We start from the raw sequence: 549,661 nt of genomic DNA, 5'->3' as shown, positions 1-549,661 counted from the left end.
GAACCTTAATCTGGCGCCTTAGACCAACTCGGCCATCTCAACGACATGATAATAGTTCATCTTATATTATATTTATATAAATTAATATTCTTAACTTTACCGCACCACCAACTGTCTGTCCAAGGCACGGCCGCAAACGACAGCGCGGAGATCACGGCAAGCACAGTCACCACTTTCGATATTTCTGGTGTTGCAGCTCAGCGAAGAAATTTATATCACGATCCAAAGCTCTTATCTCATATCGTAAGCAATACATCGGTATCGTAGCACTACTTGTTTCATACAGATTGCCCTTTTCTACTCTGATCCGTATCTGATACGTTTCCAACCCTACGGAAACATGTAGGTGGGTGACTTGAGAATAGCTGATGAGAATACTGCTTCTCAGAAGCAAAGAGTAGTAGGTGATTAAATTGACGAAACTTCAGCTTAAGAAGAGAAAAGGCAACTTTGCCTGGATCTGAGGAAATGAGTGACACTTCCTCCTCTCGCACCCATTAGAGCTTTTTCTCGCAGTGATGCATTCATCAGGCATGGAACAGAAGACCAAGGATTGCGGTTAAAGTAGAAGATTTATGGCAATGCTTTTATTGAGTGATATTAAGTAGAAGAATCCCAGCCCATCGATTGTTTCCGATGACTGCTACGAGTGATATTAAGTTGCCAAACACAGAATCTTCGGGGACTTCCAACTGTATCCACAAGTAAAAGCAGTAGATATGAGGCATATTATCCAAGTTAAGAGACAATCTTATTGACCGGGCATGATGGTTTAGGTGGATTTACTTCAATGGCACTTCCTTTACTTCCCATCCTTCTGTTCTGGAAAAGTTCGTGGCCGGTGTTCATTCATGTTATATCTAGCAGATCGACCACAAAGAGGACACGATTAGATGATAACAATGGGAGCCAACTCCACGTTTATCTGTCTCTTTTGCCCATCTTCTGTTACTGGAGAACAACAAGATGTCAACAACAGTAAGCAATGGTGATCACTCACCAAACCACAAGCTTAGGTCCTTCAAACGTTTTTCCAACTTAAATTTCACTCGATATTCTTTTCTTCAGTCTCTTTTTTTCGTTTGTTTCATTTAATTAGATTGTCTTTTTTATTTAGAAACTATGCAGGATTTCTAACTTAAAGCAAAAGGTAAAAATGATCACCGAGTTGAGGGGAAAAAATCAAAAAGAAAAAAGAAGAACATTTATGTGATTAAAATTAAAATATAATCTGTTTCAGAAGGAAAAAAGTCATAAATCTTTTTAACCTAAGATTAAATTGGTGGAGGGTAGGATGCGCGGGTGGTGTAATTTCTTGGGTTCTCTATGTCGAAAGATAGGCGGGTGGTGTAATTTCTTGGGTTCTCTATGTGGAAAAGACGACACTTACTCGTTACTACAACAACGAAAGGAAACACTTCTAAATGAAACACATAGCATAACGTCTAGGTTTCCATCACATTGGGCTGCCGCATCTCCAGGTTTCCAGCTGATGCAACAAGGAAGATGCCGACGCACTCACCAAACCCCTCGTAGCTTCACGTATAGCCCGTCCCTCCCACCTATCCTCTACTATAAATCTTCAAGCTCCATTCCATCCATCTCTACCACATCCAAAGCAAGCTGAAGTGCTCGGCTTGTGGTAGTTGTTTGTGAGGATAGGAAGAGAGAGAAGCAGGAGTCATGGCCAAAGTGGAGGAGATCCGGCGATCGCAGAGGGCAGAGGGGCCAGCGACGGTACTTGCCATCGGCACCGCCAACCCGGCCAACGTCGTGTACCAGGCCGACTACCCTGACTACTACTTCCGCATCACCAGGAGCAACCACCTCCCTGAGCTCAAACAGAAGTTTAAGAGAATGTGTGAGTGACTTATACGTACTCTCTACCGTTTCTTTGGTAGTTGCTTTGTTGCATGGCGTTATTACTAGTGACAGACAGAGATCTACTAACTGTACTCGTCGCTTATAAGAAAGATAGAGTCTTGGTTGTGATGCTCGTACTCCGTGATGGTTCAGGTGACAAGACAATGATCCGTAAACGTTACATGTTCCTCAACGAGGAGATCCTGAAAGTGTACCCGAACATCGGCGCGTACATGGCACCGTCACTGGACGTCCGGCGGGACATCATGGCCGTGGAGGTACCGAAGCTGGCCATGCAGGCGGCAGTAAAGGCCATCGAAGAGTGGGGGCACCCCAAGTCCAGAATCACCCACCTGGTCTTCTGCACCACCGTCAGTTTCGACTTGCCCGGCCACGACTACCAGCTTGTCAAGCTCCTCGGACTCAACCTTTCCATCAACCGCTTCACGTTGTCCCAGCATGGCTGCTTCGCCGGCGGCACGGTGCTTCGCCTCGCCAAGGACATAGCAGAGAACAACCGCGGCGCCCGGGTGCTCGTGGTCTGCTCCGAGCTCACCACCGTCACCTTCCGCGGGGCGGCGGAAACTCACCTCGACAACCTCGTCGGACAGGCCCTGTTCGGCGACGGCGCCGCCGCCGTCATCATCGGAGCTGACCCCGACCCCGCCACGGAGCGACCCCTCTTTCAGCTCGTCTCGGCCAGCCAGACCCTCCTCCCCGACTCCGACGGCGCCATCGAGGGCCACCTCAAGGAGGTCGGCCTCACCTTCCATCTGCTCAGGGACGTGCCCAGGATCATTGCCAAGAACATCGAGCAGAATCTCGTGGAGGCCTTCGAGCCGCTGGGGATCAGCGACTGGAACTCCATCTTCTGGATCGCGCACCCCGGCGGACCCGCGATCCTCGACGCGATGGAGGCCAAGCTGGGGCTGGGGAAGGCAAAGCTGAAGGCGACGAGGCAGGTGATGACCGAGTACGGGAACATGTCCAGCGCCTGCGTGCTGTTCATCCTCGACGAGATGAGGAAGCGGTCGGCCGAGGACGGGAAGGCGACCACCGGCGAGGGGTTGGAGTGGGGGGTGCTCTACGGGTTCGGTCCCGGCCTCACAGTGGAGACCGTGGTCTTGCGCAGCGTCGCCATTTCTTCCCGTTGATAGCAGAATGGCCATCCTTTGATACAAGCCTCACTCTGCCACCGTCAACTGGATCGACTTGTTTAGTTGTGATTCTATTACTATAAATATACGTAGTATGTAGTAAGATATATGCGAGGCAAAACTTGTGATGTATTAAGGAAGACGTGCATGCACGTTTTAAGAAAGTGCCGAAGAATAAGACGGTGGCTCGTATGTTTGTGGTAATTAATATATTTTATCTTGTCGCTCTACTTTTGCCTTAAAACCTTTCTCTTATCATCTTGTCACCGTGCAATGCAGTCAAGGCTCAACTCTTGAATATAAGACTGCAAGGTTGTCTTTGGCTGGGCATAATACATCAAATGCTTATATGATGATCAAAGCCCAATAAGAGATAAAGTAATTCATCAAATGATAACTAAATCTCTTCCTTTCTGTAATGATAATTAGGATGCTTTTGGCGGTCTCCTCCTCCAATGGATCCACAAAACCTTTAAGACAAGGTTTGGCCCGTGCAACGCAGTCCAGTATAATAATAAATAAAACAAATTTGTTGCCTTAGACCAACTCGGCCATCTCAACAATTGTTACCAATTATTATTTATATTTATTAATATATTATAAATGTTTTAACTTTATTACCATTGCAGTCTTCTGCACCACCAACTCGTCTCTCGAAGCCATGGCCGACCGCAAACGACAGCGCGGAGTTGACAACAACCACAGTCACCTCCTTTTGATTCTTGTAGTGTTGCAGCTCGGTGACGAAATTTATATCACGATCCAAAGCTCTAATCTCATGACGTATACGTACCGACGTCACTTGATACGGCTGCAATACATCCGTTTCATATCACTGCTTGTTTCAGACAGATGGTGTTTTCCTACTCCGTGGGTCCGTATCTGCTACGTTTTCAACCCTATGGAAGTAGCGATGAGAAGACTGCCTCTCATAGGCAAAGAGCGGTCGGTGATATACTCGACGAAACTGCAACTCGAGAGGAGAAAAGGCAAGTTTGCCTGGATATGAGTAAATGAACGACACTTCGTCCTCTCGATGCCATTACAGCTTTTCTCACAGTAATACATTCTTCATGCATGGAACAGAAGACCAAGGATTGCAGTTAAGGTAGAATATTTCGGACAATGCTTTTATTGACTGATATTAAGCATAAGAATCCCAGCTCATCAATCTGCCAAACGCAGAGATTCTTCGAGGAAAAGTAAAATTAGTAGATATGAGGCATATTACGATATAATTGAAAGAGAATACTTTCAATCAACAAAACTATAGTTATATTAAACAAGAATTAAAACTAAAAATATTTATGAAATATTTCCAAATATATATCTTTATTTCATAAATCATAGTCCTATTTATAGGACCTAATGATAATTATCTCAACCTATCATGTCTTTATGAATTATGATCCTATTAATAGGGCTTAATGGTAACTATTTCATCCTATCATATCACCAATAATCTCATAATGATTAAGTTAGATATAGAAATTATTTCTATGATAATGACTTCTTAAATTATGAATTACCTAGGTATAATTATTTAAAATATAATTAAAATTATCTAAAATATGACAACTACTCGACATAATTATGCCCACGAAGGTGGACCCATGTTCATTCATGCGATATCTAATACATCTGTTACAAAGAGGATACGGTCAGATGATAACAAAAGTCTCTTTTCTCCTCCTTCTATTTCCAGAGAATAAGATGTCAAACACACTAAGCAATGTTTTGCTGTGAAATCCAATATGTCAAACAGTAGTAAGCAATGTGGTGGTCACTCGAGCGTTAGTTCGTCAACCATTTTCCTAACTCAACTCTAACTTAACCATTTTTGTAACTTAGTAAGCAACGGTGGTCACTCGAGCTAAGTTCGCCAACCATTTTTCCAACTTAACTATTTTTCTAACTTAACTTAGTAAGCAATAGTGGTCACTCGAGCTTAAGTCTGCCAACAATTTTGCCAACTTAACTTCTTCCATACTAAATTCTTATCTTCAACATGGCTTTTTCTTTCGTTTGTTTCGTTTTAGGTTGTCTTTTCTAAAATTTAGAAACTTAGCAGAATATCTAACATAAAGCAAATGACATGAGAAGAAAATAATAATGATGATGATGACGACGACGATAATGATAGTAGTAGAATATGTTTCTACAAAAAGAAAAGGTCATAAATATTTTTACAAAAAGAAAAGGTAATTTCTAAGCCGATGTTTATAAAAAGGCTCATATTTTGAACTTTTCTGGAGAGATACCTCCTTATTTATATTTTTTCTAATTTCAAATATATCTTAGCCACTTACTTATTTTTTCATGAGAAAAAATGATAATATACTAGAAAAATATTTTGCGCTTTCTTCCTTCTTCGAGAACACTATGACAAGCTTAAAGTCAATATTTTTACAACTTAAATTTAACAATTTTTTTTTTCTTGCCTGTCTTTTTTATTTGTTTCGTTTAGGATTATCTTTCTTATTTCGAAACTATACATGATATCTATCATAAAGCAAAAAGTAAAAAGGTCTTCCAGTTGATGATGATGATGATGAATATATCTTAACCACCTAAATAGATAAAAAGACATTAGAAAAATATTTGTTGCTTTCTTTCTTCTTCAAGAACACTATGAATTGGTAATGACGATCACTTATCAAACGGCAAGCGTCAACATTTTTGTAATTTAAATTTCACATAATTTTTTTTGCTTATCTTTTATATTTGTTTCGTTTAAGATTATATTTCTTATTTCGAAACTATGCAGGATGTCTACCATAAAGCAAAAGGTAAAGAGATCTCCTAGTGAGGAGGAGAATAATAATAATAATAATAATAATAATAATGTGATTAAAATTAAAATATAATCTATTTCCATAAGGGAAAATATCATAAATCTTTTTAATTTGATACTAAATTTTGAAGAGGATAGGATATTCTAAGTGGTATAATTTCTAAGCCAATGTTTATAAAAAAAGTTTCTATTTTAGGGTTTTCTAGAGAGATACCTCCCTTTTTATATATATTTTTTTCATAATTTCAAATATATCTTAGTCACCTACTTCTTTTTCCTAGAAGAAAAAAGGAAAAAAAGGTGCTAGAAAATTTTTTGACGCTTTCTTTCTTCTTCAAGAACAATAGGAGAATAATAGTAAGCAATGACTATCACTCATCAAATGATAAGCTTAAGGTCAATATTTTTGCACCTTAAGTTTCATATTTTCCTGCTTATCTTTTTCATTTGTTTTGTTTAAGATTGTCTTTCTTATTTTAAAATTACGCAAGATGTCTCATATAAAGGAAAAGGTAAAAATACCTTTGAGTTATAATGAGAATAATGATGATAATGATGATGATGATGATAATAATAATAACAACGTGATCAAAATTAAAATAAAATCTATTTCCATAAGGGAAAAGACTATAAATCTTTTTAATCTAATACTAATTTTGTGGACGATAGGAGATTTTGGGCAGTGTAATTTCTTAGTCGATGTTTGTAAAAAGGTTCATGTTTTAGACTTTTCTAGAGAGATATTTTTCCTTTTTTTAATATTTTTTTCCTAATTTCGGATGTACCTTAGCCACCTACTTTTTTTCGCACGAGAAAAATGGATAAAAAGGTACTAATAAAATTTGACACTTTCTTCATTTTTCAAGAACACTAAAACAATAATAGTAAGCACTTTCTTCCTTATATATTTGACACTTTCTTTCTTTTTCAAAATCACTATAACAATAACAGTAAACGGCAATCACTCACCAAATGACAAGCTTAAAGTTAACATCTTTTGCAACTTAAATTCCACATAATTTTTTTCTACTTATATTTTTTATTTATTTTATTTAGGATTATCATTCTTATTTCAAAACTACACAAAGATGTCTACCATAAAACAAAAGTTAAAAGATTTTTTTTTTTGAAAAAAAGCAAAATTATATGATCAAAATAACTAATAATTATGTGATCGAAAAATATTTTAACTAAAACTTGTTGATCCAATTAGATAGACCAATTTACCGTATAGAAAAAATAATTTTGTCATTTATTTTATGAAATGACAAAATAAGACTGTGTCTTATGTTTGTGATAATTAATAGATTTCATCTTGTCATTTATTTTATGAAAGATTTATCGTTGTTGAAAATAATTTTGACCAATTGTTTTAGCCTATCTTTAAACATGATTCATTTGATGGATATTAATGAATTTAATTTTTATATTTCTAAATTTAATTTTTATCTAAAGTTATTATGATATTATTTTTTTGAGTTATAACAGATTCAGTATATTCATAATTTAATAAAAAAAATTATATGATGATTTGTACGGAAATCATGTTCGATAGTAAACCTGGATTCGGTCAACCGGTTCAACCCATGCTGATTCGAGCCGAACTCGATTCGAATCAACCGGTTCGGTCGGGTTCGGTAAATCTTCCAGAAAGCTTTACGAATCATCGACCGGTTCGAGGGCACTGGGACCACCGACCTAGATATCCTGTCCCCTAATAAAACCCTCGGTGGATTCATCAGGCATCGAAGCCTCTTTCGCCCGCTGGTTGAGGTCGGGCGGCGCCGCAGACGTGAGCGAACGAAGTCCGCCATCATGCAAGACGAAGGGTACGCGTTTCGATCTTCTTCATTAACTATCTGTCCTAAAAAGGCTCGCTTTTTTGTGGCTCTGATAACCCTAAGTGCGATCTTTCCTCCGATTGTTCCAAAAGCTTTTCTTTCTGATTGAGGCGTGGCTTCAATTCCTCTTTTACCTTTGTGTGTCTGTGGTTCCTAGGTACAAGCCCGGGCCAGATTTCGAACAAGACTCGAAGACTCCTCTGGTTGATATCTCGTTGACGGACTCGACGGAGCTTTGGCTTATCCAGTGGCCCATTAATCAAGCGCGTGCCTTTGGCTTGATCGTTCTGGTTTTGTGCTAATTGGGTTACTGTTCTTTATTCGTTGAAGCTAACATTATATGGTCTTGTTGGTGTTGACGATGCAGTTACAACCTGCCGATTTCGACGGGAAAGAGCTAACGCTCAAGCTCAATCGAGATGGGAAGCTTGGCAGCTTCGAGAGTGCATCTGGTAAGAAGTACTCCTTTGTTATGGACATAGAGATTTTCTTGGGCTGACAAGTGCACCTATGCACCCTTTTTAACAGAATTTGTAGTTTGAGGTGGATGGGTGATAAGTTTTTTAAATGTTACTATCAGCTTTTACATCTAAATCTCTTTTTTGTTGGATAATGTGGGAAGAATTAGTGATTTGACACAGTAGGTCACTATGTGAGATCTTTTAGCTTTTGAATTTTCCAGGTAAGTCTTATGATTTTGTGAGCTTTGCTGCACATGAGCCGGATGCCACCGTGTTTGTGCCCTCTGGATCAGAGACGAAAGTAGGTGTGTATTAGACCTTTGCCATTTCTGCTCCTTGTCTGATGTTCTCAGTGTTTACTTAAGCCAAATGTTACCCTTTGGTTAATAAATAAACCGACAAGCTGTCTGAAAGGTTTATTTCTCATTAGTATTTATGTGTCTGCGAAATTTGTTGTTTCAAAGATTCATGATTATGCTATTAGTTTGTTCTAAATTTTGACTACATTTGTTTATTTCTAAGTAATAGAAATATTTGTGTATAACGGTTCCAGAGTCAGCTTAATCCACTAACCGGGTCTCCTTTTGGCAGTTGTTGTTGATATTTGTGAGCCTTTTTATTTATTTATTTATTTGTCAACATGGCATGATAAGTTTAGAAACCTCTGTCATTAGGTTAATTTGTGTGTCCTTCTACTTGATCAATTGAACTTGTTCAATTACGAGGCAGTCACAGTTAAACTTTTGTGACTGGCAATCGATTTCTTAGTGCATTACTCTTGGCTTTTCATGTCATTCTTTAAATTAACTTCCTATCGATGTTCAAAGTTTGACTAAATAATATCTTCTAGATCTCACTCACTATTTATGAAACATCATAGAGTGACTAAATTTCACTAATTAGACTAGTCTTTTAAGTATAATAGAAAAGGGTATCATAATTAGACAGACGATGTTTCTATGCTTCGACAGCCAACGTTAGTCAACTTTTGAAAAATGAGTCCGTTATGTCGGTTTTGATTTGATACAGTTTGAAAACATGTGCCCTAAAGTTCTATTTAGTTTGAAGTTTATTCTTGTTCTGTTTTCCTTTCCACAGTTCATAATTTACAATTTTTTATTCTTAATTGGTGGAACTTTGTATAGTAGACTGCAGCTGATTTAGCTTGACTTATTATTAATATTATCTATCGGTTGGCAGTGTTTTGCTCAGTATACCATAATCATGTACCTTTTTCTTAATTTAGGATCACGAAAGGCAATTACGGGAATTTCTATTGGTAGTGATTAAATTACAGATGCAAACTGCATTTTAGCTAAAAGGGCATCTATAAAAGTTCATTAACTTCCGACGAATGTTTGTAGTATTTGCAACTTTGTGGGGTGTTTCATAAAACTAGAGGCGAGTGGCTGGGCATGTACAAAGTTTTCTCAGTGTGTTTGTGTACATTTACATCTATGGTTTATGCATGTACCATGATCCTTAACAACTAATATCTGTAACGTAGTGTCATATGCATTTCTTGGAGACTTCCACAACTCCACAATCAGCTATCATCAACTCTGTTTCCAGGACAACTGATATTTAATCAACTCCATGAAAAAATCTGATGAACTGATGAACTCTGTTATTAAATATTACTCATCATGTACCATCAAGATTTAAATTGATTAATTATAAGCAAGTTACGCCATGCCACTTGCCTTACAAATATACAGAACACTGTGACCTTGTCTCCATCTTGTCCCATCCAACAATAACTTGTGATGTTTGCTGATTGGCATGCCACTCTTGCATGCTACTAAGGACCATAAACCTGATTGTGTGGCTTCATGTGTCACATATTTATCAGTTCTTGTTTTGGTTGTATTTAACTTGTAATATCATTTCACTTAAATCTGCATTCCTGGTCCAGAAATTAAAGAACCATCTTCTCACCCAAACCTGTCTTTCTTCAGTTGGGAAGATTTCTCGCAGAGTCTGTCTGGTTCATTATCCAGAGCCTGGTGAACTGGAGAAGACTCGATTCAGTCTAAGCAGTCAGAGAACTGAGGGTGGTACGGAACACTTCATGTTGATTTTTTGAGATTTTGCTCAAATTGCACATTTTTGATCCAGTCAATTTCCAATAGTTGTGTTTTTACTTTGTACATTATCTACACACTATTGAGTGTGACATATCTGTTGACATCACAACTGTTGACTTCTCAGGTTCAGTTCGAAGAAGCATCTCTCGTCCTTCTGTCACTCCACTGAGACATGGAAGCTTGCTAGGAACGGAAGGAACTTCTCATGATACCTTCACCTCTGTATATAACCCTGAAGAAAGAAGCATGGAAACTCCATTGAAGTCCAGGAAGAGACATGCAGCTAGCACAGGACCTTCAGAGATATCTGCAAGGTCTGCTGACCGTTCTTCCCATGCTTCAGGTCCAGAAAGTGAGATTACCAATAATTCATTAACATCCGAGAGATCTCATAGGGAGAAATCGAAGAAGAAGAAGATCAAATTGGAGGAGTAGTGATTTTTGTTTATTGCTATATAGCTGCCAAGCATTAAAATTTCTGCTACTGCTCTCTGAAGCCACTATCATCTTGTGTGTTTTGCATGATATGAGGGTTTCCGATCTAACACAAACATTGTATTTTCCAAATTACTTGCCGTATCGCTCAAAGTCGATTATAGTTACGACATTAATTGTACTTTTTAGCAGCAACCAAAATGTGTTTGCATAAGTTACAATTGAGTTCATTTTAGCACACATCACCACCAAAAGCACCTGGAAGACTTGGGTTTCTTGCATGGCTTGGAATCTGTAAAAGGCCAAGCACTGATGTAATTCTCTGGCATCAATGCAGCATCTTCTCTATTTTGACTGCTGTTGGGAGAAGAGTGCTTGTTAGATACTTTGCAATTCTAATTATGATATCCCCATTCTCTTGTCTTGCTGGTTAAAAAATTACATTAGATTTCTTAAGCAAACCATTCACATCTGATATGAACTCACAAGAAGCAAAAAATCTCCAGACAAGCTAAAAGGAAATGATGATATTTTATCATTTGGACAGTTTCTTCATACCATCTTTTTTATTTGACTGCTTAACACCATATTTCAGTCATACAACACATACCATGCATCAGGTATTTAACATTCTAAAGCTACAAAAAATGGATACTGCCATGGTTTGGCAACAAAACAAGGTGTAAACTTCAAGCAATTAAGAGCAACAAAGCTTAAGCATGCAGCTTGGAGCGGCAACTGCAGAGGGCTGTGAGCTGCCACTACCATGGCTTGAGATCACCTACAGGACCAGCGGTCCAGTTCAGAATTTTCTGACCTGGTTTCAAGAAAACACCTTCGTCGTGTGGCAACTTCCGAGCAAGTCCATTCAGTATCTGATGGAAAGCATCACCGGGTTGGGCTGGTTGCGGGAACAGCATCGCCTGCTTCATCGAAGGGTTAGCAAGCAATCTTTGTTTTCTTAGAATTACCTCTATCGGTATTGATGTGAGGATTGTGTCCAACTTTGGCACATCCTCCTCAGCCACAAACACACCAATTTCCTCCCATGGTATTGCATCTGCGAACGGAAGCACTATATCATCTGCTATGACAACAGGTATGCAGCCGAACACCACTGCTTCTACCAATCTAGGGCTCCATGGTGCCCAGCCCAATGGGCACAAGCAGAAAACAGCCCGCTGCATATCTTCGTAATAAGTAGTAGGGTGATCGGTAGAGATGTCGAAAAGTGGATTGTTCTTAAAGTTCTCCCATACTGAAGCCCTCGCGCCTCTGCATGACAGAGTCAGTAAGAAATATAATTGCACCAGATATAAGCTTCACATAGCAGATTTATGCACAAATATAAAAGGATCAAAGCTTACCTTGCATAATATCCACCCTCTGGATCATTGCCAACATCATAAAATAAACCCCGAAAATAGACAAAGATTGAGCGAGGAGTATCTGGAGGAATCAAGTGAGTTTGCATTTTCTGTGGAGGGGCATATGGAGGAATGGTGATGGAACCATCCTTCAAGCAAACATGATTTCTTTGCCCAAAGGTTTGGACCAGCGTGGCACGCTTGAGCAAGTGAAGGATTCCGCGTTCAATTGCTGTTTCTTCCTAAATCACAGGAAAATGGTCGACATATAACAAAATAAAAAGACATTACAAAGAGAAGCGCAATATTCTTGACCATTATAAAATTCACACCTGATAGTGAAAGCATGCTCCAAAATCATGTGGAACAACAAAAAAGTGGTCGGCCCCTTCGGTTCTGTTCCAGTAAGGCCAATTAGTGGAAATCAACTCTATTGCACTTCTCATCATCCGAGGTGATTTGAAGGGCAAGGGGAGTCCACTAGGAGTTAGGTCACAGGTGGTATACACCGGTGCATAGAACCAATCAGCTTCTTCAGGATTGAGAGTTCGAACAGGACTAGAGAGCAAGAATCGATGCATGTAGATCTCCGCAGCAAACATGTGATTCAGGCATCTGGGATCCTTATGGAGAATCTTTTTGTTGTATTTGCTGGGTAGCTCATACACAAACACCTTCAACCTACCGACAGGGTCATCTTCCAGAACATCACCGGCACTCCCTACGGTAAAATTATCCCATTAAACAGAGGCCAGAATTTCTTTCCAGAAACTGATAAGAAAGTCCAGATCAACCAACAAGTTTGACAGCTAGCAAATTTGGAAATGTCATCAAAATTGTATACAATTGCTAAGAAGAAATAATATCAGTGAAATACCTAATATTACATACAAACATATTTTCCAGCATAAATACATGCATGATCCATAAAGATAAACCAACTTTCTTGACCTTGATTTATGATAGGCACTCATTGAAAAATACTAGTAATGCTAAATTGGGGACTAGCCCTCCAATAGTCTGGCAGTAGTACTGCTGACCAAGTTAGAGCTATTACTGGCTCAAAGCCGTGTTGCAGGTAATATTTTTAGTGAATTACTTGGTAAGATAGTTAATCTTTAATTACAACATAGAGAATTGAACTTCAGCCAAAGTTTAAGAACATATGCTAACATGAGACAACTTTTTGGAACCTTCTTGTAGGCAAACTAAGGATGGATCCCAAAGTATCATCAAATTTGATATCATGACATATCTCAAGATTTCTCTATCTAAAATTCTAGTCAAGCGAGAGACTTTTATTCAATTTATTCTGTAGCTTGAAATAAAACCATGTTTGTTACTAAACTGATGAAAATCCAATTGAGGATCGATAGTCTAATGACAAATTATACTGAGATTAACCAGCCAGTACATATAAGTCTGATAGGATATTGATATGGGTTCTCATACTGTGCCAAGTCGTGCCAATATATCCTTGAAAATCTGATGGGTATGGACCATCAGCATGTATCACAGAATACTTTGGTGGCCGGTACATATTGGTTAGCTCGAGATTGGTACCATACATGAAATAGCAATCTTTGATGGAGATCCCTTCAAGATCTCAGATAACCTCGTCTTCCAGGAAGCAAGAGTGCAGCATAAGTTTCATCAAACACACGCATCATGCATGAGGTAACTAAGATCTTGGCCTTCAACTTCTTCAAACTTCACAAACATAGGTGAAACTAAGCATAAGTTTCATCAACCTAAAACATGAGAAAAACCACCCAAATATGATATTCAGGAGGAGTAATCACAAGGATGACTACTCATAATTTTGCCTCAAACGTCAGTCAGATAACGTAGTAATGCAGCAAACTAATGGAACATCACAGGCAAACACTATCATGAAAAACAGTGTAAACAATGGGGAAGATCCTTTTGCAGAGCTACAAACTACATAATCAAGAAAATCTTAAAAGAATTCTGGTCCAGTTCTTTGGAGCCCCAAGAGTTACATGATTGTCCCTGGTTCCCATGTTAGGACTATTTGTTTCAGTCAGCATATGAGTGTTGCAGAAAATAAGCTATTGTCCTCAAAAGTGGTAGATGAGAGTGCACTTGTAAAGATATTCATACGAGAACACCATGCAAAAGAAGACAAGGTGAATGTCAACCAACTGCTTGTTCAATGCGAATATGTTGGGCTAGGGGAAAACATGAACAAAACAAGATGGTTCTCTAAGCTCTAATAGATATATCCACAAATTTCCCATCCCAGTATTCACAGACTTCATCCCATTAACCTTTTGTCAGATAAAGCCACATTTCAACTGCGAGAAATAAGTAGCAAATTCTCAATGGCTATGGGAACCATGGTAATCTCAACTACACCAATAAACCAGTAAAATATGAAGACTCTCTCTCATTCTTGCAAAACCTGCATTCTGTTTCAGGGCAACATGAACAAGAAATGAAAACTCCACAACTCTAACAAATTGAAGTGCGCAATAAACTTGAAAACCCACTAAACTTATCAAGCAAAACATGCCATCGTAAAGCAGAACATCGTCACGAAGTCATCACGCAACAGGCAAAGCAAAAGCCGAGTCCAAAAGCAATCAAATTTCTTTATTATCAGCACAGCAAAGGTCATCCTAGATTCCAAAGGGGAAATATAGCCATAATCATCATCCCAATGGATCAACACCCAACACAGATCCAGACGACCCCCCCACTCCCTCGCAAACGAAAAAAGAGCAGAGTAAACTCGAAAAACAAAAATTAAAACCCTAACAAAATCCAAAATCAACAGAACAAAAAAACAAACTTTGAACACAAAACTCACCAGAAATCCTCTCTGTCCGGCGATTGACCTCCTGCTCCAGGCCATAGATCCCATCAAAGACAGACTGAAGAACTACAAGTGCAAGAATCCAAGTCCCACTCCCCATAGCCGTGGCTTCAGCCGCTCGGACGGAGGAATCACCAAAGAAATCAAAGAAAAAGCTTTCCGCGAGGACAGTGGAAGATTCCCTTTCAAGAGTGTGGGAATGTTAAAGACGGTGGTTGCGCTGAATGGAAACTAATAGAAGGTGAGAGGTAATATTTAATTCAAAAAGGGGAAAAAGTATTACATATATATACATATATAAAATTTAATTCAAAAGAGAGAGAGAGAGAGAGAGAGATTGGTTTAAATGTACTTTTTGCTTGAGGATGAAGCGAAAACAAGCAGTCCTTTTGCTTGTAGATTATGTGGAGATGTAATTTTCTTGAGAGTTCGAAGGCTTTGTGTTTGATGAGAAGTCAACCTCTCACCAAATGAAGAGCTTTAGGGGGCACCTTCCATTAACAATTCAACAACTCTCCCCTCACTTGCCCATCACCCACCGACCTCCTTCCTTTCTTCTTTCTCATGTTTGCATTTGGGGTTGATCTGTTATCTTCACATCAACCACATGCGAAGTCCCTCATTGCCTCTGCCGAAAGCATCAATGTTCAAGTGTTTCTCATACATTTCACATTTAGCTCAGTAGAAGAAGCTATGGATGACAGGGAAGTGGCAACTTCTGTTGCTTCTTCTGCTGGCATTCTCATTGCTATTCACATGTTATCACAATCCATGTTACATCATCTTCACCATGACTTGGGCTCTCTTTTGTATTCATTCCCATAGGTAATGCACCTGACTTCAATCTAAGTCAATTTTCTGCCATCATTGACAGCAGCAAGTCATTCAACAAAAGACAATATTAATTTCAAGACAAAAACAACTGATGGAAGGTATAGACCAGATCAAAGAAATTTATGTGGAAAATTCAAAGTTTGGCCATCAACAGTTGTAGGACTACCATCAGGTCCTCCTCAAATGTAATGTGATATGCATGTTTTCATAATTTCCCCCTTTATTTCATAGGTTAAAGAAATCTCATTTTCTATGTTTGATGGAGAGTGAGACAAAGAGTGTGTGTGTGTATATATATATATAGTTTGAAACTTCTTTTCGTATTAATATCATTCGTTGTTATATAATTTTATATTAATTCATAAATGTAAGCCGTCTTAGCTCAGCCGGTAGAGCGCATGGCTTTTAACCATGTGGTCGTGGGTTCGATTCCCACAGACGGCGATTTTTAACCGAGGCCAAAATTAAAAGTTATTTACAGCCTCCTTTCTCTTGAGGTTGCTGGCGGTAAATTTACCTGATGCTTATCAGACCATTTCCTTGCTGGGCCTTGTTTGGCAAGCACAACATGGGCCAACGAAGAAGCCTGGGCTGGTTTGCCTTCTTTGGCCCAAGAAAACATGCAAGGCACGATCATTTTATAGTGAGCTTACCGCATACGACTGTAGGAGAAAGGAGGCTCCAAGAAAATTTGTCCTTGCAAATTTATTCAAGTCTCACCTTACTTATTCTGACGTGCGGTGACCGGACCACGTTAATATGGCCTTTTCCTTTCCTGTATGTAGTTTGCTTAATCTCAAATTGTACGACCTCTTTTGTAAGCGTGGGCCGTACGGCAAACGGATCGGCCCACATGTAAGATCACAGCCCAAATATTTGCCCAGGAAGGAATTGAAGGTCCAATCATTTTACGGTAAGCCCACCGCCCAAAACCCAGAGGGTAAAGAGGCTCCAAGAAAATTAAATCCCTGAAGATTCCTCCGGCCTCCTCCGTATTATTCTAACCTGCGGTGACTGCACTCTTACAGGAGACGGATCAACTTTTCGCTGACCTAATGCTCGGATAAAAAAGTAGGGTCCATTGTGGGTTCCCAGCGACTAAAATTTCTCTGAGAAGCCACATATCAGGAATTGAAGGTCCAATCATTTTACGGTAAGCCCACCGCCCAAAACCCAGAGGGTAAAGAGGCTCCAAGAAAATTAAATCCCTGAAGATTCCTCCGGCCTCCTCCGTATTATTCTAACCTGCGGTGACTGCACTCTTACAGGAGACGGATCAACTTTTCGCTGACCTAATGCTCGGATAAAAAAGTAGGGTCCATTGTGGGTTCCCAGCGACTAAAATTTCTCTGAGAAGCCACATATCAGGTAAATCAGTGGGTAGTCTTTACCAGGTACGAAAGTATTTCTTATTGCAAACCTAACTGTGGCCGCGTGCAAGTAAATCCTGATTGTTTTTTTTTCCTAATCTTGAAGAAGGAGAAGATGGATCAAAGGGCAGACTCGAACGTGTCCCGTAGGAGTAGCTTTGATGGAGAAAGAGACGTGAGGACTAAAATCCATGACTGTGACGGATGGACGAGTATTCACTCGCCAATTGTCATCCCAAGAGTCACTGACTGAAGCAGCCCATAAAGCTGAGATTCCCATTATTATATGCCTCCCGGTCTTCTGCTCGACAAATGTTATCTTCCTTCATTCATTAATTCACGTGCCTCACAAAGACCAAACCGTAAAAAAGCTGCCGACTTCCACGACCAGCAACGCAAAGAATGATGCTGAGAGGTTGAACAAAGACCATGCCATCGATGGGTTTCCTTCTTTCTCTTTCCTCCATCTTAGACTGTAGTACTTTGGTGCTTCTTTATCATGTGTTGGACATCTGAGATCGACCTCCTCTGGTGACGTTTAAGCACACGGTTCGCAGATGAGAGATGACAATATATAACAGGGTGCCCCTCCTCCACCCACCGTTTCTTGCAGTGAAGACGAGCGGAAGAAGATTAATCGTGGAAGCTGGTTGAACTTTCCGGAAGACAAGACAGGAAGGCTGCAGAATCGTTGGGTAGCTACCGATTGATTGTCATGTCGGAAGTGACATCATACGACCGGGTTTCGGCCTCACGCTCGTACGTGCGCACCTGAAGAGATCATGGTGGAAACAGGCTCGCGTTGACTGTTCAAGAACACAGTGAAACAAGAACATGTTGCATGTATGCGTGTACCATCCGTTTGAGCAAGAACAGATTGACTTGGTTTCTGTGACCCGAAGCATATGAAGTGCAGGAGACGTGCATAGTAAGTAGCCCTCCTAGTAATAAATACGATACACGTGCATGCGGCAAGAGCCTCTGACCAGACTCCGTCTCTCTCTTCGACATGCTGCTCTCCATCGTTTGACCAAACTCTCTTATGGTATTCCATCATCTTTCTCCCATCTGCTACTCTCTCTAAATGATTAATCTTATTGTTTCCACATCCAAAAACATCGTGCTTCATATGTATAGCAATTGCACTTACGTGAGCTCATTAGTCACCAGTAGCAGATGACGAAGAGAACAAAGACTGTTGGTGCAAAAACTTGTTGAAAGATGAAGATGAAAGCAAAATAGAAGGAAGATGGATTCTCACAAACAAAAGTTTGTGGATACAAAACAAACAGGTACATTTACCAAATAAATACCATTTCACTTTATCTTACTTTCGTTCCTCAACACGATTGTTGATCTTCATGGAGGTCGACTGCCGTCTTTGTCCTTCTGTTCTCCATGAACCCATGAGCTAGAAGACGAAGAAGAAGAAGACGAAGAAAAGTTCGTATACTGAGACTGAGATGAGAAGTCCAAGAAGTGCTGTGAAGACCCTAAAGCAGAAGTTGTTGGCGTCTGACAGGACACCGGCGTGAAGGTGCCGCCGACGTAGAGCCCCGAAGCTACATTCTGCAAGTCTTCATCCCTACTCTGGAGGAGTTGAGCGTACTGCAGCAGGTCGGGGTACGAGGTCGCAGGCAGCTGTAGCGGTACTCGGGGTGGCTGCCTCTCGGGGACCCCTGGGCTGACGAGGAAGCCGAGGTCGGTCCGGCCTTGGACTCTCTCGGGAAAGTTGAGCTTGGCTTTGGTGCCTTTGAACCGCAACGCTGCCTCGTCGTAGGCGACGGCCGCGTCCTCGGCCGTGTCGAAGGTCCCGAGCCACACACGAGCCGCCTTCCTGGGGTCCCTTATCTCCGCTGCCCATTTGCCCCACGGCCTTTGCCTCACTCCCCTGTAGTGTCTTCTCCTCACATTCCCTTCATCATTTCAGTTCACATCAACGACATGCATGTAGCGAGCACTATATAGAGAGACGTGATAACTCACTGACATGTTTCGACCAGTTTGCCCTACCAATAATTCATCTGTGAAGACTTTTAATTACGAGCTTCGAACGACAAGAAATCAAGAGGCAATTACTTCAATTTTGATGCTTATTTTTGGTCAAATTCCGAAAAATTGATAGTTGGTACAGTACTAAGCCCACGAAGAAATAGAATAATCTACCTACTTCTAGCGTTTTCCAGATACTGCTGTTGTGGCTTCTTCGCTCTCTCTCTCTCTCTCTCTCGCTTGTGCTCGGAAGTCTCTCGAGACCATCACCTTATTGCAACTAAAAGCTTGGTGTTCCTCTTCGTTTAACAGCAAATAAATAGTACGATATCGCTGAAACAGTAAACCTACGAGATAGTAACAGTAGCTGGAGGTCTGCTATTGCATTCACCGGTTTATAGAACTGCGGAATCTGGTCACCTAAGTTTCAGGTTCGCTCAAGATCATGGTGGTGCACGATGGTTAAGGCGTACCTTGCTCTTCCGAGACCTGTGCGGCTTCCGTGTCGTCGCGACCTGCAGCCTCCTCCAGTTTTATGCCCTGTTGGGTCGACGCTGGCTCCCCTCCTCGGGTGTCGACAACCGATGAGCTCGAGCTGATGACGTGCGCGAGAGCGGACACCATGGCCGATGCGTCGTGGTCGGCGCGTGACGAGGCGAAGCGTGAGACCACCTGCTGCTGGTCTCCTTCCTTCTTCTCCAGCTCATCAGGAGGAAGGGGCCTCTTCCCAGGCCTTCGATCCACCTTATCGTTTCTTGACCTTTCCTCTTCCTTCCGTCCCCCCGACAAAGGATCCGGTGATATACGTTGGTGGTGACAGCGACGTCGAGGACAAAGAAACACTACAGATAGACGGAGATATATACAGCAGCGAGAGAGAGAGAGAGAGAGAGAGAGAGACGGAGATATTTACAGCAGAGAGAGGAGAGAGAGGCAGCCGATCGAGGAGCAGTCGCAGCAGAAGGAAAGATAAAGAGTGGATGATTCGGGATTGTGATAAGAACAGACGCTCTGATGATTGGGCTGGGCGACGGCTTTGATGAGCTCTACATTCTTGCTGTACCGTTTGACCGTTGACCAAGGATGGATAGAAGAAATGAGATGAGAAGGTCAAAGAGTAGTGTTGATCATGCCAAAAAAGTCAATAGAATTCAGTGAATCGAACCAAGACTCCTTCCTTCCCTGCAGCTTCAAGGTCAAACACTAGGGAAGAAGAACACAAGAAGAGCAGATGCCTGCTAAAACCTAAGCAAGTTTCTGTCATCCCTACTCGATACCATCAGCCAGATGATAAAACCTTTAATTACCTACTTATTCTCAGCATCAGCATCACGGTTGCTTTTGTGCAAAGTAAGCGTCTACAACAAGTATCCAAGCTTGTTCTGGGTGGCATCTACCGAGCCTCAAATGCCAAGCTAGACACGTGCCGTGCCTGTCTTTGCTCCCCTCGAGCTTTCCTTGGCTATTTGCTTGCTTCCGGAGATTGCTTACCGCTGCAAAACTATACCTTTGATTTGGCCTTTTCCCACCCCCTCGCCCTCTTCCTCTTTCCTTCTCGGAGCTTCCATTTCGCAGTTCCCGAGCTACAGGCCGCCATAAAGGACCTTCGTGGTCAATCGCAGGTGTCTCCCTCCCACTCTGCCTTTTGTTCGATTTGAACATCCTTTCAAGAAAACTTCTCTTAGGTGTAATCAAAGTCGATGGCATCGACTTAATTAGCTCCCTGTTCTGGCGAAGCTCAGAGTTTTCACCCCCTTGTATGATAAAACCCATCAGACTCGGTGCTGCTTCCTGTTCCTCTTCTCACTTTTTGAGAGGGCATTTACCACCACATGAAAGCACTATGGGGCCTTTCCATCACCCCATGATGCTCCTGATCGAGAAAAGCAAGAACAGTAACCTAATCCTTGCCGAGAGACGGGTATATATGAATCAACGTACCAATGTGGGTGAGCCTTTTCATGCCGGGATTCCAAAGGTTCTGCATCATCGGATACAAAGACAATAAGCCCCCATAAAATGGATGTGTATCTTAAGCGATGATTGGAATAAACGGAGCAAAACTTTGCTACATGCGACGAACCATTTACAATGATCGGGCGGACATCTGTGTCCATCACAGTTGTGTCCGGTCAATATCCGGAGTAAACCTACCTACCAATCATCATACCTTGTCAAGATAACTTGGATGACGACTGATGCTTGCACCCGTAATCTCATCGAAGAAACTGCTTGCAGAAGAAGGCTAAAACTACAACAACAAAAAATTGACACTGTTGTCAGATTAGATGTGACCCAAACTCAACCTGACAAGCAAATGAGTGGCGTATGAGAACAAGGAGGTTACCATCAGTACTAAGCTTATAAAACATTTACACTCGAGATCCAAAAGAAGAAGAAGAAGAAGAAGAATAATCTTTACATATGAGAGAGAAATTTCACCAAATGCATTGTAAAGTACACAATGACTGGCACCAAATGGCATTATTAACTGAGACACATTCCGATGAGGAGCATGTTTTTCTTGACAGGCAGACTTTGGGAAAGTGGTGGGTGATTCCCTGTTCTCTCAACTTGCTCTAATTATTATAACCCAAGAAAAAGTAGCAATGTGTAATAGTGTGGCCATGAAAGTAAACGAAAACATAGTTGATCATTGTAGTCAGTCCTACAAGTGGAGATATTAGACGTGAAGTTACAGTCGACGGGTCAAAGAGGAGAAATCATAAATTGGGCATGGAGCAAAAAGACAATTGATGGGTGCAAATTGTAAACAATGTCTGCAACATTAGATAGAACTTGAGTACAAATTATAAGCAATGGATGCAACCTAGAGAGATTGAATGAAGATTAAATAGTATGTGGGATAAGATGAAGTATCTCCAAACGCATGTGAATCAAATAATTTTGTGTTCTTTCAGGAAGGGACTCACCTCAGTATCCACTGTCCAAGAAGATTCATCTGTTCCAACGAATATGCAAGTCCACAATTGATCTCTTCAACATGTGAATACCCCGAAACATTCCTTTCAGAGTCTCATTAAAGCTGAGCTAAAGGTGTGGTAAGAAGACATCTATGAGATTAATGGCTCGATCGACAACAGTATATTTTAACTGAATAATATGCGAAAAATCATCATTACATTACTATTATACAAAAAATTTTAATATAGAAAACTAAATTAAATAAAGATACATCAAATTTACCATGTGTAAGTGAGATTGTTACAGAGGATCAAACAAAGAACTCAAGATGAGATTGTTATTGATGCTTCAGTGACTGAAAATTCAAACAAAAGAAAGTTCCTCAAAATTGGCTGCTAAAAGAAGGTTTATGATTATCTAAAAATAAATTTACCTCCATTTTCTTCAAGTGTCAGTCACACCAACTCCAACAATGAGAATTGACAAAGGTAGATCAGAGCCTTCCAGAGCATCTTTTGTTTCCTGCAAAATAGGCAATCACCCCATCCTGGACAAAGTTTCTGCACAAGTGAAATTGCAATGTAGTAGAAAATTTGGAGTTAGCCTACCATGGCTATCAACAAAACAAAAGTACCTTCTGTTTACTCTAAGTGCATAGTGTTTGTTCTCAATACCGAATGTATCTTATTACTAACCAATATAAATTTGTTGAGTGTTCATTCCTTTGTTCTGAAACAACAATTGTACATCCACAAAATCTTAATCCCAGTATTGAGCAAATGTATAATAATGCAGTTAACATGATAAACTAACAAATAATGCAGAGCATGGAGGGAGACAACTTACGGACCTCTTAATTTTCTCACCATTATGAAGGCAGATTTGAGATCAAACAAAGATGAGAGGTCCAGCTAACGAACAATCATCTGCTAATAAAAACTACTGTTGCATGTTATTGTACTAAGACAAACTTTCAACACCACCACCATGTGAATCGCAAGTTTTTTCTGCAGGAAATAGAAGAGCTAGCAAGGTTTTGACTGAATTTGGTATGAACGCTATTGTTTTAATTCCACTCAAAAGTGAGTTATGGATTCCAATTGGATGGTGGCGGAGGTTTATTGGAGTGGAGAGATGGCACGGCAGAGAAGATGGTGTTCCTGTCAACGCCCACGCCGCTGCTGCTTGTAAGAGAGACCAGAGCTGCAACGAGTCCAGCATTCCCGGCCAGCGTCGGCTCGGTGTAGTTCCCGTTCTTCCGCTCATCGAAGAAGCGATCGTATTTGTCAGGGCCACCGACCATGGCACCGGTGATGACATTAGGATTCGCTGCTTTGGAGTCTCGCCACGTCCGTCCACCAGTGCACGAGTACCGGCGGCCATTGTTGGGGGTAGAAGCACCTCGGTGCCGCACATGCTTCGGGTATCTATGCCCATAGCCTACCAAATAACTCATATTCCCGGGATTGGCTCCCAAGATGTAGTTGATCTGCATGAGGGAAACGTTACACAGGTCTCGGAAACAGAATTGAATCGCAAACAAGTAGAGGAGAGGCTGACACTGCACCTGAGAGGCTGCAAAGTTTCGAAGTGTGCTTGAGTTGAAGTAATTGGGTCCACAATACCATCCGGGGACTCGGCTAGCATTCATGTAGTCAGCATAGAGGGATGCAAGGAAGGCTGCATTCGCTGCATACTGCAGTGACTGAGGCCGCCCACGGTTCAGCTGAGCAAGTCCTCCTACACAGCACACAAGCAATAACAGATGTGTATTTACCTCGATCCGTGCGGGCACTGCAGGCTGAAGTTTGGAGCAGATGAAGTTACCTTTGGTCCAGTTGAAGACGTTGAACTGACGGAGATAAGAACACATGTTTATGTCTGTGTTAGCATGGAACTCACTGAGCATGTCTTCGTAAGGGTATCCTGGATTCAAGAAAACCCTAATCCTTGACAAGAGTAGCTGGGCTGCCGGAAGCTTGTTGTCCCAGCTGAACACCCTCGAATCCGGGCGCTTCAAGAAGGAAGCATTAGCATTATGATAGACGCGGGGATCGGTCGCACGCGACAGATAGGTGTAGTTTCCAGTGGCGTAGAACAACCAAGCAGAGGCCCATATGAACTCATCCCAATAACCAGTGGAGTTGTAGAACCTTTCTATCTGCTGGTTCCCCGATGAGTATGGTGCTTGCTGCCCTGACTCTGTAGCAAACCGGTAAGCTGTTTTCGCTGCCTTGACCAGTTTGGTAGAGTAAGCAGTGTCCTCCTCCGTGAATACAAGTGAAGCAGCAGCTAAGGCTGCAGCCACCTCGCATCCCAAATCAGGTGCGGAAGTAGAAGTCAGCACCGGCCGAGGATAGTTCATGTCCTCTGGCCTCTGCCAGCAGTATTCATCATCCGGATTGTTGGAATCTCTTTGTGCAACCCCCACCTAACGTCAGTAGATGCAGTAAGCTCGAAGGAGAAAATAATTCTACTTGGAAACAACATCTCGATACCTGGCAATACATTTTGTTGATGGTTGAGGCAGAGGAATTGAAGGTGCGAAGCAAGTAGTCGACGCCCCACTTGATGATGTCCCGGACATGGTCGTATTCTCCGATGGCTTCATACTTTGGACCATACTCCACGGCGGACCAGCTTAGCAGTGTCATGGAAAAGGCCATGGGATAATGGAACTTGATGTTGTTCCCGCCGTCGTAGTAACCTCCAACTAGCCCACCTTTCACGTCCGATAACTCCGATCCATCTTGTAGGCCAGAGTTCCCCCTCCATGGCACTCCATTGTTCTTCGGCAGCCTACCAGCTGATGAATTCAACAGAACAATACGAGAAGAATCAAAATTATGAGTCAATTGAAAGGTGGGAAAGAGCAGAAGAAGAGAATGAGAGGTTTACATTTTTGTGCATTGAAGAATTCGAGGGCTAGGCGGAGGGCCACCGTGTATTCGTCCGGCAGCAGCACCGGCTCTTTGTGCGTCGGAATCATCTTTGCGACGATGATGGGGACTCCGATGACAGCGAATGCAATCAAAAGTGAGTACACTACCCACTTCACCATCTCCTTCTTACAGACAACGATCCACAGGTCGATGTACTTGTCCTTCTTGACGTCCCTGGGACCGAGAAGCCACCCCTGCTGCGTCTCGTCTAGTTGCTCGCGGAGAAGCGCCGCCTTGTCGATCGCCATGTTGCTGCTTTGCACGTCATCCGCGTGAGAATCGTGTTGGATGTCGAACGACCCGCCCCATCGATTGGAATAATGCATCGTGGTGTTCTTAGGTAATTCCTTTCCACAATCGGAATTCGATTGGGTCAAAGTAAAGAGCGTTAGGAATTGGAATAGCCATGTAACGTAACACAAACAAGATCATATTGCAAGTGCGGATAATCTTCGTCACCAACGATGGGCAACAACAGCAGCAGCAGCAAAGCATCAATGACAAGAAATGGACCATGTTTGGATATGTAACAGAGTTCACGCCCAAAATTCTGAAGCAGAGATTAGGGTTGAGGTACGACCACTTACTGGTGCCGAACTAAGACTGACGCCGAGTCGGTCTCCCCATGATGCGGTCTCTAAGGATTGCACCCGCCCTTTCTCTTCTTCTTCCTCCTCCTAACAAGCCATGACCCTTCGTCAAATACAAGGATCTCGTTCTGTTGGTGGTGGTGCCCCACTTCAACGACGACGACAGCGACCGAGGTAGAAAGAGAGAGGCAGTGAAGGAAGCGCCGACGAAAGAGATGGGGCACGGCGGAGCAGCAGATCGATCCTGAGAGAGAGATGGAGGAAGGTAAAGAGGCAACGATGAGGGAGGGACGGAGGAGGCGGCGGCGGTGACGCTAATATTCCGGGGTGAAGAATCGCATCGGTGAGGAGGAGCAATGAAGTCTCCAAAACAGCACCTTTGTAATATATAATTACAAAAACATTCAACCAATCTGTACCGTTAATTAGCAACCCTACGGTCGAGATCGGGTGCTTTTTTTCTTCTTTACGAGAGAGAAATTATAATATAATTTATTTATTTCTGGCATTTTCTGACACAGCCAGACATCAAATGCTATCCGTTTCTTTCTTTAGCTTTTAGTATTTATGACGATATTTATTTGGTTTTTCCGAAATATCTTTACCATTTATGATTTGCTCCCACAGTTGGATCCCACATTGGCACCAGATATCATGCATTGCACCTCTCCTATCTCTCTCTTTCTCGGCTTACAAAAGTGAACTTATAAGTCAGCTAATTACGTGTGTCCTTCCAAAGAATACCTTTGCTGGATCATATGAATGCACCGATGTCGTTACCATCTCGATACGTCAGAGGCGTCAATCTATTCTTGTTACATGTCATTTTTTGTGCTTAATATTTTTATATATTGTTATAAAATATAATATAATCATTGTTGTAAATTTTAAATACCATCATAAATTATGGTAATTGCATTGTTTGATGTGATAAGTAATTGTTTTTCTTTCACAGTAGTTATGAGACAACATTTATTAGCAGTGAAATTATTGATACAAATGAATTGGGTCGATTTAAAAGGTTATGCATACAAGTCGAAAACATAAGAATATTCTTTGTATGAACATAGTTTGAATGGCAATTGCATTTACTCTCCTTTTCTTGTTATTTTATGCATCCCTCATAATCATAAACTATACTTAGATCAACATTTCAAGCCAGTCCAGCTTGGTTTGAAGGAATGCATCGACTATGTGACAAATGACAATTTGGGGATCAACTTTGCCAACTGTTTAACACACACTGACAAACAACTCAGAACAGTAGAACACTGGATGGCTTCAAGAGTACTGCAAACCACAAGACCAAAGCACGCGTCCTACAATTACATCTAGATTTAAGATCATGCATACTACAACAATGAAACAGCTAGGTTCGAAGAACAACGTCAGCAGATTCGAATGAAGATAGAGATGGAGACAACAAACAGTTGAATGTCCCCGGACAACATCCGTGGTTTGTACCGCACCATCACACCTGTTAATTGTCAATGGACAACTTACGCCGCTTGTATCGCACCATCACTTCTCCTTTGACCCCGACGACCATCGCATTCCAATCATTTTCAGGGAAGGGAGATATCAGCTCAAACTCAAAGTTCCTCAGCAAGTGGCTCCATATCGCCTTGATCTGCAAGTATGCGAAGGGCTCCCCCAGGCACCCATGCCTCCCACCCCCAAATGAAATGTATGAGAAGGCTCCAGCTGCCTTGTCTTCATCTCTCCCCGGTGCAAATCTGTCGGGATCATATGTATTTGGGTCCTTGTAGATGTAGGGAAGCCGGTTTGCAAAAGCTGGGGAGGTGGCTACTATGTGGCCCTTCGGGATATCATACTCCTTACCATCTTTTGTTGCAACTGTGAAGTCATCATGAGAGTAGCGGAGCAGCATTATCAATGGAGGGTGAAGCCTCAGAGCTTCTTTGATACAACGGTAGAGGACGTCCATCTCGGATAGGATGTCATGGTCCACCTTATCGCCGTGTCTCCTCATTATCCCCCTCTGCTCTTCGAGAGCAGCTGTGAGGTACTTCTTGTAGCTGAGCATATAAGCCCCAGTCCAGGTGGAAGTGATAGAACTGGTGTGCTGTCCTGCAAAGAGGGCGGCGATGAGCAGCCCAGTAATCTCTCCTTCAGTGGTTGGGCGACCATCCTTGTACCTTGAATCGATGAAGCACTGCAGCATGTCATCCTCTGATTTTCCAGAACTCTTGCGCGATTTAATGATGGTGGAGAAGATCTCAGCTATCCTAGCACGGGCACGATCACGTCGGCGATGGGCTGGGATTGGGAGGTAGGGGAATATGACACTGATGGGGCGCATGCCATTGTCGAGATCATGAAAGAGGGCAGAGACATCATCGAAGAGCTTGTCTCTAACTTCCCTCCCCAACAGGCATCGGCTTGCTGTCAATATGATCAGATGCTCCAGCTCATATTTCAAATCCACTGTGCCACTCTCTCCCCATTTCGAAAAGTAGTCCTGCAGAAATTAATAACAAATATTTTTCATAATCACTTGAACTATAAAACAGCAGTTGCACATGGTCCTTGGAGAAATACAGAAACTAATTTAACCCTTATTGTTTTAAACTAGAACTTTTACCAGTGTTAACATTAAACTATGTCATTGTTGATTGAAGCAGTGAAACCGGAAGAAGATGAATTTAAATATGAGGCCTTAAGAAAAGGACCATCTACATCATTAACCTTGGGCTTTTCTTCTATAAATATAAGAAAAATACATAATGAGGATTGGGTGTATTTGGATAGAGAGATTCACCCCAACCAAACAAATGATATTGAACCAATACATTAACAAAGGTTTTCTAATGAAGACAGAAAGGGGCAGCACTTTTAGACCCCTTGCAAAAGGATACTGCTATTAAGGTAGACCAAATCTCATTGTGTGATGTCATTATTTGCAGACCTGATGAATGAGTCCCACATGTGGATTCCATGCATCACATCTGAGGGTAATCACACCTCAGTCCATCTAAATAACATGATATCTTTGCGCAAAACAAAACTTGTCTGACATTTACAACTCCAGCCACATCATAGTGAGCAAATGCTGATCTAAGTGGCATTCGCATGCTTATAAATCTCAAGAGAATAGCTCAAGATCCAGGAAGCAAACATCTAACAGAATATGAAAAAAGAATAATCTGGATAAACAACAAAATCATATTCATTCGAGACAAATAATGTTCTGTGTTGCAGGGCTCATGTTTCTCTTTTTCAAAAACAAGTTATACCACACAAGTTTACAAAAATCTACTGTCATCAATAAACATTAGGGAACTGGAAATAGTAATAACAGAACTTGCAGAAAAGAAATGGACTTTGAGCAATCCACCATTGAACAAATATTTCTACGTAGAAAAAATGTGTTCTAAATTATGATCATGTAAGAATCAATCAAGTAAAACAAAACTGTAATTACAAGAACTTCATGAAGGGTTAGGAGTAACAACTACTCCAGTATCCATGAAGCATAGGAGTAGTTAACCATTCTTCATGAGAAGTTCATGAAGGGTTGGAGGTGCAATATTATATACAATTATGAAACTTTTATTCTGAATTATGAAAATCACAGAACTCACTGTTTAATTCACTGGTAAATAAGTTCCAAGTCTATGGCATCCAAAATGTTGATTTTTGTAAACGAAAAAAGTCCTCAATATTAAAAACCATTATTGGAGATAAATACTTCCATGATGTGACATCACAAACAGAATCATCTCATCAAAATGGTTCCTTTTAGAAGTATATGTCTCTGCTAAAAATGTAGATTTAAAGATCATGTCTCATCTAAGGGTTAGCCTTTTAGATAGAATGACAACTATAAAACTTCAATTAGAACTTTTAGTACAACTATGAAACTTCCAATAGAACTTTTAACATAAATAAAAAGACCATATCTCATCAGTTAAGAATACTTAATACGACCATGAAACTTTTAATACAAATTATGGAAATCTCAGAAGTTCATGGCGCACATTGATTCTTGTAAATAATAAATGCTCATGAAATCTAAAAACATAAAAAAAAGGTTACCTAATATGTGACATTAACATCTACCATCACATCAGAACGGTTCTCTCAAAAAGCATCTGTCTCAAAAGTTCTATGCCATGACAAAATTTATGTGAAAGGAGACAAAGTTAACATTCATGAGTTATAGCTAGAAAAAGAAGGCTATGTAGATCATGGATCTAAAGTTGAAGAAATAAATGTTAATAACAATCTAGACCACCAAAAGCTTGTGCATTATGATCGGTATAATTAGAAAGAAATGCTCAAGTGGCATAGAATAAAGGAATTGCAACCCAAAACCTTTAGTTAAGAGGCGCATAATTACCTCGGCCTCGACAATCATCTGGTCCACATAGCTTCGCAGTTTGGTCACCCTGAGCGCCTCCGTGAAGAAACGGAACTGCTCCTGCCGGACCGAGTAGTCCACGTCGAAGACGACGCCCGGCCCAAAGGTCGGCACATTGAACTGGTACACCTCCTGCTGGCTGAGCTGCGCCTCCGGCGCCTTGAAGAAATGCCCCGACACCTCCGGCCCGATGAAAAAGGTGATCTTCCGGTTGATGATGTTCACCGTGAACACACTACCGATCTTCGCGTACTCCTCCCGGATCATCGGAATCGGGCCTTTCATGAACCGCAGCAGCCCGCCGACGACCGGCAGTGCCGCCACCGTCGGCGGCAGCCGCTTCCTGGACTTGGGCGCCAGGACGGCGGCCACGATCTTCGCGAGGAGAAGGGTCACAAAGAAGAGGAGCCCAGCGACGACGAACTTGTGCTCCTTAAGATCCATCGCTGAAACCATGATCTGCACCGAGAAAAACTCAACAAAATTCGATCTTTCGAAAAATGGGAGGGGCAGAGATTTAGAACATCATCTGGGAGCCAAAAACTGAGGAAGAGGCAGGAAAAGGTCAACAAATCGAGTTTAAATGTCAGAAAACTAAACAATACCAAACAAAGAAAAAATTAAAGGCAAAGAAGGGGTGTGTACTCTCTACCTCAAATCCGAGAAGGAGGGGGGGAGCAGATTAGGCTCGGAGAACGCTAGGGTGTGGATACGGAGAGATCCAGGTGAGGGCATAAGTAGCGGTACGCGATATATCCCAAGAACGTGAAACGCATGCGATACAGAAAAATCACACTGCTCCATCTCACTTCGTTAATCGATACATCGATCGACACGCTCGGGTCGTATCCGACCAACAATTAATGCTGCTTGTAACCTCGAGTCCTCGTGACTCCGGAAATGTGGATCTCGTGAGAGCCCACAGGTGCCCCTCTCGAATGCTTCCAAGTAGATGCTGATTGTGTTTCCTGTTTTGCTCTTTTGGTTTAGATTCGTGCCACGCATCGTGTCAACCTGTAAATTTCTGCTAACATAATTGAAAGGCAGGAAAGACTGATATAAAATCAAGAGGAACGATGCTGTAGTTGTCGATGATCACATAGATGCTGCATAATTCTCGTGTAGACAACTGATGATTGTGCCATCCAGAGAGTAACTTGGATGAACAGAAACAGCAGAGTAAAATATCAACCACATTCAGTTTCAAGACAATTATCCCCCAAGGGGCATAAATTGCTCACCTGTGAAGCATCACTGCAGTGACTAACACTGTCGAGAACACAGATCCCATGGACTATATATCTTCTTCATGCACTGAGGTTATCTGGTGATACAGAAATCTCCTTGGAAAACCGTGAGTGTTGTCGATGAACTTTGCAGGAGAAGGGTGAGTGGGTCAAAATACGAACATAGAATAAAGATTTTATCTACCAAATATTTACATTATGAAGGCTATTGTTCACTGACTACAAAAGGATTATCCATCTTCTTCTCGAGTGACAATGTAGGGGGGAAGTTCAATGGTGAAAACATGTCGTCGTAACTTGACGGCGTTGCAGGTTTGAATTCGTAAGGACCTGCCTTTGGACCCCAGACCTGTGGTTTTGTGAAATCACACAATTAAGTAACCCTTGGAATCTACTATGAAACAATATGTAGGAAAGTTGTAGTGCAGCAAATTTTAGAGACCACCTGATTGCCTTCATCATCGTAACCTCTGTCCCATGTATGTATTTCACCGTTTCTATGAACTGTAAGCTCAGATGTAGAGTACAATGCGCCGTTCTGTCAATGAAGATGAATCTTGTTTATTCAAAGGTGAAGAATTAAGGACAATTCTCAGTCTAAGTCAAAATTGAGTGGAAGCAAATCCTGCACTATGATAAGAGGTTCAAAGAAGGATACCCATGTATTAGGAAAGCCGCGTGGTGGAGTTGAACCTTCATATAAGCAACGCTTTCCACGTTCACAACGGTTGAGGTGAACTGTTGTTAGATGTTCTGCAATATCCTGAAAAACAACCATAATAAATGTTTGAACATGTTATAGACAAACAAACATACAACAATGTTGAATTTCACTGCTGCTGCTACTACGCTGACAGCTCCACACATTTCACTGACAAAGGATAAAAACTTAAAAAAAGTAACGAGCATTGGCATTAGCTGTCCAGAAAATATTATGAAGCAAGCAGAGAAAGAGCTCAATCAGTAGCCTGCAATAATTTATGTATACCTTAACCTACTGCCGAACAATCTCGGGTAGCATAGGGGATGTCAAAATATTATCCCAAATAACGAAAGTATACTGTTACAACAATCAGGGTATCATTCAAACAACAGATGATTAAATATAGAAATTTTGCATCAAGTTTGTACAACTATCTAAAGATAACCCTATCAATATGGAAGAAGCTAACTGGTGGAATAAACTCAAATTGCGCAAAGCCAGACATAGGAATTCCATGTTTCTACTCTTAGGGTCCTGACATGATTCTTATTCTCCATTCTACCACTTCAGTTATGCAAATTCCACAAATTCCAAAGAGTACATGATCAGCCAAGAGTTCCAGCAATCTGAGACCTCCAGATGTAAACTTTCAGGGCGGTTTACACTTAGCAAAATAATAAAGCGATAAGAGAAAAATACAAGAAAAGGACAGGGAGAGACATGAAATCAAACATATTGCAGTTAAATGGGAGAGATATTGAAGACGAACTAGAACAGAAAAATGTTGTGTAGATTGCTGTGATTCAGTTTCTCACAACTTGTGTCCTAAGGATTAAAAATATGGGAAAATGATTTCAAAGTGAGAATTAACTGAAGGAGATTTTTTCTGAATTCACAGTGCATCTCATTTTTGCTTTCCTTACTTTCTCATTTACCATGTTTTGCTGATAGAACAGAAGGGACAGTGACAAAGATCCAATAGTGTAGTCTTAGTTGGCAATGGAATTTAGCTGCAAATAGCAAACACCTGATAACAGTCTTGAAAGAAAAATTAGAGCTAAAAATATCACAACATAAATCTAATACATAAATTCTTTAGTATGATCTAATAGGGGTTAGCTATATGATATTTTTAATGGTCAATTGAAGTTTCTTTTGAACAAGTTGTCATGATTTTCCTTGAGTCAACAAAATGTATAAATTTGAATCAACTCAGATTTCCCACAACTCACTTAAAGTATCTTTGGATAAGTTCAAATCTTCAATATTACCTTACCCAACTATCATGCTAATAATGCCAAAATTCAAATTTTAAGGACATAAAAAAAACTTCATTGTATAAGTAATTCATGTTCCTCCAGTTGCAATATAATATTTCATAATATTACAATTAGGTTTACCTATCAAACTTGAGCAGCAATCAGTGGAACTATGTGGGAGATTCTTTTTCCTTTATTTTGAAAAAGGAATTTACTTGTGACTAGCATCGTTGAAAAAAGAAAACAGTGGCACCAACAGCTTTGCTACAATTTTTTTCATTTTATTATGATTTGTTTTAGAATATCAGCCTGCAGTATTCTTAAGTCAACTGTACCTCCCAACTCCAAGAGCTACTCCTAGGAGCGATCTTATTCATGTTTCAACTATGATAATAATTTCGTCCATCTAACTTATTTAATCCTATCTTTCCAAATTCATGAATAAGCCCCCTGTGATCAGATATATCTATCTTCAGGAGTATTTGCCGATTATTTGGAAACATGTGTAAAATGAGCATACTGTTTGTGTGTTATAATGTGATTAAACATGAGAGGTTTAAATGCTGCAACATTAGCAGTACCACGTCATAAGATATTAATGACAACATTGCTAATTAAGCATTATGGTTTGCAGCAAATCAATAGATATTAAAATAAAGATTTCAAGATTAAAACCAGAAGAGAATATGATATCTTGTAAAACCCCTTTTTTTTCCATTTCATTTGTCAAAGAAATATTCTTTATATAGACCACACTGCAAATATATCCATATAAAAAATAGGACAGATACTAGAAATCAAGTCAAGTTCCTTACACTAAGACATACCCCAATAACCTCCTCAGGCTGTGGCCTCTGATCCATTGGACGATCACAAAAGTTTTTGTACTCTTCCACATCTCTTATTGCATATGAACTCAACTGTCAATTGAAAATATTTCAAAGAATTAGAGTCCACGATAGTAAACACATAAGATGATGCCAGGCAACTGATAGGAGTTTCAACAAGCACGCAGTTGGCTCCAAGGTTCAGGTAAAAATGTGTAGTAGCCAGAACATGTTGGTATCTTTTCCAATTCATAAGACCGTTTGGATGCAATGTCATTCAGAAACTTGTTAGACAACATAGGCAGACTAAATCTTGAATGTTTTGAGATGTAAATCATTCTAAATTTGATAAAAACAATAATATGAAGTCCAGGAACCAAAACAGCAACATTAGCAATCCAGAAGATTAAGATAGAATAAGATTTGCTGCTGACTTATTAAAGGAATTTAAAGCCATTCTCACCTCAACATCACATTTCATCTCTTTTGGACAAGGCTTCACCATATAAAATCTCTGCAATGATGTTAAGAGCCATAAGCAGCTTATCATGCTCCACACAAGTCAATATTGGTTGAAAAACTGCAGTCAAAAGTGAAGAGAGACACTGCAACAGCTAGAATTGGACATAACATTTGAGCCTCATAGTCTTTTAACCGATCTACATGTTTTTTAGACCTTAGGAATAATAAAGAAAATATCATAATTATACTTTTTCATTTTTTTGGGAAAAGGGGAGTGGATGAGTTCCAGCTTAAGAAAACAAGAAACATCACATAATCATAAATAAGAGAGTCGCAGGTGATTTGGAAGCGAGGAAATGGATAGGTAACATAAGTCAAGCCTGTTCTAGACAGGAGTGAGGACGACGGTGATCAATTCTTCTATCATTCTTTAGAAGGGGGGAGGCCTCATTCATTGAATCTGAAATAAAAGAGGAGGAAAACTAAACACTGATGGCATAAGTTCTTAATAAATAGTTATCATACTTGTCGAAAAGGTTTGTGAGGAGTTCTCCAAAATGCCTGCAAAAAGATAAAAGAAGAAAAAAAAAATATATTCATATTTTGAAAAAAAAAAGCAGAACAAAACGTCAAGGAGGAAAAGCCGAGAAGGGACCTGTTCAAAGTATAAAACCCTTGAGCCATCTACCATCTCAGCCGCTGGGCACATTAGCATTCTGTTTAGAAGTAATGCTGTTAAAGAAGAATGCTTGCAACATAAAGAATGACCACAATGATATTTTATTAATAAAAAAAATCAGCTGATCACATATCAAAAGGCAAAAACTACAGAATGTAGGCAACTCTCACTGGTACGAGCTGCAAAAAGATCATCTGAAAAGCAACCCTAACCTCACCAATAAGCCGACCTAGATGGAGACTTCAGCATAATGAGCACTGTGCCTTTTAACATTTGAATCATCTTAACGTTTTTCATATTTGCACCGGATGTAACTCAATTTGGTTGATTAAAAATAATCACTAGTTCAAAGATCTAACTCCTACTAGTGCGACCCGCTAAGCCACTGGAACGAAATTAATTTGAAGAAGAGAAACAAATGTAACCATGATGATTATTTATCAAAACATGTAAATGATGTACACACAACTCCAAATATAAGCTATTAGATTTTGATATGCACACACATCCGTGGCATTCGAGATCAGAGAACTTGACAATCTTTGACAAGAAAACGAAGCATTAATCACTGAGATACACGGGCGCACCTTATGTTGAAGTAGTTGTCGGGATCATTGCGAGCCTGTTCTCGAGAGAACTTTACACAAGCAATCGAAACAAACTAGTTAGAATCCATAACACTGCATACAGAAACCCAATTCGAAGCAAGAAAGGAGAAAGATGGATTATAAGATGGGGAGAACCTTCTCTCCGGAGAGGGAATCGGCGACGGCGCGGGCGTGATCCCACCGGGTGGTGGACTTCCTCATCCGCCTCAGCAACAGCGCGCCGCCCAGCAGCAGGAGCGCCTTCAGAGCAAGCCCTCGCGCGCGGCCCGCGGCCCCACCGCTGCTCGACTCCGATTCCGTTCCCGTCCCCATCGCCCTCCTCCTCCTCCTCCTCCTCCTCCGCCGCCGCCGCTGCGCTTCCTCTAAGAGAAATCAACGGCCGGGGTACGAGAAGCAGTCTACCGAGCGAACTCTCGCGTCGCGGTGCAGTGGCGTCTGGTTCTCTCCTTGCAATGCTTGGCGAAATAGGGACGGGGAGGGATAAAGACACGTCAAACGCAACTGTTGCGGCTTGTTTTTTTGTTTCCTTGTTTTTGTTTTTAGAATCAAACATGCTGGTTCTTTTAAACCCCGATAATGTGAGATATTACAAAAATACCTACCACCGACGCTCTCATGCTGTTAAGAGCAAACGTGTAGCCATGTCATGTCAACTTAATGAAGTGATTTGTAGCGACGATTGAAATGAAATTAGCATTAGATGCGTACCTAACGTTTTACATAATAGATCGTAAGTTAGATTGTGACGGACTGATATGTCTGCCACTCGGATCTTAGTTTGGTTTATTTTCTAATAAATATGCCTCTAATATTTAATTTTGTGAGGATTTTAAGAAAATTATAGAAAATATTTTTTTCGGATGAAATAAGTTCATATATACCTTTTATAATGTGTTAGGTGAGAATTGACTCGATAACTAATTACTTGAAATAATTCATCATTATTAAATTATGAAATTATTTATCGAATGATCGATACGCTCTGATACAATGTGTTAGATGATCACTGAATTAAGAAAAGATTCGATAAATAATTATTTAAAATAATCTATCATCATCATGTATTGAATTTTCGGTTCGATTATGACGCCATGATATGTCAACCATTCGAATCTAATTTTATTTTTTTATTAATAAATATACCTTTAATACTTAATTTTATGGAATTCTAAGAAAGGTATAGAAAATAATTTTTTTTCAATGAAATAAGTGCATACTAAGGGTCTTTTATAATGTGTTACGTAATCAATGAAATGAAATGAGAATTGACTCAGTAAATGATTATGAGATAACAGTTCACACTAATGCTATGACTTGTCAACTATAACACAAGATCTTGTATACCTTCGTATTGGTATTGAATTAGCATTGGTCTACGATATCATGTGTCATTTGATTATTTATGTGTGATTGAATCTTGTATTAATAAATAAAAATTATAATTAATTATTTTATAATTTGTGAGGTAAAAACTCATCTAAAACCAGAATTAAGGATGAATCAATCAAAGTAACTCCTATTTAGGAATGATCAATGTATATAATCCTACGTGTATAAGTAAAAATTTATAGTTGCAATTTGAGATTGTGGCTTATGATCCTACTTACACAAAACCCATCATTTTCGATCCTCCTAAGTTAGATATAGCTCTTTTGTCGACTATTTTAAGATTCCACGGTCAATCATTTGTCAAACCTCCAACGTAATGATGCTCAAATTATAACCATACGCACGGAAACCTTCTACAACCTAACTTGATAAGTTGATTTGGGCATTTCAAACCGTTGCCTCTTTATATTCTTCTACTAATCCGAATGATACAACACGGTTTACACTTAACTCCAGTTACTCCTTATTTCTTAGCTCTAATTCCATCATCTACTATAGCCCCTAGTTTAGTGGTAGAGTTGCACTCGATCGATCTATATTAAAGGAATAACTCTCATCAAAACTTTTCTCATGGGCCACTCGATAATCCACTCCAAGAGCTAGAGGGACCAAAGGAATCAATTGCTTAATCGAGATGGATTATAAGGATATAAAAAATAAAATCAAGCAAGAAAAGTAGTCTAAAGTCGATCTATATATAAGGTCACATTTCAAGTATTATGAAGGAGTCAATCCCATGGGGACTTCTAATGTCAATCTTAAAACCATACGTAGGAAGCTTTGACCTCACCAAATATATAGTTACGTTCACGTCAAAAATAATATTATTCGGGATAGTAAATTCCCTCGTATGTCATACATTTTTAATAACTTTTAGAGGGTGATAAGAAAATTATTTTCTAAGTCGCTTATGGAATCAATCTCCTCGTTTGGAAAACTTGTTATGGAGTTCGAGCTTAACTTTATTAGTTATAGATTACCAAACATATAACCTCTTGGACACCTTATACTCAACCAATTAGTTGATCTCATATTCGAGGCACCAAGTCTCCTGGACCCGAAGCTGCTTGGTGAGCCCCTCCACCTTCTACAATTGAGCCTTCTCGATGATATCTGCATATGACATTAGTAGTACATCACTAAAACGATATTAGTCAACACTCACTTTAATTATCAACTACTTCAAGACATCGACATCGATTCCTCATTGGCTCTATCGACTTGCGCCTCTCCACATCTTGAAGGTTGAACGTGCATTTTGATTACATATGATTGAAAAAATGATAAACAAACTTATCATTATAGACAACAACATAGCCAGAACGTTACTTGGCTTAATAATCCTATAATCTATTAAACCCAACGTGGGAGTCTAGTAATAAATAAATAGTTGCATGTTGGATATAATATCATCATATGGCCTATGGATTGATAGGCCAATAAATCAAACACTAAAGAACATGGGGATCACATGTGAGTGTTAAGTGGTGATCAAATCATGAGATAATATGCACCATAGGACGATACATATCCACTAATGAGCCAATGTGTTGATCATCGAAAAACACAAGAATCATACATAGCTAGCAGACAGTCTTATTATAAGACATGCTCACCACGGGATGATACATGGTCAAACGACTATTTGTCCAAACTTGTGATTGGAATTATCAACCTACGTAGGCACTAGGTTCCACGAACATCACGTAAAGTTTTTACTTGAAAATATCACACATCCCCCTCTTCTCATCGACGATTATAAATATAATCGTCCTTAGAGTCACTCATAAAAGAGATCCTATGTGAGTTTCCACTACTTCACTTCAATATAAGTCCGATCAAATCAATCTAACCCAATAACTAACTTAACCATTAGAGGGATAGAAATATTCTTAATTTAGTTTTACAGGTTTGATACTTTACGAATAATAACCTAAAGTTTTAAAACATACATCGATTTGATTTGAATCACCATCCCAACTCGAATAACTATAATCTACGTTAATACGTTGAATCAACACTTAATGTTATCTTTAATAAAATCAATATCTTATTCTAAGCTACCCAAATTCAATCATTTTAAGTAATGATACTAATACAACACAAAAATATTTTGATCCTCTCAAATTAGTGACTAAGTCCTAAAATGATATTCATGTATGTGTAGATACAAAGGAGAATATTCTTTGGAAAAAAGAAGAAGATAAATATACACATATGTAAACCACTAAATAGCAAAAAAAAAAAAAAATTAATATTGGCCTATAACCTAAATAACTTAGCTTGATCAATGAGAAAGATGCCGGAATATTTTGCATTTCGAGACATAAATAAATACGGTTGTCTATCCAATTTAAATTAATCCAATGTAATTTACTTTTCAAAGTGTCCATAAGAGAAATCATTTAGCATTTGTAACTTGAATGATGGAAACAAAAAAAAAAATTAAACACATAAAATGTATACATTCTATGTATGTCTACAGTGGGACATGCATGCTAATATCATTTTATATTGGATATACAACCGTATTTATTTATGTCTCAAACAACACACATACTAATATCATTTTATATAATTTTTTTTAATTATAATTATCGATTTACTGAGAGAATATACAACTTATATGCTATATTGATATGACACGTCGTCGAACAGGTTTTTTTGTCTGTTCTGAAATTAACATGACACGTATAATAAATATCGATCGGATGATTTACATTTTGACCAGTGAAAAATAATTATCACATGACGATATATGAAGATGATAATGTGAAAAATAATTATCACATTAATAGGAGTGGTTTTGTCTATTTATCGCATTCGAAGCAATTGGCACGCACCCAATCTCAAGTCATGCCAACTACATCTCCTCTAACACAGGCTCCCAAGTCTCTCATGGTTGATCACCAACTGTAAGAGAGTGAAGCTCCATAAGGGATTCTATCCGCTCCTCTCTCTCTCTCTCTCTCTCAGTTAGGACGAGAGTTATGAAGGGGATCAAAAGTTCATTCTATATAGATTTAATATCAAAAGTTCTAATCCCGGCCAACAGCACTCGAGTCGTTTGATGATATTCCTATTAGGAAAAACGAGGATCGAAGACTAAACGAGACGGTCAGCGCCTCGTCGGTACGCACCTCTGCGGAGCTCTCACGAGTCTCGGCAGCTCGCTGGGCGCCTGCAACGTCTGCTCTGCTCCACGCGGTGCGCCCCCCCGTTGGTGGATGGACGGGCCCCTGCCCGAGGCTCCAATCACAGGTCTTCTTCATCCTCTTGTCCTCTCTCCGTGTACCCGACGCCCACTTTTCACGACCTTTCTTTGCCATCATCGAGTGCCTTTGTCTCGTCGACGGTCGTGACAAATAAATATTTATTTTTTGTGGATCCATAAATATCATATCTTACTTAATTTAATGTCTTTTCAACCATCATAATCTGTTTTTATTATCAAATATATACTCACATAAGTATCATATGGACATGACGTTTCGATTAGCTTAAACTTTTACATGATATTTTTATTATTATTTAAAAAAATTCTAAACTTCTAATTAAATGAAGAATATTTAGATATTTTCTACGAAGAAGACAAAAGAAGAACATAGGGCAGAACTGTTGCAGTCACATCGACTGGTCTGACCAAAAATATGGTAATACTTTTCTATATATATATATATATTGTGTGATTGATCCGAACATTAAGCTAACATTAACGTGACTTCGTCTCGTTTAAAATAGCGTAGCAGGGAACACGAATCTCCACGCTAATGACCGCCGTTTAACTCACACGTGGGGCGGGTGGCGTAGAAACCCGAATTCGCACCCCGACCCGTCAAAAATTACTCGTGTCGAGCAGAGACGGTGTGAAGATCGGACGTCGCGAGATATGACTGGCACGATTAGAGCGGATCGGTTTTTCGAGACCTGAACGGGTCGCACTTCAGTTTGAGACCCGCAAAGCAATCGTCGAGAGATGCTCTTACAACCCTCGTGCAGTCACGCGGCGTGCCTACCTGCCTCGCGATTGCAGGACCGAAGGAGCCCACCTTTCGGTGAGACCGGTCGCGGTAAAGCGTACGAAAAGTGACTCTGCTGATAGCTTTAACCCGAGTTAACGTTTCTGACACGTTGGTTGGGTTTGGTTAGTAGAGGGGACCGGAGGCCCACCTTGCTTGGGTAAGGCGGGAGAGTTGTCGGGTCAGGAAGGGGCATGTGTGGGACCCGCCTCCTCAGCTCCTCGGGGCCCGCACCCTGGCGACAACTGCTTTTCCCTCCCTTTTATTCGCTAATTACCTACCTCACCCCTCAACCACCCACCCGCGTTTTCTACTGGCCAAAACGTTCCCCACGATCACCTGCCTACCCACAGCTCGATGGACGGCCAGGATCGTATCATCGAGCTTGTATGGGCCAAGCAGCTTCGCCACTTACCTACTCCGTCACCGGATTTGTGATCAGATGTCTATATAGAACAGAAAACAGTGTCTACATTTTCGTATATCGCGCAAGCTGTCCTCAATAGCCGGACGAAACACGCCACGTTTGGGCAGTTCATAGGCCGCCGTTTGTAGCGCCACATCCAAACACCTACTCGGAAGGAAGGAGGCCGTTACCTCGGACGAGTAACGCATCGAAGCGTGGTGCGGGTGGCGTTACGGCACCATCATGAGCGCGTTACGTTCACCTCCCGTAAACCGACACCCCTCCAGCATAGGACTTCATTGGGCCCAATAATGGCCACCAGATATCCGACGCGTGTCATGTCGAGGCCCGGGACCACCGGAGCACGACCAGCAATTAAAAAAGAAAAAGTAAGAGAAACTTATATTTATATACCTTCAAATCTTTTTTTTTTTCCGTGTTTACTCGTTTAGATTTCGGTTTAACATATATATTCCTTAAAAAAACAAATTCGTGTTAATTCTTTGACTTTAATTAATATATTTGGAAAAAGAATCTATTTTAAATTAACATCTGAGGATCATAGTAATCATGAATTTTCTGACAGAAAATATCTAAAAATATATTTTAATATTTAAGAAATTAAATATGTGGTACCAGACTTTACAGGAGTAAAGTGTGGTTATTTGCAGAATTTTAAAAGGGTAGATTTATAAAATGGAAAGTGGAAAAGGATTCGAATTAATAAAACTGGAGGAAAATGGTTTTTTATTTTCAGGGCGCTGTCCGTTAATAGCACGACACAGGCGCCCCCCGGGGGCGAGACGGGAAGGCGCGACGCCGTCATGGCTTTTTCCTTTTCGAGGGAGCCGCTCGCCTAACGGCACATTGACGGCGTCCTCGCGGCCGGTTCGGGTTGGGGAATTGACCGTGGTTGAAATGATTGCTTCGGGATTTTGACCCGAGTTAAGCCGGGTGTGATCTCGTGCTGGGCTGCTACGCAACAAGCCGATGTCATTTCGAATGATGGCTCTTCCTTGCTGCGGGTCCCACTCCGGATCCCCTCACAACAATTAGTAGGACGGTTGTTGGACTGCGTGTGCTGGACAGGATCCGAAGGGGCCCCGGTCGACGATAGTACGGCGGCTCTCTCTCTCCCCTCGTCCGAGCTCCTCTCTGCGCACAAAAGAAGAAAGAGGAGAGAGAGAGAGAAGGATGGAGAGCGGCTTAAGATTTAGAAGAAGCGAGCGGAGGTTGCGAAGGGCGACTGAGGGGGAGATTTTTGGGTGTTCGTAGAGATTTTGGGAGCTATTTCTCAGAATTGGGACTTTTTTTTTTTGGCTTCTGATCTCGAACGATTTGGGTTGGGAGGCGTTCGGGGCTTCGATTTAGGGTTTATGATGGTTTGTTTTGGTTGGATCGGTGGTGGATGAGGGAATTGCCGAAGCGCGGTGGATGCTGGTGAGTTCGGTTGGGTTGGATGGCGTCGTCGGAGGTGTCGGTGAAGGGGAGTAGTCAAGGACGAGGGGATACCGTGTCCTCGGGATGTAGCGAGCTGCACGACGGCGCGCCGGTGAGGGGAAGCGACACCGAGGGGAGCCTTGGGCTTTCCGGCGGCGCGGTCGGCGGGAAAGGTGAGTTCCGGCCTCGATCTCCGCTCGCTGGCCGGAGAAGTTGGGTTTCTGTTGACTATTAGGGTTTCGGTTAGGTTTTGATTTTGGAATGGTTCTTGTTCCAGATTCGGTGGATGCGTTGTATACGGAGCTATGGCACGCTTGCGCAGGCCCGCTGGTGACGATTCCCAGAGTGGGGGAGAGGGTCTTCTACTTCCCACAGGGTCATATGGAGCAGGTGAGACTTGAGAGCACCGTCTTTGCTCGAATTCCTCCCAAAATCTGTGACGCTTCGGAATCCCCCCGGTTGTTTTGGGTCATCTTTTTCTTGTTTGTGCATTTGTAAAGGTGCTGTTAATCTCCGTTTCTTGGTGGTCTTTTGTGGTGTTTTAGGTAGAAGCTTCTACAAATCAGGTAGCGGACCAGCAGATGCCTGTCTACAATCTCCCGTGGAAGATCCTCTGCCGGGTGATGAACGTCCATCTGAAGGTGCTTCCCGCGAACCCTCCTATCTCGTGTTGTAAAGTAAGTGTTGTTTCTCCCTTATATTCTGTTCTCAGCTTTAAAGAGCTATCGCTGTGTTGGTAGGCCGAACCAGACACCGATGAGGTATTTGCTCAGATCACTTTGCTCCCTGATTCAAAGGTATTTCTTCAGTGACCATGCATTTTGGTTACTTCTTGGTTGTTTTTGCTGTGGATTTTTGTTGAGCTAAGGCGATAAAGTAGAGTATTTCGCTGAGATAAATAACAACACGGCTCTCGTTTTTAAGCAGGATGAGAACACCGTGGAGAAGGACACGCTTCAGCCTCCACCTCCACGGCCTCATGTGTATTCCTTCTGCAAGACGCTGACCGCGTCAGACACCAGCACCCACGGTGGGTTCTCAGTGCTAAGACGGCATGCTGATGAGTGCCTACCTCCGCTGGTTAGATTTCAAGTATCCTTTTCTCCCCTCTGTGGATGGTTTATCTCCCCTTTTGCTGATTGTTTGGTTGGTGATCAGGATATGAGCCAGCAGCCGCCAAGTCAGGAGCTTGTGGCGAAGGACTTGCATGGAGTTGAATGGCGCTTCCGCCACATCTTTCGTGGTAAGACTATATTATAAGTTGTGCCCTTCATACTTCTTTGATTATGGAATCAATGGGGTTTGTGGGAATTCCTTTATTGTTTTTTTTTCTTTCTGGATTTGTTGGTTTTAAAGGTTGTAGTTCCCCGGTCTATTTTAAAGGTTTTATGGGTGTTTTTTTAGCCAGTCTTGTTCACCAAAAATGTTGGCTTTCTGGTGAAATCTTTTGATGTTGGCTTATCATAGATGGTTTCTTTTTTCTTCCGACTTTTTATTGTAGATGGCTAACCTATTAGCTCAAATGAGCAAGCTCGGTTGAAACTGACATCAACATGGCACACATCTGTTTCTAAACTCTATATGCCTTTAAAGAGATCTGTATGCTCTAGTCTCGTGCTGGTTACTATGGCCACCTGTGGTAGCTAGTTATCCATGGACCTGATAATCTGCTGTGTTGTTAAACTAGGTCAACCGCGAAGACACCTGCTTCAAAGTGGATGGAGCGTCTTTGTTAGTTCTAAAAGGCTTGTTGCCGGGGATGCTTTTATCTTTCTAAGGTCTACTAATGTCCAACCCCACCAAACATGTTCAACATTCAGGGTTATTACTAAGTGATTGCTCCATTGCTAGCAGAGGGGACAATGGCGAACTACGTGTAGGCGTGAGACGAGCTATGAGACAGCAGACAAACGTTCCATCTTCAGTTATATCCAGTCACAGTATGCACCTGGGTGTCCTTGCTACAGCATGGCATGCTGTCAACACTGGAACCATGTTTACTGTTTACTACAAACCACGGTATGTGGCCTATGAATTGTATTGCATGCAACATATCACACTTAATAAAGCAACTGCAATGTATTTTGGTATAGATTTGAAGCATGGAGACAGATTGTAGGAGAAGAAAATCTCATTACTTGTCAAGCCACTACAGTTGTTTGTAGTACAAACCAACTGAGATACTTCCTTTGTCTAATTAGTCCATGTGATTATTTTTGACAGGACTTGTCCAACTGAATTCATTGTTCCTTTTGATCAATATGTTGATTCAATAAAAAACAACCATTCTATAGGAATGAGGTTCAAAATGAGATTTGAAGGTGAAGAAGCCCCAGAACAGAGGTATAAAATGTATTTTATTTTCATTTCACGTCATACATAAGGTTACCTTAGGAGTGCTTGTGATAAATTGAAGTAATCGTTTCTGATCTGTACCTGAAGGTTCACCGGCACCATTGTTGGCATTGGAGATTCTGAACCAAGCAGGTGGCCTGGATCGAAATGGAGATGCCTGAAGGTGATTTATCCTAGAGTTACAGCTGTTGGCGTTACCTGACCTAAATTGAGTGGTAATATGTTTTAAATTTTAGGTACGTTGGGATGAGGCCTCTTCAATTCCTCGTCCAGATAGGGTGTCCCCATGGAAAATTGAACCTGCTCAGTTGCCTCTGCCTCCTAACCCTATTCCTATGCCTAGGCCAAAAAGGCCTCGAACAACTGCCTTTCCTTCTTCCCCGGATTCATCTGTTCTTACAAAAGAAGGTAAAGTCTGACTTGTGCCATCCTACTATTTCACCAGCTTTCTTTTCAAATGAAAGTTAACTATTGGAACATGTTTGTCAGCCTCTTCTAAAGTCTCTATGGACCCTTCCCAATCACATGGAGTCCCAAGGGTATTGCAAGGTCAAGACATGGCAACATTGAGAAGTACTTTTAGCAACGAGGCAGATACTTCTCAGAAGCCAATCATGTGGTTGACACATGACGAAGAGAAAAATGATGTTTCTGCTCAGAGAAGATTGGGATCTGAGAGCTGGATGCACATAAAGAGGCAGGAACCTATGTACACTGACATGTTATCAGGATTTCAGCCTTCTGGTGATTCAAGTGGGTTTCACTCACCATTTCTTGAGCAGGCCTCAGGTGATAAAATTTTTTTAAAGCCTCATTTCCGGGATCAAGAGGCCAAACATAACTGTTCTCCTGGCTTATGGTCTTTGATGCCTTCAAATTCAAATTTAAATTTGGGTGAATGCAACTTGAAAATGACTGCACATGTTGGTGAGCTATCCTTTCAGAAAGTTGGAAGTTGCATATATGGAATGCAGGGAGGCCAGTCGGAACTGAAGGGCTTAGGAGGTGATCAACAGTCATCAGATTGGTTAGGATGTTCGCTTCCCGATTCTCAAACTGTTAACGTGCCACAACACAGGGTCATCACACTTCAGCCCCTGGTACCATCCCAAAATGATGTGGCAAAGTACAAAGCAAATAATAGTGGTTGCAAGCTATTTGGGTTTCATCTAAACAGCAAACCTGTGGCATCTGAATCAGTTGTACGACAGAGCAACTCTGCAGAAATTCTGATGCCACATAGCCATCTAGCTGCAGCATTGCCCCAACCGCAAGGTCTAGAGGCTGCCAAGCATTCTGAGTCATGCATAGCTGCAAAGTTGGTCTCCGCCACACTGACAAATGGTGATACAGAGAAACTTATTCAGGTTTGTCCACAGGCTTCTAAGGATGTTCAGAACAAAATGCAAGGTGGTTCAACCAGGAGTTGCACCAAGGTAACCTATCTTTTAGCATAATGAATGTTGGACATGATTATATAAAATTCATTTTGTTGCTGTCTTAATCTATGGTATTGGTATGTTGCTGTGATGATTTTTGGCTGCTGTGTTACAATTTTCTTTCATGTTACAGCTATAAAATGCCATGGATTGGAAGCTGTAACTTTTGTTATGCATTATGTAAGTGTTATTGCTATGTGTCCTTGGTTTTAATCATGGAAGTCATATTTCATTTTCAGCTGGAGATCATATGTACTACAGTGTAGGTTTCCACCTCAGAATACTAGTAATCAGAACAAGTAAATATGCTGTTATTCGACAAGTTGCAAAAAGTTAGTGCCTTCTCAATAACTTCAAAAAAAAAAAAAAACTTTGAACCAGCAGCTTTCTTCATGAAACAAGTTCTTGGTGTAAAAGACCTTTAGATTGTTGTCGAATGTTTATAAAGATCCACGTAACTCTTGAGCGTTCTAGTAGCTGGAGTGAATTCGATGAATAAATGCTAACAGATACCAATACTTGGCTCAAGTTTTCCTATTCTGGAATTATTGAAATATATGATTCTCTCATTCTGCATTGTATCGAGTAATTTGCCGAGTTGTCATTACTAGTTGGTACGGTGTTGGACTATTGTGAGAATATGGTAGATTTCCGAAAAGGTTAAAATTTTATGTAAATGTAGCAAGGACTTTGACCTAATTATTTTCATTTCAGGTGCATAAGCAAGGTATTGCTCTTGGCAGATCTGTTGATCTTACCAAGTTCAATGGTTATGATGAACTGATTGCTGAGCTAGATCAAATGTTTGAATTTGAGGGTGCATTAATGGCTCCCAACAAAATTTGGCTTGTCGTATACACTGACAATGAAGGTGATATGATGCTTGTTGGAGATGATCCCTGGAAGTAAGTAATTGTATTTTAACATTTTTTCTGCTTAACTTCACTTTGGTACAGTTTAATTGCCAGGGAAGATGACTCATCTCTCGTTGCAGTGAATTCTGTAACATGGTTCGTAAGATTTACATCTACACACGAGAGGAGGTCCAAAGAATGAATCCAGGAACACTAAATTCTAGAGTTGAAGAGTCTCCAGCTGTTTCTGAAGAAAGGATATCTGGCAAAGAAACAAAGCGCCCTGTGCCTACTGCTAATTCTGAGAATTCTGAGGTTTGTCCTGGAGTTGATGCGGTATATTGTGGTTTTAAGCTTTTCCTACTTTGACAATTAAGCCTGATTTTAATGCATGGGGCTGTTCCTGATTTTCATTTGTTGATTCTGTGAAAAGATGAGGCTATTATATATCTTCATATTTACATCTGAAATGCAGTTTTCTGTATCTTTGAACTTTGTTTTAATGTCAAATTGACCATATCATTGACCATTCACCATATATCATGACGATGACAATATATACTTGCATACAGATTTTTCTGTTTAATTTGGAGCATCCTTTTTTATTTTCTATGATTTGAACTGGAAAGAAGTAATCTTTCTAGTGTGTGGTTGTCTTGTGCAGGCCTTTTGAAGATGCTAGCTAAGCAACGAACTTAACACTGAAGTAGCTTTTTGTGGTGGGTCCAACATATGTGAGATACTTGAAACTCTTGTTGGTAAAACCTGGCCTTGTCCACCTTGCTCGCTCATGCTTCTTCCCCTAGCCTGGGGCATGGAACATTTCTTATTCCTACAGTTTTGCTGGTATTGTAATTTTTTTTTTCTTACAAAATCGCTTGTGATATATATACCGAATAGGTAAAGTCGTCTTAATCTTTTGCACCTATGATGTAAATAGCTTCTCAGTTTTATTATAGTAAGTATAATGCACATCCCCCATCGTTCTGCCTCTTTCTGTGCTGTCATGATAATTTTCAAAGAATGTATGGATGAATCGAAATCATACCAATCTTAGGAAATGGCTGTGTTCTTCACTTTTCTGTGGTGTATTTGTTAACACCAAGTTGTGATTTAATACTCTAAATACATGTTCCGGGCACTGGTTCTGCCCTAAACATCGAGATAGTGTCTTGTGTCGATTTGCTAAAGTAATGCAGTGGCCAGAGTCCTTGTGTAATGTACCTGAAAATTCTACCGACGAGCTTGAAAGCTGCTAATTACGCACTGGTACGCGCCCCCAAGGGTTTGGTGTTTGCTGGCCTACCGGTCAAAGGACGAGAAGAACATGATGGATCTGTTACGGTGTATATCTTGTTATAGGAACAACGATTGAGCTCTGTATTTTATTTCCATTTTCACAGATCTTGGTACCGTGAATCGAAGATGGGTTTGTTGATCATCTCGTCTCGTAAATTTTGACTCTCTGATGAGATGGGCATCGGCTAGTGGGCAGGAGGCATCACCACAGACAGTTGGTGTGAATTGGAGATGCCAACTGTCGTGAAGTGCTTCCTACAGTTGGGACATGGGCCAGGGGAGCCACTCATAACACAGGATGCATGCTACGTAGTCATCGGTGTTCCACTCTGGAGATCAAGCATGATAAATCGGTGATTGATAGGTGTGTCGGCTGGAATCTCACTTTCCCAGCCTCCTAATCCACTCCACAGGATTTGATCGAGAGCGTCAATTTTCTCTTGGCCTTTTCGAGGGTGAATCTCATCGATCGAGCCTGCATCAACCACCGGTTGTGTTCCATCCTTTCTCGAGCAGGAATTCTTTCCCGCTCGACTTTGCGTTGTCCAAACGGAGGAAGGAAGCAGCAGCAGATGAGCACATCGGATCTCCAGTCAGAGCTACGCTATGTTGGGCGAAAGTTCAACAAGGACCGGGGAATCTCTCTCTCTCTCTCTCTCTCTCTCTCTTTCTGGCGGCAAACAAAGGCGGATTGCTGGGTGGAAAAACCAGAGACAGGAAGATCTTCGTCTTTCCCGGGCAGGATTGCAGACGCTTCTTTTCTGATGAGATAGATGCTGTGGGGTGTTAATGCCGGTGACGGTCAAGACGTATATCATCGCCCACTTATGGCTGGTTGGCTTGCCCGGCCCCAGCCGTGATCTCTCAGTAGTGCAGAAAGGAATAGACCTCGATCAATAATTTATCTTGTCAGCGAAGCCCCAACTTCGATCGATGTCCTACCCGTAAGTATTTGCAGGGGAATCAGTAATTGCAATCCTTTGGCTCTTCCCTTTTAATCTACCGTTACGTAGCACCGCAACCATCTCGTTCTCGCAAATCTGCCATGAAACATTGTAAACGAAAGATCACTCAGCTACGAGTGTTAGTATTCCATCTTCAATGTATATAAATAGTATGAAGGGCCAGAGACATATGTCATATAGTCAAGTCCATCATGGCTTTTTGGTTTTTTTCTCTCCTCAAAACTGTTTTTTGAGGAGCTTTGCTTTCGTTGCACCATTTTTCTGGCATAGCTCGTCTACGATTTTTCTGGCAAAACACCCGGACCCTCTTTTCATTGCACCATATATTCAAGGAAGATCGTAGACGAGCTATGCCAGATGAGAATGGGTTGACGGCAGCGAAGAAGCGCCAAAGAATGACGCAAACACCAGCAGCAAGCTCGGAGCAGCAACCAGTAGCGACGGCGAAGGATCTTGTCGGTACTGGTAATGGCAATGGCGAATGGGCTGGTGATCCACAGGAAAAGATGAGCCGGAGACGATGACAACAACGCACGATTCGAGTGACAGAATTTAATGAGGGCGAGCGAATGAAGATGAGGTCATGACAACCTGCCAAGCCATGCAGATTATCCTGCGGCATTTACTGAGAACACAGTTGAGAAGCCATGGCACTGTTCATACAACCAGCCCTCATACCTCGAGGCCTTACCGAAGGCCATGCACTCACTGCGCACCATAAATTATTTTTCTTGAACAGCTAAGATTCTTGAGGAAGCTTTCAGCTTTCGTCATATCCCATGCTGCTAATCGAATGAAAGAAAGGCCTTTTCTTATCTTCGATTTAGATAGAACAACACATTCACATAACGATTCTGACCAGAGGCAAGGAGCAAGACAATCTTTCACCAATCTGATTCAGAGCACAAGCAGTGTCTGCTACTTGGTAACATGATTATATGTGACCTTAAAATCCAAACAAATGTAGACAGAGATTTTAGACCGATAGATAAACTTTTATTCCACAATGAGACAGAGCGCGAAACTGTTATCTGGCTGCGAGCTAGATTCGGAATAGTGCCGCTCGGCAACTTCCTCAATGATACAGAAAACAGGTACTAAGAAACTACTACGATGCTAATATGACCATCAATTTCATCACCTTGTTTATGACCCACCGAGCACCACTGGCATCGATACAATTGTTGATTCCCTCTGATCTCTCACAATATCGTATTGTCAAAGCCTGCGGAATGCAAGAGCACTGCCTTGATTTCTTCTGGCAAAACACCCGGACCCTCTTTGCATTGCTGAAAAGAAAGTGACAAGAAGAAGCTTAGCGCCCTCGATGAAACTAAAGTGAGGCAAGCCGAAACAAGAGGCACTAATCTGATGCAACGTCACCGAGAGAATACAAGTTCAGTTTTTGCAGGTGGTGCAATGAAAGCAAAGCTCACCTCAGCTCGGAAAACATCCAGGGCAAACCCATTGAAACAGCTGATGACAGCCTGCTGGATGTCAAGCCCAAGGCCATCAAGTGCCCTCATAGTGGAAAGCAATAGACCAGGTCGACGGGCACAAAACATATGAATGTTAACTGCTCGGCCTTCTCGTACCCTGACCTCAACCTATAGATCATACAGAGTAGATCAGTTTGCATCACATAACAACATTAATTAGGTTGCAAATTGTCTAAACCAGATTCCAGTCCTTTAAAGTTAGCAACTATGCCTTCTATAATTCCAATATCTAATTACAAAGAAGGGATTCACAGCAGCCTTCCGATCTTAGCGAATGACAAGAACAGCTTTGCACATAACTTAAACTATAACAAGGAATGATAATTTGGGAAAAAAATGAACTTCAAAGGCTTCCTCTATAAGAGCATTGAGCTGCAGTCACCGACATAACTAAAATTCTACTTGGCGATTTGGCCTCAGGATTTGCAACAAATAGTTTGCCGAGATTGTTTGTTAGGATTGACATCAGGTAGACAACTAGTTATCAAATTTGTCGATATTTTTCATGAAGCCTTTGTCGATCAACAAAAGGAAGGATCCTTCAGGGTTGACAGATGACAAGAAAGGTAGAAAAGCATCATTCAGTTAAAATAATCATGACTCTCCGATAGTGACAAGGATGATACTAGCAGATAGAAAATATAAAACCAAGAGACTGAGAGATGGACACAAACCCTTGCTGGTTGACTATTTGGGCTTGGTAAAGAACTTGGACAGAGCTCTTCCTTCACACGGCATGGTAAAGTGGGTAGTGTTGGGGTCAAAGGGTGAAAGCTTGTTCCACCAGCAACTGGCATTGAAGAACTGGAAGGTGTCGACTCAAGTTCATTGTGCAGGTCATTGATCCTTTGCAGAAGCTCCTTCAAGTACTCAATTGCATCACCAAGAATGGAAGCTCTATCCATCTGGTAGGACAAGAAGAATAAGTTATGTTAAACTCTTGAGAAAGATGCAAATAACAAGATGACCTTTTTCCCTTTAGTAATTCAGATAGATGTCAAAGATTAGTAATCACTCTACCAACAAAAACATTAGATGGCTGTTAAAGGCGAAGAGGAAACATATGTAGATGATACCGTATGCATAGTGGCATCCACCTTTTATCTTTGCATGGTAGTCAAAGAGAATCCATACGTTCTGTTCGATCCGGCTTCGGAAAATTATGAATATTTTACTAACATACATAACTTGAGTACTGCTCAATTCCTAGCTACCAAAAAAGTCACAACAAAAGTCCTTTGATTCATAGCAATCCAGAGCTTTATAATATACTCGCTAAAAATCTAGCATCTAAAACCAAATGAAGGATGAACAACATTATCCACTTCATAAAGTATACAAAATAAGGTACTTAACTAACCAGGGGCAATAAGGTTCTAAAACAAGAAATAAAAAGCTTAGAAGTCCGGCAAAACCAACCATAGAATCATCTCATATCATCAACCCAAACAGGAAGAAAAAAAAAAAGATTTGTTACACAATTTTGCAGTCATTTGAAAAAAATAAAAAAAAATTACAATCAGATTAAACAAACATAATTACAAACAAGATGATTGGAGTTTGATAAAACTGAGCAAAGGGTAAACTAATTAGCACTACATGTGTTGCTATATTATGCAGAAGCTGAAGTGAGTTTCCTTGTTGCAATCAATGAGATAATTGAATGCCAAGCAAACACTGCAAGAACATGAGGAGCAACAAACAACTAAAAGTCGAGAACTTCAAATTTTGCTTCTTACAAATTGGTTTACAGGAGACATGCAGCTGAATAACCTAAAAGATTAAGGAAGCTTTAAGAAACTTTATGGCAGTAACCAAGAGCTGACGGGTGTGAGATTTTTCACCTTGCTGATCTTGGGGACAACAGATCTAAGCATGTAAAGCCGATCATTGAGCTTCTTCCTTCTCCTTCTCTCCGCCATCAGGTTCTTTGCAGGGAGGCCCTTCTTCTTCCCCTTGTGGTCTCCACCACCCGTCACTGTGCTGTTGGCCATCGAGTTGCTACCTCCACCACCGTCCTTCGCATTTTCCTCGCCCTTGGCACTCTCCCCTGCAGCATCATCCGTGTCATAATTCAATCCTGATGCGTCCATGCTTCCATCGTCTATCTCGTCGTCCTCATTCCCATTCCTCTTCTTCTCGTTCTCTTCTTCCAGAGCTGACTTCCCACGGTTACCGTGTCCCACTCCTTCCGAGCCCCATAGCCCCAAGAAGCCACCTTTTTCACCAGCAACCCCTGAATTCTGGCGGAGAGCGGCCGCCGCCCGCTTCTGGAACAGAGTCGGCTGCGCGCCCACAGGAGGGAAGATCTCCAGAGGCCGCAACACCTTAGAACGGTTGAGCAATGGAGAATTCTCGAAGCTGTCGAAGCCCATGGGGCAGAAGGTGCCACCGGAGATGGAACCGGAACAAGTATCGGACGGGGGCAGCAGGCGGCCACCGGAGAAATCAGCTCCAGGGCTCAGATCGGCACAACCGAGTTGGTCGTCCGCCCCCATTCCGCCGAAACCAAGGACTCCTTCCCCGCCGCTGCCGCTTCTGTTTATCAGGTTAGGGGAATGGGACATATGGGGAGCCGCAAGAAACGCCGGAGCGTCGCACCCGAGATCAAGCCCGGCATCGAAGGGATTGGAGCAAACGGCGCCGAAAAGAGAGGAAAGGGCGGATTTTGCCGGGAAAAAGGGCTGGTTTTGATCGAGTTCGTCGACGGGTGGGAGCAGCAAGGCCTCGTGCGGCTTCGCGCTCGAGGAAAAGGCTACGTCTTGATGGGTCTGGAAGGCTTCGAAGGGGTGTTGGGCGTCGGCTGAAGGCAAGGCGTTGGAGGCGGCGGCGACGCCGCCCAGGTACCAGTCGTCGTCGAGCATGGACTTGAAGCTAGGGAGGCCGAGCTCGTCCTTGCTCTGGCCCATCGCTCCACCGCTGGCCCCGGGCGCGCTTGCTCTCGTCCACGACGCCGCGTCCTCCTCGTCGCCTCCTTCTTCTGACCACACGACGCCATTGATCCTGGACAGCATGGCTTCTCCCTTCTCCTTCCCCTGTTCCTAGCTCGTGTTAGAGAAGAAGACAGACGGAGGAATCCCGGTTCGGTTTTCCGGCTTTAAACCTCTTGCAGCGGTCGCTCTCGGACTCGGAGGAGTGGGGTTTGAAACGTTTCGTCCTGTTCTTGAAGAGAGACGCGTGGTGTGCTCGTCGTCTGCCCTGTTCTGCCCCTAGCTATTCTTACAGCGTTTTACAGTCCCAAAACAGCCGTGGCTAAATGCACACACTCATTTTACGTTCCCACTGCTGTGTCTTATCTGTGTCTTGCAAGTTCGACGGACCGCTCACGCCTCTTTTTCTGAATCTAATGCAGCTGGTAATGCCGTCGGCTCCTAACTACAGTCACTGGGTAAATCAGGATTCATCCATCTCAAAGATCTGTGACTTGCGTCTACTTCTGGGAACAGCTTCTCTGCTTGGAATCATGTCCGGAGGTGGTGGCCTAAGATGAGACATAATATAATAAGGCTCTCGGTTTGCTTTTGCTTGGCCATCGAGTGGCCACCCACTCATGCAATGAACAGAAGTTTTCTGCATCAAAGACGAAGTTTGTGTCGATTTTGTCCATTGATGGGAGATCGAAAAGAGCTGAAAAAACATTTCAGCTTCTTGATCTATACAAGACAGTTCAAATAAGCTTATCGATTGCGAGGAAACTCTAAAGCGTAGAACTATTGATCTGACTGCTGCTTTTCAGAATAAAAGCTTTTGACCTGCAGTTTTCACCAATGTGTGGCGGTACCTTCTGTTGTAGCAATGGCAGCTACAAGAGCAGGTAGAAGAACATCACTGACGTCTGGATTGGATCGAGGAGTGGTCCATGTGCCATGGAGATCAGCAAATGAAGCCAGCCATGTTCATGTGAAGGCCATTAAGGTTTTCTTGTGCGTAAAATTATGGAGTGAGAAGGGAACAAAGACATGGGCAAGTCCTCTCTCTCACTTTAGACGCCAGCCAACGTTTCGAGAGCTGGCGAACGGAGTTCTTCTAGTGGTAATAATAACTTGGGCAAGCTGTGGAGCTCTACTGTCTTGCCTGGTAAACGGGCAATGACCACACAAGGAAGTAGAGGGGGTGAGGTGGGTGGGGGCCGTGCATGAGCGGCCGGAAGAGGTCCCAAGCAAGGCGTCATTAATGGCAGAGGAGACAAACAGGGAGACAGGAGAGAGAGAGGGAGGGGCTGCCAAGTGGTGCAGGGTGGGAATAAATGGGAGAGAGAAAAGGATTGGAGGAACCCAAGACTCTCGTGATCGTCCCCTCTGCTCAACTTGGGATCGGTTTCCTCCGCTTTCATGCATGTCGCACCGATGCTTACTGCTAAGCTCGCCCTGTCATCGTCCATTTGCTGCACGCAGTCACCTCTCTCTCTCTCTCTAAACTCGCACCATCAGAGCAACTGGCTTCAGCTTGCGTTCCCAACATAGTCTCCTACAGAACGAAAATGGAAGATTTACCACCCTGTTTCCTTCACATTTATGACCAAAGTTAGGAAGAGATGAGAATTACTTGAGCTGCATCTGCATCGAGGACAATAAAACACTCCTCAGGGAGTCAACATCATGATCACATGCAGCAAGAATGAAGAAGGGGTTGAGTCTGACAGGCGGAGATCAACTTTAACAGCATCAATTCCAGAAGAAGACATGGGTAATATGCAACAGTAGAACCTGTGAAGCTGAACGACTTGTAGCTTTGATTCGATTTGGTTTGGCTTTCTGCTGAGGTAAAACTGTTGTTGGATCATCTTTGATGTTTCTTGTTCATCAGATCATGCAATAAAATAGTTTGTATGTGATCTTTCAGTTCATGAAAGAACAAAGCAATGCATATGTTAGTAGAGGCGAAGGATGAAGCAGGAAAAGTCCAAACCCCACCTCCCATGCCTTCTCCTCCTTTATTGCTGACTGCCTACCCCCCTCCGCTGTGTCCGTTGACTGTGCAGCCTCCATGCCATCCAATCTTGGGCAGCATAAATGAAGTCATGCAACATCTTTTTATTATATTTACGTGATGTGTCTATTAAAATTGATTGAAATATCATAACACGTTCAAGAAATAAAATAATTATAATTCTAACTCTTCAAAATAAATATAAATTATTAACATATAAAAACTATATACGGGTAAGTTATTCTAATTGATTCACTATAAAAAATGTGAATCCCTTATGATAACTTTACTTGATTGACATGAATAACATACATTGCGAGAAAAATGAAAGAATATATAGGAAGAGATGATTCCTTATGAGTTGGGCAGTCCTCTCCGTTGGGTACTCTCCTAGGCATGCCTCCGAGCTATTTTGATGATTCTGCAAAATAAATTTGTGTTGAGGGTGTCCCAGCTCGATTATTTCGATGCTTAAGTCAAAAAAAAGAAAAAAAAAAGACAACAATATTAGTAATATAAATAATAGAATAAATAATCTTTTTTACTTACTTGTCCCAGTTTGACATTTATGCTTGGGTGTTGGGTAAAACAAATGGATCTCCGTTAATATCTCCTTTACTCTTTGCGGTGGAAACATTTAATGCGAGTAGTTTGTTGGCGTGTGCCCCCAAGAACAATATCTGTGGATTGTCGGGGTGAGGTTTTTCAGTCTATCTTCCTTGCTTCTTTGGGTCAGGCAAGGTGTGGTTCATTCATTGTTTATCCGGAAGAAAAAACTAGTGAAGCTAGGCTATGCCATCGATTATTAATGTGAGTTAGATTCTCTTTCTCAGCTATAGGCTCGATGAGGAGTGGATCTTATGAGCTCATTTTGGAAAGCAGTGGTAGGCGATATGACCTCTTACTAACGGTCGTAGGGAATAGATAGTTTTCGAGCTTTTGCTTAGGTATTATTTATGTGGCCAGAGGAGCTGAAGACTACCAGGATTATCCTTATCATAAATAAAAGATTTAAAAAGGGATCTCCTGAACAAATTTTGTGTTCCATATTCCTTGAAATATAAGGTGTAGATATTTCAATTAGAAAGAGAAGCATTCTACTCGGTTTCATCTTTAAATCAGGGATTGTATTTGGCATTTTGATTCCTCTCTTCCTATGTTCAAAATGATGGGCCCATGTAAGGCCCAAATAAACGGGCCAAACCCGAGTTACTTGACCCGTTTAAGTCCGTCGTATAAGAAATCCTAAATCCCACACTAATTTCTTGGTCTACTATTGAATCGGGTTAGAGAAGGGTTGAGTCAATTACTGGAGTTGTTGTAGCTAATTTATGAGCTATAGTAAATAATGTATTATATTTGGATTTAATTTAGATAGGGTTTTGCATCATTTCCTGGCCCAAATGTTTTGGGTCGGGTAAACCAGGTTCGGATTTGAACCCAACCGAAGGTGAGCTCTGACGTTTGCGGTCATCCACGTCGCCTGTCAAATGAGAATCAACGGACGAGATTCTCCACCCTCAGATTTCCTTACCTCGCGAATCTTGATGAATCGCATATCAAATCCATCGTTGATCTGAAACACGCAACACGGCCGGCCTCGACGAGGTTGTGGAAGCGATACTGTGCGCTCGAGCTGGGAATAAGAAGACCTGAACAATATTTTTCCGCCATTAGATTCTTACTTTGGACGAATATTGATGCAACAGCACCAGTTCGACTGCTCTCTAATAGGATGCGCTCGGGTTCACTGTATCGTTTGTCTTTTATCACTCTTAACACTGGGGCGTGTACCTTACCCGCATACACTGTAACTATTTAGGTGGGACCTACACACTATATCCAATAAAACTTTAGGTAACGCAATTATAGGATATCATATCCTTGCTCGAGTTATCTCCTCATCGACAAAGGAGAAGAGCTCTTCAACGCTTTCTCGCCAGGGTTACGTCGTCGACTCGTCATCCCCCAAATCGGCGGTAGTTTCTTGCACACCTTGTTCTCTTCCAGGGCATCATCTGCTCGTTTGGCTCAGTGGCTGCAATCATAGGTGTCGAATCCGCCTCGTTTGGACGGATCCTTCGGGTTAGATTACGGAAAATTCGGTTCATCAGGCGTTGTTTTCTTTCCGACTGTCATCACGTTAATGATCTAGTCTCCTTTGATTTGATCGTTTCTTGGAAATCTAGGCTTTCATTTGATTGTACAACGCTGTAGCTCGTGAGTCGTATAAGCGCATTAGATGTACCTGATGTAGAGCTGAAATTCTTGATTCGTACATGATTGCTGCCGAAATCCGTTTCTTGGTTTGTATAGTTTGTTCAGCGAGTTGAAGTCTCCGATCGGAGTAGAAGTTGGGACGTCTAATTTAGTGACGGTAGGGCCGCTCATGGTTTGTCACAATCTTCTCCACGAATGACTGTAGCTTCTTTTCACATTGCAGTATTTTCTAAATTACAACATGAATTTATATGAAACAAGTGTATAGTAGGTGTTTGATGTTCTTGATTTGACTTGTTTTAATATATAATATTCTGTCTATTATTGCTTTCTGGAAAAAAAAAAAAAAGGCCTCCATACATGCTCTGTGAGTGATTCCGTGAACCGTTAATGATAAAGAATATCATAATACTTTTTCAATGTCTCTAACTATCCTTCATATTGTGTATGACAATACTGGGGAATTGATGCAGTCCTGTTCTGTGCCTTCGCAATTTGATTGTTTCTATTTTTCTGACTTTAACTTGGTAGTACGCTTTCTAGATTCAGGGTTTCTTTTTGCTATTTGCATGCTACAGCTTTTCCTTTTACCCTAATACAGCACTTTATATGACACCTTTTCCTTTTGCTATGCTTGGCTTATCCCATCTTATTCACTATGCTGTTAGTTATCTAGGTTTATAATTTGTTGAGAGGGGGTATGTTAATATATATGTCCTTCAATTTCTTGCTGCCTGCAGGTGTTGTGAAGATCTGTGAAATTGTCTCCTATTAGAAGATTGAGATGGCTGGTTCTTTGGTTCAGTCAGCAATTCTTCCTACTGTTGCAGTGAACAGGATCCAAAGTCATCTCCGAGGCTCTGGAAAGGTTAAAAGAGGTTCCAAAATGATGTGCCAACCGCAAAAGCACTCGCTACGACTGCAAGGTTTTGCAGGCTTGCGAAGATCAGATAATGTGGAATTCTCATCAAGAAATCAACGGGATTTTCATTCAGTGATTTCAGGATATATCTCTTATTCACGAGGAAAAGCCAGTCGAGGAGTTGCTAAAGCTATGTTTGAACGCTTTACAGAGAAGGCAATTAAAGTTATCATGCTTGCACAAGAAGAAGCTAGGCGTCTAGGCCACAACTTTGTTGGAACAGAACAGATACTGCTGGGCCTAATCGGCGAAGGGACTGGTATTGCAGCAAAAGTTTTAAAATCAATGGGAATAAATCTTAAAGATGCTCGAGTGGAAGTGGAGAAGATTATTGGAAGGGGAAGTGGTTTTGTTGCTGTTGAGATACCTTTTACACCACGTGCAAAACGTGTTCTTGAACTCTCTTTAGAGGAAGCTCGTCAACTCGGTACTTCTCTAAGACCTTCCTTTGTGGATTTTTGCCCTAAAACAAACTTTTTGGTCTTGTTTTTGTTAATTTGAAATACTCAAGTCGAAAGCATTATTCTAATGACTGCCTATCTTGCTATCTGCTAATATCATATTTGTCTGTTTAGGATATCTAGTTCATTCCAAGTTTTCTTTTATCATGTGGATCATACTTCCTTTGCAGCAGGGAACCTTTGTATCCACATGATTTGGGATGCATTAGAGATTTAGTTTGTTGAAGTGGATGCATTTGTATTCTATATGAAGAGTAAAAAGTAAAGCATTAATGGTTCCACCATAACTAGCAAGTAGAATACCATCAAACTGATGGAACTCTGCTGAAGCAAAATTTAAAGCTTCTATGTGTATCTATCTGAACAATGGTTCCACTTTTCATTATTCGAAGCTAATGGCATGTTCGATTGTAGCTGTTGGTCTTACTTGCACTGGTTAGGATTAACTGACATATTACAGGTTATCTTTTTATTATTGGATCTCATACCTTCTGAATTTTCCCATCAACATTTGTCGACAAGTATGATCACATGAATGAACAACTTCTTGTTATTCATTTTTCTATTCATCTTCCTTGTATTTAAGTTGGACTTAATGTCTGATTTTGCTGAATATACAGGTCATAACTATATAGGATCTGAGCACCTGCTTCTTGGGCTTCTTCGTGAGGGTGAAGGTGTGGCTGCTCGTGTGCTCGAGAGTCTTGGAGCTGATCCAAGCAACATACGGACCCAGGCAATTTTTTGATTAGATCTTGTTCTGCACTGTCATAAATTTTAGTTGTGACGTGACTTTTTGAGCTTCATTATCGAACAGGTCATTCGAATGGTTGGTGAAACAACTGAAGCTGTTGGTGCTGGGGTAGGGGGAGGAAGCAGTGGTAATAAGATGCCAACACTTGAGGAGTACGGAACTAATTTGACAAAGTTGGCAGAGGAGGTAATTTTTTTCAATATTTCACTCTGGAAAATGCTTGTTTGATCTTATTGATATCTGAGAAATATAATTACTCCACAGGGAAAGCTAGATCCTGTCGTTGGCAGGCAGGACCAGATAGAGCGTGTTACGCAAATTCTTGGAAGGCGTACGAAGAACAATCCATGCCTAATTGGGGAACCTGGTGTGGGAAAGACAGCAATCGCAGAAGGACTTGCTCAACGTATAGCTAATGGCGACGTTCCAGAAACAATTGAAGGAAAAAAAGTATGCAAAAATTTTAATATTCATTGAGCACTTTCATATCAGTTACTCTTTGTGATATTTCTGTTGTAACATGAAGAAATTTATAAAGGCTTGTTAGTGGAAGAGATTTTTAATGCCTGCTGCAAATTCCCATGTCTCTGTCATTCTGCTTCTGTCAATTTAAAGATAATTAACTAGCTTTAAAATCCAGGTGATTACCCTTGATATGGGGCTTCTTGTTGCTGGTACTAAATACCGTGGAGAGTTTGAAGAAAGGTTAAAAAAGTTGATGGAGGAAATTAAACAAAGTGATGAAATAATACTCTTCATTGATGAAGTACACACATTAATTGGAGCTGGAGCAGCAGAAGGTGCAATAGATGCTGCTAATATCTTAAAACCAGCTCTCGCCAGAGGTGAATTGCAGGTCGAGACTTGATAATTATATCTGTTTCTTTTGTGCCTGTCATATGTTATCTCATCCTATTTGTTAAGAATCAGTTTTTTTCACTACAGATTTTCTTATCTCAAAAGTCTAAAGGAAGTATCTTTCAAGTTTCAACATTAATTTCTTATATAATTTATTTCAGTGTATTGGAGCCACAACACTTGATGAATACAGGAAACACATTGAGAAGGATCCTGCTTTGGAGAGACGTTTTCAACCTGTAAGAGTTCCAGAACCAACAGTTGATGAGACAATACTGATTCTTAGAGGGCTTCGTGAAAGATATGAGATTCACCATAAACTTCGTTACACTGATGAGGCTTTAATTGCTGCTGCTCAGTTGTCTTACCAGTATATTAGGTTAGTGAATTATGTATTAATACGTCTGTTGTATTTAACAAGCCTAACAGATATGTTTGACATGCATAAAATATAAGACCTTGCCTCTTATGATTCTTCTTTTTGACCTGATCACATTCCATTGCTGCTGCACATATCGATAACGGTCGGCATTTAAAACCTTGCCTCAATGTGTTGTTGCTGTTTGTTATTTTCATGTGGATTGACATGCACCAGTTGATGCAAACTAATTTTGTGTTGTTTGTAGATTTGATATTTAAATTCAGGGCACGTGTCTTCCACTGGGAATGATCCATTTTATTTTTCAGTTGATTGATTTCCTATTAAATGTTCATTATACTAGAATTGACTTATAATATACTTGCGGCAGTTTACGACAATGAAAACTAGAAATACTTAATTGAGGATTATTATAGTTGAAGAATATAAGTATCATAAAATGTAATAAGTCCTAGGAAGTAGCAGTAAAGAACATGCATGGTTGATGATTTATGTATAAATTAGAAGGGTAGGAAATGATATTTGATGGATGATAATAGTTTCTAATAATGCTACTTGTCCTTTGTTTTTAATGTTAGACAAGACAAATTTAATTCCGTGGTGGAAGAAGTGGAGAAACATCTTTGGCTTTTAGGAAGTTTCTATTTTAGTAATCAGACAGAGTTCTAGGTTGTGATCGATTTTCAAATTCATTGATATACATGCAATTTGCATGTAGGTCTTTGCAATACTTGCCTATTAAAAATATAAAGACCAAGCAGTTTGGCACACTTAGAATGTTCAAAACACTTGTTGGATGTTGAATTCTCAAGATTATAGTAAGGTTACTGTGGAGGTTCTAAAATTGAGTCGGGTACCAATTTTGGTCCTTAAGTAGATTGGTTTGATATCTTTATGGTGGGGTGTACACTATACGGCCTCATGCCAACTGTCTGGTGGATGTACCTTCCATGCCAACAAATATGAGTTCAGACGAAGGAGGTCATGGAGGATTGAGAGGAGGTCGAGGAGGAAAAGGTGGAGAAGAAAGAGAATGCAGAGGAGGCAGAGGGGAAAGGAGAGAGGGGGAGATGACAATGCATACCAGAAGGAGGTGGTGACAATGATGCAATGGGGAGAAGGTGGTGGTGATACAACGGGAAGAGGAGACAGCAGCAACATAGTGAGAAGGCAGTGGCAGAGACATGGGAAGGAGACAATGGTTGGGAAAGAGAGAAAGCGTAAGAAAGAGGGAGAGATACGGAAACAACTATGTCATAGCTGTCATTAGGAAGAAAAAAGGGAATGAGAGTGTCGGATGATAGAAGTATTGCCCAGGTAAGGTAAGCTTGGTATGGTGAGATCACCAGGTGGTGTGGTCAATACCAGATCGAACTTGGCACTTTCGGAAAGCATAAGAGTGAGATATGGAAACAATTGTATGACAACTGTCCTAAGAAAAAAGGTGATGTGGGTATCGGACAGTACGCTTACTTTCTAGTACCATTTGACATCGAGTGTTTATTGCTTGGTGAGCCGGTTTGGTGAGCTTGTCGGGTGGTACAATCTGTATGGGACCAAATCATGCAAAATTGCTCAGTTCATGTTCCAGTTGGTTGTCAAACCAATATAATCGGCCTGTACCAACTGGTATGGGCAGTATTTTATAACTTTTTCTTATATTTATATCAACAGAATGTTCGAGTATATAGAAGGTTATGGAAGGCTTTTGTTCTGCATGCTAGATGATTTATCTTTATCCTTGTGGGTGGTTTTGATCATCTGTCATTAACACCATAAACCCCTAACATTTTAATATTTCCATTGCCATAGACAACTTATGTTGTCATAACCATTGTAATTACCTACATTCAGATAATTTAGTGCTATTGGCATTTATTGCCATGACCTATATAACTTCTTCATTTTAGCGCCACATTGTGAGTGACAATATTGCCATGACATATGCTTCCACTCCTTTTTTAGCCTGTGTCAAGTTCACCGGACCTGCCTTCAGCACCCTAGCAGCCATCATCATATTTGCAATGCTATATATTGTCTTAGTACATTCATGGAACTTCCTTTCTTGATAATCTAAATATTTTGATGGATTTATTCTCTTTTTAAGTTGCTGGAAAAAACTTAATACTCCTTGTGGCATATGCTTAAATTCACAAATTCTTGTGATGCTTTATCATGCTATTCTATGATTGTTATATATTTTAAAACACTTCATTCGTCTTGGTTTAACAAGAGAAGGAAATGATCATTCAGAAGTGCAATTTTTTTTTATATTCATGAGACTTCATATTCTACAATTAATACAACAGTTCAAGTCATTCTTATTCTCATTCAAATTTTTTGTACATTCTTCTGTACCTTCAGTGACCGGTTTTTACCTGATAAAGCAATTGACTTGATTGATGAAGCTGGTTCTCGTGTTAGGCTTCGCCATGCACAAGTAAGGCCTTATATTTACTGGTTCTTTGTTCTGTCACTGTGCGCTTTAGATAATTTTTTTTTTTTTGACAGCTTCCTGAGGAAGCCAGAGAACTTGACAAAGAGCTTAGGCAGATTACGAAAGAGAAAAATGAAGCAGTCCGCAGCCAAGATTTTGAAAAGGTCAATGATCTATTCTAATTTAAGCTCAAGTGATTTGATTGCTTTCAATAGCACAGGTTGGGAATAAATATGTGGTTGTTCGATCGCTTTTAAATGATGTTGTGTTTTAAAGAACATGTTACGCCGAGATGGTGTCCAGGACGAGCGTTCAAATATGCATAATTGAAGTATTGTAGCCTAATTACATTACCTGAACTTATTTGTGTATCCTGTAGCTGCTCCTAGATATGTGAACCTAAAATACCCTGTACAAATCAACTTTTTTGACAGGCAGGGGAGTTGCGCGATCGAGAGATGGAGCTGAAGGCTCAAATCTCAGCCTTAATTGATAAGGGCAAAGAAATGAGCCAAGCAGAGAGTGAGGCTGGTGATTCAGGTCCCACTGTGACGGAAGCAGACATACAACACATAGTATCATCTTGGACTGGAATTCCTGTGGAAAAAGTATCGAGTGATGAGTCTGACCGTCTCCTCAAAATGGAAGAAACTCTCCATAAACGTGTTATCGGCCAGGATGAAGCTGTCAAAGCGATAAGTCGAGCCATTCGTCGAGCTCGTGTTGGTCTCAAGAATCCCAATCGTCCAATTGCCAGCTTCATATTTTCTGGTCCAACTGGCGTTGGAAAATCGGAATTGGCAAAGGCACTGGCTTCCTATTATTTTGGCTCTGAAGAAGCCATGATCCGGCTTGATATGAGTGAATTCATGGAGAGGCACACTGTTTCCAAGCTCATCGGTTCACCACCTGGTTATGTTGGTTACACCGAGGGTGGTCAGCTTACTGAAGCAGTTCGACGTCGCCCCTACACTGTTGTCCTCTTTGATGAGATAGAGAAAGCCCACCCTGATGTTTTCAACATGATGCTCCAGATATTAGAAGATGGGAGATTGACAGACAGCAAGGGGCGGACAGTAGATTTTAAGAATACTCTCCTGATCATGACGTCCAATGTAGGGAGCAGCGTCATCGAGAAGGGAGGACGGAGGATTGGTTTTGATCTCGACTATGATGAAAAGGATAGCAGCTACAATCGGATCAAGAGCCTTGTTACTGAGGAGTTGAAGCAGTACTTCCGACCAGAATTCCTGAATCGGCTAGATGAAATGATCGTCTTCCGACAGCTGACGAAACTGGAGGTCAAGGAGATTGCTGACATAATGCTTAAGGAGGTATTCGACAGGCTGAAAGTGAAGGATATAGAACTTCAGGTGACCGAGAGATTCAAGGACAGGGTGGTGGACGAAGGTTACAACCCAAGCTATGGAGCTAGGCCACTTAGAAGAGCCATAATGAGGCTCTTGGAGGATAGCTTGGCTGAGAAAATGCTGGCTGGCGAGATCAAGGAGGGAGATTCGGCTATCGTGGATGTCGACTCTGACGGGAATGTCACAGTTCTAAATGGTGGGAGTGGTGTGCCTGAGCCAATCCCCCCAGCTGTTTCCGTATAGATTCAATATCTTTTGTGTCTGCGGTTCGGTGCCATGTTGTAGGTTGCTAGTGTAGGGCCAAGGAAAAAAACTGCTGCTGTTCGTTCAAATTTATACCATGTGATCTCCATTTATATTTTAGGGTATTAACATGAAAATTTGTTGTAAGAGAAACGGAGCAGACAAAAAAGACGGGACTGAAGTGAGACTTTGTTTGTTTACTTGATTGTTTACTTGAAGCCAGAAGAAGTACACTGCTTGTGACACTTACGATCTATGTGCTCATGTATGTTGGATTTGGGTGACCTCATGGAAATCATCCAAGTTACTAGTAAACACAAATCTGTCTTGTCTGTTTCCAAGAATAGTTTCGATGTGCTACTTCCTAAGATAATGTTTTTGAGCGAAACGATGTGCTTCTGCTGTGTTTTGAGCGAAACGATGTGCTTCTGCTGTGACACTTATGATCTATGTTCTCATGTATGTTGGATTTGGGTGACCTCATGGAAATCATCCAAGTTACTAGTAAACACAAATCTGTCTTGTCTGTTTCCAAGAATAGTTTCGATGTGCTACTTCCTAAGATAATGTTTTTGAGCAAAACGATGTGCTTATGCTGTATTTTTCGTCGTCACTTAATCTTCTATGCAAACAATAATATCTCAGGATGTTTTCGATGATTACTCTAAAAAATCACAAAACAAAGGTAAAAGTGGTTCAATAATGGAAGAATTTGATTGCCCCTCCCTTTGTTTTTTTAGCTTACTTTCTCCTTGGAGTGGTGAACAGTAAGTACACCTCAATGATAATGGACCTTCCAAGCTACGTTACATTGAAAACGAGAGAGAGGATCTCTCTCTGCCTATGTGTCGGCGAGTGGAGGAACTATACGAATATAACTCACTAAAATTCGAAACATTTTAGATTCTAGAAACCTATGAAATGATCAATTTTATTCACGTTTTGTAATCCTTTTATTTACATGGATCCGACGCACCTCCTTGGGTGTGTCATTTCACCCCTCCTAATCGGAGGCGGCGAACGTGCCAACTGCTTGTTGGGAGCGAGACAGCTCAACGAAACACATCGCTTTTCCAGCGGCGAAGCTCAGTCCTTTAGCTTCGTAACAGTAGCTTTCTAAAATCACCGTCCGCGTGACGCGAGAAGAAGTCGTCGTGAATTCGCTGGATGATCTGAGTCAACACAAAAAAGAAAGGCAGGGCGTGAGATGCAGGAATCACGAAAGTTCAACGCTGGGGGAAATCCAGTCAAGTCAATACCGCCAAAGAAGACGCAAGAGTGCCGTCTTCCTCCCTCTCGTCACGATCCATTTCCAGAAGAGAAGGCCCGGGAACTCCAAATTTGCGTCTGCTGCTTGGGAAGAAATGATATCTGCAACACGACAGCAGGAAGGAACAACATCAGGCTACGGAGTTCGACGCCGACCGAACATGCATGCTACAGGACGGTTTTTACCTCTCTACAGCAATCAAGTTGGGTTGGCTACTCGGCCACACACTCGGAGTGTCGTCCATGATCACCGCGGCACATTCCAGTCCTAAAACCCCTTTCAGATCTTTGCGCTGGGAGACCATTCTATCACCATCGTCTCTCCCCGACATGACACGCCCGCCAAACAAAGACCCGGTCGGGTCAAGCAGCTTTGCCATCGCGGTAGCGTACGGCCTGCTTCCCAGAGTGTATATATGCAGCTCGTAAAGCTCGTTAGCCTTCTCCAGAAAATTCCAGATGCCGGGTCTCAGTTTAGTCCACAATCCCATGTGTCGGAGGCGGAAGAGATGTCGTTGTGGCTTCGCTCGGTCTTGCTCTTCTTTCCTCTTCAAAAGCTCTTCCTGGATTGGATCCACATATACAAACTAGAGGGGCAGATCACTGTTTCAGCAAGTCATCGTCAACGTGCGTAAACAGTAGGGCAGAAACCAAGGTGTGGACGTTTGTGTTCTACCTTTGTTGAATTGAGGAGGGTGTGGTCCAAATCGAGGACGAGAGAGAGCTTCCTAGAAGCGAACATTCTATTCTGTTCCACGAGCCTTCTCGCTCTCTCTCTCTGGATGGCCGCTTTCCGCTCGAGACTACGCCCGTCCAGCGGATGATTTGGATCACCTTTTGCACTTTCTGGGGAAGCCACAGCAGGTGCGGGCGTTGGAGTCGGCTTCACATCCTCCACCTTACTAGCTTTGCATGGAGCGAGTCGGATGTTACCGTGAGGAACTGCCGTAGTAGAAGCAACGGTCGGTGCTTCTTTTCCATGTCCTGTGGTGTCGTGAGGACCAGCGATGACACGATTTACTTTGTTGGGTTCAGATGCAGCGGCCACATTGCGAAACAGAGAATGACGGGGCTCACGAGGTTTCAGGTGGATCGTCCTTCTGTCATTTTGAGAGCTCTATAAATACAGAACGATAGGTCATTCAGATTGCAGCAAGTAAATGCAAAGTTAAGAGTCTGGTGAGCAATAAACAATATTACAATCAGAACATTGACATGGCCATTCAGATTGCAGCAAGTAAATGCAAAGGTTTCGAGTCTCGTGAGCAATGAACAATATTACAATCAGAACATTGGGACGACCATTCAGATTGCAGCAAGTAAATGCAAAGATTTCGAGTCTCGTGAGCAATAAATAAACATTGACATGGCCATTCAGATTGCAGCAAGTAGATGCAGAGTCTGGTGAGCAATAAACGATATTACAGTCAGAACATTGACATGGCCATTCAGATTGCAGCAAGTAACTGCAATGGTTTCGAGTCAGAACATTGACATGGCCATTCAGAGTCTCCTTACAAATGGCTTCCGGGAGGAACAAATAAGAAAAGAAAAAGAAGTAAATAAATCTGTCACAAAGCGACTGAATGCCAGGCCTCACCATGGAAGCTGATTGTGGAGTTTTCCCAGTTTCATTGGATTTGAATGGAGAGTTGTTCAGTGACAATTCTGATCCAGTTAGTTTTTTTGTGGTATGGTCCAAAGGTACATACTCCTCAACTCTTTTGCGTTTCCTACTGTTTGTGGTTCCTCCCACAGATACAATATCTAGTGTGGATGCAGAATGACTGCCTTCATTGTAATCTGCACAAAGATTCAGCAATGGATTACACTTCACTCTTTGTCTAGAAGGTGTGAGTAATCCCAACTCGGGCAAATCAACTGCTTCCGAAGCGAAATATGGTTGCTCCAAAGAAACCATACCGCCAGGAGAAATGGCGGGCTCTTGGGTCAAGTTTGTAAGGATATGATTGCGGGTGCCACCATACTGCTCTTTCTCTGTTTTATGACCCTCAGAAACAAATGAGTCAACTATAGCATCAATCTGCCAAAAGCAAAGAGAAATGAATGGTTCAGGGTTTACCAAATTCCGTAAATGATGGCTTAACTAAAATGCGTGGAATATTCTAAGAACCTGTTTCGTTTGTTCAGTTGTTATAAGAGTGGAATACTGGTCTTTTATGTGAGTCAGCAAACTGCACCGGATACAACAGAGTTGGATTTAGTTCATAACATAATATTGTAGTAAGGATTGATAGGGCATAAGAACTAAGCAAACCTCAAAAGCAATTGCTCCTGCTGCTGCAAATTATCAGGATGAAGCACCTGTCGCAAAATTCAGAAGCAGTTTAAGCATCAACCACAAAAATCAGCAACTATTGCTCAATACCAAGTGAGTTTTTGTTGTTCTTACGGAAGGAACTGCTTGAGTTCCCATGAATGCTTGTGTGGACATTGGGTTCATGTCTTCAAAATATTTGCACAATCGTAAAGATCTGTATGTACGAGGAAGCGAACAACATCAAAATGGTTCATTCATCACCCAAGAACCGCTAAGATTTCAGAATAATTCAGCAAAAAGGTATGAATTGCTCTTTCTTTTTATCGATAAATTGTTTTCTCCTGTATTCTTTTTGGTGTTGCTTATTGCAAATTCTGATTTCTGTGGTTTCACATTATAGTCCCTGCTTCTCTAAACTTGGTCGTTTGCTCAAATTTATGCCGTAAACTCTGCCCCAATCATGGACCCAAGCTCACATTCCTGTCAGATTCTCCCCGTATCGTGCGATTCTTCCACCATCCGATCCCCTTTTCTATGGTTCGTTCTCCAATTTATCTAAATCTCGCCTTCCTCTAAATCCCCTTTCTCCTCTTCCCTTCCGCCGTCGCCCTCCTGATTGCTATCCTCTATTTCGCCATCCTATCCAAGGCCTTCTTCCAATTTCCCTTGCTCCTCCTCCATTCCACAGTCACCCTCATGTCTGCTATCCTCTATAATCGCATTACAAGATTTCTCTGCCGTCCTATCACCGAAATCATTTTATGAGGCGAGATCGCCGCCACTCGCAGGCATCAAATCCAACCCGAGAGGCTTGGTTTGCACAGCCAGCGCCCTCGGAGAGACATAGAGGCCGCACCTCATTTCTTTTTTTGACTCTAGCGTCCTTCTTGAAATTAGGTCTTCACCACCGGCGACTCCGACGAGTTGCCGTCGAACACTTGCCCTACGCCCCTCCCTGGCATAAAAACCAACTTGTTCTGAACGCAATGCGCCCACGCAAAACCACAGAGGTTGGGGACCGGGGGCGCAGTTCTTGGACATGGGGAACCCATCCAAAACCTCGCCCTCCCGACGCTCGCGTCTACCCAGATGGGATGATGGGATGATCACGGAAGGAAGAATGAGAAAGATAGAAAAGACATGCCTGCGTCCGCCGAGCGACTTCGCTCCTCCTCGATGGCCTCCGACTCTCCGAGGAAGAGAAAGAAAGCGAGAAGTCAACAAATAAACCCTAAACCCCCCACGGCGGCCAATTTATAGGGGAACTCCGCAATCCCACAAGCGATAGGAAAGCCCATATCACTTATTGGATTTCAAATCGCCCACCCGATTCCGGTTTGACCCCTGGCTTACCCGCCGGTCCACCGTGGGGCCCGGCACGACCCATAGAGAGGATAGGACTACAATTGGGCTTGGTTTTTGGGCTATTCTTAAGAGTAGGCAGGCGTGCATGCGTTCCAAAAAGAAGGCTTCTCTTCTTCATCCCACCGTCGGCCAGAATAATTGGTCTGCGAGAAAGGAACCGGTGGCTGCACCAGCACAGAGATAGTGATGTGCCATCACAGAGAGATGTATGCTTGCTTGTGTTGCAAGTGGTTTTTGGGCTATGCATGCTTGTGTTGCAAGTGGTCTCGAATCATCGCCTGAAGAGATGTATGATCGTTTGCTCTGACCTCAAACATCTTATGATGTCTCCTTTCCCCTTTCCTAAGTTTTCTTTTCCTTAGTGGAGGATTTTGATATTGAGAAAGAAAAAGGACACCTTCTCTCTCTCTCTCTCTCTCTCTCTCTCTCTCTCTCTCTGTGTCTCTCGTGGCTTATGATTGGAATAGTTCGCGTTATTCTGAACATTAATTTATTTGACAGGATGGATGCGAACAACAATTCAGTACCTCAAATATGTTCGCTCATAGCACAGATATTGGTGGCGGTAGGTCGCGAAGCAATGGGAAAGCCTTCTGCCCTCTGTCGATGGAATGTACTGATTACTACGACAAGCGAAGAACAGTACTGTTCCTATCTACACATGATTTATTCATCTTACCTACTCTCTGATTGATTCAATGCATGCGACAGTGATCTCTACATGTCAGTATCTCCGGAAAATACTTTGTTATTCTATTTTTCTGGATTCAGTAAGAGATAAAAATTTATCTGAAAATAACAAAAAAAAAAAGGCACCATCTCATCATTTCTTCAGGCAACATCGACACAACCCACTTGGCGCACAAACTGATGCATGCAGTCGGTGGCAATCATCAATCGTGCAAATGGGGGAAACCGGATCTTCTCTCTCTCTGGCGGTGTTGCCTTTGTCTCATTTGTTGGATTCATCTAGGTCAAACGGAGTTTCTATTATCTTCTCGACCGTGTGTCCTTTGTCTCTTCCCGAGTGTTGGGTTGATGACGAAGCTGATGATGGTGCCGTGACGCACGGAAGAGTGCAGGTTTTACCGAGCAAATAGTACACATTGGAGACGTAAAAGCTACTGCTACAGCCTCTCTTGTGGTGTTCCGAACAACAAAGGTAAATCTCAGTTTCATCCGCAACAATATCTTTCACAGTCACACGCAGTATCAGTTGATTTGGCTGCGTCTGTGGATCGGAGAAACCAAAGAAACTCATGCTCCATTAGAGGACAAGGTCGCAGATGTGCCTCTTTACCTATATGTCTGCGATGACGACAAGAACAAGCCTCGGATTTAAGTCCCAATTCCTTCATGAACCGTGGAGTATATATGCATTCGCAGTTCGCCGACAGCACTCCTCTCTTTTCGCTATACATGCAGGAATGAGCCGGAAATCGTCTGCTCTGCTTCGCATGAAGTCATTACCTCCCATCCGTGCCAAAGTGTAGGGTAATTAAGGCTCCCTTGTCGCCCAAGAGATCGATGATGCCCGTAGAAAGCCCAACCGGTAAGCGGTCTTTATCGCTTTCAATCGCGAAAGCGAAGGTTGTAACTCTCCTGCCATCGTAGCGCGAGCTGTGATGACTGTGCATGCATGAGGTCGACGCATGCATGGATATCGTTCGTTCGATGGTCCGATCAATCCATTAATATTGCGCTGAGATTGTCACGTACGTGAGACCATTTTTATATGTTGAGGCTGTCCAAATAATAATAATAATAATCCCCTGCTATTGATCTGTACTTGGGTTGGCAACGCATCGATCCGATTGAATTCCTCATCAGAGAATTATTCTTGCACCAAAGGATGTGATGAGCTATGATCCCATTGAATCAGGGAAGAGATTATTGTTGGCGGTGGGCCCCGCCCGCAGTTAAGGCGTTGGGTCTATTGCTTTTGTTCTTTTTCTTTTTTGTATTTTTCGGGTAAATGTTACATCAAAATAAATAAAAAGTGAAAAAGAAATATTGTGTAATTATTGTTTTTTTATTGGTTAGAATTTATATAAATAAGGGACACACGTCGTGGTCATCTCTTTCGACAAGCTGAGAAAGGGAGGTTAAGACGGTAAGCTCACCACCCGCTCTTAGAATTCTCCTCCGCCATGAACATCTCATCCACCTCCTCCTCCTCCCCTAGTTCTCGTACCTACCGCGTCTCCTTGGACTTGGATCTGTAAATCGATTAGGTTGGCTGGAAGCGAAGGCGGGGAAGATGCCATAAGAAGATGGTCCAGGTTTGCAATCTCCTCCGTCGACAACACGAGGAGGCCTACGGAGCCCGTTTCGCGGTGGACGCCTGTTGCGATGATATCAAGAATTATTCTTCCTCGAAGTTGAGATCGATGGCCGAGGAGCCTTCTCGAACCATAACACCGGAAGAGGAAGAAGAAGAAGAAGAGAAGGAGGAAGAAGGCGACCCCGGTACCTCCTCCGGAGATTGGCTCCGATTAGGCCTGGCGTCGCCGCCGTCAGAGCGCGCTGAGGGACGACAGGTATTGACCGAGCTCCAGCTGTTGAGAGATAGACCTTCGTCTTCGTCATCATCCGTGGTGCCGGTGGTAGGGTTGGCCCCGCCGCAGATGCCCTGGGGAAGTTGGAACACCGGTGAGATGATCGGAGCTGATATGTCGTCTGTGCCGATGCTGGCCATTCCGGAGTTCACGACCGCCCAGTTTGCGCGCCCACTGGGGAGCCCCGGGGCGTCGGCGGAGGCTGGCATCGGTATAAGGGTGGTTAGTCCACCGAGAAGACAAACGGGCATTTGGCTCATACTTCAGGCTGCTCCAAATCAGTAAGTTAACATTGGACACTATCATCATCTTCTGCTGCTGCTTCCAAGTCGAGCACTTGTGCTACCACCGGGTGCACTTCACGTGTTTCCTTCTTCCCAATATTATGAGTTCTCATTCTTTCTCGCAGAGGAAGACAGCCTTTTTTGCCTCAGATACCTAGGAGCTACTTGAGGATAAAGTACTTGCAGCTTCTCCCTCCTCTGAAGGACTTCATGGCTGTGCTAGCAACGATTAAATCTCTTTTTGTTACTGCTTTTTACAGGGATGAAGGCCTGACGATTAGTTTGCTGATCAAGTACTTGGTGAAGAAGCTGGGCTTGGAGGATGAATCAGAGGTATCCGAAAAATCTATGAGCTCACTTATCTTGTGTTGCAACTTTGTCTGTTTGGATGGAAAATGCATGATCTTAGGATGTAGGATTACTCTAGCAATGATTTGATGAAGCATCAAGAATGCGATCGGAAGCCAGCCATGAACGGGAGCTGCTTCTAAACCTCTCCTTCTTCCTGTTGCTGTTGTCTTTTTGATATTCCTAAATATTAATCCTGTGGTTTCCTGTGCATGGTTGGTGCCGAGATGCTGAAAGAAACATGGGAACTAGAAGGGCCACCTTAGAATGTGGGTTTGCAACTTGCATACTAACTTGGGTTTTCTGGTGAGATGTTAATGTCTGAGTGGCACATCATTTCTCACCATGATTAAGGCTTCCTGAGCTTTGCTTGTGGTGCAGCTTCGGTAGGGTAGATGGGGTGTGTGTGTGTGTGTGTGTGTGTGTGTGTGAGAGAGAGAGAGAGAGAGAGAGAGAGAGAGAGAGTCTAAGTGGAGATCAGACACACAGATGTTTTCAGTGTTTGTTGTGGGTGTGGTCAAACTCTAGATAACATTTTCTATTGGAGGACTGGCATGCCATGGATGGAAGAGACACGCCTAAAGAAGGGACCCTTTATAGGTTCTCATGGAATAAGACAACCACATGAAACATTGCATGCAAACATTGGATTCAGACTGTTTCGACACATCCCTTAGGGTCATTCTTCACTGTCCTTTGCTGAAATCTATGCAGTGTCCTAGAATAGCACTGCATCTAGAATTCTGCATATCATCAGTATAATTTAGCAGACTTGTCATTAAAATGTTTCATATCAAAGATAAGCTAGTAAAGAAGTCCTCCTCTTTGTGCCCCCAAACACATGGATCCATCCATATAGGTTCCAAAGTGGGACATCTCCCTCTCCATTCTGTATGGTCCCATACTCATCTTCATGTTGATTTAACATGCTTTGACACCATGTGATTTTTGCACAATTTGCTACCTCTTCATCAAACTGAGTTGCTAACCTCTTCAATTAATTAGGGCTGATATTATGATAGAGGTGTTAGCTTGTTGTTTTCATGTACCAGAGAGAACATGATGTTGGTTTAATAGTTTGTGTATGCATATGAGAAGGTAGAGATAAAATATCTATCTGATGGGTAATTACTAAGACAAATCTCCTCATGCATGTGTGGTTATTCCTGGAATAGCCACATTATGAGGATTGTGGGTAGTCACAATATTAGTTAATTATTTCTGAATGAACTGAATGATGTAGCAACACAAGTTCTATCTCTTGATCTAATGATCTCTATATGACATTTGGATGTCAGATTTTAACAAAGTACATTACATGAGGATCAAAATCTACAAAACTTTGTATTGGGTCTAATGCTCCTCGGACACATGGTTAGCATTAATCCACCTCTTATTAATTTTGATCATTACCTAAGGCTACATATATATGTATGACATGTATAATAACACTTACAATTAGAAGAACAAAGATTTTGAACTATATATGTGCAAAGGTAAACCTCTCTATCACACTTGATGATGTTGAGATGTAGGTTAAATGCCTGAATTGATCAACAACTATGAGTACCTTGTGATGGACAATAAATGCCAACAATAGTGTCCTTTTCTTTTCTTTTTTCGAGTACTAGAACATTAATGTCCATATAAAACATCATATTTCATGTGTTTGAGATCAAGTTAATGTCAATACATTTCTTACTACTTATTTAATCATATAAAAATGAAATCATATGTTGGACCAGTGTGCTAAAAGTCAGGTTAATCATCTAACTTTGATCTTGAAGCCAGGCAAAAAGGTAAGGAACTAGATGTTGTTCAACATCATCTTAAACTCAGCTAATCATACTTCTTTCTATTACCATAGTTGTTGTAACAATTATTATGTCTTTCTTAATAATATTTCATAGCATATTGCACCATGACTGATTGAAAGCTGTGAATAAATGAATTGACTTCCTATTTCTCTTGACTACAGCATAATATATATAAACCTGGTAGCTAGCATGACTAGTGCAGCAGACTCAGATTACAGAGTCTAAATATTACTGCAGGGAGAGTAAGTTTTTGTACTAACAATAACATTTAGACAGTTCTTTTTTCCTTGCTGATTTGATGATTGATGTAATTGGCAGTTCATATGATAAGACATTTGTGTCCAAATCTAAGAACATTACATCTTGTTTTTTTCTGCATTGAGTGGTAGACAAAGTAGAACACAGGAAGTGCGTTTGAGGATTAGGGAATCCATGTGCAGTGAGGTTTGGATGGAAGAAAAAAGAATACATCATCATGGGGAGATTAATCAGGGTAAGCATGGAGGAGATGGAGTATTTGCATGTCATGCTCTTGCAGGCCTCACATCATTCTGACGTCCATCAACTGCATGATAGCATTACCCAACATCACATTAAAGGCTAGAAACATTGTTGGAAGACCCCATCAAGAACATAAGTGGTGGTGCACTTTATGGGAATAATCTCTGAGAGCCCCCACACACCATCTTCCAACACCATATATCGCAGGGATAATGCATGCATGGAGTGGGGACTACGTATCCGTAGCTACAAAGTGATGCATCATCTCTGGTAGGTGGCGAAGAAAGCATCAAGTCTTGGACAAATCACAGGACCACAGTTCAGTACCGGTCGAATCACAGGCTCCAACACTGGCTGAGAAGGAGTCTCTCTCTCTCTCTCTCTCTCTCTCTCTCTCTCTCAAGACAGAAATGAGTTGTTTTCCCAAAGGGAGGAGGAGGGCTTTCGTACCCGTGGTGAAGGGGCAATGTGAAGGAGACAGCGCATGCAACTTTATTGTGATGTACGATTTAGGTGGAGAGGTTGATACATGGAGAAAAGTAGTACCGGTAGGGTTCCGAAAGAGATGGGCTCATTGCTAGTTGTAGGACCAGTAACTTCCTAACACAAGTATGTTTTGATAGCTTATACATACATGATGGAGCATAAGTGACACTTTGTTATTGGAATTATAAGGAGATTGCAAATGATTGTTTACTTGTTTTTCTATCTATATTATTTTCATTAATACAATATTTTTTTTTTTTGTTGTGCTTAGTTCAAGAATAATAGTGAAAATGCAATTATTTGGACAGTGAGGGGAGATCCCACATTGTGCAAATCGTAGTTGGATCCCTATCATCTTTGTCAGCAACTTTATCTTCAATAATTGAGTGCTATAGATTAGTTGGAATGTCATTGGGATTATCCATATGCAGTACATGTTTATCATCCATCTTATGATTATGATGCAACTCATGTTTGCATGCCTGAGTTGATTGTTCAAGTCATGGCCAAAATATATAATGAGAATATTTTGAGCTTAAAATATAAAGCCTAATAAGATATTTAGATTGTCTCTTTACTAAAATTTGAGTCTTCATCATCCCAATGTAATGTTTTCTCTGGTTTCAATCAAATCAAATAGGTAGATGGTAATATGAGTCATTCTGGCCTCAACTAGATTTGGGGGAAAGAAGACCTTGTTTCAGATTGAGGCAATATGCATCTAATCTAGGAATGAAATAATATTGATATTTAATACAAACAAATGCTAATCCACCTTCATGCATATGCCTTTTGTAATTTTCTATGTTTTTGCTCATCGAAATTGATTGAGTCAAGCTTCACGAGCTACATTTCTAACATCAACTTTATCAGGTCACATGTAAGTGGCACATATTATGCTGCACTGACAAATGTATCTTCATGTGTTTGTAATGCTTCTGCTATTGTGTACATGGATCTCAGTGAACTAGCCATGATAATTGCTGGTACATTGGAGATGACAACAATTTGATACAAACAGATCCTAAAGATGAAACATCACATCACATCACTCACATTTGAGTCATCATGTCCAGCGACAAGGATTTGTTTGCCAATCATTTTCTGGTCATTATCTCATTGATGTTTATTTCACAGATCTGCACTTAGACTGCAATTTTACTTATACAACTGTACAAGACCAGCATACTGAGAAAGATAACTGTGCAGATTCAATATGTTCATCTAATCTTGCATCAACTTGAGCCAGGTGGAGATTACATGCAGAGACCAGCAGCTTCTTCCCTTCTTGACCTTGCAATATGTTCGAGATAACATATGGTGTTTGCGCGATATGATGTCCATGCTTGTTGATCCTCCCAGCATTGATCATGTGATGACATTGCAGTATAGGAGAGGCAGGGATCGATATCGATCGATGTCTGCGCCGCTCTTTTTGTAATCAACCATTCTGCTAATCTTTCCAATGCGACTCCTGTTATTTCTGTTCTTCCCAATATGATTCATTCAGCAGCAAGTGGAGAGAACATGACACCTTATGAAGTAAAAATTTCCAGGTAATCTTACCTTGGTACATTATTCCTCAGCTAATTCAGCAAACTCTGATGTCTGCTGCAATCTTCAATCCTGTTTCTGCTGACTTCCAACTTTCTCAATGTACAGCCAGATGGATACATATGATTTTGTTCCTGCTGATATGCTTGGATGTCAGGTGCTACAACCTCTTCTTTTTTGCTGCACTCGAACCTGAGAAAAGACCCATAAATTTCATCAGATGGTTTGTACTGAAGGATATGTAATGGTTCAATTACATGTACAAGCACAACTTACAAATCATAACAAGGTTTAAATTGTCAGTCCGAGACGGTGCGATGCCTTGTAGACCCATATATCAGATGGTGTATTCACTTGCACCGCTCCATATCATCAAACAATATGACACAAGATTGATCCTTGATCAAATTGATAAAAAGTGATTGATATGTATTGGTCTGATTCGTATTTAAAATCTTAAATAGTCGCATGTTGAAAAGAAATGAAACATTGAATTACTAAGATATTGCATCAAAAAATTGAGAAGATTGAACACGAGAAACAAAACCAACTCTCACAACTTATTTCACTCACTGTACAAGTTGTAACATGACGCAAATAAGAAGTGTCAATTGGGGAAATAGATTCAATTTTCAAAGAACAGCCAAAGAAGAAGACGCTCTTCAAACAGCATGGAATAAACATAAATGGCTGATATGACTCAGGATGTTTCCATGGCATGATTTCCTGTGAATCAGTCACTGCCTCCTTTTCTATTATAGGTTCTTCTTTTCCTGTTCTGCATGCTTAGGTGGTTCTGCAGGGAAGTATTTGATGCCCACAAGGTCACCAACTTTGCTGATAACCTGGAGTTGCATAACCAAAGGATGAATATAACACCAGTGGCCATAATTTATCTGAGGATTTAAATCATGTTAGGGAAAACTGGATGTAGGATATTAACTTACCTCCAGACCTTTCATCAGGTCTTCTTTGGAGTGTGAAGCAGAAATGCATATCCGAGCCCTCGCAAGAAGAAGAGGTGTTGCTGGGAATGCAACAGTCACTACTGCAACCTGCAATGTTGGCAGCATAGTTATCACCATCTGGGATTCACAGGTCAAAAGGAAAATAAAGGCATATTGATGAACGATAGCCAAAAGTTTGGAATAGGATGACCAATGAATGGTCAAAAAGAGAATCTGAAGGTAAATGTGCAGGCACATCAAAGTGCCACCTCATAGATAGTAGCAGGTGCTAGACACACAGGCACTTGAAAGGCTGTTTCTCAATAGATGATGCCTCAGCTAGGCATGCATATCCTACAGTAATGGTGCAGTTTTGCAGGGAAAACTGTCTACATGGTCATAGGGGCATCTTATTGTGCAAGTAACTGGTCATTCTGGCTCAGAAGAAGTTTGTGTAATATCATTATCTGAAAAACAATGCAATAATAGAAGCAAAACATAGAACCCACTCAATATATACTGAATCTCAGAAAGTTGTATATACTATTATCAGTTATGATAATATAATTGTCAATTAATTGTGTCACTTACATTTTGTCTGAGGCATTCCCTGGAGAAGGCTGGGATCTTTGCTGGATTGTAGAGCATTATTGGCATAACCGGAGAATCATTATCACCCAGAACCTCAAATCCCATTTTCTGAAGTTCTGACCTGAAGAAGTTGCTGTTTTCACGAATGCGTGCAAGTTTCTGGGCACCTAGCATAATCACACCAACCATAAATAAGAAACTTTTGTACTTTACAGGAGATCAATTAAGAAATCTAACTTTATAATAATGTAAGATGCACATGTGATTTGGTAAATACCTCTATTTGACCCATCTTCCCCAAGGATAACCTTAATTGCAGAGATTACTTGCTGCACAGCAGGTGGTGACATGGAAGTGGCATACAGATGTGCAGGGCAAGTGTACTTAAGATATTGAATGATTTCCTGCATAAGACAATAAGTGTTAGGAAGTGCATCATAAATTGTCTCTATTCTGTTTGAGAGTTTGCAAAATTTGTTTCAACAAGATGAAGACCTTTGATGCTGCAATGTAGCCTCCACAAGACCCAAATGATTTTGTAAAAGTGCCCATCATGATGTCCACATCAGCTGGATCCACTCCTAGGAGCTCACAAACCCCCCTGCCTGATTTTCCAATAGCACCAATGCTGTGGGCCTCATCCAAGTATGTATAAGCCTATTTCATACAATAATTAAGTCTATTAGTTTAGTAAGTTCTTTATTTTTAACAGCATCCTAACGTTTAACACTTAAGCATGAGAAAAGAAATATCTTTCTAACAGATTCTCTAAAACACATGTCAATTGATTATCATAAAGCAATGTTAGCATGTAACTAATCAAACCTTGTATTTTTTACAGACAGCTATAATTTCAGGAAGCTTGCAAAGTTCTCCTTCCATGCTGTAGATGCCCTCCACAATAACAATTATCTTTTTCCAGGGTCTATGTGTCCGAGGCTGTCCTTCAGCTATCTGCTCTCTTAGAACATCTTCTAAATGTGAGGGGCCTAGATAACCATGCAACCAACTTATGAGCAAGGGAAAAAAGGGGATAGTATTAGCATGTGATGGCTTAAACTTACTGTTGTGCTGGAAAACACGTACTGCTGCACCAGATCCTCGAGCACCATTGACAATAGAGTTATGGTTCAAAGAATCACTGATGATCAGTCCTCCCTAAATATAGCCACAATTAGCATCAATCAGCAAGAACTACATGAATTTCATACTTGCAGGTCCAAAGATTTTAACAGGTTAGTGAATTTCGGAAATTATAACAAACCTTCCCAATCAGAGCAGGGATAATTGCTGAGTTTGTCACATAGCCCATGCCAAAAAGTATAGCAGCTGGTTTTCCCACAAACCTTGCAACTAGCTCCTCAAGCTCAGTGTGTAGGTTTGTTGTCCCTGGCACCAAACAGAACTTAATCAGATCAATCCAAAAACGGTGATATTTGTTCTCTATTGACATCACATAATATTCATACCACCATCAACACGAACACTGCAGGTACTGGGTGAGTATCTCTTCATAGAGTCAATAACACGAGGTGTGCAGTATTCATCTGCTGCAGCAAACCCAAGGTAGTTGTATGATCCCAGATTTAAGCATTTCGTAGTATTTGATGTTCGGCTGCAAGAACAGAACCACATAAATCTTAACATGTTCCTATAGAGACTTATAAGTTCACAGAAGCATTCCACAAACTCACTAATAGCAGCAATTTCAAGATAAGCTCTTCTCTAATGTTTTCAGGATTTTACAGTTCCTGCACCTTTGGGGGTTGAAGTACCGCATATTTCAGATAAGATACCTTGTATGTATATATATACATATATGTATGTGTGTGTGTGTGCGTGCGTATATATATTAGAGAGAGAGAGAGAGAGAGAGAGAGAGAGAAGTTTAATTTATAGATATAAAAAAATTGCAGACTCTGATAGATCAACCCTATCAATATACTTACTGTAGTGTCTTGTTATTGTCATTAGAATAACGCTCAACAACATCAATCCAAGCATCTGGCGCGCTTGCAATTGGTCGGCTAAAACAGTCCTGCCAAATTAGAATTATTAATAACATTGTTCAAATACTAGCAGAATACCAACAGAAAACTTTGGTGGGAACTACTAATTTCTGAATGTGCATGAATATCTCACCGAACAGTTCAATCTTGTTTTGAGGTTTCTACTTAGAGAAAATTAAATATTCTAACTCATCTTATATCCTCTGGCTTAGAAGCTTATGACGATGACTAGATCAGGAATAGTACTCACAGAAAGAGAAACAGAGGAATGGATGCAATATAATCTCATACTTGGATCCTGAATAATGTGGATGTTGAATGAGGCCGGTCAAAGGACACATTCGACTGAAATATTGGTGTCACAAGTGAACACTGGATGTTGAAGAAGCTGAGATTGTAAATAATGTATTTCATATTTTTATAAATAAAGAAGGGATATCCGACAGAAATACATGTTAATTAGGTCACAACTCCGTTATCTCAAATCTAAATTTAAGCACCATGTTCTATTAGTTGTTTTCAAGATTTAGTTATTAAGAAAGACACGGAAATAAATATAAGTTGGAAAATAGAAATAGATCAAACTTCTAATCATGTCAACACGGCCTTAGACTCCTACATCCATATAGACACTTCCTTTCATGAGACATGTACCTAGTGACTCTGTCTCTGTCAATCTAGTTTGATAATCAATTATTTAATTTTCCCCACCTCTTTGTTATCTTTTTTTTTTGGTCCCCTCCAGATTATGATCTTATATTTTGAAACCAATGTTTTCAACGTTTGATGGTATGGATTTTTTATTTTTTTTTGTCAATTATAGAGTTCATTGTAAAAGGCAGTTTATCATGTACTCGCCAAAACAACCCTTTCTTTATCAGAACATTCAGAAACCGCAGAATTCATTTTACAGCACTATATATAGGGTTAAGTAATGAGGAAACCAAGTAAGGCAATTTTTTCTTTCTTTAGTTAATAAACATCTAGGAGCAAAACGCCCAAAATCAACATTCTGAACAGGAAACAATTAAATCACAACAAGATGATAATTTAACGGAGAAACGGGATAGAGGAACAAGGAAAGACCAAACCTGAATTCGGAGATAAAGCCGGCGTGTGTAGAAATCTTCAAGCCCTAAGCAGATTGGCGCATACCCCTGTTCCAAGGGCGAAAAGAAAAAACCACATTAGAACCTCAAAATCAGGTGTACAATCATCGAAAAAAGGGCAAGCCAGAGAAACGGGATGCGAAAGGAGAGGGTTAGGGAGTAAAGCACAGACCTTGAGGTCCTTGGACTTGGATCTGGACCAATCGATGAGCTTCCTGAAGAAATCCCTCAGCTGGCCGAAGGCGAAGAGGAGGCCGTAGCTGAAGAGGGTAGTGAGCGCGGTGAGGTACGGCAATCTAACCATCCTTCAATCGCCGGTGTTCGGCTCCGTCGGAGATCAAATGGCTCGAGGGAGGCAACGTGGGGACGAGGACAGAGGCGAAAGCGGACGAGGGTACATATGGAGGACACATAGAGGGAATGGTCATCACTGGCGTCGCGGGTTAACACAAACAACATACACAGAGATCGAACGTCGAATAGAAGGGAGGTAAGTTGACCGTCCACGCAGCCCAACCCTCTCTTCTCTCCTATTTTCGTCTTCTCTTAAAATTTATTATTGTGATTTATATTATTTTTGTATAATTACAATACATTATTATTATTATTATTATTTACCTACACGCAGTGTTATTATATATCCATGAAAACTCGACGCCACAAAAAGAATTTTAGTTATTATCATCTCCACAATATTCTCCATGAGAGCAGAATAAGTGCATTTAATTCTTTGATGGATGATCTGCTGCTACTTAAATAAACAAGAAAAGTAAGTAGGGAAGGGTTTGCCGCCCGTCACACTACGAGTGCGTGCTGAAGACCCACGCCGTCCCTCCCTCAACTACAAGTTGACAATGATGCTGGACTTAGGAAGTCAACGTCAGAGAAGGTATGTGTTTCCTGTTAGTCAACATCGTGTTGCGTACGACGAAACCTATTCGAGTCAACAGCGTGTTTTGTTTTCACTAAGAATTCAGTCAATAATAGATTATACGATTCCGATTGATGTATTGTCAATGCCACACTTGGGGGATGTTTTCCATTTCTAGTGAGATGATCGCCGTGTTGCGTACGACGGAACCAATTCAAGCCATTCTTAGTTTGATTGTCAAATAAAATAGGATGACATCGCTTTCCGATTTAATTATTTTTATTGATAAAAAATAATTTTAATATTATATATTTAAAATAAAAGAATTAGATTTTTAATATATATTATATATCAAGAATTATTATAATAACAGTATCGCAAGTTCCTAAATTTACGAGTATGAATAATCGCAATCTAATACATTTGATTGGAATTGGCCAACGAACTGGCACCAGAAAGATCGATGCCCACTGCTATCGACTCCTCCTTTCCTCTCTCAGAACTAAACGACAAGAACTGGGACCCACGAACCCCCCAAACTCCTCTTCTCCCATTCATCAGCCTCCGATCCCATCAGCAGCCGTCCATCACGGACGCCACGCATCAGATCACGCGCATCAATTAGTAGGGAATTATCGGGGAGGACAGGTGGTGTACATCTCGATCCCATTCCCCTGATGCCATCATCACCGTCCCCGTCACGCGATCAACCAGATCAACCGCCGTCCTTTCCGCCGCACAACCCCCGAAATATTCGTTCCCTTAGACTAGTAAATAATTATTTTATCCTGTCACAGCTAATCATTAGAAGCTAATGATTTCATTTAATCGCGATGGCAGAAGACGCAATTTCATGCCGAGGAGAAGGGCTTTACTGGAATTCGGTACTCTCTGTTTCGCTTGTTCCCCTGCTCGCCTTGTCGGATGGGAAACGGGAATCATGAGGCTTCTTCCGACCGTCAGATTGGAGAACCGGGGAGGTATACAAAGTGAACCGCAACGTCGACTCCGGTTAGATGGCCGTAGTAGAGATGGGTGGGAAAGGAGAGTGTGAGGCGGATCTCCTCTTCCCTACCTTGGATCTTGATCTAAAAGTTCATCTTTTATGTGGTAGTTGAGATTCGTTCCTGCGTGTGCTGGATTTGTTGTTCTCACATGAATCTGTAGGTTTATCTTATAGTTTTCTTGGGTTTTTCGTGTGATTTGTGTTGAGTTCTCCCCCCCAAAATTTCTCCTTTTTGTGGCCGATGTGGTACGATGAAAAAGGAGATGGGGGGGTTCTTGCTCGATTTGGCGCTGTGAAAACGTTATCTTCCGTGGACTATACAAGAAAAGAGGGCTTTTTAGTACTTCTGATGCAGATCTAAGCTTGCTGCCATGTGAAATTCTGGAAAGGGGGCGGTAGTTGGCGTTCGTACTTTGTTCTTGCTTACTTCGGTAGCTTCTCGTGGAGTTTATCTACAGATCTGATCGATTACTTGTTCTCGGTCAGGAAATATCGAATTTGCTGGAGTCTCTAGCCATGACTTACTTTCCGGAGGAGGTGGTGGAGCACATCGTTGACTTCCTTGGCTCACACCGGGACCGGAACGCCGTGTCGACGGTGTGCAAGGCGTGGTATCAGGTGGAGCGGCTCAGTCGCCGGAACGTGTTCGTAGGTAACTGCTACGCCATCCGGCCCGAGCGAGTGATGGCCAGGTTCCCTTGGATGAAGTCTCTAGGTGTCAAGGGAAAGCCCCATTTTGCTGATTTCAACTTGGTCCCCTATGATTGGGGCGGCTTTGCGCAGCCCTGGATCGAGGCCGCCGCTCGTGGCTGCCCAGGCCTAGAGGAGCTGCGGTTGAAGAGGATGGTGGTCACTGATGATGACCTCGAACTCCTAGCGCGCTCCTTCCCCAGTTTCAAATCTCTTGTTCTCGTGAGCTGCGAGGGCTTTAGTACTGACGGGCTCGCTGCGATTGCCACTTATTGCAGGTGAGCTGCCTTTGCTAACTTTATAGAATGTGTAGCTTACGATACGTATCTTGACGTTCTACTCTCTGCTGGAATGTTCTTTGGTATATGGGCCATTGAGTTGTGTCGAAGGTTGAATAGCGTACATCTGTGTTTATCATTAGGTTCATAAGTTTCTTGATATGTTATTGTTGTGTTGGATTTGAATCAATTTTTTCCTCAAGCAGGACTCTTTTACCGAGCTTTACCATGTTGTTTTGCTAAAAATACAATTTTGCTGTATGACAACATCAATCTGGATCAGTCTGTTGGATGATTAATCATTCAATTTAATTGGTAGTTGCTTGTTTCCTCATTTTTCTTATTTCTGAAGGGCTGATATGAATTTTGTATATGAAACTACTCACTTGCTGGTTTGGTAGTGATGATGAAATAACTTTTTTTTCCTGTTGATCGAAGCGCTTGATTATAACTTATAATATTTATCTTTTCTGATTCTGCTTTGTTGCTGCCTATCAGAGGTCTTAAGGAGTTGGATTTACAGGAAAATGAGGTGGAAGATCATGGACGCCAATGGCTCAGTTGCTTCCCTGATTCCTGTACTTCTCTCGTCTCCCTAAACTTTGCGTGTCTCAAAGGGGAGATCAATACAAATGCTTTGGAGAGGCTTGTTGCTAGGTGCCCTGACCTCAGGAGCTTAAAGCTTAATCGTGCAATATCCGTGGAGTCACTAAACAGGATACTTGCTCGGGCACCTCACTTGGTGGACCTTGGAACTGGTTCGATGACGGTTAACCACCATACCGAAGCTTATCACAGGCTGATCAATACCTTCCTCGGATGCAAATCATTGAGGAACTTGTCGGGGTTCTGGGATGCCTCTTCATGCTGCCTTCAAGCGGTCTATCCCGTCTGCGTGAACCTGACTGCTCTAAACTTGAGCTATGCTCCTGCAATCCAGGGCGATGACCTTATCAAGCTGATTTGCCTTTGTTTTAAGCTTCAAAAGCTTTGGGTGAGATTTTGTTAATTCTTTGCTAAAATTTTATTTGTTTCCTTATGTTTCATATGATGACCACAGGCCATTGTTCCGCAGGTGTTGGATTGCATTGGGGACAAAGGATTAGCAGCCGTGGCCTCCACTTGTAAGGATTTGCAGGAGCTGAGAGTATTTCCTTCTGACATCTATGGTGCTGGAACGACTGCTGTGACTGAGGAAGGTTTGGTTGCGATATCTTCAGGATGCTCAAAGCTTACCTCATTGCTGTACTTTTGCTACCAAATGACAAACACTGCACTTGTAACCGTTGCAAAGAATTGCCCACATTTCACGCGGTTCAGATTATGCATCCTCGATCCAGGGAAGCCAGACCCGGTCACTGATCAGCCACTTGATGAAGGTTTTGGTGCAATTGTGCGTTCCTGCAAGAATCTCAGGCGGCTATCACTATCGGGTCTTTTAACAGATAAGGTTTTTCTATATATTGGCATGCATGCTGAACATCTTGAGATGCTGTCGATTGCATTTGCTGGTGATAGTGATAAGGGGATGGTATACGTGCTCAATGGATGCAAAAATCTCAGGAAACTTGAAATAAGGGATTGTCCATTCGGAGATGATGCACTTCTAAAGGATGTGACAAAGTATGAAACAATGCGATCCCTTTGGATGTCATCATGTGATGTTACCCTCGGAGGTTGCAGGGCTCTTGCAGCAAAAATGCCAAGCCTCAATGTGGAGATTATAAATGAAAGTGATGAAGCCGATGAGTTTCAGGAAAACTTAAGTGATCTTCACAAGGTGGAGAAGTTGTATGTCTATCGAACTGTAGCCAGAGGAAGAACCGATGTACCAGATTTTGTTAGGATTTTATAGCTTAATATGATTAGCTGTTGGATGTTTTATTTATTTTAACTCGGTAAATGAGCTATTATGTTTTAGACTAGCTTTGTAGATCAAAGCTGGGGTAGCCAAACTGAATTCCAAGATATGTAGATTATGTTCTATGTAGTTCTTGTTGTACTTGTAGGTCAAAAAGGTTAGTAGGATTATCACTAAGCCTGCCTCTTTCTTCATGGATATGCTTGTTGAACACATTGTACCTAGGATCTATGTGAAATGAAAGAGTGAGTTTTCTTGTAGTCTTATACTCTTTTTGCTTCTTGCAACAGATTGATTTTGAATGAGTTACATTTCTTTAATATTCATCAGCATCACAAAGAAAATGGCAGGTACTTCTACTTCATCAGCTAATCAACTAGATGATCATAGTTTATTTAGAAGTCCATAAAAGCCACTACAAAACTCTATTCCCTCATGTCCTTGGTCCAAAGTCTTGATGATCGACTCCTCCATTCTCATTTGGCCCTATATTTAGTGAGTTTATTACTAGTATGTTTTAATACAAAAATTATTGGTCCAAGCAGAGTAGCTTTCTAAAGGAAAGCCAGTTTGCATTTTATTCATTTGCCACTAATGATGCAACTCCTACCATTGCACCACTTTGATATAGTCTCCTATCTTTTAGGAAGAACTTTTCCCTTGTCTTCTTATCCCACTTTATTTTAGCACTCATCACAACAGTGGGGGAGTGGGAGTAGGGGATAAGATTGTGAGTTGGATCATCCTTTTTGTAGAACAAAGCCCCATGTGTTTTGTCTCTCTTGGAGCACTGTATGAAACTCATCATTCCTTCCATTATCTTTCTTCATCTTTCCCAGCACTTGTGTAGACCAACTTGGCTGACCATGTCCATTTTCTTTTGGTCTTTTCCTCTGTAGAAGCTGCTGCTGAATTGTTGCATGTGCTGATCTTTAACATAGCATTTGTTATAGAGACTATTAGATATACAAGTCTATTACAGCACCAGCTTTCTGATTTATGCCATGGATGTGTTCCATGGAGACTGTAGACTATGAACACACAGAAAGAAGAGAAGTTTGCTGGAACTTGAACAACAACAGATCTGATGTCCAAGCATGCTGGCACAAACTTTAGCAGCAATCCTGTCTTTAGTAGCAGCATTTCTCCAGCAGACAGCAGCAGCAGATAGCAGCAATGCTGCATTGAACATTGAGACACAGTGTCAGGACAAATGGGTGCCAGTAAACAGCATGAAAAGAAGAAATCCAGTCACACACTAAGGGCATAAGCTTTTGCATTCATTAGCCTCACTACATCAAATAGTTTAAGCTTCAAGCATATCAACAAGAAACTGCAATCACCCAATCATGATCATACTGAATACGAGAAACACAACTAGAAAAATCCCTTAAACCGTTGGAAGTCCTATCAAGAGATATACCATCCTTGCAGGAAAGAGAGGCAAGATCCATCATCATCATCGTAGGCCCGGTAGTATGGCTGAGATGGTGGGGGTGGTTGAGGTGGAGGGTATTCGTCGGTGAAGTAGCCCTGATCTCCCTGGGGTGGTGGGGGTGGAGGGTACCCCCCTGACCTTGATAGGGGAGGTTGATAAGGGTAGCCACACTCTAGTAGTGGAGGAGGGTAAAGATTTGAGTGCCCTGCAACCAAACAAATTCCAAACCTTCTAAATTCATTGAAGGATCAGGAAACCTGCAAGCTCAATGCTTCGTCAAACAATCAAAACAAAAAGAATAAGCTTTTGAAACCAATAGCTATCATCCCAAGCCATGAGGGGATGAGGGTCTTTTGCCTGTGGGACGGTGTGGCTCTGTGACATGACTGTAGCTCATTGTTTCTTTGTTCTGCTGTTGCTGAGGAGACGATGAGCGAGGGGTATCTGCCGCTGCCGCCTTGCATGAGAAAAAGGTCAAAAGCGTCGGTGTTTATCCTCACATCACTCTCTGGAAGTTTGTGCAGAAGGATAGAGGCACTCTAAGAAGGTCCTTCTTGCAGGTGGTGACAAAACAGTTGTTACATGGACTACTTGCTTAGGTAAAGAAGTCTCATTTAACTTGCTACTACAAGTTTGTATGTGAATGATATCTATCTGCATGAAATATTTACATCTGCAAGTATTCTTTGGATCAAATTGAAGCTAATGAGCCCTAAAGATCTTTCAATGAAGTTAACAGATGGAAGCTAAGCCCTTCCAGAGCTGAAACTAAAAGTTGGACTCTGACTCCCCAATGCAGAATTGAATTGTCCATAGAACAATGAGCTATCAAGTAATCTTAATGCACTAATTGATCTCATTAGTAAGAACTAAATTCGGTTGACAAAGACCAGAGGCAATGCAGCAAGAAAACATAGAATGATCCATCTTGTTGAACTTTAAAAGCTGTGGAAAAGCTGAGTGATGTTATTTACCTGGGAAGCAAACGGAAAGTGCACATCAACATCATAAATATTTGAAGTGGGTAATGTAATCACTCTCAGTTTCAATGAGTGGTCTGTCATGCCTATGCAGAACAGCAGAGAACAGTGCATGAACTTAGACAAGTTTGAACTTTATAATCTACTGAATTACTGATATCATTATTCTAGAAGCTGATTCAAACTCAATAGCAGGAATTGTTGTGAAACCAACCAATTCACACCCCTTCTTTGTTTCTGTCAATAGATAGTGGAAATATAGAAGAGTAGCTGGCCTAGCATGAAGGATGAGAGCCAGTTAGAATAGCCAAGGAGACTGCCTACAAACCACACAAAGATTTTGATTGCAATGCTGGAGATCTTGAAAAGGCCATAGGCAAGTCATCCTTGGCTATCAAAGACAGGGTCTTATCTTCATGGAAGGCCACTCTTCTGCCCGTTGCTTCAGGAATTGACATAATTCTTGATAGAACAGACCTATTTATAATGCAAAGTGGAGAAGAGATTGGATTAGGCTCACCACGTGAAATTGTCAATGCCAAATTGCCTAATCCACAAGTCCTTTTTCTCTGAGTCCTATTGTTGGATGTTTCTCCATGCAGAATATATTCCCCTGATTTCTAGGGACCGGTTTCTACGCGGACATTCATTCTACTCATTTTTCTCATTGGCATCGGCCGGTAAACATATAAATTCCATACAACAAAAGAGATGCATTAAGCTTGTTGTTTCTCCCTAATCTTAGTGGTTCTAATGGCTGCATTAATGCTGCTAAGCATGAGGTAGGCTGCTACTTGCTTTGACCTCTTACACTGAATAGTGAGTGTCATGATCTTGCCTAAAGCAGAAGAAAATATTCCATCTTTTAGCAACCTAATCTTCTCTGAACTGATAAGCCCAAGTGGAAGGAATTCATAAACTTTAGTCTTTGTTCATGCTTTGAGCATATATATTGTTCCAATTACGAATAAAGTTAATGCTATCCACCACTCTTTTAAAGATTTTTGTTCTCTCCAAATCGGTTTTGACCCTTCAAATCCACTACCGTTAAGCCTTGCAAGTGATGGCAGTCCAAGCCAGCCATATGCGAAACTTCTTTGATAAAAGAAGGTTCACAGAATTATGATATATTGCATTTCCGCAGCATTGGCAACCTTACTTGTGGATAATGAAAGGAGAAGAGATAAAGAATGTACAGGAAATGGGGAATGACCTCCTTGTGATGGATTCCTCTGTTTGTCTGATTGCTAATAGATCAGATGCACTTCTGGCTCTAAAAGTCATAATCTTTCTTGGATATGGCATGTCAGTGTTCATTCCCTCTGCCCTTCCATGTTTTTGCCTACATCTTGTGGTAGTTTGAGTACATTGCTAGCAGATGCTGATCATGTACATTGAGTTGTTGTCAAAGATTTGTGCAGTTCAAGACACTTTGACAAACATATAAGAATTGGTTGTCGACGGATTAGACTGATAACTTCTCTGAAATAGTAGATGTTGATGGCTTAGACTATTAACATATCATTTTTTTAGTTATTTTTTTTGTCTATAAATGTCAATAGATGATCAGATTTGTTAGCCATTTAAAGAAATAAAAATGGTAATACATCATTAGGTTGATCGTGATGCAATGAGATATCTGAAGAACATATTGATATGCTACGATTCCTTCATGTCTTCTGGTTTTAGTTACTAATCATTATATAACCGATGAGATAATCAAAATGTTGTCTATGAGTCCAAGATGATATTTCTTTTCTTTTTTTTAGGATAGAGTCCAAGATGTTCCTACTCAGTGGAAGCATCCATTTCTAGATGAAGTTTTGTCAGAAAATAATCCAGGAAACATGACATCATTATCTAGTAAGTGTTTTCATGCATCCCCTTAATAAAATTCATCTTTGAATAATGAAGATGAACCTAAAGAAAAGAAATGGACCACTTGTAAGGAATTTCTTTTGGCACCACAAGATTAAGATGGAATCCAAGAATTAGAGTTCCATTTCAGATCGGAAGTGACAGACAAGATCATTCGACCTCTGAAAACTCTGTTTGTTAAATCAAGCTCAAATCTATGCATATATCATGTATGAACCATGTAAAAAGAAAAAGAAAGGGAAATTTCTGAACTAGGTAAAATTTTAATTGTCAATATATCTTCCATGTTTTGGGTAATTAATTTCTGCCATATGAGTACTTCTGATTAAATTATGCTCCTTGATCAAGAAAGGTTGACAATAAGTTCTTTGGGCAGGGAACTTTCTTTATGGTTGCCAAATCTTCTAAAGAAATTAAGGCACTTCATTTAATTTATGTAGTAGCTTAAAACTAGGATCAGCCTCATTACATTTGCTATTTTACTAAATTAATTAATCAAAGCCAAGTTGAAACTCCGGTATTGGTGTTTAATAAGCAACTGGATGTTCCCAGTTTTCTTAGAAAGGACTTGTTTGTATTTCTCTGGTTGCAACATTTTAATGTTGACCAGATCAGCTAAACAGTGATGACCACATGTGTTTGACTTAACTTCACATGATAGTGATTCATTGCCATGGATCTGGATTGGATTTAGAACAGAAGGGATTACTGTTCAATAGCATGCCATAAACGTCTTCCAGATGGTTGAAGGAAGAAGTCATAACTTCCATTCAGCATAAGAATATGGACCAACCTAATGGCTGAAGGAAGAAGTCTGAACTTAGATCTTTGACCAAAAGATCTATAGAAGTGAGCAGAAACTGCGTTCACGCACTGTGCCTCCTGGAGAAAGAAGATAGGAGGAGGAAATTGATACTGCAACTTGGAACCCCAACATCAATTAATCTGCTACCATGAAGATTCAGCATATAGCTTTTCTTTTGCTTGGACTTGCAAGTGCAACAGTGGTGAAATGCAACATAGAAGGTATGATCCGCAAATTATATATGAAATCTGTTCTACTTAATCATAGTTCAGCATGTGTAAAGGTCCAATCAAACTTCTGCTTTCACCAATTCAGTGGAGAGAAAACTTACCAAAGATTTCATGATAGTAATATGGTTTGTTATTATCACAGAATTTTGTGAAGCATACAAATCTTTTGTTATGAAAGCCTAAAGGATTGTCGATTAAGAAGTGAAAGCTAAATTTAGTTGGCAATCAATCATCATCTAAGTTTGTTTGCAGACCATTTTATTTCTCAGAGAATTCAATTGTTCTTTTTCTTGTTGGATTAGCATGTCTTGCATAATACATGTATTTGGACAGGTGATATCCTCTATTCTCAGAAGAAGGCATGGAAGGATCCTAACAATGTCCTCCAGAGCTGGGATCCAACCCTTGTCAATCCATGCACCTGGTTTCACATCACCTGCAACAATGAAAACTCTGTCATACGAGTGTAATTTTTCTTCCTATGCTCTAATTGTTCATCATTTCTATTTCCAAGAAATCCAGATTTCTTATCTCATTGCTTTATATCTGATAGCAAGTTTACTTCATCGACAGGGATTTGGGTAATGCAGGACTCTCTGGAGGTCTTATTCCAGAGCTGGGAAGATTGACACAGCTTCAATACCTGTAAGAAACTTATCTCTGCAACTCATTTGGAATACTGAGATTGGCAGAAAACCTCAAGATTGATCCAAATAACTTTTGTCTATAAAGAGAATGTTGTAGCCTACCTACCTTGAAGTAACTTTATTACTTATTTGAAGAATCAGTGGCTTTACCAAGAATGCTTGCTGATGAAAGAGGATGATCTTGCAGGGAGTTATATGCAAACAATATAACTGGGTCCATACCAGCTCAACTTGGGAAATTAACAAAGTTGGTGAGCTTGGATTTGTACCACAATCAATTGAGTGGGCCAATCCCTTCTTCTCTTGGCAATATCAAGTCTCTGAAGTATCTGTACGTTTGGAATACTATCTTTATCTCTCTTCCCTTTTCTTCCCAACACATGATATACTAGCAGAAAAAAAAGGCAACAAAGCATCCTCAATTAAGACGGTAATAATACCGGACAAGAGTTCATGTTTATGTGATGCATGTATGACACATCAACTCCTGAGTGGTTGGGGATTAGATCATTTTCCTTCATCCTGACAAATTGTAGAGCAAGCCATAAAAAGTGACAGAAAGTGATTTATACTAGTAGTACCACCAAAAGAAGATACATGATCAAGAGAAAATCTGAATCTAAAAACTCTTCATGATCAAGTAAATGTCTAAATTGCCGCACAAGGCCTTCTATTTTTCGGTATTGGTAATTTAGGCAGGCCAAGCATTAACTGGCATTTGGTCTTTAGTTTGGATCAAACAAAGACCCTGGATCAGGAAAAACATGGAGTGCTAGTTCTAAGCTTGCAGCTCTCAGCTTGGAGATGTTATTCTTCGAAGGCATTGCCTGACCAGGGAGCTCAGATGATCGATTGACGCTCATTATTTTTCTCATAATTCCCGTAGGACTTTGCAATCCTTTAATTGTTTCGGCAGACCTTTATCTGAATCTATGATTGACTCAAACAATGAATTGGTTTTCCAGGAGGCTTAATGGAAATGGACTCTCTGGAATAATACCCAAAAAAGTGCTTGATCTTGTCCTCACTGGCAACCTGACTGAAATGTAAGACATTCTGCAATCCCTCACTCATAAATTGTAAGATATGCCAGTTATCCTGAGCTTGGTATATCCAGCTGACTTTTTTTTATTATGTTCTGATAGGAATGTTTCAGATAATGAGCTGTTTGGGACAATCAGAACATCCAAGAAAAGGGGTAAATGATATCTTTTGACAGCTAAAATTGGCTAAATCTGAAAACATACATCCGCAAAACTTTGATGTTTTAATTGCATCTGATCTGCAGTTACAACAATTACTCAGGACGCGAAGATTTCCAGCTAAGTTTGAATTCAGTGCAGCTCAAGAAATATCAAATTTGCTCATGTTCTTCTTTAAGGCTGACTTCTTTTCATGCCAAAGGTTGAAATGTTTGTGGTGTAACTTTGCTTTATAATGACTATAGTATAATATAAGAGGAAAAACAATCCAATAAGTTGCAAGTGAATCTGCAGAATCTAGTGGTAATGGTCCTATTGGTGGAAAGCACCTTCATGAAGCTTTGTCCCTGGACTAACCACTAAAGCATCTCCCAAGAGAGATACTGTGATCAACAATGTTCTCCTTCTCTTAAATAATATAACAATGTTGCCAAGGACAGAGCTCAATCCTAGAAAACTGAAAACATCTATGTGCTTGCAATGAAATGGTGCTTTCAAGAGCAGTGGACTGTGTTCTCTAGGTTGGTCCTTGGAAGAGGTGAAAGAAAGCTATCAGAAAGAACAGAGCCAACACAGTGCCCATTACAGCAGAGCAGTTGTCACCACAAGGACAGCAGAATTTTGAATTATCCTTGACTCTAGATTCTCCTATTTGAGGGAAAGTGGGACCCACTAGCCAGAAAGGTAACCACATTGGCCATCCTCTCTTGCTTCAATGCATTAGGAGTCGCTGGATCTTGTTGTCATTGGTCAACACCAGAAAGCAAGTAGGAAGAAAGGAGAGGGGAAAAGATGGCAAAGAAGAGGGCATGTAAAGGTGCAACTTTCAAGAGCTTCTTTATATCCTTGATGATATAAAACACTTTCTTGGACAAAATTGATGTTTCGAAATCTCCTTTAGCATGCACAACTGATCAAATTGCCATTTCTTTCCATGTTAATGGCTTCACCATGATGTGGCATGATTTAACCCTGCATCTGCCAGCCCTCACATTGTTCATTGTTTGAAAGGCCATACAGCAAATATCCAGGGCTTGCAAGTGGTTCTAAGTGAATGTATCAACTAGCAAAGCTAAACACCTGGAATCAAAGAACAGCCATAATTGCATTCAAATACAAACTTGCTGTCAGATACCATTATTGACAGGAAAACCTTCAGAAATCAAGCATTTCTTTAGCATGCCAAACTTTGTTGTTGTCTGAAATAGAATAGAAATAGAGCCTTGGATACACATCGATAAGACAGCAATCTCAACCATCAGCACCCAAAGAGTACTGCTTAAACAAAGGAACATATCCATTCTTAGTTTATGCATGCCTTGTAAGCATGCTGATCAATATTTGAAGCTATCCAACAAACAGAGCCAACAGATTGCATGCTTTTCTTGGTTTCTACAGAAACAACAAATTGCATACTCATTAGGACAATCTTCTAAAAGTTGCTGAGATTAAGAGTAGGAGATTAAAAACAGATTTTCCATTAATATTAGATCTGACCAATGGCAACTTGTTACAAATGTTAGAAAGATGAGTAGGAAAAAATATAGGTAAACCACATGAAATTTAAAATCTTAAGGTCTAAATCACTGGCTTTCCACCACCTTGTTTTGACACTACTTGTGAAAGAAACAATGAGCTGAAGAACATCACAAAATGCCATGTCTGGGTTTAGTTTATGCAGAAGCGAAGCATTCTACTGAGCCTATTGACAGCTCAACTCTCATGAAAGGGATTCTTTGTGATATCTTAATAGAACTCTTCAAATATGAACATTTGATGACAAGGACTCTCAATACCACAGACATATCATATCATAGAATACATACATGTACAGATGACTCGAGAAATGATGCTTTCTATTAGCTCTTGACCGATTGCTTTGTTGCATGGCTTATGAACTGCAGAACTTTGATTATTGAGCTGACTTTTAGATGGTGAATCCCATGCCTTGTGTTCCAATCTAATGAGCTTTTCCGAATTGTTGCCTGGTGCATATGTCTGTGTCCTGCTCCACCAAGTGCTCTGAGCCACAGCCATTTGTAGACAGACAAATGAATCTAAATTTATGACTTGAGTTTATCAAAGGATAATGTACAAAATACAAGGATAACACCTTCTCCACAGGACTCTCTGCCTACAGAGGTATTCAAAAAGGAAGAAAAGAATGGAACCAGCACCAACCAATAGGACAAGCCTGCAGCTTGGGTTGTAAGCTTAGCTCAAACCAGTTGGGATTTCTTCTTATGTGTCAAAACCACTGCCATTTGGGATGTCATTTTCTCGTGATATTTCTTCTTGCATTCATTCACTCTCTACTCTGTGGTACGCATGAGTGCATTGGATGTCACCGATGATGAATACCAAGGCAGCATTCATGCTTGCAGTTGAAGTTGAGGCACATTGGTCCCACCGACTTGCATCTCCATGGATTCTTCTCTCTCGAAAAAACCCTTCCCATCCATACGATCATGGAATTCAAAGATAGAGCTATCTTCAACAAAAAGGCAGCTTCGGGCTCATGTCATGCAAGATTTAAAATTAAACCCAATATTTATAGCAAATATATATCGTTAAAATAAGAATGTTGAGATTTGCTGTTTGCTGGGGGGGGCCAAGACACGGGATGGGGAGAAGAGGAAGGGGGACAGTTGGGGAAGCGGGTGGGGGAATGAATGCGATGGACAGGGGGCATTTAAAGCGATCGACACGTGGCGGACTCTGATATGAAGTGTAAGCTAGCGTTCCTCCCGTCAGAGTTGTGCACGAACTCGGTGCCGTTGACTTCATTCCCGTCCGCGGCAACAGTGTTTTTGCAGTATGAAAAGGCGTCGACTAATTAGCCCTGCTCTACAATAGATCTACGAATCTACCCTTGCCTCGACTCCAGTGGTATTCATGCAGTAGCATGTACGTTGTGGTATTTGAAGGGAAATCAAAGGAATAAAGGAAATAATCTTTTGGTGTTTACTTGAATTTTGTTTCCACCCTTGAAATTGACTTTTGACTCTTCTTCTTCTTCTTCTTCTTTTATGTGGTGTGTTTTTTGGTCTAAAACTATGACTTGACTGATTCCACAACCTGCATTCTTCTCTTTCATGTAGCAGATATCCTAAAAAGCCTTATCGCTTTTATTTTGGCTTCGGCCAGTGTCAATCCCGCAATATTCTTCGTTTTGGTTCCCTGTAAGTCGGCTGCCGTCTCTCTCTCTCTCTCTCTCTCTTCGGCCACCGGTGGTGTAGTGCCCACGCCTCAGCTCTGTGATACCAGAGAACTACTTCCCGTCATCCTCCATGTAAGTGGTCACCCATGGGCTGCGTCGTCAGCAAGCGCCAGGCCCCCGCCGTCGCCGCCGAGAAAGAGCGCCCTCCGCCGCCCCACGACCGCCCCCGCATCCCCTCTGCCCCACCTTCCGACGCCTCCGGCTGGCCCGCCTGGCTCGTCGCAGTCGCTGGCGACGCCATCCGTGGATGGACGCCCCGCCGAGCTGACTGCTTCCAGAAGCTCGCCAAGGTACGGTTCCTCCTCCCCTCCCCGTTGTAAAGATCGAACCTTTGGCGCGTTGTGTTGAGGAAAGCTTCGACCTCGGTGTTGGCGCGGGGTTTCAGATCGGGTCGGGGACGTATAGCAACGTGTACAAGGCGCGGGACGTGGAGACCGGCCGGGTGGTGGCGCTGAAGAAGGTGCGGTTCGACGCGGTGGAGCCGGAGAGCGTGCGGTTCATGGCGAGGGAGATAACGGTGCTCCGCCGGCTCGACCACCCCAACGTCATCCGGCTAGAAGGCCTCGCCATTTCCCGCGTCTCCTCCGCCCTCTACCTCATCTTCGAGTACATGGAGCACGACCTCGCCGGCCTCGCCGCTGCCCCCGGCGTCCACTTTACGGAGCCCCAGGTCACCATCGGGAGTCTCCTTTACCCCTTTTCTTAGACCACAAAGTTGCTTCCTTTTCCATTCATTCGGAATTAAAGGGCTCTGTTTCTTTCCGCTAAGCTCTGTTCAACCATCTCACTGTTCTATTACCATACCCTTTTCCCTCCTGTAACGTACAGAGACACCATGTTACAGACATCTTGATCTCCTGTGATTTACCGCAGGTGAAATGCTACATGAAGCAATTACTCTCCGGTCTCGAGCATTGCCACAGCCGAGGAGTTCTGCACCGCGACATCAAGGGCTCAAATCTGCTTCTGGACAACGAAGGGACACTCAAGATAGCTGACTTTGGACTTGCTTCCACCTTCGATCCTGACAGAAGAGTGCCCATGACCAGTCGAGTGGTCACCTTGTGGTATCGTGCTCCGGAACTCCTGCTCGGTGCCACATACTATGGTGTTGGTGTCGATCTGTGGAGTGCAGGCTGCATTCTGGCAGAGTTGTTACTGGGGAAGCCCATCTTGCCTGGAAGAACAGAGGTAGCTCGATGGTATTACTCTTTAAGTTCCTCAGTTAAGATGCCACAACCATTGTCTTCTTCGTGTAGGTGGAGCAGCTGCACAAAATCTTTAAGCTGTGTGGATCACCTTCGGAAAAGTACTGGAAAAAGTCAAAATTGCCGCATGCTACCATTGTTAAGCCAAAACAAAACTACAAGCGTTGCATCGGAGAAACCTTCAAGGATTTTCCACCTTCTTCCCTCTCTCTCATCGACTCGCTCCTTTCGATTGAGCCAGCCGACAGGGGCACAGCTACTGCTGCTTTGAACAGCGAAGTGAGTACCCATTTTCCATTTTTCTTGGATTCCTAGCAAATCAAACCATCATTGATGGAGATTCATAAAAATGGCTTGCTGGTTTCTGAGTAACGAGTGTTAGCTAGGCATGTTTGTGGATGACCAATTAGCTTTTCTGTTGATGCAGTTCTTCGCCACTGAGCCTTATGCATGTGAGCCGTCAAGCTTGCCTCAGTATCCCCCAAGCAAAGAAATGGATGCAAAACTAAGGGATGAGAAGGCCAGAAGGTGAATTCTTCTCCTCTCACCAAAACCTCCATGAACTGTTCTCCATCTGATGGCCAAGTCCTGATTTCTGCTTTTTCTCCTCTGAAGGCCAAGTGCTGCGGGTAGGAAAGGCAATGCTGAAGCAACAAAGCCCCGTGCTCATAATCGCCGCAGAAGGGCAGTCCCAGCTCCAGAAGCCAATGCAGAGCTGCAAGTCAACTTGGAAGTATGTCTCTATACATTCTGCGTTCTTTTCCATATAACTTCTCAATCATCAAATAGAATCTGCATCATTTGATTCTTAATTATATTAAACATGGGTGGAAAAGATCAAGCAGAGGTTAGAATGTCAACTATCTTCTAGATCAAATTATCAAAACGTTGACGTTGACGTTACGACTATGTCCAATTCCACAAGAAAATGATAATTGTACAGATTGTATATTTAGCAGAGAAAATAGACTTTATGGATTGTTCCCTTTAATTTTGAACATCCTGAATGCAGACTTGGAGTCAGAATGAAGACTTCTTCTAAGAAGGGTTCCCCAAAGAATTAAATATAAGAAGGAAAAGTGCAGCTATGACTAATAATGGAACCAGGAAAAAAACATATGAAAGGATTGTTCTACATATATCTTTTTATTTGTGAATCAATTTGGGAGTTGGATCTTTGAATAATTTGTTCCCGATTTACGGTTAAATCTTGAATAGCATAGCATGCCGATGAACAAAGAGTTCTGTGGAATTAGAACTCTTGGAATAAGTTCCTGAAGAAAATTCTGGAGTTTAGACAACCTAAGTAGTAAGGTTTCAATTTCTACCACTTGCTGATAGGCCGAAAGAGACTAAGAATCATAATTTGGAGTTGAGAATCAGAAATGTATCTGAGCATCGTATTCTGGAATCTGTCATTAGTTCTTCTCTCTATTTACATATGCATTTATCGATCTATCTTTGAGCCATCGACTCTAGTCCCTATTCATTTTCTCTTGCTAATTAATAGAGAATGAGGCTGATGACTCGCATAAACGTCACAAGCAAAAGCGAGAAGTTCCCGCCACCTCACCAGGATGGAGCTGTAGGGATCCCATTGAATGACTCGTACAAGGGGCCATCATCTTTCACAGCATTTGATGCATCCTTTGCTTCATCAATCTTTGAATCAATGGAAGATTCTCGCAATACATTGAATGGATTACCAGATGCCATTGTGAATGCTGGTAAAAGCGCTGCCAGAAGAACAAGCAAAGAGGGGACGCAAAAATTGGCCACTTCACTTGCTTTGAGGAGACTGGTGGAGCTCAACAGGAGTAGCAAAGTACATAGGACTAGAGGAAAAGAACTGGAAGTTTTTGGATCTGTCAAATAAGTGGCTGTCTCAGTAAAACTCCCCTTCTTACCATTCCACTGTTCATGTCCAATTTACACTGAGGATGTTGGTAGAACCCCCCTGCTGAAACAAAGAGATATGATTAATATGTTACACAGTTCATCTAGATGCTCATGTTTTGGTTTTGTGTATATGTATCTTCTTATAATGTAGGCTTGCATCATTGTGATGGATATTATACCCTCCTCACCTGCTTGTCTACTAGAATGAATGGATGTGCATCACTGTTATGGCCCATCACAGATAGTATGACTGGGCCTGATCATATCGGCCCACATTGACCCAACCCAGCCCAGTTTTGATCGGTTTCGATGCGTACTAGAAACATATTTTCTTTGAAAAAGTAAAAGATTTATTTTGAACATGATCCCAAGCACTTGAACAATTTAGGTATTTAATTATACTGGAACTTGGACAACACATCCAAAGTCATAAGAACAAGGTGCTGAACTTCATTTGTTACAAGGCACAATATACAAGTGTTGCTTTGGTAGAGACTGTCCTACACAAGATGGACTTTCATACTCATCGATTCATCAACTGATTATATACAACACTGGATCCCTTTGACAAAGCCTTAAATCTGTTTCCTTTGTCCTTCTTGGATGATTTGTTCTCAGGTTCCTGTTGATGCAAGCAAATGTGCTCTTAGGGTCCAAAGAGTAACTCATCTAAATCAAACCATAGTCTAATAGAGGATATGACTGGAGCTCGGAACGAAGGTGAAAGATAAGGTGATAATTTCAGAACAATAAAGAAATGTAACAAAAATCACCAATAACAAGCATTTTAAATAAATCAAAAGCTTTCAAAGGTTCATATGAGATTCACACATTTCACAGAATTTCTACTGAGGCACTGTTCCATTCCATGAACGAAGTTTGAGGACTTGTCCATGATGACATTGCTATTAAAATTAGCAGTATACCTGGCTCATACTCGAGGATTTGATGGTATCATCCCTTGGCTGCAAACTATCTTCTTTCTTCTCATCAATCTTCCCTGCTTTTTTAAAATTGAGAAGCCAAAAGCCAAAAGAGAAAAAGAAATGTGCATCACTTTTGGGAGTCACTCACAAATATCACTAATAGAAGCTAGTTGTCAATCATTTCAAAGATGATCTCAAATCAAGAAATTCTTACAGGACACTGTTCTAGCCAGAGTTGCTAGTTAGGTATCGACATGGCTATATGTTAGATAAGGCATCTTTATAGCATAAAGAAAATGTAAGTAGCGAATGCAACTTACTGTAATGATATGGAGTCATAAATTCATGAAATTTATAATCCATCTAACCTGCTAAGGACCATAATGAATTCATTCATTCATTCATTCAAGAGAGACACACACACAAAAGGCAATTATATAAACCAATAAGAAATGAAGCTATTAGACTACTCGTCTGCCATATTATGTGGTTGACTTAGATATGGACAAGCAGTCGTTCCTAAATGTTCTTGGAGAAAAAGAAAATCCAAGCATAATGTGACATTAAAATAGCTTCAAGAAACACCAAAAATAAAAAAAGAAAAATCATAAAATAGCTTATGGAAACATGTGAAAACAGAGAAAAGCCAATGTGCAATCCACCTCGGTAGTTTTACAATGCCTTTTTTTGCAAATGATAAGACAGAATTAACCATGTAATCAAATTCTCACATTTTTCGAGTCCACTATCATGGAAATGCATTTCCCATGAAGCTCTTTATAGAAAGATCCATTATATTTCCAGATAATTATGCATTATATATAAATGTATCCAAGACATCAACAAAAAAAGACAATGCAGAAGTTTCTCACTATTCTTGATCTTAAAGAATCATCGTTATAATATTTATGACTTATAATCCATATTTGATCTCCTATTTATAACGCAAAGAAAAAGGAGAGAGAGATTGAGGAAGACAATACCTCGGTCTGTCCCCTCGCCTGCGGTCACGGCCGAGTCTTGGTCGATCAACGGTTCATCGAAATAAAACCTAAAGCTCGGTGATCCCGGCGCCTCTTCCCCTTCATCCACCTTCGCACCGTCTTTCCCTTTCCCTCCCTCTCCAAGCCGCGGCCCTAATCCTCCCTTCTTCTTGCCCTCCGCGGACGATGGCAGCGGGGCGCTGGAGGCAGGATGACCAGCGGTAGTTCCCCGCGCCGGCATGGCCAAGTCGTCCGCTGCCTCGGAGCTCTCCGGGAGGACCTCGGCGGAGGAGATCAAGCTACCCTTGCGGTCCCGCGGCCTCCGGCGTAGGCGGAGGTCCTGGATACGGCGGCGGCCGGGGGCCCGCGGCTGGAGATTGGAGCGGACCTCCTCGTCCGGTTCGAGCCGGGATTGGGTGCAGCCCATCGAGGAGGGTGGGCAGAGAGGGGGAGAGAAGCGAGGGCGATCAGATGTGAAAGAGAGAAAGAGAAAGAGAGAGAGAGGGAGGGGTGTAGAGGTGATGGTGGATTGGGGAGGGATTTGAATGGAGGAGGGGAGGGATTTGCGGAGAGGACAAAGGTGGGATTTTTCTTCCGCAGGTGTGTTTCGGTCGGGAAACGGTTTCAGAAACGGTAACACAGGCTGTAACTACACTGTGGTAATACGGGCGGCAGTTGGAGATTGAGACGTCATATGAACGGTTTAACCGTTGGCATGTTGGTGGACCGCTGCTGCAAATTGGGCCGACCCATTATTACATCATGTGGCCCTAACATTAGCATAAATTATAATTTTTTTATGTTTATAATTGGATCTCATATTTGATGCATATTCTGAATGACAAGTTTGTTTACTTTGCTTAGTCTATAGTGTATAGTGGACTCCATATGTTGCACAACCCTTCCCTTTTTTTCTTTTTCTTATATTGTTATTTTAATTTTATTTTGTATGATATGTTAAGAACTAATCTTATTTTTTAATATGAAAATAATAACCTTACCATCAAATGACCGACACCTTCGTGCCACATGATTAACAACACATGACTAAAAAAAAAAAATTATTATGTCTCGGATTCAATACACCATAATGATAATTAAGTCGGAAAGAAACGTATCACCTTTTTTATAACTTATGCCAATTAAAAAGGTAATAATATTTAGAGTCTATTATAAAATGTTCGTAACTATTAGAAAGCTAATCAAATCTTGAGAATCAACGACTAACTTAAGTATCATAAAAGTATTATCAAGAATATCCCAAAGTATCATAAAAGTATTATCCGAATCAACCCCTAATTTGGATAACAAAAATCTGGCCTAATGATTTATAACACCTCTTGCATTTTTTTACTTCATTGTGAAGAAACTAATGGTCTCAAACCCTAGTCCTAAGTATTCCATCACATATATATATATATATATATATATATATATATATATATATATGTTTCATTCTAGCTGAGTCACAAGTCTTTTCTTCTCTGGATCTGTGCTAATTGGCTTTGTAGAGATTTACATGGAAAAACAAAAGTCTCAAGACCCCAGAGTTAGTATTCAAGCGTAGATCAGAATGGGAGAATGGGATCAACAAAAGAAGAACACTCGAGCAGTTAGTATACTGAGTTAGGCAAAAGTACAGGTAAATTAAGCTATCTAAGGCTTGTCTGTATCACTCTGATATATGTATGTATCTATCTATTTGAGATTTGGAACGTTCAGCTTCTGGTTGATGTCAGAAGGACATGTACTGGATGTTCTTAATTGTCCTCCAATTCTTGTTGAGCTTGTACCACCTAATCGCATGCTTTTATAGTACCAAAACTGCACACACAATTGCAAGTTTTCCCGCCATGGATCGAAGCTGATTGAATGATTCATTGCAGTGGTTGGAAGCTGTCCTCCCTGTTTCGAGTCAGAGATAGAATGCTACCCTTCCGAATGTAGCAAGATAAAAAGCTGCAAATGTTCTTTGAGTCAGTTAGTTGTTCATCTTATCGAAGAACAAGGAAACCATAGAGGTTGAAGAAGCTATAATAGCAAAACCGGATTACTTGAACTGGTCGTCACGTCCCCAGCGGACGAGAAGGGAAACAGAGGAAGATGTCTGCACTAAGCGTGTTTGGTATTACTGGCTACTGAAACTTCTGCTGCAAATCCCACAAGGATCGATATATAAAGCGATATCGAATGGAATTGCATCTTCTGATGTGAAGACGATCGATCACAGAGAGTTGTTGAAGTAGAAGACAAGCAGTAATTGTTTATGGCCGAACAGAGTGTGTAATCATGGAAGCATCTGTTGATGGGCAGCCAATGATAAGCCAACAGAGTTCCTTCATGGCACAAGGATAACACTAACATGGCAAAAGGATTGGGATTGGAATTGGACACACAACAAGGGTAAGGTTTAATGGGCCATTAAACCTTGACAGATCGCATTGAGATGCTTATCACAGAAAAGTGTGCTGAATTTTCTTTCTAATATTTTCTTTTTACTCAAATGCATGGGTGAATTATCGAAAAAAAACACTCTTTGCATTTACTTTTCTTTTGTATATCGGCCGTGTTTTTTTGGTATTATAAAAAATATCGTATCGAAATATTATAATTAAATCAGTTCATCCTACAGATCGATTCGTAAGAAAAGAGATAGTTGAAGGTATTGGAGGTATTAGCTAAGAATGAGGACATTATTCGAGAATTATGAAAACGAAAACACTTTTCTAAAGAAAAAGAGAGAGAGAGAGAGAGATAATTTTAGAGAATTGACCATATAATTTTCACCAACAATGAAGGATCACAAAGCTTGGTATCAGCTTAACGCAATGTGCATGCCAAAAGATCTCCACCTCTGAAGCTATAGATAAGCTGCCTATGAAATAAACCAAGCTGGTCTTCTAAGTTCCATATTTTTCGCTAGCTTTCAGGTTCAGCAAACCAATGCAGCAGCAGAGAGAGAGAGAGAGAGAGAGAGAGAGAGAGAGAGAGCGCAAAAGGAAACAAGTGTTTGCTTATGTCTCCCGCTTGCCTTTTGTGACGTCTCAGAGTAACGCTTGGAAAGCAAGAAAGCCATTCGCGTATGCGAACGGCATAGCCGCAGGGAACTCCACCAGAAACAAAACGACGCATACGCATTCGCAAACGAAATCAACACTGTTTCCGAATCAACGAGGTGAAAAAAATCAACACTGTAGATGTATTGCGATGGAATGTTTACGTGTGCTCCTTGGGATGATACACATATGGATAGGCACCCACAGAGGCGAATATGAATTTTTGGGTGCGTATATGTCGAACAATGGGGTTCTAAAAATGCAACTAATTGATTGGAAAAAGAAAATTAGCATGTCCAAAAATCAGAATGAGAGGAAAATTGGGAGAAGCAAAGGTGGCGGAGTTCTGAATTCATGGAGAGAAGTCCGGTCCTTTTGGTGTGTGTGTGTGTGTGTGTGCATGCCAAGGGAAGGGATGGGTGCCGATGAACTGATAACTGCGAAGGGCGGTGTGCATGGAATCACATGAAAAGGACACTCATCGAGTGTAACGTAAGTGCAAGCTCCAACATGAAGCCGCCTGAGCCTCGATTTTGATTTGTGTGTTTGGTGCATCGATTTGGATCTCTCTCTCTCTCTCTCCGAGTGGATTGTGGAGTAAGCCATCGAACCCTCATGTTAACCAAATGAAGATGTGCTCACCGATCGCTCCTCCCTCCTCTCCTATAAAATGGGCTCCGAACTCACATCTACTCGTGCCATCACCACTGCCGCATGACCTCGGAGGAGGTCAGGGAGCCTCCTCGTGATCCGTCACGAGCGCTTGGAGGAGGAAGAGTGCTTGGGTGGAGGACAAAGCTTGCTTGCTTGATTTGTTCCTTCCGTTGAGTGATCGACTCGTATTATTCTTGAAAGAGGAGGAAGAAAGAGATGGCGGGGCTCTCCTTGGACCACCCTTGGGCATTCACCTTTGGCATCCTGGGTATCGACGCTGAGACCTCACTTTCACCCTCTTCCATGGCTTTCTCTTTCCTTTTCTGTCTTAGGTTTTGTACTTGCTGCTTTCTTCATGTTTGGTCGAGCTAATGATATCGGAGCACTTCATCTTGTAGCTTATTCCTCCCTGGATATTTCACGTTTGATGGGTTATGATGAGATTTCTAATCCAGCTTTTTCTCATCTTGTTTTGGATCAACAGGTAACATCATCTCATTCATGGTGTATCTTGCTCCACTGTAAGGATCCCCTCGGTGTTTTCCTTTCTCTGTCTCATCTTCTTGCCTTTCTCAACATTTCTGCTGATCTACCAACTCATAATGGCAGGCCAACGTTCTACAGAGTGTGCAGAAGGAAATCTACCGAAGGGTTTCAGTCAGTGCCTTATGTGGTGGCTCTCTTCAGTGCCATGTTATGGGTCTTGTATGCATTCCTCAAGACCGATGCTTTCCTTCTCATCACCATCAACTCATTTGGGTGTGTCATCGAGTCCGTATACGTAGTATTATACTTCACGTATGCGCCGAAGTTGGCAAAGGTACACGAAACGAGGCTCTATCATCTTCAACTCTCATTAACCATTTGCCCTAATGCTTGATCTTCCTTTGTTTGGATCGCAAGATACTTACTGCAAAACTGGTTCTGGTTTTGAACGTCGGCATGTTCGGATCCATTCTTCTGTTGACTCTCCTGCTGCCGGACGGCCTCAAAAGAGTTCGTGTTCTCGGATGGATCTGCATGTGCTTCTCCGTGAGCGTCTTTGTGGCTCCCCTAAGTATCATCGTAAGTATAGAATCTTCAGATGCATGGTTAAGCTTTTCAAGTGAGAGAGAGAGAGAGAGAGTCTAAGGATGCATTCATTTGTTGCTCAGAGGCTTGTGATACGAACGAAGAGCGTGGAGTTCATGCCCTTCATGTTGTCATTCTTCCTCACATTGAGCTCAATCGTCTGGTTCGCATATGGTTGTTTAACCAAGGACAAATTCGTTGCGGTAAATTACCTAAGCATCACGATCCTATCGAGCACAGTACAAACTCTCTGATCTCCTTCATATGCTTCTTGCTTGATTAGCTACCGAACGTTCTGGGATTCGCGTTTGGGCTCCTGCAAATGGGACTCTACCTAGCTTTCAAGTGCATGAAGCCCACCGCTGTCGAGCCCACGCTGCCGGAGCACATCATATCGATCTCGATGCTCGGCGTGGAGGTATATCCGATCGATTGGAAGACGCCGGAAGTGAACGATGAAGAGAAAGCAGAGAATGGAGACCGGAAGGAGGCGGATACTGGTGAGGAAAAGGTGGAAGGCATGGCAGCTCCTCATGAGGAGAATGAGGTGAACCATGTTGATGTCTGATAGCACATGCTGCTCTCATGAGGCGGAGGAGGAGGAGGAGGAGGAGGAGGAGGAGGAGGAGGCTCCCATGGTGGTGGTGGTGGTTTGAGTGTCATATATCATACTAAGCTCATTGGTTGATTATCCCTTTCATCCTACATCACAGTAAGGAAAGTGTGTTCTCTGCAGTAATGATGTTTTGCATGAGCAATATTAGGCAAAAGGCTCTGTCAATGAATTATTATTATTATTATTATTATTTGCAGTGAATGAGGTTTGGATGGTAGCTACACTTATTTAAGACGCAAAACAGAAACCTTTTCTTCTCTCCCATCTCTTTTGGTTATCAGACTTCAAAATTGTTTGTTGCAAATTTATGAGGCTGATGCAAATGAGCTGCAGATGCCGGCTCAGCTCATCTACCATTGTCCTTCTCTTTCATCCTTTTAGGGTTAGGGTTTTGGAGTGTTTACTGCACAAGGGTGAGGCTTATGGTGAGTGGACCCCAGCTTTCGGGTGGCTGTGCAAGGATTTGGTGGTGCCCTGTAGTGGCTTAACTTGGAGTACCATTCACTGGCTGGAAAGATTTAACATTTCACCCAGAAATCATGAAGATACTGAATCATTATAAATATTACAAAATTCAACCCGAGAAGGAAAAGCCTCAGAGCTCGAAACAAGTGCAGTCTCACTTGACCAGACTCCAGAACAACAAATGCATTTAACTCGACTACAAGTATGTTAAAGAAGATGACCCAATGGAAACAAGCAATTCTAGCAACTAACAGATAGATCAGTTGTTGTTTTAAATCCTTCGAAATACCCTCTCAGCAGCCTCGACTGTTTGGTCGATATCTTTAGATGTGTGTGCCAAGCTTGTGAATCCCGCCTCGAACTGTGAGGGAGCTAGATACACACCTTCCTCCAACATTCCCCTATAAAACCTTGCAAATTTTGCAGTGTCACTCATTTTTGCATCCTGGAAATTGTAAACCGGTCCCTCGGTAAAAAAGAATCCAAACATTCCACGGATAGACCCACCACACATCTCATGACCGGCTCTCTTTCCAGCATCCAAAATACCATTAACAAGATCAGAGGAGATTTTCTCTAGGTAATCATAAGACCCGGGCTCCATCAACCTTCTAAGAGTGTGAATGCCAGCAGTCATTGCCAATGGATTCCCGCTGAGGGTGCCTGCCTGGTACATTGGTCCTGCAGGTGCAACCATCTGCATGATGTCTTTCCTACCACCATAAGCACCAACAGGAAGGCCACCCCCAATGACTTTTCCAAGTGTGGTTAGATCAGGTGTAATGCCAAAATATTCTTGAGCCCCACCATAAGCCAGACGGAACCCAGTCATCACCTCATCAAATATGAGGAGAGCACCATCTTGCTTTGTGATTTCACGGAGGCCATTCAAGAAGTCAGGTTTTGGTGTGATGAAGCCAGCATTCCCAACAACTGGTTCGAGGATAACAGCAGCAATCTCACCTTTATGGGTGTCAAATAGACTCTTTATGGTTTCAATATCATTGTAAGGTGAGGTTAGAGTATCTATCGTGGCTCCCTTTGGAACGCCCGGGGAGTCAGGAAGGCCAAGAGTGGCAACCCCACTGCCAGCCTTGACAAGGTATGGATCAGCATGCCCATGATAACAGCCTTCAAACTTGATGATCTTTGGTCGGCCAGTAAATGCACGTGCAAGGCGGAGAACACCCATGCAAGCTTCTGTACCTGAATTTACAAAGCGAACCATTTCAATACTCGGCACTGCTGAGATGACCATCTCCGCCAATACATTCTCTAACACACAGGGAGCACCAAAGCTTGTGCCTTTTTTCAGGGCCTCAATCAAGGCAGCATTCACCTGAAAAGAAAGAATCATAAGAACATACGATGCTTTTAGGATCAACATAGTTTAAATGTGCATTATATGATAATATGCTGTTGATATTTGCTCATTTCCTCATCTGAAACATGCTGCCTTTGTAAGAATAGATCATGTTATGTAGGTTATTAAAAATTGGGTTGGGATGACTATAGCTTCTAGTAAGACATGAAAAGCATGTACAAGAGCCCTGTCATTCTGCAGATACTATTTTGGAAGGGCATGAAATTTGGAGGTCCGAAAGTTATTGAGAAGTATAGTGAACGAAAGAGGTACCTTCTCATCCGCATGCCCAATGATAGCAGGACCCCATGAACCAACATAGTCAATGTATTCGTTACCATCAACATCCCACATGTGAGAACCTTTAACAGAATCAAAAACTATTGGCTGACCACCAACTGATTTGAAGGCTCGAACAGGAGAATTTACACCTCCAGGCATCAATTCCTTGACAGAAAAAGAAAACCTTTCATCAGTTAACTGCAAAACCAACAGAAATTCTTGTCTGGAGCTTTAAGAAATAAAACATTTCCTATTGTAAGCAAATAATATTGTCAGTTTGTCAGCATATCAGTGATGAAAAGGAACATCAACAACTCCCTATGATTACGTATTAAACACTTTTAACTTATATTTGCCAAAGAAAAGCTTCATTGCAGATCCAATTCTGTCTAAGCAGAGGAGCACATACACACCACTATTTCTAGACTATAAAAAGATAATAAAAAAACCACAACAATTTTCCCACCATCCTTTAATAGATTGGTACATGCAGTAAAAGTATGTCATCAAAATTGAAAATCATACAGTAGTATGTCTGCAATTGCTGACTCAACTTCACAAAAGATTGATGTAGTTTCTTAAGAATAATATAAAATTTTCTCTCGAACAGTGATCCTTCTAACCATTTGGCTAACATTAAGCTATTAAAATGTGTTTTAAGCCTTGTTGCAAAAAAATAGAGGAAAGAAATTCAAATAAGGCATAATACCTTAAAAACAAGAACATGACACAAAGAGATCAAATAATATTATTACAAAATTAGTTCATATCCTACTCAAAGTTATACAAGGACTGAGTATGGGGACTATACTGATGAATAAGTGCTTCATGTAATTACAGACATAAAGAACAGGATCACAAACACATATTTTCTCTAAACCAGGACAACAGCTACACAAGATTGCTACAAGATCACTTATGGTAAATTAGTACACATCATAATAAATTCCAGATCATTACCATCCAATTGTAGTTGATATCAGAAGGCCTTTGTTTCTATAAGGTATGATGATATCAAAGTGGCATCTCTCTCTCTCTCTCTCTCTCTCTCTCTCTCGTATTCAAAGTAATCTTGTTTATATAAATGATCTAGATAAGGACCAGAACCTGTTTTGGTTTGAAAAAAAAAAAACCCTAAACATGTCGTATAGTTTTGTTGTTCAAGAAATGGCATGAGCTTACTTATAACTAAACAGTGGAGTAACATTATGCAATAATTTAGGAAGAATATCATATGTGACAGTACATAATGATCAGGTACTTCAAATTAAAACAAGCAAAATGTCTCTTATGGTATGTGATATTCTGGTATCAAAATTCAACCAATTTTGTTATAATTGAGAACTTCATACTAATTCAAGTAAGCTGAAACAACTAATATATAGATATCCCTACAGTCTAAGAGAACACTCCTTAGTTGTTAAGGCTGTCGGTGGAGTAAGGTTTCAACTATGTATATAACAAAACTCTAGTTATCATATATTTCATACTAAGGCCCTCAGGTAAATATCCAATTAAAATCATGAGCAATCGTGACAAAAATAAAGCTATGAACTCTTAACCTGCAAGTGCCTTGAATTTCATAAGCATTTACTCATGCTTCATGAAGTAATCTGGAGACCTAAGAGCCTAGCATGGGGACAGTGTGTCCAAGTGATCTTACATCAAGCCATCATAATGAATTATGGCTTTCAGAAATTGCCGTCAGAATATAAATTGCAAAAACCAATATCTCACTCAACTGAAGTATAAAATCCTCAAGGACGAAATCAGTTAAGTCACCACAACAATGACACCCAGAGTCCATTTAATCATATTCTTCAAATCCACTAATTCGTGGTCAACAAATGGCCAAAAGCTCATCTAATCATAAATCAATGTACGAATTGAACTTGGGGAGTGGCAATACAAAAAGTGGAATCAATATCTTAAGGTAAACGCGTTCTATTTCAGCAAAATCGTGGCTGAAGTCAAAGAGGAGAAAGGGAACATGGGGAGATCTAAAATCCCCGTTTTTAAACGGACAGGGGAGTAAAGAGAGGACCTTGGCGGCGTTAAAGATCTCCTCGGATTTCTGGAGCGTGTAGCTCTTCCCCTCAACGGAGATGGCGTTCCGCACGGCGATGGAAACGCGGTGACCCGCGCGCGACGGCTTCGTGGACGTCAGCGGGACGAGAGACGGGGTCGATGACCTCCACGAGAGCCCAACGCCTGCAAGGCCCGCCATATCTCTCCCTCGCTCTCGCTCTTAGGGATGAAGAGATAAGAGGAGTCGATGTTGATTTTGGTATTATTTGTCGGGGGAGAGCAGACGAACTGCTATATATAGATGGCGATGATACACCGACGGTGGGCTTCGATGCATCTTCGTCCGTTCGATGAAGATCAGACGGAGAAGGTTTGATCCCATTAATTAAAAGGCTTGGAAATTTCCATTAATTTTACGTATCTATCCCTCGTAAAACTTCGAAAGAACGAATTTGCCCCTTGACTTTTATTACCATATAAATATCCTTAACATCTATTATTAGATCCGCTTATCTACTGCTAATTGCCTAATTCAAATCTTTAATAGATATCGACAAAATATAAGTCATCCACGATGTTTAAAATGACAGATTAGGAGAGCCTGTCTGTGTTCATGTACTTGAAGAGAAGTCAACGACATGTTCTGCTTATAATTGAAAACTCTAATCAAAAGCTTGGAAGGACTCTCTCAGAATCCTTCAAGCATACTGGTCTCGGAAACATAATTGTCCCATCCGGCCATGCACTTCAATACAATCACAATTATCCAAATTAGATCGAGCTGCTCTTACCCTGCACACTTGTAAGCCGTTCTGGTTCTATCACCGGTGACTCAGTTGCATGAGACATACTCTTCAAGGCTCTGTGCCATGCACGCCGGAACTCGACAGTGATCTCGTAGAAACAGATTGGCTCAATCAACATGGAGTCGGAATGGTGCAGCGACACAGGTTGTCCACCTTCACCAAGGGATCATAGCCAGCCTTCTGCCCGGTACCGGTCTGCTGCACCTGAATGATCGAGAGACCAAGGATACTAGCTGCGACGACATGGAGAAGAAGCACAGCAAAGAGGAGGTCGAGGATAGGAGACACTGTAGCTCTCTTTGTTTCAAGATGGTGACAGCCGTCCCTTCGAGTGTATAAATCGAACTCATCAAATTCCAATGTTTCCTATTGCGTCGATCCCTCTGAATTTTCATCAGAGGTGAGAGACTGTTGTTGTTCTTGTTCTTGCTGCTGCAACTGATAACTCCCGGCGCTGTTCCCGCTGCCCTGCGCTATATGCTGATAGAATTGACTCAGTGGCTGAGGCTTAAAAATCCCAACCTGCCCATGTTGCGAAACTGAGATCTCTAGTCCCGGCATCGGCTGCCGCTGGCCGCCCAGCAGTGGCACGAAGGTCATCGGGTTGATGCCACTAGTGGGCAATTCCAGCCCGCTAAACCCAAATCTCGGCATATTCGACACCAGAGGCACTGCCGCCGTTGCTGATTGTAAGAAACTAGCATTGGACCCGTCGACCGGCGTCATCCAAAATTCCGGGTGGGATCGCCCAAGATGACTGCCGGGCGTCGCCCAATTAGCTCTGCTGTGCCCTAATTCTTGGAGGTTGTAGTGGTGCAGGCCGAGCGAGGCCGTGGCGGAAGCAGTCGGAGTAGAGCTGGCGCTGGCAGAGGACGACGTGAGGACCAAGGCCGGGATGGATCCGGAGCCCGTGGCGGCGATGATGGAGGGCTCCGCCTGTTGGAGAAGCCACTGGATGGTCTCGCCGTCGGTCTTGTGCCCGAGCTCGCGGGTGAGCTGGAAGATGCGCGCAGCGCATAGGGCGGGCATACGGACCCGGCGACCGCGGCCCTCAACCTTGGTGTGGCGGTCCTTGTTGGAGCTCCGCTTCGGTGCAAGGTGCCGCCTTTGCTCCCCCTTCTCTACTGTGGCTTGAAGTTGGGCATCCACGTTGGGTTGGGAGGCCATCACCACCTGCCGGTCTATGCTCTCTTGGACAGCCGAGTCCACCACCAGTGCCTGGGGCAGCTTCGGGGAAACCTGGGGATTCAATGATGGAAAGAAGGTTGGTAAGTACAAGAAAAGAAGAGAAAGTGATGAAAAGTTGGGAATTTGGGCTGTCAGAGACGGAGATGAAGGGGAAAAGTCTCTCCTTTCTGCTTAAAAATTGAATTTTGCGGCGAGAGAGATGGAGGTGAAGACGAGCAGAAACCTTATGGTGCAAAGATTGCAGAGATGCTAATCTTTTGTGGGCTTTAAACGGCCTTTGGCGAGGGAATGTCACTGGATTCGCCGCGGGCGGGGGGTGGGGGGGGGGGGGGGGGGGGAAGGGAAGGGAAGGAGAGAAAGGAGAAGGAGATGAAAACAGAAGAAGAACCAGATCGTCGTCCTTTTTGGCTCTCACTAGGTGGGTCATTCTTTGCCTGATCCATCCACTGTTTGACCTGATTGGGTAGCCTATCCTGACCTGTTCAGAAGAAGACAATGTCGTGGATTAAATTCCATTCAGATCATTTCTTTGGATTGGTTCCTCTCCGCCTATGCTGTCACTATTACAGGCTGGAATACATGAATGCACATCTCTTTCTTTGTTTATCATGCAGCCTGTGTGCATCTTCGATACTGGAAGGCCGCCATCAGAGTATATTTTAAGACATTTTAATAGTTAGTGATCCTTGAGAACAGGGGAGAGTGGGTGAGTGGGACTGTCTGACCTTATCAATGGGGATATTATGGAGTCTGGGAACACTGGAACTCCTTCCTTCCAGGTGGAGCTTTCAGCTGAATCTAGAATATGCAGTAGATCCCAATCTTATAGGCCCTCTGCAATCAAAATTCCACCAGATAAACACTATAAATAAATTACAAAAAATAATATTCTGAATGACATCAATACCCAGCTACAATCACCCATGAAAACTGTCAGGGATGATCTATGGTCAACCTTGCCTAACATCAATACATGTATACTCACTGTCATGGGAACCTGTTATGAAGGGTGATATCATCTCTCACAAATCTGATGTGTGGGGGCTCGATACACTTATACACCACCATATGGCCTCCTGAAGGACTACATCAACCCCTCATGGTTCTCAGAAGTAATACAATTCACCTGGATATCATTTGAAAGAAAAGTATTGGGAATGAAGGGGGAATGGTCAGCAGACATATTTAAAAGAAGGAATGAAGGGAGAATGGTCAGCAGACACACTTAAAGATAGGATTACATGAATCTACTTGGGAGGCTTCATGACCTCAGCTTGCAACTCTAATTTAAGTAGATGATAAGACTTTGAGGAGATCATAACCTTTTTTTTTTTCCGGCACACCTTTGACTTTTGATTGTCATTTTCTTTGATTTTGCAAAAGAGATGGACAAATAAGGTTGCCTGATCTTTGTCTTTCAAATGTTTGGTTGGTTGTTGGATTTCTGACATGATTGCCTGGTGAATCACCTAATTATAAATGGATTGGAACAAACAAATATGATACATGTTTGTCTTTCTTGAAATGCCTCCTTTCCCAAAAATTATTCCTCTTGCTTGCATTTGCTTTCAAGCCTTGGAAATACTTTTAGTTGCTATTATTTCATTAGCTGCCTAGTGAAAAGCCTGATTTCTAAGACATCCTGATGTGCCAGTGCAGCTGTAGAGGCCTTTCTAATAAACCATTGTGAACTTCTTTATCACAGTTCATATTTGCTCCAACATTTGTCATGAAACATAAATTGCTGTGAATGTAGAATCAAAAAGAAAAAGGAAAAGACAGCATAGAATAAATTTAAAAACTGATGATTCAGACTCGACTCACCTCACTCGACAAGAGAAATCATTGATTACGCTTCCCGGGCTTCTCCTTTGTCTTTGTGGGAGAAGATTTAGAGCTTGAATGAACATGGTTGTCTTCGTGGGTGTCATCCGAATTAAAGGGAAATGGTACTCGATACATGATTCTTTATCTTTGCTCCACCATTTGTCATGAAAACCTTGCAATACAAATGAGCTGTTGTAAGTGTAGAATCAAGACGAGGAAAGAACAGTAAAGAAAGGTTCACATCACTCATGATTCGAACCCACCTCAGCCAAGGGAAGGATATATGACACCATGGATGATAGGCTTCCGGGGCTCGAGTGTGTAGAATGTTGCAACCATTGCAACTTCTCCTAGTGTTGCTTGATGCCTGTTGCTTGGATTGAAGGAAGAACAGAAATTTAGCCTCAGATGCATCAAGCATTCTCTTATTCAGAGCCTTGGCAGGCGGAGCACCTGGCACACTGCTGCAGCACCACCACAGATTCCAACCCACCACTTCCTGCACAAAGAATGGCATCATACAAGTTGCATTGAACCACCACAGTGTCTCGGTGCTGTGCCGCGGCTTGTCCTCAACGCAGTCATCTTTGCGCAGTCCTCCACCCTCTCCACAGGGCATTGCCAAGTAGAATCTGTTGACCAGAGTATCATTGTCACAAGCAGTAACCAAATTCAGCAGTCACAATCGGTATAAACTTTGTCAGATCATATGCATATGGATCAACAACTATGATGATCTATGTTGCGCACTTCAAATAGTCGGGACTTGTTGAACACCTTGGAGCTGATAGAAGTCCACCATGAAATCTGTTGCAAGTACTGTGCTGTACAAAGAAGAAACCCAACTATATGTCGTGCTGATTACCAAACTTAAGATTCCTACAAGCCTATATGGCAGTGCATTTATGCAGCAAAATTAAAGAGGAACAACACAGTGCCCAAATGTTATTGCTTATCTGTGGTTCTCTTGAATTAATTTATTGGTGTGTCTCCTGCTAAAGTGGCAGCAAAAACATTACTCTGATGCACTGAGGTCACTACAACTGACATTGTATTTGGCTGCAAGATAATGAGCTCTTATTGGTGCATGGTTCCTGTAAAGGTAGAGCCCTGATGCTATATTCTCCACAAAATTCCTGAGCAGTGGCATGAACAGCTCTCAAGCAGCATCCAGTTCACCAGAACAAATGAACAGCCTTCATTCTACCTCCATGGCATCAAGAAGCAGCCACTCATGCACATCTGGTATCTCCTTGGAGTATCTAAACAGCCAGCATTTTATGACAAATCAAAATAGCATTAGCCTTCTCATGAGGATCATGATAATTAATGCCCTGCCTATAAATTGCTTTTAAAGAGCTCAATATATACTAATCTTAGAATGAAACTTCCTAGGCATTTTGACTCATATCCCAAGAAAAAAAATGCTCAACAGAATAATATAATACTGCTGTGGTTAGTGATCAGAATTTAGGCATTTTAGGAATCAGCACTCTCTTTCATCGGAAAAACAAGGATAGCTTGTACCTTGATGCATAAAGAAGATATAAATGAGACTTTGGTCTAATCTCATTCCCAATCAAGGAATCTTGTTATTGACCTTCATGTGAATGAGCTTGTCGTGAGGCTGCACCCTGATGACAGGCTCATTTGTTGCTCAATCAAGATCAGTTCCAATTTTATTATTATTTCTGTAACCATTCAACATTGTTTTCACATAAAAAATACAAAAGGCTTAATCGAGATATTTTGGATGATCCAAACAAATTAACATTTGCTGAATGTCATCATATGTACCTTCATCAGAGTCAAACTTCTAAAATTGAGGATATCCTCATCTTATAGATACAAGAACTAGCCCGTGTTCTTTCAGCTTCTTGTCAGGCTTCGCAATATATTGACCTGCATGATAGAAGCATCTTTTCAGAAACTGCTCCATCTTCTCACCAGAATTCTCCCTGGAAAAAGTAGCAGATCACTAGAGTCATGAGGGCAAAAGGGTCCTCAACAATCAATGAGCTGATAAAAATGAAAACATTACATTCTAAGACAAAATCAAGTATAAGAAGATTTAGGATAACAAAAAAGAAGACACCAATCACCTTTTGTCAATTCTGCACGAAAGTGTCTTGCTCATCATCTTCGTTCGTACATAACCAAGTTCAGTTGAATGCTGCGGAATAACATATACACACATCACATTTCCGAGAGACCAAAACATAAAGAATTCAAGTGCGATTCTAATTACATAAACCAGACGTCTGGAAGGCAGTCTTCATAATAAAGTGCGAAAAGGGCAGGAAGTTTTGTCTTCTTGGCAAAGTCGCCACAAGCTCCGAACACAGTGATGAACAGTAGATTCCCGTTCACTTGCGTCTAAAAAAACCACTTTATTATATTCTTCCGAAGACAAACCAAGCAAGCCACCATTTTTCAGAATCTTTAAAGGAGCTTCTTTGCAGTGGATATAGGTACAGTGACAGCTGCAATGCAATCACCAAAAGTTGGCAATCTCAAGATTAACAGCAGGAAGGAAGGAAGAGAACTTTCCATCGCAAACACAAGCAAAATGAATCGAGGAGAGAAAAATCCATCGCAGAAGGATGGGATTCCTGTTGAAGCACTCGAAGATCACGAAGCATCGAGATAAAAAAACACAAATAGTTCGGAAACGGGATTAAAAATTCCAAATTTACTTCGGTCACGAACAAAAAAAGTTTCAGAGAAAATCGTGAACAGGAGAAAACCCCCGAGATAAGCCAGAGTTGACAACCCGAGAGGCTAACCAGCCATCTCAAACGAACTCAAGTAAGACGGATCCAACAGGGCAACTCCAAATCAGAAGAAACAGACCTTCTTGCTTCAGACAAGGCTCAAGTTCCAATTTTTCGGAGAGAGGTCGATTCTTCGCGCAAGAACGCTTCTTGGAAATGATCGGAGGAGGGTCGACGACTCGGAGAATGGCCTAGGCGGCGGAGGAAGAGGAGGAGGTGAATTTGGTGGCATAGTTGGCTCTCTCTCTCCTCCACAACGCCAAGAGAGAGAGAGAGAGAGAGAGAGAGAGAGAGGTGGCGAGTGCGTCGAAAAGAGACGTTAGGCGTTCTCAGAGGCTTGATCCGCTCCATTTCTTTGTTACTATATCACTTCTTACAATTTTCATCAGACCGCCAGTACTTAAAGTTCGTGGATGGACCCCACAAGTGAGTTAAGTCGATGAACGGTCTTGATTTGGGGACTATCGCTGAATTTAAAAGCATAATTGGATGGTATCCCACACCTTGAACAGATTCTCCACTAAGCCCGTCCGAATCTAACTAATGACTCCATTAACACCTTAACATTACCCCTTCTTACATCATTAAAAGATAGTAGTTTGGCAACAAGAAGAACGCCCATCATTTTGAAGAGAATCTGCTTTCAAACCCTTGAAATAAATGAATTATTCTTGGAAGATACTGTGTGATGATGACATGCCAATCATTTGTCGTACATTTTATGGATAGTTTTATTATTAGTGATCCGATGATTAATTGAGATCAGCAGTAGGCAAGAACAATGAAAGAGCTAAGCAGCTCATCTTCTTTGCCAAGAAGATCTCCTTCTTTTTTATGTACAAGAATTCTGATGATGAGATGTAATCATTTGTCGTCTCCCCTTTCTCTCTTTCTGCAACCATTCATCATCGTTATCAGATGAGCATTCTGGCTTCCAGCTTCCTCTGCATGTTGACCTTGGCAATGAAGTCCTCCACTCTCCTGTTCAGCTCCTCTGCAGGCAATTCCTCGTACTCCTCTTCCAGCAACTCCTCACGCTCTGTCACTAATTCCTCTTCTCCTGCATCACCTTTCACCTCTTCCTTTTCTTCCGCGACGGCTTCCTCATCCTTCTCTTTGGTCTCTTCGAACGAAGGCTCCACCATCACAGCTTCCTTCTCCTTGACCTCGACACTAGCCATCCTCTGCAGGCTTTGGCTTCGGCTTACGTAGTCCTCGTAGATGCCGGGGTGCTGTGCAGGAGACTTCGAGAGTCTCGACTCGCCGACGAGGAAGATGATGATGATGTTGGAGACCACGAATACGAACTTTGGCCCGGAGACAGTGGCGGCAATGTTCGGAAGACAAACTAAGAAGAAGAACTTTACAAAGGAGCAGATGCTGGGGAGCCAATTGGGGCATGACAGAAACAGACCGACCAAAACAACACGTAGAATGTAATGAAGAAACACCAAAAAGAAGTGATTCCTCCTGTAACTCCTCATCGCCTGAAGCTTCTCCATTTTAAGTGGGTCCATAGTTCTAAGGTGTTTGATTAGGAAGAAGGAAGGAGAAGAACAAGAGGTCTGGGACTGCTTTGAGATGAAGGCTTGGGAGAGAAGACTCACAGGAAAAGAGAGAAGCATAGGAGGATGCCGATCCGACTGAACGTAGAGCAGTGCAAGAACATGTATATATAGGGAGAGGAAAGGAAGGTCTTTTATTGGTGGAATTCTCACAATCTTTAGCTTTCCCACTCATATTATTTGGTTGCCTTTAGTATGTGGAGGTTCTTTAAAAAAAGCCATGGGATTGGTGTCACTTTCCACTCTTGCTGTTTGATGGTTTTGATCTGTTCTGAGTTCTAGTAATTTGTCATGGTGATTACAGAGCTAGGAATCTGATCTGTGATAACCCATTAATGTGATCCAACACATTAAAATACCTTGATAGACTTTCCAAAATACAAAGAACATATTCTCTGTGTGTGAGCATTGCTTCTTAAATATGGCATCTCATGTTGCTTTTGAGTTCTTCATTTTAACTTGATAAGGTTGCTGATTTCATGGCTTGTGGTGCATGTGTTCTGTGAAGACATCATATTAACTGGTGACTAACTATTTCTGTTGGTGCTGTCATGAAGAAGGTGCATGTTGAGATGACATTCCAAGCTAAGAAATGAATCTTCACAAAGAATATATGTGATGAAAAGCATGATGGAGACAACCAAAGGGTGATTTATGAAGTGAAACTTCAAATTTTATACAGACCTAAAAGGTGGTGATTACAGCCACCTCTTACCAACACCCATCATACTCTGTGGTTTACCAGCCAACCTTCCAAAGAAGAAAAAGATCTCACCTTTTGAATGCACAAGCAACCTTCCTTCCATTGGAGCAAAAGATGAGGGAGTAGGGTTTTCTGATAAGGACTTTGGTTTGAGGTGTTTACTACCTTTACATCTCTGAAGCTAGAGCTGCCACCTGTGTGGATCAAGAGAAAGAACTCTTGTGGGAGATGAACACAAAAGGGAACAACAACAATAATCCTATGGCATTACAAATAATGTGTTGATTGATTTAATATTCTTTTCTTTCTGATGCTGCCTCATTCTCTCTCATAATTGTTTGATCTCAACATAGTTTATTTGAGAGTTTGTTCATTCTTATCTGGTTTGCTCCCTTTCATGTACCATAGTTTGCATTTGCACCATATAATATGACAATTAGCCTTTCGAATTGTTCTAATCTAGATTGAAATTAAATGGATTTTGAGACTTTAAATTTCTTTGTCAAGAGAATAACCCAAGTTACACTTTGCATTGATTCCCTGAGTAGCTAAAGGCTCTAAACCTTAGGGACTAAGGAAACATGGGGAAAAATGGGGTCCAAAGCAAACAACATGTTTGATTCCTCCTCACCTTCACAAGAGTCCAAGACAAGTGGAATCAGGCTTGAAGTTAGTAGCATGGTCAACATCAGCCAACCCTCAAAAGAGGGTCACAGACAAAATTTTCTTGCCTTTCTACCTGAGTCTAATGGCTGTAACTTTGTACACATGCAATGTTTTGCTGCACAACACTAATTTCTTATTCTTCTCATAAAGTTGCTGCTAGAACATGAGGGATCATGAAGTTAATTGCAGTGTTGAATGTTTTGTGTCCAAGCTTATTATTGGAATAATTTAGTTTGGAAAGCAGTTTAGGTAGGATGGTGTGATCAGATGGTACTTTTGCTGTTTGTGTTTGTCTGTGTTCAGTTATTTTTATTTAATTTGATCTTGTTGTTTTCCTCAAAAGATTGCTGTTCTTATTCCTTATATTTCATCTTGTGTCTTTGGAATTAAGCTTGGTATAAAACAGAGTTGAATCATCACTTGAATGCACTTTGTTTTCCAAAGGAATAGACTTTTGGGAAGAAAATGATTTCACCAATCCTCTCAACTCTCCTTAATTGATGATTTAAAAGCTTATGTGACGGATGAATTGCTGGGATAAAATGATGGCATTGGTCTTGAGCTCTGATATCTTTGGAGCTCCTTGAATTCATTATTTTTTAATAAAATTCTCTAAAAATAAATATGGCAAATTTGAAGCTTTGATAATTAAGAGTAAATTAAGACATGGAAGAAGCATGTTTCTTCAATTGAATTTTTTTGCTTAAAACAAATATCATACCAAGCTTATTATACCTCCTTGTTTATTCTATCATTAGTCTATCATTGAGCTTGATTTCTAGTAAAATCTGGTGATATGTGTGTGTGTGTTCTGACCTTTGATGTTACTAAAAAAAGAGATGTCAAATGAGTATTTTCCTAAAGGATATTAGAGCAGGAAGAATCATACTGGGCTTGAGAAAAATATGTCAGAAGATTGGACGTTGAGTCGAAGGATCGGTCGACGTATCGATAGAAGGCTTCGAGCCATAGATTCGGGCATTGGGCTTAGAAGAGCAGATATTACGCCAAGGATATCAGAGTTGCGAAGATCAACTGACCGATTAAGCAATAGACCGCAAGATCGGACGAAGTATCGATGGACCAATGACATGCCATACGACATGATTCATGCTTAGTAATAATTGTCTAAATCGAAATGTATTTTTTATGTGTACATGATTAACTACGATAATAAGGCATAAAACAAAATGAAGTCCCGGAGTTAAGAACATGATTTCGTTGGGAGTTTGAGAGTTTGTTGAAAGTTCGGACGTTCATTGGAAGTTCTACCGAAATTGACCGAGAAGTCCTAGAGCTTGCCAAAGAAGCTCATCGGAACTCACCAAGAAGATTGTCATGAAGTCCAGGAGCTTGCCAGAAGTCTACCAGAACATTACCGAGAGATCATCGGAAGTTCATCGGAAGATCACCAGAAGCTCGTCGGAAGTTCATCGGAAGATCACCAGAAGCTCGTCGGAAGAAACTGGACTTATCTTGCTTAGATTATGTCTTAGGAATCGTAGTTAACACATACTTGGAGTTGGGATTGAGAGGTAATCCCATCAACTCTGTTAGGAGCCAATTGGGCTCGAACTTGGGCTAGTTTGGGTAAAATTCAAGGCCCAACTAGGGTGCTGAAAGCCTGGCCGGCGATGGCACCGCTAGGGCCGACGATGGCACCGCCTGGGGAACAACACTTCAGAAATTCTGAGCGGTGGTACCATTGGAAGTAATGCTGCCAGCAGTGGTACCGCCCAGTGGTAGATCCTGCGACGGTAGTATCGCCCAAGAACGACGATGGTACCGCTAGTACCCAGGAAACTTGAGATGAGACCTTTTTAGGCCCCGAATTTGAATCAACTTGAAGCCTATAAATACCCCTCTCATCCCTGGTTAACTTACATAAGCATAATGAGTTTAAAAGTAAGAAAATGCTATAGAAATCTCTTGATAAATCCTCTCCTCTAGCTTAAACTTAAATTATGTTTAGAGAGAAGTGTATGCTTATAAAGGTTATCTCCTAAACCCGTAAAAAAAAGAAGAGGGGTGTAAAAAGGAGGTTGATCTTCGCTTATTAAAGAAAAATCAATAGTGGATGCCGGTGGCCTCAACGGAAGAGGAATCAGTAGAGTGGATGTAAGTCACAACGACCGAATCACTATAAAAATCTGGTTTTCTTTTCTTTTGTGCAACTTATCTTACTGCAAACCTCTTACTTGCTTATTGTTTTCAACATGTTTACGAATACGCTTTCAAGTTGAGCAAGTTTCCGAAATCGATTTTATCGTACGAAACGAAAATTGTTTTCAAAATCATGATTTTTACCGTTGCATTAATTCAAACCCCCCCCCCCCCCTCTCTTAGCGCTCGCTCGTTCCTAATACATATCGAGTTTATGAGTGCATTGCATCATAAGTTAAACCAAATCATGTTTTGTTGCCATAGAAGATTTAAGATGCAAACAGCCACTTCTTGTTCCTGAAGCCATGCTCCCCAGTATCCAATCATTCTGATTGATGGAAAGAAATCTGTTTCCATGCGAGCTACTCCCTACTTCAGATTGTGGTTGGCTGTAGAGTTTCATTCCTTGAGAATCTCTTTAACAGTACATCCTTGCTAAAACATCACTTAGTTTCAATTACATGAGGATTACACTTTGGTTTGCCAGTGTAAGGATGTATGCATGTCCCAATCACTCCTAGACCGTGTCTTTCTTCCTGGAACATTTTCATTTCATTTGGAGACCAACAATATCTGGAGAACATCATTCTTGAAAGAAAACTTTGGTACAACTCAATACATAAAACATTGTGTGACAAGGTTGACTATACACAATATTTCCTATGGAGAAGGCAATCTACCACTGAACAGCAACAAAAGAGGATATATTTGTTCTACAGCTGATAATTAGGTCCACAGACAAGCACCCAAAGGATCAATTAATGTTTGCCTTCTTCAGGGTAACAAATGGTGCAAATTTATTCTTGCTGTTATCCTTGTCCTTGGAGGCTCCACTTCTCTTGCTGCTCATGTTCTTGTCCTTGGGAGAGGAAGAACTGCAATCTGCAGCTTTGCCCTCCTCATACTTCCTTAATCGTTGCCTTACAAAGTTGTCATACACAAAGGCAGCACCCCTGAACTGTGGGAGCACCAACCAAGCCACCAATACCAACTTGATCTGATACCAGACAGGTACCCTAATCCAGACCAGAAACACAAGCAATGGTTCACTTGTCAGGATCCTCAGAGAAGAATCACTAAGGCTATAAAAGCAAACTTACCAGTACAAGATGGACTCAGCGGCCATCTCCAAGAGAGTGAGGAAGGAGTACAGAATCCAGTAGGCTAGCCATTGCTCATCGTCAAGCTTCGACGGGCTCTCGAGGGCCTGAATCGACGCGTACCTGATCGAATCAGCAGACTTCAATCAGCAGAAACATTGAGGATTAAAGACAAACAGGTGCTGGGCGGAGTGAAGTGACTCACAATGGGTAGACCAGCGTAATGGTTGGCCTGCATGCATGTGATACATCAACCAAGCAGACACGAACGCAGGTTAGAGGCAAAGTGGACACAGACAAAATTGAAGAAGAAGAAGAAGAAGAAGAAGAACAGAGATTTGGCAGCGTACCCAGCCAAGGAGTGGAGATGGGTGACAACAGTCCACAAATGACCCATGGGCTGATCTATGGAGAGGAGATGAAGCTTCTGTTATTGGGGAACGCAAGTGTTCGTTCTCAGAAGGTATGTATATATATCTACATGTAGAGGAGAAGCGAGACAAATGGCGAGGTGTAAGAGGGGTGACGTTGACTGGCACGTGGCAGCTTCCGACAGCACCGACCAGATGGGTGAGGTAATATAAAGCGCACCGTCCCAAGTCAAAGCTCCTTGGATCCGCGGTCACCACGGAAAAGAAATGAATGGAAGAAACCAAACCCCAACGAACGAACCCACCGGAGGGCAACAGGCTGGCTGACCGAACGGGGCCCACTCTTCTCATCACTCGTTTCGAGGTCTGATTGGTTGTCGATGCATGTGTAAGTCTTGTTTACGGCGTTGCCACGTTAAATGCGACAAGCCCATGAGTCGGAGGCACAGCTCAGCAGCTCGCGTCAGCAATTCACAATCGAAAGGGAAATAGAGGGACACATGGCGAACTGATGTTAAAACTTGAGTTGATTCAAATCCAAAATTATAAAAATATTAAGACAATTATCAAATCATTATGGTAAGAAAAAATTTCTTCTACTTGAATTCTTTATCCTCCAAATCCAAAAAATAAAATATATGATGAATTATTTTATGATATTGATTCTAATTTTTAAAATTAAAAATAAAAATAAAAATAAAAATCATCGATTCCGCAACCGAACAACAGTGTTATATCGAATGCAGACACACCAAAACCGATACATTAGAACACCACAGAATGTACCAACTCTTTTCCAAGACACTACAAGATGATGATACTTCACAAAGAAGATCCACCGATCCATCCATCCTCCGTTAATCTAATCTTGGGAACATGGAAACACCTCTGCTTCAATGGGCAAGCGGAAACAGAGTTGCCAAGACCGAAAGGACTCGACGGCGTCAATGGCGTCTGAGTTCAGATAATTACGTGCGATTACGTCCGTAAAGGTTGAGGTACACGATTCTAGTCCTGTAAACAATGATCATGCTGAGGATCACTGCAATGACGCAAAGTCCGGACATGATTAATGAACTGAAGAAGAAGCAGATTGCTCCTTTGCACTTCAATGGCTCCTCCGCATTCAGTGCAGTAAGTTGGAGCAATTTTCCAAGTTGAAGACCCCCCGAGCTTTGATGTTGGTGTGCTTGTTTTTCCGCTTCGTAGTCGTAGATTCCGCTGGCAACGAGACCTGAGAAGATTAATGATCCGGCAGGATTAGCCACGGTAAGAAAATTGTACAGGGCTCCGAAGTTCTTCAACCCGAACAGCTCGGATGCAGCAGCCGGAACGATAGCCCAGTGAGCTCCATATCCAAGTCCAATCAGCAAGGTTCCGATGTACATCGTTCCAGGCCAAGCCATGGCAAAAAACAGGTGCCCGATTGCCATTGCGACCTGAGAGAACGCCATGGCCACTGGCCTCGGATACGCATAGTCCCTGAGGAGAAACCACATTGTTGCTAGGAGGAGGAAGAAACCAAGAGATTGAGGTGGTGTGTCGGTCTCAGATAAGTTGGAGGAGTTCGTACCTGACAATGATCTCAGATACATAGCCTCCGCCTACCCGACCAAGGAAATTCCAAATGCTAATCATGGAGACGAAGATGTGAGTCTCATCGTAACCCAAAGACTCGCTCATCTGCCCAAGATTGTCGATGACAGTCAATCCGGAACCGGATCCCAAGAGAAGGGAGAAGAACATAAGCCAGAAGTCCGCCTTTATGAGTGCCTGCATCAAGGTGAAGTCCTCTCCCCTGTGCGGGCCTCTCCTCTTCTTGACCCGGACAGCTCCATCAGCGGCTGCTTGGAACAGCTTTGCTTGCAAACGAGCGATTCTCTTCTGCCTCTCCAACGCAGGAAGCAGGTCGACATCCTTGGGCTTTTCGTCCTCGAGCTCGCTGAAGACAACCTCGTTTTGTTGTCCTGATTTGCTTGTCTCCTCTTTCGAAGGTTCGGGCAAGAGAAGCTCTTGGACGGGAGAAGCGGCGTCCACACGGAATGCCAGCAGCAGAGGAATGGCGATAGGAACCAGCAAGAGAAGCATCAGCACCACCGTGAACAGGACGATCACGATGTGGTTGAGGTCAAGCAGATCTTCCAGAAGCATGACACCCATCAAGTAAGCAGCCAGGATCAAGCATACAATGTAGATGAACATAAAGCTAGACTGATCCGAAGGTCGCACTTGCCGGTGGCCTCCAACGGGCCTGACGATGAACGCCAGGGAGATGACCACCATGGATGGTCCGACGGCCACCATGAAAATGAGAGCAGCGTGATCAGGTGTGTGCATCATCGCAAAAATCTGCGTCAAGATCGCACCACTGAGCCCTGCAAACCCCTTCAGGATTCCCACTATCGGGCCTCTGCTCCTGGGGAAGTTCTGTACGCACGAAACCAGTGCAGCTGTGTTGAAGTAGGTCTCTCCGTTTGTCCCCACGAATATAAGAATGCACATCTGCGCAAAAGGATGAACACGACATAGAAGGTCACATATGGAATCTGTCTACTTCTCTGTTTCATGCAACGAGCAAACTGCGACTACATGATGAAAGAAATGATGGATGATGCTAGAACAAATCATAGAAATGAAAAGAAGTGTCAACTCACCGCCCACAGTGGCAAACGGGGCGCTCTCCCGGTGACGATGAGCCAAACCCAGCCATACCCGAAGAAGTTCTGCAGCACACCAATAAAAAGAGCCGCCCAGAGGGGCAGGATCTCGCAGAGGGTGCCGGCGAGGAAGCCGATGCTGTCACCGAGATCCTTGGCGACGCCGAGGCTGGCGATCTGCCGCTGATTGTAGCCGAGGGAGCTCTTGATCACCGGCGAAAGGCTGCCGAAGAGGTACCCGATCCCAGCGACGGCTTGCACCCACATCCCGGCCACGAACACGAGCCATCTGTTGTTCAACAAGGATCCCAACCTTCCTTGAGGCTTGGCCATTGACTCCCGAACTCGAATCACGCGTTCTCCAGCAAAGATCCGATTTTTTTTTCTCCGTAGAAATCAGAGTAGCGAATAGAATCGATACAAAAAATCGAACCTTTTCTTCCTCCACCAGCTTTGGAAATTCTCCCTTACCACATCATGCCCGAAAGAATCAACAACAGCGACAAAAGACGAACAGAGGATCGATCATTCCGAATGAAACTTTCCTCCCAAGAGCCCGCATTTTTTATCTTGGAAGGCGCTTCGCAGTAGGATTCAAAGCTGCAGCGGTGATTGAAGCATGACCATACGAATAAACTCGGAGGAAAACAACCAAAATTTCTGGGGAGGAAGAACGAGTCTTCCGGCGGATCGAGGGGCGGATGGAACCCAAGGGTCTTATTCGAAGCAGCTCGGGTAAAAGCGCCCACATTTGGTTGTAATTTCGCAATTGCCCCTGCCCTGTTCATAGTCACATCAGCCATGTACTTGGAACATGGATTGTCGGTGCACACGGGGGCGTTTCTGATTTGATCGCCAGCCGACGAATGGGCTTCCCTGTGCGGGTTGAGACGAGGAACACGTAGATTCGATGATCGGCCCCACTTCATCGGCCAATCCGACCTCGTCATCTACATCGCACCACCAAGTCAAATAATATACTGCTTACTTATATTCGACTCGATGGAATAATAATAATATCACAAGCAAAGCAAAGCAAAGTCTCAGGCGACGACTGCGCCGCTACCCACGTTAAGCGTGCGACTAGTGTCTGTCAATATCACCATAAACAACACTCTGTTTTACGATCATATTTGGCTGTCATGCCATCGCCGATTCTTTTTTGGTTTCTGTTGCTGCTAGTTGATGAAGATCATGAAAGAAATAAATCACAAATAATAACGATGATAGCAGGAGGCACAGATGTGATCGACAGAGATGGAAGCATAGTGATCAGAGGAACATGTTGTGGACAGCTCATGAAACTTGTTTATTTGGCCTTGGAAGGTCACCAGTTTTCCTTGTGCCTCGTTGGAACAACCCGAAACGGGATCTTGCTTTCGGCTACTTTGATCAGATCGAGTCACACTGAATCTATTTTAAAGGCACCACATGAAACATAATAATAAAGAAAGATTTGCTCGTTGACTCTAATTGAATACCGGTACCGGCAGAGAGAGTTTTTTTATTCTTACGGTAGTACAACAGCCAATTTTATTTTCCTTTTTCTAAGAATGGAGGAGAAGACTATACCGGAATTGAGTTGAGAAAAGGTGCAACACACGAGAAAAGAGAACGAAGAAATGGAGGGTGAGAAGGACATCCAAATAACCAATAGACTGTCTCTTGATTAATGTGGACCATTCAACATGCAGGTATCATCATATACACCAAGAAAGAAGGCCAAAGGTGCACAAATGAGGGGACATCTCCAAAGCAAAGCAAAGAGCCAACTGTGCTGTCTTTGTTGGATGCACAATAAGTTCACCAACCACTATATCAACCATGTTTAATGGATCAGAGGAAAATGAGATGATTATAACCATAGACAAGCAGAGGGAACACTAACTGAAAATAATGCCTTTTTCTTCTAAGAACAAGAATTAACACATTAATTCTTAGCTAGTCCTCTCAGTTCATGTCATTGAGACAATTTGAGCCTCCAAATGGTTTGAGACTGGAAGAAGGTTTCCATCAATAGAGTATTCAACGAACAAAGAGAATGTTGAGATACTGAGGACGTTGATATTTGTAACCAGGTGATAATGAGGATGTTGAGATACACGAAGATACTGTAGTGGTGGAGCAGAAGGCAGCATGGTGTGGATTTCTGCATCGGTCTTGCTGACAATGTGGACAAGCAGAAACCTGCACAAGGAGCACAAAGAGATGCAAGTTCACAGTCCTATCTGAAGTTAATACACTTGTTTTGTCAGTCGCTTCACATTGTCAATAGCACCAACAAAGGAATTGAAGAAAGAGGAAAAGAACTAGAGGAGCTCTCGCTGTAAATATGGAGCTTCATCTACCATCAGTACATGCATGAAATGCAACTTACTGCGCCTTCACACACTTCACAGACACTCGAAGAAAAGGTGTCATACAGGTGAGGACGCACAATTGCTTTACTGAACGGTTGGTGGCAAAGAGAAGGCAGATACTACTAACACACAAGCAAGGACAGCTTTCTGGTGGAAGATTCAGCAGGTATAATTTTCATGCATAGCTCTGAGCGTTTATCAGCTTTCTGAACTCAGCACCAGAAATTTTCTCTTGCTAACTTGATCCACACACAACTCCACAATGTCTCTCAGCTTCTCCATTAGTTCTTCCAGACTATCCACCCCATAGCTCCTGTAGTCGAGGTCTTTCTTGTATCGCTGTTTGTACAGAGCCTCAAATGTGCCAAGGGGAACCGGACAGGAATAACAAACAAGAAGCTCTTGTACTTCGTGTCTTACATTTTCAAATTGGTCCTCGAATTCATCTGCTGCACCTAGAGCAGGATCGTCATTTTTCCCATCATCAGAAAGCTCATCAGAGGAGCAACCTGAATGAGGAGAAATGCTGATATCCATGTTTTCCTCCAAAACTTGCTTTCCCTTCTTATCCTTCCTCACCAAGGCTGATGTTCCAGGATACTTTTTCGCATCAAAATAAGCAGCATTGCGAAGGCATAGCAGCTTTTTGTGCCCTTTGCCAACCACAACCAATGCATCAGCCATTTTCCTGATAAGGTTGACCAGCTTACAGACTCCATACTCGGCCACGTAAAGTGGTCGTCCAAAGAACTTTAGATACTCTGAAGGAACCCGTACAAGAGGCATACTTCCACCAGACATCTCAAGCAGCCTCACTATTTGGCCCTTCAAACCCTGAAGATCTCCTGGCCGAACCCACCATGCTTGTTCTTGTGTGACATTCTGATCCATCCCTGCACCTTCACTTAAGCCAGATGGGAGACTCTGAGATCTTGATGAAGTAAAATAAGGCCCATTTACTGAGTTACTGCCGCTGTACTCAGTCATGGAATATGAAATTCTGTCAAGTCCTCTGCGCATGTAGTTAGAATTGTAGCAATAGCCTTGATCATTGTTTTCTCCACCATATTCATTTTGAGAAACTCCTTTGTAAACAATGGCCTCCTCCTCGTTCTGAAAATCTAGGTTCGCTCCTATATTGCAATTTGAGAGACATCCAGCATGATCAGGTACGCGGGGCATATAAGCCTTTGCAGGAACAAAACCTTCACCACGGGCTACACTAGGCCAGTCCCAAACAAATCGGCCAGCATTGCTGAGAGCTGAAGACACACCAACTCCAGCAGGGATTACAAGGATCACAGTGTACCCACGTTGGCCAAGTATATGCAAAGCAGGAGCAAAATCTACATCCCCTGAAATCAGCATGATAGATGATGGTGGTTGATTGTCTAGTGCAAACAGAAACATATCAACCAAGATAGCCTTGTCAGCAGCATCTTTTCTACCATTTGGGACATCTACCAGTTTAACCCCAGTTCTTTGGCAGCCCTCTCTCAGCCTTCGGGGAAAGGCATTGAAATCTCCATAAGCGGAGAACATCGTCACAGCTCCTTTAATGACAGGGTGAACTCGTAATGCCATTCGGATGTTGCCAGCAACATCTTCTGGGCGAACATCACTTGGGACTGGGCAATTTTCTATGTCCCAAAGAATTGCCACAGGTCCATGCAAGGTCCCACTTTGCTGGTTTTGTGTTTGAACTGGTTCAGTCTCTGAACTTGTGCAGATGGAGTTTGAGATATTTGGAGTAATGATTTTTGGTGAAGGGCTTCGACTGGCCATTGCTTTATCTTCGTAAGCCATATTCCTGTTTATGGATGATGATAACAAGTGAGAAAAAGGTAATTTCCAACAGAACACAGTCATCCAGGAAGAATAAAGGAGCTGCACAACTAACATAGAGCATGAAGGAAAATTAACTAGAACATCCAGAACTAGTTATAGAAGTCCTCAAGATAGAGATGATGCAATCATACTCAGATGCTTGTCCAAAAATTATAAATGATGTCTTACTATCATATTTTCAATAATGCCACGTCTAAGCTTCTTGGTTGATTTGTCAATCAGAACAGAACACTTAAATTAAATATATTTCTGCCAAAAATGGTTATGTTATAGAATAATATATAGCTGGCTCCGTGTTATACCTATTATTAGGTAACAAAAACTCATCTTTTGATGCACATCCAATTTACATGTCAAGTTTTAACTTCACCATATCAAAGAGCAAATGTGCTGAGAGCTCCAAGCTGATCTGTATCACTTGTACTAGTCATGAACCATTCCCATAATGTACATTATGGCAGCATTTAATAACACTAGGGAATATTTGACTCTTCTAAGATACCATAGTAGCTTAATCACGTGTCATGATAACAAATTGATCCTTGCAATAACAAAATATGATATTCCCAAAATAACAAATTATGATACTTGCTGAATATTTACTTGATCTACAGTAAAATGATGATAAAGCTGGATTTGGTATTTTACGGTCTTTACATGCTTATAATAAATCTCATCTCTGGTTTGTAGTTTATACGGTACTTCCATTAGGGAGTGGAGAAACAAATTTTTGTGGTTGCAAGATAATAAAACCAGGGGCATGAAGTGACATGATCAAAAGCCGGTCTTGCTAGACTATCAAATTTTAGCATTTTAAGCATCAACTGTTGTTTAACTAAAGAATTTTATTTTATTAGGATTGTGTAACTAGAATATTTTATCACATGCCTTCCCCGCATAGCTTAGCAGGGGTTTTGAGCCTTTCTTTTTATCAGCATATATGATCTTAACTCAAACCAAAATTTCCAGATTGTCAAATAGACAATCTTCAATCATTCCCTATCAGTACTACACGGTATATGAATACTCTAGCACCACTAAGAAGAGTGACTGTTATCTCATCAGATATGTGAAATACTAATATCGCCGACCCGCTCATATAGACTAGCATCAACAGATAACGAGCACAAGTCCAGATCTCCATGCCTGAAACAGTGTTTTGTACAAAGATGGGAAGAAAAATCTTACCTTTAAACCCTCGTGGAAATTGATTCCTCCGAAAGGATAGAAACCCTAACGAACCACCGAGCCAAACAAAGCCTAAACAGCGAACGCTTTCGAAATCAAGAACCCTAAACAGCAACCTCCCTCCGACCGATCATAGATCGTTCATCATACAGGACAAGGCAATTCCCCCGAACTCGCAGCAAAGAAAAGATGACCCTTCTGGAACAAAAAGGTGAAACGGGGATCAAAAACATCAGATCATTCCGAAGGAATAATAGGATTTTCATCCAAATTACAGCGGTTTGAAGCTTACCGACGATCTGATTCAATCGAAGATCGGGTGACAAGGCGACGATTTCGACGGAGATCGCAGCAGAAAAGAGCTGCCTCCGAACCGACTTCGATACTTTGGACTTGGGAGAAGCAGGCAAGACAAAAGCGAGAAGACTCGCCTCTCTCATCCTTACATAGCGGATACCATGTGAGTCCACTACACGAACAAATCGCACGAATCGAGCGCCGCACCCAGACCATCATACCGAGCACAGATCTTAACGCAGATCGAAACCGTCCGATCGAAGGACCAAGAAAATGGTTATTGTATTAAAGAAAAGAAAGGCGGTGATATCAAAATAAGGAAATATAATTAAATTAAATTAAGATAGTTAATCAAATTCAGAAATAACAAATGATTCGTTGGCAAAGAACAATAAAATCTCATAATGTTTTTTTGTTTTTCTGAAATTAAATTTTCTTCAAATTAAGCTGACCATTACAGTAATTAAAAGATAAAAAAACATATAATACCTTTTGTAACTCATTAAAATGTTTATTTATTCCGAACCTTTTCCACCACCAAAATAAAATATAGCAAACCTTCATGAAATTATTCTTTCTTGTCTAATTCTTTCATTTATTGGCATTATTTTGCTTGCAGATCCGAAGGAGTCAACTATTCGAGATGATCATGAGGTCGGATTGACATGAAGATGGCAGCGTACAGCCGAAGGCGTTGCTCGTTGTCACTGAGCTCGGCTGGCTGATCCCTCGTCGCTCTTGTCTTGGTCTTGTAGCGCCGCCAAGCGAGCTGTATGTTCACGGCCGCCCATGTTCTCCAGTTGGTCGAGTAGTATCTCGCTGTTCTCTTGAGGCGATCGTTTGCGAACTTGTATCTGAAGTGCTCGGTGATGTATCGCAGGTCGTTGGCGTCTAATCCGAAGGCCTCGGTGTGGTCGACGCACGCAAAGGTGGCGGAGGAAGCAGGCAGGCGATCGGTGAAGGGGCGGCGAAGGCACCAGGAGAGGAGTTCATCGCCGAGGAAGTTTCCAGGGCCCAGCATGCACGTCGCCACCACCCCTTTGCTGAGACGTTGGCTGCTCTGCAGGCGCCCGCGGACGACGAAGATCATGCACTGCACGGGGTCTCCTTCTCGGATCACCTGGCTCCGACGTTGGGATCAAGGTAAGCGAAACTGCGATGAAGAACACCAGGTTGGGATCCCTTTGCAAGCGTACCTTTTCGTCCTTGGAGAACACCATGTGCTTAACTCTGTCACATATGTTGTCGAGGATGAGATCGTCCAAGTTTTGGAACAAAGGCACCTGAAAGATAGATTCGTCACACATGGAATGACGCTGCTCGGATCCTCCAACATGTAGACCAAATGCCAGAGTTACCTGTTTGATGAGATCAAGGCAGAGATGGCGCCTGATGTCTCGCCGCAGCCCTTCCGGCAAGTCTTTAACCAGGTCCACCTCGTCCTCCCCTCTCATTGCAGCCCATCTCTGGCGTTCGTACTGCCTCACTCTCTGCCGCAATCGCGAGGGGAGCTGCCTCCGCTTCATCCACCATTCCATGTCTCGGCACCTCAGCTGCATCTTCCTCTTCCTAGCCATGACTGCATGCAAGAACACCTAAAATTAACTCACAGCTGTTAGAACACTGATCGCCGAGTATTATCCTATGCATGTGTCGATCCAAAGAACCCATATCGAATGCATTTCGTGAACTATATGCAGTAGTTACCTGAATGTTTCCGATCAGCAAGGTGAAGAGCATGAGGCCACCTAACACAGTTGCAATACCAAACATCACCTCAAGCGATTGACTTGTGGGTTCGAGATTGTTGCCGAATGTGCTGTATCAAAAACAAGCATTGCATCAAAATTCTTTCAGCAGAATATGATTCATGATCTTTTGTTTTCTTTTCCCTTCCAAACGACTACCTGAGAGTCATGAGGCCCCAACATATAGGATAGAGAACCTTGACAGTGAGGGAGTTGCTGGAAATAACAGGGAGAGCCGCATCATAAATACCGTAAGCAAAGGGTCCATCGGCACTGAAGCATACACCATTCTGGTTTCTGATGGAGGTGACATTATTATAGCAGGACGCTCGATCCACCCCAGATGGCAATGGAAGCCGATCACAAGCTTCCTTGGAGCATGCCAGTGATGCAAAGCCACAGTTGTTCTTCTTCTGGCATTGCTGTTGGAGGCACGAGGAAACACGTTGGATTGCAAGAATGTACCAGCAACCCCCGGTAACCTGAGATTAGCAGCAAAGTGCACAACATCTACCCATTTTAGTAGCAGAATAATCTATGCCACATCTAGCAGTTCACTAGTATCGATCAAACATGACTGCACAAAAGGAAAAGGCAAAAGCGGTAGTATTTCTAGTTCATTGCTTACATGAGAGGCAATGAAATAAGCAATCAAATTGAGGGCGAAGCCCCACCAGATGGTTCCAAAGATGTAACCAGTGACCTGCTGCATGCTCCTCATCATGCATATGCTGTGGCAAACCTTGGGAATAAACTGGAATAAGAGTATCAGCAACAAAATGTTTGCTATCGACTCCATCTCTTCTTCTCTAATCAATCTCGGCAGAACCAACCAGAAGAACACCTGCACGGACATGGAAGATCACACAAAATACGAGGGCCAAACTTGTCCCCAGATTCCATGAGTAGAGTTTGTCCAGTCCTGATCTTTAGCATTGAACAGAAAAACTACATAGACATGAAAATATTCCATGTTTTGTATCATGTGTTATCGTCATTGTAGTCATCAAACCAACATATAGAACTTACGAAAAGATCATCCTAAGAGAATGCATTTCTACCACCTAAGTTGTGTCGACAGGTATCATTCGAGCCCGAGAAACGATGAGAGAGAGTCTTATAATTTACTTACTCTGGCGAGCGTGAGTTACATCCAAAGGAAAACGGAATCACGGCCGACGACAGCGAATCTACTCCGTACATGGCAGCGCTACATCGCTGACGGTGTCAGATCGAACGTGACTCCGCGTGCCGTACGTGCATACATCTGGGTGAGGGGATGATGTTCTTCCCCCAGCACTCAATCCGATACGTTTATTGGATATATAAATATATATATATATATATATATATATATATGTATATATATATATGTATGTATATATATATATATATATATATATATATATATATATATATATATATATATATATATATATGTGTATGTATATATATATGTATGTATATATATATGATTCTGCTTTTGATCGATGTTTCTCCAAGCATGCGTATTATTTATGGAGCATTATATGCAGATTGCAGTTGATAGCGATCACGATAATTACAGCAGAGGAAATGTTGGAAGAAGATTGAGGCATAGGAATTTAATGGATGCGATGATGTTCGAGTACCTGAGGGATGGGGAGGATGACGAAGAGGTCGAACCAGAAGGCGGTGGCGGAGCGGAGGTAGTGAGCGGCGATGGCCTTGGGGTCCCAGACTAGCTTGCCGCACCCCACCACCAGCGACTCCCGCGACACGTACGCCAGCCGCAGTTGCACCCACGCGTGAACTACCTGTGCCGCGTCCGCGCAGGTGCGCACAGCCGCCACCGCCGCCGCGTACCTGCCGTCCACCTCGACGCACCCCCGGTTCCCCCGCACCCCCACAGCGTACAGGAACAGCGGGTCCGCCGCCAGCGCCACCGCCCGCGCCAGCAGCAGCCCACGGTTCCACTGTTGCACGCCCCCGCTCCGCGGATCCAGAACCGGCCCGAACACCCAAGCGGGCCGCCGTCGCCGCCGCCGTCCTGCACCCTCGGTCGGTCTCCTGGCGGCCACGTGGTGCTGGATGGGTATCATCGACGACCCCGCGTTCGCCTCCCACTCGAGCGGGTGGGCACGGTCGCAGCTGGTGGAATGGAAGGCCGGGACGCCGGCCTGGGTGCAGGCGTAGCATTCCACCGCAGCCGAACCGGCGCCGCCCCCGCCACTGCCAGAGGCGTCATCGTCGTCGGTCCTCCAGCAGCGGACAATCTTACGCACCCACCTGGAAACAGAGATGAAGGCTGAGATAAAGATTGCTTGGATTTCTTTAAGAGTAGAGGTTAAGATTACCGGGAACGCAACGTGTCATCGGCGGCGGAAACGCCGGGTAGGTTCATCAGCCCGGCGTGATCACGAAGTGAGAGATCCGAGAAACTCATCGTCGCCTCTCTTTTCGGCCTTCTCCTTTTCCTCTGAGTCGTGGGTTCATAAAGTATAGATGCCACTGTTATGTGCGATAGGCGCTGAACTCAAGTGGCCATAGCAGGAGAACGAGAGCGGCGCTTCGGACCCCGACTTACGACGCGACTTAAGCTCCGACAGGAGGACGTGCTCGCCGACTCCTTCGATATGACGGAAGTCGTGAGTTATGTCGGAACGCAAGTGGGATCAAGCTCAGGTCCCATCGACCACGATCTTCACGTTCCACCGCCGCTTCCTTGTCATGTTGTTGATCTACGACCAGGGTTTGAATGTACGTAGACTGCCACGGCCGGAGTACGCGAAGTAAGCTATTGCACGCAATAAAGGTGGAGATCGCAAAGTAGTTATGATGATGTCCGAGTATATGTCCGTAACAAAGTAGGCGAAGGGTTCTTGTCAGAATCTAATTTCTCTTCCATCCTGAGTTCCTTCTGCCTCATTCTACTGTTGCGAAATCGGGAAATCTACGGCGTCATATGCAGCAATGGGTAAGATGCTTATTGAAGGCCGCAGTGGTCACAGTCTTAGCGACTATATATAATATATATATATAGAGAGAGAGAGAGAGACAGCATATATATACCGTATGCTATACGTAATCTTCTTTCGTAATGGGCATGTAAAATCCTTGTCGGGTAATCTACAATGGATTGGATTTTGTTCCCTTGTTCGAAACTTTACGTAACCACTTGTATGCATGGCTCGATCACTGTGGTGTCACAGAAGGGAGCAATAATCATTATATATAACTTGCACAGTCATGTAAATGTTTCATCAGATTACAGTGATATGGGCATGCAGAAGTAGAACACCATCACCAGATTTGAGCATGTAAAATATTGAGTAATTCACAGACTATATTATTCAATCATCACCATTCTGAGATTAGGACAAACACTGATTCAGCCTTTTGCAGCAAATGCATATGGAAATGCAGAATACAACATCTTCCTTGATGTATATTGCTGTTCTAGATGCCAAACACTGCTTACTTCAGAATCTAATCCTCGATGGTTTCAGGTTAAGCTCCAAAGATTTACAGGAACAGCGGATGAGAAGAGAGGAAATCAACCAAACAGAAGTCCACAATCTGAAACTATGCATCCTTTGATAAGGTCAAACAATTATGTTTTACTTGCAGCCATTGCAATGGGTAAATGATGACAAACATGTCCTCCAACATCATAAATCAAGAATCATAGGATGATCTGCAGCCACATCAAAACTCCTCTACGGTGATAGAATCGCGAGGCATGATCTCATACGCATCCTTGGGTCTTAGTTTCTTCACACCAGCCATGAAGCAGACCTTGTCGGACTTGTAGCTTTCTAGGCTCACCTGGGTAACTTTGACCCAGACCAGGACTTTCGTCTTCATGCCCTCTATTCCGGACAACTTTCCTCTTGACAAGGTCGCCTTGACCCGAGTCGCATACCTTAACACAGAAGAATCTTTGAAGCTGATCTCACAGGTGGAAGGAAGGTGAACAATCAACTTTGACTTTGATTCGTCAAACTCATAGCAGATGATGTTCCTGGGAAAGAGGCCTTGTGGTAACCCATATTCACGGAGGAGATCTGGTAGAGATTTCGATGGTTTGCCTGCATAAAAAGAAATAGAAAACTCTTTACCACCATTAAGTTGATGAAAGAGTTAAACTCATTAAACTCAGTTTGCTTGGATGGATATCAGGAACCTGTCTGTGAATGGAGTCTGATATGGAAGCAATTAGGAAACAGAGCTATGACATCAAAAGCATGATTTGCAACAGCAAATTGTGCATATGTAATATGGCAGAAGTAGCAAATCTATTTTTCCCATTGGAATGCAGAGTTCAGCATGGCACATTCATATTATATTACCCTCGAGTAAATGTTTTATTGAAGGATCATCTACAATCAAAGACAAATTAGACATCACAAAATTTACAGGAACTCGACAAACAAACTTACTCATGAACTATGAACAATATGATACCTTCTTAGGAGGTGGAAGAAAGTGCCAAGCAGCACAATTGAAATAATTTTGTGAATGCACGTTCATGATGTGAAGCAAAATCTACAGTGACTGTGTGATAACTAAATGAAGTTGGATGTGCATGATGACCAACTACATCGATTTGGTGGTTGATAAGATCAATTACATAGAACCATGACAAACATTGAGATGAAAATGAGTTCCGCCGTCCAAGTAGTCATATAGTCATTCCATGGCATTGCTCTAATGTATGCACTACTGGGATACTGGAACTGTGGTGGTGATAGTGGTCATGCACAGAAAGTAAAGTATCTGCTTGATACAACAATCCAAAAGAATCCATTGCTATTAGTAACACAACAACCTGATTGTTGAGTAAAGCATATATGAGAAAATAGCTAGTGTAATCATCGAAGAAAAAGAAACTGTGAGAACATCGGGTCACTCCATCTCTAAAGCAAAAGAGAGTTGCCAAGAAGGGCCGTATGCTGATCGATAACAATACAGAAGAAACAAGATTTGTTTATAACCACAAATGTTGCAGGACAACAATCTTTGGTGATCAATTCCAAGAAAAATCTAGATAAGCCACTTGTAGAAACTAAAATTCCTGGATTAGATGTTACCAACATGGAAATGAGTGTTTCATGTTGGAACACACAGAACTCCAACATAAATAACTCCCAAGCTCTAAATGCATAATACATGTGTGCACATAGGTATCAGATCTTAGCCAATGGATGATGTCATGCATTTAGTACATAGAAAGAAGTTTCTGTGGGATTGTTGTGAGTAGGTATAGCATAACTGAGAAGTTTATGAAGCTTTACCAATTTTAGAAGTTCATAAACACTTTTAAATTATTCAACTCGAAGCCAAACAAATTAGGAAAAGAAGTTAAATATGTAAGGTTCCATCAACCTTAAGAAAAGTTTAGATGAGGCCCAATCCTTCAGTTAATAAGCTCCATGCAGTGGATATTGCTTTAAAGATTCTGCGCGATAAAATTTTCTTACTCCAAAGCAACTTAAAGAATTTCTTTAGACAATCAGTCTGCTTAAAAGCTTAAGAAATAAATGAACATATTTCAGAAGCCCACATAAAAGCTGAATTATATTTATGAGGGATTTTGGTGGCAAGAAAAAAAGGCTTATGTGGTTGGTCACAGAAGTCAACAGTAAGAAACTCATTTACTTCACATGCATACTAAATTACATGGATAATTAAAACAGTTTAATTGCTATTGACAGATTTAAGCCATCAATAAGGCAGACATTAAAGGAGATAAAGAGAGAAAATTATGTCAGAGGTGAAGAACTAAGTTTCTTAGAAGTAACAAGCGCAATAAGGAAACTGGAATTTCCTCAACAAAATATACGGAAACAAGAAGACAAATCAAGTTATGAGCAAAGGGAATTAACAATTGATGACAAAATTAATGGAATAGCAATTCACACCTTTCAGCTTTTCAAAGATCCACTTGGCCTTCTCCTCCACAGTGCTCGAAAAGCGCTGTCAGCCACCATAAGAAACTTATCAACAGAAGATCATAAACATAGTAATGTAGGCGGGCATGCAATTTTTCCATTGCCTATACGAAGAAAAGAAAAGGCAAAATTTGATGGGAGTGCAAATCGAACAGCATTTTAGATCTAGATTGCTTCACACTCGTATGATAACATGCTCATACACGAGATGACCTAAAAGTTCCACCTTTCCATCAACCAGACACTACTAGATTTGATCCACCGCACAAAAATGGATCAGTGGGGCTTAATAATGACCTGGGTTTCATCACACTCCTCCCCTCCTTGCACATTACATCAATAAATCTGAATCAAAATGTCATCTTTATCATATCTTACAGTCCTAAACGAGTCTTGAAAGATCGCAGGAAACCGAAGAGTAAAGAATGAAACTCGAAGAGAAAATCCAAGGGGATCTGCTTACAGAGAGATCTTCGCCGATGGAGGAGATCTCCTCTTTGGCTTTCTTGGGTATGGAAAAGCTCGCAACTTTCTTCAGCGCTTTGTCCATTTCCTCCCCCCTCTCTTTCAGAGGAAATACAGAGACCTTTCCCTCTTCGCCGAGCCGCTGCGCAGAAGAACAGAGACGGAGTCACTCGCATGAGAGAGAGATAGGGACTATAAAGCGGCGCCTACCTCAAAAAAAGAAAAAGAAAAAGGGGGAAAAAGGAACAGGAATATTTCTTTCGAGGGGATTAGATGATGCATGCATTCGCTGCGCCGGAACAGCTGCCTCCAGCAAATGTATTGTCCTATACATGCAATGTCTTTTTCCTGGTCAGTGAAGGAAATGTTTCTGCCACAACTTTAAGCCAGTCGGGCATTGTTTCTTTCTTTTTTGTTTCTCGAAACAAAAATTGGAAATCTTAATGAGGAAAAATCTCGTAAAAAAATGCTTTAATTTTCTGTATCTCTATAACTATGGAGAAGCTAATGACTTGCTAAAGTTGTTACAAAAAATCACAATTATCATTATATAGAAATCAGCTTTCCACTTCTCATTTAAGATTTTATAGATTTGATGTATGATACTATAATCTTAGGATATAAGCTCACTGCTCTTAAAGAAACACACTTTGCTTTTTCACTTCGAAACAAGGACAACAAATCCAAAAAGTGAATTCATGTTCCATGTTTCTTTATTGTGTATGTTTTTTCTCTTAGCAAATCGAGCACTTGATTCTGTTTTCTAAAATTTTTCTACTGAATCAACAAACAGAAAATAATGTATAACAAAAAACCTAAGAAGATCCAATGTTAACACTTGCAATTCAAACTGCTGTTGTAGTTAATGCACTGACAGCACACCTGACATTATTTTCCATGCATCATGAGCTTTAACATACAAGAAGTAATGTTAGACAAAAGGAAATCATTAGCAAAAAAGGACTCTTATTATTATCCCAACCAAGATAAAGCATTTCCACAAACCAAGTGAACTCAGATAGGTGGGTATTCATCTATGTAGGCCTTCAGCTATATTCATGTAATTTCCTCTAATTTAGATGCAGTGAAGTGGCATAAATTTCCTCTAATTCAGATGCAAATAAATGCAGAAAAAAGAGTAAACAATAAACTAATAAATGATGATGACAATAATGAGTTTGTACAACCACAACAAGTCATAATCATAATCATTTCCAGTCAAATATACACCACAAACTGTTTTACAAAGCAATATACCTACTTATATATATATATATATATAAAGTTTTCAGATTTGTCACAGTATAAGTATAATGAGTTTGCAAGCATAATTCAGGAAGTGTCTAAAATGTCTAAAAATCTTGCAAATTCATGTTTTACATGGATGAAAATGCTGACATTAGGCATCAAAAAAGGTTTTTTCTTCTTCTATACATCATCATAGCATGCCTTTTCGTGTGTTAATTCTTGCTTGGGAGGAGGAAGAAGAAGAATGGAAACAAAAGAAATAGGTGTCGGTACTGCAATGAGGAGGCATTAATGCAACGCAGAAGAGGGGTTGGCAGCCCGTCTCTTTCTCCACAAGTGGAAGCACAGATGCTCCATGAATGAGATGTCTTACCTAACCATAATCATAAGAAAGCAGAAACCCTAGGCCTGATTCCCAACGGAGGAGGAAGGTGAGGAGGACTGGAATCTCTCACTAACCTTTCTCGCTTGCGAGCGCCTGTGCCAACCACTACCACATGTCCGACATGTGCAGCTGTCTGAATCCGGTGAGAGGCTGCCAAGTCGCACCAGAGCGACCACCGACATGCCCAGCTCCATGGTGGCGAGCTCGAGCTTCTCCTTCTCGCACAATGGTGTGCGTGTGTGTGTGTGTGTATATATATATATATATATATATATATATATATATATATATACACACACACAAAAGATAATATATTAGTATTAAATTTAAAATCATATTTGATCTAAATAAATGGGATGGAAATAAATTACATTTTGGACGACACAAATACAAACCAAGTATGAGATAGTGATAGATTATGATGAGGATGAATGCATGGTGAACTAAATTAAGTGATTGGTATATCACTAAAAGATACTATTAGGATGAATGTAATCAAATATAAAAGAAACATGTTGAGGGAATACTAAATTCAACTTTATGATGCTTTTATGATGAGAAATTCCAGTGGATTAGTGAGAATATGATCCTTACATATAATATACTTTGTGACATGTGAGGTTGAGAGATTAGGAGAATGATGAGTATAATTTTTATATTGTTCATGGATTCGGTCCATTTCCAAGATAAATCTTCATTTTTCATCAATTTTGATTGAAAATTGTGTGGCTAATGATGCCACTACTCTCTCTCTCTTGATTTCTTCTTTTTTATGATCAGTTTGAATCTTATCATGTATGAATTAATGAACATAATCTTCCATCCATGACCATGGATTTGGCTGAGAGAGAGAGAGAGAGAGAGAGAGGTGTTACCAACTCCTGTTCCACCTCCATATCAATCATGTCTACCCTTCACGAAAGGGAAGGCGAGCAACGACAATCCCCCAAACACCTCCCTCTCTCACATTCCTTCTTCCTGCGAGGTGAGGTGATGTTGTGCCAACCACTTGCCCCATTCCTTGCACCTTCTCGCCGGCATGGAGCTCCCACAGACAGTCCAAAGAACAGGCTGTGGATCATGTTCGTAGCCTTTTGGGATAGGAAGCCTGCACACATACTCTCTCTCTTCCCCTAAAGCATGTAGCATCGTCATCTGATGTCTCGTAAATTTCTATCAAGTTGAATGCCATCTTTAACGAGTGACACTTTGAGAGCATCGCGAGGGAAGTATCGTCATGGGTTAGATTTTACTGTGTGTTGTCTCAAGAATTACCACTACAAACATCTACTTTATATTGGCCACAACTCAATGAAACCAAATAAGCATACGATCGGATTCATTGCTTGAGGAAATGTCTCGTTCGAGACACGACTACAACGCCAACAATTCACGTAGATTTGGTGGTACATTTGCTCGAGGAAATGAGCAGATTTGTAGAGTGTATCGGTTTCGATCATCGAAAGAACACATCGATCGACCAAGAAAGTTGGATTACCCCAACTCGGTATCCATCTCTCCTTTTGGCGTTTTCCTTCCACACAACGCATCGATCGGTACGGGGAAAACACTTCCTCCTCTCGAAGTCACGTCCTTTTCAAGTGACCCCATTGCCGACGACGAGGGGAATGTCTCCGACAGTACATAGCACAGGAGATGAGAGCATCTCATCATCCTCACGTGACTGACTCGTAATTACCGTAAAGTGCGAGGGGTATTCGTGGCATTCAAAACCATTCGGCCGAGTCCGGTACTCGTTGGCGCAGATCGAGTCAGCGGCGGAAATCCTAACGGCGGCGGATTTACCCCTGGACTTGAACTTAATCACAGAAATGCCCCAGAGAGAATTATTAGCGACATATTAAGATTCATTTCCCCTTCTTCGAGGAGTCATCAGAAGCAGTGGAATCAAATATCTGTCGATCGTGTGATGATCGATTGAATCTGATATGGAAGGCAAGAAAAGATGCAGAAATGGAGATGATGAAGGGAGGACACAGAATGATTGAGATGTGTCCTGCAGAACTATTTGCATCCAGGGGAACTGAATCGTATGGTCCTGCAAGAGATGAACGAACACTGTTCGATGTGATCAAGCAAAGCACCAAAGGGAGTTAGTGCATCCCTTTCTTCAAGTATCCCATAAAGATGATGTTCCACCCAAGTCGGGGATCCAAAAAAGCAAGGTTTTGGGTCCCTACACACACCGCAACAAGCATGTCTTGGTATAGCAAGTGTGTTCATGGGAAGAAACCATGTGCATGTGAGGTTTGGGATTGCTTTGGGAGTAAGCCATCCACAGATGGGTTAATGGCAGTTCTGCTTCTTCTGGTCTGCAATGGAGGAAAGGTTCTTGCAAGCTAAACATGGAGGTCTGAAGGGAAATCGAGCAGCTTGAATCCTAAATCAATGGGAAGAAACGTATGATGACATTGGAAATCAGTGCATCATTGATGCCTGTGAGCAAGACAAAAATGAACTGTTCCGAAGAGAAATCTGTTGGAATTGCAGAGAGAACTCGATATCCGAGCTAATCTTGTTGGTCCTCCGAGATGGAAAACTCCATTTGTATCTGCGTCTGTACTTTTTCTTTGAGGAAGAGCTGTGGATTGATTGCATATGGCCCCAAGGATATTGCAATAGTGCTACAGAATTGCAGGTATTTGCAGATTTGTATGCAATGAATTGACATAAATGTTCTTTTCCTCAGTGTGATTGAATGGTGATGTTCTACATATTCGGTAAGCTTCAAATACAACAAGAAGATGCTTGATGTCACTGATGCTTATCCTCTTCTTTCTTCATGGTTTTTGGAAGCCTTGTCCTCTTGCGAACCTCAATCTTGAATCTCCACCTTCTCCAAGGAAAATAGTGGTAGAGTGGGTGAGAGCTGGAAGTCCTCTTCCACCTGCAACAGCTAAAGAATGCCTGTCCAAAGACTGGTTGCTTTCACCACAAGGGTGCCAGAGATAACACCTCAATGATCTGAGTCCTTCATGCACCAAAAGGAATGACAACTTGAGCTTTCCAAGCTGTCCCATGTAATCAAAGCTCTCTCTCTCTCTCTCTCTCTCTCTCTCTTGTGTGTGTGTGTGGGGGGGGGGGGGGGGGGGGGGGGAGTGGTGGTGGTGATGGTGGTGGCTAAATCTACAATATTTTCTACTTCCTCATAAAAGTTAATTCTGGCCAGTCCTTGAGCAGTAACACAGTAGTTTCAGAGCATCTTTAAATCCAACCATGATTCTCCTTGACCACACAATGGTTTGGAGAGAGAAAGGTTCATGCATTCTGCATGACTCTAACTGAGACATGAAGTGTGAAACATATTTTTAGCAGTTAAAGATCTATAATTAATCCATTCTTATCTGATCTACCATCTTTTGCCATACAGGATCAAAAGATTGTAGTCAATCCCACTCACAATGCTTGGCTTTTCAGAGGATTTCAAGAATCTGAGATGATATATAAAGCATAATACTTTAGTTTCAGCAACATCATCAATTTCCATGAAAGGCCCACCTAACAGCTTTGTTCCTTTTATCTCTTGGCCAAGCAGCTTCCCATTCCAAGCAGACCTAACCCCTCACCCATCTGAACTTGTCATTAGGAGCAAAATCTTATTCCCCCCACCCCTTGTTTTTGTCTGCTATTCCCTCAAATCTTTTCGGATGAATCAAAGGTCTCCTCTCACCATGAGAGAGAGAGAGAGAGAGAGAGAGAGGCACATGAGTCAATCCAATTCCCATTCTGGTAATAATCCTCGAGTGGAGTGGCATTGCCACCAACTTTTGTAAGTCCCATGACACCCCCCTCCCCTTCTCCCTCATTGGCCCCCCACCCCACAGCTCAAATCTGTCCAAATCTGCATACCCATGAGAGTCATAAGATAGTACAATAAAATAAGCAATAAGAAGAAGGCTGGTTGTTTAGATTTGAGTTCTGGTGCTGTCCCTTTTTTGCAGCCAAACACAAAGACAAACAGCTTTGGCTGCATTTTTCTTGCTTTCTTTTTTATTCTTCCTCACTGTTCTCAGAAGCAGGAAACACCGATGATGGGAGAGAGAACGGAATCCAAACTCGAAAACTATTTATTACAAAGATATTGTGAGTTTCCACAAGAAAAAAAGAATATTTTGTAGGTGAGAAAATACAATATATATATATATATATATATATATATATATATATATATATATATATATATATATATACACACATATAATATGAGAGAGAGAGAGTCAGTGAGACCAGAGGTTGACAAGTTTCCTGTCCCTGTGCCTGGAAGGTCGTTTATTCATGGTGGAGATTTCCTTATCTTGGATCTCTCTGTCCTCCCAAGTCTCAGACTTTTCTTCTCTCTCTCTCTCTCTGATGTGCCTTCCACCTTGATGAAGATCTGTAGCCTCTTTTTCTTCAAATGGTCTTCACTACTGCTTCTTGATCTATTCCTTCGCTCCTCCCCTCTCCTTCTCTCTCTTTCCTTTCCGGATTGACCGCCACTTTATCGGTTACACAGGTAAATTTGCGTCGCTTGGGCTGCATAACTTTTTGTTTGTGTGGATATTGGGTTTGGCTTTCTTGTCTGAGATTTTCCTATCGAATTGTTTCGTAAAGGCGAAAATTTTGGCTTTGGGGGGATGTTTCGTGTGTCGCTCGCTTCTTATATGTCTGTTTGGGGAGCGAAAAGTTCATTCTTTTGGCATTCTTAGCTATCGATGTTCCTTTCTTTCGTAGTTCCTCGGATGCTTCGATGGATTGCGGACTTGCATTTTGTGATACATGTTCTGGCTTGAGATGGAGAGCTTTGATCTCCTCATCTGGGGATCTCGTTTCAGGTTTTGTTCGACTATCTTCTCATTATGGTAAATAAAGTACTTAGATTTTGACCAGAATCGTGGTTTCCAGCAGATTTTGTTTAGATCTGATAGCTTAAATTATGCCGTGTAAAGATTAACCCGATTTGTAAGATTATACATTTATTCTAGATTTCTTTAATTCCCTGTTTCCATGACAATATTCACGAGCAGTATTTTGCTGCTAACCTGTTGCTTAGGATACATCACCGCCATGGATAAATGGAGATTTCGGTCCCATGACAAAATTGAAGGCCTAGCATTCCCCAGCATGGTGGAAGTCCAAATTTTTTATTGCCGTATTGGTAATGGAAGAAGGTGTACCATTGAGTTGACCGTGTTCTGGTCTTCGTTTAGTTTGATGAATGATGAGAACCTGGTCAACGTTCTTGACTTTGTTAAATTTTGCAAGACAAATTCTTCTCTCTGACAAACAGTAAATTGTCTCAGGGCATTGTTGAAAGTTTGAAATTAATGCCGAAAGATGGAATTTTTCTTGCTGCTGTTGTTAATATGCTCATACGAAATCACCCCACATCCAAAAGTTGTTCGTTCTTTTCGACTGGCTTTGGACATGCATATGTGAATGTGCTTGTATTTTCATTGTTGAAATTAATTTCTGTGGTTGTATAAAACACAGTCATAGGCACAAGGTGTTGCCAATTCGGCAAAGCTTTAGCTGTCGTATAAACACTTGTGCTTGTTTGATAGAGTCTATTGGATTTTTGAGTTAGATAATTGCTTCATTTCATTTTTCGTCATCGAGAGACATGTCACTTGTTTCTCATCAGTTGCCTTCTCCATGTAGATATTTTTAGCTATGATTATAATGAATCATAAATGAACTACCTTTAAACTGTTATTCCGTAGGATTTTATTAATTGTGTTTTCTTCTGATTCGACTCTTCAACAAATTATTACTCGCCAAACTGTTTAGATCGATGATCTCAATTTGATTTATGAACCTGGGTAACCACTCAATGCTTATGTTGCAAGTTGGTATAGAAGTTGATTGACAAGCACGCTCTCAACTTCTTTATAGCATTCCCGATTGTGTAAAATTAAACATCCATTTGTACATGATATACTTCTAACATGTGATTGCCTGGCAGCACTTTTGTAGGCAAAATAGCAAACAAACCAAGGTCATCTTCCCAGGCATGGAGCATATAAAAGTTCTAAGCTTTGCGGAAAATAGTTATAGGTGATGTGCAAGTTCTAGAAGTAGTGAAGCTACCGGTAGTTGCTTTGCTGGATACTTTCTACTGTGAGTGCCACTATTGCTGGTAATTTGAATTGTGTTCTAAGACAAAGTTCCCTTATCTGCTCTCTGACTTGATCTCACTTGTAATAGCATTGCTAATAGACTAATAGTGCGTGCTATTGAATCTTTCAAGAGGAATGCTTTATGTCCAAAGATCCATCTGGAGATGTCCAGAAGATATCATTTTAACCCATAAAATAGCATTTATCAGATGGAGTATGCCAATCACAGAGCAATCCTGGATAGTCATAGTCCAAGTCTGTTGGTGGAACTTAACAACATTGACAACACCTTTCGGAGCTTTTTCCTCACGTAATATAATAGTGCAAAAGCTATTAAAAAGTTCAGACATGCTCTTCTACCAGAAAAGCTGTCAAGTGAAATACTGAAATGTAACTTAAAAATTATGTGAGGTAGACTTCATCAACACACACTGATGTGAAGTTCATATTAATCAAATGAGTTGACTCAACACTAACTTCCTTTCACTAAAAGCTATGGTTCCTCATTTAATATTTCATTTGGGTGAGTTTAAAAGAAATTTGCATGAATCAGTACCCTTCAATTAGTAGAGTTTTGAATCTGGTGCATTTTTCGTGCAACAAGAAGGTTCGACAACTGAGTTTTATGGGATGCTTTTTGTGTAATCTACCAACTTCTGAAAATTAATATTATAGTCATGGATGGGGACGTGTCACCAATCACATTATTTCATTCTTAGTTGCTGTTTCAGTAATTCCATATTCTGCGTTCTGAAAGGAATATTTTGGATCATAAAGATGGTATCTTCTTGATCTATCGCTATAATTCTTAAGCATCCAGGCTTTTTTTGTTCAAGAATATGGCACTATGCTCCCTGTAACTGAAGATCTTCTAGAAAAATGAGATTCTCACAATCTCGGTTTAATGTCATATTTTTTTACATGAATACAACTATACAAGATGAAAATTTCACTCATGCATCTTATCACTATGATACAAGCAATTTTGTTCTTGAAATTTGTAGATCTCCAGTGTATAGTTGGTAGGATTGAAGAATTAGTCCCTTTAGACTTTCTTTTTATAATTCCTGTTTCAACTCTTACACTTGGGATTTTCATAGGGAATGGGAACAAAGGTGCAGTGTAAAAGCTATCTTCCAGGATATCCAATAAGTGATCTACATGAGGATGCAAACTACAGTTGGTCTCGTTTTTCTGAAGATAAAACATTCAGCAGGCAAATGCACAATAATTTCAAACTAAGGGGAGTTAGTAGCTGGTTAGACTATGACAAAGAAATGTTGAAGCGGACAATGCTGGAACATGAAGCTATATTCCAGAGACAGGTTTGTTTTTACATCAAAATAAATCGTAGTTGCAACTCAGTATTAAAACTGAGGCATTATCTTTTTGAATGTGCACGTGCTGGGAGTACAATGCATTTGATGGATACTACAATATGCAACCTTTTATCGTCCAGTAGAGACCCTTTAAATAAAGAGGCTATCATTATAATAGTTTGAAGAATAGGGAGTATTTTCCTTTTCTGTATAAGTTACTGTAACTATTCATCACAGGACAAAATGATTTTTTTTGTCCCATTCCCAGGACAAATTCTTTTTCGATTTAAATTACAGCATTGGCCCTTGTCAGGGCAGAAAATTCAACATTTACCATTGCTTTTCGTGAAAATTTGGATCCATTTTTTTAATACTCAAGTTGTATTCTATGATTCAGGTTTTTGAGCTACATCGTCTTTATAGAACACAAAAGGAGTTGATGCATGACTTTAAGAAAAAAAACCTGAATGAATTTTCTGGACCAATGGTGATATCTAGGTCAAGTATGTTTGCATCTCAGATGCATCCTGAATTTAGCGAAAGTGTCTGGCATTTACCTCCCCCACCTCTACTAAGCACTTGTCAGAGTACAGCAAATGTTACAGATGTTGATGACAGGAGAAACTTCTTAAATTTTCTCGAAGAAAGTGCAACACAATGCAATTCAATTTCAGCTAAAAATGGAGGGTTTGTTAAGGATGACAGACCAAAGGAGGCTAAGCTCAGTGGATTTCCTAGAAGAATTCTGGACCTTCACCTTCCTGCTGATGCTTATATTGAAAATGAAGACACAGAACATACAGAGGGTAAAATTGATGTTGAGCCATGTGCTATGGCTGCTGAGACTATTAACATGATTCATGGCATCGAGGCTGACAATGAGGTAAAGTTGTCTCTTGGCAGTGTTGAGGTTCCTGGCTTTGGAAAAGGTGCTCTAAAATTAAATCTGCATTCAAGAAATGGTCTACCCATTCACAGTTTTGCTGATCTGAATGAGCCTACTGAAGATTCATGTGAGAGAGGGACCGTAGGTTCAGGTAGTTGTAAATTCAATGGTTTGAATGTGGACTCCAAACAACTTCAAAAGCCTTGGACAACAATGAGATCAAAAACTAGTTCTCCGCACACAAATCCTTTCATGGACAAACATGGTGATCAAGTGGTTAGCTCGAGTTACCTCAATGTAGACAGAGCTGATAAAGGACAGGAACAACAAGTGTTACACAACAATTGTGGTAAGATCAATGGCTGATATTCTTGAACTCATGAACCTTTTCTTTGTCTATAGAGATGCAATTCATTAATGGCAGAAAATTCTTACATCTTAGACGACAGCAATATTCATGGATTGGCTCAATATGTTATCTGAATGTTTCTTTGTTGATGATATTTCTTGCACATACTAGATTTATTTTTTGAACTCTTTACTATAGTCCACTCTACCAAGCATTCAAGTCATATATATCTATTTTTTTAATCAGTCAAATTTCTGTTGCATATCTATTTTTAGCTCTTTGCGACCTTTGTTTATGTGCTAGTTCTCCTCAGGATCTGATATATAACTCACTGTCTGGTTTTTCACAGGACAAAGTAAAATTGCTGTGAGTTCCTACAATTCTGGCCTATTTAATGAGAAGTTTCCATTGTCATGCGGATCAATAAAGTTGACACTTGATACAACTCAAGAAAGCCACATTCCCATTGCAGTTCAAGCACTTCCAGGTTCTAGTGCATCTTCAATGTTGAATGGACAGAGCAAGAGTTATAATGCAGTTAAACAAAGCAACAATGTTGGTTGTGAGAAAGTACCATGCAATGTGGATCTGCAACCACAGTTGAGACTTGATAATAAATTCTCATCCAATGTGAACGGCCTTCATCATGGTAGCCAAATGAATTCTACTTCTTTAACTGGAACCCACCTTTTACCCTGTAACCTAAGGATGCAAAGCCTTGGTAACAACAGTGATACTTCAGAATATGCAAACTCTGAAATCCATGAACCCCGGAAGTGCTTAAAGAGTTTGCACTTCGTAGATGTTAAGTATGCTAAGGATGTGCAATCGAACCAGGCTATCCTTTGTTGCAGCCAAAGTGATCTCACTGATCGGCAAAAATTAATCAGGAAGCATCATGAATCATCCAAGGGCATAATTTGGCATAGAGAAAAGCCATCTCCCAGTGGTTCTACTGGCATAAAAGAATGTGACACTCGATTAGATCTGCAATTCAGTAGGGATTATTCTCAGCTAATTTTTACTGAGTTTACAGAAGGAGTCAAGGACGAAGGTCCTTCCATTTTTGCCGCAAAGCAACCTATGCCATCATTCGACATCAAGGAAAGCAGAATTCAAACGAGCCAAACATCTGACAGCTTGAATAGTAAAAGAATTTTTTGCCTACCTGAGAACTCCTGTAGGAATTTCAGCTACTCAAATTCTATTTCATACGATGGACACTCTCTAGCTGATGATGCAAAGGACTACGGAAAAGGAAAGGCAGGCAGAAATTTCTATCCAGGTTTAAGAAACGACATCAATCTGAACTCTGATCTAACGCCTATCATTGATCCTCAGTCGTTTAGAATGTCAGCTGAAGGTGAGACACAGATTCCACCATCATTTCCTTGGCCAAGAGTTGCTGGCAAACCAACATGCAAAATTGATTTGGAAGCACCAGCTGATGAACTGGAAGAAGAAAATACATTTTCCGGGGCCAAGCTTGTAGATATTAATTACTCAAAGACAACAGTTGAAATATCACAAGAGAAGATATCCTCTCAAGATCCTCATGTCATACTGGCAGCAGATGCTATTGTTTCCATGTCAATGAATGTACATAAAGATTCAGATAAGGTCGCACGTCACCCCTTTGCTCCGTCCTCATGTGATTCCTTGTACATGTTGGCAGAGTTGGTTACACACGATGCAGAGTCAAAAGGAAGTGGAGAAGGCAACTGTGATGCTTCAGAAGATGATGGATTGGATGTCTTCGAGTCAATGACATTGAAGCTTGAAGAACTCAAGGCAGATGAATATTGTTGCAAACCATGTCGACAAGAAAAGCCAGAGGATGAGAAGTCCATGGCCACATTGCTTCTCACCAAGCCTCGTAGGGGCCAGGCAAGAAGAAGAAGGCAGAGGAGAGATTTCCAGAAAGATGTCCTACCAGCACTTGCATCCCTGTCAAGGCATGAAGTGACTGAGGATCTTCAGGCTCTTGGAGGGGTGACAAGATCAGGCAAGTCATGGCAAATTAGCTCCGCTAGGAGCACGTGCCAAAACAGTGCCAGTTTCCAAACAAGGGGGAGGAGGCGGCCGAGAGACTTGGCCATCACCGCCATGGAGGTTACAGACAGTCCCCCTCGAACGCAGCCTATTCACTCCGAGTTAGAAAATGATGGGAGAAACATAATGGCATGGGGAAGGACAACAAGAAGGTGTCGCAGACAAAGAATGCCATCAGGCAACGCGCCTGCTCCTCAGGGATAGAGGAGTTAAATAAGTATGGTAGTTGGGATCAAAGGAATGACAGTTTTTTTGGTTAATTGGTAGATTTAGACATGAGATGCACTGTAAATGTTGGTCTTTATTCAGGCTTAGTACTATGCACTTTAAGATGAAATAATTGGCGAACTATATCTCCAAAAATAGGACAGTAGAAATAGTTGGTTAAAAGAGCTGTATAACCTCTCAGTTTATGTCAATGATGTTTAACCTTTGAAATGAAATATATAGAGTGGATACTGAGGACAGATTCAGACAGGTTTCTTGCACTGGTGTCATTCAGACATGTTAATATCATCATATCCATCAGTATTGTCGGTTTGTGGATGGGGATTTATCTGCAGTTTAACTGGTGAAATAATGTCATTCATAAAAGTGAGTGATGAATCCAAGTGTTCTGTTTCATTCATTTTATTTGGTCTTTGGAGGAAACAAAGCATACAAAATATTCATCTTTACTATTTCCAATAATGTTGATAATTTCTTCTATGTTTTCAACTTGCAGGTCGAGTGGCACAACTAAACTTCAAATAATGGACCAAAGGACGGCGTAGATTTGTTGGAAGTACGAAGTCGAATCTATGAGAGCACAATCCATGTCCGATGTTAACTAAATCGTATCAGTGTGATCTTATTATGATTCGGTTGGCTGTCGCTGGCCGTCCATCTCATCTCCGCACGACAAATAACGCACCATGTGTCAGACTTCGACAAGACCAGGATCTTGATGATGGTCCCCATTGGCGGCTGGCTCAGCTGTCTCGTCTCAGCCACCGCACAGGACTCCGATCCGACGTGGCATTTCCTCCTAGCCAGCGTTTCACGTAACGACCGTGGGTCCCGAAGAGGCCTACCAATTAGAAGAATGCCACGTCTATGACATAACATGTTTCCTGAAGACGCGAGGACAGCAGGATTCCACCCAAAAGCAGCGATCTCGGAAAAAAATGAAGAGTGCGATAGCTATTAATCACAATTTTTTTATTAATGATCATCAAATACTATCAAGACATAAAGCCAAGTGGTATTGCTCACTGACGAAAGAAAAAGCAAAAGAAATGGTACATTGGAATTGTTCCAAGAAAACTTCATCTTGAATGCAGAGGCTAAATAGTAAACATTCCAAGATACTACAGACGGATGCATAAATAGCTTTTCCTCTCAATTGACAGCTTTAAGGGCTGCACCTACATAATCTCCAAAAAAAAAAATTGTGACAAAAAAAAAGACGAAAATTATATAACCTGCAAATGCTAGCAGATGTAGCATTAAGCCTCTACAAGCCCTTGCCGGCGCGAAGCTTTTTTCTTGTCTTTGTTCTTGTTTTGGACCACCTCATTTCCATCGTCAATGTTTTCAATCCTTGCAAAAACTGGCTTAGGCTCTGCCATTATCTGACCTGCCTTCAGCCCTCCCCATTTGGTATCATCCTGCGGTGGCAAGAAAAACAGGTTAACTACACAAGACGAATTTAGAATTCATGAAACATAATAGAACTTATTAAAGTTGGATGAATGCTCTGGGAAACTTCAGCACACCAACAAGTTTTATTAAAGACACGAAGTAGCTCCTTTCAAGGATGTGATCAGCATGTTACTTTGGTTTGCTGTGGTAACAACTCAAATGATCGAGTCATATAACGATTCTGTTTAGAAGGATGGAGCCCATCATAACAAAACAATACAACTCCTTTCAAGGATGTGATCAGCATGTTACTTAGGTTTGCTGTGGTGACAACTCAAATGATCGAGTCATATAACAATTCTGTTTCGAAGGATGGAGCCCATTGTAACAAAACAATACAAGGTAGAAAAGAGCTGCTCATTGTGATTTCAGGACACACTTGTCTTTGCCCAAGCAGTCAGAAGTGTGTCATAATAAGGAAAAAGAGAAGATCCTTAAAGATTTAGATCATACCCATGTCGCTGCTTCAAATTGTTCCTTTGAAAACCCAAGTTGGCTATATATTCTGGAACACAGGCTTGGAGTGATCGGAGATAGAGCAGTTGCTATTATTCTCATTACTTCCAGTATTATGACGAGATCCTGAGGTCAAAATAAATGCAACATGATACCATAAATTGCATAAATACATAATCTAGTTCTTGAGAAAAATACTTAACAGGATTACAACACAGTCTTGTTATAGTGATCCCAATTAAAGAAAACACAAATTAGCAGGATTATGTATCTTTCGGGTTAATGATTTAGTGTTATCGAACAGATGAAAATATTTCAAGCAGGAAAGAACCTTTTTGTTTTTATCTTTACCAATGCTGTATCTCAAGAGTTTGAATTCTCGGTCATTGTTAGTGTAGCGGGTATGCTGTCTAGACATTAATAACATTTTCGCCAAACATAGGAGTAATTTCCATAAAGATATGCAGAAAATTCCCAAGTAAAAGTAGCATGTGATTATAACAAACTAATTGAATACAAAGATGAAAATAGCCAGTTTCAAAGCTTGCCTTTGCAGCCATTTCAGAACTTGCACCACCTTGCTTGAAAAGAGACCATGGAGCTCGTTCATCCATATAAAGGTTACCAGCATTCGCAATATCTAAGACAGATTCGCATGCTGATGATAATGAAAGGTTCTCATAATGGTATTTGGCCTTCTCTACCTACACAAGCAAGCTATTCATGAGAAAGTGCAAACTAAAATGGAATATTTCAAATATGCCAGAATCCAGATGTAAAAAATTCATATTGTCTGAAACTGGGATCTCTGTTTATTTGTTTGTCTTTGAGATTATCACTGTTCTAAAAAAGCTCGCCATGTTGCCTGCTTAATCATGTCTAACATGGCACGATATTCTCCAGTTATCTGAGTTGCCATGTTTGAATGATATTCTTGGACTCAAGAAAAGAAGAGTGGGTCAAACTAAATTCTGAGGTGTATTCAGACATCAGAGAACAGAACAGTATAGACTCATTAGAAGCCCTTGTGGAAGGATCCCACAACTCTCAAACAAATGGATGATGTCATAGAATGATGTCACACGTCATCCTCAAGAAAGTTAAACAGGAGGAGAGAAACATCTAAAGGACCTTAAGCAGCTACAGCTTAAGAATTTGATGCTAATTAATCGTTCTTTTTGTTTGTCAATAGAGTAAACAGCTATTTCAACATACAAGAACAATACTTACTGTCTGCTATACTAACACCAAAATAAAACAAGAACACCATGTCAAATAAGATACAGAATACATATTGTCATGGAAAATCATTGGACGCTTTGACTGAATCATAAGCAGGGATCAGATTAAAAATGTTGTAAAGTACAATTCAAGAGAATGGTAACATCAGGACATGAGTCGGACGATCAAGGACACGTTATTCAGACTTACTAATTGGTCTACAGAATCTTTAAATGAGTTTCCTTCAGCTGCAATAATGGAATCAAATGCCAACATTGACTGGCAGTTTTTCTTTAAAAGCCCAAGGGTACGGTTCAGAAGGTTTCCTGTATGTAAATGATATTATTACATTCCAAGATTACTTTGTAACAGAACTGATGTCCAGAGACAAGAAAAAGATCAACTAAACTCAACCAAGAAAAAAAGATACCGAAATGGATATTACCAATTGTGTTAGCAAGATGTGCATTCACAATGTTGATGAACCGATCCTCTGAATAATCCCCATCATTACCAAATTCCACTTCCCGCAAGAAAAAATACCTAACAGCATCAGCTCCAAATCTTTGCACTAGATCCTTCGGTTCAAGTGTATTTCCTAGTGATTTCCCCATCTTCATACCATCCTAAAATTTCAAAATAAAAAGCATTGCTGCATGAAATGGAAATAAATATATGAGATAAATAATCAAGATCCACAATTTTTGAACAATTTATGCTGACAAATGAAGTACTAGAAGCAAGTCCTAGCATCAACAATTATAGAAAATGAACTGACACTGACAAATTATTTCAACTATTTTGCTTATGATTACCAAAATAATCATTTCCTTTGGCATATTTGCCAATGATACTAACAATTTTGCTCAATATTCAAGGACAAAGCCTAGGAACCAACATTATGCAACACAAAACCGAATAATGGAAAGTTCAGGGAGATGATATGAAAGCATGAAGATAAAACTATAGCTGCACTGAGCATCAAATAAGTTGCTACACGCTATTGATGATTTATTAAGATAGATGTATCCTTGTTTCTTCATTCTTAATATATGAGGAGTTAGGTTTAGCCTGAGCACCCTTATAGGTTTTCTTCCATCACAGATCATAAGCAACAGTGCAGAAAACCAGAGTACACGCAAGAAGTCCATTTCACATACAAAAAAGTAAACTAAGAGGAAGAATCATAAAGAAAATATCTACCTACCAAAATGGAAATTGAGCTCCTAGAAAACAAGGACAACAAGAGTCGTTCAAAATTCTATATATGCATATGTATATATATGGAATTTTTTGGTGTTTTCACTAACTTAAGTCAAACTACAGTACATGTGTCAACCACAACCTGAATAAAAGCCAATGCTAAGAGCAACAGTAAGAGCAGCAATACCTTCGTCAAGAATCCATGCCCAAATACCATGTTTGGAACACTTAATCCTGCTGATAGTAGCATAGCAGGCCAGTAAACCGCATGAAACCGCAAGATATCCTTCAGATGTGCAGCACAAAGTATTAGCAATGCATATAAGTCAAAGAGCCTGGAGGAGGATTTATAAGTGAAAGTCATGTCCTCAGACATATTATGTTCTGTGTGAGGAGTTGAGACCATAAAGACAACAATGAGGTAACTATAACTCTGATGAGAAATGAAGATAACAATTCATACCTTGCCTATTAAGTGCAGTGAAGCAGGCCAACCAGAACAAACAGCTTGTTCTAAATTTGTTTGCTCACCCTCCTCTAACAATGCAGAAACATACCTACACAATGAACTCAGTGTTCAAGAAGGCTCAGCAGTTTCATCTAAATAGTATTTATATGCACATATTCTGTAAACTATGGGATTTTCAACTGTAACAAAATGGAAACCGAATGATAACTTACCCCAATAAAGCATCAAACCAGACATATATAGTTTGTTTATCATCATTAGGCACAGGTATGCCCCACTCTACAGATGAGCGGGATATAGAGAAATCTCTCAGTCCACTTTTTATCCAACCTTGCACCTAAATAAGTATCATGATGGGTAAATGGAGTAAGAATCCATATTTGTTTTAGGATACAGATGCCTGGGATCACATAAGCTAAAAGAATGCTAACACAAGATATTATAATATTTGGATGAGTTAAACTATACAGTGCTCAAAGAAGGAAAGCTTCAAAGGAATCTCCCAATGGCCTTCAAGGCTCATGACACATTTTTCTTAAAATTTTGCAAAGTATGACAATTGTTTTTAATTTTAATTTAAGCACTGTTGGTTACAAAATTCCATCTCAGTGAATATATAGCTAAAGAAAATGGCCATGATCATGTTGCAAAATCATAGGCATATCTTATAAAAACCGTACATTCTTAGTGGGTAGAAAGACGTAAAACTCACGCAATCAAGAAGTCAAACAAAAAAAGTATCTGAATTTGAGAGCCAATGAAAATGAAGCCAATTATACTGCACTCTAGTGCACATCTTGGATCTCACGACTGTGATCCAATTGTATCAACAATAGTAGTCTGCTCAATTTCCATGAGTAAATTCATAATGCACCAAAGGCGAGAACACATTTGAACTCTCACCTCATTCAGGCGGAATAAAGGCTTCACAAAATCTGGATTGGATGTTAAATAATCTTCCAGTGTTTTCTGATACTTTGATAATGCAAAAAAATAGTTATCTTCCTTCCGACGAACACAAGGCTTTAAATGCATTGGGCAACAGTTATTCTCAAGCAATTCTTTTTCATCCTGCATGTAGTACCAAAATGATAATACAAAGAATGGAACAACAGATCAACTTACTTGTAAAACATCAATATACTGGACATGGATGCATAAATAATGATGTGTTGCTCATCAAGTTATCATTACAAAGATATATCCTAGCATATTACACAAAATCTCAAGAAAAAATTGAGTATATGCCTAATCACCTATGATGACATAAGGATTTAATGATTCCAATTCAATCTATTCTGATCTGAAGCGAAAATTTGATATCATTATACCTATAAAACTTATTCTCTCCAACGTAGTTAGCTGACAACCAAATGTCAATCATATTATCATCTCACTTAGAATCATTATAAGTAATTCTTTCTCAAGAATAAAAGTACGAAAACAGAACTCAGGATCATTTTGACACAAATAACAACTTGTGACCCTGAAACTGCCCCATGGTTAGCCAATCTTTTGGTCTTACCACATAACCGTAGTCCTATGTCAGCTCCCATGACCTATTCCATCATGACAGTCCTGAAACCACATGAACTTAAACCCAAAAGGACTACACAAAAGTAGCTCTGTAGGATTAGATAGTAAGTTATAAAGTTTATTAGTTCATATTAGGTCAACCACGGGAGTACAGAGGCCATAACATATACAACACATGACCATCAAATCAGACTACTCAATGGACCAGATTCTTGACTAGAGATTGCATCTAATTAGTATAATTCAAAAGGATCACAGAATAAGTATGCATCTGCAAAAGGATCACAGAATAAGTATGCATCTGCAGAAAGTTCCATTACAATCTGCACAGTAAAACACGGTACTTCACACTAGTATAAGTTGGAAGAAAATTTAACAGTTTAACCATACTTCTTGACAAAACTTTTATTATTGTAATCAGCTTAAGATAATTGTTTATAGTTGAAGAAGAGAGACAAAAAAGGTACAAGTGGTTTTAAACACCTAAGCCTAGAAAAGAAATGAAATGATTCTAGTGGACAATGACATGCTGACTTGACTTGTGCTTCTGCATAACAATTTTCACAGTAAACATCACTTAGATCTTCAAGGGTAGAATAATCTCTTTTTTCCTCTTTTGCTGGAGGACCTGTAGTTTTGGTTGCATGTCATAATTTTAAATCATTTTGACACATTAATATAATACAGGCATTTGAAATAACCTAATGAAAATTTGCAGATACCAAACCTTGTACTCCTCACAGTTCACACAGTAGAGACCCTCATAATCAGCCCTGTATATATCGCCATTGTTAAGCACTCTAGAGTAAAATTCTTTGACTATTGCTTCATGCTTCGAATCAGTAGTGCGGATAAACTTGTCGTATGCTATATCTAGCTGCAACCAACCAATGGAGGGTAATATTCTCTTTACTGGATACCAAGAACAATTAAATTCATCATGGACTCACATAATTTGAGCCATAACTTAAAGAAGCATCGTAAAGAACTTGTTCTTTAATTAATACAACAATGGTAATGAAATTGACCTCTCTCCACAGAATCCTATAAGACTGGGAAATAGTATCACAATGTTCTCTGGGGCTCCTGCCACTAGCTTGTGCAGCAGCAGCAATTTTTTCTCCATGCTCATCGGTCCCTGTGATGAATACAACTTTCTTTCCTAGGAGCCTCTGCGTAACAGAAGTAACGAAGACATTAAAGTTCAACTACATGGTATGAGTATGAAAATAAACTGTAGTTTAAAATAAATAGATTTAAGTATTTGTGAACATGCATAACAATAAAAGAAAGCATCAGGGCTTCTTCTAACTAAATGTTTCATTCATTTTGTCATATGGATCCACTTCTGTTGTTTATTGAGTTAAGCTTAACAATACCCATTCTTGCATAACCCCATAAATTTCAAATATTGTCGGACAAGCCTATGACATAATTGATTCTGTCTTTGACATGAATGGAATAAACAATATCATTTTACTGAAAGCAAATTTTCAGGAATGAAAGAATGGCAATCGTCTTAAGTGTCTCAAAGTCAATCGTAGAAGATTCTTGAAATCCAGAAAATATACAGATTAGTAATAGCAGCCTTCTTTTTTCACAACGTTTACATAGTCTGCAAAGATAAAAAATACAAAAGCAACCACCTTTGTCTCATTCAAGCACAAGCTGATCACGTACAACAAATAAGGCATGAATAAAACAGCAAAACATATAGACATGGCTAATAAAGAGGGTTTACAAACACCTGGAATCGGGCAATGGCATCGGCGGCGATGGTGGTATAGGCGCTGCCCATATGGGGCGGCGCATTGACATAGTAAAGAGGGGTGGTGAGCACGAAAGCCTCCTCCTTTTCGGGTTTCATGACCCGTTCCCCGGCGCCCTCGCTATGCGGACGACTGCAGCAGCGCGCGGAAGACGAGGCGAAAGCGGAGGGGCAGCGGCGGCGGAGGAGGGGAAGGGAGGAAGCGAGTCCTCTGGCTCGGTAACCTATGGAGGACAGGGGCGCAACAGCGGCGAGCCCGTTCTGGGACGATAACAGAGCTCGACCGGCGGCCATGGCGAGGGACGCAGTGGGAGATACCGATCGACCTCACTGCGAGCGCTGTGCCCGCCTCTCTCCTCTCTCTCTCTCTCTCGCCCCTGCGGCCTAATCTTGAGGGAGATCGGATAACCCTCGGCGAACCGATCCACCATCCATTAGCGGGCAAAAGGGTTCGGATTTAGTCCGAACGTGGCTATTGGATTCGGGTTTGGATCAGCAAAGGGGAAGGAGAACTCTTAAACGTTCGACACCCACGACAAGAACTGTGAAGTCACTTCGCTGCTCTGCTCTCTTCCTCGTGTACCGATCGCTTCTCTCTTCCCCTGCTCCGTGAAATTGAATCAACAACCAAATCTACAAATCAATGAGAGAAAGATGTCAAATTCACTGTAACCAGTTGACCTTGTCGCACCATCTTGATCATTCTGTGTCCCGATCACTCCATCGCCATCGAGAAGATGTGCCTGCATGCATGGAAATGAATCGGCCTGTTGTTCTACGGTCTGAACCGAAGTTACTGCTTCAAGAACAGTACAAGAATCACGATAGAGGAAAGCTGAAGGCAGGTGATTGAATTATGTGGTGATTCCGTGCTGATCTCTGATGTCAATAGCCATTCCCGAGACTGGAGGCCACATCCGTGCCTGCTGAGAAAGCAAGCACGGATGAGCAGACTAAAAATACTGAAGGTCATCAAACTGCTTGTTGGAAGCTCCAAGCCATGGATGGACTCTGGAATCGGTAACCAACCAAAACATGTAGGATGGAGAAAGCAAGCACAGATGAACAGACTAAAGTTATTGAATGTTATCAAACTGCTCGTGGGAAGCTCCAAGCCATGGATGGACTCTGGAATCGGTAGCCAACCAAGACATGTAGAATGGAGAAGATGAAGAGACAGTGGACTGACTGGTAGTCTGTACTCCGTACAACTTGCCATGGTGAACAAGGCCCTCTTCTAACAATTTAGTCCTTGTTCTGGAGATGTATCAGTTGGCTGCTAGTCATCCATCAAAATGTCTTACATCAAAAGCTTTGTATCAAAGATTTATCCTCAGAACTCATGAGTCTGTAGGCACTGCTACCTTCTCCTCCTCGACTGTAGAAGATAGATTCAGGATATAAAAATGCGTCTTTGCTATATTCCACTTGCAGGAAAAGGGAAATAATCCAGTTGTTTGCTTTCAAAGAAGCTGAAGAGGTCATCTTCTACAAGAGCAACTTGGACAAAGAATTATATGTCATGCATGCATAATTGCAGCATCAATGTCTAATTCAGCCAGTACTATCCTCTAATTGCATAGTGTCATTTGTTCATCAGTGTTAGCCCCACTTAAATGAAAGTACTTATTCTATGCTGTCTTGTTTGGCTAGCTCACAGGTGTCCATGATATCTTCATGGATGCTGACTACTCACAAGTGGAAATCTCAATACTCTTTAAGAATATAATATGATTTGATTATTAGGATCTATGGAAAAGTTAATGACTCCTATTCAAGCAAGAAATTTTGATCTCCAAGTTATTATTTGAGATACAGTACTATCAGGTTTACATCAGATTTGGTCCTCAATCATACACTGTTGTGTTCTTCTTTCCTTCTTTTTATTTTTTGTAAAGTGGTCTTGTCTAATAGGACTGCAAGTCACAAAAAGAGGCATGAGAGTCTTGTTGTGGGGACAATTATGAAATGCCATTATTGTGGAGTAAGTAAGCTTTGTCATATTGGAGAAACAAGAAGATGAAGGACAGGGATAATGGAGACAAAGGTGTGTTTCTTTGGGAGTACTCAATCTTTTACACAGACAAGAAAGTCCAAAGATCACAGCTCACAAGGCCTAAACAACTCAGGACTGAGATAAGACTTGTACTGACCTGTTCTACCTCCAAGCCAAAAACCAAAACCCACAATGTACTGTTTTCAGCAACACATTCTCTAAGAAGGCATCTCTATTTGAACTCAGAACATAGATAAAAGATTCCAAGATTCAGCTTGCAGCATAGATACATGTAGAACATCACATGTAGAAGGAGTCAGAAGCCATTGGCATACTCCACTATTTTAAGAGGAAGCAGTCTTGTCTGTGAATAAGCATTTGCAGTGTTAGGGATGAAGCATTCCTCATGCATTTGTTCTAAAATGATTGAATAGTTAGCCAACTAGCATTCAACACAATATGCCATGGAAGAAACAAAAGAGGGACATGCTAGTGGCAATCATTTTCCACAATTACAGGCTTTTGGTGTTGTCAACATGGCAGAGGAGATGGCAACTACTGATTTATAGGGCATTTACTCTTCCCAGCATGGCTAAAGCTTGGACTCACATCAACTGCTTTTAGATGCTTTACCCTTCTCAAGAGAGTTACTACTGGTGGATACATTGCCATTTAAGATATTAGGACCCAACCACTAGGACTATATGTACTCTAGATCTTCTCTGAGGGCACTCCTTTCTACAAAATGAGGAATTTATATCATTTTTCTAGCAAAAGTCTTGGAGAGAGAGAGAGAGAGTAGATGGTAGTGATTGCCAAAGGGCTAAGGGCAATTGGGGAAGCACAGCATCCTCCATGTGCTTTGACCTGAAACCCTAGCTCATCCCTGAAGAGAAGGACAACATGGTGGGGAACATGTTGCTCCAGGGAGCCAAGGAGGTGCCTTGGTTATTGTGTGATCAGGTTTAACAGTAGCATAATCTCAACTCTCTATCTTGATGCTATCAGCCTCAAGCATAGATCTTTGGTGCATTGGGAAAAGGGTCACAAGACAATAGCAACGCAACAGCTCATTGCTTCTCCCAATAAGTCTGAACCTCACTACATTTATTGTTCCTGAAGCAAGAATTCCCTTTCCCTCTTCACTTCTCCAAATGCTCCTCCTCTTCAGGACTTGTGGTTTCTATCTGTGGCCGCATCCGTTTTTCTTCCCTGTTCCACTGAGAAAATAGATTTAAGGGGAAGAGAACACCTCTCTTTCTCTCTTGTGTGTATGTGGGCTCAAAGTTGGACTTGGGCTTCTTCAAATCTAAATCTTCAACCATCTCAGCTGGGCACTTCTCCTTCGAACCAGGATCTGAAGAATGAGGAAGCATGGGTGGCAGCTTCCCTATCATCCTCTTCAGGTAATGTTACCTTTTCTTGTGTGCCTCTCCCCTTTGGTTTTCTGGATTGGCTATGATTTTTCCGCTTTACTGACTGCAGGTGGTAGCAATAGCTGTTTTTCTTGCGCTGGGGTTTGCTTTCTATGTGTTCTTTGTCCCATTTGTTGGGAAGAAGCTGTTTCAGTATGTAGTAATGGGGCTTTACACTCCCCTGGTAAGCCATTTTACTAGCACCACTCTAAAGTGTTTCTTCCTTTGCTTTTCTCTTCTATTTTATAAAGATCTCAACTTGTGCATATCTCTGAGCGGTTCTTGCTGTTCTCTTCGTTCCATTAAAATCGTGGTTTTCCAATCAGTCTTGGCGCTATGTCAATCTTCATTTAGTCAAGGATTTCTTGAACTACACCTAGAATGCATCAGTACTATTGGACTCTGCAATGTCCATATGTTGTTCATAAGTTGAATCTGTCGGGTGAAAGTTTTTTTTTTTTTTTTTTGTTCAAAATAACTTGACTGAAAGAAAATGGCTAACCTGAAAGGAGAACTTAGGTTAGATTAAAAAGGATTTGGTTGAGGCAAGAGTTGGACTCTTTCTCCTTAAGACGTATTTGTCGGTTCAGCGGCAATCAGTCTCCCAAGATACAGCAATCACTTCTTGCAATAGTAGCACTCCAAATTGCGAACTTTAGATGCTTTTGTACTCTCTCTTTGATCTTTGTCAAATGAATGCAAGAATGGAATTCTATTTTTCATTGAATGAATGCATGGGTGATATCTATTTATATATGTTGGAAAGACTCATTAGGGTGAAAAAACATGTCTGCTCATATGAAAAGACATGTCTATTTGGGTGAAAAGTCATGCTTATTTGGGTGAAATGTTATGTCTGTTTGCTCAAAAGAACATGTCTATTCAAGTGAAAATTTTTCATTCATTTGAAAATAGCTTTATCCTACTATATACAACAGAATCTATACTTGATTAGGAAAGTAAATAGTGACTATCCTTGAAATTGTTTAATAAACTACATCTACAACACACCATTTCAACTCCAAAGGCTTTTAAAATTGCTCATATTTTCAACTGATTAGGTGGTCTGCTAGGAAGGAAAGGATTCATGGACCTGGCTCCAATAAGATGGGTTTTACTTTAATGTCTTTGGTTGAAATACCCAATGGAACAAGAGTTAGCCATGATTCATGGCATAAATTTTGGAAAGCTATCGATCACCAGTAAGCAAGTAGATGTAAATACCCTAGCTGATTAAATCTCACAAATATATACAATTTAACCTACATGGGAATCCTTTCTACATTCCAGAACCATCAGTTGGGCAGTATGTATTATGATTTTAATAGTAGAATCTTTAATGATCATAAAAGATGCTTTGTCTAGCATGATGCCTTCCGCAGCAAAATTCACTTTTTAGAGGATCTTAGTATTTCCTGTAAACTTGGTTGCCAGGTTCCTCAATTCTGTTATTCTTTCTTCCCCCTTCAACTTGTTTTCTTTGGCATTCAGTCATTGGGAGTTCAATCTAACATCTAAGTGTATACTATGAGAAATAGCCACTGAGGAGATCTTCTGACAAGGTACTTGGTCTGTAATCTGAATAATTCTAAAGGACAAACATAGAAATTGCCAAAGGTGCCAAGCAAACAGATAATAACCTCAATGAGAAGACTGGAGATAATGCCATATGCAATCTGTGCATTTATCAGGACTGCTCTTGAATCATTATCAACATAAAAACTATTCAAAGTTGATTTTGTTTCTTTAACCACATTGCATTTTTTTAATGATGTGAAACTTGTGCTACATTTCTCGCAATGCCAGAAGTTTCCTAACTACCACCTATGGTTGATACGATTTGAAAACTTCATGGTGTAGAATGTGTGAAAATGATAAATATGCATTTTTATATTATGAAAGTTCTGTTATATTCAAGATATATATGAGTCCATATGTACAATTTGAAAAAAAATATTGTGTCTTGTGATGATCTGATTGCAAATAGAGTTACAGGTGGCTACTTACAGAGACTGATTTTTTTGCACTTTCTTCTTATCAGATTGCATGTGTTTTCTTCTTATATGTGTGGTGTGCGGCAACGGATCCTGGTGACCCTGGTATATTCAAATCAAAGAAGTATCTTAAAGTAGAGGACTACAAAGAACAATTTGTTTCCAAAGAGTGTAAGCAAGAAGGCTTAACAAAGGAGCTAAATGTTGAAACAACTGCCGAAAAGCAACTTGATGGGAGCATTGATTCAGATGCTGCTAGGGATGAGTTACATTCTAGAGTTGAAAGTGAGAGATTGCCTGGCAGCACTATAACTTGGTTGGTAGTACTTTTTAGCTGGTGTGGTCTGTCTTTTATGTGCAATTGGTGTCAGTCACATGAGCAGTCTTCTGAAGAGCAAATGAGTGAGGAAGGAATGTTTTACTGCAGTCTATGCGAAGTTGAGGTATGCCCAATGACCAAAATATCTAAGTTTTATAGCATTCTCCTTTCTTTGGCAAATATATCTTTCTGTTATCCTTCAGGTTGCATCGAATTCCCTGGGCCCTCTCCTGAACTAAATTTACTAGTAATTCTGCTTCAGAAAGTAACTAATTTGATTTTTTTTCCTGGAATAATTGCTAATGGCTATTTCCTTGAATAAAAAAGTGGCTCTAATTCTAATTGCTAGTAGTTACAAACTAAGAACAATATGGTTTACTAGTTATGTTTTCACCTTGTTCTAAACAAAATGGTGTCTTTCGCAATATGCACCTTTAGCCACATTGAGGTATGCGATGAGGTAACTGTTAAATAAGAATATCTCTGTTATAGTTGTTAAAATAAATTTTATTTTGGATTGTTGTTCGTTCCTTTTCTGTTGAAATGCTTAATAAACTTGGAAAACATTGAATAAAGCACACTCCAATTCTGTGTTCACGACTATTTGAGCAATCAAGTCTTGTCTCCACCCGAGGTCTGCCTATACATCCCCTCTTAGTTGGATCTGTAGTTCTTAGTGTCAATCCTGATTACAAGGAGAACTGCATGTCGTGTTCAATGCAGTCAACTATTACTGACAGATGTCCTCATCCCTGGTTTTACAGGAAAGCATTGAGTAATCTCTGACGATTTAAATTCGTAATGTTTCGATTATGTGTAGTTGACATTAACGTCCAGTCTATTTATTGACTTTATTTCTATATCTTTTGCTATTTACTGAGGTTTATGCATGAATTGAGATATTATATTGAAATTCAAAACTATTTGGTCTAAAGATGCAAGTTGCATATTTCTTGCAGCTGTTCCTGGCAAAATTTGACTAAAACAAATTTAAAGTGTGGATTAAAGTTACACATCCCTCTCAAGAAAAATGATAATTTATCAACAATAATCTAATGGGCTCTCTGTTAACCTGGTTTTTCTCCCTTATCACATTTTGCAGGTATTGAAGTACAGTAAGCACTGTAGAGTTTGTGACAAATGTGTTGATGGCTTCGATCATCACTGCAGGGTGACTTTTCAAATTTAAAATCTTTCTTCTTTTCCTCTTGATGGCATGCAATGCTTAATATCCTCCCTTGATCTTCTAGTGGATCAACAACTGCATAGGAAGAAAAAACTATAAAAGGTTCTTCACCCTAATGGCGTCTGCTCTTCTCTTGGTAAGCGCAAGTCTTTTTCTCTATTAGGACAGTGGTCTGCATAGACATGTGATAGTCTGATACTATTTTTATTGTGCCTATTGACACCTCAGAAGACACTAACTTCGTAGTGCACCATGGACCTGATATGTAGCATGCATCTTGTTGGGTCCTTTTTGTTCTGATTGACTATTGACAGGTCTCCATGCTTTGTGCACCTTGGGCCAGCTTATTCTGCAGTGGTCAATTGGACTCCTTGTGTTGATACTCTGCTTCCTTGAGCGAAAGAGATTCTCTGCAGAAATCATCTCAAAGTTGGGAAGCAGCTTCTCTTTGGTGCCCTTTGTTATTGTGGTGGTGAGTACTTGAAGTAGGGGTTCACAGTTGAATAAATATAGCCTATGAAAACTAACAGTGATTATCATATGATGTCGCTCTACATCTGCAGGCTTCCTGTACTTTCTTAGCCATGGTTGCGACCCTACCAGTTGCACAACTTTTCTTCTTTCACATTCTTCTAATAAAAAAGGTAAATCTTGCTGAAATTATCTTTCTACTAGATTTCATACTGCTTTCATGAAGATATATTCTTATGTTTTGATATCATTTACGTGCATCCATGTGGACAAAGCATCCAACCATTCTTCTAACAACTTGTAATTTAAACAAGATAAATCTGATATAGAGGAATGGACTAGGCAGCTAACCGCATGATGTGGTGTTGTTGACTTATGAGAACTGGAAAGAAGTTGTTGATTTGGACTACCTCGTTATGATTGATATCTGCATGAATGTTGGTGCAGGGAATTAGTACATATGATTACATCATAGCTTTAAGGGAGCAGGAGCAGGAGCAAGAACAACATGCTGTTGGAGAACAACAAAGTCCACAAATGTCTCAAGTAAGCTCTTTTACTGGACTAAGCAGCACCAGTTCCTTCAACGTGATTCATAGAGGTGCATGGTGTACTCCACCAAGATTATTCCTCGAGGATCAGGTACTATGTATCTCTTTCTTCTGACAGGCCCCTTGTGCACAGAACATAACTAAGTGAATAAAATAAGACAAACTTAAAGATGTATTTGTAGATAACAGTTACTATCTTTTCAACATTTGATGGAAACCAAATTTTTTGTCATTTATTGCTTATAAGATGACTGAAAAAGTTGATTTTTTTTCATACGGATAAAGAAAAACCACTCTTTGTCAAGTTATTTTAATTTCCTTTGATGTTTTACTTCAAAAATAAAATCACAGCTGACTTTATTTGCTGGTTGATAAAAACTGTATTTCAAATCTTGTTTGTATGCCCCCTTTTCTCCATCTATGGAATTGTAAATCGCATGTAATTACATATTATAAGCCTCCTGTATGAAGAATTTTCTTAGGCTAATTAAGAGTAAGCATGGTTAACTCAGTTCCCAATCTCTAGAGTTGAGCTACTGTTGAATCCCGAGTCTGATTGTTCTCAATAGCGATTCCCTAAATTGCAAGTTTTAATCCGAAAAAAATGATGATATTATTTGATGGCTTTCTCAAAATTTTAATTATTAACATTGATGTTCATTGAAAAGAGGTTTCATTCTTTTCCTAGTTTGATGTTGTGCCCCCAGAGATTGGCACATCTGCAAATCACACAAGCAAGAAGTTGATGGCAGAGGAACCAGTCAAGAGGAAAAATGCCGGACCTGTCAAGATCAGTCCATGGACCCTTGCAAGACTTAATGCCGAAGAGGTTTCGAAAGCTGCTGCACAGGCAAGGAAGAAGTCCAAAATCCTTCAGCCAATTGTTAGACGAGATAATCTGCAGGGACAAGACACAGAGAGTAGTCTCGGCAGTGGCAGTGGCAGAATGGTTCTGAGATCCGATAACCGTAGGCGGATGAACAAAAGAGGAAGAGTTCCGTTGGACCTTCCTCTTGAATCTCTAGCGAAAATATCTGCTAGCGCAACTGAGAGTAATGCCAGCGATCTGGCTCCCGAGACATCCACCAGTTTGGCACCTCTGCAGCTTGAAGCCAGGAGTGCTTTTCGACCCAACAAGCCAATGCCATCAGCTAGAGTTGTTGCTTCTTCTCCTGATAGTAGTTTAGACTCACCTGATCTGCATCCATTTCGCGATTCTTCATCCGGAGCTGAGGAAGCACAAGGTCTCAATTCTATTTCTATCACAGGCATAATTCCACCAAACGGAATTCAGCGCTCGAGATCTGCCAGTGATGGGTATGAAGCATCTGGGGGTGAAGACAGTGACCGGATCCCATCTAGGATCGTGCACAGGTCATCCAATTGGGCTAGCATTGTCCTCAGCTCCGAACATAGTCAGATTGCAGATGATATGAAGGCCTCATCCTCTGCAAGCTTGCTCTAGACCTGCAGAAATGCGGCAACCAGGTCGAAATTTACTTTGGTTTTCCTCTGACTGGATGTAAGGATTGAAAATGGTCGATGAACAATTGCTGACCATTTGAGTTTCTTAATCTACAAATGGCTGGAAACTGCAAAGCTGGAATTTGTTTCTCCACAAGAAATGTTTTGCTTGGATTGTAATGGTGCCACTTTGGCACGTACTTGTGTTACAGCACATACTAAATTTTGTAGTCCACGGTAGCAAAAAGCTTGTGCTACGAGAATTTGAGAAGCACAACTTTTCTCTCTCTCTCTCTCTCTCTCTCTCTCTCTCTCTCTCTCTCTCAGTCTTGTGACCAGAGGAAGTGGCCCATGGCGTCCTTCCTCTTCTCAGCAACATCTCCCCGGCAAGGCAACCCGTACTCCTTGAGCAAGAAGTCCAGCTGCGCCTCTTCCATGGCCTCGTACTGAGCCTTGGTGTACCTGGGGTAGTGCAGCGGCATCTTGAACGACTCCTCGCCATCGTGCCACTGCCCCCGGAACGCCGCCCATGGCTTCGCAGCCACCTCCGAGCAAGACGGCTTCTTCGTGGGCGAACTCATCTCTCTCTCTCTCTCTCTTCTCCGCGAGGAGATGAGGAGAAAGCTGAATCTGAGACGAATAAAAATGATGTTAAACCCGATCGATGGAGTTGCTCTCTTCACACATTTTTGGCCGCGGATTCATGCGATTTCCGAGTGCATGCATGTAGCTTTCGTTTAGTACCGTACTACTTGGGATCCTAATCTGTGCGACTCCTCGTAACATATGATCTCTTCAATATATACTTCCTTCTTTTCTCTCTCTTTTCCAAATATTCTGTCTCTCCCACCATCTTAAACAAATCATTCTATCCTTATATATATATAAGATAATTAATGTTGAAAAGAAAAAAAAGATTCCATATGTCCTGGACATGCTACCACTAAAAAAAAATGAAGAACAAAACCCAATCAAAATTAAAATATTTATAGTTCATCATGATGTCAACATTGCATGTGTTCTAAAGTGCGGCAGCATCTTATCATCAGGATGTCAATCATTGTACCAACTAATCATGGTTGGGTCAACAAAACCGTGCAGATTCTTATCAATGAGGATAATTATTCTCAAAGTAATGTTCATTGGACCCAACAAAAATAAGGCCAAATTTCCAACATCCATGTGTTTCTTGTACTCAAAACCTTTGTTGTCTCCTCCCCATTGCCTTCTATTTTTCTTGTATTGACTAATCATCAGACGAGTGTAGACTTGGTCATGTTATTTGTTTGTTTTTTCCTTTGATGGCTATATGTCATCATCCAAATTGTAGGCCATTATTATCATATGTTGAGATGCAACTCATCATATCTCATTTCTGGCACATTCTCACCATAAAAAATAGAAGATAGAAGATCTCAGTGAGACGAGCCCTCCTCATCTCTAACTCATCATCATGCTCTTATCCCTGTGAGCATGAACATGATCTAATCCCTTTTTTCAGCCTTATCTAAAGTTTTAATATTGTTTAACGTGACCTCAAGACTTGTTCTTAAGCTTTAGATGTTAATTAAGTAAAAAAAAAGGAGATCATTTCTCGGAAAATGTGGAATCATTCAATTTCCAAGACATCAATCATGCAAAAAATATCTTTTATTGAACAGCAATTTTGATCACGAGGTGATGACTTGTTTGAAGTTTTCTCTCGTTGTCATTACGATGATGGATTACGATTAGAGCTCGGATGGAGGATCAATATTGCTCCGTAACTATCTTCAATATTTTAGGTCATGAAGTCTATTTATATTATGGTTGTCATCAACAACGCGATAATTATTTTGGATTAGAACAATTGCCGAGACTGATTGATTGAACAGATTAAGATGATGCTGTTGCCAATAATTTATAGCTTATCATGAATATAAAAACCACTCACTCTTACATTATTGTCTGCTAAGGAAATGCTTACTGTAGTTAACTACTTTAATATATCAGTCAATATCCTTTAAAAAGGTATATTGGCGTTCTTTTAGTTATGAAAGTGAAATATCTAGATTTATTTATTATAGTTTCGTCAATTTTACTAACGAAAATATGAAAATATAAGGTAAAAATATAATTTTAATATTTTAGTTGATGGTGACAGATGACGGTATCATTGGGGGTTACAGATGATTGTTGTCGATGAGAAAAATGATAACGAGAGATGACGACCGCTCTATATATAGTTATCGAGCGATAAAAGAACCACTGATTCAGATGTTGAGTGATGTTGATATAAATATAAAGCGGCTTTCACCTCTCATCACCATTCTCCTCATCCACAACAATTACTTGTGGCCCATGATATCATCGCCTACTACAACCAATTGAGATGTTAAAATTATCTTTATATTTATTTTTTTATATATTTTTTATTAATAAAATCGACGATGTTAAGATAGGTGAATCTAGATATATAAAGATGTTAATATAATTATTAAAAATATAAGGGCTAAAATACTAAATGTTAATATAATTTTTTAAAACATAACGGTTGGGATAGTAAAGATAACTAACCATTCATATATATATTAATCTGCATATAAAATAATTTTAAGATGTTATAAAATGTGTGTTTTGGAGGAAAGCAAAAATGACACGTCTGTCCTTCCCCTCTGCGGGACCCAATCCATCTGTTCCATCCCACAACCGAGAGCTTAAGAGTAACGCGCTCCCGCGCCACCGGCTTCCGGAGCTCGACTTCTTCGTCGTGTCTCAAAGCTCAGCCATGGCGTCCCTAGCGAAGGCTCCCCTCCTCGAGAACCGGCCGGGAACCGACGAGCAGCCCGAGGCGGCTTATGATTCCGACGAGAAGGTGGTCATCTCCGTCTCCGACGATGAAGGCCCGTCAGCGGCTGCGGAGACGGAGGAAGTTGACGGCTCCCTCCCGCCCTTCTCGTGGCGGAAGCTTTGGCGGTTCACCGGCCCGGGGTTCCTGATGTCCATCGCGTTCCTGGACCCCGGGAACCTCGAGGGCGACCTCCAGGCCGGCGCGGCCGCGGGGTACGCACTCCTCTGGTTGCTCCTCTGGTCCACCGCCATGGGGCTCCTCATCCAGATACTCTCCGCGAGGCTCGGCGTGGCGACGGGGCGCCACCTGGCGGAGCTCTGCCGCGACGAGTACCCGCGGTGGGCCACCGTCGCGCTCTGGCTCATGGCCGAGCTCGCTCTCATCGGGGCCGACATCCAGGAGGTGGTCGGGAGCGCCATCGCAATCAAAATCCTCAGCGGCGGGGTCATCCCCCTCTGGGCCGGGGTGGTCATCACGGCTTTGGACTGGTAAGCATCGATCTTCTGGGGTGGGTGTCCTCAATCCAAGAATCGGTTCTTTATGTTTGAATTCAGCTCTTGATTCTGTTTTTTCCATTTTTATTATTTTGTTTTCTTCAGGGAATCTTTTTCGTTTTGTTCTGGTTAAAAAGGAAAGAACTTTGTCGATTGTGAGCACTTGGATGTTTCTCTTATAGTACTATCATCAAGAACTTCTGTTTGATGTCCACTATCTTCCATCTGATTGGCAGCCTCGTCTTCTTGTTTCTTGAGGACTATGGTGTGAGGAAATTAGAAGCTTTCTTTGGGGTTCTAATTGCAACAATGGCGGTCTCATTTGCTGTAATGTTTGGTGAAACCAAGCCTAGCTTCAAGGGACTGCTGATTGGTAGTTATTCCGCGAGCATTTTTTCTTTTACTGGTTTTGTTCTTTGGTAAAGTTTTCTTTAGATTCTTGTACAAATAGCACTGATATACACTGATCTTCACAGGTACTGTTGTTCCAAAACTAAGTTCGAGTACAATAAGACAGGCAGTGGGGATCGTTGGCTGCATTATTATGCCCCACAACCTGTTCTTGCATTCTGCTCTTGTGCAGTCAAGAAAAATCGACAATTACAATAAAAGCCATGTTAGAGAAGCAATGAAGTACTATTCCATAGAATCCACTGTGGCTCTTGCGGTTTCCTTCTTTATCAATGTTTGCGTCACTACAATTTTTGCAAAGGGATTCTATGGTACAGAAGCAGCCAGTTCTATAGGGCTTGAGAACGCTGGGCACTTCTTACAAGAGAGATATGGAGGTGCATTTCCCATTCTGTATGTATGGGGTATTGGACTATTGGCCTCTGGACAGAGTAGCACAATTACTGGCACTTATGCTGGGCAATTCATCATGGGAGGCTTTTTGAATCTTCGATTGAAGAAGTGGGTACGATCTGTGATCACAAGAAGCTTTGCAATTTTGCCAGCTATGGTGGTTGCTCTTTTGTTTGATACCAAGGGCTCAGCCATGGATATTCTGAATGAGTCACTTAATGTGCTTCAATCCATTCAGATACCATTTGCTCTTATCCCACTGCTTACTTTGGTCTCAAAGGAACAGGTTATGGGAATTTTTAGGATTGGCACTATTACAAAGGTGAGTTCTTGACGAAGTCAAATGTCGGATTCATTTCGTGACATCATTTACTGCACCATTTAATTCTTGTATTATCATTTGAGGTTATTTGATTTATCTAACATATTTATTTCTTTTGTTCCATCTGTTTTATTTCCTCTCACCACACTACACACACTCTTAGAAGAATGTTCTGCATTTATGTAGTTAATAATAGATTTGATATAACGACGCCAATGACACCATTATTTGATTTTTACCTCCCTAACATTTATTTTGTTGCACCTACTTTGTTTCCTCTTACTATACCACACACACACACACACACTTTTGGAAGAACCTGTCCCAAGTAGTTTAAGATTTGATTCAGTGACCTCATTGTTTGATAATTGAAGTATAAGCTGTAATAGGCAAAAGGAGTGAGAACACAGAAGAATGATATTTGGTTGCATACATATACCTGGTAATCTGCTGAGCAGGGATTTTAGTTGTCTACTAAAACATGTGGAAAGGTTTCTGTTGTCCTTGTCTAGGTATCTCCGAATTATAGATTAGTAATTTGACCAAAGTAAATCTGTGTATAGGTTAAGGAAGTGCGAAGCTGTGTGAAAATTAGATTCCATAAAACATGGATAATTCAAATTGCTTGTCGTATATGTATCTTGCGTGTGGCAAATACGATACGATTAGGATTCTTCTTGTGCATGTGTCAGATGCTTCTTCAAAGGATTCAGATTTTTAACAATCCGATACTTGAGAACTATTTTCTATTAAACAGTAACCTTCTAATTATAGACAAGATGAATATATCTACTTGCTCTGTGAGTTCTTTTGCGATAATCAGTAATAAATATAGAAAAGCATTTTTTGAGAAAATAAATATGATAAATTTTGAATGACTAGGGGCAGGAATATTTGAATTCTGTTTTATGTTTAAACTGGAAGATAGTTTTAGCTTGATGATAGAGTACAAAACATGAGGAGGCTTTGGTAATTAGAGAAGTCAAAAGATCACAGAAACTTAGGCCTCATGACAGGAATCATCTTAAGATGTTTGGTCAAAGGTTATTGGTGATATTATGGATCCCGGTGGTCATCTTCATTTTCATTTCCCGCTAGGGATCATTAACTTCTGATCTTTAACGATGCACTTGTCTCTGTTGTTTGGTTCTTCCTGCATAGCTATTCTTGTAATGTTCTGTTTCTTCAGGATAGAAAGATTTGCTTAGTTTAAAACAAGTTCCGCATGCTGTCTTACACTACCAGGTTTTCTGATGCAGGTGGTAACCTGGATCGTGACAGGTTTTCTAATAGTCATCAATGGTTACCTTTTGCTTGATTTCTTCTCTGCTGAAGTACATGGCGTGCTCTTTAATTCTCTTCTTTCTCTCATCTTAGCACTATATGTTATGTTCATCGTTTATCTTGTCTTGTGGGGTAGCACTTTGTATGCTTGGGTTACTATAGCAATCAGGAAGAGTTTCCGCAGTGGCAACTGACAGCACGGTTATTACAATTTGCAAGGAAGTCACTGAATACATGCCTCAGGAAAACTGCAAGACTGTGTGGAGCTTTCAAATCAGTTTGGTGTCTTCTTGTTATCCAAACTGTTTCCATTCTGCAACTTAATAATGGTGCACCCTATTGCTTTCCATACCACAACTCTAGCAATTAAGAAGCTGATGCTGCTTACAGGGATGGATGCGTATTGCTCTTCCTCCCACAGCTGTCGTGTTGTAGGTTTTCTGCTATTTTCCAGAGGTGTCATCAGACAGTATTGACTCCACCACTATCATATAAACTCTTAGATCAAACAAGAAAAATTGTCTGATGTACATAATGGAAAACATATGAAAAACATTGTTTATAAATTTGTATGGTGAAATATACCATGATGATATACTTCCAATTTCAGTACAGTCCACATTATGCTGCGCATGTTACCTGGTGTATGATTTCTGTATAGTTTCTACCTGACTTGATGAATGTTATGTTCCATTTCAAATCTAAAAAGACACCACTATGGAAAAAGTAAAACATATTTTGGCATGCTTCTGAGCTTATTCTCTTGAACTTTTTGGACTGAATCTGATTTCTTACAGCACTTGAGCAGAGTAGTCACTTGTGTCATTCTAAACTTAAGGTCCAAAAAGTTTGCAGTGGCATGGAATGGACAAGAAGAATGTTTAAGCAGCTTGAGTGGTGAATTGAAGTTACTTTATGATGGTTCAAAATGACAATGGCCCAAAGTGTATCAAAGAATATAAGCTCCAAGAAGAAGAGGACCCTCTCGATCCTCTCCAGAAACGACTTGCTCAACTTGAACTGAGCAAGTTATGCTGCAAAGTTCCAATCTAACTGGCAATGCATCCCTACAGCCTTTTTGATCATAGGGACCATATTGTGGTGCCATCTATACTTGCTGCATATGGGCAAGAAGCAGATGCTGAGAGCGGCACATCACTATCAAGATGACAGAGCCCCTTCTGCAGCATATGGGAGATACGGTAAAGCCACATTCCATCACGGTCCTGCAGCTGTTCTAATTGTATGAACACTGGACTGCCATCTGCTTCATCAGCCTCTGAGAACTGTTCTGGCAACAAGTTCCAGTCTTTACACCAATCAGGTTCGTAAATGAGATCAGGAGAAGCTTGGATGCGCTTTGATGTTAGGCAATGAAGATTTGGCAGCAAGCGTGTGATTTAAAGTGTGTGATCTTGAATTCTTCCTTGAATCTTATGATTTCTCTGTTACTCAGCTCTTGATCTAACCTCAGGTTTGGTGATCAATCTTCTTGTTCTTAGTTTTCCTGAATTGCAAATGACTTTATTCCAGACAAAGGATGACATCTTCTCGTACCAGTACATTCCCCACGAAAAAAAGAGAAGAGTACAATGAGTTGAGTGCTTTCGCTAAGAGAGACCAGTCATGGGCACTTGGACTTCTTCTTGTCGTCCTTGGTGACCTTATCCCTGTAGCAAGGGCACTCATCCTTGTTCCCGTAAGTCCCAGAAGGCACACACTTGCACTCCTCGCAGCACATTCCGCAGTAGTACAGGCACCGGTCCATCACTCCGGCCTTGGCGCACCTCACCTTGCACTTGGATTTGCAATAGGCTGACAGAGAAAAACGACATCCAAGAAACAACACACGTCAATGCCATCTTGATGACACATTACGAGGATCTTGCCACGGCGACGGGTACAAGTGTTTACCTGAGTCTGCAGCCATGGAACCACGGAGGTAGGAGGAAGTCAAAACGAGCAGCAGGAGGAGGGTGGCGGCAGAGAAGAGCTTCATCTTCAAGCGAGATAGTAAGAAAGATCGGAGGGGAAAACAGAGAGAGAAGCCTGGATGTGGTGTCAGCGTGGAGAGGCGTAGTGTACGTTTATAGGGTGACAAACGAGGGTGGGAGTCGGTGGACGGACTTTATGGGCTGGCAGGCGTCCAAACAACAGGACAAAGCTAAGTGGTGTGAGCATCCCCAGCATGCATGCTTGGGGAATCAAAAACGCGCAGGATTGGTGGCAACTGGGGTTCTTTAATCGGAGCGAAGTTACCAGGAATCAGCACCGTGCAAGCTAATGGCATTTTGTACGGACTCGGGATGTATCCCGAGCTTGAGAGAAGATGCATCACGTGATCGTGCAGAGATCATGCCGCATGTTATTTCTGTAGTGCAGCAGCGAGTTTTAGGGCAGGAGAACAGACCAGAAGCGATTATTGTAGAGGGGGAAGAAGACAACAGATTAGCTTCAAGCAGCGGAAACGAAGTCGATACTGCCATGAACACAGAGAGATTAGCTTCAAGAAGCAGAGGATCATCGTTCTCTTATTCTGACAACGAGTGACCAAATTTTACTAGGCGATATCAGCCGTCCGATCAAGAAAGGACAGTCGAGATTGATGAGTTGAGCAACGGACGGTGGATAGGTTGCTCCCGCGTTGGGGCCCGTCGAGATTAAGGTTCTTAGTGGTGCTACAAAAGCTTAGCGCTGCTCCTCGCCGGCCGAGCGGCGAGGGATTATGGATTCGTGCGATCGAGCTTGAGAGGGGCGAGCACGGAGAGATGGGGCACTCGAACGTGTGGAACTCGCATCCCAAGAATTACGACCCTGGGTCTCGGTGTTGGTGAGCGATTTTGCCTATTTCTGCTTTTATTCTTCTCTTCGAGTTTGGTGCTCTTTTCTTGTTAGTTTTGTACTTCTTGTTTAGGGTTCTTGAGATCTTGCAAAAATATTCTGAGCTTTAAGCCCTTGCAACTTGAATTCGTATGATGTAGTTGCTTTAACCGATTTAATCAAAGATGAGAACTTTCGAAGGATATGCACTTCAAATTTGGTCTCCTGGACTTGTTAAGGGTTCTTTAGATTTTGTGGAAACATTTCGAGCTTTAAGCGCTTGGATTTTGAATCCATATATAGTTGCTTTAGCTGGTTTAGTCAAAGATGAGATCTTTGGAACAACCCTACATTGATCTTTTCCGCCATCGATGTTGAGGGCAATACAATCGCAGTATTTTCTTTTATTTCGACTCCTAACTGACACATTAACTTTGTTGAATCCAAGTAATATATCATCAAGCCCGTATAACCCAATTCCGTTCTTCTTCCGCTTCCATTGTGGAAGTTAACTAGGGGTGTTCCAATAAGCATTCTTATTTCATTTTTTCTTCTATGTACTATGGACTTGCATTTGACTAATTAGGATCCGTTTGACCTTGTAAATGACAGATGATGGTCCATATGCGGGGTTACAATTTTTAGATGCAAACCCCTTGTGCATCATAGCGTTTAAGTTTTTTCATTGTAAACCCCTTATAATTTTAAATTCTGAATAATTTCGAAAATAATTAGGATCAGGGAACATTCCATCCCAACTGAAATATTTTATCAGTTTTTGATTTGATTTAGATGATTAGATTACCCCAGAGGAGATTTAAACTTAATCCTAATTTTTTTAAATTAGGAAATAAATAAGATTTGATTGATTAAGAATAATTTCAAAATTATGGACAAAGTCCTCCCTGTTCATCACCGATCTGAGCATAGAGTTGTGAGGTGATTGTTGGAGAGGTAGGCTCTCCGACTCTCTCCATTTTATTATCATGTAATTTCGTATTTTCATAGTTAAAAACTTACATAATCTGATTTGGAAGTTTAGGGATTTTTTATAATTTTTAAAATGATTAATTATTGTGTTTAGATTAACTACCTGAAAATCCTGATTAATTGTTGTAAGAATTCTCGATTCTAATGATTATTTAATTTCATTCTGTCCTCCTTATTTTGTAAATATTTCATAGCTTTAAATTTGAAATTTTCATAAATTATAAAAAAATTTACACGAATTTATTGATTTATTACACTTCTTATAATTTTTTCAAAATTACAGAATTAACATAGTAGAGTTCTAATCATGTAAGACAATTTATCTAAAACAAAAACATGATAAAATAGGATTTTGAAGCTATTTTTATGAATTAAAAGTGTAATCAATCAATATATTTACATAAAAATTCTTATAATTCATAAAAAATCAGATTAAAAGCTTTGAAGTATTTACAAAATAGGAAAAACAGAATGAAATTAAATAATCTTTAGAATCAAAATTTCTAGTAATAGTTAATCATGATTTTCATGTGGTTAATCTAAATACAATAATTAATATGTAGATTATAGAAAAAATTTAAAATTTTAAATCAAATCTTGTAGGTTTTTAACTATGAAAATACTAATTTATATGATAATAAAATGGGAAGAGTCGGAGAACGTGCCTTTCCAACAATCTTTTCGTGCCTCTTTGTATGGATCGGGGCCTCACTCAGTTGTGATGAATAGAGAGGGCACTGCTATCTTTCTATAGAAGAGGGGGAGGGGTTTCAATAAATTTAAGACTCTAATAATGATAATTTCAAAATTAATCTTAATTAATCAAATCTTATCTATTTCCTAATTTAGAAGATTGAGTTTAGGTTTAAATATCCTTCAAGATAATCTAATCATCCAAATCAAATAAAAAAGGATAAAATATTCTAATTGGGATGACTATTTTTTATCCTAATTGTCTTTGGAATTGTTTCAAATTTAAAATTTTTTGGGGTTTACATTCTTCCCTTAAGAGAAATTTGGTCCCAAATTTATTCATACCTTAGTGAAACATAGTTGGGTGTTGGTCCTTGATGTCATCTTATCTCTCCTAAGCGGCTTCGTGGTCGAAGTGGTGCTATCATTTGACCTTCACGAGGGGGTATAACCTTATTTCTATAGATGTGCTCTTTCCTTTCTAATATCTGGATTGATTTCTCCGAAGTAACAGTATTTTTCAGACCCAAATGTTGATATGAAATGACATGAGATGGTCCTGACATACCTCTGGAGCATAGAAACATGGAACACATCATGTATATCACTAGATGTAGGCGAAAAAGGGTGGATTCCAATAAGCACTCTTATTTCACATTTTTGTATGTACTGTGGACTTGCATTAGATTGATTAGTCTCCATTTAACCTTGTAAATGATAGATGGGGTACAATTTTGAGATACAAACCCCTTATGCATGATAGTGGTTACGTTTTTGCATTGTTCTTCATTTGATGCTATCTAGTTGTGGTTTTCCTTCCATCTAGCGGAGTTTGTGGGAATCCTCATGGACCGATAAGGAAGCATGGACTTATGTGTTGCAGACAGTGCTTCTGCAGTAATGCCAAAGAAATTGGATTCATTAAGGTAAATTTATACTATCTCTCCTACATCTAGTGGTATCTCGACCATATAATTAGTTATCGTGCTTCTAAATTGTCTTTTGTCCTTTTTGAATTTTTTTGTTTCCTTGGTGAACAGAAGACCCTTTCCTCAATGTATGGTTTATTAGAGGAAGATATTTTTTTAGTTGGTGGAATTAGGTTTACTTACATAATATATATATATATATATATATATATATATATATATATATATATATATATATATATATATATTTTTGGAACAAAATATTGTTTGATCGTTTCAAATAAACATGTAATCATAGAGATATCTCAGTTTTGATCTACTTACGCAACCATCAGAAGATACCCTACAAGTTGATTTGAAGTTCATTTCTTTAGGGTATGCTAACTATAAAGATTTATTAATTGGCTTGTATATGTTGACAATGAAATGAGAGGTCTTTTTTAGATCTTTCATCACATCAAAAAGCTGTAAAATGGAATTAATATGTTTTGATAATACAGCATTATAAGATTATGATCTGTTTATTTGAGGCTGTGCTCCTTTTAGTCATCATGTCTGGTTCTTCATGTTCATGTGTTGCATAGGTTAATGACAAACATCTTCAGTTTTGTATAAATGGGCCGTATTCCAAAAAAGTGCTCCTTGTGGAGCTCTCGCCAATTGACGTATGCATATACTGATGATTTTTCTACAACATGAGAACCAAATATATGTCACTCGTTCCAGGTTTTAGAATTGTGCAGATGACAAGATTAGTGGAAAAGAAAGTCATATTCATTGCCAACCATGCTTTTACTTTGGCTTTCATTGTTTACCTGAAATTGAAGTTTGTGATGTCATGTTCAAAGTATTCTAGTCCTACAATTCCAATTTTGAAGTTTCACTAATTAAAGTTTGAATATGCATTTTTGGCCTTTTCAGTGGATCCTGATTTGCTTGTCTTTCATATCTACAATTGCTGATTTTTTTCACTTTCTTTTGGTTAATGGAGGATTTTTTGGGCAAAAACCTTCCTTTTAACTTCTTTTGTTTTTAGATTGTGCAGTACCACTGAAGGTGTTTGTTTTCATTGAGATTCAGCCTCTGGAATGGTGCTCTTCTATGCATCAGAAGTAGCACTTATCTTTACCAAACTCTAGATATGTGATCTGCTGGATTTTGTTCATCTATTGAACTTCAATTTAGTTAAACAATGTACTAAGCCGAATTTCATGCAGTTGTCAATGTGCTATTTTGCCACTTTTTTTTTTTGTTTCTTGTCATACGTGAAGTGCAGAAATTGGTTCATATGTTTCAATTGTTGTGATTGTAGCATTGACTAGTCCATCGCAGATCGTGCAAATTCATAATTGTGTACAAAAGACCTTGAGCATGCTTATTTTCTATTAAAATTGTTTTTCATCCACATTCATGCCATCAACAGTAGCAGCATGTCTCAGAGCAGGTTCCAAGGTGTACTGTATTTTCGTGTCAGCCATCGGTCACCAGTGGCTGTTCACGTGAAGAAAATGTTAGTTACTGGATTTTTTGGATGCAGTCATTTTGGTCTGATAACACATTCATCATTGACTTTGTTGCATGATGGTGATTCAAAATATCATGAAGGTATTTGAACTATGGTTTCATGTGCCATATCTCTTGATTGGAAGAGATCTAGACAATGATCGAGTAAGACTTGAAGGTTTTGAGAATCTTTAATTTGGAAAGATTTAGACTGTTACATGATAATTTTCTGTTCATCAATCCATAGTGTTCAAAACACTAAAATGTATGGCTTGATGTGGTTTAAGATGAATGAAGTCCAGAAAGTATGTTTGCACTCAGTCTGATGGTTTTGCCTTGTCCTTGGTCTTTATCTAGAACTGAATGAAGTAGAACATAATAAATGTAAATTCTCACTATATATATACACATAATGCTTGTTGGACTCAATGCTCATTTTTTGCTTTGGATTTGGTTTACAGCTTCATCCACCTGGAACAGTATGTGCATCAGACTCATCAAGTCATTATTGGCATTCTTGTCCAAGCCTCGGATGTGATGGTTTGCGTCACAACTTATTTTTTTACCAATTCAGCTTCATCCATCTGCCCAATTAATGATTGATTAGAGTATTGATTCTTGATAATTTGATATTTGATGATATTCTGTATATGTTTTAAATGAGTTTACAAAGTTGCACTGGACGATATGACATGTTACCAAGGGCACTAAAAGATTAATATATTGGTCGGTGATTTCCTTTGCAAATGATTATAAGTTATGGTAATTAGATTTTTTTTTTGTTCGTTTGTTTGTTGTTGAGAGGAATATATTTTTTTCATATTAATGAGTAATGTATGGATATTATATTTCCTTTGTGAATATAGGGATTACAAAATGTGATAATTAAATATTGTCAGAAACATGTTTTCATATTAATAAGAGATATTACACTACTCGAGTGTCTTCATTTGTTGAAAATGTATAGATATTATATTTCCTTTGCGGATAATATGATAATTAGATGATTTCTTAGTAGAAGAACATAACTTTATGTTAACGGTGTGAGGGATGCGACACTATGAGTGTCCTCATTTGTTAAAAGTGTGATATAGAAGAACATAGCGAGATAATAATAATAATAATAATAATAATAATAATAATAATAAAGTCTATTATTTCAATCTTGAAATTAATTTTTTTATTGATTAAATCAGCCTTAGATATCATATTTCTTAAATATAAATAATTCAATTGTGAGAGAGGAGAGGGGGAGCCAAAAGAGAGACTCAGAACTGATACTAATCTTGGCAAATTAATCACTGGTTATTGGGAACAAATGCTAATCTAAGCAATATTAAATCAGCACTCACAGATGCTTTCTTCTCATGCAAGTTCTCTCAGCAGGGCACCCAAGCTGCGGCAAACACCACATCGTGCCCCTTCCAAGTGAGCACCAACTCCTCCTCCTCCTTCTTCAACCCCCAGCCGGCTGCGTGCTCGTCGAGCATGCTCTTTACCTCCACGGCCACCTCCTCCGTGAACCCCGCCGACCGGAACCCCGCCGCCCTCATCCTTTGCGCCCACCTCCCCTTCGGCTCCACCCGTTCCACTCTCTGCAGCCCCTCCTGCGCGATCACGTTACCGATCTTCCAGCGCACCCCGGCCTCGTACCACCGCCGCTGCTCGCTCCCCCTGGGGAGGAACGTGTCCACCGTGTCGTATGGTATCCATAGATAATTGAACGCCGACCGCAGTCTTCCTACCAGGTCACTCTCTGTGAAGTCGGCGTCCTCGTCCACCACCGTCACTAGTGTAGGCTCGAGACCCCGTAGAGCCTCGAGGAACATCTTCCGGAGGGATAGTGTTGGTGAGTTGACGCTCATGGTGGTGGCGATTGCTCCGACCGTCTCCTCCGGAATGTAATGCAGCAGCATCTGGCAGTTCACTATCACGGCCTCGTCTTCGGAGACTAATCGTTCGACTCTCAACTGCTCGATCAACGAATCAAACGCATCGCTGGGATCGGAAGGGATCACCCTGAACTCCATAGCTACGTTCCTGGAACGCGCGAAATTGACCAGCCGCGATCCAAGTTCGTCGTACGACATGTCCAGCATCGGCGGTGGTGGCGCAGTTGTCGTCAGGCTCGGCACGGTGAGCCTTATGAGCGGCGGACCTTCGGGACGATTGGCCAGCAGGTCGATCAGGGTTGGCATCTGCATGCAGTGCGTGGTGGTGAGATCAACGATGTGGATCGCAGGTACCCCCTCGACAGCCTCCGCGATGGCAGCGTTCGCCGCGGTGTAGCCGAAGCGGTGCCAGGGAGTGAGATCGATAAAGCTCGCGAGGTCGATGGCAGAGAAACGGTGGACGTGGAGGGCGAGATCGGCGTCAGCACGGGCTGCGACAGCCGTGAGCATCTTGCAGGAGCCGGTCTTGGAGGCCCGGGCGATGAGGGCCCGGAGGAAGGCGGACGTCAGACGCTGGTTGGAGTCGCCGTCGGGGGGTGCGATGTTGTTGAGAACCCACAGGATCTGCTGGGCAAGGGTGGCGTCGTTGCTTTCGACGGCGTTGGCGCAGTTGACTAGCAGCTGCTCCATGCAGTTCACGGAGTTCAAGCTGCCGAGGGACTTGGAGGAGGAGACAAGGAGGCCGGGCCACGGCCGGGAACGGGACAAGGAGGGCTTCGATGCGTCCATGCCCAAGCACAGGCCTACCCCATTGGGGTGCAGAGGAGGAGGCGCCGGTGCACTTCTAGTGAATTGCGTCATATGTCAAGAGACAGAGACAAAGATCTAGAGAGGGTAAGCATGAGAACGAAGAAGCAGAGAGTGCAGAAGGCGCAGCAGAGGAGTTGAATTTGGTGCTTGCACAAGGAATATACAGAAGGTTGTGTACTTTGGGATCTCATGGCAAGAAGGTAGCAACTAGATCTGAAGATTCCAAGGAATGACCGACCCAGAAACACGAAACAGTAGGCGAAGAGAGAGAAGAAAGAGTCAGAAACCTGCAAGCTGACTCTTTTTCATGCTCGAGTGCAGCGCCTGAAAGAGATGAAGGTTAGAGACGGTGAGCTCATATAAGGCGGCTTTGGTGGCATGTGAAAAGGCCGGCTATGGATTGGCTGTACATGTTTTTATGTAATTTGTCCTCTTGTCCGGGTGACGAGAGAGAGAGAGAGAGAGAGAGAGAGAGAGAGTATTCTGTGCTATGTTATGTTGATGAGAGATGGTGCAAGTAGGGTGAGCTTAGGAACCAATCTCTCCTTGTTGGCGTCGACAAGAACTCTTTGTAGGATCCATGAATCTTGCCAAGTTTGTCCGCCACTTTATCCGCCTCTCCAAATAAAAGAATGACTCGATTCCACTCCTTTGTGTTTGTCCAAATGCATCTCCTTGATACCCTCCCTGATGTGCACAAACTTAGATGTGCTCATCAACCACATCATTTTGCCCACATCATTCATGCCAAGATTCAAAAGTGCTCACCGGTAGAAAGAGACCATATACCTCCACACATGAGGTGATAAATTTGATCTTTCTGTTGCAGCAGCAGAGGACACTCCAGTTCTTGGTGTACTCTTTCATGGTGGTCCATGGAGTCCACCATACTTGTCTTATATAAATGCTGTTCTTGTCCTGTTGTCATCCATGATCCATCATTCTTTTTCTCCGCATTATCTGACCATTTGAAGGCTTTGGTTTTGGCTGTCATTTATGATCATGTTTATTCTGATGAATATGAAAAGTACATAGAGATTTTACGATCTACCATGTGTTGTTTTGATTCCTAGTGGCAGAACTGATCCATTTCTTCTGCAACTTATTATCTTGTTTCATTTGGTGCCATGGAATGGGCCAAAATAGAGAGATTTCTCTATTAGATCTGATCTTGCATGGAAAGCTGACCACTTCATTATTTATATCTCTATGTTGCTTGGAAAGATCTGCCGGATATCCATGGCACAGACAACGAAAACAGAGCAGGAGAACAATGTAGGTTAAACGTGAGAGGTTTGATAATAAATCCCCTTATGACAGTACTGCATGCGTGGATTAGTCTTAAATCGAGGGAGAATTCTCTTGCTTTCCTGCACGCTTTGTTGACTTCCAAGAGGACATCAGATAAGCCAAGGGTTCAGACATGAAAGTAAGGAATGCGAACATGTACTCAAGGTGTCATTGTTAGCTCTCCGTGGGGTGCTTGCAGACGAGATTGGTTTGGCAGCACACAAGCTTGGGGTACACTGATGTGAGTGCAAACATGCCCATGACATGAGGAGGCCAAAGAGATGAAGACAGTCTTCTGGGATGTCGAGCTGTGCAAAAAGGGCAGGTCCTACTCTGAAAGATGCTACTCGAGTTATGCATGTTACTCTAGAATGGCTGCCCAATCATTGCAGAAGAACAGTTCATGCATGTGAGAAGGAGCGGAACAACAGTGAGGGATTCAACAGGAGAAAACAAAACGCATGAATCTTTTATCACCCTTGTGACATGGAAAACCAATGTGAATAGTTGTCAATGTATCTGATCGGTTTCATCTTGGTTTTTCTTGGGAGTTGTGGGAACATTGGCTAATGCTCAGTGGTAGGAGACAGAAGAGGATTCATCCGGTAGTTTGAGTCCTGTAAGAAAGAAGATTGAACTTGGAGAGGGAACTGATGGCACTGAAGCAGTAAAGATATCAGAGGCTCAAGTTTTCTGATGGGGAACAGCTTCACTCCATGTATCGATTGTCATTACCAGGAACAGTTGGTGGATATCTGGCAAATCTTCTTCCAGATGTTAACAAGTTTGAGGATTGAAGCTTCAAATGGTCATCTGCAAGTGTTGGATTAGTCAGCCCAGCTGAGCTTGTACTACTCTCCATTGGGCCATCCAAAAACCTCTGCCTGTATCAAAGAATTTGATGGAATGATTGAGAAAATAGACTAAAATTCCACTTGGAATTTCTTAATCTGAATAGAACAATCTGGCATGGCCATAGGATTATTTTCAGTTAAGGAGAAATTATCACTGATTAGGATATTGTAACAAATCATCATTGGAATCCATAACTTCCAACCAATAGAGACAGCTTACTAGTAGGAAATCTTTTAGCCTACTCCATTTCATGCCAATGGAAGAGCATCCTTCACTGTTCGTTCTTGTGATTCCTTAAGTAGTTAAGTGCCCATAAAGATACTTTGCGAGAAGGATGCTATCTGTCCCAAAAAGATCATCAATGGCCTTTGACATGATGGGTGGTGAGCCTTCACATCTAGAAACCTGCTGCTTCTTCTTCTTCTTCTTCTTTCTGAGAAGAAAGAAGAAGAACATGCATTGCTCAAGAACTGAAACATGATTATGTTTGATCAAAGATGTTGCTTTTCTAGCCCTCTCACTTCATAAACTTTTGAAAAGCAACTGTTCTTAATAATTTAATGGAGAGATACATATATCTGTGAGAGTTATCTGTCACCTACATATCTGATAAGTAGATTTTGTTGCAATATGTCAGGTATAAGAAGCAATGGAATTTTCTTCTTTTTTCCTGTAGATTTTTTGTACATGGTTCTTGAGTGTAAGTTACAGAAACATATTTACAGGTAAATCTATTGGCAAAAGACAGTTTGACTACTTCTTGTAGTAGTCTTCATTGTCTGGAGTAAAAATGAAGAAACAGCCACAGAGTAGTGCAATGGAAATGCAGGGGACTAGATGAGTCTGGTGTTTGACAGGGAGCACTCACATGATCCAGCAATGCAAATACTCAGAAACTGGGAGAACTGGGATCATGACAATAAAAGCTCGTATAAAGAAATAAGAATCTAAATCTCTATATTTCTTGAAAAAGATAGGACCTCAGTAAAATAGGGTCAGCACACTGCATGTCATCATGGCTTCAGCCAACTGGAGCTGCCATACAAAGTACAAAAGCTCCACTTGGTGGGCTTGGTGACACTGTTTGATGAACTGTGACCAACTGTAAAAAGACAGGTGGTGGGACTCGGAATGCAGCATACAGTAGTGCTGTGAACAAAACCTCACTGAAAGCAAAAGAGGAGAGGGGAGGAAGGAGAAAGATGCTTGACACCAACTCAGAAAGCTTAAGCTGCAAATTACAATGACTTTGGGCTAGAAAGCTAGTTGGTGGTGGTACAGGTTTTATTTCTCCAGCCACACTGTTTGAGGGCTTAGCATCTCTAAGGCCATAGCTGTGATGTATGCATGGTTTGAAGTGGCTTTCTCGGCTTGCATGCTCTTCATCAAGGTAAGCAACTGCACCTGTGGCCTTATATCTTGGTTCTGAATTCATTCTTCTTCTTAGATTTGTCACAATGGGTTCCTTGTTCTTCATGAATTTATGTAATTCTTGATCTTGTCTCTTAAATGCAACTTGATTAATGACATAAAACATGAGGAAAAAGCTAAATTCTCCAATATTAGTGAAGCTGTCACAACAGCTCTCAAGTATCAGAGTTTACTCTGCAAAATGTTCAGTAATATAATTCAAGTGCAGGAAAACTTGCAGATGTTTATCCCTTTGAATTAGTGGTTTTTGCATTTATTCTTCTAGATATAAGTTTTACATGTATAATTTCTAGAAACTCAAAATCTGTATGAAAATATCTTTTTGATTAATGCTTGTTACTTTGAACCTTAGAAACTTCAATTAATATCATCATTACTCATTAGTTATGTGAGAAAGAAGAGGGGACTTCCCTTATCAAAGTGAGAACAATCATGGCTTGCAGGCCATCAGAATTTGATGTCTTTCAAGCTTGTTTTGGCACATCTTGATGTGATCTTTTAACCTTCATCTTCTGCTATAAAAGAAAGTTAGGTTTCTGATTTGACTTTCCATGAGTTTTTTTTCCAATCATGGCACAGTATTGACACCTACATTTGCAGAATGTCAACAGGATTTGGTTGCTTCTTTTCTAAGTCAAACATCTATAACCTAATACCACTGCACATAGTTTGACCCAAATGCACTGCAATCAGAGTTCCATGGGGTTGCCACCAGTTAGACTCATCAACTGAAACCTTCTCATAAATCATATTCCTTTGTTGGAAGATATGTAGATGTGTTCTCAGTTCATTTCCTTTATGCATCACCAAATGTTCTTAGCTGTGGAAGATACTGATTCATTGCATCAAATCTTTTGGTTCAGTGAGTCCAAATGTACCCATAAAATAAACTATTAAAATGAGGTGCCCTCTTTGTTCTTCCAACACAAGTATGAAACAAGTCAAAGGGAATTACTAACTACAAACATTTAATGGGGCTCTCTCCTGACCTCTTTCCCATCACAAATTGTTTAGCTTGCAGATGCAGTCTCCAAGCACATGATGATTTTGACTCTCTAGCAAATAAAAATTCCTCTCTCTCTCTCTCTCTCTCTATACACACACACACACACACATGCATCAATCTGACACTGAAAGACTCCAATCTTAGCAAAACAGCAAAGCCTTGCATTACTTGGCAGCAACACTACACTGACTACAGCCATCAACAACAATACAACAGCAACAGAACCCAAGAAATCAAGAGAAAACAACAAGAGTGATGTAGAGAGGCAGTGCAAGAAAAAATACTAATAATAATAGAAGAAACAAAAACAACAGAGCCAAGAAATCAACACAAAAAACAATAAGAGTGATGTAGTGAGGGAGTGGAAGAAAGAAATTGGAAGAGGAAACAAAAACAAATCTAAGAAACTTCTTCTCATGTCTCTCAGTTGTGTGTGAGTGATGCAAACTATTCACTCTTTTGCTTTACCTCACTCCTCTCTTCTCTTCTGTTAGGGGAGAGTAAGAATTGGAGGAGCACGAGTCCGGTGCTCCGCCAGGTAATGTAAACCCCCCAAGTGTTCTGGCGGAATTGGAGGGAGGGAAGACACGAGGCCCGAGATCGAGACGGCGCCGACGAGATCCATGGTGGCCACCACCCCGGCCAACACCGCCGCCGCCGCCCGGAACCGCCCTCCAAGCCCCAAGAACCCTCCTCCTCAGTACCGCAACGATGCCGAGAACCCCCACCGCCTGCCGCTGGTCCGCTCCGAGAAGTACAATGCCGCCCCCAGGCGGCCTCCCTCCAAGGAGATCTCATCGCGCTACCACCCCTCGAACGCCTCCTCTCCCTCTCCCTCTCCCTCTTCGTCCACGGCCACTTCGTACTCCACGCCCACTACCTTCTCTTCTTCCAGCTCTTCCTCGAGTTCGCGGCGCCTCCCTTCCCCTCCCGTGCGGCCGCGGCCCTCGACGCCGCCGGCCTTGCCCCAGTCCGTCGCCCAGAGGCGATCTCATTCCGTCGATCGCGCACGGCCTTTGACGCCGCGACGTGATCCCCGGCCCGCTCCGGTTGAACCCTCCTCTGCCGCTCGAGCCCTAAGCACGACCACCCGAAGCCTTTCGGTCTCATTCCAGGGGGAATCCTTCTTCTACCAGACCAGCCGCGCCAAGACCGCCTCCCCTAGTCCAGCACGCAGGCCCAGCCCGGAACGCCGACGTGCCAGTGGCGTTTCCGCAACACCAGCGAGGACAGGAGATCACTCGGAGAACACTGTGCCCTTGGACAACCACCGCCTGTGGCCTGCCGCAAGTACTCGAGCGCCAAATCCGTTGACGAGGAGCTTGGATTGCTCGTTGGAGCACAAAGACCCAATCTTGCTCACCGTCCGGTTGCTGCAGCAGTCGATGGTGTTCAATGATGCCCCGGGGAAGGCTTCATACGATGGGGGCGATCTCTCTGCTTCCTCTGACACTGATAGCGTGTCATCAGGGGGCAATTCGGGGACGCCGGAGCTCGGCATGCCACCAAGGGCGAAGGTCACTCCTCAGGGAATCAGTGTGCCTGCGAGGTTTTGGCAGGAGACAAATAGCCGCCTTCACCAGCCGCCGGATTCGGGCTCGCTGCAGTCTTCAGGTACGAGGCACATGGTCCATCCGAAGCTTGGTTCGGTGAAGAAATTGTCAGTGGAAAGGTCGTTATCGTCGTCTCCAAGGTCGATTTCTTCGCCACTCCATGGACCCATGAGACCTTCTTCTCCTGGTAAGCTCATGACTTCCCCATCAAGGGGAATGACTAGTCCTTTGAGGGCAAGGATTGGCACAACTGTGACTGTCTCTCCAATCAGTCAGCCAGCTAATGCACCTTCAATCCTAAGCTTTGCTGCTGAAGTGAGGAGAGCAAAGAAAGGAGAGAACAGGATTGAAGAGGCACACATGTTGAGGCTATTTGATAATCGACACTTGCAATGGCGATTTGCTAATGCGAGGGCCACTGCAGCATTCCTGTTGCAGAAGGTGACTGCAGAGGTAATGTTGATTTCATAAAATGCTTCCAAGTTTGCTTTTTTTTGCACAATCTTGTAGTAGCTTGTATTGGATTTCCAATTTGTATTTTCTGATTGGATAATTTAGCTTACGGTTGATATATCCAGTAAGTTGTTATCTCCATCAAGTAACAGCTAAAATTTAAACACAAGCTTCGCCAATCATTTTGGTATATTATTTTCCTCAGTTCAATCTAACTTGTTTCTCTAGATCTTAAATTATGTCACCAAAGTTCCGTTTTGTTCACACAGCTGTCACCTTGCAAGATGTTTTAGGCTGATTGATATATAATTACAAGCACTTTTTGATACTTGTACTAATTTATAATTGAAGAATAACTGCTCGAGAGAACTCTGGAACTTGTACAAGTTAAATGTTCTTGAATTTTAGCACCATTCATATTCTAAATGCACATCTTGCTTTAACTATTCTATCCAGATATTGCATTCCTTTTTAAATTTAGATCCTTCACGGTAGTGTGGAAAGATCTTGATAGGATGATGTTGTTTTTTATGGATTTAAGTACTAGATATAGTTTTAAAGGCCAGTAGAATGAACTTGGTGTAGTTTCCATAATGAGCTCTTTTGTCCTTCCCAGCTGACTCTTTAATTTTAAGCCATATGCATATATGAAGGCTCAAAATAGAGAACTCATGTATTCTATTTTTTTCCTTTCAGTGCCCTATAGATTTAGGTCTGTACTAAAAGAAAGATGCCAGCTGCACTGATATCACCTGGACCTCCCTGTACAATTAATTTGATTCACCTCATTAATCAGATAGGATTCTGAACTAGCTACTTAATTCCATGTGCTAGAGTTGTCTGTAATCAGCTATAATGTGAGAAATATTGTTTGGATGATGTGGTTGGTATTCATTGATGCAGTAAGAGTCTCTAGTCAAGAAATCCCCTAAAACAGTGTTCCTTTCGAAATAATATTATTATTTTGAATAATATCATTTGTGAATAGCAATAGTGTTGCAAAGACTTCACAAAATCAAGTGATGATTTTGGCATGCTCAAATGTGTTTTTCAACTAAATTGAATTTAGTAAGAAGCCAAAATTAAATGAGAGTAGATGTGTAGATAGAATCTCTTCTTCATGTAGAGCAAGAAACTAGCCATCCTTATTCTTATTTGTCTCTCTTCTCTTCCTGCTCACTGTTTTGATCTCATTTATAATGGTCAAGCCTCAGGTACTTTTGCTAATGGTTTTCTTTTAATCTGTATCAGAAAACTATGTATGATGCATGGGTTACTACCTCAAAATTGCGTGATTCTGTTGCTTTTAAGAGGATCAAGCTACAACTTCTGACACAAAATTTAAAGCTAAATTCTGTTCTTGAGGGGCAAGTAAGTCGTCTCTCATCATTTCTTCTGTTCTCAATCAAATTTCGTTTAGTTATTTAATCAATTGGATTGATTTGGATCAGAATTATTTTTCATGTCACCGTTAAATATCAAGGACTGGAACCGTAAGGTTATATATTATTTGTTCTCGAATATACTGAAATGCTGAGAAATAAAGGGACACTGCAAGACGTGAACATAAAATATTGAAAATGTCATTTTGTATTCTGCATTTGTTTATAATTGATAAATTTTTAGAAGTTCTTTTTAAGAGAATGAATTCTTTTACTGACATAGTTGGACAACTTATGAGATGTATGATGTTGAACAATGTAAAACTTGATTAATGCAGATGACCTATCTGGAAGAATGGTCTCTCATGGATAGGGACCATTCAAATGCATTATCTGGAGCTATTGAAGCACTAAAGGCTACAACACTCCGTCTTCCTGTTGTTGGTGGAGCCAAGGTTCGTGCTTCAAGATTTGCAGTATTACCTTATGACTAATGATCTCTATACAAGTGCTTTTGGAATCACATAGCTGTGTTTTATATAAGTAGGCAGACATCCAGAAAGTGAAACATGCTGTTGGTTCGGCTGTGGAAGTGATGCAAACAATGGGATCCTCAGTATGCTCTCAGTTGTCGAAGGTGACATCCTTAATGACTTCCCATATTCAACCTCTCTCTTCTGTTGTTTTGTTTCTCAATTTAGCTTAGTTGATTTTGATATTCTATGATGTGCTTATACTTGTTTTAAAATCTCTCTTAGTGACATATAACTCACTTTATCAGTCTGTTTCATCATCTACCTTCTTGCAAGTAGCAGCATTCTTGAATAGTATAGGATAGAACATAATTTTTATTGCATTAGTAATTAACACACAAAAGGAACTGTATTTGCTTAGAAGATCCCTTCTTGATTAGCAAATATCTGTTTGCATGAGTTGACATATAAAGAATGACAATTAAAAATCAGTTCTCTTCACATTTCTCATTTTAACAATTCTATCATGAAAGCTTGATTTGTTTAAGAATTTGTTCTCTATATTCTTATTCAAGCTCTAAACCCATCATCATTTACAGGTACAAGAAATGAGTTCCATGATATCTGAAATTGCTAAAGTGGCTGCTGAAGAATGCCTATTACTTGATCAATCCAGAGACCTCTTGTCCACAGTCGCAGCTATGCATGTAAGTGTTGTGATGGACCTTTTTATTTTTTTCTCGTTTCCAGTTTCTTGAATTGTTTGTTGACACAAAAGTTCATGACAGGTCAAACAATGTAGCCTACAAAGTCATACAATACAAGTAAAACGAAAAGTCAGCCAAATGCAACTGTAGAGCAGATTTTCTTACAATCTTCTTTGATCACTAACATCAAAGTAACCTCCTCAGTTTCTAACTGGAGATTATGCGAAGGTAACAATAATGACATTTGGGTTTTGTTGGGTGCAAAGCAAATGCAGGCATTCATCTTTCTAGGGCAGTTGATTCATGTAGTCTTTTGTATGCATATCACCACAGTGTTGCTATTTTTCCTTGCAGGAATTACCTTGCTGTGTATACAGATTATGTCTTCATATGCTAATCAAAGTGAAGCTTATGTATATATGTGTTTTGGCGCCTTCTTTTTTCTTTTTCTTTTCACAAAGTAAAAGAATCACTTGTTTCTTCATTTAAGACATTAGAAGGATGTTTACCTGTCAGAGCTGTTTACTAACTGTGAAAAGGAGCAATAATTTTTTGGTATTAGAAGTTTACCTATGAAAACTGTTTTCAGCTTAAGCAAAATGATGCTGGAATTCTAGGCCCTCTGTAGTCAAGAATATTTCTTGATGCAATGACCTTGGCTAATTTGTTCTCATATTTCATCAAAGCAAAATTTCCTTTGCTTTTTCTTCAGTTTATTTCTTATTTATGTACAATCATTGGCAACAAATGTCATATATATGTTCTCTCGAGGATGAAGTTGGCGAACGACATTACTACTTCACGATCACGATCTGGCCACCACCGAGGTTAACAGGTACAGCTTGTATGTCCTGATATTTGTTCTGATGTTGAATGTAACATGGAATTCTTTTGAGGCCATATGTCTCTACCAGGCCTATCTTTAGGAATCTATGCACTTTCAACATCTTGCTGCTTTCCCAAGACTGAGATTCTTGGACGGATTGTGATTCAGTTGTTCCATTTCTCCTTTTTTCTGTTGACATGTTAGAATACTTTGGGAGGGTTCTTGCAAATACTAATTCAGTTGCCTATGTGTTCTTTTTTTGTATAATCAACTAACAGTGCAGGAATATTTTGTGCATCATCATAGATGATGAAATAGTTGTTAGTCTTTAAACAATCTGATCTTTATGTTACCTACTACCTGATGCTTCTTTGGTGGCAAAATGTACCAAGATTTCAAGTGTTATGATTGAGTTACAATAAGCAGCTGTGGGTACATTGCATCAGCAGATATCTAAGACCATCTCTCTTGTTATTGTTGTCCATAGAACTTTTACTTTGTTGCAGAAATCACATGCGACCAAATCTGAGCAATTCTTCATGACATGTTATATTGTGTCTCTCTTAATTAATGATGTGGCATGCATGACTTTCTAATGCTGGTAGTGAGTGCAATAGCATACATAATGTCATAAAATGTGTCTGGTCATTAACAACAAGGTATATTCAACAGGATAAACCATAGTCATCAGTGGTGCAGTCAAAATCATGTATGCTTTCAGGTACAGATCTTGTAACTGTGATATGATTTCGGATTTGCATTACAATTTGAGGTCTCTGAACAGGTAATCAACTTGTTAGTCCAACATCTTCATAGAACATTCAACTGATATTTTTTAATGTGAATGTTTAATGGTTGTATTTGTGTTGTTCTGAAAAAGACTGGAATGAATTATTGATATTTTTGAAGACCAAAGAAAAATAGCTAATAAAAGTGTAATTATTAGGTTTGGTATGCATTTCATAGACTGATAGATTTATAGGTTTTGGACTGAAATCTTTCTATTGTTTTCTTAGTTTTATTTGAAGTGGTAACTAAAACGACCTTTTTTTATTATCATTAATTTGGTAGCCGCCAAAAGAATGCCACAATATATTTATTTACTTACTTTATTAGACGAAAGTGGATTACACTGTACGAGATGCGGTCACCGCTGGTGCTCCCACCTCCCTCCCCATACGGAGGGATCGAGTCCATCCATTGTACAACAGAATATATATATATATATATATATATATGTATGGCGGGCGTGCGCGCGTGCGAGCGCACTCGTGAAGCGGAAGTCCTTCCACTCAACCGAAGAGGTTGAGCAGCGTCGGTGCGCCGCTGGCCGTCGCCACCGACCCCTCCGAGTTCATATATGGCGTCTCTTCGCTGGCGCCAGCGGCCGGCCTCGGAAACAACCACAGGTCCATGTCTCGGGGGAAGAAAGCGGAGGAGGAAGACGGGGACGCCGCGCTGCGCCGCTTGGCGTCGGACACTGGGGTCGGCGGGAAGCTGCCGGTGGTGGGATGGCTGGGAAGGGGGGCGAGGGCGTCGCCGTTGAGGACGGCGTTGACGGCGGCCTGGCAGAGATGCCAGTTGCCGGTACAGAGCAGCCCGACGGCGCCACCCACGGGGTTGATGGTCCGGCCACACGCCTCGAAGAGCAGCGACTGGAACAGGGCTGCGACCGATCAACCGGAAGGGGTTTTGAGCCAAGAAGAGGTGGGGGAGGAGGAAGGAGGAGAGGGTGCGGGAGCAGAGGACGTACGAACCGGGGCGTTGGGAGTCGGGGACAGCGGAGAGGAGGGACATGAAGGCGGCGCGGCCGAAGAACCTGGCGACGAAGGCGGTGGCGTGGCCCTGCTCCTCCGCCGTGTCGATCCATCGGAGGCACGGCCGCAGCACGCAAGCGCGGCTGCACCCCTTGCGCAGCACCCTGCACCCGTTGCAGCTCATCTCCTCCTCCTCCCTACCCGTCGCTCAACTCCGTGAGGGAGAATACGGCCGGCCATTTGTATCTAAGGCTGACATGCTCTGCTTTCCTCTGTCGGTATCATTGCATGGCTCCTTTGGAAGGGACAGCGATTTCCCATGAAAGTTGATCGCCACAGGGAACAAAGAACATTCACCTGTGAAAGAAGCCTCAGAGTTGACTTCCGCAAAGTTGATGATGACACGGTCAACCGTGCACCTCATTTTTGATCCTCTGTGTTACTTTATTCTCTTGAATCGGGAATTTTGTTGCTAAAAGTCTATGTTAGTATCCTTCCAGCTTCATCAGACTAATGAAAATAATGTGCAGTTTATTGCTTTCATGCAAGTTTAGCTCCTCTCAAAGAAATAATCTTTGTAATCATTGAATTCATTTACTTGGATTATGAACTTGCGATGAGATCACTATGCACATTCGAGATTGAAGGAGTGCACGAACATAAGGATTTATAGGAGTAAGAAATCAAACCAGGCACTGAGATCCCGGACACAGCTATCTTCGTGACCTCCAGAGCCCATGATGACTCGTTCTTTTATTTCTTCTTCTTCCTCCTCCTACCCCACCCATCTCTCTCTCTCTCTCTCTCTATAACAACGTAGAAATTAATTTGTCTTCTTCTTCTCCTTTCTTTACTCTGTGGATCCACATGTTAATTACTGCTGCAATGCCTGATTCACTGAACGATGGAAGAAGGCTTTCATGGCGTGCAGCCTCTCTGCAGGACAAGGATCGGAATCTTTGATGCTTTGTCTCTCCCCCACAGCCTCGGTGTGTGGTGTTCTTGGGAATGTCGGGTGTCCCTCTCCACGACATGCCGACCTCTATCCGTATCTTCCTCTCCTCTTTCTTTTTATTCTCTTCATCTCATCCTCTGGTCTACAATACTTCCCACACGTCCCCTCCATTTCCAGATGATGGACTTCTTAATGACTTTCGTTAAACCTCATCTAAACTAAGCATCAGCTGATGACCCTTCGATCAATCATTCTCATCTTAAATCACCTCTCCTGTTTTCTATTGCATCATTGCATCTACCTTAGCTGTATCGCCCGATCCCCGAGCTCTCGAGACTGTTAAATGCCTTGAATTATATATACCATGGAACCTTGCTAATGTGTCAGCAAGCTGTTCCAGCACTCCTCGTCTCCTCCGGATATGTTCATGGCGATGGAGGCCGAAGGAATGGCTTCGGAGCTGAACTGGAGCTCCTTCGATCCATCATTCTCCGTCGAGGAGACCGAGGAAGCCATGGCGCAACTCTTCGGTTCTCAGCACATGTTTTGGTCTGACTCCGATTACGATGGCTGCTACTCGAGCAACCCCGACATGGCTGTTACCTCGACACCGATGAATTCTAGCGTCGGGGGAGAGGGAAACGCCGCCCCATGGTTTCCTCTTGGTGCTTATGATCAACACGATCGACCGATCTCCGTGAACGAGGAAACCAGCAGAGATGAACTCGTCGATGCTGTCGTGAAACCTCTTCCTCCTCCTCCTCCTGCTGATGCCTCACAAGGCACCAAGAGAAGGTTGCGTGGTGGTGATATCCAAATAGAAGTTTCTCGAAAGAAGTGGAAGAAGGCACAGAATAGTGCCGCCACTGCCGATGAGGAAGACAGCAGTGCTGACATTAATCCTCGGAGCTCCTATTGCTACGGCTCCGAGGATGACTCGAATGGTTCCCGGGAAATGAAGGGAGCAGTCTCCATGAGCTCAAGCTCCAAAGGATCTGCAGCTCTGAATCCAAATCCTCAGAGCCTCTATGCAAAGGTAAACATCTGACTCGCATTTAATGTAAAGACTAAATTAATGTTCCTTTTTTTCCCTTCACTTAAGGCCGATCAATATGTTTCACAGAAGAGGAGAGAAAGGATCAATGAGAGGCTGAGAATTCTGCAAAACCTGGTGCCAAATGGAACAAAGGTAAGAAGAAACTAATCCTTTTTTGGCTTCGTTTCAATCAGTTTAATGCAGCTGACTAGAATCTCGTTACTCCCACAGGTAGACATCAGCACAATGCTTGAAGAGGCAGTTCAATATGTGAAGTTCTTGCAGCTCCAAATCAAGGTCAGCACTGATCTTCTACTCTTCTTTGGCTGTTTCATGAGATCTGAAACATTGATTCGTGCAGCTTTTGAGCTCTGATGAGATGTGGATGTATGCTCCCATTGCTTACAATGGCGTGAGTCTCGGGTTCGACCTAAAAGATCCCTCCATCGTCTCAGCAGAGGAGAATGACTCTGGGATATGATGGTGTTCCTACTCTTCCTTCTTGTCACAATTGTTTGATCTTTTCTTTCTTTGGCTCAGTTCTACATTGCAATGGCAATGTCTCGAGAGAAGGATTAATGGTTCGAATGACAAATCTCATTCCAGTGATGAGCAAAAAACAGTGCTGATGGACTGCACTAATAAATCTCAGCAGGAAATAATCTCATTAAAGCCAGCAGCTTCAGAATTGTACTATGTGAGAAGCAATACACAAATGAACAAAACAAGGAGGACAATTACAAAATCACAATAGGATTGTATCATCTTTTGGTCTCGTTTGATTTGAACATTCCACATAGTCCAACACTACAAAAAAAGCAATAAGATTTCATCCCAATGGAGATGAGTTTGTGGTGTGGGAGTAGGACTGTTGTTGCAGCAGGCAGCTTCATCTTACAGAGATGGAGATCCTCTAATTTTGTTATGGTCAACTATGCCCAATGGCAAAGGAACTAAATCAAGATATTATAATCTCGTTAAAAGTAATTAGGTAGACTAAGTTGGGATATTATAATCTCGCTCAAACTATTTTATGATAGTAGATCCATCTTAATTGTCATAAGCTCATTCAAATAATCTCTTAGAGACTAAATCAGGATATTAATTGTCATTATTTGACTTGCTCTAATACACTTTCTGCTGTTAAAAAGAAAAAAGTCAACTGAGCTTCACATCAAGTGTTTCACCAAGATTAGTGGATCTACCATCAATCATTGAGAGGGATGAAGACACAAGAAAAATTAGTTATCAGATTTCCATCCACAAGAATGTCATTTACATGTCAACTTTTACAAGATCATAATGACCAAAATAAAGATGGGAGGCCAGAGGGAGAAGAATTCTTCAAAGTGCTTTGCTCTTTATTCTTCTTGAAGGATGAAGTGGTCTCGTTTCCATTGCTGCAGACATCACATGATTAACAAATGATCGGCATCGAAATGCATGAACGAAACATGACTTCTCATGTAATTCAATGGCTAGTAAATTTATTAACAAATGATCGACATCGAAATGCATGAACGAAGCATGACTTCTCATGTAATTCAATGGCAAGGATGAAGTGGTCTTAGTTTCTATAAATATAAGATAAATTTATTGCTGGTCCCCCACATTGATAGTGAGCAAGATTAAAATGAACTTATAAGGGTATGAGAGGGTTATTGCTATCAACTTTAGCTTAAGTATTTTGGACAATGATTTAGACCAAATAAAATTGATAAGCTAATTATCCTACCAAGTCGGATCGTGACATTTGGTATCAAAATAGACTTAGCATTGAGCATGGTGAGGGAGCTCGAGTAGAAAAAAGTTACTCATGAATGGAGTCAAATGACTCATCACGACATGGAGCCATCAGTGGGTTATGTCTCACATGCACCATATTATGATTTGATCTAAGTTACGCAGAGCCTTAACAAAGACGTCAAGCTCTTAAGTGGAGGAGATCGTAACACCACAATTAATCCTATATCGAAAGTGAGAAAGACTATGATTGAATTATAAGGGTCTAATGGGTGTATTACTATTAACTTTAACTTAAGCATTTTGACAAGTGGTTTGGCCAAACAAAATTGATAGGCTAGTTATCTCATTTAGTCGACCTCTGCACCATGCTAGGATTTGATCTGGACTATACTGGACCTTGACGAGGACAACAACCCCTTAAGCGGAAGAGATTGTAACACCCCAATTGGTCCTGTATCGGGAGTAGGAAAAACTAAAATTGACTTATAGGACTTAAAATTTAAAAAATCTTCATAGACTCAAGAATGTATCTTAAAATAAAAATAGAGGTGGACATTTAATGGAAATCCTAATTTCTTAATTAGATTAGAAGTAAGAATCGAATAAAGTTAATTAAATTAGGACTCTCAACCAATCCTCCTTTGTAGAACCTCTCTTGATTGAGTTAATGTACTGCCGTAATAACATAATAGATCTGCAGCAAACCATAAGCAAGCCAGAAATGAACATGCCTTAGCCAACTCGGAGATAACAACATTTTTATTACTTCATATAACCAGGCTAAACTACATGCAGATAAGGTTAGCTTTATTATAATTATGCAAGAATAAACAGTGCTTGAATGTCAAGCACCAGAATTCCATTTATAAGCTTGGTTTCAGAAGTTTATATAGCTGAAGAATTTGCTTTGCCAAATCAATTGCATATGGGCTTAAAGAGGGCAGCTGAATCTCAAAACCATTGGAAAATCCTATGATGTTACAACTAAGGTAAACTAAAGAATCGATAAAATATCAGAAAATAAAGCATATTTTGGTGCTATCATACTAGCAATCCTGCTAAATTAAACTCACTTGTTTTCAACAAATTTTAGGAGATCAAGCCCTTCAAATGCATCGATGGCCCCGGACAAAGCTTTCTCTCTCGTAGATCCCCTACATCATGACATCAACAAGTTTAATTCAGCTGAACTCAGACTTTGAAAATCACAACAATACCAACTATAATCATAAAATGAAATGCTAGTACAAATAAACAGAAACATGGTAGCAAATGTCATCAGATTTTTGTCTAGTTTTGACAATCATTCTTGCAGCCACTTCCGTTGAAAAGAATATATATATATTAGACGCTAAATTTTGGACGCAGTGGGAATAGAAAAACCGTATTGTATAGAAGAAATTTATTTGAGCGCATTGACAGAGAAATTAAATTTGCGTCACAAGAGAACAAACAAAGGAAGCATAAAGAAGAGGAAAAGGATTCATTTCGTAGAGAAATCCAATATACTTCTCTAGATCGAAGTCTTGCAAGTCCACGCATTCTGTCTCGTCATCATCCAGCGTTAGCTCCGAATATCTCGTCGAGATGGAGCTCACGCTGCCAGTACAGCTGCTGTCAAACTGATGACTACCAGCCTTGCGCCGGTGACCTGCACGATCAATATCCCTATGAAACCCTTACTTTGTTCCGAGTATAACCTAATCCAAATTTAAGCAAATCAACATCCCAATTCGAATAAAAACCGCAGCTTTCACAAGCCCCCAGCACAAGAGAATTCGATCCTTTCACAAAGTGACATTCAACGAGGTGAAAACTGAGCATCTAACACGGAATTTGCTAGATTCGCTTACCGTTTGCCATGGCGAAAGCCCTGAAACGTCAAAACCAAGCTTTCCAATCGGAACAGAAGCCGGGACAAGGCCAACAAGACAGCGGGAATCGAATGCCAAAGATAGCCGGGAGGCGAGATTCGCAAGAAGCACCTAAAGACGAAGGGGTCAGCTATATCGTAAAAGCGCAGAGCCATGTGAGGATCGAAGTAGCCCTATAGAGCGCAGAGCCCTCTTGTTTCCTCCTCCCGTTCGACTTCCAATTCTACTACTTGAACCAAAGAAGCCCTAATTATACTAATAGAAGTCCAATTGAAGTCAGCGACAACTTTCCGAGTCAACCCACCGCAAGTCGTCGCCCAGTGATTTGGACTCGAAAACAAATAAAAGCGATAACATGGAGCTAAATGCATATTTACATCCAACACTACAATAACCGCTTCAGATTTGTTGGATGTATATCTAATTACGTATATTTTGAGGACTTATATAACAATTTACATTTGTACTTGGGCCCGAACCCAACACGGCCTAATATGAGCCCATACATGAGCCCGGACTAATTGAATAGATTGGACTAAGTTGGGCTCTACAAATGGGCCCATATTTAGTCGAACATTATATGATATTTCTTGAAGAACCAAAGCTTTTTTTTTGTTTTTTTGGGGGATAAATCACTCTTCATTGTTCGAAAGACAAAACATAACTTTAGTTTTTGATCATTCTATATTCTTGAAGAACTACTTAATTCAAGAAATGAAGGTCATTTCTAAAATGTTTCAGTATATAGATAGGTGGCCTCTTGGAACCCTAACAAGCTTTAGCTGGCAAACAATGGTGTGGGTAGAATAGATCCACCTAACAATGGCCTTCTTAAAGCCAGAAGATATGGAGTAGTCCTCCATTTCAATCTTTAGAGAGGCACGCAACAGCTCTTTTCCATGGCTTTATTGAGAGCTAAAGGAAACGATGCTACGTGCTACCTTTCTGTTTCACAGAGACATGCACACCTTGCTCTTTTCCAAGGAGCAGAAAGGATCCATGACATGACACCCTTTGAAATGTAAGCACTTGCACCTCCTTTGTGGAATGGGAGTAGGAACCAGGAAGGTGAAGAAGAGGTAGGGTCTTCAAATCATCCATCTGTTCTTTCTTTACTAGCAGCATTCAAGAGGGTGAAAGGTTCTTTTGGTAACCATGAAGAAAAGGAGAGTGGCATTAGATCTGACATCCTCCACATGCTTGTGCAAATGGTTCTCTCTCTCTCTCTCTCTCTCTCTCTCCTTGTGGAGGAACTGATTCCAAAGCAGACAATGACTGAAGGTCATTAATGCCAGCCTCATCATTAACGCACATACACATACACAGATGGTTTGATGGTGTCATGGCACTCTGCTTCTGCTAGATGGAGAGGCTACAACTGTAAACATCTTTTTCAGATAAGCCCTGGCACAGCTTCATGACAATGGATTAGTTGGCCTCAGAAAGACTGTCCTGCTCAATGTGCGCTTCCTGAATCATGCTACTGTTAGAAAGCAAAAAAATCCAACTTTGTTATCTTAAAAAGTTCCCTGGTGGCCATTTTGACTCCTTTCTGGGATTTTAGGTCAGATGGAGAAGGCCAAGTACATTTGTGGTGTTCTCATCATGAACCTTTTTCAGAAGAACCTGTCTTTACTGTGCTTTTGTACCTCAGATTTTTCTTTATACAACACATCATGCGTGCCTACCAAAATGTCCTCCATGGAAACTCTCTGCTGCTACCTTGGCATACACATGCTTTACAGGTGCAATGGAGTGACGAAATGAGGTATGTCTCTTGGGATTTCTTCGTAGAGTAAGAAACATGAGAGATGAACAGTTCCACTTCACTTCTCTGCTCAGGTCACTTGCAGCTTGCAACAGAAGCAGATGACAACAATGCTTCAACCAGGAGTTAACAAAGAACAAAGCAGTCAGGGCAAACCCCCTCAGGGCTCAGGCCATGAGACAAAAACTTGGATGGATGGTTGGCAACTTGGTCAGGCTTTGGATCTTGTGTAGCTTTCTGTCAATTTTCAGATTACCAGTTTGACTGTGTGCATTTTAATCAAAACTCCATTGAGATTCTTAATCTATTCTTCCTAGGTTAATGCCATCAAGTTGGAGACAATCCTATAAGCCTAGATCAGATGCCATATCAACCAGGGATACATGCTGAGAGCTACAACACTTACAGGATGATTGGGCTTCCTGCTCTCTTCCTCAAGAGATTAATTATATACTAATGAGGGAGGAGAGAATTTTTGGGCCATGCAGACAGAGTCAGAAGGATCAAGTAATATATTTGGCTATATTTCTCAACATTAAGATCCAAAGCATTATAGAACATAGCTAGTGATTGATTCTGAGGAGAAATGCTACTCTATTTTCCATATCAAGAAACATAGGTAGGGGAACAGATTTATGAGCATTAAAGAGTTGGTGATGGCAGTGGGTAGTCTGCAAAGTATAAGTAGCATCACTGGATGTAAGGAAAGATAAGATGTCACTCCTCCTTTAGATAATGTTCTGAGAATAGACTCAATGATGAACTCAAACTGTTCTTCCTGGATCATATGGAAGATAAACTCCAAGTTGAAACCCTGGTTTAGGACTTCAATCAACATTTTGATGCCAACTCCAACCATTACTTGGGTGATCTCTTCACCAATTACCATGTGTTTGACCTACCTGCAATGCCTACATATTCACCATCCCATTTTAGGAAGAAATATTATATGGTCAATGGTCCCATCAAGCAAGATGGTACTTTCCACACCTTGCATTTGCTTAATGATTCCTTTTCTCTAACCCTTTTTTTTAATCTTTTATTGGACTATTATTGCTTTTGCCTCACTCTAACAATCTAAATATCAATTATTATGATTATTATTCATGGACAGTGAAGCTTTTTGAGAGAGAGTGTGTGTGTGAGGACTACAAGCAGGGAGAACAGCTTGCGGCCACCATATTCCACACTCCTGCACACATATGGGGGGATCCTTCAGAGGAACCTTTGTCTCTTCTTGTGTACCCACGAGAGCTCTACAAAGGCACTGCTTTTACTAGGCCATCTTTTAGGCTCGAAACCTCCTCCTCTATATCCTCCATCCAGGAAACAACTCTGACCTCCGGCATGGCTGATTCGGGCTACATGGTTTCTCTGTCTACTCTCATCTGCAAGGAACATGAAACATGTTTCGATGTGCAGGAAACTGAGGAGGAGGAGGAGGAGAATGCAAAGGTGATGTTGTGTGAAGAGGACTCTGATGAATACGTAGAGATGCTGCTGAACAGAGAGAGCTGCTTCTGCAGCGCAACTCCTGATGCAGCAGCTGGAAACTCAGTTAACTCTGCTCGTTCTGATGCGGTTCGATGGATTCTCAGAGTTAGTCCGCGTTCCATCTGCGAAGCAAGTCATTTCGGTTTCTGTGTTCTTGATTCTCGTGTCTTTGCTGTGTGCTGATGCAGACGAAGGCCTTCTTTGGATTCAGCATGAAAACGGCGTACGTGGCGGTGATCTACTTGGATCATTTCTTCATGCATCGAACTACCGATTCGATCGTAAGTGCTGCTTCGGATCTTCTTCCTCCTCTTTGTTTGGGTTGCCGATCCTTCTCGTTGATTAAGCTTGTTTGGGTGCATGGATTAGAAAGGCAAGAGTTGGGCCATTCGGTTGCTGTCGGTGGCTTGCTTATCTCTGGCCGTGAAGATGGAAGAACGCAAGGTTCCGGCGTTGTCGGAGTTCCAAACAGAAGAATACCGATTCGATACCGAAGCCATACAGAGGATGGAGCTGCTGGTTTTGGGTACATTGGAGTGGAGGATGAGCATGGTCACGCCTTTCTCCTATTTGAGCCACTTCGCATCCAAGCTCCAACAGCATGCATCGGAGGGCGTACTGTGGAAGGCCATTAAGCTCGTATTTGCAAGCATCGAAGGTCAGAGGCTGGCTAGACAGATTATTCTTGTTCTTTCTGTAGATCTTTAATGCCAAAGGAGTTCGAACGTTCGATCTTTTAGCGTCTTGTCATTGCTGTCGATGAATGCAGTAATGAATTTGGTGGATTATCGAGCTTCAGTTATAGCTGCTGCTGCAGTTCTTGCTGCATCGGATGAAGGATTAACTCAGAAGTCAGTGAAGTCCAAGATGAGCACCGTCTCATCATGCAGATCTTTGGACACCGTAAGTGCTAAAACCTTCTAGATTCTTTCGTCTCCAACCTTCAATATGAGGTGCCCAAATAATATGATGGACAATCTTGTGGCACAGGATCATGTCTTTTCCTGCTATAGTCTGTTGATTCAAGAGACACAAAAGGAGAAGCTGAAAACATCAAAGGGTTTGGCTCCTCCTGATCACTCGGTGGCTGATGGTTTGAGTGTCGACAGTTCGGTTGATACTGACGGAACCATCTCTTTTGTGGTTGCAAGCAGCAAGAGAAGAAGGTTGCAATAGTATTGGAATAGCAACTTGAGAACTCAGACTCAGGCAATGGTTTTTATGGTTGTCCATGAGGATTGATTTGATTCTCTTAGTAAACATATATATCGTATAGTTGATTGATGGTTTAGTTTGAAAAGGTTTGGATGTGTGGTGTTGAGAGGGTGTTTCGCACACTCACTAGTTACTGGTGTAGAGAGAAGGGAAAGGAAGGAGAGAAGAGAGGTTAAAGCTACAGCTCAAAGTATAAAAAGACTGACTGAAGATAAAACAAAGAAAACTGAAAAAACAAGAAGGGATGAGTGTTACTGTGAATAGGGTGGCAAGCAGTGGAGTTGGTTCTCAGCTTCTTGTTCTTGATTTGAGGATCACTTCCCCTTTATTCATTGTAATATGGCTTTTCATTTTTGTTCTTCCGAATGCGAGGAGTGGAGATGCTGATTCTTTCAGTGGAGGGAGTCTGGTGCTTTGATTGTTTAAGAGATCCTGTAGCCATGCACTTTGGGTGGAGGTGCTTGGGATGCTTTCTTGATATCTTAAAGGCTGTGATCAGATGCACTTTTGCTGCATGCTGGCCGGATGATTGTGTAATGTGGGTGAAGGGTTTCTTTTTCTTTCCCCTACTTTTTTTCATCTTCTTTTGCAGTGAGCAAAGTATAATGTTGGATGAATTGTAATTGGGTTTGCTTGAATCATGGGAATGAATTTGGTACTGCATTCCATTGGTGCTCTGTGATGTTTCACAGGTCATATCTAAGTTTTGCTGTTGGAATCAGAATAATAAAACTGTTCAAAGATGGGCTAATATTGCTGCTATTCATGGAGATTTGTCTGTTGTACTGATCAAGATGCCCACTTCAAAAGCTTCTTATCCATATGATAAGTAAATTGATCCATGGAGCTCAACTTTGAGATCTAATGTTTCATATCATTCAGCAGCATATAAGATAAAAGAGTTGGGTGGGGGTCAGTGATGAAGAAAGCCAAACTATATCCTCAGCTTCTACCACCTGCAGCTGTGGGTTTCTTTTCTTATGTAAGCATGCTGACCAGAGCAGCATGTGATGGTGCCATTATCTTTCACCTTCCTTCACTGAGGAACATGTGTGAGTCTCCCATCCTTGTCTCTCACCACTCTCTGATCTCAGATCAGATGGCTGGTGTTGCTGTAGTGGGGTTTCCTTGCTCCCTGATTGATGTATATGCAGTCAAAAACAAAGCCTGGGACATGGTTTGGTAAAAATGAGTGGGCTGGCCCTGTCACAGCAGCAGCAGAAACGAAGGATTTAAAGAAATTGAAGTGAAGCTTGACCTGTGCAGCTGGAATTTAAACAGCAAACTGCTCCCCTAAAGGAGAGGCTGCTGCATATGGTGGCCTGCCAACCTTTGCAAGCCAAGGATCTCTCTCTCTCTCCTCAGGAGCAGCAAGTAAACAAATCGATGTTACCAAACTCGATGTGAAAACAATGGCACATCCATCTTGACTTGGTCAAGAGAACACTTCTCCAGGTCCTGATGAATGATGCAGAGACATTTTGAGAGTGCAGAGGCAAAGACAGCAGCTGATCAGTTTACCATGAGGTAGAAAGTACGTTAAGCCTTTGGTTTATCATTGTAAAAAAAAGGATTAGATAGAAGTAAAGAATTTACTGGTGGCAGTGATGATTGTGATGTATACAGTGGCGTAGGACTTCTAGTATATGCAGTGATGATGAGTCTTGTCCTTTCCAAACAATGAATTCAGTGATATCTACTAGAAGACTTGAGCAGAAATTTTACTGTCTTGTTTTACCAATGAACATCTTTGGCCAACATCTGCTGCAACTAAAGAAACTTTCATGTAGCAAGATTCATAGGTACAAGGAAACCTCCTCTTCTTCTCGTGAACCTTGAACAAGACTAAAGCATCTATCCTTCCAACATAGCTCTGCAGTGTTGTCACACACATCTTGTTCGTTTCTGTTTTCTGCCTTTGCAATTCCTCTGTCACATGGATCAGATTTGTCTTAGCGTGAAACTGAGATCACATGAAAGAAGTAACATCAAATTGACCATGTAACCACCCAAAGGAAACAGAACTGCACTAGCAAAATGTACTGACCTGTGTGTGGAGAAAAATGCAAGATCACCTCCTTGATCTTTGTTCTTTTTACTGCTTCCAACATGTGGGTAGCATAGAGGGAAGAACAAAATAAAGAGTTCTGATCAAGAATATAATCATTCATTAGTATATTAATGTATTAGTTTTATTGGTAATGAATACAGGATCAAGTTGAAGTTAAGAGGAAATCACATTTGGAACTAATGTAGACTTGTTTGACCCATTATGGATCAGTGAACAAGAAGAGATCGATCTACTGGTCATTTCTTGACCAAAGAATAGGAATCTGCAGTTTAAAGATGGTTAGACCTCTGCATCTAGTCCTAGTGTAAATGATCTGATTTCCATGGAAAACTCCCACAAACCATCACCAGTGATTTAAAATCCAATTTGCCATAGAATATTCTCATGGCTGGCTTCATATGTCCTTTTTCACAAACACCTGTATCAGGTCATGTAAAGAAGCCATTATAGCATAAAATCAATACCTTCTGCACCAGTTTGGCTTTTGGATTTTCAGATTGGAATATATCGGAATCCTTTTAACTGTGGCAGAAATGGGTATACAAAGGAATCCAATCAACATGCATACCACTCACTACGAGAATGACAATGGTGTTGTATTTGTGAAATCTCCAAGAAATTTGACATTTATAGATTGTAATATGATGGTGCAATTAGTGACACACAATTACACAGCTATTCGATTACTATGCCCTGGAATGCATCTATCTTCTCCATCTCTCTAGAGCTCATCGAATTGATGACCTGCACAAGAAGCTCTAGATATTACTGGAATTATATGCCTTTGCTAATGCACTGAGAAAAGACTTGCTGACTTCTAATCAGCAATTGATGTATTTGAGCAAAAATTAAAATAATTATTCATAAACTAGATAAGTTGTACCAATCAATGGTCAGTGCACAGTTGTGTAGACGGTACAACATCAGAGTGTGCAGTAAAATAAGTAATTGCAGCTAAATGAAACTGGCTTAACAACTATCCAGACAAACATCCATATTTGGCTTTCTGGGAAAAAGTCGAGGGTTTAAATAAGTTCATCCAGATTATGAAGTTATATGTGCCTTTCTAATCTGATCCTGAGAAAGTGACATCAGTTGCCCAGAAAGAGTTCAGATAGATCTTTTTTCGCATATCCATATTATCCGCTAATGAAAAATCTCTGGAACAGTGTACGATAATATTCAAAGCACCTTGTACTCGCAGAGGAGTTTACATTACTTGTAAATATAGTGCAATAAAGTCTTCAACTGAAAATAATCATAGAATTTTCCTATGTCTAAAATATCCACAATCGTTAAAATATTAAGTTCTCTTAAAAAAACAGATAAAAAAATAAGTGAAAATTGTTGAAAGTCAGATCGCATTCTATTAAACCTGAAAAGGCAGAGTGGGAAGGAGAACATGATTCTTTCCCCCGAAGCAATAGAATCCATCATTCTTGTGAAGACAGATGGAAAACAAATGATTTGAAACATTTCGTTGAGTGGTTATATATAAACATTCTCCCTATTTATAAGTTATTGGAATGATTCAGAACATTTCTTAAAGGATTGATTTGTAAGCCATCCTTACATGGATGTGCCTGTTCAATTATTTCAGTTTCACAATACTGCAGTAAAAATATAATCCTTCATTAATCATTCATCATATCATTTACACAGTTAAAAAATAATGTGGAGCAATAAAGTTATAGGAGATCCGCATAAGCCATGAATTTATCTTTGAAAAGACAAAAGAATTGGGATATCATATCACAATTAACTGATTGAAGGCTTGTCCAGAAGTACCTCTACATTGCATTGCTTATATGATTGCCTTCCCTTCCAACGGGAGCTTGCTTCATTTACTCATCATTAGGAGGCCTAGTGGTTAATGCAAGTGCTCCAAGTTTGTCCATAACCAAGTTTACCCAAAGCAGCTGAACCACTCCGGTAGGAGCATGTTCTAACATGAATGCAGCAAACCAGAGAGACTAATGAGGGATCGAGCTTTGAAAAACACAAGCATATGAATTATTCAGTATCATTAGAGGAGTAAACTTACCTGTTAACCATGCTGATAAAAAGTTTACAATTAGAGCAAAGTCAGCTGAAATTGTGCAAATTTCTGAATGCTAATATTGATACAGAAAAACCCCCTTTTTCCAAAGTCAAAATAGTTGAGATTTTTTCATCCATGATGATGACAACAATGGCAATCTTTTCTCCACCTGCATAATCACAGATTGATGAGAATAAGTATCTTTCTGTGTTTTTCTGAAACACTGCAGACACAATAAAGCAATAGTGGAGAATGTGGCATAAACAGGCCTAAGTTTCATTTAGGATACGCCTGGACTATTATCTAACATGAAGCTACCACATTAATAGCTAGTTACATAGATGATTGTAAACATAGAATTAGCAAACCTCAGAGTAGCATCATGGAACCAATAACAATATCACTTGCACAGCTTCATCATATTGATGTAAATGAGAGAATGCCAATCAAACTATGGAATAGAACGGCTAAATTTACAGAAAAAATCTATGTTTTGGGAACACACATCAGTTAAATCATTTCATGTCTTCTTTACGAGGCATTTAAGCCATCAGAAAGAGGCTACTATAGTTTATTTCCCCTTTCCATGCAGAAGTAAAATGCTTTGGTGTTACCATAAATCACCTCAGTTCCTGCAACACCTATTGCCAGTAATACAACGATAACTTCATCAAACATGGTGCGCGCAGATGTTTTGCCAAGGCATTCCCTGTTAATTTCATACAATGGAGAGTCAACCCATGGAATGTCAACCGAAGCAGTGCAGTAGATACCAAAAACCAACACCCGGCGACGACGCCTCACAGTTTCCGCCGTCGATGGACGGCCTTCTCCCACTAGTGGTTCTCCTCCTCCCTACCGAAGTTACCCTTCATATAGCTAGCCATTCCCCAACTCCTCTTACCAAAAGCCGAACTTTTCTACAGCCCCTACTTCAAAGAGCTACCTTTAAAGACGCACTACCACCGGGGAGGAAGGGAACGAGATGGAGAGGTCTCGTCATCGTTCGACAGAGAGAAGAAGAACGGGGGAGGAAGACAGATCCGGGATATATCGAGGAACATAGCAGATTGCCTCTCCGTGTGTTCGACAAATCGAACGAAAACAGAGGCCAAGTCAGCGCTGACCGGGTGCCTATTAAACGACACTGTACTGATTCGAGAACCTAATCGAACCGAACCGAAGAATCCGGTTCAGGTTCCGGTTCGATCTATAAATCCGGCTTGCAAAATTACCAAGGTAAAGGTATCTGATCAGTTTCGACCGTTCCTCGTCTTCTTGCAGAAGAGGCGAGGATCGAGCGTGGGCTTCCTCTGCCGCAGGGAGAGTGAGAGTCGCGGAGGACTCAGGACCAGTGACTGTTGACGACCTTAGGCTGCTGCGGCGGCGGAAGACACTAGCATGGCTGGCTTTACTTTTGGACTCACCGATGGAGAAGTAGATGTGGAAGGCAGCGAGTACAGGTGAAGCGAAGCTCAATAATATGTCTAGCTGAGACCAGTATCCGTGGGAGGCGAGTGAGGCTTTACTGATCAGTGAAAGATAGGACTCTTAAGCATTGTTCCATCGTTGGCTCAGCTCAGCTAGAATTGATTCTTTCTTTGGTTGCCTACATATATTATTCCTTCTCAGCTAGATTGATCCAAACATGATTCCTAGGTTTGGACCAAGTTTTCTCTGCTCAGGGCATCCAAAGCAAAGGCACGTGGACTTTGTATTGATCAGGTAAAATCTGTATTTGCTCAAACACAGAGCAGTCATGGAGATTGCATACCAGACAGCTCAAGGTGTTTGATTAGAGCTGTGGCCGTATGCTCACTAAGTTTGTAGCTTGGAGAAGATGGCTCAGAGTGTAATTAACATGAACACACAGCGACTCAGCTCAGCTTGAGGGAAGAAACTGCCTGTGGCTCTTTCACCACAAACAGGGTCACTAATGTTAGATGGCTAAAAATCCACAGGTCCAAATCACTTGGTTTCTTCTTCCTTTGAGGTTTCTGAAAGATTTGATGTTATCAGATCAACATGTGATCGATTTCGGATGATAGCTGTTTCATGTCCTGACCCGCACCTCGATTGACTTCTGCAAACAAAACTGGAGATGGGACTGAGTGCTTCGCTATGTTCTGCTGGCTGTGCCATTCAATACTATTCCATATTCTGCATTTGATAGCACGGTCTGTCTTCAGCACATCATTGCATCTTCCTCTCCATTTCCTAAGTTCATGCACCCAATTCAGCAATCATTAACTGCATGGACTTAGATTTAGCCAAGGTTTCATAGATAGAGATTGTCAGCCTCGTTCCATGCTGGGGCCAGGACAGCAAAGCTTGGAGATTTCCTTATCATCCCACGACTTACAGAACCACGTTGCTTGCTCGTACTACTGAAAGATTTCTCTCGGTCCACATGCATATGGAGATGGTTAAAGTTCTTCAGACTTCATGATCTTTATGACTGCGTCACGGTTTCAGTGTGTTCATGAGACATAGGCCCAGTATCCTTGTTAAGGTGACTAGGAAGCCATTATGAAAGAACAAGGAAAAGATATCTTACCATTTAGCCATTGGGGAAGAGACTTTTCCTCCAAGGATCCAACACTGGGACACTCGGAACCCATTGATGCTTACTTTTAGTTTTCGTAAAGGACGAAGCAAAGAGGAGCTTATGTGGAAGATAAGGTCAATGAGTCATCAAACATCCGGCAACCAATGGCTGGTAGATATCTCTTTCTCTAACAATGGGAGGGTGATGAATGGGACCCAGAGATCATGATCATGAGAATATCGGCATGGCTGTCCATTTCTTGAAGACTTGCAGAGATTGGATTGCATTATCTTCAGGAGCACCTCATTCAAATCAAATGAGACCGAACTTCGCTAATTTGACCTCGCTGTGGTCACTACAGTTCATCTGTCGTTCTTCTGGGAAAAAGAGCTGGAAAGATCTTATCTGACATGCCATACCGATAAAAACATGTTTGATCTAAAGATCTGGGTTAGATTCAAGACTACCAAAGACAGTTGTCTCATGATCTAATGGAGTACACCGCCAAGATGCTATAAGAGGATGAAAACTATATCTGAACAAACAGAAATGCCCACTTGTCTCATGATCCGTTTGACCTTACTGCTTGTCATGTGTTGATTTCAGAGGACATCTTACTATTTACTGCTCTGAGATGTATGCAAAACATGCTATGTGGATGGTACTTGATGTGATGACACAGCATGTTCTAGAAATTCTTCAATCAAACACTGCAGGGGTTACTTGTCATGCATTCAAGGTAGGAAAAGGATGTTTTCCTATCCTCTACACCCAGCAGCTGAGTCACCAAGCACTGCTGCTATATAGTAATGGTTGTCTGTTGTAAGGAGAAGAAGAAAGAGTGCCGCTGGGGCCTGATAAGAGTGAAACAGTTGCCCCGGGAATCTAGTCCATGTGACACACACCAACCAAAGTAGAAGAGGATAAGGACACAGACCAAAGAAGTACTAACTCTGTGGATGAAGATCTGAGTAGTTTTCAGATAAAAAGTTGGAGCAATTTATATACGGTTCAGGAAAACTGACATCTGATATCTTCTGAAATTTTGAAGGGCGGATTCGAGTTTCAATCAAAATCCTCACTTGTTTATGGCTGTATTTTCAAAAGATAAAGTTTTCTTGTTCGGTTGTAAGATTTCATACACAATTATTGTTCATCTGGGAATTTCCAGCTCCACTGTTCTTGAGATTATCAAGTTCTAAGGAATACCATTGAGCTGCTCAATTCCAAGTGCAGGTTAGGCAAGATCTCAGTGAAATCTCGGCATGGGGGTATCTCACTATTGTGTGCTAAAAAGCAAAGGATGGATGTGAAAAGATCTCCTGCATGAAATATTACCATGAAAAAAATGAAGATTTCATTGCAGCACTCTCGATGTTGTGAGTGTAAATATGAAAACTGTAGCACTGTAGGATGCATATGCTACTCTTGTCAAGAGATAAAGAGGAACAGGAAATCAGGTCCCGGTCAATCCCCATCAGTAGTTTGGGAGATAGATGAGGGAAGACACAATTGATCAAAGGTGAGGGTGGGGTTGGGTCTCCATTTTTTTCATGGGGAGAATTAGGTGGATGCGGCTACAAGATAACGAGGGACCAAAAGCAGCAGCACCACTACAATGGAGAGAGCAGGGACAGGCGGTGAATCAGATTCTTTGCCAATTAATCCACTTCTGTGACCAAAGACTGTGCTCTTCTGGCTTTTGTCAGAAACTGCGATTAGACTAGCAACAGTACCATCATCCCATGGCTACAGTATGATCAGTGAATGCAACTGCTAATGAGATGCAAAGCAGAAGAATGGTCTGTGAGTGTATTTGCCAGTTCGATGCATGGCAACAGCAAAATCTCTGACTGCATCTGCGAAGACGATGCAATGGGACTTGCTCTGTATCAGTTGCGTCGAGAAAGAAGGTCCACTCTGTGCTTGATCGACAGTGGTTGACAAAAGATTTATAGGCACGAATATAGTGTCTTAATTCTCCAAACATGCCTGGGAATAGGCAGAGCATTGAAGAGGCAATTCAGATCCGATGGCGAAAGGAAGGATTTGGGTTTGAATTTTTGGTCCCCTTGCATGACCTTAATGTTAATCCTCCTTCGAAGCTTTTGGATCAAAGATCCACTTTTCTTCAGCATCTACGTAGACAACACCACCCAAAGCACGAGAACCATGCATTCGCTCTACCTTCCACAACAACCACACGCAACCCTTCGAGGTCAAAGAACAGAGCCCCACCCGTTCCCCATCACAAATCGTCCTTTGACAGTGCTTGGAGGTGTCTGAATGAACGTTTGTCGGATTGGTAAATGTGTTCATGAGGTAAGCCATCGGTGAGAGAAAAGACCACACAACTGACTTCACCCCACCAGGCTACAAGAGTTGGGAACGGGGACTGACTGCATCGACGTCTGATCACAGGGCAATAGGACGAAGGACAGTGTGATGCTCACCGTTTCTGCAACTGGTACCTCAAATTACACACGAGAACGAAGGAAGCCACTTGGATGTTCTATCACTAGATATAAATAGAAGAAGCAGAGAGAGAGAGAGAGAGAGAGAGAGGAAGAGTACGGTGGGCCGGTAGATGGCGCACAGTGGGAAGACAAAGATAAAGAAAGATATTGCGGTATGGATGACTCCTGGCCCCGCCTCCCCTCGGAAGGAAGATAACAGGGCAAGAGACAACGGTGGGATGGAACGGATTGGAAGGCCCAGGAAGCAGGGGTAGGAGAAGGTGGAACACCTCTTCCTCTCTCCACCTCGCAAGCCATGTGTATCTATGTATATTTACATATCACGGCACTTGAGAAGCACATACACATATCAACTCATATATATATATAGATATATAGATATGCATATAGTAGCCAGTTCTCACCTTCTGCTCTCTAGTGTTTTTACTCTATTTAAGACGAGTAATATAGGGTGAGCGTGAGACATGGGGGGCAGCAGCATCGTTAACGCAGCAGCAGCAGCGGCGGCGGAGGCGGGAGGCGGTGGAAGAAGCAGCAGCAAGCTGCTGGAGTTGCTGAACGTGCGGGTGGTGGGTAGCGGGGAGCGGGTGGTGGTGCTGTCGCACGGCTTCGGCACGGATCAGTCGGCATGGAACCGCGTCCTCCCCTACTTCCAACGCGACTACCGCGTCGTCCTCTACGACTTGGTCTGCGCCGGCAGCGTCAACCCGGACCACTTCGACTTCCGTCGTTACACCACCCTCGACGCCTACGTCGATGACCTCCTAGACATCCTCGACGCCCTCCACATCGACCGCTGCTTCTTCGTCGGCCACTCCGTCTCCGCCATGATCGGCATCATCGCCGCCATCCGCCGCCCTGAGCTCTTCCTCAAGCTCATCCTCGTCGGCGCCTCCCCCAGGTATCTATACGAAGAAGAACCCTGTCTCCTGGGGGCTGATAGACTTGGCACAGCAGTTTCTGGCGACTGATTTGGGTGAGGTGTTTGCTGTTCTTGTCTGGGATGCTGGGTAGGTTCCTGAACGATGGAGACTACCATGGGGGTTTCGAGAGGGAAGAGTTCGAGAAGGTATTCGCGGCGATGGAGGCGAACTACGAGGCGTGGGTGCAGGGGTTCGCGCCGCTGGCTGTGGGGGCGGACGTGCCGGCGGCGGTGCGGGAGTTCAGCCGGACGCTGTTCAACATGAGGCCGGACATCTCGCTGTTCGTGTCGCGGACGGTGGTCAACAGCGACCTGCGCGGGGTGCTGGGCCTCGTCCGCACCCCCTGCGTCGTCGTCCAGACCGCCAAGGACGTCTCCGTCCCCGCCTCCGTCGCCGCCTACCTCAAGGCCCACCTCGGCGGCCGCACGACTATCGAGCTCCTCCCCATCGAGGGTCACCTCCCCCACCTCAGCTCCCCCGCCGTCCTCGTCCAGGTCCTCCGCCGCGCCATCGCCTCCCACCGCTGATCACCATCACCACCAGCCACAGAAGGGCCCACCACCTCCGCTTCCGAGTCAAACTGGGTATGGCTGATGATACGTGGAGAATAAAATTTGGTCGGTCGTCCCTTTCGTCTTAGATGTATCCACAAGAGACATCCACGTGGAGGTCACGTGATCTCATCATCTTCCTCCTCCTCCTCCTCCTCCTCCTCTGCCCTTTGTTTTTTCCCCAGTGTATCGTCCAATAGTAAAAAAGCTTTGGCAAATCTGCTTGTTTGCTTTGGCGTATCCATTGTCTTGTGAGCAAAATGGATGTGTGTTGGGTGCACGCGTCAGTAAGCGGAGTCGTGATATTGATAGATGCAAAGTGGGGGGTTGGATAGAACTGGAGTTATCTCTGGGTTTTTCTTCCCCGGCAAAGCAAAGCAAAAGCACCGACTGGAAAGCTACTCCAGGCTTCCATCAGTTTGTCATTGGTGCCTGTCGGAGGAGGATTAACTCGGGAGGAGGCAATCCAAGTGTGTGGGTTTGGAGATAAGAAAGGGGACCAGAGACAGGTGTCACCCATATCCCGGTGGTAGGCCTGCTGTAGTGGTGCTTCTGCTGCTGTCTCGCACAAGTCAAGTCTTTAGTTGGATACATAAACAAATGGATGGGTGGAAGAATTGGGGGCTTAAAGAGCACAAACGATCCTATTCGGATAAGAATCCAGAGGTTTATTAATAGTATAAATAAATGCTCTGTCTTTATAATGAAAATATTAATCGTTTACTCGAATGTCTCGGTGAATTTTGACTCGGTCAACTCTATCTATTTTTCATCTATTAAAATCGATCACTGCCATCGTTTGGCCGGTTCGGTGCGGTGCAAACCCGTAGCCGGTCCGACTCAACCCAGTCGCAGATAAAAATTGACTCCAGCGCGGGCTGTCGATATAAACGAAGACGAAGCCCGCGTCGGGCTTTCGGAGAACCCGAGGCGAACGGGAGGGCGGCGCCGGAGGTCGCTAGATGCTTCCTTCCTGATGGCAGACGCCTCCACTTTCGGCCCAGGTGCCACCTCATCTCCCTATTAAGTTGTAGCTGCATGCTGTAATTGGAGTTCTTGAGCCCTATTTGACTAGAAATTCCACAGGCAGATGAATAAAATGCGTGATTAAGGAAGGAGAACCGATCCGGCATATATTGTCGCCCTTTTGTAGTTTCAGAACTTTGAACAAAGTTCTAGGGTTGTTCATGGGCATCCGAATTTGTGACCGATGAAAGAAATGGATTGGGTTCTTCAACTTTTTCTTCCGTGCTGGATTTTGATTTTAGGGTTACACTAGTAACAGGTTCCTAAGCGTCTTACTGTGGGTGTTAATATATAGAGATTATTCATGGTTGAAGGAGGGGAATATTTGAGCTGATGTAATCTGCCATACTCAGAATATTGTAGAAAATTTAGATTTAAATAAAAAAGAAAAAACTAAGAAGAAACTTTCAGTACTTTAAAGAGAGACCTCTCACTCGTGCAATAATGCACTGACCACTAGAGACGAAAGTTTGTATATTTGTTTTCTCCTCCTTTAGTAAAATTACATCTTTTGGAGCTTAGGAATTGACCTCCACCACTTTATTGTGTATGATGCTAACGCATTATGAGGTTCATTTATCTCATGCTTGTCATCTTGCAATTGGATTCCGGAGCATTGTTATATTAATTAGTGGATATCTTTCTACGGTTGGCTTTTTATTTTAGCTTTTCCAATCATCTCATTTTATTGTTCCTCTGAAAGCTATGTGGTGATGTTCACTTTTGATGATTGTCTGTATTTTTTTTTCCTTTTGGGTAGTGATTGTTTTTGTTGGAGACTTTTGGTCAGACTGCACATATTTCCATTTGAAACTAAACCTTGTCTTCGTTTTTCTTTTGTGTTCTATTTGATGCTACCGAGCATTTTGCGTGATTAAAAGGTTACTAAGAACTGTGATTTGCAATCTATATTTCTAAACTTAAGATTTAATATATAGCTTTTTGGTGGTGCGAAAGGTTTTAGATTTTTTAGCAGCCTTTGTCACGGCAGACTTCTTAAGTATAGCCAGTGAAGTATACAACTGTGTTATTTTTATTCTCTGTACTGTAGGTTGGCCTCCACGCCTTGAAATCTATATAATAAATGTCTCTTCTCTGGTAGCTTTAGTCCAGCAACATATAAACTTGTCTTTATATGAACGTGACCTTTCATTGATGTGTGTCTTAAAGAAGCCACTCCTTAAAGATTGTTATCTCCTTAAAAAAAAAGTTGTTTTTTGTATGCTTTCAGTCATAAACTTAAGATTTTAACATAGTTTATTTAGATTTGCATGTGAACTAGTGATTTAAAAAACGTTAGATGTCAAACGGTGCCGAGGTCCCAAAATGCCTAAAGCACTAAGCGCTCGCCCGACCGAAGCGAGACACTCTAAAATATTAAAATATAAAAAAATATATTATATTATTAATCTAATGAATAAAAATTATTTTGTATAGTTATTAATAATCTACTTTTAATAGTATATTTACTGTTAACAGCAGTTAGAAGGGAAGAGTAGAAACTGATAGTGAGAAGTCGCGGTGAGAAGTCAACGGATAATAGTCGCGGCAGCAACAGTAAAGTCACGGATAGCAGGAGGTAGCATACAGTAGTGGAAGCTGCGGAGTCACGGACAGTAGGAGGCAACAGACAGTAGCAGTGGCGGCGGCAACGAAATCACGGACAGCAGGTGGCAACAGAGTCGCGTCATGGACAGCAACGGCGGCGGCAACAAAATCGCGGACAGCAGGAGGCAGTAGAGTCGCGTCATGGACAGCAGCAGGCAGTGGACAGCGATAGCGAACAACAACGAAAGTTGAGGAGACTCGGTCGGCGATAGAGGAAGACTCAGAGGCAATAGGAGAAATCGTCGGCGATGAACGCAGAGGGAGAAATTGTCGGCGGCGAACTGTCACGAACGGTCGTCGCGCACCCGCAACAACTTCGTTCAACGATCTGTTCGTCGCTCACACCTGCTTGTACAGCTGCTTGACAGCAGGTTTTCTTTTGGTTTTGGGTCATTTTGCTTGTAAATCTGTAAGTTCGAACAAGCTGCAGCGCTGCAATGCGACCACTCACCGAACCGAGCAAAACAGCCCCAAAACAGCCCAAATCAGCCCCGTTTTCGCGTGCCACGGGCTCGCGCGGCGAACTGTCTCGTCGAAGTAAAATGTCAGCCGTTTCAGACCCCTGGAACCCCCCAGGTGGCACCGGGCTGGATGGGGCTTCGGTTATATACCGGGCGTTGAACACTCTTTCGCAAGTTCGCACGTGACCTTTACGGGAACTTGGTGTTGCGTCCGGGACCAGGTGAGCGGCTGTTTGTGGGCTTGCAGCTGTTCGTTCATCCTTGAAAGCCTTGCTTTTCCCCCCTCTCCCTCTTTTCTCTTGTGCACACAAGGTGTTCGACGAATTGCTTGTAAAGCTTCCCTTTTCGCGAGACTTCGGGACTTGTCCGTTGCTCGTTCTTTCGATCTAACTTTCTTTCTCTTTTACAGGTCCTTCGGGACCTGCGAGAGGTTACAAAGTGGCTGATCCTTGCGGAGCAAGATCGCAAGGGCGAAGCGCGACTTAGGCAACGCAAGCTAAGTTCGCGTCTTTGCCGCACGGGTGACCCGCGATTTTGGCAATGCACGCTAGCTTCGAGTCTTTGGCCGCAAGGGTGCCTCACGCCTTAGGCAATTCCAGCTAAGGTTGTGACATTGTGGTATCAGAGCGGGCAAGCTCTTCGATCGAACAGCGAACGAACTTCGCAACTTCGCCATGGCAAAGCATCGTGGCGAATCAAGCAAGACGGGGCAGGCCGGACCCTTGCCCCAAGCAGCCGCAGGTGGGCTGCATGTGCACACTCGCTCTCATGCTGTTGGAGCCGCTCATGAGGATCGCGGCAGCGAACAGGATGAGCGAGAAGTTGGCAACTCTCCGCGAGCGGAGGAAGCGCAATCTGGTGCGCTAACTGGGAAAAAGAGTCATAAGGAGAGACTCACGACGGCGGAAACCCGCCTGGATGTTCTGGAAGCGAGCATGGAGGAACTCTACCATAGCCAACAAAGACTTGTTGGGGTAGAGAGCTCGCAAGAGGAAGCGGAGTCCAGGATCGACAAGGTCGAGGCCCTAGTCGACCGACTGTCCGATGACACCAAGGACTCCGTGCAGCACTTACAAGATGTTGTGGCGGAACTCACGGCGAAGGTGGCTATGCTCACAAGAACGCTAAATGCGGGAGGAGGCAACACCCGCGTTGCACCGCCACAAAACTTGAGGGCACCTGAGCCCCATGGATACGGAGGGGCCAGAGATGCCAAGGAGCTCGAGAACTTTCTGTTCGACATGGAACAATACTTCCGAGCTACGAGACCCGATTCTGAAGATACCAAAGTTTCAATAGCAACAATGTATCTGAACGGAGATGCGAAACTTTGGTGGCGAACTCGTTGGGAGGAAATCCAACAAGGTCGGTGTCGAGTCGACACATGGGAAGACTTGAAGCGGGAGTTGAGAACTCAGTTCCTACCGGAGAACACAGAGTTCGTCGCAAGAAGGAAGTTGAGACAACTCCGCCAAAGTACCACCATCCGAGACTATGTAAAGCAGTTTTCTGCGCTGATGCTGGACATACAGGACATGTCCGAGAAGGACAAGTTGTTCAGTTTCCTTGATGGTTTGAAACCATGGGCTCAGCAAGAGCTGAATAGAAGGAATGTTACCGACGTGGTCGGGGCAATTGCAGCTGCAGAAAGGCTCACCGACTTCGTTTCCTCTGAAGACCCAGCGAGAAGGAAACAATCTTCAAGCAATCGCCCTCAAAAACATTCTCGAGGGAAGGAGCTCGGGGGTGAACAAAAGAAGAGGAGCTCCCACAAAGGGCCGAACCCGAAAGGCAAGGCCTCCAAACCGGGAGGATGCTTCTTGTGCGGAGGACCGCACATGGTAAGGGAGTGCCCACAAAAACAGGCACTCAATGTGTTGACAGCATCCATCCACCCTCCCCGTTCGGACAAGGGCAAAGCTGTGGCCCTTAGCTCAAGCAGTTCAGAATCCAGCAGCGACGATGAAGAGTCGCAAGGACCCCGAATGGGAGCAATGCGTCTATTGAACGCTATGCGGGGTCAAGTGGGGGAGAACATAAAGACGAAGGCACAAAGAGCAGGAAGCAGTGATCTGATGTATGTGGACATCAAGCTGAATGGCCAAACGACCCGTGCCATGGTGGACACGGGCGCTACCCACAACTTCATAGCCGATCGTGAAGCACAACGACTTGGGTTGACATTGGAGAAGAGCCCAAGCCGAATGAAAGCGGTGAACTCGGAGGCCAGGCGAATCTCCGGGTTGGCGAAGGGAGTTCCCATCAGAATCGGGACTTGGAGCGGAAACACCAACATGATGGCCGTGCCACTGGACGACTTCCAAGTGATTCTTGGAATGGAATTTATGCACGCGGCGAAGTTGGTGCCGATGCCGTTCTTGAACTCCCTATGTATGATGGGAGGCGATGACCCCTGCGTGGTTCCCGTCTCTCGGAGAGGAACCAAGGAGCCCCAACATATTTCGGCGTTACAATTGAAGAAAGGGGTGCGAAAGGGCGAACTGACATTCGTGGCTGCTATGAAGCTAGAGCCACTCAACGAAGAAGCCATTCAAGAACCTGCTGTGGTGGCGAACGTCCTGAAGGAGTTCAAAGACGTTATGCCACCCGAGTTGCCGAAGACTCTTCCACCACGCAGAGGCGTGGATCACAGTATCGAGCTGGAGCCAAGAGTGAAGCCTCCAGCGAGACCACCCTACCGCATGCCCCCACCAGAGTTGGCAGAACTCAGAAAGCAGTTAGGTGAACTGCTAAGCGGTGGTCTCATCCGCAGCTCAAAAGCACCTTTCGGAGCTCCAGTTCTCTTCCAGAAGAAACAAGATGGGAGTCTCCGATTATGCGTCGACTACAGAGCCCTCAACAAAGTAACAGTGAAGAACAAGTATCCCATCCCGCTCATTGCGGACTTGTTCGATCAATTGGGCAAGGCGAAGTATTTCTCGAAACTCGACCTTCGGTCGGGATATTGGCAGGTGCGCATTGCTGAAGGCGACGAAGCAAAGACAACTTGCGTGACCAGATATGGAGCGTTTGAGTTCTTGGTGATGCCTTTCGGCTTAACCAACGCTCCGGCCACATTCTGTACTCTCATGAACCAGCTATTCAAGGAGTATTTGGATAAGTTTGTGGTCGTCTACTTGGACGATATCGTCGTCTACAGCCAAACGCTCGAGGAGCATGTCAAGCACCTTCGGACAATTTTCAAGGTTCTCAGGGAGAACACGTTGTTCGTAAAAAGGGAGAAATGCTACTTTGCTCAAACTGAGATCCTATTCTTGGGGCATCGAATCGGTGATGGCTCCATTCGGATGGACAAGTCGAAGGTGCAAGCAGTTGCGGAATGGCGAACTCCAAAGAAGGTGCCAGAGTTGAGATCCTTCCTTGGTTTCGTCAACTACTATCGACGCTTCATTGCCGGGTATTCGAAGCGGGCAACCCCACTGACGGAGTTGCTGAAGAAGGAGCAGCCTTGGAAGTGGTCGGACAAATGTGAGATAGCATTCCAAGACCTGAAAGCTGCTGTCCTAGAAGAACCAGTGCTCAAATTGCCAAACTATGGAGAGCCCTTTGAAGTCCACACAGATGCTTCGGACTTCGCTATTGGAGGAGTACTCATGCAGGAAGGTCATCCGGTGGCCTACGAGAGCCGCAAACTCAACGAGACCGAGAGGCGGTATCCAGTGCATGAGAAGGAGATGACAGCAGTGATTCACTGTCTACGAGTTTGGCGACACTACCTTCTCGGGTCGCGATTTGTGCTGAGGACAGACAACATCGCCCTGAGTTATTTCCAAACTCAGAAGAAGCTCTCCCCAAAGCAAGCACGGTGGCAGGACTTCCTGGCTGAATTTGATATGGCAATGGAATACAAGCCCGGGAAGGCGAATGTCGTGGCCGATGCGCTGAGTCGGAAAGTGGAATGCGTGAATGCTGCCCAACTGGAGGGCAGAGGCCAAGCAAGTCAGTTACACTCCAACTTCCTTTCCCGAATCAGAGATGGACTGTATAGTGATCCCCAGGCAGTTATCCTGATGCAGCTCATCAAAGAAGGCAAGGCACGACGATTTTGGGTCCAGGAGGGACTTGTTTACACAAAAGGGAATAGGGTTTATGTTCCCCGAGTGGACAATTTGAGGCGTGAACTCTTAAAAGAGTGTCACGATTCCCTTTGGGCTGGACACCCCGGCATTCACAGAACATTGGCTCTCGTGGAGAGGGCCTTCTACTGGCCAAAGATGGGGATTGATGTGGAGGAGTATGTTCGAACATGCCTTACTTGCCAACAAGACAAGGCGGAGCAGCGGAAGCCGGTGGGACTTTTGGAGCCGTTGCCCGTACCAGAAAGGCCATGGGAGAGCATTTCCTTAGACTTCATATCAAGTTTGCCACCTGTAGGGGGACTTGGATCGATACTCGTGGTGGTCGATCGGTTTTCAAAGTATGCAACTTTCATTGCTGCCCCCCTACATTGTTCAGCTGAAGAGGCGGCTAGACTGATGATGAAGGGTGTAGTGAAGTATTGGGGAGTCCCACACAATATCATTAGTGATCGGGATGCTCGGTTCCTGGGACGATTCTGGACCGAGCTATTCAAATTGTTGGGGTCAAAGTTATACTTCTCTACAAGCCTCCACCCCCAGACGGATGGTCAGACTGAAAGAATAAATTCGCTCTTGGAGCAGTATCTCCGGCACTACGTGAGTGTCAATCAACGAGATTGGGTGAAGCTGTTGGACATCGCCCAATTCTCCTACAACTTGCAGCGGAGCTCTGCATCCAACAAGAGCCCCTTCGAAATTATCACAGGACAACAACCGTCGACTCCGCACACCATGGCAATTGGGTATACTGGAAGTAGTCCTTCAGCCTATCATTTCGCAAAGGAGTGGCATCGAAATGCAGATATTGCGCGGGCTTACTTGGAGAAGGCGGCAAAGAAGATGAAGAAGTGGGCTGACTTGGGAAGGCGACCGCAAGAGTTCAAAGTTGGCGATTTGGTGTTGGTAAAGCTCCAACCGGCATCCCTCCAATTCTTCAGGAACAGAGTTCACAAAGGATTGGTGCGTAAGTATGAAGGGCCCTTCCCAATTATCAGCAGGGTAGGCAATGTTTCTTACAGGCTACAACTGCCGGCGTGGTTCAAAATTCACAACGTTCTTCACGCCAGCAACCTGAAGGCCTACCATTCGGATCCGCAAGATGCTTCTCGAAGTGTTCCAACTCGGCTACCTCCCATCACAGCCTCCTACGAGAAGCGAGTGGAAACCATTCTGGCGGATCGCAAGATAAAGCTACCCAACGGAACGGAGCAGACAGAGTACTTGGTGAAGTGGCGAAAGCTTCCCCGAACTGAAGCCAGTTGGGAGCCTGAAGACGCCCTACGACATGAAGAAGAAGTCATCAACAACTACCAACAAGCGTCGACGAGGGCGTCGACAGTTTAAGTGGGGGAGAATGTCACGAACGGTCGTCGCGCACCCGCAACAACTTCGTTCAACGATCTGTTCGTCGCTCACACCTGCTTGTACAGCTGCTTGACAGCAGGTTTTCTTTTGGTTTTGGGTCATTTTGCTTGTAAATCTGTAAGTTCGAACAAGCTGCAGCGCTGCAATGCGACCACTCACCGAACCGAGCAAAACAGCCCCAAAACAGCCCAAATCAGCCCCGTTTTCGCGTGCCACGGGCTCGCGCGGCGAACTGTCTCGTCGAAGTAAAATGTCAGCCATTTCAGACCCCTGGAACCCCCCAGGTGGCACCGGGCTGGATGGGGCTTCGGTTATATACCGGGCGTTGAACACTCTTTCGCAAGTTCGCACGTGACCTTTACGGGAACTTGGTGTTGCGTCCGGGACCAGGTGAGCGGCTGTTTGTGGGCTTGCAGCTGTTCGTTCATCCTTGAAAGCCTTGCTTTTCCCCCCTCTCCCTCTTTTCTCTTGTGCACACAAGGTGTTCGACGAATTGCTTGTAAAGCTTCCCTTTTCGCGAGACTTCGGGACTTGTCCGTTGCTCGTTCTTTCGATCTAACTTTCTTTCTCTTTTACAGGTCCTTCGGGACCTGCGAGAGGTTACAAAGTGGCTGATCCTTGCGGAGCAAGATCGCAAGGGCGAAGCGCGACTTAGGCAACGCAAGCTAAGTTCGCGTCTTTGCCGCACGGGTGACCCGCGATTTTGGCAATGCACGCTAGCTTCGAGTCTTTGGCCGCAAGGGTGCCTCACGCCTTAGGCAATTCCAGCTAAGGTTGTGACAGAACGTAGAGGGAAAAAGCGTATGGTTAAGAGTCGGGGTCGCGTGTAGGTTTTGATATAACTGCACGCGTTAGTTAGTTTAATCGAACCAACTAATGCAAATTTAATCGAACCATACTTAAAAAGTCTAGTTCGATCGCCTTATATGAACCGGGTGCTCGCCCTAAGGTCCCAAGCGGCGCCTTGCACCGCCTGGCCCTGAAACAAGGTGCTCGAACCTCGTCTCGCCTCACCTGAGCACCGAGGCGAGCGCCCGAGCACCTTTTTAAATCACTGATGTGAACATATGTCAACATTTGTCTTCTTAATGGCCTGGCTCTTTTGGAGTTAAGAGCTAGGTGGCTCTTGACCATCGGGATAGAGCTTAGGGTTTATGGCCCTCTTAGCTTCTAAAGTCGGTTATTTTCCTTTGTATTACTATTTTCATAGGTGACTACATTATGTTGATACAAGTACTGTAGTCCTAGTGATCTGTAGAAGACAGTGTACCAGTTTTGGTGTTTGCTTACGGTGTAATGTATGTTTCTTTTGTTAAGGGTAATCAGTTAGTCCGACTTGTCCAGGTAAAATAAGCATGAGCAATTGTTGCAGTAGCTTATCCCATGACTGGGCTCATCTTCTTACATGTTGCTTTAGCATGTGCATTTGTCTCCTCCACAGGACACATTTTTGAGACTGAACCTCATTCCTAATCCTATTGTGATCGACATGGGTGATGGGTTATACTGGTCTGAGTGGGCCAACTCAACCAACCCTTGCTGTATTGGAACAGCAGAAATACCTTCAACTCATTCATGCATGAGCAAACATAAGCAGGTGATTTTTCTTATGTTTATATTATTCATTTATTTTAGCACTGTCTCAGTCCTCAATCAGACGTTGCATACGATCTATGTCTGTTTTTGTCAGAAAAGAGCTGGGAGGAAAAGGAACTTGCATCTCATTATGTTTTGATGTTGTTGGTCCTACTTATGTAGTTCATTGCATACAAATCCATTTTCCTCCTTGTGTAGCTGCATCCTTGTTCGGACCCGTTCCTTCCATTACGTAAATCTATATATCAATCAAGGCTATCTATGCAGCATGATGAATGTAGCAGTGCTGGGCATGGTGGTCGAAGCTCCAGTTGTAGAGCCACTGATAATTAAACTTTTGATGAGAGAGAAATAGTTGATGCTATATTTTGGAATGACTTCAGTTGTGCTTTGATAAACATGACAAGGGGGTAGATAGATATTTTCAAAGAAATTAAATGCATGATGGAAGCAACATGAGGGTCAGGGAAAGATACAGTGGAAGATATGGTCAGAAAAATGGAGGCAAATCGACAAAGTGGCTACGAGGTAGAAAAATGCAAGATCTTTTCTGATGAAGCTGATAGAAGACGAACTCCAAAGAATGAAGAACTGAGAGCAAAGATTTCATATCACATTTTTCTCAGCCTTGTGCTTCTGACCGTTAGATCTATAACCTGTTCTGCTGCTGCTGAACAAAATCGTCATAGATCTATGAGTATATAAATTCATTACATAAAGAAGGATGATCAGATTTTGATGCTTTAGTTGATTTCTATAGGGCTTGTCTTTCATGTTTTTTTTCTGTAAGTATCAAATTGTTTCTTTTCACGTTATCTTCATATACATTAATGGGAATTGGTATGCTTCTTATTAGGTTGATAATAATAATGATGCATTGGCCTATTAGCTCAGTTGGTTAGAGCGTCGTGCTAATAACGCGAAGGTCGCAGGTTCGAAACCTGCATGGGCCATTATTTTTTTTAATTTTTGTATTAACTTTTTTTTTTGGTTCGAAAGTTAGGCCATAAATTTATTTTTTATTTAAATTAATGTAATTGAAAAATCAATCATTAATCTTAGTTAAATATTTACTGGAATTAGCGTAATTTTAATTATAGTTTTTCTAATTTAATCACACCCTGCTGTTCAATTTAGCCTCGCTTTGATGTTTTAAGGTTTTTATATACTTAAATGCTAATTTTTCTTCTATGTTAATTAATTTAGCTTAAATTTATCTTTCTTTTTTAACCTTTTGGTTTATTAGTTTCAGACACTATCTTGTTTAATTAGGAAAAAAACAGACGCTTCAGAAATAAATGTAAAATGTAAGAATTTATTTACTGTTAACAACATACTCATTGTTTGTTTCTCTTAATTAGCTTTTACAGAGCTCATTCACTAGACGTACTTATCGAATCCTATCCTGCAATCACATTTCTGACATTAAATGCCCGCTATATGTATTCTCTAATTCCATACGACGCCGCACACGAATTTAATCCCTCAGTAAACCACAACGTTGGCGGCTGGCGAGGACAATGGATCGTAGCCATCCAAATCGAAGCACGCGAATGGATCCTCAACCCGATGCAGTTCTCACGAAATCCATAAACAAAGAGCGCCGGCTGATGAGAAAAAAAATGATGTTTATGTGATACTTGGATTGAAAAATGGGCACGCGCACGCATGCATGCATGCATGCACATATCCTTCGTCTACGGAACCACACAAAATGACGTCTCTTCTGCCTCCTTGGCGGACAAGGAAGAGCCCACCATGTCGCCTCACATGACACAGATTCTATAGTCAATAAGATATACACTGGTGTCGGTTATGTGCACATCATTACTGTGGCAATTGGAAGCGGCCGCCATAAATTATCAATCCCCCACTTCCCCATTTATTATTTTTTTAATAATGTTTTACTAATTTTTTATCATCACCAAAATAAATATAAAATATAAATAAGATGATCATGTTATTCTTATCAATCATTGTCTTTCATCGACCATCGCTCATCCGCTTTACACTTGATAATCTCACATATCAATCCTCGTTCGTTATCGATTGCCTCACTCTTCTCCCTCGATCGCTTATGTCTTCGCGCATAGGTTAATAATATCGATCATCCCTTATCTTCTCCTCCGTCTCCGCAAGTGAGCTAGCTCCACTGACCACTCTCCTCTCCTCTCTCTTAGTTGTTTGTACCTTCGTCTGAAAACTAACAACACCAATCACTTATGTCTCTACATGAGGGTTGCAATTGACCTCTACGAGGGTCGAGCGGGCGACAACTAAAGCGACTAAAGTACGATAAATTTTTTTCAAAGTTATAAGACCAAAATGATCTTTTTAGATAATCAAATCAAAGGATATTCTGCCGAGATTTTCAAACTTGGGGATGCTACACAAGAAAATAAACTAAAATTAAGAATTTTTTCTTGCCCAAGCAACAAAACAAGAAGCCCTTTTTTTTTAAATCGCTTTAAGAAATGTACACTCACTTGCAGCCACACACTTACATGGGGTCCACGACAGGCCTCGTGATCTCGCCACGTACCGACTAGTGGTGTGAGTTGCCGGCCGTCCGTCGTTGGCGCAACAACTCGATCAACGCCTCCGCCTGCTTTGTTTGGATTTCTTTTAGTTATTATTCCAATTTTTAGGGGAATAGATATACAATATTTGAATAAAGAATGGGCGGGGCTGACGTCGGCGAGACACGCCGGCGTTGGAGGTGGGAGAGGGAGCACAAGAGCGAAAGGGGTCGGTGAGGTTACCTTCTCCTTGGCCTTCTTGGTGGCGGACTGGGAGAGGGCGACGAGAGGGGGGATGGCGCCTTCCTGGGCAACCATCTTGCGGTAGGCGGCGCTCTCCCGGCAGATCTCGAGGAGGGATCGGACGGCGATCTCCTTCTGCCGCGCCGTGCCCGTCTCCACCATCTCCACCAGCACCGGGATGCCGTACTCCTCCACCGCCGCGGCCCGGCCCTCCGGCACCTCCACCACCGCGTGCAGCACGTAGGCCGCCTTGTCCACCATGCCCGACTCGGGATCGGCCATCAGGTCCAGCAGCGGCCTTACGATGCCGGCCTCGACTGCCCGGATCTTGTTGTCGCGGGAGGCGAGAAGGGTGAAGAGGGCGGTAGCGGCATCCTTTTTCCCGCGGGGGCCGCCGGTCTCGAGGAGGGTAACCAGTGGCGGGATGGCGCCGGAGCGACCGATGGCGGCGCGTAGGTCGTCGAGCTGGGCGAGGCGAAGGAGGGCGCAGGCGGCGTTCTCGCGGGCGGCGGGAGTGCCGGTGCGGAGGGCGTGGACGAGGGGGCGGATGGCGCCGGCGGCGGCGATCAGGGTCTTGTTCTCGTCGCAGAGGGAGATGTTCAGTATAGCGGTGACGCCGTGCTCCTGCAGCTGAGGGTCGGAGTGGTAGAGCAGCGCGACGAGGGGGCCGACCGCGCCGGCGGCGGCCATGCGCAGCCGGTTCTCCGGATTGTGCTTCGCGAGGAGGCGAAGCTCCATGGCGGCGCGGCGCTGGGACTCGACGGAGGCGGAGGGCGACTCAAGGTCGGAGATGAGCCCGCGCACCACCTCGTCGGAGTAATCAGCGGAACAGGCGACGAGAAGTCGCTGGAGGCCACCGCCTCCGGAGGAATAAGACGACGAGCTGGGTGATCCGTAGGAGGGGAACTCGCCGGAGCGGTCGCTGTTGCAGTCGCTGAAGGCGCCGGAAGAGTCGCCTCCGTCGCTGTAGCTCCGCTCCATGTACCGATAGCTCGACGGGATCTCCATTTCCATCTCGATCAGATTCGACTCGTCCTCTTCTCGATCCAATTCGATCGAAGACCAGCGGAAGGAACCTCCGAGGGTTTTCGTGGAAGGATGCCTTGCCTCCGAAAGAGGCAAGACGCGGAAGGGGGAGGCCACTAGCCAATGAAGATCACGTGCGAAGCACGTGAGAATAACTCAGTAGCGGCTTTCGCTCTCGATGCCGCGCGTCGTCGGTTTAGGGTCACGGCAACGGTGAGAAGACCGCAACAGAGAGCCCGGCCTCACAGTGAGAAGGTATTCTCACCCTCCTCTCTTTCGTTCAGCATTTGATGCATACCATTTCTTCTAGCTTCGATTCATGTTTCTTAATCCTTAGTGATGCCGATTTCAAAGTTCGAATAGTCTTTTGTTGTTCATCTTATCAATCACCATATGAAAATAGCTCTGTTGTTTCTGAAAGCAATGCGTTTTCTTTTCTTGTTTTAAGAAATGCTTCGCTCTGTCTCTCTGTCTCTGTCTCTGTCTCTGACAAGAAGAGATTTAGCACGCTGGCTGTGACAAATTCTGCAGTATATCATATGCACTTCACATGCACATCCAGTAAACTAATTGGTGAACATATGACATGACGCAGGACACACCCGAGTCTCTGTCGAGAAGAAATGGATCACAAATCTCGAGAAATTATTGGGCGATGATTCGGGCTCGTCCACTCACACACACATTTGGTGTGATGTCAAGCGGTGGCATCGCCGTCGCATTTAAGCTCCGAAAGTGGAGTTTGTCAGCTTCTTCCTGACTTTGGCTCTCATGCTTGGTGGCAGGGCCTCGGACAAGCCTCTGCCATGGTCCTTGGACTCGTGCAATCACTGTAGAAGAAGCAAAGCAAGCAGATAGTTTAGATCTTGTGTTCGCCGTAGAAGGAACCAAGACACTGTGGTAGAATGTGATCGGGGCAAATGCTTTAGAGACAAGTGGCTGGTCTTACGCTTACATGTCCGCTGGTTATGCATAGAATTCTTTACATGAGATGATTTAGAACAATGACTCGAGACCGGAACTGAAAGCTACATTGCAGGTCCTGATGCAAAGATACAAGCTGGATTATGACATGAAAGAGGAGGAGATGGACTTGAGGATTGGGTTCCATCCCGGCCAATCTAATCTTGTTCTCTAAAATATCAAATGCCAGAGTTCTTCTAAAGCAATTAAGAGGAGATTTGATATTTCCCAAGTCTTACCTTAGAAGAGAATTTATGAAATTGATCTTATTTACCATTTGATTATTTTTTATCCTGTAAAATGAGTTAGAGAACAACAAAACAAACATACATACATACAAAATTCTTTTTTCATCTCCGTCTATCTTTTCGAATTCTTCTTTCGATTTTCTCATAATCTTCTTTCGTAGTATCATACCATGTCATGAGTTGGAATCTTATATCTGTCTCTCTTTCGAGTGTTTAATAAAATTATCGGTTTCATCGATACATCAAACCTAACTGGTTTGCTCTTGATAGAAAATATCAAAACATATATCAGATGTTTTCCTAGCAGCCTAAAGGTCTGGAATGGTGAGACGAGGCAACAAACACTTTTAGTCCTTCACTGATTAGGGGGTAGAAAGTCAGATCAATGAACAGATCACGTTGTCTAAGAATTTATAGCTTGCTGCATTGGCCCTTTACTCTTCATCACGACAAGTTCGATGGACTTCAGCAATAATTCCTGACGTACTCTGCAAGACACCACTAACTTGTCGTCCGGGTTGTATCAGTTGATAATGAATGATGAGCGAGTGAATCGGAGAACGTCATCGAACCCAGTCACATCGTATGAGGGAGTGAATACGACAAAGAGGAGCACCAGCCAAGTCGTCACTCGCAACGGAGGGTGAAGTCTCGCACTCTTTTGCGACGCTGCACTCCAACTTCACCTAACTCGCCATCCTACGGGCTTTCTGTGGTTAAAAGAAATCACACGTCGTGACCAGCGATAGACGTCAACTACTCCCTCTGGCATCACCACACTTATGGACCCTGTTAGTGTAAACAACTTTATGCCGTGACCTCGGAGCCAACGCGGCTTGGTCGGGGGTCCGAATGTCAGGAATCTTACGCGGTGTCCCTCGAGATCTCTCAGTGGCCGATTACGACGGTCCGATCGGGATGTCGCGTCGGGGGGAAAGCTTTTGCCGCGGCGCCGGGAAGAGGTGACCCGGTTCTCGCACCTGCACACAGGTCGGGTCGGAAGCTCGGCCCAACCCCTCCAACGATCAAGTCAGTGGATGCGGAGAAGATTTTTTGTATGAAGAGGTGCCCCCCTATCCATTTTGAACTTTGAGGTATTTATAGGTAAGTTTAGTGTTACCTGATGTGCCTGCCTGCAGGAGCAGAACCGTACCTCTGATGGCGTCTAACATTGCCGTTGGCGTTGCGTGGAGAACCGAACTGTCGCAGGGTATGAGCGAGCATCGATCGTCGTCCTCCTCTGCCTCAGCCATGCGCGCGGGGTCAGGCAACGATGAAGTCGTTGTCTGAGAGCGGATGACGTCGACGCACATCGAGTCGACATTATTGCCCTCCTCCTCGGGCAGAGTGTCGCCGTTATTACCCTCATCAAACCCCTTGAGGCGAAAGACCCTCGATAGGAAGCAAGGCGACCACTATAAGGTTGGCAAGCACCACCAGTTCACAACAATACGAAAGATGAGCACAGTGGCTCGCAACACAATGGGGCAGAAGATAACTACTATATCCCCACCCAATGAGATAACGGCAATGAGGGCCTCGCAAGTGCAATGCAGTAGGGTGGAGGCGAACGATGGCAAGGGACAGCGGCGACTATATACTCTTTTACTTGTTGTTTTCATGCTTTGCTAAATCTTCCGAGCATAAAGTATTGAACATAGCCAAAAGTAATTGCCTTCTCGTCTAAAACCAAAGTTTGGTCTTACCAACTCTCATGCCCAACAACCAATTATCGCAAGTTTGGAAGGCTGTGCCTTGTGGTTTAGGGTTTCCTCTTCGCTGCGATGATAACAATATCAAACTTGTAGGATGAAAAAAGGCAGCAGTGTTCTTTTGCACTCGGCGGAATGCGTTCTCCAAAAGCCTTATTTCTTTCTCTTTGTTCCCATACACACACAACCTTCCCAAAAGAACCAGCACTCGGTGCATAAACTCGAAGCTTAAACCAATTAAACGTATCCCTAAGTTGGCTGCTACACAAGGCAACGCAGGGCGATTGCAGCAGGAGTTGGGGTCCAAGATGATAACACACTCCATACCTCGCCAACCCATTGAAAGGGATCACTTTTGATCCCCTCACCTAAACCCTTCTCGATCATCATCGTCGAATCCATCCTTGGTCTTCAAGCAATCACCCTTTGCTCATCTCAGCTTCATATCTGTGCACTTGTAGCACACAGGAAGGCTTGATCCGACTGTGGTGAGGGAGGAAGGAAGCAGAGATGGGAAGGAAGCTGGACGCTCTACTAGGAAGGAAGTCGAGGCAGATGTCGAAGCTGAAGACCCTGCTGGGCCTCACCGTCTCCCGCCTGGCCGTCCTCCGCAACCGCCGTCAGGTCCGGTGCAACCAGGCGCGCACCGACGTCGCCCAGCTCCTCCAGCTCGGCCACGTCGACCATGCCCTCCTCCGCGTACGTACCGACTCCTCCAAGGCACCGCACCAGTGCTGGTTGCTTCCTTGTATGCGTGCGAGCGACCACTGACGCCGTTGCAGGTGGAGCATGTAATCAAGGAGCAGAACATGGTGGACGTGTTCGTTATGTCGGAGCACTATTGCCAACTGCTGATCGAGAGATTTGTGCTCTTGGATCACAAGTGACTGCTCTCATCTCTGGTCTCCTTAATTACTTTAGTGCAGCAGCTGCTCCTGTTCTTGTTACCCCGAGCCATCGAGTTCGATGCAGGGAGTGCCCGGAGGAGCTGCGGGAGGCGATCTCGAGTCTGAGCTTTGCGGCATCGAGATGCGCAGAATTGCCGGAGCTGGATAAGGCCCGAGGCATCTTCTCCTCCAGGTATGGCAAGGAACTCGTGTCGGCGGCGGTGGAGCTGAGGAACAATTGCCGTGTCAATCCCAAGGTATACAGTAATGCTTTGGTTTGGAGCAGTGTTGTCGTCTTCCATGTTCTGTAATGAGAGCGATCATCTCCTGCAGATGATTCAGAAGCTGTCGAGCAGGCAGCCAAGCCTGGAAATCCGACAGCGGGTGACGAAGGAGATCGCTGCCGAGACGGGCATCAATCTTGATTACTATGATCCTTGTACTGAGGATGCAGGGGTACGTATGTATACCAATACATCCGAATTCATCGTGCTTCGCAGTCATACATGCCATGCCTAATCTGCAATGATTCAGGGAGATCCACCAGTAAATCTCGTACAGGAGCAGCTCAAATCTGATGAGAACCTTTCGATGAGAACGCCTCACAAGTATGAAGATGTGGCCAGTGCAGCGAAGGATGCCTTCGAAGCAGCAGCCTTTGCTGCGGCAGCTGCAAGGGCCGCGGTGGAGCTCTGCCGATCGGAGTCCCAAGGAAGAGGCTCTGATCCCGACACTGAATCCGGTGGCCAAAGCAGATTTGAGGAGGTGGAGGAGCCCAAGGCAGCAGCCAGCGTCGACAATTCTGGTGATCAGATCCATGGTTCAGATTCAGAAGAGGAAATAGAAGCAGAACAGCATGATTTGCTTGGGGAAGACAGGTTTAAGGAGAAGTTCGTCAAGCAGTTCCGGAGACCACCTTCTTGGAGCTCAGATTCGAGCGAGGAAGAAGATGATACGAACGAAGAAGAGGGGGGGCGGCTCCATGCATCCTTAGGAGGTGGCTCACCTGACGAGCATCCGGAAGCTTACTTGGGTCCTTCCTACAGCAGAGGGAACGAGAGAAGCAATCCACCGCACGAAGCGAAGACAGAATTAAAATCCGGAACTGAAGGTAACGATGCAACGTATGATACCGAAGCTAGCTAACCTTTCAACTCCTGAAGATAAGTTTAGAGTCTCACAGCGGTTGTGAGTTGTGCAGGAAAGAAAGCCATCTCCGTGAGGACCCGAAGAGGACTTTTCGAGTAGGACGGCTGAACGTGCGAGGAAGGAGCTTCAATGACAATGCCCAAATAACAGAAATCATCTTCCTTTCGCTCTTCTTTCCACTATCTGAGACACTGTGAATCGAGTCTTTGTAGGCGTGCAAACTTTGTACTCTGCTTTTCTGCTCGTGTGTTTTGTCGACGCAAAATGAGGGTGGCGAGGCTATTGTTCTGTGACATGAATAGGAACGAAACGTCCTCCCCCTATAAGGGAAAAATGTTGTATGAAATGGCATGCAGAATGTGGAGGATGAAGACGACAAAGGGAACTTACAGCGCACGTGTGATGTCTTGTACGGCGGAACTGCATCACGATGACCAGGTTCAGGATTGGCCTATGATTATGCCACGTGACACCAGAAGTATCTCATCCGCTAGCTTCCATATTTCCCGGCGAGGGAGCGTTGTTTTCCAAGTGATAAGACCCCTGTCCAAAACACCACACGTCACAAACATCTCCCGCGAATCGCCTACCATAGACGGCCGAACTCTTTTTACGTACCATAGACGATACCCTCCTCCGTAGTATCGCCGACCCACCCAAGAATTGAAGCATTCATGGAAATATGCCAAACTCTTGACATCGTCTGCTGTCGACTGCTTTCCAAGCGACGACTCCTCCCCGGTCCAAATCTTTGGCCTTGTAATGGATAGTTGCCAGCCTTCGATCAACCCGGGCGGGGCCCATTCCTCCCCCACCCTCACTCCGACGCCTATAAAAAGCCTCCCCCCCTCCTCGGAGCTTCACAAACGAGATCTTCACCTCCACTGCACTTGCTCGGAAGAGTCGGTCTTGGCTTCTGAGCGGGGCGTTGTGATGGCTCAGGGAAGGGGCAGTGTCGTGTCTCTGGGGCTGGCCCTGCTGTGTCTCCTCATCCACAGTGAGGTGGCCGAGGCCGCCACCTACGTCGTCGGCGGCAACAGCGGATGGACCTTCAACGTCGCCGGCTGGCCCAGGGGGAAGAGCTTCAGGGCCGGCGATGTGCTCGGTAAGTGATGGCTGCCCTGCTGCATGCATGCTTATTTTTGCATTATTACTAATGGTACTGACCGATCTGCGGCAGTGTTCAACTACAACCCGTCGGTTCACAACGTGGTGGCGGTGAGCGCGGCCGGCTACAATAGCTGCTCGGCTCCCAGGGGCTCCAGGGTCTACACTTCCGGGAAGGACCGCATCACGCTGGCCCGAGGCACCAACTACTTCATCTGCAGCTTCGCCGGCCACTGCCAGTCCGGCATGAAGATCGCGGTCACCGCAGCGTAGCATCGCTATTGGATCACAATCTGCATGAAGGACGGAGAGCAACATGAATGAAGTATGAGAATAACAAGGTCATCGAATAAATAAATCAGCAGATTGTTAGTAGTAGTTGATAAGCTTCTGCATGGCTTCTGCCAGCAGCGTTATCAGAATTGCTTCCTATAATAATAATACTTGATACTTTTCATCATCCTCCTCGGTGAGCTCCGACGACAAATTGTGTGGCCCCTATGGAATTCGCTGTTTTGTCGAACATGTTATGTGCACTCAGGGAAGCATTCCACCTCCTTTCTCCACGAAAAATTCCTGAGGTGTTCCCCCTGAACGCTTTTCCAAGATAAAATAAGCAGTCATTCTCGAACAAAACAAAACATAAATTGTAGCATGTACTAAGAAAAGATGGAGAAGAAAGAATTACCTCAGCCATTAACCGATACTGGATAGGGTTGATCAGATTGAGCCCTGTATTCTTGAAGCTTCACCACAGTTTCATTGCGTGGAACAAAAGGCATAAACCATCTTTGCCGACCGATATATATGAAAAAGTTGGATCAGGCTTTTCCTACAACCGTCTTTGATCAGACACAGTTATCTGTATCATTGTCATGACAGTTTGTTTATACAAATAGAAATACATCTGCCAAGCCGTCATCCGGTGTCCAGATTTACAGTGGAATATGGGGGAGAGCTATTCGACTTGAGAAGGATGTCAAAAACACTTCCAAGCGCCAAACCATACTTGATACTCAAAATAGTTATAGGCAGAAAGGAAAGGAAATTGTCGAACAGACTATACTCTTTACGATAATTTGGGAGAACATAACCAAAAAGATGATATGAATTCATTACTTCAGTTTCTAGCAGAGGTTAGTCTTCCTCTCAGACGGAGTTGCCCTTTCGATAGAGGCAATATGTCATCATCATTGTCATCAATTTCATCGTTATTATCATCGGTATCTCCAAACTTTAAAGTGTTGTTCTTGGTGGACCTTTCCAGATCTCCATGAATGGTCATCAAACAAATTGCTCTGATCGTCAGGGCGGTCACAGTTGCACTTCTTGAACGCCTTGTTTTTCCTGAAGTTCGAGTAATAGCATCTAGACAAAACAATTGTCAGTGTCGGAAAGGTAGGTCAGAAGACATTTGAAACAAAAAGGTGAACAATCCTGGCATAAGAGACTTACGAGGGGCACTCCCACTCTCCGGGATTTAACTCTCTTTGGTTGTGGTTCCTGGCAGCAAAAGCACTTGCTATTGCGAGCAAAGTTCACAAACACACCTGTGGCCACACAAGAGTTGTTAGTTAATTTCAGGCTCTCAGGGTGCTGATTCCTTGTAGAACTATGGGAAAGTTGAGCAAGGTAAATTTACTGTGGACAAGTCCAGTCTCCCAACAACATTTCAGCAGCAGCACCTACATTTACTCTCTTTGGTCCCATCTTCATTGCACTCTAGACAGCAAAGATTTCAGGTGAAATTGAGAAAGTTGCAACTGCATGAGATATACACCAAAAAATTTGTATTGCTTGTATATACATTTCTAACAAAAATATACTCCATAACTAATTTGTTATTGCAATCTTCCAATATCACCACCATCACAACACTTGTAAGCAAAAACAGTAAAAGTTCTGTTCCCTATAATTTGGAACTGCACATGTACCGTTTGCTTTCCATTTAGAATTGTAAAGCAACATCCTTATGTCTCATTTCTCACTATTGCTGTCGTACGTGACCCTGATTATAGCCAAGCATGACATCACTAGGAAGCAGAACACAAACCGGACATGCATTTATGTTCCATTTAGAATCGTAAAGCAACAACCTTTTGTATCCTTTCTCACTATTGTTGTTGGAGTACTTGACCCTAATTGTAGGACATGACTAGGAAACAGAACATAAAGTGGACATGCATTTACCAGGGTCTGGTTGAGCATACAAGACTATGGAAATCAACCATCCTATTTCAATAAAAGAGGTCTGGTTCGCTTTACGGTCATGACCAAGTTGAGCTGAGACAACTCAAATAACCAACAGGTTAGGATGACATAATTATCTGCCTAACCAATTTGCAAATGTCAACTGTATGTCCTTTTCAGAATATTAGCAGAAATGAGTGGAAACAATAAAAAACTGACTGGAAGCTCAGTTTCCAAAATTTCAGGTGTCCTCCATTCTCTGACAACCCTTACTCATAATTTTCATTAGTGATAATGATCTTCGTTGTATTACATTATTATCAACTCTCATTTTGTGAAAAGCCTTTAACATTATCCACCCATATTCTTCCTGTTTCTGTTGTCGAATTATCTTGTTTGTTACGATTACTAGTTATTTCCATTAAAACAAACAAACATAAAAGAAGACAATGCACCACAGACAACTTCGTTGAGTATCTCCAGCACCATGAAATTTTGTCAACTAAACTCATGTGGGACACCTAAAGAACCAAAGTTTCAATAGCTAGTTTAAATGAAACCGATAACTAGTTTAAATGAACCAGAATATAAGATGAAATATGCCATAGAAATTGTAAGAATTGAAGCAACAAGAACTTACTTTGGACACAACCAATAACCTCTCTTCATCTCCACATTAGCTGCCCTGTCGCCCTTACCAGTGGCCTTTTGAGATGGTTCTTTTGGAATAAAAGGCTTCACTGCAGGTTTTGGAACAGATGGATCAATGGCTGTATCACTAAGCTAAACAAGCTCCAATAATAGATGTCTAGCAGACTTTTGAACATGTTCTTTGATACAAGAAATTTCCTCTCCACAAAGATGCTTTGGATTTACTGCATAGCTCAATAAAATACGAACTACATCCAAGGTATGGCCTCGATCATCATATGGTGTCATGTATGCTTTGCCGCAAGATTCTCTTAGGTTGCAGGTACTACAGACCTGCAGCACCGAATGAAACTTGAATCAAGATCATGGTATTCCAACTGGACTGTGGAAATGGTTCTATATCATAATTGAACTTTTAGATTATCGTATCACTTGAAATATAAACACTCAAACATCATTGCTTCGATGGTTCGATCAACAACAACAATAATTTCCAAGTTTCACTCAAGTAAACATCATTCATTACATTTGTAAATTAGTATGGCAACTGCAATTAGTAGATGCACTTACGTCTCGTTCATCAACCTGGAGAAATGCTCTCAATCTTTTTGCTGAATTGACAGCTTTGCGGAACACATTAGGGCATCCACACTCCACAACAGCCCGAATATCTGCTCTAGGAAGAGAGTTGCACAATGAAGTGATCAAACAATATATTATAAGAAGCAAAAAAAGAAAAGAACATGAACATCAAAATGAAGTTGATCTTATAGTAAATTGAGCATAATCAGTAATTAAAAGTATAAAAGCACCAATATACAAAGATGCCAGCAAATCTTTGACCAATATTACACACAAATTAGGACAATGCAACAAATCAATGAACAACTATGACCTGATGGTATGTGTAATGCTAAACGAACATTCAGATCAAGAAAGCAATGCACAGCAGATAATCATTGACGTGCACGCCAAGCATTCAATTAGGTGGAATACAAGTAGCTAAACCTCAGGGTTACCAATACATTTTAACTCAAAGATACCACTAGTTACTAATCCAACCCTATCTCACATCCCAAGAAACTCAAAGATACCACTCCTGAGAAACAGAATCACTTTCAAGAACACCATCTTTGATGAAGGCATCTACTCGAGCACATTCATCTTGATTTGAATTCTTCACACTGCTTGGGGGTCAAATCTTCCCGCTTCTTAATCTGCCATTATCTGAACTTTTCTTACATGCTAATCTTATGATCTTTTTGTTTCTCTTAAATTTTATGATTGTTATATGGATTGAATTGTGTCTTCTGGCCTACCTTTCCTTTTCAAGAAAAGATATCAAGCAATCATCCAGTGAAAGGAAAAGAAAAAGGAAAAAGGAATACTACTCTTGGAAAAAGAAAAGGGAGGACCTGAAGATGTTGAACCGCCCGCGAGCAAACTTGAGGCATGCGTTCTTGACATGGTTCACCTCCACGGACCAGCCACCGTGCCCCGCCGAGACACTCGAGCCCTCATCCTCCACATCTCCTGAGGGAGCCGCCGAAGTGGACACCTCGAAGTAACCTTTTCCCCTCAACTTGCCGAGGAACCGCTCCCATTCGGGCCAGTGGTGGGAGGAAGCGGAAGAAGAATCGTCGAAGCTTACGGGGGCACCGTCGACGGTGATGGACTCCGCGGAGGGGGAGGAACGGAATCGGGGCCCTGGAAGAGGGTGTCCGGGGGCGAGGGATGGTGCGATAGGGAAGGAGAAGAGGAGGCGGCGGCGGGAAGGAGAAGAGGGGAGGAGCAGGGAAGGGAAGAAAATGGAGCGGGCGCCACGCTTGCAGGTGAAGAAGAAGAAGGAGGAGCTCAGGTGGAGAAGCCTCGGTCGGGCGGCCATGGTGGAAATTAGGGAAGAGAAGGACTTCCACTCCCAGCCATCCTACCCGCCTGCCCCGTTTCTGGGGATGACGGTCCCGGGACCGTCGGTTCGGGTTCTGCCAAATTTGGGTTCGGAGCCGAACCAGGCGGTTCCGATTCCAGTTTAGATTTCGATTTCATCCTATTTCGATTGATAATAAATAAATCAATAAATTATTCTATCAATATTAAAAAAATTAAGTTTTGAGTTTAAAGTATTAATTAATAAATTATAAAATATTCTTATATTTTTCCTTTTTTTTTCATATTTGGTCCATTCAAAATTATTAAACTAGAACCGAATCATATAGCTTTAATTTTGATTCAATTCAGAATCATTTGATCTAGTTTGGTTTCAATTTAAATTGAATCATAATCATCCCTACGAGAGCTAATTATATATTATCTCATGTACTTAATTATTTTAATATTTTAATTTTATATTTTTTAAAATTATATTGATATCTCTGATGATGGTGATAATTACGATAAGACTTGTGTGACACTCGCTGACACCCCGCATCTCTGTCGGCTGATAGCGCGTGGCTAACACGGGTCGTAACGCCAACCGAGGCCCATTAACGACCGTTCAGGCTCGGTTCCGCACTTCACACCAACAGCGATGTCAGACGTCATCAGAAGGTACGATCCTACCCCTTGCGAGTAGCCACGTCAGGTAACACCGAACTCCACTATAAATACCCTTGCATTCTAAACGGAAGGGGAGGGGAAGAAAAGAGAAAAAAACAAAAAAACTTCCACGACCACCGACTAACTTCATCATCGGAGGGGTCGGGTCGAGCATCCCGACCCGACCTACGTGCAGGGACGAAGATGAGGCGCCTCTCTCCGAGCGCGCCGGCAAGGAGCCCCTTCCTAAAGGAAATGACGACCCGTCATCCGGACCCGAACCAAGCCGTGACGGCCCTGAGGCCACGGCTAAAAAGTTGTTTACACTAATAATCTCTATAGTCGAAAGTTAAATATCTAAATTCATTTACCTTAACGTTATCAATTTTACCAATAAAAACATGAAAAGAAAGGATAAAAAATAATTTTAATATTTCAGTTGGTGGTGGCGGATGACGACATCGTTGGAGAGCAATGATGAGAAGTGAGGGCAGCTCGATAATTACATCAATGACGGGTACGATGGCATACCTAGCATCGAATTCTGGGACCGTATTTTTCTATCATCCATTGAGAGCCCAACAACCACTCATTTACCAACCTTCTAAAGCTTCCCTTCTCAATCAATGATAACTACAATAAACAAAACTTTTCCGACGAGCCCCTCATCTCTCCTTTTTCATGCCCATATCAAAATTGACACGAGAACGAGGGGAGCGATAGGAGCTATGACAACCCCAACTTTGGGTCAAGTGATCTGCCCAATGAGTTAGCGATGAAGCGATAACCATATTTGTCATAGATGTCACTTGGCATCTGTGTTGGTGCTAATACAGATGTCGAGTGGCCCGTTGAACGCTCAACAATTACGTCGACGTCAACGCATATAGTGGTGGTCGTCGTGACATCTTGGGTAAAGATGATAGCCACCTTAGTATTGACCCGTTGGGTGGATCACTTGACCCAAAGCTAAGGTTGTTGAAGCTCTTACCACTCCCCACATTGTTGCATCAGTTCTTACATGAGCATGAAAAAGGGGAGATGAGGGGCTCGTCGGAGGAGTTCTATTCACCACAGTTATCGTCGACCAAGTAGGGAAGCTATGGAATATCGATAGGTAAGCCATTGTTGAGTTCCCGATTGATGTATCTGACGACAGTAGAAAAATATAGGTCTCGAAATTTGACGTTGAGTATGTCATCGTATTTGTCGTCGACGTAGTTGTCAAGCAACCCTCACCTCTCGGTGTCGTTCTTCTCATCGACAATAACCACTCGCGGTTCCTAACAGCATCGTTATCCGTCACCATCAATTGAAACGTTAAAATTATCCTTTTACTTTTCATTTTCATATTTTCGTTGTAAAATCGATAACGATAGGATAAATAAACCTATATATCTTACTTTCGTAACAATATATAAGAATCAGGATACTAAATGTACCTAACAAGATGGGATAATATATAATTAGCTCTCCCTACATCGACCAAAAGTTATGTTAGGTTTTGGGTATAATGGTAAAAGTGGATCTGATAATATTGATCCAAATCTGTCGACTTTTGTATGGTCGAAAGAGTTATATAAAGGGTCTCCCTCGCGACTGCATCTATACATTGACTCGAATAGATTCTCTGATGCCTCTTCTATTATTACCTTGCAAATCTAATACACATTTTGCATCGATTACAATTCTATTCTTCACAAAAGCTAGTACAATGTAGCGGATGGCTCGGATATTTGAGATGCCTGACTTAGAGCAACAAAGCTATTTATTTGTGTGGGTTGAACGCATCACACCTGAAGTAGCAACTCATTCTACCACAATAGCATTTCCACAACTCACAGCAACAAATGAGAAGCTAATTGCCTCGCCATTGACGGGATGGATCAAACAAATAAGTCAACGCGCTGCCAATCTAACAAACAGCTTTCTTTATCAGGTCAAAAGAATTTAGTCCCTACAACGGGCTACCAGTTTGCACATTGCTTCGATTCTGAGAACGAAGGAATACAAATCACATAATTTCTAAATGGTACAAGAAAAAGAAGGCATAGCTTAATTTGGCCCTCATGATTAACTCAACCCAATCCCCTCCCTCCCGTCTCTTCTCCCTCTCTTCCCAGTAATCTTGACCTTGTGCAGCACAGAAGGGAGCATAAGTGGGATTCGATACGATCCGTATGCAGGGACAAGTAATACAAGCTCGAAAGTAGCTGCTAAGATCACAGAGATAGGAAGGAGAACTTCAATTCAGCAACTGGGCTACTCTGTACAGAAGGATGCTTCCCTGGTTCTGGGTCACCTTGAAGAAGAGCTGATCTTTTGGGATTGGAGAGCAGCAGCTGTTGCATATCCTTGGGAAGAACATTAAACACCACTCGAAGGTCTCCTTTCAGCTTCTGGCATACTACTGCAGAGTCCTCGCTAGCATCTCCCAATTGCTGCAAATGGGGAAAAAATGTTGAATATCAGCAAGCAGACCAAGTCCCTCTGAAGATTTAAATAATATCAGGCAGGGTCCAGTATTTATCAGATATGACGATCACATATCTAAATTATCCATGTTTGATGGTTGCACAGATATTAATGAATGAACAAGTACATACAGCATTATTAAAGAATAAAGAACCCTGAGAAAACTTATGATCAGATTACCTCATATTCTTAAGCATAACAAGTTGAACCAAGCTTTCTCCCACAGGTGCAACTAGCTTGCTTCATTTAACATCTACATCAGGCTAAAATAGATTTTTTACAAAATGCTCATGAACTACTAGAACAATATGATAACCTCGTGGATGTTAGTGCAAGGAACTAAAAATTAACATCAAGAATCATTGTTTAACCCCTAGATTCTGCTGTGAATGAGCTTTCGACAATCCAAAGCTAATCCGAGCAAGGCTCACCAAAGAATAATCCAGTCAAGATATCTCGTCCAACCACATAGAGAGCTTTATTCAACATTCTTGTTTATTGATGTGTAACCACATAATCAGGCCACCAGATCATGGCTGCAGATTGCCAGGTCCTGATGTCTTTTTTATTTTTTGAATGTCACTCTACTTCTGTAGTATATTTCACACATATATGCATGTATGTACCGTATTCACATCAAGTCCACCATGCCATCAGTGCAAAAGGGAAGTTGAATGGCTATGCATGTCTAACATGATACTAGGGCACCACCATGCCATTACTATAACATGATCTATTGTATTAGAGAATATGATTATATACTGTCATCTACTTACAGACTTCTTTTTCTGTTTAGGTGAAGCCATAAAACACACTGCCTAAAGAAAGATGTTAAAAAAAAACTCCTCTCTAGTCAGAGTACATATTGGAATACAGGCTTGTCAGGTTGTCACGAAGGTAGATAAGAATCTTCATATGTGTAAAAGCAACTATCGTCAGGCACTTCTTGCTACATTCAAAAGACGCAGCATTTTGCAATAACCATACAAGAAAAAATAGACACTTCACGTGTGTGCTAAAAGAAATTGCAGGGACAGTAAATTAGAAAGGGTAAATAATAGAAATAACTTGGTGAAAAAAGAGCTTGCTAGAAAGCTTGAGCACTAGCGAAAACTCAAAATAATGGTAGTTTTAGCAAAGGTACCAATCAGAAGTTAGAAAACGTATGTTATAAAATTATTAGGGTCCACCAACTCCGCCTTCCACCACCATTATCATCACTATCATCACCAACATCATTAATGGGAATCAAAAGAGACAGAGAGCGAACTATTTCACAACAAGATGACAAAGTGTGATCCATCTTCTCTTGGCTTCTCACCAAAACTAGTACTATGGCCATCACAACTGTTATCACCATACACAACCACCCTCTTGAATCAGAAAACAAAATGAGAAAAATGTTGCCCATAAGGCCATTTTACATAAAGTAAACGTTTGTAAGTTAAAAATCCAAACATATGTCTTTGATCATGCAGTTTTATGTTCCTGGAACTGGATTAAGACATAAGGTGTAATGTTCAGGACTGAGAGATGAGTCTGATTTCTGAAGTTTAGGAGATACAACCACAAAAAGTTGAAATAATAAACATACTAGAATTTCTTGATTCAAAACAAATGCACCAACTTATGCAACAACTCATATGAAGAAAGCATTGGAAGTTCATACAAATCCACATTCATGAAGGATAACAAATTCGAATATTTACTGAATGTCTTATGATCAACTGAATAGTTGCATATACCATGTATTAAAAAATAAAATACCTTTATTATTTCAAAATTTTGTAACTCTGAAAATTATGATATAAAAAATACAATATCAATAAAAAACACTTCAAAATTTCAATCATCCAATGTTAAATGATTGTTTATGATAATATATGTTATGCATACATTTCTTGTATGCTTTTCTGCTTTTCTTTACTGCTTAATGGGAGTGGTGATGGTGGTAACAACTATGATGATTATGATGGGCAGTCAAGAAAAGAGACGAAAAATAAAGAGGCTTTCAACTTTCTCGGGGCAGAAAAGGTTTCTTCTCTTTGTTAAGAGAAAAATGATGATCATGGTGGTAGTGGTGACAATAATGCTGTTGGCAAGTGATGGTAGACAACTAAGGGGGGGATAAACAATCTGGTACAGATTATCTGATAAATATTCTTCCCCATTTTCAGTGAGGAGCATAAAATGGTAGCAACTATCATCATGATAGGATAGGGAATGATTCCAGAAGTTAAACAGTGTAGTCAAGAAAAGAAATAGTATAGCTATGATAAACATGTTGAGACGAATATGTAAAAAAGATACGATAAACAATAAAAACATTCTAGAGAATCTAAAGGGTAAACTATTAATAAGCATAATTGATAGACTTGTATCAAGGTATTCGCCAATGCAATGAAGAGAATAGGTTTACAAGAGAACTTATTTTATTGCATATTTTATTTTATTGCATCTGCCTATCTGATCTACAGATTTTATTGCCTAAAAGAAATAGTCTCATAATCATACCAAAAAAGGCTTATACTAATAGGACTTATGGGAATATTGTCAGTCTCCAAAAGCAACTCCTAATAGCTTTATTACTCTTGTAATCTATGCTAATAATCACTTTAGGACTCGGTAGCCAAATAGACTTAAACTTTGACTTTAAAGAGTTCCAACAGATCAACTTAAAATAATAACGAAAATACATCCAAAAATAATAAAAATTATAAAAATCAGTAAGGCTATAATTACTAGAACTTAGTGAGAGAGCTTTACTAGACATCTCCCTTCCTAAGTTAAAAAGGAGTGGATTCAGAAAGCTCCAATCTTTGCATATTGAAGATAAGGAAAGTTCTCTTACCGTACTCCCAACATATTCAAATGCCATGATATATATTGATAACTGACTTCCAATATATTCAGATGTCACGAAGTGTATTGAAAAGAAGCCAACCACTTTAATTAAAGAAGGCATAGATCAGAAAGTGATCATGATGAAAGCAGAGAAAAGTAGTGATAAGCTCTGTTGTTTTTTATTTTTCTTCTTGTTATACTTCACACAAATTTATATGAAACTGTTATTATTGTTGGTTAGTTTGTATTAATTGTTGTATCATATGCATCATGACTTAAGCAACTACCTTGACTTAACTATAAAGTTGGATAGAAATATGTTTAAACTGTCTAAACAGCATCATCTATCCATGATACTCCTACAGAAACAGTAGATTCTACGGATATTAAAACACAAGCACACACACATGTGCACCTACCAAGGACCAAAGGATACAACAACACATGGCCCATTATCAGCCTAGAGTCCATATCAAGGTATTAGTCAGAAAAGGAACCTAGCATCCAGATCGTATGCAGAAAGCACAGTTAGGATGGACGTCTATACATATTAAAGAAAGGATTAAAATATTGTATGCTCCGTGTACATCTATACATTTGATTTCATATTCTTCATCAACTTAACATGTTAAGTTGAGGGCAGATGAGTTGCATTATTGCAGGTTTAACATTTAAATGGATGAAAACTGATCCTGTAAAAACATTTCAAAGTAATTCATGTCAAGTGTAATATGAAATGCATGAGATATTTTTTCACATTGTGTTAGTCATATCAAATGGAGCATAACATTTAGTATTCACCAACCATTATCAAACATCAAAAGAACAAACCTGTATCTCTGCAAGCAAATGTCTTTCAATAGCATTAAAAGAATCAACGATCTCCACTTCAGACATTTTAGATATAAGCTTATTCATGTCAGTGCTCATGCGAGCCTGCCTCCATAGCCTATGTTGCTCTTGCTCTGCAGCAGCACGCCTTCTATGGAACCAGGGCATGAAATTTTGTCCTTCCAAGAAGGACCTGATGTAAAACAAAATTAGTTGAAGTCAAATACAGAGTGGTGATGATATCAAGTGGAAATGTCCAATAAAAGACTAGGATACTAAACTTCATCAACAGCACTATCACCTGTACAATTCCAACCAATTGGACCTCATCCTCTTTGACAAGAACTTCCCTGGCCCTCTTGTGGCCAGCCCACTGAGAAACTCATCAGCATGAAACGGAGGCAAGGGTGGCGGGTCGACAAAAGGGGAAGTTCCCTTTGAAGGGGTGGTTGCCCTTAGATAGGGACCGAAGGGTGCAAGGAAATTGGTTGTTAGCTCCAGAAAGTGCCGCCGCAATATCTCATTGTTGGCAACAGACATGGACTCCTCAATCCTTGGAGAATCGATTAGCCTGTTCAAAATGGCGGTGTCTGGCTTCGTCGTCGCTGTATAAGTGCTCCAAACAGCTTCCTTGTGCTCCGTCATGAGGCAAAGAGGGCCCTCCCTCCTTAGCTTCATCGCATTCAACAAGCCCGAGGGGGAAAACTTGTTCAGCGAGAGCTGCTCTAGGTTGAGCTTTCCAGGCCGAGAGTTCCTTCCGGGCATCCCAGTCGAGGCCGAACGGCTGGCCACGGGAAGAGCACGGCCGGTATTAGGCCCGGGACTGCCCACCGAGACGACGTGAGGGATGTTCCGCAGGGCCTTCAAGAAGAAGAGATTGGTCACTCCGAGAACCATGGGGGGGAACTCCTCGTCTTCGCCTAGCGAATTGAGCCGGGCAAAGCCGGGGTCGTGGATGGTAAAGTAGGGCCGGAAGTCGACGGAAAACGGGAGCGGTGCAACGAGGCTGACGAGAGCGGCGACTGCTTCAGAGCATTGCGGGGGAGTTGGGGCGATCACCAGGAGAGGTTCGCCAGCGAGCATCAACTCCCACAGGGTCCAGAGGTGGAGGAGGAGGCCGCGGAAGCTTCCGAATATGTCGGCGTCGTGAAAGAGGCCGTGGGGGACGGATGGGTTGGCGGGAGGGAAGGGGGCGGCGGCGTCATAGAGGGCCGGGGGAAGGTGCACGCGAAGGGCGGCGCTGCCGATCGGGAGGTCCATGGGGGAGCCCGGGGCGGGGGCCGGCCACGCGGCGACGTGGGAGGCGACCAGGCCGAGGGCGGAGGGGCCGATGTCGAAGCAGAGGGGTCCGAGGATCTGGAGAAGCGGCCGGAAGACGGAGGAGTATGGGGAGCGGGAGAGGATGACGACCGACTTCTGCTCGCCACCGCGCGGGAGGCGCTCGTCCTGCCGCCGGCGGTTGAAGACGTATCCGTAGAGAAAGTCGCCGCCGTCGGCGGCGGCGGCGGGGAAGCGGAAGGAGAAGATGCAGTCGTGAATGGAGGAGGAGGAGGAGGAGGGCCGGTGGGCGGTGTTGGGGTTGACGTGGTGGTGGGACATGGAGTCGGGGAAGGAGGAGAAGGCGACGAGGAGGAGTTGGTGGTGCGGGAGGGAGTCCGGGGGGAAGCACTCCTCCACCAGCTGCCCCTGCTCCAGGTCGAAGCGGATGATACAGAAGGCCACCACCCATCGCCGCAGCGCCTCCGGGTCCGCGCTCGGCCGCGGCCCCGCGGGGTCGCGCCTCAGCGACACCGACGGCAACCGCTCCATACGGATCAGGCTCGGAGCCTCCTCCTTCTGCCACTCCCGATCTTATGTACAGTTCATCTGCTGCCGCTGCTAATTGAGAGATCGGGGTTGTGAATTGGCTGCATTCATCAGGATCGGAGTTGCGAGTTGGGGACGCGAGAGAGAGAGAGAGAGAGAGAGACGGAGGAGAAGAGGTGGTGGGTTTCAACGGCAATCGGATCGGACTTGCCCCGTTTACTGCTTTTTAACATCTGTTAAAACATAGAGCCGGTGGTGGTCGCATATTGGGTTCGGATACGACTGGATCCGAATCCGTAGTTAAATGGTGTGATGGAAGTTAAAACGGAAAATTACACAAATAGCCCTCTAAGGTTCTTTTTATATTTATTCTTTAAATGTTAAGTTTCAGAGCATTAAATAAAAATAAATATCCTTAAATTTTAGCCATTGTTGGACTGTTAAAGCAATGATTGAATGAAACCCTACACTTGATTATTACCATGGTAAGAATAAAATATTATGTGATGTGATAATGTTTAGATGAGCTCAGTTGGGTCTGTAATTTAGGTATGATTTTTTTATTTATTAATATTTTTTAGAAATTAATTATTTAATATTTTAAGTAGGATGATTTTATTTTTGTTTATAAAATAAATATAATATTTAAAATAATATTTCTTATGCAAACGATTTATCTCCTCTTATTTAAGGGGAGAGATTCTTTTTCTTCATTAGTATCAATCTTAAATTTTATTTTTTAAGTATTAAAATTTTATTATTGGATTATATTATATGAAGTTTCTAAAATCTTTAAGAATAAAATATTATTACCATGGTAAGAATAAAATATTAAAAAAATTATGTGATGTGATAGATGTTAATGATGTTTAGATGAGCTCAACTCTATTGGGTCCACATGCTTAAAAAGATTGATGTGGCTAAAAAAACAATGATTATAAGTCTATAGTAAATTATTACTGATCTCAATTGATATGTTTTGAAAGACTTTTATAATCAATTTAATTAAAAAAATTTTGAGATATGAGTTGAATATTTTCTTATCCTCCTCATGTTGATTGAACTATCATTATATAATATATGTTTCTAATATACTTTAATCTTAAGTTATTAAGTGGTATATGATTAATTTGAATATTATTAATAAAAATAAAATGCATATGTTGTTTTAAAATTTAAAGAGATAAATGCATTATTTCCAAAGTTTAGCCAAAAATAATATGAAGAAAGCACTAAGGTAACATTTTAAAACTTAGTCAATTTATTATATCTTCATGGAAATTTTTATGGTCAAACATTGGCTTTGGCTAAAATTCGGTTTAGTCGGATTAAAACACATGAATGCATCCATGAAAATATAGTGATGATGAGATCAAACTAATTGAAGTTGCTAATATAAATAGGAATGTTGCATGCACTCGTGTTTTTAGTGAGATTAGATGGGAAGAAGGGCATTTTATATTACTCACATGAATATGGGATAATAATATGTAGAGCATTTTTTTTATTTTTTACTCATTAATATGTTGACAAAGTTGCTAAGCCTAAATTCTAAACATGTTAAACTTCTTTTATTCAAATTAAACTAGATGAATATTAATTGAATCAATCATAATTTAATTAAGAATTATTTGACTTAATTGAATCAAATGAAACATCTTATCATTTAATAAGAACAACTCTTCATCGTGACCTCATACGTTAAGTGACGTTATGGTGGTTGTTTGACTTTGTCTTCGTTGATCCTCCTCTTTTTGTTGACAAATAATAGTTTCTCACCGTAACAAATGATGAATAGTGAATAAAAATAATGATTCTTTAGTATTCTTTTTTTTTTTGCCATCACACATTTTCTTATCTTTCCTTTGTTTTTCTACTTTTCTCTTCGTCATAATCCCCCCACCCCCTCATCGCAATCATCCCCACCCACCCTACGACCTGTCTCATTCGTTGTCGTGTTGTAGGCTCCTCTCCCATTGCTTTTTCTTGATCCTCTTCTATCTTCCCCTAATCTCCCATGATAATTTTGATTTTATTTATATTTAAATATATTTATCATTTATTATATATAAATTTTAATATTATTAATTAAGTTTAATGGTAATTTTATTTTCTTAAATTGAATGAATGAATTAATTATGAAGATACGAAAATACCAAAGGTTCTCCACCCCTAATAAGGATTCCCAGTACAGGGGATGATAATAGAAGAAGCATTTCTCGTCGTGTCCTATCACATTGACATCACTAAATATAAACTTATAACATAATTTATTAGTATTTAGATAAAGAATATAACGCTTGTTTAGTTCACCAAATAAAGTTGGGCCTTTGGGCTTCCTTAGTTATATGTCACAATGCCTTAACCCAAAACCAAACCCCTAATGAGCTGTTAGTGGAAAATTCGATCATCACTCTAAAATGAAAGGGTCGAGTCAACTTGATCAATTCTTTATTAAGGAATTATTATGGTTGGTATATGAGTTATCTCATGAACTCTCGAGAAGTCTTCTACGAATATATCGGAAGCATCCGACGAGATTCCTTTAATGCTCAAATTATTATTTTATTTAAAATAAAAAGTATATATTAGATTCTAAATCCTTTTTAACTTTACATGATGGTAAAGTATTAATTGAAACAATTTGTTTGTGTTTGTACACATTCTTTGATGCACGTCACGCGAAAAGAATCGTGATGATGATTGATGGTGGACGTGAAGTTGATCATCCACCACCAAAATAGGTATCGGGTCAACCATGGCCTTGAAATGATTTATATTTTTGACTCACCAATGATCAATTCTAAAGCAAAACATGATTCATAAGGAGTCCAAACATATAAGCAATTGGTACGTTTCATCTGCTAAAAGTGTTCCTTCTTAACAATTTAAACATGTGTCATTTTGTGGTCAAAATTGTGTCACTATGTGGGAACATATCATGCTATCAAATCTTCCCTTTTATTTCATTAATATATAATTCAAACTATTATATCACTATCTTCATTGGATAATACTTTATAAGTTTGATGTATCACAAGCATTTAGATTGTTCATTTGCATTATGACATCATAATTCAAATATTGAATTCAACAATCAGGTTGTATATATTGATTCTTCCCAAATTCTAAAACTCACTCATATTATATATATATATATATATATATATATATATATATATATATATATATATATATATATATATATATATATATATATATATATATATATATAAGGTGAGAGAAAGGTGGTGAAGAATAATAATAATTATATTTAATCTTCTAGTATCTTTTTCTCTATAAAGTTAAGAGGCCTACTCTCTTCCAAGCTTCTTTCCCAAACCCTAACAGTGAGTTTGGTGTGCACAACTCTGAAAGCAATGAGAAGACAACCCCAATGGCATTACCTATTCCTTTGGTGGGCCAACCATGAGATTAGGTAATAAGCGGCCAGGTTGTCTGTGGTCTTGATAGGAACAACTAGTGAGCATTATGGAGCATCATTTACTCACTAATCTGTGCTTACAATTAATTAATTGCATGTGGAAAGTATCAAAAGACATTCTCAAGGACCACATCTTGTCCTTGAGGGACACTGCATGTAAAACATGTAATATATATTTCAAATCCTTCCTCAAACATCATCATACAACTACCACTTTCCCTCTCTAGGAAAGAAGTTAAAGAAAACAAAGAACAAATGCAACTCTCTCTCTCTCTCTCTCTCTCTTTTATGCTGCTGTATACCTGGACTTGGAGCTGGCACTGGAATATATATGTATATATATATATATATATATATATATATATATATATATATATATATATATATATATATATATATATATATATATATATATATATATGACTTTGTACAGCTTTGGAAGCTATGATTTCTGCCACAATCACATTGTGAGTGGCTGCCCAACCACCCCTCTTTGCCTCATCCCCCTTTGCTCCACAGCAATGGTGATGGACCCCTACAACAAAAAAAATAGAAGGAAACAAAACAGAGAAATGGCCCACAAAAAACTTAGCCTGGAGAAGCAGCTTCCATCCATTGTCTGCTTCTATACACTTACAAAGACACCAACAAAATACAGATATCAGGAGCTCAATTTCACCTGGTGTGACCATCTTCCTCGCTGGAACACACTCCAATAATGTAGCCTCCATCTGTCAAAGATATTAATTCAGAATTAATGCTGCAGTACAATGATTTCAAAGCTATTATAATCAATGTCGCCATAATGATAATATCAGACAGATAGATGGCTTCGAGAAGGGGGACATTTTATGTGTCTTTGTCCTTTGCGTTAGGTGTGAGTGTGAGTGAATGCATGTGGAACATCTATTAGGTGCACATTTCTTTATGTCGAATGGAGTGGAGAGTACAATTGTAGAGGAAAATTGTTACAAGTAGCAAACCGTAACTCAAGTCCGATGAATAAGCAGCTTATGGCTGTACCATAAAGAATGTGATGATTGAAGGTATGAGACGAACCAAATTACCTTCATCGTTTGCATACTAAGCCATCAATGAAACAAGAGCATTGCACGAGTTCCTCGCTCGGAGTTCCACGCTCCTCAGATCACGAAGGTGCTCTAATATCTCTTGAAGAAGATGTATTCCCTTGTCTCCTTTCTTCAAGGAACCGATGCAATGTTTGATAAACTCTCTATCACCCTCGAGGGCATGCAGTCTCTCGTGGATGTTATCAAGCTCTTCCACAATTGCAAGCTTCTTTTGCTTCTCTGCAAGATTTGAATTTGTTTTAGTGGAAGCATCAACTGCCGCCTCGTTTTCCTCGCTTATGGCATCAAAGAGAGGAAGAAGCCTCTTCCCGTTACAACCCGAGGATCTTTGTTCACCATGTAGGTTCCTGCTAGCCTCTAGATCAACTGACAAACCATTTGCATCGTCATGTAAATCATCACATGAAGGTCCATAATTTCCATTTGAAACATGACAACTTTCATCCGTAATATGCTCTATGGCATCTGAATCATGAGAGTCTTCATCATCCAATGTCAGAAGTTCACTCTCCAATGCCTTGAGTTGCTCAAGTATTGAGAGCCTCTCTTCCTCAAAATCATCCAACGATTCCCTAAGTGTGATTGTATGCGTTGCAGTGCCTTGATTTGCCCCTGAACTTAACACATCATCAACAAGAGTATTTTGATTGTTTTCATCAGGATCATACGCAAACCCGTTCCCTTCATGGACCTCGAAGGAGAGATCATCACTGTCTTCAGCACTTGATGAAGTAGAGAATGTTCCAGCAATACCATTGACCTTGTGCTTTGCGGTTTGTCTCCTCTCCTTGGCCTTGTATCGAAGAATTTTCTTTCTGTACACTTCTAGCTCCTTCTCCAAGTCTTGTTTCTCCTTCTCCCTCTTCATCATCAGCTCATTTAAAAGTTGCAATGCTTCCTGGTCATAATCTGACTGTTCTTCCATCATCCGCTGATATTGCAATGCTTCCATCTGCATGGCAGCTTTCTCTTGTTGAAGCCTGGTTATCATTGCCATTGTTTGGTTTGCAGCAATGGCAGAGGCACTTCTCTCTTCCTCAAGCTCAGTATATAATGCACTCAGAGCTTTTTGTTCTGCCTTCAAAGCAGCTTTAAGCTGATCTACGGTCAATGTATCACATCCTTCAAACTCACCTGCAACGCTTCCATCTAGAGACTCTGTTCCCGATTCTCTCCTTCCAAGAAAAAAACTTTTAATTAAACCATGAATACCATCAAGATAAGTTGGCGTCTCAGGTACTCTCTCCTCCTCAATCTCATTATTGTCTGCAAACACAGCAACATGGTCTGGCCTTTGTGCAGCAGTCACCACCATTGGTTCAGTTTCAGTAACCAATATTTCTTCAACAAAGAGGAGGCAATAATTAGCACATAAGAGTTAAGCGTATGACCGTGCGGTCATATAAAAATGAAATTTTGATTATCTTGAAGATTCATAAAAGGGATGATCTGAAGCTGGTACCTTGGTCTATAGTAGTCATCTCATTATAGCTCTCTGAAAGTTGATCTTTTGATCTTTCTGACAATAAAATTGGTTCAAGAGGATGTGCATGATCACTGTTTTCCTGGTTGCATATCTCACTTCCTGTAGATATTCCACAACCAGTGTCCACATCGATCAATTTGTTGTCTTCTTCAAAATCTATAGTCATCAATAAAATGTATGTTTACAACAAGAAGATAGCAATATTGATAAGCACATAAAATATGATTAACTATATCAACAAAATAAGGACTAAAATTGCTTTCCTAAAGTGAATCATCTTACCTTTTGTTTCAGGAAGATCTTCTGCGCTCCTTAATGATTCCACTTGAACAACATCTTCAAGTGATCTAACTGATGTTGCTTGAGGAGCAATGGTTTGATGATCAGATGAAGCACGAAGATATATGGAATTCTGTTTGACGATATCATCCCCTTCCATCCTAGACAATGGTATCTTTTCATCTTCTAAGACGCTCCCTGTATCAAGAGTGATTTCACATTGTTGAACTCCATTCATCTCAGAAAAATTCTCTACAATGGTATGAGCCCTCTCTTCGGAAGAGGCCAATGCCTTTTCCTCTCCTGTTATGGTGAGTTGTTGGGCTCCATCCATCTCAGAAGAACTCTCTTCAATTGTATCAGCTTTCTGTTTAGAAGAGGGCAATGCCTTTTCCTCTGATATGCTTCTTTCATCAACAGTCATGGCACATTGTTGAGCTTCGTGTATGTCGGAAGAATTATCCGTAACAGTATCAGCTGCTTCTCCGGCAGAGACCTCTGTCGCCATGCTTCTCATGTCAACATCATCAGCATGTTGGTCTGCTGCAACATCAACAGAACAATTCTCTCCAAAGATATCATCACTCCCTGCATCTGAGGCCAAGGGTTTCACCTCTTCCATAACGCATCCAACATCAAGAACTTTTGCTTCTTGCACAGCTCCAACATTCCCCAAAGGATTCACTTCAACAATATCAGCCATCTTTGTAAAAGAATCCAATCCATTTTTCTCTGTAATGCTCCCGATATCAAGAGCCATGGCATCAGTCCTCTCTGCAGCGAAAGCCACCGGTTTCCTCTCCTCTGCGATGCTTCCGATGTCGACTACCCCGCCATCTTTTTCCCCTCCAACAAGCCCAAGCTCTTGCTGGCGTTGTTTACTGAGCACAAACGAAGCAGGGCTCTTAGTCATGGTTGCAGAGTCGATCAGCTGTACCGGAACCAACCGTTCCTCATCGTCATCGCATATGTTTCCCAGACGCCGAGTGAGGACTTCAAAGGAAGGGTCGTCTACCAAACAGCAGGCGTCGGAGAATTGGATGAGGGCCTCTTCTTCTTCTTGTTCCTCCGCCGCCCTCTCTGAATCGGCAGCGCACGTTGCCTCCTTTCTTCCCACCTTCTCTTCATCATCATCCTCCTCCTTTTCATGGCATCGATCAGATGGATCTGGAGGTACCAACTCCCACTTTTTCACCTTTTCTCGACCAAAGATGGCGTCTTCCTCGAAACCCTCCTCGCGATCGCCCACCGCAATCTCCTCAACCGAATTCCCCTTCTGGTCATTCTCCGACACGTCCCAATAAGGCTTGAAGAAGAGGTAGGGCGAGTAGAATCCGCTCTCGATGACGACGTCGCAGCACGAGCACCGCAGATCCTTCGCCCCCTCTTCGCTCCGCTTCATCCAAGACAGCACCGCGGCCTCCACGGGCCGCGACGACGACGGGCAGCAGTCCTCGCACATATCCCCGGCCTCCGCCAGCCGCTGATGGCGGGCGCAGTAACCCATCCCTGCGACCTCGGCGGCGTGCTCGTCGCAGAGTAGGTCGCGGCAGGCGCCACGCTGGCGGCGTCCGCGACCATCGGCCCGGTGCTCGAAGTAGTGGTCCACCCGGGAGCAGAAGACGCAGGGGGGCTTGAGGCCGAAGAAGTCCGCGAACCGGGCGATGAGGTAGGCGAAGAGCCCGTTGAGCAGGAGCAGCAGGATGAGGGTCCATTCCAGGACGGCGTGCGCGAGTACCACCGCTATCTTGTTGCCGTTCCTGTGCAAGACGGTCGCGAACTTGTTGGCCGCCATGGATACACGGATCTTCCTCTTTCGTTTATATGGAGAGAGAAACATAGGCGGAGTGGTGCTCCCGGATGCGTCGAGAACTGCCAATGTAGATGCGGATAGCGATCGCAGAAGACCGGGGAAACGAGGAGCCGCCCAAAGAAGACCGAAGGAAGGATCAAGAAAGAAATGTTCAAGTCAGACAGAGGAAGATGACACAGGAAAAGGAAAGCAGAAGATGAAAGCGCCCAATTTTATCTTGGCCATCCCCAAACCAAAGCGAGAACGAACGAAGCTGCCGACCGGATTACTCGATCAAATCCAGCTTTGGATTCTAAACACATGGCGACGCCGTGATTCCGCGACAAAATCCACCGCCTACGAATTGGATCTGACGGTGGGGAGGACCCACCGTGGCGAGTTCACCTCTCTGCTCTGGTCTGGCACAAGTAACCTGCAGTCGAAGTGGAGTTCTCAGTTCTGACGTCCTCCTCCTCCTCTCCTGGCCCACGAATTCCAAGGCGCGCTGTGGAATCGTCGCGCGACCGAGCACGCCGAGCTGCGTCGAAACATGGCACGGATTGGCCCCTTCGTCAAAGGAGGGAGCGGGGTGGGGAATACCTCGAAAACTACACGCGAATTCACTCGTTTATTATTAGAACGAGAAAGCAGCACGGAAATGACTGCGCGACGAGACGGTCGCCGTCGTTTTTGTGGACGACTGTTGAGACCCTTCGTTATGATCGGTTGACGTATCAGATGGGTTTGGCATCCCGAGACAGTGACGTACCGTATCGCCTCGTTCAAGAGAAGTCAAACGTATAAGATGGTAGAAAATGTAGACAGAGTATTTGATGAAATGACTCACTTAAAATAACAGTCACGATTGACCACATTGTCAAGGGCAGGTGATGAAGTTTATCTTCTTCTTTTTTTTTTGGGTTAGTAATCGTGCATAAAAATGGATTAACTCGTTCAGCTCTAAATGGATTAATTAAGGTATAAAATTATCTTAAAATTATTACGAAACTAAAAAAACTTAAGATATTCTTTAAAATATATTAATTTTTATATAAAATTATTCTTCATAAAACTAATCATAAAATCTTATATCTTAAATTTTTTATGTTGGCTTTAGTGGCACTTCAAACCGAACTAACTTAAACTAAATCATCTATCTTTTTTTTTTAAAATTAATAATTTTAAAATAAAATTATCACAACTTTGATAATTTTACTAAAATATGCTTCTAAAATGTTTATGATAAATTTAAAATACTTTTGATATAAAAATAATATATTTTTAATAAATTATATGAATGAATATAACTTAACTATTACTCGAGTGTAACTCAAATGTAATAAATTTTATAGATAAATCGTAAAGAGTTCGAGGCAAATGAGAACGAGACGAGGGAGGGAACAATAAAAGATAATTAAAAATAAAATACGATGAAAAAACAAGAAAGAGAAATGAGGAACTCGTGGAAAAAAAGGAGAAAGAAATGATTCATGAGTTAATGGATTTGATTATGTTAGGAAAAGAGTCGGCATTAAGAGAGGGGTGAATTAGTGCAGTGGTAAAAATTACGTCGGTTTGAAAAACCTTCGTATGATAAAATCTAATTTCGACGAAAATCATTTCAAAAAGATCTTTAAATTGAAAGCATACAAAAGTGCAGTTAATGTAAAGCAAGGAAGGCAGTTTGCAGTTAAGATAAATAGTAAAACAGAAATGCAAATCGATTTATAGTGGTTCGATCATCGTGCCCTACATCTACTCCTCTTATTCCTCTTTCGTCGAGGCCACCGGCATCCACTATCGATCTTTCTTTAATAGGCGAAAATCAATTTCCTTCTTACACCCCTCTTCTCCTTTTACCGAGTTTAGGAGACAACCCTTACAAGCACTCACTCCTCTCTCAAACTATTTTAACACTTAGACTAGAAGAGGAGGATTCTCACAAGAGATTACAACAGCGTTTTACCCTCTTTAAATTCTCTGTGCTCGTGTATGTTAACCAGGGATGAGAGGGGTATTTGTAAGCTTCAAGTTGATTTAAACTTGTAACCTAAAAACATCTCATCCTGGGTTTCCTGGGTCCGAGTGGTACCACCATCTATGTTGGGCAGTACCATCGCAGTGTTAGTTTGACACTAACACTGCACTGGCCGGTACCACCGCCCAGTCTGGCGGTACCACTGCCTGGGAGGTTGTGCTGGACAGTATCACTACCCAAACTGATGGTACCATTGCCTAGCACCCTGCCAGGGGTAGTATCATCACCCAAACTAGCGGTACCACTACCCAGACTGACGGTACCACTGCCTGACATAGTCTCGGAGATTGTGTCACGATGGTTTCACCTCTTAGGTCATTGTTTGGGCCTCTTATTGGGTCCAACACAGTCCTTACATGGGCCCAACTAACCCATAATTGGGTTTGCCTAATTCCAAATCCAATTACATGCTAATTATAAAATCTAAGACATACTTAAGCTAAATAAGTCTGTAAGTCTTAGTTTCTTCCGGCGAGCTTTCGATGAACTTTTGACGATCTCTCGGTAATGTTCTAGTTGACTCCCGACAAGCTCTTAGACTTCACAACGATCTTCTTGGCGAGTTCCGACGAGCTTCTTCCGGCAAGCTCCTGGACTTCTCGGTTGGTTCCTATAGAACTTTCGACGAACTCTCGAACTCCCAACGAAATCGCGTCCTTGACTCCGAGACTTCATTTGGCTTTATGCCTTATTATCGTAGTTAATCCTGCACATGTAAAACATACTTCGATCTAGACAATTATTACTAAGCATGAATCGTGTTGTCCGACATGTCATTGGTCCATCGACGCTTCGTCCGATTCTTCGGTGCATCGTCCTCTCTTGCGGCCTATTGCCCAATCGGCTAGTTGACTTTGCAACTTCGATATCCTTGGCTCAATATTCGCTCTTCTTGGCCCGATGCCCGAATCCATGCCCTAAAGCCTTCTGTCGATACGTCGACCAATTCACCGGCTCGACATCCAATCTTCTGACATGTTTTCTCCCGGCCCAACATGATTCTTCATACTTTAATTGTCTCATCCTGATCAAAGCATATTGCGTCACTCAAAACGCAGATCAAATCATAAACACTTATCAATTTGTTTCATCATCAAAATCCGAGATTCAATAGACTCGAATTCATCGAGATAACTGGATCAAACTGAACTAACCCACAAATCTATTTGGCATCAAACAAATTGATTCAACTACATCGTCCATATATTAAATAAAAAAGATGTTGTTGGTAAAAATTAAATATAAGAATATTATTTGGATTACTAAGGGATTTTTGGGTAAATTGATTAATTCTTTTTGTTATTTGAGAATTATTCTATCCGTTTCTATTTATGCCACGTCAGCTGCCAGCGAGGAGACTGCTTTTAAGTAACAGAAACTAATAGAACGATAACTTAAGCGAGGAAAAGGAAAAATGAAAGGGCTTTTTCGGAAATTTCCCAAAGAATTTGTATCGAACACATAGCGGGCGTATCTCCTTGGAAGCGCACCCGAGTCAGTGGGCTCTGACCTCGCCTTTCCTCGCTCTTCCCGTGATCGACATGTCGAACACGATGGAGGACGCCGGCGCCATTCTTCGCGAGATATCCTCTTTTAAGGACATGCTCGACCAGGTGATGAGTCTCTCTCTCTCTCTCTCTCCTGTCAAGTCAATTCAACAAACATCTATCGCCTTGCCTCTTTGTCGCTTTATCTCTCCATCCAGGACGATTTAGGTCTTCCATATCCTAGACAAACCTACCAAACCAGAACCTGAACAGGTTTCCCGATTATTGTTTGGTGGATTACGGGTTCAATTTCTGATGTTAAACAGTATGATGAATTGTTATTGGAGAAATCCTCGCATCTTACGATATTAGGTAAGTGATATGCTTTGGTCATTCACCATATTTATGAGGCAGCTTTACGGATGCAAGCAACCTGATATAGCATTTTCGTTTGTGTTCCTTTCGTTTACGTTTGATTGGAAAAGTTGTTCTACGACTCACAAATCTAGCAAGCTTGATTGGTAATGCCAAAGAAGAAGAATAGTTGGAAAGAGCATTTTTCTAGTTCGTTCATAATTCTTGAAATCGAAAATGCAAGAAATCAAGTGACTTGAGTGGTAGGTTGAATTACTAAAACTGACTAGGAGGTAAAGGCATTCTTGGATTCAATAGACCGGCCATGTCTAATAGATCTTAACCAACCTAAATATGTAAACGGCCTCAATATTTCAGCAATCCTGGATGTCAAATTAACCCATTATGTTAGTGATGTTTTATGATATTGTTTCTAACTAGGCGCAACATTTAGTTGGTTAGATCTCATTCTTTGCTGATTGTAACTCAACTAGTTATTCGTTGTTACCACCGGATGACTCGGTGCGATGTCATGTTAAATTTAAGAATACTAATAGCCATTTGATAATTGTGGCATCCAGATTTGCCAAATTCCTTGCTTTTTTTGACTTTCCTTCTCTTGTAAACTTGCTTTTTTAATATTTCTTATAAACTATAATAGTTTGTCTCAGAATCTTTGTTTTCCTGGACAGGAAGCAAAACTGACAAGCTATTTTCAAGATAGTAATGGATTGTTCTGAATGGTGTTCAGTAGGTCAATGAAGAGATTGAGAAGACTATTCAGAGGACCAGAGAAATTGAATCAGAAATTTTAAAGCTTTCTGAAATTGAAGATGGTCATACCATGAGGGAATGTGAGTTGTCAAAGATCATAACAGTTAGGGGTTTTGAGCTTGAAGCTTCAATCCAAGTAGCTGGTAATGGTTTGTGCTTATGATGTTTTCCTCATATTCTTATTTATAGTTAGTCTGACTAATTTAGACTAATGTCTCTTTTAATTCATACTTTCCGGGTTCTCTTGCCTAGAGTTATTGTTTGACAACGAATAGAGTATTGTGCTTGTACCATTCAGGGGCTGAAACAAAAATGTATATCTCAGTAAGGTGCCCAGCACACTTGCTGAGACTCCTTGGGTATAACTATCTTTCACATACAAATTCTGACATCCTTTTTATATTGCCACATACAGCCCAGTACACTCTTGGATCTCATGGTGGATCAAGTCTGGATAGTCTTCCACCATGCTCGTTTTATTTTAGTGGTTCCAGTCCCCTCATTGGCACAAGACTGAAGTCAATTGACTGTCAGCTGTTACCTATCGCATGGGGCACATCAAGGGGCCATTTTTAGTTACTCTGATACTTATTCTTTTTAACTAGTTAAGTTTGTTGTCTTTTAACTTGTCCTAAATTTTGCTTGTTGGTGATTTGCTATTGTCAAAACCTGAAATATGAATACTATAGTAAGCATAAGAAAAATTATAAAATATTCATTTGCTTACACTTGATATTTCTCTCTGAACAGCCATTTCAAGGGCCTCTGCAGAATCAATGGAAAGGGAATCAGGATCTCTAAAGATTAACCGTGATATCATTGAGAAAAGAATTTATGATAAAAGGTATTTCCTGGAATCTTCATTTGCAACTTATATATGTTCTTACGTATGGAGATTTTTAATCGATCATTCTTAGTTCATCTCTGTTGCCATTTATTTGTTTTTTTATTATCTTGAAACTGCATGATCTTTTCTCTTCAATCGGAAAACAGATAGTGAACCATAATTACAGAATGAGCTTAAGGTTATAAAATGTCTTCAGTATTTATTACGTAGATGAACTAGAACATTAGTTTTACCTCATTGAAAAACTGACAATACATGTCTATATTCATGTTTCTACTCGAATTCTTGGATTTGCCATTTGGAGTGTCTAGGATTTTGGAAACCCAAGAAATGACACAGACACTGCAAGCTGAGGTTGTTCAACAAAATTCCCTTGTCATGATTCCTATGAAACCTGAAATATTTTCAACTAAGTGCTTGCAATGGTAAATTTTTTAGTGGTTCGCTTCTCTCTTCACCGAAGCATCTTAAACATGAGAGTAGTCCTTAATCATTCAGCATATTGTTAGCATTTTTTTATCTAAGCATTTACGATACATATTCTTATTTTGTCCACTTTTGACATATTCCTTGAATAACTATGATGACTATGTCTGTACCTTTACTGTTGATTTCAAATTTCATAGATTTTTATGTCCCTAACGCCATATTTGTTCATTCTAGTATCGTATATTTGATTGATAAGCCATCTTAAGAATGCGTTCCTTGTGTTGCCTTTTCCAGATGATCGAATAATATTAGTTCCAAATGTATGTAAATTTTTATGTTCTTATTATCAGAATTGTACCTTTATTTTGATCCCTCAAGAATGTGATCAGTGAATAATCTTGTATGGTCAAATTTTGATTTTTATATTTTTTTTATTAGGGAAAAGTTCATTCTTCAATGTTGTGAATTTCAAGATGATATGACAATTGCGAAAAATAACGAATTAAGTCGCCTTTTATCAGAAAAAAAGGCACTTGAAAATGAGAAACAAACTGTGACTAAGAAAATGACTGCCCTAGAAAATTCTACTGAGGAACTTATTGAAGAGATTCTTCAAGAAATTCACAAGTCTAATTCAGGTAATTAGTTAATCATTTCTTGTCATAGAATATTTCTTTCTTAAATCCTACCTGTGATAGGTGTAAAAGTTCTACACTATTTGTTGTTATGTTTTTTCTCTTTATGGTAATATATGTTTCTTGTGACACCCAGTTCTTGCCTTTTGCTCCAGAAAATTGTTAATCATGACTGTCACTAATCAAACTAAGACTCAAATACATATTGGTTAAAGCTAAAGACGGTTCACGTTGCACGAGCCACAAGATGAGACTACTGGATCCTTATTCTGGTTCATTCGTAAGCTTACAGCTTATTTGGACTGTGAGTCATACTATGGGTGATGGTTTTTGCCCACCATAGAGATAGGATTGTTCTCTTCGTTGGCCCACAACTTGAAAACACAACATTACATGACGTAGGTACCATGGGACTGTGGTGAAAGTTGGCTATACATTGCATTGAGTTTTGTGGTGGAGGACAGATAACTTTTATATCTGAAATAACTTCAAAAATTTGTGTTCAGTGTTGCTGAGAGGCTAATATGAAGATGACAGAGACTAGTAATTTGGTCATGCCATAATGGAAATAAAGGTTAACGATAATTGATGGAATGTTAAAGCTGGAAAACAGTGTTTTAAGTTGTTTGATACTGCCACATGGTACTGCTAGCCATTTGGAAGTGCAAAGAAGTGGAAATGAAACATGATAGGGGCTGTTTAAGAGCTAATGTAATTGAACCGAAGATATTTGCTCACAAAGCTGAATTTTTAAAGAGCATCAATAATTCATAAGGACTTTATTTTATTTCCTTTATCAACAGTGTGTTTGATGGAAATCCCTGAAGCTGTATTATTTGATAGTTTATGTTGTCAACTTTCTGTGTTTAGATGAATTTCTGGTACATTGGCCTTTAAAAGTTAAAATTATGATTCTGTAATTAATATCTTAGTATAAAGCAGACATGCAACTCACTTTGTCATATGCTAATACAAACATTAATTTCTGAATGATTGCAGCATTGGATGCTGAGATACATAATCAAAGATCAGAATACATGCGAGTGATTGATGACATCAATGATTTGAGGATTCTCTTAGGATCCATCAGTTCGTTTGAAGATTCTTAAATTTCAGCAACCATGTTTCCCCTCAAGTCACATGCTTTGAGCAAAATTTAATGCATAAGGCTGCAAGTTTCTTTTTGTTCTTCAAAGAATTGGTTCAGTTTGAAGATTTTTTTCTTCCAGTGCTTCTTTCTTCGACAGGCTAGTTTTTTCTTCAGTGGCATTGTATCGAGGGGCAGCCATGGTATATTATATTTTTCAGAAGATGGTACGCTTTGCTTACAGAAAACAATTGATCTACAGATATTGTCACTAAACCAATAACATGCTCTATGACGGATAAATGCATCTCTGTATGTGGTTCCTATTCTAAAAATTGAACAATTAGCACCGATCAAGTATTTTTGTGCCGCCATGAGTTTGCTATGATTTAAAGATGTCATTGGCTTTTCTTCCAATTATCTCATAAAATTTTCATAATTTTCTTCTCTTCTTTTACGTCGGATGTCTGCAACTTATCAGGCTATTCATTCTTGTTCATGGCAATTTTTTGTGAAGATTCATTTATACTCTGTTAGAATGTTTCAAGTTGAACTGTATTTTTTTGGTTTTCAGAATTTGAAAGCGGAAACTGAAGGGGAATGAACTGTAGGAAGAACTTGGATATTGTATATTGAGATTTAGACATACTGTTGTATTACATTTATTTCTTCCTGTGCTATAATTTTTTTATTGTTGTACAGATACCAAAATGAGTATATATATATATATATATATATAAAAGAGACTGAAGCATCAGAACGTGCGTTGCAGTAGTATTCTCTTTTGCTGGCACGTTTCTGCCACCTCCTTTGTTTCGTTCTCTTCCTCTATATGAGCAGCTCGACTCTTGCGGTGGTGGGAGACCGATAGCGGCTTGGGAGGAGGAGGAGGCGCGTGATGGTGGAGCACTTGCTGGGGCTGCTGAGGGTGCGGGTGGCGAGAGGCGTAAACCTCGCCGTGCGAGATGTCACCACCAGCGACCCTTACGTCGTCCTCCGGATGGGCAAACAGGTTCTCCTCCCCAATCTCTTCTCTCCTGTTCCTCTGAGTTCTGCTAGCTTTGGCGTTTCAAGTTCTTGACAACCTTTCGATGCTGCAGTATGATGGTTATTGCATGATACTGATCAAAACCTGGCATCATTCTTTGCCGCCGAGCCATCCAGAACATATGATGCATCTAGTGGTTTTCTCTTCGGTTGTTCTTCTCATTCTTCTTCATCTTGCTGCAGAAATTGAAGACCAGAGTAATAAAAAAGAATACTAATCCTGTTTGGAACGAAGACTTGACACTATGCATCGAGGATCCTTCACTTCCAGTCAGGCTTGTGTGTTCCAAACTAAGAATTCGAGCGATACTATATTTCATCTTCCCAGTCATTAATGCTTCATCATCTTCCACCGGTGACTGCGTGCAGCAAGTGTTCGACAAGGACCGGTTCACCAAGGATGACGCCATGGGCCATGCGGAGTTCGACATCCGCCCATTTCTGGAGGCCGTGAAGATGAACCCGCAAGGCGTTCCCGAGGGCACCATAATACGGAAGGTGGTGCCCTGCAGACAGAACTGCTTGGCGGAAGAGAGCGTTGTGCGGTGGTGCCATGGGCAGGTGACGCAAGACCTCGCTCTCAGGCTCAAAGATGTGGAACGAGGTGAAGTCGAGCTGCAGCTGCAGTGGGTCGACATTCCAGGTGCTAAGGGCTTGTAGAACCCTTCCTCTGCCTTACTATGTATTTCCTTAATTTCTCCTACAGATCCTTCTCCATACTTTGCCTTGTTGATCTGCTACTGAGGTAAATGTACAGATTTCTGGGTGAAACAATGCTCAGCCTCAGCAATGAAGTCTCCTCCTCGTGTACCAGTGCCGTCACATTTGTCTATTTTCTCATCTGTGTTACCACATCCATATTCCATACTTGATTTTATCTTAAATCTATATAAATAGTGAGAGGAAATTAGAGATACATAAAGTGAATCTATTATCATTATATTGGGTCAAGTCATAACAAATGATATTTGAGTGACTGAACAGATCTAAAAATGAATAGGACTAAAAGCACATCGTAATTAGACTGGGGGAGTTAACACGTAAACTATCAATGTCGTCATAATGTTGTCATGTGTAGTTATATTTCTAGATAGGAAAGGGTTGTGTCAACGACACTTCATTAATGTTTAATGTTTCCGGTCATTTGAATGCACCCACAAAGTCAGAATTCTCCTTTATCTTTGGCATCTGCATGCAACGACAAGCGAGACTTCAGCATCAAACTATGCCGTCCATTCCGACTGTTTCTTCAATGTCCATGGCAGCAATGAATCCCATGTTGGAAGTCTCTTGTCCAGGTTTCAATTTGTCTTCCAACTCTGGTGTGATGAAACCATGATTCATGCAAGAAAGGATTGCAACACGTCCAATGTAGTGGGAGGATTTATGATTCGACACCAGAACAGGATGGACCTCTCTCTCTCTCTCTCTCTGTCTCAGAGTCAAACTAATGGCGCTCACGAGAAGGGCGCGGCTTGCGGTCTCCAGTCCACGACTCGCCTTCGTGGCCGCCCGTGAGCGCGCCTCGCCTGCGGTCAAACCACCGCCTCTCTAGCATATTTCTCTCTCTCTCTCTTCTCTCTCTACACATACACAAATTCTTCCCCACGGTCTTTGAGTCTGAAGAGAGAGAGAGAGAGAAGGATGAAGGGGGAGAGATGGAAGGGTAGAGTGGGTCCAGTCAAAGGTGTTGACAGCTTCTCCAACATGAAGCTCGCCGGGGTTATCGGAGACGGCATTCATGGCATCGTTTTTATTGTTCGCACTCTTTTGACTCGCCAAACCCAACAGCCTCTGCTCGCTCTTCACCACCCCCCCTCCCCCATCGTTCCTTCTTTACCTTCGTCGATCGTGATTCTTTCGTTCTTTCTTTCTGTCCGTATAATAATCCTCGACGGGGTCTTCATCTTCTTCTTTCTTCGTTCTTGTTCGGTCTTCGGTGGCCCCCACTGACGCACCATCTCCCGTCACGCACAAGCCGGCCTTTCTTTATTGCCCGCCCTGTCCCCTCGGTCAGCGATTTCCGTCTTCCATATATACCTTCCCTTCGTAGTCGCTGCATATGGATGGTCGAGGTAGTGCGGCAGCAGGGCTCACGTTGGCGACCGCCTCCTCCCTTTTACTCACCTCTCCTTCACACCAAAATCAGCCGATGAACTCCGACCATCACCGCTCCGGCGTCGGCTTCAAGGATGCTCATGTGGCGGAAGCATCGACGCCGCCACCAAGAGAGAACCGGGCCGTCGTCATCAGCGAGATGGATTTCTTCTCGAACGAGAAGAAGAAGATGACGATGACGAGCTGTGCCGCGCCGGAACTCGACCTCAAGGTGCCGAGCCTTTGTATCAAGAGAGAAGACCTTTCCGTCAACGTTAGTCAGAACTCGATCCCCTCAAGTTTCTATTTTGCATGCATGTAAGAGAAGGTATTGATCGCAAGGTTTTGGATTTGCATGTTGTGTAGACTGGGTTGCACTTGTCCAACACGCGCAGCGACCTGTCGACGGTGGACGACGGGATGTCACCACCTGAGGACGATAAAGAAGGCAAGAGCGAGGTAAGAACGATAAGGCTAATTGTCCATCCGAACCATGGCGTTCGATTGAAGTGATTTGGGTTCCGCGCTTGATTGTCTCAGTTGACCGCCGTCCAAGCAGAGCTGGCGCGCATGAACCAAGAGAACAACAAGCTGAGGTTGATGCTGAACCAGTTGACCACCAACTACAACGCCCTTCAGATGCAGCTCGTCGCGCTGACGCAACAACGACGCACTTCCGGAAACCCACAGGGACCAGAGAACAAGAAGATGGAAGAGAAGAGCCATGATGAGCATGACGGAGCTGTGGTCCCGGGGCGGCAGTTCATGGATCTTGGACCGGGCGGGGATATCGATGAGCCATCCCACTCTTCTTCCACGAGCAGGGACCCGTGTTTGTCGCGGCGAAGCCACACAGAAGTTTCACTCGATCATGAGAAGCATGTCAGGGAAGATGATAGAGCAGAACATGGCTGGAACAGTAACAAAACACCCAGATTAGCTCCTTCCAAGTCCGCCGAGCGAGCCGAGGACGCCACCATGAGAAAAGCCCGTGTGTCCGTTCGAGCAAGGTCTGAAGCTCCCACGGTAAGGCTCTCTACGCTGTAGGTGTGATGCATCTGCACAAAAAATCTAGATTGGTGATGGATGTTCTCTCTCGTAAGGTAGATCACCGATGGATGCCAGTGGAGGAAGTATGGACAGAAGATGGCCAAAGGAAATCCCTGCCCTCGGGCTTACTACCGATGCACCATGGCCACCGGGTGTCCGGTCCGCAAGCAGGTGATTTCCCCTTTCTTCGTCGGTGCAATTGTATGTCATGACAATCGGACAACCAATTGTGCGGAGCTGAACATAGAGAATCCATGAACAGGTACAGAGGTGCGCCGACGACCGTTCGATCTTGATCACAACGTACGAGGGCACTCACAGCCATCCGCTCCCGCCGGCAGCCATACCGATGGCGTCGACCACTTCCGCCGCGGCGTCGATGCTCGTATCGGGGTCGATGCCGAGCGCCGACGGGCCGATGAGTTCCAACTTCCTTGCAAGAACCGTTCTCCCCTGCTCGTCGAGCATGGCGAGCATATCAGCCTCGGCGCCGTTCCCCACCGTGACGTTGGACCTCACCCAAAGTCCCAGCCCTCTGCAGTTCCAATTGCCATTCCCGAGCGCCGCTCCGCTGCTGCCGCAGGTCTTCGGGCAGCCGCTACAGAACCAGTCTAGATTCTCCGGCCTTCAGATGTCACCGGAGATGGATCCCGTCCAACTGGCGCACCCAAAGGCCCAGTCCGTCGCGCCACCTTCTCTGGCCGATACAGTGAGCGCGGTCATAACGGCCGACCCCAACTTCACCGCAGCGGTTGCGGCGGCCATATCTTCGATCATCGGCGGCGCCGGCAATCATCGAACAGGAAACGATGACAATAGCCACAGTAGTGCCAACACAACCAGCTGCAGCAAGCAACGACGAGAACCGGATCAGTACCAATAACAGTTGACCATCTCAAGCTCTGGCTTCTTTTGTTTCGTGGCGATAAACAGAACCAATCATACTTTCTTTCCTTTTCTTTCTCTCGTTGCTTACTATTTTAGAGGATCGAAGACCAAACTGCTTCCCCACTCTTGTCACCATTTCGTTCACTCATCAGCATCGGATCAATAAAGACCATACACGTCCACATCTCCTTTTTCTTTCCATCTAATCCTCAATGTTCTCTTGATGGGGTGGGTCAAAGGATGGCCGCCTCCGTGGAGCACACGAGGAGAGGAAGCGAAGACAGATGCGACGACCGACCACATCAAAGTGACGCGGCATTGAATGATGCCTCGGACCGGATCCGGTGCCGCATCGTCTACGGAATAGCGAATACCAACAGGTGTAGTCATGGATGGAAGACTCGCTGTGTGGTTGTTCCAATCAGCTTCCTTTTGCTACTTCACGAGTCATTGGATTCGGCATGGACGAAGCATTATTCTAGTTTCTGCGAGTCTACGCACGTTCTTCTTGGACTGCTTTGCGGTGCAAACAAGGTCTTAGTCATGGTGGGACTTCTACCGAATGCATCCAACATCATATCAGACAAACGGAACCGGTATCTTATGTTTCATCCAACATCATATCCAAAAAAGAAGTGGCCCGTCTGATCTCTTACAGTTTTGACACTGCCGTAGCACTGACATGGTGCACTCTCCCTTCCCCACATTGGCTTCACTGCATTTCACTGTCATACATGGACTTGGTATCCCACACCACCTCCTGCCACAGATATTCCTAGTCTTTCCAAGCCGTTCCAAGCTGTATATATACATATTAAAGAGAGAGAGAGAGAGGAGTCGCTTTGTGGCTATTGGATTTCGAGAGAAAGAGAAAGAATAGATACAATAGGCATTCATATAAATGAAGAAGATTACATAAAGAAGATAGATTTGCACAGTTTATATAGATGTATACGTATGTTCTTGCAGTATAGGGTGGGCAGATTAAGAGGAAGATAAACTCCCAGTTCATTGCATGTTGTTGAATGAGCACATAAAGGGGTCGTCATGGGGCAGTAGGTCATTGGCCTTTATCGCCGTAAAGACCATCAGCACAAGGGTGACCACCACGGAGAGCACCGAGAGGACCAGCATGAGCACGTTGGCCACCGCCCCCTTCGCCTCCTGGGCGTACTCGGTGGCGGCCAGCGCGAGCACCGACAGCGGGAAGGAGTACGCCCACCACGCCACGCTAAACCTTCTCATAGATCTCCGGAACAGCGCTGGCCTACACACCTGAACCACCACCGCCACCATTATTAGGCACCTCGAATTAGAAACTCGAGCTAAGATGCTGGACGAGATCATACAAGATGTGCGTGTGAGATTAAATGATAAGATATTCCATCTCTAGCTAAGAACAACTCTGTTTCTATCTCTCGATTATATTCCATGGATGCTGTTCGTTTTTGGTGGTGCCATCAAAGAGTCGGGAAAGGTAGCAAGTGGAATTAGTACGACGACAACTAAATATTGGTCAGTGAGGTGGTGATATGTTTTAGAACTATCGAGGCGTTGTGGAATCATCAACATGGTTGATGGCTTGCTACATAAGAAGCGAAGTAAATTTGACTACCTGTTTGTTAGTTGACTTTGTAAGAATTCAGTAGTGGGGGTTCTGCGAAGAGTATTAGAGCAAAGAAACTAGTGGAAGGAAGCTTAAGTATGCTGCTGATTGAGTTACCAGAGAAGCAAAGAGGAAGAGGGAGAGGAAGAAGAGCATCTTGCAAGGGGTGTCAAACGTGGAGGAGATGGAGTCCCAGGCCAAGCTGGCCATGCTCGGCGCAGCGAAGAAGAGGAAGAACACCGGCCGCAGCATGGCTGGCAGCGAGTTGCTGCCCAGGAGCCGCTGGTATAGCGTCACGAAGAGCACGAGGTAGTGCGCGATGCCCAGGGAGAACATGCATAGGGCGCTCTCCCTCCACCCCATCTGGGCCGCCGCCCGCGCCCCCACCAGGTTCCCGATCACCGAGATCTGGCTGGTGGGGTTGGCCACCGTGGACAGGAACTTCTTCCCCTGGGTAAACCACTGCCCGTAGATCTTGACGTCGAGGGCAAGGATGGGGAGGGAGAAGAGCCACCAGAGGAGGAGGTAACCGTTGGTGTTGGGGCGGAGGAAGGGCGCAGACTGGAGGAGGAGCAGCCAGGAGATCCAGGGGGCGAAGAGGTAGTTCATGCCGACGTGGTGCGCGAACTCGGCGCGGACGCTGCGGAAGCGGAGGACGCAGCGGGCCACGTAGAGGAAACAGAGCGCGAGGAGGGTGAGGAAGGCGAGGGACCAGAAGAGGACGAAGGCGAAGGAGGGGAGGCGGCTGACCACGGCGCGGAGGGCGCGCGCGTCCGTGGACGGCTCGATGAGCGTCTTCCACAGCAGCGCCTGGCCGCAGAGGGAGAGGCTGATGCGGAAGTAGCCGGCATGGAAACGAGTGAGCATGGAGAACTTGGGCAGGGCCCTACCGGTGGCGGCGGCGGCCACGGGTTTAAGGACTTGGAGTTCGAATTGGTGGAGCTCGACGGCGGCCTCCATGTATATATGTGAAAGTGAGAGTGGTGAGGATGAGATGTTCGTCTTTGCGTCCTTCATGGGGAAGTGGCGGTCGTAGTATTTATAGAGGAGGTGGTGAATAGCGGTCGACGGCACTGGCCATCGATGTTGGATCCCTCTTATCATCTTTCTTATAGGCCAAACCACTTATGAACGGCTGGCTATTCATCACATATCTCTACTAGAATATGAAGCAAGTGGGAACTGCAACTGCGGCTCACCCAACCAACCCACCATCTTCACCTTCGGCTTCCTCACCTTCCCAATATTGTGTGAGATGAATGGATGTTTCACATATTCCCCTCGAATCTCCTTCTTCTTCCTTACTGTCTTTTTCTTATACCAACGTGACAACTTGGATGGAGAAGATAACCAGAGGTAGCAGTAGCTTGAGCATGACTGAAAGAGAAACAAACAGGGTTTGTATCATCTACTTGTTATTTACATGGTTTTGGAGTGCGTCACGGCTTTTATTGCGGCCATTTCTCGGAGGGCATTAACGAGCTAATGCGCAATAAGAAGAGTGAGATGGATCATATCCATTTGCAAACTTGCTCGCCAAAGAGCGATGGTAGTGCGTCACTAGTGATCCTTTTCGTGTAACACTTCACCGGTTGAGAATCGTAAAAGAATTTTTCTTAATTTGGTGACCAAATCCCTCGGTGAGAGCTTCTGATCAGCTGGCAGAAGAAGCATCGAAGGCAAAGAATCAAACTGCAGTTGGCTTGTCGAGCTGGTCAGACTGCTTGCGAACTCTTCCCAGCTGCTCCGAGAACAACGTATGTCTTGTAGTACTCCGACACAGTTTGGAGGATGAGGGGCGTATCTATCTATAAATCTATCTGTCTTTTTCCAGCCACGCAGATGCTACTTAATCTGTTCGCCGCATGCGACGCCAGCGAGCGGGAGCTGTCAAGCTTTCTTGCTTGAGGATGATTCTTGAAGCACGATCCGATCGAGCTTACGTAGAGGATGACTGGTTTAAGGAATCAGGAACCCTAGGAATAATAACTTTACAGTGGTGTGCAGATGGTACCAATCGGTAGGCATATATGCCTGCGTTCACTCTCCTTAGCAGCATCTCACCTTAGCCTATGCCGATACAATCAAGATTAATTAGCCTGTCAAATCAGAAGCTCATCATAATTCTTTCCTTTATATAATGATGACAGTTAGATCATCTGGGCATACACTCGCAACCAATAAATTTTTACGCCTGTATCGTATGTTATCTCTAGATCCTCCCGGACAGATTAATGTGGATTATTGGGGTGTCATTTGGTAAAAGCACAGCTAGCTTTCCCTCATCTTTGGATCACCTTTTCTTAGTGGTGCGGGCATTAGCTTCTCCAGTGGTGAAACTTATTTGAACTGCAGGGAACTTTGGTAAGTTCCTATCATGCCTCTAAATGCCTTAGGTAGGTAAAATTAGGTCTGCCATGGAACATCCATCCCATTAATTGAGGATGGGAGCTCTATCTGTATCCCTAGGCAGTCAGCTCGTGTCTTGTTCTTCTTCTCTTTATCTCTTTTAACTCAGATGTCAGTCAAAGTCTGCATGTTGATGATGATGAGTTATTGCCTCGCTCATGGAGCACCATGAAAGAAGGTCGCATGAATCGATGGATCAAATCTCTTTGCCTTGGTTTGATAGGATAAGATCATACAGATTGGCATAAAAGTTTATTACAATATAAAGAGTTAGGAAGGTGTGGATCCTTCGATTCTTGAGTGCCCAATCATTCTCCAAAAAGAATTGGAAACAAAGCAAAGATTCTCGAGTGATGAACACAAGGAAGAAGACGTGGAAATGGTGGCTCACTGCATGAATCACAGGGCATGAAGTGATCGGAAGATTGGTGAGAGTGCTGTGGTTTTGGCCTTCTGTAGTTGTTAATGTGATCATGCAGACGTGCATGCTTCTTTTCGTACGATTTCAGGCACTGCAATCTCCTGCACCAACTAAAAGTTCCAAAAGATCACACATCTCTTGATCGCACTACGCCTCTCATCTTTTTCTACATTACAAGGAGGTGGCAATCGTGGATCATTAGCAATTGCGCATATGGCAGACCTAATCATATTAACATTCAATCTTCTTCTCCTTGTCGCTTAAACTTTCTCCTAGTAATGGCTGACTTGATCCACAACACCGTATCCTAAATTTATTCTACTTTGAGGCCAATTGCAAGACCTCCAAATCAACATGGAATGAGCAATTCGGTTTCCTGTTTTATTGGAATTTTATGCATGAACTGTTGGAATCATCATAACCTGTGAATCATGAGATGTGGTTGAGATGAGTCAGAAGCAAGCAGGCTCTCTGATCAGGAAGAAATGCTGGGTCTTGCTGGGAGAACTGATCATCCTCCACTGGAGGAGGGGTCTGATGGCTTTGTCTGGGCTCAAAAGATTGTCCACGAAGACTAATTGGTCTTAAGACTTGTATGTGATGTGGTTGTTCATCAGACATAAAGATCAACTATCTGAATTACGAGCAATGAAGTCGATCAAATTCGTTTCACCAAATCCATCTATGCCATGAGCACAATCAAGTTTATCGAACCTATTGGATCCACAACGATCCCTTTAATGCGTCAAGATAGATCTGTCTCTGCAATCTTCCTCCAATGTTGATATCTCAAAACGATGGACAACCCAATCAATAAATGTGGTGTTTATGACGTATTGGGCCCCGCATGGGGCCGTTCCCATATCTAATCCCAGGCCAGGTAAGAGATGCGGGTAAACTGACACTCGGTGCTACTAGTCTTTAAGTACTACTGCTAAGTTGGTGCGCAGATCGCTGACGACATCTGTTCACCGTTACCTTGCTGCGATGACGAACGAGTTCCACGTCATCAAACGTCAGCCCACGACAGGCGGTCATAATATAATATAATGTTCTCCGGTGGTCTATTAGATTCGGAGCTCAACAGATTGGCACGAATCATGTGCCGCGCGCCGTGCATTGAAAGCGAGGCCAGACTGTGTAACTTGGATTGCTCAACGCCATCTTCTTCTGTAGTCTGCTGCGCTGTGACACTGACAGATTTGTAATATCCACCGCTGTTTCTCCCAGCCGACTATTCCTACTGTCAACGTGATCGCCGTTCTATGCGTGGTAACCGGTTTTTGTTTTCTAGTGACTAAGGAGCTGTAGCGGCGCATTAATCCAAATATAAGAATTGGACATTGTAGACGGAAAGATTGGAGTATGATGGCCTAAAGGAGCTTGAGTGCGTTCCTTCTTGTTCATCAAGTAAAAGTTGGCATTCTCGAAGTTACAAGTCTCTGTTTTACATGTGAGGATGAGTCCCTCTGCTATTGGAACTACACTTGTTTCAGATAAGTTATGGTCACTTGAACTGTTGTCACGGACATGCCCTGTCGCCATGGGGTTCGTGCTGAGCATGAGCTGTTCGCTGCTATCCGTGATTGGATTTGTTGATCTCCCGTCTTCGGTGATGGATTCGGTCACCGGAAAGCCGCCATTACTTCGCACCGTCGCCCAGTTCTCATCCCACGTCCAGTTGGGAGCAGCTTCTCCGATTAGGCTCTGCATCCTCTCGAATGGGTCCTCCTCTGTTTGGTCCAGCACCTGGCCGTCGTCGTCGTCGTCGGAGAGCGACTGCAAGAAAGCCTGATCGAGAGTGCTTTTAGGAGAAATCCAGTCGGATTTCGATGGAGGATTGGCGACACGAGACGCGGCAACGAACGGGTGTTGGAGCAGCTGCTCCGCCGTCCACCGCTCCAGAGGATCCCTCCTCAAGCACCTGCTCAAGAAGTCCCTTCCCTCCTCGGAGATCCAGCTCGGGAACTCAGGCACGTCGGTGGAGAAGGCGATCTGGTGGAGAGCACTAAGGGCGTCCGAGACGAGCGGCCATGGGGGTCGTCCGGTGGCCATCTCGATGACGGTGCATCCCAGGGCCCAGATATCAGCTGGCGCGCTCTGCTCTTCCCCCCGCGCGACCTCCGGCGCCATGAACATCGGCGTGCCCCTCATCCATCCCCTCTCGTCCTCGTCCTCCTCCTCTGCGCTCCGCGCGCACCCAAAGTCCGCAACCTTGGCCCACCCACCGGAGCAGATCAAGACGTTCTGGCTCTTCAGATCGCAATGGACGACGCCGTTGGAGTGCAAGTAAGCCAGCCCGCCGAGGATGTCGCATGCGTAGGATCGGATGGCGAGCTCGTCAAGCCGACCGCCCTGCTTCCTGATCTCGTCGGACAGCGAGCCCCGGGGAGCGTACTCCATGAAAAGATCATAGCATAGACCGGCTCCTGGCGTCTGGGCGGCGACTTCGAAACCAAAATAAGAGACGACGAACGGCGAATCCAGCGCGGAGAGGATCCTCTGCTCCCTCTGCAGGAGCCAAGAGCGAGAGAGCTCCGACGACTTGACCGCGAAGACCTCCCCCGAGGGCACCGAAGTGGCGAGCGAGACGGTAGCGGAGGTCCCCCGGCCAATGATCCGCCCACGGCGCCACCCGCTGATCCCCATCGTTAGAACTCCAACACGAGCGAGAGAGAGGAAAGAGATGGACGACTTTGTACGCGGGGAGGTAGCCGATATAAAAAGCAAGGAAGAGAGCGGCCTCTGTGGCTTCTCCAACAGTCAATGCTCCTCCGAGGCGGCCGTCCACGCTCGCGTTGAAAGAAGGCCGCGTCCGCGTTCACCGGTCCACGTGTCGAAAAACGAAGCCATTCCTGCCACATTACATTCATTATTAGCAGCCATTGGTCTACGATGCCGTGACCGAGCATCGGGTTCTCAAATAGCCACAAATGAAGACGATATATATACGACAAGAATAGCAGCAGTCACAAGTCATCAAGTAACCATGGAGGTACGACTACCGCAGATTTTTCCTATACTGAGCTGTGAGTGGGGTCCAATCGCCAACTGGTGACAGTGTCGGAACGCATGATTCACGTTTCCGAGCCATCCGGTGTGAAACGGGAGCGGATGGAAGTCGCGGCCCGACACTTCGTGGTTTTTTCCACGTGCTCCAAATCCGATAACCAAATCAACGGGCCGTTGACTTCTGAGAAGTCTCCCCGTGGCGTTCGATGGAGCAAAGGCTGTTAGGTCGCCCAGCTAAGTCTTTGACTCGAGTAGATTCGGTGAGTTTTAGGTCGCCCACCTAGTATGGAATGCAAAGCCACTTTGGACAAGACATGGTTGGGATGGTTCCTCGATTTATAACCTAAAAGACGCTCGTGGATTCGTTGCATCTGTGTTAGGGGAGCGGCCATATCTTGAATCGGACATGCAGCTGTGTGCATGCATGAACATAAACAAGGCTTGCATGTCTAATTTGGATCACAAGTGCACTTTCACAAGATATGAATTTATTGGATCGGGTGGAGACAAAAATTCTCGATTTGAGTTTGAGATATCACTCAGTATAAATGTAGAGATTCTCATATGATCGAACTCTATTATAAACGTAGAGATTTTATTTTGAAAAAAGATATTAATTGAAACCTCAAAAAGTATAAACTATAAAATAAGTTTAAATTTGATTAGTGTATAAAATACAAACTTAAGGTGTTTTAGATCGAAAATGCTTATACATAAGCCAGAGTTAGATGATCTCATCACAAAACTACTAGACCTCGCTACTTGAGATATCCACTCCAAATGAGTAGTCTCCCTTGCGATAGTAACTTTGACCCTTCTAAGAAAGTTTATCTTACTAAGATCGATGGGAAAAATGGGATCAATGATCAATTCAAATATCATATAGAAGAATATCATGAGAAGTTTGTGTTAAAATATTAAGAGTCACATATGTATAATTAAATGTGTTAAGTCATTATTTTGATTAGCCAAAATTAAAGTGATCTAATTAAAATAAAGTTATTTGGCTAAGGGATATAATTGTTATGAAAATTAATTGTATGGATATCATTAGTCATATTCCTAACTTAATGACGAGATAAGCTAGGAATATGAAACTCTTGAGACATAATTATAGATTCATCAATTATGAATATAATCATAATTGTAGATTAATCAGTTATAACTATAAATAAGATTATGGTCCCTGGTTGTAGTATCGAATGAAGTTTCTCTTCACCCGTCAAAGAGAAATCTAAAATTCAAAAGATACCCTGCAATTGGAAGACCAAATCACTAATCAATTCAAAAAATACTCTAATGGATTCATCAGGTACGCTTCCGTGTTAATATGTTTATTAATTATTGTAGGATTTCATACATATTATATACATATTATAGTGGATTAAATAAGTTTTATGTAAATATTCTTAATCCATTATTTTGGATCTATAAAGTATGTTTTTTTATCAAGACGAAGGTTTTGATTCTATAAAACAATTGTTTGATCCATATTTGATACGTTAAAAGAACCCCAACAAGTAGCATCAAAGCCATCCTACAATGATTGATGAACATTTAATCTTTTTTCTCATGAATTTTAATGATGTTTTCATCAATATTTTAAAGTAATTTGGTTCTATCATCGTTGGGAAAGATGATAGTTTTATGTAATCATGCTATTTTGAAGTTATTTGGTTCTATTATCGTTGGAAAAGATTATGATTTTATTTAATCATGCTACAATATGCTTCACATTCAATTCAGTGCCTTTTTCTGATGTGATATCAGTTTATTTTGGATTATCTTTTCCACTTCGTGTCTTTTCCTATTCATCAATATGTAAAAATTCATTTTTGCACTACAAGGCATAAATTTCTCAAATTCTTTTTGTATTTTATCTAATTAATATGAATTTAATTAATTATATATTATTGTAATATTATGTTGGTTTAATAATATTGTTGTAATATTATGTTGGATTAAACATAATATTTGTTCTATAAAGTTGTTTGTTGACATAAATTGAATGATTTACATGCTTTAAATATTTTAGTCAACAAATTAAGATCAAACCAATTTGACTAATATGGTCTAAATTCAATTAGTGATTGTTTAATATTAGATTTAGTAATTTAATATATGAAGTCGTCAAACTGACCGCTCATATATAATATTTCTCATGAAAATATTAAATGTAGTGTGTATTTACATCCATGCGGTAATTATCCGGCCCAAAGGAAGGTTAATGACTGGTAGGATTTTATACATACCTGTAATGGTAAATACGTGATAATTATAAAGTTATACATGTAAATCATAAATCAATCCAAAGATGAGTTTTTCATTTGACATGTCTTATTATCAGTATTTGATCATTACAACAAGATTACCACTAACAATTAATATTGAAGTCCAAAGATAAGATATTAATGTTGCACTTGGTATCTTGAGATGGGTTATATCATTATTTGAATTTACTTAAGTTTATGATAATAAATATGAGTATAATTTCTGATTATCTATTGTTATCTCATCAGGTTCTCTTGCAACAATATCTGCTAACCTCAGTTCTGTACTAGTTCTAAATGGAACCAACTTTAAAGATTGAAAAGAAAATATTTTAATCGTTTTGGGTTGCATGGATCTGGACCTTGCACTAAGAGAAGACCAACCTGCTTCTCTTATAGAAAATAGTACTCATGATGATAGGAGACTATATGAAAAGTGGGACAAGTCTAATCGCATGAGTCTCATGATCATTAAGCGCGGTATTCCAGAAGCCTTTAGAGGTGCGGTGTCCGAAGGGATTACCAAGGCCAAAGATTTTCTTACCGAAATAAAAAAGCGTTTTCTTAAAAATGATAAGGCAGAAACAAGCACTCTACTTCAAAGATTATTTATCATGAGATACAATGGCAAAGGAAATATAAGGGAATACATCATGGAAATGTTTAAACTTGCTTCTAAGCTTAAAGCATTAAAGCTTAACCTATCAGAGGATTTACTTGTCCATTTGGTTCTGATATCTCTCCCTACACAATTCAATCAGTTTAAGGTTAGTTATAACTATCAAAGGAATAAATGGTCTCTTAATAAGCTCATTTCATATTGTGTGCAAGAAGAAGAAAGATTAAAGCAAGAAAAGATCGAAAGTGCAAACTTGGTCAACACCTCTAAGGATAAGGGCAAGAAAAGAAAATATAAATATGGAAAGAATAAGGCTGATAAGAGTCCAGTACAGAAGAAACAAAACAAGGATGATACTTGTTTCTTCTGTAAAAAATCTGGGCATTTGAAGAAAGACTGTGCCAAATATCACTCTTGGCGTGCTAAAAGAGGGTTACCTGAGCTACCGAAGGCCCAATAATGCTGATAGATGCATTTATGTGGGAGACGAAAAATCGGTAGATGTGGAAGCTATAGGCACATTTAGATTGTTATTGTGTATTGGACATTATTTGAATTTGAAAGATACTTTTGTTATACCGTCATTTAAACGAAACCTAATTTTTGTTTCTTATTTGAACAAATTTAGTTATTCTTGTTCATTTGGAAACAATCAGTTTACTTTGTCGTTAAATTCAAATGTGATGGGAACTAGTTCACTTATGACTTATGACATTCTATATTTACTTGATACTATAGCTTCCTATCATGAATCCATGAATGCGGAATTGCGAGGTACCAAACATGGTTGTGAAAGAAATGGTACAAAGTAAATAAATTTCTATAGAACACTTAGGAACAAACTTTATGTTGACAAATCTTCTCACAAAAGATGTACCACTCAAGGTTTTTTAGGAGCATACTGCTCATATGGGTATATCAGAATTTGAGAAAACTTCAGTTTAGTGGGAGCCTGTCATATGTTCGTTGTATGTTCTATGCCAGATATTTGAACAGACATTTTCTGATCAGAAATAAAGCTTCAGTTTATTATACTTTATACATTATGGCTATTAAAGTTATTAATGATCTCATAAAGATAAAGTTGGACCAGTTGAAAATTGACATGTACAGATCACATTCATGTAATTTTCATGCTACAAATTTTATAATTTATCTATGTCATTTGGTTATGTTAATATTAGTGATCATTGAAGGGTTTAGCTATGATTGATATAGCGAAAATCGCTTTGATCTTATATTAATATGGTCAACGGACGAGATTGTTTTGTATGTCCTGTTTAATAATGGTAATAGTTTTGAGCTCATAAAGAATATCACATTTATAAGGATACATACGTGACTCAGTGGGTGATTGTTAGAATATTAAGAGTCACATATGTATAATCAAATGTGTTAAGCCATTATTTTGATTAGTCAAAATTAAAGTAATCTAATTAAAGTAAAGTTATTTGGCTAAGGGACATAATTGTTATAAAAATTAATTGTGTGGATACCATGAGTCATATTCCTAACTTAATGACGAGATAAATTAGGAATATGAAACTCTTGAGACATAATTGTAGATTCATCAATTATGAATACAATCATAATTGTATATTCATCAATTATGACTATAAATAAGGTTATGATCCCCGGTTGTAGTATCGAATGAAGTTTCTCTTCACCCGTTAAAGAGAAATCTAAAGTTCAAAAGATACTATGCAATTGGAAGACCAAATCATTAATCAATTCAGAAAATACTCTAATGGATTCATCACGTATGCTCCGTGTTAATATGTTTATTAATTATTGTAGGATTTCATACATATTATAATAGATTAAATAAGTTTTATGTAAATATTCTTAATCCATTATTTTGGATCTATAAAATATATTTTTGAATCAAGACGAAGGTTTTGATTCTATAAAATAATTGTTTGATGTATATTTGATATGTTAAAAGAACCCCAACAATTTGAAGATATTCTGAACCTTCAGAAGTGAGGGCTAAGTCCACGTAGCGTTCTTAGCTTAAAATTCATAGCTCAAAATTCAAATAGTCCAAGCTCATGAAAATAGGAAAGCATGATGAAAATGAAGAGGACGGGCCATCTATTTATAGGGGTTAAGTGACCTTTGGGTTTCATTGTCCGATCCTTAGTTTACTTGATGGTTCGTTTAGGCTTACAGTATGATAACGCTGCAATGGTATGGGAAGATTGGTTGTGAAACTACTTATGATAATTATGCAACATAATTAATCATAAAGTATCTTATAATGACGACATAATGGAATGAAACACAATACAATACGGTGATGAATCGATTATGAAGCATCATATGATGATGAAATAATCGAATCGACCACAAAGTGCCCTACAACAATGACATCATTGAATCGATCATTAATCATCTTACGATGACAACATACTCCAACACAATTGAGGAAGCAAAATATACGGATGCTAATGATGAAACCACATAGCATCGCCCGATGAGCATATCATGTGGTCAATAATCTACTAAAACATGTGTCGGAATATAATTGGAGGTGGATGATATGCGAGGCATGACACGTAGGTCGTTCTTGACACGTCAAGCGGGGCCTGATCCCGTGTGGTAATGGTATGAACGTTTGGCTCAAAACACTTTGAAACCAATGAGAGGACCACGGAGGACTCGACCGCAATGTTTCGAATATAGATCATCGATCCATCCAAATTGTGATGAACGACTCGTGTCACTAAATCATCGATGTCATAAGCATCAATTAAGTTTACCAAACCCATGGGAAACTGCTACTGATCATAGATCTACATGAAGTCGTTCGATGCTCATAGATCTACATAATAGACTTGAACGACTCCATTCATTACAGATGTGGACGGATGATATACTTGCAGTGATAAATCCCATTAATAAACATAATGTTTGTGGTCCCACACTCGGGACCCGCATAGGTTCCTAAATCAATTTCTGAGTATTTTATCATTTAGTTTATAAATTGCTTGATGAAATAGATCGCTTGATGAAAGAAAGAAACATAAATCCGATTGACATACTTCTTGTAATTCCAAAATAAAAATAATATTTACCATTGTATTATCAAAACCAATAGTAAAAATAACATTCTTCTAAATTTATTTTTATCATTCTATAAATATTATTGGTTGTGTCACTGATCATCCTAAATATCAATATAAATAGAAACATATCGATCAAAAGCTTAGTTTTTATTCATATATCTTTTTTTTAATTAAAATTATATAAAGTTAGTGGTTCGAGAAACTCTTTGAGCAGTGGGTTTTAAAGCCTCTTGCCAATAGTCAACAAAATAAACATTTTACTGAAACAAAAAAGATAAATATTCAATGAAAATTAATTTTACTAGTGTTTTATGAATTTTTAATATAAAAATAAAAAAGTAAAATTAATATGATACTAAAAAATTTACATGACTTTTTTTAATTCTAACTTATGTTAGATGTTTCTTCTCAATATTCTTTCGGAAAGTTATCGTCTTGAAATGTAGCGTGAAGATTTTTAACTGTGACTTTGGCTTTTTTGAATTGCCTTATTTGACTGTCAAATTTTTTTCAATCATCTAATCAATCATTTCGATTTTTCAAACTTAAGAATTAAAACCGAACAATCTTACCGGTTCAAATTTAACTTAGACTCGATGAACAACTAGATCGAGTTAATTTTAATTTCAGTTCATTTCGTTTCGATTTGAATCGAATCGTCGTGCCAAGTGCGAAGATTAGGTAACATTATCTTATACTATTATTATTTAATGTTGGCATACAGATCCCTGACGTCATCCTGTCGACTATACCTACCTTCTATGACGAACGAATTCTACGTCATCAAGCGTCAGCCCATCGCCGAAGGGACGACGGACCGAATACGGCTGCCGGTCTTAATATAATTCTAATTTACTTGTCGGTGGTCTATTAGATTCGTGGCTCAAAACAATGGCACGAATCATGTGCCGAGCGTCGTGCATTGAAGCCAAGGCCGGAAAACTGTAACTTGCATTGCTCCACGCCGCCATCTTCTGTAGTTTCCTACACCATTGACACCGACAGATTTGTAGCACCCACCGCTGTTTCCCCCGGTTTACTCCATTCGTGTCAACGTGATCGCCGTTCTATGCCCGGTAACCAGTTTTTGTTTTCTAGTGACTAAGGAGCTGTAGCTGCGCATTAATCCGTAGCTCGGAATTGGACATCACAGATGGAAAGATTGGAGTTCGATGGCCAAAAGGAGCTCGAGTGCGTTCCTTGTTGTTCATCAAGGAAAAGTTGGCATTCTCGAATGTACAATTCTCTGTTTTACATTTGAGGATGCGTCCCTCCTCTATTGGAAGAACACTAGTTTCAGATAAGTTATGGTCGCTTGATCTGTTGCCACCGACATGCCGTGTCTCCATGGGGTTCGTGCTGAGCATGAGTTGTTCGCTGCTATCCGCGATTGGATTTGTTGATCTCCCGTCTTCGGTGATGGATTCGGTCACCGGAAAGCCGCCATTACTTCGCACCGTCGCCCAGGTCTCATCCCACGTCCAGTTGGGAGCAGCGTCTCCGATTAAGCTCTGCATCCTCTCGAATGGGTCCTCCTCTGTTTGGTCCAGGACCTGGTCGTCGTCGTCGTCGTCGGAGAGCGACCGCAAGAAGGTCTGATCGAGAGTGCTTTTAGGAGAAATCCAGTCGGATTTCGGTGGAGGATTGGCGACACGAGACGCGGCAACGAACGGGTGTTGGAGCAGCTGCTCCGCCGTCCACCGCTTCAGGGGATCCCTCCTCAAGCACCTGCTCAAGAAGTCCCTTCCCTCCTCGGAGATCCATCGCGGGAACTCAGGCACGTCGGTGGAGAAGGCGATCTGGTGGAGAGCGCTAAGGGCGTCCGAGACGAGCGGCCATGGGGGTCGTCCGGTGGCCATCTCGATGACGGTGCATCCCAGGGCCCAGATATCAGCTGGCGCGCTCTGCTCTTCCCCCCGCGCGACCTCCGGCGCCATGAACATCGGCGTGCCCCTCATCCATCCCCTCTCGTCCTCGTCCTCCTCTTCTGCGCTCCGCGCGCACCCAAAGTCCGCAACCTTGGCCCGCCCACCGGAGCATATCAAGACGTTCTGGCTCTTCAGATCACAATGGAAGACGCCGTTGGAATGCAGGTAGGCCAGCCCGCCGAGGATGTCGCATGCGTAGGATCGGATGGCGAGCTCGTCAAGCCGACCGCCCTGCTTCCTGATCTCGTCGGACAGCGAGCCCCGGGGAGCGTACTCCATGAAAATATTATAGCAGAGACCTGCTCCTGGCGTCTGGGCGGCGACGTCGAAACCAAAATAAGAGACGACGAACGGCGAATCGAGCGCGGAGAGGATCCTCTGCTCCCTCTGCAGGAGCCAAGAGCGAGAGAGCTCCGACGACTTGACCGCGAAGACGTCGCCCGAGGACACCGAGGTGGCGAGCGAGACGGTAGCGGAGGTCCCCCGGCCAATGATCCGCCCACGGCGCCACCCGCTGATCCCCATCGTTAGAGCTCCAACACAAGCCCCAGAGAGGAAGAGAGAGAAAAGAGGCAGGTGGATGACTTGGAACGCCGGGAGGTGGTTGATATAAGAAGCAAAGAAGGATCTCGTCCATGGTTGCCCAAAAGCCAACGCTACCCCGACGCGGACGGCCACGCTCGCGTGGAAGGACGACCTCGCCCGGTTTTCCGCTCCACGTGTCGAAGCCGAAGTCAATCGGTGCTCCCCTGACCCCATCTTCCCCGAGCAAACGTGGAAACGCAAAGGCACGAGCAGAGTCGAGCTGTTTCATGTCGTTAGGTACCCGCAGACGACAACAAGAGTTTTCATGGTGCTTACTTTTAGGTAGCTGAAGACCATATGAATTCTTTTCTTCTTTGTCATCTTCCCCTGCGACCTTTTGGTTTTCCTGAGCCTATCCACCGTAATCTTTTAATGCCAGGGAATATACTTTCCAAGTGTAGTCCATATGCTAAAGGCAGAGATGGGGTGTGCTGTTGTTGCCGTAGCTCGTGAGTAAGAAGAGTTGGAGAAGATGAAGGTGGATGGATTGGACTTTTACGTCTCAGGGCTTCGACAGGAGCAGCTATAGGTGGCTCCAATCATTAGGTCGTACCAGTAAGCAGTACATGAAAGTCCTCCTCGTTTTAATATATGTGTTATGTCAAGTCATTTGTGCCACGTATCATTGATCCATAGCTATTAATGAAGATGACACATACGACAAGAAGAGCAGCAGTAACAATACATGCACTCCTATTACAGATTTGTTTCTACGCTGAGCTGGCGACCGGCGTGAATGAGGACGTGGCAGCGTGGGAACGCATGGGGCAGCACGTTTTTCTTCTGCGGCGTGAAACGCGATGGAAGGCTGCGTTCCACGTGCTCCAAATCCGTTGACCAAATCAACGTGTCGCGTTGGGAGAGCGAACCCTTTTTGTTCTCGGATTGATTCGTCGACAACTGTAGCTTCAGCACGTACGGGAAGTTTTCCATCTCCCTCCCTCGATCGCTCGCTCGCTCGCTCGCTCGCCATGGCGGCTCCGGCTCCGAGCACCGGCGAAGAGATCTTCAAGGACTACCAGTTGGAGTTGATCGACGATCTGCCTACCATCTTCGAAGGTTCCTGCAACAAATGCAGGGAAGAAGATGGCCTCAGTCGGCGTCGCAGATGCAAAGCTCCAGGAGGACCAGTCCCCTTGCATCGGCAACTGTGGTTTCTGTGCAAGTGCGGCGACCATGAACGTTTGCTCCAAGTGCTACAAGGAAATGACTTTGGAGCACAAACAGGAGGTGGACGGGGAGCGGAATCACATTCTGCATACATGGAAACAAAGAAGTTGATTTCACGTTCAATCAACATATTCGGGTTATCACTTAGCAACAACGATCTTATTTCCTATATTGATAATAAAATTATTTGATAAAGAAGAAAGATTATTTGATAAGATAATTTTAGAGGTTTATCTTGACATGATACAATATATTGATATGTCGATTTTAAATATTTTTGACTTATATAAAAACAAAAAAATTATAATTGATGATCGACTACTACTAAATGAATAAGGATTTTAGTTCTCACTTAACACGAGGAGTGTAAGGCCATAATTCACTCTCGGTTATGAGTTGGAGAGCTCGGAGCGAATTCAAGAACTGTTCTTTTCTTCTCCTCTCTCGAAGCTCATCGTCGAGTTAAGAATTCTACAAATTGGGTCCTTTTCTCTTCTCTCTCTAGATTTTTTTTCTATTTAGTATTTATTTATCATCTAATTATCTCATCATATTTCCTTTACTTGTCCAACACTAAGACTATTGTTTTTGGTTACGTCGATGTAGTTGTTGTTCAACGTCAAGTTAATTTTTTTCTCTTTAAGATTTTCTCTCCCTCCGATAGAGTTTCACTTATATTTCTCTCTAATAAAAATATTTATGCAATAATCATTCTTCCCTTCATTTGTACTTGCACCGTATACTCGGATTTTGTTTATACATTGGCTCACTAGTGAGAAAGGATGTTAAAGCATATATTAAGTTTTTCCTAACATCTTAGGTTTTTGGGTTTAGTGATCGCACAATCATCAGAGCAAAGGATCCGAGCTTAAAATCTTCATCAAGCCACTTAGAAATGCCTTTCAAAAAATATATCCTCGATTAATATTTTTTATGCTTATAAAAGTATGCTATATATAAATAGTCATCAAAAGATGAATGGAATTTAAAGTAAAATGTATACTTACGTTGCATTGCAGGGTGATTGGTAAGATGGGATCAAACTCTAAACCTCAAAGCTAAAATAGGAAAACTCATATTCCATGATTGTTATCATTTTCCTTTCCTATGGACTATGGGAGATGGAGACGAAGAAAGAAGTACCAACAGCTGAGATAATTTGGACAAGACTTGGTTCGTATGTTGCTCCTATTTATAACCCAAAAGCAACTCGTCGATTCATGCATTCGTATTAATTGAGTGACCTTATCAGGTATCGCGATGATGCAGATGAATGCACACATGCATGAACGTGGTCGATGCTTGCGTGTATCTATGCATCGGTCTTACGTGGAAAGTTTTTATCACAAGTACATGGACGCGTGATAGGATCGTGTACATTACACATGTATTCCAATCGATTAAGTAGAAAAATATATTATTAAATCAAAATTTGAAAAAAAAATTATTAACTTATGTGTTAGACCACTGAATCGGCATGACATATATGTTAGTGGTTACTATATGTCATGCTCTTAATATTATCTATCCCCATCGCTTTATTACATGTGAAGACGATGATTTACTTGTTAGGGGATATTCCATGATTGATTTATATGCATTATTGAAAATGATCGTGTACATCACCCACCCATGTATGAGAGAGAGAGAGAGAGAGCGTCCTTTTTATAATGCACGTGAGAGCCTTTAACACTAGAATAGGTGATTATTAGTATAATGCTGGGAATAATTATATGCATCCTTCGATCGTCAATGAGCCATAAGACTGTGAACTAAATCATTAGGGTTATAATCGTGGGGCAACAATTTTATTAAAATAATATCTTTTTCAGTATTATATTATCGATCATGTGAGATCGAGTCAACACTTTAGTCGCATCATATTTTTGACTCCTAAATCTTAACTAATGTGTTAGACCATTGAATCGGCATAACTTATATATTAGTGGTTACTATATGTCGTGCTCTCAATATTATCTATCCTCATCGTGTTACTACAAAAGGGGTCAAGACACGATGATTTACTCGTTAGGGGTTACTCCATGATTGATTTATATGCATTATTGAATAAGTGGTGTCAGGTTCAAAAATGGGTTTAGAAAATGATCGCAAGACGGATTCGACAATGAAAAATTATCATTCTCGAGTTCAGATTTGAAAGAGTGAGGTCCATTTCTAAGTCAAGTTACGGTGTTGAAATGTTTAGAATTTGATCCTATACCATTCAAAAGTTATGTGATGGTGTGCTTAACAAGGTTCCTCTAATACTTAATTTAATATGAGATTTTTTAGAATAATATAGTCAAAGTTAATCTCATTTAGAATGCACTCTAGAGGGTCTTTTATAGTATAATGGGTGACCATCATGGTGAGATTGTGGTAAACATTGAGAGTAGTTATGTGCCTTATGAGTTATGAGATTGTACATTAAATCGTTAGAGCTACAATATGTAACTATTTTATCGAGTCAATATCTTTACCAATGCTACATTATCAATCAATATCCTATTTGGTACCATGTTATCAATATCATGCGATCAAGTATCATCTAGCGTCTTAACCAAATGGGCATGACTCCCTATGTCAAGTACGAAATAAACTATTTTGTTTGAAGAGATATAATTGTTTAGATATAAAGATGTTGTTAGATTAGGAGGAGGAAAGAAATTTAGAAATTTGAGATTGAGATATCATGTAGTATAAGTTTTGTCTTTTTTTATTAGATTATGTAAACGAATGTTTTTATTAGAATATCATTTTGTTTATGATGTTTATAGCATTAATGATATATCTTTAACCTTAAAAAATTTATATTAACCACCAAAATAATTGATAAGTTTGTGTTCCCTATAGCACCACATAAAAATATTCCTCTAGAGTAGATGTTAATATGAATAATAGATACGAATAATAGTTACGATCATATTTGTACATTCAATATACTTTATAGATGAAATAACAGGCCATTATACTTATTACTAAACTTATTGTAGAGATGAAATAAAATCAAGATTTATTCTTTTAATTAGAGGTTGAATCGATCAGAATTAGGCTAAAAATTAAGATATATTTTGGAAAAATAAAACTTCCATGGAAAAAAAAGAAATGAAACGTTTTCATAAAAATTATGGTAAAATCAAGAATAAAGTTTTCATTTTGTACATGAGAATCAGTAACGATATCCAATTTCCGAATAAGTCGTAATTGCTTTGAACTTTCTATTTTGGTATATATATATATATATATATATATATATATATATATATATATATATATATATATATATATATATATCATAGGATTTATCATTTTAGAGTTTAATTATAAAGAAATAAATGGAGAGTCTCCAACACACTCTGTAACTCTTTGCATCAAAGAGTTAACTATATTAATTGAAGAAATAATACCCTCTGCAAGCATCAAAGAAAGAACAATGTGCATAATCTCAATGTAAAAAAAAAGAAAAAAGAAAAGGGTAAATCTAGAATTCTAGCATAGTCAACAAATTCAGTCAACTACTTTGTTTGCCTCGCGAGGTTTACCATCGAAAATAATATCATCAAATGGTTTCGTGAATTCAGTAATGTGTTTATACACATAAGATATAAATTAGTGTGTATAAAGATATTTTTGAACTCATGAAACTGTTTGACTATTATTTTTTGTCATGTCGACCGCGAGGCTAATAAAGCAGCTGACTTCACTTGTTGATTATGCTAGAAAGTCATATTGAATTTTGTAATTTTATATCATATGATGCAAAATAGTTTTTTTTCCTTTTTTTCCGTTCCATGAAAAAAGATATTATATATATATATATATATATAGTTTATAATCATTCAACACATCACTCCACGACGACGACTCCATAAAACTCAAGACAAACTCAAAATTTATTAACAAGCATTCATAAACTAAACCCATAAGAGTAAGAATTTAACCAATCATAAATCTAATCATTTATTACAATATCAACATAAAACTCTAAAATTTTAGATTTTAAAATTTTAAATATGAGAGATTCTTTAACCTTTTATTTGAACGATATGCCTATGATTATGAATAAAGACGAGAAAAAATTCACTAATAAATTTAAAGTCAAAAAATAAGAAATGTGTACTCATGAAGTCAAAATCTTTTAATAGAATGAAGGCCTTTATTTATCGACTATAATGGAGGCATCCACGTTCAACTTAAGCCACCCGTGCATAAATCTCCGCCTTAGCTTTAAGTTATACTAATGTCATAAAAATATCTTCTTCTCCCAAACCAAATAATATATCAAATTGACTTATTGGTCATTATATCTATTAGATTTTGATGGTACCAATTTTCTTAATCATAATAGCAATATGTGATATAATATTATGAATAACGACACACACTACGACTAGTGTGGGAACTCTTATCAAAGACCAAACTCACATCTACAGTACCTTGCAAATGACGAAGAATCCATTTCACAGTATGCCAATGAATTTTTATGTACATGCTAACGACAAATGTATAGCATATGTGGTGCTCTCGACCAGTGTAGCATGAGGAACACGAGACGTGTGCTCCTTTTCCTCCTCAAATTATGGTGATAAAGCTGTCGAAATATTGAATTGTTTAGCGAATAAAGTACTCATAGGTTTAGGCTTTTGCATACCGAACCATTCAAGAACTTTCAATGTATATTTTCTGAGACAAATCCGTTGTCTATCCCAATGAATTTTCATGTCCAAAATCTTAATGCCGGGTCATTAGGTAGATAGATGGTGGTGAATGGATTTGACTTTTACGTGTCGGAGCTTTGACAGGAGCAGCTTTAGGTGGCTCCAATCGTTAGGCAGTAGCCGTGGCAGTACATGATGTCTTCCTCGTTTTGATATACGTGTTATGTCAAGTCATTTGTTCCACGTTTCATTCATCGATAGCGGCCAGCGGTCCACAAGTCTGTGATCGATCATGTTGTTCTTAATAGCTATAAATGAAGACGATACATGCGACAAGAAGAGCAGCAGTAACAATTCATTCACTTCTATTACAGATTTGTTTCTACACTGAGCTGGCGACCGCCGTTAATGAGGAGGTGGCAGCGTGGGAACGCATGGGGAAGCACGTTTTTCTTCTGCGGCGTGAAACGGAGGAGGATGGAAGGCTGCATTCCACGTGCTCCAAATCCGTTGAGCAAATCAACGTGTCGCGTTAAGAGAGCGATCCCTTTCGTTCTCGGATCGATTCGTCGACAACTGTGGCTTCAGCACCTGTGGGAAGTATTCCATCTCCCTCTCTCGATCGATCGATCGCTCGCTCGCTCGCCATGGCGGCTCCGGCTCCGGCTCCGAGCACCGCCGAAGAGACCTATAAGGACTGCCAATGGGAGTTGATCGACGATCTGCCTACCATCTTCGAAGGCTCCTGCAACAATTGTAGGGAAGAAGATGGCGTCAGTCCGCATCGTAGATGCAAAGCTCCGAGCGATCATACTCCTCAATCAACATGAAACTAAATGACCTTATCAATATTGATATATCGATTTTAAATATTTTTAACTTATATAGAAATCAAAAATTATGATTGATGATCGACAACTACTAAATGAATAAGAATTTTAGTTCTCACTTAACACGATGAGTGTAAGGCCATAATTCACTCTAGGTTATGAGTTGGAGAGCTCGGAGCGAATTCAAGAACTGTTCTTTTCTTCATCTCCTCTCTCGAAGCTCATCGTCGAGTTAAGAATTCTACAAATTGAGTTCTTTTCTCCTCTCTCTCTCTCTATATATATATTATTTATTTATCATCTAATTATCTCATCATATTTCTTTTAGTTGTTCAATACTAAAACTATTATTTTTTGTTATGTAACATCCCATTAGTCTCACATCGGAAGTGGAGAATGTGTATGATTAGCTTATAAGGACCTGATGAGTGTACTACATTAACTTTTATTTAAGCATTTTGGTCCATGGGTGAAGGACCAAAATGGAGTTATTGGCCAGTTGGCTCATCAGACTCGGGTCGTGACAAGTTACGTCAGTGTAGTTATTGTTCAACGTCAAGTTAATTTTTTTCTCTTTGGGATTTTCTCTCTCTCCGATAGAGTTTTGCTTATATTTCTCTTTCTAATAAAAATATTTATGCAATAATCATTCTTCACTTCATTTGTACTTGCATCGTATACTCAGATTTTGTTTATACATTGGCTCACTCATGAGAAAGGATGTTAAAGCATATATTAAGTTTTTTCTAACATCTTAGGTTTTTGGGTTTAGTGATCGCACAATCATCAGAGCAAAGGATCCGAACTTAAAATCTTCATCAAGCCACATAGAAATGCCTTTTAAAAAATATATCCTCGATTAATATTTTTTATTCTTATAAAAATATGCTATATATAAATAGTCATCAAGAGATGAATGGAATTTAAAGGAAAATGTATACTTACGTTGCATTGCAGGGTGATGGGTAAGATGGGATCAAACTCTAAACCTCAAAGCTAAAATAGGAAAACTCATATTCCATGATTGTTATCATTTTCCTTTCCTATGGACTATGGGAGATGGAGACGAAGAAACAAGTACTAACAGCTGAGATAATTTGGACAAGACTTGGTTCATATGTTGCTCCAATTTATAACCCAAAAGCAACTCGTGGATTCATGCATCCGTATTAATGATGCAGGTGAATGCACGCATGCATGAATGTGGTCGAGGCTTGCGTATCTTTGCATCGGTCTCACGTGGAAAGTTTCGATCACAAGTGCATGCACGCGCGATAGGAGCGTGTACATTACACAGATGTATTCCAATCGATTATGTAGAAAGAATATTGTTAAATCAAATTTTGATTACACATCACTCAGGATTTAGAACCAATCATCTTTCAACTTCATTCAAGACTAAATCGAAGGCGTGATATGCAAGAGACTCTCGATACTTAAGTTAGTATGAAATTTTGAGGATTCTATAGAATAATTAAAGTTAAAATGTTAGAGAGAGAGAGAGACTCTACCGATGCACTTGGAGAGCCTTTTAATACTACTATGGGTGATTATTAGTGTAGGGTTGTTATAAATGCTAGGAATATATATATATATATATATATATATATATATATATATATATATATATATATATATATATCTATTGTGCACTAAATCGTTAGGGCTACAATTGTGGGGTAATGATTTTATTGAATTAACATCCTTATCAGTCATATGTTGTCAATCATGTGAGATCGAGTCAACACTTTAGTTGACACCACATTTTCGACTCCTAAGATTGAGTCTCAACTGATGTGCCGATCGAATGAGCATATGATGTGTTGGTCGAATAGGCATAACTTACATAGTGGTGGTTATTATATGTCGTACTCCCTATATTGTTTATCCCCATTATGGTATGACCCTTGAAAAGGATCGAGATATGATGATTTACTCAGTAGGTTGTTGACTATTTTTGTCGTTTATTAGGAGATACTCTATGGTTGATTTATTAACATCATCCAAAAAGTGGGGTTGGTTTTGAGAAATGATTAGAAAATAGAGAGTTCAACAATGAGAAATATATTATTTTTTAATATTCTTGAGTTTAGGTGTGAAAGAGTGGGGTCTTCCAAATTCACCCATGAGAGACTAACACTAATATGTTAAACCAATTTTTAGTTTTTGATATATGAATTGAGTTTTGAGCTAACCAAGATCTATTAAATGTGGTGGAAAGTTGATGGTGTGCCGGATAAGTTCGATCCTAGACTATTCAAAAGTTATGTTGATGGTGTGCCGGATAAGTTCCTCTTATCCTTTCTTTAACATGAGAGTTAGAGATATAGTAGAATAATCGAAGTCAAAAAGTTAATGAGAGAGTTAATACCTTTTAGAATATTTTTATAGTATTATGGGTGACCATTAGGGTGAGGTTATGGTAAACGTTATTGGAATATCGATCTTTGCTAGTGCTACATTGTCAATCCCATGGGATCGAGTCAATATCATTATTCTGTACCATGTCATCAACCTCATGTGATCGAGTATCGTCTAACATATTGACCAAATGGGTATGGCATATAGGTACAATCAATATATCATGCTTCCTATGTCAAATACTAAATAAACTAATTTGTTTCAAAAGATATAATTACCAAAATTTATGACAAAAAGATGGTGTTGTGATGGATAGATCAGTAGGAGCCAAGAAGCTAGGATTTGAGATTGAGATATCATTTAGTATAAGTTTTACCTTATTTTACTGAATACTTGAAATGAATGTTCTTTTCTTGGACAAACTTACGTTACCAAGTATTTGGTATCCTTGAAAACTCGTTTATGATGTTTATAGCAGTAACGATACATCTTTAACCTTAACAAACATATATTAAACATCTTTAGAATCGATAAGTTTGTGTTCCCAATGTTAACATGTAATGACAAATGCATCTTATTATAAAATTTGTACGTATATATATATATATATATATATATATATATATATATATTTGTACGTACAAATACATCCAAAATCTTTTGAATAGAGTCAAAGTTTCAATAGACCCCACAAAATAACTCGATGATTTTTTTTTTTGTGTATTAATGGGATAATAAAGGCCTTTATTTATCGACTATAATGGAGGCATCTACCTACAACGTTTGTGATGTGATGTGAGGCTAAATTCTCAACTTAAGCCACCCATCAATAAATCTCCACCTTAGCTTTAAGTTGTGCCAATGTCTTCGAATATAAATTTCTTCTAACATCTTCTCCGAAACCCGAATAACATATCTAATTGACTTATTGGTCATTATATCTATCATATTTCAGTTATACCAATTATTTTCTTAATCGTAATAGCATAATGTGATATGATATCTGATGTCTATATGTTTGGTTCTCTCATGATATATTTAATTTTAATGTATGATACTTTGACTATCAAAATGAAGAACAAAAATAGAACTCTGTTCTAGTGCCAAATCGCCATCCAACTTCTTTTCCTTTTTAAATTATGGTGATAAAGTGTCGAAAGATCGATTTGTTTTACAAATAAAGTACTCATAGATTTCGCTAACTCTCTAGCTTACAATTTAGCTAACTTTGATAGGATGAACAGCTCTTTTTTTTTTTTTGGCGAGGTGACCCACCACTTAAGTTAAATGCATTTTTCTTCTCAAAATAAGAGAAAAAACCGCTCTTTACTTACTCTTTAATTATGAGTTTGAGTGATTTTGGTTCAACACATCACAAATGATGAACTTTCACTCTAGATTGAAATCCCAAGAACACATATTTTTGTCGTCTTCTTCGTTCAAGTTTACAATCATTTATACGACCGTACGTAGGACAATCAAATATATTTAAATAAAAATAATTATAAAGAGAATCAGATCATACCTCAGTAGGAGTCTTGTTGTAGCCCACCGAGACCTATTCACCAAGTAGCGGTTACAAGATCTTCAATCCAAATGTTCTCAGCTAAATTAGACTGAGAACCAATGCAATGCACGTATGGTGTCACATAAAAAATGTGTTAAGATTAAGATTGATTTATAAAAAGATGATGAGTGTATTATGATAATTTTAACTTAAATATTTTGATCAATGATTTAAATCAAACGAAAGTTATTGGTCAATTAGCTCATTAGGCTAGTATCGTGATATAGAATGTCGTCATTTATGTAGTATTCTTTGTATAAATCATTACAAAATTCTCTTTATGAATTTTCTAACTTGAGTACGAAAAACATCATTCTTAATAAATCACATTTGATCGATCCGTCACTAGTGTGATCCGTAAGCTCGTAAGAAATTATTCGTTTTAGGTATATGGACTACGCTTCTTACTTAACAACCAGTTACGTCGACATCCTTTCTTATGAGCTACGCCCATCGTATATATCTGTATTATTTGAGTGTGTCAAATTAAAATATTTGTTTCCATGTTGGTCATGGCATAGATGCATGCAGGTATGCAAGTGATGACACACGTACGTGCATGCATGAACATGATCAAGGCTTGGCATCATTATCATTAGCTCAGCCATATCTCAATTAACCTATACACATTTGCTGTATAGCTTGGCTTAGAAAGCTGGATGTATATATAGCTTGTAGAATTGCTAGTCCTGCGGGCCATCCACGTCCATCTTGGTGGAGCAAAAGCTGCGAATCTATTGCAGGATTATGAGGCTAAGTAAAGCAGTGGCAAAGCCGAGGCTCAAGTTACACAGTGTGAAGGCTGCCCGGCCTAATCAGTGCCCTGCACACCCCACCATGATGAGGACGCACTTGAAAGACCTCATCCAACGAAGTTTGTCGGAGTCAATGCACTGTTCCCGTTTACAAGAAAGATAACCTCGCAATATCGTTCTTTTCAAGAGAGAAATCTTTGAACAAAGTAGTTTTTGAGCGGGGAGAGAAGATGACAGAGAGGAGGTGGAGAGGTTTCACGTGAGAATGGATGGATGCGTGGGGAACTGAGGCCCTTCTTGACCCCGTTTTCGAGTTCTACATCTTTGACAACTCGTGTACTACTGGTGGCCTCGGCAGAAGAGCCATAAAGCCGGCGACGAGGTGGTGGAGAAATAGAATGGATCTTTGACGACAACGATTAAGCTTCCCACCCGAGGACAGGCCACGCCTAGCTATTAAAGAACCCAATGCACTTGCGATAAAGACCTCTTCCTACCGCTGCTGCTATTTCTGCGACTTCTGCTCCCCTCTCACTTCCGTCTCCACTAGTTTTTGCATCCTCCGCTCCTATATATGTCTGTATATGCACATGCCAACACCGATCCCAGATTTCCTTGAACCCACTTCGCACGGTTCTGCTACTTATTTGCTATACGATAGATGATGGAGGTAATTCTTTGTTGTCGGAGGGAGGACGAAGTGTAGCTTCGTAGTCGATGTTTAATTGTGTGTTGCTATGGTTTCAGGGCTCGACGAGGGGTCATCAAGTTCCAGCGTTTGGGTACTGGGATCACCGTGATGAACTCCCCATCACCCGGTGCTTTGAGCTTGCAGTGCAGGCTGAGTGGATCCGAGGCCATTGTCGTAGCGAAGATGGTGATCTCTTTAAGGTGGCAGCCCCTGCAGAGACACCAGCTTGTTGTGAGCACCACCACAGAAAGGTTGTCATCATCTGACCGATCTAATGTCAGTCAACTAGAGAAGTTAGATCTCACTAGTTGTCACTCACATTTGGTTGTAGGTGAAGAAGGGTGGCTGCATAGGAAGAGAGAAGGAAGAGCTGCAGAAGAAGCAAGGGAGGGCTACAGCTCCCAAGGCCGTGGACGAGGACTTGTACAAGATCCCACCTGAACTCCTCCACCACCAAAAGCCCAAGCGGGTATTCATCACTCTTAACGCGTTCCGAAATCTCTCTCGGCCAAAACTTGGGTGTTCATGTGACTGTTTGCAGGCGAGGATGTTCAAGAATCTGTGGTCGGGATGTATGGGACTCGACAGCGTTGCCTGAGAGGATGTGAGGGTGCATTCCATTGCATCGCATGCGGAAAAGCTTCAGCACCGAAAGGGATATATTAATCCTCGATGTTTCACTTGCTACTGTTGTCTCTTTCTCCTTTAGATCACTGTGATAGATATGATGTATCTTATCTTCTCAGTAAGAAGCATTTGTTTGGGACTCCGTTGACCGGGTTTTGTTTTCTTCTTCGACCTTCTCGTCACGGGCGCTGCTCTCACGAGTTCGGCAGAGCAGATACAGCCTCTCGGTCAAGCACGCTGAGCCAACTCAATAATTTTGGTCTCTGCAAAACTTATAGGTTGCCACTTATAAACGACTGCACTCTGTGTTCTACACAAGCATATACGTCCACCGAGTCAGGAACTGAGGCGGCTGTTTGGTGGTGCAGCTTTGAGCTCCTTCAAATGTTTTCCACAGCTTGCGCTGTGGCAGCCTTTGACGGTCAAAGATATCGAGCTGCATGCAGCTTTTAGTTGGAGCTTAATAGTGGCTATCTTAGCTTTAGAAGAAGAAAAGTGTTACCTCAGTAATCTCACTTTAGAAGAAGAAAGTGCACATTTGGATTTAATGATATATATATATATATATATATATATATATATATATATATATATATATATATAAAAATAAAATAGTGATTACCTCAAGATAACGTCAGCATTTCAGTATTTATCTAAAATCATAAAATTATTGACATGATTTATATCATAAACTAACATAATTTTATTTATGAAATTTATTTATTTATTAAAATTATATTATATATCTAGGTCATATAAATTTTTTGTAAGATTATATAACTTCATTAAAATAAAATAAATATATATTTTTTGAATAAATATTAAAAATATTAAAATGATAAATTTATTATATAATATTTAATATATTTAATTTAATTATTATCCTCGTTTAATTAGATTTTAATTTATGGGTGAATGTTGTGAAATAAATGGAGGATATATATGTCATTTCAAATCACACCTCACAATAACATCCCGCTTCTCCGGCACCGGTTGCTCGCGATACGCCCCTGTTTCCGCCGCTCTGGAACCCTCCCCTGCATTCCTTTTCTTTGTTTCGCTTCGCCCTCTGCTTCGATCTTTTCCCGTTCTTGTTCCGTTTTCTGACGCAGATTCCTTTTCGTGTTCTTTCTTTGTTCCATGTTCTTGTTTGATCTTGTGACGTAGGGTCGTTGGTCTGTTTTTTATTGTTCTTTTTCGAATCTTTTCTTGTTCCGACGCAGATTCCTTTTCGTGCTCTTTCTTTGTTCCATATACTTGTTCGATCTTGTGACGCAGGGTCGTTGGCCCGATTTTTCTTGTTCTTGTTCGAATCTTTTGGCGCAGATTTCTCTTCGTGTTCTTTCTTCTTCTTGTTCGATCTTTGACGCAGGTCCTTCTCGTGATTTATTCCTGTTCTATTCGATCATTTGGCGTAGATTCTAAGGTTCCGCAGATCGGAAGAGACTGCGAGGTTCTTGAGGGATTCAGATGGCGGTGGCGTCGAGGCTGGTTCTTGATGGGAACCCGATCAGGCCAGCCACGATCTGTTTGATCGGGGCCGGGAGTTCATCGGATCCCACCTATGCGAGAAACTGATGGCGGTGACGCTCCACAGCGACAAGATCAAGCAACTCCTCGGTCCGCCGCCAGAGGGGTAGCAGTAGGCGCGCACCACCCTTGGGACTTCCAGATCCACTTCCACCGCCTCATCATCAAGCACGTCTCCATCTGGTTTTCCTTCCCCTTTTCAAGATCCTGTTTCGGATACCCTGCATTGCCTCCATGTCCCGCTCTACCATTTGATCTTTTCTTAGTGAACTATTCTCTTTCTCGACGCGTCGTCTACTTCTATGAGCGGATCCGCATTCCTGTCACCACGTTTTCTTTGTTGCACGAGAAATCCAAATCTTGAATTAGTTCTTGTGCACAACTTCTTTTCCCATAGAGATGACCAACGTAACTAACTGCATTGACGCTCGTCCAGTTGGAAGCTGTGGGATTTCTTGGTCCCTTCTCTTACATTTAGGTTTTACCGTGGCTTATTTATTTTGTGATTGCTTGACGTTTGGTGGTTGTTCAGGTCATGTATTGCTTAGATAGCGACAAGCGCCTGATTCGCTTCACCACTTGTGAAGTCTATGGGACAGAAACTGGAAGCCTCCTTTCCAAGGATCATCCTCTAAGCAAGGTGCCCGTTTCACTCCTTAGATTAAAACGTCTCAGTAACTTGTCATAGGTAAATGATTGCCTTTTTAAGTGAGACATATGCTAATTCTGCCACTATTAGAAGAAGTGATAGCCAAGACTTGACTTGTTGCTTATAAATGACTTAATGAGTAGCCTTCTTTTCTGATGCATAAATAGTATCAATTTGTGATAATATATGTCTGTTCTTAATACAAAACTTTTGCATGCGGTAACCAGTTTGCATACAGTTAGACAAATTGTAATAGTGTCAGTGTGCTTTCTTCAACATGAACGTCATGTTGTATAGGTTTGGGAATGGCGGAAAAAAAATGATTTGATGGTTGGAATCGGAACTGGAACCATTCTTGGGTGGTTCCGGTTTCAGTTCAGAACTGGTCTTAGATGGTTCAGTTCCGGTTCTTGATTTTGGGATATCCAAACCGTCAGTTTTGAAATCAAAATCAATGGTTCAGAACTGTCACGAGGGCTATATTCAATCATAATTTTGATCTTAAATATATTTTTGAATATAATGTATGCTAATTCTTTCGATTTCATGTGGAGAAAGTGGCTGCCTTGTATTTCCTTAACTTAAACCTCATATATGTTTAGCCTCATTACTTATGTCCGTTGTCCATCATGAATAGTGTAATATATGCTAAATTCTTTGATTTCATGCGGCGAAAGTGGTGGTCTTGAATTTTCTAAAATTAAATCTCATATCTGTTTAGCCTCATTACTTGTGTCCATTCTCCATTACGAATAGTATAATCTATGCTAATTTCTTTAATCTCATATGGAGAAAGTGGTGGCCTTGGCCTTGGATTTTCTAAACTTAACTTTCTTATATGTTTATGTTTAGCCTCATTTGTCATGTCCATTCTCCATTATGAATTCACACTAACTATATGATGTATATTCCTACGAGCTGTACCGACCTTCTTCCTCTTCCACTGTGAATGGTTACCAGCCGTTACTTGTTTTCGAAGAATGGCATGTACTTTCAAGGTAACAATGAACTAGGCAGCAAATAGTGGGTAACATGCTACGTTATATGTGCACCAAATGAAATATAATTTTCTTAATGTGGAACTGGGGTTCAGAATGTGGGTTTTTAAAGCCTATCTTGGATTTCATGTGATTAAAGATACAAAAGCTTTTCTGTGGAATGAAATCAACCTTTTTTGATGACTTGGGCAGTATTTTATGTCCTTATCGCTTGTCTTGCCCTCTTAAGGAGATGAATGGTTTGTCATTGGTAAAAGGACATGGATATTCTAGGACTTTCAGTTTGACTGATGTGAACTCTATTCCTTTGTTGTTTCCTTGTAAATAATAAATTGTCTATCTGTACCATCCAGTGTTCGGTCCGGATGATTTTGCAACTTTTCAAGTGCCCTTTGGATCATTTGTATGTTTTCCTGTGCTACTAACAAGAACATATATGATTAAATAGGGACCAAAATTCTATGTACTTCACGGAGAATGCTTCCTGATCCATTTCTAGGCCTATTGAGAAGCAGAGATGATCTTATGCATGTGAAAATCAACTAAGTCTGATATATGATGGGTTTCCTTACTAGTTTTATTATTATTATTATCATCGTTTAAAAGCAATATTACAACCATTGTTTCTTGTTGCATATTTAGACCATCTAAAGCTGAGGGTGCAGAGCATTGTCTGGAGTTCACCATTGTGAGCCATGGCAAGGGATTTCCTAGAATTTGGCATGATTCAGCAATGTACGTATCGAAGCTTTTCTTTGTTCAAGGAGAGAATATAGTTATACTGTCTGGAGTTAATGGTTTTAATGGTGATCAGTATAAAGAAACATTTATCTTCATCAAGGATGGCATAGAAGCTGTTGTCCTTACGATCATTGTGTGCATTTTTTCTGTTTCATTCTTATTGTCTGGTTGTAATGACATAAACAAAGCTGTTATCGTATCTCTTGGGAATACCACATCCATGACGTGGAAAATGCCGACAATGAAGTCACTGTGGAGCAACTTGCTGAATCATGACATTGGTTTATGTTACACCTTTGCCATGGGGCCTAATGCAGCTGCTTGTCAATCTTTCTTATGTAATGACGTCAACTCTGCAGGTGCCTGTGAGGGACGTGCGAGTCTCAAGGAATTCTGTGGTAAAGGATATGTGGACATTGATAAGCAGATTGCCAACGTGATCGTAATCATTAAGGAACTTTGGTAATGCCCCAATTAAATCAAACAGGTTGTTCGTTTCGTTGATACAAGTGTAGTTGATGATGATGGCTCTATATGTATGTGCATAGGTTGGAACGCGCAAGACATACCTGTGGGACATTCTGGAATTGACACTGATCTATTGGCAGCCAACAAGAGAGGGTGCGTCGGTCCGCAAAAAGCATTCTGTTATCTTTTCCGTTGATTAGCGTCGATGATTCAAATCCTGTTGACTCGTTGTTGTGTCCTCTGGAAGTGGTTTTATATGCCATGTTACCGGTGTGGTATTACCCATGGCCCGCCACATATACAGAGCATTCTGTTCCATGTTCTATTATCCATCTGCTAATTCATGAACTTAGTCATGCACAAGAGTGATTAATCCTTCCTGCTAACCAGCTTGTATTCACGAGTCTTTATAAAATATTGCTAGATAGGGCGGTATGAAGGCCAAGCTTCCGTGTCAGATACACAGAAAAAGCGTTTGATTCGTGTAGGGCTTGGCTGTCAGGTACGACAAAAAAAAAAAGTATACATAACGATAGTGCACATCATAACTTCAAACATGGGTCTATTCCCATATAGTAATTCGTAAAATTAATTAGATAAAATAATGATTTGATGGGAATATTTGATGTTCTCCATCAGATCGTTAAGGATCATAATCCCCTCATTCATTCTTTGATTAAGAAAAAAATCATGGTTATCCGGTTAAACTTTGGAGTCGGCCCCTTCCCCCCGAGTTGATCAATTAAGTATTTAGATGCCAACCTGGACTTCTTGTTTGGTGGACGGTCGGGAGCTGAAACGATAAGAGAGGAAAGGCGAGACACGGGAGCGAGTCGCTATGGAGGAGGTTGAATCGGAACAGCAAGCCGTCGCCGCGCGCCCGGCGAGGGAAGAGGAGAGCCACGGGACGATGAATCCTTCGCTGACGATGATAGTGACTTTTCCGGATGCCGCCCGCCGCAGAGCCCAGAGATTCCCACCGCCTCTCACGCTGGAAGGCGAAGAGTCTACCGAGGACATGAGCCATCACAATATGTGGCAGGTATTCCTCCCCTCCCAGTCTCTTCGCCTGCCATCTCAAATGGTTGAAGCCATACAGATGGACGGAGTTCACTCTTCTGCATCTAGAATAAAACCCTAACGCCTGGATCGGACCTGAAGAGGGCGACTCTCAGAAACTTATTCTATGCAATCTGTAGAACTCAGTCAGTTTCTGGAGAGCCTTTGGTGAGTTAATTGGAAACAACGTAGGAAAGAAAGGGCAAAAAGAATAGTAGGATTGCGGATGATAAGTTTGATGGGTGTTTCATCATTTTGCTAGGCTCAGAGTACAAGGGGGACGATAAAGAGAAACGTACATATTTGAATTAGAAGAAAAATGTGGTAGAGGTAGAATTATCTGCTTATTCTGGTCGTGTGTGTGTCCGTGAATATATATATATATATATATATATATATATATATATATATATATATATATATATATATATATATTCTTTTGAACCATGCTTTTGCCTATATTTCTCAAAAGGAACACCACGTTTTTCTATCTATGCATTAAGAGATACTGATGGGAGAATAAAAGCATTTATTATGGTCTACATAAAGTTGTGATGGCAGGCCTTGGGCGATAATCATTGATTAGTTTGCTCTGTTAACAGAAACATAAAAATCAACTCTCCATTCATGAAGGTAAGGCTGTTCATATTAGCCCCTCCCTGGACACCATGGTGGTAGGTGCCTCATGAAATGGGATGCCCTTTTGGTCATCTATTTGTGTTTTAAGATGTCAAAGTAAAGACCGATGACTTGGAATTGCAACTTGTGTGCTGTGAAATATACTCCGATGCATTAATTTATTTGGTTTCCCCATATGTATGGATAAGTTGGTCCATGAGTTCGACTTTGGTGCATCACCGTTTCAGATTAGTAACAAAAATTCTTTAATTCACATACTCCATCTTTAAAGTGTGAAATTAAATGTTTACTGATTTTCATAGTATCCGATCTGTTCTACATATGTAGTTAGGTACATGTAGTGCTTTGCACTGATTCCCTTTGTTTAATTGTTCCCTACTGTTCCATTATCAGATCAATTCTCATAAGCCACATGTCAGTGGCAGTGGAATCACATCTTTTATCAGGAGACAGACACTTAATTCTCTTAATATGGATGACTACTGAAGCATTGCATAATGTTTTATTAATATAGATATGGACTTGCAAACTTTGCTCTTAGTTCCATTTTGTAAGTGTATAATTTGGTTAACTAAAAAGTTGTGGCATGTGAAAAATAACAAATTATTGCAAGACCCAATTTTGACATGAGGATGTTCTTTTAGTTTACTTTTACTTTTTTCTTTGAGAATCCAAAAACGAAAAATCAAGCTTCAAGTATTGATAAGCCCCCTACTCTGTCGTAAAGATAGAAACCTACAATTTCAGGCACTTGGCCAATTTAGCTCCATGAGTTGTCGAGCTTGCTTGCTAATTTCGTGCGAAGTTAGCAAGCAGTGACAATCTTTGAACACCTCCATCACTTTCTTCTCCAGCAAATAAGAGGGTACAAAGTGGTTCGAATGAAAAAAGAGTACCTTGCCTGCTTTCTATCTAATTGAGTTATCAACATAATGCAATTGTGGTACTTGCTCTTTTCCTGATCTTTGCTTGCTGCAAGCTAATTGCCATTTTTATTCAGGTGTATGCCCTTGGAGGCTTCATGATTCTGAGGTGGATTTGGGCTCGTTGGAGGGAGAGGAGGGATAGAGGGAAATCAAATGAAGATTTATAGAATTGTGAACGTAGGTTGGTGGAGGTTTCTTTCGGAAACACTTGTTGAGAGCTTATTGAATTATAGTACCATGCATTCGCCAGCATACTGCTCGTGAATCCATATAAACAGCATCTGGCACTTGCCTCTAGTATTTTACAGCATAAAGCTGCTATACTAGCTTAAAGATGCCAATGTTCATACTTGAACCACTGCTAGTTAGTTGTACTAATCACTTTGTTTCGGGTTGAAGCTCTGCAGTCTGAGAAAAAGATTGGCAAGCATCCTTTGGTAACATTTTGAAATCATTATGTTTCATGTGTCTTAGACCTCTCGCTTGATATTAACGATGTAGACGGCTCTAACATACCTAAACGACAGTCATATCATCTCGTAAACATCAAAAGAGCCAGATTAATGAATTCTTTGCTCCACATGTTGTTGAAAAGTAATCTTGTCTAGGTTTAATATCACAGTGTATAATACATGTTATATCTGGCAAGTTATATATGAACTTATATTTCTTTGTTTATTTAAAAATTTTCAAATTGCTAAAATTATAAAATGCTTTGTTTAAATCTTTGTAATCCTATTTTGCATTCATAATTGATTCCTTTGTTTGTGCTCTTCAACAAAGAAGCGTATGTATATGTTCTCGTGAGGGTGGCACAATTAAGTGGTGGTTGGCATCTTCTATAGTTTCTTTTGAGCTAACCAAGAAATTGAACTCTTTGTATGGTTAGTTGATTCTAGTATTTCAAGAAGCAAGTTTCTAAAATATTTCGCATTTTCATGCAGTTTTTGTTAGAACATCTGTTGCATATTTTGCCATAAAGACAGGTCAGAACATGTACAGACAACAATATGAACTATCTATTGGATTTTGTAGTGGTTGTTGCCAGTAATCCTTTCAGAAAAACAAGTACTACTGAGGCTGCCAAAGTTCGAAGTTAATATAAGTACATCTGGAACAGAATGTAATACTTATCATAGATTTTTCCTTCTGCTCTGTTGACTATCCCTGATATGGACTTCTTGAGGATTAAACCCATGAGCATGTACCACCATGAGGAACATTTCCCCCAATTCCTGTGATGGGAATTCCAGAAATCGTCGGTGCCAGGAGCTTCAAGAATTGTGGTTATAAATCAAGGTCAGTGAGCAGCAATAGGTTCTTAATACATCTAATGCATTAATTTATTGGTGCAGATCAATACATTTAGACTAAGATATCAGCAAATTGTAATATGAAACCTGAAGGTACCAGAATCACAATACTGGAATGACATCTTGCAAGAAACACTCTTACATTAAATTATTGGGTTCTTAAGATGATGTCTGCTTCCACACATCATCTTCTTCAAGCTAGAACCACTCTCTACTGCAGTTGCAGCTGCTGTTGGGGAGATTGAAACAGACTTATCTACTACATTATGTAAACCATCATACTTATACTCATTCAACTTAGTATTCACACAAGAATCCTTTTCTGCAGGATTATGCTTCTCTTCTCTTCAAGCATCCATGACTGCTTAAGTTGAAGTATGCTACCCGGGTAAAAGATACAGCACCGCCAGAAGGTACACGAAAAAGTTTTGGCAGCATATCGAACTATGCCCATTAGGATTGTGGAATGTAGGTGCCAACATAACCAAATCCAACGATGAAGAAGGTGATCGACTGGAGGAAGAGGTAGAGGAAGTAATGGTTCTTCCCATACTTCAGATCATAGCATGCACAGAAGAAGAGATAGGCCCCAGTAAAGAGCTCCATTTTATGTAACCTGATTCCAAAAACAACACAGAGAGCACATCAATACCATTACAGGTATTACAGCTAAACTTTTGTCTTCTGTGCAGTAGCCTTTGTAGTTTTGATGCTGTTATATTCTCAAGTTAAAAGTCAGTAGGTTTGGGATTACCTATCGCCAATCCTGACTCTTGGCTTCTTAGCTGCTTTGGTAGGCAATTTTGTCTTCATAATATCCCCGAGCTTCTCAGTGACCACCCATTCATTAACTCTCCCTAAATCCAGGAGGCCACTCAAGGTTGCTTTTGTTCTATGCAGAGACATGACATTCTCGAAAAGGACCCAGAACACCAGCAAGTGAAGCGACCTAGGACGAAGCATCAAGTGAGTGGGTTATCTTTGAAGCTTAACCAAAGAGATGAGCTTAATGATCACTTGGCATCCAGTTTCATGGTTGAATATCCAGCTAAGATTCAATTGAAAGGGAACAATGGTACCTCGGCGTTCCAACAGAATTCAGCATTGTAATGACGGAAGGTAGGTAGACTAAACCCCACATTGGTATTTCCACTTCAGGAACAAAGACAGTGGCAGGGATCACCAAGCAGTAAAATATAAAGGTCACTATATGACCCACAATCTTGCGGATGAAGAAGAAGCTGTATATCACATAAACTTTGGTCCACAGGGATACTTTCTGCATTGTCAAGGAGGCATCACAAAGACAATTAGAATCTCTGGAAAAGTTGTGGGTGTTTCTAACACACAGGGAACATACCTTGTTCTTGGAGATCTCCACCACCATTTTCCTGAACAAGTTCGCTGGTCCACACGACCATCTGTGTTGCTGATGGCGAAAGGCCTTGAAAGTACTTGGTAGCTCGCTTTTCACCTGAGTTCAGAGATGTAGGCAATCTAATCAACTACTGAATCGCTTCAATCGTTTGAAGATCAAGATGCAAGTTTGTAGCAGGTATACTAATAATTGTTCTGCCTCATCATTTATTTGTTCTGACTTTGCATAGTTATCATAGTTAATGCTTACCCCGAGGTCGTTGAGGAATATAAATTTCCAGCCCTTGAGGCTTGCTCGAACAGCCAAGTCCATGTCCTCTACAGTGGTCCGATCCTTCCAACCTCCGGCTTCATTGATAGCTGCAATCCGCCATACCCCAGCAGTCCCTGCGAAGAGACTCCATTTTAGCAACTCACCTTGACAATGACGACAGGTATTCATCCTTCCATTTCTTACTTAATTCTGAGGTGCACTAATAACTCACCATTGAATCCGAAGAAAGCATAGGTGGAGGATCCCACTTCCTGCTCGATAGCAAAATGGTAATCCAAGGACATCTCCTGCATCCTTGTCATCAAACATTCATCCGCGTTCACTGCGACACATGCATTGCAAGCAATGCTAAGGAAATCCAGCATCGACAACGTTTCAAATGCTTATTCTAGGTTAATTGTCGCCATGTTCATGCACGTAGGATTGGTCTGTAAAGAACATTATGCAGTAAAGCAAGGATGGCTGAATGGACTACTAATGAGTTGGATAGTGACAGCCGACAAGATAACTTCTTTATCACGCAGGAAGTAAAAGATTAGAAAAGATAAAGATAAAGATAAAGGGTGATTCCTGCGGTGTCGGTGCTTATGAACAGTGTATGAGGAGACAGCTTTGGGCTGTAATATCACGAGTATAATTGCACATGGGAAGGCAAAACGTACAGTTGTACCAGAGTAAAAAACACCAGTTGGATTCATCTACATTAATCTGCAGCGACCACATTTGTTATTTAGCTACTGCACCATTGAAACATAGCAATTTAGCTGGTCCTGATAATAAACTTAAGGATGCCTCTCTCTCTCTCTCTCTCTCTCTCTCTCTCTCTCAGGAGAGCAAGTCTTCTTGAGGGACAGAAGCAAAGGAATTCCCAATACAAGCTTCTGTCCCCGCAAATCTAGGCATGTGATGTGAGTGTCAGGGAGGACCTGACAGCATCAGAATCTTTTTTTCCCTTGCCATATGTGAAAGAAAATTTGGCCTCTGTTATCTTGATGACTTGACTCGCTTCGGTTCTACTGCAGCGATAATCCTCACATTTCACTTTTACCCGTTCCATACTAAGATCTACCGAAGGGTCCCCACATCAAGTCCAATCAGCACACAAGTCAGGGACCAGGTAACCAGTGGACCGAGACAGACTCACAAGGCTTTATTCTTTTCGTCGACTCCGTGATTAGTTGGCAGATTCCTATAGGTCTTGCCCGGTGGGCTCCACGATCCGAAACCTCTGCACTGCACGCTACTAAATCAAAATCTAATGCCAGACTACACCGACACTCTCTTCCTCGATCCGAACCTGCTCTCAGTAATGGCATCGAGGTCGGTTCGGGGACTACGGTCATCCTCATTATCAAACAAGATCATTCACGCAAAAAAGGGGTCACTCCCCATCTCTGCGCCCCGTCTGTCTTATTAGCTAGAAGAAACAAAAGAAAGATGTACGTGACTTCTTCCTCTCTCGGACTTGCAGTATATTGCTCGCTTAGAGCGGAGCAGGACAGTGTTGACGACAGTGAATTTGCAGCTAAAACAAGCACCAAGGAGAGAGAAAGAGGTGGAACAGCATGACCACGAGCATGCAGTGTCGGCAGGAAGAGGAATGAGAAGAGGGATTGCGTTACCGAATCTCCAGCGGCCCTGGACGAGGCCGATCTGGGGGTTGTGGATGAGGAACGGGATGGTGCGACAGAGGAAGTCGGGATCCGGCTGGAAGTCGGCGTCGAAGATGACGACGTAGTCGCAGTCCTTGACGTATCTGTGCTTCATCCCCATCTTGAGCGCCCCAGCCTTGTAGCCTACCCTGTTGTCCCTGATCTCGTACCGTATGTTCACCCCCTTGCTCGCCCACCTCCGGCACTCTACCTGCACCATCTCCTGCCATACACATACAACACACTCTGTGCTTCAGATACAATCTAAAACCATATGATATTTTGTTTTCTGATTCTTTAATGGGGAGTTGTGCACTCGCAGAATGAGTCCAAGTGTTGGCGACTAAGCATTATTGTTAATGATCACCGGTGTTTTACTCTTCTTGCTCGACAGCTGCGAGTGCAAGTGCAAGCGAGACGCTATCTTAAACTAAGCTTGAGGGCATCGGGAATCGCCTACCTTAATGGCGGGATCGGTGGAGTCGTCGAGCACTTGGATTATGAGACGATCTGACGGCCATGAAAGCCCACATGCAGCTCCGATGGAGAGCTGGTATACCTGTAGCACCACATGCCATTAGATTAGAGCTGAGAGAATTTTAATGCCTGCACGTTGCGGAACGAGGCGGTGAATGGCATCAGGGCGCGCGACCTCCTTTTCGTTGAACATGGGGATTTGGACGAGGACCATGGGGTACGCTGCACTGCCTCGCTCCATGTCGTCCTCCATGGGCTCCCACTTGTAGCGCGTCTCCGGCCGCCTCCGGAGGAGCTTGACGGCGAGGATGACGGTGGCCATGTACACCTTCTCCACGAAGAGCATGACCGACATGGCCAGGCACAGGAACACCGCGATGCGCAGCAGGGGGACGATCACCGGCGCCTTGACCTGCTCCCACACCATCCCCAACTGCGTGACGTCGTCATTCCTCCTCGGCAGAACGGGCGTCGAAGAAAGCCTATCCATCTCCTCTCCTCCTCCTTCCTCGCCTTCTCTCCCTGCCTCGCTCCTGTAAAGTAGCTCCGAGGACAGAGAACGTGGAAGTGGAAGGATCTGCGAAGGACAGAGCTTAAAAGTCACAAAGGCAAATGAGGTGGAGCAGCACTGTCGGTCCCTTTGGGCTGGAGTACTTGCAAGCTTTTTCCTCCGCTACGGATCTAGGAATAAGAAAGGAAGGGAAACAGAGAAGCGAAACAGGGGACACAGAGACGTTGTTCAGGCGCAGATCCCACTCCCTTTCACCCACTCCACACGAGAGAAACGAGGAACAGAGGAGCTCTGTCTCCTCCTAAACCAATACGACAGCAGACGAACGGAGCTCAAAAGATCGAGAGAATGGTGGGCAGAAATGTAGAACTCGGCGCTTCTCTTCTCCTCCTCCGCTGGAGATCTGATCCCAGCGAGGCGAGAGAGAGAAAGAGAGAGGAACGAAGGGGAAGAAGAGAACACGATGCGGAGGGAGGGAGGGAGGGTGGGATGCAGAGACTTGAGGTTGTCAGCACATCCTTTAAATAAACAACAGCAGAGCAGAGCAGCTAAAAGAAACAAAGAATATGGCTTCCTTTGGTGCTATTCTCTTAGCATTTTTAATTCATTACTATCCATATGGTTTGTTTCTATTATTTACATCGGCAAATTCTATTACCCAAACTCGTGCATTCTATTGGTGAATTCATATCTAAATTAAAACAATTAAAGCATTAATCACTAAATAACTGTTGTAGTTTAATATGAATGGTCCGAACAATCTTAAATCAATCGTAGAATAATGACGAAGTGGGAACCGGAAAATAGGAAGCCACCGACCAAAAACCTAAAGGCGAGGCAGTGAAGGCGGCGGCGGCAACGACAGCGCCACCACCTTCAGCCATCAACTCCAAGTACTTCCCGGCGCAAATCATGGCGTGGCGGAGCTCTAACGTCACATCTCCACAATGAAATCTTTTTCCTTCCACGACACAACTAATAATTGTCATCCTCTTACTGAACCAATGGTTAAACTAATTTATCTCAAAGTTAAAAGTTTCATGTGAGAAATTGTTAGAAAGCCAAAACTAAAGAATCATAAAATGTCTAAAATTTGGAGAGGTATATTTATTTACCTATAGGTATTAAAAATTATTTCTTTTATTTTTTGTGAGGGGGATCTGAATCTCCGATATTTGTTGTCGAAATGATTTATCCTGAAAATAAATATTAAGATAATCTTAAAAATTAAAATTTTAGAAATATAAATCATCGCTCAATATATAAAATTATAATACAAATTACTTAATCATATTATTTAACTTGACTTGCTTAACATCGGATGAAGAGACTTACTTCAGATGAAGAGACTCGGGAACATTGAAATACATATATCTTACTTTCAACGATGAATATAAGGATTATATAATCACCACATTTCATAGTCAGCTAATCCTTAAATGAAATTGGCATACCACCTATTTAGGAAATAATATCCTCTTATTAAAAGGAGATTGAGTTGGATTAGACAAAATAATCATAATTTAAATTTAATTTTATTACAAATAATATTAGGTCATGATATTAAGTTTCAAAATAATTAATTAAATTAATAATACTAAAATTGAAAGACATTTATCACTTGTTTTATTTTAAATATAAATTTACTTAATATTATTCTTATGAAATATTAAATAACCAAAAATTGGCTAATAATTTTAACACCTAAACTAAAAGTAAAATTAGAGAACTTATAATATTTTCAGCACAAAATTTTAAGATGAAAATGAAGGGGTGTCTGTACGGCTTTATATAGACAATAAGAAGATATTATTGATATTATTTTTTATTATTAAATAATTAATTAAATAAATTATTTCTTATTAGGATACGTAAAATTAGGAATTAAAACAATACACTATAGCATTAGTTGTATACAATGGTAAAATAATTAGGAAGTTAATAATGATGATTAGGTGTGTCCTAAGTATAGTTTTGCATATTAAGAAGAAGATGAAGATGATTGCATTTTGTATCCCATTAGAATTTCGTAACCAATTTTGATTTATTTTGATGAAATAATATAAATACTTTTTTTAAATTTTATCTCGATTAGAATAATTTTCTATATGATTTTGATAGCCAAATTTCACAAAATGTATTACCTTATTTCTTAAAATATGCTTCTTTCTTCCCAAAATCAAGATAGATTAGTTTTGACGAATTATATATTTTTACAACTATTGAGATTGGTACAACATGAAAATTATCATATTTACTAGTTATTACATCATGATCTAAAATTTCAAAACAATTAATTAAAATTAATAATACTAAAATCTAAAGGTATGCATAGGCTTTTTTAACTTAAAATATAATATTAAATTAATATTATTTTTTAAATATTAAGTAATTATAAAACTAAAAAGTAAAAGGAAAGAACCCACTATCTCCCGAACAAGATGATTTCTCTCTATTCTTCTCTCTTATAGCGGTTAATTATAAATCACCTTTTGTACTCGGACTCTATTAGTATCGCGGTCCCTATACTTAAAATAGAATTTATATTAGAATCTCTATAATTTTGAAAATCAAATAGATAATCCTATTTGTCCTAATATTATTAGTTGTATTGATGAAAAACATAACACGTGACACCACATATTGAATTGACATGAAAGTGATGAGTAAATTTTTAATATTATTTTTGTTTTCAATGATTTTATTAGTAAAAAGATAATTTTAATATCCCAAATGAGATTTTATGTTTGTATTAGTGCTAAGCAAATGGCTCAATGTTATGCACACTCATCTATGAACTATATTTTATAATAAAATTATTTTTTTAAAAAATATCTTGTAAAAATATTTTCCGTAGGTACAAAATTTGTTTGGCATTGGCTTGCATTAATGCCATGGACAATGCAAAGGTGTGTCATCCTCTTCAATTGGTGGGAGAAGAGCATGGATTTCTCCCTAGAAGTGTCATCACCAATATATATAAAAATAATAATTGATGGCAATGTTCTTATTTGGATTTTGATTTGATTAGAATTATAAAAGGTGGAAGTCAATACTAAAATAGAAGAGATATTGAAATTATCTTTTTGTTTATCATTTTCACATTGATCCAACATGTAATATTATATATTATATATTCTTTTAATGCAACTAATGACATCAGGAGATGAGATTATTTATTTAATTTTTAAAATTAAAAGAATCTCAATATAATTTTTTTAAATACAAGGATCGCAGTACTAATAGGATCCAAGTGTAAGAGATAATATGTAATTAGCCCCTCATGTAGTTCTCTCAAGTTTAAATTTTAATTGATGTGGAGAGATTTATTTCACATTAGTTATTACTATTAAATTAAATTCGAATAATTTATTCCTTAGGATAAAATTTGGAAATAAATTATAATTTAATGTATACTATTTATGAATTATTTTTTAAAATTTAGGAACAAAATTATGATGTTTACACCTCTCACGTCCAAAGGAGAAAAACTCGAAATCTAAATAGAATCATAGATATCAACAATAAAAAACATATCAGAAAATCAACACATGATATTTTATTATAAGATATTTGATTCACATAAATTTAAATGATTCATAAATTTGGTTTCATCCTCTATAGACACACACAGAGAAATCCAAGGTTTTATATTTCACTCTCCTCAGTCAAAATCTAGCGATAAATAAATGAGATATTTATAGAAAAATCAAACTCTATTTTTTTTTATCACAAGGATTACTTTTTTGTATTAAGATTCTTTATTCTAAATTTAAAAATCTTAAAATACTTACCGATTCCAAAAATATTATCTTAACGATCAGAAATTGCGGGGATTGCCGAGTGATTGCATGACAATGACAAGGTGTTTTCTTTGTGCCATCGTCGTGCCAATGAGAAATTGCAGCTACCGCCGAGATCAGAAATAGTGGGGGTGTGTCGAGTGATTACATGACACGACATGGGCAAGAGATGATGATGTTTTGTGCCATTGTCGTGCAAAATGAGAATTTGCAGCTACCGATGAGTGTTCATTGGCTATCCCATCACCAGCTGAAAGATTGCTGCACCCAAATCCTGCCATACCTCATCATTGGATCTCGATGGAGTTGGGGTTATCAGGGCAAATGAAGAAAGGGTCGAAAGGATCTTTCTTCCAAAGACGAAGTGCCTCGTGTATGGCTCTTCGTAGTCAATCACATGCTCCTCTTCTTCTTCCTCGGCAGGAAGGCAGGAGGGGATGGCGGAAGAGAGCGATGCAAGGTTGAATGGGGCAGCCTGCGGTCGATCCCACCACCAAATAATTGAATCGGCCGCGAGCGCAGACCGAGGCGCATCTCCGGAACTGCCGACACCGCGCTTGGTAGGTGGGAGAAGCTGTTCATGGCTTCCCCTAGTCACATGCATTGCGTCACGTCCGTCAGATCTCACAGGCTTCGCTCTCCCCAGTAGCGGCACAAGAGACCCACCTCCTCCTTTTTTACCTTGTCCGTTCCTGTACTTTTGCTCTTCCTTTCTGCCTCAAGATTTGACCCCATCATCATTATCGTGACCGGCCATGGAATCCATCATGTAGCTTCCAAAACAACGTCGCCATTCGCGTCTCCGTCGACAACATGGCATTACTCTACAGTAGTCGATGACCATCTAAATCTTGGAGCTCATTCATCACCACCAGGGATTTATTTGTTGGCCATCTAAAAGAGATTAACGATGATGTATAGATGAGTAGAAGACACACACGAACATGACAATGATGTTTGCCTGTACTACGTACTGAACGTGACTTCGATAATTGTACCCATCATCATGTGATGCAACAGAGAATTCCCAGCTTTGAAGACAAAAGTTTCTTCTTATACAGGAATCTGCATTATGATGTAATGATTCGTTCCACGAGATGTTATGCCGATCCAACGTCGTTTCTTAGCTCCTAAAGCAGGTTAGATCCATTCACGTAAAGCAAAATCTAGATGTCTGTTGCCTTGCTCTTTCTTCGGAACAGGACTGTGAGCACAGCAGGTATGTGGGTGGAGAGCATCCGTAGAGAGGAACACGAAGGAGATGCATGGCAATGATGCAGAAGCATATATAGTACTGCTGCTGTAGGATTAACCATGTGCATGGCCCATGATGCAGATCATGAATGCTGACACAACACTTGTGATCCATGTTTTTGTCACGAGGCATGAATCTGCTACCAACTCAGTTCTCCATAAGACAAATCAGCATTAATCAATGATTGACCGAAGGCGTGGTGGGGAGGATTACAACATGCAGATCCGATGCTATAATTATTTTGTAGAACACTGCACGAGTTACTACCGACTGTTTACTGATGGCATGTGATCGGCTGCATGACTGACAGCCTCATATAAGTCGACAAAACATCAGATAAAGAGCACTTGTACAAAGAAAAGAAATCAAACATAGGATATGTGGATCGCAAGTGCTGCTCGGTCTGTGAAGCTTGGCAGAGCTGTGTCATCACCACACACACACACACACACAGCGTGTTTAATCTAGTTAAGGTGAAAACATGGCTTCTTTACCCCCTTCCTTACTGAAATGACCCAAGAAAAGCACAAGTCAAACGAAGGTGCGGCGAGGACGGGGACTAATGCCATCCTTTTTGTCGTGGTCTTCGAAATCAAGTTGCTGGTTTCTCGGATGAGCGGAACACCGAACATGTATTGCGTCTCCTTTTGTTATTTCACTGTGGGTCGTGGATGAAATCTTTGACCATAAATTAATGCTGAGACGCAATAGATGTGTCTAGCGACGAAGAGACGAACCCCGTCTTCTGCGAGTCAACGGTGAGGGAGCCTAAAAGGGGAGGAAAGCCACATTAGGTGGCACAAATTAAGGGTAGAGTATGGGAAGACTTCGCGAGGTGTGTTTGTCCTTTAGTTTGCATGATTCGTGCGGGTTTAGTTTTCCGTTTACCGACAAAGTTTGGCGAAACAAAGGCTTGATGGAGAACTAATCCATCTATCTATCTGTGTCTTCTTTCTTGATTCGTCGGCCGAAGAGTATTCAATTAATATGGAAGAGGATTCAAAAGGAAGTCAAAGTGCGACCTAATCTATGTCTCTGCTCCCACTAGGGCAAGCTTCCTGCTGCCTATTGGCGGGTTAGCGTAATAAGATATGAGGAAGAAGAGGAGATGGCCAGCGGTGGACATGTAATCAACTCCTCAATCGATGGGGCGAGCAGAGGCGTACGACGCTCGCCATGGCTGTCATGTCACATGGCCTGCTGATGGAGTCGATGATGAGGAGCACGAAGCACTGTCCGCCTGCGAGTGTGACACGAGGGATGCTAATGTTCACCACCGACGACATGGAGGTGGAAAGAGTTGCACAAAGCATGAGGGTTTGTAGAAATAGAGTGAGATGCTAATGGAGCCATTTTTGCCTCTTTGGCTCCTCAACCACAAGTATCACAATATCAAATTAGCATCGAGATATATGTCCACACAATTAAAATAAAGAACATTTTAAAATAAATAGAAATAGAGTGAAAAAAGGAATATTCTTAAAATAAAAAACATTTAAAATTTGTTCTCTTTTTTATTAGCACAAAATAACGATCATATCGCTTGCTAGCCGTATTTATTTAATTCTTAAATGTATAGCATTTATCTCCCTAACATTTTTACGATTTTCTAGCCGACAAATATACATCTATTATTATTATTATTATTATTATTATTATTATTATTATTATTATTATCTCCCGACTAGAACTTCCCACGTGTGGGAAGAACCCCTCAAACTTGCTAACTTTTCCATCTCTTAAAAACATGAGATAATTTCCTCAAATAAGAACGTTCTGTCCACAGGCGCTAAGAATTACCTGAACCTGTGAAAATCTCACCATAATCAGATGTAATTTCGTAATAAAATTTAAGAAGGAGAATTTTCGAATAAGAAAAAAGATAGATAGATAGATAGAAAGGAAATTGTAACTGTTGCAGGATCATGACATTGTAGCCGGTGGTGTCTGCGATAAACCTGTAAAGTATGGCAAAAACTGGTATCGGAAACACGCAGCACGAATTCCACCCAACAAAGATAACACATTTAATATGAACCTTTCCCTCCATAACAAAGAGAGAACATTAAGAGAGAGAGGTAACAGAGAACTGCTTTCTGCATGCATGTGCTGTGTTTACCTTTATTCTGTGCAGATCGAAAAAGAGAATGCAAGCCCCACACAGGCAAATCCTTTCACTAACTTGAAAGGAAAAAAAAAAAGGTTTGGGTGGGGGGAGGGAGGACGGGAAGGGACACCCCAACTTGAGGCACAAAGCGAAGGGAATACAGTTTAACAGAATCAACCCAAAGTCACTGAGCCCTACTCAGTAAGGTTGGCTTCATGAACATCGAAAACTGATGTGCCATTTAAGCTCCAACATGAGAGATAACCAAGAGCATGACAACAATTGTGTTTTTCACTGTGCCAGTTTGCATCAACTGAAAAAAGAAACCAAATGATTTCATCTGGCTTTTCTTGTGCGAAAGCACAACCCAGCAATCTTCAGTCAGTCCACAGAAAGAGCATAAACCACTACAGTTCTACTAGGCGCATAAACTAGGAAAGAGCGAGGCCTGTTATCATATGAACCATCCTGCATGATCACCAAAGATATTGAAGGTTATTTCTGATATTAGATATTCATAAAAATAGCACATAAGCGGAGCCTTACAGTGCTGAAGTACTCTGCTGTATGATCAATTCGATTGAATCCGCCAAATAATTTATCATCAGAATCCAAAACCACCTGAAACAGAATTACTAGTGTCACTAATAGAATCACTCGACCAACAAAACACTACTTGCACCAAGCATGTTCATAAAAGAGAAGAAATAATCCAGCAAAACATGTTTCAACTAACCGTATAACCAACCGTATGATTACAGCTTAGCATCAAGGATGACAAATAACTGTGCCAAACCATGCCATAGCACACGGCTTCTTGTTGCCAGGGCCCAAGGTGTAGCATTTGCATGCACAAGGCCTGTACCAACCAACATAGCTCTAGTGCAGCACCATGCTAGCTGGAATATTACTGGCACACTACATGCTAGCCAAATCCATGCATATGGATAAGGAGATTGATTAGCTTTTATCAACATGGAGAATAGAGAAGTTTAATCCTTTGTGAGTCCTGAATTTGAGCCTATTCTAAATAAGTTAATTTCGAATGAAATCTTTAATGAGAACCACATTAAATGGTAGAACAATTATATAAACAAACTTGCTCTAACATATTCCATGCACTGAAGCAAAGATGCTTTAATAGATTTTGACACAACTTTTAAATAAGCAAACTTGCTCTAACATATTCCTACACGTAGAGAGGCTGTTTCCTCAATGAAGTCATGAATGTCACATTTCATTGATTATGACAACATCGAGTAGTTTCTAATAAGCAAGTTTAACTTGAAGCTAAAAGGGCATAATTCGGTGTCAGATCTACATGGACAGAAATGTTACCATGGACAACCAGGAAGCCATATTGTAAAGGTTTACGCACCTTGTATTTTCCAGGCTTTAAGCAACCAACTCGGTAGTCAAAGTAGCTATTTGTCCAATGGAAATTGAAAACAAATACCAAGTCACCTCGTTCAAAAACAATCATCTTATCCCCCTCATCCATTCGGGAGATGTATTGATCTGATGTCATGAACTGCAATACACATCATATAAAGATGACCATACAATGAAGAAAAAGATCTTATGCAATAGTCTGCTGGCAAATAATCTTGAAACAAAATGCTCAAGAATTCTCATTGGAGAATCAGCACCTGGAAACAATGAGTCAAGGAAACTTCAATGTAGTATTGAAGAATGTTTAGAACATCCATATGGAAATTTATCTTTAATTAACTATCTAAGAGAATTATTGTTCTTTAAAACCCACAAAATTATGCAGTTCCAATTTCCAAATTTGTTGCTCAACTAAAATACAACATGGAACTCGAGTCACATAACCTATAGAAGTACTTGTGGGGGGCACTTATTTTGATGTCTCAGATTATACTTTTATATTCTCTCCCGATTTAGTGATCATATGTTATTCAATCATCATGAGATTTGGAATAGAAAAGTGTGAAACAGATTAATTTTGCAATGTATTTGTAAATCAGATTGGTCCTTCAACAATATCCAAACAGGGGTCCAAAGAAGTATTTGTGGCCTTTTATTTTGATGTCTCAGAATATACTTTCATATTCTCTCCCAATTTAGTGGTCATATATCATTCAATCATTGCGAGATTCGAAATAGATTAATTTCACAATGTATTTGTAAATCAGATTGTTTCTTCAACAACATAGGAATACTCTCAGAATCTTGAAGAGGAGCAAGATCAGCTTATAGTTAAACAAAATTGATCCCTGAACCTTTTAATAATTTCCACAGAAAATGTAAAGCTGCTAGGAGAAATAATACATACACCATATTTGTCCTCGAGATGCTGCATTGCTTGATCGAATTCTTGCATTCCACGATATCTGAGGTAATCTGCATCTCCCTAAATTTAAAAAGGGATCATTAATAAGTGATTATATACTAAGATGGTGGTACTTTGACAAATATCATATATATAACCTAGATGAGTATTTTAGGTAAAAAAAAGTGAATTTGCATAAAATTGATAAATACATGCTGTTATAAAGTCTAGGCAACAATAACAAATGTGCAGGTAAGAAACTAGTGTTTAATCTAAATTCACATGATGATCTAAAAAGCAGAACTACTAGCTGCCTATGCTAAAGCAACAGGACCTGTCCTTTGAAGTTAAGAATGTAAACCCATGTGATTTGACAGCAGTAGCCAACTGGACAATTTTGGTGACATCTAGACCATCACATTTTTAACCTGACATATGGCTAAACATTTACAAACATCCATCAAATTGATATTTATGGGAAAACTTTAAAAGCATATAAATTTCTTTAGATCTAAGACGGCAGTTTGAATTTGAACCTAATTTGTAAAGTTCAGTATGCATTTTCTTTCAAAGTTGATTAAGGTTTCATCAGCTTGTAACTTGTTTCTCCCAACTGCTATATATTTCAGAAAGTTTGTAAAAGCAATTACAGGCATCAGAACAAAGTTTGTTTGTCCTGATAAACACGAGGGTAACAAACTATTAAGATTTCACATTTCAATTAATGAGTCCAGTGATATTTCAGTTAATGAGCCAGCAACAGCTTGACACAACTTTTAAAGAATAGCTTCATGCATAGATGTGAAAACATACTAGTATTTCCATTTATGATTCAAGTTACATAATGGTTATGAACTGCATGATTCATTAATGAGCGAGCAACAGCTTGTGTATAACAAACATACCTAGGTTCCAACTGCCGACAAAATGGCATGGCATGGTTTAATGCCTTAATTAAGTTTAACATTTATTAATTATTTTCTAGGCACTTGTGTATTAGTAGTCACAATAAATTATCTGTTCTTATTCTCTAGGCACTTAAAATAAATGAAATACCATGAATAGAAATGCAAAATAAATGATACCACCTTCCTAACTTACTAGATCAAACATTCGACGGCATTTATCATAACTATTATTGTTTCCTGGTATAACCTTTCCATTTGGAAGATGTTGAACACCTCTTGGAAAATCTATCCATTCTGCAAGAAAAGTAAAATTGAAGAAAAAAATCATGTCAATCAGTGTTATGCCTAAAGTTTCTAACACATATAATGTCACATAAGCTCGATTTTAAGCATCAGTTACCCAATGTGGCGTGTTTTACCTGGGTGCCCAAATTCATTTCCCATAAAGTTAAGATATCCTTCACCACCTAAACCCATTGTGACTAGTCTAATCATTTTGTGAAGTGCTATTCCACGATCAATCCTGGGAGTTGATGGTCTATCCAGTGCCATGAAGTCATACATATCCTACATGAGTTATAGCAGGGAACTCAGTGCACAGAATTCCACTGTAGTTTTGTTTTGCCAAACACATAATTTCAGACAATTTTCATGTACAGCACATCAAGTAACAACAGAACATAACAAAAATAAATGATGCACCCATTGACAAATGGAAGAACAAGAACAAACGAAAGGATTATACACTATAGAAGCTCAAAGTTAACAATATAGAAAACAGAATATAAATAAACACCCACACACACAATATATATATACAAACATGCATATAATATACATATATATACATATACATATATATACATATACATACATACATACATATAAACATATATATATATATATATATATATATATATATATATATATATATATATATATACTTGTGGCCAGAACAATATTTTATGAATCTTTTACATTAGTTAATAATTATCCTCTTGCAAGGATTTAAATCTTATTCAATACCGTCTCTAGTAACAAGTTAGACTGGTACAATACTGGAATAACAGAAGCAATGCCAACTCATAGTGCTCAGTATCACTGGGGATATAATAGAAATTTGAATGTTTACCAGTACCAACTATATGGTCCAGAACCAATCCTTGCACAGGCCAATGTATACCAAGAAGTATGTACTGCTTCAATGATTCTTTGTCATCTTGTTCTTTGATATTTCAGGACAAAGTATTACTTCATCATATTTGATAAAAGCAAAATGGAATCAACTTTATCAAAAATAGGTCTAATCATGCATAATCATGGACTACCTTTATAAACAGTAACTGCTAAGAACAGTCTTTGTTTACCACCTGCATGATAACTGTGAAAGCCAGGAGCAGCTCAGTCAACAATCTACAATTATGGAATCAACTTTATCAAAAATAGGTCTAATCATACATAATCATGGACTACCTTTGATTTTTAAGAAATTTTGCATGCCATAAAGAACATGAACATGAAACCATGATATGTGTATGATTGGGCTTCTTATTAAATAGTTGTAACAAATATCAAGGTAACACCATATAGAGTGAAAAATTAATATTTAATAATATATTAAAAAAAACAACGTTGGCCAGATTTTAGTAACATCCAATACCAAGGAACAACATTGATTAAGTACTGGGGAAAAGATAATTTTATATCAAGGATGATATCCATAATTTTAAATAACACTCGTGTTGATACAAAAAACAAATAATTTCTCTAAACTATCTAAAGGCTGAAGTTGGCCAATTTTTGGTAAGGCTGCTCCTACTTTACTATCAGAAAAATGTGCAATGCTCATCATCAGTGATATCTTGTCATCAAAAATGTGAAAAGTTGCTCAGTCTGCTTACCACCACACTTGTTCCACTTCCAATGTTTGCAGCTTTAAGGATGATGAAATCTCAATAAATAATTAAGCAACTTGCTATACAGTCAATTAATTGTAATTAAGCACAGTTGGGATATTCGTGTAAGTAGATTTCTAAATGAACTGGAGTTAGTTCATCTATATCTGCACACAACCTAGAAACCAGAAGCACACCATATTGCAGACAAAAGATATTCTTGTTATGCCTTCGTTATAAATCCCATAATAGACATGCCACAATGCTGTTAAGGAAATTTTTTAAGAACCTTGTCCATTAGCCAAAATGCTATTGTCTTGTCACCAACAAGAGCTTGGTCATGGCTCTCAGCATAAGCCACACATTTTTCTAGCCACCTCCTGTTGGTGAGAGTGCTAACAATTTCGCCCATCTTCCAGTCTTCATCCTTTAACCTAAACAAATCACAACAGAAGTCACTTTCCACCCTCAAATACGTTACTTAAACTTGTTAAAATATCTTAATCATAAAAAAATAAGTTCTGTTGTGATATAGGAGTAGGACAACCCAAAGTTGCATACTAAAAGCCACAGCACAGGGCAGTAAAATTGATATAGGACTTCTAACCACGAGAATTAATTGAATTGTTAAAGTTTGTCTTTCTCATGTATGTAGCATATTAGTATAAAACTGAAAAATTAGAGATTGCTTCAAAGCTGGCCCTAGTAACTAGTGCACATAGGTACAGTAAAAATTAAGTCAACAACAAAAGTAATATCCTTGGACAGAAACAACAATAACAAATGCCCCAACTAATTTAAGTTCAGTTACATGGATTTTTTGCTTTCATGAGAGCTTGGACAAATACTCGAGCATTTTGTGGTGCAATAACTCAAAATAGTTGAGCTTATTCTCAAAATTTGTTTAAGATGTGTTAGAAAACTATTCAGGTGCAATGAAAATTGACCAAAAATGTTAAAAATGCGATTGACATAAACTAGACAAAGAAAAGTCCTATTCCTTCCATAAATTTGTTTTGCAGAATATGCGTGTCATGGTCAGTGGACCTTGCCTATTTTTTATTTAAAAATTATATGGACTTAGTATAATGTATCATCTGATCTTTTAGGCTGCATCACAAATTAACTTATTTCTTGGACTATAAAGTAAGTCACCACTGTAGCCTGACAGTATCAACTATCAGCTTCCTAATGAACAGCATAGTGCAACTAGACATGAAATAACAAAGGCAAAGAAATTATATTTGAACGTGAATTTCAAAAACTAAATAGAGATTTCCAAAGTAACATACTTCATAATTTCAATCCATTTATCTGGAATAGCCATATGAAGGCGATAGTCAAACCCAATACCACCATCTCGAATAGGGATGCAGAAAGTCGGCATACCACTTACCTATTTAAGTAAATTGTTAGAGTTAATGCAGACATTATGCAATGCCAATGAAAGCAATACATGTAGTCATCAAGTCGTGAATAGAAAAATATCTGAATCACTTAAAACATTATGGATGGTCTTAAATCAAAATTTCATTATGTTCTAGGATATCCAAAGTTCCAAACAACTTTCGAAGTAACATTAAAGAAAATATAACAGAAGAAAACAAAAGTGTTTATGTTGTTCAAGTAACTGGTTGAACAACCATGATTTGAACAGGTCCAACAGATGTAGCTAAAGCAACTAGAGTACAATTGATGGGAATACAGAACTACTGCAACCAGTTTGTTATTTGAGGCAGAATATGTCTGCTGTGGCATAGAAGAAGCATTAAACCACTTGCTACTTGGAGTAACTGCAAGACATGAGGGAAACAACAAATACTTTGATGCAGATACAATATGCTATAGAGAAATAGCAAAATAAAGCTCATAAGAAAGAAAGGAAGAAAAATGAGATATTAAAGAGAGAGAGAGAGAGAGAGAGAGAGAGAGAGTTGAGTAGGGTAGAGAAAGAGGTAAGGATAACCAGCCAAAGACAACTAGAGTTTTTTCATCATAAGACAATGTACAACCTAGTTCTCACGTCTGGCAGTTATCTTTAAATGAACAGAATGGAAGACCATCGTCTTATACCTAAACTAGAACCACAGCCCCTAGGACTCCTAAGACTAATTCAGTAACAACTTGTTTCTCTATCAGTAGGAGTTCTATTACGGTTATAGAGGAAATTCAAATACAGTGCTGTAGGCATGTCAGTATAGAGTACAAAAGTTAGTACAAAGATCTGTAGATCCATGAAATGTAGAAAAACTCACCTTATCATTAAACTCAAATTTGACTAAACATGGACTTAGGGCTGCTCAGCTGTATCAGTTCAAAGCCTAGAGAACCATGACATCATAAGGTGTTTCCAGTGAAATAAGACTCAAATTGCTTCGGCGAGAAGATTTGGTGATGAAGGTCCATTACAGGCTTACTTGAATTATATTTTTCATAACCAGATTTCTTGAATTTTTAACTAAAAATATCTTGACCAATAATTGTACTAGTAACCATTACATTTTGTTGATCGAGGGACCTGCAAAAGTAATTAAAAATTCATGTAAATTGCTTCATTCACTGCTCTACAATAACCCTTGCACAATGATGAACTTTGGAACATCCAAATTCTTCATTTGTCACCAGATCCCCTTAATTTATTAATTCTTCAGCCTTCACCTTCATTATCATCATCCTATTCCTCTTCAGAATCCTATTCATCCAGAGCTTCTCCATTTTCAGCAACATCATCTTGGGATTCTAGGCATATCACTCTAACATTGTGACTATTCTGTCTTTTGAGGGCACCCTGCATCCATATTCTTCTCCAATCTAGCACATTGGGTATTGAAATTAATGCACTGAAGGCCTAAACTATTTTACTCTTTTAGTTGTTCTTATAGATCTAGATAAGACATCAAATTGTGCATTTGCAAATGTTGTCTCCTGTGGGATCAATGAGCTCCAATCCCATAATTAATAGAGATGTTGCGAAAATATACTGCAGCAGTGTAGGACAGATCATGTGAAAACAAAATAAAGCTGACTGTCCAAAAGGGAATGTTAACAGAAAGGGGTAAAACAGCAAATGATCTGCATATTCTAAGCTTACAAAAAAAAAGGAAATAATCTGCAGTGCAGAATATAATATAAGCTTCTAAAAAAAGAAAAAAGAAGATTTTAAAAGGTGGAAGAGATATTGACAAAGGAATATAAAGAAGTAAGAGCCAAGGCAAAAGATCATCACTAAAATAAAAAAACCCACACTCGCACACACATTTTAATTCCAAACAGCACCATTCTTCGTATATTTTAACCTATGATTATCCCACTACATATATTAACCAAAAGACGCTTGTCTCCTACCAAACTAAGACTTTAAAACCCCATGGAACCCAAAAATAGTCCAGATAATAAAATATTGTTTTTCTAACAGCTGAACTTCCACTAGGATTAGGGCACATCAAACACAACATTTCAGATCATCTAGAAAAGCAATGAAAAATTGATACGATTGTATGAGAATGCCTCAAAGTAGGAAAACATTAATATATCTAATGAAACTCAAGCCTGATTAAGTGTACACTTAAACAACTCCATGGCATCAGAAAAATGCGTGGTACTTTGCTGTCACAAAATATGTGATAAAACAGAATTACTAATTTTTTTTCTTCTTCCAACAATTGCCATGTAAGAGTAAGGTTAAGTTTCTCAATATTCATTACATTCTAAAACAACTTGGGTTTCCAAATAATGAAAGAAATATACATATATATATACATATATATATATATATATACATATACATATATATATACATATACATATATATATACATATACATATATATATACATATACATATATATATACATATATATATATATATATATATATATATAATTATTATGGGGTCCTTTGCCTCAACAAGCTCAATACTACAGTAAAATTTTGCAAATAAAATTTGCTGCATTCATTGCCATTATACTTGATTGACAGAAGTTACTTCAATTCACCTTCCCATGTTATTATTTTGTAGGCCTATTAAACGAATAAGATTAGGATCGATATAAATGACACCCCAACTTCAATAAACTTCTCATGTGACAGTATTAGTATTATTTTTTTCATTTCTTATGCTTGATTATCTATAACATTTTGGCCATTGAGTCAACCTTAATTTAGTCAATGCTGCAGATGTATTGTGAGTTTAGACCTTCATAGGGCAGTAAGAATGCTTTATTGAGACCTAAACATCCTAAGTTTAGATCATGGAAAAAAAACCACAGTGGTACCAGCTTCATGCACTCGGTGCAGTTTATTAAAAAAACTGCTCACATAGCCACACGAGAACCTATAAACCTTTGTGCACTTATCTTTCATCTGACATACTGCAGCAGGTCTTGAGAACTGCAGATAATGTTAAGATTTATTATCACTTAGATCTCACATCAGAGAGGTTTAGAAAACCCAGTTGTAAAGAACATAACATCTCATTTTCCACTTTCTTCTGCAACACTAGAACACCATGTCTATATGCGTATACCACAACCTTGTTCAATCAAATTAGAACACTGAAAATAACTGCAAGTTTCTTATTATGTAGTGTCCAAAATTTCCGACCTTACAGTAGGCAACTATTAGAATATTTCAAGACATCTATTTTTCAATGAAACATATACACGAAAAGGCTTCTCATGCAGATGCCGTTTTTCTATTATGATAAAAGTGGGCTCCAATTCAGTGCCTCCATATCAATTTTCATATTCAAATGCTAGTCAATGAAATTTGGGTTTTATCTGTGTTTTCCTGATTATATTTCATTAATTTTTTCAGTGCAGAAACACTAAAACAAATAAACAGATGTTCCACTTACATCTTCACCGATAGTAACAGCCTCTGGATAAAGCCCATGGATCATTTCATTTACAAGCATCAAGTAGACCACTGCATCCACATCAGTAGCATACCCAAAGTATTCATTGTAATTCCCAGTAAAACCCACCTGAATTAAGCAAAGAACAAAAGATCAACATAAAAGAAGATTATTAAATGTTAAAATAATTCAATATCAGAGAATTCCTAGATAGAGCTTCTCCTCAACAGAGTAATGTAGATAAAAATGGTTAGTTGGCAAGAAGCTTCAGCAACATTTACAAGGCTGTAAAACCACAACCCCTGAATTATGAACACATTTATAATGCGAGCTTTAAACATCAACAACAAGAATAATAAAGCCATAATATCCCACCTATTTGGGATCACCTACATGGATCTTTATAGCCATTGAACCCTGTAAAAAATCATATTCTTAATTAAATTAAAAATATCAAAAATTTAATTATAGTTTCTAACAAGATATTTAGGTCTCACTCTACCTTTTTATCGTATGAGTAATATTAATTGTTTTACATCTTTACATCTATAGGTCTCTTGGGTACAAATTCATATCATCTTAAACAATTCTTGTTCATGAATAAAACATTTTTTTCTATCTTTCCTAATAACTCCCTACATCCACATTAATATTTTACGACAAACTTTTTTATATGTTATTTCTTAACCATCTAAATCTAATACTCATATCCATTGAAGTCTTGATGCTCCTCTCTATTTTAATTTTTAACCATCTAGATTTTACTCTACTTTCATCTATATATTTATCTTGTTGAATAATTGATCTAAGATACATAGAGCTTTTACTTAATATAACTTTATTATTAAAATTACATCTCAGATATCTAGTCTCATTCCTACTCAATTTAAGACTTTTAGTTTTAACGTTTGTCTATGTAACCCAAGTTTAGAATTAATTCTATCTAAATTCTCCTCAACTAAGACAATATCATTAACAAATAAAATACACCAATAATGTATATCCAGGCCATGACCAATCAGTTTATCCATTACTAATATGAAAAGATAAGGATTTAATGCAGATTCTTGATGTAGTCCTATACTAAAAATAGTAAACTCATTAGACACTCTATGTATTTTTAACCTTTTGAGACTTAATAGTCATACATGTCTTTTTATAATATCAATATAATTAGTAGATATACCTTTATTTTCTAAAACCCACCATGATAATCATTAGTCCATGATCAGTATTCATCATTGTGGTCAAACCATCAAATCTAAACCTATCAAACTTGTACATGATTGAGGAACTCTATCATATGACTTTAAACATCAACAAGGTCCCAAAAGGTTGTAGCAGCACTGCATATTAAAGAAAATCAACCAGAATCATATTGTATAGAAATAAGTATTTTCCAAAGTTGACAAAGAATCAACTAACCGCAAGTCCGTGATGGATGTACATCATTGAGGTCACACCATCAAATCTAAACCCATCAAACTTGTACTCCTCCAGCCACCATCTTGCATTTGATAATAGAAACCTTAAAACCTAGATAAAGGAAGACAAGAAGGTGAAAATTATTAATTTTAAAGAAGCAACATAAGTGTATGGAATTGAAATTTTTCGTACTTCCCAACTTCCATAGTTGAAAAGGCGAGAATCCCACATCCAGTGATGGCCCCGTGGGCCAGGATGGAAATAGTGTGAGTCAGTACCATCAAACTGATTCAGTCCATCAAGTACATTGTTTGATGCATGACTGGATAAAAGAAATAACAAGTTTAGAACAAATGGTGTATTTCTCAAATTGTATTACAAACAAAGATACAAAGATATAAAAAAGTAAGTTGTGCTTATGCCAGATGTTGACAGATGTTGACAAATATACGTATGCTTACAGAGATAGACAAGTGAAGAAAAGGTTGCAAACACATGAATGTGTACATATAATCACTTTGTATCATGTATCAGATACTTCTAGTCCTTTTAGACAAAATAGTATAGGCATACCAAGCATCAACATGTCTAGCCAAGAACATAGCAGACAGAAAGGTTGAAGCACCAAACAACTACATAACAACCATCAGAAGGCAGTCCACATCTCTCTTCTGCACACCATATTTCAAGTGCAAGGATTGGATAACTTAAACAGCTTTCCTGTGGAATATGAAAATGACTCCAGTGGAACAAAAAGGTAAAAGCAATTTTCTCAAATGACTAAATTTAGAATCTTGTTTAATATCATAGTAAGTATATTTTCTCCATCTGGTGAGACTCTAACTTAAATAAACAAAAAAATTCATTTGTAGGAGTAAAATTCCAATCACCAGGAAGAACAGCTCATAAAAGGCAAAAGGCCCTTGAAAGCCACTTATACATGACAATCTCCTGCACTCATGGATGAACTTCCAGAATCCAATTTACCAATTACATTTTTATAATATTGTTGATAAGGCAATATATGCAATTTACCAATTACATTTTTTCAGCCTTCTTCAAGACATTAGATATCATCAGTCTAAGCACTCAAGGTTATATAACATGATACAATAATATGCTTTAAAAGTTGCCTAAGCTTATAATTGGAATATTGGCATAACTTTCTCTTGATCTATTTTCAACCGCAACTGTCCTTTTTTTTCTCTTTAGATGCAATTGGAGTTAGAATGATATAACCACTGGACTAGTATGAAAACCAACACTGACAACCGTTTTACAAGGGATAACACATTACACATCGTTTGTAAAGGAGCTTAATTTACAAATCATCAGTTGTAAAGCATCAATTTCATGTAATTGACAAAATTCTGACCAAATTGGGATTTTCCTTATTGCAGTATGCATTCATATTTCAATGTGCATGTGCATGCCGGCCATGCCATAACACTAACTACTAAACTCTTTTTGTAGAACAACCTCACTCATAAAAGAATCCACTATTAGGAAAAATTCTGGCAAGGACTTCTCAGATGACTTTGATCCAAATGCTGCTTCAAGATCTTTACTTTATTTCAATTACTTCACTAGTCCTATCAGAGGTTTGTTAAGATTGACTCTCAACTAGCAACTACATTTATTTAACCTTCGTCAGTGTTATCATTCTGCCAACATAATGATACATGACAATCTAATTTTAACTAATTAGCAATAATGTGATTCTTGTGGACATAATGAACTTTAGAAATCCAATAGCCTAAAGAACTCTTAAGAAAAACTCAAATAAAGCTAATACATAAATACGGAAGCATATGCATATGAAAACTGAGAACTAACATTATGCACAAGTGTAAATCTTAACCAGAAAAGGAAAATACACTAAAAACACAAAAATAATGGATTCCCATATTTTTATTTATAGTATACTAATTACCATTGCTATATACTTCAATAGTCACCTGTGAACAATATCCATGAGAACAAGAAGACCTAGCTCATGAGCTCTGTCAATCAAGGACTTCAGTTCATCTGGGGTTCCAAAACGGCTGCTGGGTGCAAAAAAGTTGGTAACATGATACCTGAACAAGTATTAAAGCCAATTTGTGGTTGTTAGAAATAAGGAAGAAAGTAAAATAGGTGTTACAAAGTGACAATGAACAAGAATTAAATGTTTCTATAAAAGGTTCCCCTAATAATGGTACAAACTACGAATAAAGCATCATTTGTGTAGGACTTTTAAAGAATGGTTCGAAATATCAACCCTACCAGTCCATACAAACCGATACATATTTTTCCGATACTTGACTTGTATACAGGGCAATTTCACCTGGTCCAGGTCCAGTACAAGGTGTACTAGCCAGTACATATTCCATGTGAGCGGTCAAGTCAATATTTGACTGGGTCACTGACCTAAATTAAACCACTTTCTTCTACCCTCCCTACCGAACTTCCTTTGTTCTCTTTAGCTCAATCTCTTAAAATCTCTCGATTTCAATTCTAAAACTCTCAGCATTCCTCATATCTTAGCAAATCAAGAATCAAACTCCTGAAAATAGGAGTGTTTTGCTTTAAAACAAGGCAATTCTGAAAATAAATTTCAATTTTTATATTATCTTTTGTTGATTGAAGCTTTGTTTTAAGGTTTTCTCATCTTAAGATCATGGTTGCATGCATCGATTACTTCTAAACCTATGCATTTCTACTATGTTAGTTTCTACCATAGATATATCTCACTCCAACTCGAATCTACACAAATCTAATATAGATTTATCCAAGGATTAAAATTTCATATCGTACCGGAGTTTCGAGATTCGCTCAGTACGGTACGGGTATATATATATATATATATATATATATATATATATATATATATATATATATATATAAAAGTGAAAAAAAACCCGCCAAGGCAACATCGCCTCTCTTCTCCCTGCGCGGATGAGAAGTCGCCGAGAGATGAGGAGGGAGAGCGGTGCAGGTACTCCTCTTCTTCTCCCTTTTCTTTCTTCCTCTTCTCCCTCTTCTTTCTTCTCTCTCGGTCACACCCCTCTTCTTTCTTCTCCCTCGATCACCGCCGATTTAAGACAATAACGGGGTGGAAACAGCTGAATCGACAGTACCGCCCGGTAGTGGGCAGTTCGTGTACTAATCTGCTGGTGGACCGGTACATACCGGCCAGTACGGGCGGTATTATTTGAAATTAAAGACCTTGGATTTATCTCATCCAAGCCAGAGAAGTTCAGATCCGAAGGATATCACTTTGGATCCGTCCGATATCCTCACGAATCCAGTCTAAATTTGCTTAAGTGTAGGCTAAAAGGATCCAACTAGATCAGTGCAAATTTGACCTATAACTATGCAGATCTAAGGTAGATCAACACAAGATCTTCAATTTCGAATAATACCGTCCGGTTTTTCACTTTTATATATATATATATATATATATATATATATATAGGTTACGTCACGGATTTTTTTTTACTTATATATATAAATAAATATAGAGACGACATTACAATTTTTTTAACTATATATATATAAATAAATATATATACATATAAATATATACCGAACGGTATACCGAAATATACTACTCGGCATATAATATCATACCGTACCGAGCGAATCTCGAAACTCCGGTACGATACGATATTTCAATCCTTGGATCAGCATAGATCTGTCATTTTGGTTGCTAGAGTACCAAAACATATAGACTTAACATCCAGTTAGTGTCAGGATAATTTGATTGATAGGTAAATGCCATCACGTCAATTTTAGCAAACACTAGCTTCACAACTATTTCTTTTTTACCCTTAATCAATAGACACAAACATCTAAAGAAACATGTTTTTCCCTTAAACAAGATACACATCTAAAGAAACATTCTGACAGAAAAGGCAACAGGGCATAAAAATCATACCCAAAGCTTGCATAATAAGAGTGCTCCTGGATGGCCATTATCTGAACAGCATTGTACCCAAGCCTTTTGATTCGAGGCAGAACATCATCCCTAAAACTAGCATATGTGTTAATCTTTGGTTCCTGCATATGTCCATATATTAGTGACTTCGTAAAAATTTTCACGTCATAACTAAAACTTTATTGCACAAGGATTTCTCACGTCCTAACTAACTAAAAATCTCATAATCCAAGGCTTCCAAGCTACTTTCACATCCTATCTTACATGGAAGTGGCTTCATTTGAACACTTACAATGAATGACCACTTCGGTGACCAGAATAAAAGCAAACAAGCATAAAATATGGACTTAGACACAGAACTATTGGTATTCTATAATGCTTTTTTCACTTCAAAACATCTAATAGTAATCAAAGAATGCAAGAAATTCTGGAATTAAGCCTTCGATAGTTGTCTGCATTCTTTAGAAGCAAAAAACATCCAAAGCAAAAGCAACATTTCAGTTTTTAGTGCTGCATGTCACTACCAAGCTGAGAGAAACTTGGCACATGGTTTGGGAGTAAAGTGAACACGTAAAGTTATTATTCTCCTTCTCTCTTTCTATGACTTGCTCTTGCTCTGAACTTCAGTAAAATATTCGTTTTAAACAAAATATTTGAGTAGTGTCAGCAAGAGGTCACCACACCTCTCTTTCTCACTCCTCTTTCTTCTGTTTCTTTTTTTATTTTGATTTGTGCTTGTACACCCTGTGATGGCATGATTGCTCATCATGTATGCCAATGACACTTGTTGTGCCAAGTGCCAACCACCAGCCAATACAATGTTTCCTTTAATAATCTTTCCAGCCTGAATAAATTCACATCAATGAGTTGATATATAAAGAGGCACCTTTGTATCTAGTATAGACTATAAAATTATGAATAAAAAAATAAAAATATCCCGATAGAGTTAAAGTAGTTTAAAAACATAGACATTCAAGTGGGAGGCCTGTTATTCCATAGCATGAAAAATTCATTCCTGTTTTTTTTTTTGTGTTTCCTTGCAAATGAAAATGAATTTCTTGTGGCAGCACTAAGGATGGTGACACAATTAAGATATTGGCACGACAAATACACTGCACATACACAGGTGTCACAGACACAGGAATGCTAATATTTGATTATCAAATATGACAAGAACCACCACCCTTTGGGAAATTTGGTATATTGTATATGCACTGACATACTATAACTGAAAGAGATTAGATTTGGTTTTGAAATATAAGGATCAAAGATCCAAATTTTTTAAGAGGACGGCTCTTAGTACAATGGTAAGATTGCTCCTTTGCAATATGCAAGTACCATGGTTTGAGTCTGCACAGTTGTGTGTATTATCCCTTCTCAAATCCCATATTGGCAAAAGCCTTATGTACTGTGTTCACCCGCTTTTTTTAACGATCCAAAGTTTTAAAAAATGGCTTGTAAACCAAATAAAACTAGAAGATTCTGAAGACACAAGATGACAATGTTGTATGCACCACAACTTGCCTTTCAAATCAAGAATGGTTATAATAATAATCTTCCAATTAAAACTATAAGAATATTAGAAATGCAATTTAATTAAAACATATGTAAATCTGAATTCATTCACCTATGCGCATGTCACCTTTTTTGACATCCTTACTAAATTTACAGAATTCAAAAGAAAAGCCATATATAGAACAATCTATTGAGTACACTTTTGTATTTTATTATTTTAAAAGTTCGGTACTAGTCATTAATTCTAGAGATTAGAAGCTTCGAGATGCCAAATTTCACAAAGATTAGGACGAGAGGGGATATCATTAAATAGGTGCATGTCAAGTACAAGAGAAACTTGGTATTTACAGAAAGAGGAAAAAAGATGATAAAAAACCAAAATAGCAAATAATCATTATTTTCATGTGCATCCAATGCAACTCAAAATGTCTGCTGTAGATCATTGATGGAAATAAAAGACAAAAGTACAAAATTCAATAGTAACAATTAAGAGGAGGTGTTCATACCGGACTACTCATTCCAACATGTGACTCATAAATACGCAATGATTTTGGAGCTTTCGGTTGAGGATGTTGGAACACATACTTTTCCTGTGGATGCATTTAAAATTATTTTAAAAAATAAGCAGATGCACGATTGACCTTTATCCAACCAAGCAAGAGTTTATCAATCCCATGAGAAAGAAGCAACTATAGAAGTAATCACATTAGTGTAAAGAGAATTGAATATGTAAACAGCCGTACCAGTTATTTTTTAAAAATGCTAATGATCAAGCACAGCAGAAAATAACATGCCATACCTCTTCAGGTGGATCGTAGTATATTCCGTTATATGGTATTTCACCTGGGGCCTGTACAGAATATTTGATCCAAGCAGGAATGGAATCTTTGATGCCAGATGGAGTGTCCATGCGTATCTATCATGTATTTAACTTTTAATTACTGACAATTCATAAATGTGTTCCACATATTTGTGAATTCAATATACTGACTAGAACTTAACATGTAGCATGATCAAGAAGCACATAAAAGAAAGAACAATATACTTATCCTTCTGACATTTCAGTACATGAAATTAAAACAATTGCAAAAGATGCTCTAAGAGAAGAAACTATCTCTATCATGACATTATGTGCTCTCATCTTGTTCTTCTTAATAATCTAAAAACTAAGGACGCAACAATGCTTTTTCTTAATAATGGCTCAAATATGGTTCTGCATTTATTGATAACTGTAATAACTTTGAATATTAAAGCATAAATATCCCAGATTTCTTATAATCAAATCATGGTTTAAATGATAAAAGTTTGTCGAAGGAAATCATAAATAATATATCATATTTTGTTGAGCCATTAGAGTTCAGCCTTCTGAGTTCTAAAATTTTATACAGCTAATGTTAATATTTACTGGTATATCTGGAGCGGTATAAATTACAATGAAGATTTGAAGGTAGCTGAGAGAGGAAGATTTACTGTGAAGAATGAGATCACTAATTTGTTATGGGACCAATGTGCAAACTGAATATATTATCTGCGAAGCCAGCAAGTGTTTCAAGGTTTTCAATTATAACCATCTAGCAAAGATCTATAATGCCATGGCAACTTCAATTGTCAGTACTGCTGTACAAAGAAGCAATATGCCACGATGGGGCATTAAAGACTATTACCATTGGGTCTGTTGTAAACAGATATTCTGCCTTGTTTGCAGCTGAAATTGAATTGCCCGTTTTGGCAGTCATCTTTAGATAAAGTCAACTTCAACACCCAGGAGACCTTTAACTTGTGATTCATGAATGAACTCAGCTAACTAAACTTAGATGTGGTGATTCAATAGCAATTTAAATAGCCAATAGGTTGCCAGACATGTTAACAAAACAGTATTGATGAACAAGTAGAACCAAGTAAATTCATCTCCTAGCAAATGCCCAATGCTGCTAAGATCAATGTGGAGTCCTTTAAAACATCACCTGAACTGACCTTTAAAGGGTTCCTAAAAGAATTTTCTTATTCGAGCTAGAATGATATTAAGATTTGAACACGACACACTCCTACAGTCCTGAAGAAGATAAAAGACATGACAAGGACAGAATAATAGGAATAAATAGCCTCCTCAATGTAGCACTAGCATGTTTATAAACTTGCCAAATTTAGAAAATAATGAAGGTGCCTTATCAAGTGGAACCTAAGTACGTTTCTGATAAACCTCTAACTGTCAAAATTAAAGTTGAGGATTTAATGTCTGTGTTTAATTGTCTGCCATATTTAGAAAATAATGAAGGAGCCCCGGAGTCCAAGACACCACCTAGAAAAATGGAATTCCATTTGCTAGAATAAGAATTTTCAAGTGGATCCTAAGTATATTATTGGTGAACCCTCTAATTGCCAAAATTGAAATTAAGGATTCGACATCTGTGCATGATATGGTCCTTGACATAGCTTAGGGTGAGGAAAGCCTCAATATTATCCATAAGGCCTCCACAAAGTGTAAAGTTACTTACCAGATGCTTGAAAAGTTAATAACCAATATCAAAAGATCCATATTGTATGAATGCTTTTTAACGTAATCTAGATTTTACGTTAGGGAAATGATATCAAAAGCTCCAATAAGCAAACATCCTTTTGAAATCCATTAGGGAAATGATAATTCCTAAATTTAGCATCATTAGCACATATTGGATGATATTTCCAGTTTGAGTTCGATCCATATCAAGGACCAAGGAAATCTGTTATGCCTAGACCGGTACAAAATGGGTGGTATGTATTGGTTCAGGCATAGACCTATACATGCACTGTCCCGTTTTGGGTAATCTGATCCAAATCAGTATAAAAACAAAAAAAAAACTAAAAAAGGGATGCATGGAACACTGTCGTTCGCCACCGCCTATCTCCCAGGTATGCTCTCTCCTATTCTTCTCCTCCTCCTCTTCTTCCTTCTTGTTGCTCCTCTTCCTCCACTATCTCCCCTTCTTCCTTCTTCCTCCTCCCTCCTTTTCTTCCACCACCTCTTTTTATTTTTCTTTCTCCTTCCTCCTCCATTGTGCCTTCCTCTTCTCCTTCTTCTTCATCCTCGAAACACCAATATGTACCAGTGTAAGGGTACCGACCGCTACATTCCGGTCCAGCTAGCGACTGGTATGGGTCTGGTACACAATATGACAGTCCTTGACAATGACCACCCCATTACTCATGGTTCCAATCCAGTATGGTACTTTCTGTCTAGTAAACCTATTGAGCCAGGCTTACCACTCAGTTTCTCCCCATTATAAGGCCTCAACAGGGAGGGAAGCCCAGTTAATTTTTTTTGTTTAGGAACCCCATTGGCTCTCCCTCCCTCTCTCATACTCGCCTCACTCATGCAGTTTGCTACCACCCACCCGCTCGCCAATCCACGCCACTCGCTGATCCACCAGCTTGTCTGATACTTCTCCTTCTACTCTCCTCTTATTCTCCTCAAACTCCTACCTTCCTAATACTACAATATGTAGCAGCATACCAGACCCATACTTGTCCACACATGGACTGATATGGATCTGGTACCAAAACTTCAAACCATGCTGGGAACATCCCATCTCACCGTTGTGTTCCTAACCTTAACATCCATCTCCATTCCCAACCGTCCTTCCCATTGTTACACACCCACTCCCCTTGATCAGACCTACTGAGTACTGAATATTAAGCATTGGTTCATTTTTCATTTTAAACATGCCTTCAAATCCCCCCTCCCCCCAACAGCATACATGCACACTCTTCTTCTCCTTTTCTTCTTCTCTCTCTATGAATCAACTCATAGTTGAGTGCTTTAAAAGGGATTTTTCGCTTTGGAAATCTGAAGTTTCCTATGACTTCTAGTAGGTAATAATCTGTAGAAACTCAGTAACCTAGTATACAACAGTGAAGTAACATTGTTATATAATAAAGCTAACAGGAACATCAAGTTCATACCGAATTTCTTTTTTTACTTTATAATAGCATTTAGTAGACAAATATAAGCCTATTGTGTTGACAGATAAAGGCGCATGAAAGGACAAGCCACTAGTCCATGGAGCCAAGAGCACGTGAAAGTCCAAGAATTCAAATGTCATCTTCATGCCATGTATATTGGCTGATATTTACCATGCCAAGGCAAACGTGCATGGGCCATGGCCATGCCAGCGGCACAGGAGGCATAATAGGATAAGCTTACTGTGGCTCATGCCTGTTTCATGGTGTGTAAGTCATGGATGAGTCATGTGTCCACAAACAACTTATTGGCACACTCTTGGCATAGTGCCCGAACATGCCAGAACATGAATTCCATGATATTAATGTTTGTAAAAATGAAGAGAAAAGAACTTGTCACATATTAATTAACACATCCAACCAAAGTTTGAAGGAACAAACCTTTACACGTGAGCCATGAGGAATAGGTGGTGAGCCATCTGCATGATTAGGTAGAAAGACCTCCCAAACACCATACTCATTCTAAACATAATTAATAAATATTAGTCACCAGATAAAACTAGAAAAATGTTGTACATATGTGAACAAACATCTAAACTGTTTTCAGCAAGAAAGTGCCATGAAATTACTGTTCATATGGAACGTGCATATAATCCAGATAATGGGTATTCATGTTCATCAATCAACAGAAGGGGGAAAGACAACTTAAAATGTTATCCCTAAAATTTCAAACAAATGAGATGTTGCAGGTATCAGCAGAACATCAATGATAAGCTCTAACTCTCTAGTATGATTTAGCTGGTTTCAGCATTTGAAGAACCAGAATAGATAACTTTTTAGTACAAACTAGGTGCTGTTTGCCATTTTCAACCATGATAAAAGACCTGAATGATAAAGAAGGTAAAGTATCTCACATATCATCTCTTAGCAGATTTCTCAGCTATATCAAAAATTAGTTTAAACACAAAAACATGAACAAAAAGACTGCATAGTACTTTACATGAAGTTATAAAGTGTTATAAATCAATCTACAACAGACAGCACAATTTCAACCCAAACAGAAAAGAAATATCAGGACAGATGATCATACCTGGGTCATGACATTTGTGTTGGGGTTCCAATTGTTGAAGTCACCAATGAGTGTCGCCCACTGAAAACCAAAACCAAGCATTTAATTCTTGAAGACACTGAGGTGTACAGAAAATTTAATGAAAGCTGAAGTACTTAAGTTTAACTGTTTAAGCATGCAGGAGTGAGACAGCTAGCTAACAACCAGCAAGAAAGTTTGCTACTTTGTTTATTCAATTTGATCATCGAAATATGATCCGATGGAAAAAGAAATAGTGAGATTCTTTCTTCCAGCTTTTACGTTATGGAACACAAAATAGAAACTTCTGGTATTACAAAGAATTCCCAAGAATTACAAAGACTTTGCCTGTTAGTAAGGTTTACTCGCGATATGTAAGGCATAAACATTAGCTAGACACAGATAGGGTCATCCCTCAAGCACAAACAATCATTGTAGTAGAAAAAAAAAAACTAGGGCTTCTGTTATTTTTATAAATAATAAAATTTACTTTCATTATAAATATAGACTTTATCTACAAAGTTCAGTATCAAAAGCAAAAGGTAAACTATAGACTATAGAAAAGACATTAGAATTGAATTTAATCACTAATTCAATGGCTTCCATACTCTCTTCCACCAACATATGCCTAAAATAGGACTTGAACAACTCGACTTAGAATGCAGACCAGAAACCTAATGGAGAACAGTGATTTAAAAAGCGCTAGGCGCCAAAAGGCGCCAAGGTCCAAAAACGCCCGAGGCGCTAGGCGCTTGCCCAGGCGCTCGCCCGAGCGAAGCGAGGCGCTAAAATATAAAAATATAAAATATAATTAATAAATATAATTATTTAAAATTTTAAATAAAAATATAAAAATATATAATATAATTAATAAATATAATCACATTAACAGTATAAATCTGCTGACGGAGAAACGAGGAAGCAGCGGCGAGCGACGGCAGCAGCGGCGGCGAGCGGCGGCAGCGGCAGCGGCAGCAGCAGCAGCGGCGAGCGACGGCAGCGGCGAGCAGCGGCAGCGGGAAAGGGAAAGGGAGCGGAAGGCGCGAGCAACGGGAGGCCTCGAGGGAGGCGCGAGCAGCGGGAGGGCTCGCGGGAGGCGAGAGGGCTCGCGGGAGGCGAGAGGGCTCGCGGGAGGCGCGAGCAGCGGGAGGGCTCGAGGGAGGCGCGAGCAGCGGGAAGGCTCGCGAGAGGGCTCGCAGGAGACGCGAGCAGCGAGAGGGCTCGCAGGAGGCGCGAGCAGCAGGAGGGCTCGCAGGAGGCGCGAGCAGCGGGAAGGCTCGCGGGAGGCGCGAGCAGCGACAGCGGCAGCGGGAGCAGCGACAGCGAGCGACGAGATCGCGATCGGGATCGGCAGCGGCAGCAAGTTAGGGTTGGGGTTATATCGGTTTAGTTGGTTCGATTGAACCAACTAACAACCGAACCAGGACCGAACCAGACCTAAAATTCTGGTTCGGTTTACCCAGGCGCTCGCCCGAAGCGCCCAGCGCCTGGGCTCGGGCGAGCGCCTAGGCGGCGCCTGATTGAAGCGCGCCGCCTGGGACATTAGCGAGGCGCTCGGGCCTCGCCTCGCCTCGCTCGAGCGCCTAGGCGAGCGCCCGAGCGCCTTTTGCAATCACTGATGGAGAAACACCATAGATGATCAACCCAAAAGTTGCACAAAGCTTGAAAACTAGATGACCAATTCCTGGACATATTTAACACCAATAAAAAGGACTAGCATGGCATGATTGCTCTCGCATCAGTAGTCTTCACAAATGCATCTAATCTTAATATGGCATACTACATAAATACAAGTGCCATAATTTATCTAACAAACCTGAGCAAGCAATTTTCTGACAGTTGATTGTATGTATAAAGGCAGCAAGGCACTAATGTGCAAAACCTAGAAGATGGATATAACCAAAAAAGTTACCAACCTTTGCTCCTGGGGCCCATTCTTGATAAGTGACACCACTAGCACTGGAAATTGAACAAGTGCAATTTCACTATCATAGACAAAATATTTAGATATTTCTAGTTTGAAAAAGACCAAAATATTAAATCAATATAACAACATGAATATCAACTCAAATAACGATACCATGAGATATTAAAAGATAAACCATTATGTCCCTATTGAGACATCTGATTAACTAGTACATTATTGCACAAGTAGTCGGTCTCAGATTCGAGTCCACATCCACATGTGAGCGTCTTATACGTTAGTTGATGTAATGAAAATTTCTTCCAATTAAAAAAAATAAACCAACATAACCTTGGTACAGGATCTTCCACTAGGGTGTCAAAAGAAGGAAAAGAAGTATATATACAAGCAATTACAGAAAGTCTTTTGGTTTTTGTTATAATTTCCTGTGGCATAGAGAGTTTTATGACTTCATAACAGAGTCGAAAGTTACAAGGGCATAAATGTGCACTTGCAATTAAACAGAGTAAATCATCCATTTTTCTTCTTTGATCATTAAGTCAACTTTTGGGATGTACAACCTACAGTCATCATGTGGGACTATTGATATATACCTATACCAAGCAACCAAGAAAGGAGTGCACGAGGGTTCAAATCATGTGCATGAAACCATCAACTAGAATAACATCATCAAGAAATAACATCCTCCATAAAGATCTATCCTGTATATGTCTAGTATGTTCATCCAATACGTTTGTGAAAAGGTAAAGACTTAAATTGGACTACTGATATATACCTATACTGATAGAAAACTCAGGAAATACACTTCTTACTTTTCTACAACAAGTGAATACATTATCATACATACCTTTTGTGACATTAATATAATTAGTAGATGTATCTTTCTTGTATAAAATCCATCATAGTAAATCTTTAGCGACTCTATCATATGCACTTTCATAAATAAAAATCATATGTAAATTTTGCTTGTAAATATGTGTATAACAAGATGCAAGCAAATCATAATTTTCCTTTATTTAAGAACTGAACCAGTCTGAAATATTAATGTGCCATTAGATGCCGAACACGACTGTTTTCTTCTAACACTATTAATCACAACATCGACTTTGTTGATATGTACAATCAACAAAAAAATAATATGATGTTTCTCTTAATTACTTCCAAGGAATATTTTCTCCATGCATTTTCACTGGAATTTATAATTAGTATGATCTTAGTGTACGGATATTCTGTTTGAACGTATAGCCATAGTCATGTACCTTGTTTATTCTGGTTTTATGATTTATATAGGGTATGTTTCTTTTAATACTATTAATCACAACTTTGACTTTGTTGTTATGTATAATCAACAAAAGATAATATGATGTTTATCTTAATTCCTTCCGAAGAATATTTTCTCCATATGTTTTCACTGGGATTTATAATTAGTATGATCTTAATGTATGGATATTCTGTTTTGAATATATAGCTCCATTAGTATGATCTATATACACTAAAGTTATCTCAAAATGAGCAAGGACACCTCCAATGTGTTAATTGATTAATTAAAATAAATCTCCAAACAAAAGTGTTTTCGATAAAGTTCAAATAAACAACATATTATATCCACTTATTATTACATGAAATGAATCCCATATACATATATATAGAAGAATACAATGTAATATGTGTGCCAAGTCATGGAAATGGCATGATATCAGAAAGATACCTATCTATATAGAAGAACACACTTTAATATGTGTGTCAAGCCATCTATCTATGTACATGTCCAAACAGCGAATAGATACCAGAAAGGTAATAGGACCAAGCAAGCTTAGCAAGAACCTAGTGATATTATTTAATCATGATAACAAAACAAGGATTACAAAATCTAAACACAAAAAAAATCTACAAGTGACAGAATGGGCAAAAAAGGAAGTGAAAGTACCAAAATAGATAACCTCCATTTCTAAGTTATAATTCTCCAATTCCAAGGCATGAACCATCTCATAGAAGCCTTTAGTATGTCTCAAGGAATTTACTATCCAAAAACTTTTGTTACATACATAAATATCTATTATATAAATAAAATCTATAGTAATATGTTTCTCTCCGAATACACTAAATCTATTCCAGATGAATCTCTTTCCCTATAAGCCCCTATTCTAAGAGTTCCAAACCATGGATCTTAGTCAATTAGTGCCTTAAAAGTGGATCAAGTAGAGGCCTCCTTTCCTTATAGTACTAGGGATCCAGAACTCAATTTAGCTGCAACTCACAAATAAAGGATCCCATTTGGTGCCATCTCATAATGTAATAATCGATCAATAATTTCTTCAAGTTTTTGGATTGTAAATAACAAAGTAATAGAGTAAAGGATAAAGAATGAGGGCAGATAAAATACCACAATAGAAACAGATGAGAAATAGGAGGATGTTCACACTCAAGACAAGACCCTTAGACAAAGAAAAGATGCACAAGACTTTTATTTATAGACAGACTCTTGGTTATTTTGTCATTTGCCAAACTAGAAATTTGAGCCCAGGGAAGATACGGCAGCCCAATGCACAAGGCACCACCAATGCGGGGACAAAGGAGAGCCAATGTCACAGCCTTATTCCTGTGAGAAAAGAGACTGCTCTCATTGATCGATAAGACTCCTAACAAATATTTGGTTGCTGCATTTTAAAGTCTAATTTGTCGCATAGTTTGAGACTTTGAGTAACTAATCAATTTCAGGCTCCCATTTTTGGGTCCAGATGTCTTAGGCCTTAGTGATCCACGTGTAAATTGATTCAGAGTTCGAAATAGGCCTTAGCAACTGATGGCAAGTCGAATTGGGTGAAGGTCATAGGGTCTTCACTCTTCGGATCATCATAGGACCTACATTTGAGCCCAAATTATTTATATGGTGTGCTTGGTTTTTTAAAAGGTGAGAAGCATGCTGACTTTTGCCTCAGTCAAGTTTAAGTAGGAGGTGACCGTAGTACATTTCTTACATGCAAACCTAGCTGTTCAAATCCTTGATTACCAACACTTCCACCCCAAATACAATCCCCCAATGTACCTATGTGATTCTACTAATGCCAACACCAGTGTAGCATTGTCACATAGGGAAAGTACAAGTAGAGAAACTCACCCCTTGATCCTTGCTTTTTATCTAGATTGCAGCCACTATCCACACCACTTATCGATGCTCCTTGAACTCTGAGCCTTCATTTCACCTAGATTTGTATGCACACTCCAGTTCTACTCGTGGGCTTGCCTTGTTATTGAGAATCTTCATTTTGGCATATGTCCACCATGTCATTGATATCCTGCAAATCAACTAACCCATCATGCAATCCTCACCCCCATGGTCCAACTTATCAGACCACCCACCACACCATTTTCACTGGCCAAGATCCTACTCCATACTAGCCCCTTTTCACTATGTTGCATTCAGCCCAAAAATTGTCACATAAAAAAAATTACAAATATAAGATGAGCATGTTTATCAACTGGAAGAAGTTAACCACTTTGGGATTAGAAAGATAGTGGTGATGAAAGAGGAACAGAACATAAATGACTTTATCATATCTTGGTTTGGTTGCTGTCAATGAAAGAAAATTACGAAATAAGCTATCAGCGGACATCACTAAGATGATAATAAAGAAGAAAATTATGAATAGAAGGACAGATGACAGAAACAATCTATAAACTAGATATTAGACTTCTGAAGACAAGAACATAGATACAAATGAGAAGTTCAAATCAAGAATGATAACTTTGTAGCACAGCGAGGTGAGGGACAAGGGAACATAGCTTTTGTAGGAATATATATAGCCAGATGCATACCTGCGTTTGAAGCCAAACTTCTCATAGCCACGAGAAAATGCATCCAAACTACCTTCATACTGATCAATCATCTCGCGCATTTTCTTGTACTGGTTATATCTGCAATCAAACATTAGAACAGATTCCTTTCCAAATTTAAGTTCTTAAATTTAACAGTGACATAGATAGGCAGGAAGAAAAAGGAAGAAGCATAATTCACTTCTGTAAAGACACGTGACATAATTTTATGAAAAACAAAAGGAAAACATCAACCACATTTTAGCTGGAAAATTTTGAAAGCAGACAAGTGATTGGTCAATCTTGTACATTACTCAACATACCTAGCTTGTCATGCTTAAGCTATCCAATATATTTATCACCATTAAAACATTCAATCTATAAGTCATTTCAGCACTCATTTTGCAAAATATCATAATTATTATTTTTTGGTCTTCAGAAAAATCTGTGCCAAAGATCTAATGCCAGAAAAGCCCAGAAAAAGTTATGCTCTAAATCCAAGTTTGCTGTTTAAGATAAAAGCATGTAAATTCTCACTCAACATGTAGTGCAGTTGATTTTCTAAAAGTTGGCACAAAGAAGTACACAGTAACACTGAAAAAATATGTTTCCCAAAACAATTGTAGTCATAAAATATTATTCCCTCATTAAAAATAACTAAAAAAAGTGACATATAGAAACCTACCGGTAATCAAGATGTGATCGATGACCCTTTAACAATGGGTCGATTTCATAAATTCTTCGTCCGCTACCAGGTGGAGGAACACATCTTGGTTTTTCCTCAACATCCTCAACCCTTTCTTTGGCTTGAGAAGAATTTGTGCCTTTGTCACCTTCACTTGTACTTTCTGCACCAGTAAGTTCGGAGGCAGTGGATGTCTGCCCTGCATCTGGCTCAACCTTGTCCTCAAAGGACTTATAGATCAGGTTATTAATTGCAAAATTAGGTTTATTGCTTAGGCTATTTAGGCACTATAAAAAAGCCCATTCCAGGCACAAAAATAGATAAGGAAAAAGAATCATGTTAAACTTAGTGGCTTTATTGTTTGTAAACAATTCAACCTACAACTAAATGAGACACCATAACAATGACACCAACGAAAAAATGAAAAATATGATATAAAACTTTTGACGAGCTTAAAAAAATATTCCATGCGAATATGTGAGACATATGCTTTCTCAACATAGTGATTTTGAGGTCACAAAACCCGCTGAATGAATGAAGATAAGCCTATTCTATGATGCTTTCTCAACACAGTGATTTTGGGGTCACAAACCAGCTGAACGAATGAAGATAAGCCTATTCTATGATACCTGCAGATTACTTGATGCAGCTTCAGTGTTTGAGGTCGGAAGAGTAGAAGATGGCACATCATCACTTTCAGTACCTGGAACTAGCACTTTGCCGGTTGCAGAAACAGTTGTATATGCAGGGTCAGCATCAGAAGAACTTCCTGCAGTTATTTTCCCAAAAAGAGACACCTGATAAGCATTAAAAGAAAGAAAAATAACCACTTAAGGTGGCAAAAGCTAAGATGAGAACCAATGATCCAGCAAAACACAATCTGTCTGCATATGATAGATGGATCAATAAGAGACTAAATTAAATCCTATGTAATATTAAGCTAAATCATTTAATTTGATCACACCATTAGACCTTCAAAAGTCCAAAAATACAACTGTAGCTGCAATGCTCAAACATAATGCTACAATTTCTCAGAGCATGAAAACAGTAAGCCACGTAGCACTCACTTTATTATTCTTATGCAATAGAACAGACCCTCTTCAGCATCTCTTTTGTTATTAATCATTCTAGAAAGTGAAAACTAAAATTTACAAGCAGTAAGTCCAACAGATCCATACGAGTGACTCCAACAATTCCATACAAATGGCTCCAACAAACAAAGATTCTTCAAGGCTGAACTTTTTTATGAAATCAATCCCAAATGATGGATTCAATATTCATTTCAAATTTGGCACTAAATATAACCAATTGGATAACCATCTTCCAGAAGATAGTCTTATTTCAATTGACATCAAAACTATCTACCATGGGGAGCCAGAAAAGATGGAGGAGTATTAGCATTCCTCTCCTTCAATCCTGGATAAAAGAAGACGAAGCTACTTTCTTGCAGGCAAGACTCATCAACTTCTCTTCCTATAGGGACATTAATGCAGAATTGGTAGCGCAAAAAGGGCATTTTTACTAGTCTTGAATTTTTGTACCATGCAGTTCCATGGAACCATCAATTTCAACATAATCGATCTTGTTTGGTACTTTGGTTGCAAAAGCCATAGCCCAAGAATCAATCAGAAATGATATAATTCTCTGCAAACTTGATGTTCTACAAGCCCTTACATCATATGACAAAACAAAATTTTAATAATCTTTTCCACATAACTTCATCATTCCTCTTATTTCAAACTTAATCTAAACCATCAGAATAGATAATGTGCTTCCATCCTCAAGTATCTTTCTGCAGAAAGTAATCCAAATTCCCACGTTAGCACAAGTTGTAGCCACGTGAGGAATACTCTTGGTCCTTTAGGGTCACTCTTATTTCATATTTTCTACTCATCAGAGTAGTTCTTTTGCTTCCATCCTCAAGTATATTTCCACCGAAAATTATCGAGATTTCCTGCATCAGAACAAGTTGTAGCCACTGTCATGAGGAATGTCTTGGACCTATCAAGGTATTTCTATCTATGTTATTCACTAAAACTTTATTGCTTCCCTACAGATCAGATACCCCAAAATTGAGATGTTTCTTTGCCATCTCTAAGTATTTAACTTTTGCCTAAAATGTGTAGGAAAATAGTATTTTTCACCCAGTCCATATGGGGGAGCTCTCCGAAATGCCGCAATGAAACTTCTGCAGCTTTCTGACCAATCATTTGCCAGGAGGAGAAGTGATCTGTGCTTTCTACTATCTGCAACAACATGGCCATAAAGCTCCCACTTGATATCATTTCTTAGATGAAACCATCAAAATCTAGATCAAAACAACTAACTCAAAAGCTGGAACATGCTACCTCTTCTTTTCTGTAAAACATCTTAATTGTTATCTGTATCCACTGATATCATACTAGGACAAAAAGAACGGATGCACTTGGTAATTCCACTAAGGCCACATAATCCTCCATGCAAGAACCAAACTTGTTGTCACAAGTCAATTCTCAAACCTCCGAAAGAGACTCTCACATCTAATGATATTGTAACATGAGGCATCAATGGCCAAAGAAAGCTGAAAAAAAGGGAACGAAAATGTCAAAACTGTCACAATATACTCCCCAAAACTGTCAAAATGCCTCGCCAACTTGGATTCCGTACATGTTGCCTAGAAACACAATTTCGCAGTCCTTGTACTATTACTACCGATATCGACGGACCTCCTCATTCTTGCATAGAACGTAGTAACAACAACAAATATCGAATGTGATCTAAATCAAGGAGAAACTGCAAATACAATGTACATATGGAACTTCATAATTAGAAAGCTACCAGACAAATGCGATCAAGATCAAAGCAGAACAGCCGCGAAAGCGAGAGAGAACGAGAAGTGAACAGAGGAAAGGATCGAACAGAAACGCACTATAGAGGACCAGAACAATCTTTGCATCATCATAGTCGAAATCAAAAGATCGTACGCCGGTGATAACACGAAGCAAGCACACACCAAAAAAGGAGAAAGAGCTCACCAAGAAACGACACCTTGATCGGCTTTCTTGACAGGAAAGCGAGATCGGCGGCCCTCCTCCCCTGCTCGGCCTGGAATCCCGATCGCGCAGACAGCCGCGACGTCCGCACGGTGGGGAGCCGGATCCCCGCGAGGGTGAAGGCCATCGCCCAAGAACCCTTTCGCCTCTACAGGGATTTCGCGAGCGAGGATGACAGTCTGGGGTCGATGTGACGGAGATGAGAGAGTAGAGCAGGGCGTGAGCAGTGAACGAGAGAGAGAGAGAGAAGTGTGGCGGATCCCAATGCGGTGCAGGGAAAGGGGGGCTTCTTGTTATGGTTTGTTTGGTTGTTTTCGTATGGAGCTGAGGCGGGTGATCCGCGTGGGGCGGAGAGGTGCATGGAGATGGAAACTGGGCCCCAGCGGACGTGTCGTTTAATACAGGTGGGGAACGAGGCCGCGTCAGCGAAACTGGCGAAGGCGGGGGGTGAGGAATGAACGGTTTTGCTTTGCTTTCTCCAGATTCAGCCGCCCCACACTGCAAAGGCCGTTCACTTTTTTTCTCATTTTATTTATTTATTTTCGAAAATACGTTAATGTCACATTCTATATATTTTCTTATGCAAAATCTCTTATTATATCAAATATTAAATAAATAAAAATTGAAGAGTATAAGTAAAAACACTTTTTTTTTGTGGTGGTGCCTTTTGGTCCGTTCGAATACCGCACGTACCTCATGAACAAAAAGCTGGTCGATTCGTCTCATCTCGACCGTTCATCGATCGCCCATGGGCCCAATCGCACCTCAATCCGTGAACCGAAATCGTTGAAGGCCGTCCGTTCGTGCTTTGAGGTTCTTACTTTGGTGGAAGGTTGACGACCCTCCATCGAAGTTGCGATATGCGACTGAACCCTCCATCATAGTTGCCAATCAGTGAGGTAAGGTGGTATATTGATCTGCATCCGACAAGTGGTCACCATATGATCGTCCGACGTTGATGCATTCGTCTCCATCTGCAACAATCAATATAACTAGGCACCAGGCATGCTAAAACATAAACTGCGTAAACAAAGATAGGACCACTGATATCTATCGACATGGCTTTGCGTATCAACAGAAACTAGAGAAGCGAGGCACACCTACATGAATGAAATCTCCGTTAAGAAATGTGGTTACCTTGGACCGCCTCCCAGCATACAAAACACACGTATATTCAATGAAGCTAAATCTCAATCAAACTCCTAACAAGTTTGTCGACTTGAGTGAAGCAGAAATATAACCGAGCAATATGTTGAGGAACAAAATTCGAGATCATGATGGAATTTTTTTGGGAAAACAAACAACAAGCATCAAAGCTGAAGCTTCAATGCAGATTGATTTTTCCCTAATTACTGCACCAAAAACAGCAGCTTCTGCTGGACTACAGTAGACCAATCAGTCGAACAAGCTAAAGCCAATGTCCTGCACAAATGCGATTAGAGCACAATCAGTCAATCAAATAATAAGGCTGGAAAGGAAAGGTTTGTCAAAAAAAACAAAGGTATCATCCAGAGATAAGTCGATTACTGCATCTATAGCCAAGGTGTTTCCAGCCAAAAGGACTGAACATTAGAAACTCTGCAGTTAAATCATAAAAAGTAACTTACATCATCTGATTCTTCCTTCTCTTCTACCTTTTCCTCTTTCTTTGGTTCAGCAACTGCAGGGGCTGCAGAAGCACCACCACCACCTCCATCAATTGCAGCAACTGCAACAGCACCGCCACAAGGCACTGAGGCGATCTTGTCTCTCCCAGTAGCAATAAGTTCCGTCAAGTCATTACCATGGACTTGGGACAAGAGAAGCTCAATCTTTTTTTCATCAACATCAGCACCAACTGGAATCAAATAAGTTGTATTAACTGCATTTAATATATGAATTTCTGAACCCTTAAATTTTATCACTGAAGTTTATTCCTCGAGCTCAATGGTTACAGCTAGTTAAACACCTCATATGTTATTGGTAGCCAAGTGGTGACGGAGAGGGACCCCTTTGAAAAAAAAATTACCTGTTCAATTTTTCTATCAAAAAAATTATCTTCGAAAACACAACAGGTCTATGGCATCTCAAGACCCACGTGGACCCAAGCCATTTGGTAATATATTCAAATTTGAGAGTAATTAAGTATATAGAACCTGTAGGTATTTTACACCATCAGTTCATTCAAATAAAGAATGCTTTGATGCATTTAATAATGTATTATGCAGTAAAACAAACAAAGACAACAACACTCCTAATATTATTGTTCGGCTTGGTCATAGTAAACTTTAATATTTCAAATTAAAGGGTAATAATTTATTATGTCACAGACATGACAAAGTATATTACAAACTTGGTTGTCAATGTGTAAAAATGACAGAATCCAATGGAAGTACATAAGGAGAAGGAAGCCGATTAAACCTGATTCCAAAATAGACTTCAAGTCATCACCAGTAGGACACTAATGTTTCCACCAAGGACAGCAAGTAAATAAGCAGCAATGACCTTCATCCTGATGAAAAAAAAAACAAATCTTTGACAAAATGAGCATTACAAAAAACAATTAGCTCACAAATAAAGCATATTCAAGGAAACACACATAGCCCAGTTCCTTCTTAAATTTTTTTTAAAAAAAAGGAAACACACAAAGGATCATCTAAATAAAGCACATTACAAAAAACAACAAAAATTGGCAGAAATAACAAGTGCATGATTCTAATTGTATAAAAGAATATAGGAGATACAAGAAACCTTATGAGAATTAGTGTTGACTCATACCTTGCAGATACAAGAAACACTAAATATAATAAGTGTGCAAATGTGCAAACTTTAAAAGATAGGAAGTGTAAGAAAACTTGGAGCACTAGTTCTCTAGATTCATTCCATGTGGTTTGCCGACAACACATATCCTGCTAAAAACTTTCACCATTATCACCCCCTTAACATCACAGCATTGCTTTAAGACTTCAAATTTATCTCCATCAGCTCCAATCTCTGCAATTCTTTTAGAAATTAATTGAGATAGGTGTACTAAATCCCCATTTGTGACATCTTTTTAAAACAATAATGTGAAGATCTGAAGTGTGCTATGTACCCCTGACCACAATTCGATTCGAATCGGAACCGAACCGGGCCGGAACCGAAACAAAATTAGCCCGGCAGTTTGCCAATTCCAAACCAAACCGGAACCGGCCAAGTGCAGTTCGGTTCCGATTCCAATTTAATATGTACTACAGTGCGTGTTAAACTTAGCATGCCAAGAATCAAACCCGATTATGAATACAACGCAATGTCATTCTCTCCAAGAATCGCATCACTGAATGCGACGGCATACGCGCAAACATTGTTGCACAAATATATGCACAAAGCAATTAGTGTAACAACTTCTTCTCCCACGGGAACAGGTGCCTAAAAGGTGGAGCAGACATCTAGTGAGCAATCTTAGAACATGAGCATTACCTTGCTAATTGAAGTTCTCAAATGCGATAATATATAACCCTATGAACAAAGATTGTAATCATCTAACATAAGGAAACGGACGAAACAACAAAAGAGGGTGGGGTGCACCAACCTCGCCCTACAACGGAGCAAAAATCCACCGAAAGTAGAGACGAATCAACGCACAGTCGGTGAACCACGTAGCGAATGGAGATAAAGACCAAGTTCGAGGAATAATTACTTAGGGTTGCGAAATCCGCCGCAGCGATTAGGGAGTAAGCTTTTCCTAGGGTTTTCTGGCGGGAGAATGGGAGACGAACAGAGGCGAGCGGTATATAGAAAACGCAGGAAGCCTCCGCATGTTGATTGTTGATGTCATCAGGACCGTCAGTAGCCCATCAAGCGGTTGATTCGACGAAAAGGCTCGTGAATGTGACTTCCAACTATAATAGACTTTTAGATGCTTTATGAGTACCATGACATAGAGTAATTTGGACACACATTTAATATTAAATTTGTTAATTCATTTGATTAAAATTAAAATTTTTAGCATTATTTCACCAAAAATAACTAACTCATTTTAACATAAAATAAATTCAAGATATCAATTTATTTTCAATTAGTTAAATTTAGGAATTATGTTAACTTTCTACATCATTTATATATATTTTATCAAAAAAAATATCATTTGGCTTGTCACCATATCCAAATGCAATTCCAACGTATATTTGATTATGATAATAACATTTATCTTAGCCCATTATTCCACCAACAAAACTTCCCCATAAATAAGGCTAATTATAACCCCTATAGTTAGACTTTTTCTTTTTTTGGCATCTTAGTCTTTAAATATAAAAAAAAAATATTATAATCTCTATGATTATAAAAATAAAACATCTAGTTTTTTTTATCTTAACGTCATTGGTTTTATTGATAGAAGCACGGAAACAATAAATAAAAAGATAATTTTAATATCCTAGTTATGTTTTTTATGAAAACGGACAATAATATCGCTATGGCCACAAATGATTGTTATGGATTAGGAGGGAGAACGACAACCAGAGGTGAGATGACAATACAGATGCTATCGACACTAACATATGCGTTAATCGACAATTCAATCGACACCGACATAATTATCAAGCGACGAAAGGGTTGCTCGACATATGCATCGATAACGACGTAGATATAGATGAAAAGCTTAGCTCAATTTCTACATCGGTATCAATGCATATGCAGATGCAGAGTAGTGTCGCTCTGCATCTGCATTGACGTCGACAATAATACAGGGAAGGGTGGCACCACTCAGCATATTCATCAACACCATCACCAACGCAAATGCAGATACAAAGCGATGTCGCTCTGCATCTATGTCAGTGCCAACGATGATGCGGGGAAGGGCAACATCACTCTATATCTACATCGATACTGAAGCAGATGTTGAGCGACACTTTGCATATGCATTTGTGTCAGCATCGATGCAGTTGCCAAGTGACACTAACGCAAATGCAGAGCATCAGCATTTGCATTGTCGCCTCACCTCTCATTGTTGTTTTCCCTCCTCATTCAAAATAATTATCCGTGACCCTTGCGGCATGGTTGTCAGCTACTACTAAAAACACAATTGGAACATTTAAATTATCTTTTTACTTATCATTTTGATACTTCCAATAAAATGGATAATGTTATAGTAAATGAAACTAAATGTTTCAATTTCGTAACCATAAGGATTCCAATGCAAATTTTTTAAATTTAAAAATTGAGATAATAAAAAGATCTAATAACTACATGACTAATTTATAATTAACCCTTAGATTGAATTATAAACAATTTACATAGGAAAATTTTCATGTTCCTTAATAATCAAATCAAACTCCGAACTCAGTAAGTCTTGCATCAACCAAATATTATCTCGTGGACGCTCAATAACACATTCCAAAACGTATTTTAACTAGTTAATGACACTTTTGTTATTGATTGAATACACATCCCATGCCAATAGAATTTTTTGGCCTATACTTCAGCAAACTTTGCAAGAAAACATTCTGCAAATGTTTTTTGGAGAGGTAATTCGCCTCTAAATACCCTCTACTAACATTTAATAATCTAAAGTAACCTTTTTTTTTCCAAAAAAAAAACTCCATCGGATATGTCACAATTGATCCGATAACACTCGGATGCATTAAGAACCAGCCTAGGTAACACAGCATGCAATTGATCATAGTCGCACAAGAGTCAACGTTATAAAAGGTCACACCATATAAGAAAACAAGAGTTCTTTAAAGAGGCAAACATTTAGCGTCATGCAGTGTTGGTAGCGGCAGAGGCAGTAGATTCCTTGGTTTCAGGTTCCGCCTCCCAAAAGGAAGTCTTTTTGCCTGTTTTTGAAACAGTTTGAAGAACAGCTTCAGGTTTTACGTTGCCTTTGACGGTCACTTTCTGCTCCTTCAGATCCACATCGAAGGATTCAACACCTGAAATTAACGACAAAGATGCATATGTATCCATCAAGCTCGTTCAAGGAATGCTCAAAGCATATGTAGATTGGAGACATTGTCATAACTGATCTTTGTTGAACCAAGTGAAGGACTTGCAACAGGAAATTAACTTTCGTGGATCATGGAAATTTACATCATAGCAGCACTAGTTGCAATTAGGATTGTTCCTCCATGGTGTTGAACATTGCAGTTAATCAGAAAGCGTTCAGTTTTTCCTTTTAGTCAACACCATGATCTCCTAAAAAAGTCAAAGATATTGAAATAGCATAAAGTCAAAAAGAGCATTAAGGTGACCTTCCATTTTGGTGAGAACTCTTTTAACAGCCCCAACGCAACCTTCACATGACATACCAACCTTGAGCACAACAGTCTGTAAAATAGTATCGCAACAATTTTGCTATCGTTAGATATATTAGACATCAACTAAAAGAGCCACTAGAGATTTACATTTTACATTTCAAAACAGCTATCTTCTGCCTAATGAAACTGTAAAATACAGATAGTATGAAGATTTGAGGGCCAAATTCAAAGGAGAAAAAGAGGAAGAAAGTCAGACTTATCAATGTGACAAACAGATGCAAGCGATGAAATATGCAGAAGAGATTATAAACAATTTCTTCATTTCAATGGAAATTTTGCTTATACAGAAGATATTTAAAAACTCTTCAATTTTTTCAAAGGCATAGACTTAAGAAGCAAGTAAAAAGTATCAAACTTGATTCATAAGGATCTAATCCTTGGCACAAATTTTTGATAAATGTGTTGTTCAAATGGCTACAGTTTCAAAGTTTAAGCGACACATAAGTGCATTTTTCAACGATACTAAGGCTAGGTCTCGCATACACAATCCTAAAGTGTGATACCACAAAATAGTATCACTTGCATTCAATTCACAAGACTATGCTATGGTCTGTGGTAGCAATCTACAGAATAAAATTTAGATTCTCCAAATGTCAACTTTTGAAATGCAGCAAGATAATATGGCATGGTATCATCATTCATAAGAATGGGCTTACAGAAAAAATAAACAAAAGAATAAGAATACAATCGGAACATTAGAGAAATTGGGCATCATGATCAAAGCTTATCCTACCTTATTATGGAACAGTTATTCCTGGAACAAGGAGCTCAACACTTTGTAGTTATTCCTGTTTTCAACTTAGCTTTTTATGTTGTTGAGTTATTCCAAACCAAGAGGAGTCTCACATCAGAATTGTAAGTATCTTCTTATTCATGCTAGAGTGGCCTTCAAAGATATCGAAAATATTTCTTGAAGCTAAATCTATTTAACCTCTTCTACAATACAAGAACTGCATTATCCTATCCGCATGTTTTCTAATGGTAAAGAAGAACACAAACTAATCTCAATCAACCTATAGTTAGATAACTCTCTCAAACACAGTTGCGGATGAACCAATAATATTCATGTATTTCATCCCTTTATTCCCTGCATGAACCTGATAGCTTTTCCTCTTCATCGTCTGCAACATTTCATGTTCTATGCATTAAGCCGGTCATCGAAGAGGGATCCAAGTGAAACACGGATACGAGTCATATACATCATAACCTAATAAATCGTTTCAACCATGCCAACTGTTTCATGCCTAAACCATTAGATCCAGGAAGCATAAAAATAGAACACTGTGATAAGCAGACGTAGCGATTCAATTGAACCCATCCACGAAGAGATCGCTCTGCAAGGAGAAGGATTCTCCCAAACACATCATCTCAGCAACAGAGCGAAAGATAGAAAGCAATTCATTCAAGGTCTATGAAATCGATCGCAGAGAAATCCATCATCCTAAGCGTATTCTATTCTTTAATTCAGACGTCAGATCAATACCTCGGCCATGGGCGCAGAGGGGGAGGAGATCTCTGAGGCGACGCAGAAGTCCACGGATTCGGTCGGAGACTTCGGGCTTCCCGACGACATTATATTCAACGAGGAAAAAGGAGCAATTTTGTGGCGGAAGGCTGGTCGATTTGGGGGAGGGTGGGACCAGGGTCGGTCCCAAGGGCGGTGCGGCATTCCTGCAAATACGAAGTCTCTTTAATGGCAATTTGGTAAATAAGAATCTTTATCAAATCACTGTTATCACTAATAATAATTAATATTTTTTTTTTTGCTATTTTTCTTATAATAAATTATGAATTTTAAAAAATTATAGTATTAACTCTGAACTAAACTAAACATATATATTAACAACAAGAACAAAAATCCATAATTAAAATTTATAATTTTATATTTATCATTATTATTATTGTAATAGTGTTTATTACATTTCAGATTAAGTACTTTCCTCGTGTGCAGAGATTCGTGCTCTCTCGGCGTGCAAGCATAGTCAACATAGAGGAACACCCAAGAGTAGACCAATTAGATCCGTCGTTGATTCGATTTACTGGATTCACAACAACCGTTGGATCCAGTAGACGATGAAAAGAAATGACTGCAAAATTCCACCTTCGATTAACATAATTAACATCAAAGTTGACGTGCATTCATTTTGACTACTTCGAATCCACTCCGCATTGTTTACTAATGTTTTTTATTGAAATCCGAAGGCAAAGAAAGTAATGAAGCTTCGCTTGCCTTTTGATTGCCGAGATCTAATCTCCCAGTCGGCATGGATCGAGAACATGAGCCCTTGTCTTCTGGTGCCGATGCTTTTGTTTATTTTGCTTTCTTCTTCCTTGAGCTGTGCTTGTCCCAACCCGATAACGAAGGGTCAAGCTTCATGGATCCAATGAAGTTGACGTGAATTATTGCATGCCGCAGAGTGTGCAGTCCAAAGTATTCCATGATCATCAAGAAGAGTGAGAAGTACATCGACCTTAACTATATGGCCGACCTCATCAAGATTCCCACACCCTCGGTTCCGACAGCGTAGAATGGCTGAAGCCCAAACACGCCACACGTGATTGGATCCGCACGCTTCGGGCACGTCACATGCAATGTCTTCTTGCCTCCGGTGGCTCATCAAGTCAACCCCTGTGCCCGTCGCACGTTTCGTGCCTATAAAAAGGCCATCGAGATCACCATCTCGACACACCGCCAGCTACTAAATCATCTCCGATGGCACGAGCGCAGCTGGCTCTGCTCGTGGTCTGCTCTCTCGTCCTCGCCCTGACCGTCGCCGGTCAGAGGCCTCCCAAGTACCGCAAGCTGGTGAGGTGCAACTCCCGGCACCTCTACCAGAACTGCAAGGGCTTCATGTACTGCCCCGCCCGTTGCCCTCGCTCGTGCTACGTCAACTGCGCAACCTGCAAGGCGATGTGCGGTAAGCAAGCGGCACTCGATTTTTGTTTCCATCGTGTTGGAAGATTACTTAGTTTGTCGTCCTCCGGTTGCAGTTTGTAACGCTCCCGGCGCGGTGTGCGGCGACCCGCGCTTCATCGGCGGCGACGGCATCACCTTCTACTTCCACGGCAGGAAGAACCAGGACTTCTGCCTGTTCTCCGACTCCGGCCTCCACATCAACGCCCACTTCATCGGAAAGCGAGACCCGACCATGACCAGGGACTTCACCTGGGTCCAGGCCATCGCCCTCCTCTTGGACGACCACCGCCTCTACGTCGGAGCTCAAAAGACTGCCGCATGGGACGACGCGGTCGACCGCCTCATGATCACATTCGACGACGAGCGAGTGCAGATCCCGACTAAGGAAGGCGCCAAATGGCAGCCATCTTCCGCCCGGGCCGTGTCCATCGTCCGAACGAGCACCGCGAACGCGGTCACGGTCGAGGTGGAAGGCAAGCTCAAGATCACCCTCAACGCGGTGCCGATCACGGAGGAAGAATCCAGGGTGCACAGCTACGGGGTGACCAAGGACGACTGCATCGCCCACTTGGAGCTGGGCTTCAAGTTCTACTCCCTCAGCCCCGACGTGCAAGGGGTGCTCGGTCAGACCTACAGGGAGGACTACGTGAGCCGGGTGGACGTGACCAAGAAGATGCCAGTGATGGGAGGCGCAGACAAGTTCTTTGTCTCCGATATATTCTCCGCCGACTGCGCCGTGTCAAGCTTCGACCGCGAAGCAGGCGGCATCGCCATGGCCGTGGAGCACGAGGACGTCAAGTGCAGCAGCGGCATGGGCGGCCGTGGCATCGTCTGCAAGAAATAAGCACGCGTGCAGCGTATGAACCACGTATCATAACGCATGTAGTACGTTCCAAGTACGCGAATAACGATGATATGAGTCGAACTAACGTATCTATGCAACCTCTATGTGGATCAAATAATTGAATTATCGTTTTATAATTATCCAAATTAAATGTAATAATCTTGATACATTAATATAAGATACAGTGCTCTGATCATATTTAATAAGGACATGACACGTGGATTTCATAACGTTGGAGCCCAATTCAAATTATTAGTTGGATGAATTTTCGAAAAAAAAATTATATCTTTTTCGATTTTTCTATAAAAGCACTTTAAGTTTTAAAATTCTCAAACAACACTTCTTTTTTTTTTTCTTTTAACATAATACATAGGGCATCTTTTTTCCTTTGTTTTCTTATAGACTGATCAATAGGGTAAATTAGTTCAATTATAATATATTTACACTGTGTTATGATATTTTTTCAGTAATAATAGAAAAATACTATAATGCTATATAAAAACACCATAACATAGTGTTTTTTACAAATTTTATAAAATTATCATGTTTATAATATTTTTAATAATATAAAAAAACACTATAATGTGGTACAAAAATACTGTGTTATAATAATACAAGGAAAATATCGTAACGTAGTATAAAAATATTATAACACAATATATAAATACATTATATTATTTTTATAATATTACTGAAAACATTATAATGCATTGTAAAAACACTATAGTTCATCCTCTGGATCGATCCAATAAAAAATTTAAAAAATAGAGCAAAAAATTGTATGTGACTCAAGGTATTTTAAATGTTAGGTAAAAAAGAGGGTCGTTTGAGAATTCTAAAAATAAGAGATGCTTCTCGAAAAACCCTAAAATGATAATTTTTTTCTTTTCAAAAATTTACCGTAGAGTTTTTGTACAAATTTTATAAAAAATATTATGTTTATAATATTTTCAATAATATCAAAAAACACTATAATGTAGTACAAAAATATTGTGTCATAATAATACTAGGAATATTATAACATAATATATAAATACGTTATAATATTATTAAAAATATTATAATATAGTGTAAAAAATATTATAGTTCATCCTATGGACCGATCCAAAAGAAAAATAAGAAAAAGAGAGAGAAAAAAATTATAGGTGGCTTGGGGTATTTCATATGTTAGGAGGTAATAGATAACATCGTTCGATAATTCTAAAAATGATAGGTGTTTATCGGGAAAAAAAAACTCAAAAATAATAAAAAAAATTCTTAGAGTATTATATCTTATTTCATTAGCGTAAACAAAAAAAAAAAATCTGAGTACTGTATATGGAAGTGTATATCAACTGGTGCAAAGGATACCAAAAATTTAGCTATGATATTATTGGAAGAAATAAGACCCATCTTAAAGTGGAGAATTTAAATTTATCATTAGAAAATTATGTTTTTGTTTTCTTTTATTAGGAACCAAGTAAAATATTAAATGCCAGCTGAAGTCAAGAATTGGACTTGAGAAGCTTCTTCCAAGGATTGAAGTGGTTTGTCGACCATTTCAAGGATCGTTTTGCAGAGACCGGCATGGCAGACACACTGTTCTTCCTTTGTTTTCCGCGAGTCCATGCGACTACAGCGGCCGCGAAAGGTCCACGACAGTAAGTTGATGCGCATCGGCTATCAGGTCTCGCCAAAGAACAAAAGTACGCGAAAGAAGAAAGCTTCAAAGTAGGCTGTAATAGTCTCTCTAGAATTCCTTCTAGTAGTAAATAAACACGTTTCAAATGCTTCACGGTCGAGTGTTTGTCTGATCTTTCAAGTTTCTGACCCATTCTGTGGTTTTGGCGACACCATAGGTGGATTTGTTATTTTATTTTTATGCTAAAAAGCTAAATTATATATATTTTAGATGATTCATCTTTTCGATATATGTCGTTAGTTCGCCCACTTGAGACCGGATAAAGTCAAGAATGTACGTTTCTGATACTTAATAATATCAATTAAAATTCATCACGATCGAAATCCCGAGAATAATCGATATTCATCTAATACTTAAATCCAAAAGAGTTACGTTATCAAGCAAAGACATGCTTGAGCTCGAAACTCAAATGATAATAATAATAATAATATTTTTTTCTTATCGACTATCAAAGGGATGCAAGAGAGAGAGTTTGATGGATCAAATAGGAATTTGGGATATATCTCCTATTTATCTTTATATAAACAACCGCATCAATCAAAATATTCTCCCCTTTTTATCCACTTGAATTTATATTATATATATATATATAATTAAATAACGATTTAAAATTTAAATGCATTATTTTATATACTAATGAACTCGGATATCTCAATATAGACACAACACTCAAATCGATGTGATCGTATGGAAATACGTGACGATAGAAGCCACCAATTATTTGAACTGGAATCTACTGGTGTATTGGTGATGGATCGAGGAAGGACGGATCTGATCCACCTCAGAATTAGGATCACGAGGCAACTAAACATAACTAAATTCTAAATCGATTGACTTCCAATCTCCGATTACATACATGGGATTATTTTTTTCGGCGTCTTTGCTTCTCCTGGATCTGTGCAGACTGCAGCCATGGGGGAGATGCGACGCTAAACGCCTTTCTAGGTGCGCAAAGTCCAAAGAAGACTAGGTATCCAACATCTACCGTGGCCTATGGTAGGCGGCGAGACACGCACCGGGTCACCCGAGCTGGCACTCCCCCGCTGATGGTCGCCGTCAGCCCTGGCACAAACTTGATCGTCCGGCCGCCTTGAAGCACCTTGAAGTCGAATTTGCTGACCATGGAGACGATGACGGTCTTCATCTCCACCATCGCCAGCTCCTTCCCCAGGCACACCCTCTGCCCCGCCTGGAACACCGGGTACTTGAACAGGCTCTCCGGGGTGAACACTCCGCGGCGGAGCCACCGCTCCGGCTTGAACTCCCCCCAGTCCGGCCCCCAGATGCTCTCCATTCTCCCCATGGCGTAAGGGTGGTAGGTCACCCTCGTGTTCCTGCTCACGAAGGTGCCGTCCGGGAGCACGTCGTCCTCGAGGCAGAACTTGGAGTCGAACTGGACCGGCGGGAACAGGCGCATGCTCTCGTAGATCGCCGCGTGCACGTAGTGCATCTCCTTCAGCCGCTCGTAGCTCACCACGTCGTCCCCGTCGCCCTTGGTGACGCTGGCGATCTCGTCGCGCATCGCCGCCGCGACGTCCGCGTGCCGCGAGAGGAGGAGGAAGAAGCTGGTGAGGCCGGAGGCGACCGCGTCGCGGCCGGCTAGGAGGAAACTGATGACGATGTCGCGGAGGTACTTGTCCTCCTCCTCCACCGAGCCCATGAAGCGGGAGAGGAGGTCGTGGCTGGAAGCGAATCCCTGCTTCCGGCGCTGTCGTATGACCTCCTCCGCCAGCATGTTGATCATTCGGATCGCCCGCTTCAGCTCTCTCTCCGACCCCACGTTGAGCAGCCGCTTCAGCTTCCAAACCACCGGCGCCGTCGCGGTACCCCTACGCGCCGACAGCCTCGAGGCGGTGTCGAAGGCGGCCGCGAACTCCGACATGGGCATCGACAGCTCGAGGCAGCCGCGGTCGAGGCCGAAGGAGATCTTGCATATGGTGTCGAACGCGAACTTCCGGAACACGTCCTGGAGGTCCACGACGCCGTCCCCTCGGTCAGCAACAGAGGAGAGGAGCGGGAGCAGGCAGCGGCGGATCTCGTCCGACACGATGCCGAAGGCGTAGGACCGCACGGCGACGCTGCCGAGCGCGAGGCTGGCCATCTTGCGCTGGAACCGCCACGCGTCGCCGTCGACGTTGAAGATCCCCTGGCCGAGGAGGTCGCCGAGGAGGGCGGAGAAGGGCTTGCCCTTGGGGAAGTTGTCGAACCGTGTGCGGAGCATGTACTCCACGTTGGCCGGGTTGGCGGTGACGGTGTTCCCCAGCACGTGGATGTGGATGGTACCAGTGGGCGATTCCCGGAGGAGGTGCGCGTACCAGTCGCAGAGGTTGTCGAACTCGGCGGCCCAGGAGGAGCTCAGGTAGGCCTCGCAAACATGACAGCTGCACCATGGGCGCTTCCTCAGCAGCAGCAGCAGCGCCGAAAACAAAACGAAGCCCACGACGAAGGTGAAGAAGAGGAATGCGAGGTGGTTGGTCGTCATCACAGCCACCGCCACCTCCACCGCCGTTGCTGCTGCCATTCTGATGAAAGTGGGAAGCAGATGGAGGGAGAGAGGCATCTCTTATAGACAGAGAGAGACAGCAGTAAGGTGGGCTAGGTTGGATGAACCCAGATATGATGGGGACAATCGAAGGGGACGGGTCGAGCTGTGTTCACGGTGTCATCTATGACGTCGAATCGGGTTGCTCTGCTCCACTACTGTTATGGGCATACGGGCACGAGCACCTCGTGCTGCGAAAGACTTTTGTGGGCACCGCCATGTCGGCTTACATCAACGTGTCCTACGACTTTTCTCCTCCATTGTCAAATAGGTTTATCCACGTTGACTGCACGTCGATTTGATTTCTGAGGGGTTTCATTCTCTTCATTCATCAGAATTTCCTTAACAGCTTAAGCTTTTGAATTTTTTATGAGCCAATCTAAAAGCCTTAATAATAATAATAATAATAAAACACATATCATGTCAAATTACATTTAAGTTAAATCCCAAATAATTCTCCCATCCTCTCTCTCTCTCTCTCTAAGAGTATGTGTATATTATTTCATCAGTCTCCCCAATTAAAAGCTAATCTTAGTGAAAGAAAAGTCTTCCCATATAATCTTAATCTGAATTAGAATTTTAGGATCTATGACTGTTCCATTAAGAGCTCAACAGTCTGACATTTGTGTGAAGATTTCAAGATCTTCAACATAGATAAAGTACCTCTTAGTGTGGAGTCTGTGGACATCAAGTGGTGGAAGGGGACCTCACTGTGGCCAAGCATTATAACCAACATGCATTAATTTAGGATTCCTGTTAATTAAACAGGATTAAGGTTACACAGAACATGCAGCCACGACACTGTCCAGTGGACAAGCCCTAAAAAACAGGACTTGATTTTTTGTTTTAGATTCTTTGACATGATTTCCTCTCTAATGTTACAATTATTCGCCGCTTCGTTTAATTTCTTAGGAATTGCATAGATGTCATTAAACACTTTTGTATCCAATACCCATTTTGTACTTCTTCTATTTGTATTCCACCACTCAAAATTTCTATGGTATTATTGTCTAAAAGAATACAACAATAGAATGAATAATGGCCATGTGCTGAATATTTTAAAACGTGATAACGTTATTTTAATACAATTACATATATATATATATATAATTATTTATATATATATATATATATATATAATTATTTATATATGTACATAACTTATGCAAGCTATCGATCGCATATCTATCTGTGTTGACAGCAAAAGATGATAGGAGCGATAGAGGGACAGACGAAGCATGTGTAGAAATCAAAAACGTTTTGGTTCAGATTTATTTGGAGCTTCGAGTGGGTTGGCGTGAAGTTGAACCCACACAAACACATGGAATCCAACTATCCAACCATGTCGGCTCTCCACTCCCACGGACCCCCCCACCATGTCGGCTCTCACCACTCCCACGGCTTACACACCCCTCCCCCCCCCCCCCCCCCCCGCCCCTCCCCCACCACCACCCCACCAACCAATTTCTAATTATCTACATAGATACCTATAATAAATAATTATTTTATTTAAATATGCAAAATTTCATATATAAAATGAAAAAAATGATCTCATTAGTTCTTTGGAAGATAAATTCTTGAAAAAAATAAAAAATTATCATATAGCATCTTCATTTTCAAAAAAAATTATAATATAATTTTATTTTGTAAAGATAATTTTACCCTCGTGCCTTCACTATTGGCCATCGATCTCCCTCATCCTCCCCTAGCCACCTCTTGCCTATGCTCTTGACAACCTCTATGTGTGAATCCTTTATCGTCCGTCATCTCCCCTATTGCTTATGAGCTTGTGCATGATGGAGGTGTAACTAGCTAATGATAAAAGCGTAAGTAACCAAGGTTTGTGTTTACTCATGGCTCCCCATCTTATCATTGTCCTTGACAAGGAGAGAGGAGGTATGATAATAATATAAGAAAATGAGGACTATGATACAAAGCTAGGGCACAAGTGCAATGAATATAAAGATAAAATAATCTTTTCAGGAGACATTTGCTCTACTAAAATTTCTTAAAACTATATGTTTTAAATTATGTATATATATATATATATATATATAACATAATTAGGTTTTGGGTGATGGAATGGGACGCGCTACCTAAGACATGAGACCAGTGTTTATCGTAGGGACACAGGAGCGTAGGAGTACGCAGGACAATATGGAGCAGTGTTAATCCTAGCGACACAGGATCGTAGGACGGGCGTGGGATCACCATCTCCGGTCTTTCTTCCACATCCTGACGCCACCTCCTGCTAACTACAGAGCCACTGAGCGAATGCTCTGACCTCTTCGGGACTATGTTATGTGCTTCGTCCGTTGGGACTGGAAATAGTTAGAGATGACGACCATTACTGTTATGGCACTTTCGCTGAGGCTTTTACGCAAACAGTTGTCATCGTGCGATATGGTCATGCATCTTCACGAGCACGAGATTCTCTTGGCTAAACCACACGCTACCGAGGCTTTGGAGAGGAGGAATCCGTCCAGCGTGGGGTTCGTCACGCGTACAAGCCCGACAAATCTTTCATTAGGTGGCGACGGCGACATCTCCCATCCTCAGCCGACATCGAAAGCAGCGGCCGCAACCACGGGTTGTCCGCCGCCATGGTGTTCTGGTTCCAGCGTGGCAACACAGCCGACGACCACAACCTGGTCTCCAGCCTCCTGTCCTGTTATCGTCCACCACCGACATATCGTCGAACACTTGTAAGTCGTCGGACGCCGAGGTACTGTTGCAATTTTCATGTGTCTCACTGTAGTACCTGTGAAACGGGTCTACCACGTCTACACAACGTCACAGTCGTGTTCGACGATATGTCGGACACCGTGTCGTTTCTACATTGCCTTGAATGAATCGTTCCTCTGTATAAGTATCACTGTTCAAACCAAATCATTAGGGGGCCAAATTTAACTGAACCGATTTCTGATCTGATTTTGATTAAAATAAGATAAGTTTGATCGATTAATTATTTTATAATTTTAAATATTTTTTTAAAAATATATATATATTTCAAATCTCGAACCGATTGAATCGAACCAAAATCTTTGTTCGATCGAACCATTAATAGTCTTCGAGATCGAAATATTGATGGACATATTCAAGCCGAACCGATTCGATTTCATTTTCCGAATACCCCTAACAACACAATTGATATGACGACCCTCAAATTAAAATTCTCTTAACTCATGCCCACCTTCTCTCAAAATTCATCCTTGCCTTCAATATGTCTAAACTAATAGAGGAGCGATCGAAAACTTAATCTCTCGATAATACATCAATCCACCATACATGAACTCATTGGAGCCTCATATGGCTCTGAGCCATCCCAAATTCAAATTACAGATCACAAAAGTTACATCTATCACTAATACATCGATCCATACCAAATCCTGCATTGATAGGTGCCCTCTTGTACGGGCCATCTTTTTAATGGAGCTGTCTCGAACACTATCATTTGGCAAACTACAACTGAGCTTGCCAATCAATGTTGCACACACAAATAATGCCTTTGTGGGTTGATGATAGCAGGTTCAGAAATAAAAAAGACTCCAATAATGAACCTTGCCTGACAAGGGACAAAGATCTGAGGCAGCAGCTCCCAAGTTCATGCCATCCCCATCAAAGTGACAATAAACCTTAGCCTTTTGCAGGCTTTACACCACTGCATCTTACCCCCAAACGGAGGTGGCTGAGTCACTGTTGATGTGCAAGTTGCACCAACTCATATGGTCCCAACTATAAGCTATAATCCAACAGCAGTTTCTTCTTTACTTACAGCATAGTATTCACAGCACTTTACAGTGTCAAAGTAGGCAGGGATAGAGTTAGATGCTATGCCTGTTTCCTAGCGAACTAGATAGGGAGGTTTAGATTGGGGCTTGTGTTAACCTAAATGAGCATGGTGGCTGGCCCATGGTCATCTAACAAAGAATTATATGGTGTAATATGGCAGAACAGCTGATGAAACAGATGTTAGATATGTGGCAATATGAAATGCTGACATGCTTGCCAGGAAGGTTTGGTTATCTGCAATTAGAAACAACTACAAGTAGCAAATGCAGTAGCACTGTAGAATTCTAACATGACAGAGAGAGAAATGCTACTTACAACTCAGCATATAAATGAGACATGTAAGTGAATTGCTTGATACATATAGACTCGTAGCAGGCAAATCACTTGAGAAAGAGTCCAGCAATTGTTGCATGCTGTAAACACCATATGCTGAGCTCTCTTCACTCTTTTTGTTCTTCTCTTTGGTGGGTTTATAGACACTATATGTATACATATACTTTATACACATTCAGAAGAAAAAAATTCTAGTTCTGAAGCTAAAAGTAATGTTTCTTTTAAAAATTTTGAATGATAAAACACATCAGTGATCTAAGATCTCATCAAGTCTATAAAGATTCTGCCGTAATGCTCGAGGAAACTAGATGTAAGCATGTTATCTTTCTCTGTCAAGCTGAACTTTGTTGTTCCACAGTTTGCATTACACATGACCAAAAGCTTGATAATTTTCTTGGATTCTTTATATATCCAACAGTAAAGCACTCGTTGTGGATGAGTATGCCTAGTTCATGTGTCAGTCAACTACTAAACTTCCACCTCTACTAGATGAGAATACATATGTTGTTTACAAACCCTAGTAGAGGGATCTATTGTTGCATTCCTAGTCATATTTCTGGTGATGTCCCATGACAAAAAGCCACAGCCTCATGATCCGATTGGTAGAAGAATCTAGGTTAAATATGGTTGTGATCACTGATCTGATCTGCAGTTCTACTGTCTATCAACATTCTTCAGTCTACTGAAAGGTATTATAGGTAGAAGCTTATACAATACCTGTGCTTGGCAGGTAAGATTTGCAGATGGATATGCTGGACAATGTGGAAATTATCATGATGGTAGAGGAGAACATTGCAGACAAGATTTCCGCTGCTGCTTATTCCATTGAGATGATAAAGTCCCATTTCTATGAGCAATGCAGACTTGAGATTAATTGAAATAATGCATATTATCTATACTTCCAACCTTGAAACTGTTTCATGAGTGTTTGAGTTTGGGGCATTTGTTTCCATCTTTCAGAACTAGCTTCTTTTGCCAACATGAATCTGAAAGCTTGACATTAGTTTCTGGCCTTCTTTTGTTGCCATCATTCTTCTGAAACATCACTCATTTAATATCCTGTGCCATCTTATGGAAAGATGGTTTTATCAGCAAATAAATGAAGAACATAATTTGCCATCACAGATTTTCTTGGCAAGAAACACAACTTGCTCAACTGCAGACTGGTAGGTATTAGAGGAGCTTCCATCAGTGATCAGTCCATGAGAGGCTGGTACAAGATCTGTGGGTTCTACAGTCACACTGGGACTTGCAGCAGACCTCCATCTATGATCCCACGTTGCCATCGTAGCACTTCACTAATTTCCTTCCCTTAAATGCAGCTCCTTGGATCCAAGGAAATTAACCTAGTCTTTAATAGGGCATGGCTTTCAAACTGCTCATCATGCATCGGTACAGTTTGACTCCAGGAGACCTACCACCAGTTGGTGGAGCAGGGACAGCAGAATATAAAAAGTCATAGAAGAAAGTTCCAGCATACATTAAGGGGCTCTGCATTTCTCATCATGAGTGGACCATGTGGGGGCATTCAGTGACATGGAAGTCAATGGCACCTGCAACACTCTAGCCATGCAATCCTACCTTTTGCAAGACAAATCTCACTCCGGCATACCAAGCTGGATGCAGTTCCATGGCAAGCAAACTTATCTGATCTGCCTGCCCTTTCCATCCCAAGTTGTACTGGCAAATCTAGAGAAAGGTCTTCTACCTTTATGTCCCCATCCCAAAGTGACCCTTCCATCCCTATCATTTTGCCAGATCTGCCTGCATTGGAGGCACAATCCAATGAGAACTTTTTAGTCTGGTATGATGGTGAAAAGTACCTCGATGCCTCCTCCTGGAAGCTGCCATGATGTTTGGGTGCTTTTTTGACTGGTTATCAAGTGCAGCACTCGAGTGCTGCTCATGATTTGTTCTTGGATCCATGCAAGAACCCGTAGGAGGAATCAAGAAGGCAACATCGATAGAATCCCTGCAGCCCTTCCTTGTAGCGATGGGTCATGAGCACCACCACCATCCATCCACATGCAACACTGCAATGACTGGCCTTCCACAGAGTAAACCTTGGGTTCTCGATAGTTGTGTGGGGAGAGGAGAGGGGGGCCAATAGAGCATTCCAGTGTCACCACCATTTACTCACCCCTAAGGCTTCGCCATCATTCTGTTGCAGCCTAAACCAACATGATCATACTATGCCAAGATCTACTTCACATCAACCGAAACCCCTGCGATATTTGCTCTACTTTTCATGCTCCCAACCTGCATAAAAAGAAAACATAGAGTTACCACAAGCACATCTTTGATTGCAGAAACATAACATCAGTACCTTACGAGAGAAACACCTGAGAGCCATAAGAAACGGATGAGAGAACAGAAAAGAAAGTCTCCCGGTGAACAATTGTTCACCTCACGCTGTAAGAATCCAAAAACCACCATCTATTTTCTATGACATCTCCTGCTTTGTTATGACTGGAACTGACGAGTTTAATGTTATTGGGATTTTGAAGAGACAAAAAAATGGATAGAAGCCAAAGGAACGGAGAGTTAATGGATGGGATAACAGTGGTCATCAAAGGTAATAATAATGGGAAAGAAACAAAAGAGAATCGAGGAGGGAAGGGGGGAAGAGGGAGGCCATCATTGCGAATCTTTGGGCCGACGGAAACCCCACCACCATCAATCATCATCATGATCATGTGAAGTCATCCCCGTGAAATCCCCGTAACGCCCTCCGCTGGCCACCCATCATCATGTGACGCCACCCGCTCTCCTCCCGGCCGCCTCCTCGCTTTGCTTGCTTGCATGCATCCCACACATGCACGACTTCTGCATCTGCCACTGTGTATGTCTCTCTCTAAAAGAAATGTGTGTGTGTGTGTGTGAGAGTGAGAGAGAGAGAGAGAGAGAGAGAGAGAGAGAGAGAGAGAGTACCTGCGCCATTCTTGCACCCTATAAATAACCCCGAGACCTCGCCACCCGGAAGGCCATGCAGCCCGCAGCACAGCTTCATATCAGTCTTTCTCTGTTTCCTTCCATCCGTCTCCTCAAAGGTGATCTTGTTTGAAGTAGAAACAAATGCACTTCTCATCTTGTTTTCGCCCTTATTATGTTCTTCTATTTCAAGTTAGATTCTGATTTCTGAAGCGAAAATAAATTATTTGCTAATCACGTTTATCTAGAGCTTTCTCTCTCTGTCTCTCTGTCTCTCTCTCTGTCTGTCTGTCTCTCTCTCTCTCTCTCTCTCTCTCTCTCTCGGACACACACACACAGTCAGGAGCATGTTTCGGTTTGCTGGCTCTGTGGGTTTCTCGTGTAGTCTTTTTTGTTCCTTGTGGATTTCTCATGTTGCAGTACCATTACCTTTTCTTTTCTCTCTTCTTTTCTGGAAAGACAACAAGACATTTTGTTAGGATATCTCATGCCCAAAGGCACCCCACTACCTGTACTTTATTGGTTTCAGGGTGCTGTTCCTTGGAGCAAGCCATGGAGAGGCTCAACACCAAGCTGTACTTGCAGAACTGCTACATCATGAAGGAGAACGAGAGGTTGAGGAAGAATCTCCAGCTTCTCAACCAGGAGAACCAGGTCCTCTTCTCTCAACTGCAGCAGAAGCTGGCTAAGTCCAATGCCACCTCCACCTCCAGCCCCAATCCCAATATTCCAGACCTCAACACTCCCCCACCATCCACCATGTCTCCAACTGGAAGCAAGCGCTCATCTCAGTAGGAAGATGTACTCACCACAAGTACTTGCTTTTGGATGGATGTTTTGGTGTGATAGAATTATGGATCCTATACATGTTCCTGGACCAGTTTGGTCAACAGGCTACAGGCCAGTCTTATGTATGTATGAATGATCTCTATCAAAATTTAGCCTTACCAACAAACTGTTCTTGTTTTGATAACTATGAACCATGACCCAGTAAAGATACCCAAGCTTAATTCTAATGCCACAACCAGGTTAAAACTTATTGCCAATCATAGATATATATCAGCATTCTGTACAAAACATAGATACTAATGGCTTCAAATTTATCCACTTAATAATCCCAGCATTGTTTCTCAAAATTTCCAACTCAGAATGTGTCTTGCCTCATTGACTTAGCTATTCTTTAGAAAAATATTCAAGAATTCTGTACTAAAACCAACCTGTGTGAACGACTGTAAGGCTCAACTCTTGGCTCTCAGATAACATCAATATGATAAAACTTTATTTCTTATATGGACCTCAAAGACATTGCATGTGTAGAAACAAGATTGTATAAGCTTAAATAGTACAATCATACCTCATGATAATTGATATAATAGCTGCAGTCCAATGTGTATGCTCTTAGCAGCAACAGATGTTTGAGACCTGATACAATAACATGATATTTTGATCAGCTGGCTTAGCTAGGTTGCCACCAAAATGAACAAAAAGATGATAACAACCAAATTTGATTGTATTACCATAAGCTTGGTTGCTGGGAAATCAGAAGACAATTCTGCAGTGGGTTCATCAGTGAGATCATTATTATTGGCTTTTATGACCGGCTCCCAAAGGCAGGTGGTATCAGTCTTTTCTCTGAGAAATGAGCTTTGATTAGATATCTTTTATCATATGCCATGTAGACCAAAAGTCCAACTGAGTACGACAACAGAGGCAATAAAATAAAAAGCAATAAGGTCAAACAGATGAAGGTCCACAAGCACAAGATGACATCAGTAAATGACAGGATGCTTGATCTCTCAGTACCAAAGAGGTTGACCATCACCCACCGTTATCAAAGTCCCATCAGAAGTCCACAGTATGCAAGCCCTGATTTAGATGATTTATGTGGTTAGGCATCTTAATTTAGATGATTTATTTCTAATGTAAGTTTCAAGAAGTAATAATGTTTTTTTAAATGAAATTAATGACCACCAATTAAAATGATTTATTTCTAATGTAAGTTTCAAGAAGTAATAATGTTTTTTTTATGAAATTAATGACCACCTAAAGGCTTATTACCAAACCAACAAAAATTTTAAAAACCCCTAAATAAGGATTAAGAAATGACTACATGAATGCTGTAACATAGTGTGGAGTAGAGAGATTATCGTTTTAAGATGCTATGCTGAAAATCACTGGCTCCACAATGAGAATTATTTACTACTGAGTTTAAGAAAGATCAATATGCAGTCTTATTCCTACAAATAATGTTTTTGTTACTGAGATTACAATGTTATGCTACAATAATGATTACATTTTGAATTATTAAATTTTAATAATTTACCTATCTACAGGAGACAAATAATGGCAGATTGGTGCACTAATTTTGACAGAGTTGATGAAATGAATTGTCAAAAGGTTGTCCCCCCTAGCAATGCTACTTCCAAATCCAATGAACAATAATTAATTAGCTAAAACTGATGGTATGTTTCTGCCAAGGAATCAAATACTATTGCATTCATGTTTTGACTGGGAGTAAGACAAAGGAATGTGGGAAGCACTGTTGAAATGAGAACCCTAGAAATTAATGTTAGATCATCAGCATTTATCTGTGTAAGAAGCAAAAGAGATTGCAAAATTGAGATGAGATGCAAGAAACTGATACAAAATTTTGTTCCAGTTAAGATGTATCTTTAACAGAATCAAAGGTTTCAAGTGATAACAATAAAGAACAGGATTACCTTCAGTAGTCATTGACTCGAATTACAATTGTTCAGGCATTGACCTTATAGAATGATGGCTTGTGCCTCCAAGTCATATCAATAAAAGAGCAGCAACCCTCTAGTCTACATGTGATCATCAACCAAGAGCTCCATCGAGTTTGAACTGAAGGATCAAGGATGCAGCATTTTAGAGTAATTTAACTGAACTAAAAGAAAACTAGAAAAGGTATGCTGATAAACTTTATATAATTATGGATTTGTCAGTTTCTTTTTTGTGCAGTAGGGGCCAGAGATTTAGAAACTGGAAAACGTGAAGTAGCCATTGTTGGGACATTTCACTTTATTCGCTACAAAGTCTGCACATGATCAAGATCATTCAAAATAGGTCCTGTCACTAAAAGCAAAGTTATAAATATTTCCTGTTTAATAAGGTTGTTTATAACAATAAGAATTAAAAGTGCAAAAATGAATCCGAGATAACTATGAGGAGCAATGCTTAAAATACTGGTAATTAGAAAATATAAAATGAAATGTCTCAGCTAAAGCTCGAGAACAATGAACAGATAGCATGCCTTTAAAATGTTATTTGAAGAAGGAAAAGAAAACGACAGAGAGGTCATTTGTTGCCGATTGGTTCTCAAGAAAAAATCTCAAGTGAAACAGAAAGAGAGCAAAGATATAAGTAGTCATAATACTATGATGCATAAGAACATATAAGATGAAGAAAAGAAAAATGCACAAGAAATTATAATGCTGAACCCACAAGCCAAAAGTATAAGCAATCACAAGAACAAGACAACTGGTTGTGTGAAGAAGCTAGCATGAAAACAACTGCATGCAACTTTATTGATGACTATACATGTGTATAACAAAAAAATACCTTTAGAAAAGAGAATTACTCATGAGCATCTGGTTTGGTGGAAAACAAACCAACAGAGTGGCCTCTCAAGAATGAAAAGAAGAATAGGAAATGAGAATGACAACATTATAATCAGTCGAACACTCATCCATGATTCTAAGCAAATATGAAGAGTTCTCTTTGATATTGGCTTACCAGACTCGGAGCAACGCATCGCCATCCTCTGGCATAGCTGCCGGGATCTGATCTGACCATGTTCACTTGCTGTTTAAACTATGCAATACGATCGAACTAGTACATAGGACCTTTGTTTCTCCAAGTGCCTGAGGATATTCACTGCAAGCTATGATGAAAAAATTTCAGCATCTCAAACCAGAAAAATATTCTCCTGCTTATCTGCTTCTTTGGAAACCTCTGCATTGACTGTATGTTGAAATTCAAATCCTCATGTTACTGAAACCCTTGTCACCAACTAATGCAAACAATTCATTTAAATAGTATTAAATCAGAAAACAAGTCTCAAATGCATATCTTGACCAGCTACTCTTCACAAGAATACTCTGATCATATGATAACAATAAACAGAAGATAACCATCAGCTTCTGGGAGTTGACTATGAAATGGTTGACATTACAAACTGAATTTTTTTGAGATTCATTTTCTACAAAAAAAAAGAGAGCTTTCTTTAACATGCACTGCAAGAAACATTATCTTCATGGATCCAATATGCAGAAACCAAAAAGCTGAGACAAGCATTTGAAAGAATGCCTTCTGGAGGAAGTTATAAGCATTCATAGAATTACTAAAAGCTCTATTTTTTCCCCATAGTTATTGGACATTGCAACTCATTCTTCTACACATAGGAGCAAAATGCTTTACAACTTATTTACCATCATTTATGGGTTCAGAAGTAGAAGTCTGTATGCCATATTTATCCTCAATCTAAGCTATTCAACTTCAGGTTTCTCAATCATTAACATTGAGGATTAAAGTTTTAAACTTGAAAGATTTGCAAATATCAATTTTCTCAACCAACTTCTGCACATCATAAAGTGATCCTTTCGCCATGGAATTACCTGTATACTCACAAGTAGCTCATGTAGCATCTTCTGGGGATACATCGGAATTTAAGACTGCAACTTCTGAAATTTTCAATTGACAATTTAGGCTTTCTTTCATCGGTGGGATCCCTAAACATTCCTTCCGAAGCTATTATCTTCATTCAGCATGGCATTTTTCCTCCTGTAGTTACCTTCCCCGTTATATAATCCAGTAGGTGTTTGCAGTGTTCTGCTCTCTGTGTTGGACCTACTATTGCCACGGCAGTATCTTCCATTGCCCCCCATCTCACCGGTTTGAAACTTTAGCAGAAGCCATTACTTCAACCATGTTAGATCTAAATTGAGCCCAGATCCTCGGCTTCTGCCATTCCCATGGTCTCTTGGATACCATTCAGCCTGACAGAATTAGCTTCTCCAACCTCCACCTTAAGTCCTTGTATTCACCCATGATGTCGCTGATGTCATCACAACCAAGTCGACCTGGAAATATTTGCATCTGAGAATCGACACGATGCTTGATCTATCAATCATCTCATCCTCCACTGCACCCCTATCTTGACGATTGAAGTTCCTCAGGGATCTTGAATTAAATCTCTGAGGCAAAAGTCGAACTTTGATCACCTTGATCGGTCTAGATTCTTTGCTTTCACATTGATATCCTTCTCCCGTGGGCCGATGACTGTCCATTGTTCAAGGACCTTATTGACCTCCTCTTCCTCCAAATATTAATGCCACCCGCTCCCCTGGCGATGTAATCATCAAACCTCAGCTCCTCCTCTGCCCCGTCTCCCGAGTCCTGTTCGATCCCCGGGTGACGCCATACGGTTTCACACTGTGGAAGACGGGAAGAGGCGGGCGTTGAGCAGCTGCTTCGCATTCTGCTGCATCCGCTTCCATTGCCACTTGGACACGTACCACCCGGGGGCCACCGCTGCCACGGCAGAAACTGGAGGAGAAGGGGAATCTGTAGGCCCCCGACAGGTATTTGTGGAGGAGAGGGTTTGACTGGCGGCGGTGGCGGACCGGCGAATGGCGACGGTAGCAGGAAGGATCGCGGACGGCATTTTGCGGTTGGATCGGATCGCTCGATCGAGCAAGACGAACCCAAATAAATTTCGGGTCCTCAGCGAGTCCGGTATGTATACACTCCGACCCCATAGTATCGAAGCGGTCCTTTAGCCCACGCGGGTCGGTTCCCGGCCTCGTCGTATACAGACCCAAACCCACTTATAGGGTTTCGGGTCCGCACCCGCTCAATACCAGCGCTGTTCTCGCCCTTCGCCTCCCCGTCGCCTTCCTCCTTGCCAAGTTTTCTCCTCCGGTCGAATCGGTCGAATTCTTTTCAGGTATTCTTCCATTCTCCAGATGTCGCGCTAATGGTCATTGGCCGGTGTGGCCTCATCCGAGCGTTGGATGTTCATATTTCTCATCGTAATTTCTTTCTCCCCGTTTCCTGTTTGATGCTTCGTCGCAAAAAAGTTCACTTTTTTTTTTGTTTTGTTTCTTTAGTGCTTCGAATCTTTATTAGTAAGACTCGTATTTTTGTGTTTGATGATGAGCTTGGCGATTTCGTAGGCTTTGGCGAGATGGTTTTGGGGTCTTGAGATGTCAAATTCGCTCGCTTTACCTCGAGAGTTCACCTAATGAGAGGGAGAAGAGAAAGATGGAAGAACTAATGTGGGTAGTTTACATGGTTTGTGGCTGCTAAGCTCTTAGTTTGATTCCTAGAAAATTGCTATGATCAGGACTTGTATTAGGCCCGGTTTGATCGGTGGAACCAATTCCAGTCGGGTGCTTTGCACGTTCTACATTCGATTCAATATAGCATCTATAGCATACAAGCTGGCTTGGTGATGGTTTCTGCTATAAACTCAGCTATAATTCTTGGATGCTTCCAGTTCGAACCCACCATAATGTAAAAGAGCCCAAGGGGCAAACAACAAAGTTTTGTTCGACCGAATTCTAGTGGCTTTTTGCACTTGAAAGAATCTTGTTTTTGGACCAATTGAGTAAATACCTAAAGAGTTGCAGCCCAATCTGAAGTGTACATGTCGTTTCTCGACTGATAGGATAAGTATATACATCTTTGTTTCATGAACCCTTATTACATCATGCCATGTGTTCTTCAACTAAGATTCATCTATTAATTCTACATATTCATTGGTATCTAATTGACATTCGAAATGTTAAATTTTGCATTATTATCGTAGTTTTTTGCACTTTCTGGTATCATTTGCTTTATAAGAAATTCTCATTTAGGGGGATGCTACCTTAATGCTCAAGCTCAGTGCACTATGGATCCTGTCATTCACATCTAACAGGTTTTTATTTCATAAGTTCTGCACTATTTGGAGGATTGATTGCTGCTCGGTCAGGTTAGTTTTCATCGATATTGGGATGGAAACACTTGTATGTTTCCTCCCCAGGCTGGAATAATGGTTAATTTATAATGTACATGTGCAAATAATTTTACCTGGACTTTAAATTATTGATTGATGCTTTTGGTCCCACAAACCTAAACTCTAATGCGACAGTTTTTGACAATTATTCTTTCTCTTGTGGTTCGAGGTGATAATGTGGCCATTAGATCGCATTGTGTCCTCTGTGGATTCATGCATTTGTGACATCATAGCAAACATATGTTTCTTGCAAATTTCAGGTCACTCAGTTTGGATTGCAGAAAATACATCCTCCTCTAACTTGACACAAGCATCATATGTGTGCTGAAGTATGTTGGTCACATTTCCTCAGACATTCTTGTCTTATATTGTTAATCAATTGTTGTGGTATTTTGCTGCTAAGGTTTCTTTGCCATTTCATTTAATTTTTCTATTCATCACAAGGAGAAAGAAAGCTGATGCAAAATGGTTAATAAAACTGATTTTAAGTTATCTCTTCTCTTCATGCTATGTAGCTTGATAGTGCTTTCATCTTTCTTTTGTCTTCTAATATACTTGCGTGCATACATATCTATTGCTCTGACATATGGAGTGATGTTCAGTTTTCCATTCTTCCAGATTATTGAGTTCCAGAAGTGCCATGCAGACCATCCAATTGGAAAGTTTTTCAGGCAATGCACTGAACTAAAGATAAAGCTTGACCGTTGCTTTCGACAGGAGGTGTTTGAAAACACGAGAAGTAAAGAAGGCACACACCCACAATAACACCAATGCATTTTGCACCAACTTTTTCTCTTGATATAGATGTTTTATTTGCCTTTTCTAATATTCAGCTTTTAATCCTTTTACTCTGTTAAGATTTCACGTCACTCATGTTTCATTTCTTTTTATTTTGTTATATTCTTTGGTGTTTTGAAAGCTGTTAAACGGAAGGCTTACTTTGAGGAAAACAGAAAGTTCAAGGAAAGGCTGCAGGCTTACAGAAAAGAAATGGCGGAAAAAGGCACATAGGGACGTTTCGAAAATTACGTAGACAGACAATTATGTACTACCGCAAAATTTGAGATCATGAATGAGATGTATCTCCTGGCCAAGCATTTAATTTACTGTTTATTGTGAAAATTGCTCGACTGTAAAAATCTAGAGAAATAAATCAGATGACTGATTTCATCTTAATATGCCAATTTGATGAGCTGCAAACTCTGTTTGATCCATAGATGCATATAATTATTGACTCATCCAGGTATTAGCTTATTTGCTTTCTTTGCCCCAGAAAAAGTTGTCACCACTGATGATGCTGCCTTCACAGCCTCAGCAAATTCCAGGGTGGTGGAGCTGGTTGAGCAGTCTTCTCCTCTATGGAGAAGGTTCAGAGGGTAACAAATGAGGATGTGAGATCAGCTACAGACTGGCTGGAGGTTTAATAAAGGGTTGCCTTCCTCTTCACATGGAAGCTTCTTTGTGTGTCTGCTGGAAACTTCCTTTACATTGACTTTGGGTGTCTGTTTTGAGTGCTATGGATGACAAAATGTTGCTGCTGTGGGTTGGCAATATCAATAGAAAAGTAAATGGGAGACAGACAATAGAGAAATATCATGTAGTGTGATGAACCAAGTACAAGGAACAGGTTGATCATATCTTGCAAGGACTTCTTAGAATCTGATCATTCTCTCATCATTTTCCAAAGGTTGATTATATCTTGGAAAAAAACCCATGGTATCCTAATTTTCTTTGTGTTGGAAAATTGTTTGTGATACGAAGTTTAGGACTAACTAGTGTAACCCATCCTGTTTCAACTCTTATTAGGAAAGGGGCATGTGAAAAGAAATGATCATCAATTTATATATTGGAATCACAATATGATTTGGCACTAATGTATATTTTCAGCATAATGTCTTTATTTTATGGAAGGGTGGTAGCTGCAACAAAGGTGACATCACATAGTAGGCATAAATGTGCCCAATACTTTGTTCTTAGGATGAACCTGACCAAAGTCATTTTAAAAGAATGATGTGTAGTGTAAGATGATGCTACAACTTTATTTTTCTCTCTGAAGGGAAGAAAATTCTACAATCACTATTGTCAACAAGAATGGTTCAATGCATGTGAATAATAATCATATTATAAAAACCCTCTTCAAAATTTTCCTTCAAACAATGTGTTTGGTTGAAATGTATGGATTCATAAGTCTGAAGAACTATTCCTGATAGCTACTCTCCACCCTCCACCCTCTATATAAGTACCAGCAAACTACTTTCAGTTCTCATTGATTGAGAACACAAAAAGAAGGGGTTACTCTATCAATTTGATTCTTATATAGATTTCAGGAGATGGCAGCCCTTCCTCTTCTGAGCCCTTACAAGATGGGAAAGTTTGATCTGTCTCACAGGTAATTAATTTGGTTTATCTTGTTCTTCATCTCTGTGATAATTTGTATTTGGATTTTCTGATTGCTTTTTACTGAAAATACATCAGTAATGGTTGATCTTGTGAAGGTTTTGGATTCTTTTGCTACCCTTTCTCTTTTGGTTTCTTTTCTTGTATGTAGCAACATGAAATGCAAGACAAATGTTAAACAGTTCTTCAGCACAAATGATCCAAGTATGAGTGGCATTCTGGATTATAGATTTTCTTATTGAAAAAGATGATGATGATGATGATGATGAAAGAAGAGGATTTGAATCAATAACTTGCTTTTATACCATGATAAATGGCTAGCAGGATGATAACTATTTAAAAAGCTCAAGTTAATTAATGTGATGAAACTTGATTAGTTTCATTCTGACAAGCCAAACCATTTGAGTTATTTAGGATTGGTCAAACCATTTATATTTGTGAGTAACTACAAGGATGCCCATGAACAGTCCATGGTTCTTCACCTTCTTTAGCTTGTTTCTGCTATTTCATGGGAATTATCTAAAACATGAGGACAATGATGGAGGAAAACTCTTATGAATCCTAAAAGTTGAGTTCATTGATTGCAAACATTTGCTTTGTTAGGCTGTCATCTGCATCTTAGTTTTGGGTTTTGTAGTAGAGAAGAAGGATATGACAACATCAAGCAACTTCTCATACCTAATCACATCATGGTTGGTGGTGGGATTCTTGCTTTTATGAACCTAATCCAACGTAGGTTAACAAGCTAGATTTAATGTTGGTCAAAGTTTTACCTCCTTTTTTTTATGTAGATAAATTATATTTATTGACCAAAAAAATAGAATTATATCTATCAAACAGAGCAATTAGTAATGGGTGATACAAAACAAGGCTATACATTGTAAACAACAAATAAATTTTGATGAAAATATGAATATTCAATCTGGTAAAAGATGTTGTTCATCAGAAATTTTTCTATGAAGATATCCAATTAACTTAGTTAATAAAAATTTTGACTGTTGATAATAAGATATTGAGATCGAATCTTATCTTCGTCATTGCTTGTTAGTGCTTTAAATTAGAGCATTGTTCTTGAAAGAATCAGTAATTCAAATAGTTTCTTTCTCGGGAGCAAACATTCTGCTTCTGGATAAGAAAGAATGGATGCTCATCATGTACGCACAAACATCAGATCTTGCTTGAGGAATCAGACAAAGAGAAGCATTCGAGGAACATCATCCTTCTGATTTGTGTCCATGCCTCTGTAATAGAAGCCCACAACTGTGTTTTCTGCATCTGTAGGATTGTCTTAGCACCTCTCACAAGATCAAGATCTTACGGCAATGTTCCCCAGCCGATTGCAATCCTGTACTACTCTCAGAGGGCCAGCAATGGTGGATTCTTGATCGCTGAAGCCACCGGGGTCTCAGACACTGCTCAAGGGTATGTCGTAATCCTCGTAGCATAATAGCATGTAATCTTTGCTGCAAGTGTGACATCTGTGGGATCGCCATAGAATACCGCACACCCCTGGAATCTGGACGAGGGAGCAGGTGGAGGCATGGAAGCCGATTGTGAATGCCGTGCATGCCAAGGGTGGTGTCTTCTTCTGCCAACTCTGGCACTGCGGCAGGTTCTCCAAACCTGGTGCGTTGCCATGTCCCAAGCTACACCTTCGATGTGTGCATAGCTACATTTGCGATCCATTCAAGATCGATGGATGGATCATTTAGATTCTCTCTCTCTCTCTCTCTCTCTCTCTCTCTCGTTATAGCTTTTCTTCTTGTGTTGCTGATAGAGTACCAGCCTAATGGAGAAGATCCTGTGTCGAGCACCGACAAGGCGGCGCCTCCGTACGTGTACGACAACGGCTACGTCGATGAGTTCTCTCCCCCCAGGCGACTGAGAACGGATGAGATCCCTGGAATCGTCAACGACTTCAGAGTCGCCGCAAGGAACGCCGTCGAAGCTGGTAACTTCTCTTCCAGTGTTGTGGCCATCCTGTAGTATTGCAGCGGTGGTGGTGGTCACCGCATGCCTTCTGGACGTACAGGCTTCGACGGAGTAGAGATCCACGGCGCCCATGGATTCCTCATCGAACAGTTCTTGAAGGACAGCGTGAACGACCGAGAGGACGAGTACGGCGGGAGCTTGGACCGGCGCTGCCGCTTCGCCTTGGAGGTGGTGGCGGCCGTCGCCGACGAGATAGGGGCCGACAGGGTCGGGGTACGCCTCTCGCCCTTCGCCGACTACGGGGGGTGCAGGGACTCCGACCCGGAGGCGCTTGCCCTGCACCTGATCCGACAGCTGAACCAGCACGGCGTTCTCTACTGCCACATGGTGGAGCCGGAGATGACCGTCGTCGACGGCCGGCTGCGAATCCCCCACCGCCTCCTTCCCATGAGGCAGGCGTTCAAGGGAACCTTCATCGTCGCCGGAGGATACGACCGCGAGGAGGGCAACAGAGTCGTCGCCGACGGGTACACGGATCTGGTGGCCTACGGTCGGCTGTTCTTGGCCAACCCCGACCTGCCCAAGCGATTCGAGCTGGACGCGCAGCTGAACAAGTACGAAAGGCTCACCTTCTACACTCACGATCCTGTCGTCGGGTACACCGACTACCCGTTTCTTGAATCATCCGCCTCAAGCATGCGTTGACTTCACTGTGTTCAAGCACGACCGATACGTTGACTTCAGTCGTCTGCCAAATGGGACTCGAAACATCCGTCGACGTATGCGGACCATGGTTGCCAATTAGTGCTGAAGCTTAACCTCGTTACAGAATGTACATGTGTATCAAAAACACAACCTAAATCTACTTCACTGCCATCATCACTATCGCGGCGAAGGAAGCGCGGCGGCGCTCAGAAGTTGGCCTTGACTTTGTCGATGCGGGACTTGCGGACCGCTTGCTGGATCTGCCTCTCGTGTTCCTTGAGCATGTCTTCGATGTTCCCACCTGGGGGCATCAACGGACCCGAGTAGTGGATCCGTTTGATTCTGGTGCCGTAACCCTGCGTCACAGTGTGGGGATCATCAAGAACGATGCATGCGTTGCGAGGAGAAGCAGCAGTTGCGGCGGGAAGAACTTACTGGTGCCGGATCTTTGATGCCTACTGGGTCGTCTTTCCTATCGAGCGCGTGCTTCTGGGTGGGCTCAGCCACGTCGAGGCGATTACGTCGGGACTTTGCAGCGTTTCTTGCGGCGAGCGAGCCGGAGATGTCGGAGAAGTCTGCAGCACCGGGCTGAGGCCTGCATGACATCTGTGGCTTCAGGTGAGGGCCGTTCGGCACCCACACCGAGCTGGATGTGCGGCTGGGGACTTGCCGGAGCTGTTCCTGGTTCGGCTTCCTGGTCCATGAGGGTTCAAGTGCTCTAGGGTGCATGCCAGTATGAGAGAGGCCATTTCTTGCCGTTTCTACAGGAGGCTCGATGGGGAATCCAGACCCAGTTTCATCTTGTGGGTCGTACTTCTCGCTGATGCTTTTGGGATTTGCCTGCACCTGCCGCGTCTGCCACCAAAAACAGAGGAAGAACAAGAGATGCACTCTGAAGCAGACGATTCCAAGGGTTGAAATGATCATACAGCGTCATGAACAAGACACGAAAGGCACCTGCAGTTCTGCATTGGCACCTGATGCTGCCATTGCTCTGGAATCTATTCTTCCCGGTCTGACAGATTCACATCCACGTCCCCTGGCAACTTCTGCTCTTTGCCTGCAGAGATTCGCAGTTGCACAAAGGTGAACATGGTATCAACAGCACAATTTGGTCATCTCAGTCCTACTCAATACATTTTGCATCAAGTAATGATTATGTAGAGCAGCGCATATGATCTAATACCTCCTAGCCTCATCCTGAAGTTTAGCATCATACTCCTTGCTTGGTGGATATTTTGGCAAATTTGAAGGGTCGCAGGCAAATGGCTTTGTCAAGAAGAACTGAAAAGAACATTAAGAAGATTATTGAATGCGGTAATTTTGAGGAAAAGTATGTATGATACAGAAGCCCGGAATAAAGTGCAGAGGAAAGGAAACCTCCAAGATCATGTTCTCGGCAATAGAGATAGCATATTCTAAATGAAACCTATTAAATCATCATCAACGACTCAGAATGAAGAAGTGCTGTCAAATTCAAGCATTACGACATATTTATAGTTCCGACAGAAGTAGACTAGATGCATATGTGATCCAATCAACGATATAATTATATCGACTCGAGCAATCATTTGGTGCACAAAAGAAGCTAAACGAGAAAAACTAGACCAGAAATAAGAAATCACGACTTACTTCACTCTCGAGGGCTGATGCTGCAGTTCCTCGGTTTGCTGGTTCTATAGCAAGAAGAGAATCCAAGAGAGATAAAGCTGAAGGTGGGAAATCCTTGAATGTCTCAGCAAAGCAGCGTCTATACTGATTCTGAGGTTTGAATATGGTTGCATGTGGCAGCTTTGATTTCTCCCAGTACTCATCTGATGGTGAACCGCAGAGTTTAAATATCTTGTGTAGTTGTTCCACCTAAAATGGTTTGACCATCGAAAGTTGAGATGAGAAATGGAATAACAAAAGATCAGCAGCCACCATTTTCTATCAAATTGAGAATCATAATAGAAAGTCATTTCTCGGTAACAAAGTTAATCTGCATTGTTTGGAAAACTAAATCAAATTTTCTGCCAAACAAAACATTCTACGACCTAGTTGAGATATGCAGAATTACTTGGATAATTCTTCAGATTCCGTGGTTATTTTGTGCATAGCAAATGCAGAAATCAACACACCTCAGTTCTTCCAGGCATGATTGGTTTCCCGGCAAACAATTCTGCAAGAATGCAACCAGAGCTCCATAAATCAACGGCAGCGTCATACTCTGTAGCACCAAGCAAAAGCTCAGGAGGCCTATACCACAAGGTCACCACACGACTTGTTAGCTGCTGATTCTGGTCAGGATTGAACAGTGTTGCGAGGCCAAAATCTGCTATTCTGAGCATGCCATTGTTGTCTATCAACAGATTTGAACCCTTAATGTCTCGATGCAAAACCCCGCGACCATGACAGTGAGCAAGCCCTTCAAGCAGCTGTCTCATATAGCACTTAACCTGAGATTGATATGAAGGTGATCAGAGGATACATGTTCGAACAAGAAGTATGAACAAAGGACTTTAGTTATAGCAAAAGATGTGATATAAGATACCTGTGGTTGAGTAAACCTGGGACCTAACCTAGCTAAAAGTCCAGCAAGATCATGCTCCATGTACTCAAAGACAAGATACAGGTTGCATGACATCCGCGATGTAACTATACCTTCAAGCTTTATAACATTTGGGTGATCGAGTTTACGAAGAATATGGATTTCCCTTGCCATAAAGCGGACGCTTTCAGGGTCCATATTAACAAATCGCACTTTCTTGAGCGCAACGATTTTACCGGTCTCAAGATCGCGGGCTCTGAAAACATGACTATAAGTTCCTTCTCCAATCTGAAACGGAATGAGTTCGACGATGCACGTAAGTACTGCCACCACTATTACCAGGGACTAGAAAATTTTGTATTCTAGACTACCTTTGATTTCAAACTATGCAACAAAAATTAGTATATTAAACTCCGATACAATAGCATGCAAACCATCTATATAACATTAAAGAGTGATGCGATCAGACAACATCTGAACCAAAAGACAATGAGTTTCAAACACAAAATTTTCATAAGCAGGACAGATAAAGCAGAAGAATTTCGTTCTCTTCATGGATTTATTCAACGAAATTATTATTGTTAGAGGTTCTTTCACCCAAAAATATCTGGAATCTTCATTTTGAGGATGAAATCATTTAGTTTCTTGTCAATAGTTTTATTTGTTTGCCATAATTATGTTTTCATTTGCCATAATTATGTTTGAGGATGAAAACATTTTCAGAATTATGTTTGCCATAAGCAATCTTTTCTCTTGATTATGGTTTCACATCACTGCACAATTTCTACATGAATATCAGCATCGGAAGAGTCAAGTCAGGAGAAAAAATAAGAACATAACTTTTGGGCATCTTGATCGCGGATGGGAACTTGGTGATTTCACCTACAGTAATCGCAATGGAGGAAAAAAGAAGCCTGTGTAAACTAGATAATCGATTCATTTACTGAGCTCATTCTGATCTTGCCATATAATAAGAATCATGATCTATCAAGAAGTTCCAAGTTCAGAGAAGTCTTTGTCATGGTAAAACTAAACTATACATGAAAGATATTGTTTTAGAACATCAAAACCATTTAATAGCGACCTATCCCAGGTTGCATTCATCAGATCATTAATTCTCATGATTCCCTTTGCACTTAGCCAAGCAAGTTGAGTTAAGGTTTTCTTTAACATCAATGAAATGCCACATCTTCCTGCAGATATTTCCTTCTCTGGAGCATAAAAAAAAACAGCTAGGCTTACAGCAAAGATGACAAGCATATAGAAATGCAATATTAGACATAAAGAAGAAATGGAGTCATGTAAAGAGAGAGGCAAAGAACAGAACTCTAACCTTGTCTAGTTTCTCAAATGAATCTCCTCTCCTAGGCAACCATCCCTTGATTGCTTCTCCGGCCACCGTCGCAAGCCAAGAAGGCCACCCTGCTGCAACATACTCTCCTGTAATACCATCGGGCACATCCACGATTCCCATATCGTCTCCTGTGTTATTGGCAACACCGATAACTTCAGAACCATCTCTACGTGCCCCGACATCCACCGTAGCCCGTCTCTGGTGCGCCCCAACTTTCGTCACCCTGCCAGCGACTGTGTCTGCTTTCTTCTCTTCATCATCGGACGATGACAACGAGGTGGAGTCTGCATCGTCCGGTGTCTTAGACAAGAATCTTGAACTGCCATGGCTTCCGCTGAGTGCGACATTGATGATGGCAGCCACGACCTCGTCTTTCTTCGGGAGTGTGACGAGACGACTCGAGGACTTGCTTTCCTCTGCCACGCCATCCTCATCAAGTTCGATACCTTTGGAACAAAGGCAGCCCATAAGCAGAAATCTAGGACAACCTCTACCTCATTTCCGTGTGCATTGACCCGTAGTATGGTGCGTCCATTCTGGAATTGCAACTGCAAACACGTCTGCCCTCAAATCTCCAGGAACGCACCGATTTCCCCTCTGCAATTGCAAAAACAATCGAACTCCCTTCCCGAATTCTGCAAGAACGCCGTTCAATCCAGAAAATCCCCAACTCAACGCGGAATCAAACTCAAGAATCTCGGAAGACCGTATCGAAAGCTGCCGCCTTTCTGGGTCGAAGGGCACGGGAACCGGGAACAAATGACCGGATCCCCTCAAGATCGAGAATAGAAGCCCGAGCCCGTCGAACCCCAGAGGAAAGACGCCGTGGGGGTCGCGGAACCGGATCAAGATGCCACCTTGATGCGGGAATCACGAGCACCGGTGGCTGAGTCGTGGTTTTGTCGGTTCATTTCTCGTCGATAGTCTTGCGGTGGAGCTTTCCGCACCGCAGGTGGCTCTTTTTCTTCATTTTCGCGCTGAACAGAACCGAGGGAAAAGCGGAGAACACGATCGAATTTGGATAGGAAAACAAAATCAAACTATTAACGTAAAAAATTGCGCTTTTTCCCTGCAACCGATCGACGACAACAAAGGGAAATGATAGGTTCCGGCAAACCAAACCAATCGAAGAGGTGGGAAACGGAAGCAGAGGCGCCTTTGTCGGATCCCCATCGCCCTAAAATCTCGCCCAGCCTATGGATTTCTTCCTCGCATGTCTTCACAGCCAACAGCCCTAAATGGGTTGGACTCATCCCCTGCATCGGAAGAGAGCAAGTCGTTGATGCGCGGCTGCGCGCCAACCAGCCTTTCTGCCGTTATGTCGGGTTATTTTACATACTAGTCCTTTTTATATTTTATTTTTCTATATACACCCTCATTTTCTTACCGAAAGCCCCCCTATCTCTTAGATTTTGCACATTAGTCCATCAGTTAATTTGATACAATATTCTAAATATACATTTCACTAATCCCATTAACTCACTAACACTAGACTAAATTTATCCCTATAAAAATAATAAAACTTTTAATACCGATCTAATTGCTACATATCAATCGATGTTTATCGATAGAATCAAGAATAATTTCTGCAACATATAATTTAACATCGATATATTAGTTTATTTTCATTTGTCATTATTTAATTCAATGATATCAGGCAGCATAAATCAATATGTAGTTCGATATATCGATACTATATCGATATGATAAATTTTCAACATCGATATTTACATTTTTGATTTAATAACAGCATTTTGAACCTTTATCCTTTTAGAGAATTTGGGCATTAATTATATTTCAGTAAATGATAAATTGACTTGTGTCGGAATTAAGGAGTAAAAGAGTAATTTAAGCAGTAAGATTGATCTAAATTGACTGTAGTTGAAAGTAAAGATGACTGTTTCTAATGTACATATTGGAACTAAAAAGTATCATTTCTTGTCACACACTTCTCAGTTGGATGAACAATTTCAAGAAACAATCATTTTCTGGAAGAGTATGTGATCCATTTTAACAGTGTGCACAAAGTTCAAGCTTCAGAAGTCAAGTTCATGTTTGCATTGAGAACCACTCGGAGCATGGGATAACTAGGGTTCCTCACTTGAGCACACAAAGAACTAGGAGATGATAACAACTGGATAGATAGATATCTTATGATTTCAATCTGGAGTAAGAAGAAAGCGAATGAACTTGGTCATCGATGGTAGTTGAGGATACAATGCATCTTCGTGAACTCGATGGCCATTCCTTATCGACTACGAAAAGCTCGGTCCGAGCAGAAATAAAATTGTGTAATGCATCGAGAAGAAGATGGGATATAAGGCCAAGTTGCAGCGTGATATCCTCTCCTTCGATCCGGGAAGTCCAACCGAGAAGAAATCCTCAAAGCTTCATCCAGTATTCAGGACAGTATCTGTGGTTGATGTGTGCTTAGGATCCTAACTATCTTACGGCAGACTCAATTCTCAGCGATAATGATTCATTCCAAGATCCAGAAAGCAACAAGAGAGCATGATGATTCTGTCAATGGCATCGGTTGCTGAATTGCTCAGCTCAATGTAGTCCGCAGATTCATCTTTCTCTATTTAGGTCGCAGTTTGCGAGCTCAAGCTGTCATAAATGCAAATGCTGCCTCCAAAGACGAGTCTGATTAGTTTTGGTGTTAGAAATATATGCACGTATCTTACGGCATTGGGCACTGGGAATCGAGCAGATCCCGATGCAGAATCCCGCAGAACAGCCATACCCCCTGGCGAAAGAATCCCACGAATCAAGCGGCTGATCTTTTCTATAGCCAAACTAAGATGATCCAGGGTGGATTGGCGTGCCGTTTCTTGATCCTTTCCCTCAATTCACATAAGCCAGTTGACGAGTAGAAGCTTATCGCTGATCGATACTCTGGCTGACCTATATATACCAATGCCTGCAGCAGCAGATGCTGGCCAACCATCGCCGATGGCAGCAACGAAGCAGCGGCTTGGTTTCCTCGTCGTAACTTGCTTCTTGATTCGCGTTCATGGACACCCCAACTACGCTGATGCGTTGCGCAAATCCATCTTGTTCTTCGAGGGGCAGAGGTCGGGTCGGCTTCCCGGGGATCAACGGATTACTTGGAGATCAAACTCCGGCCTTTCCGATGGCTCGGCCGCCAATGTAACATCGCTCTTCATGCTTGAATCGATGGATTAGTATTCCAGCGAGGTTATCGAGCTAGTTGCGTGTGGTTTCCATTGAGCTGTAGGTGGATCTGAGCGGAGGCTACTACGACGCCGGGGACAACGTCAAGTTCGGGTTCCCGATGGCCTTCACGGCCACCATGCTGTCGTGGAGCGTGCTGGAGTACGGGAAGCGCATGGGAGGCGAGGTGGGGAATACGAGGGCCGCCATCGGCTGGGCCACCGACTACCTGCTCAAGGCCGCCACCCAGACGCCGGGCAAGCTCTACGTCGGCGTCGGAGACCCCGACGCCGACCACCGGTGCTGGGAGCGCCCCGAGGACATGGACACGCCGAGGGCGGTGTACTCGGTGTCCAAGACCAACCCGGGGTCGGACGTGGCGGGGGAGACCGCGGCGGCGCTGGCCGCGGCCTCGCTGGTGTTTCGGGTGACCGACCGCGCCTACTCGAGGCGGTTGCTGGCCGTGGCCAAGACCGTGATGGCCTTCGCCATGAAGTACCAGGGCAAGTACAGTGACTCTCTTGGAAGCGTCGTGTGCCCGTTCTACTGCTCCTACTCGGGCTATCAGGTACGCAGCATACAACCTTTCTCTGTGATGGAGGAAGAAGCTATAATGCCTCTGTTGCAATAAACATAAACTACTGCACGTTTGATTCTGGAATTCTTTCTCTTCTGTTTCTTCTTCGTCTTGTAGTAATCGTTTGGCCAACTATATGCAATAGGTCAGACCTCACAAACATATGCTGCTAACCAGCTGACTTCAACCCACACTTTTTCTCTGTGTATCAAAACATTTTTGGTCAATCTTACTTAACCTTAAAAAAACATTTTTGGCTTTTTTTTCGAATCTTAATAGTAATGTGTTTATTTTAATGATAGGATGAACTACTATGGGGTGCTTCATGGCTATTCAGAGCAACCAATGATGCCGTCTACCTCAACTATCTTAAATCTCTAGGAGCAAATGACAACACTGACTTCTTCAGCTGGGATAACAAATTTGCAGGAGCTCGAGTTCTTCTATCCAGGGTAAAGAAATGAAGAGAGAGAGAGAGAGAGAGAGAGAGAGAGAGAGATTTAGTTGTTTCTTTGTTGTTTAATGCAGAGTGGTCATGTTGTTTGTGCAGAGAGTACATGTAGACAATAACATGTCTTTCGTACAGTTTCAGCAGCAAGCTGAGGACTTCATGTGCCGAATTCTCCCCAACAATCCTTCCTCCACAACACAGTATACTCCAGGTTAGAACAGTCCATAAATCCCATTGCTGTGCTAGCTTAATCCAGTGAGTTCAATACAGGAGGACTGATGTACAAGCAGAGCTCTGCTAATCTCCAGTATGCTACCTCCATTTCCTTCTTGCTCTTCACCTACTCCAAGTACATTGCTTCCTCCAAGCACAGTTTCACCTGTGGCAACCTCTTGATCACTGCAAGTTCCCTGAGATCTCTTGCCAAGAAACAGGTGACTCTGCTAGTCTTCACCCTTCAAAGATGTCATGCATGGAGAAAGAGGTAACTCTGCTTAGTTCACTGACCCTGCATTACATCCTCAGGTGGACTACATTCTCGGGGAGAACCCTTTAAAGATGTCATACATGGTAGGGTTTGGTGCAAGATTCCCACAGAAGATACACCACAGAGCCGCCTCCCTGCCCTCCCTGGCCACCTACCCTGGTCACATTGGTTGCCAAGCCGGTTTCCAGTACTTGGACTCCAGCAGCCCTAACCCTAACATCTTAACTGGAGCTGTGGTTGGTGGCCCCGATCAGAATGATGCATTTACGGATGATCGGAAGGACTTCAGTCATGCAGAGCCGGCCACCTACATCAATGCTCCGCTTGTTGGTTCTCTTGCTTACTTGGTCGGGAGCTATGGCAATGGTTAACTGTTGCAGTATGTTTGCAGCTTTCTTAAAGGTCAATGGCAGGAGAAGATCCATGTAGCCATTGTAGCTTCTGTTAAGGAATCTTAATCTCAAACTTCTAGTGTTCTAAGTAACTATATAAACAACAGATTTTTCTACTCGTTCATCAGAAAATTCCACTCTCCTATTTTTTCGATAGATTAACACAACCAAAGAGAAATCTGTGTGAAGATTAAAATAAGATCATCCATCCTTCAGAGATGAGAACATCCAAAGTGTTCTTGGAACTTGGAACCATGAGATTCACATGTTTGCTCACTGCCCATGTGAGACCTGACATGAGTCATTACTGCAGGCTTTGGCTTCTTCAAATTGACTGCAACATTGTCTCACAGTAACAAAGACCATGTTTATTGTCGTTCACTTGGGAGCGGTAGTGTTAGCTCTAGTTCCCATGTTGTCGACATGAAAAGGTCTTCTTCCCCGCATCAACCCATCAAACTCGGATCACCTTTCTATCCCAAAGTCTGCAGCCACGAATCATCAGAAGGATCACTTCCTTGGTGGCTACTTCCCTGTATTCTTCAAATCCCAGCATGGATTCACCTTCAAGATCCCACCTTTTTGGTGATTCAACTCACAAAACCTTGTTGGGATTCCTCCTGTTCCTGTCCCTGGCCCCATCATTTGCAGAGACCCAGATTTCCGACGAGCTGACCGCCTACCAGATGCTGGAGAAGTATGATTTCCCCAAAGGGATCCTCCCACAGGGCGCGCAGAGCTACGTCCTGAACCGAGACGGGAGCTTTGAGGTGTATCTCAGCGGCGACTGCGAGTTCGAGGTCACCGGGGGCTACTTGTTGCAATACAAGAGAAGAATCACCGGCACGGTGGGCATGGGGTCGTTGACCAACTTGCGAGGCGTCCGGGTGAAGGTCCTCCTTCTGTGGTTCGGAATCAATGAGGTGGTGAGGAGCGGCAACGAGCTCAAGTTCTACGTCGGCCCGCTGTCGGCGTCCTTCGGCTTGTCCAACTTCGAGGAGTGTCCCAGCTGCCGCTGCGGCTTCGACTGCGCCGACGCCATGGTCTCTGATTCTTAGCATACTGGTGTTGGTGCGCATGGAGCATCTCGGACCTCTGTCTCTGCTCTAACTCTGGATTCCATGGATGTGTGGGGATGATGGTTTAATCTCTTCGACCTCGAATAATTGCACATTGTGCTTCGGTTGAAACATCGCCTCATGCCGAATCATGTAGTTGGAAGTGTTTAGGACTTGTGTTCTCCGTTGTTGTAGCTTGGTGATGAAGAGATTGGAGTTGGATCACTCTTCTAAGCTCAACTTCAAGCAAGATTGTATTAAGAATGATTTGAACTTTGATGTGAATGTTGGGCATCAAGTATTATGCTTTCTTGGTCTGTGTTTGATTATATTTCTTTTGATCACAGATACAACCATACGTTTCAGAGGCAGTAAAAATATCAACCAATGACTTTGATCGAAGAATCAAAACAGAGAGGAAGTCCAAAGCACAAGAAGAAACACATAGAACACCTACCCGAAGAAGAAACGTGATAAACGAGCATAAACAGCAATGATTGAGCAAAAAATGGAAGAGGCTGAGACCTCTTGTGAGACAGGTTGTGCCATGAGCTTCATGAGGAGCAGCTGACAGACATGTCCTTCCTTACTCAGAACTGTGCGCTTCCTACAAGAAACCAAAATCTTATCTCACATCAAAAGAGAAACAAAGTATTCGTTCAAAATGCATTCATCAACCACAATATTTTATAGAGAGTGATTGCCGGGAAATGCTTCTTCTGTCAGTAGCAGCTCAGATGACAGGCACATGTGCTTTGAAAAGCCCCTAATTGTCGTATAAGAAAACAAAAGATCGCCTCACAATCATACAGAAACATCCAAGAAATTTGATGAAAAGCAGTACAAAAACACATTTACCAAATACAATTTTCCATTTAAGTATTATTGAAGCTCATGGGCTGTGAAGTATTATTATTTATTTGATATCTGCAGGGAAGGTGAACAGAATTCATTACCCAAGCAAAGTCATAGACTGCGTGCAAGCATTGTTGGATGACAAGATCATAACTCCAACAATTCCATGCGCAATGAAGATGTTGATCTCATAATTATGCCCTTCTCATATGGGAGTCTATCCCAACATCTACCTGTGGAGGTGATGCTGACATTGTGATCAGGTGGTGCGGCTTGTGGGCCCCAAACATGACCCCACCTTCTGCACACGGGTCTCGTTTGAGGTTAATTTATCGGATCCGTCGCTGTAGCGGTCTGCGTTGGATCCGGTAAGCTTAGTACAGGGATCGGACAGGGACCCACGCAACAGATATGATCCGATCCCATTACCGGTAGTTGGCGGACCGTCCTATTAACCATCGCATGCCAATGGTGGAAATATGCAAATTTACGCATATGCCCATGCAATTAGTCTCGTAAAAAGGGGATTTTACCCATAATTATTTTATATTATGATTAAAATATCTTTAATAAAATTATAAAAGAATGGTGATTGTCCTTTAACTCGTTTTTCAGGATTGAACTGATTTTTTTTAGATAAATCGGACACATCAATTAAAATAAATCATAATTATTCAATTTAATTTAATTATATCTTATATTATCCCTTGATTTTTTTTTAAATTATCTCCACCCTTCACCTCCTCCTCATTCTACTCTTCCCTTTCTCCTCATCCTTATAGTTTATTTATAATCATTATACTTGAGTCATACTTATCATTCTACTCTTCCCTTTCTCCTCATTCTAATCATTATACTTGAGTCATACTTATTTATATAATATAATATTAAATATATAAATTTATCTTAAATTCATCATAAAAAACTTGAGTTATCCTAAAAATATATATTAATTTTCAGATAAAATTATCCTAAATTATCTAGAAAATTCATTATCTTCGAGTTACATTCATGTTATATTCAAGTTACACTCATTCATATAACATATTTAAAAATTTATTAATTTTTATATAAAATTATCTTAAATTCATCATAAGACTAATCACAAAATCCTATATTTTTTTTATTTTCTATTTCCTATATTGACTTAGTTAAACTCAAAATTAAAATAAATTAAATTTGATTACCTAACATATTTTAATATTAATATTAATATTTTTAGATATTTTAAATATAATTAATCATTAAAAATTTGAGAACTATACTATAATTTGATTGTAACAAAAAAAATATTAATTTTTTTATATATTAGAAAACTCAAGTTATCCTAAAAATATATTAATTTTTTTCCAAAATTATCTTGAAAAGTTATTACGTTCTATTTATACTCAAATTACACATGAGTTATCCTCGATCATATAATATATTAAAAAATATTTTTTTTTCTATATAAAATTTTACTAAATTCATTACAAAATAAAAAAACTTGAGTTACCCTAAAAAATATATTAAATTTTTTATAATATTATCATTATCTAAAACATCATTACACTTAAGTTACACTCATTTGTAGAACATGTTAAAAAATATATTAATTTTATAAAATTATCTTAAAATCATCATAAAATTAATCATAAAATTTTATATTTTCTATTTATTATATTGACTTGGTTATACTCAAAATTAAAATAAGTTAAATTTGATTACTTTTAATAATATTATTATTTTAAAAAGATATTTTTAGGATAATTAATTGTCAAAACTTTGAGAATTCTATTGTAATCTGACAAAAAATTTACTAGATTTTAATTTATAATAAATTTAGAATAAATATATATATATATATATATATATATATTAATATATTTTAATAAATTTTATGAATGAGTATAATTTGAATGTAAGATATCTACCAACATGATTTGAAAGGATTTGACTTGAATCGACCTCTAATCTATGTCCTAATTTATATAAATTTATATAAAAAATAATTTTTTTTAATAAATTAGAGTGTAACTTAAGTATAACTTGAATATAAGATATCCAACCTGACTCAACCTAATTTGAAACGATCTAACTCGAATCAACCTGATTCAAATCAAATCGACCCGTAAATCCATCATGCTTAAAACAGTTTGGTTCAACTACATTATTAGGATTTTTGGAAGAAAAAAAAGACACTCTTCCATAAAAACCAAATATAAGAGCATCACTCGCTCATCACCAAGCATTTTTTGTTTTATAAATTGCCCAACGATATACAATATTTTTGGAAAGCTTAGTTTGAATGCAATTTAATGCATGCCATGCATAGCGAAGTTCTAAAGGATCCTTCAAAACCTTCCATTTCATTTCCTTTTCCTCATATTTGTTCACTTGATTTGTTCAAATTATTTTTGATATTTATTGTTTAACATATGAATAAATGACAATGGAATTACAATGCAATAAATAGTAACGTTATAAGGATTATTTTTAATTTAAAAAATAACAATATTTGTCTGTGCCATGCGAAATACATACCCGTTCGATCAAGATCAAACGGTAGCACGCATTTCAAACGATCACCGTCGGATCCTACGGGGTGGTGCTATATAGACCCATGTCCTCCGTTCCACCTTACGGGACACTTTTCTCTTTCTCCTCTTCCACATCCATCGGCAGCGAGAGACTCGCGGGGCGACCCCTTTTCGCCTCTCTCGTCACGGGGAAATAGCGTGAAGATGAAGGAAGACGAGAGGTTCGGTTAATCGCTACAGAGGAAATTTTTGTCGATCGTGAGTCTCGGTGGATGAAATCGAGCAGCTCTTTTGCGGAGGAGTCAAACCCGTAGATCGAGGTACCGTTTTATCTCTGCTTCATTCCGATCCCGAATTCTCGAGGTTTGGGACTCATCAGAGTCTGCTCTTTTCCTGTGGGTTTCTGGAACTATTTCTAATCTCTTACAGATCGATTTCTTGCCGTGCTTCTTACCATTAATTTGCTTTGTTGTTCTTCAACTATAAAAGGAATATTGAATGACGATCGAATGTTAAAACCCCCCTACGCCATGTTCATTCTTCCTATTCTATTGTTTCTTTAAGTACTTTGGTGGAAGAACAGATTCAGAGGAAGAGGGGCGTCGTCGCCCAAGAGATCTCTATCGCGCATCTCGTGGGAGTACATCAATGAGCAATTGTAGTAGCTGTTCCCATTCGTTCGCAAATGGGACGTATCCCTACTTCCGATCTGCAAATCAGCAGACCCCTCAACTCAATTGCTTCCTCTTGGAATAATTAGTGATGATGTGTGGATAGGAGAGTTGTCTGCTAACTGAATCGGTGGTTCCCATACTGCTTCCTTGATACAGGAATCTGGTGCTGATGTCAGGAATTGACCTCCACATGTCATCTTCAATGCCGTAATTGCATCGATCCTAAAGTAAATGGTCGTATCGAAATGGATTAAATCAAGTAGCAGTATGAATTAATTGTAAGCTTTCCCAGGTTTGATTGTAGTTCTGATAACTGTAAGACATGGAATAGAGCCTAGGATTTGACCTTCGCAGTTACGTGAAGGAACCGCCAATCTCGGATCAACCCTCTAATAATTGTGTCACGTAGTTTCCTCTGCGGTAGGCAAGAGTTGTCCACCCAACAATATACCCCTGCTTGTGTTGCAGTGGGGGCTTAAACACGACAACGAACACGAGTATCGACGCCATAATGCTTGCCTTGGGACTCGTGACAACAATTTACATGCCTAAGCAGTCACGTCTTTGGAAGGCTTACCAGTATTTGTACTCGAATACCGGAGAAAAGAACTAATGTGATGCGAAATGTTCGCGTCAACCGTTTCTGTTGCCCAAACAAAACTCCACCCACGTCACCAGTTCTCTTGGAAGCTATGGGGCCACTGCTGCTTCCAATCACCAGGCAGCACAGCATCGGCCTCCTTGTTATGTAGGCTGCCGTGCTGACCAGGCTTATGTGGTCCAGAGCGAGTGGGGCGGTTCGCTCTAACACGCAATTCGTGCCATGTGTTACGGCATGTTGCTTTGGGAAGTCCCACAATTTTGCACCCACCAAACCATGGTGCGACCTCCAATTGTCGTCTGCCGACGCCCGATGGACCGCTAGTTTGTGGTCCATAATATCGACGTGCCTGTTCATAATTCGCTTCATTGCTGGAATGATGACCTGAACGTCTACTGCATTTCAGGTGTCCCCCATTTTTGTTTCCCTTTTGCTGGTACAACCATCGCCAATCCATTCATGCGACTTGGAGGACTTGTAAGGGTTGTTTCTGAATATTGTTTTTGTAGGTGAACCGAGATCTTCATATTGAAGGTCTTTTGGCAGCGACAGACACAGGGAGGAGCAATGGATCATCAAGAGGGAAGCAACGACATAGATGGCATGGAGGGCGCGTGGCGGGAGATAGAGAGGAATGGATCGGGGTTGTACGAGAATGAGGAGGCTGGGAGTATGAGGGAGCCACTACTGAGGAAGCGCACCATGAATACAACCTCGCAGATCGCTATCGTTGGCGCCAATGTCTGCACCATCGAGAGCTTGGACTATGAGTAAGGCTTGATCTTAAATTATCTATTGGGTTGTGGTGGCATACGCACTGCCATCTTTGTTTGAGTACTTATTTCGTAAAGTATGCAACTTTCCTATTTTAAAGTAGTCCAGATGCAATTTTGTGTGTGTTTTTTTCCCTCTCTTCTGTCGATTTGGATCATCTGTAAGCTGCAGTTTAACATGTAGTTGACTTATGTTGGAATATTAAATTAGAGCATTATATACCATTAGGAGTTTGATCAAGATTAGAAGTTACAATATACTTTGAAGGAGTCATGGTTTTATATATGTCGCATGTAGCCTTCTAAATCAATTCTCAGAGAGCATTGATGAATAAAAAAATTAGATTATTGCCTCTAGAACTCTTTTATAATTCTTCTTTGTTAATTTTTAGATTTACCATCTTCAGAGCTATTCCTCAGCAGGCTTGAACTAGGAGACTATTCTAATTTCCACTATGGTGTCATCTGGTTTGCAGAGATATTTTCAGCATGAGAATGTGAGAATAAGTGAAGAATTATATAAACAATATGAGATCACAATTTACCGGAATTGATTACACTAAAGTTCATAACTAGTCCTGTACCAATAGCAAGAACCATATAGACCTTGCCTGTCTCTGTGCACCATCTTCTTTCTATATGATTTCAGATCAACATGGTGAAGATTATATTTATTTTCTTCTTCTCAGCATTTTATAAATAAAGGTGTGGCCACATACTTAAACATTCTTAAAATGGTTTTTTAAGTGGATTGCCATGAATAAGATTTATAAGGTTGATTGTGATTAATTGTTAATGCCTTCTTGTGACACTCAAATTTGAAATCTAGAAATTTTTGTATGTTTTATCTTTAATATATATGCCATTTGCTGCAACTCAATTATTTTTTCCCTACCTATTTTATGATGTCAAATAAAACTTCAAACTTGTTATGCTATATTTGGAATGATGGATCACAAAATCAGTATTATTAGATCACTATGAACTTTCATGTTGTTTTCAAATTGTTTATGAGCATCGGACCTGGTATCTTTTTTCTTTTATGCTTAGATAAAATGTCTTGGGACTGTCATATGGCTATTTGTTAATCATAAATGATCTCATTTTGTCTTAGAATTGTGGAAAACGATCTTTTCGAGCAAGACTGGCGGTCGAGGAAGAAAGTCCAGATATTCCAGTACATTGTCCTCAAATGGACTCTTGCTCTTCTGATTGGTTTGGCAACAGGGCTAGTTGGCTTTTTCAATAACCTTGCAGTTGAGAACATTGCTGGATTTAAATTGTTGCTGACGAGTAATCTTATGCTTGAGCACAGGTAAAACCAACTTACGTTAAAACCAACTTACGTTATCACCATTTTTTCTGAACATGCATGCCATTGAAATTGGCTGAATTACTTTCTGCTATCAAATAAAGAAGTATTGCACACAGCGACAAATAAATGTTAATGGCAAATATTATAATGCAACAAGCTGTTCGTTGAGGATTTATAAGAAAATTCATAAGTTTTAAGTGCTTTTGTCTTAAATATCTAGGCCAATTGCTTTCTATTTAATATGTTGATTGCTAATACAATTCGTTTTAGACAATGCCAGAATAACTTATGTTCTAACAGACCTTTTTTAAAGGTTTTTCTGTGGGAAACTGGAATATAACAAGATCCAACAGGAGATCTGTTTCAAGAGTTTTAGCATGAAACAAACCAAAGAGTTCTTGCAGAAAAATGTTTCACAGCAAAATGATGGACCATTTTGCCTCAACAGAACTTAAGTCTAACTGGGCACAAAAAAGACCTTGTTTGCAAGAATTTTTGCGGAACGTTAAATTCTAAAGAAGGCTCTAATTGTGATGAAAGACTGGATATTCCTAGCCATCTGCATTTTTTTTCTTGATTTTCCTTTTTGTCAGATGAACGACAACAAAATTAACTTCCTGGTGATGTTTATTGTGGAATGGTTCTTTGAATCTAACAAATTAAAAGGTAAAGTCGGGATTGAACTTTGGATTCACTTCCATAATCTTTATTGATTTCTATTAATCTTCGGGTGACTGGATCTATTTGTTTTAGATTGATTTCAGCTGGATTGCTAAAATTGACTGCTTTCCAAAGTTTTTATTGTATAATCAAGAATTTTATGCTTGTGCATGTGCTTTGTCAAGCGTATAACAATGCATCTGAACAATTTTGGGTTTCAGAACATCTTTCAGATGCATCACAAAAGGCTAATCATAAAATATAAAGTTTTTCTGGTGTCATGCTTTAATAGTTTGCAAACTGCCAGAGTTCAAGTTAATGCAAAAAGAAAACGCCAAAGTTCTTTCGCATTTGCAGAATAATATCATGTAATTGGTACAATTATGGTTCCAGTACAGGTTCTTTGCAGCATTTTTAGCCTACTGTAGCATCAATGCAATTTTGGCAGCATCTGCAGCTGCCCTCTGTGCTTATGTTGCACCTGCGGCTGCTGGGTCTGGCATTCCTGAAGTGAAAGCTTATCTAAACGGAGTCGATGCTTATTCCATACTGGCTCCTAGCACGCTCTTCGTAAAAGTAAGTTCCAAACATAAACTATTTTCTGAAATTTTCCGGTCTTGTTAATCACACACAGCTCCAGCCATGAACTTGTGAAAACACCCTCCTAAAGAGCATCATAAATTTTAAATTCACATTCCACCACAGAGGTAGATGCTAAGTGATGACAGTGCACATCCACTCAAATTTTTTTTTATTGCTGCCAATTAGTAGAGGAAGAAAACCATCATATATGGTTTAAAAACAATCTACAATTGTTTTCATAGTTGCCTAATCTCTTTTTATCTTTCTTCATCCTGTCTTCTCTTGAAGCACTCCAAGCAGTAGACAAGTGCTTGTTTTAAATATGTGACAGTTCATCTGTAGAACAAAATTATAACTGTCTTACCTAACTTCCTTCTATGGTTATAGTTGGACAAGTAAGACACAAAGTTATCACTAGTTTTTTTTCTTTTTTCCAAAAAGCAATAACTAGTTGATCTATGCAAAATTCTTCATAAGAGGGGATCTTTCATGATGAACTTTATCTTTTACTAGGATATCTTTTCCAAGTTTCTTGGAGTTTTGACCATAAGCATCCAGCTACAAACTGAATAATATGTCTGACATGACCATTTTTGTGACAAGGATCATCTCAACTTTCTCGAAATATTTCTAGTTCATTCCTTTTTCCCCCTAGGAAAAAGACAAGAAATTCAGTTTGCTAGCTGATCATCTTGTAACAACACTCACTTTAGGAACTTGCCGATGGGGGAGGGGGGCGGGGGGTGTGGGGTAGGTAGGGGTATCAGGAGATACGTATCTGTCAGATTGGGAATTTATAAACTGAAAATGTTCAATTCCAATTCCTGGTCTTGAAGCAAATATAAAAACTCCATTCAGCAGATCTACCTCTAAATCAAATAAATCTTCTACCTGATTGATCAACTAAAGATCGTATGAGGTCTTTACATTATGCAGTGTGGCAAATCAAGTATCAACCATAAACATCATTGCAAAACATGTTGTTCTGCGTATGGATTAGTTGTATATAGTGCATGGTGTTTATTAATTTATATTTCTTGATTCTCTAGATATTTGGGTCAATCGGTGGAGTTTCTGCTGGATTTGTATTGGGTAAGGAGGGGCCTATGGTGCACACAGGAGCATGCATTGCCAACTTACTTGGTCAAGGTGGATCTCGCAAGTATCATCTGACTTGGACATGGCTCAGGTACTTCAAAAATGATAGGGATCGACGAGATCTGATAACCTGTGGATCAGCAGCAGGAGTGGCAGCTGCCTTCCGAGCACCAGTTGGTGGTGTTCTCTTTGCTCTCGAAGAAGCGGCTTCCTGGTAATCCTACTTTTTTTTTTCTTTTGGCGCTGCAATTGTGATATTAGTTCAGCATTTATGACCATCGATAGACAATTCTGGCTGCCATATTCATATAGATTGAAACAAATATTATGGCATTTGGTTTAGCAGTAATAATTATTGGACATATGTTTCCTCAAAAGTAAAAATTACGGGATACTACTTTTAACAAATAAATCAAAATTGAAGACAGGATCTGCTTTTCACAAATTATTTGTGTTGATGCATCAAAATGACATTATTTTTAGAAATGAAAGAATTTTAAATGATCATGTATTTTGAGCAAGGCAGTTTGCAAAGCGTTTTTTTCTTACCTCCAGAGCTCGACAAGTGCCAGAAAGCAAGACTCTTCGAAAATTGAGATGGCAGATCTTGATGCCTCAAAAACATGCATTATTATCTTACTAGTTGTCTTCATTTTCCTCAGGTGGCGAAGTGCGCTTCTGTGGAGAACATTCTTCACAACAGCTGTTGTTGCTGTATCATTGAGAAGTTTAATAGAGTATTGCCGCAGTGGAAAATGCGGGTTGTTTGGCAAGGGAGGACTAATAATGTTCGATGTTAGCTCAAGCGTTACCACATACAGCACTCCCGATCTGATAGTCATAATAGTTCTTGGAGTAATTGGGGGAGTATTCGGAGCCCTCTTCAATTACCTTCTGGACCGGATTCTTCGAACCTACAGCTTCATCAATGAGTAAATTCCTTACATTCACTCTGTTATTAATGATATCAATCCTAAGAAAAATTTTCGAGTCGATCAAACGATTGTATTTGATTGCAGGAAAGGTGCTCCGTTCAAGATTCTCCTCACCGTGGCCATATCTATCCTCACATCATGCTGCTCTTATGGGCTTCCTTGGCTCGCCAGCTGCACTCCCTGCCCCGCACATCTCCAAGAGCAGTGCCCGACCATTGGCCGCTCCGGCAATTTCAAGAACTTCCAGTGTCCCCCGGGTCACTACAATGACCTTGCCTCCCTCTTCCTCAACACCAACGACGATGCCATCCGCAATCTCTTCAGTGCCGGCACTGACAACGAGTTCCATATGTCTACCCTTTTCGTCTTCTTCGCTGCGGTTTATTGCCTTGGACTCGTAACATATGGCATTGCTGTTCCTTCGGGTCTCTTCATCCCAGTTATCCTCGCCGGTTCTACATATGGTCGAATGGTTGGGACTCTGCTTGGCCCTATCTCGGACCTCGATGCCGGCCTCTTTGCCCTCCTTGGAGCAGCATCTTTTCTTGGTGGAACCATGAGAATGACTGTTTCAGTCTGTGTCATCCTCCTTGAGCTCACCAATGACCTGCTACTGCTACCTCTGGTGATGCTGGTTCTTCTGATATCCAAAACAGTGGCTGATAGCTTCAACAAGGGGGTCTATGACCAGATTGTTCGGATGAAGGGCTTGCCTTTCATGGAGGCCCATGCAGAGCCTCACATGAGGCACTTGGTCGCAAGGGATGTGCTCTCGGGACCCCCCGTCAGCTTTTCTGGAGTTGAGAAGGTGGGAACCATAGTACATGCACTAAGATTGACCGGTCATAATGGATTTCCGGTGGTTGATGAGCCACCGTTCTCGGATGCCCCTGAGTTAGTCGGGCTGGTGTTGAGGTCTCACTTACTGATTCTGCTGAAAGGGAAGAGATTTTCCAAGGAAAGGGTGAAGACTGGGGTACGAGAAATGTTACAAAGGTTTGGTGCCTTTGATTTCGCTAAAGCTGGATCAGGGAAAGGACTCAAGTTGGAAGACTTGAACATCCTCGAAGAGGAAATGGATATGTTTGTTGATCTCCATCCTGTTACGAATAAATCACCCTACACGGTGGTTGAGACGATGTCATTGGCTAAGGCTGCCATCCTCTTCAGGGAGCTCGGACTCCGGCACCTCTGCGTTGTGCCAAAGACACCGGGGGTAAGAACTCCTTTTATCTCTATAATTATAATTATGCTTAGTTTTCGTATATACTGTCAGTGGTTTGTTACATTGCCAATCACTTCTACGATAAACATGTTCATAACAATATCGCATTCGAATAGCTACAATCTACTCATAATTATGCCTAGTTTTGTATATACTGTAGTGGATATCTATCTATCTATTCACGCGTGTGTTCATATTTTACAACTCATCAGCTCTGACCGACTCATTGCTACACCTGTTTGCGTGCAGACGCCTCCAATTGTTGGAATCCTTACTCGACACGACTTCATGCCGGAACACATTCTTGGATTGTTCCCTCATCACCACTCCCACAAATAGGTCATCGCTGTACTTATATTTCTTTGCCTGTCACACTGTTACTGCAATATCTATCAACATATTAATATCGCTGCAGACTTTTTTTTTTTTTGCTCTTTTTATGAAAGAATACAACTTAAAAAGTCGATTGCATTCCACCGTTGTTACACGAGTTCTTACGGCTCCTCGAGGAGGATAGGTTTTTTGCCAATCTCTGCTATTTGGTGCTTCGTATCCGGTCATTCTCGAATTCTTATGGACAGAAAAGGGCCATTGCAACCCAAGATGGTTGAAACACACAGCAAACACGACGGATTACATAGGGAATAAACCCAAAGGACCTTGCTGCACGCTTTCAATTAGTGGATGAGCTCATGCAATGGAGTGCAACACACTATGATTGATCTTTGTATATTTTGTACAAGCAACACTGCACAAGGAAATCTTAAAGCTTTTTAAAAAACATGGTCGTGCTTATGCAATGGAGTGCAATACACTGCGATTGATCTCTCTATATATGTTGTACAAGCAGAACACTGCATAAGGAAATCTTGAGCTTTTCAAAAGAACATTGTTGTGTTCTTAAACTGGCAATCAGAATCTACTACTAACGCAAAAATATGACTCTGTTATTGCTGGTTCCTCTACGGTCCATCCTCTCAGGGTTTAGAACACCTGTTTAGACTACAAAACGGCAACCCATCGAGCTCCAACATCCAAATTAAGACCAGCCATAAGGCACGTTAAGAATCAAACATACTTGGGAAGTCGGAACCAATGATACTGATGACAAGCAAGGGGTCCAGTAAAATCACGGGAGTATTCAACAGAAATTTTAAAATGGAAAGAAATCGAATTCCAAATAATTTTGTAGGCTCATGCATATGTATATATTCATAAATGTGGATGCATGGTCTGATAATTGGTCCCGATAGATCATGAGATTTTGGGTCAATTCTCCGTAAAAAGTAACATCGAATGTACAGAATGGAGCGAGATAGCATTAAAATTTGCAAGAATTCTCCAGCTCATTCCAGAGTTTTGAGAAGCCTGAACAAGCCAGCAGCCTCCCTGATGCGGGAGAACTCGATGCAGAATGCCTGCACCTCGATGAATAGATCATGAACTGCATATCACGACAAACAACCATAGGAATGTCATTTACCAGTGTGGGACGACATGCATCACGTCATCCATGCTAATCTTAACGTACAATAATAAACTGTCACAACAATTTTTTTTTTGGTCACATAAACTACAATACATATTCGATCTAAGAAGACTGTCCATTTTGAAAATGTAATTTTCATTTACATGATCAAATAAACCTAAATCATCTTAAAAGTTTATCAGCAAGTCGGGCAGTCTAACTATACACAAAAGAAGAACCCAAAATGAGAACCAATGAGGTGTTTAGGGGGGGGGGGGGTCTATATATATAATCGTATCCTTACAAGTACAGAGATTCACTATTTTAACACAACCTCTGGTCATTTAGATTGTGAGGATCGACATGCGAAGCCAACGTAGAGTCAGGAGGGGCAATCTGTGCAGCCCTCATCACACTAAAATCTGATTATGTACACTGTAAACTGTTGAGATATCAATAATAAGTGCTCTATGTGAACCAACTACGATCTACGTAAGCAACTACCACATGGTAGAGTATCGCAATGACAAAAACTTAGTACCAGGGTACAGAACATCTTGATGGGCAAAGTTAAAGAAAAAAAAGGGTACCAGAATCCATAGATAACTAATTGATCATTTCATTACCTTTCCCTTTGCTTTTGATTGTTTCCTAACTACGCTGACACTCATGACCAACACAGGGATTTGATCCTAGATCAAAATCAAACATAAAACTGCAACAAGGACCATGACCACCACCCACTACTAAACTTAAAGAGCATAGAGTTCCAGTAAAACTGTATTCTAGAGCTTGAAACGAAAAAAGACAGTTCATAACTTTCATACAAAAAGGACAAACTAACAGAGAAAAGTAAAAAACTTATGTTTAATGCACTTAGAAGCAGGGAAATGGCAGCATAAACATCAACCATGAATGTCAGTTCCTCCACGAGAGAGCATAAGTACACTATAATATATAAGCATGCTGAAAAGCAAACTCACCATTAATGATCTTGTTCCTGATAAGACTCTGTAGAAACACACAAACCAACCTCACCAGTCTGTTTTGCATGTACTTGTCCTGCATAATAGACAAAACATCAAATTAACAATTTAGCGGTTCTGTGAGTTTGTCATAAAAAAGACAACATCAAATCCAATAGAATTTAAAGCACAAATTTCCTAGTTTTAGCATGTGTACACTAAATGAAGAACAGTAAGATCCATTGAAACACCCAACTGCTATAAGTAACAAACATCATACATCTAAATAGCAAGACAAACAAAACCGTAAGTAGACATTGTTGATATAGCAAAATATGTTTCTACAAACCTACACTTTTAAGACTACAGGAGTACAATGATTTATAGTTTACAATGATAGTGCAATGACAAACACTAGACTGCTAAACAGTTCCAAGCATTAATGAACATGTAAACATAAACTCAATCAAAATGAAAGTTTTGGCTAAACAGCCAACCAGTCATTAGCATCATAATTAGTTCCCCTGCTCTTGATGTCTGGGTATGAATTATTATGTTTCAGGTTATATCAACCAGTTTCTGACAGTATCAGCTAAAAAGATCCAAAATCCATTTCTAGAAACTCAAAAGATTGGCATGAGCAATTTACAGGAGACAATGACAATAATAAAAAAAGAAAGAAATTAAAAGATTATTGTCGACAAGGTTTTAGGTTTCTATTTCTTGGAGACAACACTTATTCATCACTTGATTATCTTATTCAGAGTCAATGTAGACTACAAAATTAACAAGAATCTTCTGTTTTCACAATTGAAGCTCAGAAACTCAATGTAATGATGCTGCCTGAAAACCAGATCTTCAGTCTGACCATAAAATAGAAGAATAAGCATAAATCCTCAACAATGATAATCAAAGTACCATCAGTATCAAAAGTGCTGCTACCTATGGAGCTCTTCTGCAGGCAAAACTTGATGTCAGCTATAAACATGGCCAACTAGAGAATAAGTAATTGAATGACCACTGTGAATTGATCTAGCAACAAAATAAATTTAGACAACGGCGTGTTTCCATGTGTGCATCTAGTAATGAAACATAGAACAAAGTACAAGATATTACAGTTTCATTGGCAATTGCTATACAATGAAAGCACGTAATCCGAGGAAGAAATGGTTACACACTAAGTTCTAGATGATGATTGATCTAACAGATGAAAGCATATGAGCTAAAACATTAGAAAAAACATTAAGGTACTTTTCTCTCCACAAAACTCAAAGAACTTCTGTACCATTTCACACGCCTGGTCAAATATTATACTACTACTACAAACACGTAAAATCCCAACTCAAAACTTATACTAATGAATGGTTAATTCAGCAGAACCAGATTCAATCAACTTTCCTCACTGCCAATATTATCATGGTGTGAAGTGATCGTGCTGTTTCAGGTACAGGACATGTTTCGATGATTTGGTTGGGGACTGATATGTACCGGTTACCAGCTGGGATCACTGTACCACTCAACACACAGTACACCGGTATCCGCTGGTGTTTCAAAAAGGAACAAAAAGGAGAAGAGGAAAGGGCAATGGAGGAAGGTAAGAAAAGAGGAAGGAGGAGGAGGAGGATGGAAGAAAGAGGCGGTGGAGGAAGAGGAAGAGGCAAACGGAGGAAGAAGGAGAGCAGGCAGTAGGGGAAGAAGATGGAGGGAGAGGAAGGAAGAAGAGGAAGAGAAAGAGAAGGGGAGGAGGAGGCATACGTCTCGAAGCAGCACGAGAGATGTACTCGTGTTCGGGCAAAGAGGGCTTGCAAATGCATATCATAAAAGTTTAAACGAGTTGAAGTCAACCCGTTTTAGTGGGTCAGAGTGGACCGCCCCGGTCCACGTACGTACTGCCTGTTTCGTACATGCTAAACGAGTCGAAGTCAACCCAGACAAAACAGCAGTCCTACTGGGAACAGCCACATGCAAATGAAATTACTCTCTTAGAGGCTTTGGAAAAGACCATTTGCTAATGAAAAATAGCATGTTTTCACCAATTAGCTACAAGCAGTGCACAAAGTACTAAAATAACTGAAAGCCAATGGTTTTTTCAGCTACAAACAAGTCAGTAGATTGCAATCAGTATCTTCAAAAAAGGGGAACATTTGAGGATGAAAGTGTGGGAAGACCTTTATGTTTTCGCAGGATGATATACAGTTAGTGATGTACATGTGTACAAACTCTGTTGGGAGGTTAACTGCAGTTGTAAGCCTGTTTACTACTTCCATTGAGTGTAGACTCATTTCCATATTCACAAGAACCGTGAAGTACCTGCACAACCAAACTCAGGAATAAGTATAACAAAATAACATATACATCACTAGTAAGCACATGACAATTAAAATGTTTTACTCTGAAATTTCGGGGGAATTCATCAACTTTGTAAGAACTTCAACAGCTATAAGTGGATTGTGCTCAACTAGTTCCTACAAAAGAGAAATACGGATGCTACCAGATTAGAAACAGCATCAAATAAAAATTAACCATATAAGCACAGACATCACAAACCGGAAGCTTCAGGGGAGTAAGTCCGCAATGATAAACAAGTTTTGGGTCCTTTGCTAGTTCTAAAACAACTTGCTGCAGAAAGAAGCAAATAATAGTAACCGTTTTGCACAAGTATGGAATCAACAAAGGTAGGTTCAAGCCAGAAAACTATTATCAAAATTACGGCATAGAATCAAGACTTGTAAAAAAACTATATAGTTGCTATTATTTTAGTTCGGATCTACAAGCACAAAAACAATGGCCAAAAGAAGGCATATAAATCGACAAAAAACTAATATAAAATTTAAAAAAACACTATTCACATAGGGAAACAATTCATATACAAATGAGCCATCCTTCTTATCGCATGAAATATTCAGCTAAAACTGTTTAATTGTCTCAGAGCAAGACCTCCTGTTGGGAAGGTACAAGTGGACCTTTCAATGCTTTTGCAATCAAATCTCTAACAGCTGCTCCCCGACTGGTGTCAGCACACATGCCATAGTCCCACAACAGCTCATGATTATTATCAGGATTGAGCCACATAAGCTGTACAATAAATTTTCATTAACAAGAGATCAAAATATTGAATAATAAGCTCTCGAGTGAAATCTTACCTCTCCATCTAATACTGGAAGCATCGGCGGAACAGGCCTAATCCACTGGGGACCCAGTCCTTCCAAAGATAAGTTCTGCAATGAACCTATTATAGCACTGTCTCTATCCTCAGAACCAATTCTTGGTTTAGCTCCTGTTAGTGATAAATTTGGCCTGAAACCATACAATATTGGGGAAAAAAGGTGTTAGGTAAAGTTAAAATTAACCAAATCAATTCTTTCTTTTTCTTTTTTCCTTATGTGGAGGGAATTGGTTGTACTCAGATGAATTAGCATCAAAGCCAAGAGGTACATCTGGATCAGGTATAACATTTTTAACCGCTGCTGCTTGGAAAATACTTTTATATGACTCGGACTGCAATCCATCTACATGTTGCTTCTGCAGCTGTTCATGTTGCAATAGAACCTAAAATAGAAAAAAAAAAAAAAGTCATCAGAAGATCATGCCAAATCATATGAACCAGTTGTTTCAAGCAAAAGGCTTTATCAACTAAATTATCCTCACAAACCTCATACTTACATAGGACGATGAGTCAAATCCTTTTATGTAATCCACCGCTGACTGCTTCATAACCTGATCAGAAACCAAATAAAAATACGTAGAAAACAGATTGGAGGAAATGGATGAATCTTATAAGAAATACAAATGAATTTAGCATTAAAAGAAAAAAAATCCCAACTGTAATAAATGTACTGAATATATATGGATAAATGGCTTAACAAAAGAAGCTTGCAGATGTTAACATTTTGTTATTTATTTTTTTAAAAGGCCTGTACCCATCGTCAAAATTTGAGATTGACAGAAAAAAAAACTACTACACTTCGAATGAGCAAATTTCATTCTAAAACATGAGAGAGATAAAGAGAAACAAAATGCATCAGAAGGTTATAACTTTTTTATATATGCATCTAAAGATCATAGGTCACTTAAACAGTATAGATTCTCCCTCATTAATTCTCGAGTGGAAGGATCCACATAAAAGCCTTGCTTATCCTAGCCAGGATGTGTTAATATCCATGTATATAAGCATACATATTCTACAACATATACATATAATTTGATTTAACTTTTGAACCTGTCCATATCTTCATCTGTTTACTACCATGAGAACAGCAACCAAATACAACGCAGAGTACCAACCAAATACCATTAAGCAAGACATATAAGATGCAGAACCCCAGTTTTGAACCCAAGAAATATTCCTGATATATCTGAAAAATAAAAAGGAACCAGACGAGCTGCATGACACATATACTAAGAACTGGTGCATAACCAGTCTAGTTTGTATATATTATATAATAGGCATCAAGGGACCCAAGGGGTTTCACCAGGAACGGAACAAAAGTTACCAAGAAACAGGAACCAAGGAACTGGTTTCATCTGGGGTTAATGGTGGTGATTTTTGCCCAACCATTCAGACCAACCTAAGCATAAAACCAGGTCCATCTGCATATAATACTGTATGAAATCCAGGTCTGGACATAATTTTGTACTTAATTGTAAAAGTTCTAGTCCAGATTTATAATTGGAGGAATCGATTTTTTCTACCTAGTCTTTCACCAGGAACGGAACAAAAGTTACCAAGAAACAGGAACCAAGGAACTGGTTTCATCTGGGGTTAATGGTGGTGATTTTTGCCCAACCATTCAGACCAACCTAAGCATAAAACCAGGTCCATCTGCATATAATACTGTATGAAATCCAGGTCTGGACATAATTTTGTACTTAATTGTAAAAGTTCTAGTCCAGATTTATAATTGGAGGAATCGATTTTTTCTACCTAGTCTCTTCAGAATTCAAATCTTTCCATCTATCACTTAAAGCAAAGAAAAAAGAAAAAAATCATGAACTGGTTCCTTAAATAGTTGTAAGTTGTTTAAGACATTGATTGCTGAAGGAAGAAATGATCTTTCTTTCCCCTTCTCACCACAGCCTAATTCTTTGACCCCTCATCACTTCTTGGCCGCATGATTCGTTGTGCCTACAAGGGATTATATTTGCAACTTTTTTTTTAATTCAAAACAAACACATCTCAAACTAAGTTGAGGTTGCTAGGCATGATCATATGTACTTGATATAAAATAATAACTGGTAATTATATAGTTCAATGATAAATGAAACAAAACTCTAAAGTATTCCAGAGAAGATATGACTCTAGAAAAAATTTGACCTAAATTATATAGAAGCTCCTGAAATGATGTTTTTTCCTCACTTTTTATTCCTCTTGTACTATTTCATCACATTTAAAAATTATGCAAAATATTTATGTGACTAACTAAACAAATCTGAATCCAAAGAAATAGCTACCAGAACAAATGCAACTGCAAGGGGAGGAGACAAAAGAGCAAACCTCTTTGTTACTGTTCCCACCAATAGATCCCAACAGAAGTTGAATAAATGCCATCTCCATTTCCTCTAAGGCATCATCTGTTGCTGCCTGTGAAGACAAATAGTAGCTTTATAGAAAAATTGAATGACAAAAGATCATATTTTTGCCAGCATTAGAACCCAGCACTGACAAGCTAGGTGTTGTAAAAAACTATTCTGCAAGGATTCTTCAGTTTTCTACCCTTAGAATAAAGGGCAGAGTGTGCAACTTCTAGGTTTCATGTAGCTATAAACAAATGTAGAATCAGACTAGTCAAATTCAATTGACAATTATTTTATCATTTGGAATTAATAAAACAAACAGGTTTCCAATACCTTGATATACTGACCACATTGTACTAGTCTGAGAGCTTATAAGTACCAATGTACCAACAGCATTGGTTGGAACCAGCACATCAAAATTTTGTCAGTATTCTTATTTGTATACCAAAACAAATACCATACTAACCAGTCAATGCAGTTCAATAAGATTCAGGTGCATAACAATATGGGCGATTAAAACCTTGAAACAGGACAACTAGAAGGGATAACTCCTAAGATCTGCTATACAAATCAAGGAACGCTTCCATGATAACACGCTGCACCCTAAAAGTCTTACGTTTGTGCACAATAGATTTCTATATGATTTATCTTTTTCATGTATGTTTAGCATATAATGATTATAAGAATGCCCAAACCACCTGTCACCAACAAATCAAACCTAATTTGTCTTGGTTAAAATAAACTTTAATTTCGATTTGATGATATTGTAGCTTGGATTTCTTTGCAAGTAAAGATAGAATTAACTACAGATACCACATAGCCAATGGTATTAATGGTTCTATGTTTCAGCCGGTATACTAAAATCTTAAAAGAAGCACCATAGTACTTGACTTGTACCATTCTGGCTGGAGACCAGCATGGATCCGATACCCAACACATCAAACCCTATTAAGACACATTTGGTGTCATTTTGCATAACATACTATTGCTTAAGCAGGAGGTTCCAATTATCTCAGTAACGATTATTTATCAAGTTATGAATTATATATATTGAATCTGAAAAAAAAAATATATCCAGCTTGACCCTTTGGTTCCATATCAATTTGTGAGAATTCGGTGATAGTGTACATGATTGCTTGTTTCTCCAGTCCACTTCCTCATTGTTTCAGATTATTTTTAGACCATTTAGCTGTCGGCACCAGTTCACGTAATCACATGAAAATAATAGTGATGTGCACTCAGGAAATGTCAAAATGCAACCAATCCTTGTAATTCTAAATGTCAAGCATTTGGAAGAAATGCATCAGAAAGAAATTGCCATACTTACATTTACAAGTAATGAAATGAATGGGTTCAACGATGACGGCTGAGAGGAATAAGTCTCATGAAGAATAGCATAAGCAACCAAACGCTGGCTGGGCTTAAGCAAAACTTTATCCTGGGTATGTGAAAAAAGTTAAAAGCAGGCCGAAGCATGAGATAACACATTCAATTAGAGCAGCAAATTACCATAAGGAGAAGAACAAAGGGAAAGATATTACATTTGCACTATCAGAATTCATACCCAAATACTTTTGCAGGACTTACGAGTAGTGATCCTTGGCAATAAAAGATCACAGGAAGAGAAAAATTGGGCATTAAAATATCACAAAATTCATTTTATAAGAACATCACAGTAAACTTTCTTGCAAACAACTATGTTAACATATATAACTAATTTATGGTGGAATCTCTGAACAGACAAGCATTAACACTCAACCAAAAAAAACTTCGGTCTCAGCTTCAAGAAGAAAATATAAATTGATGGGCATCAACAGATTATTATAACCTCAGTTTCTACCACGATAATGGCTGACTACATTTCCATGCAAACCTCAAAAGTTCTGCAGGATTCTAGGTGCTATAAAGTGTGAACCAAAAACCCTTGTAGAACAAAAATATCAGTAAGTATCAAATTCAATAAAAAAATGTTAACGACAAGTGAATGTTTCTAAAGAAGCTCATTTTTCATTTCACAAATACCATCAAAATCATGGTGCTGAAACTGATTCAGTTTCCTTGGGACAAGATGCATGGGGAGAGGCAGGGAGAAATTAAGAAAAAAATAGTTCCTCCAAACAGCACCAAGAGAAAGAATCCAAATAAAAGCTTCGTAGTTAAGGCTCTAAAAACATAATGATTGCATTGAAATAGAAATAATTTTATGCATGTCATATTGTCACTTATGCAGCTTGCTATGGGGAAAATGACAAGGCCAACAAGTCGGCACCACGTGGCTGACATATCAGCGCAATATGACCGACATGCTGACACCGTGCCGCCAACACGTTGAGACCATGCGGCCGACACGTTTGCCATGTTTGGCCAACAACCGACTTACACAGCTGACATTGTCGACACCATGTGGCAGATATCCCAGGCCATGCGACCGATACGTCGACGCCATATGGCAGACAACGGGTTGTCGCATGGTCGACAAGTCAGATCCATATAACTGACACCTTGATGCCACCTCCCAGCCATGTGGCCGAATCCTGGGCCTCGAGGGGTGGCCCACTACCAGCGAACAAATTCCACATGGTGAGCACAAAAACTCCCCGTGGTTCCACATTCTCCAACCAACTAGCCACCCCCGTCGTCCAATCCACGTCACATGTTAGGAAGCTACGCAATCCCAGACTCGATGTGGGCTAGCAACAGTTACGACCGGAATCGGTGCTCCACGTTCGCATGAAGAACACACCATGCGAAGGAAATGGCATCGAGCACCCACTATAAAAGGGGCTCCAATGGTATGTCAGAACACACAGATTCAAAGCCTATCCGACTTGTCCGGCCTATCCATTGACTTAAGCATCAAAGGGACATCGTCAGGAGTGCCCCAACGCAGTTTTGTAGGATTTGAACGGCTAGTAGTGAAGTTCGATTTGAGACTAGCTTGGGAAAGGAACCAGGTTGGTTCCAAATTCAACTTCCACTTCGAACAACCAAAAATTGACCAAACACATCCCATCTTCTTGAATTCTTGTAGACTTATAATATACATGGCATTTAATGTTTAAATATACTACTTGCACATAATGGAGAGCATATGCATGTACCACTTAATTGACAACCTACATTTGCTAGTCAAATGAAATGTCTCTCTAATAATAGTACCAATTTACTTAAAATTTGGATCCCATGGCAAGGATAGAATTCAGTGTCATATTAACCTCAACAGCAAGGTTTGTCGAACCAACCAGTTCGGCCGATATTTACCACTTCAACTATCGACTGGTACACGGAACATCCCACACATATAATATGTGTCAGTTTTCCTCTTTTGGTTAGGGATCACGACTCCTCGCACTCACGAGCTGCATGGGTTGCACAACCATCACTTAGTCTCACAGTGCCATTGTTCACTACTCAAATGGCCATCATCATTTGTCACTCACATGGCCTCCTCCTCCTCTTTTCTCTTTCTTCTTCTTTCTTACTCCTCACCTCTTCTTCCTTTTCCTTCCACCTCCTTTCTCCTCTTACTCCTCTTCATCCTCCTTCCTTCTTCTTCCTCCCCTTGTTGCCCTCCCCCAATGGTTCACAGTATGTTCCAACATACCAACACACTGTACTCCAAAATGGACCAGAACAGATTCGGTAATTGGACCTTCAGACCTTGCTCAACAGATTTCTCAACCGCAATTCACATGGAGTGATAAAAAACACACTAAATATACTTTGTTCCTAATACAAATCACATGCATGTTAACACTATGATCAAGTTCTGATAACTTGAAATATAACTAAAGAATCGTCCCACTAATAACTAAATTACATGTCACCACCAAAAAATCTATCTCCTGAAAGAAAATATTGAAGCCAGGTTTCTTCACACCCTATGCAGACATTATATTCAGGAATCAGAAGAGGGGTAGCTGCTGAATTACTAACAAGTATTATAGATAATGAATAATGTAAAATAGAAAAAAAAAACCACATGACGAAGAAATGAGGTTGATGAGAATTTCAGTCCTATATTGGACGCCGAATTCCTACTTCAGTCTAAATAATCTGGATGAAGACTTCTGAACTGAATCTAATGGCTCAAATCTTGCTCTCAAGAGCTAACACTACATATATACTATGCTCGATGCTCAGCTCATTTCCCATTCAGTAAGACAAACAGGAAAAAGTCAAAGTCCATAAGCTGTTCCCACCAAGCCATTGTCTTAAACTCCACTTTTTAGAAATTTATAAATTATAACAAAGAACCTTCAGCTGCATTGATGCTTGCTGACAACAAAAATCTTGGGAGTATTAATCCAGTTGGCGTTTCCAATCCTCTGGGCTACTTTATGGTCTTCGCATATTGCGAACAAGCACATCAAAAACAAAGAACAGACCGTTTGATGCAAAAATAATACAGATTTCAGATTGCAACCAGAAACTGTGAAAATAAAGACCAGAAAATAAAATTCAAAGACAGGGCACGTCAGTACTCACTTCAAATTGCATACATCCAAAAATATTTTGTTCAGTACACACAGCATTTCTCCTGCCAACGTTCCCAATCCAATAGGCTAATTTATGGTCTTAGCAAAGTATGAACAAACGTACCAGAAACAAAGACGAGACTGTTTGATGCTACAATAACACAGTTCGGATTACTACCAGAAGTCGTTACAATTGAAAAGGACACCTCAATATTGGCTAATCAATTGCGAGGATCCAAGAACATTTCGTTTAACGCATACAGTCAAATATATATATTCGAAGAAAAAAAAGACCCTTTTAGTTCATATACCACATCCTTCGTCAAAAAGTAAAAAAAGAATAACCAAAAGAGATTGCGCAAATGTACTCCCGATGCATGATCTTCTTGTTGATACTATTACATTATCATATCAGTATTCTCTTCATCAAATGCTAAAGCAAAAACTTCAAACAATGTTAGAAGAAAGCAAATAAAATTCTCGAATATAAACCAGAAGCAGAAGGAAAAAAGGCACTTCGTCATTATAAGTTTTCCAAGACATGGGAAAGCCAAGACCCCCAACGAAACAAATTCCAGGCAGAAATTAGCAAAAACGTATCAAGATAAGAGGAGGAATCCAGAGCAACCATCTTAAAACCCAAGATCAAGCAGCAAATGCCCTAATAACTCAAGCCCCCATAAACCAAATCAATCAAAAGAATCAAGAAACAACAAAAGATGTAGGACTTCATCTCCTACCTCGAGGAGAACAGCGAGGGAGGAGCAAACCCTAAACCGGGCTTCTCGCGCGAACTGGGATAGGTAATCCGCGACGATCTCATCGAAGGGCTTCGATTCCGCGTCCAGCAAGGCGAAGAGATTCTTCGATTCCTCGATCGATAACATGGTCGCGATCGAAGGAAAAGCGATGCGAGCAGCACCAAACACCGAGAGGGTTTCCCCGGGACTTGGCGTCGACTCGGAAGTGTTCGGGGGAAAAGGGCACCGTACCGGTTAAAACGAAGTTTGTAACATTTCCACTCATCTTGCCTATTATAACGCTATGCTGTCGGGTCGGATTCGGATCAAATCCAACTTGAGCTTATAACCTGGACGGATCCTAAAATTTAAGATCCGTATCCAAAAATTAAGCGTGTGTGTTGTATATACAAATAGAGTATAACTGCATAATGCTTATTATAGGTCATACTAAGTTAATGCACTCATCAACATAAATCTCAATAGAAATATTAATTTTATTTTCCCATATAATGCATTTAGCATAAAATTAAATACTTTTAATTGGATGCTTAGCACGGTTCTTTATTTTGTTCTATACTACTCATTTCAAGATGGATAAAATGCCTAGCGTATTAGCTAGCGGTTATTATCAAGTCGGATCCATTTTGGACCTATGCCCGGATCCGAATTCAATGAAACATATGACTCTACAAATGAGGACCCATACCCAAAATTCTACATGCTATAAGAACCCCTAAAGGATAAAATAACTCAACCATCTGAGAGAGTTGTTCATAAAACATGACAATGCTAAATTATGTTGACAATTGAAAGATTTGCCACCTTTTCTCTACATTTAGGTGTAAGTTGAGTCAATTTCTTGTACAAAGAATTGAGGCAGAAAACCATCGAGTAGCAGCAAACAAGGGGAACAAAGATGAAAAATAATTTAACTTATATTTACATAATTTCTAGTGACAATAATAGAAAGTGATGAAACACACAGAAGTTCTAACACAGGAGAGGATAAATAGAGTCCCAACCAAAACAACTTTAAGTGTTGGACAGAAGAGCAGCTGCATACAATACAAGACAGTGAGGTGCAGTAATGCATGTTCCTATCTCAGGAAATGATAGTCAAAAGCCCATTTCCTTTTCACTACTGGTTAAAGTGATCTTGGAATGAGCTGTTAGGACTGGCCTTAAAAAAAAAGGCCATGTCAATGACTATTTAAGACACCATCAGCATCCATCTTCTGTGGTGGCCATTGGAGATGCAAACAACATTCAATCAATGAAAACCAGCCTAGGCAAGGGTTACACAGACCAGGAACAGATTGGACACATGATAAGCCAGCAGCCAAATCTATATTCGACAGTGCTCCAACTTGGTGAGAAGCTTGGTGTCAAATTGCCAGCAATCCTGATTAGCAACGCAAGATGGTTAATGAGGGTGGTTTTTATAGTCATCCGCACCAGACGAAGCTTTCTTCACTCTGAAGTTGATATCACCACGGATGACTGGAAGCTTAATCTTGGGAGACAGCCTCTTGGCCTCCTCGGACGTGTATATATGTATCTTCCTCACAATGCTGCAGAATTCACTGCAGTTAAAAAGAACGAAATTTAAATTATTGTGACACCAAATGACCAAATTGACCTATTGTCAGTAAAATGTTTGACAGATAAGATTTAATTCTTCAATAACTTTCTCATCATTTAGCACAATAAAGAAGGATTTTGGAACATTACTTCCATGGGTCATCGCCAACCAACATAATGTCATCCTCATCATCTGTGTAGACAATTACCCACTTATTTACTGCACCAGTAAGTTCTCTTTCAATGCTGAACATCTCTTCCAGTTTGTGCAAAAGCTCATCATATCCATTTAGTCTCGTCAAGTCCACTGCCCTCCCAACTGCAAACCCTTGCATATGAACCTGCAGAAAAGGAGGGGTTTGGTCACTCGTGTATTTCTCCTCCATCACATAAATTATATCAGCCGTCAAAATTTCTAGCTAGAGTTATCTAAATTCAATATATAAATTGCTGATATAGTCCTATTTAATGGAGGGCAGCAAAGCAAAAACAGAGAAGTTTTAGTAACCTTGGTGCAGCTCCTTGTTTGGCGGCTATATGTCTCTTGTGGTGACTTCAAGCATGACTTATCAACTTCACTGCTAATTGCCGGGTTATCAGACCTGTTGACATTTGATGGCTGAGATTGCCTATCAGAATCCACAATCAAAGATGTCAACGGTTGGTCCTCTGCAATGCTAGAAATCGTAACCACTGGTGAAATTTCTTCTGTTGCAGCACTCTCAATTAGTTGGATCCCAAAGAGCCTGCAGCCCATGGTCGCCTCCTTCTTTGTTTCATTTGGTCCCTCATTAATGCTTGTCAAGAAGGATTTAGTTTGAGCTGATGTCCTAATTGGCCGGTAGATGGGACTGTTGGTGACAGTTGATGTTCCAGTTTTTGCACTAAAACCAATGGTGTCAAACTTTGATGCTGCTGAGAATGAAGAGGACTGTGTCTCAGAAACTGAGTAAATTTGTGTAGTTTCCTCTGGGGATTTCCATAATTCTGCAATGAGAAGCAAATATGAGTGATTGAAGAAATAAAATAATTGAACAGGCAAGTAAGATATAGTTGCAGAATGGTTCCTTTGTTGGTGGATTTTGTTTCTACGTAATAATAGCAATGGTAGAACCTAAATGAAGTTTTATTGATGTTGATAGTAGCATTGCTTCCGAACCCTAGATATTGTCGATGCTTCTACTTAATTAGAATATCTTAAATCATATGCAGCCGAAGCACTGTTTTAATAGAAGTCTCTCCAAATACACACTGTCACAGAATCAAGAAACAAAAGCAAAAACACAAATAAGAAATCATAAGTCCTAGATATTCATGGTTGGCTGCATCTATAAGGACATTCTCCTAACATTGAACTTCATCAAGGGCAATGTCACAAGTCACACTGAAAAAAACTACATCCTTTCTTATTGTGTTCGATGAAGTTGTCTTATTACATCTCTTGTATAGCACATTGTCTTAAGTCTTGTCTTATTACAAGTTACAACAATGTCTTGCACCACTACCCTGAACTGCCACTGTCTAAAAATACTTTCACAAAAGAGTCATTGAATCTCAAAGCAGGGTAGAGATTTTATCAGCAAGAACATACTTGTATAGCACAGACCACCACAAACCATATGTGATAGTTGTTTTGTATTACTACAGCTACAAGGACATTCTCCTTTCACTGATCTTTATCGAAGGCAATGTCACAAACCACACTAAGAGCAACCACGGCCTTTCTCATTGTGTTTGATGAAGTTGCCTTATTACATCTCCTTGCACCACTACCCTGAACCGCCACTGTCTAAAAATACTTTCACAAAAGACTCATTGCATCTCGAAGTAGGGTAGAGAATTTATCAGCAAGAACAAACTTGTATAACACAGACCACCACAAACCATATGTGATAGTTGATTTGTATCAACACTACCACAAACCTTGTCTAGTTTGTATAACACAGACCACCACAAACTAGACAAGGTTCTGAATACCGTACCATACCGGTATACCGATCAACTATTGGTATAGTACACACCAAACGTACCGACACACGGTACACTAAGGTATACTGATGTACCACCCGTACTAATCCTCTATCGGACTAGTATGTACCGCTCGCACCGAGCGGTATGGTACGGTATTGCAAAGCATGATAACAACCAAAAAAGTCAATATTATAGATATCAGTTGTACACAAAAATGCCATGAGTTCTGGATATCGAACTGTGACAATGATATAATCATATAACCACAACAATCTATTCTTGTGTATTGTGCATGCAGTGCAATCATTACCTGCCAAGGTACAAGTACACAATAAACAGTAGTATGCACCGATCTCTTTTTGAGAAAAATCAAAATATTCATAATCATCATGCCTTCATGACCTTTTAATACTAAATACTATGTCTGCTCAGAACTGGTATGGGAGAACATAATTGTTTATATAAAGCACAAGTTGTTCAAAGACAAAGACAAAAAGCAATCTAGTCTAGGGAAAAACAATTATTTTCCAAAGAAAATACAACAATAATGATCAGAAACATCAAAATCAAACAACGAAGATTGCATGCCCTACCAGGTGAACCTGGTGGTCGTGCACGTTTGCTTCTCTGAACTGGTTGAGAGGTTAGATGAGTAGCTGCTACAAGTGGCACCAATTCCCATGGTGAAACTTTATCTGGCCGCATGATGGACGAATGTTCATCCCACCGTACCTAGATATTAAAGCCAGACAGTTTGTGAACACAAAAACAGCAGTATGGAAAAAAAAACATGCTGTTAAGGTAAAGATTAGATTTTGAATTATCATGACAATCTAGGGAAGGCTTGAAGTTTAGTATATACTTCTGATAAAAAAATGGGAACAAAGCCATTGTTCCTTAGTATTTATGAAGTTGGCTACAAACTTCTGATTAGCAGCATGCTTTTAGCACTCAATAGAAATGAATTTTTACCTTTAAGGATCTCCATTCTGAATCTGCCCATATGGAAGTCTTAGTGTCACCCATGCCAATTATAGTACCACTGAATCTGGAAAATTGTAAAGGAAACATTGCTTATGAAAGATACATTGATGACAGTAAGATCATTAACAAGAAAATAACATACCTTTTCTCCGGAGCCTCATCGCCTTCAAATCTCATCTTAAACCTCATCCCCATGGAAATTTTTTTATTCTTGCCTTCAAGATACTTGTTAACACTGATGACAAACTCAGATCGATTTGTTCTGAAAAATGAACATTCTATTATGTATTAGGAAAAATAAATTGGAAAATACATCAAAAAAAATTCCTGGTTTACATAATTTTTTTAAGAACAAACTAGATAAAGGAATGGAACCATAAAATGGTTAATTCGGAATTAGCAAACTTTATGTGCCCGAATATTCAATTAGAGTTTCTAATAAAAACTAGAACATTAAACATCATTTCCAACTACCATTGGATACAAAAGTGACACCCCGAGCATCTTAATATGTCATACTGGAACTTTGCGTCCTATTTAATCAAATGTAGACAAACACCAATGACATGATTGCAAGCTTAAAATATATAAATGTTTACGATTGTGCGTATGCGTGGGTATGAAATAGTGTGATAACGAAGACAGGGATATCATTAGTAGCAATATTACCAGAAAATGATAGAAAGCAATGGCAATGGCAACGGCAATGACAATGGCTTAAAATAAAAATCAAACCTGGGTTTGTAGAAGACAGAAAAGCGAGTCCCTGTAGAGAAAGCGTGAGCAGCAGTAGCTAGAACTCCAACATGCATGCTATGACTAGATATGACAGATGATGGCATGTTATTTTGTTGTTTCATAAGCCTCCTCACACCAACTCGCAATTCACCATTCTCGCCTCTGCCATGTATCATAGAAAATGCTTATGCCCAAGTAAACAGGAAAAAACAACTAATTATTGACCAAAGACACAGTATAAAATGCCAGAGTTCAGCAGAAGAAAAATATCTAACCTCAAAAAGATAAATGCATCACCAGCTACTAATTGCTTTGCACTAACAAAGACACTCCATCCGGTTGTGAGAAGATGGCGCTTAGGATGCCCTGAAAAGCATGAGAAGCAACAATATCCATTTAATATCAATGTTCATCCTCCATGAAAAATTTGTAACATATGGTTAGGAAATGTATATGTGATTATATTGATCATGGGCATTAAAAGAATTCTCAATAGTGAAAATATTAAGGCTCTGTTTGTAGCACAGGATGTGAGAAAAAAAAAGATAAATTCTAAATCAAAATTAGATGGTTGAAAAGAAAATCTCAGGCTTTTTAACAGAGTGAAAAACAAATCTAAATCCATTTGGAATTGCTAAGCTATTGGCCAAAATATTTGCTCATAGTAACCAACAAATCTAGGTTTTCCTTTTTAACTTTCCTCCTCTTCTCTATCCTGTTATTTACAAGCAGCAGCCAAATCAGGCCAGAACACTTTGCCATCTATTGGCCCCCCTTCCTATCCTATCTATGTTTCCACCTTTTTCATATTATCACTGCAGTTGGATTTGGTTGATTTCTAATGATTTCATGTCTCGTACAAAAATAAGCTGAGAAATCAACTGAAAGTAGCTCAAGACCGACCAATCCTAATTTAAATCAACCTATCTAATGAACCGAGTTATAGTCCTCGGTTTCAGTAACCTCCCAAACTAGTGTGTCACCTGCTTAACAGACAATTGATTGTCTTGTACCTTTCAATATCATTGAATAAAATATTAAAAAATAAAATAAATGACACTGTACCACTACCGAGCTATATGTTTTGGTACTAATCCTCGATCAAACCAGTAAATAGGAGTGTGTCACATCGGTGCGATCAAGATTTGATACCATGCTCGAAACCACTATAAGATTAAACCAAATAAGCCTATCAACTAAGAAAGCAGAATACATGTAACCTCGAAATATATGACGAAAATGCCACTCATTTCCATGAAGATCCTTGGCAACCAATTCTTGTGAAGGTGGATTCTGGGACATATCCTGCACAAAGAAGAACTTGATAATATCTTGAGAAAGTTGGAGGAAAAATAAAGAGAAAAAAAGTGCATATCGTGAAATACTGAACAGAAAAAAAATCATATTAGTGACATACCAATGGAGGAAGGCACTCATCTGCATGTCGCCTAAGAACTGAGAACCCACCATGGGTGCTGGTGTCTGAAGCTGTCAGAATCTTACAAAAAGAATGGACAGTACACCTTTCTGCCTCAGGAAGAGGTGGATCTGGGGTGGTAACCTCACCTTGCTGCTAAAAGTAGAGCAAGGAGGCCAGTGTAAATAAAAGAAGCATGTCGAATAAAGTAGAAACAAATGGAAGAGATACATCCATCTGAAATAAGTAGTTGAACTTTATAGTAGCTCAGAGGTTGCAGACACATTAGAAAATGAAAAAACTCAATTGATTATGTATTGTCACTAGTGATTTAACAGGCACATCGAAGCACATACTGCTCATGCAAAATTAGATTACCTGACTAGGAATTCAATCTGGCTTTAAAAGTGATCATAATGCAGAAAAAAGAGAGCATCCGAAGTAATTGATAGAGCATGTAGTGAGCAGCACAAGTTTATAATGGAGCAAAGTATTCAACTTAGAATAACTTACATTTATCTCGGGAAGCAGTGTGATCTGTGCATAAACTTCATCTGTATCTGGTTCAGCCTACAACATGAGAATATAATGGAGAAAATAACATGATTTCTTCGATTACTGCATCAAATATGAAAAAGGGCCAAAACGATAATTGGATTAAATTTAAAAGGGAAAAAAGGATAACAGTGGTAGGAACTTACGTGCAAGTCAACATGAATCACCTTGCATAGGATCTTTGAGGGTAGATTAAACAATGGCATCTTCTGCTCATTCTCCTGGTCTGATGGTGCTTCAAGCTAACAAAACAGAAAGAGAAGCAGACGTGAAAATCTACGTCAATTTGTTCTGTCTTGTAGGAACTAACCCGTGAACATAATAGCTAATGAGCCACATGCAACAATCAACATAAAACAGTGTGACTATGTCCTGAACCGGTCTGGGATTGCCATATTAGCTGCCCTTAATGGTAAATGCCCTATTGAGATTGGAGAAGCCAGCTCAAAGACCCAACAATTGGCTAACAGGTCCACAGTTCATAGGTTCTTATGGTGCAAGAGAAGACATGGGGAAAAAGAACATCACCTAGACATGCATAATAATAAATCTTTGCAAGATGAGGCAGAAGAAAATATATATTTTGGAAAAATTATCACATGAAAAACTAATAATCACCTGTTCCATGTGACCCTGAGGAAAGTAATAAACCCGTTCTCCTTGACAAGGCACAGTAACGAGAGGTCCAGCACATGCATGCCATAGTTCCTTAGACAAACCATCACCTGAGGACCCTGAAAAACGATGATCAATAGCATAACCCATTATCGGAGCTCTCCAAACCAAGAGGTCGTAAAATTGAACTGTTATAACTCGAAAGGTGTTAATTTTGACAATATAACCAAATCAATAAATGTAATCAGGGCAAAAGCACGTCCCAACAGAATCCACAAGACCCCTTAGAAATCGATATGGAAATCAATACAAGCACAGGCAGAAAGAGCGAATGGTAAAAGAACAAGACCGCAGAAGCGCATGAATGAACAAGGCGAGATCAAACAAATGGAACAGTTCATCACCACGAAACTTCTAAAACATGGGTTTAGACATAGTCCAAATCAAATAAAATAAGAAATGAAAGGAATACAGAACAAAAGGTATTGGAAATATTATGCATAAGCGTCAACAACCTTTTGCTTTATCACTACAGAATCATATGTTCTAAATGAAAATTTTCAAGGAGTGTTAGAAAGACTGGAAAGATTAGAAAATAAAAACTAACCTAGACCTACTGAACAATTTGGAGGCCCCATCGCCATGATAATAGGCTGGAATTTCCCTTGAGCAGCTCAATCAGCCAAAAAGAAACAAACCTTACAGAATATGGTGGCAAGACACAACTAGCTCGCCCTGGCCTCTGCTAAATCAACCCCGCAAAGGCTTCTCACAAGAGGAAAATCGAAAAACTTGAAGACCGCTTCTTCTTGTAAGCCTGCGAACAAAGTTCGAGTGCTCGTGAAAGGCCAACCTGATCACCTCACCAACTCCAAAGCAACTCCAAGTACCACCACCCTACAAAGCCCCTAGCAAAATGACAAGACGGCCTCGATTACTTCGGAGATAGTGCTATGCCTAAGATAGCAACTGAACCCTATCTGTGATTCCTAGCAGCCATCAGAGTTTGTCTCGCGCAAAAAAGAAACCCTAGTGGCCCGCAGCTGCATCAATCCCTACTCCTCCGCTCCCTTGAAACGGACGGGGCTCCGTCACTTGATGGCCACGGGTAGCGTATAGGCGCCCCTCTCTCCGGCTCTAACAAAAGCGTTCTTCTACCAGAAAGGCGCCGCCTTTCGGTGCTAATTCTTAGTCACGACCACGAATTCAAATCGAAGAACTTAACTCCACCGATTCAGATATGGAACGGCGACTCTTTGCTCGACCAAATTCCACTGACTTCGACGGATTCGCGTCAATGCAAATTCTTAAGAGAAAGACCCAAAAAATCCCAATATCAACAACCAAAAAAATCGGGATAAAATCAACAAGCCCTCCTCGTTCTTTGACCATTAGACAAAAGCTCCCCTGCGAAAGCCGCCAAAACCTCAAAAAGACTCATAATTCCATCGCGGAACAATCATTAATCCGTCGAAACCCTCCAAAATCCACCACTCCCAAACGAAGCAAAGCTCCTTCCGCAGCGATTCTGAGACGCCGCCCGGATCGCCGAGAGAGAGAGAGCTAAAGTCTGATGGCAAGTTGACGCCCCTATCGCCTAAAGACTCCGGAAGAAACGGAGACCAAACACGCAACTCCCTCAGCAACGCGAAGTTTTGTTTTTGTCTTTGTCTCCGATCTCGACTCCTCCATCTCGCGCCACCGCCATTCCCCTGTTCCTGCGGTTCCACTTACTTTCCTCATTCGACGGTCCGATCACTCCAATTTATGCGCATCACATCTGATTGCTTTTGTCTCACCGACTTTACAACGTCCCGGAGGAACAGAGGAAACAAAGCCGGTACGCGCGTCGCAGCGCCGTCGATACCGTCGCGGGCTTACAGATCCAACGGCTCATTCTCCACTCTAACGTCAAATTATCCTGTTTTCGACGGCGTTATTCCGACGAGCCACCAAAGGAGCGGCTTCAATTGGGTCCCTATAATTTTAATTGCAATTAATAAAAATAGGTTAAAATGTTAATTAAAATATTTTTAATTAATGTTTAGGGACGACGATTGTGATCAGAAGGTCGAGAATGAATCTTGCAGATAGGATTATGATGGTAATTTGGGAAGTGGATGGGCCGGCTCCGACACGGTCTTCCTCGTTGGTGGCGGCGGCTCGTTCCGAGTCGAGAGCGATGGCTTCCGTTCCCCGCAACGGGAGACAGCCGACGGCTTGACGGCATGCATGACGGGGACCGTCAAAAGGCGTGACGCGGCGTCCTCTATTCCGCAGGCAAAATCTCTTTGCGGAAAGGGATCTCCTCCGTTCATCTGCGATCCGTAAATCCAACGGTGTATAAATATTCTCGCACGTGTCCACGACACGTTGGGCCCCGGAGCCACCCAGTCTACCGGCAATTAAAGCGCCTGCTTCCGGTGTCCCATTCAGGTAGGCCCCGCACAATTTCCCCAATTAAAGAACGGGTAGGTCAGCAGGGAGGGATGGGTGTGCGGGAAAAGTACATTTTGCTCTGTTTCTCAGTGCCTCCATTATTGTACTAAACAAAGTGTTGTTGTTCAGCAGTGAGCCTCAGCATTTATTAACCATTCAACTTTGGGGAAATGGCTTTTATTATACCTCTTGAGGTTTGGGTGGGTGTAGGATTGGGATGCAAATTATATGGGAAGCATCCTTATAATAATATTATCCATTAATAATAACACAAATATCAAAAATTATGTAGATCATCTGTAATGATCCTTCATGACTTCCCTATGAATAAGGACAAATAGAGTATGCAACAATTTGGATTGACCAGCTTGTGTTATTGATTGCACCTAAAAAGAAAAAAGAAAAAACTGTTGTTGGAGGATATAAAGGTGCAAGAAAAGTAGTCATCAAGTCCTTGTCAAAAGCCAAGTAAATGAAACAAAAGGCAAGGCATGGAAAGTGGATTCCTATTCTTTAAGGGTGCTTGACAAATCTTTGTGTGGCATTGAGGAACAGGCTAGAAGGAGAGGGGACAGTGTGGGGAAGGTCAGAACTGGTGGCATCTGCCAGGGAACAATATTCCAATTGGCTTCCTCCCTCTTGCACACATTTATGGGGTGGAAAGGGATGGGTGATGTAGTGGCATCCAAGTCCTTGGCCACCTGCTTGGAATTTGGTGTTTTGGTGACCGGGACTTGGTTGGACTTATTGGTCTCATGTCCATTTCATGTTCCTTATCCTCTGCATCTTGTTCATATGACACCACCCCCTTAGACCTTTAAGATTGCAGTGGAAAATGTGCATGACATGTTCTTTATACAAACTCAAGCAGAAATAGTACTCTATCAGTTTTAAGAATCATGTTCTCAAGAGTTAAAGACTTGGCATGAATTTTGGTAGAAGCCTCGCAGACTACTTCTCACCAGAATCTGTTCTCTGTTTTTTTTTTTTTTTCCTTCTTTTCTTTTTTTGATAAATTGGTCAGCTAATCATTTATTTTTTGCAGAGTTTATGTGAATTTATGAGGCCTTTTGGTGTAATCATCATTAGGTGGGGGAGTTTCAGCTCCTACCTACTTCCAGTACAACACAGAGCAGAGGAGGCTCCCTTTGCCTGCAGACTCATGCACAGATTTCCATGTCTTCCATCAAATTCTTGCACATCTCTCAAAGATTGATAGATACAGATCATGAGCAGTGCAGCAGCTAATTAATTATCCATGATTCAGAGGACCATTGTTTCCCAGTACTGTTGCAGGGATGATTTTAATGCGCAATGCTGGTCTCTGTGGTGGTGTTGGCCTCTTTGTGCTTGTTCCTTTCATTGATTGAAGTAGTTAACTGTGCATTTATAGATCCCTCCTCCCAAGAAATGGATACAGAAATCAATACAGAACATGGTCCCTAAGAGCTACACTAGATCAACATCACCCTCCTTGTGCCCACATCTTCCTTGGCATCACATGAAATAGCCCTATCTCATAAAATTATATGAACAACATGAACTGCAGGTCTCAGTATCTCTGAACAATATGTATAACATGAAATAGCCCTATTTTATAAAATAAATGTAAAAATAAAAAATGAAGCCACCTTCACATCTTTCACCACCTAGAAAGGTGGGGATCAGACATGAAGCTTTCAGCATAAAAGTGGCCACCTTTATGGTGGTCAATGCCCAGTTGGTCTTGGACAATTCAATAGATGCTTGTTTCAGTATTGATACACAATGGCATGACCTGAAGGAAAGGATGTTCACATTGGAGATGTGACCTAAACACAAAGTCCACAGCTAAAATAGCATGCTTTGTTTGTACCTTCTTCATGTGCATGATTAACTTAGATTTAACTTCTTTGCATATATTAAAATACCAGTTCTTTCTCTCTCTTTAGACCAGCCCATACACTGCATATATAGTCCAGGTTACCCTTTGATTGAGTACTGTAAGTGGGTGTAAAGAAATGAGTTCTATATGGGGAGCTGTATGGAAGAAAGGTTCTTCAGAACAAAGTCTGTAACTGCACTTGTTGATTGGGGGAACCTTTCCAACCACAGGTACAGCAGCTTCAGACACTGAAGTATTTTTATTATCACAAGGATGAGCACAGTAAGAGATTGGGCTGTGTTCTGTGTGTGTTTGTGTGGATCAGTGGATAGCATCAGTTGCAGTAGCATAGCTTGGCTCAATTGGATACTGGACTTGGCATTGAGCTCATCTGTTCCAAGGTGGTTTCCAAAGGACTGAGAATATTAAAGGAGAGTATAATTTGGTTTCTTAGAACAATATGTTATAAGACTATGGAGGTGCATTAATAGGTAGTGTCAAGAGATCAACAACTTAAACCTTCAACTGAATTTATTATATTAATAATAAGAAAATCCAGCACAAGTGCATAATATTGGATATTAGCATAAAAGTAAAATAGAAATTCAAGAAAAAAAATTGGCTATTTCTTTTGAACCTATAGATAATATTATTGGATGATGAAAGTATTATGTTTATAGATCCCTTAGAGAGTCAAAATAAAATTTTTGAGTGGTAAGGATATGATATTTGAGTAAAATCTATCATATACTATTTCACTACAATCTATTATTGTTCTTAGATGAATGAATAGTTTCTGTCATTATATTTTTACAGTACACATATTTGAAATTTAAATTAAATATTTTAAATAAAAATTTAATTCAATCCAACCCAAATAGGTGTTTTCATGATACAAATAGTTGAACTTTAAAGTAAAATATTATTTGAAATAGTAATTAATTAAAACTAATAATACAAATTATTTTGTTTTTCTAACTTTATTTCTAATTTAAATATAATGTAATAGGTGCAGTCAACAGTTGAAACCAAGATTTTATTTGGGCCCAAAAAATGGGATTGGCCCGCAGCTGTTGGCCCATTTATGGGTCCATTATCTACGTAGAATTATACGAAGCGCAACAGATTTCCATGGGCAAACAGTTACTCTTACTAAGTTCAACCCGTCTTAACGATTGTAAAAATAGAAAAGGATATCGAGGACCCACATGTGGGCATATGTCTTGGCTAATGGAAAGAAGGGTATGAAAGTTGGGTAATATTCTGGACGGGAAAAATTACCTTCAATCATTCTTTTTATCTTCGATCGTAGAACGACGATAACAACTATTGCTATTTTTTCGCTTTCTGGTGTCCGTCTCCTCTATTGCACCTCGTCGTTGGATCGGGACTCCCATGGGCGGGCAGTGATGGCACAACCGGCGGGCCGGCCGATGGTGGCAGATGCCGCGGCGAGACGGGCGGAATGCGCAGCGGCAGCAGCAGCCGGGATTCGGGCAGACGGTGGCGGGGATCTTGCTGATGGCGCTGCTCTCGTACTTCGCCATGAAGTTCTTTGGCCCCAAGAGGCCCGCGGAGCCGTTCCAGCTCATCTCCAATCTCTTCCACAAGGGCGACTCGTTGGTTCGTCTCATATTTGTCCCTAACCCTAGCTTTTTTTGAGCTCCTTGTGCAAGATTTGGCATCGTGTCGGATCTTTATGACGCGTGTGCGAGTTGAAAAAGATAATATTAATTTGTTTTTCTGAATGCTTGATGGTAATAGTGAAGGAATAGCGAGAAAGGCGAAACCCTTGTGAATTGTGATTCCAGATTGAATAGACTTTCCCAGGATACACATACCAGTATGTTCTTTGAAGGAATTGGTCAAGAATCAAAAAATGATATGAGGTTATCTATTATACATGTGCACTTGATGACCCCCTCATTTTCTTGATAAAGATTGTTATACTAAATCAGCTACTTCCATTGAGTTTTGGCAGTCTCATGCTTTATCTGACTTGATTCGACTATAAGATCATGTAAAGGGATGGTTTCACAATTGAACTGGAGGAGAGGGCACCTAATAAAAGAGGCATGATCTAATTTGAGGTTGATTGTTCTTTTGCAATTGTGCATTTAACTTGCAACAGAGGCCAGCTATATTTTCATGAACCTTGGACCTTTGAGCATTCGGATTCAATCCTTCTCTGGATCTTGGTCAAGGACCCCATACAACAACACTAACAATAAAACCATAAGTACTAGCTAGGACTTACAAAAAACAAGAGAGTAAGAAGATTGTTTTTACAGTTTGCAAAACACAAACTCAGTTCATAGGATCAGTTCAAGTGCAACATACACTGTTCATTAGTGAAATGAACATATGGAAGTACTTGATTTTGACGAAGCTCTTCAGAATATTCTGGAGAACACTGTATCCTTTCATACAGATTGTGTAGTTGTATGCCACCACATGCTAGCTCATGTTTAGCTATACTGCACTCATAGTGTTGTTTAGCATGTGGTGTTGCCTTTCTGGATCTGTGCCTATGAGAACTGACTTTGTCAGTCAGCAATTTTGTGTTATGGACATGAACCCAGTTGACGTGTACTTTTGGGTGTCTCACTTGGCAAGGAGACAAAAGAATAAAGGTGATTTATGGGGAAATATAATTGTAATAACAAATCTATACATTTTATCTTTTCATGTCAGGCAAGCACATAATGCAAATATCAGAAGATGAGTTTTTTTAAATAGAAAAAAATCTTCAAGAGAAGTAAATAAGTTATTGGCTTATTGGTACATTTCAACACTTTGGATACACTTCTGACATGTGGGTAAACAATGGTACATGATTTTTGGGTGCTGGAAACAAGTGTTCTGATTATACTATCCACAGCACATTATTCTGGAGTGTTTTTTATTTGCACTATCTGTTTTAGCCAATATTCCTATTTACTAGTACAATATATGGGTGAAATACAAGTTTGCCATGGTCTTCTATGGGGTATTTTTGTGCTATTATTTGCTATATTGTGATAATAAAGTCATCTCTGTTACTTTACAATGTGTAATGGAATTTATTTTGCTAATTACCAGGACATGTGGATTTATCACTCTGAGAACGAGAAGCTTAAGGATTTTGGTGATGAGTATGCCCTTGTTTGGCATGAGTCTAATATACCTTGTTTGGCATGATTTAGGCCTTGTACGATAAGCGATCTATTATATTTTGCTGATAGAATTCTTTTCATTATATGGTTTTGGTGCATTCTTTTGTTCTTATTATCTTGCTAGTCCCCTAGGCATATTTTAGCCATTGAAAAAACATGATTGCCTGTGTACCTTCTCTCTTCACAGATTTTGGTGTTTTCACACAACTTCTTTATGTTGTTGTTACAGTTGAAGAATGATAATCATGTTGAAGCCAAGGATAAGGGCCCTGTAGATTGTGTTTCATATTGGAAACCAAATATCACAATGAACTTTGTTGATAATTTTACAAGGTAACATTCCCTCCAAAGAAAAAGAAAAAAAAGGAGTTGACCGACAAGACTTTGCTTCTGGATACTTGTTAACAATATGTACAAGTATGACAGCTGTAGACTCTTTATTTTAAATTAAGCCATAAAAGATTGTGACAGTTTCCTTTTTTTGCATGCTAAAGTTGTCTGGCTGCTGTCTGATTCTTGATGCCCCTGATCTGTATATATATTTTGGAAGTCCTTTTTGTATTATAAATCAAAGATCAAGTTTATTTGCTGCCATTATTTGACCTCTGACCTTTTGTTTGTCTTGATGCTGTCTTTAACATCCCTTAATTATCATACTTTTATACCAAAAATTTGTGGTGTTAACATGCCCTTTTGTCAGATTCTGTAGAAAATTGGAACGAGCCTAAAACCTTTCTTGCTTGAGGATGGCTCATATATATATTGGTTGATGTGTGAGTTAAGTCAAGATAGACTGTGGTGTTTGTTGGAACTACTAGCTATATGTGAGAATAATTGCTGGAAAATGATGATTTCTTGTAGAACGACAAGAATCAATGAATCAAGAGGTGATACTTGGGGGAGTGGGGTGGATCTCAGGTAAAAGGTGGTCCACCTTTACCTTTCTTCTTTCAAGGTGAGACACCAAACCTAGCAACATAGGCCACAAGGCCCGCAAGGCTGTCCTATACCACAATTAGGCTACAAGAGACATTCAAATCAATTTGAACCCACAAACCTACCAAAGTGAATCATCCATCATGAGTTGAGAAAATGCATACTTTTCATAGGATGGGATTTAACTCCAAACTTTCCACTAGGGAGAGAGATGCTAATCATTGAAGGCAATGGATGTGGCATTCCTGCTACCTTCCTATAAGACTGTATATGGGTAGTGTAGTAAGAATGAATATCTAATGAGGTCTTGATGTGAAGAACTATTCATTGGAAGATGCCAAAGAAATAGGTCATCTGGAATACTTAATCTTATAAAAAATATGTACAAATTGGTATGTTTAGGATGTCAAATCAAGGATAAGTATGTAGGTTGTGCTGGGTGGGAAGGGACAAACATGGTGCACTGGTTATGGCATGTCATGTGTCGATGTGACTGTCCCTACCATGTCTACCTACTGTCACTGCCCTGTACCACCACAATCATGCTGGCTGAAGGTGATACATCTGTGAATGTTTGCTAATTGGAGAATTATTTTATGCAAGTTCATAAGCTGCAATTCAATGGGAAATATCTTAGACAAACAATGTCTCTAAGCATGAAGGGAGTTCCTGTGTTTGAAGGTGAACATAGAATACTTTTTTATGTGTTATGGTGTGGCTGCTCCATCCCAAATTTGTCCACTTCGAGTTTGATAATAAATAAATGGTCAACTTGATCGACATTGCATCATTATTGAAGATATGCTATATGATGTCATTTGAAAATATTGGGTTCTTTATGTGTATGCAACATAGATGTAACAAACATTTAACGTAGTGCAAGTGATGGTGAGTAGAGTTTAGATGTCATCGTTGTCATTTTTCAGCTGGCATGCATTTATTGCTAGAACTTGCATACTATTAAAATTAATTTGTCAATTAAAATTCATTCTTACTGAGAATTTGTGCATTTAAGGCTTGTTTAGTGCTATTTGTGTGCCGAAGCTAAGTTATTTATACTTGCTGATAAAGCTTCACGTTGTGACAGTATATGCTTGACAATTGATGATAGTCATTTGCTGTTTTGTTGTCTTCTCTCTTCTGTAATATACATTGGTTCTGTTTTTCATGCCTTACTGCCATAAGTCTGCTGTTTGTTACTGCATTCAGAGTATAATGCTTCAAGCATCAAGTATGATATTTGATCAATTGAACATAAGCATTCATTTTGGTCCTTATTGCTGACTTGTAGCATAAGTTTAGATGACGTTGCACTGTCTTGAGATGTTGGGAGAGATTTAAGATGGCCATCATTTATCTTACCTTTGCTGGTTCTAGCTTTAGTTCTGAACTCCTGGAGTTTGGGACATCAGTATGTGATTTGCACCAGTAATGAGGTGTGGCAAGCTTGATTCTGGATGAAAAGGTTTCATCTCTCTGCGGTGGGAGGAAAAAGATACGACATGCTTACAGCAGTATGCCATTGCTTTTGATGAGAAAGCGCTGCACCAGTTCAGGTGAGAGTGGAAGATCAAGTCACTGCAATCTTTGCAGGCTGAAATATAACCATCCCTGGTAGACTCAAGTCTCATGCTTGTTTGCTGATTTCTTCCTTGTAGTTGTCACTGAACAGTCAGCACTGCCTGTCAATGAATGTAGCTACTGCAGATGCCATCACTGCAAGTCCAACCTCTGGTGGCTGGGAGCTACTTCTTTATGATATGAACTTGATCTGCTGCAGGGCACAGTATTCCACTGCTGGATAAAAATTGCTCTCTGAGTTTCACATTTCTATAAACTTGCCTCAGTTATTTAGCATTGGAGCTTTAGCTTCTATCTTCACTTGTGGCAGTGACCAACATATCAGGATAAATGGATCCAAGTGACTGACATGTGGTGTGCTTTTTCTTTCACTTGCCACCTCATGATATACATATATATATGTGAATAACACAGTGGAACTGAGATATCAATGCGCTTGTTGGTGAAGTTTTATTGTGTGCAACATTGTGTGAAGTTTATTGTGTTGACATGTCTAACGTCTTTTCCATGTCTATCATGTTTAAACTCCACAATCCTTGGCAGCTTGTTGCCTTCTTTAGACTTTACAGCATACCTCAGTGGGTCTTGAGTGTCTCATTAGCTCCCCTTTTTCCAAAGCCTATCCGGGAGCTCTTATTGCACCTAGCTGGTTAGGATCTTGTCAACATCTAATCTCATCACTGATCAATTCATGTATATAGGTTTGTATAACATGTGCTGAAGTGGATGAGAATGTCTTGATGGAAGATCAAGTAGATGTTTGAGATACCATCTGCTACTGAAAACCAGCTCCGTCAGCTCCGTTCCATGACACGGTATGAGGTTGCACAAGACAGTGGAGTCTGATTCAAATGCATGTTTTTTAGTTAGTAGATGCTTGACATGTCAATCGAGCAACCAACAAGAAGGTGGAGATCGGGAGGGAGAGGGAGGAAAGACAGGTATTGATCTATCTTTCAGCTGACCTGCCAAGAAGATAGATAGATTGATTGTTGATGATTTGACCTACCATTTGATCGCAAAATTTGCACGAAGTAGCTTTATTTCTTTTGGTAGAACCACTAGTTGGATAAAAAAGATGAATCATTGTTATTTAGATTACAGAAGAAGTAGATTCTGTCAACTTTTCCTCTCAAGTGCTGAGCTTTCAGATAAGTTTGGCAAAAAGACATCTCCTGTTTGCAGAAATGACAGCGTCGGCAATAGCCTGATCTCCCAAAGAGGATCTCAGCATGTTCTGGTGTCACGTAGCTGACTCATCCGCGACACCTGCAACCTCAAGCTGAGGCTCCACTTCGGTGGGGTGCATGCACGAAGCCTAAGAACATGCACCTTTTGACCTAGATCCTCTCAAAGAACAAATCTTCCCGATTGCGCCTGCAAAAGATTCCATGAACTTGGACCAAAAAAAAGAGAGCAGATCGAACAAGACATGCAGAGGCGATTGGCTTTGGGAGCATTCATGGCGAGCAAGGCAATGGAAGGTGCTGCTGCTGGTCGGCACAGTTTGTTGTTTCTTAGGTGGGTGGGGATGCTGCTGCCCCCCTCATAGCCGATGGTAGCTGAGATATCAGCTAAAAGTCAAGCCGGGGTTGACTTGGATGTCGATGGCAATGATGATGTTGGCATAACCTCAGTACCATATCGGCTTAAAGCCATTACACGACGAAGATTAGGCTGAAACACCACTAAGTTTGCGCAGTGATATCATCAATCCTTTGGCCATTGGATTCGATCACCGGAGCACTAATCAACGAGCATGTCTTTAAGTCATAATGGCTTGTGACTAATCTCATTAAGGTAAAAGTTGAGCATCAAATCATGACACACAAAATTCCTCAATTAAAAGAATTGGTCGAAATTTTGATTCGGTCGTCCGTCGTCGACTCAAAAGTCCACTTTGATCTCCTCCGCGTGATCTTGCTGGGAACGGATCAGATGGCGCTCATTGTCTCACGATCTCAAGGTCGGACCATCTCTGCCGTACACCTGCGAGCTGGTCCACCTCTCCTTACGCCCAAGTAATATTGTCGTGGGTTAGCGTGGGACCCACTCAAACTCTCCTCTCGTGCGCCCCCCGCTGACTTCCGAGATCAAACCCGGCTGCCGAATGGAGGGCCCCACCGTCCACACACACACACACATATATATATATATATATATATATATATATATGATGCATAAGCATTGGTGTATATAAGGAGATTTTTAGGCAAAATGATGCATCCTTGAAACTGATTTAACAGCATAAGCATGGATTATTTTGGGTTCCTTGCACAATTACAGTATTGGAACTTAGCATGAAAAGGGTTTATATAGGGAGTTTGATTCCAAGTTAGTTCTGTGGCAGACCAGCTTTTGGTGTTCTTCTCACTTTGCTTGGTAAAATTATAGCACTCTGACAATCCAACTCCAACATACTACCCCACTAGCCAGTGACTGTTCACAACCCATTGATCCTCTCACCATAGAGGATCCATATCACACCAACCCCTCTCTCTCTCTCTCTCTCTCTCTCTCTCTCTCTCTCTCTCTCATGTGCTGTGTTGTTATAAATAAGTGAATCAACATGCCTTGAATTCATCAGAGTCATCTTGGAAGAAGAAGAAGAGCTGCTTGTATAATTGGGTTGTGAGCTTGAGAAGAGATTCTCTGCAAAGTGAGGTAGACAGAGTGCTGTGTGAGTGTGCGTGAAGAAAGAGTTTATGGACATTCAGACAAGACAGGATCTTAGAGGGGATTGCATGCTTACTGAAGTCTCCCTTGATTGGAGGGGCAATCCCTGCAAGCCCAACAAGCATGGGGGCATGAGAGCTGCTGTCTTTGTGTTAGGTCCCCCTCTCTCTCTCTCTCTCTATTGGACTTGGCATTCCTCAATTTCTACTCTATGATCACATGTTCTTGACTCATGAGGCCACTATATACAAGTTTCACAGATCAAAATAGATTAGCTCTCTTGTTCGACTACAGTACAGATAATCAAGTTATATGCAGGATTCAGATTCACAAAGAACAATCCACAAGTTTTGCCAAAGGTTGATTGAACTTGTGTGAATTATCTAAACATTGTCTTCATTCTCTTCCAGGCATTCAAGCATTTGAGATCATGGCAATTGCTGCTGTTGGCAACAACCTCATAACATATGTCTTCAATGAGATGCACTTTTCTCTGTCAGAATCAGCAAACATAGTGACCAACTTCGTAGGAACCGTTTTTATCTTGTCTCTCCTTGGTGGGTTTCTCTCAGATTCTTACCTGGGGAGCTTCTGGACCATGTTGATATTTGGATCTGTCGAGCTCTCAGTAAGTTCTGTTTTCCTCTGACAATTAATCCATGTCTACTGAAGAAGCAGGACAGAAGAACAAACTCTGTGATCGGTAACCTATTCAAGGAAAACCAATTTTCAAGGATTAAATGTGTTCTTCCAATTGCTAGCCATATACTTGCATGTGATTTCCATCATAATACCACCGAAGAAGATATGAGAATGCAGTCCAGCAAAGAACATTAACAGATTGCTTTTCCTGCATTGAATCTGCTTTCGTTGGTTTTGCTCAGGGCTTCATACTGCTATCGGTGCAAGCACATCTTCCACAGCTGAGACCACCACCATGCGACATGATGTCAGAAGCGCATTGCATGGAGGCCAAAGGCTTCAAGGCAACCATGTTCTTTCTTGCACTCTATCTGGTGGCCTTGGGGAGTGGCTGCCTGAAACCTAACATGATATCCCATGGTGCTGACCAGTTCAGAGAAGATGATCCGAACCAGTCGAAGAAGCTCTCCACATATTTCAACATAGCGTACTTCAGCTTCTGTGTGGGAGAGCTGATAGCTCTCACCGTTCTCGTTTGGGTCCAGACGCGATCAGGGATGGACGTCGGTTTCGGAGTGTCAGCAGCTGCCATGGCCATGGGGCTCATCAGCTTAGTTTCTGGTGTTCTTCTCTACAGGAACAGGCCTTCGCAGGGCAGCATCTTTAACCCCATTGCAAGAGTAAGCTTCATCAACCTCTTCTTCAGAGATCACAGATTAATCAAGTGTTACAGTCCTGTGTTTGATGCTCATCATGATCGCAATTATTCCTTGATGATTTGCTTTTGGTGGAAGAGAGTAGGAAATTTCCTTTGTATTTAGATTCATAGTCTTGTGTTTGATGTGTGTATCGCAAAAAGAGTTTCGTTTGCAAGCTGATCCGGTGACTGTAGACACATTAACCTTTAAGATAAGAACAATGGTGTTTCAATTGGACTGTTCTGCTGCAATAGATGTAATAAAGCTGTATGTAAGCCTTGAATGTTCTTACCATCACGTAGAATGTTTTCTTGCAGGTGTTTGTAGCAGCTTTTTCCAAGAGAAAGCAGGTTTGCCCCTCCATCGTTGGTGATCTTGTACCTTCTCCAAGTGTCCACAACCTCATGCACATCAACAAGTTCAGGTTAGAATAGCTAATCATTCAATCTGATCATATATATCTTCTTAAAGAGCTAATCCTTAAGAGTTGAATGACTGTATTTTTGGTTCCTCTGCATGAGGAAGATTTCTGAACAAAGCCTGCATGAAATCTCATGATGGTTCCGCCATGAAAGAGAGCCGGTGGAGGCTATGCACCCCTGCAGAAGTCGAGCAGGTGAAGGTGATCCTTTCGGTGATACCCATCTTTGCATGCACTATCATCTTCAACACGATCCTCGCCCAGCTCCAGACCTTCTCGGTCCAACAGGGAAGTTCCATGAACGCCCAGCTCGCTGACTCCTTCAAAGTCCCACCAGCTTCTCTCCAAGCCATCCCTTACATGATGCTCATCGTACTGGTGCCCATCTACGAGACCTGCGTCGTCCCTCTCTCTCGACGGCTCACTGGAAAAGACCCTGGGATCTCTCCGCTGCAGCGGATCGGCGTCGGTCTCTTCACCGTCACCTTCTCGATGGTCGCAGCTGCCATGATCGAGAGGAAGAGAAGAGAGACTGCCATTGGGTCGAACGAGCTGCTGTCCATCTTCTGGATTGCCCCTCAGTTCCTCATCTTTGGGCTCTCGGAGATGTTCACAGCAGTGGGGCTCATCGAGTTCTTCTACAAGCAGTCGTCGGCTGGCATGCAGTCCTTCTCGACTGCCATGACCTACTGCTCTTACTCGTTTGGGTTCTTCTTGAGCTCCCTCCTTGTGTCATCGGTGAACAAGATCACATCAAACTCATCAAATGGTGGATGGTTGAGCGACAACGACCTCAACAAGGACAGACTCGACCTCTTCTACTGGCTACTGGCTGCTCTCAGCCTCCTTAACTTCTTCCACTATCTTTTCTGGGCCAAATGGTACTCCGACACTCCATCTCCATCAACTGTTACAACACATGAAGAAGACTACCGCAGCGTCAGTTCTTCAAAGCATGTCGGAGCTGATCAGGACGTACTGTGACATCACCATCCCACATGAAGCTTCCTTCTCGTGAGTCCTATACTGGAACTAATCTAAACCATGAACATCTCAAGTATGTTTCACACCAAATCTAGCTGGTGCTGAACCATGAAAACCTCAAAGATTGTCTAAAAGGAAGTCAGGTTCCATCTGAATCATTCACCGTCGAAGAAAACATACTGTCTGCTCTCTTTTCTTGTCTTCTCTTCTCTTTCTCTTCCTTTTCGATTTGAAATCATATTACTGATATCATGCAGATAACCAGCCGAACATTATCTTGTTTCCATCCATAGATTTGATCTATAGCCAGAGATAATTCCCAGCGCAAAGAACAAACACTTGCAGTATTCTGACTTCCATCATCTTTTAGAGTGCATTCTAGCATTTCTACTGCCATCAACTGGACTACCGCTTCAAAGGAGAGAATTGCTTCAAAGCTTGTGTTTGCTGAATGGATCAAAGTCGCAAAGGATCTCTGCAATGCCTGCAGCATTTCCGGAGACCATAAAGGTTTCAGCGAGCTTTAGGATTCGTGCTCCGTCCCCGTTAACGGTTGGATTTTCATCCTACGAACGCAGGTTGTGACATGCGTGTCTTGATCGAGTTACCTATGGCTTGGGCGGACACATCACCCGGAAGCATTTTTTAGGTGATTACGATTGACGTGGTCCGTGCACGCACATCTCACGTGCATAGATAGCATCTTTTCATACGTCAGTTCTTGTACAGCGTCAAATCATCACGCACAAAAAATAATCATTTTCTGGGTCCCGCAAGGCTTCGCCATCCGACATCCAATCACGATGCAGGTAAGGGTTCGGGGATTGTTGAAGTTAGTAGAATAATCAACGCTCGGAGTCTTTGGTAAACCCCATGACACGATAAACACTTTTCTTTATTACAAATATTGCCATTATATTTTCCTTTAATTAGTAGAATCCGGCAGCTATATATATTTTTCCTTAATCTAATTAGAAAATTCATAGTAATCTCTTCTAACTATAGTCAAAATTAGTTGTTTAGTACAAAACATATATATATATATATATATATATATATATATATATATATATGTATATGTATATATAATTTTAGTTCTATATGATTTGGGAATATATTTGCTTAACTTAGATGTATAATAAGAACGATAAATACCAAATTCACCGACTTGGGAGTACAATATATGTAATTGCGCCGATGACGTAGTTTTCCCTTTCTTAGATGCTCTCTCCGTTCTTGACCGATACATTTGGTGTTACGCGATCTCTCGACACTCATTCGGGATCGTTCCGCTTCTCCCCCTCTAGAGATCGGAACCCTAATTTGGGGGGCAAAAACCCTAGCCGCGATCCAAGGATTTCGAGACCTCTCGATCCAATCCGCAGAAGATTCCCGCAGGGGTATCGTTTTTTTCCTTAAATTGTTGAGAGGGAGGGGGTTTGAGGGTCGAGACACATGAAGGATCCCTCCGATCGGACTAAGGTCGTGGTCCGGCGCTTGCCGCCATCGATGTCGCAACCCGTGCTGATGGAGCAGATCGATGGGAGGTTTGCCGGCCGCTACGATTGGGTGTGCTTTCGTCCCGGAAAGAACAGGTAAAGGGTTTCTTTTTCCCCCGACGAGAAATTTATATGGAGTTATGCTACGTGGCTCTAGTTGTTGTGGAATTCGATATCTTGATGTTTAGTTAAGGTGGGCGTCGCTTAATTCTGTAATCAAACATATATCTTGGTTAGGATTCTGGTGGCATGGGAGTTGGTTAGCTGACATTTACAGGGATTCTTTTGAGGCCGTAATTCCGTAGCCTTCGTTTGAGGTTTTCATTTGAGATGTAGTTGCCTCTCTAAATCCTATTGTACCGACTAATTGAGGGACTTCGATCTTTATGTCTGCAGTCATTCATTCTAAAGAGTGTTTTGACTGCGTATTTCCTTTTTTGTCAATTCTTCTTTTTTATTTATACTTCTGTAGCAAAACTTGTTTTCTGTTGTACCATGGACTTAATTAGACCTGTTATTGCAGGCGTAATGGTAAATCATGTTACTGCTTTTTTTGCAGTTAAGTTAGCTCTAAGATTCTATGCTGTTTATTATCTGGTTGTGGAAATGCCAGACTTGATTTTACTAAGCAAATATGTTTGGAAAATTTGTTTAGGCTTTTTTTTGCTTTTGATTTTGTTCATATGCATCATATTAGATAATGCTTTCAGCTAAATAATCCACAAAACCTACACTTATGATTTAGAATCTGAATGAGAACTGTAGATATGCTTTTATTTAAAAAAATAAATTAAACAGGCTTTCTACTTTTTTTTTACTATATCTGTAATGTTATATATTTGTAAAGACATGCCTAGTGCTAATTTTTAATACTTTACTGAATGTCAGTTTGGCTTCAAAGTTACTCGAGTTCCTGACTTATCTTAACATTTTTAACTTTTAAGTATCCAATTATTTCAGTAACATGTGCCTGTATTAACTTCAACCATCGTAAATACAATGGATTTTGTACTTGGCATTTTTATGTTGACTGCACCTGGATTTATAAGTTTACTTTTTTTTTTGTTTTACATCTTATTTACAATATGCTAGTGATAGATATAGTTGTTTTATCTTCTTATGGTGTGCATTGAATTTCCACAGCCAAAAGAACCAGAGATATACTCGAGCTTACCTTAACTTCAAGATACCAGATGATGTGGTTGAGTTTGCTGAGTTCTTTGATGGGCATATATTTGTCAACGAGAAGGGTATTCATTATATTCTCATCCTTATATGTAGCTTGAGTTAAGTTTTCATTATCGTTTGTAACTTATTTATTCAAAAGCTATTTAAGATTAGGGCAGCATAAGAGATGATAAAGGTTTTTTTCCTTCAGAATCCTTTTGGTAGTGTTGTTTGTCTGAGAACAAATTGCAAATCATATTCATTGTGGGCTTTGTCTTTCTATTTATTTTGATAGTTGAACCTCCTTCCTAGTTTATGCATGTCTGTTTTCTGCATATGCATGTGGCACATCTTGCTGATTGTCACGTGCAAGCTTACATGTGGAGCTTCTGTGTTTGCTTGTGCAATGTGTGCTCATTTATGGTTAAGCTAGTTTCAAATGTAGATTGTATTCGAGTAATCAGCTAGCTATATTGTATGCTAGTTATGTTCCATGTGAAAAATCCTAAAAATTTTTGGTTGGTATTTTCCATGTAATTTGTAATATGGTTTTTGTCTGATAAGTTCTTGAAAATTGTTACGCCAGGTGCTCAATTTAAGGCTCTTGTAGAGTATGCACCCTTTCAACGTGTCCCGAAGCATTGGTCAAAGAAAGATGTTCGTGAAGGGACCATATATAAGGGTACACCTTTCTATCTATTTTCATTTTCTTTTATCTTGTGCACTTGACATTTTAAATGCATGTCTGTGACTCTGTTAGTGTTCTGATTTTAATCACTGTTAGTTTTTTGATGGATACCTAGATTCTGAATATATGGAGTTTCTTGAGCTTATATCAAAGCCTGTGGAACATCTTCCTAGTGCTGAGATTCAGCTGGAGAGAAAAGAAGCTGAAAGAGCTGGTCAGTTGTAATATTGTTATGCATTGATACTTTAAACTAGATGGTACCATAACAAGTAGTAGCTGTCTAACATGATGAATTTGTTTAATGGTAGAAAAAAATCGTTTTAACAAATATGCCATTTTGTTCTATAGGTGCTACAAAGGAAACACCCATAGTAACACCTCTAATGGATTTTGTTCGACGGAAAAGAGCAGCTAAAAGTGGTGCTCAGGTATCAAGCTAATCGTGTAGGCTTGCCACTTCCCTTGTATTGATTTTATTGTATTTGATGTATCTGTTTGTCATAAGTCCATGTATCTAACACCTGTATGGGAACTGTCAAACCATGTTCATCCCCACTTGGGCTGCTCCCTGACCCTATGCAGTATACACCTGAAATTTCTAAGGGGTTCAGGTGGCCAACCAAATTATTGTGGGGGAATCATTTAGGTGTAAAACAACTTTCTTATTAGTTGGGTGCTTGCTTGGTTGCTACAAGTAATTGTTAAAATTCGAACGAACTCAAATTAGAATAAATTATTATATTGGCATGATAGATGCCTAATTGAATTAATTATATTTTTTTGTTCTAATATAATTTTTTTTGTTCCTACAATAATGATTCCTGGCCCTGCCTCTTTCCATAGCCTGACTTGATGATTGTTTGAACTTTTAATGCTAGTGATGATTTGTGTTGTTATCGCAAACTAAGTGTTTGTTCCTTTAGAATACTTCCGAACCTTTGAATGTTTGAAATTTATGGGGAAACACCAAAGGGCCTACTTCAACAACCATTCTACATTAGCCACACTGTCACGGACAAACTTTGAAACAGGATGTTTGATGTAATGCTTATATCTGTCCGTGTCTGTTGGCATGTTCATGCCTTGTACAGTGTGTAGAGGGGCAGCCGAAGGCTTATAAGTCCCATTTTAGTTGGGTTGGTGGCCTCTTTAGGCTTGTAAATAAAGGTTGTGTCATGTGGACACGTGCGAGAGCTTTTCGGTCTGTAATGGACCATTTTACCCTTTGTTGTGCCACTGTTCAGAGCTTGTAAAGTCTGTTTGTAATTTGCATTGTCTATGAAGTGTTTTTCGGACATGTTTGCTTGTGGATCCCGATTGAGGCGTTCTCTTTAACCTGTTCTCTCTTTTGTTGGTCCTAAGGGACAATGGGAGGCTTCGGGGAGACTGACCTTTGCGGACGGACGCGCAAGGGTGCCGCACGACTTAGGCAAAACCAGCTAAGGTCGTGGCATTATGGTATCAGAGTGGGACAAGCACTCATAGAAACACTTGACATGCAAACGTGGGGGACCTAGCGGGGCTGCGTTGAGGGCAGTCAGCAACGCGCGACCTTTGAGGGAAAACGGGCATGGAGATGTAGGGAAAAGAGTCGCTCAGAGGAGCGGGCATCTAACATTGGCATTCAGTGGAATGGCCAACCCTTCGCGCAAGAGGCACCATGAGAACAGGCAAGCTTGGAAGAATTCGGAGCGCACAAAGGTTGGGATGGCTGAGTTTGAGCTACGGCTCAACGTTGACAACTTTACTTGATGGTGCTCAAGGCAAGCGAGGCGCTTGGCAAAGGACGAGACCATGCAAAGTGGAATGAGTTGCTCAGCGACCGAAAGAGTTATGCAAAGCTCACAGAGGTGAGGGGAATTGCTAACTCGAAGAATTCGGTACTCATGCATGGGCTTGTATGCGGACGATGGAATGTTCGTGGCCATCCCAAGGCGGTCGAGACTCGGCGCCATGGAGCATTGAAACTTTCTCTTCGGCATGCGAAGGATACGTCCGGAGGAGGCTGAAGTGTGCAACGAGTTTAGCATGTTGCTAGGCCTTGAGGGGTGTGGCGGTGGCTGTATTGACGTGGAGGCGCAATCTAGCAAGTGCGTTTGCAAGAGGCAGAACAATGCACAGTTTGTTCAGCAGATCGGAGTAGTCCAAGGGGATGGTGGTCTCCGAAATGAAGAGAGATGTTGCTCTAACGGGGTAGTTATCCAGGAGGGATAAGTCTCGGCTCTCCAGAGGGAGAATCATGTGAGACGAACCTCACATGTTGAGGAGGAGTACCTCAACAAACAACTCCACGAAGCTCGGTGGACTGAGCAAGCGGCGAGGAGTTGTCGCATGATCTCGTCGAGAGAATGCATTGGTGGATGCATTGCGAGATCAAGTGGGGGAGCAACCTAAAACAACTTAAATGAAGGCACACTTGGAGTCGATGTGGAGATCGAACTCAAGGGAGGGTTGACCCGTGGAATGGTGGGCGCGAGGGCCACCATCGACTCAATGCAAAAACGAGGAGCGGAGCAACTTGGGTGTAACTTGGCGAAGTACCCAAGCCGCATGAATGGAGCCAGCATAGAAGTTGGAACATGGAGCAGAGGCACAGTGCTTTCCTTAGACAGAGGTCAAGGACATGAACTCTTGCAGAGACAAGAGTAGGATCATGTTGTTCCATGGGTCCTTCTTTCTGACGGAGCGGACTCATCTTGCATGGTGCCAAAGACGAAGGGAGCTTCGCGGCACATGCACCTTAACTCGGAGAAGCATTTGATGGAGGAACTAAGGCGACTCAATTTACGGAGGCGAAGTTGGGTTCAGAAGGGCCTTAGCACGGGGCAAGAGGACGCAGAGGCGGGTACTCTTGAAGAATATGCCACAGTGTTGCCATTTGAGTTGCTATGAAGGAAGCAGTGCGCAGCGGAGATTGTGCTGGTAGGGGCAGAGGCCTAGGATCCAGACAATGGTGCACAGATTACAGTGAAGTCGGTGGACTTCGAGAGCTACTAGGCGACGGACTGTCCTAGAGCGGTGCTTCATCTAGGTGTGACCCAGGAGTGGGTGGATGAAGGTCGATTGCCAGAGGAGCGAACAAAATCGAAGGTGGAAGGGACCCTGCGATGTATTGGCAGAGGCCACACATGGAGGGTTCACAATTCGAGTTTATTCCACAAGGATCAGAATGCAATGGAGATGTCACCAGGAGGCGACATGGTGCAGCGGATCGTGGTGGAACAGTTCGTGGCAATGCGATACACACAATCTGTCCCGTGAGGGATGAGATCATATGGAGGTATGATCGGGAGTTACTGGAAGCTCCACTTCGGTGAACAACACGACGGCAAGAAGGGCTATGGATTCAAGGAGTGAAGGCAATGGTACCGCAGAGGCGGGTCTTCCGGGCGGGCATCGAATTTTGCATCGGATGAAAGCCTTGGTCATCAGCATATGGGGGCTGTGTTCCACCAAGGGAAAAGTTCGAATGCAAGTACCAGTGAGTTCCATAGGAGGGACTTGATCATACAGAGGTATGATCGAAGCAGCTGGAGAGTTGGACTGCTCCAGAGCTCATATTCGCTTGAGGGAGCCCGACAAGTCAGAGGACAAGATCGAGTAAGCGAACGTTGCTACCAAGGAAGCTAAGGAGAACATAATCGGTGCAAACTCTACAACGTGATGGCAGAGGCCATGCATGCGAGTTGCAGTTTGTCTTTCCATCGACCAAACGGAGTGCTTGGAGAACACAGTGGTGTTGAAGCAGGGGGTCGAAAGGGGCGAGGAAGCGACGACGAGTCCAGAGGGACTTAGCTACCCAAAATCAAGCATCAGTCAGAATGGAGGTGGACTCAGAGGAGTGCCACAGAGACATTTCTACTGATCATGCAGAAAAGGGATACAGAGGCGAGGCGACGGATAGTAGGGCCATGGGCATGGCAGCGCCATGGTATCGCAGAGGCGGGACCTCCGTGCAAGTCATTGATCCCTTGCTCTCATGGAGGGAGAGCGCTTGGTCGTGAAAGGGGCCGAGGAGGTGGAGCATGCAGAGGCAATCTCCAAGTACCGAGACAAGGCTGAAGGGCAGAGGCCAAGAAACTTCGTAAGACCGGTGTCAACAAGTTTCTCATCAAGATAGCCGTAAGTGAAGGACTTCGGGTCATGCAAGAGTGCACGACCAAGGAACGAAGCAGGCAGTACGCGGTGCTGTACCTTTGCTACTCAGTGGAGTAGGCGGCAGGGTTGATGGAGAAGACGGTACAATCCCAGAGGCGACCTCATCTATCAGAGAATTACTCCAAGTTGGGGTGAAAACTTCCCGCATTCCAGAAGTTCGATGGCATTGAGAAGGTGAATCACAGTAGCTAACTCAACGCAAGGAGTGCAAACACTTCAAGTGCTTCAGAAGTGTGAGCAAATAGCAGGCGAAGATCAGTAACCAGCTCGATGCATGAAGTACAACCTCGAGGAGGCGGGCGAAGTCAAGTAACCTTTGCCTTCTCAACTCTTAAGAGAATGGGCGAAACCGAGTACCCCAGTTCTCTTATCTATCCAGCAGAGGAGCTCTGCACAAGTTCAAAGACCCTTCGAAGATAATGGAAGACAATAGTTGTCAAATCCTCACCAACGGTGATCAGTGCTACTGAGAGTAGATTGTCCGCTTCATTTCCCAACGAAATGCCAATCGAAAGCGGAAGTGATGCGAACCTACTTGGATGTGACAACTAACTGAAAGAAGAGTCGATGAGCAGATTTTGTGGAGGAAGGACCCAAAACTTCAGAAGTTTGCGAGGCGATGCTCGTTAAAGCTCTAACAAGCATCCACCCAGTTCAAGCAGCATGTGGAAATTTTGAGAGACTAGCGCAGTAAAGATGGTCTTTTCCTTCATTTGGTGGATCCGCAAGAATCGACATGGATCAATACAACTCAGCCAACCCCACACCAGAGTCAGAGTCATTGGCGAGTTGAAGCAGCATGGCGGATCAAAGGTTCGACTACTCAGAAACAGCAGCGAAGAGCAGCTGGGAGCCAGGAGGCGTATTGCAGCTGGAGCAGAAGATTGAAGACTCAGCAAAGGCGAAGAGTTGCAGTGTTCACAAAGGCTTCGACGAGGACGTCGAAGGGATAAGTGGGGGAGAATGTCACGGACAAACTTTGAAACAGGATGTTTGATGTAATGCTTATATCTGTCCGTGTCTGTTGGCATGTTCATGCCTTGTACAGTGTGTAGAGGGGCAGTCGAAGGCTTATAAGTCCAATTTTAGTTGGGTTGGTGGCCTCTTTAGGCTTGTAAATAAAGGTTGTGTCATGTGGACACGTGCGAGAGCTTTTCGGTCTGTAATGGACCATTTTACCCTTTGTTGTGCCACTGTTCAGAGCTTGTAAAGTCTGTTTGTAATTTGCATTGTCTATGAAGTGTTTTTCGGACATGTTTGCTTGTGGATCCCGATTGAGGCGTTCTCTTTAACCCGTTCTATCTTTTGTTGGTCCTAAGGGACAATGGGAGGCTTCGGGGAGGCTGACCTTTGCGGACGGACGCGCAAGGGTGCCGCACGACTTAGGCAAAACCAGCTAAGGTCGTGACAACACGGACAATTAACTCAACATTATTGATAGCTTCAATGAGCTTTGTTTTGTCAACCTCAATCATTAATATTGGTTCCTTCAAACTATTAATGGGCTGACCTTGTAACACTTATTAGTTGTTCTCTGATGTATAGGGGGCAACATCCATCGTGGCTGACTCACTGATTTCCTCCACCTCTATATGGATGAACAACATATATAAAAAGGGGTGCTTTAGGAAGTGCAGTAACTCTGGAAATAACAATATTTACTTTTTCTAACTTTCATTTGCTACGATTATGGCTTCTTTTTTTTTCCTACCCGGGATTTGTTTCGAACATCAGATGACCTAGTTTGGCCCATCCTTGGCAATTTTTCAATTTTTTGACCCAGGCAGTTGTGTACCGCATGGTGCAAACTCAGCATCAAGGCATCGACCAGGTTAGATCTTGGTTTCCGTGTCATCTGGATGACCAAAAAGAGTATCATCAGATATTAAATGATTTAGGGTCTAATTACTTCCCCAAAGGTGGAAATTGGCATCAAAGTGGAGATAAGTCAAGTACTTTGGAATTTGACATTGTGATGAGTGTTTGGTTAATGTGACAAACGGGTCTATAATAGAAGTTAATGTCATTTTACATTTAGATGTTGCTTTCCGTGTCAGCTGGATGACCAAAAAGAGTATCATCAGATATTAAATGATTTAGGGTCGAATTGCTTCCCCAAAGGTGGAAATTGGCACCAAAGTGGAGATAGGTTAAATACTTTGGAATTTGACATTGTGATGAGTGTTTGGTTAATGTCAAGTACTTCTGGTTTGACAAACGGGTCTATGGTAGAAGTTAATGTCATTTTACATGTAATACCTTAGTAGTAATTTCAATGATTTGAAATACTGAAAGTTATGATAAAACAAATGAAAGTCCAAGAATCTCAAATATGATCGAATTATGAATCCTTCAGGGAAACGGTCCAAAGCTAGTGGAAATGTGAATGAATTTGAAGTAATTATCGATAGATATAAGCAACTGTGGGTGGAAATATGATAATTTTTTATCATGATGCTCGTAGTACAGTATAATCATTTAATGCACTGGAAAACTATCATGTGTATATTCTAAGATCCTCATTACCTTAATGGTTTCAGCCAATTGACAAATACATTATGTACATTTCAGGATGTAGATAAATTGGACTATTTGGTTCAATACCTTAAGTAAAACAGTTCAAAATCGATAATCACTTGAAGTCAATCTGGGAAGGGCCTTTGGGAAAATATAGAAGCATGATAAGAGATAAAGGTGGATGTTCACAAAGTTCTTTGAGGTGGTTTTTGTTAGGTAATTTATGTTGTGATGAAAGTCATGAGTAAACCGTTGAGAAAGGATGACCTTATTAGAAAGTTTGTTGGGAGATAATTCACAAAATGGGATTAAACAATTGAAGTTACGCTGAAAGATTCTATATGGGCTTATAGGGAGAGCCTTTGAACATTGGGTGATATAGATAACTGAGAGTTGCATGAAGTTCTTTGAGGTGCTTCTTGTTTGGCTTTTTATATTATAGTGAGAACTGCAACTAAAACAGTTTAAAGTGCTGGTCTTATTAGAAAGTTTGTTGAAAGGCCAGTTGCATCATAGATGATCACGGGTAATGGAATATGGAATTTCCTGCATTAATAATTTCAAATTTAGTGGATAAAAACAGCAGAAAATAAAATTATTTGAAGTGGATAAATATAGGAATCCTAAAAGTGGAATGGTATTCTTTCAGCAAAGATTAAAATCAATATTGTGCTCTAGATGGACTAGACATCCTTTTTCTTGATGACATCAGGTTTTTAATTAGTGTCCTGAAAAGTGCCACATTTGACAAGGATTATGACATGAGATGGTATACAAGTCACTGCCACCCTTCAGAATTTCAACTCCTTAGGAGATACACCTTTTTTTAGAGAAACAGCCAACATGATTTTGACTTTGGATCATGACAATGTTTGCAACGAATTGAGGGCAATATGACATTATTGATTTATGGAGCTGCTTATGATATGAATTTCATAACTTACTACCGCAATGCCATATATAGCAGAAGTATTAATTTTCTAGTTGTTTCTTATAGATGGTTATGAAGTAAACTGTGGCATACATGTGTGAAACTACAAACTCTTGTTGTCCTATACAGAAGTGGCTGCTTTGCAGCATATGATGAAATTGGCCATGATTGGTAAAAAAAATAAAAAGATCCACATTTTAAGTTTTTTTTAATGAATTAAATCTTAAACCTGCATGGATATTTTTAGTTGGTTGATCACTGGCTAAAATTCTTATGGGTTAAATGTGAACACGTGTTTCTTTGTGTTTGCTATTCTCGGCTTTTAGATTCAATGCACAGTTTAAACATGCTGCCAAAGTTGGCCGTAAGCTATTATTGCTGAACATTCCCTAAGATATTACTTTGCTGCAGAGATCATCTGGTAGTGGTAAAGTTAGCAGAAGAGCTTTAGGAGTTTCTGCGAGCAGCTCAAGTCCTTCCAAAAGAAGTTCCGAGAAGCGTAAAGTTGCGACTTCCACTCTATGTATTTGCTTACTTATTTAGTTATTCAGTTTGAATTTTGTTATTGTGCTGCAAGTTCTTGGATATATATATGCTTCTATATTTCATACTTGTTTAATTTGACATCTGTTTCTGGTTGAATTTGTAACTTGGCTGATGTTCCTTAAACTTTTGGCAAGAGTTTCTTTAGCAGTACAAACTGCTTTGGGAAGATGGGTCTGCTTGCTGCTTTTGTTGCACTAGTTTTTTTTAAATGTCATACATTTTCTATTTTGCTTGTTGCTATTAGTGGTCATATTTTGTCGTTACTTCTTTTGTCCCATTCATTGTCTATTTTTATTCTGGTCCAATATCTTGATTTACACTGAGCTTTTAATTTTCTGATTGTGAAAATGGTGATACTATTTATTATATCCCATATTCACCATTTAAGCGGTCATAATTTTAATGTCTGCATGCTATTGAAAGGCAGCATCTGGAATTATGCATCTAAAGAAGCAGTGGTATAAAAGCATTGACTGAATGCTTAACATTTTTTACCATTTTGGTGACATGATAGAATAATTTGCTCTTAATGTAGCGCAAAGAGTTCTAGACCTTTTAGTAGGTTAAAGGAACTTAATGCGGGCATCGGTAATAGACAAAAACTCTTTAACTGGTGTTGCTATGGTTGTTAGTCTAATTATTTACCACTTTATTGTTTGAGAAATAGTTGCCCAAGGAATTTTTGCTAAGACTTATTTGGGCCATGAAACATGAGAAAATATGTGCCTTCATATACAAATTACAACAAAATGCTCAAGATGAATGCTTTATTATCTCCTCAGTACTCTCCTTGGGCGAAATAACTTTTAATTTACCTAATTCTGTTGCTTCGATGGAGCAATGAACCTTTATTCCTTGCAGAATTTGGACTAAAAAACATGGCTAATTTCTCTCTTTTTGATACTTTACACATGCTGTTATCAAAGTAATAAAAAATGTCTGGGCAGTGAAAGGCTTAGGTGGATGTCCTTGACAAATAGGTTGTCACCTAGAAAAAAATGCAATAAAAATAGTATGAAGTTATGAACTCACAGACACACACGTGTATCTACGTATGTGTGTGTGAGTGAAGTGAAAACATTTTTTATAATCAGTAAGTCCTCAAAAGAGACATGATATACAATGTTTATTCCTCATGCATTAACATCTTAATAGAGATTGCATAATCTGAATTCTTAACATCCTGCATTTCATATTGGATATTGTGATTATAATCCTATGGCTTGTCAAATTTATTCTCTCTCCCTTTTATGCTAGTGTTTTGATAGATATGTTACTTAATATTAACAAAAAGAACATGAGAAGAAATCCTTTTATTCTTTAATAAAGATTATTTGTAACAAGCATCCACTTAGCAGTAAAAGGTGGTTTTAGGTACCAATTTAGCTCCCTAAGCCCCATCTTGGTGTTCAAGCTGAAGCTTGGACTGAAACTCAAAATTGCCAGGTAACTAGAACAGGCAGTGATTTTGAGAACATTGGCACTTACATTGCAAACGACCTGATCCTCAAATGCTTTGGCTGATGTAGTGAGTTATAAACTAACGAAGCTTGTGTCAATTGTTCTGCAGTATTTTCTAATTCAATCTCCATAGGTGAATAAGACTCTTTGATAATTTTAGTTGTCAGCTTCCACGGTATCTTTTTTTATAATCAGGAGCTCTTTTAATCTCACTGACCTGGTTATGACAATTAATTCTTTTGGGCCACGAACATTTTGGTTAGCTCAAATCCCTTAATTGTGTGCTTATCTGGTTTTGAACTACTTAATGTTGCCATTATAAAGATCAGATGTATAGCAAGAACCACATTTATTTATCTAACATATTGCTTTTTCTCGATATCTATAACCTCCTGTTAGACTGTTTCCATTGTTCTAAAACCTGTCAGTATACCTTCGCTCCTTTCTTTTTTTTAATGTCTCAAATTTCTGCCTGACTGTCCGTTGTTGTAAAGCCTGTCGCTACACTTTTTTTCCTTTTATGTTGTCTTTGTTCCTCAAAACTTTGTCATAACCTTAATGTAACAGTTAACGGGATTGAAACTGTTTTTGATTGAATGAAAAATGCAGAAGTTAGTGCAATAGTGCCTGTTGGTGCTGGGCAGCTATGCCCTAGCTGTCAACTCTACAGTCACATTCATGCTTGTCACTGGTCATAATCTATTACATGAAAGATACATTTGAAATGGAAATACGATTCTTGAAGATAATATATCTTTCTTGTTTATAGATGGATGAATTTTTTTTTTTGATACATCATTTGAGATGATTGATGTCACATTTCCATTTTGTCTGTGTTAAATGATCAAATTATTCTTTTTTCTTTTTGTAACACTGAATGGACCATACTTGTGTTAAGTATGCTGTAGCCTATCCCATTTTCGCAGATATAGTCCAACTATGCATGCCTCCTTGTGTTCACATGCATGCATGTTTACATCTTTTTCTTTTCTTACCACATGTTTTCTTCATAAGTTTTGCATAAGATCTCTGTTTTCATCACTTTGCAAACGATATTATGCTAACAAAAATCTGATTATGGTGTGGTCATTAGTCTTTTATCTTATTATTCATCATATGTTGTAACTTGGAAGGACTATGTTTTACAATTTTCATTGGGTTGGTTGTAGTCATGGATTCTATCAACTCAATTTAATGACCATGGTAAGACTATCCGGCTCTATGTCATAGGTCCAATTAATGATATGTTTTGCCTCTGATCAATTTTAAATATCAAATACAAATGTTAGAAAAATGGAGCAGCATGTCCTATTGTTATGACTAGGCCTGATGGGATAATTGGCTCATTAACGTTATTGAGCTTGAACTATTATCTCATAATGCTTACCCTGAAGTTAACAGTAGTATACTCAGACTTTTATAAGTCAATCTTAATCTTAGTCCACTTCTAATGTTTCACTAAATCGGGGTGTTATAGTCTTCTTCACTTAAGAGCTTGACGTCATAGTCAAAACCTAGCATAGCCCAGATCGAACCCCAACATGGTGCATGTGAGACATGGCTCAATGGTGGTTCCATGCTGTGATGTGCCCTTTGACCTCGTTCACATTTAGTCCTTAACGACACAAACCTCTCACCATGTCTCCATTACTAGGGCGACTCTGATACCAATTGTTATGATCAAGCCTGATGGGGTAACTGGCCTATTACCTTCGTTAAGCTTGAACCATTAACTCAAATTGTTTATAGGCTGAAGTTACTAGTACTCTAGTAGTGCACTCATTAGACCCTTATAAGCTAGTTTTTGTCTTCGCCTACTTCTGATATTGGACTAATGTGGGGTGTTACACCTATAGTTCTCATTCTTGTTGATGAAGAAGAGGAGAGTTGATACTCTGGGTGGAAGCTTAATTATGCTAGGGAAAAGTCTCAAGTCAACATTTCTGTATAAGATTTCTTGTAAAATTACATATGAATTAGACAATTTTCCTTGAGCAGTATATAACCACTAAAAATTTTAAGAAATATATTATAGGTTGGCCTTTGAGCACATGCTTGAACTTGATTCATCTAGATTTCTGTCTACTGCATGATTGCATGTATTGTAAGTGTGCTTTATAAATACTGCACCATGCAGTATATGCTGATAGAAAAGTGTCATTGCGCTAACGTTGATAATGCGCTTGCCAATGTATACCAATGCATGTACTGGTGTCTGTATATCTTTTTATATGATGGTTCTTATGAGTTATGATACTTTAATCCTCATATTATGGTGCCTTTCTTGCTGATTCAACTTCCTATTCATGTATCTTTCTGTCTTTTGTTGGGTTATCACCTTTATTCCCAATGAGCAACCTTTTAGGTTCTTTTGGACACGAATCATTCTCTTTATTAGGCACCTTGAGGCATCATCATGAACCTTATTTACCACCATCTTTATATTCTAACAACAATGGTCATGTCTTTTCTCCTTTCTGCAGTATGTGTTGAAGGATAGCATGAAAAAGGGGAGTGCCAAAGACAAACCAACATACATTTTAATGTCAAGGAGAGAAGATCAGCAGCTTACAGTGGATAAATCTGTTTATGTACCTTCTCCAGGGAAAAAAGAAGCATTAGAAGATGAATTTGGTGTGTATGCTCAATTCTCATTTCTTGGACATCCCATCTAATTGACTTTGTGTTGCCCGCACTAGTTACTGGTGAATATTCTGATGTATTCTATCAGTTTGGGTTTGATCTATAGATTTTCACATAAGATGATTTGTGCCTTTTTAGGCTGCTTTTGCACGGAAATGGTTAGTTTACACTTTAACACAAACCTGGTCACAAAAATTCATGCATAGGGTCCTTCATGGTGTCCTAGATAACAATGACTGCTTTCTTTTGCTACTGTTTTCTTTTATAGAACTTGTATTTAGACTTGCATGCATGGTTTGGTAACTGAATTTTAACTTCTTCTTTGGTAGATTATATTCTTTTATTAGCATGTTCTCCTCCTTTTCTTATAATTTACATCATCTAATCATCAGCAATTCTTTTTTGTTATAGTTTATACTCTTAATTCCTCATAAGTTGGTCAGAACTTGGTAAGTTCTGTGTTGCTATAATTAGGTGCCTTATAGTTCAAAATTTTTAATGTGTGTTGTTGCCTCTTGTTATTTATTATGTTGATACAATTGTTTGGTTATAATCCTTAACCACGGTGCCCTAATTGATTAATATTCTGTAATAGTAGTTTGGTCGCCTTCCCTAAACTTTCTTGCCAGTCAGGTGCTTAGGCTAAAGTTTAAATTTTACGGGAGCTTTTAACATATAGAGAAGTAAAATGGTTAAATCCTATAAAATCGGGTATAATGTCATTCAATATTCTAACGGAAAATGATAATTTAAAAGTAACTTCTTTTAAATTACATAAGTTCATAATGAAGCATAATCACAATTAATCACCTGAATATGAACATGGCAGAGCATTAGAACCTGTTCGTGAATCCTATCTGCATGTCTTGTAATCTGCTTATGTTCATATATAGCTGTTCCTGAATTATACAGAATTTGCAAATTATTTGAAGGAAAATGTTATAGCATGATGTTGCCCATGTATTACTGTTCACAGATGTAATGTCGAGATGAGAAAACTTGGTATGATGATTTAGCCTTGCCATTGGATGAGGAATGAAAATCTAGAAGCCTTGTGAGAGAAAAAGCTACACCCTGACCTATTCTTGACGACTTCTACTTGGATAGTAATTTCAGATGTTTGTATGATTTTTTTATGAGTGTAAGTGTGACATCGGTGATTGAAAAATTGTACCTTTAGTTGTATTTAAGAAAGCCCAAATACTAGGTCAGCTCTGATACCAAATGTCACGACTCAGGCCTGATGGGCTAATTGGCCTATCAACTTCGTTTGGCCCGAACCACTGGCCAAAATACTCAAGTTGAAGTTGATAGTAATACACTCATCAGACCCTTATGAGTCAATCTTAATCTTGTCCATTTCCAATGTGGAAATAATTGGGCGTGTTACAGATATGCTGCTAGTTATGGACAGGATAGATGCCCTTCCTACTTGATTAATATGTGTTGTTTGTTAATGATATTATCTTGATTGATGAATTTAGATTAATTCTAAACTTCAGTTGTAGAGAAAAACCTTGGAAACTAAAGGTTTTTAGATTAACCAGATTTAAGGTTGAATATATGCATTGCTAAGAAAAGACATGAGTGTGTTTTGGATTCATTATTAAAAAAGAATGAGAGATTAATGAATACATTGTGCATACAATAAAAGATGAATGGTTAGAATGGAGAAGTTTAGTGGATTTGTGCAAATTATTTTGTTCCCCTTAGATAAAAGGAATATTTTATAACTAGTTGTAAATCTAGTCACTGCCTTCTCCCTTCGTCTTTTGTTTTTCTCTTTTTATTCTATTCTATCTGATTTTTGTCTCAATGAAAATGCAAGGTTTATCCATGAAGCTCAGTGGGAATATGTTCTTTTGATGTTGAACTTAGGTTAAGGCAGGTTTTCAAGCCTATAATTGACAGAAACGATTTATGGCTTTAATGGGCATATGAGAAGGATTGGTGATTTAATTTTGGCAAGCAAGGTTATTTGACAATAGGGAATGGTTTCAACTGTCAAGGTGTGTAAATAATCTGACAAGGGAACCTCCTTGTGTCATACACATAGAATGCCTTTATTAGTTTGAATAGTTGATCTCCACATAGTAGAACTACTGATATTGTTTTCTATAGGAGGGCCAAAAACTTCAGATGTCATTGTAATATTGTCAATCAAAGTTTAAAAGAATTTCTTAGATGTTATGAAGTGTCCATAACGGTGACTGACTGGCATTTATCAGCTAGATTTTTGCTCGAGGAAATACAACCCCTTTTTCAGAAGAAAAAACAAGAAGGGAAAGTAAAATTATGGTAATGAACTTTTAAATATCCCAGGAACTAATTCACTATCCATGCAACCTGGACATGGCTAATTAGGTTAAGATTGACTAATGTAACCAATTCTTATTCATGCATGTTTTGTGAACCTTGACAAGATTCGATAAAGTTCTAGATTCCACTTAATCGAGGGATTTTGTTAAATGTTTTTACAACAGGAAGTTGGCAGTTCTGAGAATCAATTGTTAATACAGCTTCTTGACTTTACATGTGTGCATATGTGTTGGTGTTATGTATGTGCTTTAGTGCTTGGCCTCAATTGCAACAACTTATTCTGATTGTTGGTTTAAATTGGCATCTCTTTGATACCACAGCAATGTTAGGCTTGTGGGGTTCTAATCCGTGAGCATCCTTCAGTTTAACTGATCTACAATCCTGACTGATTTATCTTCATGAATTATTTTTATTCTGAGTTCTTTACCTGATATAACATCATAATATGTGTTGGGGTTGTTTTGTTAACTTGTAGTAACTGAATTTCATGGAAATTTTGTAGCTTCTGAAACTTCTGAATCTGGAAAAGGAAGATTTGTGCTTTTGAAAGGGAAAGAGCAAGAAGTTTCTGATGTAAGATACTGATGACGATGTGATCTTTTTTGTCTTTTAATCTTTATATTAGTAACTGCTTCAAATATCCTTTGGCCAGGTGTCTAAGAGTTTGTTACAACAGCATATCATAACATCTTCAGTAAGAAATTCACCAACCTTACCATCTAGACAGAACCAGGCAAGCGGAAGAATCATTAGGAAAATACTCTCGAAGGAAGGGCATGCGGATCAGTCACATGTATCTGTGACCCATCCTGAGCAGCAAACACAAGCGGTAAATGTGGAGAAGGACAAGCGCCTGCCTCGGCCCCCCAGTGCAATCTCAAATACGAAAGATTACATTTCACGTATTTCATCACTTGCATCTGTTTCTGATGGTGATGATAAAAGATATATAGTTGATAAATTTGCTGTAAACAATATACAAGGTTCCATATCAATTAGTGAAAAGCATGAAAAGCGAACAAGGAAAAAGGATAGACCTGATCGTGGTGTTTGGGCCCCTCGTTGTCGTGCAGACAGATCTCGATCTGGTGATGGAAGTCCATATGCTGAGGTGACTCAGATGACGGATGCTTTAGAAAGCATATCCATTTCTCAACAGGCTGTTGGTAAAGTTGGGGAGGAGGACATGGTTGTTCAAAATGCTCGTGTTGGACGTAGCAATAATTTGCATGCCGCCTATGAAACATCATTAGGTCGTGTAGAAAGAAAAGCTGATATGTCTTCTGCAAGTAGAAGCGAAGATATGAAGATGTATGGAAGTGGACGAGTTGATTTTTCTTCATTGGATAATGGTATGGCCTTTCCAATTCAGTGTCTTTTTTGCTTTTTTTTTTTCTTTTTACTACATGACTGATATTTTTTTATAACTTATTTAGGTTCTCATAGGCATGTTGGCCGCCGTGCACGTGGTCCAAAGGAAACGGATAGCTCCTTGAGTCTTACGGAGGGAAAGAGTTTTAAAAGGGGTCCCACTGTCTACAGTTCCCACGAGGTGAAATTTGATAAAATGTTATTTCTGGTTTAAAGCTATTTCATGATATTATACTTACTCTTCCCAAACTATGTTCAGAGACAAGTATGGGTTCAGAAGTCAGGCTCAGCTTCGTGAATCTTCTAGTGAATGGTGAAGCCTTTTTTCTTTAGAACATGTGATTTTCTATTTATTAGTTACTTCTATGGCATTAGCTGAGTTCTACTAATTAATGATTCAGCTAAAATTTAGGGTTTCCACCATGGAAACAAGGATCAGAAAGTATAAATTGTCATCATTATAAAATATACTGGCATCATGTTTTAGTTCGGGCCACGGTTTTAATCATTTTATTAAGGTTTTTAGGATCTTTTTTTATATAGTGCTAAGAAAATTTATAAATTGTTGAGTTGTGAACACAATTAGGGGCATTGTGTTATTTAGAGAACAGCTAAGTGGAGTCGAAAAAATCACTTTTAAGGTTACTTTTTTGAGTTATTTATACTTTTAGTTGGTTGTTTTTACCTACAAGGAATCACATGTTATGTTGACATCTACTGAAGAGCCTTCTCTCAGATTACCTTCATGTTTGGAGTCTCATGCACTGGGCTGCCCTGAGTTGGGTAACTAGTGTACTGTGGTGTTGAAATCTATGATATATAGATATTAGTATATAGATTAATTTTATATAAATCATGCTTTATTAAACTAATTTATCTCGAAAAACTCCTGAAGCTCATTCGTTGGTTCTTTGGGAAGACAATAATGGGTTTGCTTTTTTCTTATTGGTTATTTAGTACTTATATGTTTGGATCCTTGTATTATGTGTACTATTTTATTTTGTATTAACTTGCTAATGTTTATGCTACAGGATATATGCAATTATGCACTATTGCAGATTTGTCAATTGTGGCAACATTTTGGTTGTGGGGCTCGGTCTATCAGTTCTTGATAATGTTTGCATGGCAGTTATGCGGCTTTGGATAAATGCTGCTCAAAGGATGCTGTTACCAAATTGTTCCATATGGAATTACAGCTATAGCTCTAGTTGAATCAAGAGCAGCATGATCTAAGGTAGCTAGGAAGTGAAATAAATTTGCTTGTGGGTCTGTGAGTTTCAAAAAAATATCAAGTTATTTGGATGGAATCCTGTTGGCCAGCTGATGGAAGATTCGTCTGTCTTCTATACCACTGAACAGTTTGAGCTGGCTAAGATACTTTTTCGCATAGAGATGTAAGCAAAGGCCCTTCTCAAGTATATTATGCCAACGAGCAACTTCTCTTGGTATAAACTGTAAAGAATAGATTGAGGAGGTCAGTGCTTCTTTCTGGCCATTGTTTATAGGTTTGAAAAGCGTTGTACGACTCACTGCTTCGTGGACTACTTGGTCTGGTTAGTACTTATACAGTAGTGGGAGAATCCCCGTTTTAAGCACCCCAAGTATTACCATTTGTTGCTGTAAAGTGTAATGGTTAAACCGGCTTAGGGTGGATCGGTCTGTCGTCAAAGTCTGTTTTGGAGTATTTGAACGAGTTGATTGAGGCATAAAACTCCGGTTTTGTGACTTGGTTTATGCTGTTATACTGCTAAATCTAAGACGGGTTTTATTTCAACTAAGTTGGTTTTATGGAAGCTATTTTTTGCCGATTTATCTCGTTAGGTTTGTGTTTGTTCTCACGGAAAAGGACTTCCCCCGAATAGTTTCTGATTCCTAAAATGGATGGAAACACCTGGTGTTTATTTACCTCTCATTTTGTTATTGGATTGCTGTGGATTGAGTATTATGATAAATCCACCAGAATAATTCTTCTCTTAAGATCCATCTATTTATTGCTGTTTCAACTTTGATTTTAATATATTAATTCTTTCAACATAAATCTTGCCCCTTTTTTTTTTTTCAAAGTGCTTGATCTTAAAATTTATCGCTTCATCTTACAAGAACTTTTGCTCTCTTATTGCCCTCGTCAAATTCATTCTCACTCAAATTAAGCTGGCACTACTTAATTATTTCCAAGAGGAGCTTATTATTTGAGGCAATTCATCCATGTTACTGAAATTGTGACGAGGTTAGCGTTTTCTTGATGTGGAATTAAGCTACCATCTTTCCTTATTTCAATTGATTTCTAGACACGAGGCAAAACACTTGAGAAATATGAGAATTCTTGAGACAAAAACTTGGCATGCAACAACTTTAGAAGGACAGGGAAGAGTGCAGTCTAAGCCGCACCAGCAGCACTGCGTGGCTTACGTGCAGCTGAACTTGCATTTTGTAAGTTATTGATCTTGTTTGAATGTGTGTCTGATCCAATTCTTGCTCATCCCCAGGGATTCATCATGAGCTTCAGGTGATGTTTTTGCTCGTGCAATGAGTTCACCAAGTTCTAATAATCATGGGGAGAGAGATCTAATTGATCATTCCGACAGGCATACATAAAGCAAAGTATCTCAGCATGGCCTGCTGCTACTTTTCACCATTTGCAGACAGGAAAAGCTGCCAACGTAAGGTTTGATCTTTATTAACAGATCAAAGGCTGCAAAGGAAGGTGATAAATAATGTGTCTAAACCACACCTGGATGCTGGAAACCCATCAAAGAGATCAAAGAATTCCAAGCCAAGAAAACACACATGCAAATTGGCAGATACCATATGTGTCATCAGTATGACGACAGGTGAAACCAAAGAACACAAAGAATAGTTTGGGTTGTTCAGACACAAAAAGGATTTGCATTTTGTGTCACATAACGAGAGCAGAAGTGCACTGCACCCACCGAAGGACCTGTAGAAGAGCTCCATATTGCGGATCAAGAAATGCATGGAGACGACTCTGAGCCTCACCACATTCGTTAGACAAAAAGAACTTTAGCCTAGAACAGTTGCTTGTCATTGAGATCTTAAATCTTTTGCTCAAGAAAAAGAGTGTCCCATCTCACTGTTGTTTCTTTTTCTTTTCACCCACTTCTTTGGATCGTCTCCGGCTACCCCATCGGTTCATGTTCTGATCTTATCCTACACATCGTTCATCGGTCACACTCCCAGAAGCCTACATAATGGTCCTCAACAGTCAATAGGAGAAGAGTGGGAAGGACTTTTGAAAAGAGGCACTTTTTGTTGATTGGATGTATAGAGAGAGAAACAAAGGGAAAGATGTGTCTGCGGATGGCCACTCAGTGGGGTTCATCTGTCTCCCCCTCCTGGAGAGAGAGAGAGAGAGAGAGAGAGAGAGAGAGAGAACCATGCAGAAATGGGTTACTCGCTGAACCCCTGCTCTGATCAACTCTGCTTTCAAATTTTGGTCCTTTGCGTTCCAAAGATCAATGATTCATGAATAGATTTTTGTTGAATCAATCAATGCCTTACCTTTGATTTAGTTTTGCAGGTCATAGCTATAGTTAACAGAAACATAAAAAAGGAAAAAGAGAAAGAGAAGATAAGATAGGGTATCATCAAAGGTTCATAGGACAGTATTAGGAAACAGAGCATAGTTAGACCACCCTCCCAATAATGACACAACAGCTCAGGTGTGATACTTCCACTACCACACTTGACAATTCCAACATAAACTACTGCTGAACCAACAAAGAATTTGAGGGGAATGAGAGCAGGTTGAGGCCAAAGATTAGAGAGGATTACAAAAGCAAATAGCTATGATGGAAAAGTATTGTACATGGACCACACTTGGAGCTGCATGACAACCTTAGCCATGCTTTCTTTTGATGAAGGTGATCACCACCACCATCAACCCATCAACAGAGTAAAGCTCATTGTTGTTCCAACAGTTCTTCTGCAACTCGCACTGAGATCTGAAAAGAAAGCAGCACCTTTGCTCATCAAAGTTAAAGAATTATAGGGGTCCATTTCATCATCATTACTGTAATTTACACACCACTCCCGCACATCTTCACCATCATCAGGTCAAGAGATCCGGGAAGAGCTTGCAGAAGCCGGTCTCCTTCTTGCCTGAGCTGCTCTCTTTCAGTGCAGTGGCAGAGGAAGAGGGAGAGTGGCTCTCCGGGACATGGTACGGGAACTCGGAGAGCATCTGGACAACCTCCCTCATCGTCGGCCTCTCCACGCTGTTCTCCTGCACGCACAGCATGGCCACGAAGAAGACATGCATCACCTCGGCTATCGGCACCGTGCTCAGCCTTGGATCAGCGATGGCGGCGACGTTGTCTCTGCTGCAGTCGGTGACCCTCTTGGCCCACTGAACTATGTCCACTCCGTCCCCGAACTCCCCCACCGGGCGTCGCCCGGTGATGAGCTCAAGTAGAACCACTCCGAAGCTGTAGACGTCGCTCTTCTCGTCTACTTTGAGCGTGTACGCATACTCTGCGATCAAATATGCAAGCAAAAACAGAGTAAGAGAACAGTTGTACACAAAACGAGGATTTAATGGACTATACATCATCCGAAAGAGAAGATGTAGAAGAACTCGGTGGCGAGTGACCCATTAACATTAATGGACTAATACATCATCGTGTGCATGTCCCGAGGGTCAGATAGCATATCCCCCATCAAATCAAAGGAGGAGGAGGAGGAGCAGTGTGAGGTGGGAGAATCTTTGTGATCCATGTATTTTACAGGTCTCGGGAGTTGCCATTGAAATCCATCACAAGCCTCAAAAAATCCCACGCTGTGCTGGTGTTGAGCACACAGGCAAGAGAGATAGAGAGAGAGAGAGAGATGTGGTGGATGATGTGATCTCTCACAAACCTAAATCTGAAGTGATGGGACCAGGTCGCTGAATCCCACTCCAAGATTTTTCGGGTGATTCAGTCAACCTAGAAGGCAGCTCCTTGGAAGGAGAACGAACAGTGATCTCAACGCAGGAAAAGAGTCGAGGCCTTCGAATTGGGAACAGCAGAAGGCACGCTTTCACCAAAGCCGATACTGCGAAAGCTGCCGCCCCTTCTTGTCGGTCCCCCACCCCACCCCTGGTCCTGTGACTCGGATTTCCATTTCCGGTGGTACGAAGCCGCGCACCGGAACAGGTGGGCGGATTCACGACGTGACATACAGCGCCTCAGCGTCACGTCCCTGTTCTCTCCCTCTCTCTCTCTGCCCATCAATCTGTGTGCATGCTGTCGCTTCAACGTGAGCCAGTCGCACAGTACCCCTGAGCTTTTATCTGGTGGGTAAAACACATAGGTTTTGTTTCTGTTGCAGAAATCAGAGGTCCCGAGTCTCACGCATGTTTAAGACTCTGACTCTGCAGACGGCTGCCGGTTTTTGGTAGCAGAATGAAAAGCGAAGCGGGAAACGGTTTTGTATGAGAGTGTTTCGGAAACAGAACGATCCATGTTTTGAGAACAGAAAACAGAAAACAGAAACGAGAAGGGTGAGAGCGCACCTGGAGCGATATAGCCGTAGGATCCGGCGATGGCAGACATGCTCTCGGAGGCGCCGCCGTCCTGCAAGAACTTGGCCAGGCCGAAGTCCGCCACGTGTGCCTCAAAACCCGTGTCGAGCAAGATGTTGTTGGACTTCACATCTCGGTGTACTATCATGGGACTGCAATCGTGGTGGAGGTAGCACAGCCCCCTCGCCGCCTCCACCGCGATCCGGTAGCGGCGGTCCCAGCCCAGGAAGCCGCCCCCCTTCCCGTGCAACACCTCGCCGAGGCTGCCGTTCCCCATGTACTCGTACACCAGCACGTTGGTGTCCTGGTTGGTGCAGAAGGCCAGCAGCCGCACGATGTTCCGGTGCCGGATGCTCCCCAGCGTCCGGACCTCCGCCCTGAACCCATGGTCGTGCCCGCCGGCCCTCAGTCGCTTCACCGCGATCGCCTCCCCGGCTCGGGTCCGCCCCATGTACACCACCCCGCCACCGCCGCGCCCGATCACGTTCCCGTCCCTCATGCACTCCAGCACGTCCGACACCCCGAAGTCCACCTTCTGGAACGCGGTGAGCCGCCACGCCGCGCCTCCAGGCCCCCGGCGGTACGACCGCGCCCGCACGGCCGCGGCCACCGCGAACACCAGCGAGCAGAGCAGCAGCCCCAGCGCGAATATCAACTTGAAGTCCCCCGCGCTGCGCGGCGCATGCACCCTGCCGGCCGTGTGGCTGCAGGGGTTCTCCAGGACCGGCCCGCAGAGGCCGACGTTGCCCGCGAACGAGGAGGCGTTCATGTAGGCCAGCTGCCCGACTTCCGGCAGCTCGCCGGAGAGGTCGTTGAACGAGAAGTCGGCCGCTGTGAGGCTCCTCATCGCCGCAATCGACCTCGGTATCGAGTCGCTCAAGTGGTTCATGGAAAGGTTCAGGTAATTCAGTATCGAAATTCCGGCGATCTCCGGCGGAATCGGGCCGGACAGATTGTTCTGGCTGAGATCGAGGTAGGTGAGCTGGGTGCAACTGCCGATCTCCGGCGGGATCGAGCCGGACAGGCGATTGCGGCTCAGGTCGAGCTTGACCATGCGCCGCAGCCCGCCGATGGCGCTGGGGATTGGACCGGCCAACTGATTGTTGCCAAGCAGCAAGGTTTGAATGGAAGAGAGGTTTGAGATGGAGGATGGTATTGGCCCGGCGAGCAGGTTGTTGGATAGGTTGAGCTCGGCCAGCTGGGTTGGACTGTGGCCACTGTTATCATCATTCGCTGGTACTGGACCAGAGAGGTAATTGTTCTGCAGCTCCAATAGGTTTAGGTTGGGAAGGTAGAGGAGGCCTAATGGGATGCTGCCATTGAGATAATTCTGACCGAGTCTCACTCTTGTGAGGCTGGAACACCTGCCTAAGCTCGCGGGCACGGCGCCGAACAAGAAATTGTTGAGTAGAATGAGGACTTTGAGCTGATTAAGAGGACACAGGTTAGCAGGGACTGCACCGGTGAGCTTGTTCGACGAAAGATCGAGCACCCGTATCCGGCCTCCCGAGCCGAGCCTCTCCGGTATGGCGCCCGTGAAGTTGTTCATGAAGAGCTGGAGCGTGTCCAGGTTAGGTAGCTCTGCGACGAACTCGGGTATCGAGCCATGCAATCGGTTCATGAAGAGGTTGAGCAGGTTCAGCTGGGTGAGGGCGGCCAGCTCGTGGGGAACTTCTCCGGTGAGCGCATTGTTCGACAGGTCGAGCAGCGTCAGCCTGGTGAGATTACCGAGCGACGGCGGTATCTGCCCGGACAACCGGTTGGAGTGCAGGAACAGCGTTTCGAGGTTGATCAACTTGCCGATCTGCCGCGGTATCTCCCCGTCGAGGCCGCAGCTCGAGAGGTCCAGGAGGACTAGATTGCTTAGTTTGCTCAGCTCGGTGGGAATGTCGCCGTCGAACACATTATAGTAGCCCAAGTAAAGCTGCTTGAGGCTTGTCAGGTTCCCCAACTCGGCGGGAATTCTGCCGCGGAGATCGTTGCCGTTCAACGACAGGTACTCTAACGTGGTTAATCTCCCATAGCTGGCCGGAATTTCTCCGTCGAAGTAGTTGCCGCCGAGGTCCAAGTACTTGATTCTCTTCAAGCTCGCGACGCCGGCCGGTAACGAGGCCGTGAAGTTGTTGTCGTAGGCGTCGAGCACCTCCAGGTTCGGCAGGCCCAAGTAGTCCCACTCGAGCCCGCCGTCGAACTGGTTGAAGGAGATGTTCAAGTACCGAAGGCTCGGCAAATGGGACACCCTGATCGCACCTTGGAGCTGGTTTCCGGCGAGCGAAAGGTTGACGAGGGAGTCGAGGCCGAAGATGTCGAGCGAAACAGAGCCAGAAATGTTCAAGTTGGAGAGATCGACGGCGACGACGCGGCCGTGCTCGCACTGGACTCCGAACCACGAGCACACTGAGCTAAGGTCCGCAGTATTCCAGCTCTCTACTTCTGGGGTAGAAGATTGGAAGCCTTCTCTTACGGAAGCCAACACTAAGGCATCGTTCTGAAGCGAAGCACAAGCAACAGGACTTACAACAGTAAACAAGGCGAGGAGGAGGAGAGAAGGGACCATTTTGATGAAGTTTTGGAGATCGATCTAGTCAGACATATCTCTACGAGAATATGACTTGGAGGAATGAAAGAGAAGAATGGAGGTTTACAGACTGTACATGGGAGGATATAAGGCTAAGGGCTTGGAATCTGAGAAGCTTCGCATGTGTATGGTTTTCAGGGAAGAGGCATCTTTCAGAGAGGAGACTTCACAGGGAAGATATGAAGGGAGATAGGTACCTCCTACTTCCTTCGTCTGATCTCTTTTATTTTATTGTTCTCCTTGTGCTCTTTGATATGTGTGTGGAGAGAGAGAGAAAGAGAGAGAGAGAGAGAGAGAGAGAGGTGGCTGTTGTGGCTCCTTCAGCTAGGCCAAAAATATATGGCAAGAGAGGGAAAGAGAAGAAGGTGGTCTTTAAATATTATTTGCAGGCAAACAAAGTGCTGACATTGGCTGCAGAATTCCATTAAAGTTTTAGATGTTAGGAAAAAGATCTATGAGGTTAAAGTGGGTCTCAAGATGTTGGCCCAAACTTGACAGATTGAGGTTTAGAATCGTCAGCAAATCTTAAGTGGTAAATATAGGAGCCATGTAGATCAACTCAAATGAGGCAACAGATTTGAATGAGGATTCAGCATGGCCTCAAAAAATCCTTATATCCCAAGAGAAGAAAGAGAACGTTGCATGTGCAGGAAGAAATTGCAAAGGAGCAACAACAACTGGGTTATTGCTTCACCATGTACCGAAGCTGGCACCTGCCACTGATTGCTGATGGGGCCACAGTTCAGAGCCTGCACACTGCCATTAAAAGTCTAGCTTGGAATGTCCTGGATGAGCACAAGGACCACAGTGTTTCATAGATGTTCTGTGTTGTCCACAATCAATAGGAAAAGAGGATGATGTGCAGAAGATGTGAGGAGTTTACTACTGTTTCAAGCATTTTCCAGTTCCTGTACTCTGGTCAGTGATGCCAATCGTGATTATAGCAGAATCATTATGTCCAGGTAACAGAGATCATACATGGCTATATAATCAATCAGGCAATGGAATGATTGTGACCTGCAATGATGGCTGTAATAATATATACAGCTGTTGATATGCTGCGTGGGAAGGAATAATTGAAGCTTTCTCTTTTATTTCCCTGCTTTATTTCTTGTCCCTCTCCTCTCTCCACCCTTCAAAGATACATGGTCCTCGAGAGAGAGAGAGAAAGAGAGAGAGAGATGGAGGTGGGGGTAAGATCCTCCTCCACTCCAAAAGAAAGGAAAAGATGCAGATGCATGGCCCCCTTCACATGGGAAAGAGTGCTCTTGTATCATATGGGAATTGCACAGGAGCCACTTCTCTTTTGCTTCTCTTCTTTCCCAAAGTTGCCTTCTTTGCTTCCTAGTGCTTCTACTTGACTCCTTTTTCCTCCTTTAGGCTTCGTGGATTATCTGGCTAAAGCTAATCCACTCCCTTGCATGCATGGGTCACTTTGAATTCATCCATGGCATCTGAAACCTCCCTTTTAGGGTGGGGGGGTGCTCTGTGGCTAGTTGGTAAGCACCTCCTCCTCGAAGCCAAGGAGAAGAAGGGTAGCCATTTGACAAGTCACCATCTGAGACTTTTGTGACGGTGGTGTAAGAAGCATGTGAAGTTTGCCACCAAGCAATGTGATGAATGCTAGTGGATTGAGAGAAGATCCAATGAGATATCTTGAATGGCCACATGAAATGGTCAGTCGTGATATTGATGCCCATCTAAGATCTTTCTCCAATGGCAAATGGCCCCTGAACAGTCTCTCTCTCTCTCTCTCTCTCTCTCTCTCTCTCTCTCTCTCTCTCTCTCTCTGTCAAGTGCAGAGAAGCAAGAACTACCTTGTCGGGCAACGGTAAACCTCTCCGTTTCCTTCACAAGAGATCAAACAGCATGTAGCGACAATTCAAGCAGGACGATAGGGAAGAAATGAAGTCACGAGACTCGCAAGACAACCACAAGAAGAACAGAAGACGGAAAGCATAGTTTTCTAGATGGATGATTGGACATCGAGTGAGTACAAGAGACAAATCAAACTAGTAAGTAATGTGCCCATCATTTTCGATATCAGCACGTCGATCACCGCACCCCATGCAGTGGTGCTGCCTGCGACAAAGCCGGTCTTCAGTTCAAGGAGAGAAGGAATGACCGCCAAAGGCCTTCAAAAGCCGAGGCACTAACACAGGCCTCTTTAGCTTTAACTAAAGAATGGTGCGCTTCGCCTCACACCCCTCATTTTACACTGGGAAAGCAGGCGATGAACGTGCTCGGCCAAAGGAAAAGACAAAAAGAGAGAAAGAGAGCTTCGAATTAAAGAGGAGGAGAAAACAAAGCGAGAACACATCATTCTTTTCTTCCCTCCATTCTTTGAAGAGATCATCGCTCTGGCTCGGAGGACAAGAGAGGATCTTTGGAAGGTGCCATGTCTCACCCTTTGCGTTGGCAATGAATGACACGAGAGAAACTAAAGTCTCGATGCGTGCACACTTCCCCAGTTTGATGGCAGAAGCCTTCCTTGCTCGCCCGGATGCCCCTGCCCAGCCACCATAGGCTTTCTTTTAGACTTCTCTAATGCATGTCCTTCTTCTCTCTTAATGTGCAGGAATCAACATGTCGAAGCTGAACACTTCACATCACACAGAGAAACTCGTATTGATTGCTTGTAACGAGATGGACATCTGCTTCTTTCTCGCTCGAGCTTTGCCACTTTGAACTCAGTGGAAGAATCCTCGCCTTTTCCTTTTGTCTTGTGCCGCTTCTTTGGAGTTGCAACGTCCACAGCATGCTTTGTTCACGTTGCAAAAGGAGCCACTGCTGCAAAAGAGACACTCAAGGTTGGTGTTCCATCAAGATCGGCAAAGCATTGCTTGCCGACCTATGTGGCCGATCCAAATGGTTTGAACATTGCGGCCAATTATTATTATTGTTCTATTACACTTCAACTACATTTAGTTCCATTACTTGCTTGCTTGATTCTAACTAAACATGTGAAATATAGGAGGCGATGAGCAGTGCGAACAAGATTAGAGATAATGCATGGGCAAGAAATGATCAAACAATAATTAGCGTAAAATATAGGAGGTGATGAGTAGTGTCTTCTTTCCGTTTTTTAAGGTGCTCGAGTCCAAGCATCTTCTTTCCGTTCTAAAAGCATATGATAGTGGAATGCCGATTTGGGTCTACACAATCCCACAAGTTTAGCTTCATGGATTATGGAGACACTGCTGTCGAAGAAAAAGATGATTATGGACTCGACCACACCAGTCTTTTTTGTGCTCATAGAAACTAACATCAATCGATCAGACAATGATGTGATGGAGCATTTGTCATCATTTCTAGCATTATTAGCTAAGGTATGCGCATATTATAATCGAATTAGTTTATGTTTTTACCTTGGTATAATAGCATTAACCTGTGCTTTACGTGAGCAGTCACAGATGATGGATCACCGAAGGCTGCCTCGCCTGTGTTGTTCCATCATGCTGCTGTCAGGCAGCCTTCGGAAAAGGGTTGACAACCATCAATAATGTTGAAACAGTGGAAGTATCAGTCTCATTCATGTCATATCTGCATCTCGAGTGGCATATCGACAATCACACTCTTTCCACCACCGTGGCTGATTCTGATCTCGTCTCCTTCCATGGGTGGATGCATTGCAATTGCACAAGAGTCAATTTCAGATGAAGAATCTCGTTATCTTAACGTATGCTAAGATGCACCATTATACACTGCTCGAAACCTGCGTAGAAATTGAAGGAGGTGCAGAAACTGAGAGGGATTGAATCGTCTGACAAGGTGATCAATGCTTTTGGCCCCTGGAGAAATGGCACAAGGCAAAGCATTAATGAAGGGAGAAGAAGAGCCGGCTGCCTCATCTGCTAATTGCAGCAACTGCCGCTGCCGGAAACTGACTCCATCAGTTCATCAAGGCGAGCAGAGACTGGCAGCACGGTACCTAAGCCTTCTTTGAACAGGAACAGGAACAGGTCATGGATCTCGAAAGTTTGGAAAGCTGCCTCCTGCTGCAGGTCTTCACTGGAAGAGACAACATAAGTACTTGGGACAGATTGCGGACCCTTTTGGTGTCATTTACCAGTTCATGCAGAAATTATGGTCAGATGCTCTTCTACTTTGTCAGAGTGGAGATTCTGTACAAGATTTGGATACAGTGCTCGGTCATCAGTGTCAAATAAATTAACATTCAAAGATGTTCTTGCACTGAATTCTGATGGGTAATTACAGTATTTTTTTTAGACATTTTATCCTAAAATCCTAACATTTATTGATTCTTTTCTGTACTGGATTGGATGGCATCTACTATTGGGTTTCTTTTACTGGATGGTGGGACCTTTTCTCCTCACTTGGACAAAAATATCTTTAGATTTTCTCTTATATAATTTGATTAGATTCATATCTTATTGATTATGTAGAATTTTAAGTTGAAACTGACAAAATTATACTTCAAATTGAATATTATCAGTTCAAAAATTCTCATATTCTGATAATTAATTATTATATTTTTTAAAAAAGAAAAATATTATACTAATTATCTTAAAATAATGTTTAATTGATTCTGTGAAAATTTTGATTGGTTTAATAAAAATTTGATAAAGTGTTTAATCACATAACCTATTAAAAAAACTAAGTTAACACTCGAAATTGAATCGAATCATACTCGATCACAAAAAAATGTCTAAATTTAACAATTAATATCATAATTTTTTAAATAATACTTATTATCTTAGAATGATATCCTAATGGTTCTGTGAAATTTTGGATTGATTTAGTAGAAAAATATCAGTTCAAAAAATCTTAAATTTTAATAATTAATATTATAAATTATTAAAAAAATTTAATATTAATCATCTACAGATCATGTTCTAGTTACATTTGAATTACACTAGATCATAAAACCAACCTATTCAAAGAGTCTCCCATTTCAATTAAGTTTATTTCGTCGATATTTTATTATTTATAAGAAACATACTCTCAAATAAAAATGAATAGAAAAACATTATCCATTAAAAAGCCAATAGTTGATGCATGCATGCAGTAGCTAAACTTATGTATCATTTAGTTATTCCTAAGTTTCACTTGGTTGCCTCAAAGCATAAGCATCCATAATCAAACTTGTGTATAAAAGGTTAAATATTTATCCTTCCCTTTTTCCTCTGTCTCCTTTGTGTGACATAAAGTCTCCTCAGGGATTCACTCAAAAGAGTTGAAGGATTCAGTTTCTGCAGTAGGAATGTTCACTATTCAGGCAAACATATCTAATATGAATATTCTTGTAAAGAATATATGTCATCAAATTTTACAGACAGCAAGTGATCCATTGAAAGGCCTAAAATTTTGATTGAAATTTTTTGGCTGAAACTTTATGGTAATAATCCTCACATCCAAATCTTTTACAGCTCTGAAAGAAAACTGAAGAACAAGTGGTAGACTGCAATTTCCTAAAAGATCTATGAACTTTAGCTATTAGATATGTTTGCTGAAAATTTATAGTAATAATCCTGCATGCAAATCTTTACAGTTTCGAAAGAAAACCGAAGAACAAGTGATTCCATTTCCATTCTGATTGCAATTTCCTTCCTTGGGGGAAAGATTACGACCAGACTATTAAGTTTATTCCCAGTAGATAAACAATGCATTCATTACCTTGAATGCATGAAATTTCATGATCCACATCTGCGTTCTTGGTCGATGTCCTCAGCACAGTGGGTGTCTCATCTGTTTCAGAAGTAGAGTTCCATAACCTTTAAGCAAACTTACATCAGTTTGATGCTTCATGAGATGTAAACCTCACAAGAACATATTGGCTGTGCCTATGCCACCAGCTCGAAGCAGTATCTCTTCAGGAATTCTATTTATCATTCTATAAAGTGTGACAAGTATTTTTAATTTGTGTTTCTACAAATTATTGATTTTTAATTCTATCAAGTTAATAGATCATTTATCTCATTGGGTTGAAATCATAGATAGATGAGATAATCCTCGTATATGCTATATAATCTGGTTTGGTTTCGGATTAGGATATAAAGCCATCAGTTATGAGATATTGTAATATCCAGTAGTAATAGATGGATCTTATAAGACGATGCTGAAAGAAAATTCTAAAGCAGTGAGCCTTCAAGAGATGCGCATCGAAATAATTAGGTTTAAGACTTTGATCTCACACGCCACTCGATTAATTCTATAGTCCAACCACATGAGCACACCACCATCGCAACGTAAGCGCTCACACTAACAAGAGAGATGACATGCTTTAGCTTAAGCCATCAACTTTGACTCCTTTGTCAGATAATGTATTCTGCAAAGCCAGCATCGAGCAGATTTCACTGTGCATGATCTCAGCCAAAAGCTTTCGAGATGCAGAGCTATCGGATGCAGTAGCAGAAGAAGCCCAGGAAATGGAAGACAGTAGAGAGACGTGGGTCGAGAAGAATCACTCACCCATGCCTACAATGCCGTGCTATCGGATCTGTCGCCCGCATGTTTTGTTCTTGCTTTTTCTTGAGATGATTGGAGGACAAATATACGACACAGATTCTTCTTGGAAGAAATATGCTTTGGGTCACAAAAATTCCCATTCTACTGTCGAACGCATGCTTGACAGAAGTCCATGGAATCAATTTTATATTAGGAATTTGCTCCACTTGATGTGTCAATAAATTTTAGTATATCCTGTGGAAGATTTGAGTCCTGAAAGTGAAATAGATTTCTTGAGAGTTTCTTTTTTGGTGATGGAATTCTTTGGTGGTTTATGAAGGGACTATTTGCAGGTATATGTTGGATTTTAGGGTACAAAATGAAGCCCATAATAAGATTTTGCAAGGCTAAAAATAGAAAATTCCAGCAATTAAATTTGAATATAAAAGAAAAAAACTAAAAATGACCAAAATGCTGATTTATTTAGAATAATTTAGTCGAATTCTTAATAAAGCAGGAGATGGGTAAGTGGGGAGGCGGCGGCCCCCACAAATGGGGCCCTTCCAGCCATAACGGCCATTGCTTTGCCGCCTTCGTTCCTTCGTCCGCTTCCGTAGATTTCGAGCGCATCCTCGATAACCCTCCACGGCGCAACGAGAGCGACGAGGAGTGGAACAAGTGGGGGAACGACGAAGTCGGTAGGTGAAGTCGAGGTGGGCAATCACGGCTTGAAGCGTTGGAGCCGACGGGAGGGGACACCACCGCCTCCTCGACACCGCACCGCAAGTGGAGACCCCCAAGCGCCGTCCCCCTTTCTCCACCGGCCTTCTCTTGGACAAGGAGCGCAGCCCCGCTCCCCACGGCGGTCGCGGCGCTCTCCCCTCAGCCGGTGGTAGCTCCTCCGACCTCCTCTTCCTCGCCGGCGGTGGGAGAGGACTCTCCCCCTCCTTTTCCCCTGCCCTATTTTGGTTAATTAGCTTAACCGTCCCCACCTCCCCCCTGTTCTCCCCTTTTCGCGTGTTACGTGAATAACCGATAGAGAAAGGAAGATGCTAACTATTAAGAGAGTCCCGACCGTGCTCTCAAACTATCAGGAAGATTCCGGCGAGCCCCGCGGCTGCGACCGAAACTGCCTCGGCAAGTGCTGCTTGCCTGGTAACGCGCAAAATTCCATCTTGATTTTCCCTTTTCTCTGAAACTCGTCCTTTTGTTTTCCTTCCTTTTTGGAATCCTCTTGGGCGATTCGATTTACTTTCACGTCTGATTTGTTGCGGGAAAACATTGGCAGTCTCCAAGCTTCCGCTTTATGCCTTCGAGAGCGACGCGAGGCCCAAAATTTCTTCCTCTGGTGACGACGAACCACCGTCCGACTTCTTCCTCAACACCCTTTTGCTGGGACAGGTACCATTCTTCTATACGTGCCATCAAAATTCGAACTTTTTTGGGGGTTCTTTCTAGTGTCTTTCTCAGTGATTCTGATGTGCTTTTGGGGATTTCACAGTGGGAGGATCGGATGAGCCGTGGGCTGTTCCGGTACGACGTGATGGCATGCGAGACTAAGGTGATCCCTGGGGAGTATGGCTTCGTTGCGCAGCTGAACGAAGGCCGCCACCTCAAGAAGAGGCCGACTGAGTTCCGCGTCGACCGCGTCCTCCAGCCTTTTGATCGTGCGAAGTTTAACTTCACCAAGGTCGGCCAGGAGGAGGTCCTGTTCCGCTTCGAGCCCGGGGAAAGTGGCAGTGGCCGCTTATTAGAGGATGATGCAGTTGGTGACGCCAACGCCCCCAATGTTGTTGCAATCAATGTAAGAGCTAAGAGCTACTCCCGATTCATGACATTCACGTTCAGCCGTTTCTATCTCTATTCACGTGTTTGCAGGTGAGCCCCATTGAGTATGGTCATGTGCTGCTGATTCCCCGCGTGCTCGACTGCTTGCCTCAGAGGATTGACCCTGATAGTTTCTTGCTCGCCCTTCATATGGCAGCGGAAGCAGGGAGCCCTTACTTTAGGCTCGGGTACAACAGCTTGGGTGCCTTTGCCACCATCAATCATCTGCATTTCCAGGTATATCCTCCAGAGTTGCTCGGTCTTGCTGTTTCATCTCTGCTTATAGCTACTGTTAGATTGACGCAATAAGTAAGTCACTGTGATGAAGTCTGCAGAAAGATTGACCAAGCAAGATTTTTATTGTGTCGAGACAGGCTTATTTCTTATCCATGCCCTTTCCTGTGGAGAAAGCTTCCACTCAAAGGATTCCAATTGTTGGAGGTCTGTCCCATAATGGAGTGAAGGTCTCACGATTGCTGAATTATCCCGTGAGGGGTCTTGTTTATGAGGGAGGAAATACTTTGAAGGACTTATCCGATGTAGTTGCCAACTCCTGCATCTGTCTCCAAGAGAACAATATCCCATTTAATGTTCTTATATCTGACTCTGGCCGGAGGATCTTCCTCTTTCCCCAGGTAAATTGCATTTGCTGTTTCCATCCGCCTCCATTCATCTTAGCATGGGCTTATTGTGTAGGTGGCCTAGTGAACTGCACTTCTGTGGTTTGTTAGGTGATCTGTCATAAGAATAAGCTTTTTTCACTTTTAATGTAGGTTTGGTCCTGGTAAATTATGTGACAGATAATGCAAGAAAGAAGTATGAAATGGATAAATGTCTCTTAGGGACAGGACTTGGAATCAGTTTATGCAATTCTTATATCATCCTGTGATAGATGTAAATTGATCAATGCATAGGATGCTTGATGTAAATGGGAATTACGCTATTGCAGTCATTACATTTTACTTTTCAGTTTATGCTATTACATTTTAGCTTGTCGAAAGCCTTTCTTTGAGAGTCCACAGATAGTTCTGCCCCAAAGACAAATAAATGAATTGGGTAACTGGCTCTTATGGACAGAATCTGGAATCATTCAATGTGATTCGAATGTCATCTTGATAGTATATAAATATTGTTGAATGGCTAGGATGGTTAATGTTAAAGGGAATTATGCTTTTTACCTTTGACTCTCTGTTTATACTATTACATTTTAGCTTCTTAAAAACATTTGACAATACACAAATCCTTCTGCTGCAAAGATATAAATGAGAAACCATGGATGGAAAACTAAAAACTTCTGCGACCAAGCATTACATGAACAACTTGCTCTTTTTACATATTTATCATATTGCAAGTATTTTTGTGTATCATATGTGCCTTAAGTTTATCAATTTGTATAGCTTACATCGTGCTGACATTGAGCTAAAGAAGAAAAAAGAAAAAAAAAGGAGAAGACATGATTAAGGAAAACAAACTTGGTTGTCTAACTTCTGGGTTTACATGGAAAAGATGCATTAATGACATTATGGATTTGACATCGTTTAGGCTTATTCCATCTTTTCCATTATATGCATGCTCAAGGAAGTAGATGAGATAGATGGTCTCAAGTCTCATCCGTACTAGGTGTCGCTAATGGAGCTTGCATTTTTCCGGTAGTACTTTTTTTTGACTGACCTTTCTTGCTTGCAGTAGTGCTTGTTCTTAGCACTCTTAACTCTAGAGAAAGAAGAGTTAGGTTGGTGCTGATAGGCTTTCTCCCTTTTCCGCGCCTTGCAGTGTTATGCTGAGAAACAGGCACTGGGTGAAGTGGGCCAGGACCTTTTAGATACTCAAGTGAATCCAGCTGTGTGGGAGATCAGTGGGCACATAGTCCTGAAGCGGAAGAAAGATTACGATGAGGCATCAGAGCACTATGCATGGAGGCTCTTGGCTGAGGTCTCCCTCTCGGAGGCAAGGTTTGAAGAAGTGAAAGTGTACATCTTTGAGGCCACTGGTCTGGTGGAGTCTGAGAAGGAAAAGATGGAGCCAGGAGATAACAGAGGAGCCCCATATCAGTCCCCATCCCCAGTGGGCACTGCTTCTCCTCACCTGAAGGTTGCCTGATTCTTCTGAATTGCCTACTGGTTTGCTTCTGCCTACCTACCAAGAAGAATGAGAGCACCAAGGGTCTGTCTTCCGTGTGTTTGTGTTGTGTAACACTGGGTCTTTTGACAAGGCAAGTGTGGTTCTCATGTAGCTTTGAACCCACTGCTGATTCAAGACTTCCATTGTCCACTGATATTTATGAACAGTAATGACAACTACTTTCTCCTTATGCTTGTTCTTCATAGTCTCTCTAATTTCATCAATCTTCTCTGAGGTTTTGTTCATGATAAATATAAAGGGCAGCTTTGGTTTTTGTCCTTGTATCAACACCATCACATCTTGTTTTTGTTAGAGCTTGTTCTTCGTAGTTTGCCCACATTTCATAGTCTTTTGCATAGAGCTTAGTGTTTATTTAATTACGAAGTTTGAACTTTGTTGCAAGTTCAATTCTATCAGCTTGGGTCTGACAAAGCTCAGCCATGAAACATTCATTCTTATTGGGAGAATATGAATTGGTTAGATGTGTATTTGCAGGGAAAGTGATTGTAGAAACAACTTGGAGCAAGAGACATGGCTGCAGAGATTCCACAGTAAATGTTTCTTCAGATATATTACTCTTTATCATCCACATTCCAAATTTGTCAGAGCTCAAATTATGAGCAACTTTACTTTGCATTTCCCAACTATGTCACATGTTGAATTATTGGATTTGACTCTCCTTCCACCAGCTATAGCACTGATAGAACTTGGTCACCACCAGCTCTAGCCCCGATTAAGCTCTTTCTTGATTGGGTCATTCACCATTGCACTATGATAGCATTTATATGGATCCACTTAAAATGCTTAGACCAACCTACTATAATCTTAGGAACTGACTTAATGTCAGGACTTCAGTTGGTAGTTAAAGCAGCTAACAACTTAAAATTTATAGCAGGATGCTTTAAACACTAAGTCTAAAGTAAGTGGGTCACATACATCATACTAATATTTTCATATATAAATATACTTATATTACCTTTAAACTATTGAAGTTAATTTGATATTATAATTAGTAAGTCATTGTCCCAGATGAAAATTGATTCGAATCTGATTTATTTTTTTCTTCGAGTAGGTCTTAAGTCAAATTTTGATACTCTATTTGGAACCCCTAAAATGTTACGTCAAGACACTCTTGACAATCTAATACTTTAGTTTGTAAGTTGGTTAGATAGTTCTGATTTACTCTAAGTGTAATTTGTGTATATTTGAAATATATTTATGAAACCCTTTTTATAGTGAATTCATTGAACTGTTACCTCTAAATGATATGAGAATATGGTGCTGTGATCTCAAACATAATTATTATCAATCTATGTGGAGTTCAGGACCATATAATGTTTTGACATATGATATAGATTTGATGATAATGTCCGAATAGTTAGTGGGATGAGCTAAAACCATTGAGTATCATTGTACTTCTCATATGGCATACTAGTGTTAGTCATTTGACATCGAGACGTCGATCACATGATATTGTGGGGTAGGATTGGTTGTATAATGTTAAGATATTGATCACCTAGCGTTAACATATCAATCATATGATATTGTCAATCGTTTGATGCCAAGGTATTCACCTCCATGTGTCAATGAATTGATCGTATGATGTTGAGGAGTCTACCGTGTGATCCTCTAGTGTTATCATAACAAAATATCTTATAATAGTACTTCTTTCCCTCAATCATCAATGTGTACTCCATTGTCATTCATCGATAAGTTTTGTCGTAAAATATATTTACATTACAAGACCTGAAACTAATAGGCTTGATTAAAATATTAATTAAAAATTTAAGAAATCAATTGACAAAAAATAAAGGTTGGAGACCGAATAAAAGAATTATTATTATCTATGATCACATCCCGTTCTAACGATCCTAACATAATTTCTCAATCAAAAACTGATTTTTTTTCCAGAAAATACCCTAAAATTCATTTTTATAAATATTTTCCTTGTCTTAATTTTAGTGGCACAGCCTCCTGTCCGACGAGACTCAGGGCACGATTCCAGCCACGAGTTGCGTGGGTGCACTCGTTCGCCTTGGTAACTTGAGTCGTTGCTTGACATGTGCAGCGATTCGAAGTCACCCCATCGCGTACCGGTCAGTCCCTTAAACCCGCGAGAACGTAAAACGTGGGGCCCTCTCCGCCCCCACCAGTCCAAAATCCCTGTTTGGCATCCCCTACCCACCGCGTTCCTCCGCTCGATTGCTTCTGTCACATGACAACGTGATTCGTCGGAGTGAGCTTTGCTCGACTTCCATTCGTATGCCGCTTTGTGTGCATATAGGTCGTAGACGGTTAGCGTACGCGAGCTACGTTCCCTCGTCTCTTCCTCCGCCCTTTTCTGGTTCTTGGATGGGCAAACCCTAGCGATGGGAGAAACGAGCCCTGATCCAGGGAACTCAAGGATGTTCTCGCGGTGGGAGTTCTCGCGATCGAGCGTGGTCAAGCGCGTGTGTAAGTTCCTCCTGAAGAAGAAGCTCGGGGAGGTGATATTGGGGGACATCGACCTCGACCAGCTTGATGTCCAGCTCAGCACCGGTACGATCCACCTCACCGACCTCGCTCTGAACGTCGATTTCCTCAACCAGAAGGTGATCATGTAGCTCCCCCCTTTCCTTTTCTCTTTTCTTCCGCTTCTTTAGGGTTTCCTTTTTCTCGTTTTTTAGTTTGCAATTGAGATGCAATGCTTTGGCTGGCTGTTCTTTTGTTTTTGGGTGATTTCTCTTAGTTTCCCAGTATCCGGTAATAAAAAGAGAAGCTGTATGAATAAACTGTGGATTTTGTTGAATGTTGCGATCACAATTATCGTACGGAGATTTGGACCACTCAAGATTCTTGATTTGTCCGCTAAATGCCGGCTGGATATATAGTGGTGCGTCTGGTGTATTACGTAGCGGTAGGTGATGGACCGATATATACCTGTGGGATCGTCAGGACGAACATAATTTGAGACTTTAATTGTCACAGAGGTTTGAAAGATTCAGTAAGTGGGGTTTATGGGCTTTTTTGTTCTAATTGGATATTGAGGGTTGTTGTTTGCATTTCACTCTGTCAGGCTTTCACTAAGAGGTAGACCCTTGTAAAACCATTAGTAATGTCTAGTGAAAATTCAGTTAAGATATTGGTTGCTGAAAGAAACCCTTCTTCTAGCATGTTAATGGTAAAGATTGTTTAAACTTGGAAATCAACAAACTTATACATTGGACGATCTAAACAACTTTTAAGTATATATCATTCTGAGAGTTTATTCTCTATTGCAAAGATAATGATCTGGGTAGTTTCTAGTTGATAGCATTATGTGAAAATTACTGAGGTAGCATTACTAGGAAATCAAATCCTGTAAATGACAAATATTTAGCTTTTGCAGTCTTCTTAAATTGATTTTCTGACATCATGAGGTGAAAATTTGCTTTTATGCTTCTTGATGATAGAGTTTTCCTTTTATTCCCCTGAAAAAATTCAATGTGTTGACTACACACTGTTGTGAAACTTGACCACATGTCTTGACAGGTTGTCTCTTTTGGTTCATTGTTGCCAAACAACTTCAAAGTGCTGGTTTAAGTTCTTGCTAGATTACACCATATTTTCATCTCTTATGTCACTAGTAGAGTTGTTCCTCTGTTTCAAACTTAGTTTTGTTGATTTGTTTGTGTTTCAGGTTTCTGGCATGCCAATTGTGATCAAAGAAGGATCATTAAAATCCTTATCTATTAGAATTCCTTGGAAGCTTAGAAACTGTGAGATAGAAATTAATGAAATTGAGCTTGTACTTGAACCATTTAGAGGTAACAATATTTCTCTCGCTGATGCAAAATGTAAATTGGCACATGATGGCCAACAATATATGAAAACCAATTCAGACAAGATTGAGCTGGGGCCTGCTCAGTATTACCATGGTTCTATTCCTCTAGATGTTCATGAAGGAGTTAAAACGATTGCCAAGATTGTGAAGTGGTTCCTAACAAGCTTTCATGTTAAACTAAATGGAATTATAGTTGCATTTGATCCCTGTTTAGATCTGGATGAAAGAAGAAACAGATCACATGAACTATTAGTTTTTCGAGTTAAAGAAACTGAATTTGGAACTTGTGTTTCTGAGGATTCTATGGCAAAGTTGACGAACTTCGTAAAATTTTGTGAAGCTAACATTGAGTTTCTTCTAATAGATGATATTGACAAGGGTATTGAACTTCATAGTGTTACAGGAAAGAGCTTTAATGAAAGATTTTTGCGACATGGTACCACTCCAATTTTGACTGGTGCAAGTGGTGGGTTCTCAGGGACATTGAACTTAAGCATACCATGGAAGAATGGATATTTGGATATACATAAAGTTGATGCAGATGTTTCCATCGATCCCATGGAATTAAGGGTGCAACCCAGCAGCATCGAGTGGCTCATAGCCACATGGCATTCTCTGAAGAACATTAGAGAATCTCAATGGACCTACAATCATAAACGTCCAGATTCTTTTAAATTTAGTTGCAAAAGTGGCAACCACTCATCAATGTCATGTACTGTATATCTAGATGCTGATGCTGAGACACCAGTTAAGGCCAATGAAGTAAGAAGCGTTTATTCTGCAATCACTCCAGAGGTAGTTCCGAATATGTTGCTTATGAGGACGAATGTGATTCACAATTGGATCCCAGAATATGTTTATCATGAGGATCAAAGTGATGTTGAGCCAGATTTGGGTGCAAGGTCTGTTTTCTGAACTTTAAATGATGACTACATGACATGGTAATATTGTCCATGCCCGTTATATAAATTCTTTCCCTAGATATTATCTCAGCAATGCCATTTTTTCCAAAATACGTGTATAGGAGTGACATATTGTTGTGTCATATAGTAGCTATTGAAATCCACTATTGTTTCTTATTTTTGCCATCTTAACTATTTCCGTGCCTTATAGAAGCTATTTTCGTTTAATTGTTCTTGTGGATGAAACCACATTCTCACATGTATCTGTTAGCTTGATAATGCTTTCTTTCTTTCTTGGTTTAACTATAAGATGAGAACAACAAAACAGGAATATATTCATGTAAAAGAGGCTTGTAAGAGTTTCAAGAGAATACATAAAAATGTTTCTGACAATGTTATTCGTGTGGTGTTTATTAAGGCCCAAATTTGACTTTGTCTCATGTTAGGTGAGGCTTTTCGCTCCACTGAGGCATACTTTGCTTCCCTTGTAGTGAACTACGTTGTGAGATTAACATCCTAGTCCTTATGACCAGATGGAAGTTATCTTCTGTGCAATCAGAAATGATAATTTGGCCCTGTGAATGATCTTATCCCTCTGATGTTTCTTTTATTCATTGGGAAGGTTAAGGCTATTTCTGTTAAATTTTGGTTTAACCTTCTTGTTAATAAGGTGTCATTGAGTCCTGGGTTGTCCCTTGGTCAATCAATTAATCTATCCAGTCAATCACTATGTGCTGGTGACTGGTGAGCAGTCTAATGGGTTCCTGACATAACCCCAGAGGTCCACAGTCTCTTCTATTCAGTACTGGATTAATTTTTATAGTTAATCAGATATTAAAATGATTGAACCTGGCCATTAGGTTCTCAGGTAGCCAATTCTATAGTTTCATTAGCACCTTGGATAAGCAGATTCACATTTTAAGTTTCCTTTGGCATATGGGTACTTGTGCTACCCTAGAGGTATACATGAGCTGGTAAGGTCAGTACTGGACTAGTTTTTATTCTGATCGGGCATTGAACAGACTGAACCTGTCCATTAGGCATCTCAGTTAGGCAAATCCATAGTTCCCTTATAACCTCAGATAGGTAGATCATAGTTTCATTCACTTTCCTTTGCCTAAGCACCTTAACTGCTGTTTTTAAGTTAGATTAGCTTATCAACTTAAGGTTTTTTTTGTTAAACTCGAGGTTTAAAAAAATCAAGCATAGTTTTTATTGTGAACTGGTACAGGGACTAGTATTCTCAATTTCGATGTGTATCGCCCGGTACAGGCAGTATGTACCGCTCCGAGAGGATACCGGTATGCGGACCGCTTTCTACTGGGCGGTACCAGTGTTTTGACTGGTACCGAGGCTTACCAATCGGTATTGCCTCAGATTTTGACCGTTATCGAGACGTACCGATCGGTATGCCTTGGCTTATCGATGGTACATACCAGTATGTACCATATTGAGCAAAGCTCGGTACGTTGGTATAGATCGGTATTCAAAACCCCGACAAGGACCATTGATTTTAGCTTGGTTTCGATTCATACAAGGCATACTATATTGTATTCTTACCTTATCAATCATACTACCAAATTTTAACTCTGGGAATCGGGTGGACACGGGGTAACATTTGATAGTTATCTTTTTCTTTCTCTTTCCTCTTATAGTTCCTCCATCTTTTACTCATGCTCTCTCTGCCCTCCTCATTCGGGTTGTCATCTCCTCATGTGCTTCTTCTTCCTCTTTGTTCTCTATCTGTACGTCCTTCTCCTCTTCCTCATCTTCTTTGTCTCCTCCTCCATTCCAAGGTATGCAATACCGTACTATACCGGTGTTTCGAGGTTGGCTCGGTACGGTACGATACCATGTATCGAGCGGTACGTCAGGGCGTATCGAGCGATACACCTAATTTAGGTGTAAAACCCTCCGAAAATAAAAAAAAAGGTTAGGATAGAGTTTTTAAGTTAGAAATAAATATAGCAATAGCATAAGTTTAGCAAAATCAATGTAAATTAGGTAAGAATAGTATCACATATCTTTTTCGGGCTTTGAAGAATATCTTGTACAAGGTTCGTATTTCGGTTTATTACGAATTGTCCTTATGTAAACATACCTCTTGATTAGAAAGTTCTTCCTCTTAATCTTCCCAAATTAGCCTTGATTCAATTCACAAATCGTTGTTTTGTAGAGTTTAGAAGAGCATAAATGTGAGAAAAATAGAGTTTGAGATAGTTTAAGAGAATATGAAAATGTAATAGAGTGAAATAGGGGAGAAGGAGTTTAAATACTATGAGAAAGGGCTCCAACGGTCAATTTGACTGTTGGAGAATTGTATCACTGTTATCGAGCAGTTTTAAATATTTCTTTCTCTTACTGTAGCACTGTAGCACGTTCCGTCCAGTAGCGGGCGGTTCGCATACCGGTATGTCGTCAGACCGGTACGTACCGCCCGTACTGGGCGGTACCATTCGAAATTGCATACCATGCTCCATTCTTCACTTCCTCTTTCTCTCTAGTCAGAGAGTACTAATAGTACCAAGTGTTGTTACATCTGTCCATACTGAATTTAGACATCGAATGAGTTTGTCAGAATTGAACTGAAAATGTAAAGTTGCTTATATAGTTCTTCGCTTTATTTTGCTTATATAGTTCTTCGCTTTATTTTGCTTATATAGTTCTTCGCTTTATTCTCTGTCTCTATGGGTTTGAATGGATGAACTGTTATTCGTGTGTCCTTTTAGGTGATTTTGGACCCCAAAAAAAAAGCTGCGAATTAAATTTGTGTAATTTGCCTTTTGTTTCCTTAGCTTCCATATTAATTTTAGTTCATGATTTACATAAAAACAGAGCATGTGACGATTCTTTCACATAAAAAACCTATTTTATCTGAATGCTTGCTTGCAAAGAGTAACATGACACCTCTTGCATGCACATCTTACATGCTGCCACGTGTCTATTGTAAGTATGATGTCCTATATCAGTGTATCCATTACTTTAGCTGGTGAATATTCTGATTCTTCTATGGATGACCAACTTTGATGGTTCCTGCTGTTGAAAAGTTTGCTAGGTTCATAGCTTTTTCATTCAATGCCAGTCTTGTTGCTTTTGTATACTCTCTAGTTCAATATGATGAATCCTCTATACTCAATGTAATTGAGCCATATAACCTTGGCCTTCCACAAAAAATGATTATGATTGATTTCTCAATTGGAATGAATGTTATCTGCAGCATCGATCAGTTTTTTGAATGTTTTGATGAGCTAAGGAGCTCCCAGGTGTACCCTGCTAGTGGTCATATATGGAACTGGACATGTTCTGTTTTCAATGCAATATCTGTTGCATCTAATCTTGCTTCTGGAATGGGAGACATTCCTAAAGGTAATTTCCATTGTCCATTTGCAAGACTTGTTGCCGTTGCATTAGTGGTGATCCCCTGACTTGTCATGTTACATTTTTTGTATAGCACATATCTGTTTTCTGTAGATTATCACTGTTTTAAATTACTTGCCATTTCAAAGGTGAGTGTTTCCTTAAATAACGTGCCGATGTAACCTTCTCAAGAAACATGACTTTTAACAATAACAACAACAACAAGACCGTAAGTCCCAATTATTTAGGGTTGGCTACATGAATTTTATTTAGGTCTTCCTTTATCTCTACCTGTACCACTAACATTAATCATTTTACCTCTTCTAACAACTGTATTTGGAGGTCTCATAAGCACATGCTTATACCATTTTAAACAATTTTATTTGATCTTATCTTTTATCGAAGCGATACCTAGTTCACAAATAATTTTTTTTTTTTTTATCTTTCATATTGACTCCGCACATCCATCTCAATATTACATTTTGTATATGTTGTGTTTTAACTGCCCAATACTTAAGAAACATGACTTTTATGCAAACCCCAAATGTCTTTTTTTGTTGAGCAAGTCTTGTCTGCAGGTGTTGTCTCATCAAAGATCTGTTACCAGTTTGTTGAACTCGTTTCTTTATGATTTGTATTCATGAACCTTCATTATTATAGCATTGTTCTTCCAAAGATGACAACACACAGTTTCATTATTATTTTTTAAGAATAATTAAGTTAATTACCCACCTTAAAGCTATTTGTTGCCTTGTCGTGAAAATTGGAACCATTTTTCATTTTCTAGAACTTAGTTACATGGGTGTAATTCCATTATTGTTTAATCTTTTAGCAATAATTTTCTCTCAAGTGAAAGTTCAGCAAGTATATCAGTTACACTATGCTTGTTGATGTTTATTCAGCACTTTGATCCTTGCACATGTTTCTTTTTATCTTTTCAATTTATTAGTTGACCTAATTTAACCTGTTCGATTTGTTCTGTAGTTCCTATTGTTTTTGTCCAATTTTGTACTTTAAGAAGTTAATTTTTTTGTCATTATATTGTTTTCAGAAATAACATATTATCATTTTTTATGTACTAGAAGACACCAATGACCAATATAGTGCTTTTCTCCTCCAAGGTGCATATAAATTGATCTATAATTTGATTTCAGTCTACTGTTCCTTCTGTACATATGGAACATCTATGATTAATGTATAATCTTAAATTGTACTTTTGTAGCCCTAGGTAAGTTGTACTTTGGTTTTATTATCTTGCTCCTTCTGTACATGTGTCGCCTCTGGTACGGCCTGCAGCTAGAATATTAGCATAGTAACTTCATTAAGTTTTTCATTTCTAAACCTCTTAAGTCCTTTGTTTATTCTCTACACCCTACTTATGATATAGAATTAGTTGTAGCAGTACTCAAACCTGTTTTAGATCATGCCTGGTACACCGATCATGTTCGATCCTGTATTGGGACATTGTTTTGATTCTTTTGAATTAAAATTTTAAATACTATTTATAACAGTACTATTTTTTAATTACCTTTATGACATCAGAAATCCATCAAGATATTCTTCACATATACTGATATACAACATTTACCCAGATTATTTAGTAGTTGAATCAGTAACTTTACAGTAAGTTTCATGTACTTTCTAGTTTCTATGACGTCGCTGCAACTTCTAGTTCCACTTCCCTTCCTTGGGTAATTTGAGTTAATGCATATCAACCCCTTTGGTACTCAACTAGCTTTCTATGGTATGTATTGGTCATGCAAAGTTTCAAATTTCATAATAGTGTGCATTGGTCAATAAAAGGCTTCAAATTTTACATGATTGGGTTTTCTGGTTATGTGCTAGGCTACAGGCATGGTACATGTCAACCAGAATAGATTGCTTGACACCAATCTGATAAAATGTTGGCTTATTCTCATCATGACATGCGATTTTGTGCTAATAGTGAGCTGGGGCATTGATGCAATATAGTTATAAACTAGGCTACTACCATGGTATGTGCTAGCCTGCTTGCATCCCTTGACACCAAGCCAACATGATGTCTGCATGTCGTTAGAATGACAAGAAACTCTCTGCTGATAATGGGCTGGCAGATTGATGCAATATGTATGCTTTTAGATATAATGAAGGTGAATCTAGATTGAATCTCTGTGGGAAGATTATGGTTTTCCTAGTTCTCTAGATATTTTGGAGCTAGTTTTGTTCTTTCCTTTTTCCCAGAGTTTGATTAGTCCAGATTCATTGAGTCTAGTAGTAGTATTTCTAGTCTAGGATAGGCTGTAACTTTGGTGGATTTAGATTAGAGAAAGTTAACCTGATTATTTCCTTTTGAAGTCTTTAATGTTGCTTAGGGACGAAGTAATCAAATCCAAGGACATAATCTAGTTTCTGTGTGAAGATAAATTGTGCTAATAGTTTTGAGTTTGCTAATGGCTTGTGGACCTTGTTATCCCTTTTAGTCTTCCTTATTCTTCCTCTAGTTTCTCCCCTTCCTATTTCTCTCCACCAATCTGTCAAACACTCCTCTGTCACTTGTATACGGCACTTGCCAGCTGACTGAAAACTGCCACTTTAATCAATGAGTTCTTATAGTTTTTCTTGTTCTAAGCATTTAACATTTCATATTTGATATCTGACATGAGAGCTAACTGCAATTCTACTAATTCAAATTCTTATTAGCTTGTATTATGTTGTAGTAATTATTTCCCAGTTCCTAACACTATAATTTCTGGCTGTGTTTCTAAATTCTCATCCATGTTGATTCAGAACAACATGTGGAGACAAGTTTACGAGCTGCAATTGCTGGTATCTCTGTTATTCTTTTCCTCAGAGACGATGATCAACAGTCTTCATATGGTTCCAACAAATTATTGAGTGAGCTAAGCTTTGGGTCTTATATGAGCTGCCATTCCCCTACGAATGTTGACGTATCCAGCACAACTGAAGTTGATCCTGTGAATGAAAAGATGCACCACCTTGAAGCAAAGTGTCAGAATGTAGTTCTAGATTTGGAGGTAAAAGTTGGTGCGCCTTACTTTGTCAATTCATTTGAAGCTTTTGTTTCACATTTTTTTGTGTGTGTTGGCTAACTTCATATATTTGACAAAGTCAGCAGACTTATTCTCAAAATACAAAGTTTAGCGCATCAGTCGAGCATATTAAAGTTGATGCGTACTATGATACTCAAAATTGTGCCACAGGAATTTCCTCACATGAGTGGAAGAATGAATCCAAAGAACAAATGTTTTTGAGCCCTTATCTACAAGAAAAGGTCCAAGATGCTCTTCCACCATTTCCTTTCCATATACGAAATCGTGTTTCAGAATCAGCTGTCAGGGATAAAGTTCTGAATGGCCTGAACCAGGTTAGATTGTTGGAAACTTTCGGTGAATGCAGCTGTAAGTTAAATGTCAACTCAAAAGACTCACATGGTGTGGCATTGACATCATTTGTCATCGAGTTGCCACCTTTTGTTTTATGGTTTCACTATGCTTTAGTCTATATGCTGCTGGACCTGTTTAGACGAATAAAGTGTCCTTCAAAGAAATACAACATAAATAAAGATGTTCAATCTGATATGCTGTCTGAAAGAGAGAGGATTTCGTTTCATGAGGTTGCTGAAAATTGCATTCATCATGATGTGACCAGTGTGTCTCCAAGAGCATTTCTTCAAGGAAATATAGTGCTTCCACAGGCAAGGATAATAATATGGTTTCCTTCTGAGTATTATGGAGATTTCAGTAACTCAACTTTTTTGGATAAGATCATCACTCTTGAGCATTCTGCAACTTTAAACTCTGAAGAAGCTTCAGATGCCTTTACAGTTCCAGAGGCAAGTTCTGGAAGTGATCAATCTCATACGCCTTCCAGTTCAATCCACTCGAGTATAAGAAACTTTTATATTTACTTGGTGGAATCTTCAAAAGAAAATGCTTTGGATGTTACGATTTCTACTTTAAATAGTCAACTCTTCACTGCTGTGAAGATTCTATCTGTTGAAGGTACAAAAAAATATTCTTGTTCTGGAGTTACCATGCTTTGGCAGAAGGGTCCTGTGACTGGCAGGTGGATGGCAGATCGAGCTTGGAGTTTGTCTGCATCACATGATCAAAATAGAAACAAAATTATTGGAAAAGAATCCGAATTCTCTTCTGTTACCAATGTAGAGGACCTTGAGGAAACAGGTTCTAATGTCCGCCAGGAGCTGATCCTCAGTTCTGCATTTTTATTGCAAATTCAGTTGTCTCGTGTTTGCATCGATCTTGATAATCATGATTTTAAGCTTCTAAATTGTTTGTTGAATAATCTCATTGATGGATATTCAGAGGCTGCCATTGGGGTGGACGTGTGTGTTGACAGTAGCATCAAGAACAAATTCCTCAGTTCCTCTAATGCATCTCAAACAACAATTCTTGTGAAATGTGATGTCTTAGATGCTTCTATTAGGCTAAATGAAGTAATTGAGGTCAACCATCTAGTACAAAAGGAGCTACAGGGATCATGGAATTACTTTAAATTGAAAGTTGACAAGTTTGAGTTGCTATCTGTCTCTAACACTGGTGGAGTTGGGGATGCAAAATTTTTATGGCTCAATCATGGTGAAGGTGAACTGTGGGGTTCCATCATTAGTAATGTTGAAAAATCTCGTGCAGTAGCAGAGGAGTTTCTTTTGTTAACCTGTAGAAATTCTGCAATGAGACGGGGTAATGGTGAAGGTGCTAATGCATTAATGTTTGGCCCTGCTGGTACTGCTGTAACAAACATGTGGAATCCACTGTCACAACAAAGCTATACTTCCATAATGGTTCGTTGTGGAACAGTTATTGCACCAGGTGGTCGGTTGGATTGGATTAGTGACATATTCTCATATTTTAGTTCATCTCCTAGAGAGAAAGGAAATGATGGAACAGCTGGAAAATTGTCTTTTTTTCTGGATTTGGTGGATGTTGCTCTGAGTTATGAACCTCATAATAAACAATCTGCAGTCAGCACTGAAGATAGAGACTGTGAGCATGATTCTGATGTTGAACCTGACAAAGAGACAGAAAAAGTATGCACAGCGTGCCTTTTAGCTGCAGCATCATTGAGCCTCTCTCATCATACTAAGTCAGACACAACCTTTGATTACAATATTCATCTAAAGGATGTAGGCTTTCTTATTTGTGAATCAACTGGCTCCTTACATGATATCGGTGGTTATTGTGTAGGTTATCTTCAAAAGGCTGGATATTGCAAAGTTGCTCAGGTTTCATTTCTGCTGGCTATTCTGAGAATTAGAGGGATGTTCTGGGAAATTGAATGTACAGATTCACATATCGATTTGGAATCCTGTCATGACACAACATTTGGTCTTTTCCGTTTAGTTTCCCAGCTCCAGCAGCTTTATGCACCTGATGTTGAAGATGCTTTAATACATTTACAGTCTAGATGGAATGCTATTCAGCTTGTAGATAAGGACCGGAATACAAGTTACATTGCAGAAGTTATCTCAAGCAATTCTGCAGGATCAGGTTTTGAGTTGTCAACTAGTAGTGAAGAACATCAAGCCGCTGGACTCCTGGATGAGATTCTTGAGAATGCTTTTGAATGTCATACTACATCTGATCATTGTGGAACACAATCTCATATCTCACTCAAACAATGTCAGCTAGGGGACATGTTGAATGTTAATGCCTCAAGAGCTGATGATGCTTTTGCAGCAAATATTCTGGATTCTGGTTCATCTTGCAGTGCAGAATTGGGACAGACTTTAAACCAACCCATAAATAGAACATACACAAGTCAGGTTATCGAGAGCTACTATGCATCTGACATGCTTCCATCATCCCCAGTGCCTGTCAGCAATTGTTCTTTTAGCAAAGATAGCAAATGTATAGATACATCATCTCATAAAGATACTGAACACAGACAAGGTGGGTGGTACCTGGATGATGGTTTGATGATATTAGAAGACCATATTTCAACAAATCTGAATCAGCCTGAAGGAAAGAGTTTGCAGCAAGAAGGGGAATTTGGAGCTGACAATTTTTACCCTGTTGATTGTTGTCTTCTAAATGGAAGAGTAGTTCTTAAAAATATGAATGCAAGGTGGTGCATGTATGCTGGCCATGACTGGACTAAACCAAAGGGACTTCCTGTGTGTAGTGTGACCCAGAATGGAAGAGATAGGAGCACATTCCTAGAGCTTAGCTTGGTTGGGTTGTATCTTCAGTATGACATATATCCTGAAGGTGTAACTTATGTCTCGAAGTTTTCTCTGTCCATTCAGGATGTTCAGATTTATGACAGAAGCAGTGATGCACCTTGGAAGATGGTGTGAAATTTTGTCTTGACTTTTTATACATGTCATTGATATTTTCACGCTAGTAAACACTAGTAAAGAATCATGTTTGAAGTATTCGTTATTTTGAATATAGGTTTTAGGTAATTACCAACCAAAAGATTATCTGAGAGAATCCCATGCTAAAGCATTCAAATTGATATTGGAAGCTGTAAGGCCCAACCCACTAACACCTCTGGAGGAATACAGGTACTTGTCAGATGCTTCCTATTTAAACATTAAATTGGTCATTGTATTTTTTGTGACTTTACCATTTAGATAATACATATTTGATTTGTGTAATGTTTTTATTTGAAATACTAGGATTGCTTTAGCAAAGCCAGTTAAGTGCAATTCACGAACCTACAAAGGAAAACACTGATAGTTTCCTATCAAATTTCATGTTTCTGATTTCCCTGTCCATGTCCAATCTATTTATAGAGATTCAGTCTTACTTTATTTTCCATGTGCGAATAGCTAGCTTTGCCAACAGTCACCTTCTAAAAGTCTAGTTGATTCGGATATCTTAAAGCTTCCATGATGAGCTTATCAGTCATAACCACTTCTACATTCAAGATGAAGCTATTCTGAATTATACATTTGTACATCACCTGACCTCTTATGACAGGTAGGTCACTGTAGGTGTATGAGATTTGTTTTATTTAGAGACCATCATGTAGAAGTGACTTTTTATTTGTTTGTTTCTATGTGATTATGACTTGTATAAGTTACATATTAAGTCTAATTATCCATCTGAATCACAACAATTAGACCATGAAATTTTATTGCATTGTGTTGGATTGTTGCTTCATTTAGCCATGGCTAAATGGTTTATCACAGGAAATAATGCAGTGGTACATTTTTTAGTGAAACAGGGAAAAGAATCTTAGATAAATTTTATTTAGAAGGTGATATTGGATTTAGGGATGGAAAGAATTGAGATAACAGCAATTGAAGTCGAGGATAAAATTGGTAAATTCACTGTTTCAACTTAATGATCACTAAGTTCACCTTTGTCTCAATCGACTCAGTAATCCACTGTTTATTTTAATCAATGTTCCTCTTGAGAGTTCATATATATTGCAGACAGAGAACACTAAACCTGAAAATCTGATCAAATGAACATGAGGGTTTGTTTGTTTGAATCAATATTTGAGCTGCGACAGTCAGATATGACTTCTTGAGGTAAAAAATATTTCTAAGCAACCACAAGAAGCAGCTGTAATGTCCCAACTATTTGGGTTGACTATATTGATCTTATCCTGCCTTTTGCCTCTATTTAGGGCAATATCACTAGTAAAACTGTGAGCAATCAAATCACTTTTTATTATATTTATAATGTTTTTTAAATGTTTTCCTCTACCTTTTGACACCATTAGTCTTTATAGATCACCATGTTTGATTAAGTGATCAATTGGTATTTTTGGCGATGCCCACACCATCTAAAACGATATTCTATAAGCTTATTTTCTGTTGCTTCTATGCCTAACAAATGGAAACATTCTTATATTATTTCTATAGTAACATCATCCATATCGATATCCTCATCTCAGTAATGCTATCCGTTTCATTTTTTTCTTGACTATTTAGCATTTTGATCAATAAAGCATTGTTGATCTTGTAACTGTGTTATAAAATTTTATTTTTAATCTAAGGACCACACAATGTTCATATAGGAATTTTCTCTCCACTTTTACCATCTTGCCTTTACTACATAAATGATGTTTTCATTAATATTTCTTATTCAGTCGGATAATATATATAATATATCTAAAACTTCTACTTTTGGATTATTCTCGTCTATTTTAACTGAACTTTCAATCGGTCTCCTTAGCTTTGCTAAAATTCGTACTTCGTATCAGGTTTTACCTCAGCTTACCCTTAGTTTTTAGCATGTGTTTAGAATTGATTCCAACTAAATTTTCATATGTTGAAAGTTGTAACAATATTATCAACAAATAGCATTCACCAGGGTTTGCCGTACTACAGTGCTCGGTACACCTCGGTGTACCGGTCGGTACACCCGTACCGTACCGTACCGAGCACGAGTCGAAACGCCGGTACGGTACGGTACGGTACGGCGAACCTTGGCATTCACCATGGGAGTTTATCCTTCACTTCATTCTTGACTAAACTACCAAAGTTGGTACTCAGAATAGATTTGTAACACACACACACACATATATATTTATGTATAGATATTTATATATATGTATGTGTGTGTATATATATATATGTCTCTGTGTGTGTGTGTTTGTATATATATATATATATATATATGTATATGTATATATATATGTATATATATGTATATATATATATATATATATATATATGTATATGTATATATATATATTATATAATATAATAGCTTCATTTGTAATAAGCTTAAAAGACACTCTCCTCTTGTAGTTTTAACACTTGTGACAACTGTATGCGTAAATCTTTTATCACATCAATGGAACTACTAGATCACCTCTCTTTCTCTCTCTTTTTTTTTTTCTAAGTCCACCATTAAAATCTCTCAGAAATCTATTGAAGATTATAAAATAATTATTTAAATTGCCTTAAATTTGAAAATTAGCTTTCTGCAACTCACTGGTTTGTACAGGGTTGCTGAAAATTCTGGTTCAGTCTATGTGATGGAAACATGCCACTATGTGACAGCAGGAAAAGATGGGCTTTGCATATTTTTCTGGGGATACACTTAAGAAAAGCCTTTGTTGAAATGTTTGAGAAAATTTCTGTAAAATTGTCATTTAATACAAGTTGAAACTTATTTATGTTTTTCAATTTGGCTGATTGGGTACCCATGTTAATTGTCATAGCATTCATCAGTGCTCAAGTTTTGGTGGTTTTCAGGTTACATATTGAGCTTTTGCCTCTTCGGTTGCATCTCGATCAAACCCATCTCAATTTTCTCATCAGTTTCTTTGGCAAGGATTTATTTAATGATACCTCTCCAGTTCCACCTAATAATTTGGATGAGTCTGACATGTCAAAGACAAGCAGCAGGAGGTTTGGAAGCCAGACAATGGTAGAGGTGGCTCTTCTTCCATTCTTCCAGGCTAGTTCTTCAGACTCATTTTCTCTCACTTAGGCTCTTCAGCCATAACTTAGTGAAAAAGATATGCTCTGTTAAATATTTTTCAATTAACCTGATATCTTCAGCAAGTGGTATGGCCATTCTGACTCTTCCAACTCTATTCATTGAAGTATGTCTTTAAAAAAGTGGCTCAGCTGAACCAACCAAACTTCTTTGAAGGACCAAGCTAAGCCTTCACCACACACCATTGTGGAAGAGGAATAGAGATGCTTAACAATTAATAGGAATGTCCCTCTTCCCTGGTGGGAAGAGCTATGGCACTCCTTTGTTTTGCATTTTTATCAAAGTATGGATAGCTATTTCTCAATGTTAAGTTCCTCAAAGCTTCAAGTTGGATTTACTTTATCTCATAACTATGTTATTTAAAATAAAATTTGCATTTGTACAAACTTATATTATAAGAAATATGCTGCCTTTTCTCCTTCCAAGATTTCCAGCTTGAGCAACATGGAACAACTAAAACTAGTCCAACTGTTTTTACATATTTTTCAAAAGTGCTACTTTCTTAGAAGATCTGTGACATAAGACTATGCCTTTCAGTAGATCGTATATTATCCAATCCAGATAAAACCATATGTGAATCAGCATTTTGATCTGACAACCCAGTAACTGACCTGATTTAATGATCCAATATATAGTCAGATCTGTTACAGATTGACCTTGAGTCAATCTGTTTATGACAAATTATTCAATGACTGTACGTTGATTTCTAAGGTAAATATTCAGCATAAATAATTTTCAAAACTTAATTAAATGGTGTTAAGACAATATTTGAATAATTGATGTTGGGATTCCTTGGAATTGGATTGTGTTTGCACTTATCAGAACAAAGCTTGATTGTTAACTAGATCAGATTTGGATTAGCTTTTAGCCAATCCATTATCAGATTCTTTTGGATGCATGGATGTGAATCCAGTCTTCAATGCCCTGGCTGCATAAAACTATCAATTTAGCTGCAATTTCAATTACTAAGAACTGGTGACACTTTATTAATATTGCAACCATTAAAAGAGCAAAAATTGGTTCTATAGATAACGAAAATAGTTTAATATGTTGTTCATGATTATGCTAGCTTCCATGACAATAATGGTTCTATGAGTCCCAAGAAATGCAATCTCGTATAGGACCCTGTACTGATCCCTTTTTGGACCGGTACATACCACAAATATCAGTGGTTTGACACAAAAAAAGGTTGAGGGAAAATCAATTGAAAATTGGAAAACTAGAAGAGACAAGGCGGAGGAGGGAAGGAGGAGGAGAGGTCACGATGCAGAAGGAGAGGAGGGAAGGGGGCAGTGGAGGAGGAGGAGGCAACAATGTAAAAGGAGAGGAAGGAAGGAAGCAGCGGAGGAGGGAAGTGGGAAGACGACGATGCAAAAGGAGAGGAGGAGGGAAGGAAGTGGTGGGAGGGAGAGGAGGGGGGGTGGGGGGGTGAGGAAACGACACAAAAGGAGAGGAGGGAAGGGGGAAGAATAGAAGGAGAGGTGGCAGCATAGGAGAGGACGAAAATAGGCAGTCAGGAGGAAAGGAGGAGTGAATGTAACAGCAGAGGAGGAATGGAGGTGGAAAAAGAGGATGAAGAGAAGGAGAAGAAGATTACTGATGAGGGCCAACAACAACTGACACGAGCAGCGAGCAAGTGGTGAGGGGTGAAGGCAATGAAGGAGGCAGATGTGGGTGTAGGGGAGAACACATGAGGATAAGTTCGGGTTTTATTTTATTTTTTATTTTAAAATTTTAAAATAAAAATGCTAGCTGGGTTTACTGCTCAGTCCAGGCCTAGTAATGGTCTTGTGCCAGGCGATAAGCCTGGTTAATGGGCCTTACCACCCAATACACAGGGACCTGTGCCAGGCGGTAAGCCTGGTTCATCAGCCTTACTCCCAGTGCACAGGGTTCACTGAGCGATAAGCCTGTATTCCAGTTGGACCACTCGAAATTGGGTTTGTTTGCATGCTGGGTGGTGGTTGGACCGATAAATACTGGTCATACCATACCAAACAGTGAAATTGCATTCCTTGGAGAGACCAATATTCTTCTACCTACATTCATTACTGCTTAAGTAGTTTCTGTTATGTTCCTCCTATGGTGATCACAATGCACAATATGCTAAGATATACTTGATAACAGTAACATCATGCACTGTCGTGTCTGATTCTTTTCTAATCTTTCTCATTGTAGAAATGTGATGTGAGGCCTGTGGTTGTACGTGTTGACTATATTCCTCGTCATTGTGATGCAGCTGCACTAAGAAGAGGAAACTATGCTGAACTTCTCAATTTAGTGCCATGGAAGGTAACTTGCTAAATTACAATTGTTTTTTTTTTCATTCTTGCATTATCAGGATTTGAAGTGATATATATAGCTGACTGGACCATGCCCTCTTTCAACTCGACTTTAGAAAAAATATGCTTTTCTAAGGAAGTTAATATTAGGAGACTGATAAGTCAGCAGGTAGTTGAGATCGTGAAACCACACAGAAAGTTAGCTGACTTGGTGTAACTACTGCTTCAGGTTACCATGAGCAATTCATAAGATAGTGTATCATACTTCTCAATTGTCGACTTATGTAATGAACCATTATAACTTTTATAACTTAAATTTAGAATAATCCAATATGATTTAGGGTCTTCAGACATTGACAATGTCTGTTGCTGTTCAGGTTTACATTGAAATAAGCTCTCTAATACCTTGCATACTCTTAAAGATTTTTAACTTTATAACATTATAATATATCTTTTTTGAAAATTTCACTGTTTGAAAATTTCCATAGATGGCATCTTTCTTCTTATGTATAAGTTATCTTTCTCAAGGTTGGTATATCTTTTATATTAGTGTTTTAAACTTATAATAGGTTCCTTCACTCTTGGCATGTTTTAGTTCCTCCTGTGGTGGTAGTAACCTAAATATTTTCTGATAGCATGAATTTGCATGGAAGGACTCAATAATTTCATGTCAGTAACCTAAATATTTTGTTTTGTTTAAAACAAAAATGTCATTGGGTATGTACAGGATCTTCAATGGGGAGCTTTCATGTTGTGTGCATGGTTCTGTGAATCTGTTGTTGCTGTCATCTTTGTTGTTCTGCTCATAAGCTTTTGCTTTAGGATAAGCAAATTTTACTTTCTGCCCCAATCAGCTAAATGCTCCTATGATTTATTCACTTGAAGATTAGACAAAGGAGTTTAGCGAGCCATCCTGCAAAACTTCAGAGGTGATGTCATTTCTCACAGACTTGAAGAGTAGGGTCCCTGTACGTGGGCCCCACACATCGGATCTGTGAGAGTTGACATCAAGTCAGTAGATAGCTTGTCCTTGTACAAATTAGTACCTTAGAGTCATACGTTCTAGCTTAAAATTGCTTGTTGGCCATCAGTGTTTTGCTTGCATCGTTTATTTCATCATTCTAACTACTGACTTTAAAATGTGTAATTGTTGAACTTAGTTTTCAACAGCATGTTATTTGTTTATAAATGGCTCTCTTTGTATGTTCCTTTCACTAGAATCACTCTTATTGTACTTGATATTATGTGTGTTGATACATTTAAGTTTCTTTGTGCTAGTCCTGTTAGCTGGTGAATGTTACTCTCTCTTTAACTAATGACTAAGATTTACATACATTTTTAATATATAAAAAAATAATGTTTGAATGGAAAGATCATAAATTTTGATTTGATGATCTTGTAATATAATTAGCTTTTTAACAAACTCATACCTAGTAGAATTCCATGGTCTTAACTCCTAAGGTTTTATTATGATAGTTTTGTATGATAAATTGAATTGAGACCTTAATGGCTATGATAGATAGTAGATACTCTTTGTATTTGTGTGTTCAGCTATGATAAAAGTTTCTGAGAATCTTGACAACTAAATTTGTTTTGGAGACAGAAAATGATGAGAATGGATGAACAAGTCATTGAAGAAATGTTCAACTGAATTATATTGTTACTAAAAGCTAATGAAAACTTTTGGTATTGTTCACCAAGGGGGATATAACAAAATCCAGTCGTGGACTAAAACTTGATTGAAATGGCAATTTGATAGTTGCAACCATCAAATAAAAGCTTTCTATAAAAAGAAAAAACTTATAGGACAAATAGAAGATTGAGCATGTTCACTAGTTTTGCAAAAGAGGATTTCACCCAGTAAATTCTTGATCAAGGATTTTAATTTCGAATACTACCATCCGTACCGGGCGGTATGTACTGATTCGCCAGTAAATCGGTACACGGACAGCTCGCTATCGGGCGGTACCATCAATTGGGGTTGTTTCCGCCCCATTACTGTCCTAAATCGGTTGATGACCGAGGGAGAAGAAAGAAGAGGGAGAAGCGTGGTATTAACCGAGGCAAGAAAGAAAAGGGAGAAGAAGAGGAGAACCTGGAGATCGACGCCACTCTCCCTCCTCATCTGTCGGCGACTTCTCATCCGCGCGTGGAGAAGAGAGGCGACGTTGCGAGCAGAAAAGGGGCGACGTTGCAGAAAACGATTTTCTTTTACTTATATACATATATATATATATACATATATATATACATATATATATATGTATATATATATATACATATATATATATACATATATATATATGTATATATATATATATATATATATACACATATATATACATACATAAAACGAGGTGACGTCGCCCTGGTTTTCTGCCCGCATGGGGAGAAGAAACCAAGGTTTTCATCTCCCCACGTGCCAAAAAGGGTGATGAGGCAGTCGACCTTTTTTTTTTTTACTTATATATATATATATATATATATATATATATATATAATACCGTTCAGTATATAGTACCGTACCGTACCAAGCGAATCTCGAAACTTTGGTACGGTACGATATTTCAATCCTTGCATACAAGCACTTACATTTCACTCTAAATGTTTTTTTTTTATGCTTGCCTCTTTTTAGCTCAACAAAGCAGACTGCACCAAGTTGGTGTGAGAGTATTTCTTCTATTATGCATTCATTACACCAGAATTTGACCTTGTATTTACTGCTCAGAGTTAATCTTGATGTAATTGTATCATTTTACTATTGTGATAAAGCATTAATGTTTCCAAACTTTAGTTCCTCGAAGGTTTTATTGTAAACAGTGGATCCTTTGGCTTTATTTACAGGGAATTGATTTGCAACTCAAACATGTTTGTGCTACTGGGATTTATGGGTGGAGCAACATTTGTGAAACTGTTGTTGGGGAGTGGTTGGAAGATATCGCTCACAACCAGGTTTTTATCGTTCTTTTTCAATTATTTCTGCTGAAGAATAGTTATGATTATAAAATATCCAATCTTCATTCTAATTATAATGTCTTTTTATAGATCCGTAATTTATTGAAAGGGCTTCCACCCATAAAATCATTGTCTGCTGTCAGTTCTGGCACTAAAAAGTTGGTGTCACTGCCAGTAAAAAGCTACAAGAAAGAACATAAGTTTCTGACGGGAATGCAGAGAGGTAAGCATGTATTCATTTTTTACTGTCTCCGTTTAGATGTCTGTCTTCTTCTTGCAAGTTGCTTCGTTGACATTGGTTGGTTTATATTTTCTAATAATATAAAAGCTTAAGATGATTAGTTTATTTTAGTTTGTCATTTCTTTAACCATCGCTTCAAGTTCTGGTAGAATATTCCCTGTTGGTTTGCTATCCAAAATCTAAATGCTACATCTGGTGCGCTATGCCATGTTGAGTGCCCCTTGGACATGAAAAGAGAAAAAAGTACCGCCAGAAAATTATTCCCACTATTCAATATGCAGATCAGAGATATTTATGTCTAAGAAGAAAACAAGAAAAAGAGATTTAATTCTAGCTTCAAATTGATAAAAACATACTTAGCAATATCAAACATTTTTTTCCACTTAAAATACTAATATGGATGGTTAAAATGGAAAAAGAACAAACCCAGTGTATGAGGCTCTTTCCAATGTGTTTTCTGGGATCAATGTACTTAGCCTTACATTTATATAGAGAGGATGTCTCCATGACCTGAATCCTGATCACTCAGGTCGCAAAGGAGTGACCTTACCCTTGCACCAAGGCCTGTCGTCTACCGATATGGATGATTTGTAGTTCTGTTTTTTGTGCAATCAGGCATGCTAGCCAAAAAGGTAAAGACCTGAATGATTGACTTTAGATATTAGAGGGCTTGAAGAAATAAATGGTCTTACGAGCGAAATGCAAACTGCTAGTTTTTACTCAAACTTTATTGATGGAATTCTTTTAAAAATGCAGTTAAGCATAATGTATTTGAAATCTGCAAGTATTTACTAGTTTTCGAAAGTCACCTTTCGTAGTCTTGCATTTCATACAAGCCATACAAGAACAGAATGCACTGAACTATCAGCATCATTTTGTAGGAGCAATGTCTTTCATTAAGAGCATATCAATTGAAGCTGTGGGGCTGGGATTGCATTTGGCAGCTGGAGCACATGAGATTTTACTCCAAACTGAAGACTTCCTTACAAGTATTCCTATGTCTGTCCCATTGTCCGAGATAAAGAGAAAAAAAGCAAATGTAAGATCTAATCAACCTGAAAATGCGCAAGAGGGGATCCAGCAGGTACACAATTCTCATGTGCCATGTTACCAAGTTATACTGATGGGCATATTTATGAGGTTTCAAAAGCTTCTTTTTTCTTTATGATTATAGGATTTTGGTATTGCACATTACAAAATTAACTAGTGGTCATATTTATTCTCATGCACCATATTACAAGGTTATACTAACGAGCATACCATGTATTCACAAGTTGGATAATTACTTAATATGATTTTTTGAAATTCAATCAATCGTAAACCTCAAATAATTTAAACTGCCTTTTAAGTATTGGGGGTGTTCCTGATGATGTGCTTCAACCAAAACCTTAGTAGCTGCACTCACCTAAAGCAAAAAGGATGGGACATTCACTGGATTTTATTTTATGGTGCCTAAAATTGATGGAGCAGTGTTTTTGTTACTTTGGTTTGTGTTTGCTATTGCTCCTCCTATCCATTGTGGGAGTGATTAAAGATCAGCTGCAAATCATTTAGTCCTATCCATATCCATGACATTTTTCACTCTTCTCTGTAGGCTTATGAGAGTTTAAGTGATGGCTTTGGTAGAACTACATCTGCTTTACTTGTGACTCCATTAAAAGCTTATCAGCGAGGTGCTGGTACAGGATCAGTCCTTGCAACTGCTATTCGTGGAACTCCTGCTGCTGCTATAGCTCCTTTGTCTGCTTCTGCTCGTGCTGTTCACTGGACATTACTGGGACTGAGAAATAGGTGATTTTATTTTGCTATGAATATTTCATTAACTAATTTATTCACCCTGCAGTTGATTTGTACCTTACTATGTCCAGAGAGAGTTTTTCATTAGGACTACCACGTTTAAATAGATTCCAAGTTTCCAACCACGACTAGTAAATGCACCAGCCTCACATCTATGAGATAAATTATATGCATTGAAGGTGTTGGATAAATTGGTTTCTAAATGAAATTGAAAACACCAGGTGTTTATAATGAATTGTAGTTATATCCCAAGTACAAAAAAAGAACTCTGCACTCTTAGTTATATTTTTCTTTGATAGGTATGGAAGAATTAGGCTTTATGTTTTTGCATCGAGAGACTTCAATAAACCAAACTTTGTACTCTTTTCATTTCTTTTATTGACAGGAAGTATTTTATTATGCAGAAGCTTGAAAATCTTTGTTAATGATTAGTTTGCATATTGCAGCATGGATCCTGAGCACAAAAAGGAATCCGTGGAGAAATATCTGGGTTCGTCTCAATCATAAGATTGCCATCTTTTTTTCCTTGGCAGTTAAGATGCATCATCCATATATATGGTATCACTAGAATTGTTGGCCCATTTTCTGCTCAAGCTTGTGCCCCATAAATCAGATAGCCATGTGTGGCGCTGGTTACAATTGCCTGTACATAGTGTGCTAGTACATTGTAAGCATCCTTAAACTGAGTCAGTAGTAAGTTAAGTTACATCAAATAATGGTTAATGTTTCTTGGATGATGCAGGTGTATAGCTCTTCAAGAGTGGTTCTTTATGCAACAGAATAAGATGGTAACCTTTGTACAGAATTAGGTAACTAAAGTCTGCTATTTTTGTCACAGATTGTGAATAGGGATTTTGTGTATAAAGCATGTTGATTGTGTGTGTGCGCCTATTTCTCCCACCTATATTTCTTTTCTTCTTGATGAAATTTTTTGTAAATCCTTGTAAGCAACAAGGCTAGATAGCCATATTGGTGTCTTCCTTTCAAGAAAAGGTTGCATGCATTCTGTTGCTAACTTGATTCCAATCAGCTTATATTTTGCCAAAATCTTAATCAACAATAACTGTCCCACAGACTGACGGCTTGCTATTGAGAATTCCTGGTAATCAGATACTTCATGCTCTCTAAACTTGGTTATACCTTCATTTCCCTATTTGAAATAACTTTTAGTACTTCCAAGCCTTCGGTGTTGAATACAAATATTATAAATAGCTACGTTGATGTATTATCATGTTTAAGTGCACATGCAATGTAAGTGTGCTGATGTATTGTTTGAACAAAGAATTTTAAGTTGATTGGTTCTCTGATGTATTCCCAATACTGTGTCATGGCTTAAACAAAAGTAAGACTGTCATAGAGTGGAAATTTCTGGCAGGATTGGATGTGATTACAGCTAAATTGTAGTTCAGGTGTTTAGTAAATGAATTCAAATGTGTGTTAGCATGAACATGTTTTGATCCATCATTGCAGTCCAGTATGAACATTAACAACTAAGTGGTAATTTATGATGGAATCTGTACCGGTCTTTTGGAAGAACTGTTTCCTGTTGGTAATCATGTGAACCACATTGTCATAGTACGCATATTCATGTGCTGAAACTTCCAAGACAGTAGCAACCCGTTTCCTTTTGACCTAGGGACCAGTCGGAGGAAGTCAGATGTAATGAAGCTTAAGCTTCCTAGTTCTCGCAAAGCAAGTTCCATGCAGCTTACACATCAACATTGTCAGAGTAGAGTGGTACAACTAGTTCTCTTTAAAATCTCAAAAGATTACTTTCACTTCACATTTTGATTAGGCCACAATAATTATCGAAATTGTATGTCCTTTCTCTGTGATTGGTTACAATGCGGGCCCGGTGATGGTCCCTATCGTTGGATGTAATAACAAGGCCGGTCGCTCGTGCAGGTAATCGGTACTTTCATAAGGCCACGCTAAAAGGTCTCCTGCAGCGGTCAACAATAAGGCGACCTCTGACTTGCCTTGCTCACAGGACGACCAATGAGCTCCGCAGGTTCTTCCAATGACAGAAAGGGTATGTCTTCGGGTAACCAAGTTTGGTAGAAAAGGTTTGCTTTTAGGCCACGATACGTCCAGCATGACGTCACATCTTCAGACCACGCGTTTTTTTTTTTCATTTTAGTCCTTATAATCTTTTAAATTTGTGTCTCGTTTTCTCATGCAAACGAAAATCATGCTTTTAAATTCTTTCGTGGTCTTCAGTTACAGTCAATCTTAATTAACTCATAGAATTTGTTTTTTTGTAGTTGTATCCAGTTGAAGCCGATTTATGATATAACCAAAAAGACCAAGAAAAACCTATTTAGAGAGGATAGGAGTATAAAAATAAATACAATTGGTTATGTGAAATTTTTTTTGGTAGAAATTTCCTAATTGACTTAATGCGAAGGACTAATATATATGGATAAAAATGTATAGGAATTTCCTGCAAGCAAGAACTAAAGGTCTTTTGTTTTAAAAGACAAAGATGTTAGGGTCTTACATGTAAAAGCTTAGGAGACAATATAAATAACCCACCGGTCTCCGAAGTCTTTCTTAATTGGTTCCGTCCCGTCTCTCCCCTCGCTTCCGCGAGCCCTAAGGATGAATCTTTTTTGAGGGGCATTCTCGCTGTCGATTCTTGTGATTTATTTCCGTACTTATTCGTTTTCCCAACCTTCTCGGAGTAAGTGCAAGAACCCCGGCTTCTTTCTTAAATCCTGGGTTAAAATTCTGGGTTTTCTGTGTCTTTCTGCGATTCCTGTTGGATTGGGTTATGCGTGTGGTTTCGTTTCGGCAGTTTGTTGATTGAATTTAGCACTAGGTGAAGGAAAGATTGGTTCTTGGATTATCGGCGTTGATCATTTCGCCGATTCTTTGGCTTTTGGTTGTGAGAGATCGGGATTTGATGGATATTGAGTAGTAGGTGCCCTCTTGGCCGTAGTTTGAGTCACCTGCCTTTTGTGTGAGGTGAGATTCTTCATCTATCTAAAAGTTGGAGTTTATATGTACTAGTGTCATCTTCTGAAGCTTCCGTTACTCTGTTCTCGCTCATCTTGTACACGAAGTGGTCGAATGCTTCAGAATCTAAGGCTTCCACTCGAGTTGAAGTGTAAAGTGGAAAAAAGAGAGAACTTCCGTTTCTCTCATTTTGACGAAAATTAGGAAGCTTTTGTATGTATACCGAGCTAATGATAGATTCTAACCAAAACTAACTGTAGCGAAAGATGGTACAGCTGCATGGGCCTTCTCAGCCATTGAGCAATATCTCTAGTTAAATCAAAAGCATTCAAATCACTCTTTTAGTATGCCTTCCTCTTCCTCTCCACACGCCATTAGTTCTAATTGTCATGTCGTCTTGTCACGACATCTATAGATCTCCTATAAACATGTGCGTATCATCATAGATGATTTTTCTTGTTTTATCCTTAAATTTGAGGGGAGTGTAGTTTATTGTAAATGCAATTTGACCAATCACAATTTACAAGCAAGTGTTTCCGTATCATGATTAAGCATGTGGTGCTTCAGTTGCATGTATCGTTTTATGCTGGTAGGAGTGAACAATAAGCTAATTGTACATGTCAACCCATGTGAAGTTGATCACCAAACTTGTGCTCTATAGCTTGCGGTGATGGTTGTATAGGTTGACACATTGTGGGAACTATTGAATTGTTATTTTGGTCTTGATTAGTATTGTTTCACTAGCTCTAAATATTACTTAGGGCATTGACATCTATTCCATTTTGATTTTATAGGTTGCTGCTTAATTTCTTCTTGTTTGCTTAATTTATTTGTCTTGATTTTTGCTTGTGTTGACTCTTGTCAGATGACATTCATCTGACAGGCTTCTTGTAGTATGATATAACAAATGATGCGGATAAAAAATTAACGCAAAAGCCAATGATATCAATAATATAATTGGAAAAGACACAAGGAATTATGCTGTGACTAGCCAAAATTTCACTTGCCTCATTAGTCAACTAACTAAGATAATAAAGGTATTCATATCTTAGCTTGTTTTGGTAACTTTTCAATGATTCCTATCAAATGTTAGTTTCCTAAATTAGGAACTTCTATGAAGAATAAAAGAACGAGCATGAAATTTTATTAATGCTCATGTGCTTTATTATCCTTGCTGTTTTCCTTTATAGAGGGCAGCCCTTTGCTGAGAGCTAACTTCTGAATGTAGGTTTTCTGATGATAAAGCATGTGTGCACAGCTGTAAAATTGCTTCATTTTGATCTCTGAAATCTGAATCATTGCCTATGAGTTTCAACTGATGAAATTACATATTGAAATGCTGGGTAGCATTGCCTTCATCCAACCATCCCTGGACACCAGAATGATGGAAGTCTTAACGATGATAAAATTTAAGTACTTGGCATTTTTGCATAGTCCATATGAAGCACAAAGATTATTAGGCGGAAGCTTCATTTGATGCTTTCCTCTAATTTTTTATATTACATAATATCTAAGTAATAATTTATAGGTATTTAGGCTTTGGATGAAGGTTGGTATCCCTTTTTCTCTATAAAATGTTCTTATTTTGGAAATTGTTCTCTGAAGTTTTTGGCAATAGATGTTTTACTAACATGGAGAACCTTATGCCTGTCTACAGAAAAATAAATACAAGATGTTGTTATGTAATTGTTTTCCAAACAAAGTTTCCTTTTGTATTGAACATGCAATTGATTTGCTAGGAAAGGATATGTATATATTTTTCTCTTTATTGATGCAGCTATTTAAACTTTGGGTTGGCAGACAAGTGATTTCTGTATCATTGCATTTCACCTTCACTTGAGAAGAAATTCTTCACTTACATTGGTTTCAGAAATCATCAGAAAATGCCTTCACTGCAGTTATTGCCATTAACTGAACATGGGCGAAGCCTTCTGGTATCTAGGAGGTATGTTGAGCCATTTGACTTGTGTATGTTGTCTGTTTCTTGGTCAATGGTTTTGTTCATTTATCGGTTGTGATGCTTAAGTCAAATACTCTGGTTCATATTTAACATACTGCCTTTATTGAAATACTCTGTTTTAGTTGAATCTCAGTGAATCATTCAGTTTTGTAGTTCATAAGAAATGGGAGAAGATGACAAGAGAGCCTTGATGAGGAACACAATAATGTTGTTATGTTCTATTTATTTCTGTTACATTTGATATTCGTGTGTCAGGTTAATTGCTCAATCTTTGCTGGTTGATGCAACTTTCTAATTGATGCTGGTTTATTTAACTTTCTAATGAAGAACACAATCCTTACTGGTTGATGCAACTTTCTAATTGCTCAATATTTGCTATCGTCAGGATTGTGGCTCTTATGGTAAATGCTAATAGGTCAGAGAGGATGAAGAAAAAGTTAAAAGGTTAAAAAAACATAGTGTTCATATTGATAACTGCTGATTGGTACTGTTCATGTTCCATAGGATATTTGATCGTATGTGGGCACAAGGGTTGCCTAATGTTTTAATACTTATATTTGATCGTATGTGGGAACAAGGGTTGCCTAATGGGTTAATACTTATATTTGATTGTATGTGGGCACAAGGGTTGCCATAAGCCCTTTGTTTTTCTCTTACAGAAGCATTGTCATAGTGTGGGAACAAGGGTTGCCTAGTGTATGGCATCCATGCTGCATAATAGTGACACATTAGCACCACATCATTGTCTTGTGCAGTGTCTGCCGTACCGAATCGTACCGCCTGGTATGAGCGGTATGTACCGGTCCGACAGGCCAGCGGTACACGGACCGCCCGGTACCGGTCCGCACTGTAGCAGTGCTACAGTACACCAGTACACTGTAGCACTGCACTGTAGCAGTGCTATAGTGCTCGGTACACCGTACCGTACCGGTACCGAGCCCAGGTCGAAATACCAGTACGGTATGGTATTATGAACCTTGGTCTTGTGAGTGTTTCATCACTACCATGTCAAAACAGAGTTTAGCATGAGGTAGTGTCAATGGCTAAAATGGAGAAAATCAAAGATGGGTCAAGTAACGTTTAAATCACCGGAGGATAAGTTAATATGTCAAACCATAGTTGGGTAAACTGTAATTTACCCTCTTTTTGGTATTGATTGCTCTGTTCCAGTTATTCTTCTTCCATTGAAATCTAGTTTTGGCCATCAGTTGTGGTAGTAATACAGCTTGTAGAGAAGGTGCTTTAATTAAAACTGACATGGAGCATTTACCAATTTCAACAGCAAAAAAGGTTGAAAAAGAATTTCATATCTGCTGTTAGCGCACAGAGTCTTGTCATCTTGTGAAGTATTGCTCTAGCACAAAAAAGTGGAAGATAGATTAATTGGGAAATGGAAGTAATGTCCACCATTGGTGATGGTTCAATGTGTTATCCTGGTACTTTGTATTGAAGGGTCAGAGCAGTCCTTGAGATCTATAGAGATTTGGATGGAAGTTAGAGAAGGGTTCAAGAAAACTTATAGCATCTTAATTGCAATGTTCAGTTTAAATATGACTGAAAACACCTGATTTTGTTTGAACAAGCCTTTCTTTTAGTGCCTATATCATAGTGAACCTTGAAGATGCAGTCAATGATTCCTAATTTTTTGACATCCAACTCGTATCTCGACTTGTATTTAACAATTTCTACAGTGCCAATTGGTTCAAGAATGAACATCCTGTAGTAGTTCACAAAACAACCATATTCAGTCAAAATGGTGTAGCCAATAGAATAGTCAATTTGAACAAATATAGAACTAGCTATTGTCTTCATACTGAGGTAAGAAATTAAAATTTCTTCTTTTTTTTCTTTATAAACTTTTGTTCATTTTATCTTTTCTTTTTCATATTCTCTAACAAGAAAAAAACAATTTAATTATTTTTTGTTTTGCTATTAGATGACTTCAAAGTTCAAACTTTTCCCTTTACAATTATTCTTACACCAAATGGACTCTACTTATTTACTGTTATCTTCCTCAGACTCTCATGCTAGTATATAAATCCCATCATTATCGTCTATGCCTTTCAACATTTTTTTAATTATGTGATGGATAACCTAATCCAGAAGGCGATATGTATTTGTTTTAACATTGTCTGTCATAAAGACTCTGTATGAAAATCCTCACCAATGTTTTGATGTGGTAACAAGCAGGAGAACGTTGGCAGCAGTCTCAGCTGTGTTAGTGGCTGGTGGAACTTTTGCATACATGCAATCACGTCAGAGTCGAATATCTCTTAATTCACATGATTCTTTAAATCACATCACTTCTAGAGAAAACGAAGAGAGTTTGAGCCAAAATAGTGTTAATGATCAGCTGGTTCGACCAGCAAGGCAGAGAAGAAAAGGAATGAGATCTTTACATGCTTTAGCTGCAATCTTGCTCTCCAGGATGGGGCCAAATGGCATGCGCAACCTTCTGTTCTTAGTGACTACTGCGGTGAATTTTTTTCACCTTTTTTTGTGCATATTTCCGTACACTGTGTTAACTTGATTCTCTCCTCCATCACTTAGCATGTGTTGCATGTTTATAAGTATCTCTGACGTGGAAACTTGTCTAATGCTTTTGTGGATTTACAACACAAATTGGCATGTATTAAGCATACCAAAATGTTGCTGGGATGATCAAAGTTTAATAAATAGATATGATAGTTGTTGCATGATACCAGTGATGTGGGTGCATCTACACATGGTTCTTTTTGTTCCTGATATTCATCTTATTTTTTTTCCATTCTCTAAACATTTATTTAACACAAATCAGACAATGAAATTTTTTTTCATCCTATAAAATTTGTCATTGATAAAGTCAAGTCTTTTAGCATGGGTAAGAAGCAGTAGAAGGTTTCTTAGTCCCAGCTACTAGCATTTTAAATACTTGTTTAGTCCTCTAACCACATGGTGTATGCCTTAAAGAATTAGATACTGAAACATTTTTGCTGACTTTTCATGTAGCAGAAAGAAACAAAGCATGCTTAATTAATTCCCTTGTTAAGTGTTTTCTATTGAAAAAATGACTTGTTTCTTTTCAATCTTATATTAGATTCATTTACTTCAATATGCTTTCTTGCTCTTAAGAAACAGTGAGAAATGGTATTTGGATAAAATAAATATTCATATAGGTTTAACTTTCAACTAAAAAGGAAAACCTTTTACTTTGGAAAGAAGCTAGAAAAACATTATAGTCCCCGCATTGGCATTCTGAATTATACACATCCTCTAATTTCTTTTTTGTATGTGTTGAAGAATTAGACATACGTTTTATCGGTAACATTTTATGCAGACTCAATTTTTTATGTTTAATTGATTTCCATTGTTTTCATGTATATATGAAATATTCTTGGTTATGTAGGATATATTTCTCTAAAGTCTAAACTACTAAGCATCAAGTCAAAACATATTGCAGGTATTGAGAACTGCCTTGAGTCACAGATTGGCAAAAGTTCAGGGATTTTTATTTCGGGCTGCTTTTCTTCAGCGAGTACCCACTTTTTTGCGCTTAATTGCTGAGAATCTTCTTTTATGTTTTCTCCAGTCCACTTTGTATTCAACTTCAAAGTACTTGACAGGAGCCTTAGGTCTACGATTCAGAAAAATTTTGACAGAACTGATACATTCTGATTATTTCGAGGTAAGCTCAGCTTCTTTCTAATTGATGTGGCTTTTAGAGCAAGTTTGGTTATTCTTTGATTCCTCATTCAAGTTCACATAAAATATTTTTACTTGAATGGATCTCAAGTTTTTGAAGCATTACTTAGTACTTACTAATCTTCATCTGTTAATGTTAGCCTTGCAATTTGGAGTGGAACCAATATGAAGAGCTCCAAGTTTAATCTGTGAGGATTGTTCAAAACTGAAAAAATGAAGGGCATATCTGAGTTGATAATATAAATACTTAAGGAGTATCTTTTTGTTGGAAGGCATTTACAAAACTTGGACTAGTAATCAGGTTGTCAGCACTAGGAATTAGGATCTCAGTGTGATACAATACATATGAACTAGCCAGAAATTTTTGACCTGCTTGATTGTCAGAACATAAAGTTTGATAAGCATCCAGTTTTGGACTCAAAGATAGTTATTTGACACATTTTCAAATGTCATGATATTAGTCTTGAAGCACCTTCACCTTATGAACTCCATTGTCTGTAGTATCTAAAATATTGTAAGATCTGCAGACCAGGAGATCAGGGTAAACTGGATGGTACACCTGGCACAGATCCTGTCTCGCCTGATACAGGACAATTCTGGACCTGTACTGGGAAGTTTCTTCTTTTTTGTTTTGTCAGTTTTTTTCAGGCTTTAATGAAACTCGATATGTACCAGTGACCAATCTGAATCTTAACCGGTACAGAACCAATACACGAATTTGTGAACCTTGGTTTATGCTTTTTCTAGTGTTTGTATAATGGGCAAATATATTTTAAAAAATCATTGTATGGGGAAATGTTGTCAGACAGGAAAGCAACTTCTGATCTATGCTGTTTAATGTTGGGACTTCATTCCATTTTAACATTATCATGGTTCTCTACATTTCCTTCGGAGGATTACTATCTCTTTTTATGTTAAGTCAGTGATGAGTTGCCGTTTTAGTGCATAACATTTACACAGTTCCTTTGCCTTGTATGCTATAACTGAATGCTATTTGGAACGTTTTAGCTTCTCTATTTTTTGGTGGAGTATGACAATAATGTCAGACAGGATATCTAAATTGGTTTTTGGGCATAATTTTCTTTGTTTTTTCTGTGTCTACATGAAATTAGGCGCATAGCTTTCTTGTTGAAGATGCACTTATTTTTATGTTATAATATTTTTCTTCTTGATTTGGCTGTGGAATGCAGAATATGGTGTACTATAAAATCTCACATGTCAGTGATCGAACCAGCAGCCCAGAGCAGCGGATTGCTAGTGATATACCAAAGTTTTGTTCTGAATTGAGTGACCTTATACAAGAGGATCTCATTGCAGTTGCTGATGGTCTGATATATACCTGGCGCCTTTGTTCATATGCAAGTCCAAAATATGTGCTCTGGATACTGGTAATATCTATTTCTTTCATGCAATTCTTTGATGAATTATTTCTCATCACATTTCAAAATTTTGATTTATTTCTTTGTTTTCAGGCATATGTCTTAGGGGCAGGTGCAGCTATTAGGAACTTCTCTCCTGCATTTGGAAAACTAATGTCCAAGGAGCAACAGTTGGAAGGGGATTATCGGCAGCTTCACTCACGATTAAGGACTCATGCTGAAAGTGTAGCGTTCTATGGAGGAGAGAATAGAGAAGCATCTCATATCAAAGAGAAGTTTGAGAAGCTTATAAAACACTTGAACATTGTGCTTCATGATCGTTGGTGGTTTGGAATGATTCAAGACTTCCTCTTGAAATACCTTGGTGCTACTGTTGGGGTGGTCCTGATTATTGAGCCCTTTTTTGCTGGTAATCTTAGACCTGATACTTCAACACTAGGAAGAGCAGAAATGTTGAGTAATCTTCGTTATCATACAAGTGTGATTATGTCGCTTTTCCAATCACTCGGGACTCTCTCCATCAGTTCTGCACGACTTAACCGTCTCAGGTTATTGCATGATGATTTTATTAATACTAAAGGGGATCATGTCATTCCTTCTGCAGATATTTTATCTAGTTTATCATTTGAACTTTTCAAAATGTCATTTTTATTTTAGGGAATGAATCTTTGTTTGTGCTCTACTTGCATGAATTTGCTGGCTTTGTCAAAGTGATTAGCAAACCAAATGTATATATTTCCCAGTGCTATAGAATTTTTTTCCTCACATTGCCTGAATTTTTGTAGTTATTATTGTACACTTTGCCCTTAACAACATCTTGAAGAGTCATAATTTTAACTAGTTTTTGTAAAACTGATTCTATATTCATGATCTTCTTTATTGTTACTTTCCAATGATCGAAGACTGAGCCCTTTTGCCGAATATATTGTGTCCAGTTACAGCGGGTCGATGATTAATGTTAACTGAAACTTCACCAAGAATTCAGCACACTAACTAAAATAGTTGCAATAAGAAAATGAAAGATGCAAAAGTTGTACATTTTTCCAATGCTTGTCCGACCGGTATTTACTAGTTTGGTCAAGTACCAGTATCAGCATATATAGCTTGGTACTAGTACATGTGAAATCCATTTTTGAAAAAGCTTATTTAAAATATCTTCTTTAGAGACTGGTATTTTGGTTTGTTCAATCCTTTGAATATACTGAGAGGAATTTCTATAAAAAGATTATGGGAAAATCTTAGTTAAAATATCTCACTTTAAGATATTAATGGAATAAGATATGCATGTTGGAGAACGAATCTGTGACACAAAAGAAAAAGATGCAGCAAGGCGGATGGATATTTAATTAGTTTACACTTGTCATCGATGGAAATATTCTGTCCTGAAGAAAATTGAAGTTGAAAGAAATATACATCTTAACAAGCAAAACATTTTGCAAACAAAAAAGCACCAGCCACTGCAATTATACTCTCTCCAATTTTGTATATACATGTCATGCTATGCAATTTTGTCTGGACAAAGGCATCTAAGTATTTCTACCTCCAATTTTGCACCATTGTATTGCTTGCTCTTCACCCTTTAGAACTGATATTGATACCTTATTTTTTTTATCATTCTTCCTAGTTTATACTCTATATTTTGATTATCTACTTTTGGACGTCCTAATATATAGGCAATTGAATGTTCATGGTTATCATTAGAGTAATTTCATTTCTTTTCTTCATTGTCGTAATTGTGGCATTTCACCGAGCAAAGAAACTGTTCTTATTTGCCTTACTATTTCTCATTTTGATATTTCTTTACACTACGCCTTTGCATTTGTCTGTGGGTAACTAATCTTCAATGGTTATCGTAGGGTTAATTTTGTGTGCTTCTTTTATTCATGTTCTTGTAATCACAGACAACTTATATATATCATTTTTCTTACTATATTCCACTGGATCATCTTTATAGCTAGTTTATGAAGCAGTACTTGGCTTTGTACACACCTTATTTGAGCATTGAGACCAAAGAATTGTGTATATCAGTACCCAACAAATTAAACCATCAACCAGTAGACAGGCAGAAAAGAAAGTCATGTAGTGGTATAAATGATAAAGCCAAGAAAAAGATGAGAGGTCAATTTCATAGTTGAGGTTTGTGATTAAGGCCACAGTTGTTTGCACACAAAGGAAAAGATACTGTCATCTGTTGTAGAATGGGCAGGTCAACACATTTTCTTTGTGACTAATGCTGCAGTGCCTTAAAGGGATCAGAAACAGTAATCCAGCAAGCTTTATTTTGGCTTTAGCTGTGGAATCTTATGTTGTACTGAAGTTTGATTATTTGTCCATTAATGCCTAAGAAATTTTTTAGGTTTACATAATCCTCGTCATTGAATTGGAAGGCTCCTTGCATTTGTATGTCTTCTTGGTTCATGAACTAAATGTGGTTGAAACTTGTTTTTCTTGTAAAATCATTGCTCAGTTTGGCTGCTGGATGCTGTAATGAATTAATCAGCTTTTGTGTTTGTTACAGTTTATGGTCTTCAAATTCATTTTTTCTATACATTTTGCATTTTGTTTTCAGAATGACAAATGGGGTGATCGCCCGGAGAGAGTACTAGTTTGCATTGTAGACTTCCTTTTACTTTATGACTACTTCAATGAGTCGATAAGCAAGTAGTGATGAGTCCAATTTGTCATATTCTCTAGATGTTGTTCTTGAATTAGTTAATAAGAGACATGAAATATCAATTCATTTAGTTGACCATTTCCTGGAGATAATTCTTCCAATTGTAATTCTTATTCAGTGGTTATGCTGACCGCATTCATGATCTAATGATTGTTGCAAAGGAGCTATCTGCTACCTACGACAGATCATTGATTCAGAGAAGTACCAGTGGAAATTATATCAGTGAAGCAAATTATATTGAGTTTGCAGGTGTTCAGGTAGTTCAAATTATTTGGAACTTTTGTCTGTTTCTTATCCTTGTGATACTAACTTTAGATGCTTACAGGTAGTTACACCGACCGGAAATGTATTGGTGGATGATTTGAGTCTCAGGGTAGAATCAGGCTCTAATCTACTAATCACTGGTAAATTTCTTTTCTTTAATTCCTTGTTAATGTGTAATCTCACATTTTCCTTGTCTCTGTTTGCCTAATGACATGGAGTTTTCAGTTTTCACCATGAGCTTTTAGATTGAGGCCTCTATTTAGTCTGTCATGGACAGCATGTTTTCTTACAACTGTACAAACTATTCATATTGTCTATAATTCTATAGAAGAAAGTAGGGATCTAATTTATCATTATCCTGCTATTTATGTAGTTCCTGAGGTCAATTTGTAACATTAGTTTTCACTCAGAGATTTGGATTTTTTTTTTTAGTGAACTTGGTCATTTAGCCTTGTGTACTCTTTACATGTAAGAATCTTATTATAAGCGGATTCATTTGCATGACACCTGTACCATGGAGGCTCTCTGTTTACTGTTAGAGAAATACCATCCAGAACATAAACATTTGCCTCTATTGTAATGAAAATATTAGTAGAGCTTATTTAGAAGCTTTTACATAATTTTATGGTTTTCTTTGTGAATCCAAAGAAAATTTATTTCTACTCGTATTACTTCTCAGACGGACCTAACAAAAATCTAACATTCAAAAGGGCAAGTTTTGTGACAATCAGAGGGCTTGATATGCTTATTTTCTTCCAAAACTTTTCAAAAAAAATGGAAACTTATCGAAAAGTGTATCTAGAATTTTTAAATTTTTACGGAGTAGAAGCTTCCTACTTCTGATTGTTAAAGCAGGTCCATTCATATTTGGTACCTACTTGCCGTATTTCTGATGGAAATTGGAAGTTCATCTTATCTCTGAGATCACGTGACTATTTACTCAATTATTTGGATTATTTTCCTTCCCCCTCTCTTTTAACCTCATCTAAGATGTCTCACTGAGGGAGGTCCTCCACTTGAATAGCATGTTGCCATTACCTTAAGCTCTCTTTTTTGTTGAACCATGTATTGTCCTCCACTATCCATCAACCTACACCTTTATAATCCCTCATGTGATGCTAAGCTTACACCTTTTTTTATTTTTGTTTCTAGAACTGACAGTTAAGCAGTGGCCTAGATGTTTTGAAAACAAAAATTAAACAAGATTTCTTAATTTTAAAATATAAAAAATAATTTTGAACACCCTGTGAAAATCTTGTTATGTTTGATTTTACATTTGTGCCATTTTCTTTGAGGGAAGCAGCTTTCTTAAATTAGTTTCTGGTCTGATTCATGGATTTGCTTTCTTAGAGTAATTTCTGAAATCTGAACTGATTTTGCTTTTACAAATTATGATTCCTTTTATCAGCTAATTAATATCTTTTCTGCTCTTTATGGTTGGTATAAAAAACTGCAACCATTGAGTTTTATATCTAGAATCTATCAATGGAGAAATAGCATTGTTAGTACTTCACACATTTTTGAAATATTTGTTGATGTCAGCATTGGCTTTTCGCACAAGTGAAATCCAACATTTGTTAGTTACAAAAACAAAAACAACTAGCTGGAGTTTAGCAGGCAGTGTTTCTTCTATTTGCTTAATTCAGATAATATTTTAATGTTCTTGAAGTGTGCTTAATGGTGCATTTTGTCTCTTATAATTGAGATTTGCTTGTATAGGTCCCAATGGAAGTGGGAAAAGTTCTCTCTTCCGGGTTCTTGGAGGTCTTTGGCCACTGGTATCTGGCTACATTGTAAAACCTGGGATTGGTTCAGATCTCAATAAGGAGATTTTCTATGTGCCACAACGGCCATATACAGCAGTTGGGACACTTCGTGACCAGTTGATTTATCCCCTTACAGTGGATCAAGAGACTGAACCACTCACCCATGAGGGAATGGTTGAGCTCTTAAGAAATGTAACATTTTTCTTGGACTTTTTGATTTTCCTATCCTTCCCCTCACAATTTTCCTTTATTTTTCAGTTGCTTAAATGCCTATTATTCTGACCTTATTGATTCACAAAGTACTGTTTTTGAAGTTGTTTAATGTAAAATAGAAAGATAAATTTTCATTTGTCAGGTTGATCTTGAGTATTTGCTAGATCGTTACCCATTGGAAAGGGAAATTAACTGGGGAGATGAGCTTTCCCTTGGTGAACAACAGAGGCTTGGAATGGCCAGGTTGTTTTATCATAAGCCTAAGTTTGCTATTCTTGATGAGTGTACAAGTGCAGTCACAACCAATATGGAGGAACGCTTCTGTAAGATGGTTCGAGCAATGGGGACATCATGCATAACAATTTCACACCGACCTGCTTTAGTTGCATTCCACGACATAGTTTTGTCATTAGATGGGGAAGGAGGATGGAGAGTCCAGTATAAGAGGTTACAGTCCATAATTGTCTTAATCTCTTTGGTTCTGCACAGATAACTGATTGTTGACTTCAGACTTTTTCAATTTTCAGAATAACTCAATCCCTTCCTTCTGAGACAATTCCTGATTTACCAAATTCATCAGAAATTAATCGTCAAAATGATGCACTAGCTGTTCAAAGAGCTTTTTCTACCAGTGGAAAGGTTTAAGCAGAACACCTTCATTATTTACTACATGCTATTCAAAAAAACCTTCTGATGCCTTTTTCTTCTCAGGGAAACACATTATCAGAATCAGAGGTTCATCCGTATTCTAGTAGGGTCATTATATCATCACCTGAAATTGACAAGAAAGTTCCACTTCCAATTGCTCCGCAACTGCAGAAGCCTCCAAGGGTGCTGCCGCATAGAGTTGCTGCAATGTTCAACGTACTGGTAGGTTATTTATGTCTTGTTTTATCTTCTTTCATATCTATAGGTCAGAGTCAGACAAACTCTTTGCATTGGTAATTAGTTAAGAAGTTTTCAGGAAAACTAAGCTGACAGTTCTTCTGAGGGCAGCTTAACTCAAAATGAATTTGGCAAACATCATTTAGACTGGTCATGTTTTTAGTAAAAGATGTGAAGTGAACCTCATAAGTAAGTTATTTTCCTGTGTGGACATTTTTTTTTCAGGTTCCCTCCCTATTTGATCGACAAGGCATGAAGTTGTTTGCAGTTGCTTTACTTGTGGTGTCTAGAACATGGATCTCAGATCGCATTGCTTCCTTGAATGGTATTGTGATATGTAAGATTTAGGTCCTAGATACACAAGTGAATCAGTTTTCTTCATGTGTTTGGTTGACTTTACAGGGACCAGTGTAAAGTATGTCTTGGAACAGGACAAAGCAGCCTTTATTCGGTTGACTGGTTTAAGTGTTCTTCAAAGTGCTGCAAACTCTTTCGTTGCACCTACATTAAGGTATAATTTTCACTATTTCATGGTACAAACATTTTAATCGTGAAAACTAATTTAATTAGGAAACCATCAATCTGCTGAATTTGATTTTCTGTAAAACCTTTGCCTCATCATCCCCTTGCTTTTCTCGTTGGCCAGTTTGGTTTAGAGAACTCATTGGCATGGCATCTGAAGTACCCAAAATTATCATGGTCAGCTTTTGCTGATAATGGCTTTAAACCACCTTGTTGCTAATGGAAACTTTTTGGTGCATGTTTAGTACTGTGTTAGGATTTGTCTTCTGTTAGCTGGGGCTTTTCCTCTTTGAAGGGAAGTAGTGCCTCCAAGAAAAAAATAAAAAATGAAACTCATGAGGGAGAGAGGAAGATAATTAAACTATTCTACTTTGTTATCAATCAAATTCGGAAGCTAACACAAGTCTCAGGTCTCTCAACCATGTTTCTTTGGCAGATACAGGAAATAAAAATGCTAATTTTGTCACCTCATACTACGATAAATGCATTATCATTTGGTTTAGAGCATACTATGAACAATGCCAACAAGGCTGGATTGTTGTTGTGGTTTAATTTTTGAAGTTTAAATTGCCTTGGACACTTGCTACACTAGGAATATTCCTTCAATATGCATGTTGTTGCATGAATTGTGAGCATCTTCCTGCTCTTATCCATCATGAAATACAGGCAACACCTTAACAGGTACCTAGAATAACCTATGACTAAGTTGTGCATTAAGATGGTTATGTTGTTCAGCTCTCTCTCTCTCTCTTTCTCTCTCATGCACGTATACATGTGCATGCATAATTATGTTCACTCTCCTCTTCAAACCCATTGTTCACTGATTAGTCACTATTTTTTTGCCTTGGTTTGTAATATTGGTTGTCATAGGTAAATTTTAGGAAATACCTTACCAGATTCTACTTGTCATATATAGTTTCCAGTAAATCAAAAACTAATTATCGAATCTATCATTCTTGAATGATTTGTTCTCCATTACTTGGAAAATGTATTTATATAAAAGAATAATTGCCATTTGAATGTCAAATAGTTGGAAAACACAGTTCCACAAGAACAGAAGTTATATCTTCTGACCATATACAAAATCCCAGTTTGTTGCTAGGTCAATTTTTAACTTGTCAAATGCCAACATGAACGACAAGTTTTAGTTCAAAGCTGATTTGTCTTACAATACCACCACCTAATTGTGTGGTTATGTTTAGTGTTGTTCATCTTTTTGATGCACTGGTACTAAGGCTCCATATATTCTAGTGATCTCATCCAGACTAGCATACTTGTCTAAATTTTCCAGTTTTGTTTCTGTGCATTAATTAAGATTAACCTTTGTTCCTTATAGGAGTGATTTTGGCTTTCTTAGATAATAATTATGGCTAATGTTTTTTTATTTCTTCCAAGAGTCTAGAGTTAACTGGAGTCATTTAGTTGGAAAATAAAAAAGGAAAAAAACTAATGGGGTTTTCCTATACTAATGTTGGATAGATGTTCCCACCAAGGTTCGTAATTTTGTACCATACCGAGCGGTATGCCAAGATGTACTTAATATATAAAAATATTAAAAAATAACATTAAAAAATAAAAAAAGGAGGTGTATGTTGCCTCGGTGACGTCACCTCCTTTTCTTCTACTCGTTGCATTAGACGAGGAGAAGAATGCGGTCTTCTCCTTATCTGCGGTGTTCGACGAAGACATCGAAGGCCGCAAACGTCTCCAGCCTTCGGCTAAGTAGCAGCCATTAGCAAGTACCAAGCAGAGGTGCCATCGGCCAAGAGAGAGGGAGAAGGAAGGAGGAGAACCAAAAACCGGCAGCGAGCAACCAGCACATTCAGCGCAAGAAGTCCGAGCAACTATTGCTCCCAAGATCTTTGCTTAGTTCCTTGTTTTAGGTACTTTGATTCCAAACATTAGAGATTGTTTTATTTTTGGTTTATAGTTTTTCTGCAACAAAAAAGGCAACTCCTCCACGAAGTCATAAATCCGCTTGGTGGAAGGTTCAGTGTTATTGAGTTCTTCCCCCATACTGTCACGACCTTAGCTGGAATTGCCTAAGGCGTGCGGCACCCTTGCGGCCAAAGACGCGAACTTAGCTTGCGTTGCCTAAGTCGCGAGTCACCCGTGCGGCAAAGACGCGAATTTAGCTTGCCTCGCCTAAGTCGCGCTTCGCCCTTGCGATCTTGCTCCGCAAGGATCAGCCCACTTTGTAACCTCTCGCAGGTCCCGAAGGACCTGTAAAAGAGAAAGAGAGTTAGATCGAAAGAACGAGCAACGGACAAGTCCCGAAGTCTCGCGAAAAGGAAAGCTTTACAAGCAATTCGTCGAACACCTTGTGTGCACAAGAGAAAAGAGGGAGAGGGGGAAAAGCAAGGCTTTCAAGGATGAACGAACAGCTGCAAGCCCACAAACAGCCGCTCACCTGGTCCCGGACGCAACACCAAGTTCCCGTAAAGGTCACGTGCGAACTTGCGAAAGAGTGTTCAACGCCCGGTATATAACCGAAGCCCCATCCAGCCATGTGCCACCCGGGGGGTTCCTGGGTGCTGAGATGGCTGACATTTTGGTGAGCGGAGGCAGCACTCCGCTCACCTCCCGCGGCACGCGAAAACGGAGCCGTTTTGGGCTGTTTTGGGGTTGTTTTGCTCGGTTCGGTGAGCGACCGCTTTGCAACGCTGCAGCTTGTTCGAACTTACATATTTACAAGCAAAATGACCCAAAACCATGGGAAAACATGCTGTCAAGCAGCTGTACATGCGGGAGTGAGCGACGAACGGTTCGTTGAACGAAGTTGTTGCGGGTGCGCGACGACCGTTCGTGACATTCTCCCCCACTTAAACTGTCGACGCCCTCGTCGACGCTTGTTGGTAGTTGTTGATGACGTCTTCTTCATGTCGCAGGGCGTCTTCAGGCTCCCAACTGGCTTCAGTTCGGGGAAGCTTTCGCCACTTCACCAAGTACTCTGTTTGCTCCGCTCCGTTGGGTAGCTTTATCTTGCGATCCGCCAGAATGGTTTCCACTCGCTTCTCGTAGGAGGCTGTGATGGGAGGTAGCCGAGTTGGAACACTTCGAGAAGCATCTTGCGGATCTGAATGGTAGGCCTTCAGGTTGCTGGCGTGAAGAACGTTGTGAATTTTGAACCACGCCGGCAGCTGCAACTTGTAAGAAACATTGCCTACCCTGTTGATAATTGGGAAGGGCCCTTCATACTTACGCACCAATCCTTTGTGGACTCTTTTCCTGAAGAATTGGAGTGATGCTGGTTGGAGCTTTACCAACACCAAATCGCCAACTTTGAACTCCTGTGGTCGCCTTCCCAAGTCTGCCCACTTCTTCATCCGTTTTGCCGCCTTCTCCAAGTAAGCCCGCGCAATATCGGCATTCCGATGCCACTCCTTTGCGAAATGGTAGGCTGATGGACTACTCCCAGTATACCCAATTGCCATAGTGTGCGGAGTCGACGGTTGTTGTCCTGTGATAATTTCGAAGGGGCTCTTGTTGGATGCAGAGCTCCGCTGCAAGTTGTAGGAGAATTGGGCGATGTCCAACAGCTTCACCCAATCTCGTTGATTGGCACTCACATAGTGCCGGAGATACTGCTCTAAGAGCGAATTTATTCTTTCAGTCTGACCATCCGTCTGGGGGTGGAGGCTTGTAGAGAAGTATAACTTTGACCCCAACAATTTGAATAGCTCGGTCCAGAAACGTCCCAGGAACCGAGCGTCTCGATCACTCACGATATTGTGTGGGACTCCCCAATACTTCACTACACCCTTCATCATCAGTCTGGCCGCCTCTTCAGCTGAACAGTGTAGGGGAGCAGCAATGAAAGTTGCATACTTTGAAAACCGATCGACCACCACAAGTATCGATCCAAGTCCCCCTACAGGTGGCAAGCTTGATATGAAGTCTAAGGAAATGCTCTCCCATGGCCTTTCTGGTACGGGCAACGGCTCCAAAAGTCCCACCGGCTTCCGCTGCTCCACCTTGTCTTGTTGGCAAGTAAGGCATGTTCGAACATACTCCTCCACATCAATCCCCATCTTCGGCCAGTAGAAGGCCCTCTCCACGAGAGCCAACGTTCTGTGAATGCCGGGATGTCCAGCCCAAAGGGAATCGTGACACTCTTTTAAGAGTTCACGCCTTAAATTGTCCACTCGGGGAACATAAACCCTGTTCCCTTTTGTGTAAACAAGTCCCTCCTGGACCCAAAATCGTCGTGCCTTACCTTCTTTGATGAGCTGCATCAGGATAACTGCTTGGGGATCACTATACAGTCCATCTCTGATTCGGGAAAGGAAGTTGGAGTGTAACTGACTCGTTTGGCCTCTGCCCTCCAGTTGTGCAGCATTCACGCACTCCACCTTTCGACTCAGCGCATCGGCCACGACATTTGCCTTCCCGGGCTTATATTCCATTGCCATATCAAATTCAGCCAGGAAGTCCTGCCACCGTGCTTGCTTTGGGGAGAGCTTCTTCTGAGTTTGGAAATAACTCAGGGCGATGTTGTCTGTCCTCAACACAAATCGCGACCCGAGGAGGTAGTGTCGCCAAACTCGTAGGCAGTGGATCACCGCTGTCATCTCCTTCTCATGCACTGGATACCGCCTCTCGGTCTCGTTGAGTTTGCGGCTCTCGTAGGCCACCGGATGACCTTCTTGCATGAGTACTCCACCAATAGCAAAGTCCGAAGCATCTGTATGGACTTCAAAGGGCTCTCCATAGTTTGGCAATTTGAGCACTGGTTCTTCCAGAACAGCAGCCTTCAGATCTTGGAATGCTATCTCACATCTGTCAGACCACTTCCAAGGCTGCTCCTTCTTCAGCAACTCCGTCAGAGGGGTTGCCCGCTTCGAATATCCCGCGATGAAGCGTCGATAGTAGTTGACGAAACCAAGGAAGGATCTCAACTCTGGCACCTTCTTTGGAGTTCGCCATTCCGCAACTGCTTGCACCTTCGACTTGTCCATCCGGATGGAGCCATCACCGATTCGGTGCCCCAAGAACAGGATCTCAGTCTGAGCAAAGTAGCATTTCTCCCTTTTTACGAACAAAGTGTTCTCCCTGAGAACCTTGAAAATCGTCCGAAGGTGCTTGACGTGCTCCTCGAGCGTTTGGCTGTAAACGACGATGTCGTCCAAGTAGACGACCACGAACTTATCCAAATACTCCTTGAATAGCTGGTTCATGAGAGTACAGAATGTTGCCGGAGCGTTGGTTAAGCCGAAAGGCATCACCAAGAACTCAAACGCTCCATATCTGGTCACACATGTAGTCTTTGCTTCGTCGCCTTCAGCAATGCGCACCTGCCAATACCCCGACCGAAGGTCGAGTTTTGAGAAATACTTCGCCTTGCCCAATTGGTCGAACAAGTCCGCGATGAGCGGGATGGGATACTTGTTCTTCACTGTTACTTTGTTGAGGGCTCGGTAGTCGACGCATAATCGGAGGCTCCCATCTTGTTTCTTCTGAAAGAGAACTGGAGCTCCGAAAGGTGCTTTTGAGCTGCGGATGAGACCACCGCTTAGCAGTTCACCTAACTGCTTTCTGAGTTCTGCTAACTCTGGCGGGGGCATGCGATAGGGTGGTCTCGCTGGAGGCTTCACTCCTGGCTCCAGCTCGATACTATGATCCACGCCTCTGCGTGGTGGGAGAGTCTTCGGCAACTCGGGTGGCATAACGTCTTTGAACTCCTTCAAGACGTTCGCCACTACAGCAGGTTCTTGAATGGCCTCTTCGTTGAGTGGCTCTAGCTTCATAGCAGCCACGAATGTCAGTTCGCCCTTTCGCACCCCTTTCTTCAATTGTAAGGCCGAAATGTGTTGGGGCTCCTTGGTTCCTCTCCGAGAGACGGGAACCACGCAGGGGTCATCGCCTCCCATCATACATAGGGAGTTCAAGAACGGCATCGGCACCAACTTCGCCGCGTGCATAAACTCCATTCCAAGAATCACTTGGAAGTCGTCTAGTGGCACAGCCATCATGTTGGTGTTTCCGCTCCAAGTCCCGATTCTGATGGGAACTCCCTTCGCCAACCCGGAGATTCGCCTGGCCTCCGAGTTCACCGCTTTCATTCGGCTTGGGCTCTTCTCCAATGTCAACCCAAGTCGTTGTGCTTCACGATCGGCTATGAAGTTGTGGGTAGCGCCCGTGTCCACCATGGCACGGGTCGTTTGGCCATTCAGCTTGATGTCCACATACATCAGATCACTGCTTCCTACTCTTTGTGCCTTCGTCTTTATGTTCTCCCCCACTTGACCCCGCATAGCGTTCAATAGACGCATTGCTCCCATTCGGGGTCCTTGCGACTCTTCATCGTCGCTGCTGGATTCTGAACTGCTTGAGCTAAGGGCCACAGCTTTGCCCTTGTCCGAACGGGGAGGGTGGATGGATGCCGTCAACGCATTGAGTGCCTGTTTTTGTGGGCACTCCCTTACCATGTGCGGTCCTCCGCACAAGAAGCATCCTCCCGGTTTTGAGGCCTTGCCTTTCGGGTTCGGCCCTTTGTGGGAGCTCTTCTTCTTTTGTTCACCCCCGAGCTCCTTCCCTCGAGAATGTTTTTGAGGGCGATTGCTTGAAGATTGTTTCCTTCTCGCTGGGTCTTCAGAGGAAACGAAGTCGGTGAGCCTTTCTGCAGCTGCAATTGCCCCGACCACGTCGGTAACATTCCTTCGATTCAGCTCTTGCTGAGCCCATGGTTTCAAACCATCAAGGAAACTGAACAACTTGTCCTTCTCGGACATGTCCTGTATGTCCAGCATCAGTGCAGAAAACTGCTTTACATAGTCTCGGATGGTGGTACTTTGGCGGAGTTGTCTCAACTTCCTTCTTGCGACGAACTCTGTGTTCTCCGGTAGGAACTGAGTTCTCAACTCCCGCTTCAAGTCTTCCCATGTGTCGACTCGACACCGACCTTGTTGGATTTCCTCCCAACGAGTTCGCCACCAAAGTTTCGCATCTCCGTTCAGATACATTGTTGCTATTGAAACTTTGGTATCTTCAGAATCGGGTCTCGTAGCTCGGAAGTATTGTTCCATGTCGAACAGAAAGTTCTCGAGCTCCTTGGCATCTCTGGCCCCTCCGTATCCATGGGGCTCAGGTGCCCTCAAGTTTTGTGGCGGTGCAACGCGGGTGTTGCCTCCTCCCGCATTTAGCGTTCTTGTGAGCATAGCCACCTTCGCCGTGAGTTCCGCCACAACATCTTGTAAGTGCTGCACGGAGTCCTTGGTGTCATCGGACAGTCGGTCGACTAGGGCCTCGACCTTGTCGATCCTGGACTCCGCTTCCTCTTGCGAGCTCTCTACCCCAACAAGTCTTTGTTGGCCATGGTAGAGTTCCTCCATGCTCGCTTCCAGAACATCCAGGCGGGTTTCCGCCGTCGTGAGTCTCTCCTTATGACTCTTTTTCCCAGTTAGCGCACCAGATTGCGCTTCCTCCGCTCGCGGAGAGTTGCCAACTTCTCGCTCATCCTGTTCGCTGCCGCGATCTTCATGAGCGGCTCCAACAGCATGAGAGCGAGTGTGCACATGCAGCCCGCCTGCGGCTGCTTGGGGCAAGGGTCCGGCCTGCCCCGTCTTGCTTGATTCGCCACGATGCTTTGCCATGGCGAAGTTGCGAAGTTCGTTCGCTGTTCGATCGAAGAGCTTGCCCGCTCTGATACCACAATGTCACGACCTTAGCTGGAATTGCCTAAGGCGTGCGGCACCCTTGCGGCCAAAGACGCGAACTTAGCTTGCGTTGCCTAAGTCGCGAGTCACCCGTGCGGCAAAGACGCGAATTTAGCTTGCCTCGCCTAAGTCGCGCTTCGCCCTTGCGATCTTGCTCCGCAAGGATCAGCCCACTTTGTAACCTCTCGCAGGTCCCGAAGGACCTGTAAAAGAGAAAGAGAGTTAGATCGAAAGAACGAGCAACGGACAAGTCCCGAAGTCTCGCGAAAAGGAAAGCTTTACAAGCAATTCGTCGAACACCTTGTGTGCACAAGAGAAAAGAGGGAGAGGGGGAAAAGCAAGGCTTTCAAGGATGAACGAACAGCTGCAAGCCCACAAACAGCCGCTCACCTGGTCCCGGACGCAACACCAAGTTCCCGTAAAGGTCACGTGCGAACTTGCGAAAGAGTGTTCAACGCCCGGTATATAACCGAAGCCCCATCCAGCCATGTGCCACCCGGGGGGTTCCTGGGTGCTGAGATGGCTGACATTTTGGTGAGCGGAGGCAGCACTCCGCTCACCTCCCGCGGCACGCGAAAACGGAGCCGTTTTGGGCTGTTTTGGGGTTGTTTTGCTCGGTTCGGTGAGCGACCGCTTTGCAACGCTGCAGCTTGTTCGAACTTACATATTTACAAGCAAAATGACCCAAAACCATGGGAAAACATGCTGTCAAGCAGCTGTACATGCGGGAGTGAGCGACGAACGGTTCGTTGAACGAAGTTGTTGCGGGTGCGCGACGACCGTTCGTGACAATACGGATCATTGAATATGTCCTGCTAGTACATCTGAGAATCTCATGCTGGATGCTGTTATGTGATCAGAATTCCCATCAGCAACACATTTATGAATACATAACTTAATGTGATCAGAATTCCCATATGTTCAGGAACTATTTGCTCAGTCTGCAAGGGATTGTTGAACAAACATTTCTGGAATTCTGATTGATCTTGGAATTCATTGTTCTTGTCCTTCCATTTTAGATATACTTTGTCTTAAAAAGTTCTATAAGCAGTCACGTAGTATCTATCTGTATGCTTTTTCTTTGCTACTTTGATCACTCATTAGCCGGTCATTATCGATAATTGAGTTGTTACATTTGATATTTATGCATTTTGTGGTCTAGTTTTTCATTATGTGCTCTCAATTAATTCATAAACTACAGTTTTATATGCTAGTCTATCTTTCCATGACTTGATTCATATGCTATTCTGACGTTCCAACAATTCAGAACATACAGTACCACAATTAAGCTCATAGGTACCTAAACTAGCTTTCATTGTTTCAGGCATCTCACTGCCAGGCTTGCCCTTGGATGGCGAATTCGATTAACTCATCATTTACTTAAAAATTATCTGAAGAGAAATACTTTTTACAAGGTAATTCCTTTCCTAAACTTGTCTTCCCACACATTAATACATACGTGGGTTTTAAATTTATTTTTAGAAATTCTTTGGAATAAAACAGGTTATTTTTGGGGAGCAGATATGCTTCGTTTAGGATCACACGTTAAGTGTTCATTATGTGATGTCAAAATGGAAATTGAAGGTTTTTATGCTGGATGAGACTAGCAATATCAAGACTCAACTTACCGACTGCTAAACTTTAAAGTGCTGAGATGAACATAGTCTTAACTCTAAAGCAAGGTTCGTCATACCGCAGCATACCGTTTGGTACGAGCGGTACATACCAGTTCGATAGGGAACCATTATAGGCGATACATTGGTATGCCCCATATACTATGTGCTGGCACTCTCGGTATGGATCGGTAAGGCGAACCATGCCCTAAAGTACATCAATGATTTTCTGTTGAATTTGTTTGGTTATAATATAGTTGATGTGATGATTGCTTCAACTTTCCTGTGGAGAACCGGGAAATTAAGGAAAACTTAGGATAGGAGATGATTGGTTGATTAGAAGCTAAGATTTAGGAAGATCAAATAAGGAGAATATCAATATTTTAAATCTCGGTCCAGTCTAATGTCAGTGATCTACCAGATGGAATGTTACTGGTGTACCAGGTGGTATAGCAGCCCATATTGCCTGATATCAGCTGAAGAAAATTAAAAAATATATCAAATACCATTCGATAGCTCAGACCGGTAAATACCTATTGTTATGGACCATGGAATTGAGTATTTAAAACCTAGGAGAATGTTAACCATAAGATATAGGAGCTAAAAAGGTGGATGGTTACCTGATTGCAGCACGATCCTTAGTTGAGTTACTTCAGTCTATGAAATTAAACATGCTTATGTTGCAAGAACTTCCTCAAAAATCTGAACCTTATACATGGTTCTTCATTCAGTGCCTTCATTTTTGTTTCTCTATAAAAGACTATTGTCCCAATTTAAAGAGTCCAACTGCTGGAGATAGGGAAACCATCACTATTTTGCCTCTCTGTTCACTGGTGAGAAGTTTCCATGCTCACTCATTCTGTTGTGTATGAACTGAAACTGTCATTTGACATATTCTTGCTAATACTTGATAATATTCAGTAATAAATGATAAGTTTAATACAGTATTTTCCTTATTGTGATGCTTCTGTGAGATTTCATCCGGTGGTTTTTATTCCAGGTGTTCCACATGTCTGGTAAACATATTGATGCAGATCAGAGAATAACACATGATGTTGAAAAGTTGACTTCTGACCTCTCAGGATTGGTTACCGGTATGGTAAAACCATCTGTAGACATTATTTGGTGAGTGTTTGATTGTAGTATAATTGTGCAGCCACAAACTTTATTACTTTCTAGGAACTACTAAATATGAAACATCGATATAAATCCTGACTGCTGCTGGTTACTTCCAAAAAAAATTATATATATTCAGGTTCACATGGAGGATGAAACTCTTAAGTGGAAGAAGAGGAGTTGCTATATTGTATGCTTATATGCTTCTGGGTTTGGGCCTTTTGAGAAGTGTCGCTCCAGAATTTGGTGATCTAGCAAGTAAGGAACAACAGCTTGAGGGGACTTTTAGGTAAGCTTTTTTGTTATTCTCTTGAGCTATTATATATGTAGTTTTTCTTCTCCACTTGCATAATTGTTTGTATGCTTTATAATCTTTAGTTCTTTATCAAGCATTTCTGATCCTGTTCACTAGGTATATGCACTCAAGACTACGCACACATGCTGAATCTATTGCTTTCTTTGGTGGTGGTTCTCGGGAAAAAGCAGTAAGTTCGTTGCACTTCTCATATTGGTTTTATGTCAAGATGCCAGTCTTCTGTTTTAACCAATCCTTACTGTTTCAGTCATATTATTATCATTCTTTGCTTCATTTTATTATTTAAACATGAGGTACTAACTTGAATGAGCATCTCATGGTTCAATAATTTCATTTTCTTGGTCAAGCTCCTATCGTATGACCAAATGATTGAAGCACTAATTGGTTGCTCCACTCAGTTTTCTGTCAATCTCCATGCCTTGTATTTTGACAACTTCACAAAACATCTTTAGAGAATAGTTTTTAAAAAATTTCAACACAAGGATTGACATTCTGTGACACGGTTTATGTCAATTGATTGGCATGATTTGTTCTTACTTTTTTTTCCTGTACAGTATGATCACCGTTTTAGCACTGCAATTCTTGATTTAACATATTTGTAATATTGTTTAGTCAATTTGTGTAAATATTAACTACTATTCTGAAGTATTCAATATCTTAATGTTCAGAGGACTCGATAATTCGCTACTTGTTTTGACGTATTGGACTTCACATCTGATACATTTTGAACTATTTTTTATCACCTAAACTTCTGATGATATTGCATTAGTTTGGTGTTGTTTCTGATGTTCTGAGAATCTGAATATTATCAAACAGATGCTTGATTCAAGATTCAGGGAATTGCTTCAGCACTGTGAGATCCACCTGAGAAATAAGTGGCTCTATGGTATACTGGATGATTTCATCACAAAACAACTCCCGCACAATGTAACTTGGGTACTGAGCCTATTGTACGCTGTGGAGCATAAAGGCGACCGTGCACTGACTTCCACTCAAGGTTGATAAAAAATGAGGTTGTTTAAGTTAATTGAGTAACAAAAACTTGTCTTATTCAAAACTGTATTTTCTTTCTCAGGGGAGCTTGCACATGCACTGCGGTTCTTAGCATCTGTTGTGTCGCAAAGCTTTTTAGCATTTGGAGATATTCTTCAGTTGCATAAGAAGTTTCTTGAGCTCTCTGGTGGTATAAATAGGATTTTTGAGCTCGAAGAACTTCTTGATGCTGCCCAAAACGGTAGGCATCCTTAGTAACTATAACGATAGTTTTTTTCCATTGCATTCTAAAACATCTCGCACTGACTTATATTAACTTTATGCAGCAATTTTGTGGCTGGTGTATCTTATATTTCTTTTGTCATGGTCAAAAGTCATTTGCAGGTTTCTTGTTTTTTTTTTTTATATCTCTAGTATGTGGCAAGCGTGTGTCTAGTGTATCTTCATTTCTGTCATAGTCAAAAAGACATGTGGCAAACCTGTGTCTGGTCACTGGTGTATTTTCTTTTCTGTCATAGTCAAAATATATTTTCACTTTGAAGTATGCCAATGTAGGTTCTATAGGAAAAGACATGCAATGTGGGAATGACTGATATCACTAAAATGTTCTATCAGTATATAAGGACACTGGCAATATGTAATTACTGTTCCTTGATGGATGCTGTAATATGTGAAGTTTTCGGTTGCAATCTCAGCAATTATGCACTAAAAGTCATGCTAAAAAAGTAAAAATTATGTTAAACAGTTTAGCTTAAAATGTCTGGATATGCATGTATACTTAGACTAGTGTGGTACATATGTGATGTGCACAGGCATATGATCATTCTACTGTTGAGATTCTGGTTGTAGGCTTTGTCACCCTTATTTAGGATTGCATAACTTATTTTCCTCAGCTTCAATTTTAATAACAAATAAAATCAATCATGAAACTGGTGTTATTGAGCATTTCTTCAAGCAGCGCTTTCTCGTTTGCTTTTTGATCAATTGCTATCACTGAATATTGCCTTTTGGTTTCATGGCTGAGTGCTAAAAAAAGCATTGTATGGCAATTTCTTCAAACATGCAGAGGGTTCTTTACCTGATGCTTCTTTGTGCTCTGATGCAAATGACACCCATGCTCAAGATATTATTTCATTCAGAAAGGTGGATATTATTACTCCATCACAAAAGCTACTGGCTAAGCAATTGACTTGTGATATCGTAAATGGGAAAAGTCTACTTGTTACTGGTCAGTATGAAAGAATTTGATTTTATTTTGTTTTAACATAAACATAATAGAATTTTCTGGTTGTTTGAAGGTCCAAATGGGAGTGGAAAAAGTTCCATTTTTAGAGCTCTTCGAGGCTTATGGCCAATTGTATCTGGAAGTCTTGTGAAGCCCTGCCACAACATGTTTTATGTTCCACAGCAGCCATATACAAGCCTAGGGACTTTGAGGGATCAAGTCATATATCCTCTCTCACGTGAAGAAGCAGAGCTGAGGATGATATCTATGGTCAGAACTGGTAAGTCACTGATCTCTTCCCACTCCAAACTCTATTTACATATTTGTTTAACTGAATCTCTGCACAATTTTAAAGAAAATATTGCAAATCTGATATGGCTAGAAGCACATGATTAAGGTATTTCAAAGCTTATGCATGTTAGGATTCCCTGACACAAGTCAGAATGTATGTCAATTTATTGCCGGAGGAAGGCCATGGTTGTTAAAGGCACCAAGGCTCCAAAACACCTGAGGCACTAGGCTTCAGATTGAGACGCTCACCAATTTGAAAATTATAAAAAAAATTAGGACAGACAATCATTAAAATAAAAACTAGACTATACATGAATTCCATATCATCTCATATCCAAATTCCAAAATATCATCACTAGAATATAGAATTACATTTATTTAGTTATTGAAGTATTGCATTGCCCAAATCTAACAACAAGAATGACAAAACAAAGGAAGATTAACATTAAAGGTTCAAGAATTCCATGAGGGGTTATCAAATGGAGAAGCAAAGCGAGGCTTTCAGTGAAGGCCAGGGAGGGGGCCTTGGGACCAGAGGAAGATGGCTATCGGGGGATGAAGTAGAGAGGGCCAGGGAGAAGAGGAGAGGTGGCTGTATATGCATAGTCTATCTTTATATTCGTCATGTGTATGCACACAGTTTTGGTCTCCAAACCTGAGAGTTCTCTCTCCCTCTGCTGGGGAGAGAGAGAAGGGTGGCTGCTGTGGTGATGGCAGGCATCCGGACGCAAGGGAGAGCGACACCGAGAGGAGAGGGGGGACACTCCAAAGGCACCACTGGAGGGCCGCCTTCTGGTTGCTGGCCACTATTCATCCACAAGGAGTTTGCTCATGGGGGTTAGATTTCCAAATCGAGTTTGGTTTAGATCAGGCTTGATTTGGTTTAGTTAGATCAGCATATAGTAATATTTGGTCAGGTTGGGTTGGGTTCAAACTAGCCTGATTTCATTCAGATGCTCACCTTGAGCCACCTAGCACTTGGGTTCAAGCGCACACCTAGACCGTGCCTAGTTTAAATTAAGCCTCGCCTCGTCACACCCAAGTGCCTAGGCTAGGCTAATTTTTTTGTCTGTGATGGCTAACCTAAGGTCATGTTAACTGGCGTAAATATGCTGGCTGGAACAAGTACCAGCATGCCTTTATGCTACAAAATGGAAATCCTTGATTGCATTTGTGAACATATGAGGTTGCCTCTTTCATTCATCTTGCAATATCACTAGCTCATTTTTAACTGCAGAATATGAACTGTTTTTTTATGTGAAATGAGGAGAAGACTCCTAGTCTGTTTCAGCATTCATAATGTCTTTCTATTCTCCATGTATATGCACACATTCTTGGCCTCCAAATCTGAGAATCAGATCTCCCTAAATGTCTTATAGTTTATAAATTGGTTTATAAATATTTAACCAATTGAACAAAAAGATCTCACTAAATCTTGATCGTCATACAGTGATTTAAAAAACGCTATGCGCTCGCCCGAGCAAAGCAAGGCGCTCTAAAATATTAAAATATAAAAAATATAATATAATTAAAAAATATAATTATTTAAATAAAAATATAATATTAAATTAAAAATATATTGTTAATAGTATATTACTTAAGTTAGAAGAGGAGAAAGAAATATTCTCTGAAATATTAAAATATAAAAAATATAATTAATTAAATTAAAATATAATATTAAATTTAAAATATACTATTAATAGTATATTACTTAAAGTTAGAGGGGGGAGAAAAAATTGTTAATAGCAGCACTACGAACGACAATAGCGGCTACGATTTAATATATTGTTAACAATATATTACTTAAAGTTAGAGAGGCGAGAAAAAAATGTTCACAGTAACAGAGATAGCAGCAGCACTGTAAACGATAGCAACAACAACGGTGGAAGCTGCGGACAGTAGCAGTGATAGTGGCGAAAGCTGCAGATAGTAGCAGTGGCGGCAACAGCAGAAGCTGCGGTCAGTAGCGACGGAAGCTCCAGAGGGCGTTCATCAGTGACGGAGGAACCCGTGGTCCTCTCCCTCGATAGTGGAAGGATGCGACCGCAGAAGGAAGCTATGGGGGTCGTCGAACTCGTCCGTCGACAATAGAGGAAGGCTCGGTCCGTTGCGTCTGCAGCGAAGGCAGCAGCAGAAAGTGTCGACGGCGGACGCAGGAGCGCTAGGGTTCCTCAAGGTCGCGTAGGTGTGAAGCATGATTTTGAGGTAAGAAATTACGAACCGAACCAGCCTTAAACCGGTTTGGTTCGCCTAAAAGAGTTGGGTGCACGCTCGAAGTGCCCAGCACTTGCGTTTGGGCGAGCGTCCTGGCGACACCTCATTGAAGCGCGCCTCCTGGATCACACACGAGGTGCTCGGTCCTCGCCTCGCCCGAGCGCTTAGGTGAGCACCCGAGCGCCTATTTAAATCACTATCGCCATATCTAGTAATTCTTCTCTGTAATCAGTATAAGAAAATGCTCAAAACAGCCAAATAATAAACAACAAAAGAGCATAAACAAGTTTGAACTTTCATATATTTTGTCACTGTTATTTTTGGCTTAGTTAAGTGCATAACTAACCAGTGATAATGACTGGTTACCACGACCTAAAAAATAAATTGACTAGCCGTTTCATGAAGTAATCTTAGTGACTCACCTTGTACCTGCTCATGTGCTGTCTGGCGTAGGACAATTCCACATTCTGCGTATTTATGGCTCAAATCTGATCTTTTGATTAACGTATCAAGCTTGAACACCATGCCCAAGTTTGAAGTGAGCCAACCATGAAGCCTTTCCTAATACTAACTTGTATGTTTACTTATTTGATGTTTGAATCTTTATTTCTTTTAGTTCTTGGTGTATTGCACTTGATTTTTTCATGAAACTATTATATTTTTATTGTATTTATCTCAATGAATTTTTTTCTGCTGAAGAGAGCTGGTCTAATTTTTTCTCTTCTACCATTTTGGTTGATGCAGTTGAAGCATAACTAACCGATATAAAATACTCTTATTGAGTCTATACCTGGTCTCTTTCTTTTTCTACATTTGTCATCCATGAGGTGGTATTGGAATCAAGCTATTTAATCATAATATCACCATTTTTGGTCTTAAAGGGGAATGAGGGTGGAGCATGATACCTTGAAGGCTAGAGAAGGAAAGTTCTTGTTCCAGAAGATTACACTACTAGTTTTAGGGTTTGTTTTGTATAGTTAGAAATTGATTTTGTCGTCAAAATTTGACATGCTTTAAGTGAAGTATTTTACTTCTACAAGGACACACTTTAAAATTAATTGGGTTGCATGTGTTGGTGAAAACCTATTAAGCCAACCATAAATAACACCAAGTTCATGGTTGTATAGAGAAGAAGGGAAAATTAAAAGCACCTAGGAATGCTTGTGTCATAAAAGAATCAGTTATTTTGGACCTTTTGGTATATCTTGCCACGTCAAGACCTTTTAATAATATGTCTTTTAAGTCAATTCATGTAGGTTTCACTCACCTTTACCAGAATAAGTGCTCTTAATTTATCTTATTTATGCTTTTTAAACTTCTTTTTATTGAGTGAATGATTTTAATCATCTATTTGAACATGTTTATCTTCTGTTATATTCATGTAGGCAGTGGTTCTGATGCTACTCTTCTCCTGGATGCTCACCTAAAAACTATTCTAGAAGGTGTTAGATTAGTTTATCTTCTTGAACGAGAAGGCTGGGATGCTACTGCAAACTGGGAAGATGTTCTCTCTTTAGGAGAACAACAGAGGCTTGGAATGGTGAATTTACCAATTCCATCGCGATAAATATTGTTATTATGATTGCAACATCATTCAATTGTGTGCTCATGTACTCAACTTTTGCATCTTATGTTGTTTATCTGTTCTTTACAGGCCCGCTTATTCTTCCACCACCCTAAATATGGTGTCCTGGATGAATGTACCAAGTATGCAATCAACAATCTTGCTGGATTATTGAATTGTTGGATTGAAACTATCAATTACTTAATTACTTTTCCTTTACAGTGCCACTAGTGTTGATGTTGAAGAACACCTGTACAGACTAGCAAATGAAATGGGGATAACAGTTATCACATCCTCGCAGGTAAGGAATAACAGAAGAATCCTTCTTTTTTTTTTCCCATCTCGAACTTCAGCATCCTTCTGTTGCTTGCCTTATTTTATTAATATGCTTCTTTATAGCGACCTGCCCTCATACCATTCCATTCCATGGAGTTGAAACTTATTGATGGTGAGGGCAAGTGGGAATTATGTGCAATCGACCAATGATGACATCTATATGCCAGAATCTTCAGTTGTAATTACATTCCTATTTTTTGGTCATTTGTTCCATATGATGCATCAGAGATGCTAAAGTTTCCCACACAAAATTCAGCTAGTTGTCATTATGTGCTAACACAATTGAAGCCAGATGCATGGATGGATCCAGATGGACCAGATCTCCACTAGATGCGTAGTTATCTCAAAGGCGAAGTTTATTCTTCAGAAATATTCGCACCATAAGACGACTCTGACTCAGATTAGTAGCAGGATAATAGCAATGTCTATGCCGGAGATGTTGACCAAGGCATATTATTCAGATAGAAATTATACAAGGGCTTGCATCTGACACTTAAAAGATGCTGATAGTGGTTGGATGCTCCTAAACAACATTATTTTAGAATAAGATGTCATTTTTTGACAGATTGATTGAAATAATTCTCAGAATTGACTCCTGTTATCAAATTCCAATAACAGACTGGTTCAACTTGGTTGCATGGGGTGGGGGAGACTGAGAAATTGTCACCATAACCATATGGATAGAGAGGAAAGTCTTAGATGATTGTTGTATTTTTTTGACACATTTTTTCCTAGTGTTATTTTTTAAATTCTTCGAGTAAATGTAAATTTTGCTGGATGTTTTTGGATCCAGATTTATTTAAGTGATTGTGGTGTACATTAATTACTTTTTAATGTCTTCTGGTGTACATTAAGTGATTGTGGTGAATAACAAGATTTCTTGGTCAATTGGAACTGTGTGGCTTTTATCAGTCATGGCAGAGAATATAAGTGGAATATTTCTGAATCAAAACATCATGAAGAAATCCTGAACCCATCCCATGTGCTCCCCTTCGATTGATTAGATTCTCTCTGAGGTCTCTGTTCCTTTCTGATAGTTGCAGTCTGCAATGGAAGAAGCTTTGATGCTGTTGCTTTGGACTGGTTAATACCTCTGCTTTAAGTCTTCTGCTACCATTGGAGCTTTCTTGGCATTGTTACTAGTCCTGTGATGTAATGGTTATTCTGACCCAGCTGAAGTCCTCATGTCCATCAGAAGTAATCATATATGCCTTGGAAAACAAATTGTTTTGTTTCATTGGTCCATGGGAAATGGAGAAAGATAAAGATGGAAAGGACTAAGAGATCATTGCAGATCTTTTGCAGGCTTTGAAATCCTCTCCATTACCAACAAGTTAGTAATTACTCTCTCTCTCTCTCATATGGAGAGATCCACCTACTCAATTTTGCAGATTTAGTTTCCTATTTGTGCCTAAAGTTCTTGAGAAAAGAGCATGCAACCAGTAGAGCTACTTGTCCTTTGATCGCCTTATCATATGGAAGGTCAAGTTTCAAAGCCCTTTGTTTCACCAGCAACCTAATTCATTCTTTTATGCAATTCAACAATATTGCCAAGCTTTGATTCATACACTCAGGTTTTTGGCATCACATCAACTTGCTGCACCACATCTCAGGATGAGATCAAGGTTTTCTGTTGTAATGGCTTGATTGAGAGTATCAAAAGACTCGAAATGAAGGCCACATGTTTAATATTGATTGATACTGTTAGTATCATATGAGATTTGGATTTTATCTTTCTTTCTCCTCTGCTTATCTGGTGAAGAGATTGAAGATGCAGAAAGCATGATGGAGAGAGATCATGAACGAGACAAGGTTGAGATTGACTGATTCATAATATTAGTATTACATGGGGTTGAGATTTGATGTTTCTTTACAACAGGAGAGCATCAACACAGCAGGAAGAAGAAAGACATCCAAGCTTTGGTGTTCTACAGGACTAGGCCAGAAGCCAGAAGTTCTTCTGCCATCTGGTGCTCACAAGGTATCCACCCACTCCACCGCTCTGTTTCCTCACTGCCATGGTCAAGCACTCGGCTCTGCTGATGCACTGCTCCACCAAGTCCTCATGGCTGCTCTGGAACATGCTGCACTTGGAGAAGCCATCATCATTAGAGAGAGAGAGAGAGAGAGAGAGAGAGAGAGAGAGACGATGGACTCACCAGCATAGTGAGGATGGTTTGGACTGCTTCAGCACCAGAACAGAGGCATCTAGCTTCTTGACTTGGCCCAGAACGGTGGCCAGTTTGGGTCCTTGGATAACCAATGCTTCCACTCGTACCTGAGAATTACCAGTGACAGCGTAAGAATGGAGACGATACAATAAAGCTTTGCTAAAAGCAGAAGGAAAAGGAAAAGAGAAAAGGGAGGGAAGATAAGAAAATAAAGCTGCACTCTTTTCCTTGAAGTTCCAATCTTTTCTTCGTATCAAAGATGTGAATTCAAGGTTAGAGAACATGATACAGCAGTGTAACCGATGATGATGGTGACGGTGAGGGCCGGCACCATTACCTGGGGTCGCATCGCCTTGCACATGGAACCAAGGGAGTTGACGAGTTGCGAAGTCTCCTCCTCCCTGTGAGCAGAGGCGGAGCAATGGGGAGGGAGGACATGGAGGAGGGTCATGACGTCCCCCTTGTTCGCCACATGAGTCAACGCCCACATCATGGCATGCTTGGCGCGAGCGGTGCGGTCTATCACCACCATCACCCTCTTCCTCATCACCGCCCCCTCCTTTTTCCCCCCTTCCCTCCTCTCGGAAGCGCAGGCATGAGCGTAGCAAGCAGAGGCTTGTTCTTCCCGTCCCTTCTTCTTCGTGCGCTCACCCCCTCTTCTCTCCCAGCTCATCCTTCGCTTCTCTCTTCGCTCGGCTTCGAGGAGCTTGCTTTTCTCAGAGCATGCAGGTTGATTTATAGCGGCGTTCTTGAGACGGGGGAAAAGAACAAAAGGATAAAGGAAAAGAGAAAGAGGGAAGAGGAGGAGGTCACGAGCGAAGACAACAAACAGCACAGCATCACAGCTCCACGGCAGGGATGGGAATCTTTCTGCCCTCTGTGAGCCCCTCTGACCGATAGGTGATGATAAAGAAGAACAAGGACAGCTTTCACTTCCTCGGTAAATGAATCCATGGCAAGAAGATCGATCGATTCACCCATCCAGTGTGATGGATCACTAGATAAAGATTCGCTGCCGTCTACCATCTTGCACTAACAGTGCGCATGATGCAGCAGGGTCGGCATCCTTCCATGGGAAGCAGGAAGGGTAGCTGGAGCCGGAAAAGGACATCGATCGAAGACTGCATTGTTGGGTCATGTGTTGCTTTCCGGACAAAATCTCCTTTTGGATTCATGAGTTGATGACAGCTTAGCCACATTGAATCGTCAGATGGATATAATACAAGATCTTTCATTTAGGTTACTGCACTCACCGTGCATGAACACGAAGCCCACACGCCTCTGCTTCAGTGAGAATATAGTACTGCAGTAATCATCAGTATGTGTGGCCTACGCATGATGGAGGTTTGCAGGGCCGCAAGAGCGCGAGAGAACGACGCTGAGGGCTGCGCTTCCATGGCCAACACGCGTCGATGCCTTCGACTGTACGATTCCATTTGGCAGCGCTCCTCCATGTGACGTCTCGAATGGCTTCTCGTTCCCTGTTGCTTCTCTCACGAGGCCTGTGGACAACAGTACGCTCTTGTGACCCATTCATGCCGTGCTCGCTGTACACGGAGCTGCCGAGGGTCGATTGTGTGATGGAACTGTGCCTGTGAACCCTGCGCATCTACCTGAGGCTAACGAAGGGATGAGATGGCGGATTGTTTGATGGACCTGTGCCTGTGAACCCTGCGCATCTACCCGAGGCTAGCGAAGGGATGAGAGAGAGGGGGAGAAGACAAAGGCATCCCATCAAGACAGTCCTTTCATCTCATGGAGCGGTAGATGGTGAAGGCTGCCGTGTAATGTATAGCTCAAGAACACAAGCTGCCAAGGATCATGTGAGGTGAGAAGAGAGAGAGAGAGAGAGAGAGAGGAATGCGTTTCACATGCAACAAAACCAAAAACTCATCTACCTTCGACAACCAGAATAAGAATGACAACGAGGGTGCATGATCTCTACTCCAACCGCTGGGTTCCATCCTTGTTCTAACATCATCAACAAAGCTTGAAGCAGGTGATGATATTGATCTTTATATATGTCGGTGATGGTGCGAGATTTACATTGTTTTTCTAATCAGAAGAAAAAAGAAACTATTTATTCAAAAAAATTATTGTAAGAGTATATATATATATATATATATATATATATATATATATATAGATTGGCATTGTTAGCAATGACATGTAGAATTCAAGAAGAAGAGACTTAAATGTTGAATCACATTATAGCATAGAGAGATTTTATTTTGATAAATACAATTATTTATGAAGTGGTAAGGGTAGTTATTAGATATTGATGAGGGCTAAATACTTGCTTATGATATGATTTAAGTAGAAATAAACACTTCTTTTCTTGTTTACTTGAGATGCAAAGAATTGTATATTGCTAATATGTGAAATTAGTTTAATAAAAGAAAGAGAGATGATAATATATTTATTTTGTTATGTATTTATATGCACAGCTAGAAACGGGGATTTGGATCCCATCCAGCTTACGTTTCACGCTGGTCTCCATCTGATGCTGGAGTTCGACCCTAAATGTGGGTCCCACATCAACGGAGGGTTCCGATGCGGGGAGTCTGTGGATCGAGACTCGTGGCTTCTGGAGAGGAACCGCTTCGATTCGGCGACGGTATATCTCCAGCAGCGGTCGGGCCGGCGGCCGACGCGACGGTGAGTGGCCGTTCGGCTGCCGGCAGCAAGGCGGAGGTCGGTGGCGGTAGCGTGTAGAGGTATGCTTCCGTGTTCTTTGTTCGCCCCTTCTCGCCATGTCTTTCCTCTTCGGCGGGTCGAAAGCCTCGAAACCCTAGATCTTTATGCCGATAGACTGATGGCTTGATTCCTGGGGCGGAAGACCACTGGTGCGAGGCATCTCTGGCCCTCGGAAGACGCCCGAAACCACGAAACGGGCCGCCGCCTCTTCTCCGATTCCATGAGCCCAGTCCCGCTTCAAGGTCGTCTTTTTATCCGGATGTTCCATAATTTACGAAAAACAAGTTGCAATTATGGGTTCTTCGGTGCAAGAATCGATCAAAGTTAGTGAATTTATTCTCTAGTCCTCAGGAATTTAGGGAAGATTCATTGGGTTTGCTCTCGTCAGGCATTTCCCCCCAGTTTCTGGAGTACATTGTCTCTGCCCTTATATCCTGGCAGTCTCTTTTCTTTCTTTTTAGCAATGCCTCAGAGATACACACACACACACACATGGTAGGTCTAAGTCAATCTGCTAGGAGGGTTGATAATACAAATCAATATCATCTTGTCTCATCAACTGGCTTAGGCTTTTATATGAAATGACACTGACAAAAAAATTTAAGAACTGAACTTAACAGAGTAATCAGAAACATCTGATGGTCCATGGGTTCAGAAATCAGAGAATAAAACAGACTATGGAGAGTTTGTGGTAATTACCTTTACATTAATAATCACATATGAAGTACTTCAGAGAAATCACATATGAAGCTGAAAAATATGAGGCAATCAAGAGGTTAATATCTTGCTAGAACATTATTCAAATGTATGGCTGACTACTTGATAATTCACTCAGCTACCAATATATTGATAATTCAATGTGTTGCTAATGCTCAAAGCCCATAAATGTAATCTGAAGGATATCACACTTTTATCTTATACAGACAACCATAGAAATATTGTCAACAATGCCGCCTACTTGGGAAATGTACACTATTGCTCATACAAGATCTCTAGAATCACTCCTGGACTCCTAAATACCTTAGCACAAATTTTGGTACAAACTACAAACCATAATCATATCTTTTAGCATTTGATATCAAGCTTAAGAAGTTCATCCTCCCCAACGATAAAAATTTTATCATTATCTCTCAGAACATCAATGGAGTCTACCTCAGCAGCATCTTCATTTGTCAATATTTTGTATCTTGCATCGACTTCAAACTTCTTGCCTGTCAATGATGAAAAATGATAAATAAATAAGAAACAAGAAATCTGTTTTGAATAAGCAGGTATTTTAGCTGCTAAAATATATTGATCTAAATCCTGTAGTTTCTCTTGTAAGGATGTTTGAACTAGGTGGGTGATTTCTGCTTACATATAAATGACAAGTCAGATTTGTGCATACCAATAATTGTTCTGAGCTCTTCCATGGTGCTTGGTAAACTTATTAGCTTTCCAGTTTCTGAATGGCTGTTTCTGAGCAGTGGATGGCCGTTGAATACACTAATCCTTGGTCGATGTTCATTTGCTTCCAATTTCAGGGAATTATCTTGCTCTCTAAGTACTTCTGTTTTCTTAAACGCTCCATAAGGTTCTAATGCCATAGTTGGATATCCAACATCTCTTTGCTGGATCATTTCTTCTAATATTTCTTTTTTCATCCTCCTTTCTATGCTCCCATTTGGATTTGATTTCACTATGCTCGCCCCATTCATGACCAGGAATGTAACCATTTCTTCATGATTTTCAGCACTTGCTATCTGCAATGCTGTCAGTCCTTCATGGTTCTCGGAATCTATGTTTAAACCATGGTTTAACAGCTCTCTCATAGTCGAAAGGTCATTTCTTTTAGACGCAAGACATAGAAGATCGGCACTGGTATAGGGATTGGAAACACATGCACACCGGTGCAAGATATTGAAAATGTTATGGTGTTTTCCTGTGATAGCATCCCATAATGGAGTATTTCCATCCATGTCTGACATTTTTGAACTAAAATCAGTATATCTCCTCAATTTTGTATGAATGATAGAAGATATGTGAAATATTCTGAAGCCTAAGCTGCATACCTTGTATATTGATGTTGCAGGCATGGTTGATTAGAACCAAAACACAATCCTCGTATCCTTTTGATGCTGCTATATGCTAAATGCACAATAAAGTAACAATCGTTATGAAACAATGCATTGCATTTCTTCTAAAAGTATAAATGCATATATACGATCATGCCCGTCATGATTCATGATATAAGAGTTGCACTTAAGAAACCCTTTTCTTGTGTTAGTTTATCATAGCAGTTTTCAGGTTAAAGATGAAGTTGTTTCCACATCTTGGTAGCCAAACAAATTTTAGATCCCTAGGACAATGGTCAATTGATGTCTTCACCAATTCATAAGTTGTAGCATTCTCTTCTGCAGATTATGTTTTGATCTTTTCTTTTCCAGGGACTGCATATGTTTCTCATTAGCACCAACATCCGTTTGATGTGAAATACAGAAAAGAACCAAACAAACTGTTGATATGCAAATGCAGCAATATTTGTAGAGAGAAGGAAATTTTACCAATGGAGTTCTTCCTTTGGAGTCACCAATATCAGGATCCATTCCTGCTTTGAGGAGTTTGTCAAGGAAGCAACTATTTCCTGTAGCAGCTACTGTGAGTAGATTGCACGGTTTGTTAGTTTCTTCAAATTCTCCATTCTCCCCTATCAGATTATCGATGCTGATGTCCTTGAATTCTGTTTGATGCTTTAAATTATGAAATGTTCTTGTTATTTTCTACCGATTTGTAATTATTGAAAGATTTCTAATATGTACTCATTCTACAACTTGTAACTGTGAAAACACTTAAACTATTACCTTAAGAAAGTTCTTCATGATAATTATACCATCCTTTTGTTTTGCATGCAGAACTTCTTTCAGGGTGCTCTGCTTGAACTTTAACAGCTGAGACAATGTTCTGGTGCGGAATATAAAGCTTTGAGGCCTTTCGCTGAGTGCAGTAAATTCTCCAAATATATCTCCTGTGCTAAACTTCCCTACAACTTGTTCCATCTCATTATCAGAATATATGATTTCAACTTCACCTGATACAACAATGTATACATCTTCTGGGGCTTCATTTTGCATGATGACATCCTCTCTGGGTGGAATGTACTCGACTTTCATCTTAGTTACCTGATCCAGAAATCACAAAGAATGTGAGTCAAATATTCACGTAGTGCATTTTCTCTGGTGCTGGTGGACATAGAGTTGAATTTGAACCAGAGATTGCTAAGTTTACCAACAGTAAGAGTGTTTCCCTCGAGACACCTTTAAAGAGGTAAGCCTCCTTGACAGTCGGCAGGAAGAGATGCTGACAGATGCTTTTGCATAGTGCTTTTGGTAATTGGTCCATCAGATGTTGTTGGTTTAAGGTCTCTGCTTTAAATCTAAGACACATATAAGCCAATATCTGTTCTTTCAGATGTGGTGGTAAGTGGTTTCTGCATACAAAGTTAGATGCAACTTGTATGCTATTCCTCTGCAATAAATTCCAGACACAAATGAGTTTAAAGTTGTAAAG

General features: G+C 40.7%; 71 protein-coding genes, 7 long non-coding RNA genes, 3 other non-coding genes and 1 pseudogene across 161 annotated transcripts in view; 39 read left to right on the top strand and 43 right to left on the bottom strand.

The window, feature by feature from the left end:
* Positions 1–42, bottom strand: part of TRNAL-AAG (transfer RNA leucine (anticodon AAG)) — an 81-nt gene extending 39 nt beyond the window's left edge. Inside the window, exon 1 of the tRNA in view lies at positions 1–42. This exon is cut by the window's left edge and continues 39 nt beyond it. This is a non-coding gene — a tRNA (tRNA-Leu).
* A 1,641-nt stretch (positions 43–1,683) lies between these two features.
* Positions 1,684–3,063, top strand: LOC135613450 (chalcone synthase 2-like). The gene is made up of 2 exons (XM_065110479.1): positions 1,684–1,861; positions 2,017–3,063. The coding sequence occupies exons 1-2, from the start codon at positions 1,684–1,686 to the stop codon at positions 3,015–3,017; spliced, it is 1,179 nt and encodes a 392-aa protein (XP_064966551.1). The 3' UTR covers positions 3,018–3,063.
* A 4,476-nt stretch (positions 3,064–7,539) lies between these two features.
* Positions 7,540–10,805, top strand: LOC135614538 (mediator-associated protein 2-like). Its single transcript, XM_065112016.1, has 6 exons — positions 7,540–7,643; positions 7,813–7,918; positions 8,023–8,107; positions 8,338–8,421; positions 10,075–10,173; positions 10,328–10,805. The coding sequence occupies exons 1-6, from the start codon at positions 7,630–7,632 to the stop codon at positions 10,636–10,638; spliced, it is 699 nt and encodes a 232-aa protein (XP_064968088.1). The 5' UTR covers positions 7,540–7,629; the 3' UTR covers positions 10,639–10,805.
* Positions 10,806–11,150: 345 nt separating this feature from the next.
* LOC135614537 (probable glucuronosyltransferase Os01g0926700) lies at positions 11,151–15,438 on the bottom strand. Of its 2 annotated transcripts, none has more exons than XM_065112015.1 (5): positions 15,197–15,438; positions 14,839–15,075; positions 12,338–12,726; positions 12,006–12,247; positions 11,151–11,913 (listed from the first exon to the last, which is right to left on the bottom strand). In XM_065112015.1, the coding sequence occupies exons 2-5, from the start codon at positions 14,942–14,944 to the stop codon at positions 11,400–11,402; spliced, it is 1,251 nt and encodes a 416-aa protein (XP_064968087.1). In that variant the 5' UTR covers positions 14,945–15,075; positions 15,197–15,438; the 3' UTR covers positions 11,151–11,399. The 2 variants fall into 2 exon arrangements, with proteins under 2 accessions (XP_064968087.1, XP_064968086.1); XM_065112014.1 differs by having other exon boundaries at positions 14,839–15,064.
* Positions 15,439–16,049: 611 nt separating this feature from the next.
* TRNAK-UUU (transfer RNA lysine (anticodon UUU)) lies at positions 16,050–16,122 on the top strand. Its single transcript has one exon. It is a non-coding gene; the product is annotated as a tRNA-Lys (tRNA).
* Positions 16,123–18,276: 2,154 nt separating this feature from the next.
* Positions 18,277–20,064, bottom strand: LOC135614536 (ethylene-responsive transcription factor ERF113-like). The gene is made up of 3 exons (XM_065112013.1): positions 19,954–20,064; positions 19,514–19,882; positions 18,277–18,964 (listed from the first exon to the last, which is right to left on the bottom strand). Exons 2-3 carry the CDS (start codon positions 19,662–19,664, stop codon positions 18,408–18,410), a joined length of 708 nt encoding a protein of 235 aa, XP_064968085.1. The 5' UTR covers positions 19,665–19,882; positions 19,954–20,064; the 3' UTR covers positions 18,277–18,407.
* A 2,731-nt stretch (positions 20,065–22,795) lies between these two features.
* Positions 22,796–25,846, bottom strand: LOC135614535 (endoglucanase 12-like). Its single transcript, XM_065112012.1, has 6 exons — positions 25,495–25,846; positions 24,864–25,254; positions 24,464–24,771; positions 23,793–24,396; positions 23,533–23,705; positions 22,796–23,454 (listed from the first exon to the last, which is right to left on the bottom strand). The coding sequence occupies exons 2-6, from the start codon at positions 25,231–25,233 to the stop codon at positions 23,053–23,055; spliced, it is 1,857 nt and encodes a 618-aa protein (XP_064968084.1). The 5' UTR covers positions 25,234–25,254; positions 25,495–25,846; the 3' UTR covers positions 22,796–23,052.
* Positions 25,847–26,755: 909 nt separating this feature from the next.
* Positions 26,756–30,691, bottom strand: LOC103987267 (obtusifoliol 14-alpha demethylase). 2 transcript variants are annotated; one of them, XM_009405519.3, is made up of 3 exons: positions 30,534–30,691; positions 29,861–30,340; positions 26,756–27,979 (listed from the first exon to the last, which is right to left on the bottom strand). In XM_009405519.3, the coding sequence occupies exons 2-3, from the start codon at positions 30,335–30,337 to the stop codon at positions 26,978–26,980; spliced, it is 1,479 nt and encodes a 492-aa protein (XP_009403794.2). In that variant the 5' UTR covers positions 30,338–30,340; positions 30,534–30,691; the 3' UTR covers positions 26,756–26,977. The 2 variants fall into 2 exon arrangements, with proteins under 2 accessions (XP_009403794.2, XP_064968080.1); XM_065112008.1 differs by having other exon boundaries at positions 29,861–30,424; positions 30,534–30,689.
* A 391-nt stretch (positions 30,692–31,082) lies between these two features.
* On the bottom strand, positions 31,083–36,090 carry LOC135614534 (chromophore lyase CRL, chloroplastic-like). 2 transcript variants are annotated; one of them, XM_065112009.1, is made up of 9 exons: positions 35,802–36,090; positions 35,646–35,695; positions 35,035–35,095; positions 34,905–34,940; positions 34,381–34,431; positions 33,906–34,010; positions 31,787–31,891; positions 31,574–31,666; positions 31,083–31,477 (listed from the first exon to the last, which is right to left on the bottom strand). In XM_065112009.1, exons 1-9 carry the CDS (start codon positions 35,976–35,978, stop codon positions 31,334–31,336), a joined length of 822 nt encoding a protein of 273 aa, XP_064968081.1. In that variant the 5' UTR covers positions 35,979–36,090; the 3' UTR covers positions 31,083–31,333. The 2 variants fall into 2 exon arrangements, with proteins under 2 accessions (XP_064968081.1, XP_064968082.1); XM_065112010.1 differs by having other exon boundaries at positions 31,152–31,477; positions 33,918–34,010; positions 35,802–36,085.
* Positions 36,091–42,579: 6,489 nt separating this feature from the next.
* LOC103987265 (auxin response factor 24) lies at positions 42,580–48,561 on the top strand. Of its 2 annotated transcripts, none has more exons than XM_009405515.3 (15): positions 42,580–43,093; positions 43,198–43,310; positions 43,466–43,561; positions 43,661–43,717; positions 43,848–44,000; positions 44,079–44,163; positions 44,608–44,698; positions 44,775–44,939; positions 45,144–45,263; positions 45,363–45,438; positions 45,512–45,683; positions 45,765–46,711; positions 47,429–47,619; positions 47,709–47,904; positions 48,233–48,561. In XM_009405515.3, exons 1-15 carry the CDS (start codon positions 42,940–42,942, stop codon positions 48,239–48,241), a joined length of 2,625 nt encoding a protein of 874 aa, XP_009403790.2. In that variant the 5' UTR covers positions 42,580–42,939; the 3' UTR covers positions 48,242–48,561. The 2 variants fall into 2 exon arrangements, with proteins under 2 accessions (XP_009403790.2, XP_064968079.1); XM_065112007.1 differs by having other exon boundaries at positions 42,581–43,093; positions 47,709–47,883.
* Positions 48,562–50,748: 2,187 nt separating this feature from the next.
* On the bottom strand, positions 50,749–54,545 carry LOC135614533 (transcription factor ICE1-like). The gene is made up of 4 exons (XM_065112006.1): positions 53,176–54,545; positions 52,006–52,236; positions 51,269–51,439; positions 50,749–51,121 (listed from the first exon to the last, which is right to left on the bottom strand). Exons 1-4 carry the CDS (start codon positions 54,343–54,345, stop codon positions 51,035–51,037), a joined length of 1,659 nt encoding a protein of 552 aa, XP_064968078.1. The 5' UTR covers positions 54,346–54,545; the 3' UTR covers positions 50,749–51,034.
* A 3,643-nt stretch (positions 54,546–58,188) lies between these two features.
* LOC135614532 (chaperone protein ClpC1, chloroplastic) lies at positions 58,189–66,153 on the top strand. The gene is made up of 10 exons (XM_065112004.1): positions 58,189–58,345; positions 59,221–59,829; positions 60,484–60,599; positions 60,681–60,803; positions 60,882–61,067; positions 61,258–61,473; positions 61,637–61,854; positions 64,219–64,294; positions 64,366–64,455; positions 64,726–66,153. Exons 2-10 carry the CDS (start codon positions 59,265–59,267, stop codon positions 65,902–65,904), a joined length of 2,769 nt encoding a protein of 922 aa, XP_064968076.1. The 5' UTR covers positions 58,189–58,345; positions 59,221–59,264; the 3' UTR covers positions 65,905–66,153.
* A 683-nt stretch (positions 66,154–66,836) lies between these two features.
* LOC135614531 (uncharacterized) lies at positions 66,837–68,280 on the bottom strand. The gene is made up of 3 exons (XR_010487593.1): positions 67,360–68,280; positions 67,164–67,275; positions 66,837–67,076 (listed from the first exon to the last, which is right to left on the bottom strand). It is a non-coding gene; the product is annotated as an uncharacterized LOC135614531 (long non-coding RNA).
* Positions 68,281–68,341: 61 nt separating this feature from the next.
* LOC103988287 (uncharacterized) lies at positions 68,342–70,663 on the bottom strand. Its single transcript, XM_018827263.2, has 6 exons — positions 70,599–70,663; positions 69,587–69,668; positions 69,452–69,498; positions 69,308–69,368; positions 69,097–69,217; positions 68,342–68,976 (listed from the first exon to the last, which is right to left on the bottom strand). The coding sequence occupies exons 2-6, from the start codon at positions 69,635–69,637 to the stop codon at positions 68,342–68,344; spliced, it is 915 nt and encodes a 304-aa protein (XP_018682808.2). The 5' UTR covers positions 69,638–69,668; positions 70,599–70,663.
* A 2,236-nt stretch (positions 70,664–72,899) lies between these two features.
* Positions 72,900–78,672, top strand: LOC135582460 (uncharacterized). 3 transcript variants are annotated; one of them, XM_009405512.3, is made up of 5 exons: positions 72,903–73,658; positions 73,787–73,837; positions 73,922–73,994; positions 78,063–78,369; positions 78,476–78,672. In XM_009405512.3, exons 1-4 carry the CDS (start codon positions 73,093–73,095, stop codon positions 78,252–78,254), a joined length of 882 nt encoding a protein of 293 aa, XP_009403787.2. In that variant the 5' UTR covers positions 72,903–73,092; the 3' UTR covers positions 78,255–78,369; positions 78,476–78,672. The 3 variants fall into 3 exon arrangements, with proteins under 3 accessions (XP_009403785.2, XP_064968075.1, XP_009403787.2); XM_009405510.3 differs by having other exon boundaries at positions 72,900–73,658; positions 73,787–73,994; XM_065112003.1 differs by having other exon boundaries at positions 72,900–73,658; positions 73,787–73,994; positions 78,063–78,672.
* A 307-nt stretch (positions 78,673–78,979) lies between these two features.
* Positions 78,980–83,470, bottom strand: LOC135614529 (long chain base biosynthesis protein 2a-like). Its single transcript, XM_065112002.1, has 12 exons — positions 83,196–83,470; positions 83,006–83,071; positions 81,855–81,943; positions 81,375–81,520; positions 81,170–81,294; positions 80,970–81,063; positions 80,731–80,894; positions 80,401–80,562; positions 80,183–80,309; positions 79,906–80,072; positions 79,315–79,422; positions 78,980–79,212 (listed from the first exon to the last, which is right to left on the bottom strand). The coding sequence occupies exons 1-12, from the start codon at positions 83,325–83,327 to the stop codon at positions 79,123–79,125; spliced, it is 1,470 nt and encodes a 489-aa protein (XP_064968074.1). The 5' UTR covers positions 83,328–83,470; the 3' UTR covers positions 78,980–79,122.
* A 1,397-nt stretch (positions 83,471–84,867) lies between these two features.
* Positions 84,868–87,989, top strand: LOC135614528 (transport inhibitor response 1-like protein Os04g0395600). Of its 4 annotated transcripts, none has more exons than XM_065112001.1 (4): positions 84,868–85,004; positions 85,387–85,868; positions 86,367–86,862; positions 86,944–87,989. In XM_065112001.1, exons 2-4 carry the CDS (start codon positions 85,417–85,419, stop codon positions 87,721–87,723), a joined length of 1,728 nt encoding a protein of 575 aa, XP_064968073.1. In that variant the 5' UTR covers positions 84,868–85,004; positions 85,387–85,416; the 3' UTR covers positions 87,724–87,989. The 4 variants fall into 4 exon arrangements, with proteins under 4 accessions (XP_064968073.1, XP_064968072.1, XP_064968071.1 ...); XM_065112000.1 differs by having other exon boundaries at positions 84,881–85,057; XM_065111999.1 differs by having other exon boundaries at positions 84,881–85,295.
* Positions 87,990–88,655: 666 nt separating this feature from the next.
* Positions 88,656–89,689, bottom strand: LOC135613449 (uncharacterized). 2 transcript variants are annotated; one of them, XR_010487308.1, is made up of 3 exons: positions 89,481–89,689; positions 89,153–89,372; positions 88,656–88,908 (listed from the first exon to the last, which is right to left on the bottom strand). It is a non-coding gene; the product is annotated as an uncharacterized LOC135613449 (long non-coding RNA). The 2 variants fall into 2 exon arrangements; XR_010487307.1 differs by having other exon boundaries at positions 89,525–89,684.
* A 3,096-nt stretch (positions 89,690–92,785) lies between these two features.
* On the top strand, positions 92,786–95,196 carry LOC108953074 (disease resistance protein BAK6). Its single transcript, XM_018827314.2, has 7 exons — positions 92,786–93,051; positions 93,394–93,526; positions 93,634–93,705; positions 93,895–94,038; positions 94,673–94,753; positions 94,853–94,905; positions 94,996–95,196. The coding sequence occupies exons 1-7, from the start codon at positions 92,979–92,981 to the stop codon at positions 95,031–95,033; spliced, it is 594 nt and encodes a 197-aa protein (XP_018682859.2). The 5' UTR covers positions 92,786–92,978; the 3' UTR covers positions 95,034–95,196.
* A 2,798-nt stretch (positions 95,197–97,994) lies between these two features.
* On the top strand, positions 97,995–101,412 carry LOC135614527 (probable serine/threonine-protein kinase At1g54610). Its single transcript, XM_065111996.1, has 7 exons — positions 97,995–98,419; positions 98,515–98,799; positions 99,003–99,320; positions 99,389–99,616; positions 99,765–99,865; positions 99,953–100,070; positions 100,848–101,412. The coding sequence occupies exons 1-7, from the start codon at positions 98,216–98,218 to the stop codon at positions 101,211–101,213; spliced, it is 1,620 nt and encodes a 539-aa protein (XP_064968068.1). The 5' UTR covers positions 97,995–98,215; the 3' UTR covers positions 101,214–101,412.
* Positions 101,413–106,823: 5,411 nt separating this feature from the next.
* On the top strand, positions 106,824–108,743 carry LOC135613448 (bidirectional sugar transporter SWEET14-like). 3 transcript variants are annotated; one of them, XM_065110477.1, is made up of 6 exons: positions 106,824–107,123; positions 107,254–107,339; positions 107,465–107,675; positions 107,759–107,920; positions 108,010–108,129; positions 108,210–108,743. In XM_065110477.1, exons 2-6 carry the CDS (start codon positions 107,290–107,292, stop codon positions 108,492–108,494), a joined length of 828 nt encoding a protein of 275 aa, XP_064966549.1. In that variant the 5' UTR covers positions 106,824–107,123; positions 107,254–107,289; the 3' UTR covers positions 108,495–108,743. The 3 variants fall into 3 exon arrangements, with proteins under 3 accessions (XP_064966549.1, XP_064966548.1, XP_064966550.1); XM_065110476.1 differs by lacking the exon at positions 107,254–107,339 and adding an exon at positions 107,340–107,376 and having other exon boundaries at positions 106,825–107,123; XM_065110478.1 differs by lacking the exons at positions 106,824–107,123; positions 107,254–107,339 and adding exons at positions 107,178–107,249; positions 107,340–107,376.
* A 323-nt stretch (positions 108,744–109,066) lies between these two features.
* LOC135614525 (glutamate-1-semialdehyde 2,1-aminomutase, chloroplastic-like) lies at positions 109,067–112,954 on the bottom strand. The gene is made up of 3 exons (XM_065111986.1): positions 112,697–112,954; positions 110,644–110,817; positions 109,067–110,346 (listed from the first exon to the last, which is right to left on the bottom strand). Exons 1-3 carry the CDS (start codon positions 112,877–112,879, stop codon positions 109,279–109,281), a joined length of 1,425 nt encoding a protein of 474 aa, XP_064968058.1. The 5' UTR covers positions 112,880–112,954; the 3' UTR covers positions 109,067–109,278.
* A 345-nt stretch (positions 112,955–113,299) lies between these two features.
* On the bottom strand, positions 113,300–119,538 carry LOC135614526 (transcription factor TCP20-like). 9 transcript variants are annotated; one of them, XM_065111990.1, is made up of 12 exons: positions 119,355–119,538; positions 118,750–118,984; positions 118,604–118,674; positions 118,299–118,459; positions 118,029–118,192; positions 116,955–117,763; positions 116,765–116,868; positions 116,499–116,673; positions 115,660–115,800; positions 115,400–115,508; positions 115,063–115,152; positions 113,300–114,725 (listed from the first exon to the last, which is right to left on the bottom strand). In XM_065111990.1, the coding sequence occupies exons 11-12, from the start codon at positions 115,099–115,101 to the stop codon at positions 113,853–113,855; spliced, it is 912 nt and encodes a 303-aa protein (XP_064968062.1). In that variant the 5' UTR covers positions 115,102–115,152; positions 115,400–115,508; positions 115,660–115,800; positions 116,499–116,673; positions 116,765–116,868; positions 116,955–117,763; positions 118,029–118,192; positions 118,299–118,459; positions 118,604–118,674; positions 118,750–118,984; positions 119,355–119,538; the 3' UTR covers positions 113,300–113,852. The 9 variants fall into 9 exon arrangements, with proteins under 9 accessions (XP_064968062.1, XP_064968061.1, XP_064968060.1 ...); XM_065111989.1 differs by lacking the exon at positions 115,660–115,800 and having other exon boundaries at positions 116,955–117,133; positions 117,550–117,763; XM_065111988.1 differs by lacking the exon at positions 115,660–115,800 and having other exon boundaries at positions 116,499–116,690.
* Positions 119,539–119,913: 375 nt separating this feature from the next.
* Positions 119,914–120,908, bottom strand: LOC103987250 (uncharacterized). The gene has a single exon (XM_009405499.3). It carries the CDS (start codon positions 120,898–120,900, stop codon positions 120,190–120,192), a length of 711 nt encoding a protein of 236 aa, XP_009403774.2. The 5' UTR covers positions 120,901–120,908; the 3' UTR covers positions 119,914–120,189.
* Positions 120,909–124,917: 4,009 nt separating this feature from the next.
* On the bottom strand, positions 124,918–126,007 carry LOC135613447 (HVA22-like protein e). Its single transcript, XM_065110475.1, has 4 exons — positions 125,823–126,007; positions 125,678–125,704; positions 125,473–125,595; positions 124,918–125,388 (listed from the first exon to the last, which is right to left on the bottom strand). The coding sequence occupies exons 1-4, from the start codon at positions 125,867–125,869 to the stop codon at positions 125,127–125,129; spliced, it is 459 nt and encodes a 152-aa protein (XP_064966547.1). The 5' UTR covers positions 125,870–126,007; the 3' UTR covers positions 124,918–125,126.
* A 527-nt stretch (positions 126,008–126,534) lies between these two features.
* LOC135614524 (protein NUCLEAR FUSION DEFECTIVE 4-like) lies at positions 126,535–129,209 on the bottom strand. The gene is made up of 3 exons (XM_065111985.1): positions 128,498–129,209; positions 127,417–128,345; positions 126,535–127,325 (listed from the first exon to the last, which is right to left on the bottom strand). The coding sequence occupies exons 1-3, from the start codon at positions 128,831–128,833 to the stop codon at positions 126,812–126,814; spliced, it is 1,779 nt and encodes a 592-aa protein (XP_064968057.1). The 5' UTR covers positions 128,834–129,209; the 3' UTR covers positions 126,535–126,811.
* A 1,487-nt stretch (positions 129,210–130,696) lies between these two features.
* On the bottom strand, positions 130,697–134,347 carry LOC135614523 (uncharacterized). The gene is made up of 3 exons (XM_065111983.1): positions 134,189–134,347; positions 133,897–134,094; positions 130,697–132,670 (listed from the first exon to the last, which is right to left on the bottom strand). The coding sequence occupies exon 3, from the start codon at positions 132,664–132,666 to the stop codon at positions 131,059–131,061; it is 1,608 nt and encodes a 535-aa protein (XP_064968055.1). The 5' UTR covers positions 132,667–132,670; positions 133,897–134,094; positions 134,189–134,347; the 3' UTR covers positions 130,697–131,058.
* Positions 134,348–134,661: 314 nt separating this feature from the next.
* Positions 134,662–138,411, bottom strand: LOC103988286 (cyclic nucleotide-gated ion channel 2-like). The gene is made up of 8 exons (XM_009406835.3): positions 138,278–138,411; positions 137,573–138,209; positions 136,570–136,785; positions 136,101–136,423; positions 135,901–136,012; positions 135,552–135,788; positions 135,390–135,476; positions 134,662–135,313 (listed from the first exon to the last, which is right to left on the bottom strand). The coding sequence occupies exons 1-8, from the start codon at positions 138,364–138,366 to the stop codon at positions 134,828–134,830; spliced, it is 2,187 nt and encodes a 728-aa protein (XP_009405110.2). The 5' UTR covers positions 138,367–138,411; the 3' UTR covers positions 134,662–134,827.
* Positions 138,412–139,476: 1,065 nt separating this feature from the next.
* LOC103987246 (uncharacterized protein At5g01610) lies at positions 139,477–144,183 on the bottom strand. 2 transcript variants are annotated; one of them, XM_065111981.1, is made up of 4 exons: positions 144,047–144,183; positions 142,338–142,481; positions 141,845–141,899; positions 139,477–140,011 (listed from the first exon to the last, which is right to left on the bottom strand). In XM_065111981.1, exons 1-4 carry the CDS (start codon positions 144,164–144,166, stop codon positions 139,629–139,631), a joined length of 702 nt encoding a protein of 233 aa, XP_064968053.1. In that variant the 5' UTR covers positions 144,167–144,183; the 3' UTR covers positions 139,477–139,628. The 2 variants fall into 2 exon arrangements, with proteins under 2 accessions (XP_064968053.1, XP_064968054.1); XM_065111982.1 differs by lacking the exon at positions 144,047–144,183 and adding an exon at positions 142,550–142,672.
* Positions 144,184–148,217: 4,034 nt separating this feature from the next.
* Positions 148,218–155,174, top strand: LOC135614522 (uncharacterized). Of its 3 annotated transcripts, none has more exons than XM_065111978.1 (6): positions 148,218–148,488; positions 148,707–148,807; positions 149,938–150,092; positions 151,192–151,416; positions 151,808–152,645; positions 152,995–155,174. In XM_065111978.1, the coding sequence occupies exons 4-6, from the start codon at positions 151,195–151,197 to the stop codon at positions 154,899–154,901; spliced, it is 2,967 nt and encodes a 988-aa protein (XP_064968050.1). In that variant the 5' UTR covers positions 148,218–148,488; positions 148,707–148,807; positions 149,938–150,092; positions 151,192–151,194; the 3' UTR covers positions 154,902–155,174. The 3 variants fall into 3 exon arrangements, with proteins under 3 accessions (XP_064968050.1, XP_064968051.1, XP_064968052.1); XM_065111979.1 differs by having other exon boundaries at positions 149,938–150,111; XM_065111980.1 differs by lacking the exon at positions 148,707–148,807.
* An 801-nt stretch (positions 155,175–155,975) lies between these two features.
* On the bottom strand, positions 155,976–163,439 carry LOC135614521 (methionine--tRNA ligase, chloroplastic/mitochondrial-like). Of its 2 annotated transcripts, XM_065111976.1 has the most exons (12): positions 163,013–163,439; positions 162,294–162,437; positions 161,993–162,142; positions 160,633–160,800; positions 159,942–160,066; positions 159,724–159,817; positions 159,448–159,546; positions 158,503–158,683; positions 158,268–158,383; positions 157,385–157,540; positions 156,834–156,962; positions 155,976–156,346 (listed from the first exon to the last, which is right to left on the bottom strand). In XM_065111976.1, the coding sequence occupies exons 1-12, from the start codon at positions 163,325–163,327 to the stop codon at positions 156,185–156,187; spliced, it is 1,839 nt and encodes a 612-aa protein (XP_064968048.1). In that variant the 5' UTR covers positions 163,328–163,439; the 3' UTR covers positions 155,976–156,184. The 2 variants fall into 2 exon arrangements, with proteins under 2 accessions (XP_064968048.1, XP_064968049.1); XM_065111977.1 differs by lacking the exon at positions 161,993–162,142 and having other exon boundaries at positions 163,013–163,438.
* A 2,330-nt stretch (positions 163,440–165,769) lies between these two features.
* LOC135614520 (probable protein S-acyltransferase 22) lies at positions 165,770–172,712 on the top strand. Its single transcript, XM_065111974.1, has 10 exons — positions 165,770–165,976; positions 166,038–166,435; positions 166,515–166,628; positions 168,486–168,881; positions 169,860–169,928; positions 170,008–170,079; positions 170,287–170,415; positions 170,507–170,587; positions 170,862–171,056; positions 171,654–172,712. The coding sequence occupies exons 2-10, from the start codon at positions 166,394–166,396 to the stop codon at positions 172,428–172,430; spliced, it is 1,875 nt and encodes a 624-aa protein (XP_064968046.1). The 5' UTR covers positions 165,770–165,976; positions 166,038–166,393; the 3' UTR covers positions 172,431–172,712.
* A 2,408-nt stretch (positions 172,713–175,120) lies between these two features.
* Positions 175,121–178,772, top strand: LOC103987241 (metal transporter Nramp2). Its single transcript, XM_009405486.3, has 4 exons — positions 175,121–175,747; positions 175,990–176,126; positions 176,230–176,879; positions 178,139–178,772. The coding sequence occupies exons 1-4, from the start codon at positions 175,197–175,199 to the stop codon at positions 178,355–178,357; spliced, it is 1,557 nt and encodes a 518-aa protein (XP_009403761.2). The 5' UTR covers positions 175,121–175,196; the 3' UTR covers positions 178,358–178,772.
* Positions 178,773–179,665: 893 nt separating this feature from the next.
* On the bottom strand, positions 179,666–180,235 carry LOC103987240 (peamaclein). The gene is made up of 2 exons (XM_009405485.3): positions 180,078–180,235; positions 179,666–179,978 (listed from the first exon to the last, which is right to left on the bottom strand). The coding sequence occupies exons 1-2, from the start codon at positions 180,160–180,162 to the stop codon at positions 179,788–179,790; spliced, it is 276 nt and encodes a 91-aa protein (XP_009403760.1). The 5' UTR covers positions 180,163–180,235; the 3' UTR covers positions 179,666–179,787.
* A 316-nt stretch (positions 180,236–180,551) lies between these two features.
* Positions 180,552–185,758, top strand: LOC103987239 (small ribosomal subunit protein uS14z/uS14y/uS14x). 4 transcript variants are annotated; one of them, XM_065111973.1, is made up of 4 exons: positions 180,552–180,993; positions 183,493–183,592; positions 184,641–184,686; positions 185,560–185,758. In XM_065111973.1, the coding sequence occupies exons 1-3, from the start codon at positions 180,932–180,934 to the stop codon at positions 184,647–184,649; spliced, it is 171 nt and encodes a 56-aa protein (XP_064968045.1). In that variant the 5' UTR covers positions 180,552–180,931; the 3' UTR covers positions 184,650–184,686; positions 185,560–185,758. The 4 variants fall into 4 exon arrangements, with proteins under 4 accessions (XP_064968045.1, XP_064968044.1, XP_009403759.2 ...); XM_065111972.1 differs by having other exon boundaries at positions 180,553–180,993; positions 184,632–184,686; XM_009405484.3 differs by lacking the exon at positions 185,560–185,758 and having other exon boundaries at positions 180,557–180,993; positions 184,632–184,845.
* Positions 185,759–186,332: 574 nt separating this feature from the next.
* Positions 186,333–188,157, bottom strand: LOC135614519 (scarecrow-like protein 32). Its single transcript, XM_065111971.1, has one exon. It carries the CDS (start codon positions 187,849–187,851, stop codon positions 186,478–186,480), a length of 1,374 nt encoding a protein of 457 aa, XP_064968043.1. The 5' UTR covers positions 187,852–188,157; the 3' UTR covers positions 186,333–186,477.
* A 2,974-nt stretch (positions 188,158–191,131) lies between these two features.
* Positions 191,132–198,866, top strand: LOC135582417 (QWRF motif-containing protein 2-like). 2 transcript variants are annotated; one of them, XR_010487590.1, is made up of 8 exons: positions 191,132–191,335; positions 192,877–194,388; positions 195,640–195,759; positions 196,109–196,225; positions 196,318–196,407; positions 196,843–196,950; positions 197,032–197,178; positions 197,305–198,866. XR_010487590.1 is itself a non-coding variant. In XM_065111969.1 (7 exons), exons 2-7 carry the CDS (start codon positions 193,006–193,008, stop codon positions 197,098–197,100), a joined length of 1,887 nt encoding a protein of 628 aa, XP_064968041.1. In that variant the 5' UTR covers positions 191,132–191,335; positions 192,877–193,005; the 3' UTR covers positions 197,101–198,866. The 2 variants fall into 2 exon arrangements, 1 of the variants encoding a protein (XP_064968041.1); XM_065111969.1 differs by having other exon boundaries at positions 197,032–198,866.
* Positions 198,857–200,172, bottom strand: LOC103988285 (LOB domain-containing protein 38-like). Its single transcript, XM_009406833.3, has 2 exons — positions 199,534–200,172; positions 198,857–199,442 (listed from the first exon to the last, which is right to left on the bottom strand). Exons 1-2 carry the CDS (start codon positions 199,715–199,717, stop codon positions 199,069–199,071), a joined length of 558 nt encoding a protein of 185 aa, XP_009405108.2. The 5' UTR covers positions 199,718–200,172; the 3' UTR covers positions 198,857–199,068.
* A 738-nt stretch (positions 200,173–200,910) lies between these two features.
* On the top strand, positions 200,911–202,175 carry LOC135613799 (transcription factor bHLH84-like). The gene is made up of 4 exons (XM_065110833.1): positions 200,911–201,524; positions 201,612–201,677; positions 201,756–201,821; positions 201,886–202,175. The coding sequence occupies exons 1-4, from the start codon at positions 200,916–200,918 to the stop codon at positions 202,003–202,005; spliced, it is 861 nt and encodes a 286-aa protein (XP_064966905.1). The 5' UTR covers positions 200,911–200,915; the 3' UTR covers positions 202,006–202,175.
* Positions 202,176–202,748: 573 nt separating this feature from the next.
* On the bottom strand, positions 202,749–205,363 carry LOC103987236 (uncharacterized). Its single transcript, XM_009405479.3, has 4 exons — positions 205,124–205,363; positions 204,780–204,921; positions 204,344–204,424; positions 202,749–202,924 (listed from the first exon to the last, which is right to left on the bottom strand). The coding sequence occupies exons 1-4, from the start codon at positions 205,131–205,133 to the stop codon at positions 202,822–202,824; spliced, it is 336 nt and encodes a 111-aa protein (XP_009403754.2). The 5' UTR covers positions 205,134–205,363; the 3' UTR covers positions 202,749–202,821.
* A 2,456-nt stretch (positions 205,364–207,819) lies between these two features.
* On the top strand, positions 207,820–210,544 carry LOC135613753 (cyclin-D5-2-like). Its single transcript, XM_065110793.1, has 6 exons — positions 207,820–207,889; positions 208,027–208,511; positions 208,595–208,687; positions 208,776–209,064; positions 209,176–209,309; positions 209,397–210,544. The coding sequence occupies exons 1-6, from the start codon at positions 207,820–207,822 to the stop codon at positions 209,580–209,582; spliced, it is 1,257 nt and encodes a 418-aa protein (XP_064966865.1). The 3' UTR covers positions 209,583–210,544.
* Positions 210,545–218,983: 8,439 nt separating this feature from the next.
* Positions 218,984–220,472, top strand: LOC135614518 (probable strigolactone esterase DAD2). Its single transcript, XM_065111968.1, has 2 exons — positions 218,984–219,659; positions 219,773–220,472. Exons 1-2 carry the CDS (start codon positions 219,223–219,225, stop codon positions 220,206–220,208), a joined length of 873 nt encoding a protein of 290 aa, XP_064968040.1. The 5' UTR covers positions 218,984–219,222; the 3' UTR covers positions 220,209–220,472.
* Positions 220,473–231,267: 10,795 nt separating this feature from the next.
* Positions 231,268–231,341, top strand: TRNAI-AAU (transfer RNA isoleucine (anticodon AAU)). The gene has a single exon. It is a non-coding gene; the product is annotated as a tRNA-Ile (tRNA).
* Positions 231,342–232,818: 1,477 nt separating this feature from the next.
* Positions 232,819–234,164, bottom strand: LOC135614516 (U-box domain-containing protein 4-like). The gene is made up of 2 exons (XM_065111967.1): positions 233,151–234,164; positions 232,819–232,993 (listed from the first exon to the last, which is right to left on the bottom strand). Exons 1-2 carry the CDS (start codon positions 234,162–234,164, stop codon positions 232,934–232,936), a joined length of 1,074 nt encoding a protein of 357 aa, XP_064968039.1. The 3' UTR covers positions 232,819–232,933.
* A 127-nt stretch (positions 234,165–234,291) lies between these two features.
* LOC135614517 (uncharacterized) lies at positions 234,292–235,492 on the top strand. Its single transcript, XR_010487589.1, has 2 exons — positions 234,292–234,431; positions 234,772–235,492. It is a non-coding gene; the product is annotated as an uncharacterized LOC135614517 (long non-coding RNA).
* A 1,819-nt stretch (positions 235,493–237,311) lies between these two features.
* On the bottom strand, positions 237,312–245,062 carry LOC135614514 (uncharacterized). Of its 7 annotated transcripts, none has more exons than XR_010487586.1 (12): positions 244,499–245,018; positions 243,654–243,754; positions 243,073–243,416; positions 241,885–241,964; positions 241,698–241,792; positions 240,931–241,610; positions 239,754–240,839; positions 239,526–239,678; positions 239,134–239,455; positions 238,903–239,026; positions 238,593–238,788; positions 237,312–238,506 (listed from the first exon to the last, which is right to left on the bottom strand). XR_010487586.1 is itself a non-coding variant. In XM_065111966.1 (12 exons), the coding sequence occupies exons 1-4, from the start codon at positions 244,548–244,550 to the stop codon at positions 243,127–243,129; spliced, it is 366 nt and encodes a 121-aa protein (XP_064968038.1). In that variant the 5' UTR covers positions 244,551–245,062; the 3' UTR covers positions 237,312–238,506; positions 238,593–238,788; positions 238,903–239,026; positions 239,134–239,455; positions 239,526–239,678; positions 239,754–241,610; positions 241,698–241,792; positions 241,885–241,964; positions 243,073–243,126. The 7 variants fall into 7 exon arrangements, 4 of the variants coding, with proteins under 4 accessions (XP_064968038.1, XP_064968037.1, XP_064968036.1 ...); XR_010487587.1 differs by having other exon boundaries at positions 239,754–240,832; XM_065111966.1 differs by having other exon boundaries at positions 239,754–241,610; positions 243,073–243,172; positions 243,250–243,416; positions 244,499–245,062.
* Positions 237,610–239,374, top strand: LOC135614512 (uncharacterized). The gene is made up of 6 exons (XM_065111961.1): positions 237,610–237,798; positions 237,882–237,982; positions 238,072–238,243; positions 238,320–238,442; positions 238,521–239,097; positions 239,188–239,374. Exons 1-6 carry the CDS (start codon positions 237,610–237,612, stop codon positions 239,232–239,234), a joined length of 1,209 nt encoding a protein of 402 aa, XP_064968033.1. The 3' UTR covers positions 239,235–239,374.
* Positions 239,883–240,702, top strand: LOC135614513 (basic blue protein-like). Its single transcript, XM_065111962.1, has 2 exons — positions 239,883–240,240; positions 240,316–240,702. Exons 1-2 carry the CDS (start codon positions 239,898–239,900, stop codon positions 240,513–240,515), a joined length of 543 nt encoding a protein of 180 aa, XP_064968034.1. The 5' UTR covers positions 239,883–239,897; the 3' UTR covers positions 240,516–240,702.
* A 2,472-nt stretch (positions 245,063–247,534) lies between the features above and the next one.
* Positions 247,535–253,778, bottom strand: LOC103987229 (uncharacterized). Its single transcript, XM_009405469.3, has 3 exons — positions 252,070–253,778; positions 251,769–251,961; positions 247,535–248,059 (listed from the first exon to the last, which is right to left on the bottom strand). The coding sequence occupies exons 1-3, from the start codon at positions 253,575–253,577 to the stop codon at positions 247,841–247,843; spliced, it is 1,920 nt and encodes a 639-aa protein (XP_009403744.2). The 5' UTR covers positions 253,578–253,778; the 3' UTR covers positions 247,535–247,840.
* Positions 253,779–257,174: 3,396 nt separating this feature from the next.
* On the bottom strand, positions 257,175–262,256 carry LOC103987227 (myosin-binding protein 2). Of its 2 annotated transcripts, none has more exons than XM_065111960.1 (4): positions 259,879–262,256; positions 259,573–259,695; positions 258,087–259,451; positions 257,175–257,750 (listed from the first exon to the last, which is right to left on the bottom strand). In XM_065111960.1, the coding sequence occupies exons 1-3, from the start codon at positions 261,713–261,715 to the stop codon at positions 258,103–258,105; spliced, it is 3,309 nt and encodes a 1,102-aa protein (XP_064968032.1). In that variant the 5' UTR covers positions 261,716–262,256; the 3' UTR covers positions 257,175–257,750; positions 258,087–258,102. The 2 variants fall into 2 exon arrangements, with proteins under 2 accessions (XP_064968032.1, XP_009403743.2); XM_009405468.3 differs by having other exon boundaries at positions 259,573–259,752; positions 259,879–262,255.
* A 2,938-nt stretch (positions 262,257–265,194) lies between these two features.
* Positions 265,195–271,178, top strand: LOC135614511 (GTPase activating protein 1-like). Of its 6 annotated transcripts, XM_065111956.1 has the most exons (6): positions 265,195–265,318; positions 266,239–266,463; positions 267,071–267,164; positions 269,231–270,330; positions 270,549–270,644; positions 270,735–271,178. In XM_065111956.1, exons 4-6 carry the CDS (start codon positions 270,217–270,219, stop codon positions 271,023–271,025), a joined length of 501 nt encoding a protein of 166 aa, XP_064968028.1. In that variant the 5' UTR covers positions 265,195–265,318; positions 266,239–266,463; positions 267,071–267,164; positions 269,231–270,216; the 3' UTR covers positions 271,026–271,178. The 6 variants fall into 6 exon arrangements, with proteins under 6 accessions (XP_064968028.1, XP_064968027.1, XP_064968030.1 ...); XM_065111955.1 differs by having other exon boundaries at positions 270,549–271,178; XM_065111958.1 differs by lacking the exons at positions 270,549–270,644; positions 270,735–271,178 and adding an exon at positions 268,035–268,234 and having other exon boundaries at positions 266,298–266,463; positions 269,231–270,217.
* A 1,140-nt stretch (positions 271,179–272,318) lies between these two features.
* LOC103987225 (probable WRKY transcription factor 31) lies at positions 272,319–274,582 on the top strand. The gene is made up of 5 exons (XM_009405465.3): positions 272,319–272,736; positions 272,829–272,921; positions 273,003–273,488; positions 273,570–273,683; positions 273,775–274,582. Exons 1-5 carry the CDS (start codon positions 272,428–272,430, stop codon positions 274,393–274,395), a joined length of 1,623 nt encoding a protein of 540 aa, XP_009403740.3. The 5' UTR covers positions 272,319–272,427; the 3' UTR covers positions 274,396–274,582.
* Positions 274,583–275,294: 712 nt separating this feature from the next.
* LOC135614510 (S-type anion channel SLAH1-like) lies at positions 275,295–276,994 on the bottom strand. Its single transcript, XM_065111952.1, has 2 exons — positions 276,124–276,994; positions 275,295–275,675 (listed from the first exon to the last, which is right to left on the bottom strand). The coding sequence occupies exons 1-2, from the start codon at positions 276,964–276,966 to the stop codon at positions 275,409–275,411; spliced, it is 1,110 nt and encodes a 369-aa protein (XP_064968024.1). The 5' UTR covers positions 276,967–276,994; the 3' UTR covers positions 275,295–275,408.
* A 3,117-nt stretch (positions 276,995–280,111) lies between these two features.
* LOC135614509 (mitogen-activated protein kinase kinase kinase 18-like) lies at positions 280,112–281,544 on the bottom strand. The gene has a single exon (XM_065111951.1). It carries the CDS (start codon positions 281,483–281,485, stop codon positions 280,127–280,129), a length of 1,359 nt encoding a protein of 452 aa, XP_064968023.1. The 5' UTR covers positions 281,486–281,544; the 3' UTR covers positions 280,112–280,126.
* A 7,058-nt stretch (positions 281,545–288,602) lies between these two features.
* LOC135614508 (mitogen-activated protein kinase kinase kinase 18-like) lies at positions 288,603–290,507 on the bottom strand. The gene has a single exon (XM_065111950.1). It carries the CDS (start codon positions 290,490–290,492, stop codon positions 288,900–288,902), a length of 1,593 nt encoding a protein of 530 aa, XP_064968022.1. The 5' UTR covers positions 290,493–290,507; the 3' UTR covers positions 288,603–288,899.
* Positions 290,508–302,009: 11,502 nt separating this feature from the next.
* On the top strand, positions 302,010–303,108 carry LOC103988279 (uncharacterized). 2 transcript variants are annotated; one of them, XM_065110770.1, is made up of 3 exons: positions 302,010–302,329; positions 302,407–302,601; positions 302,682–303,108. In XM_065110770.1, exons 1-3 carry the CDS (start codon positions 302,321–302,323, stop codon positions 302,946–302,948), a joined length of 471 nt encoding a protein of 156 aa, XP_064966842.1. In that variant the 5' UTR covers positions 302,010–302,320; the 3' UTR covers positions 302,949–303,108. The 2 variants fall into 2 exon arrangements, with proteins under 2 accessions (XP_064966842.1, XP_064966843.1); XM_065110771.1 differs by lacking the exon at positions 302,010–302,329 and having other exon boundaries at positions 302,347–302,601; positions 302,682–302,819; positions 302,892–303,108.
* Positions 303,109–303,971: 863 nt separating this feature from the next.
* On the top strand, positions 303,972–307,719 carry LOC135614507 (uncharacterized). Of its 2 annotated transcripts, XR_010487585.1 has the most exons (5): positions 303,972–304,952; positions 305,040–305,147; positions 306,797–306,889; positions 307,255–307,357; positions 307,444–307,719. It is a non-coding gene; the product is annotated as an uncharacterized LOC135614507 (long non-coding RNA). The 2 variants fall into 2 exon arrangements; XR_010487584.1 differs by having other exon boundaries at positions 303,972–305,147.
* A 326-nt stretch (positions 307,720–308,045) lies between these two features.
* On the top strand, positions 308,046–313,429 carry LOC103987222 (uncharacterized). 3 transcript variants are annotated; one of them, XR_010487583.1, is made up of 7 exons: positions 308,047–308,405; positions 310,062–311,286; positions 311,629–311,960; positions 312,201–312,419; positions 312,571–312,855; positions 312,917–313,111; positions 313,177–313,429. It is a non-coding gene; the product is annotated as an uncharacterized LOC103987222 (long non-coding RNA). The 3 variants fall into 3 exon arrangements; XR_010487582.1 differs by having other exon boundaries at positions 308,046–308,405; positions 312,201–312,855; positions 312,959–313,111; XR_010487581.1 differs by having other exon boundaries at positions 308,046–308,405; positions 312,201–312,855.
* LOC135614506 (probable glucomannan 4-beta-mannosyltransferase 9) lies at positions 311,366–316,070 on the bottom strand. Of its 2 annotated transcripts, XM_065111949.1 has the most exons (9): positions 315,256–316,070; positions 315,064–315,162; positions 314,574–314,826; positions 313,163–313,273; positions 312,928–313,064; positions 312,661–312,774; positions 312,380–312,579; positions 312,055–312,249; positions 311,366–311,916 (listed from the first exon to the last, which is right to left on the bottom strand). In XM_065111949.1, the coding sequence occupies exons 1-9, from the start codon at positions 315,568–315,570 to the stop codon at positions 311,754–311,756; spliced, it is 1,587 nt and encodes a 528-aa protein (XP_064968021.1). In that variant the 5' UTR covers positions 315,571–316,070; the 3' UTR covers positions 311,366–311,753. The 2 variants fall into 2 exon arrangements, with proteins under 2 accessions (XP_064968021.1, XP_064968019.1); XM_065111947.1 differs by having other exon boundaries at positions 312,380–312,774.
* A 6,582-nt stretch (positions 316,071–322,652) lies between these two features.
* On the bottom strand, positions 322,653–354,348 carry LOC135614504 (1,4-alpha-glucan-branching enzyme 1, chloroplastic/amyloplastic-like). Its single transcript, XM_065111946.1, has 22 exons — positions 354,028–354,348; positions 351,643–351,782; positions 351,014–351,243; positions 350,332–350,430; positions 346,508–346,550; positions 344,595–344,654; positions 343,946–344,026; positions 340,368–340,484; positions 340,075–340,158; positions 338,054–338,175; positions 336,093–336,212; positions 334,327–334,456; positions 334,135–334,245; positions 332,710–332,838; positions 329,148–329,251; positions 328,145–328,289; positions 326,380–326,527; positions 326,154–326,254; positions 325,056–325,133; positions 324,135–324,287; positions 323,303–323,377; positions 322,653–323,224 (listed from the first exon to the last, which is right to left on the bottom strand). The coding sequence occupies exons 1-22, from the start codon at positions 354,170–354,172 to the stop codon at positions 323,138–323,140; spliced, it is 2,502 nt and encodes an 833-aa protein (XP_064968018.1). The 5' UTR covers positions 354,173–354,348; the 3' UTR covers positions 322,653–323,137.
* Positions 354,349–355,150: 802 nt separating this feature from the next.
* Positions 355,151–356,535, bottom strand: LOC135614505 (large ribosomal subunit protein P2-like; annotated as a pseudogene).
* A 3,077-nt stretch (positions 356,536–359,612) lies between these two features.
* On the bottom strand, positions 359,613–361,959 carry LOC103987216 (copper transport protein ATX1). The gene is made up of 3 exons (XM_009405456.3): positions 361,804–361,959; positions 360,255–360,330; positions 359,613–359,936 (listed from the first exon to the last, which is right to left on the bottom strand). Exons 1-3 carry the CDS (start codon positions 361,891–361,893, stop codon positions 359,764–359,766), a joined length of 339 nt encoding a protein of 112 aa, XP_009403731.2. The 5' UTR covers positions 361,894–361,959; the 3' UTR covers positions 359,613–359,763.
* A 1,056-nt stretch (positions 361,960–363,015) lies between these two features.
* Positions 363,016–364,172, top strand: LOC135613445 (uncharacterized). Its single transcript, XM_065110474.1, has 2 exons — positions 363,016–363,238; positions 363,312–364,172. The coding sequence occupies exons 1-2, from the start codon at positions 363,034–363,036 to the stop codon at positions 364,079–364,081; spliced, it is 975 nt and encodes a 324-aa protein (XP_064966546.1). The 5' UTR covers positions 363,016–363,033; the 3' UTR covers positions 364,082–364,172.
* A 2,237-nt stretch (positions 364,173–366,409) lies between these two features.
* On the bottom strand, positions 366,410–368,318 carry LOC103987214 (cytochrome P450 94C1-like). Its single transcript, XM_009405454.3, has one exon. The coding sequence runs from the start codon at positions 368,281–368,283 to the stop codon at positions 366,754–366,756; it is 1,530 nt and encodes a 509-aa protein (XP_009403729.3). The 5' UTR covers positions 368,284–368,318; the 3' UTR covers positions 366,410–366,753.
* A 4,817-nt stretch (positions 368,319–373,135) lies between these two features.
* Positions 373,136–379,344, bottom strand: LOC135614502 (uncharacterized). Of its 2 annotated transcripts, XR_010487580.1 has the most exons (5): positions 379,117–379,344; positions 378,081–378,225; positions 376,878–376,992; positions 376,715–376,782; positions 373,136–374,688 (listed from the first exon to the last, which is right to left on the bottom strand). It is a non-coding gene; the product is annotated as an uncharacterized LOC135614502 (long non-coding RNA). The 2 variants fall into 2 exon arrangements; XR_010487579.1 differs by having other exon boundaries at positions 373,136–376,782.
* Positions 379,345–384,655: 5,311 nt separating this feature from the next.
* Positions 384,656–387,586, top strand: LOC135614501 (putative 12-oxophytodienoate reductase 11). Its single transcript, XM_065111945.1, has 5 exons — positions 384,656–384,770; positions 386,060–386,200; positions 386,274–386,404; positions 386,556–386,729; positions 386,811–387,586. The coding sequence occupies exons 1-5, from the start codon at positions 384,712–384,714 to the stop codon at positions 387,413–387,415; spliced, it is 1,110 nt and encodes a 369-aa protein (XP_064968017.1). The 5' UTR covers positions 384,656–384,711; the 3' UTR covers positions 387,416–387,586.
* A 35-nt stretch (positions 387,587–387,621) lies between these two features.
* On the bottom strand, positions 387,622–392,552 carry LOC135613751 (probable serine/threonine-protein kinase At1g54610). The gene is made up of 10 exons (XM_065110792.1): positions 392,417–392,552; positions 391,886–392,156; positions 391,279–391,777; positions 389,949–390,233; positions 389,536–389,853; positions 389,048–389,275; positions 388,602–388,699; positions 388,373–388,475; positions 387,851–388,270; positions 387,622–387,771 (listed from the first exon to the last, which is right to left on the bottom strand). Exons 1-10 carry the CDS (start codon positions 392,550–392,552, stop codon positions 387,622–387,624), a joined length of 2,508 nt encoding a protein of 835 aa, XP_064966864.1.
* A 1,701-nt stretch (positions 392,553–394,253) lies between these two features.
* Positions 394,254–396,610, top strand: LOC135614499 (endoglucanase 11-like). Of its 2 annotated transcripts, none has more exons than XM_065111943.1 (6): positions 394,254–394,452; positions 394,541–395,044; positions 395,356–395,505; positions 395,640–395,715; positions 395,775–395,938; positions 396,030–396,610. In XM_065111943.1, the coding sequence occupies exons 1-6, from the start codon at positions 394,255–394,257 to the stop codon at positions 396,360–396,362; spliced, it is 1,425 nt and encodes a 474-aa protein (XP_064968015.1). In that variant the 5' UTR covers position 394,254; the 3' UTR covers positions 396,363–396,610. The 2 variants fall into 2 exon arrangements, with proteins under 2 accessions (XP_064968015.1, XP_064968014.1); XM_065111942.1 differs by having other exon boundaries at positions 395,604–395,715.
* Positions 396,611–396,787: 177 nt separating this feature from the next.
* On the top strand, positions 396,788–397,818 carry LOC135614500 (uncharacterized). The gene has a single exon (XM_065111944.1). It carries the CDS (start codon positions 396,938–396,940, stop codon positions 397,439–397,441), a length of 504 nt encoding a protein of 167 aa, XP_064968016.1. The 5' UTR covers positions 396,788–396,937; the 3' UTR covers positions 397,442–397,818.
* Positions 397,819–400,923: 3,105 nt separating this feature from the next.
* Positions 400,924–409,092, top strand: LOC103987210 (chloride channel protein CLC-c). 4 transcript variants are annotated; one of them, XM_009405446.3, is made up of 8 exons: positions 400,924–401,135; positions 402,600–402,860; positions 403,978–404,178; positions 405,237–405,414; positions 406,470–406,732; positions 407,181–407,450; positions 407,538–408,669; positions 408,928–409,092. In XM_009405446.3, the coding sequence occupies exons 2-8, from the start codon at positions 402,658–402,660 to the stop codon at positions 409,015–409,017; spliced, it is 2,337 nt and encodes a 778-aa protein (XP_009403721.2). In that variant the 5' UTR covers positions 400,924–401,135; positions 402,600–402,657; the 3' UTR covers positions 409,018–409,092. The 4 variants fall into 4 exon arrangements, with proteins under 4 accessions (XP_009403721.2, XP_009403722.2, XP_064968010.1 ...); XM_009405447.3 differs by lacking the exon at positions 400,924–401,135 and adding an exon at positions 402,304–402,496; XM_065111938.1 differs by lacking the exon at positions 400,924–401,135 and adding an exon at positions 402,447–402,526.
* A 760-nt stretch (positions 409,093–409,852) lies between these two features.
* LOC135614498 (uncharacterized) lies at positions 409,853–422,100 on the bottom strand. Of its 2 annotated transcripts, XM_065111939.1 has the most exons (12): positions 421,844–422,100; positions 417,953–418,063; positions 416,606–416,692; positions 414,775–414,828; positions 414,515–414,660; positions 414,255–414,408; positions 414,049–414,186; positions 413,659–413,730; positions 413,503–413,576; positions 413,280–413,421; positions 411,130–411,208; positions 409,853–410,122 (listed from the first exon to the last, which is right to left on the bottom strand). In XM_065111939.1, exons 1-12 carry the CDS (start codon positions 421,988–421,990, stop codon positions 410,025–410,027), a joined length of 1,302 nt encoding a protein of 433 aa, XP_064968011.1. In that variant the 5' UTR covers positions 421,991–422,100; the 3' UTR covers positions 409,853–410,024. The 2 variants fall into 2 exon arrangements, with proteins under 2 accessions (XP_064968011.1, XP_064968012.1); XM_065111940.1 differs by lacking the exon at positions 413,659–413,730.
* A 663-nt stretch (positions 422,101–422,763) lies between these two features.
* LOC103987208 (auxin response factor 7) lies at positions 422,764–431,418 on the bottom strand. 3 transcript variants are annotated; one of them, XM_065111937.1, is made up of 14 exons: positions 430,315–431,418; positions 429,711–429,817; positions 429,239–429,334; positions 429,051–429,107; positions 428,538–428,693; positions 428,341–428,425; positions 427,396–427,486; positions 427,118–427,282; positions 426,525–426,644; positions 426,371–426,446; positions 425,992–426,130; positions 423,936–424,414; positions 423,578–423,768; positions 422,764–423,429 (listed from the first exon to the last, which is right to left on the bottom strand). In XM_065111937.1, the coding sequence occupies exons 1-14, from the start codon at positions 430,349–430,351 to the stop codon at positions 423,270–423,272; spliced, it is 1,959 nt and encodes a 652-aa protein (XP_064968009.1). In that variant the 5' UTR covers positions 430,352–431,418; the 3' UTR covers positions 422,764–423,269. The 3 variants fall into 3 exon arrangements, with proteins under 3 accessions (XP_064968009.1, XP_064968007.1, XP_064968008.1); XM_065111935.1 differs by having other exon boundaries at positions 429,711–429,826; positions 430,315–431,417; XM_065111936.1 differs by having other exon boundaries at positions 428,538–428,690; positions 429,711–429,826; positions 430,315–431,416.
* Positions 431,419–435,320: 3,902 nt separating this feature from the next.
* LOC108953037 (uncharacterized) lies at positions 435,321–440,135 on the top strand. Of its 8 annotated transcripts, XR_010487577.1 has the most exons (5): positions 435,323–435,633; positions 437,092–437,200; positions 437,395–437,498; positions 439,393–439,657; positions 439,760–440,135. XR_010487577.1 is itself a non-coding variant. In XM_065111933.1 (4 exons), exons 1-3 carry the CDS (start codon positions 435,454–435,456, stop codon positions 439,421–439,423), a joined length of 315 nt encoding a protein of 104 aa, XP_064968005.1. In that variant the 5' UTR covers positions 435,323–435,453; the 3' UTR covers positions 439,424–439,657; positions 439,760–440,135. The 8 variants fall into 8 exon arrangements, 2 of the variants coding, with proteins under 2 accessions (XP_064968005.1, XP_018682527.2); XR_010487575.1 differs by having other exon boundaries at positions 435,321–435,633; positions 437,395–439,657; XR_010487574.1 differs by having other exon boundaries at positions 437,092–437,498.
* Positions 440,136–442,280: 2,145 nt separating this feature from the next.
* LOC135582341 (protein NRT1/ PTR FAMILY 4.4-like) lies at positions 442,281–445,418 on the top strand. Of its 2 annotated transcripts, none has more exons than XM_065111931.1 (5): positions 442,281–442,514; positions 442,769–442,986; positions 443,243–443,680; positions 444,016–444,122; positions 444,224–445,418. In XM_065111931.1, the coding sequence occupies exons 1-5, from the start codon at positions 442,388–442,390 to the stop codon at positions 445,101–445,103; spliced, it is 1,770 nt and encodes a 589-aa protein (XP_064968003.1). In that variant the 5' UTR covers positions 442,281–442,387; the 3' UTR covers positions 445,104–445,418. The 2 variants fall into 2 exon arrangements, with proteins under 2 accessions (XP_064968003.1, XP_064968004.1); XM_065111932.1 differs by having other exon boundaries at positions 442,375–442,509.
* An 879-nt stretch (positions 445,419–446,297) lies between these two features.
* Positions 446,298–466,177, top strand: LOC135585559 (regulator of nonsense transcripts UPF3-like). The gene is made up of 12 exons (XM_065111930.1): positions 446,298–446,698; positions 447,746–447,852; positions 448,356–448,451; positions 448,573–448,671; positions 448,806–448,885; positions 456,475–456,567; positions 460,554–460,704; positions 463,535–463,605; positions 463,685–464,384; positions 464,469–464,584; positions 464,663–464,716; positions 465,435–466,177. The coding sequence occupies exons 1-11, from the start codon at positions 446,559–446,561 to the stop codon at positions 464,699–464,701; spliced, it is 1,692 nt and encodes a 563-aa protein (XP_064968002.1). The 5' UTR covers positions 446,298–446,558; the 3' UTR covers positions 464,702–464,716; positions 465,435–466,177.
* A 1,823-nt stretch (positions 466,178–468,000) lies between these two features.
* LOC135614497 (leucine-rich repeat receptor-like serine/threonine-protein kinase BAM1) lies at positions 468,001–472,821 on the bottom strand. 3 transcript variants are annotated; one of them, XM_065111927.1, is made up of 3 exons: positions 469,916–472,821; positions 468,449–468,894; positions 468,001–468,365 (listed from the first exon to the last, which is right to left on the bottom strand). In XM_065111927.1, exons 1-2 carry the CDS (start codon positions 472,479–472,481, stop codon positions 468,473–468,475), a joined length of 2,988 nt encoding a protein of 995 aa, XP_064967999.1. In that variant the 5' UTR covers positions 472,482–472,821; the 3' UTR covers positions 468,001–468,365; positions 468,449–468,472. The 3 variants fall into 3 exon arrangements, with proteins under 3 accessions (XP_064967999.1, XP_064967998.1, XP_064968000.1); XM_065111926.1 differs by having other exon boundaries at positions 468,001–468,894; XM_065111928.1 differs by lacking the exons at positions 468,001–468,365; positions 468,449–468,894 and adding an exon at positions 468,947–469,784.
* Positions 472,822–479,531: 6,710 nt separating this feature from the next.
* Positions 479,532–483,048, top strand: LOC135614496 (GDP-L-galactose phosphorylase 2-like). Its single transcript, XM_065111925.1, has 6 exons — positions 479,532–480,065; positions 480,199–480,311; positions 480,412–480,714; positions 480,789–480,974; positions 481,112–481,372; positions 482,511–483,048. The coding sequence occupies exons 1-6, from the start codon at positions 479,960–479,962 to the stop codon at positions 482,835–482,837; spliced, it is 1,296 nt and encodes a 431-aa protein (XP_064967997.1). The 5' UTR covers positions 479,532–479,959; the 3' UTR covers positions 482,838–483,048.
* A 1,966-nt stretch (positions 483,049–485,014) lies between these two features.
* On the top strand, positions 485,015–508,507 carry LOC135585672 (autophagy-related protein 2-like). Of its 6 annotated transcripts, none has more exons than XR_010487571.1 (13): positions 485,019–485,449; positions 486,517–487,562; positions 490,780–490,928; positions 493,686–493,933; positions 494,032–497,232; positions 497,336–497,448; positions 500,101–500,305; positions 502,526–502,639; positions 505,474–505,581; positions 505,675–505,807; positions 506,707–506,909; positions 507,511–507,616; positions 508,069–508,507. XR_010487571.1 is itself a non-coding variant. In XM_065111923.1 (13 exons), exons 1-13 carry the CDS (start codon positions 485,228–485,230, stop codon positions 508,052–508,054), a joined length of 5,967 nt encoding a protein of 1,988 aa, XP_064967995.1. In that variant the 5' UTR covers positions 485,019–485,227; the 3' UTR covers positions 508,055–508,507. The 6 variants fall into 6 exon arrangements, 4 of the variants coding, with proteins under 4 accessions (XP_064967996.1, XP_064967995.1, XP_064967993.1 ...); XR_010487572.1 differs by having other exon boundaries at positions 508,027–508,507; XM_065111923.1 differs by having other exon boundaries at positions 507,420–507,616; positions 508,027–508,507.
* Positions 508,508–510,169: 1,662 nt separating this feature from the next.
* LOC103987201 (ABC transporter D family member 1) lies at positions 510,170–542,081 on the top strand. Of its 2 annotated transcripts, none has more exons than XM_009405433.3 (26): positions 510,170–510,305; positions 512,358–512,525; positions 514,731–515,016; positions 515,980–516,204; positions 517,412–517,609; positions 517,694–518,148; positions 520,393–520,531; positions 520,600–520,678; positions 522,258–522,496; positions 522,660–522,964; positions 523,045–523,156; positions 523,229–523,387; positions 523,628–523,727; positions 523,805–523,913; positions 532,904–532,994; positions 534,193–534,317; positions 534,448–534,597; positions 534,721–534,793; positions 535,441–535,621; positions 535,700–535,858; positions 536,684–536,845; positions 536,916–537,122; positions 540,733–540,887; positions 541,002–541,054; positions 541,134–541,212; positions 541,311–542,081. In XM_009405433.3, the coding sequence occupies exons 2-26, from the start codon at positions 512,464–512,466 to the stop codon at positions 541,395–541,397; spliced, it is 3,990 nt and encodes a 1,329-aa protein (XP_009403708.2). In that variant the 5' UTR covers positions 510,170–510,305; positions 512,358–512,463; the 3' UTR covers positions 541,398–542,081. The 2 variants fall into 2 exon arrangements, with proteins under 2 accessions (XP_009403708.2, XP_064967985.1); XM_065111913.1 differs by having other exon boundaries at positions 510,188–510,305; positions 512,381–512,525; positions 516,109–516,204.
* Positions 542,082–543,046: 965 nt separating this feature from the next.
* On the bottom strand, positions 543,047–544,270 carry LOC135614495 (uncharacterized). The gene is made up of 3 exons (XM_065111919.1): positions 543,756–544,270; positions 543,407–543,525; positions 543,047–543,331 (listed from the first exon to the last, which is right to left on the bottom strand). The coding sequence occupies exons 1-3, from the start codon at positions 544,089–544,091 to the stop codon at positions 543,184–543,186; spliced, it is 603 nt and encodes a 200-aa protein (XP_064967991.1). The 5' UTR covers positions 544,092–544,270; the 3' UTR covers positions 543,047–543,183.
* Positions 544,271–544,436: 166 nt separating this feature from the next.
* Positions 544,437–549,661, top strand: part of LOC103987197 (uncharacterized) — a 10,299-nt gene continuing 5,074 nt past the window's right edge. For 5 of the 9 annotated variants that reach the window (XR_010487567.1, XR_010487563.1, XR_010487566.1 and 2 more), the window contains exons 1-4: positions 544,437–545,417; positions 545,866–546,135; positions 548,542–548,768; positions 549,007–549,661. The exon at positions 549,007–549,661 is cut by the window's right edge and continues 418 nt beyond it. This is a non-coding gene — a long non-coding RNA (uncharacterized LOC103987197). Of the gene's footprint in view, positions 545,418–545,865; positions 546,136–546,257; positions 546,358–548,541; positions 548,769–549,006 lie in introns of all 9 variants that reach the window. The other 4 variants (XR_010487569.1, XR_010487565.1, XR_010487570.1 and 1 more) reach the window with 4 other exon arrangements.
* The window catches only part of LOC135582313 (potassium channel AKT2-like), a 7,390-nt gene continuing 4,704 nt past the window's right edge, over positions 546,976–549,661 (bottom strand). For all 4 annotated transcript variants that reach the window (XM_065111914.1, XM_065111916.1, XM_065111917.1 and 1 more), the window contains 6 exons: positions 549,380–549,619; positions 548,956–549,273; positions 548,659–548,844; positions 548,167–548,242; positions 547,503–548,075; positions 546,976–547,326 (listed from right to left, as the gene is read on the bottom strand). In XM_065111914.1, coding sequence (XP_064967986.1) covers positions 547,181–547,326; positions 547,503–548,075; positions 548,167–548,242; positions 548,659–548,844; positions 548,956–549,273; positions 549,380–549,619 — 1,539 coding nt within the window. In that variant the 3' untranslated portion in view covers positions 546,976–547,180. The remainder of the gene's footprint in view (positions 547,327–547,502; positions 548,076–548,166; positions 548,243–548,658; positions 548,845–548,955; positions 549,274–549,379; positions 549,620–549,661) is intronic.

Source organism: Musa acuminata, chromosome BXJ2-6, assembly GCF_036884655.1.
Source record: "Musa acuminata AAA Group cultivar baxijiao chromosome BXJ2-6, Cavendish_Baxijiao_AAA, whole genome shotgun sequence".
Lineage (NCBI taxonomy): Eukaryota > Viridiplantae > Streptophyta > Magnoliopsida > Zingiberales > Musaceae > Musa > Musa acuminata.
Note: the sequence above shows the minus strand (reverse complement) of the source record. Positions and strands in the feature narration are given on the sequence as shown.

Coding starts and splice junctions, on each gene's coding strand:
- LOC135613450 (XM_065110479.1), top strand. CDS start 1,684: ATGGCCAAAGTGGAGGAGATCCGGCGATCGCAGAGGGCAGAGGGGCCA. Junction 1,862..2,016: donor ACAGAAGTTTAAGAGAATGT/GTGAGTGACTTA, acceptor GTGATGGTTCAG/GTGACAAGACAATGATCCGT.
- LOC135614538 (XM_065112016.1), top strand. Junction 8,422..10,074: donor TGGATCAGAGACGAAAGTAG/GTGTGTATTAGA, acceptor GTCTTTCTTCAG/TTGGGAAGATTTCTCGCAGA. Junction 10,174..10,327: donor CAGTCAGAGAACTGAGGGTG/GTACGGAACACT, acceptor TTGACTTCTCAG/GTTCAGTTCGAAGAAGCATC.
- LOC135614537 (XM_065112015.1), bottom strand. CDS start 14,944: ATGGGGAGTGGGACTTGGATTCTTGCACTTGTAGTTCTTCAGTCTGTC. Junction 12,727..14,838: donor CCGGACAGAGAGGATTTCTG/GTGAGTTTTGTG, acceptor ATTTTACCGTAG/GGAGTGCCGGTGATGTTCTG. Junction 11,914..12,005: donor GAGGGTGGATATTATGCAAG/GTAAGCTTTGAT, acceptor TCTGTCATGCAG/AGGCGCGAGGGCTTCAGTAT.
- LOC135614536 (XM_065112013.1), bottom strand. CDS start 19,664: ATGGTGTCCGCTCTCGCGCACGTCATCAGCTCGAGCTCATCGGTTGTC. Junction 18,965..19,513: donor ACAGGTCTCGGAAGAGCAAG/GTACGCCTTAAC, acceptor GAAATGATGAAG/GGAATGTGAGGAGAAGACAC.
- LOC135614535 (XM_065112012.1), bottom strand. CDS start 25,233: ATGCATTATTCCAATCGATGGGGCGGGTCGTTCGACATCCAACACGAT. Junction 24,772..24,863: donor ATTCTTCAATGCACAAAAAT/GTAAACCTCTCA, acceptor TGAATTCATCAG/CTGGTAGGCTGCCGAAGAAC. Junction 24,397..24,463: donor TCAACAAAATGTATTGCCAG/GTATCGAGATGT, acceptor TACTGACGTTAG/GTGGGGGTTGCACAAAGAGA.
- LOC103987267 (XM_009405519.3), bottom strand. CDS start 30,337: ATGGTTTCAGCGATGGATCTTAAGGAGCACAAGTTCGTCGTCGCTGGG. Junction 27,980..29,860: donor AGATGATTGTCGAGGCCGAG/GTAATTATGCGC, acceptor TAATTTCTGCAG/GACTACTTTTCGAAATGGGG.
- LOC135614534 (XM_065112009.1), bottom strand. CDS start 35,978: ATGGGGACGGGAACGGAATCGGAGTCGAGCAGCGGTGGGGCCGCGGGC. Junction 35,096..35,645: donor GACAACTACTTCAACATAAG/GTGCGCCCGTGT, acceptor ACTTCTAAACAG/AATGCTAATGTGCCCAGCGG. Junction 31,892..33,905: donor TTATTGGGGTATGTCTTAGT/GTAAGGAACTTG, acceptor GTTGTTTTTCAG/GATATTGCAGAACATCTAAC.
- LOC103987265 (XM_009405515.3), top strand. CDS start 42,940: ATGGCGTCGTCGGAGGTGTCGGTGAAGGGGAGTAGTCAAGGACGAGGG. Junction 43,718..43,847: donor CTTTGCTCCCTGATTCAAAG/GTATTTCTTCAG, acceptor GTTTTTAAGCAG/GATGAGAACACCGTGGAGAA. Junction 45,684..45,764: donor ATCTGTTCTTACAAAAGAAG/GTAAAGTCTGAC, acceptor CATGTTTGTCAG/CCTCTTCTAAAGTCTCTATG.
- LOC135614533 (XM_065112006.1), bottom strand. CDS start 54,345: ATGCTGTCCAGGATCAATGGCGTCGTGTGGTCAGAAGAAGGAGGCGAC. Junction 52,237..53,175: donor TTGTCCCCAAGATCAGCAAG/GTGAAAAATCTC, acceptor TTGTCCTACCAG/ATGGATAGAGCTTCCATTCT. Junction 51,122..51,268: donor TGGATGTTTTCCGAGCTGAG/GTGAGCTTTGCT, acceptor CTTTCTTTTCAG/CAATGCAAAGAGGGTCCGGG.
- LOC135614532 (XM_065112004.1), top strand. CDS start 59,265: ATGGCTGGTTCTTTGGTTCAGTCAGCAATTCTTCCTACTGTTGCAGTG. Junction 61,855..64,218: donor TTGTCTTACCAGTATATTAG/GTTAGTGAATTA, acceptor CTGTACCTTCAG/TGACCGGTTTTTACCTGATA. Junction 64,295..64,365: donor TTAGGCTTCGCCATGCACAA/GTAAGGCCTTAT, acceptor TTTTTTTGACAG/CTTCCTGAGGAAGCCAGAGA.
- LOC103988287 (XM_018827263.2), bottom strand. CDS start 69,637: ATGAACCCAATGTCCACACAAGCATTCATGGGAACTCAAGCAGTTCCT. Junction 69,218..69,307: donor CAACTGAACAAACGAAACAG/GTTCTTAGAATA, acceptor TGCTTTTGGCAG/ATTGATGCTATAGTTGACTC. Junction 68,977..69,096: donor GCCCGCCATTTCTCCTGGCG/GTATGGTTTCTT, acceptor ATCTTTGTGCAG/ATTACAATGAAGGCAGTCAT.
- LOC135582460 (XM_009405510.3), top strand. CDS start 73,093: ATGGTCCAGGTTTGCAATCTCCTCCGTCGACAACACGAGGAGGCCTAC. Junction 73,659..73,786: donor CTTCAGGCTGCTCCAAATCA/GTAAGTTAACAT, acceptor TCTTTCTCGCAG/AGGAAGACAGCCTTTTTTGC. Junction 73,995..78,062: donor GCTTGGAGGATGAATCAGAG/GTATCCGAAAAA, acceptor AACTTGAGCCAG/GTGGAGATTACATGCAGAGA.
- LOC135614529 (XM_065112002.1), bottom strand. CDS start 83,327: ATGGTTAGATTGCCGTACCTCACCGCGCTCACTACCCTCTTCAGCTAC. Junction 81,295..81,374: donor CAGTGTTCGTGTTGATGGTG/GTATGAATATTA, acceptor GTTTGGTGCCAG/GGACAACAAACCTACACACT. Junction 79,423..79,905: donor GGGAATGCCTCAGACAAAAT/GTAAGTGACACA, acceptor CCAACATTGCAG/GTTGCAGTAGTGACTGTTGC.
- LOC135614528 (XM_065112001.1), top strand. CDS start 85,417: ATGACTTACTTTCCGGAGGAGGTGGTGGAGCACATCGTTGACTTCCTT. Junction 85,869..86,366: donor GCGATTGCCACTTATTGCAG/GTGAGCTGCCTT, acceptor GCTGCCTATCAG/AGGTCTTAAGGAGTTGGATT. Junction 86,863..86,943: donor TTAAGCTTCAAAAGCTTTGG/GTGAGATTTTGT, acceptor ATTGTTCCGCAG/GTGTTGGATTGCATTGGGGA.
- LOC108953074 (XM_018827314.2), top strand. CDS start 92,979: ATGAAGATTCAGCATATAGCTTTTCTTTTGCTTGGACTTGCAAGTGCA. Junction 93,052..93,393: donor GGTGAAATGCAACATAGAAG/GTATGATCCGCA, acceptor GTATTTGGACAG/GTGATATCCTCTATTCTCAG. Junction 94,906..94,995: donor CAGAACATCCAAGAAAAGGG/GTAAATGATATC, acceptor TCTGATCTGCAG/TTACAACAATTACTCAGGAC.
- LOC135614527 (XM_065111996.1), top strand. CDS start 98,216: ATGGGCTGCGTCGTCAGCAAGCGCCAGGCCCCCGCCGTCGCCGCCGAG. Junction 98,800..99,002: donor TCCACTTTACGGAGCCCCAG/GTCACCATCGGG, acceptor GATTTACCGCAG/GTGAAATGCTACATGAAGCA. Junction 100,071..100,847: donor AGCTGCAAGTCAACTTGGAA/GTATGTCTCTAT, acceptor GCTAATTAATAG/AGAATGAGGCTGATGACTCG.
- LOC135613448 (XM_065110476.1), top strand. CDS start 107,072: ATGGCGGGGCTCTCCTTGGACCACCCTTGGGCATTCACCTTTGGCATC. Junction 107,124..107,339: donor ATTCACCTTTGGCATCCTGG/GTATCGACGCTG, acceptor TTGGATCAACAG/GTAACATCATCTCATTCATG. Junction 108,130..108,209: donor CCAAGGACAAATTCGTTGCG/GTAAATTACCTA, acceptor TTGCTTGATTAG/CTACCGAACGTTCTGGGATT.
- LOC135614525 (XM_065111986.1), bottom strand. CDS start 112,879: ATGGCGGGCCTTGCAGGCGTTGGGCTCTCGTGGAGGTCATCGACCCCG. Junction 110,818..112,696: donor AGATCTTTAACGCCGCCAAG/GTCCTCTCTTTA, acceptor TTTTCTGTCAAG/GAATTGATGCCTGGAGGTGT. Junction 110,347..110,643: donor TTGGGCATGCGGATGAGAAG/GTACCTCTTTCG, acceptor CTTTCTTTTCAG/GTGAATGCTGCCTTGATTGA.
- LOC135614526 (XM_065111992.1), bottom strand. CDS start 115,101: ATGACCCACCTAGTGAGAGCCAAAAAGGACGACGATCTG. Junction 114,726..115,062: donor CCAAAAAGGACGACGATCTG/GTTCTTCTTCTG, acceptor TTGAATCCCCAG/GTTTCCCCGAAGCTGCCCCA.
- LOC103987250 (XM_009405499.3), bottom strand. CDS start 120,900: ATGCTTCTCTCTTTTCCTGTGAGTCTTCTCTCCCAAGCCTTCATCTCA.
- LOC135613447 (XM_065110475.1), bottom strand. CDS start 125,869: ATGGGTCATTTGTGGACTGTTGTCACCCATCTCCACTCCTTGGCTGG. Junction 125,596..125,677: donor ATTACGCTGGTCTACCCATT/GTGAGTCACTTC, acceptor TGATTCGATCAG/GTACGCGTCGATTCAGGCCC. Junction 125,389..125,472: donor GCTGAGTCCATCTTGTACTG/GTAAGTTTGCTT, acceptor GGTCTGGATTAG/GGTACCTGTCTGGTATCAGA.
- LOC135614524 (XM_065111985.1), bottom strand. CDS start 128,833: ATGGCCAAGCCTCAAGGAAGGTTGGGATCCTTGTTGAACAACAGATGG. Junction 128,346..128,497: donor CCCGTTTGCCACTGTGGGCG/GTGAGTTGACAC, acceptor CCTTTTGCGCAG/ATGTGCATTCTTATATTCGT. Junction 127,326..127,416: donor GTATCTGAGATCATTGTCAG/GTACGAACTCCT, acceptor GTTTCTCCTCAG/GGACTATGCGTATCCGAGGC.
- LOC135614523 (XM_065111983.1), bottom strand. CDS start 132,666: ATGGCTTACGAAGATAAAGCAATGGCCAGTCGAAGCCCTTCACCAAAA.
- LOC103988286 (XM_009406835.3), bottom strand. CDS start 138,366: ATGAGTTTCTCGGATCTCTCACTTCGTGATCACGCCGGGCTGATGAAC. Junction 138,210..138,277: donor GATGACACGTTGCGTTCCCG/GTAATCTTAACC, acceptor CTCTGTTTCCAG/GTGGGTGCGTAAGATTGTCC. Junction 135,477..135,551: donor GCCTTGATCTCATCAAACAG/GTAACTCTGGCA, acceptor TCTATCTTTCAG/GTGCCTTTGTTCCAAAACTT.
- LOC103987246 (XM_065111981.1), bottom strand. CDS start 144,166: ATGGAGCTGGGCATGTCGGTGGTCGCTCTGGTGCGACTTGGCAGCCTC. Junction 141,900..142,337: donor CCATCGGCGAAGATCTCTCT/GTAAGCAGATCC, acceptor GGTGGCTGACAG/CGCTTTTCGAGCACTGTGGA. Junction 140,012..141,844: donor GATCTTTGAAAAGCTGAAAG/GTGTGAATTGCT, acceptor CTTTTTATGCAG/GCAAACCATCGAAATCTCTA.
- LOC135614522 (XM_065111980.1), top strand. CDS start 151,195: ATGGGAACAAAGGTGCAGTGTAAAAGCTATCTTCCAGGATATCCAATA. Junction 151,417..151,807: donor AAGCTATATTCCAGAGACAG/GTTTGTTTTTAC, acceptor TCTATGATTCAG/GTTTTTGAGCTACATCGTCT. Junction 152,646..152,994: donor AGTGTTACACAACAATTGTG/GTAAGATCAATG, acceptor GGTTTTTCACAG/GACAAAGTAAAATTGCTGTG.
- LOC135614521 (XM_065111976.1), bottom strand. CDS start 163,327: ATGGCCGCCGGTCGAGCTCTGTTATCGTCCCAGAACGGGCTCGCCGCT. Junction 160,067..160,632: donor CTTTATTCCGCCTGAATGAG/GTGAGAGTTCAA, acceptor ATACTTATTTAG/GTGCAAGGTTGGATAAAAAG. Junction 156,963..157,384: donor GTTCTGAAATGGCTGCAAAG/GCAAGCTTTGAA, acceptor TTTTGACCTCAG/GATCTCGTCATAATACTGGA.
- LOC135614520 (XM_065111974.1), top strand. CDS start 166,394: ATGAGGAAGCATGGGTGGCAGCTTCCCTATCATCCTCTTCAG. Junction 166,436..166,514: donor TTCCCTATCATCCTCTTCAG/GTAATGTTACCT, acceptor TACTGACTGCAG/GTGGTAGCAATAGCTGTTTT. Junction 169,929..170,007: donor GCTTCGATCATCACTGCAGG/GTGACTTTTCAA, acceptor TTGATCTTCTAG/TGGATCAACAACTGCATAGG.
- LOC103987241 (XM_009405486.3), top strand. CDS start 175,197: ATGGCGTCCCTAGCGAAGGCTCCCCTCCTCGAGAACCGGCCGGGAACC. Junction 175,748..175,989: donor GTCATCACGGCTTTGGACTG/GTAAGCATCGAT, acceptor TCTGATTGGCAG/CCTCGTCTTCTTGTTTCTTG. Junction 176,127..176,229: donor CTTCAAGGGACTGCTGATTG/GTAGTTATTCCG, acceptor TGATCTTCACAG/GTACTGTTGTTCCAAAACTA.
- LOC103987240 (XM_009405485.3), bottom strand. CDS start 180,162: ATGAAGCTCTTCTCTGCCGCCACCCTCCTCCTGCTGCTCGTTTTGACT. Junction 179,979..180,077: donor TTCCATGGCTGCAGACTCAG/GTAAACACTTGT, acceptor TTTCTCTGTCAG/CCTATTGCAAATCCAAGTGC.
- LOC103987239 (XM_009405483.3), top strand. CDS start 180,932: ATGGGGCACTCGAACGTGTGGAACTCGCATCCCAAGAATTACGACCCT. Junction 180,994..183,492: donor GACCCTGGGTCTCGGTGTTG/GTGAGCGATTTT, acceptor CCTTCCATCTAG/CGGAGTTTGTGGGAATCCTC. Junction 183,593..185,559: donor AAGAAATTGGATTCATTAAG/GTAAATTTATAC, acceptor TTTGGTTTACAG/CTTCATCCACCTGGAACAGT.
- LOC135614519 (XM_065111971.1), bottom strand. CDS start 187,851: ATGACGCAATTCACTAGAAGTGCACCGGCGCCTCCTCCTCTGCACCCC.
- LOC135582417 (XM_065111969.1), top strand. CDS start 193,006: ATGGTGGCCACCACCCCGGCCAACACCGCCGCCGCCGCCCGGAACCGC. Junction 196,226..196,317: donor CTGTTGTTGGTGGAGCCAAG/GTTCGTGCTTCA, acceptor TTATATAAGTAG/GCAGACATCCAGAAAGTGAA. Junction 196,951..197,031: donor CCACAGTCGCAGCTATGCAT/GTAAGTGTTGTG, acceptor AGTTCATGACAG/GTCAAACAATGTAGCCTACA.
- LOC103988285 (XM_009406833.3), bottom strand. CDS start 199,717: ATGAGCTGCAACGGGTGCAGGGTGCTGCGCAAGGGGTGCAGCCGCGCT. Junction 199,443..199,533: donor CCCCGACTCCCAACGCCCCG/GTTCGTACGTCC, acceptor GATCGGTCGCAG/CCCTGTTCCAGTCGCTGCTC.
- LOC135613799 (XM_065110833.1), top strand. CDS start 200,916: ATGGCGATGGAGGCCGAAGGAATGGCTTCGGAGCTGAACTGGAGCTCC. Junction 201,678..201,755: donor TGGTGCCAAATGGAACAAAG/GTAAGAAGAAAC, acceptor TTACTCCCACAG/GTAGACATCAGCACAATGCT. Junction 201,822..201,885: donor TCTTGCAGCTCCAAATCAAG/GTCAGCACTGAT, acceptor TGATTCGTGCAG/CTTTTGAGCTCTGATGAGAT.
- LOC103987236 (XM_009405479.3), bottom strand. Junction 204,425..204,779: donor CAAGACTTCGATCTAGAGAA/GTATATTGGATT, acceptor GTCATGATGTAG/GGGATCTACGAGAGAGAAAG. Junction 202,925..204,343: donor CTAAAATTTGTTGAAAACAA/GTGAGTTTAATT, acceptor TGATGTCTGCAG/CAATGGAAACGAGACCACTT.
- LOC135613753 (XM_065110793.1), top strand. CDS start 207,820: ATGCCTACATATTCACCATCCCATTTTAGGAAGAAATATTATATGGTC. Junction 209,065..209,175: donor CGTATTTGCAAGCATCGAAG/GTCAGAGGCTGG, acceptor CGATGAATGCAG/TAATGAATTTGGTGGATTAT. Junction 209,310..209,396: donor CATGCAGATCTTTGGACACC/GTAAGTGCTAAA, acceptor CTTGTGGCACAG/GATCATGTCTTTTCCTGCTA.
- LOC135614518 (XM_065111968.1), top strand. CDS start 219,223: ATGGGGGGCAGCAGCATCGTTAACGCAGCAGCAGCAGCGGCGGCGGAG. Junction 219,660..219,772: donor CTCGTCGGCGCCTCCCCCAG/GTATCTATACGA, acceptor GATGCTGGGTAG/GTTCCTGAACGATGGAGACT.
- LOC135614516 (XM_065111967.1), bottom strand. CDS start 234,164: ATGGAAATGGAGATCCCGTCGAGCTATCGGTACATGGAGCGGAGCTAC. Junction 232,994..233,150: donor CCAAGAAGGCCAAGGAGAAG/GTAACCTCACCG, acceptor CAAACAAAGCAG/GCGGAGGCGTTGATCGAGTT.
- LOC135614512 (XM_065111961.1), top strand. CDS start 237,610: ATGGGAAGGAAGCTGGACGCTCTACTAGGAAGGAAGTCGAGGCAGATG. Junction 237,983..238,071: donor TTTGTGCTCTTGGATCACAA/GTGACTGCTCTC, acceptor AGTTCGATGCAG/GGAGTGCCCGGAGGAGCTGC. Junction 238,443..238,520: donor CTTGTACTGAGGATGCAGGG/GTACGTATGTAT, acceptor GCAATGATTCAG/GGAGATCCACCAGTAAATCT.
- LOC135614513 (XM_065111962.1), top strand. CDS start 239,898: ATGGATAGTTGCCAGCCTTCGATCAACCCGGGCGGGGCCCATTCCTCC. Junction 240,241..240,315: donor CAGGGCCGGCGATGTGCTCG/GTAAGTGATGGC, acceptor GATCTGCGGCAG/TGTTCAACTACAACCCGTCG.
- LOC135614514 (XM_065111964.1), bottom strand. CDS start 244,968: ATGGCCGCCCGACCGAGGCTTCTCCACCTGAGCTCCTCCTTCTTCTTC. Junction 243,173..244,498: donor GGGCGGTTCAACATCTTCAG/GTCCTCCCTTTT, acceptor CAAAACCTGCAG/TGAAGCCTTTTATTCCAAAA.
- LOC103987229 (XM_009405469.3), bottom strand. CDS start 253,577: ATGGAGCGGTTGCCGTCGGTGTCGCTGAGGCGCGACCCCGCGGGGCCG. Junction 251,962..252,069: donor AATTGGTTGGAATTGTACAG/GTGATAGTGCTG, acceptor GTTTTACATCAG/GTCCTTCTTGGAAGGACAAA. Junction 248,060..251,768: donor ATTTGCTTGCAGAGATACAG/GTTTGTTCTTTT, acceptor CCCCATTTGCAG/CAATTGGGAGATGCTAGCGA.
- LOC103987227 (XM_009405468.3), bottom strand. CDS start 261,715: ATGTTTCTCTCTCCATATAAACGAAAGAGGAAGATCCGTGTATCCATG. Junction 259,753..259,878: donor AGATCTTCCTGAAACAAAAG/GTAAGATGATTC, acceptor TGATGACTATAG/ATTTTGAAGAAGACAACAAA. Junction 259,452..259,572: donor GATGACTACTATAGACCAAG/GTACCAGCTTCA, acceptor TCTTTGTTGAAG/AAATATTGGTTACTGAAACT.
- LOC135614511 (XM_065111954.1), top strand. CDS start 265,247: ATGTCGAACACGATGGAGGACGCCGGCGCCATTCTTCGCGAGATATCC. Junction 265,319..266,300: donor TTAAGGACATGCTCGACCAG/GTGATGAGTCTC, acceptor GGTGTTCAGTAG/GTCAATGAAGAGATTGAGAA. Junction 266,464..267,070: donor AGCTTCAATCCAAGTAGCTG/GTAATGGTTTGT, acceptor CTCTCTGAACAG/CCATTTCAAGGGCCTCTGCA.
- LOC103987225 (XM_009405465.3), top strand. CDS start 272,428: ATGGATGGTCGAGGTAGTGCGGCAGCAGGGCTCACGTTGGCGACCGCC. Junction 272,737..272,828: donor GAGAAGACCTTTCCGTCAAC/GTTAGTCAGAAC, acceptor CATGTTGTGTAG/ACTGGGTTGCACTTGTCCAA. Junction 273,684..273,774: donor GGTGTCCGGTCCGCAAGCAG/GTGATTTCCCCT, acceptor ATCCATGAACAG/GTACAGAGGTGCGCCGACGA.
- LOC135614510 (XM_065111952.1), bottom strand. CDS start 276,966: ATGGAGGCCGCCGTCGAGCTCCACCAATTCGAACTCCAAGTCCTTAAA. Junction 275,676..276,123: donor TCTTCCTCTTTGCTTCTCTG/GTAACTCAATCA, acceptor GTGGTGGTTCAG/GTGTGTAGGCCAGCGCTGTT.
- LOC135614509 (XM_065111951.1), bottom strand. CDS start 281,485: ATGGGGATCAGCGGGTGGCGCCGTGGGCGGATCATTGGCCGGGGGACC.
- LOC135614508 (XM_065111950.1), bottom strand. CDS start 290,492: ATGGGGTCAGGGGAGCACCGATTGACTTCGGCTTCGACACGTGGAGCG.
- LOC103988279 (XM_065110770.1), top strand. Junction 302,602..302,681: donor GTGAGCACCACCACAGAAAG/GTTGTCATCATC, acceptor ATTTGGTTGTAG/GTGAAGAAGGGTGGCTGCAT.
- LOC135614506 (XM_065111947.1), bottom strand. CDS start 315,570: ATGGATAGGCTTTCTTCGACGCCCGTTCTGCCGAGGAGGAATGACGAC. Junction 314,827..315,063: donor CCACCGATCCCGCCATTAAG/GTAGGCGATTCC, acceptor TGTGTATGGCAG/GAGATGGTGCAGGTAGAGTG. Junction 312,775..312,927: donor TATTCCTCAACGACCTCGGG/GTAAGCATTAAC, acceptor CTCTGAACTCAG/GTGAAAAGCGAGCTACCAAG.
- LOC135614504 (XM_065111946.1), bottom strand. CDS start 354,172: ATGGCCTTCACCCTCGCGGGGATCCGGCTCCCCACCGTGCGGACGTCG. Junction 340,485..343,945: donor CTCATGGCTCACGTGTAAAG/GTTTGTTCCTTC, acceptor AATACATGATAG/ATACGCATGGACACTCCATC. Junction 332,839..334,134: donor ACATCCATCACGGACTTGCG/GTTAGTTGATTC, acceptor TGCTTAATTCAG/GTGGGTTTTACTGGGAATTA.
- LOC103987216 (XM_009405456.3), bottom strand. CDS start 361,893: ATGTCGTCGGGAAGCCCGAAGTCTCCGACCGAATCCGTGGACTTCTGC. Junction 360,331..361,803: donor CCTCTGCGCCCATGGCCGAG/GTATTGATCTGA, acceptor ACTATTTTACAG/ACTGTTGTGCTCAAGGTTGG. Junction 359,937..360,254: donor AGTTCTCACCAAAATGGAAG/GTCACCTTAATG, acceptor CGTTAATTTCAG/GTGTTGAATCCTTCGATGTG.
- LOC135613445 (XM_065110474.1), top strand. CDS start 363,034: ATGGCACGAGCGCAGCTGGCTCTGCTCGTGGTCTGCTCTCTCGTCCTC. Junction 363,239..363,311: donor AACCTGCAAGGCGATGTGCG/GTAAGCAAGCGG, acceptor CTCCGGTTGCAG/TTTGTAACGCTCCCGGCGCG.
- LOC103987214 (XM_009405454.3), bottom strand. CDS start 368,283: ATGGCAGCAGCAACGGCGGTGGAGGTGGCGGTGGCTGTGATGACGACC.
- LOC135614501 (XM_065111945.1), top strand. CDS start 384,712: ATGGCAGCCCTTCCTCTTCTGAGCCCTTACAAGATGGGAAAGTTTGAT. Junction 384,771..386,059: donor AAGTTTGATCTGTCTCACAG/GTAATTAATTTG, acceptor CTGCATCTGTAG/GATTGTCTTAGCACCTCTCA. Junction 386,730..386,810: donor AAGGAACGCCGTCGAAGCTG/GTAACTTCTCTT, acceptor CTGGACGTACAG/GCTTCGACGGAGTAGAGATC.
- LOC135613751 (XM_065110792.1), bottom strand. CDS start 392,552: ATGAGTCCAACCCATTTAGGGCTGTTGGCTGTGAAGACATGCGAGGAA. Junction 391,778..391,885: donor CAATTGCAGAGGGGAAATCG/GTGCGTTCCTGG, acceptor AGGTTGTCCTAG/ATTTCTGCTTATGGGCTGCC. Junction 388,700..389,047: donor CATCAGCCCTCGAGAGTGAA/GTAAGTCGTGAT, acceptor TGTTCTTTTCAG/TTCTTCTTGACAAAGCCATT.
- LOC135614499 (XM_065111942.1), top strand. CDS start 394,255: ATGGCAGCAACGAAGCAGCGGCTTGGTTTCCTCGTCGTAACTTGCTTC. Junction 395,045..395,355: donor GCTCCTACTCGGGCTATCAG/GTACGCAGCATA, acceptor TTTTAATGATAG/GATGAACTACTATGGGGTGC. Junction 395,716..395,774: donor CACAACACAGTATACTCCAG/GTTAGAACAGTC, acceptor AGTTCAATACAG/GAGGACTGATGTACAAGCAG.
- LOC135614500 (XM_065111944.1), top strand. CDS start 396,938: ATGGATTCACCTTCAAGATCCCACCTTTTTGGTGATTCAACTCACAAA.
- LOC103987210 (XM_009405448.3), top strand. Junction 402,861..403,977: donor ATCGAGAGCTTGGACTATGA/GTAAGGCTTGAT, acceptor ATTTTGTCTTAG/AATTGTGGAAAACGATCTTT. Junction 404,179..405,236: donor AATCTTATGCTTGAGCACAG/GTAAAACCAACT, acceptor GTTCCAGTACAG/GTTCTTTGCAGCATTTTTAG.
- LOC135614498 (XM_065111939.1), bottom strand. CDS start 421,990: ATGTTATCGATCGAGGAATCGAAGAATCTCTTCGCCTTGCTGGACGCG. Junction 418,064..421,843: donor CCCTCGCTGTTCTCCTCGAG/GTAGGAGATGAA, acceptor TCACATACCCAG/GATAAAGTTTTGCTTAAGCC. Junction 414,409..414,514: donor TTTGATGCTAATTCATCTGA/GTACAACCAATT, acceptor GTATGGTTTCAG/GCCAAATTTATCACTAACAG.
- LOC103987208 (XM_065111935.1), bottom strand. CDS start 430,351: ATGGCGATGGGGCCTCCAAATTGTTCAGTAGGTCTAG. Junction 429,827..430,314: donor AAATTGTTCAGTAGGTCTAG/GTTAGTTTTTAT, acceptor ATCGTTTTTCAG/GGTCCTCAGGTGATGGTTTG. Junction 423,430..423,577: donor GTTGGCGATGACCCATGGAA/GTAATGTTCCAA, acceptor TTTTAACTGCAG/TGAATTCTGCAGCATTGTGA.
- LOC108953037 (XM_065111933.1), top strand. CDS start 435,454: ATGCCGCGGCGAGACGGGCGGAATGCGCAGCGGCAGCAGCAGCCGGGA. Junction 435,634..437,394: donor TCCACAAGGGCGACTCGTTG/GTTCGTCTCATA, acceptor TTGTTGTTACAG/TTGAAGAATGATAATCATGT. Junction 437,499..439,392: donor TTTGTTGATAATTTTACAAG/GTAACATTCCCT, acceptor GCTGACTTGTAG/CATAAGTTTAGATGACGTTG.
- LOC135582341 (XM_065111931.1), top strand. CDS start 442,388: ATGGACATTCAGACAAGACAGGATCTTAGAGGGGATTGCATGCTTACT. Junction 442,987..443,242: donor TTGGATCTGTCGAGCTCTCA/GTAAGTTCTGTT, acceptor GGTTTTGCTCAG/GGCTTCATACTGCTATCGGT. Junction 443,681..444,015: donor TCTTTAACCCCATTGCAAGA/GTAAGCTTCATC, acceptor GTTTTCTTGCAG/GTGTTTGTAGCAGCTTTTTC.
- LOC135585559 (XM_065111930.1), top strand. CDS start 446,559: ATGAAGGATCCCTCCGATCGGACTAAGGTCGTGGTCCGGCGCTTGCCG. Junction 464,385..464,468: donor TTTTTCTTCATTGGATAATG/GTATGGCCTTTC, acceptor TAACTTATTTAG/GTTCTCATAGGCATGTTGGC. Junction 464,585..464,662: donor CTGTCTACAGTTCCCACGAG/GTGAAATTTGAT, acceptor AACTATGTTCAG/AGACAAGTATGGGTTCAGAA.
- LOC135614497 (XM_065111926.1), bottom strand. CDS start 472,481: ATGGTCCCTTCTCTCCTCCTCCTCGCCTTGTTTACTGTTGTAAGTCCT. Junction 468,895..469,915: donor CTACGGCTATATCGCTCCAG/GTGCGCTCTCAC, acceptor ATTTGATCGCAG/AGTATGCGTACACGCTCAAA.
- LOC135614496 (XM_065111925.1), top strand. CDS start 479,960: ATGCTAACTATTAAGAGAGTCCCGACCGTGCTCTCAAACTATCAGGAA. Junction 480,715..480,788: donor CCAATGTTGTTGCAATCAAT/GTAAGAGCTAAG, acceptor ACGTGTTTGCAG/GTGAGCCCCATTGAGTATGG. Junction 481,373..482,510: donor GGATCTTCCTCTTTCCCCAG/GTAAATTGCATT, acceptor CGCGCCTTGCAG/TGTTATGCTGAGAAACAGGC.
- LOC135585672 (XM_065111921.1), top strand. CDS start 485,228: ATGGGAGAAACGAGCCCTGATCCAGGGAACTCAAGGATGTTCTCGCGG. Junction 493,934..494,031: donor ATGTAGTTCTAGATTTGGAG/GTAAAAGTTGGT, acceptor TGACAAAGTCAG/CAGACTTATTCTCAAAATAC. Junction 505,582..505,674: donor AAGATATCGCTCACAACCAG/GTTTTTATCGTT, acceptor GTCTTTTTATAG/ATCCGTAATTTATTGAAAGG.
- LOC103987201 (XM_009405433.3), top strand. CDS start 512,464: ATGCCTTCACTGCAGTTATTGCCATTAACTGAACATGGGCGAAGCCTT. Junction 540,888..541,001: donor AACAACAGAGGCTTGGAATG/GTGAATTTACCA, acceptor TGTTCTTTACAG/GCCCGCTTATTCTTCCACCA. Junction 541,213..541,310: donor CAGTTATCACATCCTCGCAG/GTAAGGAATAAC, acceptor GCTTCTTTATAG/CGACCTGCCCTCATACCATT.
- LOC135614495 (XM_065111919.1), bottom strand. CDS start 544,091: ATGAGCTGGGAGAGAAGAGGGGGTGAGCGCACGAAGAAGAAGGGACGG. Junction 543,526..543,755: donor GCAAGGCGATGCGACCCCAG/GTAATGGTGCCG, acceptor GGTAATTCTCAG/GTACGAGTGGAAGCATTGGT. Junction 543,332..543,406: donor AAACCATCCTCACTATGCTG/GTGAGTCCATCG, acceptor CTCCAAGTGCAG/CATGTTCCAGAGCAGCCATG.